The sequence below is a fragment of the Pseudophryne corroboree genome, chromosome 2 (genome assembly GCF_028390025.1).
Source record: "Pseudophryne corroboree isolate aPseCor3 chromosome 2, aPseCor3.hap2, whole genome shotgun sequence".
NCBI lineage: Eukaryota > Metazoa > Chordata > Amphibia > Anura > Myobatrachidae > Pseudophryne > Pseudophryne corroboree.
The window spans coordinates 654,449,933-654,966,528 of NC_086445.1; the positions used below are offsets into that span (position 1 = coordinate 654,449,933).

Sequence of the window (516,596 nt, forward strand, 5' to 3'; positions counted from 1 at the left end):
AAAAAATACCCAAAAAAAGACAATACACACACACCTTGAAAGTAAAGTTTTATTACATGCATCCACACAAACATACTTACATACTTACCTTATGTTCACACGAGGGTCGGTCCTCTTCTCCAGTAGAATCCATGGGGTACCTGTTGAATAAATTATACTCACCAGATCCAGGGTACCAGGCTCCTCGGATAATCCTTTTGTAATCCACGTTCTTGATTAAAAAAATAAAATGGATACCCGAGCCACGCACTGAAAGGGGACCCATGTTTTCACATGGGCCCCCTTTCCCCGAATGCCAGAAACCCACTCTGACTGATGTCTAAGTGGGTTTCTTCAGCCAATCAGGGAGCGCCACGTTGTAGCACCCTCCTGATCGGCTGTGTGCTCCTGTACTGTCTGACAGGCGGCACACGGCAGTGTTACAATGTAGCGCCTATGCGCTCCATTGTAACCAATGGTGGGAACTTTGTGGTCAGCGGTGAGGTCACTTTCGGTCAACCGCTGAGCAGAAAGTTCCCACCATTGGTTACAATGGAGCGCATAGGCGCTACATTGTAACACTGCCGTGTGCCGCCTGTCAGACAGTACAGGAGCACACAGCCGATCATGAGGGTGCTACAACGTGGCGCTCCCTGATTGGCTGAAGAAACCCACTTAGACATCAGTCAGAGTGGGTTTCTGGCATTCGGGGAAAGGGGGCCCATGTGAAAACATGGGTCCCCTTTCAGTGCGTGGCTCGGGTATCCGTTTTATTTTTTTAATCAAGTACGTGGATTACAAAAGGATTATCCGAGGAGCCTGGTACCCTGGATCTGGTGAGTATAATTTATTCAACAGGTACCCCATGGATTCTACTGGTGAAGAGGACCGACCCTCGTGTGAACATAAGGTAAGTATGTATGTTTGTTTGTGTGGATGGATGTAATAAAACTTTACTTTCAAGGTGTGTGTGTATTGTCTTTTTTTGGGTATTTTTTTAGTAGTAGTACTACAGGTACCAGCGGGCCCGTTTTTCCGCCGCATGCTGGTACTTGTGGTTCTCCAAGTACCAGCATGCGGGGGAGGCTTGCTGGGCCTTGTAGTACTGCTACTAAAAACAATATCAATCACTTTTACAAAAAGGCTATCAGCCCCCCATCCGCAGTCCATTGGATGGGGGGGACAGCCTCGGGCTTCACCCCTGGCCCTTGGGTGGCTGGGGGGGGACCCCTTGATTGAAGGGGTCCCCACTCCCCCAGGGTACCCCGGCCAGGGGTGACTAGTTGGATATTTGATGCCACGGCCGCAGGGCACGGTATAAATGTGACCCCCGGCTGTGGCATTATCTGTCCAGCTAGTGGAGCCCGGTGCTGGTTTTAAAAATACGGGGGACCCCTACTCTTTTTGTCCCCCGTATTTTTGGAACCAGGACCAGGCGCAGAGCCCGATGCTGGTTGCTTAAATATGGGGGAACCCCTGTCATTTTTTTTACCATATTTCTGCAACCAGGATCGGCTCAAAGAGCCCGAGGCTGGTTATGCTTAGGAGGGGGGACCCCACGCAATTTTTTTTCAATAAATTAACACTTTCCCACCCCTTCCCACTGATATACATGCACGGATCTCATGGATCCGTGCATGCCTATCCAAACACAGCTCAAAAAAGCAGGTCTGGTTTTTTTTAGCACTTTTTTACGATTTGTATTTTTTCACGGCAGTGTTTGTTTTTTTTTTGCTTTGCACTTCTTAGTAAATTACCGAGATTCATACTTAAACAGCCGCGTTTTGACCGATGGTGTATTCATTCGTATTTTTTTTGTTGGACTTCAAAAAAAATACGAATGCCCTCATCACTGCCGAGATTTGAGTTTAGTAAATTCCCGAGATGACACTTTAAAGAAAAAACGGCATCTCGGTCAAAATCGGGACCTTAGTAAATATACCCCAGTGTGTCTATGCATGTATGTATACTGTGTGTGCATGTATATTGTGTGTCTATGCATGTATGTGTGCTGTGTGCATGTATACTGTGTGTCTCTGCATGTATGTATGCTGTGCAAGTACGTATGCAGTGTGTATGCTGCTTGCATGTATGCTGTGCAAGTACGTATGCTGTGTGCATGTATGTATGCTGTGTTTGTAAGTATGCTACTGTACAGTACGTGTATGTATGTCTACATACCTCCCAACATGACCCTCTCCAGGAGGGACAGAATGCTCTGCTCCTGGACTTCCCTCTTAATTTATGATTGCCATTACCTGTGCTGAAACACCTTTCTTGTCCATTAACCTGTTCAGCACAGGTGACAGCAATCATAAATTAAGAAAAAAGTCCAGAAGCAGAGCATTGTGTCCCTCCTGGAGAGGGTCATGTTGGGAGGTATGTGTCTATGTACACAGATGTACTGTATGTGTGTACATTATATATATACATATATATATATATATATATATATACACTGCTCAAAAAAATAAAGGGAACACTAAAATAACACATCCTAGATCTGAATGAATGAAATATTCTTATTAAATACTTTGTTCTTTACATAGTTGAATGTGCTGACAACAAAATCACACAAAAATTATCAATGGAAATCACATTTATTAACCCATGGAGGTCTGGATTTGGAGTCACCCTCAAAATTAAAGTGGAAAAATACACTACAGGCTGATCCAACTTTGATGTAATGTCCTTAAAACAAGTCAAAATGAGGCTCGGTAGTGTGTGTGGCCTCCACGTGCCTGTATGACCTCCCTACAACCCACACAAGTGGCTCAGGTAGTGCAGCTCATCCAGGATGGCACATCAATGCGAGCTGTGGCAAGAAGGTTTGCTGTGTCTGTCAGCGTAGTGTCCAGAGCATGGAGGCGCTACCAGGAGACAGGCCAGTACATCAGGAGACATGAAGGAGGCCGTAGGAGGGCAACAACCCAGCAGCAGGACCGCTGCCTCCGCCTTTGTGCAAGGAGGAACAGGAGGAGCACTGCCAGAGCCCTGCAAAATGACCTCCAGCGAGCCACAAATGTGCATGTGTCTACTCAAGCGATCAGAAACAGACTCCATGAGGGTGGTATGAGGGCCGACGTCCACAGGTGGGGGTTGTGCTTACAGCCCAACACCGTGCAGGACGTTTGACATTTGCCAGAGAACACCAAGATTGGCAAATTCGCCACTGGCGCCCTGTGCTCTTCACAGATGAAAGCAGGTTCTCACTGAGCACATGTGACAGACGTGACAGAGTCTGGAGACACCACGGAGAATGTTCTGCTGCCTGCAACATCCTCCAGCATGACCAGTTTGGCAGTGGGTCAGTAATGGTGTGCGGTGGCATTTCTTTGGGGGGCCGCACAGCCCTCCATGTGCTCGCCAGAGGTAGCCTGACTGCCATTAGGTACCGAGATGAGATCCTCAGACCCCTTGTGAGACCATATGCTGGTGCGGTTGGCCCTGGGTTCCTCCTAATGTAAAACAATGCTAGACCTCATGTGGCTGGAGTGTGTCAGCAGTACCTGCAAGACAAAGGCATTGATGCTATGGACTTGCCCGCCAGTTCCCCAGACCTGAATCCAATTGAGCACATCTGGGACATCATGTCTCGCTCCATCCACCAATGCCACGTTGCACCACAGACTGTCCAGGAGTTGGCGGATGCTTTAGTCCAGGTCTGGGAGGAGATCCCTCAGGAGACCATCCGCCACCTCATAAGGAGCATGCCCAGGCATTGAAGGGAGGTCATACAGGCACGTGGAGGCCACACACACTACTGAGCCTCATTTTGACTTGTTTTAAGGACATTACATCAAAGTTGGATCAGCCTGTAGTGTGTTTTTCCACTTTACTTTTGAGGGTGACTCCAAATCCAGACCTCCATGGGTTAATAAATTTGATTTCCATTGATAATTTTTGTGTGATTTTGTTGTCGGCACATTCAGCTATGTAAAGAACAAAGTATTTAATAAGAATATTTCATTTATTCAGATCTAGGATGTGTTATTTTAGTGTTCCCTATATTTTTTTTGAGCAGTGTATATATATGTGTTTATATACTGTGCTGTGTGTGTGTGTGTGTGTGTGTGTGTGTGTGTGTGTGTGTGTGTGTGTGTGTGTGTGTATCTATATATATATATATATACATATGGATGTATAGACTTGATACAAGGATACCACGTGGCCTTAATGACAACATTAATTTTTGTTGTTTTTTGTGAACATTTAATTGGTGATACGGACAGTTTGCATATGCATCACATGCACAAAATTAGATTAAAACAGGGATTACTAAGTAACTAGGGAAAAATATATTATACTTTTGTATGTGTCAGTCCTAGGATATTTGTATATTAACAGTTTTTATATAGAATGGTATGACATTTGTTACATTGGGTAAAATTTTATTTTAAAAAATTGTTGTCACAATGCATGCCACACACACTCAGGGATATAGGAATATATTGATGTTTGAAGCATCATTTACAAACAGTGTTCTTTAGAGCATTTGATTGATTCATTGTGGTATACATAGGAGGCTCTATGAAATATGCTTTACTCGTTATCCAGTGGTGCTGACAGCGGAACGGTGTGCCGACCCGGTCTACATGTTGTATTCCAATGATAAGCGTCTACCAGTGTTAGCATAGCTTGCTGTGATGTGAGCATCAGGATTGTACCTGGAGCAAGCACACAGTCATAGCTGTGGATAATAACAACATGAATATGCCATGTATTACTGATGAGTGTTCAGAATGAAATATCCTGAAGACCTGCTGGAATATGAATGTTATTTGTAACTGAGATGATATATGCTGGGCACTGATAGTGGTATGGTTCCCCTGTTTGTGAGCCACGGGATTGTACCGGTGGTTCACTTACAACGGGTTACCATGGTAACCGCTATATGAATATTCAGCAGCAGGAGCCAGTACCGCCCCCGGACGTGAGGTAGGCGATGACTCACATAGGAAGGATGGGTGAGCGGTTTGTTTACAATTAGGAGACGCTGGTACAGGAAGTGATTTGTTTGGCTGGAACGCACGCTGGCTTGACGAGGGGCATGTTCGGAGCACCTGTGAGATGGGCAGGTGTGAATTAGGGTAATTGAATTACCTTTGTTCATATGGTATATAGGACTTGTTCCCAGAGAGATGTGTGTGGATGGCAGTGGCAACGGGGTGATCTGTGCTTGGATGCAGGAGTCTTTGACGGTCATTAAATGACCGAGGTCGACAACGGATAAGTTTGACTTTCTATCATATATTTCTAAAGTGCTGCATTGATGTTGAAAATCTCTTGGATTGGAGAGAAGCGTTTTTGCTTTTTTTGCTTAAGAATTTATGGATATATAAGCATTTTTCCTTCACCATTGCCATTTGATATGGTTTTTTAAAAAAGTGTCTTTTTTGGAAATAATAAACTTTCATATATTAATTAAGAAGTTTGAGTGCCCTTTGACTACAAAATTTAAATATCCTGTACCTGCGAAGGAAGTCTAGGGATGTGCACTTGAAATTTTTCGGGTTTTGTGTTTTGGTTTTGGATTCGGTTCCGCGGCCGTGTTTTGGGTTCGACCGCGTTTTGGCAAAACCTCACCAAATTTTTTTTGTCGGATTCGGGTGTGTTTTGGATTCGGGTGTTTTTTTCAAAAAACCCTAAAAAACAGCTTAAATCATAGAATTTGGGGGTCATTTTGATCCCAAAGTATTATTAACCTCAAAAACCATAATTTCCACTCATTTTCAGTCTATTCTGAATACCTCACACCTCACAATATTATTTTTAGTCCTAAAATTTGCACCGAGGTCGCTGGATGACTAAGCTAAGCGACCCTAGTGGCCGACACAAACACCTGGCCCATCTAGGAGTGGCACTGCAGTGTCACGCAGGATGGCCCTTCCAAAAAACACTCCCCAAACAGCACATGACGCAAAGAAGAAAAAAAGAGGCGCAATGAGGTAGCTGTGTGAGTAAGCTAAGCGACCCTAGTGGCCGACACAAACACCTGGCCCATCTAGGAGTGGCACTGCAGTGTCACGCAGGATGGCCCTTCCAAAAAACACTCCCCAAACAGCACATGACGCAAAGAAGAAAAAAAGAGGCGCAATAAGGTAGCTGTGTGAGTAAGATAAGCGACCCTAGTGGCCGACACAAACACCTGGCCCATCTAGGAGTGGCACTGCAGTGTCACGCAGGATGGCCCTTCCAAAAAACACTCCCCAAACAGCACATGACGCAAAGAAGAAAAAAAGAGGCGCAATGAGGTAGCTGTGTGAGTAAGATAAGCGACCCTAGTGGCCGACACAAACACCTGGCCCATCTAGGAGTGGCACTGCAGTGTCACGCAGGATGGCCCTTCCAAAAAACACTCCCCAAACAGCACATGACGCAAAGAAGAAAAAAAGAGGCGCAATGAGGTAGCTGTGTGAGTAAGCTAAGCGACCCTAGTGGCCGACACAAACACCTGGCCCATCTAGGAGTGGCACTGCAGTGTCACGCAGGATGGCCCTTCCAAAAAACACTCCCCAAACAGCACATGACGCAAATAAAAATGAAAGAAAAAAGAGGTGCAAGATGGAATTGTCCTTGGGCCCTCCCACCCACCCTTATGTTGTATAAACAGGACATGCACACTTTAACCAACCCATCATTTCAGTGACAGGGTCTGCCACACGACTGTGACTGAAATGACGGGTTGGTTTGGACCCCCACCGAAAAAGAAGCAATTAATCTCTCCTTGCACAAACTGGCTCTACAGAGGCAAGATGTCCACCTCATCATCATCCTCCGATATATCACCGTGTACATCCCGCTCCTCACAGATTATCAATTCGTCCCCACTGGAATCCACCATCTCAGCTCCCTGTGTACTTTGTGGAGGCAATTGCTGCTGGTCAATGTCTCCACGGAGGAATTGATTATAATTCATTTTAATGAACATCATCTTCTCCACATTTTCTGGAAGTAACCTCGTACGCAGATTGCTGACAAGGTGAGCGGCGGCACTAAACACTCTTTCGGAGTACACACTTGTGGGAGGGCAACTTAGGTAGAATAAAGCCAGTTTGTGCAAGGGCCTCCAAATTGCCTCTTTTTCCTGCCAGTATAAGTACGGACTGTCTGACGTGCCTACTTGGATGCGGTCACTCATATAATCCTCCACCATTCTTTCAATGGTGAGAGAATCATATGCAGTGACAGTAGACGACATGTCCGTAATCGTTGTCAGGTCCTTCAGTCCGGACCAGATGTCAGCATCAGCAGTCGCTCCAGACTGCCCTGCATCACCGCCAGCGGGTGGGCTCGGAATTCTGAGCCTTTTCCTCGCACCCCCAGTTGCGGGAGAATGTGAAGGAGGAGATGTTGACAGGTCGCGTTCCGCTTGACTTGACAATTTTCTCACCAGCAGGTCTTTGAACCCCAGCAGACTTGAGTCTGCCGGAAAGAGAGATCTAAGGTAGGTTTTAAATCTAGGATCGAGCACGGTGGCCAAAATGTAGTGCTCTGATTTCAACAGATTGACCACCCGTGAATCCTTGTTAAGCGAATTAAGGGCTCCATCCACAAGTCCCACATGCCTAGCGGAATCGCTCCCTTTTAGCTCCTCCTTCAATGCCTCCAGCTTCTTCTGCAAAAGCCTGATGAGGGGAATGACCTGACTCAGGCTGGCAGTGTCTGAACTGACTTCACGTGTGGTAAGTTCAAAAGGTTGCAGAACCTTGCACAACGTTGAAATCATTCTCCACTGCGCTTGAGACAGGTACATTCCACCTCCTATATCGTGCTCAATTGTATAGGCTTGAATGGCCTTTTGCTGCTCCTCCAACCTCTGAAGCATATAGAGGGTTGAATTCCACCTCGTTACCACTTCTTGCTTCAGATGATGGCAGGGCAGGTTCAGGCGTTTTTGGTGGTGCTCCAGTCTTCTGTACGTGGTGCCTGTACGCCGAAAGTGTCCCGCAATTCTTCTGGCCACCGACAGCATCTCTTGCACGCCCCTGTCGTTTTTAAAAAAATCTGCACCACCAAATTCAAGGTATGTGCAAAACATGGGACGTGCTGGAATTTGCCCATATTTAATGCACACACAATATTGCTGGCGTTGTCCGATGCCACAAATCCACAGGTGAGTCCAATTGGGGTAAGCCATTCCGCGATGATCTTCCTCAGTTGCCGTAAGAGGTTTTCAGCTGTGTGCGTATTCTGGAAACCGGTGATACAAAGCGTAGCCTGCCTAGGAAAGAGTTGGCGTTTGCGAGATGCTGCTACTGGTGCAGCCGCTGCTGTTCTTGCGGCGGGAGTCCATACATCTACCCAGTGGGCTGTCACAGTCATATAGTCCTGACCCTGCCCTGCTCCACTTGTCCACATGTCCGTGGTTAAGTGGACATTGGGTACAGCTGCATTTTTTAGGACACTGGTGAGTCTTTTTCTGACGTCCGTGTACATTCTCGGTATCGCCTGCCTAGAGAAGTGGAACCTAGATGGTATTTGGTAACGGGGGCACACTGCCTCAAGAAATTGTCTAGTTCCCTGTGAACTAACGGCGGATACCGGACGCACGTCTAACACAAACATAGTTGTCAAGGCCTCAGTTATCCGCTTTGCAACAGGATGACTGCTGTGATATTTCATCTTCCTCGCAAAGGACTGTTGGACAGTCAATTGCTTGGTGGAAGTAGTAAAAGTGGGCTTACGACTTCCCCTCTGGGATGACCATCGACTCCCAGCAGCAACAACAGCAGCGCCAGCAGCAGTAGGCGTTACACGCAAGGATGCATTGGAGGAATCCCAGGCAGGAGAGGACTCGTCAGAATTGCCAGTGACATGGCATGCAGGACTATTGGCATTCCTGGGGAAGGAGGAAATTGACACTGAGGGAGTTGGTGGGGTGGTTTGCGTGAGCTTGGTTACAAGAGGAAGGGATTTTCTGGTCAGTGGACTGCTTCCGCTGTCGCCCAAAGTTTTTGAACTTGTCACTGACTTATTATGAATGCGCTGCAGGTGACGTATAAGGGAGGATGTTCCGAGGTGGTTAACATCCTTACCCCCACTTATTACAGCTTGACAAAGGCAACACACGGCTTGACAAATGTTGTCCGCATTTCTGGTGAAATACTTCCACACCGAAGAGCTGATTTTTTTGGTATTTTCACCAGGCATGTCAACGGCCCTATTCCTCCCACGGACAACAGGTGTCTCCCCGGGTGCCTGACTTAAACAAACCACCTCACCATCAGAATCCTCCTTGTCAATTTCCTCCCCAGCGCCAGCAACACCCATATCCTCCTCATCCTGGTGTACTTCAACACTGACATCTTCAATCTGACTATCAGGAACTGGACTGCGGGTGCTCCTTCCAGCACTTGCAGGGGGCGTGCAAATGGTGGAAGGCGCATGCTCTTCACGTCCAGTGTTGGGAAGGTCAGGCATCGCAACCGACACAATTGGACTCTCCTTGTGGATTTGGGATTTCGAAGAACGCACAGTTCTTTGCGGTGCTTTTGCCAGCTTGAGTCTTTTCAGTTTTCTAGCGAGAGGCTGAGTGCTTCCATCCTCATGTGAAGCTGAACCACTAGCCATGAACATAGGCCAGGGCCTCAGCCGTTCCTTGCCACTCCGTGTGGTAAATGGCATATTGGCAAGTTTACACTTCTCCTCCGACAATTTTATTTTAGATTTTGGAGTCCTTTTTTTACTGATATTTGGTGTTTTGGATTTTACATGCTCTGTACTATGACATTGGGCATCGGCCTTGGCAGACGACGTTGCTGGCATTTCATCGTCTCGGCCATGACTAGTGGCAGCAGCTTCAGCACGAGGTGGAAGTGGATCTTGATCTTTCCCTAATTTTGGAACCTCAACATTTTTGTTCTCCATATTTTAATAGGCACAACTAAAAGGCACTTCAGGTAAACAATGGAGATGGATGGATACTAGTATACTTATGGATGGACGAGCGACTGCCGACACAGAGGTAGCTACAGCCGTGGACTACCGTACTGTGTCTGCTGCTAATATAGACTGGATGATAAGGAGATGAAATTAATATATATATATAATATCACTAGTACTGCAGCCGGACAGGTATACATATTTTTTATGTAATGACTGATGACGGACCTGCTGGACACTGTCAGCTCAGCAGCACCGCAGACTGCTACAGTAAGCTACTATAGTAGTATGTATAAAGAAGAAAGAAAAAAAAAACACGGGTAGGTGGTATACAATTATGGATGGACGAGCGACTGCCGACACAGAGGTAGCTACAGCCGTGGACTACCGTACTGTGTCTGCTGCTAATATAGACTGGATGATAATGAGATGAAATCAATATATATTATATCACACTAGTACTGCAGCCGGACAGGTAGATATATTTATTATGTAATGACTGATGATGGACCTGCTGGACACTGTCAGCTCACCAGCACCGCAGACTGCTACAGTAAGCTACTATAGTAGTATGTATAAAGAAGAAAGAAAAAAAAAAAACACGGGTAGGTGGTATACAATTATGGATGGACGAGCGACTGCCGACACAGAGGTAGCTACAGCCGTGGACTACCGTACTGTGTCTGCTGCTAATATAGACTGGATGATAATGAGATGAAATCAATATATATATATATATAATATCATTAGTACTGCAGCCGGACAGGTATATATATTTATTATGTAATGACTGATGACGGACCTGCTGGACACTGTCAGCTCAGCAGCACCGCAGACTGCTACAGTAAGCTACTATAGTAGTATGTATAAAGAAGAAAGAAAAAGAAAAAACCACGGGTAGGTGGTATACAATTATGGATGGACGAGCGACTGCCGACACAGAGGTAGCTACAGCCGTGGACTACCGGACTGTGTCTGCTGCTAATATAGACTGGATGATAATGAGATGAAATCAATATATATATATATATATAATATCACTAGTACTGCAGCCGGACAGGTATATATATTTATTATGTAATGACTGATGACGGACCTGCTGGACACTGTCAGCTCAGCAGCACCGCAGACTGCTACAGTAAGCTACTATAGTAGTATGTATAAAGAAGAAAGAAAAAAAAACCACGGGTAGGTGGTATACAATTATGGATGGACGAGCGACTGCCGACACAGAGGTAGCTACAGCCATGGACTACCGTACTGTGTCTGCTGCTAATATAGACTGGATGATAATGAGATGAAATCAATATATATATATATATAATATCACTAGTACTGCAGCTGGACAGGTATATATATTTATTATGTAATGACTGATGACGGACCTGCTGGACACTGTCAGCTCAGCAGCACCGCAGACTGCTACAGTAAGCTACTATAGTAGTATGTATAAAGAAGAAAGAAAAAAAAAAAAAACCACGGGTAGGTGGTATACAATTATGGATGGACGAGCGACTGCCGACACAGAGGTAGCTACAGCCGTGGACTACCGTACTGTGTCTGCTGCTAATATAGACTGGATGATAATGAGATGAAATCAATATATATATATATAATATCACTAGTACTGCAGCCGGACAGGTATATATATTTATTATGTAATGACTGATGACGGACCTGCTGGACACTGTCAGCTCAGCAGCACCGCAGACTGCTACAGTAAGCTACTGTAGTAGTATGTATAAAGAAGAAAGGAAGAAAAAAAAAACACGGGTAGGTGGTATACAATTATGGATGGACGAGCGACTGCCGACACAGAGGTAGCTACAGCCGTGGACTACCGTACTGTGTCTGCTGCTAATATAGACTGGATGATAAGGAGATGAAATTAATATATATATATATATAATATCACTAGTACTGCAGCCGGACAGGTATATATATTTATTATGTAATGACTGATGACGGACCTGCTGGACACTGTCAGCTCAGCAGCACCGCAGACTGCTACAGTAAGCTACTATAGTAGTATGTATAAAGAAGAAAGAAAAAAAAAACCACGGGTAGGTGGTATACAATTATGGATGGACGACCGACTGCCGACACAGAGGTAGCTACAGCCGTGGACTACCGTACTGTGTCTGCTGCTAATATAGACTGGATGATAATGAGATGAAATCAATATATATATATATAATATCACTAGTACTGCAGCCGGACAGGTATATATATTTATTATGTAATGACTGATGACGGACCTGCTGGACACAGTCAGCTCAGCAGCACCACAGACTGCTACAGTAAGCTACTATAGTAGTATGTATAAAGAAGAAAGAAAAAAAAAAAAACACGGGTAGGTGGTATACAATATTATATATATATATATATTAAACTGGTGGTGACTGGTGGTCAGGTCACTGGTCACACTATCAGCAACTTGCAAGTAGTACTCCTAAGCAGACAATCACAATATATATTATACTGGTGGTCAGTGTGGTCACAATGGCAGTGTGGCACTCTGGCAGCAAAAGTGTGCACTGTACGTTATATGTACTCCTGAGTCCTGCTCTCAGACTCTAACTGCTCCCCACTGTCAGTGTCTCCCCCACAAGTCAGATAATATACAGTCACACTATCTATCACTTCAGCAAGTAACTAGTACTCCTCCTAATGCTCCCCAAAATTACTACTGTGTCTCTCTCTACTGTCTCACTCTCTTCTCTATAAACGGAGAGGACGCCAGCCACGTCCTCTCCCTATGAATCTCAATGCACGTGTGAAAATGGCGGCGACGCGCGGCTCCTTATATAGAATCCGAGTCTCGCGATAGAATCCGAGCCTCGCGAGAATCCGACAGCAGGATGATGACGTTCGGGCGCGCTCGGGTTAACCGAGCAAGGCGGGAAGATCCGAGTCGCTCGGCCCCGTGTAAAAAAACATGAAGTTCGGGCGGGTTCGGATTCCGAGGAACCGAACCCGCTCATCCCTAGAAGGAACGGACTTAAGGGAGCACCATTTGAGAATTGCTGGAGAGTGTGCATTTGTTCAAAGTCTCTCTCTCTCTCTCTCTCTCTCTCTCTCTCTCTCTCTCTATATATATATATATATATATATATATATGTGGTCGGAACCCACCCCCCCATGAAAATCCTGCGTTTGCCACTGACACCCCACCCAAATCTAACTCGCCCTGCACATGTTCTATCTGCCCCCCCCTGCAGTGCACATGGGGGGTACTTCAGACTAGTGATGTGCACCGGAAAATTTTTCGGGTTTTGTGTTTTGGTTTTGGATTCGGGTCCGCGGCCGTGTTTTGGATTCGGACGCGTTTTGGCAAAACCTCCCTGAAAAATTTTTGTCGGATTCGGGTGTGTTTTGGATTCGGGTGTTTTTTTACAAAAAACCCTCAAAAACAGCTTAAATCATAGAATTTGGGGGTCATTTTGATCCCATAGTATTATTAACCTCAATAACCATAATTTCCACTCATTTTCAGTCTATTCTGAACACCTCACAATATTATTTTTAGTCCTAAAACTTGCACCGAGGTCGCTGGATGGCTAATCTAAGCGACACAAGTGGCCGACACAAACACCTGGCCCATCTAGGAGTGGCACTGCAGTGTCAGACAGGATGGCACTTCAAAAAAATAGTCCCCAAACAGCACATGATGCAAAGAAAAAAAGAGGTGCACCAAGGTCGCTGGATGGCTAAGCTAAGCGACACAAGTGGCCGACACAAACACCTGGCCCATATAGGAGTGGCACTGCAGTGTCAGGCAGGATGGCACTTCAAAAAAATTGTCCCCAAACAGCACATGATGCAAAGAAAAAAAGAGGCGCACCAAGGTCGCTGTGTGACTAAGCTAAGCGACACAAGTGGCCGACACAAACTCCTGGCCCATCTAGGAGTGGCACTGCAGTGTCAGGCAGGATGGCACTTCAAAAAAATTGTCCCCAAACAGCACATGATGCAAAGAAAAAAAGAGGTGCACCAAGGTCGCTGGATGGCTAAGCTAAGCGACACAAGTGGCCGACACAAACACCTGGCCCATCTAGGAGTGGCACTGCAGTGTCAGGCAGGATGGCACTTCAAAAACATTGTCCCCAAACAGCACATGATGCAAAGAAAAATGAAAGAAAAAAGAGGTGCAAGATGGAATTGTCCTTGGGCCCTCCCACTTACCCTTATGTTGTATAAACAGGACATGCACACTTTAACGAACCCATCATTTCAGCGACAGGGTCTGCCACACGACTGTGACTGAAATGACTGGTTGGTTTGGGCCCCCACCAAAAAAGAAGCAATCAATCTCTCCTTGCACAAACTGGCTCTACAGAGGCAAGATGTCCACCTCATCATCATCCTCGGATTCCTCACCCCTTTCACTGTGTACATCCCCCTCCTCACAGATTATTAATTCGTCCCCACTGGAATCCACCATCTCAGGTCCCTGTTGTCACAACTGAGGGCCTGAGCTGACGGGAGGCAGCCTCAGTTGTAGGGGCTGAGATGTACCGGAACCTGGGAGGTTGTATCAGACCCCTGGACATGTAAGTAACATGAATAATAACTGCCCGAAGGCGTGACCACGACAACTTAGATAAAAGTCAATGATGTTTATTATGACAACTCCGCAACACAGCAGCAGTAAAAGAAAACGTAAAAGTCAGCAAATAATAAATACAGTTCCTGGGTACTACAGGATGGCAGGAGCCACAGGGCACTGGTAGTGTGAGATAGTTCTTATGATCTTCTAGAAGGAAAGTCCTTACCAGGCCCGACTGTAGCAATGGAGATAACCCAGGATTGTGCCAGCTGGTGTTCCAGGAAAAGCTGGGTTGCTGAAGGTAAAACAGCTGCTGTGGATACTGGCTGGAACCAGACTGTTGTTAGCACGGAGTGGATACTGGCTGGAACCAGTTAAATAATAAATGAACTTGGGAGCGATGAAATATGAACTGAAATGTAGAACTTGAGAGCGGAGAAATAATAATACCTGTGGAGAGTGGTAAAGTGTAGAAAGGACACCGGCCCTTTAAGGGAAGCTGTACTCTGCTGGAAGCTGAGCTGGAAGCAGGTAATGTTGTAGCTGGAAACAGATGAATCCACAATGGATTGGAGAGTCAGGCTACACCGCAGGTGGAATGCTGGTGCGGGTCTCTATGGTGGAAGTCTTGAGACAGGAGCTGGAACCTGGAAGACAATCACAGGAGAGAGACAAACAGGAACTAGGTTTGACAACCAAAGCACTGACGCCTTCCTTGCTCAGGCACAGTGTATTTATACCTGCAGCAAGGAAGGGATTGGCTAGGCAATTATGCAGATTAACAATACTGACAACAGATTGGAGGAAATGATCAGCTGACAGAATCCAAGATGGCTGCGCCCATGCAGACACTTGGAGGGAAGTTTGGTTTGTAATCCATGTGGTAATGAAAACAGTAATGGCGGCGCCGGCCACTGGAGACAGGAGACGCCAGGCTGACAAGTGCACATCCAACCACGCGGACACAGCGGAGGCCGCGGCTGACGTAATCGCCACTCTGACACTCTGCATGCAGAAGCTCAGGGACGGCGGCGGAGGCCGCGGGAGACGCCATGCCAGATGTAATAAGGCGTTACTGTGACAGCGTCTCAGAGAGACAGGAGAGGATGCAGGAATGTGAACATTAGGATAACAGATGGGATCCAGTCCTGGAGCGCTGAGCCAGCCTTAGGAGGCATCTGATGGGTAAGAAATGGCGTCCAGATACCCGGATCGTGACAGCACCCCCCCCTTTAGGAGTGGCCCCAGGACACTTCTTTGGCTTTTGAGGAAACTTGGAATGGAATCTCCGGACCAAGGCAGGAGCATGGACATCAGAAGCATTGGTCCATGAACGTTCCTCAGGACCATAACCCTTCCAGTCAATAAGATATTGTAGTTGACCGTAACGGTGACGTGAGTCCAGGATCTTGGCCACTTCATACTCAACGCCTCGTTGAGTTTGGACTTTCGGAGTTGGAGGAAGTGAGGAATGAAACCGATTCAAGATCAGCGGTTTCAACAGGGAAACATGGAATGTCCTGGGTATTTTTAAGAAGGGAGGCAACTGGAGTCTGTAAGCAACAGGATTGATGACTTGTTCAATCTTGAAAGGACCGATATAGCGAGGTGCAAACTTCATACTGGGAACTCTTAACCTCAAATTCTTCGTGGATAACCATACCCGATCACCCACCTTGAGAGCAGGAACTGCTCGACGCTTCTTATCCGCAAACTTCTTGTACCTGAACGATGCCTTGAGCAGAGCTGATCGTACGCTCTTCCAGATATTGGCAAACTGATGCAAGGTGATATCCACTGCGGGAACAGAAGTTGCTGGAAGCGGTTGGAACTCAGGAACTTTAGGGTGGAATCCAAAGTTAGTGAAGAATGGTGTTGAAGCAGATGAAGAATGATACTGGTTGTTATGACAGAACTCGGCCCAGGGAAGTAATTGAACCCAGTCATCTTGAGAGGAGGACACATAGATGCGGAGGAAGGCCTCCAAGTCCTGATTCACCCTCTCGGTTTGACCATTGGTCTGAGGATGGTAAGCCGTGGAAAACTTTAGCTTGACTTGGAGGACTTGACATAAACTTCGCCAGAATTTGGCTGTGAATTGAACTCCTCGATCTGACATAATTTCTTCAGGAAGACCGTGGAGTCGGAAGATCTCTTGTATGAATACTTGAGCCAACTTGGAAGCTGACGGAAGACCGGTGAGAGGAATGAAGTGTGCCATCTTGGTGAACCGGTCAACTACCACCCAGATGGTATTGAACTTGTTGCACATGGGTAAGTCTGTAATGAAATCCATCGACAAGTGGGTCCATGGTCGACGGGGAATGGATAGTGGAACCAGTTGCCCCGCAGGCGACTGGCGGGATACTTTATGTTGGGCACACTTTGGGCAAGATGCAATAAACTCCAAGACGTCCTTTTTCAGAGTTGGCCACCAATAGGACCTAGAGATAAACTCCAGGGTTTTTTGGATACCAGTATGTCCGGCAAAACGGGAAGCATGGGCCCAATGCATGAGCTTCTTCCTTAGCATCGGCTTCACAAAACTTTTCCCTGATGGGGGCGTAGAGTCCATCCCTACCGTGGAGAATGCCAATGGATTTATAATAGGATGCTTGTCTGAAGACTCTGACTCATTTTCTTGCTCCCATGAGCGGGAAAGGGCATCGGCCTTGCGATTCTGAGAGCCCGGACAGAACTGGAGTTTAAAGTCGAACCTGGAAAAGAAAAGTGCCCATCTGGCCTGACGAGGGTTGAGACATTGTGCGCCCTTCAGGTATAAAAGGTTCTTGTGGTCTGTAAGTATGGTGATTAAATGAGAAGCTCCCTCCAACAGATACCTCCACTCTTCTAGAGCGAGCTTGATGGCTAGCAACTCCTGGTCGCCAATGGCATAGTTGCGCTCAGCTGGGGAGAACTTCCGGGAGAAGAAACTGCAAGGATGTAAATGGCCATCTTTAGCCCTCTGAGATAACACCGCTCCTACTCCAACGGAGGAGGCATCCACCTCTAGGATGAAAGGAGAGTCGATGTCAGGCTGTTTCAGGACAGGCGCAGAGATGAACCTCTGTTTTAAAAGATGAAAAGCTTGCATGGCTTCTTCAGACCACTTGGACGGGTTAGCACCCTTCTTGGTGAAAGCAGTAATAGGCGCCACAATGGTGGAAAAGTCTCGTATAAACTTTCGGTAATAATTGGCGAACCCTAAGAACCTCTGGACCCCTTTGAGGGTTAAGGGTACCGGCCAATTCTGAATTGCTTGTAGTTTCTCAGGATCCATCTCTAGTCCGGAACCGGACACAATGTACCCTAGAAACGGAATGGACTTGACTTCAAAGACGCATTTTTCTAATTTGCAATAGAGATGATTGACACGGAGACGGGACAGAACCTCTTTAACCCAAAAACGATGTTCCTCTAAATCGTTGGCAAAAATGAGGATATCGTCTAGATAGACCACGACATGACGGTATAGAATGTCTCTGAAAATCTCATTGACAAAATGCTGGAAGACAGCTGGAGCATTGCTCAATCCGAAGGGCATGACGAGGTACTCATAATGTCCGTCACGGGTGTTAAAGGCGGTCTTCCACTCGTCACCCTCACGGATCCGGATGAGATTGTATGCACCTCGCAAGTCCAGCTTTGTAAAGATGGTAGCTCCGCTAACTCTGTCAAAGAGCTCAGTAATCAGGGGTAAAGGATAACGGTTCTTGATGGTAATGTCGTTCAAACCTCTGTAGTCGATGCACGGCCGCAGACCACCATCTTTCTTTTTTACAAAAAAGAAGCCTGCGCCGGCTGGGGAAGAAGAAGGTCGAATGAACCCCTTTGCTAGGTTCTCTTTAATGTATTCCTCCATAGAATGCGTCTCAGGCAGAGACAACGGATAAGTTCGGCCTCGAGGTGGAACCTTCCCTGGAACGAGATCAATCGGGCAGTCCCATTCTCTATGAGGAGGAAGGATATCAGCAGAAGCTTTACTGAACACATCCGTGAAATCGTGATATGGAGGAGGTGGAACATCAGACGACCTGGGGGAGGAAGAACAGACAGGCAATACTTTAAACAAACATGTCTCTGCACAGGAGGAACCCCATGCCAGGATTTGCGTAGTCATCCAATCAATTGTAGGATTGTGAAGACGGAGCCATGGAAGGCCCAGGACCACAGGATGTGTGGCTCTTGGAATCACTAAAAGTGAAATAAGTTCGGAATGAAGAACTCCCACTCTCAGACGAACTGGTAGAGTCCTTAGAGCAATAACAGTATCAAAAATTTTACTGCCATCCACGGCAGTTAAGGAAAAGGAGGAAGGAAGTCTCTCGGTGGGTAGGGACCACCGTTTAACATAGGCTTCAGTAATAAAGTTCCCAGCTGCTCCGGAATCAAGGAGGGCAATGACGTTCCGATAACGTTGAGCAACTTGAAGCGAGACTGGGAGATTACAATCATGAGGAGATGGAGAGGAGATCATTACTCCTAGCCGGCCCTCTCCTGGGCGAGCTAGGGTTTGGAGTTTTCCCGGACGTTCGGGACAGGCATTGATGGTGTGAGACGGAGCTGCACAGTAAAGACAAAGAGACTCAGAGAGACGTCTTCGGCGCTCAGCAGGAGTTAAACGGGAACGGCCAATTTGCATGGGCTCATCTTTAGATGGTGACAGTTGACGAGGAGGAGGAGCAGAAGATTTTGGAGCAGATGATCTTCCACGCTCAGTTGCTCTCTCTCTGAAACGTAAATCAACTTTCGTGCAGAGTGAGATTAGCTCATCTAACTTAGAAGGTAAGTCTCTGGTAGCTAACTCATCTTTAATAAGCTCAGATAAGCCATGCCAGAATGCAGCATACAGGGCCTCGTCGTTCCATGCCAGTTCGGATGCCAGGATCTGGAACTGTATCAGATATTGTCCTACAGTACGTGACCCCTGGCGTAAACGGAGAATTTCGGATGAAGCTGAGGTTACCCGGCCTGGCTCGTCGAAGATGCGCCTGAATGTTGACACGAATGCAGTGTAAGAAGATAGCAGGGTGTCGGACCTCTCCCATAACGGTGATGCCCAGTCAAGGGCGGAGCCACTGAGAAGAGAGATGATGTAGGCAATTTTTGTACGGTCACTGGGAAAATTGCCAGGTTGTAGCTCAAACTGAATCTCACACTGGTTGAGAAATCCCCTGCAGAATCTTGGAGATCCGTCAAATTTTGCTGGCGTTGGAAGATGAAGACGTGGAGCAGAAATGGGTAAGGTGGGTGGGGTTATAGCTGGAGTCACTGTGGTTGACGCACCAGATGCGCCTGATCCACGGAGTGTTGTCTGAATCCCATCCAGCCGAGTAGAGAGATCCTGGAGACAGCGGATGATGTGGCCCTGTGCAGCCTCCTGATGTTCTAGTCGGGCTGCCAGTTCTTGCATCGGCCTGGCCGCTTGATCCTGGTCTCCGGCTGGATTCATTAGGTCAGTGCTTACTGTCACAACTGAGGGCCTGAGCTGACGGGAGGCAGCCTCAGTTGTAGGGGCTGAGATGTACCGGAACCTGGGAGGTTGTATCAGACCCCTGGACATGTAAGTAACATGAATAATAACTGCCCGAAGGCGTGACCACGACAACTTAGATAAAAGTCAATGATGTTTATTATGACAACTCCGCAACACAGCAGCAGTAAAAGAAAACGTAAAAGTCAGCAAATAATAAATACAGTTCCTGGGTACTACAGGATGGCAGGAGCCACAGGGCACTGGTAGTGTGAGATAGTTCTTATGATCTTCTAGATGGAAAGTCCTTACCAGGCCCGACTGTAGCAATGGAGATAACCCAGGATTGTGCCAGCTGGTGTTCCAGGAAAAGCTTGGTTGCTGAAGGTAAAACAGCTGCTGTGGATACTGGCTGGAACCAGACTGTTGTTAGCACGGAGTGGATACTGGCTGGAACCAGTTAAATAATAAATGAACTTGGGAGCGATGAAATATGAACTGAAATGTAGAACTTGAGAGCGGAGAAATAATAATACCGGTGGAGAGTGGTAAAGTGTAGAAAGGACACCGGCCCTTTAAGGGAAGCTGTACTCTGCTGGAAGCTGAGCTGGAAGCAGGTAATGTTGTAGCTGGAAACAGATGAATCCACAATGGATTGGAGAGTCAGGCTACACCGCAGGTGGAATGCTGGTGCGGGTCTCTATGGTGGAAGTCTTGAGACAGGAGCTGGAACCTGGAAGACAATCACAGGAGAGAGACAAACAGGAACTAGGTTTGACAACCAAAGCACTGACGCCTTCCTTGCTCAGGCACAGTGTATTTATACCTGCAGCAAGGAAGGGATTGGCTAGGCAATTATGCAGATTAACAATACTGACAACAGATTGGAGGAAATGATCAGCTGACAGAATCCAAGATGGCTGCGCCCATGCAGACACTTGGAGGGAAGTTTGGTTTGTAATCCATGTGGTAATGAAAACAGTAATGGCGGCGCCGGCCACTGGAGACAGGAGACGCCAGGCTGACAAGTGCACATCCAACCACGCGGACACAGCGGAGGCCGCGGCTGACGTAATCGCCACTCTGACACTCTGCATGCAGAAGCTCAGGGACGGCGGCGGAGGCCGCGGGAGACGCCATGCCAGATGTAATAAGGCGTTACTGTGACAGCGTCTCAGAGAGACAGGAGAGGATGCAGGAATGTGAACATTAGGATAACAGATGGGATCCAGTCCTGGAGCACTGAGCCAGCCTTAGGAGGCATCTGATGGGTAAGAAATGGCGTCCAGATACCCGGATCGTGACACCTGTGTACTTTCTGGAGGCAATTGCTGGTGAATGTCTCCACGGAGGAATTGATTATAATTCATTTTGATGAACATCATCTTCTCCACATTTTCTGGAAGTAACCTTGTACGCCGATTGCTGACAAGGTGAGCGGCTGCACTAAACACTCTTTCGGAGTACACACTGGATGGTGGGCAACTTGGGTAAAATACAGTCAGTTTGTGCAAGGGCCTCCAAATTGCCTCTTTTTCCTGCCAGTATACGTACGGACTGTCTGACGTGCCTACTTGGATTCGGTCACTCATATAATCCTCCACCATTCTTTCAATGGTGACAGAATCAAATGCAGTGACAGTAGACGACATGTCAGTAATCGTTGCCAGGTCCTTCAGTCCGGACCAGATGTCAGCACTCGCTCCAGACTGCCCTGCATCACCGCCAGCGGGTGGGCTCGGAATTCTTAGCCTTTTCCTCGCACCCCTAGTTGCGGGAGAATGTGAAGGAGGAGCTGTTGACGGGTCACGTTCCGCTTGACTTGACAATTTTCTCACCAGCAGGTCTTTGAACCTCTGCAGACTTGTGTCTGCCGGAAAGAGAGATACAATGTAGGTTTTAAATCTAGGATCGAGCACGGTGGCCAAAATGTAGTGCTCTGATTTCAACAGATTGACCACCCGTGAATTCTGGTTAAGCGAATTACCACCTCTTGCTTCAGATGATGGCAGGGCAGGTTCAGGACTGTTTGGTGGTGCTCCAGTCTTCGGCACGCGGTGGCTGAATGCCGAAAGTGGCCCGCAATTCTTCGGGCCACCGACAGCATCTCTTGCACGCCCCTGTCGTTTTTTAAATAATTCTGCACCACCAAATTCAATGTATGTGCAAAACATGGGACGTGCTGGAATTTGCCCAGATGTAATGCACGCACAATATTGCTGGCGTTGTCCGATGTCACAAATCCCCAGGAGAGTCCAATTGGGGTAAGCCATTCTGCGATGATGTTCCTCAGTTTCCGTAAGAGGTTGTCAGCTGTGTGCCTCTTATGGAAAGCGGTGATACAAAGCGTAGCCTGCCTAGGAACGAGTTGGCGTTTGCGAGATGCTGCTACTGGTGCCGCCGCTGCTGCTCTTGCTGCGGGAGGCAATACATCTACCCAGTGGGCTGTTACAGTCATATAGTCCTGAGTCTGCCCTGCTCCACTTGCCACATGCCGGTGGTTAAGTGGACATTGGGTACAACTGCATTTTTTAGGACACTGGTGACTCTTTATCTGACGTCTGTGTACATTTTCGGTATCGCCTGCCTAGAGAAATGGAACCTAGATGGTATTTGGTACCGGGGACACAGTACCTCAATCAAGTCTCTAGTTGCCTCTGAATTAACGGTGGATACCGGAACCACGTTTCTCACCACCCAGGCTGACAAGACCTGAGTTATCCGCTTTGCAGCAGGATGACTGCTGTGATATTTCATCTTCCTTGCAAAGGACTGTTGGACAGTCAATTGCTTACTGGAAGTAGTACAAGTGGTTTTCCGACTTCCCCTCTCGGATGCCGATCGACTTCCAGCAGCAACAACAGCAGCACCAGCAGCAGTAGGCGTTACACTCAAGGATGCATCGGCGGAATCCCAGGCAGGAGAGGACTCGTCAGACTTGCCAGTGACATGGCCTGCAGGACTATTGGCTTTCCTGTGTAAGGTGGAAATTAACACTGAGGGAGTTGGTGGTGTGGTTTGCAGGAGCTTGGTTACAAGAGGAAGGGATTTAGTGGTCAGTGGACTGCTTCCGCTGTCATACAAAGTTTTTGAACTTGTCACTGACTTATGATGAATGCGCTGCAGGTGACGTATAAGGGAGGATGTTCCGAGGTGGTTAATGTCCTTACCCCTACTTATTACAGCTTGACAAAGGCAACACATGGCTTCACACCTGTTGTCCGCATTTGTGTTGAAATAATTCCACACCGAAGAGGTGATTTTTTTTGTATTTTGACCAGGCATGTCAATGGCCATATTCGTCCCACGGACAACAGGTGTCTCCCCGGGTGCCTGACTTAAACCACCTCACCATCAGAATCCTCCTTGTCAATTTCCTCCCCAGCGCCAGCAACACCCATATCCTCATCCTGGTGTACTTCAACAGTGACATCTTCAATTTGACTTTCAGGAACTGGACTGCGGGTGCTCCTTCCAGCACTTGCAGGGGGCGTGCAAATGGTGGAAGGCGCAAGCTCTTCCCGTCCAGTGTTGGGAAGGTCAGGCATCGCAACCGACACAATTGGACTCTCCTTGGGGATTTGTGATTTAGAAGAACGCACAGTTCTTTGCTGTGCTTTTGCCAGCTTAAGTCTTTTAATTTTTCTAGCGAGAGGATGAGTGCTTCCATCCTCATGTGAATCTGAACCACTAGCCATGAACATAGGCCAGGGCCTCAGCCGTTCCTTGCCACTCCGTGTCGTAAATGGCATATTGGCAAGTTTACACTTCTCATCAGGCGCTTTCAATTTTGATTTTTGGGTCATTTTACTGAACTTTTGTTTTTTGGATTTTACATGCTCTCTACTATGACATTGGGCATCGGCCTTGGCAGACGACGTTGATGGCATTTCATCGTCTCGGCCATGACTAGTGGCAGCAGCTTCAGCACAAGGTGGAAGTGGATCTTGATCTTTCCCTATTTTAACCTCCACATTTTTGTTCTTCATTTTTTAATGTGTGGTATTATATGCCAGTATCAATAGCAATGGCCTACTACTATATATACTGCGCACAACTGAAATGCACTACAGGTATGGATGGATAGTATACTTGACGACACAGAGGTAGGTAGAGCAGTGGCCTTCCGTACCGTACTGCTATATATACTGGTGGTCACTGTCAGCAAAACTCTGCACTGTACTCCTCCTATATAATATACTGGTGATCCCCAGTGCCCACAATAAAGTAGTGTGAGCACAGATATATGCAGCACACTGAGCACAGATATGGAGTGTTTTTCAGGCAGACAACGTATACTGGTGGTCACTGTCAGCAAAACTCTGCACTGTACTCCTCCTATATAATACAGCTGCTCCCCAGTCCCCACAATTAAGCAGTGTGAGCACAGATATATGCAGCACACTGAGCACAGATATGGAGTGTTTTTCAGGCAGACAACGTATACTGGTGGTCACTGTCAGCAAAACTCTGCACTGTACTCCTCCTATATAATATACTGGTGGTCCCCAGTGCCCACAATAAAGCAGTGTAAGCACAGATATATGCAGCACACTGAGCACAGATATGGAGTGTTTTTCAGGCAGACAACGTATACTGGTGGTCACTGGTCAGCAAAACTCTGCACTGTACTCCTCCTATATAATATACTGGTGGTCCCCAGTTCCCACAATAAAGCAGTGTGAGCACAGATATATGCAGCACACTGAGCACAGATATGGAGTGTTTTTCAGGCAGACAACGTATACTGGTGGTCACTGGTCAGCAAAACTCTGCACCGTACTCCTCCTATATAATATACTGGTGGTCCCCAGTGCCCACAATAAAGCAGTGTGAGCACAGATATATGCAGCACACTGAGCACAGATATGGAGTGTTTTTCAGGCAGACAACGTATACTGGTGGTCCCTGGTCAGCAAAACTCTGCACTGTACTCCTCCTATATAATATACTGGTGGTCCCCAGTGCCCACAATAAAGCAGTGTGAGCACAGATATATGCAGCACACTGAGCACAGATATGGAGTGTTTTTCAGGCAGATAACGTATACTGGTGGTCACTGGTCAGCAAAACTCTGCACTGTACTCCTCCTATATAATATACTGGTGGTCCCCAGTGCCCACAATAAAGCAGTGTGAGCACAGATATATGCAGCACACTGAGCACAGATATGGAGTGTTTTTCAGGCAGACAACGTATACTGGTGGTCACTGGTCAGCAAAACTCTGCACTGTACTCCTCCTATATAATATACTGGTGGTCCCCAGTGCCCACAATAAAGCAGTGTGAGCACAGATATATGCAGCACACTGAGCACAGATATGGAGTGTTTTTCAGGCAGACAATGTATACTGGTGGTCACTGGTCAGCAAAACTCTGCACTGTACTCCTCCTATATAATATACTGGTTGTCCCCAGTGCCCACAATAAAGCAGTGTGAGCACAGATATATGCAGCATACTGAGCACAGATATGGAGTGTTTTTCAGGCAGACAACGTATACTGGTGGTCACTGGTCAGCAAAACTCTGCACTGTACTCCTCCTATATAATATACTGGTGGTCTCCAGTGCCCACAATAAAGCAGTGTGAGCACAGATATATGCAGCACACTGAGCACAGATATGGAGTGTTTTTCAGGCAGACAACGTATACTGGTGGTCACTGTCAGCAAAACTCTGCACTGTACTCCTCCTATATAATACAGCTGCTCCCCAGTCCCCACAATTAAGCAGTGTGAGCACAGATATATGCAGCACACTGAGCACAGATATGGAGTGTTTTTCAGGCAGACAACGTATACTGGTGGTCACTGGTCAGCAAAACTCTGCACTGTACTCCTCCTATATAATATACTGGTGGTCCCCAGTGCCCACAATAAAGCAGTGTGAGCACAGATATATGCAGCACACTGAGCACAGATATGGAGTGTTTTTCAGGCAGACAATGTATACTGGTGGTCACTGGTCAGCAAAACTCTGCACTGTACTCCTCCTATATAATATACTGGTTGTCCCCAGTGCCCACAATAAAGCAGTGTGAGCACAGATATATGCAGCACACTGAGCACAGATATGGAGTGTTTTTCAGGCAGACAACGTATACTGGTGGTCACTGGTCAGCAAAACTCTGCACTGTACTCCTCCTATATAATATACTGGTGGTCCCCAGTGCCCACAATAAAGCAGTGTGAGCACAGATATATGCAGCACACTGAGCACAGATATGGAGTGTTTTTCAGGCAGACAATGTATACTGGTGGTCACTGGTCAGCAAAACTCTGCACTGTACTCCTCCTATATAATATACTGGTTGTCCCCAGTGCCCACAATAAAGCAGTGTGAGCACAGATATATGCAGCACACTGAGCACAGATATGGAGTGTTTTTCAGGCAGACAACGTATACTGGTGGTCACTGGTCAGCAAAACTCTGCACTGTACTCCTCCTATATAATATACTGGTGGTCTCCAGTGCCCACAATAAAGCAGTGTGAGCACAGATATATGCAGCACACTGAGCACAGATATGGAGTGTTTTTCAGGCAGACAACGTATACTGGTGGTCACTGTCAGCAAAACTCTGCACTGTACTCCTCCTATATAATACAGCTGCTCCCCAGTCCCCACAATTAAGCAGTGTGAGCACAGATATATGCAGCACACTGAGCACAGATATGGAGTGTTTTTCAGGCAGACAACGTATACTGGTGGTCACTGTCAGCAAAACTCTGCACTGTACTCCTCCTATATAATACAGCTGCTCCCCAGTCCCCACAATTAAGGAATAAGCACAAATATTTTTGCATCAAGATTAATAAACGGAGAGCTCGCCAGCCACGTCCTCTTCCTAACATTTCCAATGCACGAGTGAAAATGGCGGCGACGCGCTGCTGCTTATATAGAATCTGAATCTCGCGAGAATCCGACAGCGGGATGATGACGTTCGGGCGCGCTCGGGTTAACCGAGCCATACGGGAGAATCCGAGTATGCCTTGGACCCGTCTAAAATGGGTGAAGTTCGGTGGGGTTCGGTTTCCGAGGAACCCAACCCGCTCATCACTACTTCAGACCTGATCGTAGATGTGCTAAATTAAGCACATCTATGATCAGCTTCCCTGATGTGCGGGGGGACGCCCAGCATGTTAGGCCCGGCCCCGTCGCACAAGTACAAAAGCATCATACGGCGGCAATGCTTTTTTACTGGAAGAATAGCTCCCCACAAGTGCAGCTCCTGCGCGCTGGCAGGGAGCTACCCATCGCTGTGAGCGTCATAGCGGCTGCGTGTGACATCTTGCAGCCGCCGCGGACCTCTGCCCAATGGTCTGGGCACGCCTGCGTTGCTGGGACCGCGCCCCCTAGACAGTGGCCAAATGCAGCTGACTCGCCCCCTCCCACCCAGCAACCGCCTCTGCCTGTCCATCTGGCAGAGGCAATCGCAGGGCTGAGACAGCAGTCGGCTGTCTGGCATGTGCCGGCGCACTGTGCACAGCAGCGATCAGGTCTGAATTAGCCCCATGGTTTTGCCCATTTGCCAACAAATTTGCTGCTACAATCAGATTTGAATTACCCCCCTAAAGACAGCAAAACAAGCCAATATTTTAGTATAAGTTTTCTGAAATTTTACTAAATAGACCAGTGATTTTCAACCCTTTTAAACTCGCGGCACACTAAACAAGATTTCAAAATGCCAAGGCACACCATCAGCTTTTTTTTTTTTTTTTTAAATCAAATATATAATGACAAATATCAACTTATATTAAATGCACTGGCCACCCTACAGTAATAAAACATATTTTCCTCCACAGCAATTAACATACTGTCCCCACAGTAAGTACACACATTGGGGTGTAGTATGGTATGCCGGCGGTCGGGCTCCCGACGACCAGCATACCGGCGCCGGGAGCCCGACCGCTGGCATACTGACAGTGTATCGAGCGCAAATGAGCCCCTGCGGGCACGGTGGCGCGCTACGCGCGCCACGCTATTTTATTCTCCCTCCAGGGGGGTCGTGGACCCCCACAAGGGAGAATAAGTGTCGGTATGCCGGCTGTCAGGATTCCGGCGCCGGTATACTGTGCGCCGGGATCCCGATAGCCGGCATACTGAAGACCACCCCACACATTGTGCCCCCACATTAATAAAACAAATGCACTGGTCCCCACAGCAGGGCCGAAACTAGGGTTTCTGTCACCCGGGGAAAGGCAGTCATTTGGTGGCCCTCCCTCCCAATATACAGAAATACATCCTCCCGTACATCAATACACAGCACGGTACATATATACACAGACCCTGAATATACACATACCACCCAAATAAACATATATACATGCCCCGTATACATACATATCCCAATATACTGTGATTAAATACACCCCTCCTATACTGTACATACAAATTAAGTACCCACCCCGAGTACTCCAGCATATACACACAACACCGGGTTATGCTGCAGTGCTTCAGTACACACACACTGGGTTGCACTGCACTTCTCCAGCACACACACCGGGTAACACTGAACTGCTCCAACACAAACACACAGGGTTACACTGCAATGCTCCAGCACACACCCACACACAGGGTTACACTGCATTGCTCCAGCACACAAATGCTGGGTTACACTGCACTGCTCTAGCACACAGATGCTGGGTTACACTGCACTGCTCGAGCACACACGCACATACATGGTTACACTGCACTGCTTCAGCAGACACACACAGTAGGTTACACTGCAATGCTCCAGTACACGCACACACGCACCATGTTACACTGGACTGCTCCAGTACACACACATGGGTACATTGCACTGCTCCAGCAGACACACACTGGGTTACACTAAACTGCTCCAGCACACACGCACACATACACGGTTACACTGCACTGCTCCAGTACAAACACAGGGTTACACTGCACTGCTCCAGCAGACACACACTGGGTAAAGGTGCATACACACGGAGAGATTTTGACTGAGCAATTTCCCTTGAACTGGCAGTAGGAGATTTTGACTAACTTTACCAGAGATTTTGACTAACTTTTCCAGCGATTTTGGCTATGGGCGATTTTGGCTAACTCATTCAAGCAAGGGGACGCTTTTTCTTTTCCAGCGACCTAGCCAAAATTGACTTGCCTGCACAGTCTATTTTTAGCAGCGATAGCGCCCTGGCGGGGACGCGCATCGCTATCGCTGGCTGTGTAAACATGGAGAGATATGCACTAACTTTCTGAGCGATTTTGACTATATAGTCAAAATCACTCAGTTATATCGCTCCGTGTGTATGGATCTTTACACTGCACTGCTCCAGCACATGCACACACAGGATTACACTTCCACTCCAACACACATACACACAGGGTTACAGTGCACTGCTCCAACACACATACACACAGGGTTAAACTGTACTGCTCCAACACACATACACACAGGGTTACACTGCACTGCTCTAACACACACAAACAGGGTTACACTGAACTGCTCCAGCACACGCACACACAGGGTTACACTGCACTGCTCCAACACACATGCACACAGGGTTACACTGCACTGCTCCAACATACACACACAGGGTTACACTGCACTGCTCCAGTACACACACAGGGTTACACTGCACTGCTCCAGCAGACACACACTGGGTAACACTGAACTGTTCCAGCACATGTGCGCCGGCGCACAAACACACACACACACAAAGGGTTACACTGCACTGCTCCAACACTCATACACACAGGGTGACACTGCACGGCTCCAAAACACACACACACACACACACACACACACACACACAGTTACACTGCACTGCTCCAACACACATACACAAAGGGTTACACTGCACTGCTTCAACATACACACACACACAGGGTTACACTGCACTGCTCCAACACACACACACACACACACACACACACACACTCAGGGTTACACTGCACTGCTCACACACACTAGGTTAAAGTACAACACTGCACACACACATATTGTACATATATAGCTGTCCGCCTCTCCCTACCTTTACACACTTCTAGTGATGATCAGTCAGGGCCCCCTCCTCACCGTTTCGGAAGATCGCCGTCACACACACACAGCGCTGGCAGATGATTATGTGTGTGTGAAGTGGCGCCTCTGTGTTTCCGGGAAGCAGACTCTACGGAGCATCCTGGCGCAGCGGAACGGGGCGGCGCTACTCACCCCTGCGCCGTCCTGCACTGCATGTTCCTGCTTACCGCCTCGCGCCGGCGCCCTCTCTCATTCTGTGCACAGGTTGCGTGCCCCCCTAGCCCCCCTCCCTAGTTGTGGCTGTGCCCACAGTATGACACACATTGCCCCCCACAGTACTGACACACATTGGCCCCCCACAGTAAGGACACCCTTTGGCCCCCACAGTAATGAAAAAAATTGTCCCCCACAGTACTGACACACATTGTCACCCACAGTACTGACACACATTGGCCCCCCACAGTAAGGACACACATTGTCCCCCACAGTAATGACACACATTGTCCCCCACAGTACTGACACACATTGGCCCCCCACAGTACTGACACACATTGTCCCCCCACAGTACTGACATACATTGTCCCCCACAGTATTGACACACATTGTCCCCCACAGTAATGACACACATTGTCCCCCACAGTACTGACACACATTGGCCCCCCACAGTAAGGACACACTTTGGCCCCCACAGTAATGAAAAACATTGTCCCCCACAGTACTGAAACACATTGTCCCCCACAGTACTGACACACATTGGCCCCCCACAGTAAGGACACACATTGTCCCCCACAGTAAGGACACGCATTGTCCCCCACAGTAATGACACACATTGTCCCCAACAGTACTGACACACATTGTCCCCCACGGTAATGGCACACATTGTCCCCCACAGTAATAACACACATTGTCACCCACAGTAATAAAGTAAGACTCCGGGTTTGGCGAGTATGTCTAAGTGGTTGGGGAAAGGAATCACAGGTGTTGACTGACTAGAAGACAGACCTTTCCCCTTCATATGTTCTTCCCAGCAGTGGCAGTGCTGCAGCTCACACCACATAGTGCTGGGGGTAGAGAGATAGCACATATGAACATACATGCAGGGATGTTTGTAACATATGTAGGATACCATTGACTAGTTTTTAGAAGAGTCTGGAGGCAGGCTTTGAAGGAGAGTGGAGCTGAATGATGCATCCCGAGTTCAGTGGCGGCTGAAAGACATGCAGCGCTGCCAATCCACGGACACCTGCAGCCAGCACATGTTACATACTCCCGCTTGACAGGGCTGTTTCTAGCCAATTTGGCTCCCAGTGCGAGATTTAAAAATGCGCCCCCCCCCATGACATAAAAAAATGTGCACCCCCCCACACACACACACCTAGATTTAAAAAAAAAACTTGTGCGCGCACCCGGCAAGGGTGCGTGACCTCATCTAAATGGGTGTGGCCTCATTTAAATGGGCATGGCCTCTTCTGAAAAGACTACCTTACAATCCAGTTTTTGACCCTGCTCCAAAAGATCACGACCACCGCAGGAAAAAAAAATTCTACCATATTAAGCCCCACACAGTTATGCCCCCTGCACCATATTATGCCACACACCACAATGCCCTTGATACATTAAATCCCCACACCACGGCAGGCAAGTCCCCATTTCACACATTACGGCAGGTGTCCCCATTTTACACATTGAGAGAGAGAGAGAATGAGAGAGAATACTTACAGAGGCGATTACCGCTCTTTGGCCCGCCTCACCAGTCGCTCCTCGCGCCGGCCTTTCCCTCTTCCTAACTTGGATCCCCCTATGTACTCCGCTCGGGGGAGGGGGGGGGGTTTCGCGGAGTGACAGGGTTGCGTCGTGACGTAACGACGCAACCGCGTCATTCCGTGAAACTCCGCCCCCCCGAGCGGGTTACTCGGGGAGAAACAGGAGGGGGAAGCAGGGAGCCACAGTTAGTGCCACGGCGGGCGCCCAGTGCGGTTGCACTGCTCGCCTGCCCCAAGAAACGGCCCTGCCGCTTGATATGGTGTGAGCACCATTGCTTCCCAGTACCTTATTTGTAGTACCTTGCTCAGAGAGGCAGGATAGATTAACATGAAACAGGAGTCAGCAATTATATCAGGATGTCTTTTTATTGAGCCTCAATGAAATCTGGATTAAGGATGATGATTGGTTAATTTGGCAAACATATTGAATAATCACAATGGGGTATATTTACTAAGATTCGTAATGTTCAGAATTTGTTTGAAGTTGAAACACGACTGACATCGGTAGTGTGAATTTGCAACTTTTTGTTTTTTTTACGACTCATTTACTAAGCGTTCGTAATTTGTGTTTTCGTATTTTCCGATGTCAATGTCATTCGTAATATATTTTATGTGATCGCGGCCGACTCTTTTTTTTTCGGCCGTATTTTGTTGGTCTTTTTACGAATTCGTATCTTTAATTTCCCCGGCAGTGTTTTTGACCCTTCCCGGCCGCGTTATTTTCTTACTTTCGTTTTCGTCACTCGTCCGTGATTGGTTGTGTTTGTCATGGAGGAGTGTCTGTGCTCATTAGTATAAAAACGCCCCCAACCAGCCGCACCTCATGGGTTTAGCTAGTGGAGAGGTGAGAGGAAGTTGGTGTTTTGGAGTTGGTGATTTGTTGGTCGGTTTTGGAGGTTTCTTGCGATTGTTGAGTGCTGTATTGTGTGTGTAAGTAGTCTTGTGGTAATTGTTGTGTAGTCTCTTAAAAGTTTGTGTCATTTTTAGTGTTTGTGCATTTTACTTTCAGTCTATTGTCATTGTGTGTGTGTGTGTGTGTGTGTGTGTGTGTGTGTGTGTGTGTGTGTGTGTGTGTGTGTGTGTGGTTGGTGTGCAGTGGTAGTGGAGGAGTGTGTTTTGTGTTTTTTTTATTAGTGTTATTTGTTGTTTGTCATTATTATGTCCCAGTCAGAGGTGAGTGAGAGGGAGGAGGTGAGTGAGGTGGAGGAGGTGAGTGAGGTGGAGGAGGTGAGTGAGGGGGAGGAGGTTAGTGAGGTGGAGGAGGGGGAGGTTGCTGCTGTGGCCTCGAGTGATAGTGACAGTGATGGTGGTGTTGCTCCGCAGCCACGCACCACTACCAAGACGGGCAGAAATGTTAAATTTAGCTTTGCGGAAAATATGGCTTTGGTGCATAAGTTGATGCTCCATCATCGCCAGCTGTTTGGGCGTGATGCGGCCAAGGTGCCTTCGCGTAGGAAAACTGTTCAGTGGGGGAAGGTAGTAGCGGCAGTAAACAGTGAGGGTGTGGTGAAGAGGACCGAGGACACGTGTCGGAAGAGATTCTACGACATCAAGCGCCGTGTCAAGGCCAAGATGGCAAAGGAGGCTAAGTCAGCCAGGCAAACAGGGGGTGGCCATCCCTTTATAGCGTCTTATCGGGAGTGGGAGGAACCTGTGCGGACCCTTATTCCGCATGAAGTTGTTGGTGCGACTAATGTGCGGGATTCGGATCGTCCTAGGCCTGATGGTGAGTTTATTTTTACAAATCTGTTATATCTGCATATGTGTTTATGTCTAATTAGTATTTTAAAAATGATATTGTATTGTTAATATATTTTTATGTTCTAAATTGATTATCTATTTGTGTTTTTTTTTAAATATTTTGTGTTTGTAATGAATAGTAAGGTGTTAGGTAGTAATGTTTTTTTTTTGTTTCTTTGTTTAATGTCTGCTGTATTTTACTTGTCTTTGTGGCCAATATGTTAGTGTAGATGGCTAAGTATTGTATGTTTTATTTTTTATAAAAATTTCAAATTTTTCGGTTTTTATAATTTTATTTTCAAATTTACTCATTAATGTAATAATGTAAAATATATGGTAATACATGTGTGTATATTCAGCTGTTGGCCATGGAAAATTAGACTACTTGGCTATGTTTTTGTCTTTGGAAATGGAACCTCATTAGCCTGTTTACAAAAAATGAAGCATCCCATTGTTTCAATATTTATTGTTAGAAACTGTACCCATAATGGTAATCATATGTCCACATCACTAAATGTTGCTGCTTACAAAAGTACACACTGTAATTAAAGGTCATAAACACCAATGTATCATTTTTACAGTACGAAAGCAAGCCTCCACTTCCAGAACACAAGCAACACTGTCAAGAGCTGTGGATGCTGGCGATACAGGTAACGCAAAAATGACACCTGTTAATGTGGCCACCACAAAAAAACAAAAAATCTAATGTTTGCATTAATCCATAGGAACTTCAACATCGCATCACAGTCCACAAAGACGTCCTTCACAGGGGTCCGGCAGCCACACGAGCAGGCCTAGCAAGAGACGTCATCCTGATGTCGCACCAACACCATAATTAAGCACACCCCCACGTCGTATTTCTTTCTACTGTGTTGCCTCAGCCACCAGAACACATTTTGGAGAGTACTCAATCACAGGGACCACATTCCCCTCAGCTGTCTGGTGAGTAAACACAAAACACAAATTACACATCAGCCAAAAAATGTAATAATCCTAGTACTTATCCACAGCAGCAAGCACATGGCTTGCAAACTGTTAAAATCCAAAAACCACTAAAATTTTTTTGCAAATTTAGAGTGTTCTCTTGCACCTTACAGTAGTATTGTGTTGTCATTATTTATTTGAATAGTAAAATATTGAGCTTCAGGTAGATTCACACCCTTTCACAATGGTGATAGAATTCATATTGTCATTTACTGTTTGAAATTTTAATGCAAGTACGATATGGCGGGTGACAAATCACTTTTTTTCATGGTGTAAACTTTGTACCTCTGTGTGTTTGTTTCGTAAGTGTGGTATTTGTCAAACATGTGTCCACTTTTGTTTTGAAGTCATTTTTGTCAACATAAAAACCAACATAATTGGCCTTTTTGATTGTGTATACGAGTGTTGGTGAACATCCTAATTTGCTTTAGAAAAATGTTTGACAAACAAGTCTAGAAAGTTAAACTAAATATTAAAACCAGCATAATTTTCGAAATACACTCAAATGTTGTCCTCTTAAACCCCATACAGAACCAGACATCATGCCCCCGGAAGCCCAGCAGGAATCTGAACAGGAAACATACACCCTCCATCTGCAAGCAATAGATGTTAACCAACCAAGCACGCCTCAGGAAAGTACCCCGCCACCTCAAATGTCACCACACCCACAATTGAGCCAAACAAACCCCGCGCAACAACCTGAACCATCATTTTGGGTAACATGGAACGAACAACAGGCACAGAATATTGATTGCCTACGCACACACACCCAATACCTAGCCTGTCTGCCCCATCATCTCCCGAGACTGTGTAGAAACACAGGCAGGCTCAATGTCCAGCTATGCAGAGTCGCAAACAGTATGGAGCAGATGAGAGCAGATAACAGCCAACTTATTGTTACCTTTCAGCGCATAATGGATGAGCAACACCGCCATCAACAGGCCCTCATTCAGTTAATTCAAAGTAATCAAATTATATCAGAAACCATGTCTCGCATCATAGACAACAACACAACAGCCACAACACAACTTACGGCAACCCTGGCTAACCTCAGTCAAAATATTAATTTGTTGGCACAACACCAACAAGGTTCCAGCTCAGGGACCAACACACCTACACAGACCCCAATTTCATCACCAGTTCGAAGATCAAGCCGAACCCGCTCCACTGCCCAAACCAAACCCACGTCAGCCACCAAAGAACAACCTAAGAAATAGGCCACCCTGCAGCTGGAGACACATTGTTGACAAAACTAGGTCTACACAATAGCAGTTATTTGTAATGAAAACACATGTTGTACAGTAATAAATGTGAAAAGTGATTGATGTGCAATGTGTTATGTGCAAAAAACTGTCATTGTAAGAGGAAAATTTTTAGAGTTAACACTCACATGTGTTGGGAATATTCTAGTATCATTACTAACATGAACGTTTACCACATCACAGTCATAATTATGTGTAAACAATTTTGTAAGGTTGGTGTTAGTCAATGTATGTTTGGCTAATTGGCACATATTACTCAATGTCCATTATGTTGTGCTAATGAGGTAACATATTTCAAACACAGCTTTAGAAGAAAGTCGACACACAACAAACACAAACAATAGGCTAAACAATAATGGTTGTTAATGCATCCTAAATTATTATGTAGTATTGTGGCAAACATTACCTTTAAATGTGAAAAAGAAACTTGTAACATTATAAACACATAATTACTAACCAAAAACGCTATACAAATAGCTAAGTAACTGATACCCAACAGTTAGACATTAACACATATCAAGCAAATAAACAACACTCAGCTGACTAGCTCAAGAGGGATCAAGAGCCACATTACTACAGAAAATACATTGGTGTGCCTTAATTGTTCATATACAAAGCACACAGGCAAATTTACTTACCACTAAAATGTGCCAAAATCAGGTCTTGCCTTACCTGCCTCCCTATATCTGTACTCACAGTGTCACCAGATGTTTCTAACTCCTCTGCTTGCTGACTGTTTTCTTCATCATCATCATCATCATCATGTGGCAGATGTTGCTGCAAACACATGTTATGAAGAAAACAGCAGCAGAACACAATCCTAGTCACCTTTAAGGGACTATACAACAAAAGCCCGGCAGACTTATCCAGACACCGAAACCTTAATTTCAGTACACCAAAACATCGTTCTATCACATTCCTCGTAGACTTATGTGCATGATTGTAATTGTGTTCAGCAGGGGAATCAGGGGCGGACAATGGAGTCAGAAGCCAAGAGTAGCAGCCATAACCCCCATCACTTGAAAAACAGAGATTAGCAGCATTGTAAAATATTGATGCACAAACACAGTGCTAACATAATGTGCAGGTTGAGGTAAGCACAAAATTAAACACAAGTACTTGGTATATACCCAGCAGCCAGCCATCCGGCATTTCTCCAGCCTCAAATTTATCAAAGAGGGATGACTGACTGAGGATGAAGGAGTCATGGCAGCCGGCAGGGTAACCCGCAACAACACTCATAATTTTGAGATTTGCATCACAAACCACCTGGACATTAGTTGATTGCCCAAAATGTCTATTTATATAAATATATTGTCTGCCCCTAGGTGGTCTCAGCTCAACGTGTGTGCAATCTATGGCACCGAGCACATTTGGCATGCCAGCAAGCTCATAGAAAGCTACCTTGGCTGCATGCCACTGAGACTCCTGGGTAGGGAAGCAGATAGAGGCATCTATGTGGGGTATAAATGCATCCAAAACCTGAGTGTACAGTCACAAATATAAGGTGAGTGTCTTAAGCACTTTGTTCAAATATACTGTTATAAATTCACATTACACAATACAGAAATGAGGCATAGAGGAGTATGTATGGTTTGCCTCACCTGATTTAAATATTTTGAAAAGGTGGGCTGTGAGATTCCTATTACATCGCCTGTCACAGCCTGAAAGCTGCCAGTAGCCATAAAGTGCAACACAGCCAGGAGTTTGTGCAGGCCTGAGACAGAGCGAGAGCGTGCTGTCTCAGGGTCTAGGTCCAGTTTGACTAGGTCATACAGACGGAAAATGTTGGTCCTATTTAGCCTGAACATCTGTATGACCTGGTCATCGGCCAATGCGTTTAAGTTCAAACGCCCCCTAAAAAACCGAGGCCTGCGCAGCCTCCATGGCACCTGTACATCCTGCTGACCATGTTCAGTTTCCTGGCCCTGGTTTCTTGTAGCCGCATGGAACAGTCTCAGGAATCCCACAGCAAAACCAAATTCACTGCTACACACAGCAGCAGCCATTTCAGAGTGATTGATTTGGCAAATGTGCTGGCCCACCTTTTAAAGGGCCAAAAATGCAGGTGTAATTAATGATGAAGTCGGAACACATGTAAACACGCTTCTCAAAAGCATGTCTACTTTTTCCCCGTGTTTTTTTACGAATTGTATTTTTTTACGACCGCAAATGCTCTTTCACGGTAGAGATTTCAAATACGAATGCATAGTAAATGACCGAGTTCTATACCTAAACAGCCGCGTTTGACCGATGGTGTATTCATTCGTATTTTTACAACACAGCCATAAAAAAAATACGAATGCCCTCATCACTGCCGAGATTTGAGTTTAGTAAATTCCCGAGATGACACTTTGAACAAAAAACACCAAATCGGTCAAAATCGGGAGCTTAGTAAATATACCCCAATGTCAGAACTGGGGATTCTAATGTCTCCAAAAGAGGTCCGGATGCCTGCTTTCTAAATACACGAGGAGCATGCAACAGAGATGGCCGTATACAGTTCTTCTTCATAGGGTAGTGGAAGAAATAATGCAGGAAGCTTGAAGGAGTTCTTAAATCGGGGTGCACTGTGGACACTAGTAGAACTAAGTGGAGTTAAGAAGAATTGAGATCTGATGGAGATTGATACAGCAGGAACAGAACTGATAGTGGGATCTCTGGAACCAAGCTAGAACTGGAACTACTAGAACCGGGCTGGAACCGGAATTGCTGTGACCAGGCTGCAACCGGAATCGCTAGAACTGGGCTGGAACCAGAATTGCTGTGATCGGGCTGGAACCAGAATCGCTGTAACTGGGCTGGAACCAGAATTTATAGAACTGGGCTGGAACCGGAATTGCTTTGACTGGGCTGGAACTGGAATCGCTGGAACCAGGCTGGAACTGGAATTGCTAGAACTGGTCTGGAACCGGAAGTACTGATACCGGGCTGAAACCGGTATTATAGATTCTGGGGTGGTAAGCGCAACTGAGGTGGGGGGGAAGGGTTAGCCTAGGAAAGTGATGAGTGAGTTTGCATATGTGTTGGTATTGGTAAGTGTCTTGATATCTAGTGTAGTGTCTTGTATGTCTATGTGTTATACAGATTACGATGAGTTGTTGGTTAAAAATTCAGTGGGGCGGGGTGTGGCCTGCTGCCTGACTGCTAGGTTGTGTCCTAAGGGAGCTCGTGCCAGAATACTCCCAATAACCCCCTTATTGGCCGCCCACCCAATATACTACTCCATCCTGAGACCTCCACAACTGCCCTGTGCCCTAGCCCTTAGAGAGGGAAAGCTGCGGAGCCGGGGAGTGGGTTTAACCTGCTTCTGCAGGTTGCGGCCTACCTCCGGGACTGGAGCCGGGACCTGGATTTGGCAGATCCCCGGCCGGACATCGGGACCCTCCGGGAGCCGTGCGGATGAGAACAGCCCCCGCTATCGTCGATCATACCCCCTTCCACGCCACTGCTGAGAAGCTGTGCTGCGGCGGTCAGACCTCGGAGATAGACGAGGTGAGCCGCTGAAGCCCGCGGAGACGGCCGCGAGTGTCCGGAGCCGGCGGCCATCTTGGTTGGGGCAGAGCAGGGCGCGCGGACGTAGCGCCAGTTAGAAAGGCCACTCTGACCCCAGACCTGAATGCACCATCTGTAGGGGGGCTTGTGGGCTCAGTGATTTGGCACAGCGGTGGGGGACCCCTGTACTGCCACCACATAAGGCAGGGACCCAGCAGCGGCGGCCATATTGGAGGTGGAAGAGGGGTGCTGGCTGCATAGAGCTGCTGCTGCGGCTGCTGATGATGCTGCTGCTGCAGCTGAATACAAGTATTGTAAACCAGCTACTCTCCACCTGAACCACCCCACAGAGTCTCCCTGGATATTTACGAGCCCCTGCACGGAAGACCCTGACCGCTGGCTGGCCCAGGTTGGGAGCCCGGAATTACGGGACTAGGGAGGAAGCATACGACCCGTGGCCCTGCTTTGTTCCCTCGTGTATATCATCCGATTTCCCAGGATCACGCAGTTTTACACCCGTTGCTAACCACTACAATATATAGGGTGCGACTCCCCCCGTGAAGATATGCCCTTTTAACACCATGTCTATCTCACCGTCGCTTCCTGCCTGAATAACCACTCACTACGGTCATCCTCTTTTTACCTGTATGATCTACTAACCCCTCTCGGGATGTCTCGACATGCCTCCAAAGAAGTCGAAGGGGTCTAAATCTGCTTCACAAGTGAATTTTTTTGGGTCCTCCTCCTCCGGTAATAAGACCCATGCACCCCTTTCCTCGCCGACTCTGGCTCAATCATCTCAATCAACTTCATCAAAAATATGCAACACGGCTAACGCCGCACAAGTTGATATGGACTCTCTGGATGGCCCGGTCACGTTACGCTCTATCCACTCCTTGTTAGCCTCTTTCAAGTCTGACATTTCATCTGAGCTTAGATCTAATATACAAGCTCTCCGCTCTGATATCTCTGAAATCGGTGACAGGACGGACCACATTGAGCATAAGATGGAGGAGCTGGTAACATCACACAATGATTTGATTTCCGCACATGACTCTCTCCTGGAGGAGGTCACTAACATCCGGGACAAAACTACAGATTTAGAGGACCGCTCACGTAGGAATAATATAAAAATAAGAAGCATCCCTGATGATGTTTCAAATGCTGACTTGTATGGATACGCCACCGATCTTTTCCATAAATTGATACCTGATGTTCCGCTACCTGATCTCCTGATCGACAGGATCCATAGACTCCCGAAGTCTAGACAAGCACCTGCTCAGGCCTCCCGGGACACACTTCTCAGGGTTCATTTTTTTCACATTAAGGAAAAGATCCTGCGTGCAGCACTGCCCTCTTCACCTACGGCGACTTGTCTGGATTCTCTTCAACTTTTCCAGGACCTGTCTCCAGCGACTATGGCCAAAAGGCGATCATTCTCTAACATCACATCAGCCCTACGGAAAGCTGCAGTCCAATATAAGTGGGGATTCCCTACTAAGCTGATTGTGCTACGTAATGGTATTACTAACGTCATCACCTCACCTGAGGATGGACTTAAAATTCTGAAAAAATGGGACATCCTTCTCGATATGCAACCTGTTCCCCCCGCTACATCACCGAAACGGATAGCCCAAGACTGGACATTGGCTCCGGGCTGAGAATAACCTGGGAATAACCATATGATAATTATTATTTAGCCTTTGTTTTATCCCCTACAGGTTTATCTGTGGCTATGTGTTCATTATAGGCGATGCTTTTCGTCGGATGTTCCAATGTTTTACTTAAAACTTAGATAGAAGTAGAACTGTTCATGTTTCAATTAGATAGTAAACGTCCACTTCTCCTTATTTTAGGATGACCTTATTTATTAATCTTATCTATTTTTGCGATTGATAATCATTTGTTAAGTATGTTCTGGTTTTGAGGCGACGGTGGGTAATTTTGGCTGGTATGCCACCCACCCACACCTGTCCGTCACGATACCCATGTGACGGGATCTCTAGCTCCTTTATGGATGCTATTTCTGTTTTTTTCCCATGTTTTATTTCTTGTTCTGTTTTCTCTTCTCATATTCTTCTCCTTACTGATGTTGACTTTACTTCTTCTGTCTTAGAGGACTGTGCTGCTATGTATTATACTTGGATGCAAGTGTTACTGATGCTTTTCGCTGTGCTATGTATCACCCCCTTATACCCTCCCACATGGCCACCTTTTTAAGTCTTAATGTTAAAGGGCTCAACTCACCCCATAAGAGGCGCCTGGCTCTAAAATATTTTGCAGATCAAAAGGCTGACATAGTAGCTATACAGGAATCCCACTTCCCACTGCACTCCCCTCCTCAGTTCTCAAATACCAATTACCCGGTTCACTATTTCTCCTGTGGGCCGTTTAAGAGGAACGGTGTCGCTATCCTTTTCCATAAATCGTGCTCTTTCCAATTGGAGGGTAGGTGGGTAGATGGCAATGGCAGATATCTGATTCTAGTGGGGAAACTGCGAACTAAATATGTCACTTTGGTCTCCCTTTATGCCCCTAATTCTAATCAACCCCGGTTCCTGAAATCCTTTTTTCAAAAGCTGTATAGTGTCAAGAAAGGTGCGGTTTTCCTGATGGGTGACTTTAATTTAGCCCCTGACCCTAATCTAGACAAATCCTCGAAACTTGATAAACAGTCTGCTAACGCAGCCAAAGCCCTGGCCTCCTCTTTTTCACACCTACTAACCGAATTTGACTTATATGATGCTTGGAGGGTCAGGAATATAGGTGCTAGAGACTATACATTTTATTCGGCAGTGCATAGATCCTATTCTAGGATCGATTTGCTCCTGACGGATAAATGGACATTACAATCAATTCCTAACGTCAAAATATTGCCGATATCGTGGTCAGACCATGCGCCATTACTTTGGTCTTGGTCATACAAAACGCCTATCCCCACAACACGCTCTTGGAGGTTGCGGGATTACATTTTGAAAGATGAGGACGGAGTCTCTATATTACGAGAGGCCTTGTCTTCTTATCTAGACACCAATAGCCCCGCTGATACCTCTATTTCCAATCATTGGTGTGCCCTTAAAGCAGTCCTGAGAGGTGCAGCTATCCATGCCTCAGCTCACATAGCGCGCCGAGACCGGGAAGTTCAGTTGGCTTATGAGTTGGAGGTGACGACGCTAGAAACCAAACATAAACAATCCCCTGCCGACGATCTCACCCTTGCGTCCCTGACTGAAGCAAAGAGGAAATTGAACAGTCTCTACCTTTTGCACGTACAAAGAGCAGTCTCTAACCTAAATCAAAAATATTACACATTAGGTAATAGGGCGGGTAAATTACTGGCGCGGAAACTCAGAGGGAAAAACCTTATCAATAGAATTAAATACTTGACAAACCCAGATGGATCGCTGTCCCTGAACCCTAAAGATATTGCAAACCAATTTGCCTCTTATTATAGGAAACTGTACAATCTCAAACATGATCCCCTCACCCCGCAACCTTCCTTGCAGCTTATACGGTCTTTCCTAGATTCCATTAATCTGCCTTCCATTTCCCCTGATGATGCTTCCACACTTTGCACACCCGGGACTGAGAGAGAAATTCAGACTTCCCTGAAAGCCCTCAAAAAAGACAAGGCCCCTGGGCCAGATGGGTTTATTAATCTCTTTTACATTATCTTCCAAGACTCACTCTCCCCACTTCTTCTTAATCTGTACAATGACGCTTCCTCTAACCCTTTCCCTAGAGAAATGTTGGAGGCACAGGTGATAACGATTCTCAAACCTGGCAAGAACCCATCTCTCTGCGCAAATTATAGACCCATAGCACTTTTGAACACAGATATTAAGTTGTATGCCAAACTGCTTGCAAATAGACTGAATCCGTTGATCCCCACATTGATTCATCAAGATCAAGTGGGTTTCACTATTGGTCGCCAAGCCCCTGACAATACCAGGAGAGTCTTCTCCCTTCTGGAGGCTCGCTCCGCATCGCGGGAGCCCTTATTATTGCTTTCCCTTGACGCGGAGAAAGCTTTTGACAGGATCCATTGGTTATACATGTCAGAAGTTCTTGCCAGGTTTGGGTTCACGGGACAATTTTTACAGAATGTCCTACGCCTATATACGCACCCCTCAGCGCACGTTTTTAGTAATGGGTTTTTATCCGATTCTTTCCCCATCACCAACGGCACTCGTCAGGGATGTCCACTGTCACCATTAATTTTCATTTTAGCAATAGAACCTCTGGCAGAGAAAATTAGAGCGTCCACCCTAGTTAGCGGAGTTTCCATAGGTCCCACGCAACATAAGATTTGCCTGTTTGCAGATGATGTCCTGCTGTTTGTAACTAAGCCTGAATCTTCTCTCCCAGCTATCCACGATATCCTGCAGGACTACTCTAAAATCTCCTATTATAAACTGAATACGGCTAAAACTGAGGCATTGGCATTTGACATTGAACAGATCCCACTCCAATCCCTACAATCTACATATCCCTACGCCTGGCAGGACTCTTCCCTCCAATACCTTGGGATCAAGATCCCTTCCAGTTCTCATTCCACGGTGGAGTGTAACTACCTTCCTCTCTTGGGCCACTTCCAAACCCTCACCAAACAGTGGACGAACTATGAAATCTCTTGGTTGGGGCGCCTTTCATCAATTAAAATGATGCTCCTCCCTAAAATTCTTTACCTGTTTAGAGCCATACCTTACTTAGTACCGCTTGCTCTCCTTAACAAATTCTATTCTGTCATGTCTACTTTTATTTGGAAGGGTAAAAAACCCAGGATAGCTAGAAACCGCTTGTTTAGATCCAAAGGTAGCGGGGGTCTTGCATTCCCTAACCTTGAACTCTATCAGCATGCATGTCTCCTTGATCAGTTGAAGGACTGGCTCCGGACTGAGTCCGTAAAACCCTGGGTAGATATTGAAAGACATATGTGCACAGGATTCCCTCTTCCAGATTTAATCTGGGTCAAACCCTTACATAGACCCCCCTCTACCAAACTTATGAGGAGTATAACTAATTCTCTTAAGGTCTGGGACAGATTGGTCACTAATCTGGGCGACTGCCCGCTGCCCTCTACGCACCTATCCATTTTGGCGATTTCCAAACTACTCCCAGACCTTCCATTGCGGAACTGGCGGGAGCTCGGGGTTCAGCTGGTCAAGGACTTGTATGATAAATCAGAGCTTAAAACCTTCCAACAGCTACAAACCCAATATTTGATACCGTCAAAGGACTTTTATAAATATCTACGTATCCGACACTGGATTAGGGCGAATATGCCTGATCCTCTCTCCTCCCCTACTCCCCCTCCATATATCTTGAGTAACTTTTCCTCCATACACCACAAAGGTGGTATATCTCAGTGGTATGTTATGCTCCTCTCCCCGCTCAATGATGTGAAACTACATATTCAAACATGGTGGGAATCAGAATTTAATATTCTTCTGACAGATCAGGAATGGGAAAATATTTTTATGAATATTTTTAAAATGTCTCGGTGCATTAATCACACTGAAATGATGTTCAAATTAATTCATGGCCTTTATCACACACCTGATAAACTACATAGGATCTGGCCAGATTCCTCTAAATTTTGTTGGAGGCAATGTGGATTAGAAGGTACTTTAATTCACACATTTTGGACATGCCCAGTTATTAGGCCATTGTGGATAGAGGTTTTTGGACTAATTGAAAAGGTCACAAAGGTGACACTCCCCCACCGCCCTGAGATTGTTCTTTTGCATTACTTTCCTCCTTATGAACCCTCTGAATACTCTTATGTGATAGGCCATATTCTCATAGCTACCAGGGCCGCAATCGCTCAATATTGGAAAAGAACAGACCCACCACGCTTATCCAAAATTATAACGTCAATACAGCGCAATTTCGAAATGGAAACTATGAGCATTAAATATTCCTTAGCTCCCCAATCCCCTCTATTGAAATGGCTACCGTGGTTTGATTACTATTCCTCCTGCACTACCCCCCGGAATGCCTTGCCTTGTAATGGGTGAATGTTTAGTTTCTTTTTATATATGTCTATATACTGTTTAGTCAAAAAGGTACAGAAGTATGCGCAGGTTCTCTACAGTTTCCCTGAAAGACTGATGGTCAGCATCTCCTCTATTCTGTGTTCCACTCTTTCTCTATCCCCTCTTTTCCTTATCTCCCCTATTTTTTCTTTATTTCTAACTTTCAAGTCTTTTAGTATTAGTATTATTACTTTACTACTATGTATTATGGTTTTCAGACATGCTGCTACTGTGTTATTGGCTTTTTTTGTTTACATAACGTTGTGTATGTTCTGTATTGAAAATCTTCTCTAATAAAATTTCTTCAGTTAAAAAAAAAAAAAATTCAGTGGGTGTTTATTGAGTCGCCATGCTCAAAAGAAGTCAGAATACAAAAAAAATCAATTAGTCAGAAGAATTAAGTTCACAATTATCATACAAAAATTCAATAAAGGAATATGGGAAAAAGTAAAAAAAAACATCAGGTTTGCCATGCAGACTATCCTTTTGCTGTGTACTATCCTTATTTGTATGCCAGTGTTTAAAGGTCCCCCATTTATGTTGGGTTATGTCAGGTGTACTTTTAGGGCACACCTTTACCAAAGGATCAGATCCTAGAGCCTATGTCCCCTTTGTATATATCCTTGTAAAGATTATGGGGTCTGTTCGTGACTTAGATCGGTGTCCCACTGTGTCATTTCCCGCCAAAGAAAAGATGCGACTTGATGTGATATACAGTGACAGGGTTGCAGGCTTGTATGGTACTTACTGCTGGTGGCACACCCAGGGTGCCTGTCCCAGCTCTGCTCCTGTGACTGGTGGGCTCCCTTCTCTCAGGTCACGGTGGCCAGCTTCAAGGCAGTCTATGGTGTAGAGAAGCTGCTTGCTCCCTTTAGCGTTGATGTTTATTTCCAGCTTCCGTGTCCCGGTCACAAGACCTGCGGCTCCATGTGATGTGGTCCACCCACCCCCCCACCCCAGCTGGAGAGGGAGAGAGCTTAAGTCCGCTGTATGTTGGTGGATGAATATCTCTGTGAGGTTGTGTCCTCCAGCGCGTTCAGCACTCTGTGCCTTTGTCAAGGATTACACACCTTGTGTCTTGCTGCATGTTACAAACTTCTTCATCTCTCCTGAGTGGTCTGTTGCTCTTCCGAATTGCTCCACCCATTGGTTGGTGAGGCTGTCAATCATGTGGCTTTGTCCAGTGTTTATCAGCTGTTTTGGGTGAATATGATCTATGTCCTTCAATCTGATCATGGGTGGAACCAATAAGCTGGTTTTGTTTGACAATCTAAATACTTAAAACTATATGTTGTTATTTATCGATTGATAGTGTGTGGAGAAATCAGTCAGGAATATGGGGGAGATAATGATAAAGTGGACTAAAGTTGCAATATGTTTATTGTCTCTGTATTTTAATCCCTACTTGACATTGACTGTTTACTGTAAAAATGTGTGAATATGTGTATCATTTAATGTCTGTAATTTTAAACCCCTGATGCCTCCCCCCCCTCCCCCTTTCTATTAGTTCCATGTGGAGATTGTTTATACGGACTGCATGTTAGTGTTAGAAATTGTATATGCACCTATCTTAGTTACAGAACTGAGGTGATGTTAAAGTCTATATTAAGACTGTTTGGTGCAAGTGTCTTTAAAGTGTATATCCATTTGAGCTCCTCCTTTTTGATTTTCTTTATGTAATCTCCTCCTTGCCAATTTTGTGGTATGGCCGTGAATTCTAGGTGTGAGGAATCTTGCTTATGTTTTTCTTTATAATGTTGTGATACACTGTGTTTGTCATATCTGCCATTCTCACCTTCAGGGGTCATATTGTGCGTAGAGATGAGCGCCTGAAATTTTTCGGGTTTTGTGTTTTGGTTTTGGGTTCGGTTCCGCGGCCGTGTTTTGGGTTCGACCGCGTTTTGGCAAAACCTCACCGAATTTTTTTTGTCGGATTCGGGTGTGTTTTGGATTCGGGTGTTTTTTTCAAAAAACCCTAAAAAACAGCTTAAATCATAGAATTTGGGGGTAATTTTGATCCCAAAGTATTATTAACCTCAAAAAACATAATTTACACTCATTTTCAGCCTATTCTGAACACATCACACCTCACAATATTATTTTTAGTCCTAAAATTTGCACCGAGGTCGCTGTGTGAGTAAGATAAGCGACCCTAGTGGCCGACACAAACACCGGGCCCATCTAGGAGTGGCACTGCAGTGTCACGCAGGATGTCCCTTCCAAAAAACCCTCCCCAAACAGCACATGACGCAAAGAAAAAAAGAGGCGCAATGAGGTAGCTGACTGTGTGAGAAAGATAAGCGACCCTAGTGGCCGACACAAACACCGGGCCCATCTAGGAGTGGCACTGCAGTGTCACGCAGGATGTCCCTTCCAAAAAACCCTCCCCAATCAGCACATGATGCAAAGAAAAAGAAAAAGAAAAGAAAAAAGAGGTGCAAGATGGAATTATCCTTGGGCCCTCCCACCCACCCTTATGTTGTATAAACAAAACAGGACATGCACACTTTAACCAACCCATCATTTCAGTGACAGGGTCTGCCACACGACTGTGACTGATATGACGGGTTGGTTTGGACCCCCCCCAAAAAAGAAGCAATTAATCTCTCCTTGCACAAACTGGCTCTACAGAGGCAAGATGTCCACCTCATCTTCACCCTCCGATATATCACCGTGTACATCCCCCTCCTCACAGATTATCAATTCGTCCCCACTGGAATCCACCATCTCAGCTCCCTGTGTACTTTGTGGAGGCAATTGCTGCTGGTCAATGTCTCCGCGGAGGAATTGATTATAATTCATTTTAATGAACATCATCTTCTCCACATTTTCTGGATGTAACCTCGTACGCCGATTGCTGACAAGGTGAGCGGCGGCACTAAACACTCTTTCGGAGTACACACTTGTGGGAGGGCAACTTAGGTAGAATAAAGCCAGTTTGTGCAAGGGCCTCCAAATTGCCTCTTTTTCCTGCCAGTATAAGTACGGACTGTGTGACGTGCCTACTTGGATGCGGTCACTCATATAATCCTCCACCATTCTATCAATGTTGAGAGAATCATATGCAGTGACAGTAGACGACATGTCCGTAATCGTTGTCAGGTCCTTCAGTCCGGACCAGATGTCAGCATCAGCAGTCGCTCCAGACTGCCCTGCATCACCGCCAGCGGGTGGGCTCGGAATTCTGAGCCTTTTCCTCGCACCCCCAGTTGCGGGAGAATGTGAAGGAGGAGATGTTGACAGGTCGCGTTCCGCTTGACTTGACAATTTTGTCACCAGCAGGTCTTTCAACCCCAGCAGACCTGTGTCTGCCGGAAAGAGAGATCCAAGGTAGGCTTTAAATCTAGGATCGAGCACGGTGGCCAAAATGTAGTGCTCTGATTTCAACAGATTGACCACCCGTGAATCCTTGTTAAGCGAATTAAGGGCTGCATCCACAAGTCCCACATGCCTAGCGGAATCGCTCCGTGTTAGCTCCTTCTTCAATGCCTCCAGCTTCTTCTGCAAAAGCCTGATGAGGGGAATGACCTGACTCAGGCTGGCAGTGTCTGAACTGACTTCACGTGTGGCAAGTTCAAAGGGCATCAGAACCTTGCACAACGTTGAAATCATTCTCCACTGCACTTGAGACAGGTGCATTCCATCTCCTATATCGTGCTCAATTGTATAGGCTTGAATGGCCTTTTGCTGCTCCTCCAACCTCTGAAGCATATAGAGGGTTGAATTCCACCTCGTTACCACTTCTTGCTTCAGATGATGGCAGGGCAGGTTCAGTAGTTTTTGGTGGTGCTCCAGTCTTCTGTACGTGGTGCCTGTACGCCGAAAGTGTCCCGCAATTTTTCTGGCCACCGACAGCATCTCTTGCACGCCCCTGTCGTTTTTTAAAAAATTCTGCACCACCAAATTCAAGGTATGTGCAAAACATGGGACGTGCTGGAATTTGCCCATATTTAATGCACACACAATATTGCTGGCGTTGTCCGATGCCACAAATCCACAGGAGAGTCCAATTGGGGTAAGCCATTCCGCGATGATCTTCCTCAGTTGCCGTAAGAGGTTTTCAGCTGTGTGCGTATTCTGGAAAGCGGTGATACAAAGCGTAGCCTGCCTAGGAAAGAGTTGGCGTTTGCGAGATGCTGCTACTGGTGCCGCCGCTGCTGTTCTTGCGGCGGGAGTCCATACATCTACCCAGTGGGCTGTCACAGTCATATAGTCCTGACCCTGCCCTGCTCCACTTGTCCACATGTCCGTGGTTAAGTGGACATTGGGTACAACTGCATTTTTTAGGACACTGGTGAGTCTTTTTCTGACGTCCGTGTACATTCTCGGTATCGCCTGCCTAGAGAAGTGGAACCTAGATGGTATTTGGTAACGGGGGCACACTGCCTCAATAAATTGTCTAGTTCCCTGTGAACTAACGGCGGATACCGGACGCACGTCTAACACCAACATAGTTGTCAAGGACTCAGTTATCCGCTTTGCAGTAGGATGACTGCTGTGATATTTCATCTTCCTCGCAAAGGACTGTTGAACAGTCAATTGCTTACTGGAAGTAGTACAAGTGGGCTTACGACTTCCCCTCTGGGATGACCATCGACTCCCAGCGGCAACAACAGCAGCGCCAGCAGCAGTAGGCGTTACACGCAAGGATGCATCGGAGGAATCACAGGCAGGAGAGGACTCGTCAGACTTGCCAGTGACATGGCCTGCAGGACTATTGGCATTCCTGGGGAAGGAGGAAATTGACACTGAGGGAGTTGGTGGGGTGGTTTGCGTGAGCTTGGTTACAAGAGGAAGGGATTTACTGGTCAGTGGACTGCTTCCGCTGTCACCCAAAGTTTTTGAACTTGTCACTGACTTATTATGAATGCGCTGCAGGTGACGTATAAGGGAGGATGTTCCGAGGTGGTTAACGTCCTTACCCCTACTTATTACAGCTTGACAAAGGGAACACACGGCTTGACACCTGTTGTCCGCATTTCTGGTGAAATACCTCCACACCGAAGAGCTGATTTTTTTGGTATTTTCACCTGGCATGTCAACGGCCATATTCCTCCCACGGACAACAGGTGTCTCCCCGGGTGCCTGACTTAAACAAACCACCTCACCATCAGAATCCTCCTGGTCAATTTCCTCCCCAGCGCCAGCAACACCCATATCCTCCTCATCCTGGTGTACTTCAACACTGACATCTTCAATCTGACTATCAGGAACTGGACTGCGGGTGCTCCTTCCAGCACTTGCAGGGGGCATGCAAATAGTGGAAGGCGCATGCTCTTCACGTCCAGTGTTGGGAAGGTCAGGCATCGCAAACGACACAATTGGACTCTCCTTGTGGATTTGGGATTTCAAAGAACGCACAGTTCTTTGCAGTGCTTTTGCCAGCTTGAGTCTTTTCAGTTTTCTAGCGAGAGGCTGAGTGCTTCCATCCTCATGTGAAGCTGAACCACTAGCCATGAACATAGGCCAGGGCCTCAGCCGTTCCTTGCCACTCCGTGTGGTAAATGGCATATTGGCAAGTTTACGCTTCTCCTCCGACAATTTTATTTTAGGTTTTGGAGTCCTTTTTTTTCTGATATTTGGTGTTTTGGATTTGACATGCTCTGTACTATGACATTGGGCATCGGCCTTGGCAGACGACGTTGCTGGCATTTCATCGTCTCGGCCATGACTAGTGGCAGCAGCTTCAGCACGAGGTGGAAGTGGATCTTGATCTTTCCCTAATTTTGGAACCTCAACTTTTTTGTTCTCCATATTTTATAGGCAGAACTAAAAGGCACCTCAGGTAAACAATGGAGATGGATGGATTGGATACTAGTATACAATTATGGACGGACTGCCACGGTTAGGTGGTATAAAAAAACCACGGTTAGGTGGTATATATTATAATAATAATACAATTATGGATGGACGGACTGCCTGCCGACTGCCGACACAGAGGTAGCCACAGCCGTGAACTACCGCACTGTACACTGGTTGATAAAGAGATAGTAGTATACTCGTAACAACTAGTATGACACTATGACGACGGTATAAAGAAAGAAAAAAAAATACCACAGTTAGGTGGTATATATTATAATAATAATACAATTATGGATGGACGGACTGCCTGCCGACTGCCGACACAGAGGTAGCCACAGCCGTGAACTACCGCACTGTACACTGGTTGATAAAGAGATAGTAGTATACTCGTAACAACTAGTATGACACTATGACGACGGTATAAAGAAAGAAAAAAAAATACCACAGTTAGGTGGTATATATTATAATAATAATACAATTATGGATGGACGGACTGCCTGCCGACTGCCGACACAGAGGTAGCCACAGCCGTGAACTACCGCACTGTACACTGGTTGATAAAGAGATAGTAGTATACTCGTAACAACTAGTATGACACTATGACGACGGTATAAAGAATGAAAAAAAAACCACGGTTAGGTGGTATATATTATAATAATAATACAATTATGGATGGACGGACTGCCTGCCGACTGCCGACACAGAGGTAGCCACAGCCGTGAACTACCGCACTGTACACTGGTTGATAAAGAGATAGTAGTATACTCGTAACAACTAGTATGACACTATGACGACGGTATAAAGAAAGAAAAAAAAATACCACGGTTAGGTGGTATATATTATAATAATAATACAATTATGGATGGACGGACTGCCTGCCGACTGCCGACACAGAGGTAGCCACAGCCGTGAACTACCGCACTGTACACTGGTTGATAAAGAGATAGTAGTATACTCGTAACAACTAGTATGACACTATGACGACGGTATAAAGAAAGAAAAAAAAATACCACAGTTAGGTGGTATATATTATAATAATAATACAATTATGGATGGACGGACTGCCTGCCGAGTGCCGACACAGAGGTAGCCACAGCCGTGAACTACCGCACTGTACACTGGTTGATAAAGAGATAGTAGTATACTCGTAACAACTAGTATGACACTATGACGACGGTATAAAGAATGAAAAAAAAACCACGGTTAGGTGGTATATATTATAATAATAATACAATTATGGATGGACGGACTGCCTGCCGACTGCCGACACAGAGGTAGCCACAGCCGTGAACTACCGCACTGTACACTGGTTGATAAAGAGATAGTAGTATACTCGTAACAACTAGTATGACACTATGACGACGGTATAAAGAATGAAAAAAAAACCACGGTTAGGTGGTATATATTATAATAATAATACAATTATGGATGGACGGACTGCCTGCCGACTGCCGACACAGAGGTAGCCACAGCCGTGAACTACCGCACTGTACACTGGTTGATAAAGAGATAGTAGTATACTCGTAACAACTAGTATGACACTATGACGACGGTATAAAGAATGAAAAAAAAACCACGGTTAGGTGGTATATATTATAATAATAATACAATTATGGATGGACGGACTGCCTGCCGACTGCCGACACAGAGGTAGCCACAGCCGTGAACTACCGCACTGTACACTGGTTGATAAAGAGATAGTAGTATACTCGTAACAACTAGTATGACACTATGACGACGGTATAAAGAAAGAAAAAAAAATACCACGGTTAGGTGGTATATATTGTAATACAATTATGGATGGACGGACTGCCTGCCGAGTTCCGACTGCCGACACAGAGGTAGCCACAGCCGTGAACTACCGCACTGTACTGTGTCTGCTGCTAATATAGACTGGTTGATAAAGAGATAGTATACAATACATACAACAATATACTACTATACTGGTGGTCAGGCACTGGTCACCACTAGTCACACTGGCAGTGGCACTCCTGCAGCAAAAGTGTGCACTGTTTAATTTTAAATTAATATAATATTATGTACTCCTGGGGGCTCCTGCTATAACAACCTGCAGTGCTCCCCAGTCTCCCCCACAATTATTATAAGCTTTGCCTTTTATACATTGATGTGCAGCACACTGGGCTGAGCTGAGTGCACACAGACTGAGTCACACTGTGTGACTGGCTGCTGCTGTGTATCGTTTTTTTTCAGGCAGAGAACGGATATAGCAGAGAACGGATATATTATATTAAAATAAATAAAAGTTAACTAACAACAACTGCACTGGTCACTGTGGTAAACTCTGTCTGACTCTGCACAATCTCTCTCTCTCTTCTAATCTAATTTCTAATGGAGAGGACGCCAGCCACGTCCTCTCCCTATCAATCTCAATGCACGTGTGAAAATGGCGGCGACGCGCGGCTCCTTATATAGAATCCGAGTCTCGCGAGAATCCGACAGCGTCATGATGACGTTCGGGCGCGCTCGGGTTAACCGAGCAAGGCGGGAGGATCCGAGTCTGCTCGGACCCGTAAAAAAAACATGAAGTTCGTGCGGGTTCGGTTTCAGAGAAACCGAACCCGCTCATCTCTAAAATTTGTGCGGCCCACATATTGGATGCCGCATGGATACGTGATTCTATATATTAATCCTTTTGTGTGACAGGTGAGTTTGTCCCTAATCTTTTATGTTTCTTTCCTGTCTTGTTTGATTTGAATTCTGTGATGGCTTTTGTTGTTCGTGTTAGTTGAACAGACCCCATATTATTTACAAGGATACATACAAAGGCGACATGAGTTCTGGGATCAGATCCTATGGTAAAGGTGTGCCCTAAAAGTACACCTGACATAACCCAACATATATGGGGGACCTTTAAACACTGGTATACGAATAAGAATAGTATACAGCAAAAGGGTAGTCTGCATGACAAACCTAGGGGTATATTTACTAAGGTCCCGATTTTGTCCGAGTTTTTTTTTTTTTTCTAAGTGTCATCTCGGGAATTTACTAAACACAAATCTCGGCAGTGTTGGGGCTATTTGTATTTTTTTTTCCTGCATGAGTTCACAAATACGAATGAATAGACCATCCGTCAAACACGCCTGTTATTTGATACAACTCAGTAATTTACTAAGGATTCGTATTCACAATCACTGCCAACAATAGCCAAACACTGCCAGAAAAACATAGAATTGGTAAAAAAAAGCAGTTTTAAAATAGACCTGCTTTTTGGTGGCATGTTCAGATAGTCATGCACGGATCAGTGCAATCCGTGCATGCTTATCTGTGACAAGGGGTCTGAAAGAGTTAAAAATAAATAAAAAAATTGCATGGGGTCCCTCCTCCTAAGTATAACCAGCCTCGAGCTCTGGGCCCCCCATATTTTTAAAACCAACACCAGACTCCACTAGCCAGAGAGATATTGCCACAGCCGGGGGACACTTTTATACTGGTCCCTGCGGCCGTGGCATTACCCCCCCCCCCCAACTAGTCACCCCTGGCCGGGGTTCCCTGGAGAAGTGGGGACCCCTTAAATCAAGGGGTCCCCCCTTCAGGCACCCAAGGACCAGGGGTGAAGCCCAAGGCTGTCCCCCCATCCCTGGGCAGTGGATAGGGGGCTGATAGCCTTTGTTTGTGTAAAAAAAAAATGTTTTTTGTCATAGAACTACAAGTCCCAGCAAGCCTCCCCTGCTTGCTGGTACTTGGAGAACCACAAGTACCAGCATGCAGGGAAATAACGGGCCCGCTGGTACCTGTAGTTCTACAACAAAAAATACCCAAATAAAAACAATACACACACACACCTTGAAAGTATCATTTTATTAAAACACACTTACACACTCATACATACTTACCTACATCCCACACTGGGCAATCACGTCCCCTTGTTCAGTAGTATCCAATAGGGATACCTGTGAAAAAAAGACCCAAATACTCACCTATTCTCCAGTGATGATCTGTCCTCTTTGTTCCAGAAGTAATCCAGGGGTTAAAAAAAAAAACGCAAAAAACCCAAACCATGCCACTAAAATGGATCCATGTTTACACATGGATCCCCTTTCCCTGAATACCGGGACCCCCTGTGACTGCTGTCACTGGACATCCCACCAGCCAATCAGGAAACGCCACGTCATGGCGCTCTCCTGGTTGGCTGTGCACTCCTGGCCTGTCAATCAGGTGGAGCGCAGCGGCTAGAATGGAGGATCACGGTCCTCCATTCTAGCCTATGATGGGAACTTTGCGGTCTGCGGTTAACCGCAAAGTTAATTGGGGTCACTCTTGTGGGTGACCCCAATTAACTTCACGGTTAGCCGCAGACCGCAAAGTTCCCATCATAGGCCAGAATGGAGCTGCGCTAAGCTCCATTCTAGCCGCTGCGCTACACCTGATTGACAGGTAAACTCGCAAACTCACTCATCCCTTTCCTAGGCTGACCCTTCCCCCACCCTCCAAGTTCCCCTTACCCTGAGTTGCGCTTACCACCCGAGAATCTACATTTATACAGGGGGTTGGACACCCCCGGGTACAGCTGTACCGATACCTTCCCCAATTAGACTAGTGAGCACAGTTCTCCACCAGAAATCAGTATGGAACCAGTATTGCTAGAAGTACTGAGACCAATCTGGAACTGGTATTGCTAGAAGTACCGAGACCGGGCTAGAACCAGTATTGCTGGAAGTACTGAGACCAGGCTGGAACCGGTATTGCTAGAAATACTGAGACCAGACTGGAACCAGTATTGCTGGAAGTACAGTACTGCAGCGGAGAGTCTGATAACTGCAGCCAACAATGAAGCTCTGACCCCAGACTGAGTTCCTAGAGGATATTTATACCCTGGCTTGCAAGTGGATTGGCTGCAGCAGGTGATTATGACTATGGTTCTCAGTATTGGACAGGTGTCAGCTGACTCCGGACAACATGGCGGCACCTAGGTCTGTAAGCAGTGCCCCCTACAGTTCCGCAACTCCCGGGCCACCAAGCCCCACCAGCGATACCTGAAAGATAAACTCTTGCCGAGCAGGACCCCCACAAGGACAGGGACACTTGACGAGAAGGCCGCGGGTGAGTAACTCCTGGCAGGGACCTGACACACAAGAAGAATAAGGTACAAAAAGAAAATAAAGAGATGACAATTGACTACAGTTCACATCACATTGGATCATTCAAGAATGTAAAAGACAATCAAATCACGGATATTTGCGTATTACAATAATAAACTATAATGTGGTGATGAGAAGAGTAATGAAACATACAATTTCACAATAACAGTTGCTAAATTACTAGCTTTCCCTAACCAAGATGTTAGAATCTTCACAGGCAAATAACGTTGGAGCTCTCTTTGAATCCTGAGGTACCACAGTTTGCAATGGGGGAATGGCACATCTGAATACAAGTAATCCTGGGTTAGTAAGAATGTCACTGTAACTCAGTTACTGTAACTTGTTATTCCAAGGGGGATGAAGCTAGCGAATGTATTGTAGTGTTTCTCAACAAATACAGCTTACTTGGTCATAACAATTCATTGTGCAAATAAACTCAGTCCTTTCCAAATAAAGTAACTCAGTTTCACTTGCATAAATGAGTTTCTTGCTCTTCCATGATCACTGATATATCTCTCAACAGTACTTAAGCATGGAGTGTTTGTATTAGCTGTACTTAAACAGGAGCTGGTTTGTAGGATGTTGCATTATAAGGCTGTAATACGCTGCTTGTTTCATTTACACTGTGCAGCGTATTAAAAATGGGTACTTGGGCTTGGCACTCGGTTTGCCTGTGGTTTGTGACAATAACAGTCTCTGTGTACTCATTCAGAACTTATTTAGTAGAGATGTTCAGTAGTTGGACCTGTTTCAGCGGTTCCTTACTGCAGAAGATCGCCACAGTGTCCACGCCTTTCAATAGGCCTGGAGGTGTCCAGTCTCCGGCTGCAAAGTCTCACAACCGCTCACCCGGCTTTCTGTTTATTGGTAGCACCCCGTTGCTTCTGCTCTGCAGCGCTGCTCTCACCACCTAGCGTGACCATGCAGTTTCTGCATCCATTACTCAGCTCCTCACTCAGCTTGTCCAGCACCTCCAACCACCTGTCATCGATTCCTCCTTCTTCTTCCCATAAGGCTACTCTGTTCCAAGACTGCCTTGTCCAATCCTCACTCAGCATCTGGAACATGTTATCAGGCTAGGGTCCATCCCTAACCCCTGCTGTACCAGCACTTCACCTTCACTGCTGCATACACTGTAAGTTAGCTTTTAAAGGGGCACACACACACCCTTTTCCAGGGTGCCACAATAACACACATGTAATGACACACATTGTCCCCCACAGTAATAACACACATTAACCCCCATAGCCATGAAATAAACAAAAATACACTGACCCACACAGAAACTATGAAAGGAGCTATCCCTCAGCCAGCGGCAGGAGTTTACAGCGGGAGTGTTCATACAGAGCCTGTCTCTGTCATGGAACAGGGAGCAGCAGTGAGGAGCAGGGAACAGCACTAGGCAGGTGGAAAGGAAGGAGATGTGCATGCGTGACCTATGAAGTCACAATCCGGGCCGCATCTGGGCCACCCAGAAGAGCCCAGCACTGCCCAAGCACAAAAATCTAAAGTGAGGTGTTGACGGCCAGCTCTGGCGCCACATTTGAGAACCACCCATAGCACACTAGCACATTAACGGAAAACCTCTAACCTCAAGAAGAGTACAAGTGGAGAAGTTGCACATAGCAACCAATCAGCTTTTGGCTAGCATTTATCAAGTTCTATAAAATATAGGTAGAAGCTGACTGGTTTAGAAGGTATGATACATTTCACTGTTATTTTCCATCAGGACAATGCAAAGCTGTAGCTAGGGGTGTGCCAGTGGTGCCGCCGCTGAGGGACATGTACTATTGCTGCCCTGTTTGCAGGGGCAGATTGGGAACTGAAAGTGGCCCTGGAAAAATTTGAATAAATCATCTCACATGGGCAACACCAGAGGTATACCATGTAACCATGGCGGCAGCACCACCCCTCATATGTCAACAAACAAAACAGGCCCCACATGCACCTCGGCCCACCGGGGATCTGCCATGGGGGGCAATGCACCGCTTCATGCCAGATGGCCGACGGCTGTCTTAAGCTAGCGATCGCCTCTGCCTGATTGACAGGCAAAGGTGGTCTCTAAGCGGGAGGGGGCAGGACGGTGGTGTTAAGCCGCCATTTAAGGGGCGCGGTCTGGCCAACACAGGCGTGGTGGTCCATGCCGGGGGCAGGCCGTGGCGGCTGCGTGACATCACATGCAGCTGCCGCGACCCGGGAGCTACTCCTGAAGTACAAAAGCATCGCTGCTGTGGGATGCTTTTGTACTTATGTGACGGGGCAGGGACTGACATGCGGGGTGGGCTAGCTCTGTGCTGGGTGTCCCCCCTCATGTCAGTGTGACCAATCGTAGCTGTGCTAAATTTAGCACAGCTACGATCAACTCTGAATCACCCCCAATATTCCCTCTGATAAAATTGAGTAGTTCGGCAAAGAAAAGTGGATGAAGCTTCCAGATAAATTACTGTCTGCTTTTTATTTGTCATTTATTAAGAAAAGCATTACATTTGGAGTTTCGTATTTGTCATTAGAAAATATTTTCTGCTTGCCAGTGGAATGAGTTCCCATATAATTCACTTTTGATTCTATAATGTAAAGAAATTAAATGTAAAAAGTATGCGAGGGGTAAAGATTTTTTATTGCCACTATATTTGGCTGTCCTCAGCATGCAGCAAGGTTACAAATTAACAAAAAATTTTTGTAAACTACAATAGCTTTATAATAAAAAAACTAAAGGATGTAGGTTGGGACCAAATGTTTAATGGTAAGAGTACTGCAGAAATGTGGGTCACCTTTAAAACGTTGCTGTGCAAATTTATGCATAAATACATTCCAAAGGGCAGCAAAAGTAAGAGAAGCAGGATCAAACCTATGTGGCCAAATAAGAAGGTAAAGGAATTGATGGACAAAAAAAGGGGATAATTTAAGGCATTTAAATCAGACGGGAGTCTGAAGACCTTCCACTACTACAAAGAGTGTAAAAAACTATGCAAAAAGGAAATTAGAGCAGCTTAAATAGAAAATGAAAAACTGATTGCAAAGGAAGTTAAATAACCCCAAGACATTTTTTAAGTATATCAATGGTAAAGGGATAAAAAAAAATGACAGCATAGGACCCCTAAAAAATTAACTGGGTGAATTGTTAAATAGGGACTGAAAAAGCAGAGTTATTGAATTAATTCTTCTCGTCTGTGTTTACTATAGAGGAAAAGATGGTAGGAATAGAACAAGTTAAAAGTAAGGTTAAGGACCAAAATTACTTCTCGTGTTTAAATGAGGATGTAGTCAAGGAACGACTGAATAAAATTAAGATCAACAAATCACCGGTGCCAGATGGACTGCACCCAAGGGTTCTCAAGGAGCTAAGCTCAGAGATAGCAAGGCTATTACATTTAATCTTTAAAGCTTCCATCATGACAGGCGAGGTTCCAAGGGACTGGCGAATTGCAGATATAGTGCCACTTTTTAAAAAGGGAATTAAATCTAATCCTGGGAATTACAGACCAGTAAGGCTAACATCTATAGTGGGGAAAATAATGGAAGGAGTGTTAAGGGATAGCATTCAGGAGTATTTGGGATGCCTTAACATAATTAGTGCGAACCAGCATGGGTTTGTGAAAAATAGGTAATGTCAAACTAACTTAATTAAGTTCTATGAAGAAGTAAGTGCAAATTTAGACAACGGAAATGCTGTGGATGTGGTCTTCTTAGATTTTGCAAAAGCCTTCGACACAGTACCTCACATGAGGATGTGTCTTAAATTAAGAGAGTTGGGGCTTGGTGACAGCATTTGTACTTGGGTCAAAAACTGGTTGGAAAATAGAGAACAGCAAGTGGTAGTCAATGGAACATTTTCAAGTTGGACTAAAGTATTAAGTGGTGTACCTCAGGGGTCTTTACTAGGCCCACTGCTGTTTAATATATTTATAAATGATATAGGAAATGGTATTGAGAGTAAAGTATCAATTTTTGCGGATGATCCTAAACTGTATAGGATAATTAGATCAGATCAGGATATTGACTCTTTTCAGAACGGTTTAACTAAACTGGGGGGTTGGGCAACAAAATGGAATATGAGGTTCAATATAGAGAAATGTAAAGTTATGCATTTCGGGATAAAAAAACAAACATCAATCTATATATTGGATGGGGTAATTCTTGAAAAATCATTATTGGAGAAAGATTTGGGGGTGATCATTGACAATAGACTTAGCAGCAGTCCGCAATGTCGAGATGCTGCAGTAAAGGCCAATAGGGTATTAGCATGCATAAAACGGGGAATAGAGACCAGGGATGAAAGTGTAATCCTGCCACTGTATAAAGCATTGGTACGGCCCCATCTAGAATACTGTGTACAATTTTGGGCTCCACACTATAAAAAAGACATAGTTGAACTAGAAAGGGTTCAGAAAAGAACTACAAAATTAGTTAAGGGCCTGAGAGTCATTGGATTATGAGGAAAGATTACTTAGGCTCTGTTACAGAGTAATTCCATATATCCATTTTAGAGATACAAAGAATGAATGATAATATTGGCTTCTGTAACCTGAAGCCTAATTAACATCCCTACACTGTAGCCTTGGCTGAATAGACAATCCCAGCACACGGCCAGCTCAGCCCACTGATATAGCTAGCCCACATGCTGTGAAAGACACACCCACAGGTAATATACCTGAGCACTTGAAATCAGAGCCCACTCTCTCCCAAAACCACTGAGGCAGATGTACAGTAGCTGCACACAGCTACAAAGCTCTCAGAAGCATGGCTTGCTCATCACCAGGACTGATCTCCTTACTAAGGCTAAGTATCATACACAATATCTCATAGATAAATAGCATAGAATAGTTAAATATGTGTTTGTGGTAAAGTAGTTGTGAAATGATTGGCATAGAATAGTTAAATATGTAAATACATTTGACTTTAAGGTTAATAGTACTTGTGCAATCATGTGATAGTTATGTGTTGGTGATAATACTCTATGAAATCTGTAATGAATTGGAACAGTAGACAATCTGTAGCATAGCATTCCTGGTATACATTCCTGGTATGGTGATTTATAACAGATTGTAGTGGTTTTGTATGGTGCATCTTGCTGAAGTATAGAAGTCAACACATACTTCCTTTTGTTACTGTAGTCATGTGCTTGTAGCAATGGCATGCTGATACTTGTGGTTACCTGGTGATCTGGTCTTGTGATGGCTCATATGGACAGCATGAGATATGTGGTGCTGGTCCTGGAAGGCTGGAATTAGTTGGTTTTAGGCCTGAAAAGTTAGCATAATGCGGTACAGACTGGGATTGGCATATAATTACAGGCTACATTATATAACATAGCCAGCATACCATATGCTCTGGTTATTGAGATACTGTGTTGGCTTGGAATTGTGAAATGTGATTAGTTGGCTTGGAATTGTGAAATGTGATTAGTTGGCTTGGAATTGTGAAAGGTGATTAGATGGCTTGGAATTGTGAAAGGTGATTAGATTGCTTGGAATTGTGAAAGGTGAATAGATGGCTTGGAATTGTAATATAAGTTGGAATATAGTGGAGTCTTATGGCTTCTGCTATGTGATTATGGTGTAGCAAAAAATGCCATATGTTTGGACTTGCAAATCTAAAATGGCTGCTGACATTCCCTTTTGAACCATATGTTACAGACTTTGGAATCATGGGAGTTTTCCCAAAATGGAGTCTAGCTTCTGTCCCATGCGGTCTGTGGACAATGCAGCCACATGCTGCCCCTCCCCCACACACACACAAACACACACATACATATACTAAAACCAATCCCCTAAGGTATTTATTTAAGATATATATTGTCCAATATATATCAATAAATCTAGGATTTAGCCGAGTGCTTTGAGTAAATATCTCCCCAGTAATAAATACACACATACAGTACATACATACATATTCACACTTCTTTCATCCTGTTCTTTTCTTATAAAGTTTAAATCTGTGAAACTATTATATGGTGACTTGCATTGTATTTGACCAATACTGTTTAATGATAAAAGTGAATTCTATGAGTAGCAATTGTTTGTTGAAATACATTCTTATGATTTACATTCCATATGACTGGCGTGCATTCTTATATTAACAGAATATTCCTAATGATTTAAAGATATATATGTCTAGATGCAACCTCTGCGGGTTTGCTTATAAAAGGTAAAATTATACATTTGCTTCAAAGATATGAAATATAGTAATATAATACAAGCAATAGAATCAGACAGAGAAAAGGAGGGGAACGGAGAAGGAAAAAGTATACCCCTTAGACATGACCCCCTTATCTTTGGCGCTTATCATTGGCGCTCAACAGTACTGCTTTAGTTTCAATTTAAAAGCAGAGAACCCATATTAAAAAAAATTTCTGTTTAAATCGCTTGTATATAAAAGAAACTTTATCTCTCTCCATGCAAGATTTGGGTTTTTTCAGCACTAAGAAGTTTCCTCAAGACCAAGGATTCACACTAAAGTAACTAAAGAATTTGTATGGGACAGAGTAAAAATAAATGTTTACAGTTGAAACTACAGCAAACCCATATATGACTTGTAAAAAATTTTGGGATAAATAAAAGTTTTTATAGTTTTGAAGCAAATATAAATAGAACTGAAAATTTATTGATAGCGATAATAATTTTTTTTGTTTAACTGAAATGTATGGAAAGTGTATTCCAATGTACTGTGCTGAAGTAATGACACAAACATTACTTAATTGGCAACTTTTCTAATGTTTGTTAAGGAAATCATATTTCACACAGGAAGGCTTTTAGCACCAATGTGAAGCATGATTTCAACTTACCACACCTTGTTGTTTTGCTCAAAATTTTAGCAGCAACAGAATGGGGGTATTGTTTACATGGATCTGTATCACTGTACAGCAGCATTACTGAGCACACACTTGCAATGCACTTACAATACAATTAGTTAAAATTAATAGATTGTTAATGACTGATTATAAGAACCTTATTTAGGAAGAAGAAAAGAATATGGATAATTCTACATATGCTAAACATGCTAACACTATTTTCTTCTCTTTCCAGATGGACTAAGTGTTATTTTTTGTTGCTGTTACTTTTCTTAGAATAAGTTCGTGTAGATTCCATGGAATTATGGATACTTGACAGGTTTTAGTCAAGGGTGTGATATCTGAGTGGGGTACTCAGTCAAGGTATGAGCCGCGTGGGGCGCTCCCACGGACTCATAGATGTAACGCATTAAGCGTAACATCTGGGGGACTCTGCCCTGGTTGCAGTGGTACAAGGCATTCGTTGAATAGGTCTTTGAAAGTTGTCTAGGTGGGTACGTGATTAACGACACATTAAGAATTTTGAGCTGACCAATGCGCACTGGATACCTGTTTTAAGGTCATTATTAGCGATTTCGGCTGGGTGACTCCAGGTCTGCAAGATAAATTCACCGATTCTATAGAGAATCGAGGACTTCATTTCCACGCAGCAGGCAGCAGGGATATCGCATAAATTAGTAATACAGTCATAGAACACCGTACATTAAAATACCGATTTCCTTAAATAGTTTAAGAAACTCGCAGAAGGGGGGTATACTAGACCCATTTATTCAACTCTGTTACAATTTATAGGTACCATGGTAAGAAGCTTATAATCAGGTAAGGTATTGATAAGCAGGGTGTAATTACGTGGACCTTATAGCGGGTTTTGCAATGAGTCCTGTAATAATCATTCTATAGATTGGTAAGCAGAAGGTATTTGAAAGAAGACTAAATCGCAGGAAGGCGAAGTCTTTAACAATAATGGTAAAGATGGATATTCATTTAATTTAAGATGCCGCAGATGTTAGGATGTCTAAATTTTTCTTTCCTTAGATAAACGGGTCATATGGTAAGTATATATATGACTTCAGGAAACATGAATTTTTAGACTGCTATATACATTACATTATAAACATTAAGAAACAATGCAATATATGTAATATTCGGAACGTTGGACATGTAATATGCCCTTAGTACTAGGTATGTTGCATGATAAGCAAAGATTTGGCGATCTGGGTCTGTCATTTGCATGTACATAAGGAGACGTCTTTTTGTAACATTATTGACAGATGATAATGGATTCAACCTTTCAGCTTATAATAACAATGAGATACATATAATTGTTCTTAAAACTGTATATGGTAATATATGGGATACAAATAGACAGGTGGTATTAAAATCCTGCTCATTGTGAAATACCAGGTATATACAGGTATTTATAATGGAATATATGTGTATATATTGGAGGAAAATATCCTCAAACCACCTAGTGGTAGTAAGTATGTATTGCAGCCCTATGACCAGATTCTTAGGAATTGGAAAATGGGCGGGACAAGGTTCGTTTGGAAGATCTGGAAAAGTTTAATAACTGATATATCTCTCATAAGGTGACACAGTATTGGATAAACATTGTCACAACTGTTGTAACAGTACATATGTAAAGGTTGTTTAAATCCCAAGTGCTTGTTAAGAGCTGACACAAATATGATTTTATTTTTTGTGTTCACAAATCTCTGTAAATCCTAGTTAAATTGAGATGTTCAGAATTAAGGAATTAAGAATAACCCTGATGTTTATGGTCTTATACACCAGGACAGGGAGGTGACCATAGGTCATAAAATATGATCATCCTGTTTAAACTGTCACAGTAATGATTGAAACGGTGGGAAGGTAAGTTATCCTTAAATGCATATAGTGGTAATTTTGATGTTTTTTTTTTACCTCTGGTGACCAATAGGGACACTCCCATACTTTAGGAGTTTTGGAACTCCAAGATATTGATGGTGTTAGATCAAATGGTAGGACAATTCGTGGTTTCTTTTAACCAGAAAATGGAGAAATTTGAAAGTGGGTTTGCAGAACATGCATTGGATCAGCTGTTTGCAAAGAAACTATAAAATCGTAATCACAAGGTAATCATAAGATATTGAGCTAATGGTTGCCTAATATCTGATATATGATTGGTCTGTTAACTTGAGTTGTTTCATCTCATCTTTACCTGTCCACAGCAGGTAAAAGAATGGTCTCATATTTAAATAGGTTCTACAGGACAATGTTGTGTTATTGGTAATCTATTTGGGTAAAACTTACTAACAGTTTGTGTGTTTGCAATAGATAGGAAAAAGTTTAATTTTGACAGTAATTGTATTATGTATGCTAATGTTTCTATTTTCTCAGAGCACCAAGAAACATTCCACAAATTTGTCAAAGAGCCCAAGACTTCCTTCATTCTCCTTCCCAATTAATATACAGATTATTGGAAAGGAGAAAGGGGGGGTGGTATATGAGTTAGTTCAGGATAAATATAGGTGAAAATCCTGAATATCAGGACATTTTTGGAGAAATATTTTATGAAAATGTGAAAAGCAAAGGCATCCTAGGATCTGGATGCCATCTAGTGGCTAAAATAATGTGAAGTTCAATCTGTAGCACTCTCAAATAGTGTCAAATGTGATTTGTAAAAATTTCAGAATGGAGTATACAAAATCATCAAGTATCATAGAGGGTGGGGAGGGACAACTAATGCTCTGGAAGAGTTTCTGTTTCTCGCATCTACAGGAAAAAAAGTCAACAGAAGGATATCAAAAGACTACAAGTGGATCGGATGGAAGAGAAAACATCATGGGTAGGTAGAAAGAGACATCAAAACTGATACCTCTTTATTTCCTACATAGATACAGATGAGAAGGACGAGCCCAGCTGTAGACAGACGATATATCCAAAGATGACTGCATGGACCCTTAGATGATCGGACAGGACACAGACCAGAAGTACCGGACACAGATGACCTGAACCAGATGGTCTAAGGGATGATGACACCTTCAGAAGACCCCACCACACAAAGAGAAGAAGACTTCACAAAGAAACAACTAGGCCTTTAGTTTCCATTGTTGAGGGATATTAGGAAAGGGCTTGCCCACATAGGCAGATTTTTTTGTCCTTGCATAAGTATGCATAAATATAAAAACAAGGTTTTTTTCCATCTACCTATGGCGGTGCAGGGGAGAAATGCCTCTTCTCAACCCCTTCATTACTTTATACTTTGAACTGTGAAATGACTTTGTTGTAATCTTTTCCAAACTAAATCTTTTCTTTCTTTAGACACCTGTACTAACACAGAACACACACTTACACTAAAATGTTTTTGACTGATTGTCAGTTTAATCTGTCGAATGCCAGATCACTGTCAACAGGGGGATATGTTACAGAGTAATTCCATATATCCATTTTAGAGATACAAAGAATGAATGATAATATTGGCTTCTGTAACCTGAAGCCTAATTAACATCCCTACACTGTAGCCTTGGCTGAATAGACAATCCCAGCACACGGCCAGCTCAGCCCACTGATATAGCTAGCCCACATGCTGTGAAAGACACACCCACAGGTAATATACCTGAGCACTTGAAATCAGAGCCCACTCTCTCCCAAAACCACTGAGGCAGATGTACAGTAGCTACACACAGCTACAAAGCTCTCAGAAGCATGGCTTGCTCATCACCAGGACTGATCTCCGTACTAAGGCTAAGTATCATACACAATATCTCATAGATAAATAGCATAGAATAGTTAAATATGTGTTTGTGGTAAAGTAGTTGTGAAATGATTGGCATAGAATAGTTAAATATGTAAATACATTTGACTTTAAGGTTAATAGTACTTGTGCAATCATGTGATAGTTATGTGTTGGTGATAATACTCTATGAAATCTGTAATGAATTGGAACAGTAGACAATCTGTAGCATAGCATTCCTGGTATACATTCCTGGTATGGTGATTTATAACAGATTGTAGTGGTTTTGTATGGTGCATCTTGCTGAAGTATAGAAGTCAACACATACTTCCTTTTGTTACTGTAGTCATGTGCTTGTAGCAATGGCATGCTGATACTTGTGGTTACCTGGTGATCTGGTCTTGTGATGGCTCATATGGACAGCATGAGATATGTGGTGCTGGTCCTGGAAGGCTGGAATTAGTTGGTTTTAGGCCTGAAAAGTTAGCATAATGCGGTACAGACTGGGATTGGCATATAATTACAGGCTACATTATATAACATAGCCAGCATACCATATGCTCTGGTTATTGAGATACTGTGTTGGCTTGGAATTGTGAAATGTGATTAGTTGGCTTGGAATTGTGAAATGTGATTAGTTGGCTTGGAATTGTGAAAGGTGATTAGATGGCTTGGAATTGTGAAAGGTGATTAGATTGCTTGGAATTGTGAAAGGTGATTAGATGGCTTGGAATTGTAAAATAAGTTGGAATATAGTGGAGTCTTATGGCTTCTGCTATGTGATTATGGTGTAGCAAAGAATGCCATGTGTTTGGACTTGCAAATCTAAAATGGCTGCTGACATTCCCTTTTGAACCATATGTTACAGACTTTGGAATCATGGGAGTTTTCCCAAAATGGAGTCTAGCTTCTGTCCCATGCGGTCTGTGGACAATGCAGCCACATGCTGCCCCTCCCCCACACACACACAAACACACACATACATATACTAAAACCAATCCCCTAAGGTATTTATTTAAGATATATATTGTCCAATATATATCAATAAATCTAGGATTTAGCCGAGTGCTTTGAGTAAATATCTCCCCAGTAATAAATACACACATACAGTACATACATACATATTCACACTTCTTTCATCCTGTTCTTTTCTTATAAAGTTTAAATCTGTGAAACTATTATATGGTGACTTGCATTGTATTTGACCAATACTGTTTAATGATAAAAGTGAATTCTATGAGTAGCAATTGTTTGTTGAAATACATTCTTATGATTTACATTCCATATGACTGGCGTGCATTCTTATATTAACAGAATATTCCTAATGATTTAAAGATATATATGTCTAGATGCAACCTCTGCGGGTTTGCTTATAAAAGGTAAAATTATACATTTGCTTCAAAGATATGAAATATAGTAATATAATACAAGCAATAGAATCAGACAGAGAAAAGGAGGGGAACGGAGAAGGAAAAAGTATACCCCTTAGCACGACCCCTTATCAGGCTCGATATGTTTACGCTGGAAAAAAAGGAGCATAAGAGGGGACATGATTAATATCTTCAAATATATCAAGGGGCAATATAAGGAACTTTCAGGCGATTTACTTATTAATAGCTCTGTACACAGGACACGGGTCCTCCCCTTAGGTTGGAGGGTAAGAAGTTTAAGACCAAGCATAGGAGAGGTTTCTTCACAGTGCGGACAGTGAGTTTATGGAATTCACTGCCGGAGAGAGTGGCAATGTCAGATTCAATCAAGGCATTTAAGAAAGGATTAGACAAATTTGTAGCAGAAAATAGCATCAAAGGTCATAAGTAAATTAGAGATAATACAGCATATAGCACTATAGGTTGAACTCGATGGACAATTGTTGTTTTTCAACCTCAACAACTATGTAACTAGATCATTATATATGCCACAGTCTTTCCATATTACATAAATGACAGGCAGAATTACACAAAAAGATGGTCTGAATTAAGATGTATAACATTGGGCATATGTTTGCAATAGATGGGTGGTATTCAGTATGCTGGCTGTTGGGATCCTGGTGCTCAGTATACCGGCACCGGAATCCCGACACCCAGCTGTGGGGCAAAATAGAGAGATTTACAAACAAAAAAGGAGAGTCCAGGGACATGTAGAGATAGCTGGAACCAACAAGAAACTGAAGGGATGGGGAGCCATAAAGAGCAACCAGCCAGTGTGGCAGACAGAGAAGGTAATGGTGAGGGGGTGTCGCAGGAGGGAGTCAATGCAGAAAGATAGTGGAGGGGCACAGCAGATGTTGATAATGGAGGGGCACAGTGCAGGATGATGACAGTGGTGGGGAGCAGTGCTGGATGATGACAGTGGATGGGCACAGGGCAGGATGATTGTGGAGGGGTGCAGGAGATGGTGATGACAGTGGAGGGGTGCAAGGCAGGATGATGACAGTGGAGGGGTGCAGTGCAGGATGATGACAGTGAAGAGGTGCAGGGCAGGGTGATGACAATGGAGGGGCGCAGTGCAAAATGATGACAGTGGAGGGGTGCAGTGCAGGATGATGACAGTGGAGGTGCGCAGAGCAGGATGATGACAATGGAGGGGCGCAGTGCAGGATGATGACAGTGGAGGGACGCAGTGCAGGATGATGACAGTGGAGGGGTGCAAGGCAGGATGATGACAGTGTGGGGCACAGAGCAGGATGATGACAGTGGAGGGACGCAGTGCAGGATGATGACAGTGGAGGGGTGCAAGGCAGGATGATGACAGTGTGGGGCACAGAGCAGGATGATGACAGTGTGGGGCACAGAGCAGGATGATGACAGTGTGGGGCACAGAGCAGGATGATGACAGTGGAGGGGCACAGAGCAGGATGATGACAGTGTGGGGCACAGAGCAGGATGATGACAGTGGAGGGGCACAGAGCAGGATGATGACAGTGTGGGGCACAGAGCAGGATGATGACAGTGTGGGGCACAGAGCAGGATGATGACAGTGGAGGGGCACAGAGCAGGATGATGACAGTGGAGGGACGCAGTGCAGGATGATGACAGTGGAGGGGTGCAAGGCAGGATGATGACAGTGTGGGGCACAGAGCAGGATGATGACAGTGGAGGGACGCAGTGCAGGATGATGACAGTGGAGGGGTGCAAGGCAGGATGATGACAGTGTGGGGCACAGAGCAGGATGATGACAGTGTGGGGCACAGAGCAGGATGATGACAGTGTGGGGCACAGAGCAGGATGATGACAGTGGAGGGGCACAGAGCAGGATGATGACAGTGGAGGGGCACAGAGCAGGATGATGACAGTGTGGGGCACAGAGCAGGATGATGACAGTGTGGGGCACAGAGCAGGATGATGACAGTGTGGGGCACAGAGCAGGATGATGACAGTGGAGGGGCACAGAGCAGGATGATGACAGTGGAGGGGCACAGAGCAGGATGATGACAGTGTGGGGCACAGAGCAGGATGATGACAGTGGAGGGGCACAGAGCAGGATGATGACAGTGGAGGGGCACAGAGCAGGATGATGACAGTGTGGGGCACAGAGCAGGATGATGACAGTGGAGGGGCACAGAGCAGGATGATGACAGTGGAGGGGCACAGAGCAGGATGATGACAGTGTGGGGCACAGAGCAGGATGATGACAGTGGAGGGGCACAGAGCAGGATGATGACAGTGGAGAGGTGCAGGGCAGGGTGATGACAGTGGAGGGGCACAGAGCAGGATGATGACAGTGTGGGGCACAGAGCAGGATGATCACAGTGGAGGGGCACAGAGCAGGATGATGACAGTGGAGAGGTGCAGGGCAGGGTGATGACAATGGAGGGGCGCAGTGCAGGATGATGACAGTGGAGGGGTGCAAGGCAGGATGATGACAGTAAAGGAGTGCATGGCAGGATGATAGTGTAGAGGAACAGCGCAGGATGACAGTGCAGGGCAAGATGATGACAGAGGAGGGTCACAGGGCAGGATGATGACAATGGAGTAGCACAGGGCAGGATGATCATGTAGAGGAACAGTGCAGGGTGACAGTGGAGAGGCGCAGGGCAGGATGATGACAGGGAAGTGGTGCAGTACAGGATGATGACAGTGGAGGGGCGCAAGACAGGATGATAGTGAAGGAGAACAGTGCAGGATGATGACAGTGGAGGGGCACAGGGCAAGATGATGACAGCGGAGGGGCACAGGGCACAATGATGACAGTGTAGGGGCACAGGGCAGGATGATGACAATGGAGTGGCACAAGGCAGGATAATGACAGTGGAGGAGCGCAGGGCAGGATGAGGACAGTGGGCTATGATGGCACTGAAGAGATTCAGAGGGAAAGAGGCCAGAAAGACACATATGGATGGTGCTGGCGAGATGCAGGTAGATGGCGCTGTAGAGACATGGGGAGATGATGGTACTGGAGAGGCGCAGAGGGGAATGGTGCTGCCGGAGAGATGCAGGCAGATGGCTCTGGAGAGATGCATGTAGAGATTATCCTGGAGATACGCGGGGTGAGGGTTGGTTTTGGAGAGATGCAGGTGGATGGCACTGGACAGACGCAGAAGAGAATGAGGCTGGAGAGACATGGGGAGATAGGCTGAAGAGATGCAGTGGGTGGGGGGGGGAAGCAAGGGGGAGGCACATGTTGTGAACTAGAGGAACTTTGGGGCTAATTCAGACTTGTTTGCTCGCTAGGGTTTTTTGCAGTCCTGCGTTCACATAGTCGCCGCCCATAGGGGAGTGTATTTTCGCTTTGCAAGTATGTGAACGCATGTGTAGCAGAGCTGTACAAACTGATTTTGTGCAATCTCTGAGTAGCCCATGACTTACTCAGCCGCTGCGAACACTTCAGCCTGTCCGGGACCGGAATTGACGTCAGGAACCCACCCTGCAAACGCTTGGACACGCCTGCATTTTTTCAAATACTTCTAGAAAACGGTCAGTTGACACCCACAAACGCTTTCTTCCTGTCAATCTACTTGCAAACGCCCGTGCAAACAGATCCTTCGCACAAAACCATTGCTGAGCGGTGATCCGCTTTGTACCCGTGTGACTTGCCTGCGCATTGCGGTGCATACGCATGCGAAGTTTGGACCTGATTGCCCACTGTACGAAAACGCAGCCTAGCGATCAGGTCTGAAATAGCCCGTTTGACATTTTGTGACTGGGGGCATATTAATTTGAAACGCATTAGGTCTTATTTGTAAAACTAATTATTATTATTTTCTGCTGCGGGGTAAACTGCGCTCCACAAGGATTAACATCTGGGTGTAGAGTAGGATCTTGATCCGAGGCACCAACAGGCTCAAAGCTTTGACTGTTCCTAAGATGCACAGCGCCGCCTCCTCTATAACCCCGCCTCCATGCACAGGAGCTCAGTTTGTAAGTTGGTGCAATGCAGCAAGCAGGCACTTAGCAGGGGGGCTGCCTTTTGCAGCCTATTTATAGCTTTATTTGAAGAAAAGAATACTTTTACAGACTTCAAGGGCTGCAGCGTGTAAAGTCACATAGACTTTCATTGTTGCAGTTTCATCACCCCTAGCGGCGCTGTATACTCCCGCGCCCTGGTTGCCGGGTCACTGTAGTGGAGGCTTCGGTGCCTTTCCAGCGTCAGTCACACACACGCCGCTATCCTCCAGGATTGCGTGGCCGCAGGTACGGGGGAGGTAAGGGGTCTCTTTGGCCGCTCTGTACCGTGATCCGGCGCGGTCATGGGAGGCGGGTCGCGCGCTGGCGTGGACACTGTTATTGGGCAGCCGCTCCACTAGCCACCAGGGACATTGGGAACAGGTGTGGGGTTTTTTACTCTTTAAAAGCCCCGTTTTCAGAGCCCGCAGCACCCGGTGGGGATGCCAGCAGGGGGAGAAGGCCTAACCTGTAGTCCCAACCCCAGCCGCAGGGCACCATTTCTGTGAATGCTCCCGCCCTGGAGCTGCATATCTCTCCCTCACTCCCTGTCAGCAGCCATTACAAACAGAGCTGAGCTGTTCCTGGGGCAAATCCTCCTCTGTAAAGTAGGGATGAGCGGGTTCGGTTCCTCGGAATCCGAACCCGCCCGAACTTCATGTTTTTTTACACGGGGCCGAGCGACTCGGATCTTCCCGCCTTGCTCGGTTAACCCGAGCGCGCCCGAACGTCATCATCCCGCTGTCGGATTCTCGCGAGGCTCGGATTCTATCGCGAGACTCGGATTCTATATAAGGAGCCGCGCGTCGCCGCCATTTTCACACGTGCATTGAGATTCATAGGGAGAGGACGTGGCTGGCGTCCTCTCCGTTTATAGAGAAGAGAGTGAGACAGTAGAGAGAGACACAGTAGTAATTTTGGGGAGCATTAGGAGGAGTACTAGTTACTTGCTGAAGTGATAGATAGTGTGACTGTATATTATCTGACTTGTGGGGGAGACACTGACAGTGGGGAGCAGTTAGAGTCTGAGAGCAGGACTCAGGAGTACATATAACGTACAGTGCACACTTTTGCTGCCAGAGTGCCACACTGCCATTGTGACCACACTGACCACCAGTATAATATATATTGTTATTGTCTGCTTAGGAGTACTACTTGCAAGTTGCTGATAGTGTGACCAGTGACCTGACCACCAGTCACCACCAGTTTAATATATATATATATATATATATATATATATAATTGTATATAATATATATATAATATTGTATACCACCTACCCGTGGTTTATTTTTTTTTCTTTCTTCTTTATACATACTACTATAGTAGCTTACTGTAGCAGTCTGCGGTGCTGCTGAGCTGACTGTGTCCAGCAGGTCCGTCATCAGTCATTACATAATAAATATATATACCTGTCCGGCTGCAGTACTAGTGATATTATATATATATATATATATTGATTTCATCTCATTATCATCCAGTCTATATTAGCAGCAGACACAGTACGGTAGTCCACGGCTGTAGCTACCTCTGTGTCGGCAGTCGCTCGTCCATCCATAATTGTATACCACCTACCCGTGTTTTTTTTTTTCTTTCTTCTTTATACATACTACTATAGTAGCTTACTGTAGCAGTCTGCGGTGCTGCTGAGCTGACAGTGTCCAGCAGGTCCGTCATCAGTCATTACATAATAAATATATCTACCTGTCCGGCTGCAGTACTAGTGTGATATAATATATATTGATTTCATCTCATTATCATCCAGTCTATATTAGCAGCAGACACAGTACGGTAGTCCACGGCTGTAGCTACCTCTGTGTCGGCAGTCGCTCGTCCATCCATAATTGTATACCACCTACCCGTGGTTTTTTTTTTTCTTTCTTCTTTATACATACTACTATAGTAGCTTACTGTAGCAGTCTGCGGTGCTGCTGAGCTGACAGTGTCCAGCAGGTCCGTCATCAGTCATTACATAATAAATATATATACCTGTCCGGCTGCAGTACTAGTGATATTATATATATATATATTGATTTCATCTCATTATCATCCAGTCTATATTAGCAGCAGACACAGTACGGTAGTCCACGGCTGTAGCTACCTCTGTGTCGGCAGTCGCTCGTCCATCCATAATTGTATACCACCTACCCGTGGTTTTTTTTTTCTTTCTTCTTTATACATACTACTATAGTAGCTTACTGTAGCAGTCTGCGGTGCTGCTGAGCTGACAGTGTCCAGCAGGTCCGTCATCAGTCATTACATAATAAATATATCTACCTGTCCGGCTGCAGTACTAGTGTGATATAATATATATTGATTTCATCTCATTATCATCCAGTCTATATTAGCAGCAGACACAGTACGGTAGTCCACGGCTGTAGCTACCTCTGTGTCGGCAGTCGCTCGTCCATCCATAATTGTATACCACCTACCCGTGGTTTTTTTTTTCTTTCTTCTTTATACATACTACTATAGTAGCTTACTGTAGCAGTCTGCGGTGCTGCTGAGCTGACAGTGTCCAGCAGGTCCGTCATCAGTCATTACATAATAAATATATATACCTGTCCGGCTGCAGTACTAGTGATATTATATATATATATATATATATTAATTTCATCTCCTTATCATCCAGTCTATATTAGCAGCAGACACAGTACGGTAGTCCACGGCTGTAGCTACCTCTGTGTCGGCAGTCGCTCGTCCATCCATAATTGTATACCACCTACCCGTGGTTTTTTTTTTTCTTTCTTCTTTATACATACTACTATAGTAGCTTACTGTAGCAGTCTGCAGTGCTGCTGAGCTGACAGTGCCCAGCAGGTCCGTCATCAGTCATTACATAATAAATATATATACCTGTCCGGCTGCAGTACTAGTGATATTATATATATATATATATATATATATTAATTTCATCTCCTTATCATCCAGTCTATATTAGCAGCAGACAGAGTACGGTAGTCCACGGCTGTAGCTACCTCTGTGTCGGCAGTCGCTCGTCCATCCATAAGTATACTAGTATCCATCCATCTCCATTGTTTACCTGAGGTGCCTTTTAGTTGTGCCTATTAAAATATGGAGAACAAAAATGTTGAGGTTCCAAAATTAGGGAAAGATCAAGATCCACTTCCACCTCGTGCTGAAGCTGCTGCCACTAGTCATGGCCGAGACGATGAAATGCCAGCAACGTCGTCTGCCAAGGCCGATGCCCAATGTTATAGTACAGAGCATGTAAAATCCAAAACACCAAATATCAGTAAAAAAAGGACTCCAAAATCTAAAATAAAATTGTCGGAGGAGAAGCGTAAACTTGCCAATATGCCATTTACCACATGGAGTGGCAAGGAACGGCTGAGGCCCTGGCCTATGTTCATGGCTAGTGGTTCAGCTTCACATGAGGATGGAAGCACTCAGCCTCTCGCTAGAAAACTGAAAAGACTCAAGCTGGCAAAAGCACCGCAAAGAACTGTGCGTTCTTCGAAATCCCAAATCCACAAGGAGAGTCCAATTGTGTCGGTTGCGATGCCTGACCTTCCCAACACTGGACGTGAAGAGCATGCGCCTTCCACCATTTGCACGCCCCCTGCAAGTGCTGGAAGGAGCACCCGCAGTCCAGTTCCTGATAGTCAGATTGAAGATGTCAGTGTTGAAGTACACCAGGATGAGGAGGATATGGGTGTTGCTGGCGCTGGGGAGGAAATTGACAAGGAGGATTCTGATGGTGAGGTGGTTTGTTTAAGTCAGGCACCCGGGGAGACACCTGTTGTCCGTGGGAGGAATAGGGCCGTTGACATGCCTGGTGAAAATACCAAAAAAATCAGCTCTTCGGTGTGGAAGTATTTCACCAGAAATGCGGACAACATTTGTCAAGCCGTGTGTTGCCTTTGTCAAGCTGTAATAAGTAGGGGTAAGGACGTTAACCACCTCGGAACATCCTCCCTTATACGTCACCTGCAGCGCATTCATAATAAGTCAGTGACAAGTTCAAAAACTTTGGGCGACAGCGGAAGCAGTCCACTGACCAGTAAATCCCTTCCTCTTGTAACCAAGCTCACGCAAACCACCCCACCAACTCCCTCAGTGTCAATTTCCTCCATCCCCAGGAATGCCAATAGTCCTGCATGCCATGTCACTGGCAATTCTGACGAGTCCTCTCCTGCCTGGGATTCCTCCGATGCATCCTTGCGTGTAACGCCTACTGCTGCTGGCGCTGCTGTTGTTGCTGCTGGGAGTCGATGGTCATCCCAGAGGGGAAGTCGTAAGCCCACTTTTACTACTTCCACCAAGCAATTGACTGTCCAACAGTCCTTTGCGAGGAAGATGAAATATCACAGCAGTCATCCTGTTGCAAAGCGGATAACTGAGGCCTTGACAACTATGTTGGTGTTAGACGTGCGTCCGGTATCCGCCGTTAGTTCACAGGGAACTAGACAATTTCTTGAGGCAGTGTGCCCCCGTTACCAAATACCATCTAGGTTCCACTTCTCTAGGCAGGCGATACCGAGAATGTACACGGACGTCAGAAAAAGACTCACCGGTGTCCTAAAAAATGCAGTTGTACCCAATGTCCACTTAACCACGGACATGTGGACAAGTGGAGCAGGGCAGGGTCAGGACTATATGACTGTGACAGCCCACTGGGTAGATGTATGGACTCCCGCCGCAAGAACAGCAGCTGCGGCACCAGTAGCAGCATCTCGCAAACGCCAACTCTTTCCTAGGCAGGCTACGCTTTGTATCACCGGTTTCCAGAATACGCACACAGCTGAAAACCTCTTACGGCAACTGAGGAAGATCATCGCGGAATGGCTTACCCCAATTGGACTCTCCTGTGGATTTGTGGCATCGGACAACGCCAGCAATATTGTGTGTGCATTAAATATGGGCAAATTCCAGCACGTCCCATGTTTTGCACATACCTTGAATTTGGTGGTGCAGAATTTTTTAAAAAACGACAGGGGCGTGCAAGAGATGCTGTCGGTGGCCAGAAGAATTGCGGGACACTTTCGGCGTACAGGCACCACGTACAGAAGACTGGAGCACCACCAAAAATGCCTGAACCTGCCCTGCCATCATCTGAAGCAAGAAGTGGTAACGAGGTGGAATTCAACCCTCTATATGCTTCAGAGGTTGGAGGAGCAGCAAAAGGCCATTCAAGCCTATACAATTGAGCACGATATAGGAGGTGGAATGTACCTGTCTCAAGCGCAGTGGAGAATGATTTCAACGTTGTGCAAGGTTCTGCAACCTTTTGAACTTGCCACATGTGAAGTCAGTTCAGACACTGCCAGCCTGAGTCAGGTCATTCCCCTCATCAGGCTTTTGCAGAAGAAGCTGGAGGCATTGAAGGAGGAGCTAAAAGGGAGCGATTCCGCTAGGCATGTGGGACTTGTGGATGGAGCCCTTAATTCGCTTAACAAGGATTCACGGGTGGTCAATCTGTTGAAATCAGAGCACTACAATTTGGCCACCGTGCTCGATCCTAGATTTAAAACCTACCTTGGATCTCTCTTTCCGGCAGACACAAGTCTGCTGGGGTTCAAAGACCTGCTGGTGACAAAATTTTCAAGTCAAGCGGAACGCGACCTGTCAACATCTCCTCCTTCACATTCTCCCGCAACTGGGGGTGCGAGGAAAAGGCTCAGAATTCCGAGCCCACCCGCTGGCGGTGATGCAGGGCAGTCTGGAGCGACTGCTGATGCTGACATCTGGTCCGGACTGAAGGACCTGACAACGATTACGGACATGTCGTCTACTGTCACTGCATATGATTCTGTCACCATTGAAAGAATGGTGGAGGATTATATGAGTGACCGCATCCAAGTAGGCACGTCAGACAGTCCGTACTTTTACTGGCAGGAAAAAGAGGCAATTTGGAGGCCCTTGCACAAACTGGCTTTATTCTACCTAAGTTGCCCTCCCACAAGTGTGTACTCCGAAAGAGTGTTTAGTGCCGCCGCTCACCTTGTCAGCAATCTGCGTACGAGGTTACTTCCAGAAAATGTGGAGAAGATGATGTTCATTAAAATGAACTATAATCAATTCCTCCGTGGAGACATTGACCAGCAGCAATTGCCTCCACAAAGTACACAGGGAGCTGAGATGGTGGATTCCAGTGGGGACGAATTGATAATCTGTGAGGAGCGGGATGTACACGGTGATATATCGGAGGATGATGATGAGGTGGACATCTTGCCTCTGTAGAGCCAGTTTGTGCAAGGAGAGATTAATTGCTTCTTTTTCGGTGGGGGTCCAAACCAACCCGTCATTTCAGTCACAGTCGTGTGGCAGACCCTGTCACTGAAATGATGGGTTGGTTAAAGTGTGCATGTCCTGTTTATACAACATAAGGGTGGGTGGGAGGGCCCAAGGACAATTCCATCTTGCACCTCTGTTTTCTTTCATTTTTATTTGCGTCATGTGCTGTTTGGGGAGTGTTTTTTGGAAGGGCCATCCTGCGTGACACTGCAGTGCCACTCCTAGATGGGCCAGGTGTTTGTGTCGGCCACTAGGGTCGCTTATCTTACTCACACAGCTACCTCATTGCGCCTCTTTTTTTCTTCTTTGCGTCATGTGCTGTTTGGGGAGTGTTTTTTGGAAGGGCCATCCTGCGTGACACTGCAGTGCCACTCCTAGATGGGCCAGGTGTTTGTGTCGGCCACTAGGGTCGCTTAGCTTACTCACACAGTGATAAAGCTAAATATTTATCGTGTATATAACCCTTTATGAGGTCTAAGAACAATGTACGCTATCTACGTAAGAAGTACCGTAAGGGTACGCAAGTTGCGTATCGATCGCTTAGCCGTGATCGAGACGCTCAGGCGTCACGTTCACTCACGGCCAAGTGATCGCAGGCAGGCAGACTATTGGCTGTTGACTTATCGTAATGATTCGCTATAGCGTAGCAGCGCTCGGGACCACGAGGAGATCACCAGCGATGCAGACGCTCACAACGTTAAACCTTTATATCTATACCTTTAACTATGAAATACACAGTAAACCTTAGTGTGGTGATAGAGTGTAAGTGCAACCTGGTGTAACCTGATTAACTACAAAGCTGCTTGAGCGTCACCGATGCTCAGGGAGTACTTAACACTATAAAGAATACGCAGATACCTGGGCTTAGGGTCCGAAACCTATTATGTGTATTATGACTATTATACTTGCAAAAGGAATCACAGTACAAAGCATACACTACAATATAACATAAACCAACTAACCAGATAACTACACAGGAAATACAATACAATACAATTCAAGTCTAATCAAGGAAAAATACGAGAGAAAGAGAAGAGAGGGAGAGAGAGAAATGGCTCACAGTAAGACAATATGATTACGGAGAGAACTTACGCACAAGGGGAACGATCGCATGCGCCTCGATATCCAGCTCCCGATTATCAGCAATGAGAACCGTTGAAGAGAGTGAAGTTGGATATGGTCGGCCTGCTATTTATGCCCCACACACAATACAATTCAATGGTCCCTACAATCTCATTGTTCATTGGACACAGGAATTCGGCTTCGCATTATAACAAAAGGTCATAGGTTGATTCATACAGGTGGGCTGTGACTATTTCCAACTGCTCAGGTGGGAGGGAAACTGGGTTTCCCGCCGCATGGGTAATAAAGTGCAAATAAAGTAAATGTTCATAAACTTCTTATGTCCATAACTATTCGCACGAGCGATTGATCTGCTTCAAACCAACACCGGAATATTTCTAATTGAATATTCTTCCGATGGATACTAAACACCACTGTATTACTCCTATCTGACCCTTCGTATCAAACAAAGAGGGATTCCTCTGTTCATAAACATTCTATATTAACCAAACTTTCAGAATCTATCAAAGGGACCATGATCTATAAAATACATTATTTGTGAAAAATATGTAACGATTGAGTCGCACGCTACGACTACACAAACTTTACCGTAAATACGCATACCGTGCACCAGCGGGTGCACGCAACAGCGGGTATGCGCCTTCACGGGAGAGCGCACGCATGCGCAGCGCGGACCAGTGTGAGGTGCAAATATGGCAGTGTGTATAGAGATATTTTTCTGACTTTGACAGTCCACCCTTTGGCAGTCAATAATAACTGCCACCTTCTAAAACATTTCAAAAAGGAGAAAAATATATGTCAGGGGTTAATTCATTTCCATGGTTGGGTGAGGGAGGAGAGAGGAGTAGGTGTGAAGAAGGTATGACCTAGTGTGATAGCAGAAGCATGTGTGTATGAGTCCATGTTTGGGGGGTCATGTATCATCGTGCCGTACGTGTTGTAAATCAAGCTTCGAGGTATTGCGAAGTATACATTTGAATTCCTTCTTATCCCGTGGTACAGGTCTGTGGATGGGCTGTCAAACTTTACCGAGCTCTTTTCGGATTTTGAACAAAATGGGGAGCACATTTTAGTTGATGATACATGAATGGGGGAATATGTGATTGCTGATATCTGTGCCTGTATTCCCTATACTATGTGTGTCATTACCTGAGGGTTGTAGAAATGAAGAAAAGACATAATTACGGTAAATGCGGTGGTATTCTATGTCAGGTTAATGTACATCTGTCGGTTGAAGTTTTGTTCGGTATCAGTTGAAAGTCGTCTTCTTTGCGCTGTTTTGCTCATTAAGCGTGAGCAATAAGCTTTGTCAATGCCATTAGATTTACAAAAAATGTTGGGCTAGCGTAATTTTAAGAATTCTAGGGAAACTGGGGATCCATGGCAAAGTTCATCAAGTGTCCATATCTCAAGTGGTCAAAACTTCTTCTTTGGTCTATCCGTTGTCTGTATAGCGTCTCGTCAACTTCCTCGTCCAAGGGGGTCTTGTTATCTTGGAGAAAAAACAGAAAAACAGGTGAAAGAAACGGACCGTAGCAATCGCATTTTCATCACATCATTGTTTCTATCGTTGGGTCGTAAATCAAATCCAGGTTAATTACAGTTTCCTCACTCCTCAAACTCATCACTCTGGTACTTTGTTTGCACCTCATTAAAGCCTGCCCGCATCTAAATATCAATCCAATCGATATAACGACACCTAAGATACATAGTAGAAACTTCCCAACATCCATTATGACTCCTTGAGCCCAGTCTCCTAAACCAGAGAACCAATTTCGCGGGTTCAACCATGACACCCAACCAGTCAGCTCATTACTTACAGCAGCAAGAGTGAGATTGTGTTTTCGGCGAAATTCCCACTTTAATTGGAGAATATCGTCCATCTTTTGGTCTATGACCTCTACCGGATCCTCGGTGCTATTTGTGATATACGTGCAACACTTCACGCCGTACTGTGTTGCCAATGTAACACAATATCCGCCTGTCACTGCTGTGAGGTAATTAAGAACCATTCTATGCTGTACCAGTTCTGTTTTATAAGCTTGAAGTTCTCTTCCAGTATATCTAAACGTGTCATCATACATTTCAGTGATATTATCTAACAAATTGGCGAGTGCGGAAATGTATCTATAATTCATCACTCCTCGAGCGGTGCGAGTGAAATCTAACGCCACCAGAACCTGAATCCCGGTGGATTCATGGATCAGATCAGAGGCCGGATGCTCTAACCTTTCTGACAGTTGTCTTTTAACGAGGTGCTCGTAATGAGTGTGAGTATAAGGAGCTTGGGCACCACGGTGTATGTCTTTCATTTTATCATGAGTTACAGTCATTACTTCAGGCAATACTCTTCCAATATAACACAATCCTTCAGAGTTTGGGGCAAGCCACTTGTACGCCTTTCTCCCGCATATGAAATATGCATCATCGGGGAGAACATATGGGACGGAGAAAGACATTACCATATTACACACCTTCCAGGTGAAATCTCCTAGCCCTAATTCTTCCATCTGCTTAATGCACGTATCAGGTTGTACGATATGTGCACAGTATCCTGGTGATACTTCTCCAACTCTAGTAATCCTATTTCCTAAGGTGTATCTATACCGGAAAGATTTTCCTCTACTGGCTATGTGGCGTACAAGCTCTGTATCTGTAGGCATTCTATCTGCTCTATGTGAAAAGGTCATGGTGTGGTTACTCCATGATACTTCCCAATTTCCCGGCTTTCTGGGATTGGAGATGTTAAAACATAATAGGGACCTATCCACGTGGTATTGGTGGAGCTTCAAACTAGGAGGGCTGGAGATATTAAACCTCCGGTCCACCGGTCTCCCACCATTTAACTCAAGTACCTCCCCTATCGTTAAAGGAAATGGTACTAGCCCTGATTTGCTATGACCCTGAGGTACTTGAGAGCATACCCAACAATCTGTTTTGTTTAATACATTACCCACTAAGGAGTGATAATCACTCAATGGATGCCGGTCCATATGGATATTAAAACTGGATTGGCATTTCTTAATGCACCCATCCTCAATGACATTGTTACAGAGCCTACAGATACAGTTTTCTTCAGCTAACAATCCGTCACAATTTCTTCTATGATCAATGCTATCGGATCGTTTTCTGATACTCGCCTTTGCTTGTTGGTTAGGTTGATCTTGGAAAACTACGCCTCCATCTTTATCATCAGAACTCATTCCAGAACCTCTATCGACCTCCATGGTACTCTCGCCGGAACAGACTGCTCTGGTCAACATCATGGTCAACAGGAAAATCCGGATCACAGTCTCTTGGGGCAAGTCCATCTTTGAGGAGGAGACGAAGAAGAATGAGAAGGAGGAAAAATACATTTGAGGGAGGGGGGATGGGAAGTGGAAAAAAAACAATAAAAGGGAGTGGGGAGTCGACAACAGCTCTCGGTCTTCAAGGCTCAGGTGCCGCCTCAGTCCTCCTGGAACAGACACTCCAGTGATACAACCTCTACCGTCTGTTCCTTATCACGGGACTTCTCTGGATCAGCAACCTTCTTGCAGTGGGATGAATGGACCCAAGTCTCTCTCTCAGCAACCTTCAATGCTGTAGTGCTAGTCAATAAGACCTGGTATGGTCCTTCCCATCTGTCAATAAGGCAACCTGAGCGTAGAAAATTTCGTATCATTACATAATCCCCAGGTTCAATGTCATGACAATTACTATCAGGTAGATCAGGAATCACCAACTTTAGATTATCATTTTGATTCCTTAACTGTTTACTCATGTTAATCAAGTACTTTACAGTTACTTCATTGTTACATTTCAAATCATCCTGAGGGTTAATCATGACATGCGGTTGTCGACCAAATAAGATTTCAAAGGGGGACAGATTAAGAGGGGACCTGGGAGTGGTTCTGATACTGTACAATACAATGGGTAAAGCTTCTGGCCATGTCAATCCTGTCTCTGCCATCACTTTACTCAATTTATTTTTAATAGTGCTGTTCACTCTTTCGACCTTCGCACTCGCCTGTGGACGGTACGGAGTGTGCAGCTTGCTATCAATTCCCATCAACTTACACATTCCTTGAAAGACATCACCTGTAAAATGGGTACCCCTATCACTTTCGATTATTCTAGGGATACCATATCTACATACAAATTCCTGCACAATTTTCTTAGCTGTAAACATAGCGGTATTTGTAGCTGCAGGAAATGCTTCGACCCAATTCGAGAAAACATCTATACAAACAAGTACATATTTCAAATTCCGACAAGGGGGTAATTGAATGAAGTCAATTTGTATTACCTGGAAAGGGCCGCCGGCAGGTGGGATATGGGATGGTTCTGTAGGTATTGCCTTTCCAATATTCTTTCTCAGACAGGTAAGGCATGACATTGCTCTTTTACTCGCATGAGAGGAGAATCCTGGGGTGCACCAATAGGCTCTTACCAATTTGCACATTCCCTCCTTGCCTAGATGAGTCAGCCCGTGAGCTGCTTCAGCCAGACATGGAAGATATGCTCTGGGGGCCACTGGTTTACCATGTCCATCCGTCCAGAGTCCTGAGGACTCTTGGCCACATCCCTTTGCCTTCCAGACTGCCTTTTCCTGTGTGGAACACAAATTTTGCATTTTACACAACTTCTGTGTGTTGATGGTATTGAATACCATCAGTTGTGTGGTGTCTGTCTGTATGGGGGTAGCAGCTGCTAACTTAGCAGCTTCGTCTGCTCGGCTGTTACCAAGTGATACCGGGTCTTGGCTATATGTGTGTGCTTTACATTTGATAACAGCCACTCTGTCGGGTTCCTGTATCGCTGTTAGAAGCCTTTTTATGTGAGCTGCATGCGCTACCGGTGTACCAGCTGCCGTCATGAAATTTCTGAGGCGCCATAGGGCTCCGAAATCATGGACTACCCCGAATGCGTATCTAGAATCGGTGTAGATATTGGCTGACTTACCCTTAGCCAATTCACATGCTCTGGTTAGGGCGACCAGTTCAGCAACCTGGGCTGAGTGAGGTGGGCCTAGCGGTTCCGCTTCTATGGTGTCTTGGTCATCTACGACTGCGTATCCAGTACACAAGTCTCCCGAGTCTGACTGTCTGTGACAACTACCGTCCGTGTAGAACGTGAGTTCTGCATCTTCCAGTGGGTTGTCACTGATGTCAGGCCTTGCGGTAAAATTTTGGGTCAAATATTCCATACAATCATGTGTATCTTCCTTTGTATTAAATCCTCCTTCCCCAGCACTCTCACCTTCCACCCTTTGTGCCTGACCAGGCACACCTGGGAGATATGTTGCAGGATTTAATGCACTGCATCTCCTTATGGTGATGTTTACGGGGGCCATTAGTGCTAATTCCCATCTTGTAAACCTCGCTGATGAGACGTGTCTGGTTTGGGCAGAATTCAATAAGGCTGATACCGCATGTGGCGTATGGATTGTGAGGTTGTGGCCTAGCACGACATCTTCGCTTTTTGTCACTAGCAATGCTATCGCAGCAACGCTTCGCAAGCATGTGGGGAGGGATCGCGCTACCGTATCTAGCTGAGCGCTGTAGTATGCAACTGGCCTGCTGGCATCACCGTGTTTTTGGGTTAGTACGCCTGCCGCGCAACCAGCACTTTCTGTTCCGTATAGTTCAAAGGGTTTCCCATAGTCTGGCATACCTAGTGCTGGTGCCTGCGTTAGGCACTGTTTGAGTCTCTCAAATGCTGTTTCGGACTCGTCTGTATGCGAAATCCTATCAGGTTTGTTCGAGGAGACCATTTCCTGCAAAGGTAACGCTAAAATGGAAAACCCTGGGATCCCATTACGGCAATACCCACACATTCCTAAAAACGTTCTGATCTGTTGCTGGGTTTGTGGCAGGGTCATGTCTCTAATTGCTTGGATTCTATCAGCGGTCAGGTGTCTCAGTCCTTGTGTTAGACAGTGTCCCAAATATTTTACCTTAGTTTGGCATAATTGCAACTTGTCTTTGGACACCTTGTGTCCGGTGTCTGAAAGATGAAACAGGAGCTGTTTTGTATCCTTCAGAGATGCTTCCAGTGAATCTGAACACAGTAATAAATCGTCCACATACTGTATCAATACTGATCCACTGTCTGGTTGGAAAGACTGTAAACAATCATGCAAAGCCTGAGAAAATATACTTGGACTATCTATGAAACCTTGGGGCAATCGAGTCCACGTGTATTGGACTCCTCTGTATGTGAATGCAAACAAATATTGGCTGTCAGGGTGCAGAGGTACCGAAAAGAAAGCGGAGCAGAGGTCAATAACAGTGAAAAATTTGGCAGTGGGAGGGATTTGCATTAGGATGACAGCTGGATTTGGCACTACGGGGAACTGACTCTCAACTATTTTGTTAATCCCCCTTAGATCCTGCACTAGCCTGTAACCCCTCCCCCCACTCTTCTTAACAGGGAAGATGGGACTATTGGCAGTGCTGGACGTTCTTACCAGAATGCCCTGTTGTAGCAAGCGCTCTATTACTGGGTAAACTCCTAACTCCACCTCTGGCTTCAGAGGATACTGTGGGATTTTTGGAGCTATCCTACCATCTTTTACTTGTACAACTACTGGAGCTACGTTTGCCATTAATCCAGTGTTCTGTCCGTCTTTTGTCCAAAGTGACTCTGGTATCTGAGATGTCATCTCTTCTACTTGGGATGGATTCCTATTTGTCATAATGGTATGTGACATTAATTTTGATGGGGAGTCTAACGTGTCTCGCACTTCCTGAGCGTGATTCTCAGGTATGTCCAAGAATACACCTTCAGGAGTACAATAAATGACGCACCCCATTTTACACAGTAAGTCTCTTCCCAGGAGATTGGTTGGTGCCGATGCAGCCAGCAAAAAGGAATGCTTGGTATGCAAAGGCCCTATTGTAATCTCGGCTGGTTTGCTAACAGGGTAGTGCTGGACTATTCCTGTTACTCCCATGGCTGGAATTGTCCTACCAGTGGTTCTCATGCCCACTGTCGAATTTATCACTGACTTGGCCGCCCCTGTGTCTACAAGAAAGTTTAAAGTTTTACCAGCTACATTAATTGCGACCTCGGGTTCACTTTCAAGGTTGGCAATCAATTTCACTGGCTGCAGATTACAGGTATGGCCACACCCCTATTGGGTATGGTGACCTCCCTGAATCCCGCTGGCAGCAACTATTTGTGAGGGAGATAGTTGGGAACTACCAGAGGCATGCCAGTCTCTGTTTGGGGGATATCTTTTTGTTTCCCCTGTATGTGGCTCATAACTCCGTTTCTGCGGACCTTGCTCCCAATGTCGTGTGTCGTGTCGTTGTCTAGGGGGTTGGTATGATCTTTGCGAATTTTTCGCTCTACAGTCTCGTGCATAGTGTCCCTGTCTTTGACAAGAATAACATGTTATCATAGTTGACTTACCCACAGGGTTGGATGGTACATACGCAGGCTGCTTTGTGGTCAGAGCCTGTATACTTACTGACATTAGCTTATCACTCTGCGACTCCCTGTGTCTGGTGATGTTTCGGTCGTGATCAATAGCAGCCTCTCTCAAAGTGGACACTGACAGACCTCGCCAACATGGTTGCGTGGTCTGTACCCTTGCCTTTAATGTTTCCTTCAAACCATCCATTAGTACAGATACTGCTACTTCTCGATGGTTTGGATTTGTCCTAATGTCCTCTATACCAGTGTACTTTGCCATTTCTAATAGTGCCCGGTGAAAATATTCTGCAGCTGTTTCTGACTCTTTTTGTTTAATGGAAAATATTTTGTTCCATTTAACAACTGCTGGGAAATGCTCCTTTAACTGTAAGTTTATCCTTCTTACGTTATCTTTGTTGTACACATCTGTAAGAGGTACATCCAGATCTAGTCCACAATCAGCTAAAAATTGAGCTGAGTCGACATTGGAGGGTAAACAAGCTTTTAGCAATATCTGCCAATCTTTATTATTGGGCTCTAAAGTGTTTCCTAAGTCTGTGATGTATTTTTGGCTGGCAACTAAATCTTTTCTAGGGTCAGGGAATTCAGACACTATGGTCCTTAATTCCATTCGGGAAAATGGGCTGTACATGGCAATGTTCCTTATGGGAGTGGCTCCTGATACATCTGTTTTCCCATTGGGAACTGCTATTACCCTAACAGGAGTAATTCTAACAACCTCATTCTGTGTAGATTCTACAGCTTGTGGTGAAATAGTCTCAGCATAATGCATGGTGCCGTACTTACCAGTTGATACGACCTCACCTATCCCTCCGCTAGGGGCCTTTACTAATCTCGTGGGTGTTGCTGTGCCTACTGTGGTCTCTGCTATGGTGGCTGCTAGAGAGAGCGCTGAAATCGTTGTCGCTTCGTCCTCTTGATCACACTCCTGAGGAAAGTTCAAAACAGGGTACAACTTGCACGGGTTAATACTTGCATGGGTTAATGGGTTAACATTATCATTAACATTTACACAGTTACTAAGTGATTTTGTGTTACACTTTAGTGCGTCTTTCTCCGTAATCAACTTCTCTCCTGATATATATGGTGGCGGCGGGGCCGTGGCAATCAGTTTTCTGTTAGAGCCAGATCCCGCCGCCTGAGCCAAACCTCTCTGTATCTCACCTTCCTGTTGCCACAACTGTAAATAATCATAATGCTGAACTCGTCTCTTTGTTGATTTTATGAGACATATCCTCCTCCTTAAATTTTGTAACACCTCTGGGCTGAAGCTACCTATTCTTGGGAATTTCTCCCGGTCTTGTACCGTCATTCTCTCCCATTCATCACATAAAACCTCTGTGTGACTTCCATATTTCTCACACATGATATACCTGGCCGACCCAATTGGTCGGACCACTGAATCAACCCGAACCGAGGCTGATCGCCCCCTACCTGAACAACTGGCCCCCATAACTCTGCAGGCGTTGCTTGCTCTACCTCTGATCTCTATATCAAGGTCTTCAGCGAACCCTTACAGAAAACCAGATTGTTCACAATAGGCTGACGGTGGCGGTTTACCGAGTACCCCACTCACTCGCCCACGCCGACCAATGCGACCTGATCACACCGATATGGTGCTGGCGCACTCGACCCAGGGCACCTATAAAAACCGTTGTTTACTGGAACATGCGAGGGTTATCCGCAGAACACTTACTCTTTCCAGTAAAGGTGAGGTTTGTCAGATAGTTCCTGAGTGACCAGCGAACTTCCCTTCTTGAAAAATAAAAAATTACACAAATCACGTCAGAATGTACAAATAGCGTTTGTGACCCCTTTACTCTAATAGTACTAGGTCAGATTACTAACTACTGTACACAATTACGTGCGGTCCAGTCGTTCAGTACACAAACAACTAAGCTTGTGTACGGAAAGACCAATGGAATCGAAACTTACGACTGCGAATTCCTTCAGCCAGAGCTTGTACGGCCTATATGGGTCTTGCACCAACCCTTCTCTTGGTGTTGTGCCTCTGAACTGTATAGCGGACTTCCCTGTTTACTGTACCTGGACCTGCTGGTCTACTATGACCTCCTGGTCTTGTTCTGTACGACCTCCTGGTCTGACCTCCTGGTCTTGTTCTATACTGGTCCGCTATACTCTAATGCTCAAATATTATGTTTAACCAAGGATGCCTCCCTAGCCACCGTGCACGTCACTTACACGCGTGTACCTCACGAGTACTCGACTTTTCTTGTGGTTCAACCTTTAAGTTATATAAACTTATGTAATACAAAAACACTCACTCATCACATGTACACTTTTGCTTCTATTTCTATTTCTGCACAGAAATTTTTCTTTAGCCCAGCTGTGTTACCAATTAGGAGCAGGATCTGTTAATTTAAAGTTTAGATTTCCAAAAATAGACTTGCGTTATTTATCGCCTGTGGCGCTATTTACCGCTTTGCGTTACTTACCGCGTTGCGTTAAAAATCAACTTATCGTGACTTGAGCTACGTGGGCGTAACCGGACGCTCCGTTGCGTAATGTACGCTGCGTGCGTCCGCCTTTGGATTGCGTACACAAGTCTTTTGTTAGGGACACGTGTACGCAAAGCAAAGATCCACCGTAACACAATTTATATTTTTATCAATGTAGATGATCCCTGGTCATCTACCACACAACACACTGACTTCGCCTTATCTCCCAGGCAAAACTGTGTGTTTGTCTATCTTTTAACTATATTACCTTTACTCTTAAACTATGAAATAACAGCAAATCTCTTTTGGCACTTTTTTTATCAACTATAAAACTGGCAGACAGGAGAATGATATACGAAAATGAAACGGAAATGCAGATATATATGTGTGCGTGCGTGTGTACGCAAGACAGAAAAATAAACAGTTTTAAAAGACACTAGCGTTTTGTTCTTACCTCCGGTTCCCGGATTCCTTCAGCACTCTTTTATCTAAGCGAAGCAGACGCTTATCCCGTCAGCACTACGAGACAACCTCCCGCCCTTTGCTGAGGGATAATGTCTGCTGATCTACCTAGTGCAGATATGTGAAGGACAGGACGAGCCGCCAATTGATAAAGCTAAATATTTATCGTGTATATAACCCTTTATGACAGAGGTGGCCAACCAGGCAGAGACAAAGAGCCAAAAAATCTTGTTAGGTACGTCAAAGAGCCGACATTGAGCCAAAGGCGCGTGTGCAAAAATGGGGTGTGGCTTTATGCCAGCTAGGACACACCCCTGTTATAAAATACATTGAAAAAGACAGATCCAGCATAAGATACATTTTAAAGCCCGATCCAACATAAAATACATTGAAATAGTCACTTTCACATAGAATAATGGAAAAAAACAAATCCATATAAAATATATTGAAAAAGCCAGATTCACATAATACACTTCAGCTCCCCCATGTGTCACTCCAACCAGCTCCAACATATATCACTCCAACCAGCACCCTCCTACAGTATGTCACTAGTCAGCTCCCCCATTGTGTCTCTCCTGCCAGAACACTCCTGTGTCACTCCAGCCAGCCCCGACTTGTGTCACTCCAACCCACCCTCATATGTCACTGCAGTCCCCCCAACTTGTGCCCATGGGCTGGCTGGGAAGGGAGAGGGGGCAAGGTGCCATCTGACCCCTGGGCCAGTGCAATATAAGTGTTCCAGGGCCACTTGACTGCAGATTTCCTGTAAAAAATGGGGCCGTTTGCTTGAGTCTGCCCCCCAGGCTAAAGGTTGCCAAGCCCGTGATTGCAGCAGCCCCTTATGTGTCCTCTATTTGCCGGTGGATGTCTCACCTATAGTATTTGGCTCCCTCAGTTTTCTCAGTCCCTGTAGTGTCGCTGCGTGTCTGGCTGGAGTGCAGCGGTTTCTGTATCTGTTGTGGTCACATGACTTTGAGTGTTGGGAGCCACATTTGAGTAAAGAAAGAGCCACATGTGGCTCAAGAGCCACAGGTTGGCCACCGCTGCTTTATGAGGTCTAAGAACAATGTACGCTATCTACGTAAGAAGTACCGTAAGGGTACGCAAGTTGCGTATCGATCGCTTAGCCGTGATCGAGACGCTCAGGCGTCACGTTCACTCACGGCCAAGTGATCGCAGGCAGGCAGACTATTGGCTGTTGACTTATCGTAATGATTCGCTATAGCGTAGCAGCGCTCGGGACTACGAGGAGATCACCAGCGATGCAGACGCTCACAACGTTAAACCTTTATATCTATACCTTTAACTATGAAATACACAGTAAACCTTAGTGTGGTGATAGAGTGTAAGTGCAACCTGGTGTAACCTGATTAACTACAAAGCTGCTTTAGCGTCACCGATGCTCAGGGAGTACTTAACACTATAAAGAATACGCAGATACCTGGGCTTAGGGTCCGAAACCTATTATGTGTATTATGACTATTATACTTGCAAAAGGAATCACAGTACAAAGCATACACTACAATATAACATAAACCAACTAACCAGATAACTACACAGGAAATACAATACAATACAATTCAAGTCTAATCAAGGAAAAATACGAGAGAAAGAGAAGAGAGGGAGAGAGAGAAATGGCTCACAGTAAGACAATATGATTACGGAGAGAACTTACGCACAAGGGGAACGATCGCATGCGCCTCGATATCCAGCTCCCGATTATCAGCAATGAGAACCGTTGAAGAGAGTGAAGTTGGATATGGTCGGCCTGCTATTTATGCCCCACACACAATACAATTCAATGGTCCCTACAATCTCATTGTTCATTGGACACTGGAATTCGGCTTCGCATTATAACAAAAGGTCATAGGTTGATTCATACAGGTGGGCTGTGACTATTTCCAACTGCTCAGGTGGGAGGGAAACTGGGTTTCCCGCCGCATGGGTAATAAAGTGCAAATAAAGTAAATGTTCATAAACTTCTTATGTCCATAACTATTCGCACGAGCGATTGATCTGCTTCAAACCAACACCGGAATATTTCTAATTAAATATTCTTCCGATGGATACTAAACACCACTGTATTACTCCTATCTGACCCTTCGTATCAAACAAAGAGGGATTCCTCTGTTCATAAACATTCTATATTAACCAAACTTTCAGAATCTATCAAAGGGACCATGATCTATAAAATACATTATTTGTGAAAAATATGTATTGATTGAGTCGCACGCTACGACTACACAAACTTTACCATAAATACGCATACCGTGCACCAGCGGGTGCACGCAACAGCGGGTATGCGCCTTCACGGGAGAGCGCACGCATGCGCAGCGCGGACCAGTGTAAGGTGCAAATATGGCAGTGTGTATAGAGATAATTTTCTGACTTTGACAACAGCTACCTCATTGCGCCTCTTTTTTTCTTCTTTGCGTCATGTGCTGTTTGGGGAGTGTTTTTTGGAAGGGCCATCCTGCGTGACACTGCAGTGCCACTCCTAGATGGGCTAGGTGTTTGTGTCGGCCACTAGGGTCACTTAGCTTAGTCATCCAGCGACCTCGGTGCAAATTTTAGGACTAAAAATAATATTGTGAGGTGTGAGGTATTCAGAATAGACTGAAAATGAGTGGAAATTATGGTTTTTGAGGTTAATAATACTTTGGGATCAAAATGACCCCCAAATTCTATGATTTAAGCTGTTTTTTAGGGTTTTTTGAAAAAAACACCCGAATCCAAAACACACCCGAATCCGACAAAAAAAATTCGGTGAGGTTTTGCCAAAACGCGGTCGAACCCAAAACATGGCCGCGGAACCGAACCCAAAACCAAAACACAAAACCCGAAAAATTTCAAGTGCACATCCCTACTGTAAAGCCGACTGATCGCCAGCGCTGTGCATTTTACAGGACACTTAAGTATTCTACCTGTCACTGGGACAGTGTTAGTTAAGAAAGAGTGCATACATTCAGGGCTGTGTGGTACAAATACCCTGTGATATACATCCAGTATCTACTGTGCTTTGTTATATCTATTGTTGACACATGTAGCTTTACAGAGTATTACTTTGTATTGCTAGTCCAGTGCAGTTTTATGGTGCATCATTTCTGCATGGTACGCTTGTGACTATATATGTGTGTGTGCATGTAGCTGCTGCGTGGCTGCCATATTGGGTATTTCACTCACCGTGCTATTCCTATATTCCATAACCTGTGGGGGCTAAGTGTATCAGGTTTTCTATATAATATAGGTTTTTTTTTCACAAGATATGCTTGCTGTGTATTTTTACTTGTGATTTATAGTCACCCTATATATCTCTTGGATTCCCGGTAATTGTGCTGCCACAGTCACACTTCACGGGAGGTTCTTGCTAGGTATATTGCTGCTACGAATTGTACTCGGTTGCCTAATATTGTGCTTACTATTATGTCAGCTTCAAGAGGTAACGGAGCTGGGGCTTCTCCCACACTGCGTGGTGATGACGCTGCAGACATCTTGGAGGAAAATTTGCCAGAAGAGAGTTCAGGTTCAGGGGGTTCCTTACCTTCCAGTGGGTCCGTAGCACCGGGGGCAACAACTGACCCACCTTGGGCTACCTTTTCCACGCTATTTAACACGTTTGTAACTAAATTAACGCCCCCTGTGGGACCACCTGTGCCATTGCTGCAGTTTATGGTCCCTGCTATTAATCCGCCATGGGCAGATCAAATCTCTACTCAGTTACAGCATTTGAACCGGTCACTGACTAAATCTAAGTGTCACTCTCGCCCGCCTAAGACTAAGTCGTCTTCTAAACGGGCCATTACCTCCTCCCAATCTACTGTTATCCCGGACACGTCCTCTGAGGAGGATGGTGCATATACTGATCCCACAGACACTGACTCAGATGTTTCTGATGGGGAAGGGAAGTCATTGGTGGATGTCCCTGATCTGATTGAGGCTATTAGGCTCATTCTTCAGGTGTCTGATGATCCTGAGCCTGAGACTGTCTCTAAAAAGCCGGATAGGTTCAAACGTAAGAAGGTGGTTAAACAAGTTTTACCTTATTCTGAACACCTGGTTGACATACGTCAGGTATCCTGGGAAAATCCGGGGACAAAATTCACACCAAAGAAGAAACTGTTGGCTCGCTATCCTCTCTCTGCAGAGATATGTAAGAATTGGGAAACTCCTCCGCCTGTAGATTCTCATGTGGCGCGCATGGTAGTTTCCTCTGCTCTGCCAGTAACTACCGTCACCTCTCTGAAGGAACCGACGGATAAACGTGTGGAGGGTTGTTTGAAAGCGATTTACACCCTAACGGGGGCTGTGCATAGGCCAACAATTGCAGCAACATGGGCTGCTGAAGCTGTTGAAGCGTGGGTTCAGGAGCTTGAGGCGGAGCTGCCTTCCAATGCATCTGAGCATGCTCAACAAAGTCTCTCTTATATTACCACGGCTTCTCTGTACCTTAAGGAGGCGGCCTCCGATGCCGGGATGCTGGTGGCCAAGGCTGCTACTACGTCCGTCTTGGCCAGACGTATCCTTTGGTTGAGATCATAGTCGGTGAATATGGATTCCAAGAAAACCCTGGAGGTGCTTCCTTTCAAGGGAGACATTCTCTTTGAAGAAGACCTCAGTAAGATTGTGGCTGATCTAGCTACTGCTACAACTGTATCCGGTTGATAGATAGACAGTGTCTAGTTAGGCAGTCAATAGATAGACACCATATGTTAGACAGACATTAGGTCGACAGGGTCAAAAGGTCGACATGAAAAAGGCAGACAGTACAAAAGGTCGACAAGGTCAAAAGGTCGACATGAAAATGGTAAACATAAAAAGATAGACAAATGTTTTTTTATTTAACATGTTTTTGGACTATTTCATACCTTCGCTATCCATGTCGGCATAGAGTTGGCTATAAATCTTGTGGCAAGCACAGCGAGCCTCGCGAGGGTATGACTTTCTACAATTGGGGGTCCCAGATGACAAAACTATCCACACAACCCACAAAAATGCAAAAAACATGGTGTCTACCTTTTTTATGTCGACCATTTTCATGTCGACCTTTTGACCCTGCCTACCTTTATTAATGTCGACATTTTGACCCTGCTGACCTTTTGACCCTGTCGACCTAATGTTTGTCTAACATATGGTGTCTATCTATTGACTGTCTAACTACACACTGTCTATCTTTTATACCACACCCACTAAAACAGCTTGCCTACCTAGTACGGCTCCTTCCGCACAGAAGGCTAAAAGTACTTTACCTCGGCCCTTTCGTCCTCCAGGCAAAGCAAAAGGTCAGGCGTACCCAAGGCAAGCTCGTGCTTCCAGACCTGCCAATCCCAGACTAAAACGAGCCTGGGCTGCACGTCAGCCTGTTTCCAAAACTGACAAGAGTGCCGCATGACGGGGCGGGCCTCCCTCTGGGGGATCCCAGGGTGGGGGGCTGACTTCTAGGTTTTGCCCAGGAATGGTTGATGACCACTTCAGTTACCTGGGTGAGGGAAGTCATTGCTTGAGGTTACCCCATACCCTTCAAGAATCGTCCCTCTTCATCGATTTAGCCTGACAGATGTGCCTCTGGATCCGGCAAAAGCAAACACTTTGCACTCGGTGGTACATTCCCTTCTGATCACAGGAGTGGTAGTACAGGTGCCTCTGGCTCAGAGAGGCAAGGGGTACTATTCACCGCTGTTTCTATTCCCAAAACCGAACGGGTCCTCACAGCCCATTCTCAATCTGAAGTCCTTGAACAAGCATGTGCGGGTCTCCCAAGTTTCGTATGGAAACTCTACACTCTATTGTTCTGGAGCCTGGGGACTATATGGTCTCCCTGGTCATACAGGATGCCTACCTGCATATTCCTACTGCAGTGTCTCATCAGCAGTACCTGAGGTTTGCGGTGGGCAACCTTCGTTACCAATTTCGGGGCATTACCCTTTGGTTTGACAACTGCTCCCCAAGTTTTCACCAAAGTAATGGCAGTCATGACGGCTACACTCCACCGTCAAGGATTCAGGATCCTACCGTATTTGGACGATTTGTTGATCCTGGCAAAATCCCCAGAACTTCTCCTGTGTCATCTCGATCTGACGGTCCAGTGCATGAAAGCCCACTGGTGGCTGATCAACTGGAAGAAATCCTCCCTGGTTCCTGCTCGGAGCAGGTTACATCTGGGAGCGTTATTGGACACTCACAACCAACGGTTGTTCTTGTCTCAGGAGAAAGTCCTGAAGCTTCAGGACAGGATTAGTTGGTTCCTATCTCGTCCGCAAGTGTCGATACATTCGACAATGCAAGTACTAAGTCTCATGGTGTCTGCTTTCGACATGGTGGAGTATGCTCAATTCCATTCTCGCCCTCTGCAGAAGTTAATTCTGACCAAGTGGGACGGCCTGCCTCACCGGATCAGATCTCACATGATCTCCTTGTCTCCGGAGGTCCGCCTGTCACTGAGCTGGTGGCTTCAGGACCAACGATTGAGCAGGGGCCGTCCTTTGCTTGATATCCAACTGGGTCCTTCTGACGACGGATGCCAGTCTGAGAGGTTGAGGCGCGGTGTTGGAACAACACTCTCTTCAGGGTCGGTGGACCAAGGAGGAGTCTCTACTCCCGATAAATATTCTGGAACCCAAGGTGGTCTCTTCATTCCACCTTAACCTGGAGATTGTGGTTACGGCCTTTAATTCTCCTGAGTTGTCTTCCAAAGAACGGTCTTTGGATGTGGTACGGGCTCTCCGTATCTATGTGAAGAGAACATCCTCCATTAGGAAATCCAAGCAGACTCTGGCCAGATGGATTAGAATGTTGATTGCACATGCTTATGTACAGGCTGGTCGTCCAGCTCCTGCTACCATCAAAGCCCATTCTACTCAGTCGGTTGGATCTTCTTGAGCGGCCCACCGTGGTGCGACCCTTGAACAATTGCGCAAGGGGGCTACGTGGTCCTCAGGGAACACGTTTATAAGGTTCTATACCTTTGATACTTCAGCCTCCCAGGTTGCTTTCTTTGGACGTCGGGTTCTTGTTCCCGCTACAGTGCGTCCCCTCCCATAAGGAACTGCTTCATGACGTCCTCGATGTTAATCCTTGTGGAGCCCAAGTTACCTCGCAGCAGAAAACGAGATTTATGGTAAGAACTTACCGTTGTTAAATCTCTTTCTGCGAGGTACACTGGGCTCCACAAGGCGCCAACCCTGACGCACTTAGCTTCTTTGGGTTGGTGTGGCATAGCCATTGACATCCTCTCCTGTGGTGAGTGTGTGGTGTAATTGGCTACGAGTGAATGTCGTCTCTAGTACCTGCTACTGCATTGGTCTGGTTAACGAAACTGAGCTCCTGTGCACGGAGGCGGGGTTATAGAGGAGGCGGCGCTGTGCATCTTGGGAACAGTCAAAGCTTTGAGCCTGTTGGTGCCTCGGATCAAAATCCTACTCTACACCCAGATGTAAATCCTTGTGGTGCCCAGTGTACCTCGCAGAAAGAGATTTAACAACGGTAAGTTCTTACCATAAATCTCGTTATTTATTTTAAATGCTAAGCTGAACGCACTTTTTTTTAAATAAAAATAGGAATCGGAGTAGTTCTTTTACATGGTAAGCATAACCAGTGGCGGATTTAGGGGGGGGGCACCAAGGCACGTGCCCCCCCCTGTCATTTTTAGTTGATTTTTGTATTGCTGCGGCCTGCGGGGGCGCCACTGATTTAGTGCAGACTGACATGCGGACGAGCGTCCGCATGTCAGTCTGCGGTCTCATTTCCTCCCCTGCTGTTAGGAGGGACACGGAGGGCACAGTGCACGCCTCTCTGTGTCCCTCCTGGGTCTCCGGCGGCCGCGGGTCTCATAAAGGAAGTGCCGTTCGTGAGCACTTCCTTTATTAGAGTGACCCGCGGCCGCCGGAGACACAGGAGGGACACAGAGAGGCGTGCACTGTGCCCTCCGTGTCCCTCCTAACAGCAGGGGAGCGGGGGGAGCGGCGGCGGCGGAGGAAGCGGGGGGGACGCACTGAGGGGGCATATCTGGCACTGGGGGGGAATATCTGGCACTGGGGGCATATTTGGCAGGGAGGGGGGGGGAGAATATCTGGCACTGAGGACATATATGGCACTGGGGGGAATATCTGGCACTGGGGGCATATATGGCACTGGGGGGGGGAATATCTGGCACTGGGGGCAATCATATGTGGCACTGGGGGGAGGGGGATATCTGGCACTGGGGGGGAATATCTGGCACTGGGGGCATATTTGGCAGGGGGGGGCGGGAGAATATCTGGCACTGAGGACATATATGGCACTGGGGGGGGAATATCTTGCACTGGGGGCATATGTGGCACTGGGGGGGGGGATATCTGGCACTGGGGGCATATGTGGCACTGGGGGGGAATATCTGGCACTGGGGCATATGTGGCACTGGGGGCATATATAGCACTGGGGGGGGATATCTGGCACTGGGGGCATATGTGGCACTGACGGGGAATATCTGGCACTGGGGGCATATGTGGCACTGGGAGAGTATATGTGTACCTGGCACATGGGGGGGGGGCTATATTTGGCACTGGGGGCATGTGAGTACCTGGCACCGTGGGGGAATATCTGGCACTGGGGACATATGTGGCACTGGGAGCACAGCCCTAGCAACAAGGACTACCTCCTAGCAACGAGCATGACACCCAGTGCATGAAACCCCTGGCAACGAGCATGACACCCAGTGCATGAAACCCCTGGCAACGAGCATGACACCCAGTGCATGAAACCCCTGGCAACGAGCATGACACCCTGAGCATGAAAACCCCTGGCACCGTGCATGGAACCAAGAGCATGAAACCCCTGGCAACGAGCATGACACCCAGTGCATGAAACCCCTGACAACGAGCAGGTATTTGAAAAGTAATTAGAAGCCTTACTGTAGGACTTAATGTGTAATGGGCATTACGGTGTGTGGCATAATGTATCACGGACATTGCGGTGTGTGTCATAATGTGTCACAGGCATTACGGTTTATGGTATACTATATCGCTGGCATTGTGATATGTGGTATAATGTCTCAGGGTCATTGCAGTGTGTGGCATAATGTATCACGGACATTGCGGTGTGTGTCATAATGTGTCAGGCATTACGGTGTGTGGTATACTATATCACGGGCATTGTGGTATGTGGTATAATGTCTCAGGGTCATTGCAGTGTGGCATAATATATAACGGGCATTGCGGTGTGTGGCATAGGGTATAACGGGCATTGCGGTATGTGTCACAGGCATTACGGTGTATGGTATACTATATCACGGGCATTGTGGTATAATGTCTTAAGGTCATTGCAGTGTGTGGCATAATGTGTCACAGGCATTGTATGTGCTATAATGTATCGGGCATTGCAGTGTGTGGTATAATGTATCACAGACATTGCAGTGTGTGTCATAATGTGTCACAGACATTGTATGTGCTATAATGTATCAGGGGCAGTGCAGTGTGTAGCATAATGTATAACGGGCATTGCAATTCCTGTCATAATGTGTCACAGGCATTATAGTGTGTGGCATAATGTGTCGGGGGCATTACGGTGTGTGGCATAATGTGTCGGGGGCATTACGGTGTGTGCATACTGTGTCATGTGCATTATTGTGTGTGGCATAATGTCTAAGGGCCATTGCAGTATGTGGCATAATGTATACTGGGCATTACTATAAGGAGGAAAAATGACAACTAATGTAAGGGGCATGAATCAGGATTATTTTTCTTTCCTGTGGTGGCCAACGTCTGGGCGTGCAGGTTGCAAAACTGGGGTATAAGGTAGTCTTTTCCTGCAATACCACGCCCATTCCAACGAAGCCACGCCCATTCCAACGAAGCCACCCCTTTTATGGTGCCCCCCCTGTAATTCTTTTCTGGATCCGCCCCTGAGCATAACTATGGCATAGTATACAACATTATGGGCCTGATTTTGAGTCAGAGGCATTGTGGTGATGCAGGATGCAGAGAAGCTGTGTTTTTTTTGTCTGCGCATACATCACTGTGTATGTGTTCCAGTGCTGTAACTAGACATTTTAGCGCTGTGTGCAAGAAACAGCATCAGCGCCCCCCCTATACAAAACAGAGACAATGAGCATCGTTGGCGTGCACAAAAAAGGTAGAGTCCCCTTGTACACTTTACGGCAGGCAGAGTCCTCCATTTTACACATAAGGCAGAGTCTCCCTTTTTACACATTACGGCAGACAGAGGGGTATATTTACTAAGATTCGTATTAGTACCGATTTGGATTGAGAATCATCACGAATGACATCGAAAGTGTATTTGTGCAACTTTTTGAATTTGTTACGCCTCATTTACTAAGCTGTCGTATTTGTATTTTTAGTGTTTTACGATGTCGATGTCATTCGTGGTTTTGTAATGTAGAATGCGGCCGATTTCGAGGTTTGTCGGCCGTGTTCTGAGGTTTTTGTTACGACTGCGTCACATGTCGGTTACGGCAGTGTTTGTCCGTTCACGGCCGCGTTTTATTCCTAAGTTTCGTTTTTGTCACTCGGCCGTGATTGGTTTGATTCGTGATGGAGGAGTGTCTGTGCACATTACTATAAAAACGCCCCAAACCGTCCGCACCTCGTGGGTTTAGCTAGTGGAGAGGATAGAGGAAGGTGTGTTAGGAGTTGGTGAGTTTGGTGGAGTTTTTGGTGGATTTGGAGCGGATTTTTGCGATAATTGAGTGCTGTACTGTGTGTGTTAGTAGTCTTGTCATACTTGTTGTGTAGTTTTTTCAAAGTTCGTATACTTTTTTGTCCTTGTTTTTTTTTCAAGTCTATTGTCATTGTGTGTGTGTGTGTGTGTGTGTGTGTGTGTGTGTGTGTGTGTGTGTGTGTGTGTGTGTGTGTGTTGGGTGTGTGGTGTGTAGTGGTAGTGGAGGAGTGTGTTTTCTGTTTTTTTTTCTCTGTGTTATTTGTAGTTTGTCGGGATTATGTCCCAGTCAGAGGTCAGTGTTGTGGAGGAGGTGAGTGAGAGGGAGGAGGTGAGTGAGGTGGAGGAGGTTAGTGAGAGGGAGGAGGTGAATGAGGTGGAGGGGGTTAGTGAGAGGGAGGAGGTGAGTGAGGTGGAGGAGGTTAGTGAGAGGGAGGAGGTGAATGAGGTGGAGGGGGTTAGTGAGAGGGAGGAGGTGAGTGAGGTGGAGGAGGTTAGTGAGGAGGAGGGGGTGCCTGTTGCTGTGTTTTCCAGTGATAGTGATGGTGTTGTGGCTCCGCAGCCACGCACCACTACCAAGACTGGGCGCAATGTCAAATTCAGCTATGCTGAAAACATGGCTTTGGTGCGGGAGCTGATGAGGCATCATCGGCAATTGTTTGGCCAGGATGCTGCCAAGGTGTCCATATGTAGGAAGTCTGTACTGTGGGGTAAAGTCATTGCGGCAGTGAATAGTGAGGGTGTGGTGAGGCAGACTGAGGACACGTGTCGCAAGCGCTTTTATGATATCAAGCGCCGTGTCAAGGCAAAGATGGCCAAGGAGGCCAAATCAGCCCGCCAAACCGGGGGTGGACACCCCTTCCGTGCTTCTTATCGGGATTGGGAGGAGCCTGTGCGTTCCCTTATTCCACCCGAAGTGGTTGGTGCGACTCATGTCTGGGATTCGGACCGGCCAAGGCAGGATGGTGAGTATTTTTTAAAAATTTAAAAGTGTTAACATATTTTTTTTTTTCCCCTTAAAAATGTAATCCTGCTAATTCTGATTGTCAGTTTTTTAATTGTTACATTGTGTTGGTGATGTCGTGCAGGCCTGGGCAACCTGTGGCTCTACAGGTGTTGGCAAACTACAAGTCCCATCATGCATTGCCTCAGTTTTGTTAATAGTGAATGCTACATCTGTTGCAGTGCATGCTGGTATGTGTAGTTCTAATACATAATCAGAGATCCAGCTTGTCCATAACTGATGTTTTTTTTTTTTATTTAATACAAATATTATTATTTTTTTTTGCATTTCTGTTTATTGTGTGTTGTCCTTTTTTTTTAGGCATATTTTTAGTGCAAATTTGTTTTTTTGCAGATTTTTTTGGCTAGTGTTGTATTTGTTGATTAAAAATTGTAAGCTTAGCGTGCAATATTGTGGTTTATTCATGCAAATTTTAAACACAAAATAAAAACATAATATTGTTCATAATTTGGCTTTGTGTATGGATTAATTAGTGTAATTGAATCTGATTTCAAGAATACACACCCAATGAAGTAATCCAGAATAGATTAAACATAAAATGGTTTACTTATCATTAGGTTCCAAATGTTTACATCACAATAAGGAATTTAAGATAACAATGGGGGTCATTCCGAGTTGTTCGCTCGGTATTTTTCTTCGCATCACATCGATTTTCCGCTAACTGCGCATGCGCAATGTTCGCACTGCGACTGCGCCAAGTAAATTTGCTATGCAGTTAGGTATTTTACTCACGGCATTACAAGGTTTTTTTCTTCGTTCTGGTGATCGTAGTGTGATTGACAGGAAGTGGGTGTTTCTGGGCGGAAACAGGCCGTTTTATGGGTGTGTGTGAAAAAACGCTACCGTTTCTGGGAAAAACGCGGGAGTGGCTGGAGAAACGGAGGAGTGTCTGGGTGAACGCTGGGTGTGTTTGTGACGTCAAACCAGGAACGACACTGACTGAACTGATCGCAGATGCCGAGTAAGTTTGAAGCTACTCAGAAACTGCTAAGAAGTGTCTATTCGCAATTCTGCTAATCTTTCGTTCGCAATTTTGAGAAGCTAAGATTCACTCCCAGTAGGCGGCGGCTTAGCGTGTGCAAAGCTGCTAAAAGCAGCTTGCGAGCGAACAACTCGGAATGACCACCTATGAGTATTCAAAGTATGTTAATTTGGTTTTGTCACATTTTTCAACAGTACGCCAGAGAAGCACCACAGCCAGGCCACAGCCAACACTGCCAAGTGCTGCAGATGGTGGGAATGCAGGTAAGAATTCACTGTAATCACATATTCAGCAAACACATAGAAGATCCAAATATTAATGTTTCTCTTATCACATAGGTTCTTCTTCTGCAAGCCGCCCTCCACTAAGGCGCCCATCACAGGGCTCGGTGAGTGTGCCTAGGAGGCCAACCAAGAGACGTCGTCTTGAGCCTGAGTCTGCGGCTCCATCATCACCACCCCGGAGGCGCATCTCCGCAGTGTTGCCCCTGCCACCACAGGCAATTTTGGCCAGTCCAGAAAGCGAGGAGCCACATTCACCTCAGCTGTCTGGTGAGTAAACATAAAAGATAATTGTCACAAAAATGTAAAACAGTGTGGTCTATGAATTAACCTGGATAAGGCATAATGATTTGAAAAACCACTGATATGTGCAAGGTGTTATATGAAGAAAAAGTGTAAAATTAAACTTTAACAATTTGGTTCGTCTCTGTTTGGCTTGTGCCTTTATCACCTTGCACATATCATTGTCTTTTCAAATCCTTAGGTCTTCTCCTGGTTAATTCTGCTGCACCACTGTTTGTGTAGTGTCAATACAATTATATTTGTGTAATTTCTTATTCCAGGCAATAATCTCAAACAACAAGCACATGGTATTTGTGTATTTTTTTGGTTTTCATTTTCAGATGTGATGTTGCCCATAGCAACCATTTTTAAAGGAATTATTTTTAACCACAATAAAAAACATAAATGTAATCTTTAAGCCAAATGATTGCCATGGCCAACATCTCCATTTCGAAACATAGGCCACCTTAAGACATTTGCATGGTTCTTTAAGATTTCATAATTAAAATTAATTTATAAAAAAAAAAAAAACCCTGACTGGCTTTATCAATTTATGAGTGTGTAACAAACTACATTTACTGCAATGTGTGTGGTTCACAAAAGGAAGGGGCATACACAATCTTGAAATGCATTAATGTAAAATGGCGAAAGATCTTCATGTTTGCAAAATCATTATGGCTTAGAGTCCGAGAACTTACAAATTATTTTTACTATTCAGTTTTGTAAATTAGAAGGCACATATGTGTTTCAAAAGGTAAGATTCCTAGTTAATTTGAGCACACAAACTCTGTAACATTTTCAACATTAGTATTATTAAGTAAGCCATGTTTTGGTCAAGCAAAGATATATTATTTATACTAAATAGTGGCTGTTATCAACCCCATACAGAACCACCCATCATGGTCGAGGACGCCCAGCAGGAAACTGACCAGCAGCCTACCTTCACACTACACCTGCAGCCCATTGATCCTACCCAGCCAACCCCGCAGCAGGACATACCACAAGCATCCGTTAGCCCCCAATTGATGCCACCACCACCCCAGTGGTGGAACAGTTGGGCCACACAACAGGCACAAAACTCGGCCTACCTGAACACCCTCACCCAACACCTTGCCAGTCTGCCCCATCATCTACCTCGCATCAGTCGGAACTCAGGCAGACTGATTGTTCAGGTTGGAAAAATAGCAAATTCTATGGAACAAATAAGGGCGGACAAAAGTAAAATGCTTGCAAATTTAACAAGAATCATCGATGAACAACAGCGGCAGCAACAAGCCCTAATCCAAGTAATACAGCACAACCAAGTGGTCCACGAAAATTTATCTCGAATTATTGCCAGCCACACTGCCACAAATAACCAACTTAATGCGAGCATACGCAACCTTAGCCAAAGTATAAATGTATTGGCATCCCAACAAGTCAGCTCAAGCTCCGGAACTACTACCCCAAGCCAGACCCCAGTTACCTCCCCTGTTCGACGCTCCAGCAGAACACGGGCCAACGACCCTTGTCAAACCTCTGCACCCAGCACACACAAAAAAAAATAAGGAAGGATGCATCAAATGTTTGTAACACAATAACATTTTTGGTATTGTTTCACCAAAAATGCATGTGTCCGTGCAAATCATTTTAAAAGACGCAATGTGTGTATGGTTTAATGTGCTAATGAGTGACACTGTAAGTTATTTAAATGACAGTATAAATGTACAGACCAGTATAAAGAACAAACACTAACGCAACAAAACAAACATTCACACCTACAATACATTTAATAAAAGTGGTTAGTCAAGGTTATTTTAAACTAAATAATACTTACCGGTAAAATAACGCAGAATAACTTCTTGCCTTACCTGCCTCCCTACATCTGTTCTCACACTGTCACCAGATGTTTCTAACTCACCTACTTGATGGCTGTTTTCTTCATCATCATGTGGAAGATGTTGGTTCAAACACAGATTATGAAGAAAACAGCAGCAGAGCACAATCCTAGTCACCTTTGAGGGACTATACAACAAAAGGCCAGCAGATTTATCCAGACACCGAAACCTAGATTTCAGCACCCCAAAACATCTTTCTATCACATTCCGCGTAGACTTATGTGCATGATTGTAACTGTGTTCAGCAGGAGAATCAGGTTGGGACAATGGAGTAAGTAGCCAAGAGTAGCAGCCATAACCACCATCACCTGAAATACAGATATAGCCAACATTAGGACATGTGTATTATGAAAAAACAAATTAAAAAAAAACAGGAGTTTGAAGTTAACACACATACACACAACACACTTGGAACATACCCAGCAGCCAGCCATCAGGCATTTGTCCGTCCTCAAATTTATCAAAGAGGGATGACTGACTGAGGATGAAGGAGTCATGGCAGCCGCCAGGGTAACCTGCAACCACACTCATAATTTTTAGATTTGCATCACAAACCACCTGGACATTAGTTGATTGGCTAGAATGCCGATTGGTAAAGACATATTGCCTGCCCCTAGGTGGTCTCAGCTCAACGTGGGTGCAATCTATGGCACCCAGCACATTGGGCATGCCAGCAAGCTCATAGAAAGCTACCCTGACTGCATGCCACTGCGACTCCTGGGTAGGGAAGCAGATAGAGGCATCTATATGGGGTTCCAAAACATCCAAAACCTGAGTGGACATTAATAAATATAAGGTGAGTGTCATGATCTGTAATCAATACAATACTGTGTTCTAAGACCTAACAGAAGCAACACTTAGACATAGACGTGTATGTATATTTCAACTCACCTGATTCAAATATTTTGAAAAGGTGGGCTGGGAGATACCAATGACGTTGCCTGTCACAGCTTGGAAGCTCCCAGTAGCCATAAAGTGCAACACAGCCAGGAGTTTGTGCAGGCCTGAGACAGAGTGAGAGCGTACTGTCTCAGGGTCTAGGCCCAGTTTGACAAGGTCATACAGACGGAAAATGTTGTTTCTATTTAGCCTAAACATCTGTATGACCCTATCATCAGACAATGCGTTTAAGTTTAAACGCCCCCTAAAAAAACGAGGCTGGCGCAGCCTCCGCGGCACCTGTACAACCTGCTGACCATGTTCACTTACCTGGCCCTGATTTCTTGAAGACTCATGGAGCAGTCTCAGGTATCCCCCAGCAACCAGAAAAACAGTAGCACACACAACAGCAGCCATTTCAGAGTTAGAGTTATTCAAAATGTGCCTGGAACTCTTTTATAGGGCCAAACATTCAGGTGTGACTAATGGATAATTGAATACACATGTAAACACGCTTATCAAAAGCAGGTCTACTTTTTTTTAGCACTTTTTTACGATATGTATTTTTTCACGACCGCACAGGCATTTTCACGGTACACAATACAAATACGAATGGTTAGTAAATGACCGTGATTCATACCTAAACAGCCGTGTTTGACCGATGTTGTACTTATTCGTAATTTTTTACTAGAACTTCCAAATAAATACGAATGCCCTCATCACTGCCGTAATTTGTGCTTAGTAAATTCCCGAGATGACACTTTGAAGAAAAAACACCATCTCGGTCAAAATCGGAACCTTAGTAAATATACCCCAGAGTCGCCCTTTTTACACATTACGGCAGACAGAGTCCCCCTTTTTACAAATTATGGCAGACAGTCCCCCTTTTTACACATTACGGCGGGCAGACAGTCCCCCTTTTTACACAATACAGCAGGCAGACAGTCCCCCTTTTTACACATTAAAGCAGCAGAGTGGCACACTGAGGGAGAGCTAGGGAGAAAGCAGGTGAGAGAAACACTGGGGGAGAGCCAGGGTTAGAAGCATTACACACCGTGCTACTCGGCAGCATTGCGGATATCTAGCGGCGGCGGCGATGGAGGGCGGGTTGGTAGTGTGGCGTGACCCAGCGGGTGCCAGCGGAGATTTTTCCGCCTCACAGCGCATCGTGCTGTGTGCAAGGCACCTCTCGCCCATAGCTAGTTACGGCACTGATGTGTCCCACTGGAATCACAGTACAGATTCAGACGCACGCAAAAAAAAAGTGTATTAGAAATGTTACAAGGGGCTGGCTACTCAAATGCAGATGTAGCATAGTGTAACCCCACCTTATTCCTAGATATGGGCCACTAATATAAGTTTGTGCCTCCACCCAAGCTATTTTATTGCAGTAGATGCAGTTAGGCTGCTTAGGTAACCTATTAGATTTGTTATTCAACAATGAAAGGGGCTTAATCAATGTTACTACTATAATATGTCTATATATATATATATATATATATATATATATATTTTCTTTACCTTACCAATTCATAATTTCTTCTGTGCAGATTTCTCCAAACCGCATTACATAATATTATCCAGTCTAATTAATGGTAAGTATATAGTTTTATTACATTTCCTACTACTCATATGCATATATTCAAATATTTTGATAACACAGTCACCTTTCTTATCCTTTACTATATTCCCCAACACCTATACATATAAATATTGCATGCAATACAAAAAAAAAATGTTATTAACCTTACTTATTGAGTGACCCGGGTACTCTTTAAGACTAAAAACTTTGCGCAAGTCGGGGCCCATACAGTTATACAGTTGATAAGCAGTATAATGTTCCTGTGCTTATTCTCTGTTCATAAATATGAAAACTCCTTAGTTGAGACTAATGCCAAATGTTACTCTAGTTTCAGATTGCAAATAACTCTTTCAGTCTACAGTGGTCAGAGTAAAGTTACATTTGTATCCACTTGTATCCAATAGACTAACTCTCACTATATAAATAGAGCTGATAATATGGGCATTTGTTTGCTTAGTGAGAATTATTAACTGTTACTCTAGTTTCAGATTGCAACTAAGTATTTCAGCCTGAAGTGGTTAGACATTAGTATCCACTTGAGATATTTGAGTCACTTGTGTTAGACATAGTACTCCAACTGTATCAGCCAGTTTCTGTGCAATCTGTTTCCTTCTATTACTGATCAAATCCGGCGTCAACTATATCCCACAATAGTGAGTTAACATAAGTTTTCACTGCAACTTTCCTTCAATGTCTTTCCTTATGTTACTCAAGATATTAAATTAATTGCTAGCCTTGTATTTTCCAATCATTACTCATTGCATACTCTGTTTCATCGCCCTTTTATATATGTATATATATATATATATATATATATATATATACGATTAAAATTTCTATATCCTTTAAGTTCAGTCTCAATATTCCACCATTTATATGTTATTCTTTCCTGGTATCAGCATGCAATATAACGGCTAGTATATATTTGTAATATATATCAACAGCTGATCTTCCTATTATTTAATGTCATACAGCTGCAAGTCCAAATATCACTAAAAGAGGTGTATTACTAATTTCACTTATGTCCCACCATGCAGCACTGGTATCTGCGATAAGTTAACTTAGGACCAGTGGTATTATGTCCTAGGTGTAGTTGATGTAGTAGATGTAGTTTTTGATTCACTTACACCTCCAGTGGGATAGGATCAGTCTGACCTGTCTGGCTGGGCTTCCCCGACTCTATCCTTGCCTCTGTCCCTGGATACACTCTGAAGCTGCCGGGCTCCCTCTTTCTTCCTCTTAACCTCGCCTCCTCATAGGATGCTGCACGAAGATGCCGCTGGCGGAGGGTCTCTCTTTCTCTACCCCCGCTGACCTGACGCGGTCAGGCTACTCCTTGCCCTGAAGATGGCCCGTGACCAAACTGAGAGCCGACGCTTCGGTGTTGGGGCAACACTGTCTTAGAGCCTCAGCCGCCGCTATGAATGTTACAGCATTTACAGCTCTGTTTAGCGGCGGCGGTTATGAGGCTTCATCCGCATCACTATCCCAGCTCTATATGCGCCGCTCTCAGCCTTCTGCTGGCTCCAGCCAACAAGTCCTGTGTGGGCTATAACCTCCGAGCCTGTGCCGCCGCTGTGTTTACAGCAATTACAGCTCTCGGCAGCAACAGGCTTCAGGCAGGTAAGCGCTAACAGGAGGAACAGCAGACTGACTCGCCGCCGGCTGGGAGCGTCTTTTATACGCTCTCCTTTACCGGCACGCGAGTCTCCTCTCTGCACACGGCCCTTCCTCTTCACCGGCACGCGAGTCACCTCTCTGCACACGGCCCTTTCTTTTACAGGCACGCGAGTCTCCTCTCTGCACACGGCCCTTTCTCTTCACCGGCACGCGAGTCTCCTCTCTGCACACGGCCCTTTCTTTTACAGGCACGCGAGTCTCCTCTCTGCACACGGCCCTTCCTCTTCACCGGCACGCGAGTCACCTCTCTACACACGGCCCTTTCTTTTACCGGCACGCAAGTCTCCTCTCTGCACACGGCCCTTTCTTTTACCGGCACGCGAGTCTCCTCTCTGCACGCGGCCCTTTCTTTTACCGGCACGCGAGTCTCCTCTCTGCACACGGCCCCTTCTATTACCGGCCAGGTGGGTCCTTTATTCACACAACCCTCTAATACTGGCACGCGGATGCTAGCCATCCAAAACTACACTGCCAACCACACTGCCCCCACGGGTCCCCAGGTGCAGAACAAACCAAGTAAAATGAATAATATATTTACACTCTTCACACCCCACTACCTCCCATACCATATATATACATATACACATGAATTAGGCATATATCATCTGCCCAAATAAATTAATACATACAAATAGTCACTCCAATACCAATAAACTCACCGTCAATTTTTCATGTACAGAACAATTTATATTTATGTTACACTCTTCCCCTGGTGATTCATTGAATGAAACGTAAATGGATCACCATCTTAACTCTAACTGGAAAAAATCATCTCCATAGTAAGGCCATACGTTAACCATGTTGGGGTGCACTACTCTTGGTACAAGACTAGGTACCCCTAATTCATTATAAGTCAAAATAGACGGAGGATGACATATTCTTCTAGGCCTTGCTGTAACTTGCTGTTCTACCTTGTTTTCAGTTTGAATAGAGGAACAATAATTAGAATCCCATTCCTCCGGTCTATAATAGTATGGGCGTGCTATAGGATCGACACAGGCATGTTACTGATTGCAGCTGCATACAGAGACACTGAGTTGCTCACATTGGAGGCCGTAATCGGGGGGATGATTCAGACCTGATCGTAGATGTGCTAAATTTAGCACCGCAACGATCAGCTTCCCTGACATGCGGGGGGACGCCCAGCACAGGGCTTGTCCGCCCCGCATGTCAGGCCCTACACCCCCCCCCCCCCCCCCTGCAAAAGTACAAAGGCATTGCACAGCAGCGATGTTTTTGTACTGGTAGAGTAGCTCCCTGTCATCGCAGCCCGGGTTGCAATGGCTGCGTGTGACATCATGCAGCCGCCGTGGCCTGCGCCCCCAACAGTCCGGACACGCCTTTGTTGCCCGGACCACACTCCCTAAACAACGGCTAAATGCTGCAGGCCTTCCTGCCCATCGACTGCCTCTGCCTGTCAATCAGGCAGAGGCGATCGCTGGGCTAAGACAGCTGTCGGTGCTGGTGCGTGCGCAGTTCAGGCCTGATCGCTGCTGTGCGAACACGCACTGCACCGCTCAGGTCTGAATTAGCCCCTCAGACATATTATCTTAACCAAGCATAGGGCTGGTAAAAGTGTCAATGGTGTGACCGATGGTGGCGTCTAATGATGCAAAAAGCCTAATTAACAAATAGAATAGGAAACCAGAGGTAGATCACAAGCATATTCAATTTAAGGTCAGGCTCAAACCTAGATGAGCAAACACAGTACACAAGCACAATCCAGATAGACTAGTCAAAGGTCCAATTCAAACATCATAGCCAGGCTACACGCGTAGCAAGGTCCTGCAAAGCAGGGAGGCGTCAGGTCGGAGAGGCGCTCTTCCCGCTCTGCGACCTTACTCAGAGGCGTCACTCACCTCTCAAACACCCGGGCGGCTGGCTAAAAAATGGGCGTGGCTTTGCATGTTGGGGGCGTGGCTTCACATGACGGGGCATGGCTTCGCATCCCTAGCCCCGTTTTTGACAGATCGGGGGTCCGGGAGATGCGGCCTGGCCCCAGAGACTGGAATTTCTTCAATGCCGGATTCAACATGGTGACAGGAGCTGGGTTGCTGCACGTAATATTACAGTGCAGCACCCGGCTCCTGTCACTGAGCAGGAGCCAGCACTTTGGTGTCACCCCTCGGCGGGTGACACTCGGAAGCGGGCCGCTCCCCCCACACCCACCTTCTGATGCCACTGACCTTACTGATGTGCTCTGTTGCTACCGGCTCCCAGCGCCTGTCACTCTGACAGGCAGCAGCGGAGTCGGCAACATGAAGACCGCCCCCCCTCCCTGCCTCTTTACTAACGGTGCCGCACTGTCTGCAATTCCTGTTGCTGCCGAATGTCGTTGCTGCCAGATCCTGTCCCACTTTCCACAGGCAGCAGCGGTGCAAGCAGCATGAAGAGGCGGTGCCCACAACGCAGACATAAATAACATACGCCGCAGCTCCGAGTCCTCCTCTCCCAAGCTCCGCCTCTCCAGTAGCCTTCCACAGCAGCGCATTCTCAGCAACAGTGGCCAACTTGTGACAGGCGGCTGCTGCCTCTTCCTGAAGAAGAGAGGAGGCACTGCTTACACCGCAAATAACTGGTAAGTGACAGCCATGGGGGGTGGGGGCTCTCCATAGCTTATAGTCTGCATGAAGATTTAACCCACACTTTGATTTAGAGCATTTTTGTAATAAAGCTATTTTTTAGGCCCCTGCACTCATTGTAAATCTTCCCTCAGAGTCCCTACCCTTACCATCCCTGTAGCTCCCCCCCAGAATGCCCTTATTCTCCCTGTAACTCCCCCCTCAGTGCCCCTACACTCACCCTCCCTGTAACTCCCCCCCAGTGTCCCTGCCCTCACCCTCCCTGTAACTCCCCCTTCAGTGCCCTACCCTTACCGTCCTTGTAGAATCGCCCCAGGGTGCCCTTACCCTCCCTCTAACTCCCCCCTCAGCATCCTTGCCCTCAACCACCCTGTAACACCCCCCTTAGCGCCCCTACCCTTACCGTCCCTCCCTGCTCAGGATGCCCTACACTCCCTGTAACTCCCCCGTCAGCGTCCCTGCCCTCACCCTCCCTGTAACTCCCCCTTCAGCGCCTCTGTCCTCACCCTCCCTGTAGCTCACCCCTCAGGGTGTCCTTTCCCTTCCTTTAACTCCTCCCTCAGTGCCCCTGCCTTCAACCTCTCTTTAACACCCCGTCTGCGCCCATGCCCTCACTCTCCCGCTAACTCCCTGTCAGCACCCCTGCCCTCACCTTCCCTCTAACTCCCCATCAGAGTAATCTCGGAGCTGTTGAATTTGCCCCCTGCCTATTCAATTTCGAGCCGTTTTCGCCCATTTTTAAAGCAATTCCCCCAATGCCTTTTCACCTTTTTTTTTGTGTGAAAAGACATTGGCGAAAAATGCCTCAAAATAGTTGAAAACAACCCGCCTTTTCACCGGCGCAGGTGAGAAAACGTGAATTAGTCGATCGACATGTTTTTTGCTCCTGCTGAATTTTTCGCCATGGCGAAAAAAACGGCCCTGCTATTGAATAGGGTGAATCTACATACGCCTTAAAAATAGAGACGTATAATTCCCGTGATACTGGCGTATAATTCCAGTGAGAGTGCCGTATAATTCATGTGATACTGACGTACAATTCCTGTGCTACTGGTGTATAATTCCCGTGATACTGTCATATAATTCCAGTAATATTGCTGTATAATTCCTGTGATACTGGCGTATAATTCCCGTAATACTGCCGTATAATTCCAGTGATTTGACTGTATAATTCCAGTGATATTGCCGTATAATTCCTGTGATACTGGCGTATAATTCCCGTGATACTTGCGTATCATTCCAGTAATATTGCTGTATAATTTCTGTGATACTGCCGTATAATTCCCGTGATACTGCCGTATAATTACCGTGATACTGGCATATAATTCCTGTGATACTGTCGTATAATTCCTGTGATACTGGCATATAATTCCTGTGACACTGGCATATAATTCCTGTGATACTGGTGTATAAATCCAGTGATATTGGCTTAAAATTCCCATGATACTGCCGTATAATTCCAGTGATATTGCCGTATAATTCCAGTGATATTGCCGTATAATTCCTGTGATACTGGAGTATAATTCCTGTGATACTGGCGTATAATTCCTGTGATACTGGCGTATAATTCCTGTGATACTGGCATATAATTCCTGTGACACTGGCATATAATTCCTGTGATACTGGCGTATAATTCCAGTGATATTGGCTTAAAATTCCTGTGATACTGCCGTATAATTCCAGTGATATTGCCGTATAATTCCAGTGATATTGCCGTATAATTCCTGTGATACTGGAGTATAATTCCTGTGATACTGGCGTATAATTCCTGTGATACTGGCGTATAATTCCTGTGATACTGGCGTATAATTGCCGTGATACTGTCATATAATTCAAATAATATTGCCGTATAATTCCTGTGATACTGGCGTATAATTCCTGTGATACTAGTGTATAATTGCTGTGATACTGGCATACAATTCAAATAATATTGCCGTATAAATCCTGTGATACTGGCGTATAATTCCTGTGATAATGTCGTATAATTCCCATGATAATGTTGTATAATTCCAGTGATATTGCCGTATAATTCCTGTGATACTGGCGCATAATTCCAGTGATATTGCCGTATAATTCCAGTGGTACTGGTGTATAAGTCCAGTGGTACTGCCGTATATGTCCAGTGGTACTGGCGTATAATTCCAGTGATCCTGCCGCATAATTCCAGTTATCCTGCCATATAATTCCAGTGGTACTGGCATATAAATCCAGTTTAGTGATCCTGCCGTATATGTCTAGTGGTACTGCCATATAATTCCAGTGATACTGCTGTGTATATATATATATATATATATATATATATATATACCCTGTTGCAAAGCGGATTACTGAGGCCATAACACCTATGCTGGTATTAGATGTGCATCCGGTATCCGCCATTAGTGCAGTAGGACTGCAGTGCCAACCCTAGATGGGACAGGTGTTTGTGCCGTACACTTGTGTCGCTTAGCTTAGTCATACAGCTACCTCATTGTCCTCTTTTACTTCTTGGCATGATGTGCTGTTTGGGTACTATTTTTTTTTAAGTGCCATCCTGTCTGACACTGCAATGCCACTCCTAGATGGGCCAATTGTTTGTGTTGCTTAGCTTAGTCATACAGCTACCTCATTGCATCATCTTTTTAATCTTTGCATGATGTGCTGTTTGGGGCCTTATTTTATATCTCCCCCCCTGTCTGACACTGCAGTGTCACTCCTAGATGGGCCAATTGTTTGTGTCGCTTAGCTTAGTCATTCAGCAACCTCATTACACCTCTTTTTCATTTTTGCATGATGTGCTGTTTGGGGCCTTTTTTATATCTGCCCCCCTGTCTGACACTGCAGTGCCACTCCAAGATGGGCCAATTGTTTGTGTCGCTTAGCTCCTAAATGGGCCAATTGTTTGTGTCGCTTAGCTCAGTGCCAGATTAAGGTCCACGTGGGCCTGGAGCTGAAGTTTAGAAAGGGCCTACTATGTGCCGTTGCAGGTAGTGTGATCAGCGCCGTAGAGAAATTATTCCAGGTGGGCAGGGGTGTGTGGTGACATACTATATCACTGCACTACCTCCCCACACTACATCACTATATCTACCTCCCCAAACTACTCCCCACAGTACATCACTATGCTACCTACTCACACTACATCTCCACACTACACCTCTCCACACTACATCACTATGCTACCTCCCCACCGTATATCACTATGCTACCTCACCACACTACATCTCCACACTATACCTCGCCATACTACATCACTATGCTACCTCCCCACCGTATATCACTATGCTACCTCACCACACTACATCTCCACACTATACCTCGACACACATCACCACACTACCTCCCCACACTACATCCCTGCCATATATCACTATGCTACCTCCCCATACTACCTCCCCACACTACATCCCTGCCGTATATCACTGTTCTACCTCCCCACACTACATCCCTGCCATATATCAATATACTACCAACCCACACTACATCCCTGCTGTATATCAATATACTACCTCCCCACACTACAACCCTGCCGTATATCATTGTGCTACCTCCACACACTACATCCCTGCCGTATATCAAAACGCTACTTCCCCACACTACATCCCTGCCATTTATCACTATGTTACTTCCCCACACTACATCCCTGCCGTATATCACTATGCTACCTCCCCACACTACCTCCCTGCGGTACATCACTATGCTACCTCCCCACACTACATCCCTGCAGTATATCACTATGCTACCTCCCCACACTACATCCCTGACGTATATCACTGTGCTACATCCACACACTACATCCCGGCCGTATATCACTATGCTACTTCCCCACACTACATCCCTGCCATATAGCATTATGCTACCTCCCCACACTACATCCCTACAGTATATCACTATGCTACTTCCGCACACTACATCCCTGCAGTATATCACTATGCTACCTCCCCACACTACATCCCTGCCGTATATAACTATGCTACCTCCCCATACTACCTCCCCAGACTACATCCCTGCCATATATCACTACACTACTTCCCCACACTACATCCCTGCCATATATCACTACGCTACTTCCCCACACTACATCTCTGCCATATATCACTACACTACTTCCCCACACTACATCCCTGCCATATATCACTACGCTACTTCCCCACAGTACATCCCTGCTGTATATCACTACACTACTTCCCCACACTACATCTCTGCCGTATATCACTACGCTACTTACTCACACTACATCCCTGCCATATATCACTACACTACATCCCTGCAGTATATCACTATGCTACTTCCGCACACTACATCCCTGCAGTATATCACTACACTACTTCCCCACACTACATCCCTGCGGTATATCACTACACTACTTCCCCACACTACATCCCTGCGGTATATCACTACACTACTTCCCCACACTACAGCCCTGCTGTATATCACTACACTACTTCCCCACACTACATCCCTGCCGAATATCACTACACTACTTCCCCACACTACATCCCTGCCATATATCACTACGCTACTTCCCCACACTACATACCTGCAGTATATCACTATGCTGCCTCCCCACACTACATCCCTGCGGTACATCACTACACTACTTCCCCACACTACATCGCTGCGGTACATCACTACGCTACCTCCCCACACTACATCCCTACATCCCTATATCACTATGCTGCCTCCCCACAGGTCTGGAACTGAGGGTCGACAACAAAAAGGTCGACACATGTTAGGTCGACGCCAATTGGTCGACACACCTTAGGTCGACATGGACAAAAGGTCGACATGGTCAAAATGTCAACAGGAACAAGGTCGACATGGAAAAAGTTTGACATGAGTTTTTTATGTTTTTTTGGTGTCGTTTTCTTCGTAGAGTGACCGGGAACCCCAATTAGTGCACCGCGTCCCCTCGCATGGCTCGCTTCGCTCGCCATGCTTCGGGCATGGTGCCTTCGCTCGGCACAGATTACCGTTCCAATCGTAGTCCACGTGGATCGTTAAGTATGAAAAGGTTCAAAAAAAGAAAAAAAACATAAAAAACTCATGTCGACCTTTTTCCATGTCGACCTTGTTCCTGTCGACCTTTTGTCCATGTCGACCTTTTGTCCATGTCGACCTAAGGTGTGTCGACCAATTGACGTCGACCTAAGGTGTGTCGACCTTTTTGTTGTCGACCTGGAGTCCGGATACCCTCCCCACACTACATCCCTGCGGTACATCACTACACTACTTCCCCACACTACATCCCTGCGGTACATCACTACGCTACCTCCCCACACTACATCCCTGCAGTATATCACTATGCTGCCTCCCCACACTACATCCCTGCGGTACATCACTACACTACTTCCCCACACTACATCCCTGCGGTACATCACTATGCTGCCTCTCCACACTACATCCCTGCCATATATCAGTACACTACTTCCCCACACTACATCCCTGCCGTATATCACTACGCTACTTCCCCACACTACATCCCTGCCGTATATCACTATGCTACCTTTCCACACTACATCCCTGCGGTATATCACTATGCTAACTCCCCACACTACATCTCCACACTATTACACTGGTCTCCAGACTACATTCCCGCACTACATCTACCTCCCACACCACAATACTGCGCTACCTTCATGGACGGTTTAAGGTTTGTGGGGCCTCTGGGCAACAAACCTGAGGGGCACTTATCAATAAAAGGGGGAACATGCAAGGCTGCAATGCTTGCCTCCAGTGCGGGGTTAGCTGGGATTAAGGTCGAGGAGTGTCATCATCCGCCTTCTGGCAGGGGATTCCTCCAACAGGGTGTGCCAGGGTTGAGTGAGTGACTGACATCCTCCTTCTGACAGTGGCTGCCTGAGCAGTAAGCTCTACTGTAAAGCGGACACTGGGCCAGAAGTCACCTCTGGGGGGAGTCAGCCCGGGTATATCGGGAGTTTGCGGGAGCGCCGCTGCTACACTGTATTAGGTCAGTGGTCACTGCAGGGAGCCGTTTCACTGCACAGGTGGCCTTCTCTGGGTTCAGGTAATGTCACTGCAGCAGCAGCAAGCATACTGCAGTGTGCTGTTGTGGAGATACAGTGGTCACTGGCAGGGCCGGATTAAGCCTTTGGGGGGCACCTAAGAGAGGGGGCCCTCATATCAACACTGCCCCCCTGGTGTTGCGGTGCCCCATACACACATTATGCCACACTATAGTACTTAAACCAATAATTTATTGTTATATGTCTGTGTCTGCCCTGCAGTGCAGACTTTACTTACAGATCAGCTGCAGTGGTCTCCAAGGCTTTTGTATGGAGAGGCTGCACTTTGCAAGGAGACACATGGCTGACTTCCAAGGGCCGGGGCTAGTCAGGCCTGTGGGTGGAGCTTCGGGTTACCCATGGGAAGGGGGAGGGGGGCGGTGGCTCCAGGCTTTATGTGAATGGAATGGTGCAGCCAGGTAAAGCTTTGGATAGCATTGGAGCAGAGTTTTTGTCAGTCTGAGCAAGCACAGCTTCGTTCAGGCTGCCGAGGGGGCAGGGCTTATCATGGTCGGGGCTTAACAAAACCCGGGTGTTTGAGCTGCTGGCAAGTGGCAACACAGGGGAAGAGTGCACTGCTGCTGGTGGTCTGAAGGGAATAGGAGGAGCCTTGGCTGGGTGGGAGCAGGGACAGGGAGGCATTTGCTTTTGAGTGATGACAGGAGAAAAGTTTTTTTCTCCTGTCAGCACTGGCTGCACTGCACTGCAGGGAACTCTGTGGGCCTATTTTCAGTGGGGGGCTTGGAGCTGCAGCTCCATCCGCCCCATTGTTAATCCGGCCTTGGCTTAGCTTAGTCATACAGCTACCTAATTGCACCTCTTTTTCATCTTTGCATGATGTGCTGTTTGGGGCCTTTTTTTATATCTGCCCTGCTGTCTGACACTGCAGTGCCACTGCTAGATGGGCCAATTGTTTGTGTCGCTTAGCTTAGTCATACAGCTACCTCATTGCACCTCTTTTTCATCTTTGCATGATGTGCTGTTTGGGGCCTTTTTTTTATATCTGCCCTCCTGTCTGTCACTGCAGTGCCACTCCTAGATGGGTCAGGTGTTAGTGCGCATACTTGTGTCGCTTAGCTTAGTCATACAGCAACCTCGGTGCACCTCCTTTTCATCTTTGCATCATGTGCTGTTTGGGGCATGGTTTTTTAAAGTGTCATCCTGTCTGACACTGCCGTATAAGTCATGGGGTACTGCTATATTAGTCCAGGGGTACTGCCATATAAGTCCACCAATTGCAGAGTTTTTGAAAAATGACAGGGGCGTGCAGGAGATGCTGTCAGTGGACTAAAAAATTGCAGGCCACTTTCGACATTCAGCCACTGCATGCCATTTCTAGATGGGCCACGTGGTTGTGTCGCTTAGCTTAGTCATACAGCAACCTTGGTGCACTTCTTTTTCTTCTTTGCATCATGTGCTGTTTGGGGACTAGTATTTTTTAAGTGCCATCCTGTCTGTCACTGCAGTGCCACTCCTAGATGGGCCAATTGTTTGTGTTGCTTAGCTTAGTCATACAACTACCTCATTGCACCTCTTTTACATCTTTGCATGATGTGCTGTTTGGGGCTTTTTTTACATCTGCCATCCTGTCTGCCACTGCAGTGCCATTTCTAGATGGGCCAGGTGTTTGTGCCGCACACTTGTGTCGCTTAGCTTAGTCATACAGCAACCTCATTGTAATTCTTTTTCTTCTTTGCATGATGTGCTGTTTGGGGCCTAGTTTTTTAAAGTGCCATCCTGTCTGACACTGAGTGCCACTCCTAGATGGGTCAGGTGTTTGTGCCGCCCACATGTGTCGCTTAGCTTAGTCATACAGCAACCTCATTGCAATTCTTTTTCTTCTTTGCATGATGTGCTGTTTGGGGCCTATTTTTTAATCTGCCATCCTGTCTGCCACTGCAGCGCCACTCCTAGATGCTTAGCTTAGTCATATAGCCACCTCGGCGCAACCTTTTGGCCTAAAAACAATATTGTGAGGTGTTCAGAATAGACTGGAAATGAGTGGAAATTAATGTTATTGAGGTTATTAATACCGTTGGATCAAAATGACCCCCAAATTTTTTGATTTTAGTCATTTTTATGTTTTTTTCAAAAATCATCCAGATCCAAAACCAAAACACGAAAGGGTGGTTTTGGCAAAACCAACCCAAAACCAAAACACGAGCGGGGAATTAGAACAAAAACACAAAAAGTTCCCGTCGCACATCTCTATTTCATACCCGAATGTCTGTAACCAGGTATGAACAAAAATCATATTATATGTTGACAATCCCCTTAATGAATTAAAACATATTCCCTTTTTTACTTAAATATGGCTTTTTGAGATTGTATTCATGTTTTAAAAAAAACTCTGGTTGGTAAGGAAACATCTAGCCTTCATTAATTTGATTTGCCACAGCACATTTTTTTTTATTTTGTTTACAGTATACTGGTTTCTTTATACATGTATGTGTACCTCCACCATTAAGATAGTGACCAAGGTCTGATTACAACAACCTCTGGGGCGGTATAAAATTCTGCCCATTTTGCAGAATTATAAAAGGTTATAAAAGGTTTTGGTTGTGTCACTGGAGTGGGAGGTGGATAACTTAAGTGTGGGGATGGCAGATGTCCTCCCATCTAGTCTGATGTTGAATATATGCAGATGGTGATATTGCTTAGGCGGCCATTCTTTCTATGACTCCAGACTTTGAGGTCTATGTACTAAGCCTTGGAGAGAGATTAAGCGAATGGAGATAAAGTACAAAAAGTACCAGCTAATCAGTTCCTAACTGCCATGTTACAGGCTGTGGGTATGATACGTCAAGCATTGCATTTTGCTTGGGATACAGCCCATCACTCTTTGCAAGCATTATGGTGTATCTTAAAGTCATATAGTTGAAGAAAATAACCTGGGATATGAGGTGATGCGTACGCCACCAGGGGTGTTAGGAGGGATCAGATTGGATACCTCTCGGGAGGGGGGGGGGGAGCAAGCAAAAGAAGCCTACAGGCTACCCAAATGGCATTTTCTGAGGTTTGGCCACATTTTTAACATTGGTGCATCTGGTGGTGGAGCTGGTTTGTTGGTACTTTATCTCCATTCACTTTATCTCTCTCCATGGCTTATTACATACTGTAGACCCCTATATCTATCATATTCCCCCTTGTTGCTTATTCCTTTAGTAGTTTAACATCTAATAGTTTCAATTTAAATAGGTAAAATATAAATAAACCTGACTTCTCCTTTCCCTTTATACATGCATCCATGTTATTATTTCATTATGGTTGGTTAAGATGGTTACCTTGCTCTGGGAGGGGGAGGGCATAAATCAGACGTTAATGCAATTATTGATTTTAATCACCAATAAAGATTTTGTTAGTAAAATAACTAAACATTTATCAACAATTCCTTTATTTTCATACATAAAATGAAGTTTATTTTGATTCACCATTTGACAAAGGTAAAATATACTAATAATAAACATTTTACCGCACAGGTGAACAGACAAATTGCAACACCTCACCCATGTAGTTTTCATTTGTTTTCTATGGGAAGACTATGAAATTATTTTAGATAATATACAACCAGGTCAAAATCACTATGGAATTTTTTTTATGATGGACCTAGGAGTATCTGTGAGTCCATCTCTATATCCATATCTCTTATACCTTTCTTTATTCCTCCATCGGCAGTACAAGTAAAATCTCCAGCGCTCAGTAGAAAGCATGAGGCTCCTGACTTATTTTTGTCTTTGGCATTTGCTCGTCGCATAATTTTCTTCTCTTCCAGTTGTTGAAATGGAGGAGGATTTTCATGGTCTTCATCAGACATTACTGTGTTGGCATCCCCATTTTGCTTAGAATCTGTTGAAAACAAAAGACCTTTAAAGAAAGAAAATCGAAAATGAAACCACAAATTTTATTTGTCATACAGACAATTTAGCATATTTCCATAGAACAAAATTGATAAATTACTTTCTCTTAGTGCAACATTAGGAGTAAGACCAAAGTAAAAGATAATTATACTGAAACTTGTGTGCAGTGCCGTTTCTTGCAGCGGGTGAGCTGTACGATTGCATGGGGTGCCTGCCGCGGCACTTTGTTTCCCCTATCCTGATCTCCCTCCTCCCTCTTCCCTAGTACTCGCTCGGGGGAGGGGGGGGTGATGGAGTTTCATGGAATGACGCAGTTGCATTGTGACATCACGACGCAACCGCATTATTCCGTGAAACTCTACCCCCTGAGTGAAGTAGTACTAGGGAAGAGGGAGGAGAGGGAGAGAGAAATCTATGCTGGCGTAGTGGTGCACGCCAGCGAATATACTTTCACCCCCTTGGCAACAAGCATTTCCCTTGGCAACGAGCATTCCCCTGTGGCAACAAGCTTGGATCACAGCGCATGAAACCCCTATCAACGTGCATGGCACCCAGCGCATGAAACCCCTGGCAAAGGGCATGATGCCCAGCACGTGAAACCCATGGCAACGAACATGACACCCAGCATGTGAAACCCCTGGCAACAAGCATGACATCCAGCGCATGAAACCCCTGGCAACGAGCGTGACACCCAGCGCATGAAGCTTTACTGCAGAGCATAATGTATCATGGGCATTGCGGTGTATGGCATAATATGGTGCAATGAGCATTACTGTGTGTGGCTTCATATGGTAGCCAAAGTCTGCTGTTGCAGGGTCAAAAACTGAGGTGTAAGGTAGTCTTTTCCTGCGAGGCCACACCTATTTTAGTGAGACCACGCCCATTTTTGTGAGGCCATGTGCCCTCACCGGAGGTAGTGCAAAATAGGGTTTTGTTATGTCTATGGGGTGGGGGCGCATAGAGAATGTCCATGGGACACACACACCCTTTTTTGAATGTCTATGGGGGGCATTTTTTTGATGCTTGCACTGGGAGCCAAACTGTCTAGAAACAGCCCTGCTTGTGTGTATACCAATAACCCTCTGATATTACTCATACATTTTCTGTCTTCAAATAATTTATTGTAAATATTTAAGAGAACAGTACATTTTAATTTACAAAGCAATCATTAGATTTAAAGCACTTAGTAGGTCTTATACAAAGTACAAGGCTGATGTAACCTCAACGGGAACCTGTTTCAGAAAGGTTTGAGAGTAGCACAATGTAATGAATTAATAAAAGCTGCTAAAATTGCTAGTGTACATGTCTCAGTAAGAGGATTATATGATGGTTCTGGACAGTAACATCAGTTCTTTTTTATAGTGTACATTACAGTAATACAATTTTTGGGCTTAGTTATATAGGCTTTCTGCAAAGTTGCCCAAGTACTGGATGAATAGCGCAACAGAACAGGCTGCATACTGTTAATAAATAATACTTGCTGATAACAACCTGGTTAGCTGTAGCAGCAATACTTTTCACATATTGCTTAGTATGCACTTATCACATCTTGCTTTGACAAGAGAGCAGTTTAAAACATTTGTCTCTATTTGAAATCACAATCTATGTTCTGACCCGCACCTCTTGTGTTAGGGTTATACTACATGTAAATAGAATAGACATTTGTCCTAGATGAGGTTGGAACTGACGTGGGTGAGTGGTGCTGCCACCCACAGCCTAGAGGATGACACTTTTGCTGCCCTGTGGCAGCTGTATTTGACATTCAGAGAGCCTTACAGTCTAGAAAGCTTCTGCCTCAAGCTTTCTTAGGACGCTCTGGGTGCTCAGTTTGAGCTTGCTCCCAGTGGCAGGTCAGTACAGAGCCACCCAGAATATATTTAGGATGCTCCAAGTGCTAAACTTGTACCTGCCCCTAGCAGCAAGCTCCATGCAGTGGACCCCAAAACATAATTTATATGCTTAAGGCGCTCAGATTTTCCTTGCTCCCTCATTGTGACATTATAAGTTCAGGGGGCAGGGCCAGCAAAGGAACATTTTCTCCTTGCTATGGCCCTGCATATGGACTGGCAATCTGCATAAAGAAACCCATTTTTCTTTATATATGCTATTTTCTAGGTGAGGACCAGTGCTAGGGTGTTCGGCGCCCCCCTGCAAATTATACATTTGTGCCCTCCCATACTATACAAAGGTATAGGCATGAACCACAAAAGGTGTTTGGTGTTACAAGGAAAGGGTGTGGCCACACAGTATTTCAAATTACGCCACCCAGTAGCACAATCTTATTCACATTACCCTGCATGTAGTAGTTCCACTTATATACGTAATGCCCCCAGTAGTAGTGCCGCTTATACATAATGCCAATAGTAGTAAAGCCGCTTATACACATAATGCCCCTAGTAGTAGTGCAGCTTATACGTAGTAGTGCCCCTTACACATAATGCCCCCAGTAGTAGTGCCACTTATACACATAATGCCCTCAGTAGTAGTGATGCTTATACACATAATGCCCCCAGTAGTAGCACCCCTTATACAGATAATGCTTATAGTAGTAGTGCCACTTATACACATAATGCCCACAGAATTGCCTCTTATACACATAATGCCCACAGTAGTAGTGTCCCTTGCACATAATGCCCTCAGTAGTAGTGCTGCTTATACACATAATGTCCACAGTAGTAGTGCCACTTATGTCCACAGTAGTGCCGCTTATACTCATATTGCCCACAGTAGTTGTGCCACTTATACACATAATGCCCCCCAGTAGTAGTGCCACCTATACACACAATGCCCCAGTAGTAGTGATGCTTATACACATAATGCCCCCAGTAGTAGCACCCCTTATACAGATAATGCTCATTGTAGTAGTGCCACTTATACACATAATGCCCACAGAAGTGCCTCTTATACACATAATGCCCACAGTAGTAGTGTCCCTTACACATAATACCCTCAGTAGTAGTGCCACTTATACACATAATGTCCTCAGTAGTAGTGCCACTTATACACATAATGCCCCCCAGTAGTAGCACCCTTTATACAGATAATGTTCATAGTAGTGGTGCCGCTTATACACATAATGCTCACAGAAGTGTGACTTATACACAGTTTGCCCCCCACTAGTAGTGCTGCTTATACATATAATAATCCCAGTAGTTGTGCCACTTATACAAAATGACAATAGTAGTAGTTCCGCTTATACACATAATGCCCCCAGTAGTAGTGCTGATTATACACATAACAGCCACAGTAGTGCCGCTTATACACATATCGCCCACAGTAGTAGTGCTGCGTATACACAAAATGCCCCCAGTAGTTGTGCCACTTATACATAATGTCCCCATTAGTAGCACTGCTTATACACATAATGCCCCCAGTAATAGTGCCCCTTATACATAATGCCTCCAGTAGTATCTGGGTTGGCTGGTTTAAACCACCTTGGTTTAAACCAAATGTTTTTTGTTTTTTTTAAAACACTCTTTTTAATATGCTATGACTACAGGCACAACACCGTGACTTCTTAAAAAAAAAGCCTATTGTAAGGGAATCCCTAGTATTATTCCACATTCTTGTTGTTTGTGGTCTTCATCTAAGTAAGCTGTACCAATGCAGTAAATCATACACGACAACAAAGATATAGGGAGGTGAATCAGATAAGAGAGGTGCTAAATCTGCCTAACATCAAGCTTCTCCCCCAACTTCTGACTGCTCAATCATCTCCAGCTAGTGTAGAAAGAATTTTTTCTTCTTTTGGTTTAGATCATTTGAAGCTTCGAAACAGAATGGAAACTGAAAAGGCATCTAAACTAGTGTTTTTATTGAAAATGTTTAATGCCAGTGACATAACCAGTGCTAATGCTTAACTCCTTCTTTTATTTGTGTTTTGCTTTTCTCTGAAAAGTACTTTTGCATGTATTACTTATATTTAGTCTAAAATTGGTTTTATTGAAAGATTTCAAATAAATCATATCAAAGCCTAATAACTTTGGATTGTTAATGTTAGAAAGCATTAAAATATGGATGATCAAGGTTTCTAATAAATAGCAATGTTTCACAGTATTATAACAAACAGGATTTAAATATGTTTTCATTAAAACATTAATGCCAAAAAAAATTGGTTTAAACTAAAAAAAAGTCTTCTTTTTTTTCTTTTCTTTTTTCCAATCCTGGTAATGATGCTTATCCAATGTAACAGGGTTGGGAAAATAAGACCACATGACAGGCACATTCCTGGTGTAACAGCATCTTTTACTGGAAGAAGACACTGTACTTCAGCAAATACAGATAGTACATCCCACTGGAATGTGGGCAATTCAGGTGAGAGGCAACCCCTCAATACCACTCAGATTTCCAGACATGTCTAACTCATATCCCTTGAATGTGGTGCATTCTGGTAAAGGTTAAAGTGGAACATCAGGATTTCCCAGGTTTAGAGCACCAGCAGCAGGACTGAAGGATCCAGTCCAGGATTTAGATGAGCCTCTTGTACACCACAGCTGGGCTAATCAATTCACCTTGTCTGCTGTTTTTTAAATGTGTTTTAATCAGTATGTCATTGACTCTGATGCTGGACCAGCTGGCCAGACGATAGGCTTCCTAGTGTAAACCCCCTACCTATGGGGATATGGGGTTTACACTAGGAAGCCATATGGATATATTACCACTGTGTCTGTGAATTTTGAACTGCTTGCTATAACCCGTGAACTGACATGCTGTGAAAAATTTGCTGTTGGAAGTTTACCTGATGCTGTCCACCTGAATAAAAGAACAGCTTGTACTTTATCCAGTGTATGTGATCCTTGTCACATGTGGTGCCTGAAAAGGGACAAACATTGCTGGATGCTACTGAACAGCAAAAGGAACCTGAAGTATACAGATAAGTAATACAGCAGGTTTTTTTCCTTTCACAGCTTGTGCAAGGTGGTTATAGTGCATCAGGCTTCGAAGCCAGAAGAATTATTAAATGTGTTTGTTTATGGGAGTGTCAGTGTGAGATAATATACACAGTTGGTGTTATATTGATTTTGTGTTAACACTGGCACACCTGATTAAGCCTCCAAAATATGAGCACAGAGTAAAAGAGCAGTGCAACATGGAAGAAATATTGAAATCCCTGTCTGATCTACCTCTCAGCCAGTAAACACAGGTGCGGGGACAGAAGGCTTTGATTCAGGGTCAACAGTCAGATTCAATTGTTAAATGATGAGTTGACTGAAATATTAAAGGAATGGGCAGGAGCGTGAGTTATTACAGAAACTTACTCCAGCTGGTGATATTGAGGTGTTTCTATGCACTTTTGAATGCAGTGCTACACGATTGAAACTGACATAGCAGGAATGGGCTGCCAGACTGGCTGCCTGTCTTACAGGGTAGCCACAGAAAGTTTATGTTGATTTGGCTGTATCTGAGGCAGAATCTTAAAAACTATCTGTGAAACGTGCGTCGGCGGTTCACACTGTACCAGAGTGTCAGTTAAAACGTGTATAGTAATGTGTGTTAGTGCCTAGTTAAAGAAAGTTGTTGCACCCTAGCAGTTGGAGAGACATAGATAGAATTCAAGGCAGGATATGTACACCGATAATTGAAGTACAGCCTAGCAATGTACCGCAGCCTTAGTCCACAACATGATATATGGTGTGGCTCTATCTGGCTGGATGTGAGCCTCCTGCTGACTGTATCCAGTACTTAACTGTTGGCAGTCACGTGATTGATACTAAAAGTTACAAAGTATCAACAATCAATGTACACTGCCAGTGTGTTCTCTCACATGATACTTAATTTCCAATCATCCACAGCTGTGCATGATGAATTAAATCAATTATAAACTTGAAAACATAGTCAGGTGCAAATTGTTGCTGATCCAAACGATTATTACAAGATAGAGGAAATAATAAAGACAGCACATTGCATCCAAATGTTTTCAATGTTTAAAGTTATACAGAAAATAAATGTGTAAATGCTTGATGAGAGGACTAGTGGATTGAGAAATACACTGGCAATATTCTTGTTACGTTTGTAACCAAGTGTTTATAATAAATTTACACACAGATTGTATTCTTGTGTTGAAGGAATATTCTTAATTAAATTACCAGCATATATAATCATAATGCAAATACAGTGGGCTCTTTATAACATCCCTAAGATCTGATGTATGGCAATCAAAGTATATAAATGTGACAAATATTAATCAATCACAGCATATTACTTATTGGTTGCAATTATATACTAACCAGTGTGTGGTTTATTGCGGGCTTATTGTACCCAAGCAGACATATACTAATCATAACACGAGTTATAACTAATAAGCATTCAAATGCACCAGAGGGACATATGTGAGTAAGAACAGATTTTTTCAAATCACCTTCACTTATGCATGTCATCTTAATTGAGGGACACATAGGGCAGAACAATACTGGTCAGATATTAGTGCCCCCATACGTTATCAAAGTGTACTAACTGCACATTGATTGAAAATCCTCCCACTGAGGCAGATCTACAACAATCTGCTTATAACTTGGTTCAGAAGATTACTGTTACAAGAAGCATAATACGCATACAGGATGTGCAAATAAACTTTATTGATATTCTATCCATTATAGGCATCACACACAATAGCACTAGATAAGGTCATAGTACCTAACAAATTAATATTGTGGCAATACACGACACTCTGGGAACAGTGTGCATTTTTTAACAATTAATGTTACACTTTGTCTGTCATTGTATGTTGGTTTTTAATATTTCACAGTTATAGGCTTTTTAACAATAACATAATAAAAGTTACATTTTATGTATTCAATAATTTCTTGTGCGCCACTTAAGTCCAATCCCTTTTTCCCTTTTTGTTAAATCAGAATCTTACCCTGACCTTAAAAAGTCTATACTCAACAGAATAAAGGTGGCATGCGCCAGCAAAGCCCAAGAGTTTCATGACTGGCGGCTAGACTCAAATGAGCCTCCAAGGGTTCAGATAGCCAAATTGCCAAGTTGAGTAAAGCATGGTTGCAGCCAGATAAAAACTCTGTACAGCAAAATTAGAGATGGTTGATCTGGACCATGCCATGTGAGTCTTAGACCGACTGGTGCAGCAGTGGCCCTGCAGGCTGACCCCCAAATGTTGAATGAGTTTACAGTAGTAATTAAGCGATACCTTACCTTTGGAAAATTAACCCAAGCTGAGCAAGGGTGGTAGCCAGCACTGAAGCCCAGAACCTAGGTTCCTGTTGCTAAGGCAAAAACCCTGCCTCCTATGGTGTATTTTAATTACGGCAAGCCCGATCATGTGCCCAAAGCAGGGTGAACTGATGGATTATAACTCTACTTGTGATCAGCATGGCAGTGGGGAACATTTCTCCGGCACCACCCTCTTCCATATGTTGGTACAGCTAGAACTCTGGGAGATCTGGCCATTGGTTGATAACAGCAGTGAACTCACCATCATCTCTGATAATGTGGTTCCTCTGGGGGCTGATCAGGTCTTATCCTTTGTCAAGGTGCTGTGTATACATGGGGATGTTGAGGAGTGCCCATGTGTACACCTAACCCTAAAAATAAAAGGCCAGCTGTTCAAGGTAGTAGCCGCAGTGACATTCAGACCACTGTATCCACTAATCCTGGGTTATGATTTCCCATTACTGCAGGACGTCAGCAAACGGTCTGTAGCTGAGGCATCATACGAGGCGTGGGGCCATGCAGGGCCGAAGCTTCCACTAGGCAGCTTTAGGCAGCTGCCTAGGGGTGCTGGAACCTGAGGGGGCGGCCTGCTACAGCTGCCTGAAAAAGGTAGCATGGTTCTACCTTACACAGCCGCCGCAATCCCCCCGGCACTCGTATCTTACAGTAGCCAGGACTGCCAAGCTCCCGTATTTCAGCACAGGCAGTAACTTTGACAGCTCCTGGAGTCCTGGCTGGGGGTGACATGCAGCGCTGCTTTTCATTCCAGGCTCGTTCACAGACTACTCATTCCCAACTCTGCTGTAGGTAAGGTGGCTGCACTGTGCACTCTCTGCATTTGATAATGAAAGAGGGGAAAAGCAGCAGTCTGGGGATGGGGATTGGGGTTGGAGATGAGCAGCAGGCATCCACGCATTCTGGAGGGACGAGCGGCAGCACGCACACAGTTTGTGGGGGGATAGAACAGCAGACATTTAAAAGAGGGGGGGGAGTTTGGTGGGAGCAGCAGGCACACACAGACTGGGGAGATGGAGAGAAGAGAGCAGCCATGCAACAGACTGGGGGTGGGGCAGAGCAGCAGCATGCCTTTCACCTGAAGGTCGTGTAGAGGGAAGGGGCAGTAGGCATATATTTTGCCTAGGGTGCCGAGAAACCTTGCTCCGGCCCTGGGACCATGGGTTACCAGGGCATGTTGACCGTGAACACTTCCTTGGCCAGTGAACTGCAGGAGGAGACAGAGGCTGAGGCCCAGTCGTTCCCAATTGGGGAGCAAGTGTCTATACAGGACTTTGGCTGAGACCAACAGGATGATAATCAGATTAATGCCTTTTGAAATGTGGTAATGATTAATGGTAAAGTGGTTACTGCTTTCCCACCAGAAGGTGTACCATATGTTATTTTAAAAATGGTTTGTTGTATCGTGTAACATCTCTGCAGGTTAAAAGGTGAGACCAGTTATTCGTTCCACTGGAAACACAAGAAGTTGTTATTGGGGGTGGCACACATGCAACTATGGGATGGCCATAGGGGAGAGGAGAAAACTCTCCAGCATATTCAGCAACGTCCAGGCTGCAGTAAAGAAGTATTGTCAGGAATGCCCAGTGTGCCAGAAGATTGCACACCGGCAAGAATTTAGGGCGCCCTTGGTTCCCCTGCCTATCATTGCCATGCCTTTGAATGAATTAGTATGGATCTGATATGGCTAGTGGAAAAATCTGGTCCTGGACATCAGTATATATTTTTGGTGGTTGATTATGCCACAAGGTACCCAGAGGCCATTCAATTATAGAACATTAAGTCCGGCACTATTGCCCGGAAGTTATTGATGCTGTATACCTGCCTGGGAATACCAAAAAAGGTCCCCTTTTGGGTCTAAATTAATGAAAGATCTGTGTTGTCTGCTAAAGGTAGATAGAAATACCAATTCGGTTTACCACCCACAGACTGCCGGCTTGGTCGAATGCTTTGACCAAACTCTTAAGCAGTTGATAAAAAGAGCGGTGTCACAGGTGAGCGACATCGCCTAGTGTGTTCCCCTCCTGGGCCGGGCCGACCGACAGTGGGCGTACAAACTGTGCGATATTGCAGTATACATGCTAGCGATATTGCAGTGGCGTCATGCCACGGCTGACCGGAGCATCCAGCTTTGGACGATGATTCCAAATTGAGCTGCATGCATGGCAGAGACTGAGGGTCATTAACGATCCACGGGGCTGCGCATCGCTCATCGTTTACAACATACACACTAGTCGCTAACAATTCACCTGTGGGTTCTATATGACTGACGACATTTCTCCCTACGCCATGGTCCAAAATGGTTTCAGAAAAATAACATACAGTATGTTGGCCCACACAGACCATGGCATATAATGAGCAATGCTAGGAATATGTACTAAATTATATTCACATGGAACCCCTTTCCCCGACTGGCGGGACCCCCCGTGACTTCTGTCAGTGAAGGTCCCACCACCCAATCAGGGAGCGCCACGTCATGGCACTCTCGTGATTGACAGTGCAGGAGCGCACAGCCCATCAGGAGGAGCGCACTGGTTACAATGTAGCGTAGCGCAGCTCCATTATAACCAATGATGGGAACTTTGCGGTCTGCGGTTAACCGCAAAGTTAATTGGGGTCACTCTTGTGGGTGACCCCAATTAACTTTGCGGTTAACCGGGGGACCCCTACGTCTTTTGTCCCCAGTATTTTTTGAACCAGGACTGGACGCAGAGCCCGGTATTGGTTGTTTAAATATGGAGGGACCCTACACAATTTCCCACCTGTATTTTTACAACCAGGACTGGCTCAAAGAGCCCGAGGCTGGTTATGCTTAGGAGGGGGGACCCCACGCAATTTGTTTTAAAATGTTTTCACCTAAACAGACCCATTCCCACAGATAAGCATGCATGGATATCACTGATCCGTGCATGACTATCCAAACACGCCAGGAAAAAGCAGGTCTATTTTTTTTTTGCTGCTTTTTTTACGATTAGCAAAAAAATACAACCGCAATTGAACATTCAGGGACAAACACCAAAATACGAATGAATAGTAAATTCCACGTTTGACCGATGGTGTATTCATTCGTATTTCTGCCCTCTGCCATGAAAACCATTACGAATAGCCCAAACACTGCCGAGTTTTTAACTTAGTCAATTCCCGTGTTGACACTTAGAAAAAAAATAAAAAATCGGACAAAATCGGGACTTCAGTAAATAAACCCCCAGATCTGTTAAAAGAAGGATGAGCAGTCATGCCAGGAACCAAACATCGTTTAGTGTGTGGTCTAATGGAATGGCCATTTAAGGCAGATTGCACCACTTCTGAATGAGCGCATGGAAAGTGTCAAGGTGTGGATTGGGGATCCGTTTCTGATACAGAAGGCTGGTGTCGCTCTTACAACTTGCGGTGTGCGGCTCTGGCATCTGGTTACTAGGTGACCAGACGCTGCCCCGAACTTCCGCTCTGCCTAGCAACCAGGGACGCTGGCAGGAGGGCTGTGGACGTGCAGTGGGTCAGCTGCATTTAGTTTGTCATTAAGGAAGGGCTGGTCTGTGCTGGGGCTGTCCTTTATGTTCCCACTCTGCTCATTGCTCTCTGCTGGTCATAGACCCTGGTTGCTGCGGGAGCCGTTATCACTGTGTCCCAGTCTCCAGTTACAGTTCGTTCAGCACGTTTGGTTAGAGTCTGCTCCAGTCTCCAGATTCAACTCCGTACCAGCCTTCCATTTCATCACCTAGCTAATCATAATAATTTCAGCCTTTGCAAATTGTTTTAGTTAGGTTCTAGTCAGTGGCGGATCTTGCCATGGGCAAGCAGGCTTTTTGCCTGGGGCGCCACTGTCATGAGGGTGCCGATGCCATGGCAAGATCCGCTACTGGTGCCGTGCAGTGCGCAATGATGTCAGGCGCACCGCGTGTTATTGTGGAAGCGGCAATAGATGCTAGAGGTCATAACTGACCTCTAGTGTCTGTGCGGTGCTATGGGAGAGACGTCTCTCCCATAGATCGGAGGACAGCAGCGGTCGGGAAGCAGGAGCGTGGCTGGTATTTTCTTTCTTTCTTTTTTCTTTTTTGGGTAAGCGGCGCTACTAGGGGCATTAATAAAAGGGGCACAACTTATGGGGCACAGTACTGGGTCAAAACTACTGGGGGCACAGCTGCTGGAGGCAAAACTACTGGGGGCACAGCTACAGGGCGCAAAACTACTGGAGGTGCAGCTAATGGGGGCACAGCTACAGGGGGCTCAACTCTACAGGGGGTATAATTGTGACCATGCCCCTTCTCCATCAAGCCATGCCCCTATTTTTTGGCGCGCGCCTACGATGCGCACTAACCCTGTTTTACCTGTTGGGAGGGGGCACCACAAGGTCTAGAACCGGCCCTGGTTCTAGTTACCCGCCATTATTTTATTCCTCCCAGTCTGGGGTTTATCCCCTGTTAGGGGTATTACTTGTGTTAACCTTCTTTAGTTTCACCTCTCCCAGACCTGTCAGTCCTAACTCCCCACTGTATGTCAGTTTCAGTTATCTAACCATAGTTAGCCTTACCTTCTCGCTGTCAGTTCTCGTAGCCCACTTAGTTATCTTAGAGTACCTGTTCCAGCCGGCTTTGATTCAGGTCACTTTGGGGTTGAGCTCATACTACCACCAGTGGCGTAAGTCCTGGTGAGCATCCCAGTAACGGTAGATGCATCAAGTTTTATGGGAAAAGCATCTCTTACAGGCAAGAAGACCTGCTGTGCGCTGTTCTATGAGTCTCAACCCCGGATGTACAGGGGTCATAGCCTGAAGACCATCAAGTGATGGAACTCCTACTGAAGATCACCTGCTTCTTCGCAACAATAGCTGAGATTCTTTAAATAGCAGACAAGCAGCTCTTCTCATGGGTTTATTAAACTGAAGATACAGAACTTGTCAGATAAAAGGAATTTGGCTTCCGTGGAAGACCTCAGCCTGAAAGAAAGGATTCCCGGGAATCTGTTTCACCGTGATCTGGTACCGGCTGGGTCCCCTGGCAGGTTTGGTAACTGAGGAGACTACAGCAAAATGGCGGGATAAACCACGGATAGTTCTCTGACTCTCACAAGCTATAAGAAGCAAGTTAGGCAGCTGTTGCATGAAAGGAACTAGCGAGACCCAAACTGCAGATATAGCCAAACACTGGATGCTGTACAGGTACGGTTACGGAGCACAGAAATCAGAAGAACACAGCGTAACTGTGTGAAACATTGCACAGACAGTTTCTAGCACTCCAGCTTCCTGGTTTTTACCTACTGGCTTCCTGGGTCAGCTGACCCATCCTGAACCCAGATTGGCTATACAGGCCTGTGGAAGAAAATCTAAGATGGCAGCACCCAGCATCCAGATCAAAGTCCAGCCTGCCTCCAGACAGAGAAGCTCCATGGACCCATGCAGGCCTGCCCGCACACATTGCCTGCTGCCAGTAGCCTGTACCTCCACTAATGGGACCATGCCACAGCGTCCAGATGGGTAAGTTTCACCAACCCCCCATTATCCCCAGGCTTGACTGTGACATTATCCCCCTCTTGAGGGGGATCTCAAGACACTCTTTGACCTTCCCAGTATTATTAGCATGGAATTTCCAAACCTAAATGGGTGCATGGACATCAGAGGAATTTTCCCAAGACCGTTCTTCAGGTCCATGACCCTTCCAGTAAAAAAGAAACTGTAGATGTCCATAACGGACATGAGAGTCTAGTATTTTCATGATTTCAAACTCAACTGCTCTTTCAGTAAGTACCTTCGGTCGAGGAAGAATTTCCCTAAACCGATTTAGAACCAAAGATTTAGGCAGAGACATATGGAATAAGGAAAATACGGTGGAAACTTGAGGTCGGTATGCCACGAGATTTATCATTTCCACAAGTGGAAAAGGAAGGATGAATCAAGGTGAAAACTTCAGAGAAGTAACACATAAGAATAAATTTCTGGTAGAAAGCCAAACTTGATCCCCAATCTTAAGACTTGCTAGTATTTTCCTTTTCCTATCAGCCCATTGTTTATAACGAGAGTAAGATTTCCGGAGAGCTTCATGTACCTTATTTCATAAGGTACATAATTGACAGGCAGAGGTGTTTGCATTTTCTGCGGGCACCTGCAGAAAATGTGGGCGCATGCGCAGGGCGGGCTCTCAGGATGGGTACTCTGCATGCACATGCATCCTTTTAGTAATTTTTGCGGATGGATCGCCTAGTGCAACCTGATTAAGAGAAAACATTTTTTAGTATATAGAAATAATATACAGAGATGTTTGTGCAAACTTATGGAAAATTAGGCCAATTTCACTAGGTGTAACGTGTGGGATCTTGTTGCTTATTGCCAAAAAATGGATTAAGAGGGAAAAGAGTAAAAGGTGAATCTGCTGTCAACGTTAGACTGGAGTGTTTCCATTGACCCTGACCTACTACACCAGGTATTCCCTGGTGGTCTCCCATCAGGTACTGGCTTGGCCCTACACTGTATAACTTCTAAGATCGGACGAGGTTGGGCATATGCAGTACGGTAGTAGGTCACTGATATTTCAGTAAGCGTATCTCCTGATTCATTGATGAGAGTTCATGAAAAAAAAGATTTTTTAAAGATGAGCAGGATGGATCTGCTTTTGGTGTTAAGCAATAAATGAGGTCCTACCAGTTGAAAAACTGCCATAAGTAAAGGGATTTATTGATTCATCAATGAGAGTACAGAAAATGTAGATGAGATTAGTATGATGACTTTATATTGGAAATGCTATTAACAAGATAAATAGATACCAGGATATGTGCAAGATATGGGACAGTGGTTTTGGCAGCAAGTTCAAGACAATGCTTCCACTAAATGACCCTTTACATAATAACAATTATAGTTGTAACAGAATGACTTCTGTGGAGTGAGAAAGTAACAACATGGTGTCAGGAACCGATCGCTCACCTCTGCGGGTTCTGGGGTCCGTCCGTTGCTGGGGCGGTTGCTCACAGGGCTGTGCAGCTGTGTGGGGACGCGGCGTGGTCAACAGCAGAGGTGATGCAGGTTCTGGTGCCTTTGACCAAATGGCCAAAGGCACCGCTGTGTGTCTGCAGTATAGGAGGCGGCCATGTTGGAGACCAAATGAGCACCTGTGAGCACTTGTGAAACACCTGTGGGTAAGTGTTGGCCAATCCCGTGCTTGTAATACTTTTAAGTAGGCTGGGATTATGTTACTCTGAGCAAGTGCCTTGTTGTAGAAGCTCTGTACCCTAGCTCTGTGCTCTCTCCGTGGTTTTCTGTGTGATTCCAGTGGTCCAGATATCTCCTCCGCTCCCAGAGGTCTGCCTGCAGCCTTCACTGCAAAAGATCCACCAGCTCCCTGCTGTGCTGTCAGTCAATCGCTCTCCCAGTAGCAACAAGTGGATTTCCAGAGTCTTGTGAGAGGTTACCCTGTCTGCCTGCTTCAATCAGACAGCCTTTGGAAGATTCTACTAAACTCAGGTGCTCATTTAATCAGCTCTCATTTTAACTAATTCTTCACCATTGTTGTCTGCTGCAGTTTCACAGTGCTTCAAGTGTTATCTTCACAATTTGCAAGTAATCTATTCAGTACTGTATTTTCATTGTTGCTGCAATCAAGGACAATTCTTCACAGCCTTCCAGTTTAACCTTTAAGCTTCAGTACAAGTCGCTACAGTTATTCATTTATGTCTACAAAATCCAGTTAACACCATACTTGCCTACCTAACCCTCTCCATGAGGGAGAAAATGCTCTATTCCTGGACTTTCCTGGCAATGTATGATTGCCATCACCTGTGGTGAGCTAGTTAATTGATAAGAAAGGTGTTTCACCACAGGTGATGGCAATCATACATTACCAGGAAAGTCCAGGACCAGAGCATTTTCTCCCTCATGGAGAGGGTCAGGTAGGCAAGTATGGTTAACACTCCTTACAGTTTGGCACCAGTCATTGCTTCATTTGGACAATTCTTCACAAGCCTGTTTAAACTCAGTTGTATGAACATTTCTTCAATGCATCTTTAAGTCTGTTCCTGCCTATCATTATACCATTCATTGCAATACGTCTGTATATATATGGTGACTAATAATTGTCATTTAACTTCTTACTGGAATTGTTGCCTTTAATAAATATATGAAATGGAAGTTTCTTCATCCTCCCTGCTTTCATCATACACCAGCACCTGCACCTTTGATTGGTCCAGGGTTAACGGATTCACAAAAACACTCGGCCCTGACAGTAGGCACTGGCCACATGGATCCGTCGGGTGACCAAATCGCAGGAGGCGGTGCGACGGAAAACATCCTCTCCCGACTGGAAAATCAGGAGTCCATACAGACACAAATAGTTCAGTTTATACAAACTATGGCAGGTCGTTTGGAGGTTCTTCATACAGCTATAAAGACAACACAAGTACAGATTCCAGCTCCGGTTGTCCCGGCCTCTGCAACGGTTTCTCCAGTGACAGTGCCTATGTCTCGTCTGCAGTAATCTTCGCCAAGTAAGTTTGACGGAACCCCAAAGCTTTGCAGAGGATTTCTGAACCAATGCGAGATCCATTTCGATCCGTTGTCTGCTAGTTTTCCATCAGCCCATTCTAAGATCGCATATATTATTGCCCTCCTGACCGGTCAGGCCTTGGAGTGGGCGTCGCCACTGTGGGAGAGGTGAGATCCTATTCTCTCTAATTATAAAGAGTTCGTATCATCCTTCCGGACAATCTTCGATGAACCGGGTAGAACCACCTCTGCATCTTTGGAGATTCTCCATCTACGTCAAGGTTTACGTCCTGTTAGTCAATATATTATTCAGTTTCGCACGTTGTCTTCAGAGTTAAACTGGAATGAGGAGGCCCTGGTCACAGCATTTTGGAATGGACTCTCAGAATGAATCAAGGATGATTTAACCATTCATGATGTGCCAACTAAGCTGGATGAATTAATTTCCATCTGTAATAAACTTGATCTGCGCTACAGAGAGCGATGTTTAGAGAAATCCAAAGCAGAGCGATCTAGTCCGCGCTATTGTCCCAGACCTCAACAAGATTCTTTTTCATCTCAGTCGCCTGTAACGACAGAAGAGCCTATGCAGATCGGTCGCCCTCGCCTTACGGAGGAGGAACAAATTCGTAGTCGACAGGGTAACCTCTGCATGTACTGTGGGTCCTCCAGACATTTCATTAAGTCTTCCAAACTCCGGCCAGGAAACTCTTGCTCCTAGCTAATTCAAGAGAGGTTAAGCTAGGAGTTACCTTGGAATCACATTCCGGGGAAGGGCCAACTATTCGTTTAGAAGCTCCGAGTTCTACAGTTAAAGTTTCAGCTCTCCTAGATTCCGGTGCAGCTGAGAACTTCATCACCTCAGCCTTTGTCATACGATCTAAAGTTCAAACCGTGCCTCTGGAAGTAGCAGTTGCTGTTACAGCAGTGGATGGAAGTCGAATTCCAGGCGGCATAATTACTCATCGAACCGTATGTCTCAAGATGAAAGTTGGTGTGCTCCATTCCGAATATATTTCCTTCCTTGTGATTCTCAAAACCTCTCATGATGTGATACTCGGATTACCTTGGCTGCAGAAACATAATCCACAATTCAACTGGCAAACCATGGAAAAAATTTTCTTGTACCAAGGACTGTTTAGCTTCAATTATAATTTATAACCCTCCGGTCAGTCAGTCTTCCCGAGTTACCTTCAGTCTTTCAATCTTTTGTGGATGTCTTCAGTAAACAAGCGGCAGACTCATTACCCCCTCATCATGAATGGGACTGCCCAATCATTTTGGTGCCGGGCAAAACACCTCCTAGGGGGTGAATTTATCCGCTGTCCATCCCAGAGACTCAAGCTATGTCTGATTATATAAAAGAGAATTTAACCAAAGGATTTATTAGACCATCTTCCTCACCTGCCGAGCCGATTTCTTCTTTGTTAAGAAGAAAGACGGTGGTTTACAACCATGCATAGATGATCGAGGACTTAATGAGATCACTGTGAAGAACAAGTACCCATTTCCGTTAATTCCAGAATTATTTTGACCGGGTTAAGGGAGCTACTGTGTTTACAAAATTAGTGTAGCCTACAATTGAATCCGCATCCTTGTAGGGGGACGAATGGAAGACTGCCTTTAATACCCAGGATGGGCATTACGAATACCTTGTAATGCCTTTTGGTCTTTGTAATTCTCCTGCAGCATTCCAAAGCTATGTGAACGAACTTTTTCGAGATCTTCTCTACAAGTGTTACTTGGATGATATCTTAATATTCTCCCAGGATCTGAAGTCTCACCATCACCAAGTTAAAGAGGTACTGACCCGCCTGAGGAAAAATCGACTATATTGCAAGTTGGAGAAGTGTACATTTGAAGTATCTTCTATACCGTTCCTTGGTTACATTATTTCCGGACCAGAGCTATGTATGGATCCTGTAAAGGTACAAGCTATCTGAGACTGGTCCACTCCTACAAGTCTCAAGGGGATTCAGCGATTCCTTAGCTTTGCTAATTTTATAGGAAATTCATTAAGAATTACTCTACGTTGGCCGCTCCCATCACAGCCCTGACTCGCAAGGGAGCAAATCCTACAGCTGGTCTTCTGAAGCAATCAAAGCCTTCTCCAATTTAAAGCAAGCCTTTGTGTCGGCCCCCATTCTTCGACAGCCAGATTTGAACCGTTCCTTTCTAGTGGAGGTAGACACATCTATGGAGGCAGTGGGAGCTGTGTTGTCACAAGTCTTTGAAGATAAAAAAGTCCATCCCTGCAGATATTTCTCCCATAAATTCCTACCAGCTGAACGTAATTATGCAATTGGGGAGCAGGAATTACAGATGGGTCCATGTTTATCTTGACTTTTAATAGGATTAACTGAGACTGGGCAGTCGGACTTAATCCCCTGCTGTAATGACTTAATCCCCTGCTGTATTGTTCTCTGTATTGTATTGCAGCTGAGAACAATAGATGAAGGGTTTATGTTAATAAATCATGTTGTGCCTAGGCACAGCAAACTAGCTAAAATAACCATGGACCCATCTGTACTTGCCATCAAATTGGCGTTTGAGGAGTGGAGATTCCTTTTAGAGGGAGCACAACACCCCATTACAGTATATACTGATCATAAGAATCTTCTTTATCTGCAGTCGGCTCAGTGTTTGTATCCACGACAAGCTCGATGGGCTCTTTCCTTCACCCGATTTAGTTTTAAGATCACCTATCATCCATGGTCTCAAAACAAAAAAGCAGATGCCCTTTTTCGGTCTTTCAATTCATCTGACACGAATCAAGCCATTGTGAGTCCTACGTCCTTTCTAACGACTCAAACTTCTCTGGCCCCAGTTCCTCCGCCTGGCAAAACCTTTGTTGCCTCAAACCTTCGAAAATGACTACTTACTTGGGCTCACTCTTCATCTATCATGGGTCATCCTGGGATACTAAAGACTCTTACATTTATTCAACAGTCTTACTGGTGGCCACGTCTCAAAGCCGATGTTCAAGAGTTTATAGCAGCATGTCCTAAATGTGCCCAACATAAGAATCCAAGGGGTTCTCCTCCAGGTTTGTTACATCCATTATCTATATCCAAACAACCATGGACTCATATCTCAAAGGATTTTGTGACCGATTTACTTCCATCAAAAGGGCGGAATACCATTTGGGTAATACTGGATCGATTTTCGAAAATGGCGCATTGCATTCCATTAACTAGATTACCATCAGCCCCTTCACTAGCCAAATTGTTCATTTCTGAGATCTTTAAGTTGCATGCCCTTCCTCGAGATATCATCTCTGATCAGGAAACACAGTTTATAGCCAAGTTTTGGAGGTCGCTTTGTCCATCTTTAAACATTAAGTTGAATTTTTCTTCGGCATATCATCCCCAGACAGATGGACAAACTGAGAGAGTAGATGAAGATCTTGAAACCTTTCTCCAGTTATACATATCTTCCTCACATGAGGATTGGATTTACTACTTTCCATTGGCAGAATTCGCTCATAATAATCTCTTTTATTCGTCTTCAGAATCTACGCCGTTTTATACTAACTTTGGTTTTCATCCTCATGTGCCAGAGTTCCATCCATTGCCAGCTCAAGAGGTTCCAGCAGCAGATCAAGTGCTTCAATGTTTGTCTAGAATCTGGAGTTTGTGTGCGCAAATCGTTGATTAAATCCTCTGCTCGGTATAAATCTTTTGCAGATAGAAAACATAAGGCTGTACCAAACTACAAGGTAGGAGACCAAGTTTGGATTTCTACTCGCAATCTTCAGTTCAAAGTCCCTTCTAAGAAGTTTGCTACCAAGTTTATTGGTCCATTTCTAATTGAAAAGGTACTCAATCCTGTGTCATGCAAAGTCAAGTTGCCACCTTCTTTGAAAATTCCTAACGCCTTTGATTCTCAATAAGTTTCGTACTGCCCTGTCCAAACCTCCTAAAGGTTACTCTTTGCAGGATGAGGAATTTGAGGTTAAAGAGATTGTGGACTCACGTCATCGATATGGACGTCTGCAGTTTCTGGTTGATTGGAAGGGTTATGGTCCGAAGGAGAAGTCCTGGGTTTTTGCCGAAGATGTTCATGTTCCAAGACTGGTACAAAAATTCTATTCCAAGAATCCTTCCAAAGCTCAAAGGTGTCTGGAGTCCACCCTTAAAGGGGTGTACTGTCACGAACCGATCACTCACCCATGCGGGTTCTGGGGTCCGTCCGTTGCTGGCGTGGTTGCTCGCGGTGCTGTGCAGCTGTGTGGGGATGCGGCGTGGTGAGCGGCAGAGGTGATGCAGGTTCTGGGAGCCGGGAGTGCAGGGACCAAATGGCCAAAGGCACTGCTGTGTGTCTGCAGTATAGGAGGTGGCTATGTTGGAGACCAAATGAGCACCTGAGAGCACTTGTGAAATACCTGTTGGTAAGTGTTGGCCAATCCCATGCTTGTGCTGCCTTTAAGTAGGTTGGGATTATATTACTCTGAGCCAGTGCTTTGTTGTACTTACTCTGTACCCTAGCTCTGTGCTCTCTCCGTGGTTTTCTGTGTGATTCCAGTAGTCCAGATATCACCTCCGCTCCCAGAAGTCTGCCTGCAGCCTTCACTGCAAAAGATCCACCAGCTCCCTGCTGTGCTGTCAGTCAATCGCTCTCCCCGTAGCAACTAGTGGATTTCCAGAGTATTGTGAGAGGTTACCCTGTCTGCCTGCTTCAATCACACAGCCTTTGGAAAATTCTACTAAACTCAGGTGCTCGTTTAATCAGCTCTCAGTTTAACTCATTCTTCACCATTGTCGTCTACTGCAGTTTCACAGTGCTTCAAGTGTTATCTTCACAATTTGCAAGTATGCTATTCAGTATTGTATTTTCATTGTTGCTGCAATCAAGGACAATTCTTCACAGCCTTCCAGTTTAACCTTTAAGCTTCAGTACAAGTCTCTACAGTTATTTATTTATGTCTACAATATCCAGTTAACACTCCTTACAGTTTGGCACCAGTCATTGCTTCATTTAGACAATTCTTCACAAGCCTGTTTAAACTCAGTTGTATGAACATTTCTTCAATGCATCTTTAAGTCTGTTCCTGCCTATCATTATACCATTCATTGCAATACGTCTGTATATATATGGTGACTAATAATTGTCATTTAACTTCTTACTGGAATTGTTGCCTTTAATAAATATATGAAATGGAACTTTCTTCATCCTCCCTGCTTTCATCATACACCAGCACCTACACCTTTGATTGGTCCAGGGTTAACGGATTCACAAAAACACTCGGCCCTGACACATGGTCACAGATAGTTTGCAGTTTCCTAGTCATAGGCTTCTAAACGATTCAAGACCACATTCTAATGCTGTCAATAAGCGTTTAAATCCTGGGTTGTCAATAAGTTTGAGATATTTGCCATAGAATATAGGCTAAGCATAAAATGGAGATAAAAGATAAACCGGTATATAATTACCCATACTCAAGCTAGTATGTAAAGAGCTCAGTGAAACCCTTGCAAGCAAAAGTGAGTTGGGAGGGGTGGGTAACCACTGCTGAAGTGAAACCGACCCTTGCTGGGAGGGCAGGGTTATGTGTGCTGATGAGCGCGGGTTATGTGGCCGTCTGTACCTTAAATGGAAGGAGTCAGCCACCGTTCCCGCTGCTGATGATGGGGGCGCTAAGCTGGTCCTGCTGCTGCTGCCACTGCTGAGAAGATGCGTTTTGCCCGTAATCTCGGGCTTGATCACTTCCTGATCCTGCCATTTCCGGCGGTGCCTTAAATGCATCACCAGAAATTAAGGAACACTTAGCGGGGTGTATTGTGCTCTAATCTGACACCTCACGTTGCCTAATATACATGGACACTAGGAGGTTAAGAACACCTCCAATAGGTCTGTGTTTCCTTCCTGTCCCAGTCAGTTTCTAAGCAACCCATATGGGTTACTTCTATTTTTCTTTTTCAGGTAAGCTAAAAAAGAGTGAGAAAAAATGCATGTAGAGTTAGTGCTGTACATAGTGGTCAAAATTATAAACTCAAATTAGATACGTGACTCCATGAGGCGATTAAGATAAAGCGGACATACCGCTTTAATAGGTATCAAGAGTGGAACTGCGAAGAATCTGTCTGTAAGTTTAAGGATAACAGTTACATGAATGTACTAGTGTATTTTCCCAGTTTGAGTAAGAGTTCCTTGAGGGTTGATATACAGTGCATCCGGAAAGTATTCACAGCGCTTTTCTTTGTCTACATTTTGTTATGTTACAGCCTTATTCCACAATGAAATAAATCCATTTTCCCTCAAAATTCTATACACAATAGCCCTTAATGACAACGTGATTTTTGCAAATTTATTAAAAATAAAAAACTAAGAAATCACATGTACATAAGTATTCACAGCCTTTGCTCAATACTTTGTTGATGCACTTTTGGCAGCAATTACAGCCCCAAGTATTTTTGAATATGATGCCACAAGCTTGGCACACCTATCTTTGGGCAGTTTCGCCCATTCCTCTTTGCAGCATCTCTCAAGCTCCATCAGGTTGGATGGAAGTGTTGGTGCACAGCCATTTTCAGATCTCTCCAGAGATGTTCCATCGGATATAAGTCTGGGCTCTGGCTGGGCCACTCAAGGACATTCACAGAGTTGACCTGATGCCACTCCTTTGATATCTTGGCTGTGTGCTTAGGGTTGTTGTCCTGCTGAAAGATGAACCGTCTCCACAGTCTGAGGTCAAGAGCGCTCTGGAGCAGGTTTTCATCCAGGATGTCTCTGTACATTGCTGCATTCATCTTCCCCTCTATCCTGACTAGACTCCCAGTTCCTGCCGCTGAAAAGCATCCCCACAGCATGATGCTGCTACCACCATGATTCACTGTAGGGATGGTATTGGCCTGGTGATGAGCGGTGCCTGGCTTTCTCCAAACATGACGCCTGGCATTCACGCCAAAGAGTTCAATCCTTGTCTCATCAGACCAGAGTATTTTGTTTCTCATGTTATGAGAGTCCTTCAGGTGCATTTTAGCAAACTCTAGATGGGCTGCCATGTGCTTTTTACTAAGGAGTGACTTGTGTCTGGCCACTCTACTATACAGGCCTGATTGGTGGATTGCTGCAGAGATGGTTGTCCTTCTGTAAGGTTCCGTAAAAAATCCAGTGATACTGCCGTATATGTCCAGTGGTACTGCCATATAAATCCAGTGATACTGCCGTATATGTCCAGTGGTAGTGCCATATAATTCCAGTGATACTGCCGTATAAGTCCAGTGATACTGCCGTATAAATCCAGTCCAGTGATACTGCTGTATAAATAGGATTTTAATTACCTACCGGTAAATCCTTTTCTAGTAGAGGATGCTAGGGCCCACATTAGTACCATGGGGTATAGACGGGTCCTCTAGGAGCCACTGGCACTTTAAGAGTTTGAGAGTGTGGGCTGGCTCCTCCCTCTATGCTCCTCCTACCAGACTCAGTATAGGAACTGTGTCCGAGGAGACAGACAACTTCGAGAGAAGGATTTTACACAGATAGTGGTGAGATTCACACCACTTCACACATACAAGGCAAACCAAGCTAACCAGCTTGAAAAATCAGCAACGGCTGAACAAGATTACTTAACCAAGTAACAAAACAGTACTTAACCAAGAACAAAGCAGTACTGAACCAAGTAATCACTGCAGGATAACGAAGCACTGGGTGGGCGCCCAGCATCCTCTGCGGACTACAAGAAAAAGGTTTACCGGTAGGTACTGTAATTAAAGTCCTATTTTCTCTTACATCCTAGAGGATGCTGGGATCCACATTAGTACCATGGGGATGTACCCGTGCTCCCAGAATGGGAGGGAGAGCACGGAGGCTCCTGCAGAACTGATTGACCAAACTTAAGGTCCTCAGAGGCTAAAGTATTGAACCTGTAGAACTTAGCAAACGTGTTCGACCCAGACCAAGTAGCTGCTCGGCAAAGCTGTAAAGCCAAACCCACCTTACGAGTAGAGTGGGCCTTAACAGATTTTGGACTCGGCAGTCCTGCCGTAGAATATGCATGCTGGAGAGTGAACCTGATCCAGTGAGAGATCGTCTGCTTAGAAGCAGGATACCCAAGTTTCTTGGGATCATACTGGACAAACAAGAGTCCGATTTTCTGTGATGAGCAGTCCTCTTCACATAGGTTTTTAGAGCCCTTACAACATCCAAGGACTTTGATGGAATTGAGGAGTCAGTAGCTATTGGCACTACAATAGGCTGGTTGATATGAAAAGCCGATACAACCTTCGGAAAGAACTGCTGACGCGTCCGAAGCTCAGCTCTATCTTCATGTCTAGCAGAAGCTAAGGCCAACAAAGTGACCGCCTTCCACGTGAGAAACTTGACTTCAACCTCCTGTAGAGGCTCGAACCAATCCGATTGGAGGAACTGTAACACCACGTTAAGATCCCATGGCACCGTAGGTGGCACATAGGGAGGCTGGATGTGCAGAACCTCTTTCAAAAAAGTCTGAACCTCAGAGAGGGAAGCCAGCTGTTTCTGGAAGAAAATGGATAAGGCCGAAATCTGGACCTTTATGGATACCAACTTCAGGACCATATCCACCCCTGCTTGCAGGAAGAGGAGTAACCGTCCTAGTTGAAACTCCACCGTAGGAAACTTCTTGGATTCACACCAAGAGACATACTTTTTCCAAATGCGATGGTAATGTCTAGACGTTACTCCTTTCCTAGCCTGTATCAGGGTAGGAATGACTTTGTTCGGAATGCCCATCTGAGATGATATCTGCCGATCAACCTCCATGCCGTCAAATGTAGCCGCGGTAAGTCTTGATAAGCGAACAGCCTCTGTTGTAACAGGTCCTCCCGAAGAGGAAAAGGCCTTGAATCTTCCAACAGTAGATCGAGAAGATCTGCATACCAAGCCCTTCTTGGCCAGTCCGGGGCAATGAGGATTGCCTGAACTCTTGTTCTCCTTATGAGCTTTAGAACCCTTGGGATGAGTGGAACTGGAGGAAACATGTACCGGAACACCAACGGAGTTACCAGGGCGTCCACCACCACTGCTTGCGGATCTCTTGACCTGGAACAATACCTCTGAAGCTTCTTGTTGAGGCGGGAGGCCATCATGTCGATTTGAGGAACCCCCCAAAGATTTGTCACCTCCGTGAACACCTCCAGATGGAGTCCCCACTCTCCTGAATGGAGATCGTGTCTGCTGAGGAAGTCCGCTACCCAGTTGTCTACTCCCGGAATGAAGATTGCTGACAGTGCCACTGTGTGCTTTTCTGCCCAGAGGATGATTCTTGTTACCTCTGACATTGCAGCTCTGCTCTTTGTTCCATCCTGTCGGTTTATGTAGGCCACCCTCGTTACATAGGCCGACTGCACTTGAATGGCTCGATCTCACAGAAGATGAGCCGCTTGGAGAAGGTCATTGTAGACGGCTATTAGTTCCAGAATGTTTATTGGAAGACTGGATTCCAGGCTTGACCACCTTCCTTGGAAGGTTTCCCCTTCAGTGACTGTGCCCCAGCCCCAGAGACTTGCATCCATGGTTAGAAAGACCCAGTCCTGAATCCCGAACCTGTGGCCCTCCAGAAGGTGAGTAATTTGAAGCCACGAGAGGAGTGAAATCCTGGCTTTCGGCGACAGACGTATCCTCTGGTGCATGTGTAGGTGAGATCCCGACCACTTGTCTAGGAGATCCAGTTGGAAGCACCGAGCATGAAACATTCCGTCCTGTAGAGCCTCGTAGGAGGCAACCATCTTCCCCAGAAGGTGAATGCACTGATGAACCGATACCCGGGTTGGCTTCAGGACATCCCGGACCACTGCTTGAATCACCAACGCTTTCTCCTCCGGCAGAAACACCCTCTGCACTTCTGTGTTGAGAATCATCTCCAGAAAAAACAACCTCCTTGTCGGCTTCAAATGTGACTTTAAAAGGTTCAGGATCCAACCGTGTTCCCTGAGCAGATGAGTCGTGAGTACAATGGACTGTAACAACGTCTCCCTGGATGATGCCTTTATCAGCAGATCGTCCAGATATGGGATTATGTTCACCCCCTTTCTGCGGAGGAGAACCATCATCTCTGCCATCACCTTGGTGAACACCCTTGGTGCTGTGGAGAGGCCGAATGGCAGTGCCTGAAATTGATAGTGACTGTCCAACAGTGCAAATCTGAGATAAGCCTGGTATGGTGGCCAAATCGGAATGTGGAGGTATGCATCCTTGATATCCAGGGATACCAGAAACTCTCCCTCCTCCAGACCTGAGATCACTGCTCTGAGAGACTCCATTTTGAATTTGAACACCCTCAAGTAAGCGTTCAACGATTTCAAGTTCAAAATTGGTCTGACCGAACCATCCGGTTTTGGTACCACGAAAAGGTTTGAATAATAACCCTTGTTTTGCATATGAGGTGGAACTGGGATAATGACTTGTGAACTTTGCTGTTTTAGGATGCTTCCTGTAGGATAGCCCTGCCTGTCAGCAAAGCATGCAAGCCTGATTTGTAGAATCGGTGAGGCGGGAGTTCTTGAAACTCCAGTCTGTACCTCGGGACACAATATCCAGTATCCAGGGATCCAGGCTGGATGACACCCAGACGTGTCTGAAACATCTGAGTCTCGCACCCACAAGCTCATCCTCCAGGCTGTGTGGCCCACCGTCATACTGAGGATTTTGAGGAACCAGAAGCAGGTTTCTGGTCCTGGGAGCCTGCGGGTGCAGGCTTTTTGGATTTTGCATGACCACCTCTAAAGAAGTCGTAAGAGGCTTGGACTTTTTTGCCTTAGCAGTCCGAAAGGACTGCGACACCGCTGAAGAAAATGGTTTCTTCGTAGAAGCAGTAGCAGAGGGAAGGAAAGGTGACTTACCCACGGTTGCCGTGGAAATCCACGCATCCAAATGGAGCCTGACCTGTGTAGGATAGGTTCTCCACACTTCTCCTGGATTCTGCGTCTGCAGACCACTGGCGTAGCCAGAGTCCCCTGTGAGCTTAGACCGTCCACCATGAACCCCGCAGAATCCTGTATGTTACGTAAAAACAATTCAATGTCACTTCTATCCATTGTATCCAAATCCTCTAGTAATGTGCCTGACCACTTTACTATGGCTTTAGAAATCCATGCACAGGCAATAGTGGGCCACTCCTGAAGCAGTGTATATGGATTTGAGCATAGTGTCAATCTTACGATCAGCCGGTTCTTTTGACGCGGTAGATCCAGGGACAGGTAAAATCACCTTTTTAGACAGTCTGGAGACAGAAGCGTCAACTATGGACGGGTTTTCCCATTTTTTCCTATCCTCCTCAGGGAAGGGAAAAGCAATCAGAACCCTTTTTGGGATCCGGAATTTTTTCTCCTGGATTTCTCAGGATTTTTCAAATAAGCCGTTTAATTCTTTAAATGCAGGAAAGGTTAGCGAGGCTTTCTTATTGTCAGTGAAGTAAGCCTCCTCAACCTGCTCAGGTGGCGTGTCATTAATGTTTAACACATCTCTAATGGCCTCAATCATGAGCTGCACCCCCTTTGCAAGGGATGCTGCCATCCTCAGCACGTCCCCATCACTATCTGCTGTATCAGAGTCGGTATCCGTGTCATCTTGCATAATCTGGGCAAGTGCATGTTTCTGTGGAACATGCTAGGGGATTTTGCAGGAACAGGAACAGAAACTGACCAGACTGCCTTAGAGCTCTTTAACACCTGAGTTTTAGTCTCAGTATGAGCTACCCTGGTAGAGATCTGAAAGATCATTCCCTTAATAGAGGTCAACCACTCAGGCTCATTAATAGGGATCTGAGACAAGATATTACATTCCTGTGTACATGGAATGGATTCCTCCTGAGAGGAAACATCCTCTGCAGCATATAACACAGAGTCCCTATACCCCCCCCCCCCCCCCCCCACACACACACACACACACACACACACAGGGAAATGTCAGACACAGTTTCCCCCCAAGTATGCCACAGAGAGATACAGAAATTGGAGCCAACCCACACACAGCGCTTACTGAGGTAGAAATAATAAAACTACCTAGCGCTTACTGTGTACCTTAATACACTACACAGTATCTTCACAGCCTCCCCCCTTCTACGACCCCCTGGTACCGCACAGGATAGCTGGAGTTGCATGGAGGGACAGCTCTCCCTGTCGGTGTCTCTGTAGAGGATCTGCAGGCAGGAAAATGGCGCTGAATGCTGCTGGGTCCACTCTAAGGAGAAGCTCTGCCCCCCGAACATGGCGCTGCTTCCCGCTCTTCATTTTTTATACTGGCCTGAGGTTTTGTGCTGGCAGTGTAACCGAGGTCCCTGACACGCTTGCTGACCAGTGTAGGGCATCGGCGCTGGCTCGGGGCGCCCCTCACAGCGCCGCACTATGTACCGCTGAGTCTCTGGAGCACAGTTAACACTGCACTCCTACCCTGTTGCCGCTATCTTCACTCCGGCTCCCCGCTTGCCAGGGGGGCCAGTGACTCAGTCACCACCGGAATCTTCTGGCTCTGTAAGGGGGTGGTGGCATGCTTCGGGAGTGAGCGGTCGCCTGGGGCAGCTAGAGATCATCACCCTCAGGAGCTCAGTGTCCTGTCTGTGGAGATAGTGGCTCAGACACCTCAGGGCAGTCACTATTCCCCCCTTAGTCCCACGAAGCAGGGAGGCTGTTGCCAGCAGCCTCCCTGTGCCTAAATAACTCTTAGAAAAATAATAAAACTAAAGAAGCTCTAGGAGCTCCCCTAGCTGTGATCAGCTCATCCGGGCACATTTTCTAAACCGAGTCTGGTAGGAGGGGCATAGAGGGAGGAGCCAGACCACATTCTCAAACTCTTAAAAGTGCCTGTGGCTCCTAGTGGACCCGTCTATACCCCATGGTACTAATGTGGACCCCAGCATCCTCTAGTACGTAAGAGAAAGTCCAGTAATACTGCCGTATAATTCCAGTGGTACTCCCGTATAAATCCAGTGATACTGCCGTATAATTTCAGTGGTACTGCCGAATAAGTCCAGTGATACTGCCGTATAAGTCCAGTGGTACTGCCGTATAAGTCCAGTGGTACTGCCGTATAAGTCCAGTCCTGTGGTGCTGTCCTATAAGTTCAGTGGTGCTGTCCTGTGCTGTACATTATTTACTCCAAATAAAAGGGTTATTAATATTTAATCCAAATAATGTTTACAGGGTTTGCCCTGTGTGGTGTAGAGGTATGCTCTCCTGTGCTGCATTTTGTTATATAACTCCAGAAAAATAATGGAGAACAAAAATTTTGAGGATAAAATAGGGAAAGATCAAGAACCACTTCCTCCTACTGCTGCTGCTGCCGCTGCCGTTTTTGCTGCTGGGAGTCGATCATCCTAGAGGGGAAGTCGGAAGATCACTTGTACTACTTTAACTAAGCAATTGACTGTCCAACAGTCCTTTGTGAGGAAGATGAAATATGACAGCAGTCACCCTGTTGCAAAGCGGATTACTGAGGCCATAACAACTACGCTGGTGTTAGACGTGCGTCTGATATCCGCCATTAGTGCAGTGGGACTGCAGTGTCACTCCTATATGGGCCAGGTGTTTGTGACACACACTTGTGTCATTTAGCTTAGTCATACAGCTACCTCATTGCACCTCTTTTACTTCTTAGCATGATGTGCTGTTTGTAGCCTAGTTTTTTTAAGTGCCATCCTGTCTGCAACTGCAGTGCCACTCCTAGATGGGCCAGGTGTTTGTGCCGCACACTTGTGTCACCTAGCTTAGTCATACGGCTACCTCATTGCACCTCTTTTACTTCTATGCATGATGTGCTGTTTGTAGCCTAGTTTTTTTAAGTGCCATCCTGTCTGCAACTGCAGTGCCACTCCTAGATGGGCCAGGTGTTTGCACCGCACACTTGTGTCACTTAGCATAGTCATACAGCCACCTCATTTTACTTCTTTGCATGATGTACTGTTTGGGGACTAGTTTTTTTAAGTGCCATTCTGTCTGCAACTGCTGTGCCACTCCTAGATGGGCCAGGTGTTTGTGCCGCACACTTGTGTCACCTAGCTTAGTCATACGGCTACCTCATTGCACCTCTTTTACTTCTATGCATGATGTGCTGTTTGAGGGTCTAAGTTTTTTAAGTGCCATCCTGTCTGCAACTGCAGTGTCACTCCTAGATGGGCCAGGGATTTGTGCCGCACATTTGTGTCACTTAGCTTAGTCATACAGCTACCTTATTGCACCTCTTTTACTTCTTTGCAAGATGTGCTGTTAGGGGACTAGTTTTTTTAAATGCCATCCTGTCTAACACTGCAGTACCACGCCTAGATGGGCCAGGTGTTTGCACCTCACACTTGTGTCACTTAGCTTAGTCATACAGCCACCTCAGTGCAACCCTTTGGCCTAAAAACAATATTGTGAGGTGTGAGGTGTTCAGAATAGACTGGAAATGAGTGGTAATGAATGTTATTGAGGTTAATGATACCGTAGGATCAAAATTACCCCCAAATTCTGTGATTTTAGCTGTTATGTTTTTTTCAAAATTCATCCAAAACCAAAACTCGAAAGGGTGGTTTTGGCAAAACCAATTCAGATCCAAAACACGAGCATGGAACCAGAACCAAAACACAAAACACGAAAAGTGCCCGCCGCACATCTCTATCCACATGTGATGAGTGGATTGAGTATAAGAGAGTAGTGAAAGTGTGATATGCTTGTGATGTGAAAAGTCTGAGTTTACATACAAATGTTATAGCTAATAATTTCATTGAGGGCTTCTTGTTTAAGATCCCCCGAACTGAAGGTCCAGTCAGGCCCACCGCTACATGCTCAGCAAAGGGATGCAAAGCAGGTAGGCGCCGGACTGAAGAGGTGCTCTCCCTGCTTTGCATCCTTGCTGCTGTGTCTGTCGCCTCTGCCGCCAGCTATGGTGCCTGTCAAACTGACAGGCAGCAGCGCCTGCTGCTTGTAGCCTGCCTCTCCTGCGACAGCGGCGGTGTTCTGCTTAAAGGGATTGGAGCTATGCGGCATCGAAGGAGCTGAGCTATGCTGGGCCTAAGGGGTGGAGCTAGACTGGAGCAGGCAGTTACAGAATGATCCTGCATGCCAGCCAGCCATCGTAAGTAAACTAATCCTTTAGTAGAGAAGCAGAACGTTATATGGATCAAATATTGATGTGGCATGGGAGTCAGTGTCCCTCCTTTGATTAGTTCTGATGCAGCAGCTGGCATTTGCCACTTCTGTAAATGGGATGCTTGGTTCCCCATTTTTCTAAAGTAGTTTGTGCTCCTCTGTGTCCAACCCAGGTATGTAGACACAGCAGCTCCCACATATGTGTACTAAATCAAACATAAAAACATTGTGCTCTGTTAATAAACAGTTTATACATGTCATGACTGTGGTTTTTGTGAACCCGGTGTTAGTGAAGTCTGTGCGAGCGACTGGACGACTATGTGAATATTAGGCTGGTCTGTAGAAATCAGTGAGAAGAAGGAGCAATCCCTGACCGGGGATCAAACCCGGGCCTCGGCAGAGGAAGCCGTATCCTGACCACTGGATCACCAGGGACTTGGTGTTGATAGCAGGATGATGAACATATTGGTGAGATTGAACTGGATATAGAGTCACAGGAGTAGGTGCTTATGTACTCAAGGTTACTGATAAGCAGGACTGGTTACTGGAGAGACTGAGAACTGAGCTGGTTACCGGTGAGACTGGGACGCAATTGTAATCTGGGCTGTTACCGGATATAACTGGAAACGCAACTGAAAGTAGAACAATGACTGTGGCTGTGACTTTAGGACAAGGCTGAAGAACACTGCGGTTGTGGCCTTAAGATAAGACTGTAGAATACTGCAGCTGTGTCTTTAAGACGAGACTCTGGAATACTGCAACTGTGACTTTAAGATGAGACTGTAGAATACTGCAGCTGTGGCTTTAAAATGAGACTATGGAATACTGCAACTGTGAGTTTAAGATGAAACTGTAGAAATACTGGATATCAATGGTAACACAACTATAATCCAGACTGGGTAGCAAAGGAGCAGAGTTTTACAGGAACCGAAGTACAAGTGTTACCTTTAGGGAGCTCAGCTTCTAAGCTCACACAGAGCTGTCTGTGACATGAGGAACTGGCAAAGTTTCCAACTCAGGTCTCCTGACTTATACTTCCTGGTCCTTGGTGATTGGTGAGCAGTGTCAGGTAATTCAGAGAGTCTCAGGCTGGCACAGGATTGGACAGCTCTGGGTCAGGTGAACAGTCACTGTCATGTGAGTACTCTAGACTAGGCTGTGATGTGGAGTGAGGCCTAGCAGGCCGAAAGAACACTGAATCCTGAACTTCGGCAAACAAACAGAGGATGCTGGCTTGTAGGCCTAAACTTCAGATTGCTGAATTCAGACTCACACAGAAGTAGCTCGTTAACGTTTACCTTCCAGGCAGAGAACTCAGGACTCAGGAAATTCAGGAAATTCATGGTATTGGCAAGCTGTTTATCCCAGTGAGCAGAAAGATGCAGGATCAAGGACCGAGATTGCAGAGGTAAGTCACCAATATGAGAACTACAGTGAGGATCGTGACAATACAGTTTTATCCTATTAAGAGAAGGCAATTTTAATTTTATTTAGATCTTGTTAGACTGCTAGTGAGTGTATTATTAACTATTATTTATTTGTGTAATGTTTTTTGTTTACCTTTTGTCTACATTTTATTAGACGTTTTATGGCTAAATTTAATTTGTGTTATGTACACTATGATCTGCCATTTCTATGTTTCTATTAAGTCCATCCAAAGTAGTGCTCTGAAGTTTTCTTCAAGGACATATGACTTAATTTCCTTTTCCTGTGTGGCCTTCACTATACACTGAACCACCATCTGGACCTCAAGGGTGGGATGTACTAAGATGTTACGCTGCACTGAACCGAGCTGTGTTGCACTGCGCTAATAGCCCTCTTATTGCTCCGAAGCCCCCACCCTCCACCTCCTACTCCCCCGGAGCAGCGCTGCCGCCTCCCAGCTCTCCCCCCAGGAAACGAGGACACCCAGGAGCAAACATCCCCACACCCCTTCCACCATATCGTCCTCCCTCCACAGCCTCCTCCTTTCCCGGCCGGGCAGCAACACCAGAGCTGCACACACTCTCCCTGCCCGGTGCTGGCTGCAGGTGGCAGCGAGTGAGCGGATGATGGGCTGTCATGAAGCCGCAGCCAGTCAAAGGCACATCTATTCGAACGGGCGACATCCCACCTTCCCATTGTGTAATGTCACTGTGGTGCACCGCATTGCTTCCTCCCCCCAGGGTATTGCAGGATCAGGCTGCGGCTATTCTCTCCTTGTGATGTGACCTGAGGCATGGCGGTCAGGCCCCAGACTGTTACCAAATGTAGCACCCGGGAACGGATCCATAACACATCCCTATCCCCGGGTCACTCACCCCATTGTAATGAGAGCCACCATGTCAGCGCAGTCTGCATGTAATGCCTCCGCTGTGCACGGTGTTTTCACCCTGGGGTGTAGGCGAGGGACAATCTGTGTGGTGTGTACGTGTCTGCTGGGGTCACTGCGATAACACCGCATCGGAGCGGTAAGAGGGCTATAAGCGCAATGTAATATCTTAGTACATCCCGTCCTTAGCCTTAATAAAAACTACTGTACATGGAGGTGTTCAAATGTGCTGTGTCTCAAAAGGTCTCATCTTCCACCAGAAGCATGCGTGTATTGCCTGGTTCCAGTTTATCCTTGAGATAATGCATTCGGCACCCTTTTTCAGTTACGGAAGGGTGCAAAATTATAGTTTGCAGGGGGCGCTGAACACCCTAGCACTGGCCCTGGGTCCAGTCACTTTCTTTCCTCAAGAGCTCATGTGTTGTGTTACCTCTCCTGATTCCCAGGTGTATCTGCTCTAAGCCAAAAACCTTCACGTCTTTGGTAGAGTCACAATCATGTCTGTGGAAGGGTCAGGCTACCGATGTTAATTTCCTTATCTTAAGTTAGATCAGAGGTTGCATTTCATATATTGCCGGCAAGTCCCAAAATCCTGGCTGTATCATCATGCCCACATATTTTAGGCCAAAGGTACATACCAGGCAATAGATGACCCTACTACTATTACAGTACAATGATATCATTTATATATCATAGCCAGCTCAACACATGTGTAGTGTACTTCTCATTGGCTTCTTTGAATAAACATTCAGCCTCCCATCACCCCAGAAAGAGGTTGGCATACCTAGGGGCACTAGCTGCCCCCATCGCTGTCCCTCTTACCTGGAGGAGAAATCAATCACAAAAGGTAAAATATTACTTCCTGAGCACAAATTCCAAGAGCTATAATAAGAATTAACTGAATCTTCTGTTATCGCTCATCCTCAAAAAGAATTTGGTCGCCTCTATTCCTGTATCGTGGTCTATACTGGTGTATAACACTTCAACATCTAAGGTGACTAATAGCTGTCCTCCATTTTGATATCGGAGGAGTCAATCAGGTAAGAAGGTAGTGGTAGTACATATTCTCTCAAATGGAGGTCCAGGAATCTACTTGGTTGTTCTAATAGACCCCCCAATACTGAAATTATACAGTCTAAGGCGGCAGAGACTGCTTGACAGAATTTAAGGTGAGCTTTGTGTGCTAAGCCTGTTTTGCAAGCTCCTGATTTTAAGAAACAGTTTGTGCTGCAAACTGATGCCTCTGGAACAGGATTAGGGGCAGTCCTTTCCCAAATGGTGGATGTTGAAGAGAAATCCATCCTCTACCTTAACCAGAAATTGCTGCCCAGGGAACACAAACACTCAACACAAATACTCAACTGTAGAAAAGGAGTGCTTGGCAATCAAGTGGGCAGTAGACTCATTAAAATATTATTTGTTGTGGTGCGAGTTCTAACCAATTACAGATCATGCCCCTTTACAGTGGGTGAGCATGAAAAAAGAAGTAAATGCTCGTTTAACCAACTGGTTTTTGTCCTTGCAGCCATTGAAATTTGAGGTGCAGCATCTTCCGGGTAATCAGCACCTCAATGCTGATGCCCTTTCAGAAGGTTTGTGGGTCCAGATCCTCCAAGCAACCCTATTGTTAAGCTAAGGGAGGAAGAGGGGGATGAAGCCAAACTCTGAAAAATGATAAAGGGTTGTGTACCCGGAAAGGGTAGTTGACGCTAAGGGGATAGGAGTGTGGCAGGGACAGCATAGTTCCACAGGTTAATGTGGACCATCAGGATTTCCCAGGTTTAGAGCAGCAGTTACAGGACTGAAGGATCCAGTCCAGAGTTTAGCTGAGCCTCTTGTAAGCCACAGCTGGGCTAATCAGTTCACCTTGTCTGGTGTCTTTAAAAATGTGTTTTGTTCAGTAGGTCATTGCTTCCGATGCTGAACCAACCAGCCATATGATAAGGGTATGGGGTTTACTCTAGAGAGCCATATGGATATATTACCAACATGTCTGAGTTTTGAACTGCTTGCTATAACCTGTGAACTACCATGCTGTGAAACTTATGCTGTTGGAAGTTTATCTGATGCTGTCCACCTGAATGAGAAAATAAAGAGAATAGCTTGTACTTTATCCAGTATATATGATCCTTGTCACACCATGTATCCCTCCAAGGAACAGTGTGAGAACCAAGTGATATGTCCCCTGTAACTGGAAACAGGGTGGCAGCAGAGGTGTTCCAGATACAGATGCGTGAAGCTGCGACTGAACTGAGGTATGCAGCAACACCAAACAGAAACCCTGACTCTGTTGTCTCTCCCAAGTGGTCGGTGTTTTCTTTGGCCCACAGCAGCCATGTTTGATGGGCGGATTAGGTCTGCCCGACTCAGATGCACCCCGGTCTTAGTGAGTGACAAGACGTTAACCGAGGACGAGAGAGAACAAAGGGAAAACCGACTAAGACAAACACACAAGTAAAAGGAAACTACAAAAATTATACCTAAGTTATGTGCGGCGCGGCCGCCAAAAATAACCGTAACAAAAGTAACATTGTCCTAAACGCAAACACAAATCATCGCCACTCGGCGAGGACAACAAATTGTGTAACCTAAATTGTGTAACCTCTGCAGAAAACTCAAAAGCAAGTAGGAAAGAATAACTCGGCCAAGCCGAAAGGTGCGGCAGAGCCGCTACTCACGACACTGGGTACGGTGCATGCAGAAGGAATGGGGCACCCCAAGGTAGCCAATACAGGATCACTGGAGAGGAGGCCTGGATCGGATATCAGGGATGAGGCTCCGGACAACTGGACACAGGATGCTGCATGCAGGAACAGACTGACAGTACTGGAATACTCCCAAGGCAGGACACAGCTCACAAGAAGCTATCACTGGTGTCTGAGTCCAGTACTGGAGGAGGATATAAAAGAAACCTACCCCAATCCCTGCATAGAACCTGATTAGAAATATCGTGCAGCTGCCCTACTGCACATCCTAGAACTTCCAGGTGGATAATTAATAGCACAGCAACGGGGAACGCTGTCTGCCTCTGGCATCCCCGTTACCAAGGATCCGGTGGCTCCCAGAGCCCAGCGTCAGCCCGTTGCCAGGCACTGGGCGGGGAGCAGCAGGAGGTGCGGCGGATGTGATGCGCCGCCCAGCTGGCCAGCAACGACGGAGCACAACCGCGCCCCGCCGCATCTAACAGTACCTCCCCTTGAGGAGGGGGTTAAGGAACCCCTAAACCCGGGTTTATGAGGAAATTCCCAAAAGAACATCTTCTTAAGTCTTGGGGCATGCAAATCTTTGTCCTGGATCCAAGACCTCTCCTCTGGGCCATACCCCTTCCAATGGACCAGAAAATACAGCAGATCACGAGAAAATTTAGAATCTAAAACCTTCTCTACCAGGAATTCCTGTTGGCCCGAACATCCACAGGAGGTCTACCCTGGAGAATTTTCTGAGGAAATTTCCTGGAAGTAACACATGGCTTGAACAGGGAACAATAAAAGGGGTTGGAAATTTTAAGTGACTTCGGAAACTGCAGCCGAAAAGCAACCGGATTGACCTTTTTGATAATGAGAAATGGCCCGATAAATCTAGGTCCCAATTTAGCCGAAGGTTGTCGGAGTTTGATGTTACGGTTTGACAACCAGACCTTGTCTCCCACCTTAAAGGTGCATGGACGTCGGAACTTATCCAAAAAAAAATTCTCCCGGAAGGCAGCTTTCTTAAGATCAAGGTGTACTTTTTTCCAAAAAGCTCTGAGGTGGGAAGTTAAGGCCAAGGAAGAAGATGGACAATTAGGAGTAAAAGAACTGGCTCTAGGATAAAACCCAGGACCGAAAAGAACGGGGACACCTTGGCAGATGAATGACAGGCGTTATTGTATGCAAACTCAGCCAGGGGAAGATGATTTGACCAATCGTTCTGAAGTTTGTCAGTATAGAGGCGCAAATATTGTTCCAGCGATTGATTCACACGCTCCGTCTGCCCGTTGGACTGTGGATGGTATCCCGAGGTTAAACTGAGTTTCATATTTAACGAAGCACAGAAAAGCTTCCAGAAACGGGCAATAACCTGCGGCCCCCGGTCCGAGACAATATCCAGGGGTAATCCATGGAGCCTAAAAACATGGTGGAGGAACAAGACTGCCAAGCCCCGAGCAGACGGCAATCGGGGTAAAGCAATGAAATGGGCCATCTTGCTAAAATAATCAACGACCACCCAGATCACCTGAAAACCAGAAGAGAGTGGAAGATCTACCACGAAATCCATGAAAATGTGTGACCATGGCCTGACTGGAATACCTAGAGGCATGAGCTGCCCAACAGACAGAGACCGGGACACCTCGTGCCTAGCACAATCTTGACAGGAGAGAATGAACTCCCTAACATCCTTGGAAAGATTAGGCCACCACACCTAGCGAGCGAGTAACTCCAACGTTTTAGCAACACCAGGATGGCCAGCAACCTTGTTATCGTGAAGTTCGGCGAGGACTGCCTCGCAAGAACTCTGGAACAAAGACACAATCAACAGGAGTATTAGTGGGAGCCTGCTGCTGAACCTAAACTGTGTATGCAAATCCTGTGTGAGGCCGGTCCGGATAGAGGATGCTGGAATAATGGGAGTAGCAGGAGAATGGTTATCATGAGCAGGAAGAAAACAGCGTGACAGGGCATCGGCCTTGGTGTTCTTAGAACTGGGCCTGTAGGTGATGATGAACTTGAACCATGTAAAGAACAGCGCCCAGCGAGCCTGACAAGAATTAAGCCGATTAGCCGACTCAATATACTGTAAATTCTTGTAGTCTCTAAATACCGTGATGGTATGCTTTGCTCCCTCAAGCCAGTGCCTTCACTCCTCAAAAACCCACTTGACCGCTAACAATTCTCTATTACCAACTGTAACGGACTCAGTCCCAGCTGGCTCATGAGGAGTACTTTTTGCCAGCCTGTTTCTGGATTCAGTGCGTAAGTGCAAAGGGGCAGAAAAGAACTGTGTTATCACCTACACAGCATGCTGCCTGGATTCCCAATAGAACTGTAGAACTGGACATCACATACTATTGTGAAACATAATCCCTCTGTTATATGTGCTTGTGCTTATCAGGGAATAATATTTCTAGCCTGATGTTTTGTACAGAATGCATATGATGATGTATATATATGAATGTATTGATTATTGTGTTAAAGTTTATAAAATAATGTTCCCCCCATGTGACTGCTCAGATAACCTGTGTGTTTGCTGTTGGGTAGATACAGCCAGTCTCAGATGTAAGCCCATACACCCCCCTCATTCTGCCCACACAATGGATTCCAGGCGAAATAATCAGATTAATTAAGTAAGGTTAATTTAGTTAACATCTAGTGTGGCCAGGGGACAGGCCTGGACATGTGAAAGTAGGTCTATTCTGTAGTCAGCCCCTTAATGTAACTCACCCAATACAGAGCCAGGGGGTGTCGCCTCATGGTGGAAAAGACAAAGGTTTTATAATAGCAAACAGGGGGCTATTAAGAGAGTGCACGGGAGTTCCTGGCCTGAGAGGAATGATGTGTTTGCCTTCTGAAAGCTACTGGTAAGATAGTGCTTCCAGTGTGCTGAGGCCTAGAAGCATTGTTGGGATCCGCTGGTTTCATAAGGCTACTGGATGTTCACTGAGGGAGAGATCCGCACAGAAGTTCAGAGAGAGTGGATGTACCTCTGAAGTGCAGACACTGACTAGGCATTGCGGCGCCATCAGTGGCGAGAATCCGTGGCGCAGGACACTGTGTGAGCTGGTATCTTAGACCAGGGGACACAGAACTACGGTGAGCGTGTAACAGCAGGAGATCGCAGGCATCTGTAATCCTAAACTACTGTGGCACATAGTAAGTATGATACCATCCTGGCTTGCAATTGTTAATGTTATTGTGTACTGTGTGTGTATATTTACAATAAAGGGCATTTGCCACTTTACTAAACTGTTTACCTGAGTGATCAGAGAATCCATATCCTCACAAATGGCAGCAGTGGGATCACTCAGTCACGGTTTACCCTGGGTAAGGTGATCTCTTGGGGAAACAGTACATGCTGGAGATGACCTGAGTAATCCTGTGAAATCCCCCACTGCAGAAATACTTAAAACTTGTTTGCGTAAGTAAATAGGGTTTCTCTAAGTTTTTATTTCCCTTTCATTTATTGAGATTGCTGTATTTTGTGTGTGTTTTTAAAATATAATTAATAATCTTTGTAAACTTTTTGTAACCAAAGCTCTAAAGTATTCTTGAAATTAAAATCCTAATTTTAGTTCTGATTCTGTTGTTCTTATGAACTCAAAGCCTGTGTGGCTCACGCCTACCTATTTTTCTAAGTATTGCAGTGTGTGTGTGACAGGTAAAGCTAAAGACGCCTGCAACGTCCGTAATACGTTGGAAAGTCTTTGCTGGTGGCAGCTGAAAGTATTTAAGTAATCCCGTGTGTCAAAAGTGAACTCCGCACGGCGCGTGTGGTAATTCTCAAATTGGCGTATTTGTGGAATTGGCCGGCAGCGTCGTCACAAAGTGATAAGAGAATTTGTTCTCGAAATTGGTTCTATGGGATTGAGAACACCCTGATAATGAAGAAGAGGACTCTGAGGAGTCAGACGACGAGGAACAAGTGAAGGAATGGTTGAGACCTTCAGCCGGGACATTTGATGCCAGTAACCGCAGGGAGAGTGGAGGATCGGAGGTGGGATCCCCGTCTGAAAGTTCTTGGAGAGGGGAAGGTTGGAGAAATGTTTGAAAGGACACCGGAGGTATTACAGGCCCACCTAGAAGCGCTGGGAGATGGCGTCACACCCGAGGATCGGATGCGGGTAATAAAGGAGGTGCTGGGATTACCAGACAACAGTACTACAGTGTCCAATACTCTACAGACTCCCCTGTCCTATCAGGATGTGCCCCAGGAAATGGGCCAGCAACGCAACCTGGTGTCTGAAGTTTCGCATGGAGGAGATTTGCCAAGCCAGAGACTGGGTCAGAAGATGGAGAGCTCGAGCAGTCGGCTGATGGAATTCACTCTAAGGTGGCGTGAACAGACCAGGGAGCAAGGTGTGTTGGATCACTCCAGGAGGCAGTTATCCCGAGAAAAGCGTACATGGAGTCTGGACCATACCGTGCGGGTAAGTGCAGTGAATGCTACCCTGTGCTATCCTATGCAAGGAATATATGAGGAACAGCTGAGTTATAGCATTCCTTTACAAAGGACTAATCAGTCAGCTAAGGTGCCTGTGGTGGGAGGGCTCAATGCCCCACACACAGAGGACAAGACCCAGAGTCATGATCTGCTTGATACAGCAATAGACCAGGGAGAACTGCAGCTTCCAAGACTTCCGTTTTCAGAGATGGAAGATGAGGAACTGGTGAATGAATGCCAGTGCCAATAAGATGTTGGTGTCAAGGGTTTCAAGAAGCTAATAAGGGCCGAGGACTCACCGCTGCAGGTGAGGTCTAGTCTGCCAGTGGCACCTGAACCAGCTGTCCAGTTTGCTATGCTAGGGGAGGCCCAGAAATTATCAATTGAGGGCATAGAAGACATTTCAGACCCAAGGGAGGGGGTAGAGGCTTTTGAGGGGGGAGCACTTGGAGTAGAAATACAGATACTCACTGTTCCCCTGCAGCCAAATTCAGCCCAGTGGTTGAGGGCAGAAGAGCCCCAGCCACTGACAATCCCGGACCTGGTTTCCTGATGCAAGCCCGGTGATGCAGATTGTGCTACCCTGTGATACCGCAGAAGTAGAGGGAGTAACGTCACTCAAAATGGGGGCGGGGAAGGCAAGCCACTGTCTAGATGCACCAGAGGTGATGGAGGTGGCGTTCCCAGGGAATATAGTGTTGGGGAGGGAGAGTGAGGACCGCAGAGACCAGATCTTGTTGATGCATATCACTCTCCACTCTGATGCACCAAAGATAAAGGGAGTGTTTTCATCCAAAAAAGGAGGGTGGGGAGGGAAGCCCCTCGGATGATAGGGGATACCCACCACCAATCAGGCTGTTTAAACCCAGTGCTTGGGATACTGGAAGGGGTCTTAAAAACTGGGAACTGCTGAACCCAGACCCTCCACCGCCAGATGGAAATGTAAGCCCACACTTGTTTGACCCAGGCGGTCCAGATGTGATGTCTGCCTATCCCAAATGGGTTACTATTGTCACTGAATCGCAGCGGCTGGAAAAAGTAGTGGAGGTTTGTAACGGACTCAGTCCCAGCTGGCTCATGAGGAGTACTTTTTGCCAGCCTGTTTCTGGATTCAGTGCGTAAGTGCAAATGGGCCGGAAAGAACTGTGTTATCACCTATAAAGCATGCTGCCTGGATTCCCAATAGAACTGTAGAACTGAACATCACATATTATTGTGAAACATAATCCCTCTGTTATATGTGTTTGTGCTTATCAGGGAATAATATTTCTAACCTGATGTTTTGTACAGAATGCATATGATGATGTAAATATATATGAATGTATTGGTTATTGTGTTATAGGGGGTCGTTCCGAGTTGTTCACTCGCTAGCAGTTTTTAGCAGCCGTGCAAACGCTAAGCCGCCGCCCTCTGGGAGTGTATCTTAGCTTAGCAGAAGTGCGAACGAAAGGATCGCAGAGCAGCTACAAAAAAATATTGTGCAGTTTTAGAGTAGCTTCAGACCTACTCAGCGCTTGCAATCACTTCAGGCCATTCAGTTCCGGATTTGACGTCACAAACACGCCCTGCATTCTCCCAGCCATGCCTGCGTTTTTCGTGGCACGCCTGCGTTTATACGAACACTCCCTGAAAACGGTCAGTTGACACCCAGAAACGCCCTCTTCCTGTCAATCAGTCTGTGGCCAGCAGTGCGACAGAAAAGCTTCGCTAGACCTTGTGTGAAACTACATCGGCCGTTGTGAAAGTACGTCGCGCGTGCGCATTGTGCAGAAGTGCAATTTTTTAGCATCATCGCTGCGCAGCGAACATTTTCAACTAGCGATCAACTCGGAATGACCTCCATAGTTTGTAAAATAATGCCCCCCCCCATGTGACTGCTCAGATAACCTCTGTGTTTGCTGTTGGTTAGATACAGCCAGTCTCAGATGTCAGTCCATACACCCCCCTCATTCTTTCCCACACAATGGATTCCAGGCGAAATAATCAGATTATTTAAGTAAGGTTCATTTAGTTAACATCTAGTGTGGCCAGGGGACAGGCCTGGACATGTGAAAGTAGGTCTATTCTGTAGTCAGCCCTTTAATGTAACTCACCCAATACAGAGCCAGGAGGTGTCGCCTCATGGTGGGAAAAACAAAGGTTTTATAAAAGCACACAGGGGGCTATTGAGAGAGTGCACAGGAGTTCCTGGCCTTAGAGGAAAGTTGTGTTTGCCTTCTGAAAGCTACTGGTAAGATAGTGTTTCCAGTGTGCTGAGGCCTAGAAGCATTGTTGGGATCCGCTGGTTTCATAAGGCTACTGGACGTTTACTGAGGGAGAGATCCGCACAGAAGTTCAGAGAGAGTGGATATACCTCTGAAGTGCAGACACTAACTAGGCATTGCGGTGCCGTCAGTGGCGAGAATCCGTGGCGCAGGACGCTGTGTGAGTTGGTATCCTAGACCAGGGGACACAGAACCACGGTGAGCATGTAACAGCCGGAGATCGCAGGCATCTGTAATCCTAAACTACTGTGGCACTTAGTAAGTAAGATACCATCCTGGCTGGCAATTGTTAATGTTATTGTGTACTGTGTGTGTATATTTACAATAAAGGGCATTTGCCACTTTAATAAACTGTTTACCTGAGTGATCAGAGAATCCATATCCTCACACCAACATCATAGTTGGATTCTGTGGAGGAGTATTTCTTGGACATGAACGCACAAGGGTGTAACACCAGAGACTTGGGGTCTTCTTGAGACAGAATAGCTCCCACTCCAACCTTAGAGGCGTCCACCTCGACGATAAAAGGAAAATCGGGGTTGGGGTGTCTAAGGACGGGAGCCGAGACAAAGGCCTGTTTCAGAGCCTGAAAGTCTTGCTCGGCTTGAGGCGACCACTTTGAAGGATCAGCGCCCTTCTTAGTCAATGCCTCAATAGGAGCAACCAAGTCGGAAAAAGCATGAATGAAACATCTATAGTAAGTGGCAAAACCTAAAAACCTCTGAATTGCCTTCAAATTAGTTGGTTGAGCCAATTCAGGACTGCCTGGAGTTTTTTAGGTTCCATAAAAAAACCCCTCTGGGGAAATAATATATCCTAAAAAGGACACTTCCGTAATATGAAAATCATATTTCTCCAACTTGTCATACAGGTGATTCTCCCGCAATTTCTGAAGTACTTGCCGAACATGGAGATAATGCTGTTCTGGGGACTCAGAATATATTATAATGTAATCTAAATAGACAACCACGAATTTCCCCAGGAAGTCGCAGAGGACATCTTTTATGAGATCCTGAAACACTGCGGGAGCGTTATACAGGCCGAATGGCATTACGAGATGCTCGTAGTGTCCAGACTGTGTGCTAAAAGCTGTCTTCCACTCATCCCCGGATCTTATCCTCTGAGATCAAATTTAGAAAAAATGACTGCGGTGCGGAGTCGATCGAACAGTACAGAATGAAAGGTAACGGATAAGTGTTTTCTACAAAAATGTTATTCAATGCTCGGTAATCTATGCACGGCCTAATAGACCCGTCTTTTTAAAAAAAAAAAAAACCCTGCACTCAAAGGGGATTTCGAGGGCCTAATAAATCCCTTTTTTAGACTTTCCTGCACATAGTCATCCATGGCCTTAGTCTCTGGGCTAGAAAGTGCATAGAGTCTCCCTTTTGGCAAAGTAGCACCAGGAACGAGGTCAATGGTGCAATCATAAGAGCGGTGGGGTAGCAGGACGTCTGCATTACCCTTGGAAAACACATCTGCGTAGTCCTGGTATACTGATGGAATACGTTCCGAAACAATGACCGCAACCCATACCGGATGAGAAATACACCTCTTAGAGCAGTTGGAACCCCACCTTGAAATTTTCCCAGATTGCCAATCTATGGTAGGATTATGGAGGGTAAGACAGGGGTGACCTAAGACTAAAGGCACGGCCGGACAAAGAGTGAGAAGGAATTCAATCCTCTCGGAATGCAACGCACCCACAGTCAACTGTAATGATGGGGTCTGATGGGTAATTACCCCATTAGAGAGAGGGCCACCATCCAGACCGTGCATAGTAATCGGTCTATCAAGCTGGAGCTGCGGAACTCCCAGAGCTTGAGCCCAAGTAAGAGCCATAAAGTTCCCAGCAGCTCCGCTATCAATAAATGCTAAAACAAAAGAACTCTGACCACCTGAAGATATTTCGGCAGGAACTAACAAAGAATCATGTGAGGAGACTATCTGAAGACCAAAGTAACCCCCCCCCCACACTTTTCACTTGGTCAGAGCGTTTCCCTGCTTATTTGGGCAGCTACGTGCAACATGTCACTTGCCGCTACAGTATAAGCAGAGCCCTAAATTTAACCTTCTGGTTCTCTCCTCAGGGGACAGTTGGAACAGACACTTGCATGGGCTCCTCGACATCCTCAGGAAGAGCATACACGCATGGACTAGGCCTAAGATTAGCCCCTCTTTCAGTCCTCTGCTCTCGGAGACAGCGATCGATCTTAATAGCAAGCTCCATGAGCTTATCTAAGGTTTTCGGAGCTGGGTACTGAATGAGACTAGCCGTAATCACTTCTGACAAGCTGAGGCGAAACTGGCTGCGCAGAGCAGGATCATTCCAGCCACAGTCATTCGACCAACGGCGAAACTCTGTACAATATGACTCAGCTGGATTTTTACCCTGTTTTAACGCACGTAAATGGCTCTCTGCAGATGCTTCCCTATCAGGATCATCATACAACAGGCCTGACGACTTGAAAAAGCATCCATCGTAAGTAAAGCTGCGTCATCAGGTTTTAGCCCAAAGGCCCAAGTTTGTGGGTCCCCCTGAAGTAACGACATAACTATGCCCACCCGCTGGAATTCTGTACCTGAGGACCGGGGCCTTAAGCGAAAGTAAAGTTTACAGTTCTCCCGAAAGTTAAAAAAATATTTTTGGTTACCCGAAAAGCGATCAGGAAGGTTCATCTTAGGTTCAGGAGTCACACTCGGGGAAGCTCGTAAAAGGTCTTCCTAAGACCTCACCCGAAGGGTAAGGTCCTACACCATCTGAGTGAGAGTCTGAATCTGACTGGCCAATACCTGGCTGGGATTCTGTTCTTGCACTGACGGATTCATGAGGACAGACTTTCAAGGCACCCTGATTGTTTTTGCAGCCGGTGATAATGTTATGTCCTCTGTAACTGGAACTCAGGAGACAGGGTGGCAGCAGAGGTGTTCCAGGTACAGATGCGTGAAGCTGCGACTGAACTGAGGTATGCAGCAACACCAAACAGAAACCCTGACTCCATTGTCTCTCCCAAGTGGTCAGTCAACGCCTTCGTGACTATGTTTTCTTGGGCCCACGGCAGCCGCGTTTGACGGGTGGGTTAGGTCTGTCCGACTCCGATGCCCCCCGATCTTAGTGAGTGACAAGTCATTAACCGAGGCCAAGAGAGAACAAGGGGAAAACTGACTAAGACAAACACACATGAAAAAGGAAACTACTAAAAATGATACCTAAGTTATGTGCGGTGCGGCCGCCAAGAATAACCGTATCAAAAGTAACGTCCTAAACGCAAACAGAAATCGTCGCAACTTAGTGAGGACAACAATTGCGGAACCTCCGCAGAAAACCCAAAAGAAAGAAGGATAGAATAACTCGGCCAAGCCGAAAGGTGCGGCAGAGCCGCTACTCATGACACCGGGTACAGTGCATGCAGAAGGAATGGGGCACCCCAAGGTAGCCGATACAGGATCACTGGAGAGGAGGTCTGGATCGGATATCAGGAATGAGGCTCCAGACAACTGGACACAGGATGCCGCATGCAGGAACAGACTGACAGCACTGGAATACTCCCAAGGCAGGACACAGCTCACAAGAAGCTGTCACTGGCGTCTGAGTCCAGTACTGGAGGAGGATATAAAAGATACCTCCCCCAATCCCTGCAGAGAACCTGATTAGAAATATTGTGCAGCTGCCCTGCTGCACGTTCCAGAGCCGCCAGGTGGATAATTAATTGCACAGCAACGGGGAACGCCGTCTGCCTCTGGACTCCCCGTTACCAAGGATCCAGCGGCTCCCAGAGCCCAGCGTCAACCTGTTGCCAGGCACCGGGCGGGGACCAGCAGTAGGTGTGGCATATGTGATGTGCCGGCCCAGCTGGCAAGAAACGGCCGGGTGCCAGCGTGCCTCGCCGCGGCTAACACCGAGAGACCCAGCCAGGGGTACAGAAATCGACCCTGCAACTTGCCAGGGTTTGAGCAAGTTAATATGGTATGTTTACTCTGTATGCCTCCTACCTGGCTGCCTGACATGGTAACTTGCCAACCCTACTGGTTGTACCACTTCATAGGGGCCATTCGAATGGGCAAACAACTTGCTCTCTTGTGTTGGTACTAAACTAAATCCTTGTACCCTGGATGGAACTTTCGAACGTGCGCAAACTTTCAAAGTTTGTCAGCCCAAGTAGCGCCTGGCCACTTTAATCATTTTACTCACAAATATATGTAAATATGCCTCTGGGTCATCTGAGGCAGCTATTGTCTTTAAATGCCCTGCAGATGTTGTTTGCACTGACTGAGCCACAAGCTGCAACATTTTCTCCTCTGTCCTCTGATGGAAGGCTAACAAATTTGCCATAGTACAGTATGGAAAATATTCTACATTATTGCTTCTGGAGGTTTATGCAAAAATGTAGGCATTTTTAAATAAGGACAATGAAAAGCCAGTATTTACCAAAAATAAACAAAACACAAATGTATAATTTTATTTACAGCTACTCAACAAAGTTAGCTTTCACTTACAGTAAGACAACAGTCACAAAGTACAACATATAATTTCTCAAGCATCATGTTCAGGGAAAAGTAAGCACTATTCTATACTTGCTGTATAGTTTTGCTGTAGTTGAGCCAGCATGTGGTCTTTAACTACAAAGAATGCAATTAACACCTGGTGATTATGCTATCAGCATTTACTTGTAACACATGAACCAATCACCACAAACATTAAATTAACAAAACAAACAGCCCCCACAGCACCTCTTATACACATAATTCCCCCAGTAGAAGCACCTCTTATACACATAATGCCCATGCTAGTAGTGACACTTGAACACATAATGCCCACAGAAGTGCCACTTATACACATAATGCACATAGCAGTAGAGCCACTTATACACATAATGCCCATAGAAGTTCAGCTTATACACATAATTCCCCAGTAGTAGTGCCGCTTATACTTAATGCCGATATTAGGAGTACCCCTTATACACATAATGGCTCCAGTAGTATTGCCGCTTATACCCGTAATGCCTGCAGTAATGCTTACACACATATTGCCCCCAGTAGTAGTGTCCCTTATACACATAATGCCTCCAGTAGTAGTGCCAGGGTCGGACTGGCCCACAGGGTTACAGGGGAAACCACCAGTGGGCCCCACTGCCTGGTGGCCCACTCCTTCCTCTAGGGATCAGGTTCCAGACTGTGCACTTGTATTATACATAGTAGATATGTTGCATTACACTGCACAAGTCTATTGTGTATTTCAAACCTCTGTGGAGGCTGGTCACACCCCCTTTGTAGGCTGGCCACACCCCTAAGTATGGGCCCCTATCACTGCATTCCCCTGGTGGGCCCTTCATGCCCCAGTCCGACACTGAGTAGTGCCGCCTAAACATTATGGAGGTCATTCAGAGTTGTTCGCTCGCTAGCAGCTTTTAGCAGCCGTGCAAACGCTATGCCGCCTCCCACTGGGAGTGTATTTTAGCTTAGCAGAAGTGCGAATGAAAGGATCGCAAGAGCAGCTACAAAGTTTTTTATGCAATTTTAGAGTAGCTCAAAACCTACGTCACAAGCACACCCTGCGTTCGACCAGCCACGCCTGCATTTTTCCTGGCATGCCTGTGTTTTTCCGAACACTCCCTGAAAATGGTCAGTTGACACCCAGAAACACCCACTTCATGTCAACCACTCTGCGGCCAGCAGTGCGACTGAAAAGCTTCGCCAGACCCTGTGTGAAACTACATTGTTCGTTGTAATAGTACGTCGCGCATACGCATGCGCAAAAGTGCTGTTTTTTTTGCCTCATTGCTGCACAGCGAACTAATGCAGCTAGCGAACAACTCGGAATGACCACCTATGCCCCCAGTAGTAGTGACGCTTATACACATAATGCCCACAGTAGTAGTGACGCTTATAAACATAATACCCCCAGTAGTAGCACCCCTTATACACATAATGCCCCCAGTAGTAGCACCCCTTATACATCTAATGCCCTTAGTAGTGCTTTTTATATACATAATGCCTCCCATAGCAGTGCCACTTATACAAATAATGCAAACAGAAGTGCCACTTATACATATAATGCCCCCAGTAGTAGTGTTGTTTATACACATAATGCCCACAGTAGTAATACCCCTTATACACATTGCCCATAGTAGTAGTGCTGCTTATACACATAATGCCCACAGGAGTGCCACTTATATACGTAATGCCCACCACACACATACACACACACACACACACCGATATACACACATTTTCTCGCTCTTTCCCTCTACTTACCTAACAAAGTCAGGCTGTCTGGATCTTTAAAAGTTTCACAGGGGGGGGGGGGCTTCAAGCTGCTGGCACCACTGTCATACAGTGTGACAGATGCAGCACCTGGCAGCAACAGAGGACATCAGCAGGGATGCAGATCAGGGAGAGCACCTATCTAGCCTGGTGCCTCCCTGGCATCCCTTTACTTAGCAGGTAGTGCAGACTCTGATCTTGGACCAAGTAATATTAGATTATTATTGTGGATGTAGAATGTGGAACTGTGTTTCAGCATGGTAACTTGTAGATGAGGGGGTCTATTCATTTGATGTTGTATCCTTTCCGACGGAAAGGATTCAACATTTCAGTATTCAATTTGCAGCCAAATCCGACAGGTTTTGGCAGTTTCCAACAATGGCAATCCAAACTTTTTTAGTCGGATTGACATTGTCGGAAACGGGGTTAAAACTTTTGTTGGATTTGGCCACTAATTTAACAAAACACATGGATCCGTGGCTAATCCGTCGATCCAAGTGTTTCTGACTTGTTGGATAAATATCAGTTTGATTGAATACCTTAAAATGTCGGAAACTGCTTTTTATCTGACAAGTCGGGAAATCTGACTTGAATTGAATAGACCCCTTAGTTGTAGACCAGTGATTTTCAACCTTTTTAAACTCGTGGCACACTAAACAAGATTTTAAAATTGCCAAGCACACCATCAGTTTGTTTAAACAAATATAATATATAATAACAAATATCAACATATAGTTAATATATGCTGATATTTGTTATCATTTCCTTTAAAATGCTGTAATAAAACAAATGTTTTCACTCCCACAGTAATAAAATACTCTGGCCCCCACAGTAATAAAACAAATGCTTTCACCCACACAGTAAGAAAACACTTTAGCCCCCACAGCATACCTGCCAACTGTCACGATTTTCGCGGGAGAGTCCCGTTTTTTTGGGACTGTCCCGCTGTCCCACCCACAGGCCGCAGTGTCCCGCGGTGGGGGGCAGTTGGGAGGCTCCTGTCACTGCGCTGAATAGATGCTGTGTGCATGCGCGCAGCTTCTATTCACGAGTGACATAGGGAGAGGGGGGATGCCAGCAGCTCCCAGAGCACTAGGCATGCCCCCTTCAGTGACGGACGAGGTGGCGTTGCTTACGATCGCGGCATCACTGCAAAGCCACACCCCTTTTTCAAAGACCATGCCCATTTTTTGGGAGCGTGCGTCCTTCTATCAAGATAGAAAAAGTTTGGAGGTATGCCCACAGTAATAAAACAAATGCTTTCATGCACACAGTAACAAAACACATTGGCCTCTACTGTAATCAAACAAATACTTTCACTCCGCCAGTAAAAAAAAAAAATGCTTTCACCCAGGGGCAGATGTGCCGCTAGGCAACCCAGGCATGCGCTTAGGGCCCCATGAGTCTCAGGGAGCCCGGCCATGGCCATGGATTGCAATCAGTAGCGGCGCTGCAGCAGAGGAGGTTTTTTTCGGAGCCTGGCTGACCCGGCCCGGCCCCTACAGACTTTCAGTGCATGCTGAATGGACAGCAGCCGCTGGCACCAGCAGCAGCTCATGCCCACACAGCACACACATTCTGTCTCCGTGGTCAGTCACATTGTAGCCCCCTCCTCCTCTCCTGCATGTGACTGACTGGCATGGAGACTGAGCAGGAGAGACTAGAGAAACCCAGCCAGAGTGTGGAACCCCTCTGAAACTTACAGGACACACTGTACATCTACCAACTTCCTATATAATAGCTCAGATCTGTGAGTCTGTGACTGTGTATATAACGCTGGGCATGGCTAGTAGCTCTCATTGGGTGAGCGTCAGGTCTTTCACACCCAGCGCACAGTGCACAACGCACAGGGCCCGTTTTTCTCCCGCATGCTGGTACTTGTGGTTCTCCAAGTACCAGCTTGCGGGGGAGGCTTGCTGGGACTTGTAGTTCTTCTGGAAAAAACAATATTCTCTGAATTTTCTCAAGGCTATCAGCCTCCCATCCGCAGCCCTTGGATGGGGGGGACAGCCTCGGGCTTCACCCCTGGCCCTTGGGTGGCTGGGGGGGGGACCTCTTGATTGAAGGGGTCCCCACTCCCCCAGGGTACCCCGGCCAGTGGTAACTAGTTGGATATTTAATGTCACGGCCGCAAGGCACTGTATAAAAGTGACATGAAATAGTCATTATTTACCTAAATTCTGGTTTTATAATCCCAGGCTCAGGAGTGCTTGGTAGAACCACTGCCAATGCTAATGTCTGCTACAGTAAGATGTGTCAGGGTCTGCCTGCTGATTAAGGAAGTCACCACTTAGCCAGGTTACCAGGCTCTGTGCCCCTCCCCACACAAACAGAGCCTAGCCAACCACACACACACAGTAAGTGCCAGAAAAGCAGTGCTGCCAATTCTACGCGTCACTTTGATTTGTTGCTCTGTGATTGGATGCCGCCGCTGCTCATCATTCCGTCCTGCGGCCTATCGCCGTAGACCACAGGGCGCAGAGAGAACAGACCAATGGGTAGCGAGGTGTCATAGGGAAGGGTTGGGGCGGTGTGTGCAGGTCACATGACTGGAGGGAGCAGAAGCTGAGACATAATGGTGAATTTATGTGCTCCCTGACCTGGCCATTGCGGGCCCGGGGTGGGGCCTCAGAGGGTACCTCACCCCATGCCCTGCGGGTGATGGCCCAGGGGTGTGCAGGGACTAGCTGGGCAGGGGGTGCCCCTGGACCTAACCTCCTGCAGTGCTGCTGGCCTATATGTGCCAACCCCCTGCCTCTTACAGCTTATAGAGGTCTGTCTGCTGCCCTGTGTTATATATACAGTATATTATATATGTGTATGTTATATGCAGTACATTGTATATGTATGCACTGCAGGGGGTGTATGTTATATATACTGTGTATGTATGCACTGCAGGGGGTGTATGTTATATGAATATATATATATATATATATACACTATATATATATATATATATATATATATATATATACACACACACACTATGTATGTATACACTGCATGGGGTGTATGTAATATATATATATAACGTGTATGTACTGTATACACTGCAGGGGGTGTATGTTATAAATGCTGTGTATGTATACACTGCAGGGAGTGATTCAGTATGTATACACTGCAGGGAGTAATTCAACCTGCCCTGCGTGCATTGTTCACGTCGTCAGGAGGGGCTACAGCCCCTTAACCATCGCACAACCTTTGTCTGTACAATCTTTACCCACTCACAAAATTATGATTGGAGGTAATACTCCATATAACAAAAATATTGCACGCCCCGAGGGCGTGCATGGGTTAAGGGGACGTAGCCCCTTGCAACGGTGTGAAGAGCGCCTGTAGGGTGCGATGAATCTCCTAATAGTGTGTATATAACTCCGCATGTACATTGCCTTGTTATACCAGGCTTTCCACCTGTGGGCCCAGTGAAAACCTGTGGAGCACGTTGCAAAAGTGACAGTTGCATACCCCTGTGCTGCCAGCTTCGCAGAGACTTAGGGGGACATTTACTAAGCAGTGATAAAAGCGGAGAAGTGAGACAGTGAAGAAGTTGCCCATGGCACCAATCAGCACTGAAGTAACATCTATAATTTGTATACTATTAAATTATACAGAGCTGCTGATTGGTTGATGGGGCAACTTCTCCACTGGCTCACTTCTCCGCTCTTATCACTGCCAAATAAATGTACCCCTTAGCCCACAGCCTTGACCACCCTAGGCACAGTGGAGGTTGTGATCAATCCCTCTCACCTGATTGGTCAGCCACTGGGGGGAGATTCAGTGTGGGAGACATCCAGGGAATCCCTGTGGATCCGAGGGATTAAAAAGGAGCAGCAGCCGGCGAAAAAAGGAGAGTGACAGGACCGTGGAGGAGGAACGTGGATTGGCTCCAGATAAGCAGCGGCAGCTCCGTGCATAGCCCAGCCAGACCAGGCGGCACAGTAAGTGAGGCAGCCCCGAAACTCTTGCCAGAGTCAGCGGGAGAGCAGAGATCCCCGCAGTTACGGCAAGGTAGTTCCCCTTCCAGAGACACAGAGGGCGGGATGTACTAAAGGAAAAATGCAGTAAAACCCCCGAAAACGGGGTTTTACCGCATTTTCAAATGTACTAAGACCCTACCGCCGGTTTTTCGCCATCCAGGGTATCGCCAACTCTGGATGGCGATACCCAATAGAAGCCTATGGGCTTCTTATCGCTGACCGCCGCAACCCGCCACCTCCGCCGCAGACGCCGACCCCCACCCCCCTGGCATACCTTCCAGGCAGTCCTGGTACCAGAAGGTAATCTCCTCCTCCCCCTAGCAACGCAGCCGGAGGTTCTACTTGCTGCAGGCGGAGGAGGAGGCGCCGGGGACAGCCTGCTGCTGCTTCCCGGTGTGGGGGGGGGGGGGGGGAGTGTGGAGACCCCTGGGAGGTGACAGAGACCCCCCGAGACCACCTCACAGGTATCGCGGGGGGACTCCGTCACCGCATTGCGATATTGACCGCATATATTAGTACATATGCAATCAACATCGCTGCGATAAGCAGTGAGGGGTGGTGATGTATCTTAATACATCCCCCCAGAGAGAGAGCAGCGAGGAGTGGAGCTCCCAGTGACATGTGGAGGCAGCTACAAAAGGAAGATCCCGGAGGAGGAAGAACTCAGCCTAGAGATAGTGCTGTGGACTGGGCAGCTAGTGTCAGCCCTGAGAAGTGACATGGACACAGAGGCATATCTAGGGTCTTCGGAGCCCAAGGCAAGATGAAGAGTGCCCCCCCCAAAAAAAACACACACCAAAAGTAGTATGTGCGCGCGCCTTCGACGCGTGCGTCGAAAAAATGGGTGTGACCACGCTCCAGAAGGAGTGTGGCCACACACCAGAAGGGGTGTGGCGGTGTGGCCACTGAAAATGCCCCACAGTGCCAGATACATGTCCCACAGTGCCAGTTACAATGCCCCACAGTGCCAGATACATGCCCCACAGTGCCAGTTACATTGCCCCACAGTGCCAGTTACAATGCCCCACCATGCCAGATATATGCCCCACAGTGCCAGATACATGCCAGATACATGCCCCACAGTGCCAGTTACAATGCCCCACAGTCCCAGATACATGCCCCACAGTGCCAGATACATTGCCCCACAGTGCCAGATACATGCCCCACAGTTCCAGTTACATGCCCCCCCCCCCTCACTCACCGCTTCTTTCCGTGGCTGTGCTATGTGAGGGGAGGAGAGCGCAGCACAGCGCCGCTCCAGGTCTCCGACGGCGGCTATGTGGCGCTGGTTCGCTAGCCAATCAGAGCTCGTGGACCGGCAGCCAATCAGGAGCCGGTCCGCAAGCTCTGATTGGCTAACGCCGCCGGTGGCCGGAGACCGGACACACACAGCGCTGCTGGTGCTGGCAGCGGCGGTGAGGGGAGGGAGAGACGCTGCGCTCTCCTCCCCTCACATTGCAGCATGATGGGGGCGAGTGGGGCATGATGTCCTGGCCGCTGGCGGCGCCCCCCTCTGCTGGGCCTGCCAAGGCGCCCAGGGCACGTGCCCCACTCACCCTACCCTAGTTACGCCTCTGCATAGACCGCCAGTGAGGAAGACTCTACACAAGTCAGAAAGTTCTCATTGTCACACCTCCTGCACACATTTACTGTAACGCAGAAAGCAGATCCATCTATCTGCGCTACACTGATTCATCCCTCTTTTTCTCCCATATACTATTTTATTTCCTTTCTCTTTCTCTTTTTTTTTCTTCCTCTCTCTTCCGTTTCCTACATAGGTGCACTCTCATTGGTGTACTATCATAAATAATTCTCTACTATCATACCACGCTGCCAATGCCCGATCTCGTCTGATCTTGGAAGCCAAACAGCGTTGGGCCGGGTTAGTACCAGGAGAGGAGACTTCCTGCGAATACCCGGTGTTGTAGAGCAGGGACCATTTCCCTTCATATGTGATTTGCAACGCCAACAGCAGCATCACCACTAACTCTCATTTTCTCTTCTTTTCTTCTTTTGAGGCTTACTACCTATTTTTTGTGGCTTACGTCAGGAAGTCAAGCTCTTTTGAATGCAGGAGACTAACCATCTTTGAATTAAGTAGCCCAAGTGGGACGTACTTATCAAATAACTCTTATGATCACTCCTTGGTTCCATCAATACAGATATTCTGTACTGGTCAGGGGAAATGGGGGTAAGACGATCAAATGTCTACAACCATTCCAATCACCAATTGTGATTAATCAGACCAGAACATTTTAAACAATTCTAATTATCTTTTCTTTCTTTTCTCTGATATGGATCATTTATATGGGTATTCTTATCACAAATGTCAACATTAAAAGTTATGTTTTAAGTATCTTTTTCTACATGTTATAGGAATTTTCCTTTTCTTCTAAGAGTGCGCCCACACAAGAGCCTTCTTTTTCTCCCTTTTTTCTAGTACAAGACTCTACACAAGTAAGAAAGTTCTCATTGTCACACCTCCTGCACACATTTACTGTATGTTGGAATTGAGTCCTTCTTTCCTAAGGCACAGTGTAACTGACTGCTATATAACACATTGGGATGGATTCAAATGATATCGCACCCGCTATCTCCCATCTAAAGTGACGGGAGATGGATGGGCGATATGCAAATGTTATCATGCTGATTGCGCTCATTCCAGTCTGGTTTAGGCACGTCAAGCACCTAATCCTGACTAAAGTAATTAGCGCAATTGTGAAGAGACCTGTTGGGCGCCCAAACGGGTCTCTTCACATGCATTTCATCTAACTACCTCCGGGGGTAGTGAGATTAAATTAAGCAAGAAAACGGGGCTGTTTCCAGGGTTTGGTTTAGCCTGCCTAAAGCAGGTGAAACAAAATCCCAGATAAGCCGCGTCTCATGCCGGCTTATCGGGGCTAATTATATAGCACCCCGGCGGGACAATTACCCCCGGTAAATTACCGGGGCTAACAGGATATCCCCCTTAATTTTGTGCTAAAAGGAGAGTGATAGTGTAGTTGTATGAACCCAGTCAAGTGACTAAGGCCCTCATTCCGAGTTGATCGCGCATAGCAACTTTTTGCTGCTCGTGCGATCAACTACACGCCGCCTATGGGGGGGTGTATTTTAGCATAGCAGGGCTGCGATCGCTTGTGCAGCCCTGCTATGCTAAAAAAAGTTTCCTGCAAAACAAGATCAGGGTCAGACTTACTTACCCTGTGCGACGGATCCAGCGACGAAGTTCCCGGGATCACTTTCTTCTCTCTTCTGGTCGTTGCCCCGCTGCACATGCGCAGTTCGGACCCTGGTGCACCGCAGCGAAGAACCGCTGTGTGCGAACGGGTCGGAATGACCCCCTATAAGCTACCGCAAAGACTGAGTAAGCTTCCTAGCAGAGGAGTGACAAATAATATCTTGTTTACCTGGAACAGTTTTTTCCCAGTCTCAGCGTAGCCAGGACAAGAACTCACCCCTTTTTACAGTAACATGTCTAGACAAACTTAAACATATACTGTATATATATGTATATAACAGGGACGTGCGGTGAGCTAAATAGCCCAGGATGCATTGGCTAGCACCAGAGCCAGATTTACATGCAACATATGAGCCAAAATGTACATCTGGGCATTATACACAGATGCAGCAGTATAAACTAGAGATGTGCATTTGAAATTTTTCGGGTTTTGTGTTTTGGTTTTGGGTTCGGTTCCGCGGCCGTGTTTTGGGTTCGACCGCGTTTTGGCAAAACCTCACCGAATTTTTTTTGTCAGATTCGGGTGTGTTTTGGATTCGGGTGTTTTTTTTCAAAAAAAACCTAAAAAACAGCTTAAATCATTGAATTTGGGGGTCATTTTGATCCCAAAGTATTATTAACCTCAAAAACCATAATTTCCACTCATTTTCAGTCTATTCTGAACTCCTCACACCTCACAATATTATTTTTAGTCCTAAAATTTGCACCGAGGTCGCTGGATGACTAAGCTAAGCGACCCTAGTGGCCGACACAAACACCTTGCCCATCTAGGAGTGGCACTGCAGTGTCACGCAGGATGGCCCTTCCAAAAAACACTCCCCAAACAGCACATGACGCAAAGAAAAAAGAGGCGCAATGAGGTAGCTGTGTGAGTAAGCTAAGCGACCCTAGTGGCCGACACAAACACCTGGCCCATCTAGGAGTGGCACTGCAGTGTCACGCAGGATGGCCCTTCCAAAAAACACTCCCCAAACAGCACATGACGCAAATAAAAAAAGAGGCGCAATGAGGTAGCTGTGTGAGTAAGATAAGCGACCCTAGTGGCCGACACAAACACCTGGCCCATCTAGGAGTGGCACTGCAGTGTCACGCAGGATGGCCCTTCAAAAAAATACTCCCCAAACAGCACATGACGCAAAGAAAAATTAAAGAAAAAAGAGGTGCAAGATGGAATTGTCCTTGGGCCCTCCCACCCACCCTTATGTTGTATAAACAGGACATGCACACTTTAACCAACCCATCATTTCAGTGACAGGGTCTGCCACACGACTGTGACTGAAATGACGGGTTGGTTTGGACCCCCACCAAAAAATAAGCAATTAATCTCTCCTTGCACAAACTGGCTCTACAGAGGCAAGATGTCCACCTCATCATCATCCTCCGATATATCACCGTGTACATCCCCCTCCTCACAGATTATCAATTCGTCCCCACTGGAATCCACCATCTCAGCTCCCTGTGTACTTTGTGGAGGCAATTGCTGCTGGTCAATGTCTCCACGGAGGAATTGATTATAATTCATTTTAATGAACATCATCTTCTCCACATTTTCTGGAAGTAACCTCGTACGCCGATTGCTGACAAGGTGAGCGGCGGCACTAAACACTCTTTCGGAGTACACACTTGTGGGAGGGCAACTTAGGTAGAATAAAGCCAGTTTGTGCAAGGGCCTCCAAATTGCCTCTTTTTCCTGCCAGTATAAGTACGGACTGTCTGACGTGCCTACTTGGATGCGGTCACTCATATAATCCTCCACCATTCTTTCAATGGGGAGAGAATCATATGCAGTGCCAGTAGACGACATGTCCGTAATCATTGGCAGGTCCTTCAGTCCGGACCAGATGTCAGCATCAGCAGTCGCTCCAGACTGCCCTGCATCACCGCCAGCGGGTGGGCTCGGAATTCTGAGCCTTTTCCTCGCACCCCCAGTTGCGGGAGAATGTGAAGGAGGAGATGTTGACAGGTCGCGTTCCGCTTGACTTGACAATTTTGTCACCAGCAGGTCTTTGAACCCCAGCAGACTTGTGTCTGCCGGAAAGAGAGATCCAAGGTAGGTTTTAAATCTAGGATCGAGCACGGTGGCCAAAATGTAGTGCTCTGATTTCAACAGATTGACCACCCGTGAATCCTTGTTAAGCGAATTAAGGGCTCCATCCACAAGTCCCACATGCCTAGCAGAATCGCTCTGTGTTAGCTCCTCCTTCAATGTCTCCAGCTTCTTCTGCAAAAGCCTGATGAGGGGAATGACCTGACTCAGGCTGGCAGTGTCTGAAGTGACTTCACGTGTGGCAAGTTCAAAGGGCAGCAGAACCTTGCACAACGTTGAAATCATTCTCCACTGCGCTTGAGACAGGTGCATTCCACCTCCTATATCGTGCTCAGTTGTATAGGCTTGAATGGCCTTTTGCTGCTCCTCCAACCTCTGAAGCATATAGAGGGTTGAATTCCACCTCGTTACCACTTCTTGCTTCAGATGATGGCAGGGCAGGTTCAGGCGTTTTTGGTGGTGCTCCAGTCTTCTGTACGTGGTGCCTGTACGCCGAAAGTGTCCCGCAATTCTTCTAGCCACCGACAGCATCTCTTGCATGCCCCTCTCGTATTTGAAATAATTCTGCACCACCAAATTCAAGGTATGTGCAAAACATGGGACGTGCTGGAATTTGCCCATATTTAATGCACACACAATATTGCTGGCGTTGTCCGATGCCACAAATCCACAGGAGAGTCCAATTGGGGTAAGCCATTCCGCGATGATCTTCCTCAGTTGCCGTAAGAGGTTTTCAGCTGTGTGCGTATTCTGGAAACCGGTGATACAAAGCGTAGCCTGCCTAGGAAAGAGTTGGCGTTTGCGAGATGCTGCTACTGGTGCCGCCGCTGCTGTTCTTGCGGTGGGAGTCCATACATCTACCCAGTGGGCTGTCACAGTCATATAGTCCTGACCCTGCCCTGCTCCACTTGTCCACATGTCCGTGGTTAAGTGGAAATTGGGTACAGCTGCATTTTTTAGGACACTGGTGACTCTTTTTCTGAGGTCTGTGTACATTTTCGGTATCGCCTGCCTAGAGAAATGGAACCTAGATGGTATTTGGTACCGGGGACACAGTACCTCCAACAAGTCTCTAGTTGCCTCTGCAGTAATGATGGATACCGGAACCACGTTTCTCACCCCCCAGGATGCCAAGGCCTCAGTTATCCGCTTTGCAGCAGGATGACTGCTGTGATATTTCATCTTCCTCGCAAAAGACTGTTGGACAGTCAATTGCTTGGTGGAAGTAGTAAAAGTGGGCTTACGACTTCCCCTCTGGGATGACCATCGACTCCCAGCAGCAACAACAGCAGCGCCAGCAGCAGTAGGCGTTACACGCAAGGATGCATCGGAGGAATCCCAGGCAGGAGAGGACTCGTCAGAATTGCCAGTGACATGGCCTGCAGGACTATTGGCATTCCTGGGGAAGGAGGAAATTGACACTGAGGGAGTTGGTGTGGTGGTTTGCGTGAGCTTGGTTACAAGAGGAAGGGATTTACTGGTCAGTGGACTGCTTCCGCTGTCGCCCAAAGTTTTTGAACTTGTCACTGACTTATTATGAATGCGCTGCAGGTGACGTATAAGGGAGGATGTTCCGAGGTGGTTAACGTCCTTACCCCTACTTATTACAGCTTGACAAAGGCAACACACGGCTTGACAAATGTTGTCCGCATTTCTTTTGAAATACTTCCACACCGAAGAGCTGATTTTTTTGGTATTTTCACCAGGCATGTCAATGGCCATATTCCTCCCACGGACAACAGGTGTCTCCCCGGGTGCCTGACTTAAACAAACCACCTCACCATCAGAATCCTCCTTGTCAATTTCCTCCCCAGCGCCAGCAACACCCATATCCTCCTCATCCTGGTGTACTTCAACACTGACATCTTCAATCTGACTATCAGGAACTGGACTGCGGGTGCTCCTTCCAGCACTTGCAGGGGGCGTGCAAATGGTGGAAGGTGCATGCTCTTCACGTCCAGTGTTGGGAAGGTCAGGCATCACAACCGACACAATTGGACTCTCCTTGTGGATTTGGGATTTCGAAGAACGCACAGTTCTTTGCTGTGCTTTTGCCAGCTTGAGTCTTTTCATTTTTCTAGCGAGAGGCTGAGTGCTTCCATCCTTATGTGAAGCTGAACCACTAGCCATGAACATAGGCCAGGGCCTCAGCCGTTCCTTGCCACTCCGTGTGGTAAATGGCATATTGGCAAGTTTACGCTTCTCCTCCGACAATTTTATTTTAGATTTTTTAGTCCTTTTTTTACTGATATTTGGTGTTTTGGATTTTACATGCTCTGTACTATGACATTGGGCATCGGCCTTGGCAGACGACATTGCTGGCATTTCATCGTCTCGGCCATGACTAGTGGCAGCAGCTTCAGCACGAGGTGGAAGTCGATCTTGATCTTTCCCTATTTTTGGAACCTCAACATTTTTGTTCTCCATATTTTAATAGGCACAACTAAAAGGCACCTCAGGTAAACAATGGAGATGGATGGATACTAGTATACTTATGGATGACGAGCGACTGCCGACACAGAGGTAGCTACAGCCGTGGACTACCGTACTGTGTCTGCTGCTAATATAGACTGGATGATAATGAGATAAAATTAAAATATATATATATATCACACTAGTACTGCAGCCGGACAGGTATATATTATGTAATGACGGACCTGCTGGTCACTGTCTGTCAGACTCAGCACTGCAGACTCCTAAAGTAAGCTACTAGTATCAAGAAGATAGAAAAAAAAACCACGGGTAGGTGGTATACAATTATGGATGGATGAGCGACTGCCGACACAGAGGTAGCTACAGCCGTGGACTACCGTACTGTGTCTGCTGCTAATATAGACTGGATGATAATGAGATAAAATTTAAATATATATATATCACACTAGTACTGCAGCCGGACAGGTATATATTATGTAATGACGGACCTGCTGGACACTGTCTGTCAGACTCAGCACTGCAGACTCCTAAAGTAAGCTACTAGTATCAAGAAGATAGAAAAAAAAAAACCACGGGTAGGTGGTATACAATTATGGATGGACGAGCGACTGCCGACACAGAGGTAGCTACAGCCGTGGACTACCGTACTGTGTCTGCTGCTAATATAGACTGGATGATAATGAGATAAAATTAAAATATATATATATATCACACTAGTACTGCAGCCGGACAGGTATATATTATGTAATGACGGACCTGCTGGACACTGTCTGTCAGACTCAGCACTGCAGACTCCTAAAGTAAGCTACTAGTATCAAGAAGATAGAAAAAAAAACCACGGGTAGGTGGTATACAATTATGGATGGACGAGCGACTGCCGACACAGAGGTAGCTACAGCCGTGGACTACCGTACTGTGTCTGCTGCTAATATAGACTGGATGATAATGAGATAAAATTTAAATATATATATATCACACTAGTACTGCAGCCGGACAGGTATATATTATGTAATGACGGACCTGCTGGACACTGTCTGTCAGACTCAGCACTGCAGACTCCTAAAGTAAGCTACTAGTATCAAGAAGATAGAAAAAAAAAACCACGGGTAGGTGATATACAATTATGGATGGACGAGCGACTGCCGACACAGAGGTAGCTACAGCCGTGGACTACCGTACTGTGTCTGCTGCTAATATAGACTGGATGATAATGAGATAAAATTAAAATATATATATATATCACACTAGTACTGCAGACGGACAGGTATATATTATGTAATGACGGACCTGCTGGACACTGTCTGTCAGCACTGCAGACTCCTAAAGTAAGCCACTAGTATCAAGAAGATAGAAAAAAAAAAAAACCACGGGTAGGTGGTATACAATTATGGATGGACGAGCGACTGCCGACACAGAGGTAGCTACAGCCGTGGACTACCATACTGTGTCTGCTGCTAATATAGACTGGATGATAATGAGATAAAATTAAAATATATATATATCACACTAGTACTGCAGCCGGACAGGTATATATTATGTAATGACGGACCTGCTGGACACTGTCTGCAGAATGCGTTTATAAAAACACCACACGACGAGTGTTTAACTTTTTCAGGCAGACAATCACAATATACTGGTGGTCAGCAGACAATCACAATACTGGTGGTCAGTGGTCACTGGTCAGTCACACTGGCAGTGGCAATCTGGCAGCAAAAGTGTGCACTGTACTTAAAATATGTACTCCTGCTATAACTGCTCCCCAGTCTCCCCCACAATTAAGCTGTGTGAGCAGTGAGCACTCAGCACAGTCAGATAATGATATACAGTATTACATATGATGCAGCACACTGGGCTGAGCACAGATATGGTATGTGACTGTGTCACACTGTGTATCGTTTTTTTTCAGGCAGAGAACGGATTAATTAAACTGGTGGTCACTGGTCACACTATCAGCAGCAAGTAGTACTCCTCCTAATAATATGCTCCCCAAAATTTGTGTCTCTCTCTAGTACTCTAGTCTAAACGGAGAGGACGCCAGCCACGTCCTCTCCCTATCAATCTCAATGCACGTGTGAAAATTGCGGCGACGCGCGGCTCCTTATATAGAATCCGAGTCTCGCGATAGAATACGAGCCTCGCGAGAATCCGACAGCGGGATGATGACGTTCGGGCGCAAGGCGGGAAGATCCGAGTCGCTCGGCCCCGTGTAAAAAAACCTGAAGTTCGGGCGGGTTCGGATTCCGAGGAACCGAACCCGCTCATCTCTAGTATAAACTCCTTGAAATTTGGTGAGTTTTGATCAGAGATGTGCAGAAAAGTTACCCAGGTGAGGCACTGCCTTCCCTGCCATAGACTTTTTACTCCCAGAGTTTTGGCTATAAAAATTAAATATTAAAAATATTACAAAAATATATACCTGGACACACTAAAAGGAGGGATTCAGTCCTGTGCACAGGCATACTTACATAATCGATCTGAGTTAATCCTTATTTTTTTAATATACAGTATGTGACATTTGGTTAGGGAAATCAAGTAAATGCACTGGGTTTCCCAGTTATTTCTTACTTACCTACCTTACCACAGTTATTCTAGTAACCAAAGTGTTTCTCTGAATAGATACAGTATTTTGTTATGGTAATTGTTTACAAGTGTATATTTAGGTATACCAGTATATTGGTCTCACATAACCATTTTGGGTCATTATATACTGTTGTTGAGATAGACGACGATGAGATTCACCATTCCTGAGTAATAATACATTGCTTAGTGGTCTTAAGGGTTAATTCAGGCTGCATCGCTGCAGCGACAGCGATCGCAGTCTAAATTACTTTGTGGAATGCGTGCGCGCGCGCAGTGGCCGTACTGAGCGTGCGCACCCACGGGAGCTGATTGACAGGCAGAGGTGGTCGTGGGGCGGGAGGGGGTGTGCCAACGGTGTTAGAACGCCATTGGTGGGGCACGGTCCAGACAACGGAGGCGTGTCTTGGCCGTTGGGGGGTGGACCGCGGCAGTTGTGTGGAACGCTGCGGGTAGCTCCCTGCCAGTGCGTCCCCCCGCATGTCACAGTAAATAATCGTGGATGTGCTAAATTTAGCACATCTACAATCAACTCTGAATTACCCCCTTAATGTGAGTTACTGTGTGAAAAAAAGTTGCTTAGCATATGTGGTCGCAACTTACTTTAATATACCATTATTCTGTAAGCTGTTGGTATTCCCACTTGTTTAAATAAATTGGAGTAAATCTGAGACTGTCTCGTGAACGACCAGTTATTCGGACCCATATTCCTTACCTCTCCAAAGTACTCTGGGGGTAATTCAGAGTTGATCGCAGCAGCAAATTTGTTAGCAGTTGGGCAAAACCATGTGCACTGCAGGGGGGACAGATATAACATGTGCAGAGAGAGTTAGATTTGGGTGGGTTATTTTATTTATGTGCAGGGTAAATACTGGCTGCTTTATTTTTACACTGCAATTTAGATTTCAGTTTGAACAAACTCCACCCAAATCTATATCTCACCCCCCCTCCTGCAGTGCACATGGGGGGTCATTCCGAGTTGTTCGCTCGTTATTTTTTTCTCGCAACGGAGCGATTAGTCGCGAATGCGCAATGTCCGCAGTGCGACTGCGCCAAGTAAATTTGCTATGCAGTTAGGTTTTTTACTCACGGCATTACGAGGTTTTTTCTTCGTTCTGGTGATCGTAATGTGATTGACAGGAAGTGGGTGTTTCTGGGCGGAAACTGGCCGTTTTATGGGAGTGTGTGAAAAAACGCAACCGTTTCTGGGAAAAACGCGGGAGTGGCTGGAGAAACGGAGGAGTGTCTGGGCGAATGCTGGGTGTGTTTGTGACGTCAAACCAGGAACGACAAGCACTGAACTGATCGCACTGGCAGAGTAAGTCTCGAGCTACTCTGAAACTGCACAGAGAAGTATTTTCGCAATATTGCGAATCGTTCGTTCGCAATTTTGATAAGCTAAGATTCACTCCCAGTAGGCGGCGGCTTAGCGTGTGCAAAGCTGCTAAAAGCAGCTTGCGAGCGAACAACTCGGAATGACCCCCATGGTTTTGCCCAACTGCTAACAAATTTGCTGCTCCGATCAACTCTGAATTACCCCCTCTGAGCGAACCTTCACCATGCACCAAAATCCCAATCGTCGCCCATACTCTGACAAATACATATCCGGGGTACTACAAGAGGAGAGGACTGTCTGTGAGGTGCGCTTTGGCCTGCTGAACGGAGGATCGACGGAGGAGACTGGCTCACTGAAGAAGTTGTCAGTGAGTATTGCGGCTGCCTTTACAGTGTCTGTGGCAGCGGGGGGGGGGGGGGAGCTAAGGGGGCGATTCGGCTTGTTGCGGGTGTTTGCCTGCTAGTGGGGGGGGGGGGGGCACGCCCAGCACTTGTTGAAGGGGGTGAGACTAAGAGTGTGCCTGCCAGTACTGCTGGATGTGAGGACTAGGTGCCTGCCAGTGCTAACGATGCAATTTGCAGCAGAAGAGGACCACAAGCTGCATGTGGGGGTGTTGGGGAGTATGGATGCCTGGCAGACAGTGCTGCTGGCCCTGCAGCTTGGAGCAATACAGCTTCACAATCAGTGTGTGTGCCTGCCAGTGCTGATGGCACTGCAGCTTGGAGCCATAGAGTTTCACAATAAGTGTGTGTGTGTGTGTGTGTGTGTGTGTGTGTGTGTGTGTGTGTGTGGGGGGGGGGGGGTTGGGAAGATGGAGGGGGGTTATGGGGGGCGAGGAGCCTGCCAATGCTGCCAGCTTGGAGCAATATAACTCCCCAATCAGTGTGTGGAGGGTTGGGGGGTGGGTTATGGGGGCTTAGGTGCTTGCTAGCACCTATTGTCCTATCTCCCGGTCCCAGCGTGGTTGCATCTCCTGTCCTGTCTCCCCGTCTCGGCGCCTCCTGTCCCACTGGCAGACAGCGGCGCTGAGAAATGAATCACACCGCAGAAGCAGTCTTTCTCCCATTTCTGGCTCCTTTTCTTTGTGGGAAGCTTACGCCATCAGCTTCAGGCTCCAAGGACAGGGGTAAGGGGCATAACTACAATGGGCGTTATGTTTGAAAGCAGCACAACCACTGTGGGTATTGTATGTGTAAGTGGTATTACTACTATGGGCATTATATGTGTAAGCGGCACTACTGCTATGGGCATTATATGTGTAAGCAACACTACTACTGAGGGCATTATATGTGTAGGCGACACAACCATTGTGGGTATTATATGTGTGATAAAGCTAAATATTTATCTTATAACATTCACTATATGTGGGTAAGAGACTCAGTACGCAATTGGCGTATGGGGTACCGTAAGGGTACGCAATTAGCGTAGCAGATGCTTAGCCGTGGTCGAGACGCACATGCGGCACGCTCGCTCACAGCTTAACGCTTGGTGTCGAACACGCTATAGGCGGCCGACTACCGTAATGATACGCTACTAGCGTAGCGGACGCTGTGACAGCGAGGGGAACACGAGCGGCGCAGACGCTCACGGGATGACACTCAGTAAACCTTGTATGCAACACACTATGATTGAGTTTGTATTGTAAACCTTACAACTGAAATACTGCAGCGATATAACGCTGCTTAACCTTGCTAGTGTAAATGCTGTTTGAGCGATTAAGTCGCTCTGAATACCCTCTGCAATGTAATAAACACACAATACCTTGCTAAGGCTCCAAAACCTTTACTAACAGGATTAAGTTATATTAAAAGGGGAAATACAGTTGACAATTCATACACTACAAGCTAACATCAATATCTAACAAAATAACTACACATAAATACACAATAGCAGCACAATAGCAAACAATAACATACAATGAGAGAGAGAGAGAGAGATCGTGGCACAATTACAATCAGAGATTGAGAATGGTCACAGAGAGAGTACTTACACACTGGGGAGTGATTCGCTGCGCATGTCCTGGTTACCAGCTCTGGGTTAGTCAATGATGAAAACCGTTGTGGAGAGAAGACTCTTGTGTCCCCAAGCCTATTTCAAACTATATTTATGTACTAGCTTAAGACATACTTCAATAGATACTATGTGTCCTCTTTTCATTGGTTAGGGGGTGGGACATGTATTGCACCTGGGATCATTGGTTAGTTCAAGAAATGGGCGATGGCTAGGACTTGTCAGTATTCTAAATTCCTCTCTTGGTTGTATTGGGGAAACCTATTGTTTGGATCTTCCAAACAAACTCTGTCTCTGTGCTTTGTTTACCCTCTGGTCACCTCTTTCAGTTGAGACAATGACATCTCAGCACTCATTATTCTGGAGAGAAACCTGGACCTATTCATAAACAAAGGTATAAGCCCTCTTCATAGAATCTCAAAGCTTAGTGTAAGTAAGGCTATTTGTTTTCGGTCTGTGTGAAAGAGGTGACTGAATTCCAGTCCCCCACCCTGCATTTGTGTAATTTATTCTGAATGCAATTAATCTTATGTTCTACTTCTGTGCATAACCATGAGCAGGAACTATGCGAATCCCTCCCAACTGTCATTGACACAACACTTCTTCAATACCCCACAGCTGGACACCAAATACTACCCTCCAACCTTTATCTGAACCCTCCCAGCATGTAAAGGAGAATTTCTCAGGTCCAAGAACCGTTTTAAACTTACCATACTTGCTGACATTATTAAGGGGAATATTAACTATAAAACGCATTATATTGGTTAAATATGTAGCGATCGAGTCGCTAGCTAGTCGTACACAAACACCGCCGTAAATACCCATCTCCCTGCGCAGGCGACGTCAGAGCGTCCCCTACGCGACCTGAGGGGATGCGTACGCACGGGGGGGTCGGTGCACGAGCAGCGGGCACGTGCATTGGGGTTAGTACAAGGCATCATAGGTCGCTATATTTTTCGACTTTGACAGTCGACCCTTTGGCAGTCATCAATAACTGCCACTTAACAATTCAAACAGAAAAATATATGTCATCATGGAATACCTTTTTATGATTGGGTAGAGGGAGGAGAGGAGAAGGTGGGAAAGGTATGACCTAGTGAGATAGTAGAAGCGTGTGTGTATGAATCCATGTTTGAGGGGTCATGTATCATCGTGCCGTATGTGTTTTAAATCAAGCTTCGAGGTATTGCGAAGTATACATTTGAATTCCTTCTTATCCCGTATTACGGGTCTGTGGATGGGCTATCAAACTTTACCGAGCTCTTTTCGGCTTTTGGTTGCAACAAATGGGGGAGCACATTTAGTTGATGATACATGAATGGAGGGATATGTGAGTGCTGATATCTGTATCTATATTCCCTATCGACTATGTGTGTCATTACCTGAAGGTTGTAGAGGTGAAGATAAGAAGCAATTATTATAAATGCAGTCGTAAACTATGTGAGTTTAATATGCATTCGCCGATTGTGGTCTTGTCTGATGTCTTGTCTTGATGTACATGTTGTCTGATGTCTCTCGGTGCTTTTGCTATAAATAACGAGCAAAAGTTGTTCCATTGTCCATAAAGTTACAGTTTCTAAAGTATTGGGCTATCGTAAAAGTTAAAGTCACTAGGGAAATTTGGGGCTTGTAGCATCGTTCATCAATGGTCTGTATAAAAGAGGTTGTCAAATTCTTCTTCCAAGCGGATGTCTTTGTACCTTGGAGGAAAACAAAGGAGAAACGGGTGAAAGAAACGGACCGTGGAATCACATTTTCATCACAACATTGTCTCTATCGTTGGGTCATAAATCAAATTAGTTGTTGTTATTACAATGTCTTCGCTCCTCAAACTCATCACTCTGGTATTACCTTTACACTTCGTTAAAACCTGAACGCATCTAAATATCAGGCCAACCAATATGACGGCACCCAGAATACACAAGAGAAATTTCCCTACATCCATAATAATACCTTGGGCCCATTCTCCTAAACCAGAGAACCAATTTCGTGGGTTCAACCATGACACCCAACTGGTCAGCTCATTACCCACAGCAGTGAGAGTGAGATTATGTTTCCTTCGGAACTCTCACTTTAATTGTAAAATGTCATCCATCTTTTGGTCTATGACCTCGGCTGGGTCCTCCGTGCTGTTTGTAATGTACGTGCAGCACTTTATTCCATATTGAGTTGCTAGGGTAACACAATACCCGCCTGTCACAGCTGTGAGGTAATTGAGAATCATCCTATGCTGAACCAGTTCTGTTTTGTAGGCTTGTAACTCTTTTGCAGTGTACCTGAATGTGTCGTCATACATTTCGGTGATATTGTCTAATAAATTTGCAAGCGCATATATATATTTATAATTTATCACTCCTCTGGCGGTACGAGTGATATCTAACGGGAGTAGGAATTGAATCCCGGTGGATTCATGGATCAGATCAGAGGCTGAATGCTCTGTCCTCTCTATCAGGTGCCGTTTAACGACGTGCTCGTAATGAGTGTGAGTATAAGGAGCTTGGGCACCGCGGTGAATATCTTTCATTTTGGTATGGGATACAGTCATTACTTCAGGCAGTACTTTTCCAATATAGCACAATCCCTCTGAGTTTGGGGCAAGCCACTTATACGCCTTCCTCCCGCATATGAAATATGCATCATCGGGGAGAACATATGGGACGGAGTGTGACATTATCATGTTACAAATTTTCCATGTGAAATCTCCTAACCCTAATTCTCCCATCTGTTTAGTACACGTATCAGGTTGTACGATATGTGCACAGTATCCTGGTGATACTTCTCCAACTCGCATGGTCCTACTTCCTAGAGTGTACCTATACCGGAAATATTTTCCATGGTCGGCTATCTGGCGTATAAGCTCTGTGTCTATGGGCATTCGGTCGGCTCTATGTGAAAATGTCATGGTTTGATTACTCCATGACACTTCCCAATTTCCCGGCTTTCGGGGATTGGAAATGTTAAACCATACTAAGGACCTATCCACATGATATTGGTGGAGCTTCAAACTAGGAGGACTAGAGATATTAAACCTCTTGTCCACTGGCCTCCCACCACTTAGCTCAAGTACCTCTCCTATAGTTAAAGGGAATGGTACTAGTCCTGATTTGCTATGACCTTGAGGTACTTGAGAGCATACCCAACAGTCTGTCTGATTTAACACTTTACCCACTAAGGAGTGATAGTCAATCAATGGATGCCGGTCCATGTGGATATTAAAACTGGACTGACATTTCTTGATGCACCCATCCTCAACTATATTGTCACAATGCCTACAGATGCAGTTCTCTTTAGCCAACAATCCTTCACAATGTCTACAAATAACATGGCTGCTAGATCGTTTTCTGGTACTCGCCTTTGCTCGGTGATTGTGTTTCTATTGGAAATTTACTCCTCCGCCTCAGTCATCAGAAACCCATTCCGGATCCTTTCTCGACCTCACTGGTACTCTCACCGAAACAAACTGCTCTGGTCAACATCATGGTCAACAGGAAAACACGGACTGCAGTCTCTTGGGGCGAGTCCATCTTACAGGAGGAGAAAGAGAAATTTGTAATGGGGGCACAAAAAAATACTTTGAGGGGAAAGAAAAATGTTACGATGTCTTATGTCCTCTAGTCTTGTTGTTCCTCTTGCTCTGCTGTCATCTCAAAGGTGCTGTCTCTCAGTCTTCCAAACGAACATTCCGGTGATACAATATTCCTTCCAAATCTGCGATCTTTCTGTAAGGAGCAAAAATCTTGCATTACCATTTGTCTAACTGATGTGTGACATACCATCTTTAAAACATAAGAACATGAGAGAGGAGAGGAAAAAAAAAAAAAAAAACAAGAGAGAGAACAATTCATCACATTTTACATTAAACAACAAACAAAAAAAAAACATTGTCAGATCTTCCGTTCACCATCAGGCTGTCACACCAACACATCCACCGATATCCTTGCGCAGTCCTCTCCCCACCAGTATTCCCACACTTCACCCTTTTGTGCCTGGCCAGGACACACCGATGTCGGTAGGTCACACTGGGGTTAGGTAGATTTCTGCAAAGACCAAGTAGCTATGTGATGTTTGAGTTCTGCCGATGAACGTCAGAGATGGGGAAAAAGAAACATTTACAAATAAATTTTACAACGTTTACCCGGCCGTTCCTGTGTCTACAAGGAACTGACCTCCCAATATCATTAACTGTAACCTCAGGTTTACTATCAGTCCTAATGATCACCTTTCCTGATTGCATATTACAGGTGTGGCCCAAACTTCTTCCTAGGTGATTCCTGATTACAATTTCGTGTGTCATAACTCTGCTCGCGTTCTTGTCTAGGGGGTCTGACTTTATGTGGGCTGTTACAGTTGCTGGCATAATGCCCTTCTCTTTTACAAAGATAACAAACCCTGGGCTTCCTCCAAGTGCCAGTGACCTGAGGTCTTGGTTGATTTGATGCCTCCTCAAACGCTTGGATGCTCATCACCATCAACCGCTTTCCTTGTACTTCCCTGATTCCTTGGATACCATGGTTATGTTGTTGTCTAGGGGGTTGATATACTTTCTGTAAATTTCTTGATCTACAATCTCTTGCATAATGACCTTCCTTCTGGCAATTATAACATCTTATCACCTTTGACTTACCCACAGGGATCTGAGGCTCCTTACGTCTCTGTGTTTCTCTGTGCTTGCTGATGTTTTGCTCATGCCCAACAGCGGACTTTCTTAATGCAGCCACCGAGATATTTCTCCAGCTTGGGTTGGTGGTCTGTACCCTTGTCCTCAATATCTCCCTCAAACCATTCATTAACACAAATACTGCTACTTCTCTATGCGGTGCACTTGTTTCGATGTTTTCTATACCTGTATACCTAGTCATGTCCTGCAATGCCCGATGGAAATAATTAGAAGTACTTTCCCCTTCGTTTTGTCTTATGTAGAAGATTTCGTTCCACTCGACAACGGCTGGGAAATATACTCCTAACTGTCAGGTGATCTGCTTAATACATTCCTGATTGTGTTCCTCCGTTTGAGGTACTTCCGTGTCTAATTGACAATCAGTAATAAATTTCGCAGGGTCAACACTGGAGGGCAAACATGCCCTCAGCACTGTCCGCCAATCTTTGTTGGTGGGTTCTGTGGAGTTTCCTAGTTCTTTAATGAACCTTTGACATGCAACTATATCTTTCCTAGGATCAGGAAATTCAGACATAATTGACCTCAATTCCATCCGGGACCAGGGACGGCGCATTGCACTGTCCCTGACGGGAATGGTTCCCTGAGCGTCAGTCTTCCCATTGGGGACTGTGATCACCCTGACAGGATTAAACTCAATTACATCATCTTGTGTGGGTTCTACAATATGAGGTACATTTGTTTGTGCGTGATATATAACACCGTACGTACCTGTGGACACGACCTCACCTGATCCTCCGTTAGGGGGTTTGATTATTGCCTTTACCGAATTGGTCCCGTCCACCTGGATGTCTTGTGTGATGGCTGCTGGAAAAGGTGCAGACATCGTGCTGGGCTCACTTTCTTGCTGGTAATCCTGAGGGAAGTTTAACATGGGGTGCGACTTGCACAGGTTAACAGTTGTACATTTAACAGTTTTACTTTTATCATTGTTACATTTACTACTACCATAATTATTAATACAGTTGCTAAGTGCATTTTTATCATACACCAGTGTGCCACTCTCTGTAACCATCTTTTCTCTCGTTGCCATATTTTTCTTACCACAGTGAGAGTCAGCTGTGCAAGCCAATCCTCCTTGTCTCTCACCTTCCTTTTGCCATAACTGTAAACAATCATAATGTTGGATCCGTCTCTTTACAGATTTAATGAGACATATCCTTCTCCTTAGATTTGGTAACACCTCTGGGCTAAAACTGCCTACCCGTGGGAACTTTTCCCCATCATGTACAGTCATTCTTTCCCATTCATTGACCTTTGCGTGTGATCCATTTCGGACTACCCTGTCTGTATCACACGTTATCCTTCCCGACTCTATTGGCCGGTTTACTAAGTCAACCCGAACCGAGGTTGATCGCCAACTACCTGAACAACTGGCCCCCATCTTTGCAGGTGTTGCTTTCACTACCTCTGACCTTCAAATCAGGGTCTTCAGCGAACCCTTACAAAAACCAAGATGTCCGGGGTAGGCCGGCGCCGGAAGTTTACAGAGTACCTCCACTCACTCGCCCACACACTGCCCTAGCGCTGGCGTACTCGACCTAGGGCCCCTGCGACCTGAACCTCTATTTACTGGAACATGTGGGTGTGATCCGAAGAGCACTTAACCCTTCCCAGTAACTATTGGTTGTTAGAGAATTCCCGAGTGACCAGCGAACCTCCCTTAAAATAAAAAAATTACACAAATCACGTTAGATTGTACAAATAGCGTTTATGACCCCTCTAGCGTACGCAAATGGTACTGGGTCAAGTTACTAACTAATGCACACAATTACGTGCGGTACAATCGTTCTGCACATAAGCAACTAATCTTATGTGCGGAGCGACCAGTGGAATCGAAAATTGTGGCTGCGAATTCCTTCAGCCAGAGCTTAATGGCCTATATGGGTACCGCACCAACCCTTCCTGGTGTTGTGCTCCTTTACTCTTTATCTATAGCGGACTTCTCAGTCTGCTGTACGTAGACCTCCTGTTCTGTCTGGACCTCCTGGTCTGTGCTACAGTAGACCTCCTGGTCTGCTATACTCTAATGCTCTTATTAATATGTTTAACAAGGGATGCCTCCCAAGCCACCGTGCAGTCACTTACACGTATGTACCTCACGAGAACTCGATGATTTCCTGTGGTTCAACCCCAAAAATCAGAAACTTTTATATATATATATATATATATATATATATATATCTTTCAAAGTGTTCAGGTGTTGCGCAACAGGAACTGTTGTGAATCAGAGTTTATGATATCACAATGAGTGCAGCTTCAGATCCCCTCCAAGCCACTGGAGTAAAGGTAAAGACTGTCGAAAAATGGAGAGCGCACTCTTGATTATATAAGAAGTAACAACTTTTACTTTGTAGCATTTGATTACATACATTAAAAGTTAAAATTCATCAGCATGGTGTTTCCACCGCAACTTAGCCAGTATATCTCCCGAACCACAGCTCGTCTAGTCTCCGGCTCTGAATCCGGAGGATGACGTCACGGCGTCTACGTCACTTAGCCACGCCCAACGCGTTTCGTACGTCAGGTACTTCGTCAGGGGGTGTGGTTAATTAACAACTTGATCTCTTTATATTAAGACAAAATGAAACAGTGACTTGCGCCCCAGCGGCAGCTTGAAAATACGTCCCAAAGAGCACCACTTCTTTTCTAGCTACTAAACAAAATGATGGGCGAATTCCAAGCGCTGCTGTGAACCGGAACTCCTTGTGTCTGAAAGAATCCTCAAAGGAAACAGAATACACAATATCTTTGTACAAGCTTCAGCATCCAATGAATCTCTTGAGATATCCTTCAATGACTGACCTGTATTATAGGCCCTATAATACAGGTCAGTCATTGAAGGATATCTCAAGAGATTCATTGGATGCTGAAGCTTGTACAAAGATATTGTGTATTCTGTTTCCTTTGAGGATTCTTTCAGACACAAGGAGTTCCGGTTCACAGCAGCGCTTGGAATTCGCCCATCATTTTGTTTAGTATGATCTCTTTATATACCCGTTCTAGGTATTGTTCTCAATGAATTAATTACAACATGATTTCACTTAAAAATACAAATAGACAATTCATACAACTTATAAACCATTGGCATTTCACAATTACATCACAAAAGATAAGCTCAAATTATCCATATTTTCATTATCGATTATCAAAGACTAATAATAACCTTACACGGTTTTACATCAATGAACCTATTAATTAACATTACAGCTGGAGTCCATCTCATACATAAATGAACAGCAAATTAGTTCGTATGATCCATTCACGCAAAGGTCTGCATCCTACCCTATGTGTAATACTTTTATACACTATTTTTCTCTAAAAAATCCCAGTGGAAATTAATTAGAATCGTTCTGATCTTTAAAGCTAATGTGCTTATTCTCTTCAGTCATCCGCCGCGTATATGCTATTCGAGAACACCAGTCGGGACGTAGCCGCTGCCACTGGTATACTCTAACATACATGCACACAGAGTCAGCCTTCCAAGAACGGCACAATATCACAGCCTTCATTCAGACCATCTGGAGCCAGTGTGTTTAGTGTGTAGATCCAAAAGGTTTCTCGCTTTGAAAGCAAATTGAGGATGTTACCTTTCCTCTCATCCAATTCTACCCGCTCAATAGCTTTAAATGAAAAACCTCGTAATTGTGAATCACAGCAATTTGTGAAATGTCGTGGCACACTATGATTTTCAACTTTATGAATGATATTACGTGTGTGCTCCAAAATCCTCAATTTAAGCACTCGCTTAGTTTTGCCTACATAGCGTTTCCCACACTTACACTCTAAAAGATAAATCACATATGAACTAAGACAGCTTAATTTCCCCTTAATTTTCCATGATTTGGTATTATTGGAATTAAAAAATTGTTTATGATCCTTATTAACATATTGGCATACCTTACATTTAGTACATGCATAGAATCCCTCCAATCTATCCGCTCGTGGTACAGTAACATTCTTCAAATTGCTAGGAGCTAATTTACTCTTAAGGGAACAGGATCTTCTAAACACTACCTGTGGGTGTGTTGGAATCACTTTCTGTAGTATCGGATCTAGATGTAAAACATCCCAATGTTTCTGTAAGATCCTTTTAATAGCATTCCCTTTAGTATTGTACTTAGTTATAAATGGAATGGAGAATCTCTCCTGGTCATGCTCTCTTTGTTTGTACATCACTAGTTCAGATCTGTTTCTTTCTTTCGCCCTATTAAAGGCACCCTCAATAACTTGTTCAGGGTATTTTTTATTTCTAAACCGTTTTTTATATATATCAGCCTGCTCTTCAAACTTAGTTAAATCGGAACAATTCCGTCGGAGTCTAATAAACTGTGAATAAGGTATATTGTCTACCCATTTCTTATAGTGGCAGCTATGATAATGTATGTAACTGTTACGGTCTGTTTTCTTAATATGTGTGTACGTCTTAACCTTTCCACCATCCACACAATCCGTGCTGTCCAATACCAGATCTAAAAATTCTATCTTGGTTTTTTGAAAATTGGAAGTAAACCGTAAATTAAATGTATTCTTATTTAGATAAGTCATGAATTCATCAAACATTATCTCACTACCAGACCACACCATCACAATGTCATCTATAAATCTTTTATAAAAACATATAGATGACATAAAGGGATTATTATTTTCTATTACTTGTTCCTCCCATTTACCCAAGTATAGATTCGCTAGACTTGGTGCGTACGGCGTACCCATTGCTACCCCGCACTCCTGATTGAAAAATGTTTCCTGAAATTTAAAATAATTATTCTCTAAGATATATTTAATACATTCCAAGATAAATGATTTTCTATTATCAGTAACACTCTCATCTATATCCAAGAATGATTTCACCGCTGCAAGACCTCCCACATGGGGAATACTTGTATAGAGTGCTTCTATGTCGATAGTAACCCATGAGAACGTATTATCCCATTGAAAATTATCTAGCTCATTTAGAATATGTGTTGAATCCTTTGTATAGGATTTCAATGAAGTAACATATTCTTTAATATGTGCATCAACAAATTCAGAGATCTTTGAACTTACTGAACCTATCCCTGAAATGATGGGGCGACCCGGGGGTTTCTGTAGCCTTTTATGCACTTTAGGTAAACTGTAAAAAATAGGGATTTGTGGTTGAGGGTTAAATAAAAAGGTATATTCCTCTTCAGTTACACTTGAACTATTAATCCCTCTAACTAGCAATATTCTGATTTCCTCAATTATTCTATCCGTTGGATCTTCTTTGAGTTTCTTATAAGTGACACTATCTCCAAGGAGTCTGTAACATTCCTCCAGGTAATCATTTTTATTTAATATTACAATTCCTCCCCCTTTATCTGCCATTTTTATGACTATTTCAGGGTTCTCTTCCAAAGCTTTTAATGCGGCTCTTTCCCCTTGGGACAGATTATCTCTGATCTTATTCTCGGATCTGCATAATTGTTCCAAATCTTTTTTTACTAGGGACGAGAAGGTGTCAATAAAGCTACCCCTGGATTCTATAGGATAATAAGTAGATTTTTTCTTAAAAATCTTTTCTTTAGGGTTATTGGCTATTAAATCCTGTTTGTTATTCTTAGAAAAATGACGCTTTAATGTTAGTGACCTTACAAACTTGTTTAAATCAATAAATAGTTCAAAACCATTTGGAACCATGTTTGGGGCAAAGGATAAACCCCTAGATAGTAAACTTAATTCCATTTCACTTAGGGTGTAGTCCGATAAGTTAAATACATCTATTTCTACCGTGGATTCTGTCGTCTCATTTTTGTTCCTTTTTCCTCCTCTTTTCCCTCTTTTGAATCTTCTTTCTTTCTTTTCACACTGGTCCCTGGACTGGATTCTACTTCTGTCATTCCCAAATCTTTCCTCTCCCCCCAAGTCTGGTTCCTGGGAAAAAAATGTCTCGTTTGACCATTATGTCTGGGAGATGCTAATGTTTCATAACGATTTCTTGAAAAGAAATTGTTATTTCTTTTTTCATTAGCTTTAAAAGGTCTCTTTTAAAGCTAATGAAAAAAGAAATAACAATTTCAAGAAATCGTTATGAAACATTAGCATCTCCCAGACATAATGGTCAAACAAGACATTTTTTTCCCAGGAACCAGACTTGGGGGGAGAGGAAAGATTTGGGAATGACAGAAGTAGAATCCAGTCCAGGGACCAGTGTGAAAAGAAAGAAAGAAGATTCAAAAGAGGGAAAAGAGGAGGAAAAAGGAACAAAAATGAGACGACAGAATCCACGGTAGAAATAGATGTATTTAACTTATCGGACTACACCCTAAGTGAAATGGAATTAAGTTTACTATCTAGGGGTTTATCCTTTGCCCCAAACATGGTTCCAAATGGTTTTGAACTATTTATTGATTTAAACAAGTTTGTAAGGTCACTAACATTAAAGCGTCATTTTTCTAAGAATAACAAACAGGATTTAATAGCCAATAACCCTAAAGAAAAGATTTTTAAGAAAAAATCTACTTATTATCCTATAGAATCCAGGGGTAGCTTTATTGACACCTTCTCGTCCCTAGTAAAAAAAGATTTGGAACAATTATGCAGATCCGAGAATAAGATCAGAGATAATCTGTCCCAAGGGGAAAGAGCCGCATTAAAAGCTTTGGAAGAGAACCCTGAAATAGTCATAAAAATGGCAGATAAAGGGGGAGGAATTGTAATATTAAATAAAAATGATTACCTGGAGGAATGTTACAGACTCCTTGGAGATAGTGTCACTTATAAGAAACTCAAAGAAGATCCAACGGATAGAATAATTGAGGAAATCAGAATATTGCTAGTTAGAGGGATTAATAGTTCAAGTATAACTGAAGAGGAATATACCTTTTTATTTAACCCTCAACCACGAATCCCTATTTTTTACAGTTTACCTAAAGTGCATAAAAGGCTACAGAAACCATCGGGTCGCCCCATCATTTCAGGGATAGGTTCAGTAAGTTCAAAGATCTCTGAATTTGTTGATGCACATATTAAAGAATATGTTACTTCATTGAAATCCTATACAAAGGATTCAACACATATTCTAAATGAGCTAGATAATTTTCAATGGGATAATACGTTCTCATGGGTTACTATCGACTTAGAAGCACTCTATACAAGTATACTCCATGTGGGAGGTCTTGCAGCGGTGAAATCATTCTTGGATATAGATGAGAGTGTTACTGATAATAGAAAATCATTTATCTTGGAATGTATTAAATATATCTTAGAGAATAATTATTTTAAATTTCAGGAAACATTTTTCAATCAGGAGTGCGGGGTAGCAATGGGTACGCCGTACGCACCAAGTCTAGCGAATCTATACTTGGGTAAATGGGAGGAACAAGTAATAGAAAATAATAATCCCTTTATGTCATCTATATGTTTTTATAAAAGATTTATAGATGACATTGTGATGGTGTGGTCTGGTAGTGAGATAATGTTTGATGAATTCATGACTTATCTAAATAAGAATACATTTAATTTACGGTTTACTTCCAATTTTCAAAAAACCAAGATAGAATTTTTAGATCTGGTATTGGACAGCACGGATTGTGTGGATGGTGGAAAGGTTAAGACGTACACACATATTAAGAAAACAGACCGTAACAGTTACATACATTATCAGAGCTGCCACTATAAGAAATGGGTAGACAATATACCTTATTCACAGTTTATTAGACTCCGACGGAATTGTTCCGATTTAACTAAGTTTGAAGAGCAGGCTGATATATATAAAAAACGGTTTAGAAATAAAAAATACCCTGAACAAGTTATTGAGGGTGCCTTTAATAGGGCGAAAGAAAGAAACAGATCTGAACTAGTGATGTACAAACAAAGAGAGCATGACCAGGAGAGATTCTCCATTCCATTTATAACTAAGTACAATACTAAAGGGAATGCTATTAAAAGGATCTTACAGAAACATTGGGATGTTTTACATCTAGATCCGATACTACAGAAAGTGATTCCAACACACCCACAGGTAGTGTTTAGAAGATCCTGTTCCCTTAAGAGTAAATTAGCTTATAGCAATTTGAAGAATGTTACTGTACCACGAGCGGATAGATTGGAGGGATTCTATGCATGTACTAAATGTAAGGTATGCCAATATGTTAATAAGGATCATAAACAATTTTTTAATTCCAATAATACCAAATCATGGAAAATTAAGGGGAAATTAAGCTGTCTTAGTTCATATGTGATTTATCTTTTAGAGTGTAAGTGTGGGAAACGCTATGTAGGCAAAACTAAGCGAGTGCTTAAATTGAGGATTTTGGAGCACACACGTAATATCATTCGTAAAGTTGAAAATCATAGTGTGCCACGACATTTCACAAATTGCTGTGATTCACAATTACGAGGTTTTTCATTTAAAGCTATTGAGCGGGTAGAATTGGATGAGAGGAAAGGTAACATCCTCAATTTGCTTTCAAAGCGAGAAACCTTTTGGATCTACACACTAAACACACTGGCTCCAGATGGTCTGAATGAAGGCTGTGATATTGTGCCGTTCTTGGAAGGCTGACTCTGTGTGCATGTATGTTAGAGTATACCAGTGGCAGCGGCTACGTCCCGACTGGTGTTCTCGAATAGCATATACGCGGCGGATGACTGAAGAGAATAAGCACATTAGCTTTAAAGATCAGAACGATTCTAATTAATTTCCACTGGGATTTTTTAGAGAAAAATAGTGTATAAAAGTATTACACATAGGGTAGGATGCAGACCTTTGCGTGAATGGATCATACGAACTAATTTGCTGTTCATTTATGTATGAGATGGACTCTAGCTGTAATGTTAATTAATAGGTTCATTGATGTAAAACCGTGTAAGGTTATTATTAGTCTTTGATAATCGATAATGAAAATATGGATAATTTGAGCTTATCTTTTGTGATGTAATTGTGAAATGCCAATGGTTTATAAGTTGTATGAATTGTCTATTTGTATTTTTAAGTGAAATCATGTTGTAATTAATTCATTGAGAACAATACCTAGAACGGGTATATAAAGAGATCAAGTTGTTAATTAACCACACCCCCTGACGAAGTACCTGACGTACGAAACGCGTTGGGCGTGGCTAAGTGACGTAGACGCCGTGACGTCATCCTCCGGATTCAGAGCCGGAGACTAGACGAGCTGTGGTTCGGGAGATATACCGGCTAAGTTGCGGTGGAAACACCATGCTGATGAATTTTAACTTTTAATGTATGTAATCAAATGCTACAAAGTAAAAGTTGTTACTTCTTATATAATCAAGAGTGCGCTCTCCATTTTTCGACAATATATATATATATATATATATATACACACACTCTTTCACCTCATGTACTCTTTACTTTCGTTTCTGCGCAGAAATCCCTTTCATTCAGTATCGCAGTCTAGTCCAGAGGAGTTGCAACTAGAGAAGGATCTATTAGCTTAAAATTTTGGACACTGAGACTGATTTGCGCTATTATCGCGTTTCCTCCTTATTGCCTACTAAAACAATACTATCGTGTGATTTGTATTACGTGGGCGTATCCGTACGCTTCCGTTGCATAATATACGCTCCGTGCATCGACCCTTGCGTCGCGTACGTTCGCCCTGTCCCTTGTTAGAGACACGTGTACGCAGGCCAGATATGTCCACAGAAATACAATTAACACGTTTATAATAATGTAAATGATCTTTAACTGTAATCATCTACTGAACACCACACAGAACTTCCTTGTATCTTAGGCAAGCCGTGTGCGTGTTTTACAAATTACTCCTTAACGTATTATTTTTACTTTTAATTTTACCAATAGCAACCACTCTTTCTCAGCACGTTATCAATTATAAATGGCAATCAGGAGAGTGAGACGTGAAACTACACAATTGAAAAGAAATACAGGTGTGTGCGTGCGTGCGTGTGTGCGTACGCAAAACAGAAATAAAACAGTTTTAAAAGATAATAGCGTATTGTTCTTACCTTCCTACCTCCCGGGTCCGGATTCCACCCCAGCACTCCTACAGCGTAGCGTAACAGACGCTTATCTAGTCAGCACCACTGTATCCCTCACCACCAATACGGATACGAAAGGACACTGCTTTCCCGCCCTTTGCTGACAGATAAAGTCTGTTTGCACTAGTGTGGATATGTGGAGGGAGGACGAGGCCCCAATTGATAAAGCTAAATATTTATCTTATAACATTCACTATATGTGGGTAAGAGACTCAGTACGCAATTGGCGTATGGGGTACCGTAAGGGTACGCAATTAGCGTAGCAGATGCTTAGCCGTGGTCGAGACGCACATGCGGCACGCTCGCTCACAGCTTAACGCTTGGTGTCGAACACGCTATAGGCGGCCGACTACCGTAATGATACGCTACTAGCGTAGCGGACGCTGTGACCGCGAGGGGAACACGAGCGGCGCAGACGCTCACGGGATGACACTCAGTAAACCTTGTATGCAACACACTATGATTGAGTTTGTATTGTAAACCTTACAACTGAAATACTGCAGCGATATAACGCTGCTTAACCTTGCTAGTGTAAATGCTGTTTGAGCGATTAAGTCGCTCTGAATACCCTCTGCAATGTAATAAACACACAATACTTTGCTAAGGCTCCAAAACCTTTACTAACAGGATTAAGTTATATTAAAAGGGGAAATACAGTTGACAATTCATACACTACAAGCTAACATCAATGTCTAACAAAATAACTACACATAAATACACAATAGCAGCACAATAGCAAACAATAACATACAATGAGAGAGAGAGAGAGAGAGAGAGAGAGATCGTGGCACAATTACAATCAGAGATTAAGAATGGTCACAGAGAGAGTACTTACACACTGGGGAGTGATTCGCTGCGCATGTCCTGGTTACCAGCTCTGGGTTAGTCAATGATGAAAACCGTTGTGGAGAGAAGACTCTTGTGTCCCCAAGCCTATTTCAAACTATATTTATGTACTAGCTCAAGACATACTTCAATAGATACTATGTGTCCTCTTTTCATTGGTTAGGGGGTGGGACATGTATTGCACCTGGGATCATTGGTTAGTTCAAGAAATGGGCGATGGCTAGGACTTGTCAGTATTCTAAATTCCTCTCTTGGTTGTATTGGGGAAACCTATTGTTTGGATCTTCCAAACAAACTCTGTCTCTGTGCTTTGTTTACCCTCTGGTCACCTCTTTCAGTTGAGACAATGACATCTCAGCACTCATTATTCTGGAGAGAAACCTGGACCTATTCATAAACAAAGGTATAAGCCCTCTTCATAGAATCTCAAAGCTTAGTGTAAGTAAGGCTATTTGTTTTCGGTCTGTGTGAAAGAGGTGACTGAATTCCAGTCCCCCACCCTGCATTTGTGTAATTTATTCTGAATGCAATTAATCTTATGTTCTACTTCTGTGCATAACCATGAGCAGGAACTATGCGAATCCCTCCCAACTGTCATAGACACAACACTTCTTCAATACCCCACAGCTGGACACCAAATACTACCATCCAACCTTTATCTGAACCCTCCCAGCATGTAAAGGAGAATTTCTCAGGTCCAAGAACCGTTTTAAACTTACCATACTTGCTGACATTATTAAGGGGAATATTAACTATAAAACGCATTATATTGGTTAAATATGTAGCGATCGAGTCGCTAGCTAGTCGCACACAAACACCGCCGTAAATACCCATCTCCCTGCGCAGGCGACGTCAGAGCGTCCCCTACGCGACCTGAGGGGATGCGTACGCACGGGGGGGTCAGTGCGCGAGCAGCGGGCACGTGCATTGGGGTTAGTACAAGGCATCATAGGTCGCTATATTTTTCGACTTTGACATGTGTAAGTGGCACTACAACTATAGGCATTATATGTGTAAGCAGCACTACTACTATGGGCATTATATGTGTAAGCGACACAACCACTGTGGACATTATATGTGTAAGCGGCACTACTACTGTGGGTATTACATGTGTAAGAAGCACTACTACTGTGGGTATTATATGTGTAAGTGACACAACCACTGTTGGCATTATATATGTAAGGGCCACTACTACTATGGGCATTATATGTGTAATCGGCACAACCACTGTGGCCATTGTGTGTAAGTGGCACACCCACTGTGGGTGTTATATGTGTAATAGCCACTACTAGTGTGGACTTTATATGTGTAAGCATCACTACTACTGTGGGCATTATGTGTGTAAGCGGCACAACTACTGTGGACATTCTATGTGTAACGGGCACAACTACTGTGAGCATTATGTGTGTAAGAAATAATAAGAATTTACTCACCGGTAATTCTATTTCTCGTAGTCCGTAGTGGATGCTGGGAACTCCGTAAGGACCATGGGAATAGACGGGCTCCGCAGGAGACTGGGCACTCTAAAAGAAAGATTAGGTGCTATCTGGTGTGCACTGGCTCCTCCCTCTATGCCACTCCTCCAGACCTCAGTTAGGGAAACTGTGCCCGGAAGAGCTGACACAACAAGGAAAGGATTTGGAATCCAGGGTAAGACTCATACCAGCCACACCAATCACACTGTACAACTTGTGATAACCATACCCAGTTAACAGTATGAACAACAACTGAGCCTCCTTTTATGGATGGCTCATAACAATAACCCTTTAGTGAAGCAATAACTATATACATGTATTGCAGAGAGTCCGCACTTGGGACGGGCGCCCAGCATCCACTACGGACTACGAGGGGACGCGCGCCCAGCATCCACTACGGACTACGAGAAATAGAATTACCGGTGAGTAAATTCTTATTTTCTCTGACGTCCTAGTGGATGCTGGGAACTCCGTAAGGACCATGGGGATTATACCAAAGCTCCCAAATGGGCGGGAGAGTGCGGATGACTCTGCAGCACCGAATGAGCAAACTCAAGGTCCTCCTCAACCAGGGTATCAAACTTGTAGAATTTAGCAAATGTGTTTGAACCCGACCAAGTAGCAGCTCGGCAAAGCTGTAAAGCCGAGACCCCTCGGGCAGCCGCCCAAGAAGAGCCCACCTTCCTTGTGGAATGGGCTTTTACTGATTTAGGATGCGGCAGTCCAGCCGCAGAATGTGCCAGCTGAATCGTGCAACAGATCCAGCGAGCAATAGTTTGCTTTGAAGCAGGAGCACCCAGCTTGTTGGGTGCATGCAGGATAAATAGCGAGTCAGTTTTCCTGACTCCAGCCGTCCTGGAAACATAAATTTTCAAAGCCCGGACTACGTCCAGCAACTTGGAATCCTCCAAGTCCCGAGTAGCCGCAGGCACCACAATAGGTTGGTTCAAATGAAACGCTGATACCACCTTTGGGAGAAATTGGGGACGAGTCCTCAATTCTGCCCTGTCCATATGGAAGATCAGATATGGGCTTTTACATGACAAAGCCGCCAATTCTGACACACGCCTAGCCGAAGCTAAGGCCAACAGCATGACCACCTTCCACGTGAGATACTTTAGCTCCACGGTCTTAAGTGGCTCAAACCAGTGTGATTTCAGGAAATCCAACACAACGTTAAGATCCCAAGGTGCCACTGGAGGCACAAAAGGGGGCTGAATAACAAACATCTGAACTTCAGGCAGTGAAGCCAGTTCTTTTTGAAAGAAAATAGATAGGGCCAAAATCTGGACCTTTATGGACTCCAATTTTAGGCCCATAGACACCCCTGACTGTAGAAAGTGCAGAAATCGACCCAGCTGGAATTCCTCTGTTGGGGCCTTCCTGGCCTCACACCAAGCGACATATTTCCACCATATGCGGTGATAATGCTTTACTGTCACATCCTTCCTAGATTTTATCAGCGTAGGAATCACTTCATCTGGAATGCCCTTTTCCGTTAGGATCCGGCGTTCAACCGCCATGCCGTCAAACGCAGCCACGGTAAGTCTTGGAACAGACAGGGCCCCTGCTGTAACAGGTCCTGTCTGAGAGGCAGAGGCCATGGGTCCTCTGAGATCATTTCTTGTAGTTCTGGGTACCAAGTTCTTCTTGGCCAATCCGGAACGATGAGTATAGTTTTTACTCCTCTCTTTCTTACTATCCTCAGTACCTTGGGTATGAGAGGAAGAGGAGGGAACACATAAACCGACTGGTACACCCACAGTGTCACTAGTGCGTCCACAGCTATCGCGTGAGGGTCCCGTGACCTGGCGCAATATTTTTTTTTTAGCTTTTTGTTGAGGAGGGACGCCATCATGTCCACCTGTGGCAGTTCCCAGCGATTTACAATCTGTGTGAAGACTTCTTGATGAAGTCCCCACTCTCCCGGGTGGAGGTCGTGCCTGCTGAGGAAGTCTGCTTCCCAGTTGTCCACTCCCGGAATGAACACTGCTGACAGTGCTAGCACGTGATTCTCCGCCCATCGAAGAATCCTTGTGGCTTCTGCCATTGCCATCCTGCTTCTCGTGCCGCCCTGGCGGTTTACATGGGTGACCGCCGTGATGTTGTCTGACTGAATCAGTACTGGGTGGTTTTGAAGCAGGGGCTCTGCTTGACTCAGGGCGTTGTAAATGGCCCTTAGTTCCAGTACATTTATGTGTAGTGAAGTCTCCAGACTTGACCACTGTCCTTGGAAGTTTCTTCCCTGAGTGACTGCCCCCCATCCTCGGAGGCTTGCATCCGTGGTCACCAGGACCCAGTCCTATATGCCGAACCTGCGGCCCTCGAGAAGATGAGCACTCTGCAGCCACCACAGCAGAGACACCCTGGCCCTTGGGGACAGGGTGATCAACCGATGCATCTGAAGATGCGATCCGGACCATTTGTCCAACAGATCCCACTGAAAGATCCTTGCATGGAACCTGCCGAAGGGAATTGCTTCGTAAGAAGCCACCATCTTTCCCAGGACTCGCGTGCAGTGATGCACCGACACCTGTTTTGGTTTCAGGAGGTCCCTGACCAGAGATGACAATTCCTGGGCCTTCTCCACTGGGAGAAACACCTTCTTCTGTTCTGTGTCCAGAATCATGCCCAGGAAAAGCAGACGCGTCGCAGGAATCAGCTGCGACTTTGGGGTATTCAGAATCCAGCCGTGCTGTTGCAACACTTCCTGAGAGAGTGCTACGCTGACCAACAACTGCTCTCTGGACCTCGCCTTTATGAGGAGATCGTCCAAGTACGGGATAATTATAACTCCCTTCTTCCGAAGGAGTATCATCATTTCGGCCATTACCTTGGTAAATATTCTCGGTGCCGTGGAGAGACCAAACGGCAACGTCTGGAATTGGTAATGACAGTCCTGTACCACAAACCTGAGGTATTCCTGGTGAGGTGGGTAAATGGGGACATGCAAGTAAGCATCCTTGATGTCCAGCGACACCATAAAATCCCCCTCTTCCAGGCAATAACCGCCTTGAGCGATTCCATTTTGAACTTGAACTTCTTTATATAAGTGTTCAAGGATTTTAAATTAAGAATGGGTCTCACCGAACCGTCTGGTTTCGGTACCACAAACATTGTGGAATAGTAACCCCTTCCCTGTTGAAGGAGGGGGACCTTGATTATCACCTGCTGGAGGTACAGCTTGTGAATTGCCGCCAGTACTACCTCCCTTTCCCTGGGAGCAGCTGGCAAGGCTGATTTGAGGTAACGGCGAGGGGGAGTCGCCTCGAACTCCAGTTTGTATCCCTGAGATACAATTTGTACAGCCCAGAGATCCACCTGTGAGCGAACCCACTGGTTGCTGAAGTTTCGGAGACGCGTCCCCACCGCACCTGGCTCCGCCTGTGGAGCCCCAACGTCATGCGGTGGACTTGGTGGAAGCAGGGGAGGATTTTTGTTCCTGGGAACTGGCTGCCTTGTGCAGCTTCTTTCCTCTACCCTTGCCTCTGGCCAGAAAGGATGCTCCTCTGACCCGCTTGCCTTTCTGAGGCCGAAAGGACTGCATTTGATAATACGGTGCTTTCTTAGGCTGTGAGGGAACCTGAGGTAAAAAAGTTGACTTGCAGTTGCTGTGGATACGAGGTCCGAGAGACCGTCCCCAAACAATTCCTCACCCTTATAAGGCAAAACCTCCATGTGTTTTTTAGAATCAGCATCACCTGTCCACTGCCGAGTCCATAGTACTCTCCTGGCAGAAATGGACATTGCATTAATTCTAGATGCCAGCAGGCAAATGTCCCTCTGGGCATCCCGCATATATAAGACGACGTCTTTTGTATATTCGAGGGTTAGCAAAACAGTATCCCTGTTGAGGGAATCAATGTCGTCTGACAGGGAATCAGTCCATGCTGCTGCAGCACTACACATCCAGGCTGAAGCAATAGCAAGTCTCAGTAGAGTACCAGAGTGTGTATACACAGACTTCAGGATAGCTTCCTGCTTTCTATCCGCAGGCTCCTTTAGGGAGGCCGTATCCTGAGACGGCAGTGCCACCCTTTCAGATAAGCGTGTTAGCGCCTTGTCCACCCTAGGGGATGTTTCCCAACGTAACCTATCCGTTGGCGGGAAAGGGTACGCCATCAGTAACCTCTTAGAAATCACTAGTTTCTTATCAGGGGAACTCCACGCTTCTTCACACAATTCATTTAATTCATCAGATGGGGGAAAAGTCACTGGCTGCTTTTTCTCCCCAAACATAATACCCCTTTTGGTGGTAACCGGGTTAATGTCAGAAATGTGCAATACATCTTTCATTGCAGTAATCATGCATCGGATGGCTTTTGTAGACTGTACATTTGTCTCATCCTCATCTACACTGGAGTCAGACTCCGTGTCGACATCTGTGTCTACCACCTGAGCTAGCGGGCGTTTATGAGCCCCTGACGGCTTCTGAGTCGCCTGGCCAGGCGCGGGCTGAGACCCCGGCTGTCCCAAGGCTGCTGCGTCATCAAACCTTTTATGTAAGGAGTCGACACTGTCGGTTAAGACCTTCCACGTATCCATCCAATCAGGTGTCGGCCCCGTCGGGGGCGACATCACACTTATCTGCCCCTGCTCCGCCTCCACGTAACCCTCCTCATCAAACATGTCGACACAGCCGTACCGACACACCGCACACACACAGGGAATGCTCAGACTGAGGACAGGACCCCACAAAGTCCTTTGGGGAGACAGAGAGAGAGTATGCCAGCACACACCACAGCGCTATATAACACAGGGATTTACACTATAAAAAGTGATTTACCCAATAGCTGCTTAAATATCTTATTTGCGCCTAAATTTATGTTCCCCCCCTCTCTTTTTTACCCTTCTTGTATCAGGATACTGCAGGGGAGAGCCTGGGGAGCTGCTTCCAGCGGAGCTGTGAAGGGAAAATGGCGCTGGTGTGCTAAGGAAGAAGGCCCCGCCCCCTCAGCGGCGGGCTTCTGTCCCGCGTTGTATGTAACTTAATGGCGGGGGGTTTTACACATATACAGTTTTCAGACTGTATTATGTGTATTTAAGTGCCAAAAGGTATTATAATTGCTGCCCAGGGCGCCCCCCCACCCCCAGCGCCCTGCACCCTACAGTGACCGGAGTGTGTAAGTGTGCTGTGGGAGCAATGGCGCACAACTGCGGTGCTGTGCGCTACCTTAATGAAGACAGGAGTCTTCTGCCGCCGATTTCATCGCTTCTCTTCTGTCTTCTGGCTCTGCAAGGGGGACGGCAGCGCGGCTCCGGGAACGGACGATCGAGGTCAGGCCCTGTGTTCGAACCCTCTGGAGCTAATGGTGTCCAGTAGCCTAAGAAGCACAAGCTAGCTGCAAGCAGGTAGGTTTGCTTCTCTCCCCTCAGTCCCACGTAGCTGTGAGTCTGTTGCCAGCAGATCTCACTGAAAATAAAAAACCTAACAAATACTTTCTTTCTAGCAAGCTCAGGAGAGCCCACTAGGAGCACCCAGCTCTGGCCGGGCACAGATTCTAACTGAGGTCTGGAGGAGGGGCATAGTGGGAGGAGCCAGTGCACACCAGATAGTACCTAATCTTTCTTTTAGAGTGCCCAGTCTCCTGCGGAGCTCGTCTATTCCCCATGGTCCTTACGGAGTTCCCAGCATCCACTTGGACGTCAGAGAAACTAAGCGTATTACATGTGTGAGGGGCACAACTACTGTGGGCATTATGTGTGTAAGCGTCACTACTACTCTGGGCATTATGTGTGTAAAGGGCACAACTACTCTGGGCATTATATGTGTAAGGAGTACAACTACTGTGGGCATTATTTGTGTAAGCGGCACTATGACTGTCGGCATTATGTATATGGAGAACTACTGTATGGTGTAATGTGTATAAGTGATACTACTGCGTAGTGTATGGGACTTGGCATACACTTACTGACTGGTATGGGGGATTGTTTGAGGAAGGGGGCCCCAAATCAGTGCCTTTCTTAGGGCCCCAAGACGTCTAAATCCGCCTCTGCTTTCACCCCTGCAGTAATAAAACACATTGTCCCCCACTGTAATAAAACAAATGCTTGCACCCCCGCAGTAATAAAACAAATGCTTCCACCTACCCCCAGTAATCTCACGCACCTGCCTCAAAGTAATTACACACATTGCCTGCATGCCCCCACCCCACAACAATTGCTCACAATATATATAAAACGGTAACCTGAAAAGGACCAAGCAGCACGATACAGCAGTGAGCGGGTGGGCACTTCAGACGGGTAGTGCAACGTGTAGTGCGTGACCTATGAGTCACTATAGGTCACGGGCTGGCTCGCTGCAATGCTACAGCACTGCCCAAGCTGGCAACTGATGCTGGTGGCAGCCGGGAATACACCTCTATCGGGCCACGACGGGTCTCTCCAGTGGGCGGCCGTGGTGGGCATCTCTGGCGGATAGCGGCACACCTGTCTACTGCTCGTGACACAATAGTTGAAAAATGCTGTTGTAGACTAACAAACATGAGTTGTGTTGAAAAGAAATAGAACACTGTGACAACTTGGGAAGAATCGCATCCAGCAGTATGGCAAAACTGTGGGAATTCACTGCAGCTTAGCAGCCAATGCATACCTCCCAACATGACCCTCTCCAGGAGGGACAGAATGCTCTGCTCCTGCACTTCCCTCTTAATGTATGATTGCCATCACCTATGGTGAAACACCTTTCTTATATATTAACCTGTTCAACACAGGTGCCAGCAATCATGAATTAAGAGAAAAGTCCAGGAGCAGAGCATTGTGTCCCTCCTGGAGAGGGTCATGTTGGGAGGTATGCCAATGCATAACAGGTAGCAAGTCAGAAATTACTGCAGGTCACAAATGCCATACAAAATGAAGCAGTTACAGCAACAGGTTTGTCACTCTGACTCACAGTTGACATGCATAAAAGTGTCAGGAGCACTGTGCTCTGTTTGCAGCAAAGCATATTCCAGCTCACAGGTGGGCTGATTGCACACTGCAAAACCTGGACTGGACCTATCAACCAGCCTACACCCAGGTAATCAGGTGGTCAGTATTGCCTCTGACTTGTGGCACTGTGTCCTCCCTGCCACAACACACACTATTTTAATTGTAAGATGTTTTGAAATATTAAGTTAGCAACATAGAACTACTTATGTATAAATACATATTATAATATAATATTATTACAGGTTGAGTATCCCATATCCAAATATTCCAAAATACGGAATATTCCGAAATACAGAATTTTTTGAGTGAGAGTGAGATAGTGAAACCTTTGTTTTCTGATGGCTTAATGTACACAAACTTTGTTTAATACACAAAGTTATTAAACATATTGTATTAAACATACTTGCCTACCAGACCCTCTCCATGAGGGAGAAAATGCTCTGTTCCTGGACTTTCCTGGTAATGTATGATTGCCATCACCTGTGGTGAGCTAGGTAATTGATAAGAACGGTGTTTCACCACAGGTGATGGCAATCATACATTACCAGGAAAGTCCAGGAGCAGAGCATTTTCTCCCTCATGGAGAGGGTCAGGTAGGCAAGTGTGGTATTAAATGACCTTCAGGCTGTGTGTATAAGGCAGAGGTTCTCAAACTCGGTCCTCGGGGGCCCACACAGTGCATGTTTTGCAGTTCTCCTCACAGAATCGCAAGTGAAATAATTAGCTCCACCTGTGGACCTTTTAAAATGTGTCAGTGAGTAATTAATACACCTGTGCACCTGCTGGGTTACCTGCAAAACATGCACTGTGTGGGCTCCCGAGGACCGAGTTTGAGAACCTCTGGTATAAGGCATACTTGCCTACCTGACCCTCTCCATGAGGGAGAAAATGCTGTTCCTGGACTTTCCTGGTAATGTATGATTGCCATCACCTGTGGTGAGCTAGTTAATTGATAAGAAAGGTGTTTCACCACAGGTGATGGCAATCATACATTACCAGGAACAGAGTATTTTCTCCCTCATGGAGAGGGTCAGGTAGGCAAGTATGGTATAAGGTGTATATGAAACATAAAAAAATTGTGTGAATGTACACACACTTTGTTTAATGCACAAAGTTATTAAAGTGTCAAAGTCAGAAAAATATCACGATGCACACTGCCATATTTGCACCTCATACAGGTCCGCGCTGCGCATGCGTGCGCTCTCCCGTGCGTGCGCATACTCGCTGTTGCGGGCACCCGCAGGCGCACGGTATGCGCATTTACGGTAGAGTTTCTGTGCGCCCAGCGTGCGACTCAATCGTTATATATTTTCATCATATAATGTATTTTGTAGATAATGGTCCCCTTGATAGATTCTGAAAGTTTAGTTAATATAGCATGTTCGAGGACAGAGAGATCCCTCTTTGTTTGATACAAAGGGTCAGACAGGGGTCATACAGTGGTGTTTAGTATCCATCGGAAGAGTATTTAATTAGCAATATTCCGGTGTTGGTTTGGAGCGGATTAATCGCTCGTGCGAATAGTTATGGACATAAGAAGTTTATGTACTTTTACTATTAATTGCACTTACTTATCCATGCGGCGGGAAACCTAGTTTCCCACCCACCTGAGCAGTTGGAAATGGTCTCAGCCCACCTGTATGAATTAACCTATGACCTCTTGTTATGTTGCGAAGACGAATTCCTGTGTCCAATGAACAATGAGATTGTAGGGACCATTGAATTGTATTGTGTGTGGGGCATAAATAGACAAGCCGATCATATCCAGCTCACACTCTCTCTTCAACGGTTCTCATTGCTGATAATCGGGAGCTGGATATCGAGGCGCATGCGATCGTTCCTTTGTGCGTAAGTTTTCTCCGCAATCATATTGTCTTTATTGTTATTGTGAGCCAAATCTCTCTCTCTCTCTCTCTCTCCTCCTCTTTCTCTCTCATTATCCCTTAAACGTAATTGTATTGTATTGTATTTCCTGTGTAGTTATCTGGTTAGTTAGTCTATGTTATATTGTAGTGTATGACTTGTATTGTATTATTCTTTTTCAAGTATAACATTCATATAAGGCGTTAGACCCTAAGCCCGGTATTGGTGTATTTCTTATAGTGTTAAGTATTCTCAGAGCGTCGGTGACGCTCGAACAGCTTTTAAGTTAATAAGGTTACACAGTGTTGCATCTACACTCTATCACTACACAAAGGTTTTACTGCATATTACATTGTTTATGGTTTAGATATAAAGGTTTAACATTGTGAGCGTCTGCGCCGCTGGTGATCTCCTCGTGGTCCCGAGCGTCCGCTACGCTAATAGCGATCCATTACGTTAGTCGGCAGCCAATAGCGTGCCTGCCTGTGATCTCTTGGCCGTAAGCGAACGTGACGCTTGAGCGTCTCGACTACGGCTGAGCGATTGTTACGCAACGTGCGTACCTTTACGGTACTCCATACGTCAATAGCGTACAGTGTTCTTAGACCTCTTAAAGGGTTTTAAATAAGATAAATATTTAGCTTTATCAATTCGGGGCTCGTCCGTCCTTCACATATCTCTGCTAGGTAATTTCAGCAGACATTATCCATCAGCAAAGGGCGGGAGATCATATTCCTCGTAGTGCTGTCTGGATAAGCGTCTGCTTCGCTTAGTAAAGGGTGCTGAGGGAATCCGGAACCGGAGGTAAGAACAACACGCTAGTGTCTTTTAAAACTGTTTATTTCTGTCTTGCGTACGCACGCACGCACATATCTGCATTTCTTTTCATTTTCGTGTATTTTCATATATCACTCTTCTGTTTGCCATTTTATAATTGATAAACGTGCTAAGAGAGATTTGTCGCTATTTCATAGTTAAAGTGTAAAAGTAATACATTAAGGGATAAAGTGCAAAGCTCGCACACAGCTCTACCTAAAGAGACAAGGAGAGATTGGTGTGGTGCTCAGTAGATGATCGAGGATCATCTACATTGATAAACGTGTAAAATTGTGTTACGGTGGATATTTGCTTTGCGTACACGTGTCTCTAACAAAGGGTGAGACTCGCGTACGCAACTCAAAGGCCGACGCACGCAGCGTACATTACGCAACAGAGCGTCCGGGTACGCCCATGTAACTCAAATCACACGCTAGTGTTATTTTTAACAGGCGAAAAGGTGGCAACGCGATAAATAGCGCAAATCTATTTTAGTGTCCGAAATTTAGACTAACAGATCCTTCTCCAAATTTACAACACATCTGGTCTAAAGGAAAGAAAATTTCTGCGCAGAAATAGAAATAGAAACAAAAGTGTACATGTGGTGAGTGAGTGTTTGCAATTATACAATTTTTTGAGGTTGAACCACCAGAAGTCGAGTTCTCGCCGGGTACATACATGTAAGTGACGTGCATGGTGGCGAGGGAAGCATCCCTTGTTAAACATAAATCTGAGCATTAGAGTATAGCAGACCAGGAGGTCATACTGTAGTACAGACCAGGAGGTCCGGAACAGACCAGGAGGTCCAGGTACAGCAGACAAGGAAGTCCGCTATAAATAGAGAAAAAGAGCACAACCCAGGGGGTTGGTGCGGAACCCATATAGGCCATAAAGCTCATGCTGAAGGAATTCGCAGCCGTAATTTTCGATTCCACTGGTCGCTCTGCACATAAGATTAGTTGCTTATGTGCAGAACGATTGTACCGCACGTAATTGTGTGCATTAGTTAATCTGACCCGTACCATTTGTGTACGAAACGGGTCATAAACACTATTTGTACATTCTGACGTGATTTGTGTAATTTTTTTTATTTTAAGGGAGGTTCGCTGGTCACTCAGGAACTATCCAACAACCGATACTTGCCGGGGAACGCGCCCCAGTAAATAAAGGTTCGCAGGGGCCCTAGGTTGGGAACAACAGCTCTGGATACAGTGATTGCAGTACTGGCCAACGTGGGCGAGGAGTGAGTGGAGTACTCGGTAAACTTCGCCGCCGGCCTGCCCCGGACATCTTGGTTTTTGTAAGGTTCGCTGAAGAAAAGCAACACCTGCAAGTTATGGGGGCCAGTTGTTCAGGTAGGGGGCGATCAACCTTGGTTCGGGTTGATTTAGTAAACCGACCAATCGGGTCGGCAAGGTATGTAATGTGTGAAAAATACGGTTCACACACAGAGGTTTTATGTGATGAATGGGAGAGAATGACGATACATGACGGGGAGAAGTTCCCAAGAGTAGGCAGCTTTAGCCCAAATGTGTTACTAAATCTAATGAGAAGGATAGGTCTTATTAAACCAGCAAAGAGACGGATCAAACATTATGATTGTTTAAAATTATGGCAACAGGAAAGTGAAATGCAAAGAGAGTTAACTGACATATCTGACTCTCATCTTGGGAGGAGAGATATGGCAATGGAGAGGATTATGGTTGCGGAGAAAGGCACAATGTTGTACGATAAAAATGCACTTAGTAACTGTATTAAGAATGAAAGTGTAAAATGTAATAATGTTTATGAAAATGAAAGTGTAAAAATTACAAATGTTAACCCGTGCAAGTTGCACCCTATGTCAAACTTCCCTCAGGAATACAAACAAGAAAGTGAGCCCAGCACAATGTCGGCACCTCTTCGAGCAGCCATCACACAAGACATCCTGGTGGACGCGACCAAATCGGTAAAGGCAATAATCAAACCCCCTAATGGAGGGTCAGGTGAGGTCGTGTCCACAGGTACGTACAATGTTTTATATCACGCACAAACAAATGTACCCCATATTGTAAGACCAAAACAAGGTAATGTAATTGAGTTTAGTCCTGTCAGGGTGATCACAGTCCCCAATGGGAAGACTGACGATCAGGGAACCATTCCCGTCCAGGACAGTGCAATGCGCTGTCCATGGTCCCGGACCGAATTGAGATCAATTATGTCTGAATTTCCTGATCCTAGGAAAAATCTAGTCGCATGTCAAAGGTTCATTAAAGAACTAGGAAACTCAACAGAACCCACCAACAAAGATTGGCGGACAGTGCTGAGGGCATGTTTGCCCTCCGGTGTTGACTCTGCGAAATTTATTACTGATTGTCAATTAAACACAGAAGTACCTCAAACGGAGGAACACAATCAGGAATGTATTAAGCAGATAAACCGACAGTTGGAAGTATATTTCCCTGCCGTTGTCAAGTGGAATGAAATTTTCTCCATAAGACAAAACGAAGGGGAAAGTATTTCCAATTATTTCAATCGAGCACTGCAAGTAATGGCTAGGAACACTGGGATCACAGACATCAAAACATGCGCACAGCATAGAGAAATAGCGGTTAAGGTATTAATGAATGGTTTAAAGGAGGTATTGAGAACAAGGGTACAGACCACCAACCCAAACTGGAGAAATATCTCGGTGGCCACATTAAGAGAGGCCGCTATTGATCATGATCGAAATATCACCAGACACAGGGAGTCACAAAGTGATAAGTTAATGGCCGCAAGTATACAGGCCCTAACCACAAGACCACTCCAGCATAAGCCCCAAACCCCTGCGAGAAATTCAAATGTGGAAGTCTGTTACAATTGCCAGAAGGAAGGTAATTTTGCAAGAGATTGTAGATCAGGAAGTAGACAAAAGTCACATCAGCCCCCTAGACAACAACATAACCATGATACCCAAGGAAACAGGGAAGTACAGGGAAAACGGTTGATGGTGATGAGCATCCGAGCGTTTGAGGAGGCATCAAATCAACCAAGACCACAGGTCATTGACACTTGGAGGAAACCCAGGGTTTGTTATCTTTGTAAAAGAGAAGGGCATTATGCCAGCAACTGCAACAGCCCACATAAAGTCAGACCCCCTAGACAAAGAAATGAGCAAAAGTTATGACACACCAAATTATAATCAGGGATCAGATAGGAAGAATTTAGGCCCACACCCATAATATGTAGTCAGGAAAGGTGATCATTAGGACTGATGGTAAGCCTGAGGCTATGGTTAACAAATTGGGAGGTCATTCCCTGAAGACACAGGAATGACCGGGTGAAACGTTGTAAATGTATCTGTGAAATGTTTCTTTTTCTCTCCCCATCTCTGACGATTATTGGTAGGACTCAAACATTGCATATCTGCTTGGTCTTTGCAGAAGTCTACCAAACCCCAGCACGACCTATCCGCATCAATGTATCCTGGCCAGATACAGAGGGTGGAGTATGGAGGTGCTGGTGGGAGGGACTGCGCAAGGAAACCATGGGACATGTAGATATGACAGCCTGATGATCTGACAATATTTTAAAAATGTTTGAAAAATGTTTATTTTCCTGTTGTTTATTGTTGATTTATGTGATATATACATATATGAACGGTTCTCTCTCTCTCTTGTTGTTTTTTTCTCCTCTCCCTCTTCTTTCTCATGTTTTCATATTTTAAAGATGGTATGTCACACATCAGTTAGACAAATGGTAATGCAAGATTTTTGCTCCTTACAGAAAGATCGCTGGTTCGGAAGGAATATTGCATCACCGGAATGTTCGTTTGGAAGACTGAGAGACAGCACCTTTGAGATGACAGCAGAACAAGAAGAACGACAAGACTAGAGAACTAATTATCGTAACAAGTTTCTCTCCCCCTCAAACTGTTTTTCTGTACCCCCATTACAAATTTCTTCTTTTCTCCTCCTGTAAGATGGACTTGCCCAAAGAGACTGTGATATGGATTTTCCTGTTGACCATGATGTTGACCAGAGCAGTCTGTTCCGGCGAGAGTACCATGGAGGTCGAGAAAGGATCCAGAAAGGTTCCGATGACTGAGACGGAGGTGTAAATTTCCAATGGCAACACAACCACCAAGCAAAGGCGAGTACCGGAAACGATCTAGCAGCCATGTTATTTGTAAACATTGTTAGCTGAAAAGAGAACTGTATCTGTAGACTCTGTGACAGTGTAGTAGAAGATGGGTGCATTAAGAAATGTCAGTCCAGTTTTAATATCCACATGGACCGGCATCCATTGAGTGAATATCACTCCTTAGTGGGTAGTGTGTTAAATCAAACAGATTGTTGGGTATGCTCTCAAGTACCTCAAGGCCATAGCAAATCAGGATTAGTACCATTTCCTTTAACGGTAGGGGAGGTACTTGAGCTAAAGGGTGGGAGACCGGTGGACAGGAGGTTTAATATCTCCAGCCCTCCTAGTTTGAAGCTCCACCAATATCATGTGGATAGATCCCTAATATGTTTTAACATTTCCAATCCCCGAAAGCCGGGAAATTGGGAAGTGTCATGGAGTAACCAAACCATGACCTTTTCATATAGAGCAGATAGAATGCCTACAGATACAGAGCTTATACGTCACATAGCCAGTAGAGAAAAAATCTTTCCGATATAGGTATACCCTAGGAAATAGGATTACGAGAGTTGGAGAAGTATCACCAGGATACTGTGCACATATCGTACAAACAGATACGTGTACTAGACAGATGGGAGAATTAGGGGTAGGAGATTTCACATGGAGGATGTGTAATATGGTTATGTCCTACTCCGTCCCATATGTTCTCCCCGATGATGCATATTTCATATGCGGGAGGAAGGCGTATAAGTGGCTTGCCCCAAACTCTGAAGGATTGTGTTATATTGGAAAAGTACTGCCTGAGGTAATGACTGTATCACATGCCAAAATGAAAGATATACACCGTGGTGCCCAAGCTCCTTATACTCACACTCATTACGAGCACGTAGTTAAGCGGCACCTGATAGAAAGAACAGAGCATTCGGCCTCTGACATGATCCATGAGTCCACCGGGATTCAGGTTCTACTCGCGTTAGACATCACTCGCACCGTCAGAGGAGTGTTGAATTATAAATACATATCTGCGCTTGCAAATTTGTTAGACAATATCACAGAAATGTATGATGACACGTTTAGGTATACTGGAAGAGAACTTCAAGCTTATAAAACAGAACTGGTTCAGCATAGAATGGTTCTTAATTATCTCACGGCAGTGACAGGTGGATATTGTGTCACACTGGCAACGCAGTACGGCGTGAAATGCTGCACATATATTACGAATAGTACCGAGGACCCGGTCGAGGTCATAGACCAAAAGATGGACGATATTCTCCAATTAAAGTGGGAATTTCGCAGGAGACACAATCTCACCCTTGCTGCTGTGGGTAATGAGCTGACTGGTTGGGTGTCATGGTTGAACCCCGCGAAATTGGTTCTCTGGTTTAGGAGAATGGGCTCAAGGAGTCATAATGGATGTAGGGAAGTTTTCTCCTATGTATCTTAGGTGTTGTCATAACGATTGGCTTGATATTTAGGTGCGTTCAGGCTTTAACGAAGTGCAAACGTAGTACCAGGGTAATGAGTCTAAGGAGTGAGGAAATTGTAATTCCAATGGATTTGATTTATGACCCAACGGTAGAAACAATGATGTGATGAAAAAGCGATTATACGGTCCGTTTCTTTCACCTGTTTTTCCGTTTTCTCCAAGGTAAAAAGACCCACTTGGACAAGAAATTTGATGATCCTGTATACAGACAACTGATGGATTAAAGAAGAAGTTTTGACAACCTTATACACAGATATTTGATGAACTATGCCATAGACCCCCAGTTTCCCTAGAAATTTTAAAATTACGCTAGCCCAACACTTTTGTAAGTCTATGGACATTGACAAAGCTTTTTGTCCACACCTTTTGGCAAAAGCCCAAAGAAGACTGCATTCAACAGACACCAGACAAGACTTCAACCGACAAATGTTCATTAACCTGACATAGAATACCACTGCATTTACCATAAGTGTTCTTTATCTTCATCTCTACAACCTTCAGGTAATGACACACATAGTCGATAGGGAATACAGGCACAGATATCAGCAATCACATATTCCCCCATTCATGTATCATCAACTAAAATGTGCTCCCCCATTTTGTTGCAACCAAAAGCCGAAAAGAGCTCGGTAAAGTTTGACAGACCCGTACCGCGGGATAAGAAGGAATTCAAATGTATACTTCGCAATACCTTGAAGCTTGATTTATAACACGTACGGCACGATGATACATGACCCCCCAAACATGGATTCATACACACATGCTTCTGCTATCTCACTAGGTCATACCCTTTTCACACCTTCTTCTCTCCTCCCCTACCCAACCATGGAAATGTATTTACATCTGACATATATTTTTCTCTTTTTGAAATGTTTTAGGAAGTGGCAGTTATTGTTGACTGCCAAAGGGTGGACTGTCAAAGTCAGAAAAATATCACGATGCACACTGCCATATTTGCACCTCATACAGGTCCGCGCTGCGCATGCGTGCGCTCTCCCGTGCGTGCGCATACTCGCTGTTGCGGGCACCCGCAGGCGCACGGTAAGCGCATTTACGGTAGAGTTTCTGTGCGCCCAGCGTGCGACTCAATCGTTATATATTTTCATCATATAATGTATTTTGTAGATAATGGTCCCCTTGATAGATTCTGAAAGTTTAGTTAATATAGCATGTTCGAGGACAGAGAGATCCCTCTTTGTTTGATACAAAGGGTCAGACAGGGGTCATACAGTGGTGTTTAGTATCCATCGGAAGAGTATTTAATTAGCAATATTCCGGTGTTGGTTTGGAGCGGATTAATCGCTCGTGCGAATAGTTATGGACATAAGAAGTTTATGTACTTTTACTATTATTTGCACTTACTTATCCATGCGGCGGGAAACCTAGTTTCCCACCCTCCTGAGCAGTTGGAAATGGTCTCAGCCCACCTGTATGAATCAACCTATGACCTCTTGTTATGTTGCGAAGACGAATTCCTGTGTCCAATGAACAATGAGATTGTAGGGACCATTGAATTGTATTGTGTGTGGGGCATAAATAGACAAGCCAATCATATCCAGCTCACACTCTCTCTTCAACGGTTCTCATTGCTGATAATCGGGAGCTGGATATCGAGGCGCATGCGATCGTTCCTTTGTGCGTAAGTTTTCTCCGCAATCATATTGTCTTTATTGTTATTGTGAGCCAAATCTCTCTCTCTCTCTCTCCTCCTCTTTCTCTCTCATTATCCCTTAAACGTAATTGTATTGTATTGTATTTCCTGTGTAGTTATCTGGTTAGTTAGTCTATGTTATATTGTAGTGTATGACTTGTATTGTATTATTCTTTTTCAAGTATAACATTCATATAAGGCGTTAGACCCTTAGCCCGGTATTGGTGTATTTCTTATAGTGTTAAGTATTCTCAGAGCGTCGGTGACGCTCGAACAGCTTTTAAGTTAATAAGGTTACACAGTGTTGCATCTACACTCTATCACTACACAAAGGTTTTACTGCATATTACATTGTTTATGGTTTAGATATAAAGGTTTAACATTGTGAGCGTCTGCGCCGCTGGTGATCTCCTCGTGGTCCCGAGCGTCCGCTACGCTAATAGCGATCCATTACGTTAGTCGGCAGCCAATAGCGTGCCTGCCTGTGATCTCTTGGCCGTAAGCGAACGTGACGCTTGAGCGTCTCGACTACGGCTGAGCGATTGTTACGCAACGTGCGTACCCTTACGGTACTCCATACGTCAATAGCGTACAGTGTTCTTAGACCTCTTAAAGGGTTTTAAATAAGATAAATATTTAGCTTTATCAAAACATATTGGCTAAAATTACCTTCAGGCTGTGTGTAAAAGGTGTATATGAAACATAAATGCATTCTGTGCTTAGACTTAGGTCCCATCACCATGATATCTCATTATGGTATGCAATTATTCCAAAATACGGAAAAATCCGATATCCAAAATACTTCTGGTCCCAAGCGTTTTGGATAAGGGATACTCAACCTGTATTGGTAAGTGAATATAGATTTTAGCACCCCATGGTGGAATAATTATATAATATTCTTTAAAACATGGTATGATACGATATTTCAAAAAATATGCATCAGACTCCTCCACATGCCTCTAAAATGCCATCAGACCCCTCAACTTGTCCCTTATATGCCATTAGGGCACTATACATGCCCCTTATATGCCATTATACCCATCTATGTGACCCTTATATGCCATCAGCTACTATTTAAGACCAGGGGCCAAATGTAATAGTCAGGAATTTGTGGGAGTTGCCGTGATTCCAGTGAAATAGTCACAAAATAAAAAGCAACAGATTAAAAGCAAAACCTGGTAAACTAATTACTACTAATTTAAATCTAATGACTACCTTGCTGCAATCGTATTGGCTCATGCAAATCATGAGTTATTACAGTTTGTCCCAGATGTCGGATTTAAATTTGGAGCATATGTGCACATGAGTACAAATAATCAGTGGCGTATCTATAATGGGTGCAGTGTGTGCAGTGCACACGGGCCTCTGGGGAGCCCTTACCTCTTCAGAGTCCCCCGCTGGAGGCATCATCTCAACAAATTAAATAGAGCTTGCAGTGGAGTGAGCTATTTTGGAACAAAACATTGGCTGATGCAATGGGGAATGAATCTGGGCCATATACAGATGTGCGCGGACCTGTGTTTTGGTTTTGTTTCTAATTCATCATCATGTTTTGTCAAAACCACCCTCAAGTGTTTTGGTTCGGATTTGGTTTTCGGTTTGGTTTAAAAACAAACTAACAATAGTCATTGATAGAAAGTGATAAAATCATTTCATTTGGACCTATTTACATGCAAACAAACCCCAAGTTCAGATTTTAATTCCAACTTCAAACTGATAACCGCATACCTCCCAAAATGACTCTCTCCAGGAGGGACACAATGCTCTGCTTCTGGACTTTTCTCTTAATTTATGATTGCCGGCACCTGTTTTGAACAAGTTATTGGATAAGAAAGGTGTTTCAGTACAGGTGATGGCTATCATAGATTAAGAGGGAAGTCCAGGAGCAGAGCCTGGAGAGGGTCATGTTGGGAGGTATGTAACAGGTCAGAGTTGGGGCTGTAAACTGTGACTTGATTCAACTTGGAATCTCTTAGTCCAGGAGTGTTCGTATTCCAGGAAAAGTGAACCTGCATATCTCTAATAAATATAGCCTTTGAGGGGGAGAGACACATATTCAGACATACAGCAGGAACAAAGCAATGGGTGTGCTAGACCAGTGGTTCTCAACCTCGGTCCTCAAGTACCCCCAACAGTTCATGTTTTCCATGTCTCCTCACAGGATTGCAAGTGAAATAATTTGCTCCACCTGTGGGTCTTTTAAAATGTGTCAGTGAGTAATGAATACACCTGTGCACCAGCTAGGTGACCTGGAAAACAGGAACTGTTGGGGGTATTTGAGGACCGAGGTTGAGAAACACTGTACTAGACCCTTACCCACTTCACCAAACATATGCTTGGATTATACCACTTCCTCATGCTGTGATACATACCTCCCAACATGACCCTCTCCAGGAGGGACAGAATGTTCTGCTTCTGGACTTTTCTCTTGATTTCTGATTGCCGGCACCTGTTTTTAACAGGTCAATGGATAGGAAAGGTGTTTCAGCACAGGTGAGGGCAATCATAAATTAAGAGGGAAGTCCAGGAGCAAAGCATTCTGTCCCTTCTGGAGAGGGTCGTGTTGGAGAGTATGGTGATATACATGAGCACTCTCCACATACTCTGCAGTAGTGTCTGCTGAGTGCAGGTGGATGGTGACTGGGAGGTGGCTAGTGGTGCACACATAAATGGTTCACTGAGGGGGCATATTTTGGGAGTGTCGTGGGTGTCTTAGTGAAAGGAGCTGTATTCATAGATGCACAGCCTCAAGCAAAGTAGGTCATGGTGCTGGCGTAAGTTTTGATGGAATGGCCACTGCTGTACACGATGGTGGCGTATAATTAATGTGATAAAAGTGTGAATCGCCATCTTTGCTCATTCAGCTGCACGGATGAGCACAAAGGAAAGAGTTTGTAAGAGTATTTACAAAACTTACAGATGATGACTGCCAAAGGAACGCCGCTTTTTTGTGTCCCCAAATCATTATTCTGTTTCCTGTGTGACTTGGCACATAATGTGTTTCATGTGTCTGAGCCAACAGAGTAGGCATTCACAATCTCAGTCCTCAAGGCATACTAACAGTCCAGGTTTTGGTGATATCCATGCTTGAGCACAGGCCACTTAGGGGCATGTAGTCAAGTTGCCGGCGCCGGGATCCTGACCGCTTGAAGTGGCAACCGTCGGAATGCCGACACAAAGAGACTATTCCCACTCATGAGTGTCCACGACACCCATAGAGTGGGAATAGAACCTGTGGCGAGCGCAGTACTTGGCCTCGCAACTCCCAGAAAACAGGGCAGTGCCTGCAGCCCACGTCCTGTTCCTCCCTGTGAACGCCTCTGCCTGTCAATCAGGCAGAGGTGATCGCATTCCTGCAATGTGATCGCAGGACCTGTTCTGCACATGCACAGAATGGGTCCTGTGCATGCACAATTTTCCAACTATCAGGAAACTGCAGTAAGGCTCACTGGTGTGATCCATACAGAATCAGGGCCAGTGGCGGAACTTGCGCCGGTGCATTGCACTGAGGTCGGTTGCTGTGAAGGGGCCCACAGTCGCTGGTATTACAATGAGTCACAGTAACGCATTGGTGCCCTGGTTGATTATTACATGCTTTTAGCTGCCGCAGTCTCAAGAGGAGACCTGCACTGAAATTAATCAAGCAGGTAATACACACATTTCCTATTTGCCAAATGAATGGTTTTCCTGGGCTTAACAGATAAACACCCCTGTCTCCTTTGTAATACACTGCCCCTATAGCCACAATATGTTACCATTATATATATTTGCATATTTAAATACATACTTTTTTTCCCCATTTGTTTGAATTTAAACCGATTGAGATTATAGAGATGTGCGGCTGGCACTTTTTGTGTTTTGTGTTTTGGTTTTGGATCTGGATCCTCGCTTGTGTTTTGAATCTGGATTGGTTTTGCCAAAACCACCCTTTCGGGTTTTGTATCTGGATGATTTTTGAAAAAAACATAAAATAGCTAAAATCACAGAATTTGGGGGTAATTTTGATCCTACGCTATTATGAACCTCAATAACATTAATTTCCACTTATTTCCAGTCTATTCTGAACACCTCACAATATTGTTTTTAGGCCTAAAAGTTGCACCAAGGTGGCTGTATGACTAAGCTAAGCAACACAAGTGTGCAGCACAAACACCTGGCCCATTCAGGAGTGGCACTGCAGTTGCAGACAGGATGGCACTTAAAAAAACAACTAGGCCCCAAACAGCACATCATGCAAAGAAATAAAAGAGGTGCAATGAGATACCTGTATGACTAAGCTAAGTGACACAAGTGTGCGGCACAAACACCTGGCACATCTGGGGTTGGAACTGCACATAGCTATCAAGGCCTCAGTTATCCGCTTTGCAGCAGGATGACTGCTGTCATATTTATTCTTCCTCGCAAAGGACTGTTGGAAAGTCATTTGCTTAGTTGAAGTAGTACAAGTGGTCTTCCGACTTCCCCTCTGGGATGACAATCAACTCCCAGCAGCAACAACAGCAGCAGCAGTAGGAGTAAGTGGTTTTTGATTTTTACCTATTTTATCCTCCAAATTTTTATTCTCCATTATTTTTCTTATGTTAACTAACAAAATGCAGCAAAGGAGAGCGTACCTCTACACCACACAGGGCAAACCCCGTAAAAATTATTTGGATTATATATTACTAACCCCTTTATTTGGAATAAATAATATACAGCACAGGACAGCACCACTGGACTGGATTTATATGGCAGTACCACTGGACTGGACTTATACGGCAGTACCACTGGACTGGACTTATACGGCAGTATCACTGGACTTATACGGCAGTACCACTGGACATATTCAGCAGTATCACTGGATTTATACGGGAGTACCACTGGACATATACGGCAGTATCACTGGACTTATACGGCAGTGTCACTGGTCTGGATTTATACAACAATACCAATGGATTTATACGGGAGTACCACTTGGCATATACAGCAGTATCACTGGAATTATATGGCAGTACCACTGGATTTATACGGCAGTATCACTGGATATATATGGAAGTATCACCGGCCATGTACGGCAGTACCACTGGACATATACGGCAGTACCACTGGACATACACAGCAGTATCACTGGACTGGATTTATACGGCAGTATCGCTGAACATATACGGCAGTATCACTGGATTTATACGCCAGTACCACTGGACATATACGGCAGTATCACTGGACTGGAATTATACGCCAGTACTACTGAATTTATATGGCAGTACCACTGGACATATACGGCAGTACCACTGGACATATACGGTGGTATCACTGGACTGGATAAATATGGCAGTATCACTGGACATATACGGCAGTATCACTGGATTTATACGGCAGTACCACTGGACATATACGGCAGTATCACTGGAATTATATGGCACTATCACTGGATTTATACGGCAGTACCACTTGACATATACGGCAGTATCACTGGACTGGATTTATACGCTAGTACCACTGAATATATACAACAGTATCACTGGACTTATATGGCAGTATCACAGGAATTATATGGCAGTACCACTGGACATATACAGCAGTATCACTGGACTGGATTTATACGGCAGTACCACTGGACATATACAGCAGTATCAATGGATTTATACGGCAGTATCACTGGACTTATATGGCTGTATCACTGGACTGGATTTATAGGCCAGTACCACTGAATTAATATGACAGTACCACTGGACATATATACGGCAGTATCACTGGAATTATATGGCAGTACCACTGGACACATAGAGCAGTATCACTTGACTGGATTTATACGGCAGTACCACTGGACATATACGGCAGTATCACTGGATTTATACGGCAGTACCACTGGACATATACGGCTGTATCACTGGACTTATACGGTAGAATCACTGGACTGGATGTATACACCAATACCACTGGATTTATATGGCAGTACCAATGGACATATACAGCAGTATCACTGGACTGGATTTATACGGCAGTACCACTGGACATATACAGCAGTACCACTGGACATATACGGCAGTACCACTGGGTATATACGGCAGTATCACTGGACTTACACGGCAGTATCACTGGACATATACGGCAGTACCACTGGGCATACAGCAGCACAAGGTCACCACCACTGGGCTTATGCAGGAAAACACAGCACCACTGCACCAGTGGACTGGACTTATACAGCAGCACTGGACATATGGCAGCAGAGGACACCACCACTGTGACTGGACTGATGCAGCACAAGACACTACCACTGATCTGATGCAGGACAACACAGCACCACTGCGCTGGACATATACAGCTACACTGGACATATGGCAGCAGAGGACACCACCACTGTGACTGGGCTGAGCAGCACAAGACACCACCACTGAACTGATGCAGCACAACACAGCACCACTGCGCTGGACATATACAGCTACACTGGACATATGGCAGCAGAGGACACCACCACTGTGACTGGGCTGAGCAGCACAAGACACCACCACTGAACTGATGCAGGACAACACAGCACCACTGCGCTGGACATATACAGCTACACTGGACATATGGCAGCAGAGGACACCACCACTGTGACTGGGCTGAGCAGCACAAGACAGCACTGGAATCATCACCCCATTTTTCCTCCCGCACAGATACTGAGGACGGAGACACGTCCTCTCGCTACACTTTTCAATTCTGGAGTGAAAATGGCGGTGACGCGCAACTCCTTATATGGAATCCAAAACCCGCGAGAATCCGACAGCGGGATAATGACATTTTCCCTCATTCTGGTTTCCGAGTCAGGCGGAAAAACCTGAGCCGAGCTCGGTTCCGGCCACAGGTAGTTAAGTCCGGTAGGGTTCGATTCTCAGGGAAACGAACCCGCTCATCTCTAATTGAGAAGCAGTAAATGGGTAATGTGTAATACTATGGGCCTGATTCATAGATGGATGGTATTGCTAAGGTTGGCTGGGAAATTCTCACTGCTAAAGCCAGTGAAGCTGCATCCAAGGACACAGCAGCTGGTTACATTATGCCCAGAAAATGAGGCTAATACGCTGCAGTTTTCTGAAACACTACCTGACATTGCCCCCAAATGCTGGCTGTGTGTCAATCATGCTGCAGCATCTGGAGCACTGCGAGAGACAATGTAGCCCCAGATCTGCACATGTGTAGTTTGGATTCTTTGTATATGCAGATTGGAAAATATCATACTGTAGATGTACAGTATGTAAACCATCAGACCTACTGTGTGTCAGTCAGCAGGAAAGTAGGTGGGATGTACTACACATCACACTTTGCATGTGATACATTCCTCTACTAAAAACATTATAGCATCAATAACACCAGTATGTACCTAGAATTGTGAGTAAAAATAGGACAGCTCTTGCGATAAGACTACTTACATGACTACCATATTTTTGACCTGGGAGATCTTCTGTGCACGTTCTGTATGACGCACATGCCATGGGGGATGCTATGAGGTCCAAGCTCCAGAAAGTATTGCATTCTGAGCTTGGTACATATGGGAAATGCGGCCAAAGCTCAGAAAACATCAGTTTTCAGATTTTTGTCTACATTTCCTTTTAGTACTTCCCGTCCTACAGGGTAAATTTACTATCCTCCACAGTGGCGTAAGTTCATCCCTATCGCCCGGAGGCAAGTTATTGTTTGGTGCCCCCACCCCTCGCAAAAAAAAGTGCCAGGACAGAGGTGACAGTGCTAGTACTGAGATGAAAAGGGACAGTCCAGTGGGGCCAGGACAGACTAAGACAGAGGGGACAGGCGCAGGACAGAGGTGACAGGGCCATGACAGAATAGAGGGGACAGGAGAGAAGGGTGTCGGGGACAGGACAGAGGTGACAGGGCCATGACAGAACAGAGGGGACAGGAGGAAAGGGTGTCAGGGATAGAACAGAGGTGACAGGGCCAATACAGAGCTGACAGGGACAGTCGAGTGGGGAAGAAAAAAAATGACAGGGCCAAGATAGAGAACCAAGATAGAGGTGACAGGGACAAGAGAGAGGTGATAGGACCAGGACATAGGTAACAGGGCCAGGACAGAGGGTACAGGGACAGGGCAGGGGTGACATGGGCAGAACCAGGACAGAGGTACCAGAACTGAAGGGATAGGAGAGAGGGTTAACAGGGCCAGGACAGAGTTGACAGGGTCAGTTCAGGGACAGGACAGGACAGGGGTGGCAGGGACTGGACAGAGAGGACAGAACAGAATGGTCAGCAGAGAGAGAATGACAGGGCCAGCAGCACAGAGGTGGCAGAGACAGGAAAGAGGGGAGACAGGGCCAGCACAGAGGTGACAGGGACAGTACAGGGGTGGCAGGGACTGGACAGAAGGGTGAGAGAGATGACAGGGACAGGACAGGAGTGACAGGAGAGAGGGGAGGCCGGGCCAGCACAGAGATGACAGGGATGGGACAGGACAGAGGGGACAGGACAGGGGTGACAGGAGAGAGGGATGACAGGGTCAGCACAAAGGTGACTTGGATGGGACAGTACAGGGGTGACAGGGACAGGAGAAGGGGAGACAGGTTCAGGACAGGGGTGACAGTGACAGGAGAGATGGGAGGCTGGGCCAGCACAGAGGTGGCAGGGATAGGACAGGACAGGGGTTACAGGGAGAGTAGACAGGGCTAGCACAGAGGTGGCAGGGATACGACAGGATAGGGAGATGAGACAGGACAGACGTGATATGCTAGCACAGATGTGACAGGGACAGGACTGGCGTGACAGTCCAGCACAGAGGTGTCAGGGAAAGGACAGGGGTGACAGGAGAGAGGGCCAGCACAGAGGTGGCTGGGATGGCATGGGAACAGGACAGGGGTGACAAGGACAGGAGAGATGGGAGACAGCCAGGCTTAGTAAAAAGACCTTGTGAACGGTGACAGCAGCGGGTGTTCTGTGCAGTTACTTGACACTTGACACACACTGTTACAGTACCTACTGTACAGGACACTCAACTGCTTCCCAGCCACGCACCCCATCCCATACCTCTGCCTCTCCTCCTCGCGCTGCTATTCTCTTCTTTGCGGGATCCAGTGGTCACTGCAGCAGTAGAGCAGGGAGTCGGGAGGGGGCGGAGCATGCAGGCGGGCAGCTACAGCGCTGCCCGGCTCGATGTATATGGCGGTGTGAGAACTTGATGTAGCCGCTGTTCCCCACCGCTGGCAGTGCTGCAGCTAGCGGTGGGAGTGGGCAGAGCATGCAGGCGGGCAGCTATAGTGCTGCCCGGCTCACTGTGTTTGGCGGTGTGAGAAGTAGCAGTTGTTCACCACCGCTGGCAGTGCTGCAGCTAGCGGTGGTGGGCAGGGAAGCCGTGCTATGTCAAGATAGTGCGGTGCAGCCAGTAACTTGACCCTGGGCTGTACACACTGCCTCCGCTGACGCTGCCCTGCACTTGGCAGCTCCTGTATTTATTATAGTAGGAAGGGCATAGAACGGCCGAGAAACAATGGAGGAAGTGCCCCCTTCAGGGCTGAAGCCCGGCAGCAAAAGTCTCTATTGTCTCCGGCAGATCCGCCCCTGTATGTATGTATGTGGGTGGGTGTGTGTGTGCGTGTGTACGACCCCAGGAGGGGGAGCGAGACTGTGCCAGAAATCAGAGGTGGGGGCCCCCACAATCTACGTTGCCCTGGGCCCCCACCACCCTTAATCCGGCCCTGCCCAGACCTCATTAATCCACACATTGCTCTCCCCATGCACTTACCTCACCGTGAAGAAAGCTGCCTGGTCTCCCCCTCTGTACACTGCGGAGCTCCAAAGGATGAGGAGCGAGCTGGAGGGGACACACAGAAATTGGCAGGCAGGGGGGAGGATGGGGCAGGGCCGCAGGGACTAGGGGATGTGATCAGGGACAGGTAGAGAAGAAGGACAGATGATGGAAAGGGGCGGAGATTCGCCGAGGAAAAGGGGTGGGGCTTAAAACCTAAGAGGAAGCTTAGACATTCCTCATGTCACAGTAGTGGCCAGCCCAATAAATAATACAGCAGTCATGTGACCTGCTGGGCGACCTGGGGGGAGTTTAATTATATAATTGTGGTTGCAGTCCTCACCCCTCCGACCGCAGCCCGCCAAGCCCCGCCCCTTACAGAAAGGGGTGGAGTCATGAAGCAGAAGGAGAGCATTGGGGAATTACTCTGATCCCCAGCCCCTGTCCTAGCCTGTGCTCTGCTGCTGGCAGACAGAGATCTGATGCTGCTGGGGATAGAGGAGCAGCCGAATGGGGGCCTCCATCCTACGTGTAAGGGCCGGGTCGGACAGCTGAGGGGACTGGCTGCAGGTATGCTGTGCACAGAGGCCGCTGCTGCCCTGACTCCCCACCAGCAATCACCAAAGTCCACACAGTCGCCGCCGCCACTAGAGTGCAGCGACCACTCCTGCTGCTCTGTCTGAGGGCCGGGCAGGAGAACGCAGCGCGCCTCTCCTGTACCTCGGTCCAACTCTGCTAAGCCCCGCCCTCACACAAAAGAGGGCGTGGCTACAAACCAGTGGGGCCTACGGTGATCTCCTTGGCTCCCAGGTGGCCCAGTCCGAGCCTTGAGGCAGCGACCGATCTTCAGGGTCAGGCAGCGGGAGACAATGGAGGAGATCTGCCCCCCTTGAGGTCAGGAGCCCGGCGGCAGCCGACTCCACTGTCTCCCAGAGTTCCGCCCCTGATCCTCCGTGCTTTCGCAAGTTGGCAAAACTGGGAGTGTTTGCACTACTGGAAATTTACCAAACAACCAACACGGAAGTGTTAGGCTTAAAAGAAGTTGAAAACAAAGGTGGACATGAATACTTGACCACATACACCATCGACCAAACATGGGTGGATTTCACATAGATATCAATGGAACATGGAATTTTGCCTAAATTCAGCAAACATGGGCATATATAGTGGTAAGTCAGTAAAAAAAATAAGTTCCAAATACACCACCTTTTGGCCAGAGTGTTGGAAGTGTTTGTGTACTTAAGCATCACAACTTAATTATGATGACTATAAAAGGGGACTAAGCACCTGCATCAAGTACTCTGATGGCAGGATGGCTGAACATTTGTGCTTCAGTTACATGCAGGGTGCTGTGGCTGGAGAAATCCAGGCTTATGAAACTAAACATGATCAGCATGTTGTGCAAGTACTGCGCAGGCTGTGCAGGCCTCGTTTTCTAAGAGGGTGTTTGAACCTGAATGCATTGGTCAATGTTGAGGTCATACATAATTTCTGGCTCAATTGTAACAACATATTTTATCTGTATGACCTAGTCAAATTGGAAATAGACCCCAAGACAACTAGGCATCCTAGCTAGGAATCGCAGTGGCATGCAGTCAGTGTAGCTTTTTATCACATTGCAGTCATGCCAATGTTTTGGGTTTGATTGACACATTGGGCTAAGACCACTTAGGGCCAGGAAAGACATCTACCTGAATAAACATCATGCATACTCTACTATTGGGCAGCTGGTTTGTGATGCAAACCTCAAAATCATAAGTGTTATGGTGGGTTACCCTGGTATATGTCATGATTCCTTCATTGTCAGCCCTCTATGACAAATGTAAACCTGGACAAATGCCATAGGGTTGGCTGCTGGACATATTACAATATTAATGTCCCTTTAATGCTAATACACAAACCACTATGCTTCTGAATTCCTAATATTCACACTCTGTTATCTGTAAGTTTCAGGTGAAGCTAGATATGGCTGTTTCTCCTGGCATCTGACTCCATTATTGCTTCCTAATTCCCCTGCTGAACACAAATCTAATCATGCACATAAGGTCACTCGGTCAGTGATAGAAAGATGTTTTGGCATACTGAAATCTCGGTTTCTCTGTCTGGATGTAATGCCTGGCCTTTTGTTGTAAAGTCCCTAAAATGTGACTAACATTGTGTTCAGCTGCTGTTTCCTCCATAATGTGTTTACAACATCTGCCACATGATTATGTAAGAGACAGTTCGCAAGTAATGAAGTTAGTTTCATCTGGCGACAACTTGAGCACAGAATTAGATACTGGTAAGTAGAGATGAGCGGGTTCGGTTCTCAGAGAACCGAACCCGCCCAAACGTCACCACCCGAGTCCGGATCAGAGTCAGGCTCGGGTTTACCTGCCTAACTCGGAAACCAGAATGAGGCAAAACGTCATCATCCCGCTGTCGGATTCTTGCAGGGTATGTATTCCATATAAATTGCCGCGCGTCGTGTAGAGAGAGGACATGTCTCTGCTCTCAGTGTCCTTCATCAGTTCAGTGTTAGTGTCTTGTGCTGCATCAGTCCAGTCACAATGGTTGTGTCCTCTGCTGCCATATGTCCAGCGCTGCTGTATAAGTCCAGCCCAGTGGTGCTGTCTAGTGCTGCATCAGTCCAGTGGTGGTGTCTTGTGCTGTATCAGTCCAGTCACAGTGGTGGTGTCATCTGCTGCCATATGTCCAGTGCTGCTGTATAAGTCCAGTCCAGTGGTGCTGTGTTGTGCTGCATCAGTTCAGTGGTGGTGTGTTGTGCTGCATCAGTCCAGTCACAGTGGTGGTGTCCTCTGCTGCCATATGTCCAGTGCTGCTGTATAAATCCAGTCCATTGCAGTGGTGCTGTGTTGTCCTGCATCAGTCTAGTGGTGGTGTCCCTGTGCTGCTGTATATGTCCAGTGGTACTGCCGTATATGTCCAGTGATACTGCCGTATATGTCCATTGATACTGTCGTATAAAACCAGTGATCCTGCCATATAATTCCAGTGATCCTGCCATATAATTCCAGTGGTACTGGTGTATAAATCCAGTCCAGTGGTACTGCCGTATAAGTCCAGTGGTACTGCCGTATAAATCCAGTGGTCCTGCCATATAATTCCAGTGGTACTGGCGTAAAGGCCAGTGATCCTGCCGTATAATTCTAGATGTACTGGCGTATAAATTCAGTGATCCTGACGTATTATTCCAGTGATCCTGACGTATAATTCCAGTGATCCTGACGTATACTGTAAATCCAGTGATCCTGCCGTCTAAATCCAGTGATCCTACCATATAATTCCAGTAATCCTGCCGTATAATTACAGAGGTACTGGCATATAAATCCATTCCAGTGATACTGCCGTATATGTACAGTGGTACTGCCGTATAAATCCAGTGGTACTGCCGTATAATTCCAGTGATCCTGCAGTATAATTCCAGTGGTATTATCTTATAAATCCAGTGCAGTGATACTGCCGTATATGTCCAGTGGTATCCATATAAATCCAGTGGTTCTGTCGTATAATTCCAGTGATCCTGCCGTATAATTCCAATGGTACTGGCGTATAAATCCAGTGATCCTGCCGTATAATTCCAGTAGTACTAGCGTATAAGTCCAGTGATCCTGCCGTATAATTCCAGTGATCCTACCGTATAATTCCAGTGTTCCTGCAGTATAATTCCAGTGGTGCTGGCGTATAGGTCCAGTCCAGTTATACTGCCGTATATGTCCAGTGGTACTGCCGTATAATTCCAGTGATCCTGCCATATGATTCCAGTGGTACTGGCATATAAATCCAGTCCAGTGATACTGCCATATATATGTCCAGTGATACTGCCATATATATGTCCAGTGGTACTGCCATATAAATCCAGTGGTACTGCCGTATAAATCCAGTGATCCTGCCATATAATTCCTGTGGTACTGGCGTATAACTCCAGTGCCCTGCCGTATAATTCCAGTGGTACTGGCATATAAATCCAGTGATCCTGCTGTATAATTCCAGTGATCCTGCCGTATAATTCCAGTGGTACTCGCGTATAAATCCAGTCCAGTGATACTGCCGTATATATGTCCAATGGTACTGCCGTATAATTCCAGTGGTACTGCCATGTAAGTCCAGTGGTACTGCTGTATAATTCCAATGGTACTGGCATATAAATCCAGTGATGCTGCTGTATAATTCCAGTGATCCTGCCGTATAATTCCAGTGGTACTCACGTATAAGTCCAGTCCAGTGATACTGCCGTATATGTCCAGTGGTACTGCCGTATAATTCCAGTGGTACTGGAGTATAAATCCAGTCCAGTGATATTGCCGTATATGTCCAGTGGTACTGCCATGTAAGTCCAGTGGTACTGCCGTATAATTCCAGTGGTACCGGCGTATAAGTCCAGTTATTCTGCCGTATAATTCCAGTGGTACTGGAGTATAAATCCAGTGATCCTGCCATATAATTCCAGTGATCCTGCCATATAATTCCAGTCATCCTGCCGTATAAGTCCAGTCCAGTGATACTGATGACATTTATGTCCAGTGGTACTGACGTATAATTCCAGTGGTACTGGCATATAAATCCAGTCCAGTGATACTGCCGTGTAATTCCAGTGGTACTGCCTTATAAGTCCAGTGGTACTGGTGTATAAGTCCAGTGATACTGCCGTATAATTCCATTGGCACTGGCGTATGTCCAGTGATCCTTGCGTATAATTCCAGTGATCCTGCCGTATAATTCCAGTGATACTGCCGTATAATTCCAGTAGTACTCGCGTATAAGTCCAGTCCAGTGGAGCCGTCTTCTGCTGCATCAGTCCAGTAGTGGTGTCTTGTGCTGCCATAAGTCCAGTGGTGTTGTCCTGTGCTGTATATTATTTACTCCAAATAAAAGGCATTACTTATATTATTATCCAAATAATTTTTACAGGGTTTGCCCTGTTTGGTGTAGGGGTACGCTCGCCTGTGCTGCATATTATAATAGCTCCAAATAAAAGGGTTATTATACAAATTTATTTTACAGGCTTTGCCGTGTGTGTGGTTTAGGGGTACGCTCTCCTGTGCCACCAATATTGTGCGTGTATTACATCTGGGCAAATTCCAGCACGTCCCATGTTGTTTATGCCACACAATTGTGTTGCTTTGCTTAGTCATACAGCTACCTCATTGCACCTCTCTTTCTTCTTTGCATGATGTGCTATTTGGGGCCTAGATTTTTTACATGCCATCCTGTCTCCAACTGCAGTGCCACTCCTAGATGGGCCAGGTGTTTGTGCCGCACAGCTTAGTCATTGTCACGGTCCGGCGGGAGACTGTGCAGAGGAGCCGGCTCTTACCTGTCCGGTCCCTTTGGAGAGGTCCAGCTGGCGGAGGTGCGGGCTGCTGGCGTTGGGCAGGGTGTGCTGGGAGGACAGGCAGGGGCACTGGTTGGCAGCTCAGCAGACTGGCAGCATGTTCCTCTGGCAGGGGTTAGCAGTGCTGCTGTGGAGCCAGGGCTTCTGTGAACAGACTGGGCTGTGTTCCCGGTGGCCATCTTGGATGTGGGCAAAAAGCCTGTATTGCCCACACTTCACCAATTTATCACTTCCCTGTGGGCAATTAGCTCTGAGCAGCTGCTATAAGACAGGAAGGCCTGGAGGAGGGAAATTGCCAGTGCAACGTTTTTCACAGTATCTGTGAAGCTAGTTCTCTGTGCTCCCGCAGCATCTCCAGTGTCAGGTTCTTGTTACAGCAAATTACCCAAGCCTCCTGATATAGCCTTACGCAGACTGCCGACTATGTTCCCGTGTCCTACCCAGCTACCTGTTCTGGATGCCGCAGTAACCAGCCTTCGGAATTTCTCCTTAAAGTACTGGGTCACAGTTCTGGTATCCTCAGCCACCCGCTAACCTACAGTAATATCTCTATTCAACTGTCTTTGGCGAACTCTGTTAAACTATTCCAAGTAATAAATGCGCAAGACCTTCATCCGTCCCGCTCGTTTGTTATTCAGAGATCCAAGTGCACCAGAATCATCTTCCCCAAATCCGGATCCACAAGAATCCTCAGACGTGACAGTTATACACCTACCTCATTGCACCTCTTTTACTTCTTTGCATGATGCACTGTTTGGGGACTCTTTTTTTAAGTTCCATCCTGTCTGCAGCTGCAGTGCCACTCCTAGATGGGCCAAGTGTTTGTGCCACACAGCTTAGTCATACAGCTACCTCATTGCACCTTTTTTACTTCTTTGCATGATGTGCTATTTGGGGACTAGTTTTTTTAAGTTCCATCCTGTCTGCAGCTGCAGTGCCACTCCTAGATGGGCCAGGTGTTGTGCCATACACTTGTGTCGCTTAGCTTAGTCATATAGCTTCCTCGGTGCAACAATATTGTGAGGTGTGAGGTGTTCAGAATAGACTGGAAATGAGTGGAAATTAATGTTATTGAGGTTAATAATACCGTAGGATCAAAATTACCCCCAAATTCTGTGATTTTAGCTGTTTTTATGTTTTTTTCAAAAATCATCCAGATCCAAAACCAAAACACGAAAGGGTAGTTTTGGCAAAACCAATCCAGATCCAAAACACGAGGATGGAACCAGAACCAAAACCAAATCACAAAACACAAAAAGTGCCCGCCGCACATCTCTAACAATCATTGATGAACACTTCAGCAGTAAGTATATGCCTATCATTAATTCCTAAAAAAAATCCCAAAATGTATTGCTATTGTAATGGCTGCATGTACAAAAAAAAATACATATTTAAAATGTCATGTGCTTCAAAAATTGAAATGTGTTGTTAAATGTGGTGTCTGTTTTTACAAAAATGTGACTTCAAATCAATAAAGTACCCTCTTACATTTGTGGTAGGTACAGTATGTGTTGCATAAAAGTGATGTGACCCAATTACCAATGTTGTGCATACACTTTCAAGTGTGCATTGTACTTTGTTGAGATGTTGCCAAACAAGATTTTGTTACCAACCATTTGTTATACCAAACAACATTTTGTTGTATGTAAGCAATAACAATACATAATGTTTATATGAAATGTGGTTGTGTTAATCTGTTTGTTTAGTACAATTTCTCAACTTACATATGCCAATAAAGATGTACTGTATGTGTAGGCAAGTTGTATGTATTTTTGGTCACAATACCATCTTACCATCAAATCTAAGAAATTAAAGTAAATTTAAGAAACAAGACAAATTGCTTCAGTTTTAGAGTTCTTTACTAAATGTATGTGGCCAACCATTTTGTAGGCCTAATTGTGTTACTGTTATTTAAAAAAAAAACCCATCAATTAACAATAGAAACATTAATGTTTAACTGAAACATGGGTACAGTTGTCCTAACAAGAAATACTAACAACACAAAATAGCATTAACAACTGTGATACAATTTGGGTGTAACTATTTACTGATGACCACTAGGTGTGGTCCTTGTGCACTGTGGGCTATGCCCATCATATCAGCACACTGCAGACATTTAGGATGTCCCTAAAAAAATTCATGGTGTGAATTTACAGCCTGTGTTGGGGAAATTAAGGCAAGGTAATAAATACCAGGTGTGTAATAAGGCAATCTACATTTGGATTGCTATGGGCCCAATGCATAATTTTGTAGCTTGCCCCAAACTACTGCCTTCCATCCCGCCCCTTGGAGGTGGTGTGCCCTCTAGGTGAGGTTGCTCTTGATGTGTAGGTGCATGCTGATGTGTTGTCTTGTGGCATGGTACCCTCTGAACTGCTGGTGTTTGGTTCTTGATGACCAGTTGTGTGGCCAAATTGGTAATACTGGCATTTAAGTCCCTGGTGGCACAGTTATGTGGCTCCATGAACCTAATCATGGTTTGCTGTGTTTAAATATTTTATTCCAAAAGATGCAAATATGTTTGATTACATGTTTGATTGTTCTCCATGAAGCGCAAAAAAAGTAATGGAAGCAGATGTTGTCACTTCACATTTGGTCAAGGGTATTAACAACTCTTGTGACCTCTGTAGTGAGTTGACTCACGTGGTGTTTTTGGCTTGGGTTGCCATTTGGTGGACTTGATTTTTGAGGCATTACAGGTGGTGGTTCTGTTGTCTAGCCCAGATGGGCCGAAATAATTATTCACTATTGGAAGGCGCCGCTGGTGTTGAGCACATCTGGGATGCTGGTGCTCCCAACAGTGGTAGTGTTGGGGGTGGTGGTGATGTTGGAGGAAAAGCCATAAGATTTAATGTGAAGGTTTCCTCCATTTCAGTGCCAGCCTGCTGCTCCTGTAGGTTATCCCCCTCAGAAACTGAAAAAAAGAGATGTGTAAAGGTTTTGTTGAAGTCTTCACAATTTCATCTGAATGAGATTGAATTATGTATTTCACTTGTATTATGTGGAAGTGTGTGTGATATTATGTTTTGGGGTTGTTTTTTGGTTAAAAAAAATCACTTACCAAGAAGTTGAGGAGAATGTGACTGCAGGTTGCTGCTTGGTGGCTGAGAAGAAACCAATGACAGGCGGGGTTGAGGCTGAATGTCCTAAAAGGAAGATGTGATCATATTTTTTTGTTTAAAAAATAAAATCACACATAGGGCCTAATCTAACATGGATCGCTAATTAGAGAAATCGGAAATGGATCAATTATCAAACGACTGCGCATGTGTAGCATTTGCATTGCGCACGCACGAGGGGTAATAGCAAAAGAAAATGTGTACAGATCGTAAATGCAATGCAGACGCTGTTTGACTGGCAGGAAGCTTGCGTTTCTGGGTGAAAAACTGCCATTTTCTGGGGGTGTCAGAAAAAATGCAGGCATGCCCAGGCATTTTGGGGAGGGTCTCAGACGTCAACGCAGACCACTTCCAGCCTGTCTCAGTTACAGATTAGTGGCAGCCTCAAACCTACTCACATTTGCTCAGACGGCAAACACTCTTAGATGTTCTCGAATTTGCGTATGCATCCGTGAGTGCATATCGATTTGCTATGTATTCTTAAATCTGCACGGGGCATTTTTTCTTTTTGTCCGGGCAGCGCCTTTATACTTGCAGATTACTGCAATTGCTCCGATTAATGATCCATGCCGAATTAAGGGCCTAATTCAGCATGGATCGTTCATTTGAGAAATTGCAGTTGCCAGGGTTAGGGTTAAGCTGCAGGGGGGAGGTTAGGGTTAGACTGTGGGGAGGGTGGGTTAGGGGTAGGCACCCACAGGGGGGAGGGAGGGTTAGGGTCAGGCTGAGGGTGAGGGTGGGTTAGGTTTAGATTTAGGCAGCGGGGAAGGAGGGGGGATTAGCTTTAGCCACCTCCGTGGGATGGTTCAGGTTAGGCTTGGGGGAGGTTAGGGTTAGGCTGCATGCAGGGAGGGTTAGGATTAGGGGGGTACGGAGATGGTAGAACACCCCTTACTCACCCCTGTTGGTGTTGTTATCTCTGGGTTCCTGGCATCGGTCATTCAACCATCGGGATCCCGTATGGCGCGATAACATACTGAATCCTCAACACAGCCAACAAACACTATATAGTGAATATATAGGCTAGATAAATTCCTAATGGATAAGGATATACAGGGTTATGGTGGGTAAATTGCTATCCGTTTGGATGGTCGACCATGTTAAGGTCGACAGTCATTAGGTCAACCACTATTGGTCGACATTGACATGGTTGACATGGACATATTGTCGACACATAAAATATCGACACCGAACAGGTCGACACATGAAACTGTCAACATGACTTTAAAAAAATAGATTTTTATCTTTTTCATACTTTACCAAACACGTGGACTACAATTTGGAACAGTAACCTGTGCCGAGCGCAACGGTAGCGGAGCGAGGCAACCGAGCCATGCAAGGGGACACGGTACACTAGGGATTCCTTGTCATGTTACGGAAAAATTACATCAAAAACAGTTAAAAATCCATGTCGACCTTTTCATGTGTAGATCTGCCCAGTGTCAACCATTTTTATGTGTCGACTATTAGTCTATGTCAACCATGTCTATGTTGACCAATAGTGATCGACCATAACACCAGAACCGGATAAATCATGTAATATATTAATAAAAAAAATAAAAAATTAAAAATAAAACTAAAGGAGTAAACATTCACCACAGTTAAAATTAGTCTCAAAAATATTACAGGTAGGAAAGCACTAACAGGTTAAACTCGATGGACAAATTGTCTGTTTTCAACCTCAGAAACTATGTTACTATAGTGTTGCACATCTAACACAGGCCGCAACAAAAACACAGGGAAAAACCAACAAAAAGGCAATAAAAAAATAACAATGCCACATCCATATAGTCAGAAAAACAATTTACAAAATATTATTCTTAACACAAATAAACCTTTACTCCAAATTATGCACCAATAAAGAAAAAAAAAAGAAAAAACAGGCCTCTGTAAGAAAAACAGGCTGTTTAAGTAAACACTAATGACATTACATACATACATAATACATACATACATACATACATACATACATAATGACATACATGACATTAGGAGACAATACAAACATTGTGAATATCTTTTACATACTAAAAACCACATACAATAAATATGCATTTCAATATAGCATGCAGAAAAATGTGTATATACTTACCATCCTGCCTTGGAGCATCGGAGTCCCTCACATATGTGCGCTGCACAACCTCAGACAGGATCAGTATCTGGATAGGCTCCTCATACTCCAGACAGCTGGCAACATAAGGGAAGCCTCTGCCTCACCTTCTTTGCCTTGTCTTAACCTTGACGTCATTAAACTTCTTTCTGCAGGTGTCTTCACTCCTGTGCATAGGGCTCTCGTCATTGACAGCTGTCATCAAATTCAGCCCGATGGTGTTCTTTTTCCGGGTGGATACACAGGCCGCCTCATACCTGAACAACTCACAGTGATGTTTGATCACCTCATGCACCATGTCCAAATTCTCAGCAAGTGAGAACTTATCATGCAGTCGGCCTTGGTCCCGGTGTGCTGCAGGGGCAGGTCCTCACTGTCCTCATCAGAGGACTGAGTATCCACAACAGGCACCTCTTCCACCTCACTAGCCTCAGCCAGACATTACTACAACAGTGACAATATACTTTAAATAAAAATTACAAGAACAGCAAACTAAGTCAAGCTATTAATAAAAAATACAACAAAGATCACAAGACAATTTACAAACCAGAAATCCACTCAGAAATTTCAAAACTCGCCAACAATCCACGCAAGCGAATCTCCTCACCAACCAACTCTTCCAGCTAAACCAACAAGGTTCCCTTTGTTTGGGGTGTATTATTTATATGCCTGTGGCATGACACTCCACTACTCATGCTCAATCTGACACAGCTTCAGTTCACTCCTGCATATTCTGGATTACAGGTGCATTTGAAAAACACGGACAGGACACAAAGGCAGCCATTGATGGTAGTGTTTGATGAAAACATCCCTAAAACACGGTACAGAAGTGTGCCGGCATACACCATCGAAAAACCTGATTCCAGCAAACACGGCTGCACAGTAAATGAATGCATTACAGAAATCTAAATATTTCCATGTACCATCAATCCCACCTGTGTTTGATCTCAGTCAAACACAGATGACATACTTAGTAAATTTAAACCCTGAGAGTGCCTGTTTTAGGAATTTTTTGACTCCTTACTGCAGAACTCTTTTATCTCAGAAATGTCCTTAGGTTTTCTTGCATACATTGTATTTCTGAGATCTCCACATCAGAGCCCTAAGTAGACTTTTTGGTGCACTATGCCAGAAAGAAAATTGGAGAGCCCCCCTTCCCTTTTCCAATAGGGACAGTCACACATCCAATCCCATGCAGCCACACACTACACAGATCTGCTCAGCTGTAATACTGATCATTTTTTCACAAAGTACAAGGTAAGCTTTAAATAGTTAGAATTCTCCAGCTTTTTTAAGGGCAGATAGCTCAAGTAATATCTGACTGCAGTGCCAAAGGCAATGAGTTTGAGTCTCAGGTATGTCAGAATCTTGAAACATAATAAAGGACAGTGGCCCAAATGTATTAAGCCTTAAAAAGTGATAAAGTGGAGATATATTATAGAGATGTGCACCGGAAATTTTTCGGGTTTTGGGTTTTGGTTTTGGGTTCGGTTCCGCGGCCGTGTTTTGGGTTCGAACGCGTTTTGGCAAAACCTCACCGAATTTTTTTTGTCGGATTCGGGTGTGTTTTGGATTCGGGTGTTTTTTTCAAAAAACCCTAAAAAACAGCTTAAATCATAGAATTTGGGGGTCATTTTGATCCCAAAGTATTATTAACCTCAATAACCATAATTTCCACTCATTTTCAGTCTATTCTGAACACCTCACACCTCACAATATTATTTTTAGTCCTAAAATTTGCACCAGGGTCGCTGGATGACTAAGCTCAGCGACCCAAGTGGCCGACACAAACACCTGGCCCATCTAGGAGTGGCACTGCAGTGTCACGCAGGATGGCCCTTCCAAAAAACACTCCCCAAACAGCACATGACGCAAAGAAAAAAAGAGGCGCAATGAGGTAGCTGTGTGACTAAGCTCAGCGACCCAAGTGGCCGACACAAACACCTGGCCCATCTAGGAGTGGCACTGCAGTGTCAGGCAGGATGGCCCTTCCAAAAAATACTCCCCAAACAGCACATGACGCAAAGAAGAAAAAAAAGAGGCGCAATGAGGTAGCTGTGTGAGTAAGCTAAGCGACCCTAGTGGCCGACACAAACACCTGGCCCATCTAGGAGTGGCACTGCAGTGTCACGCAGGATGGCCCTTCCAAAAAACACTCCCCAAACAGCACATGACGCAAAGAAAAAAAGAGGCGCAATGAGGTAGCTGTGTGAGTAAGCTCAGCGACCCTAGTGGCCGACACAAACACCTGGCCCATCTAGGAGTGGCACTGCAGTGTCAGGCAGGATGGCCCTTCCAAAAAATACTCCCCAAACAGCACATGACGCAAAGAAAAAAAGAGGCGCAATGAGGTAGCTGTGTGACTAAGCTCAGCGACCCAAGTGGCCGACACAAACACCTGGCCCATCTAGGAGTGGCACTGCAGTGTCACGCAGGATGGCCCTTCCAAAAAACACTCCCCAAACAGCACATGACGCAAAGAAAAAAAGAGGCGCAATGAGGTAGCTGTGTGACTAAGCTCAGCGACCCAAGTGGCCGACACAAACACCTGGCCCATCTAGGAGTGGCACTGCAGTGTCACGCAGGATGGCCCTTCCAAAAAACACTCCCCAAACAGCACATGACGCAAAGAAAAAAAGAGGCGCAATGAGGTAGCTGTGTGACTAAGCTCAGCGACCCTAGTGGCCGACACAAACACCTGGCCCATCTAGGAGTGGCACTGCAGTGTCACGCAGGATGGCCCTTCCAAAAAACACTCCCCACACAGCACATGACGCAAAGAAAAATGAAAGAAAAAAGAGGTGCAAGATGGAATTGTCCTTGGGCCCTCCCACCCACCCTTATGTTGTATAAACAGGACATGCACACTTTAACCAACCCATCATTTCAGTGACAGGGTCTGCCACACGACTGTGACTGAAATGACGGGTTGGTTTGGACCCCCACCAAAAAAGAAGCAATTAATCTCTCCTTGCACAAACTGGCTCTACAGAGGCAAGATGTCCACCTCATCATCATCCTCCGATTCATCACCGTGTACATCCCCCTCCTCACAGATTATCAATTCGTCCCCACTGGAATCCACCATCACAGCTCCCTGTGTACTTTGTGGAGGCAATTGCTGCTGGTGAATGTCTCCATGGAGGAATTGATTATAATTAATTTTAATGAACATCATCTTCTCCACATTTTCTGGAAGTAACCTCGTACGCCGATTGCTGACAAGGTGAGCGGCGGCACTAAACACTCTTTCGGAGTACACACTTGTGGGAGGGCAACTTAGGTAGAATAAAGCCAGTTTGTGCAAGGGCCTCCAAATTGCCTCTTTTTCCTGCCAGTATACGTACGGACTGTCTGACGTGCCTACTTGGATGCGGTCACTCATATAATCCTCCACCATTCTTTCAATGGGGAGAGAATCATATGCAGTGACAGTAGACGACATGTCCGTAATCGTTGGCAGGTCCTTCAGTCCGGACCAGATGTCAGCATCAGCAGTCGCTCCAGACTGCCCTGCATCACCGCCAGCGGGTGGGCTCGGAATTCTGAGCCTTTTCCTCGCACCCCCAGTTGCGGGAGAATGTGAAGGAGGAGATGTTGACAGGTCGCGTTCCGCTTGACTTGACAATTTTCTCACCAGCAGTTCTTTGAACCCCTGCAGACTTGTGTCTGCCGGAAAGAGAGATACAACGTAGGTTTTAAATCTAGGATCGAGCACGGTGGCCAAAATGTAGTGCTCTGATTTCAACAGATTGACCACCCGTGAATCCTTGTTAAGCGAATTAAGGGCTCCATCCACAAGTCCCACATGCCTAGCGGAATCGCTCTGTGTTAGCTCCTCCTTCAATGTCTCCAGCTTCTTCTGCAAAAGCCTGATGAGGGGAATGACCTGACTCAGGCTGGCAGTGTCTGAACTGACTTCACGTGTGGCAAGTTCAAAAGGTTGCAGAACCTTGCACAACGTTGAAATCATTTTCCACTGCGCTTGAGACAGGTGCATTCCACCTCCTATATCGTGCTCAGTTGTATAGGCTTGAATGGCCTTTTGCTGCTCCTCCAACCTCTGAAGCATATAGAGGGTTGAATTCCACCTCGTTACCACTTCTTGCTTCAGATGATGGCAGGGCAGGTTCAGGCGTTTTTGGTGTTGCTCCAGTCTTCTGTACGTGGTGCCTGTACGCCGAAAGTGTCCCGCAATTCTTCTAGCCACCGACAGCATCTCTTGCACGCCCCTCTCGTTTTTTAAATAATTCTGCACCACCAAATTCAAGGTATGTGCAAAACATGGGACGTGATGGAATTTGCCCATATTTAATGCACACACAATATTGCTGGCGTTGTCCGATGCCACAAATCCACAGGAGAGTCCAATTGGGGTAAGCCATTCTGCGATGATCTTCCTCAGTTGCCGTAAGAGGTTTTTAGCTGTGTTCTGGAAAGCGGTGATACAAAGCGTAGCCTGCCTAGGAAAGAGTTGGCGTTTGCGAGATGCTGCTACTGGTGCCGCCGCTGCTGTTCTTGCGGCGGGAGTCCATACATCTACCCAGTGGGCTGTCACAGTCATATAGTCCTGAGTCTGCCCTGCTCCACTTGTCCACATGTCCGTGGTTAAGTGGACATTGGGTACAACTGCATTTTTTAGGACACTGGTGGGTCTTTTTCTGAGGTCTGTGTACATTTTTGGTATCGCCTGCCTAGAGAAATGGAACCTAGATGGTATTTGGTACCGGGGACACAGTACCTCCAACAAGTCTCTAGTTGGCTCTGCAGTAATGATGGATACCGGAACCACGTTTCTCACCGCCCAGGATGCCAAGGCCTCAGTTATCCGCTTTGCAGCAGGATGACTGCTGTGATATTTCATCTTCCTCGCAAAGGACTGTTGGACAGTCAATTGCTTGGTGGAAGTAGTAAAAGTGGTCTTACGACTTCCCCTCTGGGATGACCATCGACTCCCAGCAGCAACAACAGCAGCGCCAGCAGCAGTAGGCGTTACACGCAAGGATGCATCGGAGGAATCCCAGACAGGAGAGGACTCGTCAGAATTGCCAGTGACATGGCCTGCAGGACTATTGGCATTCCTTGGGAAGGAGGAAATTGACACTGAGGGAGTTGGTGGGGTGGTTTGCGTGAGCTTGGTTACAAGAGGAAGGGATTTACTGGTCAGTGGACTGCTTCCGCTGTCGCCCAAAGTTTTTGAACTTGTCACTGACTTATGATGAATGCGCTGCAGGTGACGTATAAGGGAGGATGTTCCGAGGTGGTTAACGTCCTTACCCCTACTTATTACAGCTTGACAAAGGCAACACACGGCTTGACAAATGTTGTCCGCATTTCTGTTGAAATACTTCCACACTGAAGAGCTGATTTTTTTGGTATTTTCACCAGGCATGTCAATGGCCATATTCCTCCCACGGACAACAGGTGTCTCCCCGGGTGCCTGACTTAAACAAACCACCTCACCATCAGAATCCTCCTGGTCAATTTCCTCCCCAGCGCCAGCAACACCCATATCCTCCTCATCCTGGTGTACTTCAACACTGACATCTTCAATCTGACTATCAGGAACTGGACTGCGGGTGCTCCTTCCAGCACTTGCAGGGGGCGTGCAAATGGTGGAAGGCGCATGCTCTTCACGTCCAGTGTTGGGAAGGTCAGGCATCGCAACCGACACAATTGGACTCTCCTTGTGGATTTGTGATTTCGAAGAACGCACAGTTCTTTGCTGTGCTTTTGCCAGCTTAAGTCTTTTCATTTTTCTAGCGAGAGGCTGAGTGCTTCCATCCTCATGTGAAGCTGAACCACTAGCCATGAACATAGGCCAGGGCCTCAGCTGTTCCTTGCCACTCCGTGTGGTAAATGGCATATTGGCAAATTTACGCTTCTCCTCCGACAATTTTATTTTAGATTTTTGAGTCCTTTTTTTACTGATATTTGGTGTTTTGGATTTTACATGCTCTGTACTATGACATTGGGCATCGGCCTTGGCAGACGACGTTGATGGCATTTCATCGTCTCGGCCATGACTAGTGGCAGCAGCTTCAGCACGAGGTGGAAGTAGATCTTGATCTTTCCCTATTTTTGGAACCTCAACATTTTTGTTCTCCATATTTTAATAAGCACAACTAAAAGGCACCTCAGGTAAACAATGGAGATGGATGGATACTAGTATACTTATGGATGACGAGCGACTGCTGACACAGAGGTAGCTACAGCCGTGGACTACCGTACTGCGTCTGCTAGTATAGACTGGATGATAATGATATAAAAAATATATATATATCACTACTGCAGGACAGGTATATATTGTATAATGACGGACCTGCTGGACACAGTCAGCACTGCAGACTCCTAAACTACTAGTATGAAGAAGATAGAAAAAAAAACCCACCACAGGTAGGTATACAATTATGGACGAGCGACTGCCGACACAGAGGTAGCTACAGCCGTGGACTACCGTACTGCGTCTGCTAGTATAGACTGGATGATAATGATATAAAAAATATATATATATCACTACTGCAGGACAGGTATATATTGTATAATGACGGACCTTCTGGACACTGTCAGCACTGCAGACTCCAAAACTACTAGTATGAAGAAGATAGAAAAAAAAAAAAACCACCACAGGTAGGTATACAATTATGGACGAGCGACTGCCGACACAGAGGTAGCTACAGCCGTGGACTACCGTACTGCGTCTGCTAGTATAGACTGGATGATAATGATATAAAAAATATATATATATCACTACTGCAGGACAGGTATATATTGTATAATGACGGACCTGCTGGACACTGTCAGCACTGCAGACTCCTAAACTACTAGTATGAAGAAGATAGAAAAAAAAAACCACCACAGGTAGGTATACAATTATGGACGAGCGACTGCCGACACAGAGGTAGCTACAGCCGTGGACTACCGTACTGCGTCTGCTAGTATAGACTGGATGATAATGATATAAAAAATATATATATATCACTACTGCAGGACAGGTATATATTGTATAATGACGGACCTTCTGGACACTGTCAGCACTGCAGACTCCTAAACTACTAGTATGAAGAAGATAGAAAAAAAAAACCCACCACAGGTAGGTATACAATTATGGACGAGCGACTGCCGACACAGAGGTAGCTACAGCCGTGGACTACCGTACTGCGTCTGCTAGTATAGACTGGATGATAATGATATAAAAAATATATATATATCACTACTGCAGGACAGGTATATATTGTATAATGACGGACCTGCTGGACACTGTCAGCACTGCAGACTCCTAAACTACTAGTATGAAGAAGATAGAAATATAATGAATGACGGACCTGCTGGACACTGTCAGCAGAATGCGTTTATAGAATAAAAAAAAAAAACACCACACGAGTGTTTAACTTTTTCAGGCAGACAATATACTGGTAGTCACTGCTGGTCAGTCACACTGGCACTCTGGCAGCAAAAGTGTGCACTGTTAAATATGTACTCCTGCTATAACTGCTCCCCAGTCTCCCCCACAATTAAGCTGTGTGAGCAGTGAGCACTACTCAGCACAGTCAGATATACATAGATGATATTATCATGCAGCACACTGAGGCTGAGCACAGATATGGTATGTGACTGTGTATCGTTTTTTTTCAGGCAGAGAACGGATTGTATTAAATAATAAATAAAACTGGTGGTCACCACTAGTATAACTATCAGCAAAACTCTGCACTCTCTGAGTACTCCTAATGCTCCAGTAAATCAAGTGTCTCACTCTCTATCTAAACGGAGAGGACGCCAGCCACGTCCTCTCCCTATCAATCTCAATGCACGTGTGAAAATGGCGGCGACGCGCGGCTCCTTATATAGAATCCGAGTCTCGCGATAGAATACGAGCCTCGCGAGAATCCGACAGCGGGATGATGACGTTCGGGCGCGCTCGGGTTAGCCGAGCAAGGCGGGAAGATCCGAGTCTGCCTCGGACCCGTGTAAAAAGCGTGAAGTTCGGGGGGGTTCGGATTCCGAGGAACCGAACCCGCTCATCTCTAATATATTATCTTGTGTTAATGGGGAGAAGTGGTATCAGCGCACGTTAGAGATAAGGGTGTGAAATGACAGGGAATTTTGCTCTCCTGTCTATATTGGTGCTACAAGATAGCACGCCAATATGCTGGGCAATGCATGAATGGTCAATTACACTGACTGTTCCAACAACTGCAGTTTTCAATTTTGACAGCTGCAGGTGTTGTTGCCTCATCACCACAGCAGGGACTGCTCTGTCCCTGGCCATGGAGCTGGCCGGGAGGAGAGACACAGCACATCAGCACTAGGCTGATGCACTGTGTGCTCAAGTCGGGATTACCGGTACGATTTTACTCCCCCACTTTGGCATCCAAGATGTTTATACATCTCAGTGCTACTGCTTCCTACTCCTCCTCGCTAAAGGGGCAAAGCAGAAATCGCTCATGAGGAGATATTACATCTCCCCCTGTACATAACTCACTGCTCTCCTGATCCCATTTAAGGTTTAACAAGTCAATAAAGTTTTAAAGTCTTAAAATTGTATTAATGAAGAAACTGAAAGAGTGCCTCATTCGAATTTTTCCGTATTATATTCAGCAAATGTCGATTATTCATGCAGTAAAATGTGCATAAATATGTCATAATTGTGAACTAAAGGCCTCAACATCCCACTGCCCTAATACCACAATATCATATCCCCTCCCAGTGACCACCATTATGCTTTGAAAAGAGTAAAATTGAGGCTTCTTCTGAAAAGCGCTTTTTTTTAACACAATTGATTCAAAACATGGGGGGTCATTCCGAGTTGTTCGCTCGCTTGCTGCTTTTAGCAGCATTGCACACGCTAGGCCGCTGCCCTCTGGGAGTGTATCTTAGCTTAGCAGAATAGCGAACGAAAGATTAGCAGAACTGCTACTAAATAATTCTTAGCAGTTTCTGGGCAGCTCCAGACCTACTCACAGATTGCGATCACCTCAGTCCGTTTAGTTCCTGGTTTGACGTCACAAACACACCCTGCGTTCGGCCAGCCATTCCCACGTTTCTCCAGCCACTCCTGCGTTTTAGCCTGACACGCCTGCGTTTTTTAGCACACTCCCGGAAAACGGTCAGTTACCTCCCAGAAACACTCACTTCCTGTCAATCACTCACCGATCAGCAGAGCGACTGAAAAGCGTTGCTCGGACCTGTGTAAAATTGCATAGTTTTGTATGAAATTACTTAGCGCATGCACCCTGCGGCCCACATGCATGCGCAGATTCGGCCATTTTTAGCCTGATCGCTATTCTGCTAAAAACGGCAACGAGCAATCAACTCGGAATGACCACCATGGAGAGGTGGAGAGGAAAGGTTTGAGTATGGGAATGATTCATTCAGAAAGTTAGACAAATTGATAGAAGAAAAGGTAGACAAATTGATAGAAGGTTTTCTGAGTTTTCAGTTATTACAGTAACAACTTTCTCATTGCCAACATCAGCAACAGAACAATTCATTTAGGATCAAATGATGGTTGTACTTCCACGATTGAAATTTTCAATGCGATGGTAACTATCCTTCTCATAAAAATAATTTAATGATAAAAACACTGGGGGTCATTCCGAGTTGTTCGCTCGTTGCCGATTTTCGCTATACTGCGATTAGTCGCTTACTGCGCATGCGCAAGGTTCGCAGAGCGCATGCGCTTAGTTATTTTACACAAAAGTTAGGTATTTTACTCACGGCGTAACAAAGTTTTTTAATCGTTCTGTTGATCGGTGAGTGATTGACAGGAAGTGGGTGTTTCTGGGCGGAAACTGACCGTTTTCTGGGAGTGTGCGGAAAAACGCAGGCGTTTCAGGGAAAAACGTGGGAGTGGCTGAAGAAACGGGGGAGTGTCTGGCCGAACGCAGGGCGTGTTTGTGACGTCAAACCAGGAACGAAACTGACTGAACTGATCGCAATGTAAGTCTGGAGCTACTCAGAAACTGCTAAGAATTTTCTATTCGCAATTCTGCTAATCTTTTGTTCGCAATTCTGCTATGCTAAGATACACTCCCAGAGGGCGGCGGCTTAGCGAGTGCAATGCTGCTAAAAGCAGCTAGCGAGCGAACAACTCAGAATGAGGGCCATTGAGATGATTCGCATATATGTGCAAAAAGCATGTTTACGTATAGAATGACCCACGACTATTGTCGAATGGTTGAACAGTTGAATTCAGCTGTATTTTAACATCAAATGGCATTACTAAGCCTCTGTCGCATGTAAAAACTCTACCATCACAAGAAAAACGTTGATGATAAACCATTGAAATTCATTGTACATCCCTAGTTCTAGTCTTTCTAATCCCTACAGCAATAGCCCCAATGTTGACGTCAACTGAAGCTTCTTGGTTTATTTTGAAAAATTGTGATTTTTCTTCTCTCATTTTTACTATTCAGAAAGACATGGCTGTGAAAATCTACAACCAATCTATTAAAAAGCCTATTCTGCTGCCTATATATTTTTCCTATAGCTAGGAAATATGCCTCTCTCCTTAGTTAGAACTATCATCCTAGTCAGTGCCAGACTGGGGCATGAAGGGCCCACCAGGGGGATGCAGTTATAGGGGTCCATGTTTAAGGGTGTGGCCAGACTCCAGAGGTGATGTGGCCACTGCCACAGAGGCTTGGCTAACCATTAGAGAGTGCATGGTCTGGTCCCCTTGATAAATATATAAAGTATAAGTATATTACTGGAACCTGATCCCTAGAAGAGGGGGTGGGGCCCCGGGCAGTGGGGCCCACCGGGGGTTGCCCGTGTGGGCCAGTCCAACCCTGAGCCTAGTCAACCTATGAGGAAAGCTTTCATTACTCAAAGTGTCACCAGTGTAAGTATACAGTACATTTATTTTCTCTTAGGGAAATAGCTGTCGGTTTTACTACTACACTAGAAAAGATTGACGTCAGAACAATGAGATCTCCAACAGTAGATACTAGGGGAATGGTGGTATTGGCGCTCACCTGGTATTGTATGTAACAAGAGAGGGGTAGGGAAATGTGTACTGTGATGTAAGTTTGTGTTGAATGAACACTACATACAATATGATAAAAATGAAAAGTATTTATTCTAATATATGAGTAGTGGAAGTCACAGTGCTTCCTATGTTTGTGAAAGGGCAATGAAGTCCAATGCAATTTTTTTTAAAAATCAAGGAATAAAAAACAAGAAAACAAAACCAAAATTATTGATAAAAGCCAATGTACTGTATAACAACAAGGAGGTGAAGGCAGTGTCACTCATTACAGGGGCCCAGTCCAGGGAGTCCTTTAGGGAACCCTTTTGTGTGCATAGGCCCCTAATCCCAGAGCCTGTGCCCCCTGACAGTGATTGCACTTCAGCCTATTTGGGCCTTTGTCAAGGATCCTACAACACAAACTTACATCACAGTACACATTTCCCTGCCCCTCTCTTGCTACATACAATACCAGGTGAGCGCCAACACCACCATTCCCCTTGTGTATACATAGATCCAGGGCCGAAACTAGGATTTTCGGCACCCGGGGCAAGGCTGCAATTTGGCGCCCCCCCAACGCACCACACACACATTATCACACTAAATGACCATATATTTAGAAAAAAGTGGATACTATTAGACTATATTGCCCCCCTGTGTGCCCCAGATGCCCTAAGCATCTGTCATATGGCACACAGCAGCGTGTTCCCCACATGTCCACTGTGTGCCCCAGATGTGCTTAACTTCTGTCACATGGCCTCCCTAACAGCGTCTTCAACTACATGCCCCGTTTGTCCCCATACATTGCACGACGTAACTGCACTGCATCATTACACTACATCACTATACTACATCACAAATATCCCCCTATATGCCACACTGCACTACACTACATACCCCTATACACTGTACTACATTACTACACTATAACCCCTTATACGCTGCACTACATTACTACACTACATGTTCCTATACACTGCACTACATACCATATCTACTACACTACATAACTACACTACAGCCCCCATTCCCTACAGTAACATTACAACATCTTACTGACTCCACATAAGCATACCTTGAGTAAGATGTGTCTTTAATTCTTAGCTCCTCTGTGCTACTATGGAGATCCATAGTTTAAATTAGGGCAGCATAGAGTGGGCTCGGTGGATGAAGGGGGGCGGGCCACCTGGTTCACATCAGCGCAGCACACGGGTGGCTGGTCCTGGAGCAGGGACCAGCCGCCATATAATAAAGGTCACTTGCAGAGAAAGCAGGGCGTAGCAGAGATTGCAGGGCGGGAGGCAGGGCGTAGCAGAGATTGCACTGACACTCTGCTGGCCGCCTCCTCTTCTCTGGCCGGGCCGCCTGCTAGTGACTTCAGCAGGCTGCCAGAGAGCTGAGACATCACAGCGGTGCCTGAACCTTGGACTGGTGGTGAGTGACAGCCACGGCTGTGAGAGGCAGACTCGGGAGGCGCGGCTTCACCAGTGCTCCAAGGAGAAGCCGGCATCTGTGTCACAGCTCCATCGCGGGTCCGCCTCTCACAGCCGCGAGCTCCAAGTTATGTATACCGCTGCTGCTGCCGGGTCTGCCACCTGTTCTCTCTCTCTCTGCGCCCCCCAGAATGCTGCGCCCAGGTCACGTGCCCCCCTAGCCCCCCGCTAGTTACGGCCCTGCATAGATCTTCTATACTGAGATTGGACTACTCAGGGTGTTTATCGGCTCCCATACTGACATACTGTATACTTTGCGCTGGTGACTAACCCTATCTTTTATATAATAGTAGACACTAGTTAAAGTACCTCCTACTATTATTGGCTCATCATACATTGACTAGGCTGAGAGCATTCATGTCCATTTCCATCTATGGGGGTAATTCCAAGTTGATCGCAGCAGGATTTTTGATAGCAATTGGGCAAAACCATGTGCACTGCAGGAGGGGCAGATATAACATGTGCAGAGATAGATAGATTTGGGTGGGGTGTGTTCAATCTGCAATCTAATTTGCAGTGTAAAAATAAAGCAACCAGTATTTACCCTGCACAGAAATAAAATAACCCACCCAAATCTTACTCTTTCTGCACATGTTATATCTGCCTCCCCTGCAGTGCACATGGTTTTTCCCAATTGCTATCAAAAATCATGCTGCGATCAACTTGGAATTACCCCCTATATGCAAAGATGTGATGTAAAACCTCTGATCACAGAGACAGAAAGCATGCTTTATGAACTTACCCACTAACAGGACTCCCAAACATAAAGGTAATTACAGCAAGGTTTGGTATTCCATCTATCTATTCTGATATTAGCACATAGGACCTGATTCATGTTTGTAAGTAAAGCAAAAAAAAAAACCTGGGTAAAACCATGTAGCACTGCAGGTGGGGTAGATGTGCAGAAAGATTTAGATTTGGGAAGGTTATATTTTTTCTGTGTGGGCAAATACTGACTGCTTTTGCATGTAGTCCAAGTAAACATCATTTTTTTTACACTGCAACTTAGATTTCAGTTTGAAAACAACCCAAACAAATCCAAATCACTCTGCGCGACACATCTGCCCCACTTGCAGTGCAGCATGGTTTTGCCAAGTTGCTTGCTTTTTTGCTTTACTTCCAAACATGAATCAGGCCCATAGTTCACAGATCAGGCAAACTATAGGAGTATGTTAGGTTCTAGGAATAGAACATTACGTGCACTACTCATATGCTTCAGATTAAGTAAAAAAAAACATGGGGGTATATTCACTAAGCTCCTGATTTTGTCCAATTTTTTTTTTTTTTTCAAAGTGTCATCTCAGGAATTTACTAAACAGAAATCTCGGCAGTGATGAGGGCATTCGTATTTGTTTTAACGGCAGAGTTCACAAATACGAATTAATACACCATTGGTCAAACACGCCTGTTATTGTATACAACTCGGTAATTTACAAAGAATTTGTATTCAAGTTGCTTGCTTTTTTGCTTTACTTCCAAACATGAATCAGGACCATAGTTCACAGATCAGGCAAACTATAGGAGTATGTTAGGTTCTAGGAATAGAACATTACGTGCACTACTCATTAGTGATGAGCGGGTTCGGTTCCTCGGAATCCGAACCCGCCCGAACTTCAGCTTTTTTTACACGGATCCGAGCGACTCGGATCTTCCCGCCTTGCTCGGTTAACCCGAGCGCGCCCGAACGTCATCATGACGCTGTCGGATTCTCGCGAGGCTCGGATTCTATCGCGAGACTCGGATTCTATATAAGGAGCCGCGCGTCGCCGCCATTTTACACGTGCATTGAGATTGATAGTGAGAGGACGTGGCTGGCGTCCTCTCCGTTTAGAGAAGAAATAGATAGGAGAGTGAGAGTGAGACAGTGACACTTCATTTACTGGAGCTTAGGAGGAGTACTCAGACAGAGAGTGCAGAATTTTGCTGATAGTATTAGTTAGTTATACTAGTGACAGAGTGAGACAGTGACACTTCATTTACTGGAGCTTAGGAGGAGTACTCAGACAGAGAGTGCAGAATTTTGCTGATAGTATTAGTTAGTTATACTAGTGACTGACCAGTGACCACCAGTGCAGTTTTATATTATTTAATATAATCCGTTCTCTGCCTGAAAAAACGATACACAGTGACTCAGTCACATACCATATCTGTGCTCAGCCCAGTGTGCTGCTGCATCATCTATGTATAATATCTGACTGTGCTCACACAGCTTAATTGTGGGGGAGACTGGGGAGCAGTTAGGTTATAGCAGGAGCCAGGAGTACATATTAAAATTAAACAGTGCACACTTTTTTTCTGCAGGAGTGCCACTGCCAGTGTGACTGACCAGTGACCTGACCACCAGTATATAGTATACTATATTGTATTGTGAATGTCTGCCTGTAAAAGTTAAACACACGTCGTGTGACTTGTGTGGTGTTTTTTTATTCTATAAAATAAAAAACTCATTCTGCTGACAGACAGTGTCCAGCAGGTCCGTCATTATATAATATATACCTGTCCGGCTGCAGTAGTGATATATATATATTTTTTATATCATTATTTATCATCCAGTCGCAGCAGACACAGTACGGTAGTTCACGGCTGTAGCTACCTCTGTGTCGGCACTCGGCAGTCCATCCATAATTGTATACCACCTACCCGTGGTTTTTTTTTTCTTTCTTCTTTATACATACTACATCTCATTATCATCCAGTCTATATTAGCAGCAGACACAGTACAGTACGGTAGTCCACGGCTGTAGCTACCTCTGTGTCGGCACTCGGCAGTCCGTCCATAATTGTATACCACCTACCCGTGGTTTTTTTTTTCTTTCTTCTTTATACATACTACATCTCATTATCAACCAGTCTATATTAGCAGCAGACACAGTACGGTAGTCCACGGCTGTAGCTACCTCTGTGTCGGCACTCGGCAGTCCATCCATAATTGTATACCACCTACCCGTGGTTTTTTTTTCTTTCTTCTTTATACATACTACATCTCATTATCATCCAGTCTATATTAGCAGCAGACACAGTACAGTACGGTAGTCCACGGCTGTAGCTACCTCTGTGTCGGCACTCGGCAGTCCATCCATAATTGTATACCACCTACCCGTGGTTTTTTTTTCTTTCTTCTTTATACATACATACTACATCTCTTTATCAACCAGTCTATATTAGCAGCAGACACAGTACGGTAGTCCACGGCTGTAGCTACCTCTGTGTCGGCACTCGGCAGTCCATCCATAATTGTATACCACCTACCCGTGGTTTTTTTTTCTTTCTTCTTTATACATACATACTACATCTCTTTATCAACCAGTCTATATTAGCAGCAGACACAGTACGGTAGTCCACGGCTGTAGCAACCTCTGTGTCGGCACTCGGCAGTCGCTCGTCCATAATTGTATACCACCTACCCGTGGTTTTTTTTTCTTTCTTCTTTATACATACATACTACATCTCTTTATCAACCAGTCTATATTAGCAGCAGACACAGTACGGTAGTCCACGGCTGTAGCTACCTCTGTGTCGGCACTCGGCAGTCCATCCATAATTGTATACTAGTATCCATCCATCTCCATTGTTTACCTGAGGTGCCTTTTAGTTGTGCCTATTAAAATATGGAGAACAAAAATGTTGAGGTTCCAAAATTAGGGAAAGATCAAGATCCACTTCCACCTCGTGCTGAAGCTGCTGCCACTAGTCATGGCCGAGACGATGAAATGCCAGCAACGTCGTCTGCCAAGGCCGATGCCCAATGTCATAGTACAGAGCATGTCAAATCCAAAACACCAAATATCAGTAAAAAAAGGACTCCAAAACCTAAAATAAAATTGTCGGAGGAGAAGCGTAAACTTGCCAATATGCCATTTACCACACGGAGTGGCAAGGAACGGCTGAGGCCCTGGCCTATGTTCATGGCTAGTGGTTCAGCTTCACATGAGGATGGAGGCACTCAGCCTCTCGCTAGAAAAATGAAAAGACTCAAGCTGGCAAAAGCAGTAGCACCGCAAAGAACTGTGCGTTCTTCGAAATCCCAAATCCACAAGGAGAGTCCAATTGTGTCGGTTGCGATGCCTGACCTTCCCAACACTGGACGTGAAGAGCATGCGCCTTCCACCATTTGCACGCCCCCTGCAAGTGCTGGAAGGAGCACCCGCAGTCCAGTTCCTGATAGTCAGATTGAAGATGTCAGTGTTGAAGTACACCAGGATGAGGAGGATATGGGTGTTGCTGGCGCTGGGGAGGAAATTGACCAGGAGGATTCTGATGGTGAGGTGGTTTGTTTAAGTCAGGCACCCGGGGAGACACCTGTTGTCCGTGGGAGGAATATGGCCGTTGACATGCCTGGTGAAAATACCAAAAAAATCAGCTCTTCGGTGTGGAACTATTTCAACAGAAATGCGGACAACAGGTGTCAAGCCGTGTGTTCCCTTTGTCAAGCTGTAATAAGTAGGGGTAAGGACGTTAACCACCTCGGAACATCCTCCCTTATACGTCACCTGCAGCGCATTCATAATAAGTCAGTGACAAGTTCAAAAACTTTGGGTGACAGCGGAAGCAGTCCACTGACCAGTAAATCCCTTCCTCTTGTAACCAAGCTCACGCAAACCACCCCACCAACTCCCTCAGTGTCAATTTCCTCCTTCCCCAGGAATGCCAATAGTCCTGCAGGCCATGTCACTGGCAATTCTGACGATTCCTCTCCTGCCTGGGATTCCTCCGATGCATCCTTGCGTGTAACGCCTACTGCTGCTGGCGCTGCTGTTGTTGCTGCTGGGAGTCGATGGTCATCCCAGAGGGGAAGTCGTAAGACCACTTTTACTACTTCCACCAAGCAATTGACTGTCCAACAGTCCTTTGCGAGGAAGATGAAATATCACAGCAGTCATCCTACAGCAAAGCGGATAACTGAGGCCTTGGCATCCTGGGTGGTGAGAAACGTGGTTCCGGTATCCATCATTACTGCAGAGCCAACTAGAGACTTGTTGGAGGTACTGTGTCCCCGGTACCAAATACCATCTAGGTTCCATTTCTCTAGGCAGGCAATACCGAAAATGTACACAGACCTCAGAAAAAGAGTCACCAGTGTCCTAAAAAATGCAGCTGTACCCAATGTCCACTTAACCACGGACATGTGGACAAGTGGAGCAGGGCAGGGTCAGGACTATATGACTGTGACAGCCCACTGGGTAGATGTATGGACTCCCGCCGCAAGAACAGCAGCGGCGGCACCAGTAGCAGCATCTCGCAAACGCCAACTCTTTCCTAGGCAGGCTACGCTTTGTATTACCGGTTTCCAGAATACGCACACAGCTGAAAACCTCTTACGGCAACTGAGGAAGATCATCGCGGAATGGCTTACCCCAATTGGACTCTCCTGTGGATTTGTGGCATCGGACAACGCCAGCAATATTGTGTGTGCATTAAATATGGGCAAATTCCAGCACGTCCCATGTTTTGCACATACCTTGAATTTGGTGGTGCAGAATTTTTAAAAAAACGACAGGGGCGTGCAAGAGATGCTGTCGGTGGCCAGAAGAATTGCGGGACACTTTCGGCGTACAGGCACCACGTACAGAAGACTGGAGCACCACCAAAAACTACTGAACCTGCCCTGCCATCATCTGAAGCAAGAAGTGGTAACGAGGTGGAATTCAACCCTCTATCTATATGCTTCAGAGGTTGGAGGAGCAGCAAAAGGCCATTCAAGCCTATACAATTGAGCACGATATAGGAGGTGGAATGCACCTGTCTCAAGCGCAGTGGAGAATGATTTCAACGTTGTGCAAGGTTCTGATGCCCTTTGAACTTGCCACACGTGAAGTCAGTTCAGACACTGCCAGCCTGAGTCAGGTCATTCCCCTCATCAGGCTTTTGCAGAAGAAGCTGGAGACATTGAAGGAGGAGCTAACACGGAGCGATTCCGCTAGGCATGTGGGACTTGTGGATGGAGCCCTTAATTCGCTTAACAAGGATTCACGGGTGGTCAATCTGTTGAAATCAGAGCACTACATTTTGGCCACCATGCTCGATCCTAGATTTAAAGCCTACCTTGGATCTCTCTTTCCGGCAGACACAAGTCTGCTGGGGTTGAAAGACCTGCTGGTGAGAAAATTGTCAAGTCAAGCGGAACGCGACCTGTCAACATCTCCTCCTTCACATTCTCCCGCAACTGGGGGTGCGAGGAAAAGGCTCAGAATTCCGAGCCCACCCGCTGGCGGTGATGCAGGGCAGTCTGGAGCGACTGCTGATGCTGACATCTGGTCCGGACTGAAGGACCTGACAACGATTACGGACATGTCGTCTACTGTCACTGCATATGATTCTCTCAACATTGAAAGAATGGTGGAGGATTATATGAGTGACCGCATCCAAGTAGGCACGTCACACAGTCCGTACTTATACTGGCAGGAAAAAGAGGCAATTTGGAGGCCCTTGCACAAACTGGCTTTATTCTACCTAAGTTGCCCTCCCACAAGTGTGTACTCCGAAAGAGTGTTTAGTGCCGCCGCTCACCTTGTCAGCAATCGGCGTACGAGGTTACATCCAGAAAATGTGGAGAAGATGATGTTCATTAAAATGAATTATAATCAATTCCTCCGCGGAGACATTGACCAGCAGCAATTGCCTCCACAAAGTACACAGGGAGCTGAGATGGTGGATTCCAGTGGGGACGAATTGATAATCTGTGAGGAGGGGGATGTACACGGTGATATATCGGAGGATGATGATGAGGTGGACATCTTGCCTCTGTAGAGCCAGTTTGTGCAAGGAGAGATTAATTGCTTCTTTTTTGGGGGGGGTCCAAACCAACCCGTCATATCAGTCACAGTCGTGTGGCAGACCCTGTCACTGAAATGATGGGTTGGTTAAAGTGTGCATGTCCTGTTTATACAACATAAGGGTGGGTGGGAGGGCCCAAGGACAATTCCATCTTGCACCTCTTTTTTCTTTTATTTTTCTTTGCGTCATGTGCTGTTTGGGGAGGGTTTTTTGGAAGGGCCATCCTGCGTGACACTGCAGTGCCACTCCTAGATGGGCCCGGTGTTTGTGTCGGCCACTAGGGTCGCTTATCTTACTCACACAGTCAGCTACCTCATTGCGCCTCTTTTTTTCTTTGCGTCATGTGCTGTTTGGGGAGGGTTTTTTGGAAGGGCCATCCTGCGTGACACTGCAGTGCCACTCCTAGATGGGCCCGGTGTTTGTGTCGGCCACTAGGGTCGCTTATCTTACTCACACAGTCAGCTACCTCATTGCGCCTCTTTTTTTCTTTGCGTCATGTGCCGTTTGGGGAGGGTTTTTTGGAAGGGACATCCTGCGTGACACTGCAGTGCCACTCCTAGATGGGCCCGGTGTTTGTGTCGGCCACTAGGGTCGCTTATCTTACTCACACAGTCAGCTACCTCATTGCGTCTCTTTTTTTCTTTGCGTCATGTGCTGTTTGGGGAGGGTTTTTTGGAAGGGCCATCCTGCGTGACACTGCAGTGCCACTCCTAGATGGGCCCGGTGTTTGTGTCGGCCACTAGGGTCGCTTATCTTACTCACACAGTCAGCTACCTCATTGCGCCTCTTTTTTTCTTTGCGTCATGTGCTGTTTGGGGAGGGTTTTTTGGAAGGGACATCCTGCGTGACACTGCAGTGCCACTCCTAGATGGGCCCGGTGTTTGTGTCGGCCACTAGGGTCGCTTATCTTACTCACCCAGTCAGCTACCTCATTGCGCCTCTTTTTTTCTTTGCGTCATGTGCTGTTTGGGGAGGGTTTTTTGGAAGGGACATCCTGCGTGACACTGCAGTGCCACTCCTAGATGGGCCCGGTGTTTGTGTCGGCCACTAGGGTCGCTTATCTTACTCACACAGTCAGCTACCTCATTGCGCCTCTTTTTTTCTTTGCGTCATGTGCTGTTTGGGGAGGGTTTTTTGGAAGGGACATCCTGCGTGACACTGCAGTGCCACTCCTAGATGGGCCCGGTGTTTGTGTCGGCCACTAGGGTCGCTTATCTTACTCACACAGTCAGCTACCTCATTGCGCCTCTTTTTTTCTTTGCGTCATGTGCTGTTTGGGGAGGGTTTTTTGGAAGGGACATCCTGCGTGACACTGCAGTGCCACTCCTAGATGGGCCCGGTGTTTGTGTCGGCCACTAGGGTCGCTTATCTTACTCACACAGTCAGCTACCTCATTGCGCCTCTTTTTTTCTTTGCGTCATGTGCTGTTTGGGGAGGGTTTTTTGGAAGGGACATCCTGCGTGACACTGCAGTGCCACTCCTAGATGGGCCCGGTGTTTGTGTCGGCCACTAGGGTCGCTTATCTTACTCACACAGCGACCTCGGTGCAAATTTTAGGACTAAAAATAATATTGTGAGGTGTGAGGTATTCAGAATAGACTGAAAATGAGTGTAAATTATGGTTTTTGAGGTTAATAATACTTTGGGATCAAAATGACCCCCAAATTCTATGATTTAAGCTGTTTTTTAGGGTTTTTTGAAAAAAACACCCGAATCCAAAACACACCCGAATCCGACAAAAAAAATTCGGTGAAGTTTTGCCAAAACGCGGTCGAACCCAAAACACGGCCGCGGAACCGAACCCAAAACCAAAACACAAAACCCGAAAAATTTCCGGCGCTCATCTCTACTACTCATATGCTTCAGAAGAAGTAAAAAAAAACATATGGGTATATTTACTAAGCTCCTGATTTTGTCCAATTTTTTTTTTTTTTCAAAGTGTCATCTCGGGAATTTACTAAACAGAAATCTCGGCAGTGATGAGGGCATTCGTATTTGTTTTAACGGCAGAGTTCACAAATACGAATGAATACACCATCGGTCAAACACGCCTGTTATTGTATACAACTCGGTAATTTACAAAGAATTTGTATTCACAATCACTGCCGGCTATAGCCAAACACTGCCGGGAAATATTCAAATTCGTATAGAAAAGCATTTTTAAAATAGACCTGCTTTTTTTATCCGTGTTCTAATAGGCATGCACGGATCAGTGAGATCCGTGCATGCTTATCTGTGGGTAGGGGTGTGAAAGGGTTAAAAATCAAAGGAAAAAATTGCGTGCGGTCCCCCCTCCTAAGCATAACCAGCCTCAGGCTCTTTGAGCCGGTCCTGGTTGTAAAAATACAGGGGAAAAATATGCGCAGGTAGGTAGTTACTCTTCAAGTACAAAAGCATTGCCGCTGTGCAATATTTTTGTACTTGTGCGGGGGGGGGGGGGGGGGGGGGTCGGGCCTGACATGTCGGGTAGACTTGCCCTGTGCTGGGCGTCCGCCCGCATGTCTGTGTGACTGATTGTAGATGTGCTAAATTTAGCACACCTGCGATCAGGTCTGAATTAGGCCCCTTGATATAGAAAGTAAGATTTTGTGCGATGATAGTGGCTTGTGGGTTATGTGAAGGAGGATTGAGAAGTGATTTAATATTACTGTAGTTATATAATCACACCATGCTGGGCTTTGTTAGACATTAAGGGTGTATTCAATTAGGACCTTTTTTGCCTAGGCAGAAAATCTGCACTTTTTGCTATTTATGTAGATTCACCCTATTCAATAGCGGGGACATTTTTTTCGCCTAGGCAAAAAATTCAGCAGGAGGGAAAAACGTAGATCGGTGAATCCACATGTTTTCGCACCTGCAAGTTAAAAGGAATTGGAGAAAATGCCTCAAAAACGGCCGCAATTGAATACGCAGAGGGTGAATTCGATAGCTCAGAAATTGTCGAAGCTAATTGAATAACCCATTAAGGATCTGATTCAGTTTAGGAGTAAACCATAAGAAGGAGAAAACAAGAAGCAATTTGCTGCTGGAGAAACTTCTGCAATGCAAGGGATGTAATTACATTGATGTTATTTATTTTTGCATGCTTGGAAAAAGAGGATTTTAATACCTACCGGTAAATCCTTTTCTCTTAGTCCGTAGAGGATGCTGGGGACTCCGTAAGGACCATGGGGTATAGACGGGATCCGCAGGAGACGTGGGCACACTATAAGACTTTGAATGGGTGTGAACTGGCTCCTCCCTCTATGCCCCTCCTCCAGACCTCAGTTAGAAAATTGTGCCCAGGGAGACGGACATTTCGAGGAAAGAATTTATTGTTTAAACACGGTGAGTGTCATACCAGCTCACACCACGAACATACCACAGAACGTGGCATTCAATAGAATACCAAACAACGGCATGAACAATACACAGCCACATGCTGAGAGAATATGTAACACAACCAGTGTGTCAACACAACCAATAATAAGACACCGCAATCCATGGCATGCACAACGTCAGCAACAGCCTGACTGAAAAGAAACACCACAAGAGCGTAACCATAACCAATAACTGCAGATACAGTACGCACTGGGACGGGCGCCCAGCATCCTCTACGGACTAAGAGAAAAGGATTTACCGGTAGGTATTAAAATCCTCTTTTCTCAGACATCCTAGAGGATGCTGGAGACTCCGTAAGGACCATGGAGTTTATACCAAAGCTCCAGACCGGGCAGGAGAGTGCGGACGACTCTGCAGCACCGATTGAGCAAACATGAGGTCCCAATCAGCCAGGGTATCAAACTTGTATAGCTTAGCCAAAGTGTTTGAACCCGACCAAGTATCCACTCTGCAAAGTTGAACCAGCGAAACTCCTCGGGCATCCGCCCAAGAAGAGCCCATCTACCAAGTAGAATGGGTCACCACCGACTACTTCAGTGGCAATCCAGCCGTATAACGAGCACGCCGAATTGTATCACAGATCTAGCATGTAACAAATTGCAGAGACGCAGGCGCCCCAATCACGCTGGGGCATACCGGACAAACAGAGCCTCTGTTTCCCCACTCTGAGCCAAATTGGCGACATAAATATTCAAAGCCCTGACTACATCGAGAGACCTTGAATCAGCCAATGCTTAAGCCACCACAAGCATCAAATAGGCAGGTTTCTGCAAAACACCGAAACCACTTTTGGCAGAACTATTATCCGAGTTCTCAATTCCGCTCTATCCACCTGGAAGATCAAACAGGGGCTCTTGTGAGACCCGGCCGCTACTTCCGACATCCGCCTTGCAGACGCCAAAGTCAAAAACATGACCACTCTCCAAGAGAGAAATATTAACACAACCTTTCATAAAGGTTCCAAACATTTAGACACAAGAAAAAACGCAAGGACCCACGGTGCCAATGGAGCACAAATGAAGGTTGGATGTGCAGTAATCCTTCCACGAAGGTCCGAACTTCCGGAAAGGTTGCCAATTCTTTACTTGAAAGAAAATTTATAAGGCCTAAACCGCACTGAAATGGAGCCTAACTTTAGGCCTGCACCCACACCTGCTTGCAAAGAATGGAGAAGAACGACCCAGCTGAAAGTCTTCCGTAGTAGCCTTCTTGGATTCACACCAAGACACATATTTTCTCCAAACACGGTGGTAAGGCTTTGCCGTTACTTCTTTTCTAGCCTGAAGAAGCGTGGAAATGACTTCACTGGGAATACCATTTCTGGCTAGGATATGGCGTTCAACCGCCACGCCGTCAAACGCAGTCGCGGTAAGTCTTGATACACGCCCGGATCTTGCTGTAACAGTTCCTCATGTAGAGGAAGAGGCCAGGGATCTTCTATGAGTAAATCTTGAAGAACTGGATACCAAGCCCTCCTTGGTTAGACCGGAACAATGAGGATCGCCTGAACCTTTGTTCTTCTTACGATTATCACCTTCAGAAGAGTGAAAACGGAGGGGACACATAGACCGACTGAAAACACCCAAGGTGTCCCGAGGACGTCCACTGCCATAGCCTGAGTGTCCCCTGACCTGGAACAATATCCCTGAGGTCTCTCGTTGAGGCGAGACGCCAACATGTCCAATTGAGGCACTCCTCAAAGACTTGTCACTTCAGTGAAAACTTCTCGATGATGACTGTATTTCTCCCGGATGGAGATCGCGTCTGCAGAGGAATTGTCACAACTGAGGGCCTGAGCTGACGGGAGGCAGCCTCAGTTGTAGGGGCTGAGATGTAACGGAACCTGGGAGGTTGTATCAGACCCCTAGACATGTAAGTAACATGTAGAATAACTGCCCGAAGGCGTGACCATGACAACCAGGATAAAAGTCAATGATGTTTATTATGACATACTCCGTAACACAGCAGCAAATAAGAAAACATAAAACTCAGCAGGGAAATAATACTGTTCCTGGGTACTACAGGGTGGCAAGGGCCACAGGGCTCTGGTAGTATGAGATAGTTCTTATAATCTTCTAGTTGGAAAGTCCTTACCAGGCCTAACTGTAGCAATGGAAATAGCCCAGGATCGTACCAGCTGGTGTTCCAGGAAAAGCTGGGCTGCTGTGGGTAAAACGGCTGCTGGGGATACTGGCTGAAACCAGACTGATGTTGACACGGAGTGAATACTGGCTGGAACCAGTTAAATAATAAATGTAGCTTGAGAGCGATGAAATATGAAAGTGATATATGGAGCTTGAGAGCGGTGAAATAATAATACCGGTGATAAATGGTAATCTGTAGAAAAGGGTACCGGCACTTTAAGAAGAGCTGATCTCTGCTGGAAGCTGATTGCTGTAAGCAGGTGGATCTGTAGCTGGAAGCAGATGAATCCAAATGGATAGGAGAGTCAGGCTACACCGCAGGTGGAATGCTGGTGCGGGTCTCTTTAGTGGAGGTTGGGAGATAGGAACTGGAACCTGCAAAACAACCACAGGAGAGAGACAAACTGGAACTAGGTTTGACAACCAAAGCACTGACGCCTTCCTTGCTCAGGCACAGATTACTTATACCTGCAGCAAGGAAGGGATTGGCTAGGCAATTATGCAGATTAACATTGCAAACAGCAGATTGGTGGAAATGAACAGATGACAGAATCCAAGATGGCTGCGCCCATGCAGACACTTGGAGGGAAGTTTGGTTTGTAATCCATGTGGGAATTAAAACAGTAATGGCGGCGCCGGCCACAGGAGACAGGAGACGCCAGACTGATAAGTGCACATTTAACCACGCGGGCACAGCGGAGGCCGCGGGAGACGCCATTCCGGATGCAACAGGCGTCGCGGTGACTGCGTCTCAGAGTGACAGGAGAGGGGGCAGGAATGTGGACATCAGTACAACAGACGGGATCCGGTCCTGGAACGCTGAGCCAGCCTTAGGAGGCATCTGAAGGGTAAGTAATGGCGTCCAGATACCCGGATCATGACAGCACCCCCCCCTTTAGGAGTGGCCCCAGGACACTTCTTTGGCTTTTGAGGAAACTTGGAATGGAATCTACGGACCAAGGCAGGAGCATGGACATCAGAAGCATTAGTCCATGAGCGTTCCTCAGGGCCGTAACCCTTCCAGTCAATAAGATACTGTAGTTGACCGTAACGGTGACGTGAGTCCAGGATCTTGGCCACTTCATACTCAACGCCTCGTTGAGTTTGGACTTTCGGAGTTGGAGGAAGTGAGGAATGAAACCGATTCAGGATCAGCGGTTTCAACAGGGAAACATGGAATGTCCTGGGTATTTTTAAGAAGGGAGGTAACTGAAGTCTGTAAGCAACAGGATTGATGACTTGCTCAATTTTGAAAGGACCAATGTAGCGAAGTGCAAACTTCATACTGGGAACTCTTAACCTCAAATTCTTCGTGGATAACCATACCCGATCACCCACCTTGAGAGCAGGAACCGCTCTACGCTTCTTGTCCGCAAACTTCTTATACCTGAACGATGCCTTGAGCAGAGCTGCTCGTACACTCTTCCAGTTGTTTGCAAACTGATGCAAGGTGATATCCACTGCTGGAACAGAAGTTGCTGGGAGCGGTTGGAATTCAGGGACTTTAGGGTGGAATCCAAAGTTGGTGAAGAATGGTGTTGAAGAAGATGAGGAATGATACTGATTGTTATGACAGAACTCGGCCCAGGGAAGTAATTGAACCCAGTCATCTTGAGAGGAAGACACATAAATGCGGAGGAAGGCCTCCAAGTCCTGATTCACCCTCTCAGTTTGACCATTGGTCTGAGGATGGTAAGCCGTGGAAAACTTTAGTTTGACTTGGAGGACTTGACATAAACTTCGCCAGAATTTGGCTGTGAATTGAACTCCTCGATCTGAGATAATTTCTTCAGGCAGACCGTGGAGTCGGAAGATCTCTTGTATGAACACTTGAGCCAACTTGGAAGCTGACGGAAGACCGGTGAGAGGAATGAAGTGTGCCATCTTGGTGAACCGGTCAACTACCACCCAGATGGTATTGAACTTGTTGCACATGGGTAAGTCTGAAATGAAATCCATCGACAGATGGGTCCATGGTCGACGGGGAACGGATAGTGGAACCAGTTGCCCCGCTGGCGACTGGCGGGATACTTTATGTTGGGCACACTTTGGGCAAGATGCAATAAACTCCATGACGTCCTTTCTCAGAGTTGGCCACCAATAGGACCTAGAGATAAGCTCCAGGGTCTTTTGGATACCTGTATGTCCGGCAAAACGGGAAGCATGGGCCCAATGCATGAGCTTCTTCCTTAGTACCGGCTTCACAAAACTTTTCCCTAGTGGGGGCGTAGAGTCCATCCCTACCGTGGAGAATGCCAACGGATTGATAATGGGATGCTTGTCTGAAGACTCCGACTCATTTTCTTGCTCCCATGAGCGGGAAAGGGCATCGGCCTTGCGATTCTGAGAGCCCGGACAGAACTGGAGTTTAAAGTCGAACCTGGAAAAGAAAAGTGCCCATCTGGCCTGACGAGGGTTGAGACATTGTGCGCCTTTCAGATATAAAAGGTTCTTGTGGTCTGTAAGTATGGTGATTGAATGAGAAGCTCCCTCCAACAGATATCTCCACTCCTCTAGAGCGAGCTTGATGGCTAGCAACTCCTGGTCGCCAATGGCATAGTTGCGCTCCGCTGGGGAGAACTTCCGGGAGAAGAAACTGCAAGGATGTAAATGGCCATCTTTAGCCCTCTGAGATAACACCGCTCCTACTCCAACGGAGGAGGCATCCACCTCTAAGATGAAAGGAGAGTCGATGTCGGGCTGTTTCAGAACTGGTGCAGAGATGAACCGTTGTTTTAAGAGATGGAAAGCTTGCGTAGCTTCTTCAGACCACTTAGACGGGTTAGCACCCTTCTTAGTTAAAGCAGTAATAGGCGCCACAATGGTGGAAAAGTCTCGTATAAACTTTCTGTAATAATTGGCGAACCCTAAGAACCTCTGGACCCCTTTGAGGGTTAAGGGTATCGGCCAATTCTGGATTGCTTGTAGTTTCTCAGGATCCATCTCTAGTCCGGAACCGGACACAATGTACCCTAGAAACGGAATGGACTTGACTTCAAAGACGCATTTTTCTAATTTGCAATAGAGATGATTGACACGGAGACGGGACAGAACCTCTTTTACCCAAAAACGATGTTCCTCTAAATTGTTGGCAAAAATGAGGATACCATCTAGATAGACCACGACATGACGGTATAAAATGTCTCTGAAGATCTCATTGACAAAATGCTGGAAGACAGCTGGAGCATTGCTCAATCCGAAGGGCATGACGAGGTACTCATAATGTCCGTCACGGGTGTTAAAGGCGGTCTTCCACTCGTCACCCTCACGGATCCGGATGAGATTGTATGCACCTCTCAAGTCCAGCTTTGTGAAGATGGTAGCTCCGCTAACTCTATCAAAGAGCTCAGTAATCAGGGGTAGTGGATAGCGGTTCTTGATGGTAATGTCGTTCAGACCTCTGTAGTCGATGCACGGACGCAGACCACCATCTTTTTTCTTTACGAAAAAGAAGCCTGCGCCGGCTGGAGAAGAGGAAGGTCGAATGAACCCTTTTGCTAGGTTCTCTTTAATGTATTCCTCCATAGAATGCATCTCAGGCAGAGACAACGGGTAAGTTCGGCCTCGAGGTGGAACCTTCCCTGGAACGAGATCAATCGGGCAGTCCCATTCTCTATGAGGAGGAAGGATATCAGCAGAAGCCTTACTGAACACATCCGTGAAATCTTGATATGGAGGAGGTGGAACATCAGACGACCTGGGGGAGGAAGAACAGACAGGCAATACTTTAAACAAACATGTCTCAGCACAGGAGGGACCCCATGCCAGAATCTGCGTAGTCGTCCAATCAATAGATGGATTGTGAAGACGGAGCCATGGAAGGCCCAGGACCACAGGATGTGTGGCTCTTGGAATCACTAAAAAAGAAATAAATTCGGAATGAAGAACTCCCACTCTCAGACGAACTGGTAGAGTCCTTAGAGAAATAACTGCATCAAAAATCTTGCTGCCATCCACGGCAGTTAAGGAGATGGACGAAGGAAGTCTCTCGGTGGGTAGGGACCACCGTTTAACATAGGCTTCGGTAATAAAGTTCCCAGCTGCTCCGGAATCAAGGAGGGCAATGACGTTCCGATAACGTTGAGCAACTTGAAGCGAGACTGGGAGATTACAATCGTGAGGAGATGGAGAGGAGATCATTACTCCTAGCCGGCCCTCTCCTTGGCGAGCTAGGATTTGGAGTTTTCCCGGACGGTTGGGACAGGCATTGATGGTGTGAGATGGAGCTGCACAATAAAGACAAAGAGACTCAGAGAGACTTCTTCGGCGCTCAGCAGGAGTTAGACGAGAACGGCCAAGTTGCATGGGCTCATCTTTAGATGGTGACAGTTGGCGAGGAGGAGGAGCAGAAGGTTTTGGAGCAGATGATCTTCCACGCTCAGTTGCTCTTTCTCTGAAACGTAAATCAACTTTCGTGCAGAGTGAGATTAGCTCATCTAACTTGGAAGGTAAGTCTCTGGTAGCTAACTCATCTTTAATACGCTCAGATAAGCCATGCCAGAATGCAGCATACAGGGCCTCGTCATTCCATGCCAGTTCGGATGCCAGGATCTGGAACTGTATAAGATATTGTCCTACAGTACGTGATCCCTGGCGTAAACGGAGAATCTCAGATGAGGCTGAAGTTACCCGGCCGGGCTCGTCGAAGATACGCCTGAATGTTGACACAAATGCAGTGTAGGAGGATAGCAGGGTGTCGGACCTCTCCCATAACGGTGATGCCCAATCAAGGGCTGAGCCACTGAGAAGAGAGATAATGTAGGCAATTTTTGTACGGTCACTGGGAAAATTGCCAGGTTGTAGCTCAAACTGAATCTCACACTGGTTGAGAAATCCCCTGCAGAATCTTGGAGATCCGTCAAATTTTGCTGGCGTTGGAAGATGAAGACGTGGAGCAGAAATGGGTAAGGTGGGTGGGGTCATAGCTGGAGTCACTGTGGTTGACGCACCGGACGCGTCTGATCCACGGAGGGTTGTCTGAATCCCATCCAGCCGAGTAGAGAGATCCTGGAGACAGCGGATGATGTGGCCCTGTGCAGCCTCCTGATGTTCAAGTCGGGCTGCCAGTTCTTGCATCGGCCTGGCCGCTTGATCCTGGTCTCCGGCTGGATTCATATGGTCAGTGCTTACTGTCACAACTGAGGGCCTGAGCTGACGGGAGGCAGCCTCAGTTGTAGGGGCTGAGATGTAACGGAACCGGGGAGGTTGTATCAGACCCCTAGACATGTAAGTAACATGTAGAATAACTGCCCGAAGGCGTGACCACGACAACCAGGATAAAAGTCAATGATGTTTATTATGACATACTCCGTAACACAGCAGCAAATAAGAAAACATAAAACTCAGCAGGGAAATAATACAGTTCCTGGGTACTACAGGGTGGCAAGGGCCACAGGGCTCTGGTAGTATGAGATAGTTCTTATAATCTTCTAGTTGGAAAGTCCTTACCAGGCCCAACTGTAGCAATGGAAATAGCCCAGGATCGTACCAGCTGGTGTTCCAGGAAAAGCTGGGCTGCTGTGGGTAAAACGGCTGCTGTGGATACTGGCTGAAACCAGACTGATGTTGACACGGAGTGAATACTGGCTGGAACCAGTTAAATAATAAATGTAGCTTGAGAGCGATGAAATATGAAAGTGATATATGGAGCTTGAGAGCGGTGAAATAATAATACCGGTGATAAATGGTAATCTGTAGAAAAGGGTACCGGCACTTTAAGAAGAGCTGATCTCTGCTGGAAGCTGATTGCTGTAAGCAGGTGGCTCTGTAGCTGGAAGCAGATGAATCCAAATGGATAGGAGAGTCAGGCTACACCGCAGGTGGAATTCTGGTGCGGGTCTCTTTAGTGGAGGTTGGGAGATAGGAACTGGAACCTGGAAAACAACCACAGGAGAGAGACAAACTGGAACTAGGTTTGACAACCAAAGCACTGACGCCTTCCTTGCTCAGGCACAGATTACTTATACCTGCAGCAAGGAAGGGATTGGCTAGGCAATTATGCAGATTAACATTGCAAACAGCAGATTGGTGGAAATGAACAGATGACAGAATCCAAGATGGCTGCGCCCATGCAGACACTTGAAGGGAAGTTTGGTTTGTAATCCATGTGGGAATTAAAACAGTAATGGCGGCGCCGGCCACAGGAGACAGGAGACGCCAGACTGATAAGTGCACATTTAACCACGCGGGCACAGCGGAGGCCGCGGGAGACGCCATTCCGGATGCAACAGGCGTCGCGGTGACCGCGTCTCAGAGTGACAGGAGAGGGGGCAGGAATGTGGACATCAGTACAACAGACGGGATCCGGTCCTGGAACGCTGAGCCAGCCTTAGGAGGCATCTGAAGGGTAAGTAATGGCGTCCAGATACCCGGATCGTGACAGGAATCTATTTCTCCGTCGTCCACATCCGGAACAAAGACTGCTAATATAGCGTTTACCAGTCTTTCCACCCAGCGGAAAACTTTTTCGGCTTCTGCCATTGCCGCTTTGCTCCTTGTTCCGCCCTAGCGGCTTACTTACACCACTGCTGTCAAGTCGTCCGACAGAATTAACACGGGCAGATCACGAAGCATATGTTCATTGAAAATAGCTCTTAATTCCCGAAAACTTATTGCAGACAAGCTTCCCAGCTTGACCTTTTCCTCTGGAAATACTTCCCTTGCAAGGACTGCTCCCCAGTCTCGGAGATCTGCATGCATGGACACCAGGATCTCATCCTGGATTCCGAACCTTCGTCCCTCTAGGAGGTGAGAACTGAGCAGACACGACAGGAGCGATATCCTGGCCATTAGGATTATATTCCGGCGCATGTGCAGGTGAGACCCGGACCACATTTCCAACTGGCCCCGTGAAAACCACTCTGGCATTTGACCTGCTCACCGAAAAGGCCTCTTAGGTCGCACCGATCTTCTTCATCAACGGAACATATTGATGGATTGTCACTGCAAATCTGATCCGACTCTGGATCCTCAGACCTCTTTCCACAGGAACACACAGAACCATGAAGAACAGTCAGAGAGAAACAACGATTTGCACCACTTGTTTCTTGACCTCGCCTTAATCAGGAGAGCGTCTCAGTACAGAATAACAATGGCTCTTTCTATTACAAGAAACCCATCATACTGCCATCACTCCGGTGAAATGGCACAGACAATCCTGGATATCAACCCAGGTAAGCTGAATGCGGAGAAAAATTAAACCATTTTTAACCTTCACTTTTTTTCTTTTTTTTTAACAGAGACAGCCGGACAATGTCCTGAACCTGACGCAACTCTGGTATGGCGTCGCGTACTACCTCCCCTTCCAGAGGGGAATCGGCAAGATCTATTTGAAAAATCTGTGAGGGGAATCATCTGTAAACTCCAGAATGTCCCCCTATGGATTCTATTATTAACTCACAGACCCAAGTCCATTCCCGGACTGACTGAAGAGTATTAGACGAGTTCTCACGGGTGTGGGCTCCAGCCAGATAGACCCAGCGACATGCGGTGGATGTGGTAGACACAGAAAAACGACCTCCGCTTCTGCGAACCTAACAAGGCTGCAGAACTCTTATCTTTTCACCTTCCACTATCTTCACAGAAAGGGAAAAAAGAACGGTAACGAACCGGTTAAAATGACTGCATCCCACAACAAAATGCGTCACCAACCTTTGTGAGGAAATCTAACTCACGAAGGTAGACTTCCCAGTGGTATCTGCCGAGATCGACTTAACTGAGGCATCCCCAAACAGCGTTACACCGTCCCAGGGGAAAAAACTCCAGTTTCTCTCGGAGTCAGCCTCAGCATTCCCTCGGCCACACCTCCTGCAGTCGCACGGCAGCCTGCCGCAATGTTGTAGAGAAGAATCAACATAAGAAAAATCCCCTCTCTCTGTAGGATAACTCTATCGGATGCCTTTCCGAATACAAACACTCCCCCATGTGCATGTAATGCAAATAACTCCAAAGCATAGAAATAAAATATCACTTAGCTTCCTGTGTACGATCCTTTGTGACAGGGCCCCGTGTCGACCAGGAGTTGACTTTCACAGTATACTATCCGCGGCGGGAAAGGAATAAACATTTGGACTCCTTGAGAGGATCTGAGACCAACTCGTCACGGCCGACCTAGAGCTTTATCAACAGAGCGACCAGCACATGAGAAGGAATACTTTACTTCAGCATTCATTAGAAATCATAACATGAATATACATATTGAAATACACATATACACACATATCCTAACTATATATATATATATATATATATATATATCTATATCTATATCTATCTATCTATCATACATATAAGCGGATTGTCCGGAACCGTCGGGTCCCTAGTGACATTAATGTGTTCTGAATGTGTATAACCATGTACTGAAATGCCCCAGTTGTGGATCTAGCAGGAAACCTTGTGGTCGACAGAAAACCTAGTATTCGTCGACAGCAGGGAGTAGTAACCAGGCAAAATAACATTCTTGGGGTCCGAGGGAAGTATACATATATAATTTTAATTAGAGATGTGCACTTGAAATTTTTCGGGTTTTGTGTTTTGGTTTTGTGTTTGGTTCCGCGGCCGTGTTTTGGGTTCGACCGCGTTTTGGCAAAACCTCACCGAATTTTTTTTGTCGGATTCGGGTGTGTTTTGGATTCGGGTGTTTTTTTCAAAAAACACTAAAAAACAGCTTAAATCATAGAATTTGGGGGTCATTTTGACCCCACAGTATTATTAACCTCAAAAACCATAATTTCCACTCATTTTCAGTCTATTCTGAATACCTCACACCTCACAATATTATTTTTAGTCCTAAAATTTGCACCGAGGTCGCTGGATGACTAAGCTAAGCGACCCTAGTGGCCGACACAAACACCGGGCCCATCTAGGAGTGGCACTGCAGTGTCACGCAGGATGGCCCTTCCAAAAAACACTCCCCAAACAGCACATGACGCAAAGAAAAAAAGAGGCGCAATGAGGTAGCTGTGTGAGTAAGATAAGCGACCCTAGTGGCCGACACAAACACCTGGCCCATCTAGGAGTGGCACTGCAGTGTCACGCAGGATGGCCCTTCCAAAAAACACTCCCCAAACAGCACATGACGCAAAGAAAAAAAGAGGCGCAATGAGGTAGCTGTGTGAGTAAGATAAGCGACCCTAGTGGCCGACACAAACACCTGGCCCATCTAGGAGTGGCACTGCAGTGTCACGCAGGATGGCCCTTCCAAAAAACACTCCCCAAACAGCACATGACGCAAAGAAAAAAAGAGGCGCAATGAGGTAGCTGTGTGAGTAAGATAAGCGACCCTAGTGGCCGACACAAACACCTGGCCCATCTAGGAGTGGCACTGCAGTGTCACGCAGGATGGCCCTTCCAAAAAACACTCCCCAAACAGCACATGACGCAAAGAAAAAAAGAGGCGCAATGAGGTAGCTGTGTGAGTAAGATAAGCGACCCTAGTGGCCGACACAAACACCTGGCCCATCTAGGAGTGGCACTGCAGTGTCACGCAGGATGGCCCTTCCAAAAAACACTCCCCAAACAGCACATGACGCAAAGAAAAAAAGAGGCGCAATGAGGTAGCTGTGTGAGTAAGATAAGCGACCCTAGTGGCCGACACAAACACCTGGCCCATCTAGGAGTGGCACTGCAGTGTCACGCAGGATGGCCCTTCCAAAAAACACTCCCCAAACAGCACATGACGCAAAGAAGAAAAAAAGAAAAAAGAGGTGCAAGATGGAATTGTCCTTGGGCCCTCCCACCCACCCTTATGTTGTATAAACAGGACATGCACACTTTAACCAACCCATCATTTCAGTGACAGGGTCTGCCACACGACTGTGACTGAAATGACGGGTTGGTTTGGACCCCCACCAAAAAAGAAGCAATTAATCTCTCCTTGCACAAACTGGCTCTACAGAGGCAAGATGTCCACCTCATCATCATCCTCCGATATATCACCGTGTACATCCCCCTCCTCACAGATTATCAATTCGTCCCCACTGGAATCCACCATCTCAGCTCCCTGTGTACTTTGTGGAGGCAATTGCTGCTGGTCAATGTCTCCGCGGAGGAATTGATTATAATTCATTTTAATGAACATCATCTTCTCCACATTTTCTGGAAGTAACCTTGTACGCCGATTGCTGACAAGGTGAGCGGCGGCACTAAACACTCTTTCGGAGTACACACTTGTGGGAGGGCAACTTAGGTAGAATAAAGCCAGTTTGTGCAAGGGCCTCCAAATTGCCTCTTTTTCCTGCCAGTATAAGTACGGACTGTGTGACGTGCCTACTTGGATGCGGTCACTCATATAATCCTCCACCATTCTTTCAATGGGGAGAGAATCATATGCAGTGACAGTAGACGACATGTCCGTAATCGTTGTCAGGTCCTTCAGTCCGGACCAGATGTCAGCATCAGCAGTCGCTCCAGACTGCCCTGCATCACCGCCAGCGGGTGGGCTCGGAATTATGAGCCTTTTCCTCGCACCCCCAGTTGCGGGAGAATGTGAAGGAGGAGATGTTGACAGGTCGCGTTCCGCTTGACTTGACAATTTTCTCACCAGCAGGTCTTTGAACCCCAGCAGACTTGTGTCTGCCGGAAAGAGATATCCAAGGTAGGTTTTAAATCTAGGATCGAGCACGGTGGCCAAAATGTAGTGCTCTGATTTCAACAGATTGACCACCCGTGAATCCTTGTTAAGCGAATTAAGGGCTCCATCCACAAGTCCCACATGCCTAGCGGAATCGCTCCGTGTTAGCTCCTCCTTCAATGTCTCCAGCTTCTTCTGCAAAAGCCTGATGAGGGGAATGACCTGACTCAGGCTGGCAGTGTCTGAACTGACTTCACGTGTGGCAAGTTCAAAGGGCAGCAGAACCTTGCACAACGTTGAAATCATTCTCCACTGCGCTTGAGACAGGTGCATTCCACCTCCTGTATCGTGCTGAATTGTATAGGCTTGAATGGCCTTTTGCTGCTCCTCCAACCTCTGAAGCATATATAGGGTTGAATTCCACCTCGTTACCACTTCTTGCTTCAGATGATGGCAGGGCAGGTTCAGGCGTTTTTGGTGTTGCTCCAGTCTTCTGTACGTGGTGCCTGTACGCCGAAAGTGTCCCGCAATTCTTCTGGCCACCGACAGCATCTCTTGCACGCCCCTGTCGTTTTTAAAAAAAATCTGCACCACCAAATTCAAGGTATGTGCAAAACATGGGACGTGCTGGAATTTGCCCATATTTAATGCACACACAATATTGCTGGCGTTGTCCGATGCCACAAATCCACAGGAGAGTCCAATTGGGGTAAGCCATTCCGCGATGATCTTCCTCAGTTGCCGTAAGAGGTTTTCAGCTGTGTGCGTATTCTGGAAACCGGTGATACAAAGCGTAGCCTGCCTAGGAAAGAGTTGGCGTTTGCGAGATGCTGCTACTGGTGCCGCCGCTGCTGTTCTTGCGGCGGGAGTCCATACATCTACCCAGTGGGCTGTCACAGTCATATAGTCCTGACCCTGCCCTGCTCCACTTGTCCACATGTCCGTGGTTAAGTGGACATTGGGTACAAATGCATTTTTTAGGACACTGGTGAGTCTTTTTCTGACGTCCGTGTACATTCTCGGTATCGCCTGCCTAGAGAAGTGGAACCTAGATGGTATTTGGTAACGGGGGCACACTACCTCAAGAAATTGTCTAGTTCCCTGTGAACTAACGGCGGATACCGGACGCACGTCTAACACCAACATAGTTGTCAAGGCCTCAGTTATCCGCTTTGCAGCAGGATGACTGCTGTGATATTTCATCTTCCTCGCAAAGGACTGTTGGACAGTCAATTGCTTGGTGGAAGTAGTAAAAGTGGTCTTACGATTTCCCCTCTGGGATGACCATCGACTCCCAGCAGCAACAACAGCAGCGCCAGCAGCAGTAGGCGTTACACGCAAGGATGCATCGGAGGAATCCCAGGCAGGAGAGGAATCGTCAGAATTGCCAGTGACATGGCCTGCAGGACTATTGGCATTCCTGGGGAAGGAGGAAATTGACACTGAGGGAGTTGGTGGGGTGGTTTGCGTGAGCTTGGTTACAAGAGGAAGGGATTTACTGGTCAGTGGACTGCTTCCGCTGTCGCCCAAAGTTTTTGAACTTGTCACTGACTTATTATGGATGCGCTGCAGGTGACGTATAAGGGAGGATGTTCCGAGGTGGTTAACGTCCTTACCCCTACTTATTACAGCTTGACAAAGGCAACACACGGCTTGACAAATGTTGTCCGCATTTCTGTTGAAATACTTCCACACCGAAGAGCTGATTTTTTTGGTATTTTCACCAGGCATGTCAACGGCCATATTCCTCCCACGGACAACAGGTGTCTCCCCGGGTGCCTGACTTAAACAAACCACCTCACCATCAGAATCCTCCTTGTCAATTTCCTCCCCAGCGCCAGCAACACCCATATCCTCCTCATCCTGGTGTACTTCAACACTGACATCTTCAATCTGACTATCAGGAACTGGACTGCGGGTGCTCCTTCCAGCACTTGCAGGGGGCGTGCAAATGGTGGAAGGCGCATGCTCTTCACGTCCAGTGTTGGGAAGGTCAGGCATCGCAACCGACACAATTGGACTCTCCTTGTGGATTTGGGATTTCGAAGAACGCACAGTTCTTTGCGGTGCTTTTGCCAGCTTGAGTCTTTTCATTTTTCTAGCGAGAGGCTGAGTGCTTCCATCCTCATGTGAAGCTGAACCACTAGCCATGAACATAGGCCAGGGCCTCAGCCGTTCCTTGCCACTCCGTGTGGTAAATGGCATATTGACAAGTTTACGCTTCTCCGACAATTTTATTTTAGATTTTGGAGTCCTTTTTTTACTGATATTTGGTGTTTTGGATTTGACATGCTCTGTACTATGACATTGGGCATCGGCCTTGGCAGACGACGTTGCTGGCATTTCATCGTCTCGGCCATGACTAGTGGAAGCAGCTTCAGCACGAGGTGGAAGTGGATCTTGATCTTTCCCTAATTTTGGAACCTCAACATTTTTGTTCTCCATTTTTAATAGGCACAACTAAAAGGCACCTCAGGTAAACAATGGAGATGGATGGATACTAGTATACTTATGGATGGACGAGCGACTGCCGACACAGAGGTAGCTACAGCCGTGGACTACCGTACTGTGTCTGCTGCTAATATAGACTGGATGATAATGAGATGAAATTAATATATATATATATATATATATATATATAATATCACTAGTACTGCAGCCGGACAGGTATATATATTTATTATGTAATGACTGATGACGGACCTGCTGGACACGGTCAGCTCAGCAGCACCGCAGACTGCTACAGTAAGCTACTATAGTAGTATGTATCAAGAAGAAAGAAAAAAAAAACCACAGGTAGGTGGTATACAATTATGGATGGACGAGCGACTGCCGACACAGAGGTAGCTACAGCCGTGGACTACCGTACTGTGTCTGCTGCTAATATAGACTGGATGATAATGAGATGAAATTAATATATATATATATATATATATAATATCACTAGTACTGCAGCCGGACAGGTATATATATTTATTATGTAATGACTGATGACGGACCTGCTGGACACTGTCAGCTCAGCAGCACCGCAGACTGCTACAGTAAGCTACTATAGTAGTATGTATCAAGAAGAAAGGAAAAAAAAAACCACGGGTAGGTGGTATACAATTATGGATGGACGAGCGACTGCCGACACAGAGGTAGCTACAGCCGTGGACTACCGTACTGTGTCTGCTGCTAATATAGACTGGATGATAATGAGATGAAATTAATATATATATATATATAATATCACTAGTACTGCAGCCGGACAGGTATATATATTTATTATGTAATGACTGATGACGGACCTGCTGGACACTGTCAGCTCAGCAGCACCGCAGACTGCTACAGTAAGCTACTATAGTAGTATGTATCAAGAAGAAAGAAAAAAAAAACCACGGGTAGGTGGTATACAATTATGGATGGACGAGTGACTGCCGACACAGAGGTAGCTACAGCCGTGGACTACCGTACTGTGTCTGCTGCTAATATAGACTGGATGATAATGAGATGAAATTAATATATATATATATAATATCACTAGTACTGCAGCCGGACAGGTATATATATTTATTATGTAATGACTGATGACGGACCTGCTGGACACTGTCAGCTCAGCAGCACCGCAGACTGCTACAGTAAGCTACTATAGTAGTATGTATCAAGAAGAAAGAAAAAAAAAAACACGGGTAGGTGGTATACAATTATGGATGGACGAGCGACTGCCGACACAGGTAGCTACAGCCGTGGACTACCGTACTGTGTCTTCTGCTAATATAGACTGGATGATAATGAGATGAAATTAATATATATATATATAATATCACTAGTACTTCAGCCGGACAGGTATATATATTTATTATGTAATGACTGATGACGGACTTGCTGGACACTGTCAGCTCAGCAGCACCGCAGACTGCTACAGTAAGCTACTATAGTAGTATGTATCAAGAAGAAAAAAGAAAAAAAAACCACGGGTAGGTGGTATACAATTATGGATGGACGAGCGACTGCCGACACAGAGGTAGCTACAGCCGTGGACTACCGTACTGTGTCTGCTGCTAATATAGACTGGATGATAATGAGATGAAATTAATATATATATATATATATATATATAATATCACTAGTACTGCAGCCGGACAGGTATATATATTTATTATGTAATGACTGATGACGGACCTGCTGGACACTATCAGCTCAGCAGCACCGCAGACTGCTACAGTAAGCTACTATAGTAGTATGTATCAAGAAGAAAGAAAAAAAAAAAACCACTGGTAGGTGGTATACAATTATGGATGGACGAGCGACTGCCGACACAGAGGTAGCTACAGCCGTGGACTACCGTACTGTGTCTGCTGCTAATATAGACTGGATGATAATGAGATGAAATTAATATATATATAATATCACTAGTACTGCAGCCGGACAAGTATATATATTTATTATGTAATGACTGATGACGGACCTGCTGGACACTGTCAGCTCAGCAGCACCGCAGACTGCTACAGTAAGCTACTATAGTAGTATGTATCAAGAAGAAAGAAAAGAAAAAAAAACACGGGTAGGTGGTATACAATTATATATATATATTATATACAATTATATATATATATATATATATATATATTAAACTGGTGGTGATTAATTAAACTGGTGGTCAGGTCACTGGTCACACTATCAGCAACTTGCAAGTAGTACTCCTAAGCAGACAATCACAATATATACTGGTGGTCAGTGTGGTCACAATGGCAGTGTGGCACTCTGGCAGCAAAAGTGTGCACTGTACGTTAAAATATGTACTCCTGCTCTCAGACTCTAACTGCTCCCCACTGTCTCCCCCACAAGTCAGATATACAGTCACGCTATCACTTCAGCAAGTAGTAGTACTCCTCCTAATGCTCCCCAAAATTACTAAAGTAAATACTGTGTCTCTCTCTACTCTAGTCTCACTCTCTTCTCTATAAACGGAGAGGACGCCAGCCACGTCCTCTCCCTATCAATCTCAATGCACGTGTGAAAATGGCGGCGACGCGCGGCTCCTTATATAGAATCCGAGTCTCGCGATAGAATCCGAGCCTCGCGAGAATCCGACAGCGGGATGATGACGTTCGGGCGCGCTCGGGTTAACCGAGCAAGGTGGGAAGATCCGAGTCGCTCGGCCCCGTGTAAAAAAACCTGAAGTTCGGGCGGGTTCGGATTCCGAGGAACCGAACCCGCTCATCTCTAATTTTAATAACACCTCCTCACCTATACTACCATGTCTGTGCTCGAGCTACAGGCCCATGGAACCGTACCATACATATACATATAAATATATATACAGGTATAAGGCAGTTACAGCATGTTAATTTACACCCAGTAAGAACAGTTGGTGCCGACAGGGTCACCCACATACTACTGTGTCTCCCCTACAGTGTTTACTTTTAACAAGCATACAACTACCTATACTATACTACAACTATACTGCATCTACCGAATCAAGTACCAACAGGCGTCGGCGATACCGACAGTGATCCCACCGCAGTTTGTGACAGAGCACTCACGCATGTCGACATATGTTGACTAAAAAGCTATAGTGGGTATATCTGACAGGGAACACACAGCGATATATGCACAACAATAATGATTACATGCCCATTATCTAAAATAGTGCTATATCTCATTCTATATAGCACTAAAACACTGTGCCCCAGCTCGTTTGCACTATATACATGCTTTTGGCGGGGACATGGAGAAAATGGCGCTGAATCTTGTTGTGAGGGCTAAGCCCCGCCCCTTCTCAGCGCTCTTCAACCCCTCTATTAAAATAACTTTTTATATGCTTGCAGGGGTCCGTATCCAGTGCCCACGCACTGTATACATGTTTAATCACCCACAAAGAGGTTTATATTGCTATCCAGGGCGCCCCCCCTGTGCCCTGTACCCTTGCAAAGCGGTTGGTGTGTGGGAGCAATGGCGCGCAGAGTGGCCGCTACTTTATACTGGCGGGGGTATCATACACGGTGCCCGGGCACCGCATATGCATCAATTGCCAGCGGATTTGACCCTCAGTAACTTGCTGCCCAGGGCGCTCCCCCCCCAGCGCCCGCACCCTGTGAGTGCCGTTGGTGTGTGGGAGCATGGAGCGCAGCGCTGTACCTCCGTTACTGAAGTCTTCTGCCATCACTGAAGTCTTCTGTTCTTCACATACTCACTCGGCTTCTTTCTTCTGGCTTCTGTGAGGGGGGTGACGCAGAGGCTCCGGGAACAAGCAGCTAGGCGCACCAAGTGATCGAACCCTCTGGAGCTAATGGTGTCCAGTAGCCTAAGAAGCAGAGCCTTTGAACTAAGAAGAAGTAGGTCTGACTTCTCTCCCCTCAGTCCCACGAAACAGAGAGCCTGTAGCCAGCAGGTCTCTCTGAAAATAAAAACCTAACAATAAAGTCTTTTAGAGAAACTCAGGAGAGCTCCCCTAGTGTGTGTCCAGTCACTCCTGGGCACAGAATCTAACTGAGGTCTGGAGGAGGGGCATAGAGGGAGGAGCCAGTTCACAACCATTCAAAGTCTTATAGTGTGCCCATGTCTCCTGCGGATCCCGTCTATACCCCATGGTCCTTACGGAGTCCCCAGCATCCTCTAGGACGTCTGAGAAATACTGTCTGCTTTTGCACAAAGCGAGCGAATACTGAACAGCTTTATTTTTACACTTTAATTCAGAATTAAGCTAGGTCAAGCGTTACAAAATTTTAACGTTCTTTGCTCCTTTTTATCGGTTTGTTCCTAATTCTGAATCAGGGCCTAAATATCTATGGCATGTGTTTACATTCAATGCATGTATAGAAAATAAACATTCTGTCATGTATCTTTCTGAAGTGGTATTTCCCTGACGTCCTAGTGGATGCTGGGAACTCCGTAAGGACCATGGGGAATAGACGGGCTCCGCAGGAGACTGGGCACTCTAAAAGAAAGATTAGGTCCTATCTGGTGTGCACTGGCTCCTCCCTCTATGCCCCTCCTCCAGACCTCAGTTAGAATATGTGCCCGGCCAGAGCTGGGTGCTCCTAGTGGGCTCTCCTGAGCTTGCTAGAAATAAAGTATTTGTTAGGTTTTTTATTTTCAGTGAGATCTGCTGGCAACAGACTCACTGCTACGTGGGACTGAGGGGAGAGAAGCAAACCTACCTGCGTGCAGCTAGTTTGTGCTTCTTAGGCTACTGGACACCATTAGCTCCAGAGGGTTCGAACACAGGGCCTGACCTCGATCGTCCGTTCCCGGAGCCGCGCCGCCGTCCCCCTTGCAGAGCCAGAAGACAGAAGAAGGAGATGAAATCGGCGGCAGAAGACACCCGTCTTCATTAAGGTAGCGCACAGCACTAGTGATGAGCACCGGAAATTTTTCGGGTTTTGTGTTTTGGTTTTGGGTTCGGTTCCGCGGCCGTGTTTTGGGTTCGAACGCGTTTTGGCAAAACCTCACCGAATTTTTTTTGTCGGATTCGGGTGTGTTTTGGATTCGGGTGTTTTTTTCAAAAAAAACCTAAAAAACAGCTTAAATCATAGAATTTGGGGGTCATTTTGATCCCAAAGTATTATTAACCTCAATAACCATAATTTCCACTCATTTTCAGTCTATTCTGAACACCTCACACCTCACAATATTATTTTTAGTCCTAAAATTTGCACCGAGGTCGCTGGATGACTAAGCTCAGCGACCCAAGTGGCCGACACAAACACCTGGCCCATCTAGGAGTGGCACTGCAGTGTCACGCAGGATGGCCCTTCCAAAAAACACCCCCCAAACAGCACATGACGCAAAGAAGAAAAAAAAGAGGCGCAATGAGGTAGCTGTGTGAGTAAGCTAAGCGACCCTAGTGGCCGACACAAACACCTGGCCCATCTAGGAGTGGCACTGCAGTGTCACGCAGGATGGCCCTTCCAAAAAACAGCCCCCAAACAGCACATGACGCAAAGAAAAAAAGAGGCGCAATGAGGTAGCTGTGTGACTAAGATAAGCGACCCAAGTGGCCGACACAAACACCTGGCCCATCTAGGAGTGGCACTGCAGTGTCACGCAGGATGGCCCTTCCAAAAACTACTCCCCAAACAGCACATGACGCAGAGAAAAATGAAAGAAAAAGAGGTGCAAGATGGAATTGTCCTTGGGCCCTCCCACCCACCCTTATGTTGTATAAACAGGACATGCACACTTTAACCAACCCATCATTTCAGTGACAGGGTCTGCCACACGACTGTGACTGAAATGACGGGTTGGTTTGGACCCCCACCAAAAAAGAAGCAATTAATCTCTCCTTGCACAAACTGGCTCTACAGAGGCAAGATGTCCACCTCATCATCATCCTCCGATATATCACCGTGTACATCCCCCTCCTCACAGATTATCAATTCGTCCCCACTGGAATCCACCATCTCAGCTCCCTGTGTACTTTGTGGAGGCAATTGCTGCTGGTGAATGTCTCCACGGAGGAATTGATTATAATTCATTTTAATGAACATCATCTTCTCCACATTTTCTGGATGTAACCTCGTACGCCGATTGCTGACAAGGTGAGCGGCGGCACTAAACACTCTTTCGGAGTACACACTTGTGGGAGGGCAACTTAGGTAGAATAAAGCCAGTTTGTGCAAGGGCCTCCAAATTGCCTCTTTTTCCTGCCAGTATAAGTACGGACTGTCTGACGTGCCTACTTGGATGCGGTCACTCATATAATCCTCCACCATTCTTTCAATGGGGAGAGAATCATATGCAGTGACAGTAGACGACATGTCCGTAATCGTTGTCAGGTCCTTCAGTCCGGACCAGATGTCAGCATCAGCAGTCGCTCCAGACTGCCCTGCATCACCGCCAGCGGGTGGGCTCGGAATTATGAGCCTTTTCCTCGCACCCCCAGTTGCGGGAGAATGTGAAGGAGGAGATGTTGACAGGTCGCGTTCCGCTTGACTTGACAATTTTCTCACCAGCAGTTCTTTGAACCCCAGCAGACTTGTGTCTGCCGGAAAGAGAGATCCAAGGTAGGTTTTAAATCTAGGATCGAGCACGGTGGCCAAAATGTGGTGCTCTGATTTCAACAGATTGACCACCCGTGAATCCTTGTTAAGCGAATTAAGGGCTCCATCCACAAGTCCCACATGCCTAGCGGAATCGCTCTGTGTTAACTCCTCCTTCAATGTCTCCAGCTTCTTCTGCAAAAGCCTGATGAGGGGAATGACCTGACTCAGTCTGGCAGTGTCTGAACTGACTTCACGTGTGGCAAGTTCAAAAGGTTGCAGAACCTTGCACAACGTTGAAATCATTCTCCACTGTGCTTGAGACAGGTGCATTCCACCTCCTATATCGTGCTCAGTTGTATAGGCTTGAATGGCCTTTTGCTGCTCCTCCAACCTCTGAAGCATATAGAGGATTGAATTCCACCTCGTTACCACTTCTTGCTTCAGATGATGGCAGGGCAGGTTCAGGCGTTTTTGGTGGTGCTCCAGTCTTCTGTACGTGGTGCCTGTACGCCGAAAGTGTGCCGCAATTCTTCTGGCCACCGACAGCATCTCTTGCACGCCCCTCTCGTTTTTTAAATAATTCTGCACCACCAAATTCAAGGTATGTGCAAAACATGGGACGTGCTGGAATTTGCCCAGATTTAATGCACACACAATATTGCTGGCGTTGTCCGATGCCACAAATCCACAGGAGAGTCCAATTGGGGTAAGCCATTCTGCGATGATCTTCCTCAGTTGCCGTAAGAGGTTTTCAGCTGTGTGCGTATTCTGGAAAGCGGTGATACAAAGCGTAGCCTGCCTAGGAAAGAGTTGGCGTTTGCGAGATGCTGCTACTGGTGCCGCCGCTGCTGTTCTTGCGGTGGGAGTCAATACATCTACCAAGTGGGCTGTCACAGTCATATAGTCCTGAGTCTGCCCTGCTCCACTTGTCCACATGTCCGTGGTTAAGTGGACATTGGGTACAACTGCATTTTTTAGGACACTGGTGAGTCTTTTTCTGAGGTCTGTGTACATTTTTGGTATCGCCTGCCTAGAGAAATGGAACCTAGATGGTATTTGGTACCGGGGACACAGTACCTCCAACAAGTCTCTAGTTGGCTCTGCAGTAATGATGGATACCGGAACCACGTTTCTCACCGCCCAGGATGCCAAGGCCTCAGTTATCCGCTTTGCAGCAGGATGACTGCTGTGATATTTCATCTTCCTCGCAAAGGACTGTTGGACAGTCAATTGCTTGGTGGAAGTAGTAAAAGTGGTCTTACGACTTCCCCTCTGGGATGACCATCGACTCCCAGCAGCAACAACAGCAGCGCCAGCAGCAGTAGGCGTTACACGCAAGGATGCATCGGAGGAATCCCAGGCAGGAGAGGACTCGTCAGAATTGCCAGTGACATGGCCTGCAGGACTATTGGCATTCCTGGGGAAGGAGGAAATTGACACTGAGGGAGTTGGTGGGGTGGTTTGAGTGAGCTTGGTTACAAGAAGAAGGGATTTACTGGTCAGTGGACTGCTTCCGCTGTCGCCCAAAGTTTTTGAACTTGTCACTGACTTATGATGAATGCGCTGCAGGTGACGTATAAGGGAGGATGTTCCGAGGTGGTTAACGTCCTTACCCCTACTTATTACAGCTTGACAAAGGCAACACACGGCTTGACAAATGTTGTCCGCATTTCTGTTGAAATACTTCCACACTGAAGAGCTGATTTTTTTGGTATTTTCACCAGGCATGTCAATGGCCATATTCCTCCCACGGACAACAGGTGTCTCCCCGGGTGCCTGACTTAAACAAACCACCTCACCATCAGAATCCTCCTGGTCAATTTCCTCCCCAGCGCCAGCAACACCCATATCCTCCTCATCCTGGTGTACTTCAACACTGACATCTTCAATCTGACTATCAGGAACTGGACTGCGGGTGCTCCTTCCAGCACTTGCAGGGGGCGTGCAAATGGTGGAAGGCGCATGCTCTTCACGTCCAGTGTTGGGAAGGTCAGGCATCGCAACCGACACAATTGGACTCTCCTTGTGGATTTGTGATTTCGAAGAACGCACAGTTCTTTGCTGTGCTTTTGCCAGCTTAAGTCTTTTCATTTTTCTAGCGAGAGGCTGAGTGCTTCCATCCTCATGTGAAGCTGAACCACTAGCCATGAACATAGGCCAGGGCCTCAGCTGTTCCTTGCCACTCCGTGTGGTAAATGGCATATTGGCAAGTTTACGCTTCTCCTCCGACAATTTTATTTTAGATTTTTGAGTCCTTTTTTTACTGATATTTGGTGTTTTGGATTTTACATGCTCTGTACTATGACATTGGGCATCGGCCTTGGCAGACGACGTTGATGGCATTTCATCGTCTCGGCCATGACTAGTGGCAGCAGCTTCAGCACGAGGTGGAAGTGGATCTTGATCTTTCCCTATTTTTGGAACCTCAACATTTTTGTTCTCCATATTTTAATAGGCACAACTAAAAGGCACCTCAGGTAAACAATGGAGATGGATGGATACTAGTATACTTATGGATGACGAGCGACTGCCGACACAGAGGTAGCTACAGCCGTGGACTACCGTACTGCGTCTGCTAGTATAGACTGGATGATAATGATATAAAAAATATATATATATCACTACTGCAGGACAGGTATATATTGTATAATGACGGACCTGCTGGACACTGTCAGCACTGCAGACTCCTAAACTACTAGTATGAAGAAGATAGAAAAAAAACCCCACCACAGGTAGGTATACAATTATGGACGAGCGACTGCCAGTGCCAACACAGAGGTAGCTACAGCCGTGGACTACCGTACTGCGTCTGCTAGTATAGACTGGATGATAATGATATAAAAAATATATATATATCACTACTGCAGGACAGGTATATATTATATAATGACGGACCTGCTGGACACTGTCAGCACTGCAGACTCCTAAACTACTAGTATGAAGAAGATAGAAAAAAAAAAACACCACAGGTAGGTATACAATTATGGACGAGCGACTGCCAGTGCCGACACAGAGGTAGCTACAGCCGTGGACTACCGTACTGCGTCTGCTAGTATAGACTGGATGATAATGATATAAAAAATATATATATATCACTACTGCAGGACAGGTATATATTGTATAATGACGGACCTGCTGGACACTGTCAGCACTGCAGACTCCAAAACTACTAGTATGAAGAAGATAGAAAAAAAAACCCACCACAGGTAGGTATACAATTATGGACGAGCGACTGCCAGTGCCGACACAGAGGTAGCTACAGCCGTGGACTACCGTACTGCGTCTGCTAGTATAGACTGGATGATAATGATATAAAAAATATATATATATCACTACTGCAGGACAGGTATATATTGTACAATGACGGACCTGCTGGACACTGTCAGCACTGCAGACTCCTAAACTACTAGTATGAAGAAGATAGAAAAAAAAAAAACCACCACAGGTAGGTATACAATTATGGACGAGCGACTGCCGACACAGAGGTAGCTACAGCCGTGGACTACCTTACTGCATCTGCTAGTATAGACTGGATGATAATGATATAAAAAAAAATATATATATATCACTACTGCAGGACAGGTATATATTGTATAATGACGGACCTGCTGGACACTGTCAGCACTGCAGACTCCTAAACTACTAGTATGAAGAAGATAGAAAAAAAAAAAAAACACCACAGGTAGGTATACAATTATGGACGAGCGACTGCCGACACAGAGGTAGCTACAGCCGTGGACTACCGTACTGCGTCTGCTAGTATAGACTGGATGATAATGATATAAATAATATATATATATCACTACTGCAGGACAGGTATATATTATATAATGACGGACCTGCTGGACACTGTCAGCACTGCAGACTCCTAAACTACTAGTATGAAGAAGATAGAAATATAATGAATGACGGACCTGCTGGACACTGTCAGCAGAATGCGTTTATAGAATAAAAAAAAAAAACACCACACAAGTGTTTAACTTTTTCAGGCAGACAATATACTGGTGGTCACTGCTGGTCAGTCACACTGGCACTCTGGCAGCAAAAGTGTGCACTGTTAAATATGTACTCCTGCTATAACTGCTCCCCAGTCTCCCCCACAATTAAGCTGTGTGAGCAGTGAGCACTACTCAGCACAGTCAGATATACATAGATGATATTATCATGCAGCACACTGAGGCTGAGCACAGATATGGTATGTGACTCTGTATCGTTTTTTTTCAGGCAGAGAACGGATTATATTAAATAATAAATAAAACTGGTGGTCACTAGTATAACTATCAGCAAAACTCTGCACTCTCTGAGTACTCCTAATGCTCCAGTAAATCAAGTGTCTCACTCTCTATCTAAACGGAGAGGACGCCAGCCACGTCCTCTCCCTATCAATCTCAATGCACGTGTGAAAATGGCGGCGAAGCGCGGCTCCTTATATAGAATCCGAGTCTCGCGATAGAATACGAGCCTCGCGAGAATCCGACAGCGGGATGATGACGTTCGGGCGCGCTCGGGTTAGCCGAGCAAGGCGGGAAGATCCGAGTCTGCCTCGGACCCGTGTAAATAGCGTGAAGTTCGGGGGGGTTCGGTTCGAGAAACCGAACCCGCTCATCACTACACAGCACTGCAGCTGTGCGCCATTGCTCCCACTGCTCACCACACACTCCGGTCACTGTCGGGTGCAGGGCGCTGGGGGGGGGGGGGGCGCCCTGGGCAGCAATAAGATTACCTTTTGGCACAAAATACACATAATACAGTCTGGGAAACTGTATATGTGTAAAAAACCCCGCCATTAAGCTATACAAAACGCGGGAGAAGCCCGCCGCTGAGGGGGCGGGGCCTTCTTCCTCAGCACACCAGCGCCATTTTCTCTTCACAGCTCCGCTGGAAGGATGCTCCCCAGGCTCTCCTCTGCAGTATCCTGGTACACAAAGGGTAAAAAAGAGAGGGGGGGGGGCACATAAATTTAGGCGCAAATAGGATAATAAGCAGCTATTGGGAAAAATCACTCATTATAGTGTAAATCCCTGTGTTATATAGCGCTGTGGTGTGTGCTGGCATACTCTCTCTCTGTCTCCCCAAAGGACTTTGTGGGGTCCTGTCCTCAGTCTGAGCATTCCCTGTGTGTGTGCGGTGTGTCGGTACGGCTGTGTCGACATGTTTGATGAGGAGGGTTACGTGGAGGCGGAGCAGGGGCAGATAAGTGTGGTGTCGCCCCCAACGGGGCCGACACCGGATTGGATGGATATGTGGAACGTCTTAACAGACAGTGTCAACTCCTTACATAAAAGGTTCGATGACGCAGCAGCCTTGGGACAGCCGGGATCTCAGCCCGTGCCTGCCCAAGCGTCTCAGAGGCCATCAGGGGCTCAAAAACGCCCGCTAGCTCAGATGGTAGACACAGATGTCGACACGGAGTCTGACTCCAGTGTGGATGAGGATGAGACAAATGTACAGTCTACAAAGGCCATCCGATGCATGATTAATGCAATGAAAAATGTATTGCACATTTCTGATGTTAACCCGGTTACTACCAAGAAGGGTATTATGTTTGGGGAGAAAAAGCACCCAGTGACTTTTCCCCCATCTGATGAATTAAATGAATTGTGTGAAGAAGCGTGGAGTTCCCCCGATAAGAAACTAGTGATTTCTAAGAGGTTACTGATGGCGTACCCTTTCCCGCCAACGGACAGGTTACGTTGGGAAACATCCCCTAGGGTGGACAAGGCGCTCACACGCTTATCAAAAAAGGTGGCACTGCCGTCTCAGGATACGGCCGCCCTAAAGGAGCCTGCGGATAGAAAGCAGGAAGCTATCCTGAAGTCTGTGTATACACACTCGGGTACTATACTGAGACCTGCTATTGCTTCAGCATGGATGTGTAGTGCTGCAGCAGCATGGTCTGATACCCTGTCAGACAACATTGATTCCCTCGACAGGGATACTACTTTGCTAACCATCGAACATATAAAAGACGTTGTCTTATATATGCGGGATGCACAGAGGGACATTTGCCTGCTGGCATCTAGAATTAATGCAATGTCCATTTCTGCCAGGAGAGTATTATGGACTCGGCAGTGGACAGGTGATGCTGATTCTAAAAGACACATGGAGGTTTTGCCTTATAAGGGTGAGGAATTGTTTGGGGACGGTCTCTCGGACCTCGTATCCACAGCAACAGCTGGGAAGTCAACTTTTTTACCCCAGGTTCCCTCACAGCCTAAGAAAGCACCGTATTATCATGTACAGTCCTTTCGGCCTCAGAAAGGCAAGCGGGTCAGAGGCGCATCCTTTCTGCCCAGAGGCAGGGGTAGAGGAAAGAAGCTGCACCAGGCAGCCAGTTCCCAGGAACAAAAATCCTCCCCCGCTTCCTCTAAGTCCACCGCATGACGCTGGGGCTCCACAGGCGGAGCCAGGTGCGGTGGGGGCGCGTCTCCGAAACTTCAGCAACCAGTGGGTTCGCTCACAGGTGGATCTCTGGGCTGTACAAATTGTATCTCAGGGATACAAGCTGGAGTTAGAGGCGACACCCCCTCGCCGTTACCTCAAATCAGCCTTGCCAGCTGCTCCCAGGGAAAGGGAGGTAGTACTGGAGGCAATTCACAAGCTATACCTCCAGCAGGTGATAATCAAGGTTCCCCTCCTTCAACAGGGACGGGGTTACTATTCCACAATGTTTGTGGTACCGAAACCAGACGGTTCGGTGAGACCCATTCTGAATTTAAAATCCTTGAACACTTATATAAGGAAGTTCAAGTTCAAAATGGAATCGCTCAGGGCGGTTATTGCAAGCCTGGAAGAGGGGGATTTTATGGTGTCGCTGGAAATCAAGGATGCTTACTTGCACGTCCCCATTTACCCACCTGACCAGGAGTACCTCAGGTTTGTGGTACAGGATTGTCATTACCAATTCCAGACGTTGCCGTTTGGTCTCTCCACGGCACCGAGAGTATTTACCAAGGTAATGGCCGAAATGATGATACTCCTTCGGAAGAAGGGAGTTATAATTATCCCGTACTTGGACGATCTCCTTATAAAGGCGAGGTCCAGAGAGCAGTTGTTAGTCAGCGTAGCACTCTTTCGGGAAGTGTTGCAACAGCACGGCTGGATTCTGAATATCCCAAAGTCGCAGCTGATTCCTGCGACGCGTCTGCTTTTCCTGGGCATGATTCTGGACACAGAACAGAAGAAGGTGTTTCTCCCGGTGGAGAAGGCCCAGGAATTGTCATCTCTGGTCAGGGACCTCCTGAAACCAAAACAGGTGTCGGTGCATCACTGCACGCGAGTCCTGGGAAAGATGGTGGCTTCTTACGAAGCAATTCCCTTCGGCAGGTTCCATGCAAGGATCTTTCAGTGGGATCTGTTGGACAAATGGTCCGGATCGCATCTTCAGATGCATCGGTTGATCACCCTATCCCCAAGGGCCAGGGTGTCTCTGCTGTGGTGGCTGCAGAGTGCTCATCTTCTCGAGGGCCGCAGATTCGGCATACAGGACTGGGTCCTGGTGACCACGGAAGCAAGCCTCCGAGGATGGGGGGCAGTCACTCAGGGAAGGAACTTCCAAGGACAGTGGTCAAGTCAGGAGACTTCACTACACATAAATATACTGGAACTAAGGGCCATTTACAACGCCCTGAGTCAAGCAGAGCCCCTGCTTCAAAACCAACCAGTGCTGATTCAGTCAGACAACATCACAGCGGTCGCCCATGTAAACCGCCAGGGCGGCACAAGAAGCAGGATGGCGATGGCAGAAGCCACAAGGATTCTTCGATGGGCGGAGAATCACGTGCTAGCACTGTCAGCAGTGTTCATTCCAGGTGTGGACAACTGGGAAGCAGATTTCCTCAGCAGGCACGACCTCCACCTGGGAGAGTGGGGACTTCATCCAGAAGTCTTCACGCAGATTGTAAACCGCTGGGAACGGCCACAGGTGGACATGATGGCGTCCCGCCTCAACAAAAAGCTAAAAAAATATTGCGCAAGGTCAAGGGACCCTCAGGCGATAGCTGTGGACGCACTAGTGACGCCGTGGGTGTACCAGTCGGTTTATGTGTTCCCTCCTCTTCCTCTCATACCCAAGGTACTGAGGATAGTAAGAAAGAGAGGAGTAAGAACTATACTCATCGTTCCGGATTGGCCAAGAAGAACTTGGTACCCAGAACTACAAGAAATGATCTCAGAGGACCCATGGCCTCTGCCTCTCAGACAGGACCTGTTGCAGCAGGGGCCCTGTCTGTTCCAAGACTTACCGCGGCTGCGTTTGACGGCATGGCGGTTGAACGCCGGATCCTAATGGAAAAGGGCATTCCGGATGAAGTGATTCCTACGCTGATAAAAGCTAGGAAGGATGTGACAGCAAATCATTATCACCGCATATGGCGGAAATATGTTGCTTGGTGTGAGGCCAGGAAGGCCCCAACAGAGGAATTCCAGCTGGGGCGATTTCTGCACTTCCTACAGTCAGGAGTGACTATGGGCCTAAAATTGGGGTCCATAAAGGTCCAGATTTCGGCCCTATCTATTTTCTTTCAAAAAGAACTGGCTTCACTGCCTGAAGTTTAGACGTTTGTTAAGGGAGTGCTGCATATTCAGCCCCCATTTTGTGCCTCCAGTGGCACCTTGGGATCTTAACGTTGTGTTGGATTTCCTGAAATCCCAATGGTTTGAGCCACTTAAGACCGTGGAGCTGAAATATCTCATGTGGAAAGTGGTCATGCTATTGGCCTTAGCTTCGGCTAGGCGTGTGTCAGTATTGGCGGCTTTGTCATGTAAAAGCCCTTATCTGATCTTACATATGGACAGAGCAGAATTGAGGACTCGTCCCCAATTTCTCCCTAAGGTGGTATCAGCGTTTCATTTGAACCAACCTATTGTGGTGCCTGCGGCTACTCGGGACTTGGAGGACTCCAAGTTACTGGATGTAGTCAGGGCTTTTAAAATCTATGTAGCCAGGACGGCTGGAGTCAGGAAAACTGACTCGCTGTTTATCCTGCAGGCACCCAACAAGCTGGGTGCTCCTGCTTCAAAGCAAACTATTGCGCGCTGGATCTGTAACACGATTCAGCAAGCTCATTCTGCGGCAGGGTTACCGCATCCTAAATCGATAAAAGCCCATTCCACAAGGAAGGTGGGCTCTTCTTGGGCGGCTGCCCGAGGGGTCTCGGCTTTACAGCTTTGCCGAGCTGCTACTTGGTCGGGTTCAAACACATTTGCTAAGTTCTACAAGTTTGATACCCTGGCTGAGGAGGACCTTGCCTTTGCTCATTCGGTGCTGCAGTCATCCGCACTCTCCCGCCCGTTTGGGAGCTTTGGTATAATCCCCATGGTCCTTACGGAGTTCCCAGCATCCACTAGGACGTCAGAGAAAATAAGAATTTACTCACCGGTAATTCTATTTCTCGTAGTCCGTAGTGGATGCTGGGCGCCCGTCCCAAGTGCGGACTCTCTGCAATACATGTATATAGTTATTGCTTAACTAAAGGGTTATTGTTATGAGCCATCTGTTACTGAGGCTCAGTTGTTGTTCATACTGTTAACTGGGTATGGTTTTTACAAGTTGTACAGTGTGATTGGTGTGGCTGGTATGAGTCTTACCCTGGATTCCAAATCCTTTCCTTGTTGTGTCAGCTCTTCCGGGCACAGTTTCCTTAACTGAGGTCTGGAGGAGGGGCATAGAGGGAGGAGCCAGTGCACACCAGATAGGACCTAATCTTTCTTTTAGAGTGCCCAGTCTCCTGCGGAGCCCATCTATTCCCCATGGTTCTTACGGAGTTCCCAGCATCCACTACGGACTACGAGAAATAGAATTACCGGTGAGTAAATTCTTATTATCTGTAGGATGTTCTTATATTGATGCAGACTTGTTGCTCATTTATTTGAAATTATCTAAACTGTCTGTTTGTTGTCTGTTAAACAATAAATGATGGGAGATTAAATTTAGGCACAAAATGCAAAACTATCTCCCAGCATAGTGGATTAGTACAATTTTTACCATCATTGCTCTGTGACACCACAATCCAAGTCGAGCATATTAGAACCTGGTGTTATAAATAATTTTTTCTTTGTTGTTCCACTCTTGTATGTCTTGAGAGTAGCAGTTCAGCATCTCTCCTGTAATCATTAGACACATTAAGAACAATTTACCATGCTACATTGTCTACTCTACAGCAGCAGAACAATTACTACATTGTCTACAGCAGCAGAACAATTACTACATTGTCTACAGCAGCAGAACAATTAGTGTCTGGAGATTGTAACTGTTCAGTAGTGAGGATACAGTTTGTCTAACAGGAATTAGGAGTGTTGTAGGCTCATCTTTCCTTTGTCACCTTGCTCAACATTCTGTGTACAGCACACTGTATTCCCGTTAAGCTATTTTATACCATGTTCCTATCTATTTGTTTCAGCATCTAAAGTGTGCCTGCAATGTCATTATTAGGCCTCTCACTGGGATGCTGTTAATTTGCTGGCTGTCAGGATCCCGACAGTAAGGATACTGACGACAGAATCCCGATTGCTGACAATGCCGACAGCCAGAATCCTGGTGCACAGGGGCTATTCCCACTTCTGGGTGTCCACCCACAGAGTGGGAATAGAACCTGTGGCGAGCCAGCAGGCTGGTGAATGCAGTGAACCCGCAAGTGGACTGTTTGCGCTTATCCCGCTGCCGGCATTCTGGTCACCGAGATGCCATTGTCGGGATATTGACCATACGTATGTATTCCCTCTCACTGTCTGAAGAGAATTTTCCGTAGCAAGTTTTTTCGGCATACTCCATTAGCACATGGTTACAAAAACCTGATAAACATACAAAAGGCAGTAGGGAACCAATCATTTCATTTGACTGCTTCAAAAGACATTTGTGATTGAAAAATCATTATGTGATTGAAAAATCATTATTGTTCTATGGTTTTAGAATTATGTACCACTTTTGAAGAGCACCCACTTGTTGTTTTGTTAAGAGTATTTAATCTTTAAGAGTTTAAGGTACAAATTTAATAATTATCGGGTTTTAGACCTCATATTTAGAATTTATTATCGCTGCTATTTGCCTGCAATAAAAAAAATATAGATCGCTGGGAAAGTGAAATGATCTTAAAAAACAATAATTTTATTACTCCTTCGGGAGCTGATGCTGTACTCAGAATGAGTGGTCTATTGACCATGCATGAGCAGCGGTCATTGGGGGTCATTCCGAGTTGTTCGCTCGTTGCCGATTTTCGCAACGGAGCGATTAAGGCAAAAATGTGCATGCGCATGGTACGCAGTGCGCATGCGCTAAGTATTTTAGCAAAAAACTTAGTAGATTTACTCACGTCCGAACGAAGAATTTTCATCGTTGAAGTGATCGGAGTGTGATTGACAGGAAGTGGGTGTTTCTGGGCGGAAACTGTCCGTTTTCTGGGCGTGTGCGGAAAAACGCAGGCGTGTCAGGGAAAAACGAGTGTCTGGAGAAACGGGGGAGTGGCTGGCCGAACGCAGGGCGTGTTTGTGACGTCAAACCAGGAACGAAACGGCCTGAGCTGATCGCAATCTGTGAGTAGGTCTGGAGCTACTCAGAAACTTCTAAGAATTTTCTATTCGCAATTCTGCTAATCTTTCGTTCGCAATTCTGCTAAGCTAAGATACACTCCCAGAGGGCGGCGGCCTAGCGTGTGCAATGCTGCTAAAATCTGCTAGCGAGCGAACAACTCGGAATCACCCCCATTGCTGTGGAGGGCTCTGGAGGAATCCTCTCAAAGTAATTTCTGCGGTATGTGGTCTATAGGCCACAGCATCTAACTCCAGGGCCAGGGCAAAATGCCTGAATGTTTTGCAGCTGCTGAATGGAGGAACCTCCTTCATACATTCGGGGATCCTTAAAATGGGTGTAATAGGCCCCTAAGTGGGATTCCTGCAATAGCTGTAGCCACATCAGACAATACAGCAGGGATGTGCGGTGAGGTAAATGGCTCAGGAGGCAATGGCATGTACCAGAGCCAGATTTACACAATATATGAACCAAAGGGTGCATGTGGCATTATACACAGGTGCATCAGTATAAACTAGGGATCAGCGGGTTCGGTTCCCTGAGAACCGAACCCCCCTGAACTTCATGTTCCGTGCCCGGCTCGAGACTTTCTCGCCAGACTCGGAAACCAGAATGAGGCAAAACAACATCATCCCGCTGTCGGATTCTTGCGGGCTTTGGATACCATATATAAACAGCTGCGTGTCACCGCCATTTTCACTCCGGACTTGGAGAGTAAGGGAGACAGACCTCTGTCTCTTTGTGGGTGGTGGCATGGGGATAGTGTGTGCTCTGTTGGGGTGCTGATGCAGTCACTGTGGTTTATCTGTGCTGTGTTAGGGGTGCCGTCCTGGCTGTCCCTGCTGTCCTGGCTACCGCCGGTGTTACTGCCAGGTGCTGCAGCTGTACATGTGTGTTTCTGTCCTGGCTGTCACTGTGTTGTACAGGGGGAAGGAGCACTGTGAAATATAAGGGTGCTGATGTCTTAATAACATTACACTGGCTCTGTCTGCTATTAAAATTTGGGTGCAGTTCTTACAAATTAAAAGCACACTGCGCCTGTATGCTGTGAAATATAGGGGTGCTGATGTCTTAATAACATTACACTCTCCCTGTCTGCTATAAAAGTTTGGGTGCAGTTAAAAATTAAAAGCACACTACTCCTGTATGCTGTGAAATACAGGGGTGCTAATGTCTTAATAACATCACATTGGCCCTGTCTTCTATAAAAGTTTGGGTGCATTTAAAAATTAAAAGCACAGTTCCTGTATGCTGTGAAATATAGGGGTGCTGATGTCTTAATGGGTGGTATTCAGTATGGTGCCTGTTGGGATCCCGGCGCTCAGTACACCAGTGCCGGAATCCTGACACCCGGCATGCCGACAACTATTCTTCCTCTTGGGAGTCCACGACCCCCCTGGAGGGAGAATAAATAGCGTGGTGCGCAAAGCACACCACAGTGCCCGCAGCGATCCCACAAGGGGCTCATTTGCGCTCGCCGTGCTGCCAGCATGCCGGCGGTTGAGATCCCGGCGCCAGTATGCCTGCTACCGGGATCCTGCTCGCCAGGCACTCATACTACACCCATCTTAATAACACACTGGCCCTGTCTGCTATAAAAGTTTGGGTGCAGTTAAAAATTAAAAGCACACTGCTCCTGTATGCTGTGAAATATAGGGGTGCTGCTGATGTCTTAATAACATTACACTGGTCCTGTCTGCTATAAAAGTTTGGGTGTAGTTTAAAATGTAAAGCACACTGCTCCTGTATGCTGTAAGAATACAGGGGTGCCGTGAAAATAAACGGGCACTGTTCTGTGTGCTGCAATAATAAAGGGGTGCTGTCCTTTGAAATGGAGAACAACAATTTGGAGGAAAAAATAGTGGAAGATCAGAAACCACTTCCAGTTCCTAGTACTAGTGCTGAAGCTGCTGCTGCCACCAGTCATGACATTGTCGATGCAATTCCATCAACGTCGCCTGCTATTGTATATGCCCAATGTCATAGAGAGCGTGTAAAATCCAAGAAGCAATAATTAATAATCAGAAGGAAAAAAAAGAAATTATCTGATGACAAATGTAAAATTAGCAATATGCCATTCATGACACGAAGTGGCAAGGAAAGGCTAAGGTTCATGACTGGTGGCTCAGCTTCTCATGAGGATGGAAGCCCTCCTCCCTCTCGAAAACAAAAATTATGCAGGTTAAAGCACAGGAAAAAACAACTGTGCATTCAGAGATATCACAAATCCCCAAAGAGAGTCCAAGTGTGTCAGCGGTTGCGATGTCACTGGATGGGAAGAGGTAACTCCTTCCACCATTTGCATGCCCTCTGCAAGTGCTGAAAAGAGCACCCACAGTCCAGTTTCTGTTATTCAAATTGAAGATGTCAGTGTTGAAGTACACCAGGATGAGGATATGGGTGTTGCTGGCGCTGAGGAGGAAGTTGACGAGGAGGATTCTGACAGTTATGTGGTTTGTTTAAATCAGGCACCATTGTCATGCCTGGACAAAATACCAAAAAAGCCACCTCTTTGTGTGTAATTATTTCTCCACAAATCCGGAAAACAGGTGTCAAGCCGTTTGTTGCCTTTGTCAATCCGTAATAAGTAGGGGTAAGGACGTTAACCACCTAGGAACATCCTCCCTTATATGTCACCTGCAGCGCATTCATCAAAAGTCATTTTAAAGTTCAGAACTTTAGGTAAGAGCATAAGCAGTCAACTGACACCTAAATCCCTTTTTCCACTTGTACCCAAACTCCTGCAAGCCACACCACCAACTCCCTCAACGTCAATTTCCTCCTCAGTCAGCTACGTCAGTAGTCCTGCAGGCCATGTCACTGGCATGACTGACGAGTCCTCTCCTAACCGGGATTCCTCGGGAAGATCCTTGAGTGCTACACCTACTGCTGCTGCCGCTGCTGTTGTTGCTGCTGGGAGTCGATCGTCATCCCAGAGAGGAAGTCGGAAGACCACTTTTACTACTTCAACTAAGCAATTGACTGTCCAACAGTCCTTTGTGAGGAAGATGAAATATGACAGAAGTCATCCTGTTGCAAAGCGGATAACTGAGGCCTTTACAGCTATGTTGGTGGTAGACGTGCATCCGATATCCACCATTAGTGCAGTGAGATTTAGACAATTGATGGAGGTAGTGTGTTCCCAGTACCAAATCCCATCTAGATTCCACTTCATTAGGAAAGCGATTCCAGAAAAAAGTGGTTGTACCTAGAGATGAGCGCCTGAAATTTTTCGGGTTTTGTGTTTTGGTTTTGGGTTCGGTTCCGCGGCCGTGTTTTGGGTTCGAACGCGTTTTGGCAAAACCTCACCGAATTTTTTTTGTCGGATTCGGGTGTGTTTTGGATTCGGGTGTTTTTTTCAAAAAACACTAAAAAACAGCTTAAATCATAGAATTTGGGGGTCATTTTGATCCCAAAGTATTATTAACCTCAAAAACCATAATTTACACTCATTTTCAGTCTATTCTGAATACCTCACACCTCACAATATTATTTTTAGTCCTAAAATTTGCACCGAGGTCGCTGTGTGAGTAAGATAAGCGACCCTAGTGGCCGACACAAACACCGGGCCCATCTAGGAGTGGCACTGCAGTGTCACGCAGGATGTCCCTTCCAAAAAACCCTCCCCAAACAGCACATGACGCAAAGAAAAAAAGAGGCGCAATGAGGTAGCTGTGTGAGTAAGATTAGCGACCCTAGTGGCCGACACAAACACCGGGCCCATCTAGGAGTGGCACTGCAGTGTCACGCAGGATGTCCCTTCCAAAAAACCCTCCCCAAACAGCACATGACGCAAAGAAAAAAAGAGGCGCAATGAGGTAGCTGACTGTGTGAGTAAGATTAGCGACCCTAGTGGCCGACACAAACACCGGGCCCATCTAGGAGTGGCACTGCAGTGTCACGCAGGATGTCCCTTCCAAAAAACCCTCCCCAATCAGCACATGATGCAAAGAAAAAGAAAAGAAAAAAGAGGTGCAAGATGGAATTGTCCTTGGGCCCTCCCACCCACCCTTATGTTGTATAAACAAAACAGGACATGCACACTTTAACCAACCCATCATTTCAGTGACAGGGTCTGCCACACGACTGTGACTGATATGACGGGTTGGTTTGGACCCCCCCCAAAAAAGAAGCAATTAATCTCTCCTTGCACAAACTGGCTCTACAGAGGCAAGATGTCCACCTCATCTTCACCCTCCGATATATCACCGTGTACATCCCCCTCCTCACAGATTATCAATTCGTCCCCACTGGAATCCACCATCTCAGCTCCCTGTGTACTTTGTGGAGGCAATTGCTGCTGGTCAATGTCTCCGCGGAGGAATTGATTATAATTCATTTTAATGAACATCATCTTCTCCACATTTTCTGGATGTAACCTCGTACGCCGATTGCTGACAAGGTGAGCGGCGGCACTAAACACTCTTTCGGAGTACACACTTGTGGGAGGGCAACTTAGGTAGAATAAAGCCAGTTTGTGCAAGGGCCTCCAAATTGCCTCTTTTTCCTGCCAGTATAAGTACGGACTGTGTGACGTGCCTACTTGGATGCGGTCACTCATATAATCCTCCACCATTCTATCAATGTTGAGAGAATCATATGCAGTGACAGTAGACGACATGTCCGTAATCGTTGTCAGGTCCTTCAGTCCGGACCAGATGTCAGCATCAGCAGTCGCTCCAGACTGCCCTGCATCACCGCCAGCGGGTGGGCTCGGAATTCTGAGCCTTTTCCTCGCACCCCCAGTTGCGGGAGAATGTGAAGGAGGAGATGTTGACAGGTCGCGTTCCGCTTGACTTGACAATTTTGTCACCAGCAGGTCTTTCAACCCCAGCAGACCTGTGTCTGCCGGAAAGAGAGATCCAAGGTAGGCTTTAAATCTAGGATCGAGCACGGTGGCCAAAATGTAGTGCTCTGATTTCAACAGATTGACCACCCGTGAATCCTTGTTAAGCGAATTAAGGGCTGCATCCACAAGTCCCACATGCCTAGCGGAATCGCTCCGTGTTAGCTCCTCCTTCAATGCCTCCAGCTTCTTCTGCAAAAGCCTGATGAGGGGAATGACCTGACTCAGGCTGGCAGTGTCTGAACTGACTTCACGTGTGGCAAGTTCAAAGGGCATCAGAACCTTGCACAACGTTGAAATCATTCTCCACTGCACTTGAGACAGGTGCATTCCACCTACTATATCGTGCTCAATTGTATAGGCTTGAATGGCCTTTTGCTGCTCCTCCAACCTCTGAAGCATATAGAGGGTTGAATTCCACCTCGTTACCACTTCTTGCTTCAGATGATGGCAGGGCAGGTTCAGTAGTTTTTGGTGGTGCTCCAGTCTTCTGTACGTGGTGCCTGTACGCCGAAAGTGTCCCGCAATTTTTCTGGCCACCGACAGCATCTCTTGCACGCCCCTGTCGTTTTTTAAAAAATTCTGCACCACCAAATTCAAGGTATGTGCAAAACATGGGACGTGCTGGAATTTGCCCATATTTAATGCACACACAATATTGCTGGCGTTGTCCGATGCCACAAATCCACAGGAGAGTCCAATTGGGGTAAACCATTCCGCGATGATCTTCCTCAGTTGCCGTAAGAGGTTTTCAGCTGTGTGCGTATTCTGGAAACCGGTGATACAAAGCGTAGCCTGCCTAGGAAAGAGTTGGCGTTTGCGAGATGCTGCTACTGGTGCCGCCGCTGCTGTTCTTGCGGCGGGAGTCCATACATCTACCCAGTGGGCTGTCACAGTCATATAGTCCTGACCCTGCCCTGCTCCACTTGTCCACATGTCCGTGGTTAAGTGGACATTGGGTACAACTGCATTTTTTAGGACACTGGTGAGTCTTTTTCTGACGTCCGTGTACATTCTCGGTATCGCCTGCCTAGAGAAGTGGAACCTAGATGGTATTTGGTAACGGGGGCACACTGCCTCAATAAATTGTCTAGTTCCCTGTGAACTAACGGCGGATACCGGACGCACGTCTAACACCAACATAGTTGTCAAGGACTCAGTTATCCGCTTTGCAGTAGGATGACTGCTGTGATATTTCATCTTCCTCGCAAAGGACTGTTGAACAGTCAATTGCTTACTGGAAGTAGTACAAGTGGGCTTACGACTTCCCCTCTGGGATGACCATCGACTCCCAGCGGCAACAACAGCAGCGCCAGCAGCAGTAGGCGTTACACGCAAGGATGCATCGGAGGAATCCCAGGCAGGAGAGGACTCGTCAGAATTGCCAGTGACATGGCCTGCAGGACTATTGGCATTCCTGGGGAAGGAGGAAATTGACACTGAGGGAGTTGGTGGGGTGGTTTGCGTGAGCTTGGTTACAAGAGGAAGGGATTTACTGGTCAGTGGACTGCTTCCGCTGTCACCCAAAGTTTTTGAACTTGTCACTGACTTATTATGAATGCGCTGCAGGTGACGTATAAGGGAGGATGTTCCGAGGTGGTTAACGTCCTTACCCCTACTTATTACAGCTTGACAAAGGGAACACACGGCTTGACACCTGTTGTCCGCATTTCTGGTGAAATACCTCCACACCGAAGAGCTGATTTTTTTGGTATTTTCACCTGGCATGTCAACGGCCATATTCCTCCCACGGACAACAGGTGTCTCCCCGGGTGCCTGACTTAAACAAACCACCTCACCATCAGAATCCTCCTGGTCAATTTCCTCCCCAGCGCCAGCAACACCCATATCCTCCTCATCCTGGTGTACTTCAACACTGACATCTTCAATCTGACTATCAGGAACTGGACTGCGGGTGCTCCTTCCAGCACTTGCAGGGGGCGTGCAAATGGTGGAAGGCGCATGCTCTTCACGTCCAGTGTTGGGAAGGTCAGGCATCGCAACCGACACAATTGGACTCTCCTTGTGGATTTGGGATTTCAAAGAACGCACAGTTCTTTGCGGTGCTTTTGCCAGCTTGAGTCTTTTCAGTTTTCTAGCGAGAGGCTGAGTGCTTCCATCCTCATGTGAAGCTGAACCACTAGCCATGAACATAGGCCAGGGCCTCAGCCGTTCCTTGCTACTCCGTGTGGTAAATGGCATATTGGCAAGTTTACGCTTCTCCTCCGACAATTTTATTTTAGGTTTTGGAGTCCTTTTTTTACTGATATTTGGTGTTTTGGTTTTGACATGCTCTGTACTATGCCATTGGGCATCGGCCTTGGCAGACGACGTTGCTGGCATTTCATCGTCTCGGCCATGACTAGTGGCAGCAGCTTCAGCACGAGGTGGAAGTGGATCTTGATCTTTCCCTAATTTTGGAACCTCAACATTTTTGTTCTCCATATTTTAATAGGCACAACTAAAAGGCACCTCAGGTAAACAATGGAGATGGATGGATTGGATACTAGTATACAATTATGGACGGGCTGCCGAGTGCCGACACAGAGGTAGCCACAGCCGTGAACTACCGCACTGTACTGTGTCTGCTGCTAATATATAGACTGGTTGATAAAGAGATAGTATACTCGTAACTAGTATGTATGTATAAAGAAAGAAAAAAAAACCACGGTTAGGTGGTATATACAATTATGGACGGGCTGCCGAGTGCCGACACAGAGGTAGCCACAGCCGTGAACTACCGCACTGTACTGTGTCTGCTGCTAATATATAGACTGGTTGATAAAGAGATAGTATACTCGTAACTAGTATGTATGTATAAAGAAAGAAAAAAAAACCACGGTTAGGTGGTATATACAATTATGGACGGGCTGCGAGTGCCGACACAGAGGTAGCCACAGCCGTGAACTACCGCACTGTACTGTGTCTGCTGCTAATATATAGACTGGTTGATAAAGAGATAGTATACTCGTAACTAGTATGTATGTATAAAGAAAGAAAAAAAAACCACGGTTAGGTGGTATATACAATTATGGACGGGCTGCCGAGTGCCGACACAGAGGTAGCCACAGCCGTGAACTACCGCACTGTACTGTGTCTGCTGCTAATATATAGACTGGTTGATAAAGAGATAGTATACTCGTAACTAGTATGTATGTATAAAGAAAGAAAAAAAAACCACGGTTAGGTGGTATATACAATTATGGACGGGCTGCCGAGTGCCGACACAGAGGTAGCCACAGCCGTGAACTACCGCACTGTACTGTGTCTGCTGCTAATATATAGACTGGTTGATAAAGAGATAGTATACTCGTAACTAGTATGTATGTATAAAGAAAGAAAAAAAAACCACGGTTAGGTGGTATATACAATTATGGACGGGCTGCCGAGTGCCGACACAGAGGTAGCCACAGCCGTGAACTACCGCACTGTACTGTGTCTGCTGCTAATATATAGACTGGTTGATAAAGAGATAGTATACTCGTAACTAGTATGTATGTATAAAGAAAGAAAAAAAAACCACGGTTAGGTGGTATATACAATTATGGACGGGCTGCCGAGTGCCGACACAGAGGTAGCCACAGCCGTGAACTACCGCACTGTACTGTGTCTGCTGCTAATATATAGACTGGTTGATAAAGAGATAGTATACTCGTAACTAGTATGTATGTATAAAGAAAGAAAAAAAAACCACGGTTAGGTGGTATATACAATTATGGACGGGCTGCCGAGTGCCGACACAGAGGTAGCCACAGCCGTGAACTACCGCACTGTACTGTGTCTGCTGCTAATATATAGACTGGTTGATAAAGAGATAGTATACTCGTAACTAGTATGTATGTATAAAGAAAGAAAAAAAAACCACGGTTAGGTGGTATATACAATTATGGACGGGCTGCCGAGTGCCGACACAGAGGTAGCCACAGCCGTGAACTACCGCACTGTACTGTGTCTGCTGCTAATATAGACTGGTTGATAAAGAGATAGTATACTACTAATATTATATATACTGGTGGTCAGGTCACTGGTCACTAGTCACACTGGCAGTGGCACTCCTGCAGCAAAAGTGTGGACTGTTTTAATATAATATTATGTACTCCTGGCTCCTGCTATAACCTATAACTGGCACTGCAGTAGTGCTCCCCAGTCTCCCCCACAATTATAAGCTGTGTGAGCTGAGCAGTCAGACAGATATATAATATATATAGATGATGCAGCACACTGGCCTGAGCCTGAGCAGTGCACACAGATATGGTATGTGACTGACTGAGTCACTGTGTGTATCGCTTTTTTCAGGCAGAGAACGGATATATTAAATAAACTGCACTGTGTGTCTGGTGGTCACTCACTATATAATATATTATGTACTCCTGGCTCCTGCTATAACCTATAACTGGCACTGCAGTAGTGCTCCCCAGTCTCCCCCACAATTATAAGCTGTGTGAGCTGAGCAGTCAGACAGATATATATAATATTATATTAGATAATAGATGATGCAGCACACTGGCCTGAGCCTGAGCAGTGCACACAGATATGGTATGTGACTGAGTCACTGTGTGCTGTGTATCGCTTTTTTCAGGCAGAGAACGGATTATAAATAAAACTGGTGGTCACTATCAGCAAAACTCTGCACCGTACTGAGTACTCCTAATGCTCCCCAAAATTAGTAAATCAAGTGTCTCTCTAATCTATTCTAAACGGAGAGGACGCCAGCCACGTCCTCTCCCTATCAATCTCAATGCACGTGTGAAAATGGCGGCGACGCGCGGCTCCTTATATAGAATCCGAGTCTCGCGATAGAATCCGAGCCTCGCGAGAATCCGACAGCGTCATGATGACGTTCGGGCGCGCTCGGGTTAACCGAGCAAGGCGGGAAGATCCGAGTCGCTCGGACCCGTGGAAAAAAACATGAAGTTCTGGCGGGTTCGGATTCAGAGAAACCGAACCCGCTCATCTCTAGTTGTACCCAGTGTCCACTTAACCACGGACATGTAGCAAGTGGAGCAGGGTAAACTAAGGACTACATGACTGTGACAGCCCACTGGGTAGATGTATTGACTCCCTCACCAACAACAGCAACGGCACAAGTAGCAGCATTTCACACACGTCAGCTCGTTCCTAGGTAGGCTACGTTGTGTATCAGTGGTTTCCGTAAGAGGAACACCGCTGACAACCTCTTATGGAAACTGAGGATCATCGCACAATGGCTTATCCCACAAAGCCTCTCCTGGGGATTTGTGATATCGGACAATGCCACCAATATTGTATGTGCATTACATCTGGGCAAATTCCAGCATGTCCCATGTTTGGCAAATAGAATTAATTTGGTGGTGCAGATTTTTTTTTTAAAAATGACAGGGGCATGCAGGAGATGCTGTTGGTGGCCCCGAAAAATTGCGGGCCACTTTCGGCATTCAGCCACTGCGTGCCAAAGACTGGAGTGCCAGCAAACACTCCTGAACCTGCCCTACCATCACCTGAAGCAAGAGGCTGTAACAAGGTGGAATTCAACACTCTATATGCTTCAGAGGATGGAGGAGCAGCAAAAGGCCATTCAAGCCTATACATCCAAAAAGGGGCAAAGGAGTGGGAATGCACCTGACTCAAGCGCAGTGGAGAATGATTTCTGTGTTGTGCAAGGTTCTCCAACCCTTCGAATTTGCCACACGAAAAGTCAGTTCAGACACTGCCAGCTTGAGTCAGGTCATTCCCCTCATCAGTCTTTTGCAGAAGCAGCTGGAGAAATTGAAGGAGGAGCTAAGACGGAGCGATTCCGCTAAGTATGTGGAACTTGTGGATGGAGCACTTCATTTGCTTTGCCTGGATTCAAGGGTGGTCAATCTGTTGAAATCAGAGCACTACATTTTGGCCACAGTGCTCGATCCTAGGTTTAAAGCCTACGTTGTATCTCTCTTTCCGGCAGACACCAGTCTGCAGAGGTTCAAAGACCTGCTGGTGAGACAATTGTCAAGTCAAGCGGAACGTGACACGTCAGCAGCTCCTCCTTCTTTTTCTCCCGAACTGGGGCTGCGAGGAAAAGGTAAAAATTTCCGAGCCCACCTGCTGGCGGTGATGCAGGGCAGTCAGGAGCAAGTGCTGACATCTGGTCCGGACTGAGGGAGCTGCCAACGATTACTGACATGTCTACTGTCACTGCATATGATGCTGTCACCATTGAAAGAATGGTGGAGGATTATATGGGTGACAGCATCCAAGTAGGCATGTCAGAAAGTCCGTATGCAAACTGGCAGGAAAAAGAGGCAATTTGGAGGCCCTTGTACAAACTGGCTTTATTTTACCTAAGTTGCTCCCCCTCCAGTGTGTACTCCGAATGAGTGTTTAGTGCAGCCGGTAACCTTGTCAGCGATCGGCGTAGGAGGTTACTTCCACAAAATATGGAGAAGATTATGTTCATCAAAATGAATTATAAATTCCTCCAGGAAGACCTTTACAAACAATTGCCTCCAGAAAGTACACAGGGACCTGTGATGGTGGATTCCAGTGGGGACTAATTAATACTCTGTGAGGAGGATGTACACACTGAAAGGGGTGAGGAATCAGAGGATGAGGATGAGGACGACATCTTGCCTCTGTAGAGAAAGTTTGTGAAAGGAGAGATGAATTGCTTCTTTTTTGGTGGGGGGATTAATTGGTTCTTTTTTTTGTGGGGGCCCAAACAAACCAGTAATTTCAGCCACAGTCATGTGACAGACCCTGTCGCTGAAATGATTGGTTTGTTAAACTGTGCATGTCCTGTTTATACAACATAAGGGTGGGTGGGAGGGCCCAAGGACAATTCCATCTTGCACCCCTTTTTTTCTTTGCATTATGTGCTCTTTAGGGCCTAGTTTTTAAAAGTGCCATCCTGTCTGCCACTGCAGTGCCACTCCTAGATGGGCCAGGTGTTTGTGCCGCCAACTTGGGTCGCTTAGCTTAGTCATCCAGCGACCTCAGTGCACCTTTTTCTTCTTTGCACTATGTGCTCTTTGGGGCCTAGTTTTTAAAAGTTCCATCCTGTCTCCCACTGCAGTGCCACTCCTAGATGGGCCAAATGTTTGTGCCGCCCACTTGGGTTGTTTAGCTTAGTCATTCAGCTACCTCAATGCACCTCTTTTTCTTCTTTGCATTATGTGCTCTTTGGGGCCAAGTTTTTAAAAGTGCCATCCTGTCTGCCACTGCAGTGCCACTCCCAGATGGGCCAGGTGTTTGTGCCGACCACTTGGGTCGCTTAGCTTAGTCATCCAGCAACCTCGATGCAACCTTTTGGCCTAAAAACAATATTGTGAGGTGTTCAGAATAGACTGGAAATGAGTGGAAATGAATGTTATTGAGGTTAATAATACCGTAGGATTAAAATTACCCCCAAATTCTGTCATTTTAGCTGTTTTTATCAAAAATCATCCAGATCCAAAACCAAAACCCGAAAGGGTGGTTTTTGGCAAAACCAATCCAGATCCAACACATGAGCGATGATCCAGATCCAAAACCAAAACACAAAACTAAAATCTCTAGTATAAACTGCTGGAAATTTGGTGAGTTTTGATCAAATATGTGCAGAAAAGACAGGCACTGTCAATGATTATTTACTCCAAACTATAAAAATTATTAGAATCATACAAAGAAGATATAATATATTCTATGTATTTGTCATATACTTTATATAGTCAAACCTCTGGCGTAAACGTTAGTATGACAGTGAAGGCTCTGCCTCACCTGCCTCACCGCACATCACTGCAATACAGAATATAAAATACTGTAACTTTGCTCTCTGGGGCCCTTCATCAATATTTACAAACATGTGTCTAAACTATGTAAAGATTTGTATTACATAATCTGTTTTCAGTCTTTGAATTATAAAAAAAAATTACACAATAGTTATATCAGGTGGGAAAAGACCTGTCCTTAAACAATTATCATCAGGAGTTGTAGTATAGTATCTATTAGTAAATCATCATATTACTAATGTGTTAATGCCTCTCAAAGTAGTGTAAATTAGAAGGATACATTTTATCTACTAAGGCTGGGGCCACACATAGCTGCCAAGCGGGTCCGGCCACAAGGAGACTGCACATGGGCGCCTATGCTGGTGCCCACACATGTGTGGCAGTCCCGCCGCTGCCAGATGCAACCGCAGCATGCTGCAGTTGGGCCGGATGACAGGACAGCGGAATTTCAATGAGAACACATACATTTCAATGTATGTGATCACACAGTGCGGCTGTGCCGCACTGTGTGCTATTGAAATTCTGTGTGTCACTAACCGGATCCTGTTCTGCGGCATCCCACAGAACAGGATCCGTATGCACACAAAACACCCCTCCTGGCCAAGCGGAACCTAATGTGGGGATTTATAACCTAACAATTTTTATTTTAAAATAACAATATCATGTATTTAATGTTTAAATTGATAGTTCTATTTTTTCTACATGAAACCTATTTCTACATTGCATATGTGACACTGTGTAAATGCTTTCTCGGTTTCAGAACTTTCATTCACAGCTCCTATCAATTTACAAAAATTGTTAAATTCACTTTTTTTTATGGAAATAAATTATCCTCTTTGAAACTCAGAGGCAATCCCTCAATAAAGCAAATTTAGGTAACATGTTGCCATACAGAGGTTGCAGGCAAGAGCAACACTGAGTAACACTGAATAATACTGTCAGGATTGTGTGACAACAATCCATCAGTATATTTCAGCATTGTATACTTTCTCTAGCTTGAATGCTCACACAATACACAAGAAGGTGGGTGCTACTGTTTGTTATCCATTACAATTGCTTAATATCCAAATGGCAATGTAAAGGTAAATTTACTGAGCTCCGTGTATGTCCGAGTTGGCTAACAGGATGGTATTTGCAATCTTGGAAAATTACTAAACACCTAACACGGGAGATCAGGTATATTTGTCCAAATACACCATCAGCCAAGCATGGGAGGATTTCACATAGCCATCAATGAAACACAGAAATTTACCTAAAATCATGTTTGCAAACATGGGAGTGAATTCAACAAACACAGGAGTAAATGGAGGAAACAGAGGCCAAAATAGGAGATTCAAATAGACCCCCTTTTGGGCAGCATGTTTGACATGTGTACTTAGATAAATTTTTAAACACCATTTTTGAAAAGTTATGTGCTATAAAAATGGCATTGTGTAGTTAAATGTGGTGTCTGCACAATGTTTTTTCTATCTTAAAATAAATAAAATACCCATTACTTTGTTCAAATGTGTTTTTACAGTACACTGACGTTGTTGTTGTTGTTTCTTTATTACCAAAAATGTTCTTTACACTCCATACAGTATCCTCTTACATATGTGGTAAGTATGTGTTCCATAAACATTATATTATACAATTACTAATGTTGTGCATACACTTTCAAGTGTGCATTGTGCTTTTTTGAGATGTCCATAACAAACAAAATGTTTTTTGTTTTTTTACTGTAATAAAGAACAATACTTACGGGTGTATTCAATTGAAGACGGAACTGTTGTCAAGTTGGAAAGCCAGCAGTTTCTGACTTTTTTGGTCGAATCAGGAATCAACCTATTCAATGGAGCTAACGTTTTCTGACTTGACGGAAACCATGTGGATCGGCGGATTAGCCGCGGAACCACGTGTTTTGTAGAGATGAGCGGGTTCGGTTTCTCTGAATCCGAACCCGCCAGAACTTCATGTTTTTTTCACGGGTCCGAGCGACTCGGATCTTCCCGCCTTGCTCGGTTAACCCGAGCGCGCCCGAACGTCATCATGACGCTGTCGGATTCTCGCGAGGCTCGGATTCTATCGCGAGACTCGGATTCTATATAAGGAGCCGCGCGTCGCCGCCATTTTCACACGTGCATTGAGATTGATAGGGAGAGGACGTGGCTGGCGTCCTCTCCGTTTAGAATTAGAATAGATTAGAGAGACACTTGATTTACTAATTTTGGGGAGCATTAGGAGTACTCAGTAGTGTACAGTGCAGAGTTTTGCTGATAGTGACCAGTGACCACCACTTTTATTTATAATCCGTTCTCTGCCTGAAAAAAGCGATACACAGCACACAGTGACTCAGTCACATACCATATCTGTGTGCACTGCTCAGGCTCAGGCCAGTGTGCTGCATCATCTATATATATTATATATCTGTCTGACTGCTCAGCTCACACAGCTTATAATTGTGGGGGAGACTGGGGAGCACTACTGCAGTGCCAGTTATAGGTTATAGCAGGAGCCAGGAGTACATAATATTATATTAAAATTAAACAGTGCACACTTTTGCTGCAGGAGTGCCACTGCCAGTGTGACTAGTGACCAGTGACCTGACCACCAGTATATAATATTAGTAGTATACTATCTCTTTATCAACCAGTCTATATTAGCAGCAGACACAGTACAGTGCGGTAGTTCACGGCTGTGGCTACCTCTGTGTCGGCACTCGGCAGCCCGTCCATAATTGTATATACCAGTGACCTAACCGTGGTTTTTTTTTCTTTCTTTATACATACATACTAGTTACGAGTATACTATCTCTTTATCAACCAGTCTATATATTAGCAGCAGACACAGTACAGTGCGGTAGTTCACGGCTGTGGCTACCTCTGTGTCGGCACTCGGCAGCCCGTCCATAATTGTATATACCACCTAACCGTGGTTTTTTTTTCTTTCTTTATACATACATACTAGTTACGAGTATACTATCTCTTTATCAACCAGTCTATATATTAGCAGCAGACACAGTACAGTGCGGTAGTTCACGGCTGTGGCTACCTCTGTGTCGGCACTCGGCAGCCCGTCCATAATTGTATATACCACCTAACCGTGGTTTTTTTTTCTTTCTATATACATACATACATACTAGTTACGAGTATACTATCTCTTTATCAACCAGTCTATATATTAGCAGCAGACACAGTACAGTGCGGTAGTTCACGGCTGTGGCTACCTCTGTGTCGGCACTCGGCAGCCCGTCCATAATTGTATATACCACCTAACCGTGGTTTTTTTTTCTTTCTTTATACATACATACTAGTTACGAGTATACTATCTCTTTATCAACCAGTCTATATATTAGCAGCAGACACAGTACAGTGCGGTAGTTCACGGCTGTGGCTACCTCTGTGTCGGCACTCGGCAGCCCGTCCATAATTGTATATACCACCTAACCGTGTTTTTTTTTTCTTTCTTTATACATACATACTAGTTACGAGTATACTATCTCTTTATCAACCAGTCTATATATTAGCAGCAGACACAGTACAGTGCGGTAGTTCACGGCTGTGGCTACCTCTGTGTCGGCACTCGGCAGCCCGTCCATAATTGTATATACCACCTAACCGTGGTTTTTTTTTCTTTCTTTATACATACATACTAGTTACGAGTATACTATCTCTTTATCAACCAGTCTATATATTAGCAGCAGACACAGTACAGTGCGGTAGTTCACGGCTGTGGCTACCTCTGTGTCGGCACTCGGCAGCCCGTCCATAATTGTATATACCAGTGACCTAACCGTGTTTTTTTTTTCTTTCTTTATACATACATACTAGTTACAAGTATACTATCTCTTTATCAACCAGTCTATATATTAGCAGCAGACACAGTACAGTGCGGTAGTTCACGGCTGTGGCTACCTCTGTGTCGGCACTCGGCAGCCCGTCCATAATTGTATATACCACCTAACCGTGGTTTTTTTTTCTTTCTTTATACATACATACTAGTTACGAGTATACTATCTCTTTATCAACCAGTCTATATATTAGCAGCAGACACAGTACAGTGCGGTAGTTCACGGCTGTGGCTACCTCTGTGTCGGCACTCGGCAGCCCGTCCATAATTGTATATACCAGTGACCTAACCGTGTTTTTTTTTTCTTTCTTTATACATACATACTAGTTACGAGTATACTATCTCTTTATCAACCAGTCTATATATTAGCAGCAGACACAGTACAGTGCGGTAGTTCACGGCTGTGGCTACCTCTGTGTCGGCACTCGGCAGCCCGTCCATAATTGTATACTAGTATCCAATCCATCCATCTCCATTGTTTACCTGAGGTGCCTTTTAGTTGTGCCTATTAAAATATGGAGAACAAAAATGTTGAGGTTCCAAAATTAGGGAAAGATCAAGATCCACTTCCACCTCGTGCTGAAGCTGCTGCCACTAGTCATGGCCGAGACGATGAAATGCCAGCAACGTCGTCTGCCAAGGCCGATGCCCAATGGCATAGTACAGACCATGTCAAAACCAAAACACCAAATATCAGTAAAAAAAGGACTCCAAAACCTAAAATAAAATTGTCGGAGGAGAAGCGTAAACTTGCCAATATGCCATTTACCACACGGAGTGGCAAGGAACGGCTGAGGCCCTGGCCTATGTTCATGGCTAGTGGTTCAGCTTCACATGAGGATGGAAGCACTCAGCCTCTCGCTAGAAAACTGAAAAGACTCAAGCTGGCAAAAGCACCGCAAAGAACTGTGCGTTCTTTGAAATCCCAAATCCACAAGGAGAGTCCAATTGTGTCGGTTGCGATGCCTGACCTTCCCAACACTGGACGTGAAGAGCATGCGCCTTCCACCATTTGCACGCCCCCTGCAAGTGCTGGAAGGAGCACCCGCAGTCCAGTTCCTGATAGTCAGATTGAAGATGTCAGTGTTGAAGTACACCAGGATGAGGAGGATATGGGTGTTGCTGGCGCTGGGGAGGAAATTGACCAGGAGGATTCTGATGGTGAGGTGGTTTGTTTAAGTCAGGCACCCGGGGAGACACCTGTTGTCCGTGGGAGGAATATGGCCGTTGACATGCCAGGTGAAAATACCAAAAAAATCAGCTCTTCGGTGTGGAGGTATTTCACCAGAAATGCGGACAACAGGTGTCAAGCCGTGTGTTCCCTTTGTCAAGCTGTAATAAGTAGGGGTAAGGACGTTAACCACCTCGGAACATCCTCCCTTATACGTCACCTGCAGCGCATTCATAATAAGTCAGTGACAAGTTCAAAAACTTTGGGTGACAGCGGAAGCAGTCCACTGACCAGTAAATCCCTTCCTCTTGTAACCAAGCTCACGCAAACCACCCCACCAACTCCCTCAGTGTCAATTTCCTCCTTCCCCAGGAATGCCAATAGTCCTGCAGGCCATGTCACTGGCAATTCTGACGAGTCCTCTCCTGCCTGGGATTCCTCCGATGCATCCTTGCGTGTAACGCCTACTGCTGCTGGCGCTGCTGTTGTTGCCGCTGGGAGTCGATGGTCATCCCAGAGGGGAAGTCGTAAGCCCACTTGTACTACTTCCAGTAAGCAATTGACTGTTCAACAGTCCTTTGCGAGGAAGATGAAATATCACAGCAGTCATCCTACTGCAAAGCGGATAACTGAGTCCTTGACAACTATGTTGGTGTTAGACGTGCGTCCGGTATCCGCCGTTAGTTCACAGGGAACTAGACAATTTATTGAGGCAGTGTGCCCCCGTTACCAAATACCATCTAGGTTCCACTTCTCTAGGCAGGCGATACCGAGAATGTACACGGACGTCAGAAAAAGACTCACCAGTGTCCTAAAAAATGCAGTTGTACCCAATGTCCACTTAACCACGGACATGTGGACAAGTGGAGCAGGGCAGGGTCAGGACTATATGACTGTGACAGCCCACTGGGTAGATGTATGGACTCCCGCCGCAAGAACAGCAGCGGCGGCACCAGTAGCAGCATCTCGCAAACGCCAACTCTTTCCTAGGCAGGCTACGCTTTGTATCACCGCTTTCCAGAATACGCACACAGCTGAAAACCTCTTACGGCAACTGAGGAAGATCATCGCGGAATGGCTTACCCCAATTGGACTCTCCTGTGGATTTGTGGCATCGGACAACGCCAGCAATATTGTGTGTGCATTAAATATGGGCAAATTCCAGCACGTCCCATGTTTTGCACATACCTTGAATTTGGTGGTGCAGAATTTTTTAAAAAACGACAGGGGCGTGCAAGAGATGCTGTCGGTGGCCAGAAAAATTGCGGGACACTTTCGGCGTACAGGCACCACGTACAGAAGACTGGAGCACCACCAAAAACTACTGAACCTGCCCTGCCATCATCTGAAGCAAGAAGTGGTAACGAGGTGGAATTCAACCCTCTATATGCTTCAGAGGTTGGAGGAGCAGCAAAAGGCCATTCAAGCCTATACAATTGAGCACGATATAGTAGGTGGAATGCACCTGTCTCAAGTGCAGTGGAGAATGATTTCAACGTTGTGCAAGGTTCTGATGCCCTTTGAACTTGCCACACGTGAAGTCAGTTCAGACACTGCCAGCCTGAGTCAGGTCATTCCCCTCATCAGGCTTTTGCAGAAGAAGCTGGAGGCATTGAAGGAGGAGCTAACACGGAGCGATTCCGCTAGGCATGTGGGACTTGTGGATGCAGCCCTTAATTCGCTTAACAAGGATTCACGGGTGGTCAATCTGTTGAAATCAGAGCACTACATTTTGGCCACCGTGCTCGATCCTAGATTTAAAGCCTACCTTGGATCTCTCTTTCCGGCAGACACAGGTCTGCTGGGGTTGAAAGACCTGCTGGTGACAAAATTGTCAAGTCAAGCGGAACGCGACCTGTCAACATCTCCTCCTTCACATTCTCCCGCAACTGGGGGTGCGAGGAAAAGGCTCAGAATTCCGAGCCCACCCGCTGGCGGTGATGCAGGGCAGTCTGGAGCGACTGCTGATGCTGACATCTGGTCCGGACTGAAGGACCTGACAACGATTACGGACATGTCGTCTACTGTCACTGCATATGATTCTCTCAACATTGATAGAATGGTGGAGGATTATATGAGTGACCGCATCCAAGTAGGCACGTCACACAGTCCGTACTTATACTGGCAGGAAAAAGAGGCAATTTGGAGGCCCTTGCACAAACTGGCTTTATTCTACCTAAGTTGCCCTCCCACAAGTGTGTACTCCGAAAGAGTGTTTAGTGCCGCCGCTCACCTTGTCAGCAATCGGCGTACGAGGTTACATCCAGAAAATGTGGAGAAGATGATGTTCATTAAAATGAATTATAATCAATTCCTCCGCGGAGACATTGACCAGCAGCAATTGCCTCCACAAAGTACACAGGGAGCTGAGATGGTGGATTCCAGTGGGGACGAATTGATAATCTGTGAGGAGGGGGATGTACACGGTGATATATCGGAGGGTGAAGATGAGGTGGACATCTTGCCTCTGTAGAGCCAGTTTGTGCAAGGAGAGATTAATTGCTTCTTTTTTGGGGGGGGTCCAAACCAACCCGTCATATCAGTCACAGTCGTGTGGCAGACCCTGTCACTGAAATGATGGGTTGGTTAAAGTGTGCATGTCCTGTTTTGTTTATACAACATAAGGGTGGGTGGGAGGGCCCAAGGACAATTCCATCTTGCACCTCTTTTTTCTTTTCTTTTTCTTTGCATCATGTGCTGATTGGGGAGGGTTTTTTGGAAGGGACATCCTGCGTGACACTGCAGTGCCACTCCTAGATGGGCCCGGTGTTTGTGTCGGCCACTAGGGTCGCTAATCTTACTCACACAGCTACCTCATTGCGCCTCTTTTTTTCTTTGCGTCATGTGCTGTTTGGGGAGGGTTTTTTGGAAGGGCCATCCTGCGTGACACTGCAGTGCCACTCCTAGATGGGCCCGGTGTTTGTGTCGGCCACTAGGGTCGCTAATCTTACTCACACAGCTACCTCATTGCGCCTCTTTTTTTCTTTGCGTCATGTGCTGTTTGGGGAGGGTTTTTTGGAAGGGACATCCTGCGTGACACTGCAGTGCCACTCCTAGATGGGCCCAGTGTTTGTGTCGGCCACTAGGGTCGCTTATCTTACTCACACAGCGACCTCGGTGCAAATTTTAGGACTAAAAATAATATTGTGAGGTGTGAGGTATTCAGAATAGACTGAAAATGAGTGTAAATTATGGTTTTTGAGGTTAATAATACTTTGGGATCAAAATGACCCCCAAATTCTATGATTTAAGCTGTTTTTTAGTGTTTTTGGAAAAAAACACCCGAATCCAAAACACACCCGAATCCGACAAAAAAAATTCGGTGAGGTTTTGCCAAAACGCGGTCGAACCCAAAACACGGCCGCGGAACCGAACCCAAAACCAAAACACAAAACCCGAAAAATTTCAGGCGCTCATCTCTAGTGTTTTGTCGAATTAGCGGTCTATTCCGACAGCTGTTTGACCGTTTTCGACAATGCTGATCCGACTTCAAAAAAAGTTGGATCAGCATTATCGAAAATGGGCAAAACCTGTTGGAAATGCCCGCTAATTGAATAGTGCACTGTCTGATCCTCTCCGTCCGACATGTATTAAATAGACACCTTCATGTTCATTTAATTGTGCGTATGTAAATATTTACTAAGCCTTGGATGGAGATAAAGTGGATGGAGATAAAGTACCAGCCAATCGGCTCCTAACTGTCATTTTTCAAACCCAGCCTGTGACATGACAGTTAGGAGTTGATTGGCTGGTACTTTATCTCTGTCCACTTTATCTCCATCCAAGGCTTAGTAAATAGATCCCTATGTTTGTTATGGACCACTTCTCAACATATGTATCCAAATAATGATGTATGTGTAGGGAACATGTATGTATTTTTGTTTTAAATACCATATAACCCACAAAATTAACACATTTCAATAAAGAGTAAAAACAGGACACATTTTTGTCGTTTTTGAATGCTTTACTCAGTTTATGTTTGCAAACATAATATTATAAGCCAAATTTTGTGGCTGCTAGTATATGAAAATAAAAGGAAAATTCAATACAATAATGAGTAAAAAGAGACAAAAAATCTGACAATAACAAAACAAACAAAAATAATCACATTTGTGGGGTTTTACCCACAGATGACCCCTAGGTGCTGACCTAGACCTAGGTGGTCACATAGAGTTTCTATCTTCCCGCTCTCTGGATCTGGCACGGCCTCTGCTGGTAGTTGCTGACTGCAATAGATTGCTGGGTATACAAGACCGCCTTTGGGGTGAGGTAATTGGTGTACTGAGGAGTTGTGTCCCCTGAACTGCTGGTCTTTGCCTCCATTTGGCATCCTACCAGCTGTTGGGCCAAATTATTGATGTTGGCATTAAGATCTCTGATGGCACAGTTTTGAGATTCCATCAGCCTTATCATGGTTTATTGTGTGGATATGTTTGACTCCAACAGATGGAGGTAACTTTGGTGAATCTTTTCGTTGTCCTCCATGAGGCACACAAAACTGTTGTGCAGAAGTCACACTTACCAGGAAGGTGAGAAGAATGTTGGGTGGGCCGCTCTGGGGTCTGCAGAAGGGTGCTCGTAGGTCGTGACCACACCAGGGAGGCTCTTGGCCATCACTGTGTGATGGGGAGGATGGACCTAAAAGGAAGTGCACGTTATTATTTTAATTACACTTACTTTGTTTGTACAAAAAAAAAATAAGATTTTAAACCTACCGGTAAATCTTTTTCTCGTAGTCCGTAGAGGATGCTGGGACTCCGTAAGGACCATGGGGATAGACGGGCTCCGCAGGAGACATGGGCACTTTAAGAAAGACTTTGACTCTGGGTGTGTACTGGCTCCTCCCTCTATGCCCCTCCTCCAGACCTCAGTTAGAGAAACTGTGCCCAGAGGAGACGGACAGTACAAGGAAAGGATTTTTGTAATCCAAGGGCAAGATTCATACCAGCCACACCAATCACACCGTATAACTTGTGATATACTATCTAGTTAACAGTATGAAGAACAACATATCATCGTCCCAAAACCGATGAAACTATAACATAACCCTTATGTAAGCAATAGCTATATACAAGTCTTGCAGAAGTAGTCCGCACTTGGGATGGGCGCCCAGCATCCTCTACGGACTACGAGAAAAAGATTTACTGGTAGGTTTAAAATCTTATTTTCACTAACGTCCTAGAGGATGCTGGGACTCCGTAAGGACCATGGGGATTATACCAAAGCTCCCAAACAGGCGGGAGAGTGCGGATGACTCTGCAGCACCGATTGAGCAAACAGGAGGTCCTCCTCACCCAGGGTATCAAACTTAGAGAACTTTGCAAAGGTGTTTGACCCCGACCAAGTAGCAGCTCGGCACAGCTGTAGTGCCGAGACCCCTCGGGCAGCCGCCCAAGACGAGCCCACCTTCCTAGTGGAATGGGCCTTAACCGATTTCGGTAACGGCAATCCTGCCTTAGAATGCGCCTGCTGAAACGTGTTACAGATCCAGCGAGCAATAGTCTGCTTTGAAGCAGGGCCGCCAACCTTGTTGATTGCATACAGGACAAACAGTGCTTCTGTTTTTCTGATCCTAGCCGTTCTGGCCACGTAAATTTTCAAAGCCCTGACCACATCAAGGGACTCGGAATCCTCCAAGTCACGTGTAGCCACAGGCACGACAATAGGTTGGTTCATATGAAAGGATGAGACCACCTTAGGTAGGTATTGAGGACGGGTCCGCAACTCCGCTCTATCCATATGGAAAACCAGATAGGGGCTTTTATGTGATAAAGCCGCCAATTCCGAAACTCGCCTAGCCGAAGCCAAGGCTAACAACATGACCACCTTCCAAGTGAGATATTTCAACTCCACTGTTTTAAGTGGTTCAAACCAATGTGACTTAAGGAAACTTAACACCACGTTAAGGTCCCAAGGCGCCACCGGAGGTACAAAAGGAGGCTGAATATGCAGTACTCCCTTCACAAAAGTCTGTACTTCAGGTAAAGAGGCCAATTCCTTTTGAAAGAAAATGGATAAGGCCGAAATCTGAACCTTAATGGAGCCTAATTTTAGGCCCAAATTCACTCCAGTTTGTAGGAAGTGAAGAAAACGGCCTAGATGGAATTCTTCCGTAGGAGCATTCCTGGCCTCACACCAAGAAACATATTTTCGCCATATTCGGTGATAATGTTTAGACGTTACGTCCTTCCTAGCCTTTATTAGCGTAGGAATGACCTCATCCAGAATACCTTTTTCCGCTAGGATCCGGCGTTCAACCGCCATGCCGTCAAACGCAGCCGCGGTAAGTCTTGGAACAGACAGGTATCTTGTTGTAACAGGTCCTGCCTTAGAGGAAGAGGCCACGGATCTTCTGTGAGCATTTCTTGCAGATCCGGATACCAGGTCCTTCGTGGCCAATCTGGAACAATGCGAATTGTTCTCACTCCTCTTTTTCTTATTATCCTCAACAACTTGGGTATGAGAGGAAGAGGAGGAAACACATATACCGACTGGAACACCCACGGTGTCACTAGGGCGTCCACAGCTACCGCCTGAGGGTCTCTTTACCTGGCGCAATACCTTTGTAGCTTTTTGTTGAGACGGGATGACATCATGTCTATTTGGGGTAGTCCCCACCGACTTGCAATCTGCGCGAAGACTTCCTGATGAAGTCCCCACTCTCCCGGATGCAGATCGTGTCTGCTGAGGAAGTCTCATTCCTATTTGTCCACTCCCGGAATGAACACTGCTGACAGAGCGCTTACATGATTCTCCGCCCAGCGAAGAATTCTGGTGGCTTCCGCCATTGCCACTCTGCTACTTGTGCCGCCTTGGCGGATTACATGAGCTACTGCAGTGATGTTGTCTGACTGGATCAGAACTGGTCGATTGCGAAGTAAGATCTACGCTTGACGTAGGGCGTTGTATATGGCCCTTAGTCCAGGATGTTGATGTGAAGACAAGTCTCTTGACTTGACCAAAATCCTTGGAAATTTCTTCCCTGTGTGACTGCTCCCCAACCTCGGAGGCTCGCGTCCGTGGTCACCAGGATCCAGTCCTGAATGCCGAACCTGCGGCCCTCTAGAAGGTGAGCACTGTTTAGCCACCACAGGAGAGATACTCTGGCCCTGGGGGACAGGGTGATCGCTGATGCAATTGCAGATGCGACCCGGACTATTTGTCCAATAGGTCCCATTGTAAGGTCCTTGCATGGAATCTGCTGTATGGAATGGCTTCGTATGTTGCCACCATCTTTCCCAGAACTTGAGTGCAATGATGTACTGACACTTGTTTTGGTTTCAACAGGTTCATGACTAGAGTCATGAGTTTCTGCGCTTTTTCCGTCGGAAGAAAAACCCTTTTCTGGTCTGTGTACAGATCATGCCCAAGAAGGGCAGACGAGTTGTAGGATTCAGCTGCGACTTTGGAATATTGATAATCCAGCCGTGTCGCTGTAACACATTCAGTGAAAATGATACGCTGTTCAGCAACTTCTCCCGTGATCTCGCTTTTATGAGGAGATCGTCCAAGTACGGAATAATCGTGACACCCTGCTTGCGCAGGAGCACCATCATTTCCGCCATTACCTTGGTGGAAATTCCCGGGGCCGTGGAAAGCCCAAACGGCAACGTCTGAAATTGGTAATGACAATCCTGTACCGCAAATCTCAGGTACGCCTGATGAGGGGGATATATGGGGACATGCAGGTATGCATCCTTTATGTCCAGAGATATCAAAAAATCTCCCCCTTTTAGGCTGGCGATGACCGCCCTGAGCGATTCCATCTTGAACTTGAACCGTTTTAAGTAAAGGTTCAGGGATTTTAAATTTAAAATGGGTCTGACCGAACCGTCCGGTTTCGGAACCACAAACAGAGTTGAGTAGTACCCCTGCCCTCTTTGAAGCAGGGGAACCTCTACCACCACTTGTTGAAGACACAATTTGTGAATCGCATGTAACACTATCTCTTTTTTCAGGGGTTGTTTCAGTAGGGCCGATTTGAAAAACCGGCGAGGAGGCACTTCTTCGAATTCCAGCTTGTAACCTTGGGAAACTATTTCTGTTGCCCATGGATCCACCTGTGAGTGGACCCAGACGTGGCGGAACAGTCGAAGACGTGCCCCCACAGGAGCTGACTCCCTCAGGGGAGCCCCAGCGTCATGCAGTGGATTTTGCAGAGGCCGGGGAAGACTTCTGTTCCTGGGAACTAGCTGTATTATGCAGCTTTTTCCCTCTGCCCTTACCTCTGGCGAGAAAGGACGATCCACGTGCTCTCTTGCTTTTATTGGAACGAAAAGGACTGCATTTGATAATGAGGAGCTTTCTTAGATTGTGAGGCAATATGGCCAAAAAATGTATTTACCTGCTGTAGCCGTGGAGACGAGGTCCGAGAGTCCCTCTCCAAACAATTCCTCACCCTTGTAAGGCAACAACTCCATATGTCTCTTGGAGTCGGCATCACCAGTCCACTGTCAGGTCCATAAGACACGCCTAGCAGAAATAGACATAGCGTTTATCCTGGAATCCAGTAAAATAATGTCTCTTTGAGCATCCCTCATATACAAGACAGCATCTTTTATATGCCCTAGGGTCAATAAAATGGTATCCTTATCAAGAGTCTCAATATCCGTTGATAAGGAATCTGTCCATGCTGCTACAGCATTACAAACCCAGGCCGACGCAATAGCCGGTCTGAGTAACGTACCAGAATGTGTGTAATGGACTTCAGGGTAACCTCCTGCTTGCGGTCAGCAGGATCCTTGAGGGTAGCCGTATCTTGGGATGGAAGCGCTATCTTTTTTGATAAGCGCGTCAAGGCCTTGTCCACCCTAGGGGAGGATTCCCACCGTATCCTGTCCTGCGATGGGAATGGATACGCTGTTAGGATCTTTTTGGGAATCTGCAGTTTTTTGTCTGGAGTTTCCCACGCTTTTTCACATACTTCGTTCAGCTCATGTGAGGAGGGAAAGGAGACCTCAGGTTTCTTTCCTTTATACATGTGTACCCTCGTGTCAGGGACAGGGGGTTCCTCAGTGATATGCAACACATCTTTTATTGCGATAATCATATACCGAATACCTTTAGCCACCTTTGGCTGTAATTTTGTATCATCGTAATCGACACTGGAGTCTGAATCCGTGTCGGTATCTGTGTCAACTATTTGGGATAGTGGGCGCTTCTGAGACCCCGAAGGTCCCGGCGACATAGGGACAGGCATGGGTTGACTCCCTGACTGTGCCCCAGCTTCGGCTTTGTCTAGCCTTTTGTGCAATAAATTAACATTTGCACTTAAAACATTCCACATATCCATCCAGTCCGGCGTCGGCACCGCCGACGGAGACCTAACATACATAAACTCCCCCTCCTCCTTAGGTGAGCCCTCAACCTCAGACATGTCGACACACACGTACCGACACACCACACATACACAGGAAAGCTCTTTTCTGAAGACCGGTTCCCCACCAGGCCCTTTGGAGAGACAGAGAGAGAGAGTATGCCAGCACACACCCCAGCGCTATATGACCCAGGAATAACACAGTAAATTAATGTTTACCCAGCAGCGCTGTTTAATGTATCTGCGCCAATTATGTGCCCCCCTCTACTTTAAAACCCTCTGTCACCGTGTGTCAAGCAGGGGAGAGTCCGGGGAGCTTCCTCTCAGCTGTGCTGCGGAGAAAAATGGCGCTGGTGAGTGCTAAGGGAGAAGCCCCGCCCCTCGGCGGCGGGCTTCTGTCCCGCTCAATTTTTTCAATACATGGCGGGGGCTCTTTATATACATGTACAGTGCCCAGCTGTACATGTATACATACATCTGTGCCATAAGAGAGGTTTATATTGCTGCCCAGGGCTTCCCCCCCTGCGCCCTGCACCCTTACAGTGACCGGAGTGTGTGAGGTGAAGGGGAGCAATGGCGCACAGCTGCAGTGCTGTGCGTTACCTCAGTGAAGATTCAAGTGTCTTCTGCCGCCTCAGATGGGTCTTTTCCTCACATACTCACCCGGCTTCTTTCTTCCGGCTCTGCGAGGAGGACGGCGGCGTGGCTCTGGGACGGACGGCGAGGGTGAAACCTGCGTACCGATCCCTCTGGAGCTAATGGTGTCCAGTAGCCTAAGAAACAGAGCCCTGAACTCAGAGAAGTGGGTCTGTTTCCCTCTCCTCAGTCCCTCGATGCAGGGAGTCTGTTGCCAGCAGGCTCCCTGAAAATAAAAAACCTAACAAAAATGCTTTCTTACAGGAAACTCAGGAGAGCTCCTGAAATGCACCCAGTCTCCACTGGGCACAGTATCAAACTGAGGTCTGGAGGAGGGGCATAGAGGGAGGAGCCAGTGCACACCCAGAGTCAAAGTCTTTCTTAAAGTGCCCATGTCTCCTGCGGAGCCCGTCTATCCCCATGGTCCTTACGGAGTCCCAGCATCCTTTAGGACGTTAGAGAAAATCACTGTGAAGTTAATTACCTGTTTCCTCTCTGTCATTATCATCGTGGCGGCTTGCAGATGGTGAGGTGTACGAAGACTTCTTTTGTACTGAAATGTAAATGTAAAAATATTTTCATATAAAAGTTTTTACTTTTGCACAAGGGAAAATAAATTGTTGATTTCTATGTGGTTTTCATTTTTAGGAGCAGAAAAGACAAACAATACACAGTGCTGCTAAGACAATAGAGAAAAAGTGCCTTCCTATATACAGTATATTTAATAATATAATATGTTTAAAAAAAAATAACAGAATTAACTGTTGAATATTATGGTTGCGTACTTATTGTCTGGTTATTTTTCAAAGTCTAAAACAAAAAATGTTCCATCATTGCTTTCTAATATTGCGTTATACAATAGCGTTGATTAATGTTGTCAGTAAATGTATTTAATAAACAATCTTGCAACCTATCTTAGCTGATTTTGTTTTAAAATGTGTGTTTGTAATGGGCACACCAGGCCAGAGCATCCTGTGAACTACCAAATGTTTTCAAACTACAAGTCCCAGCATTGCAATTTAAATAAATATATTTTAGCAATACTAAAAGTGTGTATAGGCATGCTGAAACATGTACTGCCCCAACAGCTAATCACTCACAAGTGGACCACGCCTCTACTATATTAAGTGTTCACATATTACACTTTTCAGACAATTTTTTACATGAGACATAAGCAAACACTTTTCAGTAACATTGTTGGTTTAACTGTCATTTTTAATAATGACAATGTCACACATTACAGTACATGTATTATGGTAGAAAGCATGAAGATCAATCCTATGTACACACATCTGTTGCCTAACTGCACTGTACCAAATGAGACTCAACAACAGCAAATACACAAAATTTGGAGACAAATGGGACTGCACATATAACATAGGCCACAACTAAAACCCACAGTAAAGCTGTACACCATTAAAAGCACAAACATACAAAACCATACACATTTGCACAATGACACAGGTGAAAAAAAAAACAGAAATCCTAAAACCAAAACAAATACATTATCAATACCAAAACCATATAGTCAGCCAAACAATATAGGAAACATTATTTCTAACCAAAAAAAAAACAACTTTACTCTAAATTATACATACACAAACATTGTAAAAAAATGCAAATAAACAGTAATAACATGACTAAATTTTTAGCCAACACAACAAATAATAAGCACACACAATAAATAAAAACACATTATAAGGAAAAAAAAATGTGTGTGTACTTACCAGCATGCCTTGTCACATCAGAGTCCCTGATGTACGTGTGTGCTGCACAACCTCAGGTGGGATGAGGATCTGTATAGGCTCCTCGTACTCCAAATATGAAGCCCCATAAGGGGGCCCCCTGTCTGTCTGCCTTGCCACCTTGGCCTCCTTTGCCATCCTAGATTTAACCTGGCTCTGATGTCACAAAAACGATTTTTGCCCTCGGCATTCAAGGATGTCACTACATTCAGCCAGATGGCATTGTTTTGTCGGGTGTGGACACTGGCTGCCTCACGCCTGAACCAGTGGCAGATCCAGCATAGGGCGATGAGCACGATCGCCCCTCGTAACACAGTGAACCAGCCCCACCCCCTTGTTGTTCCTTCGGGCAGCAGAGGTCGGGGGAGCTGCATGTGACGGCCGGGACCTGGCCGCATTGAGTTAGGGCAGTAGAGAGACTGCGCTGGGTGAGACCACCCAGTGTGCCCCGGCCCCTGCTACCAGTGGCAGCAGCACCAGCACAACTCTCTGCGCGCAGCGGCTTGTTTGCTCCTTTAGCCGCGGAGGAGCTGCCGCATCTGACATCAGACTCCGCAGGCCAGACCGGGAACCGCAAGGATGCCAGGGAAGACCGGCTTGTGGAGCATGCTAGCAACACTCAGCCGGATCTATAATCAGGTGGAGGTCAGTGTGGAGGTAGACCTATCCCAGGTGTGTGCTTGGCACAGGTCACTGCTATAGTTGTCCATTGGAGCGGGGCACCAACCTTTTATCCACCTCCCTGCACTGTGAAATCCTAATAATCCACTAGTATGTAAATGGCAGCTGTGCTTGGAGAGGTTGAGGGGGGAGTTCACTCCCCACAGTTCTTCAAAAACAAAATGGAAATGAGGCTGTCCACCCTTCCCCAATCACAGCCAGGGAGAAGGGGGCATCCTGACACCTCATACACAGGCACCCGATCACCTAACAGCCCATTGCTACCTCAGCCTTTAATACAAAAAAAAATACAAATAATACCAATAACCAATTTCTATTCAGTATTTGTTAAAAAATGTTTAACCTCCAAATAATGAATAATTATGGGCAACCTGCACAAATGTACTAAGTACCTATGTATGTGCATGGAGTGTTACTAGGGGTTGTGGGTGCTGTGTATCATTAGTGTCTGTGTGTGTTAGTAGTGTATGTATGGTGTATCACTAGTGTCTGTGTGTGTTAGTAGTGTATGTATGGTGTATCACTAGTGTCTGTGTGTGTGTTATACCCCTTTTACACTCGCAGAAAAATCCCGGGATATTGCACGTGAACGCGCATCATCCCGGGATTCTTCTCAGTGTAAATGGGTACAGGGACAATTTCCCGGGACGAGCATCCCGGGATTTCATCCCTGGTCAAAAGCAGGGTTGAACCCGGGACCGTCCCGGGAAGCTGGGTAGTGTGAAAGGGCCCGTCCCGGGATTCACTACCCGGGACTGTTAAAACGGCCTCCGATTGGAGCTTTCATGGGCTCAGAAAAGATGATGTCATCATTCAGAGCCCTGGGGAGCGTCCTTGATGCGTGTGAGGAAGGCAGCATGGCGACCTGGACAGACCAGGAGGTGAGAGAGTTGCTGAGCATTAGGGGAGAGGAGGAAATTATGAGGCAGATCACAGGCACAGTCAAAGATGCAGTCATTTATAAAAACATCTCCAAGATGCTGCAAGCCAGGGGAATCATCCGCACACAGCAGCAAGTGTTAAACAAAATGAAAACTCTTAAAAAGCATTTCCTTAAGGTGCATGACAACAACAGGAAAAAGAGCGGTGTTGGCCGTATCGACTGGCAGTACTATGACATGTGCGCCAATATCTTTGGAAACACAGCTATATGCAGTCCGGTGAGTCTGTCTTCCAGTTCACAGTACACTGCTACAGAAGGCACTCCAGAAGAGACACAGACAAGCAGTGACGTCTGTCCATCATCACCGTTGTTAATTGACGACACACCTGAGGACAGCGACACATCATCCCAGCCGTCCATAAACACATCCAGAAACGACGACAGCATAACTGCAACCATTGAAGACGTCGTGGATGCTCAGACCAGTGACAGTGGGACTGTACAAAGTGCCATCACCCCAACTTTACAGAAAAACAGTAAGTACATGTTTAGAAATTAACACTCATAGCACAAATCCACAATTGTTAATCATCCGGTTATGTGCGTAGTATGAGTGGCCAGTGTGGCGGCAGCGTGGCGAGCGCTAATGAGCCCCTTGCAGGATCACTGCGCTCAACACGCTGCTGGCACGGTGGCACACTTTGCATTTTCTGCCCCCACGCAGGGGGGCTTTGCATTTTTAAAAAAAGTTCAATGTTGCAGAGTAGCTAGTGTATAGGTGGATTAATGCCACAAACACGTTTGCTAACGCTGCTATTTTTATATACGCTCATTTTGTATTTCTTCTCTTCACAGTTTACACCGTACCGCCTAGAAGGAAGAAATTGAACAGAGCGGAGCAAGTGGCTAAAGCCATGTCAAATGTCCTTGTCGACCAACTCCGAGAGATGGACGCTACAATGTCCGCACAGGAGGATGCAAGGCTCGACAGGTTTCTAGAGGCAGAACGCCAAATGCATGATGCATTCCTTTCCCAAGTCATGACAATGCAGGAACGCATGAGTAGAGAGCAGTATGACCGCCACAGGGAATTGCACCAAATGAACATGGCGTTCTATGAGCGTATGACCAATACCTCAAGAGCACCAAACCAACACCACAACTCACAATACCCCCCTGAGCAGGGTTTTTCATCATTTAATCCTGGTCCATACTATGCCCCAAATACTGCACCATCTAGTGCGCCAAGCCCAGAGTTTACTGTATTGCGCAATTTGCCGTGAAACACAGTGAATTGCTTTTTTTGGTTGTTATTTGTTGTTAAATAACCACAGTGTGGTCATTGTTTATGCACAACTGTTTGTGCCTTCCTTCATTTTTTTCTATGTTCTGTTTTGTATAGTGTCTACATTAAAGCACTTTTTATTTATTTTTTACACAGTGATAATATACTGCAGGGACACTGTGGTTTATGGTGTTGTATCTACAAACCTACCAGTGTTTTTTTTTTTTTATGCCAATAAAAACTTGTTTGCAAATCTAGGCATAACATTCCCATTTGTGCGTAAAGTAGACCATGTTTACAGTGTTTTCTACATTGTTTATGCATATATACACAGTTGCTGGCAATGTGGTTTTTTTGGAAAAACATAAATAATGAACCCAAAGATCAAAGGTGGAATACAAAATAAAAACATTTTCATTCACCAAACATGTTGTGCTGATTCTTAAACACTATTGTACCAGTGCTGCAAGGTTGGACGTAATAGTGTGGCGTATTTGTTCTGCAGCGGAGTTTGAGGCAGTCCCAAACAAAGCACCTTCCACATGTGGGTTTATAACCTCAGGGTCCTGCACAGTCCACTCAGGAAGGAATAGCTCATTTTGCAGTTCACAGATGTTGTGCAGTATACAGCACGCAGCTACTACATTAGGCATATTCATAAGGTCCACATCATTGCGCTTCATCAAACAACGCCATCTTCCTTTTAACCTGCCAAAGGCGTTCTCAACCACCATCCTTGCTGAACTCAGGGTGTGAGTATAGGTTTGTTGCTCTGGGGTTAACTGGACCTGTTGGGTGTAGCCTTTCATAATCCAGGGGCGTAAAGGGTATGCAGCATCCCCGATGATGTGGACAGGGATCTCCACCCCATTCACAATCTTTGCACACTCTTTGGGGTACAGCCAGCCTCCCTGCTTCTCCTCTACGATGTTGTACAGGTCAGAATTGGCAAGAACTCGGGAGTCATGAGATTGGCCTGGCCAGCCAATAAACACATCTAGGAAACTAAAGAACAGTAAAATTGAAAACAATTAGAATGTAAAACTCACACATGCAACTCATCCCACCACCCCAAAAATAAACACTTACCAATATTTGTGGTCCACAACAGCCTGTAATATGATGGAGTGCCAGCCCTTCCTATTAAAATAGTCAGCATGGTTGTCACGTGGGGCAATAATGGGGATGTGTGTCCCATCAATCGCTCCTCCACACTGCGGATAGCCTCGCTTCACAAATCCAATGATGGTATCCTGTAAGCGCTGTCCTTGTGGTAGAGATATGAAGCGCTTGTATAAGGTAGATACAATTGCTTTAGTCACCTGGTGGACTATGACACAGCAGGTGGAGATTGCAACACCGAACAAGCATGAGACTGAGCGGTACTCTCCTGGGGTAGCATACCACCACAATGCAATAGCTAATCTCCTGCGTGCCTCGATGGGTCTCCTAAGCCTGGTGGTCTGCATGTCAAGTGCTGGGGTAAGTAATTCCAGGATGTAGTTAAAGGTTGCACGAGACACACGGAAGTTAGCCATCCACTCCTCATCCTGGTAAGCTTCCACGGTCCTCATAAAGGCATCTCCGTGCCGGCGATCTCTGGACCAAAATGAGCGGTTAGGGCCCATACTCACGCTCAGTATGATACTCATCCTGGATGATATGAAGGCTCTCCTCCTGCGCAAATATTGGCGGCGACTAGCAGCCCTATCCAGCATAAATTGCGCCCTCCTCCTCCTCATAAAATATATGTGCAGTATACTGCACAGTGTGATAAGCTGCATCATGCTGTCAGTGGCTGTATGAAACATCTGCAAAGCAGAAAGAATCATGAGCTCAGGCATACACACTGGTACTCCGTCGGCCATGACTGCAGCAATGGTGTGAGCAGGCACCACCCCTCCCTTTGTTGACTAGTGTGACCTCATCAATGTGAGCCAGAAAAGGCCATTTCTAATGACACACATGTGCATTTGCAGGGATATCCCGGGATCAGTGTAAATGGGGCTGTCCCGGGTCGATCCCAGGTCTTAGTGCAGTGTGAAAGGGGTCAGTCCCGGGAAGGCATCCCGGGACGCATCCCGGGAAGCATCCCGGGAGTGACCCGGGAGTGCGAGTGTAAAAGTGGTATTAGTAGTGTATGTATGGTGTATCACTAGTGTCTGTGTGTGCGTTAGTAGTGTATGTATGGTGTATCATTAGTGTGTGTGTGCGTTAGTAGTGTATGTATGGTGTATCATTAGTGTCTGTGTGTGCGTTAGTAGTGTATGTATGGTGTATCACTAGTGTCTGTGTGTGCGTTAGTAGTGTATGTATGGTGTATCATTAGTGTGTGTGTGCGTTAGTAGTGTATGTATGGTGTATCATTAGTGTCTGTGTGTGCGTTAGTAGTGTATGTATGGTGTATCATTAGTGTGTGTGTGTGTGTTAGTAGTGTATGTATGGTGTATCACTAGTGTCTGTGTGTGCGTTAGTAGTGTATGTATGGTGTATCATTAGTGTCTGTGTGTGCGTTAGTAGTGTATGTATGGTGTATCATTAGTGTCTGTGTGTGCGTTAGTAGTGTATGTATGGTGTATCATTAGTGTGTGTGTGCGTTAGTAGTGTATGTATGGTGTATCATTAGTGTGTGTGTGTGTTAGTAGTGTATGTATGGTGTATCATTAGTGTCTGTGTGTGCGTTAGTAGTGTATGTATGGTGTATCATTAGTGTGTGTGTGCGTTAGTAGTGTATGTATGGTGTATCATTAGTGTCTGTGTGTGTTAGTAGTGTATGTATGGTGTATCATTAGTGTCTGTGTGTGCGTTAGTAGTGTATGTATGGTGTATCATTAGTGTGTGTGTGTGTTAGTAGTGTATGTATGGTGTATCATTAGTGTGTGTGTGCGTTAGTAGTGTATGTATGGTGTATCATTAGTGTGTGTGTGCGTTAGTAGTGTATGTATGGTGTATCATTAGTGTCTGTGTGTGCGTTAGTAGTGTATGTATGGTGTATCACTAGTGTCTGTGTGTGTGTTAGTAGTGTATGTATGGTGTATCACTAGTGTCTGTGTGTGCGTTAGTAGTGTATGTATGGTGTATCATTAGTGTGTGTGTGCGTTAGTAGTGTATGTATGGTGTATCATTAGTGTGTGTGTGCGTTAGTAGTGTATGTATGGTGTATCATTAGTGTCTGTGTGTGCGTTAGTAGTGTATGTATGGTGTATCATTAGTGTCTGTGTGTGTTAGTAGTGTATGTATGGTGTATCATTAGTGTGTGTGTGCGTTAGTAGTGTATGTATGGTGTATCATTAGTGTGTGTGTGCGTTAGTAGTGTATGTATGGTGTATCATTAGTGTCTGTGTGTGCGTTAGTAGTGTATGTATGGTGTATCACTAGTGTCTGTGTGTGTTAGTAGTGTATGTATGGTGTATCACTAGTGTCTGTGTGTGCGTTAGTAGTGTATGTATGGTGTATCATTAGTGTGTGTGTGCGTTAGTAGTGTATGTATGGTGTATCATTAGTGTCTGTGTGTGCGTTAGTAGTGTATGTATGGTGTATCACTTGTGCTTGTGTGTGCATAGTATATATATGGTGTAATACTAGGGCCTAGCGGACTGGACCAGAAGGGGGAGAAACCGCCTCCCCCTCCCTATAGGTGAAGTCTAGATCCGCCCCTGGCCTGAATAACTTATGGTGATATATCATCTCCGTGCACACTAGAGCCAAGTTTTCCAGAAAGAAGAACTTCACATTGCAGTCTGTCTTGGTCCTGGTGCATTGAAGGGGCAGTTCCTCACTGTCCTCTGATGAAGACTGAGTCTCCCAAACTGCAGCACACGTTATATCTGCCCCCACCCCCACCCCACCCTGCAGTGCACATGGTTTTTCCCATTAGCTAACAAATTTGCTGCTGTGATCAGATCTGAATTAGGCCCAGCGTTTGAAAAATGACAGTTAGGAGCTGATTGTCTGGTACTTTATCACCATGAAATGTATCACTTGTCAAGGTTTAGTACATCTCCCCCTATAACCCTTATTCAGCAACTGATGCATTCTTAAGGTCCATACTTACTTAACGATAAAATGAGCGACGTCGCTCATTTTCCCCCTCCTTGAGCGACGTCGCTCATTTTATCGTTAAGTGTGTATGCCGCCAGCGAAGACCGATGCGCGGCCCCGCGGGTCGGCAACGATCGTCGCTGTTGGTAGGGCATGCATAAAGGATGTGGACGACCTTCATGCAGGGCTGGCGGGGGCGTGACGTCACTGAGCGATATGAGCGGTCATATCGCTCAGTGCGTACAGGCGGCCGCCGACCGGCCGGCCCGGGAGGGGGAAACGTTAGACGATGTCGCTCACAGGGCCTTTAGAGTGCAAAAGATTTCATATGAGATTGTTGTTTATTTAAAAAGCAAGGCATGGAAAATATTTTCTCTGTGAATAGACTTTTGCTTTAGGAAATTCAATGTAATTCAATTGTTATCAATGGCTACAATGTAAAATCCATGATGTTGGTGACTACAAGTTGCTGTGGAAACTGTCCAAATGCCAGCAACTTTGCAGCCACCAACATCGCAGATTCCTTTGCAATACACAGGTGCACAGAATAATCTAGTGTTGCTGTACCATAACTCCCACGAATATGTGCATGTTGTCTGTTTCTCACAAGCTATTCCAGTAATGCTCCCATATTTCACAACTTAACATAATGGATTCTGTCTTGTATGTAGTAATTAAGCAAATGTGCATCAATTAATCTTGGGATTACAGTTTTATTGTGGCAATTTTCTCAACCATGAAAATACCAGTCATTAGGGGTGTGGCATTGCCATGGGTTATGGTGATTCCTCAAAGGCACGTGTCATGACTGCATGCATTCTGTGTACCAATATGATTTAACCATCTATACTCACAGTCCTACAGGTATGAGTAATACCCCCGCCGTAACCATGATGTGAATTATTATACAGTTGTGCTCCCAAAATGTATACTTAAATGTATATTCTGTATGGAAATATAATTTTTAAAACTCTATGCCAGCCTGTAATTAATTAGCAAGGGGCAAAAGCACCAGCCATTTGCTCTAAGGAAATGTATATGTGCTCTTCACAGCAGGGAGTATGTGTAAATGAAACTTTCTTGCTCAGAAATTCCCATTCAAAGGATAGGACAAGTTCTTCTGAAGACAAAGGGGAAATCCTGGGAAGGGATCTCTTGCTAGGCCTAGGCTGGTCATATAGCTTGGTCACTTTTAAACCAATTTGTATATCCCAGATCTTAGGCTCCTAACAGAATGATGCCACTAATCAAATGCCCCTACTGATCTGGCAGGAAAACCCTTCAGATACCTAAGTACAAACAATTAATTCTGATTTTGGAAGGGTTAAAAGCCACAACGGTGGGTGTTTGTCATGAATAGTTGCTAGGACTGATAAATATTGATAGATAGATTCTGTCTCATATAGCTTATACACTCATACTCCATTGCACTAAGAAGCACATCTGACAATCTGGTAATGCAAAGAGACAAATCTACAGGATTTTCTGCAGGGGATCTGTTTTGAACACCCTTGATCACCTAGCTGCTACATATCACATCATTGCAAACTTTAAAGGCCCAAACGAAATAGGAACTGGCGTACAGAAGAAAATGCGGTTCAGCCTGTGAACATGTCTCCTAAAAATCAGAGATACTGCCTAGTCCTTAATACTTCTGGTCATTAACCACCCACCTCTGCCTCCCAGCTATGCCACTCACTTTTTACTCTATCATGCATTGTTCATATGCTGTCAACAGTGGCCATTCCATTGTACATTCTACCTCTCTCAGGCATAATGCCAAAGAAAACTGAGATAGAGCATCAGCTATCCCATTCTGAATCCCTGGTATGTATGTCCTGTGAAGAAAAGGATTCTTTTTAAAAACAGAAAAACTAGGTGTCATACAAGTCAATAACAGGGACTGATGAAGAAAATACTGAATTGCCATGACTACACTCATGATATCATGGCAATACATACTCATTTCCCAAAAGCGTTTTAACCCACAGCTCAGCCACAAATACTATTGTTAACAGTTTAAGCATTGCCATATTTGTCAATCTTCTGGTCATTTCCCATTACACCATTCCATTAAGTACTGTATGCCTCAGATACCATTGCCCTGGGTGCAATCCTAAATACAGTAAGTGTCATTTAAGACTACCCACCAATTTAGCACTCACCAACAAGCTGATCTTACCATCTTGTGATCTACCAATACAAGATGTTTTAAACATTTTAAGTAAAAATATTTAACCAACTACTGTATGCCAAAATAAACATAAATGTAAAATGAAAATGAAAAAGTTTGTGGATGTCTTAAGTTAAAAAAACTGTGTATAGATATTATAGTGTCTGCAAACATGAAACATGGCTAACCAGATATATAATAATATCATGTACAGATAGTACTTACATACTATATTCCAAATAGTTGCCATATAGTATATAAAAAGAGAATATAAAGGGCCCTACTCACTGGCCGACCCGCCGCCATGCTGCCCGACGGCGGATACGGCCGACGAGCGACCCGGCGGCGGGGGGGCAGTGACGGGGGAGTGAAGATTCTTCACTCGCCCCGTCACGCGGCTGCATTGAAGTGCAGGCAAATATGGACGAGATCGTCCATATTGGCCTGCATGCACAGCCGACGGGAGACCAGCGATGAACGAGCGCGGGGCCGCGCATCGTTCATCGCAGGAGTCTCCACACTGAAAGATATGAACGAGTTCTCGTTCATTTATGAACGAGATCGTTCATATCTTTCAAAAAATCGGCCAGTGTGTAGGGCCCTTAAGAGACAACAAGAACAATTAACTGTGAAGCCAATCAATTGTCAGCTTTGTTGTGAGATGTCAGAAGTAGCATAGCTTTATGATCCAAATGAAATCACCAAGGAGATGTTCATTAGTAGGGTCACCTGTAGAGATGTGCACTTGAAATTTTTCGGGTTTTGTGTTTTGGTTTTGGGTTCGGTTCCGCGGCCGTGTTTTGGGTTCGACCGCGTTTTGGCAAAACCTCACCGAATTTTTTTTGTCGGATTCGGGTGTGTTTTGGATTCGGGTGTTTTTTTCAAAAAACACTAAAAAACAGCTTAAATCATAGAATTTGGGGGTCATTTTGATCCCAAAGTATTATTAACCTCAAAAACCATAATTTCCACTCATTTTCAGTCTATTCTGAATACCTCACACCTCACAATATTATTTTTAGTCCTAAAATTTGCACCGAGGTCGCTGGATGACTAAGCTAAGCGACCCTAGTGGCCGACACAAACACCTGGCCCATCTAGGAGTGGCACTGCAGTGTCACGCAGGATGGCCCTTCCAAAAAACACTCCCCAAACAGCACATGACGCAAAGAAAAAAAGAGGCGCAATGAGGTAGCTGTGTGAGTAAGATAAGCGACCCTAGTGGCCGACACAAACACCTGGCCCATCTAGGAGTGGCACTGCAGTGTCACGCAGGATGGCCCTTCCAAAAAACACTCCCCAAACAGCACATGACGCAAAGAAGAAAAAAAGAGGCGCAATGAGGTAGCTGTGTGAGTAACATAAGCGACCCTAGTGGCCGACACAAACACCTGGCCCATCTAGGAGTGGCACTGCAGTGTCACGCAGGATGGCCCTTCCAAAAAACACTCCCCAAACAGCACATGACGCAAAGAAAAAAAGAGGCGCAATGAGGTAGCTGTGTGAGTAAGATAAGCGACCCTAGTGGCCGACACAAACACCTAGCCCATCTAGGAGTGGCACTGCAGTGTCACGCAGGATGGCCCTTCCAAAAAACACTCCCCAAACAGCACATGACGCAAAGAAAAAAAGAGGCGCAATGAGGTAGCTGTGTGAGTAAGATAAGCGACCCTAGTGGCCGACACAAACACCTGGCCCATCTAGGAGTGGCACTGCAGTGTCACGCAGGATGGCCCTTCCAAAAAACACTCCCCAAACAGCACATGATGCAAAGAAAAAAAGAGGCGCAATGAGGTAGCTGTGTGAGTAAGATAAGCGACCCTAGTGGCCGACACAAACACCTGGCCCATCTAGGAGTGTCACTGCAGTGTCACGCAGGATGGCCCTTCCAAAAAACACTCCCCAAACAGCACATGACGCAAAGAAAAAAAGAGGCGCAAAGAGGTAGCTGTGTGAGTAAGATAAGCGACCCTAGTGGCCGACACAAACACCTGGCCCATCTAGGAGTGGCACTGCAGTGTCACGCAGGATGGCCCTTCCAAAAAACACTCCCCAAACAGCACATGACGCAAAGAAAAAAAGAGGCGCAATGAGGTAGCTGTGTGAGTAAGATAAGTGACCCTAGTGGCCGACACAAACACCTGGCCCATCTAGGAGTGGCACTGCAGTGTCACGCAGGATGGCCCTTCCAAAAAACACTCCCCAAACAGCACATGACGCAAAGAAAAATTAAAGAAAAAAGAGGTGCAAGATGGAATTGTCCTTGGGCCCTCCCACCCACCCTTATGTTGTATAAACAGGACATGCACACTTTAACCAACCCATCATTTCAGTGACAGGGTCTGCCACACGACTGTGACTGAAATGACGGGTTGGTTTGGACCCCCACCAAAAAAGAAGCAATTAATATCTCCTTGCACAAACTGGCTCTACAGAGGCAAGATGTCCACCTCATCATCATCCTCCGATATATCACCGTGTACATCCCCCTCCTCACAGATTATCAATTCGTCCCCACTGGAATCCACCATCTCAGCTCCCTGTGTACTTTGTGGAGGCAATTGCTGCTGGTCAATGTCTCCACGGAGGAATTGATTATAATTCATTTTAATGAAAATCATCTTCTCCACATTTTCTGGAAGTAACCTCGTACGCCGATTGCTGACAAGGTGAGCGGCGGCACTAAACACTCTTTCGGAGTACACACTTGTGGGAGGGCAACTTAGGTAGAATAAAGCCAGTTTGTGCAAGGGCCTCCAAATTGCCTCTTTTTCCTGCCAGTATAAGTACGGACTGTGTGACGTGCCTACTTGGATGCGGTCACTCATATAATCCTCCACCATTCTTTCAATGGGGAGAGAATCATATGCAGTGACAGTAGACGACATGTCCGTAATCGTTGTCAGGTCCTTCAGTCCGGACCAGATGTCAGCATCAGCAGTCGCTCCAGACTGCCCTGCATCACCGCCAGCGGGTGGGCTCGGAATTCTGAGCCTTTTCCTCGCACCCCCAGTTGCGGGAGAATGTGAAGGAGGAGATGTTGACAGGTCGCGTTCCGCTTGACTTGACAATTTTCTCACCAGCAGGTCTTTGAACCCCAGCAGACTTGTGTCTGCCGGAAAGAGAGATCCAAGGTAGGTTTTAAATCTAGGATCGAGCACGGTGGCCAAAATGTAGTGCTCTGATTTCAACAGATTGACCACCCGTGAATCCTTGTTAAGCGAATTAAGGGCTCCATCCACAAGTCCCACATGCCTAGCGGAATCGCTCCGTGTTAGCTCCTCCTTCAATGTCTCCAGCTTCTTCTGCAAAAGCCTGATGAGGGGAATGACCTGACTCAGGCTGGCAGTGTCTGAACTGACTTCACGTGTGGCAAGTTCAAAGGGCAGCAGAACCTTGCACAACGTTGAAATCATTCTCCACTGCGCTTGAGACAGGTGCATTCCACCTCCTATATCGTGCTCAATTGTATAGGCTTGAATGGCCTTTTGCTGCTCCTCCAACCTCTGAAGCATATATAGGGTTGAATTCCACCTCGTTACCACTTCTTGCTTCAGATGATGGCAGGGCAGGTTCAGGCGTTTTTGGTGTTGCTCCAGTCTTCTGTACGTGGTGCCTGTACGCCGAAAGTGTCCCGCAATTCTTCTGGCCACCGACAGCATCTCTTGCACGCCCCTGTCGTTTTTTTAAAAATTCTGCACCACCAAATTCAAGGTATGTGCAAAACATGGGACGTGCTGGAATTTGCCCATATTTAATGCACACACAATATTGCTGGCGTTGTCCGATGCCACAAATCCACAGGAGAGTCCAATTGGGGTAAGCCATTCCGCGATGATCTTCCTCAGTTGCCGTAAGAGGTTTTCAGCTGTGTGCGTATTCTGGAAACCGGTGATACAAAGCGTAGCCTGCCTAGGAAAGAGTTGGCGTTTGCGAGATGCTGCTACTGGTGCCGCCACTGCTGTTCTTGCGGCGGGAGTCCATACATCTACCCAGTGGGCTGTCACAGTCATATAGTCCTGACCCTGCCCTGCTCCACTTGTCCACATGTCCGTGGTTAAGTGGACATTGGGTACAACTGCATTTTTTAGGACACTGGTGAGTCTTTTTCTGACGTCCGTGTACATTCTCGGTATCGCCTGCCTAGAGAAGTGGAACCTAGATGGTATTTGGTATTTGGTAACGGGGGCACACTACCTCAAGAAATTGTCTAGTTCCCTGTAAACTAACGGCGGATACCGGACGCACGTCTAACACCAACATAGTTGTCAAAGCCTCAGTTATCCGCTTTGCAACAGGATGACTGCTGTGATATTTCATCTTCCTCGCAAAGGACTGTTGGACAGTCAATTGCTTACTGGTATTTTCACCAGGCATGTCAACGGCCATATTCCTCCCACGGACAACAGGTGTCTCCCCGGGTGCCTGACTTAAACAAACCACCTCACCATCAGAATCCTCCTGGTCAATTTCCTCCCCAGCGCCAGCAACACCCATATCCTCCTCATCCTGGTGTACTTCAACACTGACATCTTCAATCTGACTATCAGGAACTGGACTGCGGGTGCTCCTTCCAGCACTTGCAGGGGGCGTGCAAATGGTGGAAGGCGCATGCTCTTCACGTCCAGTGTTGGGAAGGTCAGGCATCGCAACCGACACAATTGGACTCTCCTTGTGGATTTGGGATTTCGAAGAACGCACAGTTCTTTGCGGTGCTTTTGCCAGCTTGAGTCTTTTCATTTTTCTAGCGAGAGGCTGAGTGCTTCCATCCTCATGTGAAGCTGAACCACTAGCCATGAACATAGGCAAGGGCCTCAGCCGTTCCTTGCCACTCCGTGTGGTAAATGGCATATTGGCAAGTTTACGCTTCTCCTCCGACAATTTTATTTTAGATTTTGGAGTCCTTTTTTTACTGATATTTGGTGTTTTGGATTTTACATGCTCTGTACTATGACATTGGGCATCGGCCTTGGCAGACGACGTTGCTGGCATTTCATCGTCTCGGCCATGACTAGTGGCAGCAGCTTCAGCACGAGGTGGAAGTGGATCTTGATCTTTCCCTAATTTTGGAACCTCAACATTTTTGTTCTCCATATTTTAATAGGCACAACTAAAAGGCACCTCAGGTAAACAATGGAGATGGATGGATACTAGTATACTTATGGATGGACGAGCGACTGCTGACACAGAGGTAGCTACAGCCGTGGACTACCGTACTGTGTCTGCTGCTAATATAGACTGGATGATAATGAGATGAAATCAATATATATATATATAATATCACTAGTACTGCAGCCGGACAGGTATATATATTTATTATGTAATGACTGATGACGGACCTGCTGGACACTGTCAGCTCAGCAGCACCGCAGACTGCTACAGTAAGCTACTATAGTAGTATGTATAAAGAAGAAAGGAAAAAAAAAAACCACGGGTAGGTGGTATACAATTATGGATGGACGAGCGACTGCCGACACAGAGGTAGCTACAGCCGTGGACTACCGTACTGTGTCTGCTGCTAATATAGACTGGATGATAATGAGATGAAATCAATATATATATATATATATATAATATCACTAGTACTGCAGCCGGACAGGTATATATATTTATTATGTAATGACTGATGACGGACCTGCTGGACACTGTCAGCTCAGCAGCACCGCAGACTGCTACAGTAAGCTACTATAGTAGTATGTATAAAGAAGAAAGGAAAAAAAAAAAACCACGGGTAGGTGGTATACAATATTATATATATATTATATACAATTATATATATATATTAAACTGGTGGTGATTATTAAACTGGTGGTCAGGTCAGTGGTCACACTATCAGCAACTTGCAAGTAGTACTCCTAAGCAGACAATCACAATATATATTATACTGGTGGTCAGTGTGGTCACAATGGCAGTGTGGCACTCTGGCAGCAAAAGTGTGCACTGTACGTTATATGTACTCCTGAGTCCTGCTCTCAGACTCTAACTGCTCCCCACTGTCAGTGTCTCCCCCACAAGTCAGATATACACGTCACACTATCTATCACTTCAGCAAGTAGTAGTACTCCTCCTAATGCTCCCCAAAATTACTACTGTGTCTCTCTCTAGTAGTCTCACTCTCTTCTCTATAAACGGAGAGGACGCCAGCCACGTCCTCTCCCTATGAATCTCAATGCACGTGTGAAAATGGCGGCGACGCGCGGCTCCTTATATAGAATCCGAGTCTCGCGATAGAATCCGAGCCTCGCGAGAATCCGACAGCGGGATGATGACGTTCGGGCGCGCTCGGGTTAACCGAGCAAGGCGGGAAGATCCGAGTCGCTCGGCCCCGTGTAAAAAAAAATGAAGTTCGTGCGGGTTCGGATTCCGAGGAACCGAACCCGCTCATCTCTAGTCACCTGTATTAGAGTCTTGTCCTCCTAATAATGCATGAATTGTCAGCTGGTTACAAAATCTGATGCATGCAGCTTTATAATAATGTTGGAGTTCCAATAAATATAGAAGATACAGTCCTCAACATGTTTTACTGCACTGAAATGGCAACTTAAACAGATCAAGTTGCAATTCTGATTTTTATCGTGTGTGCCTTTCCCTGGAACGTTCGGGTGTAAAAATGAATCCAACTTTAGATAAGTCCTTAATGTCTAGACTGATCTCCATCAGATACATCCCATCAATGTTAAAAAATTATGCTTCCTCCACTTCCAACTGAATTTTCCTCACAACACCACCATAATGGGATACACATTATCCCATCAGTTTCTTCATTTCTGGCCTGATCAACACTTTTATGAGATCTGGCCTCAGGGCAGTTTCCTAGGGGTGCTGGCTCCTGTGAAGGGGTGGGGCGCTATTGAGGTCGCCAGCTCAAGAATTAAGGTCCTTATGCTACTTACTGACAGCAAAATATTATATAGACAGCTGGTACACTCGTACTTTTACCCTGCTCTTTTATTAATGGTTTGCATTGCAGACAGGCAGCAGTGTCCCTCCCCTCTAATCCCTCCCTGCCAGTGATTCACAGATAAATGAGCTTAGACAGCAAAAATCGAACCCAGAGCTGCACACAAGGCAGTGCTATGCTAGTGTCTTGTGTTGACGCTTTTTAGGAAGGGAGTCAGGGCGCCACTGGAAGAAGTGAAAAAGCAGCATTCCCGTACACACAGGAAGGGGGACCCACGCCCTTCTTCCAGTGAGCTGTCCACCAGTAGCGCTCAGGTACTCCAGGAGGTTCATTCAATAAGAGAGGACTCCATTAGAGAATGAGCCCTTATTGGATATGGCAGAACTCTACCAGTCAATTAGGGCATCCTGGGACTTGCATTAGCACAGTTATAGGTTTTGTGTGTATATATATTATTACTGCTGCTGGGAGTACATCTTTTTACAGTCTCTGCTGTCCCATCACCCCAGATAATGTACAAAGTACAGTCACTGCTGCCTTCCATCACCAGGGCGGGCTCCAGGCCTACTAGCACCCTGAGCGAGAAAATTTAAGAGCGCCCCCCCCCTCCCAAACCCTATGCCTCCTGGAAAACTGGGCGTGGCCTCATAACATCATATAATCAAAAACGAGTTTTATGGTAAGAACTTACCTTTGTTAAAACTCTTTCTGCGAGGTACACTGGGCTCCACAAGGATTGGACAATGGGGTGTAGAGTAGGATCTTGATCCGAGGCACCAACAGGCTCAAAGCTTTGACTGTTCCCAGAATGCACAGTGCCGCCTCCTATATCACCCCGCCTCCCAGCACAGGAGCTCAGTTTTTAGTTAACCAGCCCAATGCAGTAGCAGGAAAAGAGACGACAACAGTTAGTAGTCACATACACCACACTCTCACAACAAGAGAAGTGTCAGCGGCTACTGCCATACCAACCCAAAGAAGCTAAGTGCTTCAGGGTGGGCGCCTTGTGGAGCCCAGTGTACCTCGCAGAAAGAGTTTTAACAAAGGTAAGTTCTTACCATAAAACTCGTTTTCTGCTGCGGAGTACACTGGGCTCCACAAGGATTGGACAATGGGGATGTCCTGAAGCAGTTCATTATGGGAGGGGATGCACTGTAGCGGGCACAAGAACCCGGCGTCCAAAGGAAGCATCCTGGGAAGCGGCAGTATCGAAGGCATAGAACCTTATGAACGTGTTCCCTGAGGACCACGTAGCCGCCTTCCACAATTGATCAAGGGTCGCACCACGTTGGGCCACCCAAGAAGGTCCAACAGACTGAGTAGAATGGGCCTTAATGTGATCAGGAGTAGAGAGACCAGCCTTCACATAAGCATGTGCAATCACCATTCTATTCCATCTGGCCAGAGTTTGCTTGTGAGCAGGCCAGCCACGTTTGTGAAATCCAAACAAAACAAAGAGAGAATCAGATTTTCGAATAGAAGCAGTTCTCTCCACATAGATACGGAGAGCCCGTACCACATCCAAAGACCGCTCTTTGGGAGACAAATCAGGAGAGACAAAGGCCGGAACCACAATCTCCTGATTAAGGTGTAACGAAGAAACCACCTTAGGTAAATATCCGGGACGAGTCCTAAGAACCGCCCTGTCACGGTGAAATATCAGGGCCGTCTTAACAGCAGTGTAGGCCCCTGGGCACAGCCATGCACTGGGCCCCCTACCCAGCGGTAGGGGTGGGTGGTGCTATCAGCTGTAACTTTGATGTCTTGCGGGCGGTTGGGGGTGTTCTATCTTCTGCTCAGCATGTAGGACCTGTAGCAGTAATTTATACTAATCACTCTTTTACTGCACAGATGAGGCTAAACTGTAGAAGGGGGCATTTGGCTGAATGAAGAAGCCCTGGTACATGACTTCCAGGGTGGTAGGGGGTGTTTAATACGTAGGGGAGGGGAGGATAGTGGAGTGGGCTTAATATTTATAATTTTCCAGTGGGAGGGCAGCTTGCTTGACTGCAGATATCTCAAGTTCCTGAAAATATATTTCTTAGCTTTGACTGGGATAAAAAACTAGAGAGCCCCACCTTTCACAAGGTTCTGGGGACTTGGGGATCAGAGTTCAGGAGCCAGAGCAATCCACCAACGAAAATCTAAAACTGCATATTACACGAGTGGAGCTGGAGCAGGGACCAGTTGCTGGAAGGCTGATATCTCTGGTTCTGGGCACAGTACAGACAAGCTGCCAGTGTCCACCAAAAGGAGAGAGTCCCAGCTTTTGGAGTATACCCTCAGAAAAACTCTTAGTCAGACGGAACTCGAGATATCTGACTGGGAAGCGCAATTCATAAGCTTGGAAGGGGACCACTGCTTTCAATTCGGATATCTCCAGTTCCTCAGGGCCGATTTTCAAAAATCTGGTACCCCTGGAAAGAGGGGACCATTAACTATCAGCCTGGGACCCTTATACTCCTGGGGCCCTTGGGCAAGAGCCCATTGAGCCCATACGAAAAGACGGCCCTGTGAAAAATCAGATATGGGGAACTACAAGACAAGGCACCCAGATCCGACACTCTTCTAGCAGAGGCAATAGCCAGAAAGAACACCACCTTAAGGGAAAGCCACTTAAGGTCAGCTGAACCAAGAGGTTCAAATGGAGGCTCCTGCAACGCCTCCAAAACCACCGACAAGTCCCAAGGAGCCACAGGCGGGACATAGGGAGGTTGGATACGCAACACACCCTGAGTGAAAGTATGAACATCAGGTAAAGTCGCAATATTTCTCTGAAACCACACCGACAAGGCAGAAATATGAACCTTGAGGGAGGCCAGGAGCAGGCCTAAATCTAGGCCTTGCTGCAGAAAAACTAAACTTGGAAGCGTCATAATTGTTAGATGCGCACCAAACAAAGTAGGAATGCCAGACCCTATGATAAATCTGAGCAGAAGCCGGTTTCCGGGCCCGCAACATAGTTTTAATGACCCCTTCAGAAAACCCTTTAGCCCTCAAGACGGAAACTTCAAGAGCTACGCCGTCAAAGATATCCGGGCTAGGTCCTGGTAGACACAGGGGCCCTGAACGAGGAGGTCTGGGTGTTGTGGAAGTAGAATTGGACGCTCTGACGATAGGCCCAGCTGGTCTGAGAACCAGTGCCATCTGGGCCACGCTGGAGCTATGAGAAGCAGATTTCCTTTTTCTTGCTTGAACTTCCGAATTACCCTGGGCAGGAGTGACTCCGGAGGGAACACATATGGCAGCCGAAACCTCTACGGCACCGCCAGCGCATCCACGAATGCTGCTTGAGGATCCCTTGTCCTTGCTCCGAAGACCGGAACCTTGTGATTGTGTCGAGACGCCATCAGATCCACGTCTGGAAGACCCCACTTTTCCCACGAGGAGTTGAAACACTTCTGGATGGAGGCCCCACTCGCCGGCATGCACGTCCTGACGACTGAGAAAGTCCACTTCCCAATTCAGGACTCCCGGAATGAATATTACCGATATGGCCGGTAGATGGCGTTCCGCCCAACGTAGAATCCGTGAGACTTCCTTCATTGCCAAACGGCTTCGAGTGCCGCCTTGATGATTTATGTAAGCCACTGTGGTGGCGTTGTCCGACTGTACTTGAACAGGACGGTTCTGAATTAAATGCTGGGCCAGGTTCAACGCATTGAAGACCGCCCGCAATTCCAGAATGTTGATCGAGAGGAGAGATTCCTCCTTGGTCCACCGACCCTGAAGGGAGTGTTGCTCCAGCACCGTGCCCCAAACTCTTAGACTGGCATCTGTCATCAACAGGACCCAGTTGGATATCCAGAAGGGACGACCCCTGCACAATTGTTGGTCCCGGAGCCACCAGTGTAGCGACAGACGGGCCTCCGGAGTAAAGAAGATCATTTGAGATCTGATCCGGTGAGTCAGGCCGTCCCACTTGGCTAGAATCAGCCTCTGGAGGGGGCGAGAATAGAATTGAGCATACTCCACCATGTCGAATGCTGATACCATTAGGCCCAGCACCTGCATTGCCGAATGTATCGACACTTGCGGACGAGAAAGGAAGCAATGAATCCTGTCCTGAATCTTCAGGACTTTCTCCTGAGATAAGAACAACCTCTGGTTGTGAGTGTCCAACAACGCTCCCAGGTGCACCATGCTCTGAGCAGGGACCAGGGAGGATTTCTTCCAGTTGATGAGCCACCCGTGGGCTTGTAGAAATCGGACCGTCATATCCAGATGACGCAGGAGAAGATCTGGGGAATTTGCCAGGATTAACAAGTTGTCCAAATACGGCAGTATCCTGACCCCTTGACCGCCATAACTTTGGTGAAGACTCGCGGAGCCGTCGTTAAACCAAAAGGTAACGCCCGAAACTGGTAATGTAGGTTGCCAATAGCGAACCCCAGGTATTGTTGATGTGACACTGCTATAGGAATATGCAGGTAAGCATCCTGTATGTCCAGGGAGACCATGTAGTCCCCAGGTTCCAAGGCCAGAACTATAGAGCGAAGGGTTTCCATACGGAACTTGGAAACCTTCACAAACCTGTTCAATGCCTTGAGGTTGAGAATGGGCCGGGAGGACTTCGGTTTCGGGAGGACTTCGGTTTCGGGACTAGAAACAGCGGAGAATAGTACCCCCGGCCCCTCTGAGCAAGAGGCACCTGTACTACGACTCCTGTATCCAGGAGGGTCTGTACCACCGAGTGTAGAGTTTTTGCCTTTGTCTGGTTTAAAGGGACGTCTGTCTGGCAAAATCGATGAGGGGGTCGGTATTTGAAGGCTATGGCGTAACCTCGAGTGACGACTTCCCGTACCCAGGCATCTGAAGTGGTCTTCAACCATTCCTGGATATACCCTAGAAGCCGGCCCCCCACCCTGGGATCCCCCAGGGGGAGGCCCGCCCCATCATGTGACAGGCTTATCGGTCTTGGCAGCTGGCTGACGGGCAGCCCAGGCTCTTTTGGGCTTCGGCTTACCAGGTTTAGAAGTGCGGGCCTGCTTATGGTACGCCTGACCTTTTGCTTTACCTGAAGAACGAAAGGGGCGAAAGGACGTACCTTTAGCCTTCGACACAGAAGGAGCGGAATTAGGCAGACAGGCAGTTTTGGCAGTAGCCAAGTCAGCCACAATCTTATTTAAGTCCTCCCCAAACAGAATATCTCCCTTGAAAGGGAGTACCTCCAGGGTTTTTCTAGAGTCCAGATCCACAGACCAGGATCTCATCCACAATATCCGGCGAGCCAGGACTGACGTAGTAGAGGCCTTGGCTGCTAGGATAACGACATCAGAAGCCGCCTCTTTAATATATCGAGAAGCTGTGACAATATATGACAAGCATTGTCTAGCATGGTCAGAAAAGATTTCAGCTTCTAACTCCAAGGCCCATGCTTCAATAGCCTCTGCAGCCCATGTAGCTGCAATAGTGGGCCTTTGTGTAGCACCCGTGAGGGTGTAAATCGCTTTCAGACAACCCTCTACATGTTTATCCATAGGCTCTTTTAGAGACGTGTCGGTAGTGACAGGTAGAGCTGAGGAAACCACCACCTAGCCACATGTGATTCTACTGGAGGAGGCGTTTCCCAATTTTTAGACAGTTCTGGCGTGAAGGGATAGCGAGCCAGCATCTTCTTGTGAGGCACAAACTTCGTACCCGGGTTTTCCCAGGATTCCTGACGTATATCCACTAGGTCGTCAGAGTGAGGTAAAACTTGCTTAACCACCTTCTGACGCTTGAACCTATCTGGTTTCTTAGGAGGGACGGGTGGCTCGGGATCACCCGTAATCTGCAGAATTAACTTAATAGCCTCCAAAAGATCAGGAACATCCACATGTGAACTACCCTCCCCATCAGCCGTATCTGGGTCAGAACCTGAGGGGTCAGTATATGTGCCGTCTTCATCAGACGAGGTGTCAGTGACAGCAGTGGATTGTGAGGTGATAAGCGCTCGCTTAGAGGACCTCTTGGACTTAGGCGAGAGTTGGTCAGACTTTTTAGTAGTCAAGGACTGGTACAACTTCTTTAATTGAGCAGATAAATCATCCGCCCACGGCGGGTTAGCTGCAGGGACCACATACGGTTGTACCGGCATTGGGGGTCCCATAGGGGGAGTTTATGAACTAACGTATGCAGAAGCGTGGAAAAAGCAGCCCACGGTGGGTCAGTATGTGCCTCCGTTGCCACAGTCCCACTAGGAGCCCCCAGAACCAGAGCCCACAGCTGCTATATTCTCCTCATATGGCCCCGTGGCGTCAGCAACACCAGCAGTGTGTTCAACCCCAGAACCGTTACCCTCAGAAGCAGACATGATATAACTTGCAGTATGAGGTAACACAGTACAATTATCAGCAGCACTATACCTCTGAACCCAAACCCCTGCGCAGTGTAGTCAGCAGTAGCAGAGATAAAGGAGAGATATGGTGACTAAATCACAGAGAAAAATACGTAATACAGTATATCTTTGTGAAAATCCTATATTAGATAACACCTGACGCACCAAGCCCCCGCAGGTTATGGAATAATAAGATTTTACTTACCGATAAATCTATTTCTCGTAGTCCGTAGTGGATGCTGGGACTCCGTCAGGACCATGGGGATTAGCGGCTCCGCAGGAGACAGGGCACAAAAATAAAAGCTTTAGGACTAGGTGGTGTGCACTGGCTCCTCCCCCTATGACCCTCCTCCAAGCCTCAGTTAGGATACTGTGCCCGGACGAGCGTACACAATAAGGAAGGATTTTGAATCCCGGGTAAGACTCATACCAGCCACACCAATCACACCGTACAACTTGTGATCTGAACCCAGTTAACAGTATGACAAACGTAGGAGCCTCTGAACAGACGGCTCACAACAATAACAACCCGATTTTTTTGTAACAATAACTATGTACAAGTATTGCAGACAATCCGCACTTGGGATGGGCGCCCAGCATCCACTACGGACTACGAGAAATAGATTTATCGGTAAGTAAAATCTTATTTTCTCTGACGTCCTAGTGGATGCTGGGACTCCGTCAGGACCATGGGGATTATACCAAAGCTCCCAAACGGGCGGGAGAGTGCGGATGACTCTGCAGCACCGAATGAGAGAACTCCAGGTCCTCTTTAGCCAGAGTATCAAATTTGTAGAATTTTACAAACGTGTTCTCCCCCGACCACGTAGCTGCTCGGCAGAGTTGTAATGCCGAGACCCCTCGGGCAGCCGCCCAAGATGAGCCCACCTTCCTTGTGGAATGGGCCTTGATAGATTTAGGCTGTGGCAGGCCTGCCACAGAATGTGCAAGTTGAATTGTGCTACAAATCCAACGAGCAATCGTCTGCTTAGAAGCAGGAGCACCCAGCTTGTTGGGTGCATACAGTATAAACAGCGAGTCAGATTTTCTGACTCCAGCCGTCCTTGAAATATATATTTTCAATGCCCTGACAACGTCCAGCAACTTGGAATCCTTCAAATCGCTAGTAGCCGCAGGCACCACAATAGGCTGGTTCAGGTGAAACGCTGAAACCACCTTAGGCAGAAACTGAGGACGCGTCCGCAGTTCTGCCCTGTCCGAATGGAAAATCAGATATGGGCTTTTATACGATAAAGCCGCCAATTCTGACACTCTCCTGGCTGAAGCCAGGGCCAGTAGCATGGTTACTTTCCATGTAAGATATTTCAAATCCACCGATTTGAGTGGCTCAAACCAATGGGATTTGAGAAAATCCAAAACTACATTAAGATCCCACGGAGCCACTGGGGGCACAACCGGGGGCTGTATATGTAGTACTCCTTTTACAAAAGTCTGGACTTCAGGAACTGAAGCCAATTCTTTCTGGAAGAGAATCGACAGGGCCGAAATTTGAACCTTAATGGACCCTAATTTGAGGCCCATAGACAATCCTGTTTGCAGGAAATGTAGGAATCGACCCAGTTGAAATTCCTCCGTCGGGGCCTTCCTGGCCTCACACCACGCAACATATTTTCTCCAAATGCGGTGATAATGTTGTGCAGTCACCTCCTTCCTGGCTTTTACCAGGGTAGGGATGACCTCTTCCGGAATGCCTTTTTCCCTTAGAATTCGGCGTTCAACCGCCATGCCGTCAAACGCAGCCGCGGTAAGTCTTGGAATAGACACGGTCCCTGCTGAAGCAGGTCCCGTCTTAGAGGTAGAGGCCACGGATCTTCCGTGAGCATCTCCTGAAGTTCCGGGTACCAAGTTCTTCTTGGCCAATCCGGAGCCACGAGTATCGTTCTTACTCCCCTTTGCCGTATAATTCTCAGTACTTTTGGTATGAGAGGCAGAGGAGGAAACACATACACTGACTGGAACACCCACGGTGTTACCAGAGCGTCCACAGCTATTGCCTGAGGGTCTCTTGACCTGGTGCAATACCTGTCCAGTTTTTTGTTGAGGCGGGACGCCATCATATCCACCTTTGGTTTTTCCCAACGGTTCACAATCATGTGGAAGACTTCTGGATGAAGTCCCCACTCTCCCGGGTGTAGATCGTGTCTGCTGAGGAAGTCCGCTTCCCAGTTGTCCACTCCCGGAATGAACACTGCTGACAGTGCTATCACATGATCTTCCGCCCAGCGAAGAATCCTTGCAGCTTCTGCCATTGCCCTCCTGCTTCTTGTGCCGCCCTGTCTGTTTACGTGGGCGACTGCCGTGATGTTGTCCGACTGGATCAACACCGGCTGACCCTGAAGCAGGGGTTTTGCCAGGCTTAGAGCATTGTAAATCGCTCTTAGCTCCAGTATATTTATGTGAAGAGACATCTCCAGGCTTGACCACACTCCCTGGAAGTTTCTTCCCTGTGTGACCGCTCCCCAGCCTCTCAGACTGGCATCCGTGGTCACCAGGACCCAGTCCTGTATGCCGAATCTGCGGCCCTCTAACAGATGAGCACTCTGCAACCACCACAGAAGAGACACCCTTGTCCGTGGAGACAAAGTTATCCGCTGATGCATCTGCAGATGCGATCCGGACCATTTGTCCAGCAGATCCCACTGAAAAGTTCGTGCGTGGAATCTGCCGAATGGAATCGCTTCGTAAGAAGCCACCATTTTTCCCAGGACTCTTGTGCATTGATGCACAGACACTTTTCCTGGTTTTAGGAGGTTCCTGACAAGTTCGGATAACTCCCTGGCTTTCTCCTCCGGAAGAAACACCTTTTTCTGAACCGTGTCCAGAATCATTCCCAGGAACAGCTGACGTGTCGTCGGGGTCAATTGAGATTTTGGAAAATTCAGAATCCACCCGTGCTGTTGCAGCACTACTTGGGTTAGTGCTACTACGTCCCCCAGCTGTTCTCTGGACCTTGCCCTTATCAGGAGATCGTCCAAGTAAGGGATAATTAATACGCCTTTTCTTCGCAGAAGAAACATCATTTCGGCCATTACCTTGGTAAAGACCCGAGGTGCCGTGGACAATCCAAACGGCAGCGTCTGAAACTGATAATGACAGTTTTGCACCACGAACCTGAGGTACCCTTGATGTGAAGGGCAAATTGGGACATGCAGGTAAGCATCCTTGATGTCCAGGGACACCATAAAGTCCCCTTCTTCCAGATTCGCTATCACTGCTCTGAGTGACTCCATCTTGAACTTGAATTTTTGTATGTACAGGTTCAAAGATTTCAGATTTAGAATAGGTCTTACCGAGCCGTCCGGCTTCGGTACCACAAATAGTGTGGAATGATACCCCTTTCCCTGTTGTAGGAGGGGTACCTTGACTATCACCTGCTGAGAATACAGCTTGTGAATGGCTTCCAATACCGTCGCCCTGTCTGAGGGAGACGTTGGCAGAGCAGACTTTAGGAACCGGCGAGGGGGAGACTTCTCGAATTCCAACCTGTAACCCTGAGATACTACCTGCAGGATCCAGGGGTCCACCTGTGAGTGAGCCCACTGTGCGCTGAAATTCTTGAGTCGACCCCCCACCGCCCCTGAGTCCGCTTGTAAAGCCCCAACGTCATGCTGAGGGCTTTGCAGAAGCCGGGGAGGGCTTCTGCTCCTGGGAGGGAGCTGCTTGGTGCACTCTCTTACCCTTTCCTTTGCCTCGGGGCAGATATGACTGTCCTTTTGCCCGCTTGTTCTTATAGGAACGAAAGGACTGCGGCTGAAAAGACGGTGTCTTTTTCTGTTGGGAGGGGACCTGAGGTAAAAAGGTGGATTTCCCGGCTGTTGCCGTGGCCACCAAATCTGATAGACCGACCCCAAATATAGTCAATAAAATACTGTCCCTATCCAGGGTATCAATATTTTCAGTCAGGGAATCCGACCAAACCACCCCAGCACTGCACATCCATGCAGAGGCGATGGCTGGTCGCAGTATAACACCAGTATGAGTGTATATACTTTTCAGGGTAGTTTCCAGCCTCCTATCAGCTGGATCCTTGAGGGCGGCCGTTTCAGGAGACGGTAACGCCACTTGTTTTGATAAGCGTGTGAGTGCCTTATCCACCCTAGGGGGTGTTTCCCAGCGCGCCCTAACCTCTGGCGGGAAAGGATATAATGCCAATAACTTCTTTGAAATTAGCAGTTTTCTATCGGGGTTAACCCACGCTTCATCACACACTTCATTCAATTCCTCTGATTCAGGAAAAACTACAGGTAGTTTTTTCAGACCCCACATAATACCCCTTTTTGTGGTACTTGCAGTATCAGAGATATGCAAAGCCTCCTTCATTGCCGTGATCATATAACGTGTGGCCCTACTGGATAATACGTTTGTTTCTTCACCGTCGACACTAGATTCGGTGTCCGTGTCTGGGTCTGTGTCGACCGACTGAGGTAAAGGGCGTTTTACAGCCCCTGACGGTGTCTGAGACGCCTGGACAGGTACTAACTGGTTTGCCGGCCGTGTCATGTCGTCAACTGATTTTTGTAACGTGCTGACATTATCACGTAATTCCATAAACAAAGCCATCCATTCCGGTGTCGATTCCCTAGGGGGTGACATCACCATTACCGGCAATTGCTCCGCCTCCACACCAACATCGTCCTCATACATGTCGACACACACGTACCGACACACAGCAGACACACAGGGAATGCTCTTATCGAAGACAGGACCCCACTAGCCCTTTGGGGAGACAGAGGGAGAGTTTGCCAGCACACACCCAAGCGCTATAAATATATAGGAACAACCCTACAGAAGTGTTGTTTCCTTTATAGCAACTTAATATATCAATATCGCCAAAAAAGTGCCCCCCCTCTCTGTTTTTTTTACCCTGTTTCTGTAGTGCAGTGCAGGGGAGAGTCCTGGGAGCCTTCCTCGCAGCGGAGCTGTGCAGGAAAATGGCGCTGTGTGCTGAGGAGATAGGCCCCGCCCCCTATTTCGGCGGGCTCTTCTCCCGGTGTTTGTGAGACCTGGCAGGGGTTAAATACATCCATATAGCCCCAGGGGCTATATGTGATGTATTTTTAGCCAGAACAAGGTATTATCATTGCTGCCCAGGGCGCCCCCCCCAGCGCCCTGCACCCTCAGTGACCGCTGGTGTGAAGTGTGCTGACAACAATGGCGCACAGCTGCAGTGCTGTGCGCTACCTCATGAAGACTGAAAAGTCTTCTGCCGACGGTTTCTGGACCTCTTCACTTTTCGGCATCTGCAAGGGGGTCGGCGGCGCGGCTCCGGGACCGGACTCCATGGCTGGGCCTGTGTTCGATCCCTCTGGAGCTAATGGTGTCCAGTAGCCTAAGAAGCCAATCCATCCTGCACGCAGGTGAGTTCACTTCTTCTCCCCTAAGTCCCTCGTTGCAGTGAGCCTGTTGCCAGCAGGACTCACTGAAAATAAAAAACCTAATAACTTTTTCTAAGCAGCTCTTTAGGAGAGCCACCTAGATTGCACCCTGCTCGGACGGGCACAAAAACCTAACTAAGGCTTGGAGGAGGGTCATAGGGGGAGGAGCCAGTGCACACCACCTAGTCCTAAAGCTTTTATTTTTGTGCCCTGTCTCCTGCGGAGCCGCTAATCCCCATGGTCCTGACGGAGTCCCAGCATCCACTAGGACGTCAGAGAAATAGGGGTAGCAGGTTGAGTGAAAGACACGAAATGGACACCACTCAGCTATCAAATGCACACACAGAAAGTCACAGTTTGTACAATGCAGAGGTAATTACTGACAATAATACTCCACTGGACTAGCTTACACAGCTATATAACAATAGATATAACAGTACACAGTAAGAACTGGATGTATATCACAGGGTAATTGTACTATAAAACCCTGACTAAGTGCACTTTTTCTTAACTATCACTGTCTAAAAAGGCAGGTAGAATGCTTAAGTGTCATGTAAAGGCACAGCGCTGACAACCAGGCGGCTTTACATAGGAGGATTTGCCCAAGCAGTCACAGGAACAGTGAGTTGAGGGCCGCAGACACTGACAGGGAGTGAGGAGAAGACAGATATGCAGCTCCAGGGTGGGAACACTTGCTAGAAATGGCGCCCTGGGGCTGGGGGAGGGGCTTCAGGTCTAAGCCTTATCCCCTCTGCTGGCAAAACCACCGGGTACTGTGGGTGATATAAGAATTGGTTTAGAGAGAAAACCTGACCTGCGCCCATGCCCTGGTGATCTAGTGGGATCGCCTGTACTGCCACAGTGTCCACCGCCAGCGCGCACGGCCCGCCTCCCACAGACCGCGCCGGATCGTGATAAAGACCGGGTCCCGCAAGCGGGACCCACTTACCACCTCCCGAAGCGCGGCCACGCGATCCTGGAGAGCCCCAGCCGTGTGTGTCTAACGTGAAGAAAACCGGAGCCTCCGCTGTAGATACCCGGCAACCAGGGCTCGGGAGTGTACAGCGCCGCTGGGGAGAGCTGGAGCTGCAGCAATGAATGTCACAAGACATTTACCACCGCTACTGCCCTTGAAGTCTTCACTTTTTACCTCATAAAAAGCTTTTCTTAGGCCCTCTGTTAAGTGCACAAACAAGAAATAATGATAAGTGGGCGCTAGTATAATGGCTATGAGACAACTAAATTACCAATACTATTCTCTGACTGCAGCTTCCCAAATTGAGGTGCTGATCCTCAACCAAAAAATATAGAAATAATGAAAAACACCAAGAAGCGCTGTCGTTGAACAGTATTAATACAATTTATTATTAAAAAATGATTAATATATATGTATCTATCACAATACAGAAAATGGACCAAGTATCCTGTGGTTTAGAAATATCTTGTAGTATAAACCAGATATTAATGGCTAAAAGTAACAACAAAATATAAGACACATTGTAAAAGCTCCCTTATAGAAATGTAACCACCTGTGTTCCAGCACTCCTTGTACTTAGCGTATGCTCCTTAGAGTAAGCATCATGCATGGGCTAATTAAACATATAGGCCTAATGAATGTTCCTTTAAATTTGAGAGTCCATCCACAATGAGAATGTCATAAACACTTCACACTTAAATTGTCCACTGCTTTGTAATCAACTTAAATATTCACGATCTTATCAGCCGATACTTAAAAGGCAGCCGATACTTAAAAGTGGGCAGCTTGTATAAGCATAGTTCCATGCACAACGTGATGACTTTTTAAGCTTAAACCGCTATTTGAACAGTCTAGTGCAGTGCTTACCCTGGCCTTTGTGGTGTTAGAAGTAATCGGTATCACCTTCCTAACAGTGGGCGCCGGCTGCCCACACCGCTTGCAGCGGCACAGAGGAGGCTGTCGGAAGCAGTGGATAAGGACAAGACTCACAGGTAGTGCTGGGACGCAGATGATCCGGACCATTAACCGCTCACTCGCGGTTACGTGACGGGAGCCGCCAGTAACGCACTATTGTGTGGAATTAGTCTCTAGTGATGACCAGGATACCGGGCAGGACGTCGGGCGGAATGCTTGACGCGCTTCTCAGCCTCACACCTGGGGCTGTTTCCTCAGCCATTAATGTCTGGTTTATACTACAAGATATTTTTAAACCACAGGATACTTGGTCCATTTTCTGTATTGTGATAGATACATATATATTATTCATTTTTTAATAATACATTTTATTAATACTGTTCAACGACAGCGCTTCCTGGTGTTTTTCATTATTCCCTCTGTTAAGTGCCTGCTTACTGCAGCACCAACTTACAAAACTGAGCTCCTGTGCTGGGAGGCGGGGTGATATGGGAGGCGGCGCTGTGCATTCTGGGAACAGTCAAAGCTTTGAGCCTGTTGGTGCCTCGGATCAAGATCCTACTCTACACCCCATTGTCCAATCCTTGTGGAGCCCAGTGTACCCTGCAGCAGAAATATAAATAAATATATTTTCACACCCCCTCTACGCACACAATTAGCAGCCATACACATAACAGCCACAGTAGTGTTCCTTACACACAATGTCTCCAGTATAGTGTCAGATACACATAACGTCTCCAGTATAGTGCCAGATACACATAATGTGCAGTGCCAGATAAACATGACATGCCCCGCAGCAGTGCCAGCTACACATGACATGCCCTGCAGCAGTGCCATCTACACATGACATGCCTCGCAGCAGTGTCAGCTACTCATGACATGCCCCACAGCAGTGCCAGCTACACATGACATGCCTCCCAGCAGTGCCAGTTACACATGACATGCCCCCCAGCAGTGCCAGATAAACATGATAGTGTTCACTTTTAGGGCAGGGTGCTGATCACAGGGAGGGCACATTTTTAAGTTAGCAGGGCAAAATGAAGTACATACTGTAATGCTTGGTGCTCCCCTACCTACACGCTAAAGCATGGGCAGTGCGCGCCTAAGGCGTGCAGCAAAAATTTATGGGCGTTGCTTTGTGGAGAAGGGGTGTGGCCACATAATAGTGGCAATTCGCCTTACACCACACAGTAGTGCCGCTAATACACATTGCACCAGGTAGAACCTCTTATACACACTGCGACAGGCAGAGCACATTAGACACTTTGCGCCAGGCAGAGCACATTAGACACTTTGCGCCAGGCAGAGCACGTTAGACACTTTGCGCCAGGTAGAGCACTGAGACACATTGCCTAGCCACAGATGCCTAGCGGGAACACTACATGATATGCTCCCCAGCCGTGCCAGCTACACATGACATGCCCCCCAGCAGTGCCAGATACACATGACATGCCCCCCAGCAGTGCCAGATACACATGACATGCCCCCCAGCAGTGCCAGATACATAAATGGCCACAGTGCCAGATATGTCCCCACAGTGCCAGATACATAAATGCCCCCACAGTGCAGATATGGCCCCACAGTGCCAGATACATAAATGTCCCCACAGTGCCAGATACATAAATGCCCCCACAGTGCCAGATACATAAATGCCCCCACAGTGCCGGATACATAAACGCCCCCACAGTGCCAGATACATAAATGACCCCACAGTGCCAGATACATAAATGCCCCCACAGTGCCAGATACATAAATGACCCCACAGTGCCAGATACATAATTGCTCCCGCAGTGCCAGATACATAAATGCCCCCACAGTGCAGATATGCCCCCACAGTGCCTGATACATAAATGCCCCCACAGTGCAGATATGCCCCCACAGTGCCAGATACATAAATGCCCCCACAGTGCAGATATGCCCCCACAGTGCCTGATACATAAATGCCCCCACAGTGCAGATATGCCCCCACAGTGCCAGATACATAAATGCTCCCACAGTACAGATATGCCCCCACAGTGCCAGATACATAAATTCCCATCACAGTTCCAGATACATAACTGCCCCCACAGAGCAGATATCCCCCCACAGTGCCTGATACATAATGCCCCCACAGTGCAGATATGCCCCCACAGTGCCAGATAGATAAATGCCTCCACAGTGCCAGATACATAAACTGACGTCAGACGCAGGCGCCGCACAGCCGCGTACACAAGTGATTAGGCCAAGAAGCACTGCAGGCTGGCTCCAGGCACAAATAAGGCGGCGTCAGCGTGCGGCACCCATTAAGGGTGGCGTCCCGCGCGGCCGCTCTAGTCGAACATGCCTGGAGCCGGCCCTGCCCATCACCACAGATAATGTGCAGTATACAGTCTTTGTTTTCCCCCATCACAAGCGATAATGTACAGTATACAACACAACTCATACTATTTGTTAGAACTCAACTCTACAAAGTGACCAGTTGATCAAACAGTTGGAATGTAATTGTACATTTTTATTTTTTAACGTGCCAGCAAATAAGACAGTTGTTATGCAATCAGGTGCTGGAGGCTATGCCTATGGTGCCCAGAAGCCTTGCACCATCCCTGTCTGGCCTACAGCTAGCTTCTCTCTGGCACACAATTATAGTGCAGGAAAAACTGCACTCATAGTCCATCTATAAGAATAATTTGCTGAGGTCTGTCCATATCCAACATTCATGCTTAGAGGGAGCTGGGACATTTGTGTCGCCTGTTCAGTGGCTCCCACAGTGAGGGAGATGAGACAGACCTAGCGCCACAGAAGAGGAGGACCTGGGCTGACCCCATGGGTAAGTATGGGTGTGACAGAGTGGGGGATGGTGGGAATGAACAGCAGTCAGGACAGGGGGCAGGAAAACAGAAACAGGGGGCAGGGCAAAACTAAGGTGTCCTTTTAGTAATATAGAATCAGTTTATATATGTGTAAATTGGGGCCCACAGTGGATCAATAGGTGTGCTTGCACCAAAACCTTAATTCATATTTTAAATACTATTTAAAAGGGCTGGTCTTCAGGTTGCCGGAGGCCGGGCTCCCGACGACCACCATACCAGCGCCGGAATCCCGACCGCCGGCATACCGACATCTTTTCTCCCTCTTGGGGGTCCACGACCCCTGGAGGGAGAATAGAGTGGTGCGCGTCAGTGCCGTAACTAGACATTTTAGCGCTGTGTGCAAGAAACAGTATCGCCCCCCCCCCCTTACATACAAAGCAGGGCTGCTGCACGCCTAAAATATATAGGGGCGTGGCTTCATGTGAAAGGGGCGTGGCCACTGAGCTCCATTTTACACATTAAAGCAGGCAGAGCTCCCTTTTTTAATTTTACAGCAGGCAGAGCTCCCTTTCATACATAACAGCAGGCAGAGCCCCGTTTTTACACATAACAGCAGGCAGAGTCCTCCTTTTTTACACATTAGGCAGGCAGTCCCCATTTTTTACACATTTGGGAGGGTTAGAGCAGATGAGAGGAACGTGGGGGGAGGATTAGAGAGAGAGCGAGTGAGAGGAACGCAGGGGGAGGATTAGAGAGAGAGCGAGTGAGAGGATCGCAGAGGGAGGATTAGAGAGAGAGCGAGTGAGAGGAACACAGGGGGAGGATTAGAGAGAGAGCGAGTGAGAGGATCGCAGAGGGAGGATTAGAGAGAGAGCGAGTGAGAGGAACACAGGGGGAGGATTAGAGAGAGAGCGAGTGAGAGGATCGCAGAGGGAGGATTAGAGAGAGAGCGAGTGAGAGGAACACAGGGGGAGGATTAGAGAGAGCACGAGTGAGAGGAACGCAGGGGGAGGATTAGAGAGAGAGCGAGTGAGAGGAACACAGGGGGTGGATTAGAGGCGAGGCGATCACAGCGCCTACCGGATTAGCAGTCCTCCATCTCCACCGTTCTCCTCGGGCAGCGGGCGGTAGTGTCGCGCAGCCCGGCGGGTGCATGTGGAGATTTTTCCGCCCCACAGCGCATAGCGCTGTGTGCAATACCCCTCTCGCCCATACCTAGTTATGGCACTGGCGCGCGTAGCGAGCCCGCAAGGGGCTCATTTGCGCTCGCCCAGCTGTCGGTATGCCGGCGTCGGTATGCTGGACGCCGGGAGCCCGGACGCCAGCATCACATACTACACCCATATAAAAGTTGTTGTGTATGCCTTATCCACACTGCAGTTGAAATCTGTACTGTCTTGAATGTAAATATTTTCTTAGGTGTTTGTCTTCAAATATACCCAATTTATGAAATCGTTATCCTGAGTCTACTGTACATTTCATAATGAAGTATTGCTATTGTCTTTCCATGTTCTGTCATGAATGTTTGCTTTGTGAATATGACTTTTTCACCACATAGGTTATGGTTCTGATGCTGCTATGACTTAACCATTTACGACAGACCCACTGTGAATTGTGAGTTTAAAATGTCAGCAAAGTAATTTAGAATTTCAAGGTTGGCAATTCATTGCAGCACACTTATTATAAAAAATATATAATGTTAATGTATTTACCAATTGCCCTAAGAATTCATATACTGACACGATTTCCCTTTTTCAATAGCCTGTAAATTTTGTACTGTTGAAATAATTGCTAAAAAGATGTATCCATATCATTACAGACTTTGTCAGTGTCACATCTGCCTACTGTGTCACTATAGTTATACAATAGATTCTGAAGTTTTTCAACATATCTGTATTTAACTATAAAATATTAAGGTATTATTACATTGTTCAGTACTGATGCATTCACAGTTATTTGTGAGACTGTGTGAAACCTTTTAATGCTTAAGTGATGTTTTCACAGGTTTGATAAGAAATGATTTGCCTCTCTGTTTGAATGTCTTTATACATCCATCAAATTCCTGTTTTTCAAGAGGACTGTCCAATCTTTATTTGACCGACATCAGTAACAGTATAGTATTTATTTGATTCCATTGTTGTATTAAGACCACATCTGCTTGCTACTGTGTATCCATATTAAATGGAATAGCATATTTCTTTTAAAATAGAAATATGAAGGTTTGCGAAAAGTATACGCTCCTCATCCTGCCATTCGATATGTTTTTTCTTTTTTTAGGACTTTATAAGGTTTTTCAATACTGCTGATACTGCTCACATATCTAGGATTGTGGGGGTCATTCAGAGTTGTTCGCTTGCTAGCAGATTTTAGCAGCATTGCACAAGCTAGGCCGCCGCCCTCTGGGAGTGTATTTTTGCTTAGCAGAATTGCGAACGAAAGATTAGCAGAATTGCGAATAGAAAATTCTTAGCAGTTTCTGAGTAGCTCGAGACTTACTCCAACACTGCGATCAGCTCAGGCCGTTTCGTTCCTGGTTTGACGTCACAAACACGCCCTGCGTTCGGCAAGCCACTCCCCCGTTTCCCCAGACACTCCCGCGTTTTATCCTGGCACGCCTGCATTTTTCCGCACACACTCTCAGAAAACGGCCAGTTCCGCCCAGAAACACCCACTTCCTGTCAATCACACTCCGATCACTTCAACGATGAAAATTCTTCGTTCGGACGTGAGTTAATCTACTAAGTTTTGTGCTAAAATGCTTAGCGCATGCGCACTGCGTACCATGCGCATGCGCATTTTCGCCTTAATCACTCCATTGCGAAAATCAGCAACGAGCGAACAACTCGGAATGACCCCCAGTATTGTAGGACCTGATTCAAAAGTAGATGCAGTGGCATTCGCATCTGAGAATTTGCATGCAGTGGTTCCAGTGGTGCAAGTAGAAATATTTTCTTAGTGGTACTGAGAATGGTGAAAAATGGGTGTGGTCACATGACACTAGGGGAGTGGCTACATTAAATTAGGGGTGTGGCCACATAGCACAGTCCCTTTTCTTAGCACTCTGTAAGCAAGGCTAGAAAAATATAGTAATAACCCCAGTATAATAGAAATATATTGTAATGCCCCCAATTTAATAAAAATACATAGTAATGCCCCCATAATAACAGGAATATATACTGTAGTCGTGCCCCCGGTATAATAGACATATATAGAAGTGTCCACATTACCACAGAAATATATAGTAATGCCCCATAATAATAGACATATAGGCCCTCATTCCGAGTTGTTCGCTCGCAAGGCGAATGTAGCAGAGTTACACACGCTAAGCCGCCGCCTACTGGGAGTGAATCTAAACATCTTAAATGTGCGACCGATGTATTCGCAATATTGCGATCAAAACCGAGTTAGCAGTTTCTGAGTAACTCCAGACTTACTCTGCCTGTGCGATCAATTCAGTGCTTTTCGGTCCCGGCTGACGTCATAAACACACCCAGCGTTCGCCCAAGCACTCCCACCGTTTCTCCAGACACGCCTGCGTTTTTTCCGGAAACGGTAGCGTTTCCTGCCACACGCCCCTAAAACGCCGTACATCCGCCCAGTAACACCCATTTCCTGTCAATCACAATGCGTTCTCCGGAGCGACGAAAAAGCCGTGAGTAAAATTACTTTCTTCTTAGTAAAGTTACTTGACGCATGCGCAGTGCGAACATTACGCATGCGCACTAAGAGAATTCTCACTGCGATGCGATGAAAAATACCGAGCGAACAACTCGGAATGAGGGCCATATAGTAGTGTCCACATTACAAAATAAATATATAGTAATACCCCCATAATAATAGAATATATAGTAGTGTCCACATTACAAAATAAATATATAGTAGTACCCCCATAACAATAGAAAATAAGATTTTAAACCTACCGGTAAATCTTTTTCTCCTAGTCCGTAGAGGATGCTGGGGACTCCGTAAGGACCATGGGGTATAGACGGGCTCCGCAGGAGACATGGGCACTATAAAGAAACTTTAGAATGGGTGTGCACTGGCTCCTCCCTCTATGCCGCTCCTCCAGACCTCAGTTAGAGAACTGTGCCCAGAGGAGACGGACAGTACGAGGAAAGGATTTTTGTTAATCCAAGGGCAAGATTCATACCAGCCCACACCATCCACACCGTATAACCTGGAATATACGCAACCAGTTAACAGTATGAACAAAACAGTATCAGGTAATGACTGATTTCAACTGTAATATAACCCTTATGTAAACAATAACTATATACAAGCCTTGCAGAAAAGAGTCCACACTGGGACGGGCGCCCAGCATCCTCTACGGACTAGGAGAAAAAGATTTACCGGTAGGTTTAAAATCTTATTTTCTCTTACGTCCTAGAGGATGCTGGGTACTCCGTAAGGACCATGGGGTTTATACCAAAGCTCCAGACCGGGCGGGAGAGTGCAGACGACTCTGCAGCACCGACTGAACAAACGCAAGGTCCTCATCAGCCAGGGTATCAAACTTATAGAACTTTGCAAAAGTGTTTGAACCCGACCAGGTAGCTGCTCGGTAAAGCTGTAAAGCCGAGACGCCTCGGGCAGCCGCCCAAGAAGAGCCCACCTTCCTAGTGGAATGGGCCTTTACCGAATTTGGTAACGGCAATCCAGCCGTAGAATGCGCCTGCTGAATCGTGTTACAGATCCAGCGAGCAATAGTCTGCTTCGAAGCGGGAGCGCCAAGTTTGTTGGCTGCATACAGGACAAACAGTGCCTCTGTTTTCCTAACCCGAGCCGACCTGGCTACATAGATTTTTAAGGCCCTGACTACATCCAGGGACTTGGAGTCCTCCAAGACTCCCGTAGCCACAGGCACCACAATAGGCTGGTACATATGAAATGATGAAACCACCTTGGGCAAAAATTGAGGGCGAGTCCTCAACTCCGCTCTATCCATATGGAAAATCAGATAGGGGCTCTTGTGAGACAAAGCCGCCAATTCGGACACCCACCTCGCAGATGCCAAGGCCAACAACATGACCACCTTCCAAGTGAGAAATTTTAATTCAACCGTCTGAAGCGGTTCAAACCAGTGAGAGTTTAGGAACCGTAACACCACGTTAAGGTCCCATGGTGCCACTGGGTGACAAAAGGAGGCTGCATGTGCAACACTCCCTTTACAAAAATCTGGACTTCTGGAAGAGAAGCCAATTCCTTCTGAAAGAAAATAGATAGGGCCGAAATCTGTACCTTAATGGAGCCTAACTTCAGGCCCATATCCACTCCTGTCTGTAGAAAGTGGAGAAAACGACCCAGATGGAAATCTTTCGTAGCAGCACTCTTGGCTTCACATCAAGATACATACTTCCTCCAGATACGGTGATAATGTTTCGCCGTCACCTCCTTCCTAGCCTTTATCAGCGTAGGGATGACTTCTTCCGGAATACCTTTCCCAGCTAGGATTCTGTGTTCAACCGCCATGCCGTCAAACGTAACCGGGGTAAGTCTTGGAACACGCAGGGCCCCTGCTGCAACAGGTCCTCCCTGAGAGGAAGAGGCCACGGATCTTCTGTGAGCATTTCCTGAAGATCTGAATACCAGGCCCTTCGAGGCCAATCTGGAACAATGAGTATTGTCTGCACTCTTTTTCATCTTATGATTCTCAATATTTTTGAGATGAGAGGAAGAGGAGGGAACACATAGACCGACTGAAACACCCATGGTGTCACCAGGGCGTCCACCGCTACTGCCTGAGGGTCCCTTGACCTGGCACAATACCTCCGAAGCTTCTTGTTGAGGCGTGACGCCATCATGTCTACTTGAGGAATTCCCCAATGACTTGTTATCTCTGCAAAAACTTCTTGATGAAGTCCTGGATGGAGATAGTGTCTGCTGAGGAAGTCTGCTTCCCAGTTGTCCACACCCGGAATGAAGACTGCTGACAGAGCGCTTACGTGATTTTCCGCCCAGCGAAGAATCCTGGTGGCTTCCGCCATTTCCACTCTGCTCCTTGTCCCGCCTTGGCGGTTTACATGAGCCATGGCTGAGACGTTGTCTGATTGAATCAGAACCGGTAGGTTGTGAAGAAGATTCTCCGCTTGTCATAGACCGTTGTATATGGCCCTCAATTCCAGAACGTTGATGTGTAGACAAGCCTCCTGGCTTGACCATAGTCCCTGAAAATTCCTTCCTTGTGTGACTGCTACCCATCCTCGGAGGCTCGCATCCGTGGTTATCAGAACCCAGTCTTGAATGCCGAACCTGCGACCCTCTAGAAGGTGAGCACTCTGCAGCCACCACAGGAGAGACACCCTTGCCCTCGGGGACAGGCTTATCTTCTGATGTATTTGTAGATGGGACCCAGACCACTTGTCCAGAAGGTCCCACTGAAATGTCCTTGCATGGAACCTGCCGAAGGGGATGGCCTCATAGGCTGCCACCATTTTTCCCAGAACTCGAGTGCATTGATGAACCGACACTCTTTTTGGTTTTAGCAGGTCTCTGACCATATTCTGGAGGACCTGGGCTTTTTCCATTGGGAGAAAAACCCTCTTCTGTTCCGTGTCCAGAATCCTGCCTAGGAATGATAGACGAGTCATTGGAATCAATTGAGACTTTGGCAGATTTAGAATCCAACCGTGCTGTTGTAGCACTATCAGGGAGAGCGACACGCTTTTCAGCAATTGATCTCTCGATCTCGCTTTTATCAGGAGATCATCCAGGTATGAGAGAATTGTGAGTCCCTGTCTGCGCAGGAGCACCATCATCTCCGCCATCATCTTGGTGAAAATTCTCGGGGCCGTGGAAAGCCCAAGCGGCAACGTCTGAAACTGGTAATGACAGTCCTGTACAGCGAATCTCAGGTACGCCTGATGAGGAGGATATATGGGGACATGTGTCACGATCCGGGTATCTGGACGCCATTTCTTACCCATCAGATGCCTCCTAAGGCTGGCTCAGCGCTCCAGGACCGGATCCCATCTGTTATCCTGATGTGTACATTCCTGTATCCTCTCCTGTCACTCTGGGACGCTGTCACAGTAAACGCCATATTACACCTGGCATGGCGTCTCCCGCGGCCTCCGCCGCCGTCCCTGAACTTCTGCATGCAGAGTGTCTGAGTGGCGATTACGTCAGCCGCGGCCTCCGCTGTGTCCGCGTGGTTGGATGTGCATCTGTCAGCCTGGCGCCTCCTGTCTCCGGTGGCCGGCGCCGCCATTACTGTTTTCATTACCACATGGATTACAAACCAAACTTCCCTCCAAGTGTCTGCATGGGCGCAGCCATCTTGGATTCTGTCAGCTGATCATTTCCACCAATCTGTTCTCAGTATTGATAATCTGCATAATTGCCTAGCCAATCCCTTCCTTGCTGCAGGTATAAATACACTGTGCCTGAGCAAGGAAGGCGTCAGTGCTTTGGCTGTCAAACCTAGTTCCTGTTTGTCTCTCTCCTGTGATTGTCTTCCAGGTTCCAGCTCCTGTCTCAAGACTTCCACCATAGAGACCCGCACCAGCATTCCACCTGCGGTGTAGCCTGACTCTCCAATCCATTGTGGATTCATCTGTTTCCAGCTACAACATTACCTGCTTCCAGCTCAGCTTCCAGCAGAGTACAGCTTCCCTTAAAGGGCCGGTGTCCTTTCTACACTTTACCACTCTCCACCGGTATTATTATTTCTCCGCTCTCAAGTTCTACATTTCAGTTCATATTTCATCGCTCCCAAGTTCATTTATTATTTAACTGGTTCCAGCCAGTATCCACTCCGTGCTAACAACAGTCTGGTTCCAGCCAGTATCCACAGCAGCTGTTTTATCTTCAGCAACCCAGCTTTTCCTGGAACACCAGCTGGCACAATCCTGGGTTATCTCCATTGCTACAGTCGGGCCTGGTAAGGACTTTCCATCTAGAAGATCATAAGAACTATCTCACACTACCAGTGCCCTGTGGCTCCTGCCATCCTGTAGTACCCAGGAACTGTATTTATTCTTTGCTGACTTTTACGTTTTCTTTTACTGCTGCTGTGTTGCGGAGTTGTCATAATAAACATCATTGACTTTTATCCAAGTTGTCGTGGTCACGCCTTCGGGCAGTTATTATTCATGTTACTTACATGTCCAGGGGTCTGATACAACCTCCCAGGTTCCGGTACATCTCAGCCCCTACAACTGAGGCTGCCTCCCGTCAGCTCAGGCCCTCAGTTGTGACAGTAAGCACTGACCTAATGAATCCAGCCGGAGACCAGGATCAAGCGGCCAGGCCGATGCAAGAACTGGCAGCCCGACTAGAACATCAGGAGGCTGCACAGGGCCACATCATCCGCTGTCTCCAGGATCTCTCTACTCGGCTGGATGGGATTCAGACAACTCTCCGTGGATCAGGCGCGTCTGGTGCGTCAACCACAGTGACTCCAGCTATAACCCCACCCACCTTACCCATTTCTGCTCCACGTCTTCATCTTCCAACGCCAGCAAAATTTGACGGATCTCCAAGATTCTGCAGGGGATTTCTCAACCAGTGTGAGATTCAGTTTGAGCTACAACCTGGCAATTTTCCCAGTGACCATACAAAAATTGCCTACATTATTTCTCTTCTCAGTGGCTCAGCCCTTGATTGGGCATCACCGTTATGGGAGAGGTCCGACACCCTGCTATCTTCCTACACTGCCTTCGTGTCAACATTCAGGCGCATCTTCGACGAGCCAGGCCGGGTAACCTCAGCTTCATCCGAGATTCTCCGTTTACGCCAGGGGTCACGTACTGTAGGACAATATCTGATACAGTTCCAGATCCTGGCATCCGAACTGGCATGGAACGACGAGGCCCTGTATGCTGCATTCTGGCATGGCTTATCTGAGCGTATTAAAGATGAGTTAGCTACCAAAGACTTACCTTCTAAGTTAGATGAGCTAATCTCACTCTGCACGAAAGTTGATTTACGTTTCAGAGAGAGAGCAACTGAGCGTGGAAGATCATCTGCTCCAAAATCTTCTGCTCCTCCTCCTCGTCAACTGTCACCATCTAAAGATGAGCCCATGCAACTTGGCCGTTCCCGTTTAACTCCTGCTGAGCGCCGAAGACGTCTCTCCGAGTTTCTCTGTCTCTATTGTGCAGCTCCGTCTCACACCATTAATGCCTGTCCCAAACGTCCGGGAAACTCCAAATCCTAGCTCGCCAAGGAGAGGGCCGGCTAGGAGTAATGATCTCCTCTCCATCTCCTCAAGATTGTAATCTCCCAGTCTCGCTTCAAGTTGCTCAACGTTATCGGAACGTCATTGCCCTCCTTGATTCCGGAGCAGCTGGGAACTTTATTACCGAAGCCTATGTTAAACGGTGGTCCCTACCCACCGAGAGACTTCCTTCGTCCATTTCTTTAACTGCCGTGGATGGCAGCAAAATTTTTGATGCAGTTATTTCTTTAAGGACTCTACCAGTTCGTCTGAGAGTGGGAGTTCTTCATTCCGAACTTATTTCTTTTTTAGTGATTCCAAGAGCCACACATCCTGTGGTCCTGGGCCTTCCATGGCTCCGTCTTCACAATCCTACAATTGATTGGACGACTACGCAAATCCTGGCATGGGGTTCCTCCTGTGCTGAGACATGTTTGTTTAAAGTATTGCCTGTCTGTTCTTCCTCCCCCAGGTCGTCTGATGTTCCACCTCCTCCATATCAAGATTTCACGGATGTGTTCAGTAAAGCTTCTGCTGATATCCTTCCTCCTCATAGAGAATGGGACTGTCCGATTGATCTCGTTCCAGGGAAGGTTCCACCTCGAGGCCGAACTTATCCGTTGTCTCTGCCTGAGACGCATTCTATGGAGGAATATATTAAAGAGAACCTAGCAAAGGGGTTCATTCGACCTTCTTCTTCTCCAGCCGGCGCAGGCTTCTTTTTTGTAAAAAAGAAAGATGGTGGTCTGCGGCCGTGCATCGACTACAGAGGTTTGAACGACATTACCATCAAGAACCGTTATCCTTTACCCCTGATTACTGAGCTCTTTGACAGAGTTAGCGGAGCTACCATCTTTACAAAGCTGGACTTGCGAGGTGCATACAATCTCATCCGGATCCGTGAGGGTGACGAGTGGAAGACCGCCTTTAACACCCGTGACGGACATTATGAGTACCTCGTCATGCCCTTCGGATTGAGCAATGCTCCAGCTGTCTTCCAGCATTTTGTCAATGAGATCTTCAGAGACATTCTATACCGTCATGTCGTGGTCTATCTAGACGATATCCTCATTTTTGCCAACGATTTAGAGGAACATCGTTTTTGGGTTAAAGAGGTTCTGTCCCGTCTCCGTGTCAATCATCTCTATTGCAAATTAGAAAAATGCGTCTTTGAAGTCAAGTCCATTCCGTTTCTAGGGTACATTGTGTCCGGTTCCGGACTAGAGATGGATCCTGAGAAACTACAAGCAATCCAAAATTGGCCGGTACCCTTAACCCTCAAAGGGGTCCAGAGGTTCTTAGGGTTCGCCAACTATTACCGAAAGTTTATACGAGACTTTTCCACCATTGTGGCGCCTATTACTGCTTTCACTAAGAAGGGTGCTAACCCGTCCAAGTGGTCTGAAGAAGCCATGCAAGCATTTCATCTTTTAAAACAAAGGTTCATCTCTGCGCCTGTTCTGAAACAGCCTGACATCGACTCTCCTTTCACCTTAGAGGTGGATGCCTCCTCCGTTGGAGTAGGAGCGGTGTTATCTCAGAGGGCTAAAGATGGCCATTTACACCCTTGCAGTTTCTTCTCCCGGAAGTTCTCCCCAGCTGAGCGCAACTATGCCATTGGCGACCTGGAGTTGCTAGCCATCAAGCTCGCTCTAGAAGAGTGGAGGTATCTGTTGGAGGGAGCTTCTCATTCAATCACCATACTTACAGACCACAAGAACCTTTTATACCTGAAGGGCGCACAATGTCTCAACCCTCGTCAGGCCAGATGGGCACTTTTCTTTTCCAGGTTCGACTTTAAACTCCAGTTCTGTCCGGGCTCTCAGAATCGCAAGGCCGATGCCCTTTCCCGCTCATGGGAGCAAGAAAATGAGTCAGAGTCTTCAGACAAGCATCCTATTATAAATCCGTTGGCATTCTCCACGGTAGGGATGGACTCTACGCCCCCATCAGGGAAAAGTTTTGTGAAGCCGATGCTAAGGAAGAAGCTCATGCATTGGGCCCATGCTTCCCGTTTTGCCGGACATACAGGTATCCAAAAAACCCTGGAGTTTATCTCTAGGTCCTATTGGTGGCCAACTCTGAAAAAGGACGTCTTGGAGTTTATTGCATCTTGCCCAAAGTGTGCCCAACATAAAGTATCCCGCCAGTCGCCTGCGGGGCAACTGGTTCCACTATCCGTTCCCCGTCGACCATGGACCCACTTGTCGATGGATTTCATTACAGACTTACCCATGTGCAACAAGTTCAATACCATCTGGGTGGTAGTTGACCGGTTCACCAAGATGGCACACTTCATTCCTCTCACCGGTCTTCCGTCAGCTTCCAAGTTGGCTCAAGTATTCATACAAGAGATCTTCCGACTCCACGGTCTTCCTGAAGAAATTATCTCAGATCGAGGAGTTCAATTCACAGCCAAATTCTGGCGAAGTTTATGTCAAGTCCTCCAAGTCAAGCTAAAGTTTTCCACGGCTTACCATCCTCAGACCAATGGTCAAACCGAGAGGGTGAATCAGGACTTGGAGGCCTTCCTCCGCATCTATGTGTCCTCCTCTCAAGATGACTGGGTTCAATTACTTCCCTGGGCCGAGTTCTGTCATAACAACCAGTATCATTCTTCATCTGCTTCAACACCATTCTTCACTAACTTTGGATTCCACCCTAAAGTCCCTGAGTTCCAACCGCTTCCAGCAACTTCTGTTCCCGCAGTGGATATCACCTTGCATCAGTTTGCCAATATCTGGAAGAGCGTACGATCAGCTCTGCTCAAGGCATCGTTCAGGTACAAGAAGTTTGCGGATAAGAAGCGTCGAGCAGTTCCTGCTCTCAAGGTGGGTGATCGGGTATGGTTATCCACGAATAATTTGAGGTTAAGAGTTCCCAGTATGAAGTTTGCACCTCGCTATATCGGTCCTTTCAAGATTGAACAAGTCATCAATCCTGTTGCTTACAGACTCCAGTTGCCTCCCTTCTTAAAAATACCCAGGACATTCCATGTTTCCCTGTTGAAACCGCTGATCTTGAATCGGTTTCATTCCTCACTTCCTCCAACTCCGAAAGTCCAAACTCAACGAGGCGTTGAGTATGAAGTGGCCAAGATCCTGGACTCACGTCACCGTTACGGTCAACTACAATATCTTATTGACTGGAAGGGTTATGGTCCTGAGGAACGTTCATGGACCAATGCTTCTGATGTCCATGCTCCTGCCTTGGTCCGGAGATTCCATTCCAAGTTTCCTCAAAAGCCAAAGAAGTGTCCTGGGGCCACTCCTAAAGTGGGGGGTGCTGTCACGATCCGGGTATCTGGACGCCATTTCTTACCCATCAGATGCCTCCTAAGGCTGGCTCAGCGCTCCAGGACCGGATCCCATCTGTTATCCTGATGTGTACATTCCTGTATCCTCTCCTGTCACTCTGGGACGCTGTCACAGTAAACGCCATATTACACCTGGCATGGCGTCTCCCGCGGCCTCCGCCGCCGTCCCTGAACTTCTGCATGCAGAGTGTCTGAGTGGCGATTACGTCAGCCGCGGCCTCCGCTGTGTCCGCGTGGTTGGATGTGCATCTGTCAGCCTGGCGCCTCCTGTCTCCGGTGGCCGGCGCCGCCATTACTGTTTTCATTACCACATGGATTACAAACCAAACTTCCCTCCAAGTGTCTGCATGGGCGCAGCCATCTTGGATTCTGTCAGCTGATCATTTCCACCAATCTGTTCTCAGTATTGATAATCTGCATAATTGCCTAGCCAATCCCTTCCTTGCTGCAGGTATAAATACACTGTGCCTGAGCAAGGAAGGCGTCAGTGCTTTGGTTGTCAAACCTAGTTCCTGTTTGTCTCTCTCCTGTGATTGTCTTCCAGGTTCCAGCTCCTGTCTCAAGACTTCCACCATAGAGACCCGCACCAGCATTCCACCTGCGGTGTAGCCTGACTCTCCAATCCATTGTGGATTCATCTGTTTCCAGCTACAACATTACCTGCTTCCAGCTCAGCTTCCAGCAGAGTACAGCTTCCCTTAAAGGGCCGGTGTCCTTTCTACACTTTACCACTCTCCACCGGTATTATTATTTCTCCGCTCTCAAGTTCTACATTTCAGTTCATATTTCATCGCTCCCAAGTTCATTTATTATTTAACTGGTTCCAGCCAGTATCCACTCCGTGCTAACAACAGTCTGGTTCCAGCCAGTATCCACAGCAGCTGTTTTATCTTCAGCAACCCAGCTTTTCCTGGAACACCAGCTGGCACAATCCTGGGTTATCTCCATTGCTACAGTCGGGCCTGGTAAGGACTTTCCATCTAGAAGATCATAAGAACTATCTCACACTACCAGTGCCCTGTGGCTCCTGCCATCCTGTAGTACCCAGGAACTGTATTTATTCTTTGCTGACTTTTACGTTTTCTTTTACTGCTGCTGTGTTGCGGAGTTGTCATAATAAACATCATTGACTTTTATCCAAGTTGTCGTGGTCACGCCTTCGGGCAGTTATTATTCATGTTACTTACATGTCCAGGGGTCTGATACAACCTCCCAGGTTCCGGTACATCTCAGCCCCTACAACTGAGGCTGCCTCCCGTCAGCTCAGGCCCTCAGTTGTGACAACATGAAGGTATGCATCCTTTATGTCTAGTGACACCATAAAATCCCTCCCTTCCAGGCTGGAGATCACTGCCCGGAGCGATTCCATCTTGAATTTGAACTTTTTCAAGTACAGGCTTAGGGATTTTAGATTTAAAATGGGTCTGACCGAGCCATCCGGTTTCGGGACCACGAACAGGGTTGAATAGTACCCTTTCCCCTGTTGGACTGGGGGAACCTTGATAATCACTTGCTGTTGACAAAGCTTTTGAATTGCAGCTAACACTATTTCCCTCTCTGGGGGAGCAGCTGGCAAGGCCGACTTGAAAAATCGTCGAGGAGGCAGTTTGTAGCCTTGAATTCCAGTTTGTAGCCTTGGGACACAATTTCCGGCGCCCAAGGATCCACAGCTGACAGAACCCAGACCTGGCTGAAGAGTCGAAGACGTGCCCCCACCGGTGCGGACTCCCTCAGTGGAGCCCCAGTGTCATGCGGTGGATTTAGTGGAAGCCGAGGAGGACTTCTGCTCCTGGGAACTAGCCGTAGCAGGTGTTCTTTTCCCTCTACCCTTACGTCTGGCGAGGAAGGATGAGCCCCGACCTCTTCTGGACTTATGCGACCGAAAGGACTGCATCTGATAATGTGGAGTTTTCTTTTGTTGTGGAGGAACAAAAGGCAAAAAAGGCAACCAGGTCCGTGAGACCTTCCCCAAATAAAACTTCACCTTTGTATGGCAAAACCTCCATATGTTTCTTTGAGTCGGCATCACCCGTCCATTGGCGGGTCCACAGGGCTCGCCTAGCCGAAATCGCCATGGCATTGGCTCTCGAACCTAGCAGCCCAACGTCTCTCTGAGCGTCTCTCATACATAAGACTGCGTCTTTAATGTGACCTAAGGTCAATAAAATGGTATCCCTATCTAGGGTATCCATGTCAGCTGACAAGGTATCTGTCCAAGCTGCAACTGCGCTACATACCCATGCCGATGCTATTGCCAGCCTGAGTAAAGCACCCGTATGTGTATAAATAGATTTTAAGGTAGTTTCCTGTCTGCGATCAGCAGGATCCTTGAGGGCTGCCGGGTCTGGAGACGGTAGCGCCACCTTCTTGGACAAACGCGTTAAAGCCTTGTCCACCCTGGGCGAGGATTCCCATCGTACCCTGTCCCGTGCAAGAAAATGATACGCCATAAGAATCCTCTTTGGAATCTGCAGTTTTTTATCTGGAGTTTCCCAAGCTTTTTCAAATAACTCGTTTAGATCATGAGATGGGGGAGAGGTTACCTCAGGTTTCTTTTCCTTAAACATGTGCACCCTCGTGTCAGGGACAGAGGGGTCATCTGTCATATGCAAAACATCTTTTATTGCAATAATCATATAATGAATACTTTTGGCCACCCTTGGGTGTAACCTTGCATCATCGTAGTCGACACTGGAGTCAGAATCCGTGTCGGTATCAGTGTCTGCTATTTGGGATAGAGGGCGTTTTTGGGACCCTGAAGGGCCCTGTGACACAGCTAAAGCCATGGATTGACTCCCTGCTTTTTCCCTGGACTCTGCTTTGTCCATCCTTTTATGTAATAAAGTCACATTTGCATTTAACACATTCCACATGTCCAACCAATCAGGTGTCGGCGTTGCCGACGGAGACACCACAAGCATCTGCTCCACCTCCTCCTCTGATGAGCCTTCCGCTTCAGACATGCCGACACACTCGTACCAACACCCCCACACACACAGGGATATATTTATATGGAGACAGTTCCCCAATAAGGCCCTTTGGAGAGACAGAGACAGAGTATGCCAGCACACACCCAGCACCAACTCACACTGGAAAATAAAATTCCCAGATAAATAGCACTTTTATATATAATTATCTGTATATAATACACTCACTGTGCCTTACAAATGCCCCCCCCCCCCCCCCCTCTTTTCTGCCCTGTGTCACCGTGTTCAGCAGGGGAGAGTCCGGGGAGCCAGCTTCTCTGCAGTGCTCTGTGGAGAAAATGGCGCTGGTTAGTGCTGTGGGATCATGCTCCGCCCCCCCCCCCCACCCCCGCTCAATTTTGTAATACTGGCGGGGGATTTTAATATATACTGCCTCCGCAGCCTATATATGTACTAGCCAGTCCTAGAGGTATAATATTGCTGCCCAGGGCGCCCCCCCTGTGCCCTGCACCCATCCGTGCCTGCAGTGTGTGTTGTGTGTGGGAGCTGCGCGTTACCGCAGAGAAGATCTGAAGTCTTCTGCCGCCTTTGAAGTCTTCTTTCTTCTTATACTCACCCGGCTTCTTTCTTCCAGCTCTGTGAGGAGGACGGCGGCGCGGCTCTGGGACGAACGGCGAGGGGAGATCTGCGTTCCGACTCCCTCTGGAGCTAATGGTGTCCAGTAGCCTAAGAAGCAGGGCCTAGCATTTAAGTAGGTCTGCTTCTCTCTCCTCAGTCCCACGATGCAGGGAGCCTGTTGCCAGCAGTGCTCCCTGAAAATAAAAAACCTAACAAAATTATTTTTTCAGAGAAACTCAGGAGAGCTCCCTGTAATGCACCCAGTCTCCTCTGGGCACAGGAACTAACTGAGGTCTGGAGGAGGGGCATAGAGGGAGGAGCCAGTGCACACCCATTCTAAAGTTTCTTTATAGTGCCCATGTCTCCTGCGGAGCCCGTCTATACCCCATGGTCCTTACGGAGTCCCCAGCATCCTCTAGGACGTAAGAGAAATATATAGTAGTGTCCCACATTACAACAGAAAAATATAGTACTCTCCTATATAATAGCCCAGATCTGTGACTCTGTGCCTGTGTGACTAACGCTGGGCAGAGTCACAGTGCTGGGCGGCGTCACAGTCACAGATCTGGCCAATATAAATATCATGACCCCAGCGTAACTGTGAGACCCCCTCTCTCCCTGCTGAGTACATACAGGGAATGCAGGGAAGGGCCCCAGGACAGAGCACCCTTTGCACCTACTCACCTGCCACACACCGAGAGGAGCCCGTCTGCCTACAGAGAGCTGGCCTGTAATGCGCTGTTCCACCACTGTGAGGGGCCGCCGGGATACGTAGTCCTGTGTGCTGCACCTGAGCAGAGGAACGAGTGGCCGGAGATACAACTCCCAAGCACCTGTGCGTCCGCAGCTATAGACTGGCAGCTATAGCCTTGCTGGGGGCTGTGCTCAGGGGCGTATCTACCCATTGGCCAGGGTGGCACTTGCCAGGGGCGCCGGCTGAAGAGGGGCGCCACCCGCAGTGTCATCCGTGGCCATGGGTAGAACCTAGTGTGCCCCAGTCCCTCTGAGCAGTGTCTGGCAAGGACGGAGACTCGCACCGCATGTACTTACTGTTAACAGCGCCGGTGCTCAGTACCGCACTACAGTAAGGACGCTCTAAAACTACAGCTCCCAGCAGCCCTTGCTGCTGGGAGCTCCCGGCAGCAAGGGCTGCTGGGAGCTGTAGTTTCTTTAGCGCTTTATCCGAGCACCGGCGCTGTTAACAGTAAGTACATGCGGTGATACCCGTCCCGTTGCAGCCAACCAGTGTGAGACACCGGGCCACAGTGCTTGATGAGTGGAGGGCGGCACAGCAGCTCCTGCAGGTCCAGCTGGAGGTGTGAGGAGCGGCCGGGAGTCCGCCCTGCCCATGGAAAACGCGCTGTTCAAACGGATCCTTTTGTGAGTAGGGGCACACTGCACACTGTGGAGACTGAGAGAGGAAGGATGTACAGTGGCGCACACTGCACGGGGTAATGGTAAAGAGAACACTGCCCAGTGGAGGGGGGGGGGTGTATTATGGAGAAGAACACACTACCCCAGTGGATCCCAAAGTTTTTTTTAATCACGGCACCGCTAGGCCTAAAGTTTATTATTCAGAAATTTAGAAGAAATATTACGTTAAGTAAAATAAGATTTTACTTACCGGTAAATCTATTTCTCGTAGTCCGTAGAGGATGCTGGGACTCCGTAAGGACAATGGGGAATAGACGGGCTCCGCAGGAGATAGGGCACTTTAAGAAAGCTTTGGACTCTGGGTGTGCACTGGCTCCTCCCTCTATGCCCCTCCTCCAGACCTCAGTTAGGGAAACTGTGCCCAGAGGAGATGGACAGTACGAGGAAGGATTTTTGTAAATCTAAGGGCAAGATCCATACCAGCCACACCAATCACACCATATAACTTGTGATAAACTTACCCAGTTAACAGTATGAACAACAACATAGCCACGGTTCAACCGAAAAACTATAACATAACCCTTATGTAAGCAATAACTATATACAAGTCTTGCAGAAAAAATCCGCACTTGGGACGGGCGCCCAGCATCCTCTACGGACTACGAGAAATAGATTTACCAGTAAGTAAAATCTTATTTTCTCTAACGTCCTTGAGGATGCTGGGACTCCGTAAGGACCATGGGGATTATACCAAAGCTCCCAAACGGGCGGGAGAGTGCGGATGACTCTGCAGCACCGATTGAGCAAACAGGAGGTCCTCCTCAGCCAGGGTATCAAACTTATAGAACTTTGCAAAGGTGTTTGTCCCCGACCAAGTAGCTGCTCGGTACAACTATAATGCCGAGACCCCTCGGGCAGCCGCCCAAGAAGAGCCCACTTTCCTAGTGGAGTGGGCCTTAACCGATTTCGGTAACGGCAATCCTGCCATAGAATGCGCCTGCTGAATCGTGTTACAGATCCAGCGAGCAATAGTCTGCTTTGAAGCAGGAGCGCCAACCTTGTTGGCCGCATACAGAACAAACAAAGCTTCAGTCTTCCTGATTCTAGCCGTTCTGGTCACATAAATCTTCAAAGCCCTGACTACATCCAAGGACTCGGAATCCTCCATGTCCCGTGTAGCCACAGGCACGACAATAGGTTGGTTCACATGAAAAGATGAGACCACTTTTGGCAGAAAGTGAGGGCGAGTCCTCAACTCTGCCCTATCCACGTGAAAAACCAAGTATGGGCTTTTATGTGATAAAGCCGCCAATTCGGAAACACGTCTTGCCGAAGCTAACGCCAACAACATGACCACTTTCCATGTGAGGTATTTCAACTCCACAGTTTTGAGTGGTTCAAACCAAGGTGACTTGAGGAAACGCAACACCACGTTAAGATCCCAAGGCGCCACCGGAGGCACAAAGGGAGGCTGAATATGCAGCACCCCCTTCACAAAGGTCTGTACTTCAGGAGAAGAGGCCAATTCTCTTTGAAAGAAAATGGATAAGGCCGAAATCTGGACCATTATGGACCCTAATTTTAGGCCCAAAGTCGCTCCTGTTTGAAGGAAGTGAAGTAGACGGCCCAAATGGAACTCCTCCATAGGAGCAGCTCTGGCCTCACACCAAGAAACATATTTCCGCCATATACGGTGATAATGTTTTAACGTCACGTCTTTCCTAGCCTTGATCAGGGTAGGAATGACTTCCTCCGGAATCCCTTTTTCCGCTAGGATCCGGCGTTCTAACCGCCATGCCGTCAAACGCAGCCGCGGTAAGTCTTGGAACAGACAGGGCCCCTGCCGCAGCAGGTCCTGCCTTAGAGGAAGAGGCCACAGATCCCCTGCGAGCAACTCTTGCAGCTCCGGATACCAAGTCCTCCGTGGCCAATCCGGAACAATGAGTATTGTTCAGACCCTGCTTCTTCGTATTATTCTCAACACCTTGGGTATGAGAGGAAGAGGAGGAAACACATAGACCGATCTGAACACCCAATGTGTCACCAGAGCGTCTACCGCTACCGCCTGAGGGTCCCTTGACCTGGCGCAATACCGCTTTAGCTTTTTGTTGAGACGGGATGCCATAATGTCGATTTGAGGCAGTCCACAACGATCCGTGATCTGTGCGAAGACTTCTTGATGAAGTCCCCACTCTCCCGGATGCAGGTCGTGCCTGCTGAGGAAGTCCGCCTCCCAGTTATCCACCCCCGGGATGAACACCGCTGATAGCGCGCTTACATGGCCTTCCGCCCAGCGTAGAATCCTGGTCGCTTCTGCCATGGCCATTCTGCTCCTTGTTCCGCCTTGGCGGTTTATATGAGCCACTGCCGTGACATTGTCTGACTGAATCAGAACCGGTTTTCTCCGAAGCAATTCCTCCGCTTGACGCAGGGCGTTGTATATGGCCCTCAACTCCAGGACGTTGATGTGGAGACAAGACTCTAGGCTTGACCAGAGACCTTGGAAATTTCTTCCCAGTGTCACTGCTCTCCAGCCTCGGAGGCTTGCGTCCGTGGTCACCAGAACCCAGTCCTGAATGCCGAACCTGCGACCTTCTAGTAGGTGAGCACTGTTCAGCCACCACAGGAGAGATACCTTGGTCCTGGGAGACAGGGTGATCCCTTGATGCATTTGTAAATGGGACCCGGACCACTTGTCCAAGAGGTCCCATTGAAAAGTCCTCGCATGGAACCTGCCGAAAGGGATGGCCTCGTAGGAAGCCACCATCTTCCCCAGGACCCGCGTGCACTGATGCACTGAAACCTTTTTTGGTTTTAATAGGTTCCTGACCATGGCTATGAGTTCCTGAACCTTTTTTTGGTCTATGTCTAGAATCAGCCCAAAAAAGGTCAGACGCGTTGTAGGGACTAGCTGGGACTTAGGTATATTGAGAATCCAGCCGTGTATCTGCAACAGAGACACGCTGTCCAGCAACCTCTCCCGAAATCTCGCCTTTATGAGGAGATCGTCCAAGTATGGGATAATTGTGACCCCCTGCCTGCGCAGGAGCACCATCATTTCCGCCATTACCTTGGTGAAAATTCTCGGGGCCGTGGAAAGCCCAAACGGCAACGTCTGAAATTGGTAGTGACAGTCCTGCACTGCAAATCTCAGGAACGCCTGATGCGGGGGGAATATCGGAACATGAAGGTAAGCATCCTTTATGTCCAGGGACACCATCCAATCCCCCCCCTCCAGGCTGGCGATGACCGCCCAGAGTGATTCCATTTTGAACTTGAACCTCTATAGTGTTTCTTTTAACCAAATTTAGATAGACAGCATATCCAACTCTACTTTTTAATAATCCCAGTTAGATGTTATCTGAAGAAAAGTGTTTATTATGCAATAGAGGAAATTGGTAAACTGTAAAATGATAAATAATGAAGTGCAATTACAATATGCAAAGGTAGGATACAATGCAAACATAACACGCAAGATGCAGAAACATGAACATATTGCTGTATGCAAACAACATGAAATTACATACAGTATGCAAAGGATTGGCTGCAGCATGAAATAATACAGCTGGGATGCACAACTGACTGTGATCTATGATGGCAGATTTAAGGGTCAGAGTTTATTACCATCGGATTCTATACTGAGGTTGAGCACATGTGATGTCTTGCTAGGACCATGAGGGAATTAGAAATGGCAGTTCTCTCTTACTCAGAATACACAGAGAACCTTGCTATGGTGGGCTGTGAGGTTCACAACTGAGCTACAGTACTTTTGTACTGACCACTAGATGGGGCTGATAACATTTATTAACAGTTTCCTGCAATTCAGTAGCGCTTTACTTTACAATTGGAACAACAGTGATAGAACAACACTGGGTAATAATTAGTGATGTGCACCGGAAATTTTTCGGGCTTTGTGTTTTGGTTTTGGATTCGGGTCCGCGGTCGTGTTTTGGATTCGGACGCGTTTTGGCAAAACCTCCCTGAAAATTTTTTGTCGGATTCGGGTGTGTTTTGGATTCGGGTGTTTTTTTACAAAAAACCCTCAAAAACAGCTTAAATCATAGAATTTGGGGGTCATTTTGATCCCATAGTATTATTAACCTCAATAACCATAATTTCCACTCATTTTCAGTCTATTCTGAACACCTCACACCTCACAATATTATTTTTAGTCCTAAAATTTGCACCAAGGTCGCTGTGTGACTAAGCTAAGCGACACAAGTGGCCGACACAAACACCTGGCCCATCTAGGAGTGGCACTGCAGTGTCAGGCAGGATGGCACTTCAAAAAAATTGTCCCCAAACAGCACATGATGCAAAGAAAAATGAAAGAAAAAAGAGGTGCAAGATGGAATTGTCCTTGGGCCCTCCCACCCACCCTTATGTTGTATAAACAGGACATGCACACTTTAACGAACCCATCATTTCAGCGACAGGGTCTGCCACACGACTGTGACTGAAATGACTGGTTGGTTTGGGCCCCCACCAAAAAAGAAGCAATCAATCTCTCCTTGCACAAACTGGCTCTACAGAGGCAAGATGTCCACCTCCTCCTCATCGTCCGATTCCTCACCCCTTTCACTGTGTACATCCCCCTCCTCACAGATTATTAATTCGTCCCCACTGGAATCCACCATCTCAGGTCCCTGTGTACTTTCTGGAGGCAATTGCTGGTGAATGTCTCCACTGAGGAATTGATTATAATTAATTTTGATGAACATCATCTTCTCCACATTTTCTGGAAGTAACCTCGTACGCCGATTGCTGACAAGGTGAGCGGCTGCACTAAACACTCTTTAGGAGTACACACTGGAGGGGGGGCAACTTAGGTAAAATAAAGCCAGTTTGTGCAAGGGCCTCCAAATTGCCTCTTTTTCCTGCCAGTATACGTACGGACTGTCTGACGTGCCTACTTGGATGCGGTCACTCATATAATCCTCCACCATTCTTTCAATGGTGACAGAATCATATGCAGTGACAGTAGACGACATGTCAGTAATCGTTGGCAGGTCCTTCAGTCCGGACCAGATGTGAGCACTCGCTCCAGACTGCCCTGCATCACCGCCAGCGGGTGGGCTCGGAATTCTTAGCCTTTTCCTCGCACCCCCAGTTGCGGGAGAATGTGAAGGAGGAGCTGTTGACGGGTCACGTTCCGCTTGACTTAACAATTTTCTCACCAGCAGGTCTTTGAACCTCTGCAGACTTGTGTCTGCCGGAAAGAGAGATACAACGTAGGTTTTAAATCTAGGATCGAGCACGGTGGCCAAAATGTAGTGCTCTGATTTCAACAGATTGACCACCCGTGAATCCTGGTTAAGCGAATTAAGGGCTCCATCCAGAAGTCCCACATGCCTAGCGGAATCGCTCTGTTTTAGCTCCTCCTTCAATGTCTCCAGCTTCTTCTGCAAAAGCCTGATGAGGGGAATGACCTGACTCAGGCTGGCAGTGTCTGAACTGACTTCACGTGTGGCAAGTTCAAAGGGTTGCAGAACCTTGCACAACGTTGAAATCATTCTCCACTGCGCTTGAGTCAGGCGCATTCCCCCTCCTTTGCCTATATCGTGGGCAGATGTATAGGCTTGAATGGCCTTTTGCTGCTCCTCCATCCTCTGAAGCATATAGAGGGTTGAATTCCACCTCGTTACCACCTCTTGCTTCAGATAATGGCAGGGCAGGTTCAGGACTGTTTGGTGGTGCTCCAGTCTTCGGTACGTGGTGGCTGAATGCCGAAAGTGGCCCGCAATTCTTCGGGCCACCGACAGCATCTCTTGCACGCCCCTGTCGTTTTTTTAAATAATTCTGCACCACCAAATTCAATGTATGTGCAAAACATGGGATGTGCTGGAATTTGCTCAGATGTAATGCACGCACAATATTGCTGGCGTTGTCCGATGTCACAAATCCCCAGGAGAGTCCAATTGGGGTAAGCCATTCTGCAATGATGTTCCTCAGTTTCCATAAGAGGTTGTCAGCTGTGTGCCTCTTATGGAAAGCGGTGATACAAAGCGTAGCCTGCCTAGGAACGAGTTGGCGTTTGCGAGATGCTGCTACTGGTGCCGCTGCTGCTGTTCTTGCTGCGGGAGGCAATACATCTACCCAGTGGGCTGTCACAGTCATATAGTCCTGAGTCTGCCCTGCTCCACTTGTCCACATGTCCGTGGTTAAGTGGACATTGGGTACAACTGTATTTTTTAGGACACTGGTGACTCTTTTTCTGAGGTCTATGTACATTTTCGGTATCGCCTGCCTAGAGAAATGGAACCTAGGTGGTATTTGGTACCGGGGACACAGTACCTCAATCAAGTCTCTAGTTGCCTCTGAATTAACGGTTCGATACCGGAACCACGTTTCTCACCACCCAGGCTGACAAGACCTGAGTTTTCCGCTTTGCAGCAGGATGACTGCTGTGATATTTCATCTTCCTCGCAAAGGACTGTTGGACAGTCAATTGCTTACTGGAAGTAGTACAAGTGGTCTTCCGATTTCCCCTCGGATGCCGATCGACTCCCAGCAGCAACAACAGCAGCGCCAGCAGCAGTAGGCGTTACACTCAAGGATGCATCGGAGGAATCCGAGGCAGGAGAGGACTCATCAGACTTGCCAGTGACATGGCCTGCAGGACTATTGGCTTTCCTGTATAAGGTGGAAATTGACACTGAGGGAGTTGGTGGTGTGGTTTGCAGGAGCTTGGTTACAAGAGGAAGGGATTTAGTGGTCAGTGGACTGCTTCCGCTGTCATCCAAAGTTTTTGAACTTGTCACTGACTTCTGATGAATGCGGTCCAGGTGACGTATAATGGAGGATGTTCCTAGGTGGTTAAGTCCTTTCCCCTACTTATTACAGCTTGACAAAGCCAACACACGGCTTGACACCTGTTGTCCGCATTTGTGTTGAAATAATTCCACACCGAAGAGGTGATTTTTTTTGTATTTTGCCCAGGCATGTCAATGGCCCATATTCGTCCCACGGACAACTAGTGTCTCCCCGGGTGCCTGACTTAAACAAACCACCTCACCATCAGAATCCTCCTTGTCAATTTCCTCCCCAGCGCCAGCAACACCCATATCCTCATCTTGGTGTACTTCAACAGTGACATCTTCAATTTGACTATCAGGAACAGGACTGCGGGTGCTCCTTCGAGCACTTGCAGGGGGCGTGCAAATGGTGGAAGGCGCAAGCTCTTCCCGTCCAGTGTTGGGGAGGTCAGGCATCGCAACCGACACAATTGGACTCTCCTTGGGGATTTGTGATTTAGAAGAATGCACAGTTCTTTGCTGTGCTTTTGCCAGCTTAAGTCTTTTCATTTTTCTAGCGAGAGGATGAGTGCTTCCATCCTCATGTGAATCTGAACCACTAGCCATGAACATAGGCCAGGGCCTCAGCCGTTCTTTGCCACTCCGTGTCGTAAATGGCATATTGGCAAGTTTACGCTTCTCATCAGACGCTTTCAATTTTGATTTTTGGGTCATTTTACTGAACTTTTGTTTTTTGGATTTTACATGCTCTCTACTATGACATTGGGCATCGGCCTTGGCAGACGACGTTGATGGCATTTCATCGTCTCGGCCATGACTAGTGGCAGCAGCTTCAGCACGAGGTAGAAGTGGATCTTGATCTTTCCCTATTTTAACCTCCACATTTTTGCTTTCCATTTTTTAATGTGTGGAATTATATGCCAGTATCAATAGCAATGGCCTACTACTATATATACTGCACACAACTGAAATGCACCACAGGTATGGATGGATAGTATACTTGACGACACAGAGGTAGGTAGAGCAGTGGCCTTCCGTACCGTACTGCTATATATACTGGTGGTCACTGTCAGTAAAACTCTGCACTGTACTCCTATATAATATACTGGTGGTCCCCAGTGCCCACAATAAAGCAGTGTGAGCACAGATATATGCAGCACACTGAGCACAGATATGGAGTGTTTTTCAGGCAGACAATGTATACTGGTGGTCACTGGTCAGCAAAACTCTGCACTGTACTCCTCTTATAAAATACAGCTGCTCCCCAGTCCCCACAATTAAGCAGTGTGAGCACAGATATATGCAGCACACTGAGCACAGATATGGAGTGTTTTTCAGGCAGACAACGTATACTGGTGGTCACTGGTCAGCAAAACTCTGCACTGTACTCCTCCTATATAATACAGCTGCTCCCCAGTCCCCACAATTAAGCAGTGTGAGCACAGATATATGCAGCACACTGAGCACAGATATGGAGTGTTTTTCAGGCAGACAATGTATACTGGTGTTCACTGGTCAGCAAAACTCTGCACTGTACTCCTCCTATATAATACAGCTGCTCCCCAGTCCCCACAATTAAACAGTGTGAGCACAGATATATGCAGCACACTGAGCACAGATATGGAGTGTTTTTCAGGCAGACAACGTATACTGGTGGTCACTGGTCAGCAAAACTCTGCACTGTACTCCTCCTATATAATACAGCTGCTCCCCAGTCCCCACAATTAAGCAGTGTGAGCACAGATATATGCAGGTATGTGAGGTATGGAGTGTTTTTCAGGCAGACAACGTATACTGGTGGTCACTGGTCAGCAAAACTCTGCACTGTACTCCTCCTATATAATACAGCTGCTCCCCAGTCCCCACAATTAAGCAATAAGCAGCACAAATATTATTAATAAACGGAGAGGACGCCAGCCACGTCCTCTCCCTAACATTTCCAATGCACGAGTGAAAATGGCGGCGACGCGCGGCTGCTTATATAGAATCCGAATCTCGCGAGAATCTGACAGCGGCATGATGACGTTCGGGCGCGCTCGGATTAACCGAGCCATACGGGAGAATACGAGTATGCCTCGGACCCGTGTAAAATGGGTGAAGTTCGGGGGGGTTCGGTTTCCGAGGAACCGAACCCGCTCATCACTAGTTTAAAATGGGTCTGACCGAACAGTCCGGTTTCGGGACCACAAACAGGGTTGAGTAATATCCCTCTCCTTGCTGGAGATGAGGAACTGTGACAATCACCTGTTGAATACACAATTTTTGGATTGCTGCCAACACTAGCTCCCTCTCTGACGGGGAAGCCGGCAGAGCCGATTTGAAAAATCTGCGGGGAGGCAAGTCTTCGAATTCCAGCCTGTATCCCTGAGAAACAGTCTCTAACGCCCAGGGATCAACCTGCGAGTGAACCCAGACGTGTCTGAAAAACCGAAGACGAGCCCCCACCAGATCTGCCTCCCTTCGGGAAGCCCCAGCGTCATGCGGTGGACTTTGCAGACGCAGGGGAGGACTTCTGCTCTTGGGAACTAGCTGTGTGCAGCTTTTATCCCCTGCCTTTCCCTCTGGCAACAAAGGATGATCCCCGTACCTTCTTGTTTTTATTGGAACGAAAGGACTGCATTTGATAATGAGGTGCCTTTTTTTTGTATGCTGCGGGGGGACATAAGGTAAGAAATTTGACTTACCAGCCGTAGCCGTAGAGACAAGATCCGAGAGGCCGTCTCCAAACAACTCCACCCCTTTGTATGCCGCTTTGAATCGGCATCTCCCATCCACTGTCGGGTCCACAAGAGCCGCCTAGCAGAAATAGACATAGCATTTATTCTGGAGCTTAATAAACAAATGTCTCTCTGAGCATCCCTCATATACAAGGCAGCATCTCTGATATGCTCTATGGTCATATGAATGGCATCCCTATCTAAGGTGTCAATTTCCGTAGATAAGGAATCTGCCCATGCCACAACCGCACTACAAACCCAGGTCGACGCCATAGCCGGTCGAGCAATAGTACCGGAATGATTGTAAATGTGCTTTAAGGTAATTTCCTGCCTGCGATCAGCAGGTTCCTTGAGGGAAGCCGTATCCTGAGAAGGCAGTGCCACCTTTTTGGACAAACGTGTCAGCGCCTTGTCAACTTTTGGCAAAGATTCCCAGCGTATCCTATCAGTTTGTGGAAAAGGATACGCCATGAGAATCCTTTTGGGAACTTGTGGTCTCCTATCCGGAGATTCCCAAGCCTTTTCGCACAAGTCACTTAATTCAAATGAGGATGGAAAAGTGACTTCAGGCTTTCTCCCTTTATACATGTGTACCCTCGTGTCAGGGACAGGGGGTTCCTCAGTAATATGCAAAAGCTCTTTAAACATCTTAGTGATATTTGGTGGACCCCTTTCTTTGAAAGTAAAGCATTCATAACCTAGAACCAGAAATAACGACACTGAGACTTGAATTTTGGCAGAAAATTGCTAGCTATTTATTTGTCCCTATCCATTAGGAAACCTGTAATAAAGAAATTAATTTAATATGCCGCTCCAGCTGGCATATGGTGGCGGCCCAAAAGAACGGCTCAATTAATCTGAATTAACTTTAAATAACTAACCCTATAAATTTACTAAAACTTACTATAAACCGGTAATAGGTGACAACTCAACCCCCACAGTGACTACCCACCGCTCCTGTGTGCCCTGCCGCTGCCTTCCCGGACGGGTGGTCAAGCGGCCATAAGTCGATGGAGGTGAGTGCACCTAAACCACAACAAACTGTAAAAAACACTACAGTTTTCCCTACAATACAAAACTGCCGTTCTTTTCCGCCAATAAATAGCCAACGAAAACAGCCAACAACTTAAAGCCAAAGCCCACGTGCCACAAATTCTTAAAACCAGGGCGGGAGGGTGGGAAAGCAAATCACCAAGAGACTTAAGATGGCCTCTCCTTCCCTATATATAGCAAACCCTCCCCCTAAAGAAGGCTGTACTTTCCTCACAGCTAGGTCCACCCCTCCCCAGATGTTTAACTCTTTCCTCTCCTATGCAGTCAATACTCTCTCCTAAACATCTTAGTGATATTTGGTGGACCCCTTTCTTTGAAAGTAAAGCATTCATAACCTAGAACCAGAAATAACGGCACTGAGACTTGAATTTTGGCAGAAAATTGCTAGCTATTTATTTGTCCCTATCCATTAGGAAACCTGTAATAAAGAAATTAATTTAATATGCCGCTCCAGCTGGCATATGGTGGCGGCCCAAAAGAACGGCTCAATTAATCTGAATTAACTTTAAATAACTAACCCTATAAATTTACTAAAACTTACTATAAACCGGTAATAGGTGACAACTCAACCCCCACAGTGACTACCCACCGCTCCTGGGTGCCCTGCCGCTGCCTTCCCGGACGGGTGGTCAAGCGGCCATAAGTCGATGGAGGTGAGTGCACCTAAACCACAACAAACTGTAAAAAACACTACAGTTTTCCCTACAATACAAAACTGCCGTTCTTTTCCGCCAACAGCGAAAGACTCATCCCCAAAGTCTTTCGCACCGCCACCATAAACCTACCCTAACTCCTGCACAGCGAAACCTAGATCCTCCAGAAAAAACATCATCCCCTCATTGGATAGATGTACTCCATTGCGCCGGAAAAGGTGGCTGTCTCTGAACCGTATCCTCGGGTGGCGAACCACCCTCCCACCGTGGGACAGCACCCACTTTGCCACCGCTCCGTTCACCTTTTTCCGGGCCTCATCAATCTGGCGACCATCCGCCACACCCCTCCAACACAATCTTGGCACCATCATGGAAAAAACCAACACACAATTGGTCCATGCCGCGGTCACACTTGCCAGATCCTGTATCATGGCCCACCGCAGATCCAAGGATGTCCTCTTCCCCAGGTCGTTGCCACCTAGATGGACAACCAAAACCCTAGGGACTCCATGCTTGCTGGCCTGACTCACTAACCTACTCCTCAGCTCACCCCACATCATTCCTCGCCAGCCAAGCCATCTGACACCCTGTGTTCCTAGCAATGCCTGAGACCCTTCCGAGGCCACAAACCTGGCCGCCCAGTAAATGTAAGAGTGGCCAACCACCCAAATGGGCAAATAGTCTCCGAACCATCCTGAAGGGAAAAAGAGGGGTAGAATTGATTACTAAGAGGCTTATTAATTGTTTATACTGAAGGATCTGCCAAAAAAGAAAACTTTAGATCTCGCCATTGCAGCAGTCACGGCCTAGCCGACTGCACCATGTTCCGTTGCCAATTTAAAGCGCAATTTAAGACACAAAGGGGAAGGATCAAATAAAACAAACGAAATAAAAAAGGGGGGGGGATATAAAATGGGAAACACATGTAATAACTCAGCTGGAGGTGAAACGTAAAGACCTGCTGAGGGACTCTGATTAGACCAAATTAGCCGAATTATAGATTAGAATTCAGTCCGTCAAGTCAGGCAAAAAATCGCAAATAACTCCAGACCCCCGCTGCCGACTCATGCCAGCAACGGCGAGTAGCTAATCCCTGAGTAGGATAAAAAAGGGGGAACACCAACAGACGCACAACACCATAAAATCACAGAACTGGAACAACGTAATACATTGCCATTTAAACAAAGCCCCAAGCGCAAACCGACTTCTCATGTGACGGGGCGAATATATCGTCTGTAACTTGACGACTTCCATCGCCCCACCGCTTGGATTTCAGTTCTGGAGCAACCCGCCGCAGCAGCCGACGTCGCTGCGCCTATGCGAAAGGAATGGGTACCGAAAGCAGTGGGTGGGAGGCCCAAGCCCGCCAAACAACGACTCAGCATCCAACGAAACTGGTATTTCGTGACTGGCAGCCCATCATAATGCAACAGCCAAGACCCCTCCTTAACGGGTCGCACCACCACATATTGCCTTGCCAGCCAACTGGGCAAACGCTCTCCTCTAGCGCTGGAACCATTGTAACCCAGCGCCCTCTCCCCACTTGATCCGTCTTGGAGCGTCGCAACCTGCACAGCAAGGACCTCTCACCCACTACCACGTCCCCGACCAGCATGCGCGAATCTGCTCTCTTGGAAGGCGCTACCAACTCAGAAACTCGAAAGGCCCCGTGGTAAGCCATTGAGAACGCCAAACTAAACAAAAGCGTCTCAAACCTGGACGACGCGACTCGCCCTACCGCCTCGATGACGGCTGGCAACAAAGCCGCATCGATGGGCCGCCTCCTATCCGGTGGCGACGGCGCAACTCGCGCCCACCCTTTCATTGCCTTCCGCAGAACCTCGCTTTTTGTTACGTCAGGGACGCCTCGCAGCTTGCAGAAAAATGAGATGCCTGCCAAATACCGCGATACCACTGCTCGTGACCTACCGGAGACGTAAAGCTGCCACATAAAAGAAAGCATCAGCCGATGCCTACTCTTACCTTGATGCTGACGCCCTTGGACAAACTCCTCCCATTCACTCCAAGCTTGTTCGTAAGCCTTGAGCGTGGCTGGCGCTACTGACCGCAACGCTAGACCCTCCAGTCCGGCCCGATCACCTGCCAAACCTAACCGGGACAATGAAAACCTTGCTCGTTGGCCTCAGGTGCCAACAACCAACACCTCTCCCACTGTCCTCGCGACAAAGCGTCGACAATCCCATTCTCCAAACCGGGCACATGTTGCGCGCGGAACCACAGGTTCCTATGCAAGCATGTCAAAAGCAATTGCCCTAGCACCCGCATAACCACCAACGACTTTGCCCTCTGGTTATTAATCGCATGCACCACGCCCAGATAATCGCATCTAAACAAAATGCTGCGATTAGCCAGCCGATCGCCCCAGACCTCCAACGCCACCATAATGGGAAAAACTCCAGAAGCAAAAGGTCCTTCGTGAAACCCCCGCGATGCCATTCTGCCGGCCACGAGGCCGCGCACCAAGATCCCTCCAGATGGCAACCGAATCCAGAGGCGCCCGCTGCGTCGGTGAACAGCTGCAACCTAGCGCTGTCCGCCATTGGGGCCTGCCATATACACACCCCGTTGAAGTCCTCGAGGAACGAGGCCCATATTGCCAAATCCCTCTTAATCTCTGAGGACAAACGCACGAAATGGTGCGTTCTGGCACACCCCGCAGTCGCCCTTCACAGCTTCCGGCAGTACACACCTAAAAGCGAACTCAAATGAGCTGGAAGGCGCCTGGAGCCTTCTTAGGAACCACCCCCACTGGAGAGATGACCAAGTCATCCCCCGAAGGAACACGCCGCGTTGTTAAACGTGAAACATTTTCCTTTTGTGGTGGCACGCCCCCCTGCGCGGACTGCCGACCTACCTGACTTGGCCAATCCGCCGTCCGCGCCGAACCACTGGGAGGACGACCCTGCGTGGTGCCCGTCCGCCCCCGGCTTCCGGGGCTCCTCCGCCTGTAGCGAAGCCCGGGTGACCTTGAGCCCAACCTCAACGTCCTTGAACCCGAAGTCCATGACCTGCAAACCTTCCTGTTGTTCCCTGAATTCCTGATCGTACCTGCGCCACTCCGATCCCGAAGACGTGCGCTGCATGTCATGTACGAGATGCAGGTACCTAATTATATTCGTGTGCTCTGCCGGCCTGTCCTCCAGGTAAGATGCCGCGAAGACCCAGAACCCGGCCAGGCAATTATCGAAGGTACGGAATGCCTCAGCCCCGATGCCCTTCTTTGCGCCGCCACCTTATACTCTTTCTTCGCGACCTTCGTCAATACGAACACGTCCACGAAGTCGCCCCTCCAAATCTTCTTGCGGCAGCTATCTCGCAGCCCCCGCAGTACAGCAGTATAGACGAATCGCACGACACCGGGCAAATTGCGAGCTTCTTGGCCCTACGCGCTTCAACGCTAAGCCGCTTGCGCCTGTTCCGCTGCCCTCTTGGCGAATTTAGTTGCCCGCTTCTTTGCCCTAGTTGTGCTACTGACTTCGGACGCCTGTGACGACATTGAAGATGAGGAAGAGGAAGAACTACGCGAACTAGAGCTCGTGGAGGAACCCGAATACCGACTGCACCACCTTACCTGATGCCGCCGACTGCCCCGACATGGAATCTTCCGGCGCGTCCAAATCGTTGCCTTCCTCCTCGAAATCTGCCATCGCCTCATCCCCGAGCTCCCTTGAAAAAGAGGAAGAAGCGGAGGACCCCTCCAGCACTCGCGGCACATGCCGCGGCCTCAGTGCTGGGGGCGTTGCGGCCGTGAGCTCCCCCGCGTCCTGCCCTGGACCCTGTTGTAATTCTGCGGCGACCGTCCCGAGCTCACGGCAGGCGCGTGCCACCCGCTGCGCCGCCATAGCCCGCAGCCCGCCGGAACGAACAGCCGTTCTAGGGGAGGCAGCTGCGGCTAGCGGCCCTAACACCTTCACCGCTGTGGCCAGGGCCGAGCCAGCGCTCCGGAGGGGTCGTGACTGCCCCAAAACGCGGTCCTGGGTCCTTCGCCGGGGCCCGCGTGCGACCACGCACTCGCCGCCCGACATGCGTGTGCCGGGCATCCGACGCACGCTGCCCTTGCGGGAAAGCGGAGGCACCGCTGTCGACGCCCGCACTGCCCTCGCCTCCGAATTTGTCCCCTCTTCCCGTGTATCGGAACTATCCGATGCCGCAGAGGGGGGGGGGGGGGGACCGCCGCGAGCTCCTGCGGCGCGTGCAGCAGCCCCGCGGCCACTAACCCATTCCCTGTCCCCCCTCATCCCCCACAGGCCGCTAGATTCCGGCCCTGGGGGAGTGATCTGAAAAGACCGGGAACCCCGCGGCGCAGCAGAGCGCGCGCGCACTGCTCCGCTTTCAGTGGACACGGGCTCGCGCACCCGGTGACCTCTTGCTGCCGCACCCCTTCTCCTTGGTATCGCACTGCCCTGCCAGTGATCATAATTGCCCTGTCTCCCCTCTCCCCCCGGCTCCCGCCGGACTCCGGCTGCCTGGGAGATAGCAGGGGAGACAGCAGGGCCGGCGGCGCTGCTGCGCACACACGTGCGCGGCTAGCGGCGCCAGAGGCGAGCGTGTGCGCGCGCGCACCTCGGGCGCGCGCCCCACTGCTCTCTGTCACCACAAGGCCTCTTGTCTGGGCTCCTGCATTAAGAGCTCCATTAGCTTAACCTGGTTGATCACTGCCTCTCCCCCTCCCTCCCCGCTCCACACCGTGTTCCGGCTGCGGGGGAGAGGGCTGAGGAGACAAGGAGGAAAGCGGCGCCGCTGCGCGCACACGTGCGCGAGCGGCGCCGCGCGTGGGCGCGCGCGCGTCCCACCGCTTCCGGTCCGTGCTCTCTCAGCCGAAGCGTTTGGGGATGACGCCGTGCGAGGCCCTGCGACAGGCCTCGCTCGGCTGGCCACCGTCCCCCGCCCAGTGCCCTCCCCCCACCTGGAACCACTAGCCGGCCCCGGCAAGGGGGAAGAGCTGGGCATCGAACTCAGTCTCCGGTCCCTGGATGAGCGCCTGGCGCGGCGCGCTCCCGTGGGCACCCGGCACTGGGGCTTCCCCGGCCATGCCCGGAGGCAAGGGCTGCTGCCCGCCCACCTCCGGGCGGCCTGACTCCCTCTCTGATCCTCCTCGTCGGTCGCTCCCGCCAGTCACATCCGGCCCGGCTTCCGCCAGATCCCTCGAGGAGGCCCTAGGAGACGGGACGCCGTCCCCAGGGCCAGCCAGCTCGCCCCCGGAACCAGCCCCCACCGCCCGATGAGCGGTAACGGGCTGGGGTCCCGGCGGACCGCCGTGGGCGAGTGGCAGCCAGAGCACTGATGTGTGACCTAAATGCAGGGAGCTGACAATAGAGATGGCTACTGACTCTCTGTCTCAACACAGTGACTGGAATCATCAGGAAGTGTGAATGATTCGAGTCACTCACTGTTTCATGAGTCGAGACAGCAGCAGCAGCTGCTTCTCTCAGACAGAGGGAGGAAACTCTGTGTCCTGTGTCCTTCAGTCAGTGTGTTCTGCTGTCTTTAGCTGTGATTGGCCAGAGGCTATACCAGGTGACACCCAGTGGGAGGGGGGAGGGAGCAGTCACGACTCACCAGTCAGTGAGTGCTCTGCTGCTGTGCCTGATCCATGTCATGAATCATGATTCATCCTGAGTCTGCCAGTGAGGGAGACAGTTGTACACTGTGTAGACTCAGTGACTCAGTGAATGAATCTGATTCATGCAGCAGGAGGTGGAGCCCCTGTGGTACAGGGCTCTCGGCTCAGTGCTCACTGATCCTGCTCAGTGTGATTGTGGGTGGCAAACTCCCTGGAGGCTAGATAGTGGATAATATAATAAATCCAAGGCCACCTAAAATCATCCAATTAGCAAAGTATGCAAGATAAAAAAAAAAAACGTTTTTATTTGGTTTAGTTACAGAATGAATGATGTGTTTCATGGCTGTTAAGCTTTCTCTCCTCAGCCAAAAGTAATGTCATATTCTAGAACTAGTATGCAATAAGTGGTTATTAATAATATATCAACATAACAGTAAATCTATGTTAACATATTATTAACAATCAGGGCATAAGCAGCTGCCTCCCCCAGATACACTGTACAATCACTGCAGCTGAATAACTCCATGAGTCCAGCACTGATCCTCCAGCACTGGCAACTCACTGATTCATGTGCAGTCTCTGCAACACATTCCACTACAGATGAGTCATGACTCATGTGCCGAGACACTGACTCGAGACACTTCACTAAACTGAGTCATGTGTCTCAGCTCAGCTCAGTGAATCACTTTGCCCATGACTAGCTGACAAAACACTGAAATGTATAAATCCAAAAAAGAAAATGGGGGGATTCTGCAAAGCAGCACTCACCCCAAAGCAAATCACCAAGAGGCTTAAGATGGCCTCTCCTTCCCTATATATAGCAAACCCTCCCCCTAAAGAAGGCTGTACTTTCCTCACAGCTAGGTCCACCCCTCCCCAGATGTTTAACTCTTTCCTCTCCTATGCAGTCAATACTCTCTCCTAATGGCAATAATCATGTACCGTATACCCTTTGCCACCTTCGGTTGTAATTTTGCATCTTCATAGTCGACACTAGAGTCAGTATCTGTGTCGGTATCTGTGTCATCGATCTGGGATATGGTGCGCTTCTGAGACCCCGAAGGATCTGGCGCCCCAGGGACAGGCATGTACTGGCTACCTGACTGATCCCTAGCTTCTGCCTTGTCTAACCTTTTATGCAATAGATTGACATTTGCATTCAAGACATTCAGCATATCCACCCATTCCGGTGTCGGCGTTGCCGACGGCAACCTGACATTCAAGCACTCCCCCCCACATTAAGCGAGCCTTCCTAGTCAAACATGTCGACACACGCGTACCGACACACTTCCCACAACACACAGGGAACCCCTTTCCTGAAGACAGTATCCCTGTCAAGGCTCTTTGGAGAGACAGAGAGAGAGTATGCCAGCACACACCCCAGCGCAATGACCCTGGAGACCAACACAAAATGTTTTTCCCCAGCAGCGCTGTATAATATGTAAACCGCCAATTATGTGCCCCCCCCCTCTCTTTTAAGCACCCTTTCACCGTGTGTAAGCAGGGGAGAGTCCGGGGAGCTTCCTCTCAGCAGTGCTGTTGAGAGAAAATGGCGCTGGTGAGTGCTGAGGGAGAAGCACCGCCCCCTCGGCGGCGGGCTTCTGTCCCACTCAAACTTAGTAAAATATGGCGGGGGCTCTTTTATATACATGTACAGAGCCCACCTGTCCACCTGTACATGTATATAGTCTTTTTGCCATGCAGAGGTTTATATTGCTGCCCAGGGTACCCCCCCTGCGCCCTGCACCCTTACAGTGACCGGAGTATGTGAGGTGTATGGGAGCAATGACGCACAGCTGCAGTGCTGTGCGTTACCTCAGTGAAGCTGATGGCTTCTGCCGCCTGACGACTTCTGTCTTCTGTACTTCTAGCTCTGTGAGAACGGCGGCGCGGCTCCGGGGGTGGACGCCCAGTAAGAACCTGCATTCACCCCCTCTGGAGCTAATGGTGTCCAGTAGCCGAGGAAGCAGAGCCTATCTTTGACAAGAAGGTCTGCTCCTCTCTCCTCAGTCCCTCGATGCAGGGAGCCTGTTGCCAGCAGTGCTCCCTGTGAAAAAGTAGTAAAAGGTAGAAAAAAATCCAAACAAAAATGCTTCTAGGCAGAGAACTCTGGAGAGCTCTCTGCAGTGCACCCATCTTGCTCTGGGCACAGTGTAAAACTGAGGTCTGGAGGAGGGGCATAGAGGGAGGAGCCAGTGCACACCCAGAGTCCAAAGCTTTCTTAAAGTGCCCTATCTCCTGCAGAGCCCGTCTATTCCCCATGTTCCTTACGGAGTCCCAGCATCCTCAAGGACGTTAGAGAAATAGTGTTTATATGTCATCCTTAGGGTCAGTTATGTGGTGAAGGACAGGATTTGCTTCTGTTTGTTCACATGTTGTATGATTGGCAGTCACCAGCACTGGTATTCCCTACTACATTGACCATAAATACTTTCCCGGGCAGGTTAATAAATCATGGTAAATTGCTGCTGCTAAATACTGGCCACAGGGCCTGATTCAGACTGATTGCTGCTGTGGCACAGCGGGCAATTATCGATTGACTGTGCATGGGTATGCACCACAATGCACACATGTGTCACCAAACAGCAACAAGCTTGTGCGAAAATTTTGATTGCACAACCATTCACAAGCTGATTGACAGGAAGAGGCCATTTGTGGGTGGTAACTGCCCGTTTTCTGGGAGTGTCAGGGAAAACACAGGCGTGCCCAAGCATTTTCTGGGAGGGTGTCTGATGTCAGCTCCTAACCCTATCAACCTGTTCTTTTCGCACTGTAGGAGTTAGTCCTGGGCTGCACACACTGTAAAAAACATTCAGTGGTGAGTGAGTTATAAACGGATTTGCAGCTGTCCGCTGACTGAGGGATATTTTACACATGCAATCACACACTTGCACGGGCGAATTAACACTCCCCCTTGGGCAGCGACTACCTGATCGCAGGACAACCAAATTTGTAGCACAGCGATCAGGTCTGAATTAGGCTCACACTGTAAGGAGCACTACTGTGTGGCATAATGGGTATAAGGGGCACTACTGTGTGGCGTAAAATGAGTAAGGGGCACTACTGTGTGTTGTAATTTGAATTTGTGGTACTATTTTGTGGCCAAGCCCTGTTTTCAGCACACACGCCCTCCCTATTTGCCAGGGGCGCTCCGACTCCTAGATACACCCCTGGCTGTGCTAACAGCTGGGATCCAAGAGTGATGGCAGAGAGCAGCGTCTATCTCCGTCCTGCCCGGCGCACCCGCCCCTCGACTACCCGCAGCAACCCGCACCCAAAATGGCATTCCCACCCGTGGCACCCCCACACCCACCCCTCTCTCACCCGCGGCACCCCAGTACCCGCCCCTCTCCCACCCGCAGCACCCCCGCACCCGCCCCTTACCTACTCGCGGAACCCCAGCCCCTGGCCCTCCCCCACCCGCTGCACCCCGCTCCCACCCCTCACCCACCCTTCCCCCACCCGCGGCACCCCCACTTCCGACCCTCCCCCACCCGTGGCAACCCCGCAGTCAGACACTCTATTCATTGAGCTATCTGCCATTGCATAGAAAGGTAGATAATTCTAAGATAGAGAATTCTAACTATTTGAAGCTTTCCTTGTACTTTGTTAAAAAATGAACAGCATTGCAGCTGAACAGATCTATGTAGTGTGTGGCTGCAAGTGATTGGATGTGCGGCTGCACAGCACATAGGGGGTCATTCCGAGTTGTTCGCTCTTTATTTTTTTTCGCTACGGAGCGATTAGTCGCAAACTGCGCATGCGCAATATTCGCAGTGCGCCCGCGCCAAGTAAATTAGCACAAAAGTTTGGTATTTTACTCACGGCCTAATGAAGATTTTTCATTGTTCTGGTGATCGGAGTGTGATTGACAGGAAGTGGGTATTTCTGGGCGGATACTTGCCGTTTTATGGGAATGTGCGGAAAAACGCTGGCGTTTCTAGTAAAAACGCGGGAGAGTCTGGAGAAACGGGGGAGTGTCTGGTAGTGATGAGCGGGTTCGGTTCCTCAGAATCCGAACCCCCCCGAACTTCACCCTTTTTACACGGGTCCGAGGCAGACTCGGATACTCCCGCCTTGCTCGGTTAACCCGAGCGCGCCCGAACGTCATCATCCCGCTGTCGGATTCTCGCGAGATTCGGATTCTATATAAGGAGCCGCGTGTCGCCGCCATTTTTCACTCGTGCATTGGAAATGATAGTAAGAGGACGTGGCTGGCGTCCTCTCACTTTGTTTCAGGGGGCTGCAGTGCAAATATCTTTATTCTGGGGACCAGCAGTATTATAGTAGGAGTACAGTGCAGAGTTTTGCTGACCAGTGACCACCAGTATTATACGTTGTCTCCCTGAAAAACGCTCCATATCTGTGCTCAGTGTGCTGCATATATCTGTGCTCACACTGCTTTATTGTGGGGACTAGGGACCAGCAGTATTATATAGGAGGAGTACAGTGCAGAGTTTTGCTGACCAGTGACCACAAGTATACGTTGTCTGCCTGAAAAACGCTCCATATCTGTGTTCAGTGTGCTGCATATATCTGTGCTCACACTGCTTTATTGTGGGGACTGGGGACCAGCAGTATTATATAGGAGGAGTACAGTGCAGAGTTTTGCTGACCAGTGACCACCAGTATTATACGTTCTCTCCTCTGCCTGAAAAACGCTCCATATCTGTGCTCAGTGTGCTGCATATATCTGTGCTCACACTGCTTTATTGTGGGGACTGGGGACCAGCAGTATTATATAGGAGGAGTACAGTGCAAGGTTTTGCTGACCAGTGACCACCAGTATTATACGTTCTCTGCCTGAAAAACGCTCCATATCTGTGCTCAGTGTGCTGCATATATCTGTGCTCACACTGCTTTATTGTGGGGACTGGGGACCACCAGTATTATATAGGAGGTGTACAGTGCAGAGTTTTGCTGACCAGTGACCACCAGTATTATACGTTGTCTGCCTGAAAAATGCTCCATATCTGTGCTCAGTGTGCTGCATATATCTGTGCTCACACTGCTTTATTGTGGGGACTGGGGACCAGCAGTATTATATAGGAGGAGTACAGTGCAGAGTTTTGCTGACCAGTGACCACCAGTATACATTGTCTGCCTGAAAAACGCTCCATATCTGTGCTCAGTGTGCTGCATATATCTGTGCTCACACTGCTTTATTGTGGGGACTGGGGACCAGCAGTATTATATAGAAGGAGTACAGTGCAGAGTTTTGCTGACCAGTGACCACCAGTATTATTATACGTTCTCTCCTCTGCCTGAAAAACGCTCCATATCTGTGCTCAGTGTGCTGCATATATCGGTGCTCACACTGCTTTATTGTGGGGACTGGGGAGGACCAGCAGTATTATATAGGAGGAGTACAGTGCAGAGTTTTGCTGACCAGTGACCACCAGTATTATACGTTCTCTGCCTGAAAAACGCTCCATATCTGTGCTCAGTGTGCTGCATATATTTGTGCTCACACTGCTTTATTGTGGGGACTGGGGACCAGCAGTATTATATAGGAGGAGTACAGTGCAGAGTTTTGCTGACCAGTGACCACCAGTATTATACGTTCTCTGCCTGAAAAACGCTCCATATCTGTGCTGCATTGTAGTATATAGTAGGAGTACAGTGCATAATTTTGCTGACCACCAGTATATAATATATAGGAATACGGTACAGAAGGCCACTGCTCTACCTACCTCTGTGTCGACAAGTATACTATCCATCCATACCTGTGGTGCATTTCAGTTTTGCACAGTTTGCTGACCACCAGTATATAATATATAGCAGTACGGTACAGTAGGCCACTGCTCTACCTACCTCTGTGTCGTCAAGTATACTATCCATCCATACCTGTGGTGCATTTCAGTTTTGCACAGTTTGCTGACCACCAGTATATAATATATAGCAGTACGGTACAGTAGGCCACTGCTCTACCTACCTCTGTGTCGTCAAGTATACTATCCATCCATACCTGTGGTGCATTTCAGTTTTGCACAGTTTGCTGACCACCAGTATATAATATATAGCAGTACGGTACAGTAGGCCACTGCTCTACCTACCTCTGTGTCGTCAAGTATACTATCCATCCATACCTGTGGTGCATTTCAGTTGTGCGCAGTATATATAGTAGTAGGCCATTGCTATTGATACTGGCATATAATTCCACACATTACAAAATGGAAAACAAAAATGTGGAGGTTAAAATAGTGAAAGATAAAGATCCACTTCTACCTCGTGCTGAAGCTGCTGCCACTAGTCATGGCCGAGACGATGAAATGCCATCAACGTCGTCTGCCAAGGCCGATGCCCAATGTCATAGTAGAGAGCATGTAAAATCCAAAAATCAAAAGTTCAGTAAAATGACCCAAAAATCAAAAGCGTCTGAGGAGAAGCGTAAACTTGCCAATATGCCATTTACGACACGGAGTGGCAAGGAACGGCTGAGGCCCTGGCCTATGTTCATGGCTAGTGGTTCAGCTTCACATGAGGATGGAAGCACTCATCCTCTCGCTAGAAAACTGCAGTGCCACTCCTAGATGGGCCAGGTGTTTATGTCGGCCACTTGGGTCGCTTAGCTTAGTCACACAGCTACCTCATTGCGCCTCTTTTTTTCTTTGCATCATGTGCTGTTTGGGGACTATTTTTTAAATCTGCCATCCTGTCTGACACTGCAGTGCCACTCCTAGATGGGCCAAGTGTTTGTGTCGGCCACTTGGGTCGCTTAGCTTAGTCACACAGCTACCTCATTGCACCTCTTTTTTTCTTTGCATCATGTGCTGTTTGGGGACTATTTTTTAAATCTGCCATCCTGTCTGACACTGCAGTGCCACTCCTAGATGGGCCAAGTGTTTGTGTCGGCCACTTGGGTCGCTTAGCTTAGTCACACAGCTACCTCATTGCACCTCTTTTTTCCTTTGCATCATGTGCTGTTTGGGGACTATTTTTTTGAAGTGCCATCCTGTCTGACACTGCAGTGCCACTCCTAGATGGGCCAGGTGTTTGTGTCGGCCACTTGGGTCGCTTAGCTTAGTCATCCAGCGACCTCGGTGCAAATTTTAGGACTAAAAATAATATTGTGAGGTGTGAGGTGTTCAGAATAGACTGAAAATGAGTGGAAATTATGGTTATTGAGGTTAATAATACTATGGGATCAAAATGACCCCCAAATTCTATGATTTAAGCTGTTTTTGAGGGGTTTTTGTAAAAAAAACACCCGAATCCAAAACACACCCGAATCCGACAAAAAATTTTCAGGGAGGTTTTGCCAAAACGCGTCCGAATCCAAAACACGGCCGCGGAACCGAGTCCAAAACCAAAACACAAAACCCGAAAAATGTCCGGTGCACATCTCTAGTGTCTGGGCGAACGCTGGGTGTGTTTGTGACATCAAACCAGGAACAAAACTGACTGAACTGATCGCAGTGTAGGAGTAAGTCTCGAGCTACTCAGAAACTGCTAAGAAATTTCTATTCGCAATTCTGCTAATCTTTCGTTCGCAATTCTGCTATGCTAAGATACACTCCCAGAGGGCGGCGGCTTAGCGTGTGCAATGCTGCTAAAAGCAGCTAGCGAGCGAACAACTCAGAATGAGGGCCATAGATCTGCTCAATTGCAATGCTGACTATTTTTTTTACAAAGTACAAGTAGCTTCATATTGTTAGAAATCTTATAGTTTTTATGCAGGATCAAATAGATCAATGAGTAGGGTGTTTTACTGGAAAGCAACTGGTTATAGGTTTGAATCCTGGGTATGGCAGTAAATTGAAATGTGTTATTTAATAAAGGTTATTATAACTGAATAACAGCAAGCTCTCAAGTTAAGTGCATGCAGGGCCGGTGCTAGGGTGTTCGGCGCCCCCCTGCAAACTATAAATTTGCGCCCTCCCATACTTTACAAAGGGACAACGCACATAATGCTTTTACACATAATGCTCCCTGTAGTAGTGCCGCTTACACACGTAACGCCCCCTGTGGTAGTTACACTTATACACAACGCCCCCTGTAGTAGTGGCACTTACACACGTAACTCCCCTGCAGCAGTGACGCTTACACACGTAACACCCCCTGCAACAGTCACGCTTACATACGCAATGCCCCCTGTACCAGTGCCGCTTACACATGTGACGCCACCTGTACCAGTGCCGCTTACACATGTAACGCCCTCTGTAACAGTGCGGTTTACACATGTAACGCCCCCTGCACAGTGCCGCTTACACACGTAACGCCCCCTGCACCAGTGCCGCTTACACATGTAACGCCCCCTGCACCAGTGCCACATACACACGTAACGCCCCCTGCACCAGTGCCGCATACACAGGTAACGCCCCCTGTACCAGTGCCACATACACACGTAATGCCCCATGTACCAGTGCAACTTATACACATAACGCCCCCTGTACCAGTGCAGCTTACACATGTAACGCCCCCTGTACCAGTGCAGCTTACACACGTAACGACCCCTGTACCAGTGCAGCTTACACACGTAACGCCCCCTGTACCAGTGCCGCTTACACACGTAACGCCCCCTGTACCAGTGCCGCTTACACACGTAACGCCCCCTGTACCAGTACAGCTTACACACGTAACGCCCCCTGTACCAGTTCAAATTACACACGTAACGCCCCCTGTACCAGTGCAGCTTACACACGTAACGCCCCCTGTACCAGTGCAGCTTACACACGTAACGCCCCCTGTACCAATTCAGCTTACACATGTAACGCCCCCTGTACCAGTGCAGCTTACACACGTAACGCCCCCTGTACCAGTGCAGCTAACACACATAACGCCCCCTGTACCAGTTCAGCTTACACACGTAACGCCCCCTGTACCAGTGTAGCTTACACACGTAACGCCCCCTGTACCAGTGCAGCTTACACACGTAACGCTCCCTGTACCAGTGCAGCTTGCACACGTAACGCCCCCTGTACCAGTGCAGCTTGCACACGTAGCGCCCCCTGTAGCAGTGACGCTTGCACACGTAACGTCCCCTGTAGCAGTGATGCACACGTAACGCCCCCTGTAGCAGTGACACTTGCACACGCAACGCCCCCTGTACCAGTGCCGCTTACACACGCAACGCCCCCTGTAGCAGTGACACTTTACCATCATTATGCTGCTCACACACACATATACTACATACTCATACATACACACACATACTGTACATACAATACATTACACACAAACAGTACAAATACACACACACACTCCCTCAACTTACCATCTGGCTGGCCGTCTCTGTATTCTGCGTTCTGTCTTCCTCTGCAGCGTGGCCATGGTCACACAGACACTGGACTACTGTCAGGGGGGTAGGGGGAAGCTTCATGCTGCCGGCGCTGCTGCAGCAGGGGCCCAGGCGCAGCAGCGGGGATACAAAGCAGGGAGAGCGCCTCTCCAACCCTGGCGCCTACCTGCTTTGCATCCCTTTGCTGAGCGGGTAGCGCCGGGCCTGAGTGCATGAATGTGATTTAAAGAGGATTTGTGTCCAATTCCAATTGTCTTGCAGTGTTCTATAATTGTGCGTGTATAATCTATAACAAAATGTGGGAAGGGACATCATATCATGGGCTTTCTCTGGGATCAGGGTATAGAGAGATAGACGGATCTCTAGTGGTATGCCAGTCCCACTCTCCCGGCGCTTATATATATAAAAAATATATATAAAAAATATATAATAAATGTAATATTTTCTATATAAAAATATAACCAGTATAGGCAGACAGCAGCGAATGTCTTGAGACTTGGTCAGAGTCTCTAGCATAAACTAAACAAAGAAAGATCTATAAGACATCGCGCTTAGGAATGTGTACTATAATTATATAATATAATATAACGATATAGCAAAAAAAATAAAAAAAATTTGTTTTGGAAAAATGGCTGTGAAGTAGTCAGAAATGAGGTTGGGAGACTGTTTATAGATAATAAAAAAGATACATTTTATTTTATACCAAATAATCCATCATATGAAGGATAAAATAACGTGTATAGTTTTAAAAAGCATCAATTAATTAATATATTCCAAAAATACGTAGCTAGCTATTTATACTAGTGATGAGCGGGTTCGGTTCCTCGGAATCCGAACCCGCCCGAACTTCAGGTTTTTTTACACGGGGCCGAGCGACTCGGATCTTCCCGCCTTGCTCGGTTAACCCGAGCGCGCCCGAACGTCATCATCCCGCTGTCGGATTCTCGCGAGGCTCGGATTCTATCGCGAGACTCGGATTCTATATAAGGAGCCGCGCGTCGCCGCCATTTTCACACGTGCATTGAGATTGATAGGGAGAGGACGTGGCTGGCGTCCTCTCCGTTTAGACTAGAGTACTAGAGAGAGACACAAATTTTGGGGAGCATATTATTAGGAGGAGTACTACTTGCTGCTGATAGTGTGACCAGTGACCACCAGTTTAATTAATCCGTTCTCTGCCTGAAAAAAAACGATACACAGTGTGACACAGTCACATACCATATCTGTGCTCAGCCCAGTGTGCTGCATCATATGTAATACTGTATATCATTATCTGACTGTGCTGAGTGCTCACTGCTCACACAGCTTAATTGTGGGGGAGACTGGGGAGCAGTTATAGCAGGAGTACATATTTTAAGTACAGTGCACACTTTTGCTGCCAGAGTGCCACTGCCAGTGTGACTGACCAGTGACCACTGACCACCAGTATTGTGATTGTCTGCTGACCACCAGTATATTGTGATTGTCTGCCTGAAAAAGTTAAACACTCGTCGTGTGGTGTTTTTATAAACGCATTCTGCAGACAGTGTCCAGCAGATCCGTCATTACATAATATATACCTGTCCGGCTGCAGTACTAGTGTGATATATATATATTTTAATTTTATCTCATTATCATCCAGTCTATATTAGCAGCAGACACAGTACGGTAGTCCACGGCTGTAGCTACCTCTGTGTCGGCAGTCGCTCGTCCATCCATAATTGTATACCACCTACCCGTGGTTTTTTTTCCTTTCTATCTTCTTGATACTAGTAGCTTACTTTAGGAGTCTGCAGTGCTGAGTCTGACAGACAGTGTCCAGCAGGTCCGTCATTACATAATATATACCTGTCCGGCTGCAGTACTAGTGTGATATATATATATTTTAATTTTATCTCATTATCATCCAGTCTATATTAGCAGCAGACACAGTACGGTAGTCCACGGCTGTAGCTACCTCTGTGTCGGCAGTCGCTCGTCCATCCATAATTGTATACCACCTACCCGTGGTTTTTTTTTTTTCTATCTTCTTGATACTAGAAGCTTACTTTAGGAGTCTGCAGTGCTGACAGACAGTGTCCAGCAGGTCCGTCATTACATAATATATACCTGTCCGGCTGCAGTACTAGTGTGATATATATATATATATTTTAATTTTATCTCATTATCATCCAGTCTATATTAGCAGCAGACACAGTACGGTAGTCCACGGCTGTAGCTACCTCTGTGTCGGCAGTCGCTCGTCCATCCATAATTGTATACCACCTACCCGTGGTTTTTTTTTTCTATCTTCTTGATACTAGTAGCTTACTTTAGGAGTCTGCAGTGCTGAGTATGACAGACAGCGTCCAGCAGGTCCGTCATTACATAATATATACCTGTCCGGCTGCAGTACTAGTGTGATATATATATATATTTTAATTTTATCTCATTATCATCCAGTCTATATTAGCAGCAGACACAGTACGGTAGTCCACGGCTGTAGCTACCTCTGTGTCAGCAGTCGCTCGTCCATCCATAATTGTATACCACCTACCCGTGGTTTTTTTTTTTCTATCTTCTTGATACTAGTAGCTTACTTTAGGAGTCTGCAGTGCTGAGTCTGACAGACAGTGTCCAGCAGGTCCGTCATTACATAATATATACCTGTCCGGCTGCAGTACTAGTGTGATATATATATATATATATATTTTAATTTTATCTCATTATCATCCAGTCTATATTAGCAGCAGACACAGTTTGGTAGTCCACGGCTGTAGCTACCTCTGTGTCGGCAGTCGCTCGTCCATCCATAATTGTATACCACCTACCCGTGGTTTTTTTTTTTTTCTATCTTCTTGATACTAGTAGCTTACTTTAGGAGTCTGCAGTGCTGAGTCTGACAGACAGTGTCCAGCAGGTCCGTCATTACATAATATATACCTGTCCGGCTGCAGTACTAGTGTGATATATATATATATATTTTAATTTTATCTCATTATCATCCAGTCTATATTAGCAGCAGACACAGTACGGTAGTCCACGGCTGTAGCTACCTCTGTGTCGGCAGTCGCTCGTCATCCATAAGTATACTAGTATCCATCCATCTCCATTGTTTACCTGAGGTGCCTTTTAGTTGTGCCTATTAAAATATGGAGAACAAAAATGTTGAGGTTCCAAAAATAGGGAAAGATCAAGATCGACTTCCACCTCGTGCTGAAGCTGCTGCCACTAGTCATGGCCGAGACGATGAAATGCCAGCAACGTCATCTGCCATGGCCGATGCCCAATGTCATAGTACAGAGCATGTAAAATCCAAAACACCAAATATCAGTAAAAAAAGGACTCAAAAATCTAAAATAAAATTGTCGGAGGAGAAGCGTAAACTTGCCAATATGCCATTTACCACACGGAGTGGCAAGGAACGGCTGAGGCCCTGGCCTATGTTCATGGCTAGTGGTTCAGCTTCACATGAGGATGGAAGCACTCAGCCTCTCGCTAGAAAAATGAAAAGACTCAAGCTGGCAAAAGCACAGCAAAGAACTGTGCGTTCTTCGAAATCCCAAATCCACAAGGAGAGTCCAATTGTGTCGGTTGCGATGCCTGACCTTCCCAACACTGGACGTGAAGAGCATGCGCCTTCCACCATTTGCACGCCCCCTGCAAGTGCTGGAAGGAGCACCCGCAGTCCAGTTCCTGATAGTCAGATTGAAGATGTCAGTGTTGAAGTACACCAGGATGAGGAGGATATGGGTGTTGCTGGCGCTGGGGAGAAAATTGACAAGGAGGATTCTGATGGTGAGGTGGTTTGTTTAAGTCAGGCACCCGGGGAGACACCTGTTGTCCGTGGGAGGAATATGGCCATTGACATGCCTGGTGAAAATACCAAAAAAATCAGCTCTTCGGTGTGGAAGTATTTCAACAGAAATGCGGACAACATTTGTCAAGCCGTGTGTTGCCTTTGTCAAGCTGTAATAAGTAGGGGTAAGGACGTTAACCACCTCGGAACATCCTCCCTTATTTGTCACCTGCAGCGCATTCATAATAAGTCAGTGACAAGTTCAAAAACTTTGGGCGACAGCGGAAGCAGTCCACTGACCAGTAAATCCCTTCCTCTTGTAACCAAGCTCACGCAAACCACCCCACCAACTCCCTCAGTGTCAATTTCCTCCTTCCCCAGGAATGCCAATAGTCCTGCAGGCCATGTCACTGGCAATTCTGACGAGTCCTCTCCTGCCTGGGATTCCTCCGATGCATCATTGCGTGTAACGCCTACTGCTGCTGGCGCTGCTGTTGTTGCTGCTGGGAGTCGATGGTCATCCCAGAGGGGAAGTCGTAAGACCACTTTTACTACTTCCACCAAGCAATTGACTGTCCAACAGTCCTTTGCGAGGAAGATGAAATATCACAGCAGTCATCCTGCTGCAAAGCGGATAACTGAGGCCTTGGCATCCTGGGTGGTGAGAAACCTGGTTCCGGTATCCATCATTACTGCAGAGCCAACTAGAGACTTGTTGGAGGTACTGTGTCCCCGGTACCAAATACCATCTAGGTTCCATTTCTCTAGGCAGGCGATACCGAAAATGTACACAGACCTCAGAAAAAGAGTCACCAGTGTCCTAAAAAATGCAGCTGTACCCAATGTCCACTTAACCACGGACATGTGGACAAGTGGAGCAGGGCAGGGTCAGGACTATATGACTGTGACAGCCCACTGGGTAGATGTATGGACTCCCGCCGCAAGAACAGCAGCGGCGGCACCAGTAGCAGCATCTCGCAAACGCCAACTCTTTCCTAGGCAGGCTACGCTTTGTATCACCGGTTTCCAGAATACGCACACAGCTGAAAACCTCTTACGGCAACTGAGGAAGATCATCGCGGAAGGGCTTACCCCAATTGGACTCTCCTTTGGATTTGTGGCATCGGACAACGCCAGCAATATTGTGTGTGCATTAAATATGGGCAAATTCCAGCACGTCCCATGTTTTGCACATACCTTGAATTTGGTGGTGCAGAATTATTTAAAAAACGAGAGGGGCGTGCAACAGATGCTGTCGGTGGCCAGAAGAATTGCGGGACACTTTCGGCGTACAGGCACCACGTACAGAAGACTGGAGCACCACCAAAAACGCCTGAACCTGCCCTGCCATCATCTGAAGCAAGAAGTGGTAACGAGGTGGAATTCAACCCTATATATGCTTCAGAGGTTGGAGGAGCAGCAAAAGGCCATTCAAGCCTATACAATTGAGCACGATATAGGAGGTGGAATGCACCTGTCTCAAGCGCAGTGGAGAATGATTTCAACGTTGTGCAAGGTTCTGCTGCCCTTTGAACTTGCCACACGTGAAGTCAGTTCAGACACTGCCAGCCTGAGTCAGGTCATTCCCCTCATCAGGCTTTTGCAGAAGAAGCTGGAGACATTGAAGGAGGAGCTAACACAGAGCGATTCCGCTAGGCATGTGGGACTTGTGGATGGAGCCCTTAATTCGCTTAACAAGGATTCACGGGTGGTCAATCTGTTGAAATCAGAGCACTACATTTTGGCCACGTGCTCGATCCTAGATTTAAAACCTACCTTGGATCTCTCTTTCCGGCAGACACAAGTCTGCTGGGGTTCAAAGACCTGCTGGTGACAAAATTGTCAAGTCAAGCGGAACGCGACCTGTCAACATCTCCTCCTTCACATTCTCCCGCAACTGGGGGTGCGAGGAAAAGGCTCAGAATTCCGAGCCCACCCGCTGGCGGTGATGCAGGGCAGTCTGGAGCGACTGCTGATGCTGACATCTGGTCCGGACTGAAGGACCTGCCAACGATTACGGACATGTCGTCTACTGGCACTGCATATGATTCTCTCCCCATTGAAAGAATGGTGGAGGATTATATGAGTGACCGCATCCAAGTAGGCACGTCAGACAGTCCGTACTTATACTGGCAGGAAAAAGAGGCAATTTGGAGGCCCTTGCACAAACTGGCTTTATTCTACCTAAGTTGCCCTCCCACAAGTGTGTACTCCGAAAGAGTGTTTAGTGCCGCTGCTCACCTTGTCAGCAATCGGCGTACGAGGTTACTTCCAGAAAATGTGGAGAAGATGATGTTCATTAAAATTAATTATAATCAATTCCTCCGTGGAGACATTGACCAGCAGCAATTGCCTCCACAAAGTACACAGGGAGCTGAGATGGTGGATTCCAGTGGGGACGAATTGATAATCTGTGAGGAGGGGGATGTACACGGTGATATATCGGAGGATGATGATGAGGTGGACATCTTGCCTCTGTAGAGCCAGTTTGTGCAAGGAGATATTAATTGCTTCTTTTTTGGTGGGGGTCCAAACCAACCCGTCATTTCAGTCACAGTCGTGTGGAAGACCCTGTCACTGAAATGATGGGTTGGTTAAAGTGTGCATGTCCTGTTTATACAACATAAGGGTGGGTGGGAGGGCCCAAGGACAATTCCATCTTGCACCTCTTTTTTCTTTAATTTTTCTTTGCGTCATGTGCTGTTTGGGGAGTATTTTTTTGAAGGGCCATCCTGCGTGACACTGCAGTGCCACTCCTAGATGGGCCAGGTGTTTGTGTCGGCCACTAGGGTCGCTTATCTTACTCACACAGCTACCTCATTGCGCCTCTTTTTTTCTTTGTGTCATGTGCTGTTTGGGGAGTGTTTTTTGGAAGGGCCATCCTGCGTGACACTGCAGTGCCACTCCTAGATGGGCCAGGTGTTTGTGTCGGCCACTAGGGTCGCTTAGCTTACTCACACAGCTACCTCATTGCGCCTCTTTTTTTCTTTGCGTCATGTGCTGTTTGGGGAGTGTTTTTTGGAAGGGCCATCCTGCGTGACACTGCAGTGCCACTCCTAGATGGGCCAGGTGTTTGTGTCGGCCACTAGGGTTGCTTAGCTTACTCACACAGCTACCTCATTGCGCCTCTTTTTTTCTTTGCGTCATGTGCTGTTTGGGGAGTGTTTTTTGGAAGGGCCATCCTGCGTGACACTGCAGTGCCACTCCTAGATGGGCCAGGTGTTTGTGTCGGCCACTAGGGTCGCTTAGCTTAGTCATCCAGCGACCTCGGTGCAAATTTTAGGACTAAAAATAATATTGTGAGGTGTGAGGTGTCAGAATAGACTGAAAATGAGTGGAAATTATGGTTTTTGAGGTTAATAATACTTTGGGATCAAAATGACCCCCAAATTCTATGATTTAAGCTGTTTTTTAGGGTTTTTTGAAAAAAACACCCGAATCCAAAACACACCCGAATCCGACAAAAAAAATTCGGTGAGGTTTTGCCAAAACGCGGTCGAACCCAAAACACGGCCGCGGAACCGAACCCAAAACCAAAACACAAAACCCGAAAAATTTCAAGTGCACATCTCTAATTTATACCAACTCTAATTTAAAAGTTGTATTTATAATAGGATGAATCCTAAAATGTCCTCTTAGGAAGCAATAAATATCGGTAATTACACTCCTTTGAAATATCCACACATTTATAAATGATGGCTAAAGGTGCCGGCGTCCCGGCCACAGTTTTTGGTTCAAAAAAGACTGAAGACCGTTGCCCGTAATTCTCACAAATGTAGTTAGGCAGTCTCTCTTATCCCGGTGGTGAGGCTATCACCGCGCCGGGTATACTCTGCGGCGTAATAGTGATTAGCTGACGGGTTGACAGGCGGGTTGTTACCAAGTGTATGCAGGAAGGAGCCCTTTGATGATAATGGGCAGCGGTACCTCTGTAAGTTCTTATCCAAAGCCAAACAAGTTCTATCACGGTGGACTGGTGTACTGCTGATTATTCAATGGTGTCAACGCGTTTCGTCCCACAATGCCTTGGGACTTCCCTGAGGCAACCCGTCAGCTAATCACTATTACGCCGCAGAGTACAGATGACGAGATCTCTGTAAGTAACAACTACGGACCCTCCGAGTACATCACCCGGGGCGGTGACGGCCTCACCACCGGGGAGCGGAGAGACGGCAGCAAACATCTAAGCGGGGAGACGGGTGAGTCCTTTGATCCTATCTGCTATACGGACATACGCTACACTATACCTGGCGTCATATGATGGATTATTTGGTATAAAATAAAATGTATCTTTTTTATTATCTATAAACAGTCTCCCAACCTCATTTCTGACTACTTCACAGCCATTTCCAAAACAAATTTTTAATTTTTTTTTTTTGCTATATCGTTATATTATATTATATAATTATAGTACACATTCCTAAGCGCGATGTCTTATAGATCTTTCTTTCTCTGGGATCAACTTTGTCATGCCCCTTCCCCACAAGGTATGCGCCTTATGAACATTTTAGAAAAAAAAGGTGTTGGTGGGCGTCAATTCTCTTTCTGGCACAGGGCACCAAATGTCTAGATAGGGTTCTGTGTACAGCATAGTAATACTGGAATATTTTATTTCTATGTATTCTTGGAACATTTTATTTTCATGTTACCAAATTTCTTTCTGTCAGTGAGCAATCAACGGCACATTTGTTAGTTTTCAATTCACAAATTAATTTTGTCTTAGCTCCAGAATGAATTAGGATTTTAATAAAAAAATGTGAGCTGTTAACAATGTGGCTATTATGGTGTCTTAACCCATTCGCTGCTGTTTTCTAACCCCGGTGCTGAGCTTTTTTTGCAGCTGGTCACATTCAAACACCAATGTCAGTCATTTTTTATGCAATGCAATAACAAGACAAAGTGGGTCATTCAAACCTGGGGGTAAATTTACTAAGATGGGAGTTCTATTTAAGATGGGATGTTACCCATAGCAACCAATCAGATTCCAGGTATTATCTTCTAGTAGGTGCTAGATAAAATAAGATTTTAAACCTACCGGTAAATCTTTTTCTCCTAGTCCGTAGAGGATGCTGGGGACTCCGTAAGGACCATGGGGTATAGACGGGCTCCGCAGGAGACATGGGCACTATAAAGAACTTTAGAATGGGTGTGCACTGGCCCCTCCCTCTATGCCCCTCCTCCAGACCTTAGTTAGAGAAACTGTGCCCAGAGGAGATGGACAATACGAGGAAAGGATTTTGTTAATCTAAGGGCAAGATTCATACCAGCCCACACCGTATAACCTGGAATATACGCAACCAGTTAACAGTATGAACAAAAAACAGTATCAGCTAAAGACTGATCTCAACTGTAACATAACCGTTATGTAAGCAACAACTATATAAAAGCCTTGCAGATTTTGTCCGCACTGGGACGGGCGCCCAGCATCCTCTACGGACTAGGAGAAAAAGATTTACCGGTAGGTTTAAAATCTTATTTTCTCTTACGTCCTAGAGGATGCTGGGGACTCCGTAAGGACCATGGGGTTTATACCAAAGCTCCAGACCGGGCGGGAGAGTGCGGACGACTCTGCAGCACCGACTGAGCAAACGCAAGGTCCTCATCAGCCAGGGTATCAAACTTAGAACTTTGGAAAAGTGTTTGAACCTGACCAGGTAGCTGCTCGTCAAAGCTGTAAAGCCGAGACGCCTTGGGCAGCCGCCCAAGAAGACTCCACCTTCCTAGTGAAATGGGCCTTTACCGAATTTGTTAACGGCACTCCTGCCGTTGAATGAGCCTGCTGAATCGTGTTACAGATCCAGCGAGCAATAGTCTGCTTCGAAGCAGGAGCGCCAACTTTGTTGGCTGCATACAGGACAAACAGTGCTTCTGTTTTCATAACTCGAGCCATCCTGGCTACATAGATTTTTAAGGCCCTGACTACATCCAGGGACTTGGAATCCTCCTAGTCACTCGTAGCCACAGGCACCACAATAGGTTGGTTCATATGAAATGAAGAAACCACCTTAGGTAAAAATTGAGGACGAGTCCTCAACTCTGCTCTATCCACATGGAAAGTCAAATAGGGGCTCTTGTGAGACAAGGCCGCCAATTCGGACACCCGCCTTGCAGATGCCAAGGCAAACAACATGACCACCTTCCAAGTGAGAAATTTCAATTCAACCGTTTGAAGAGGTTCAAACCAGTGAGACTTCAGGAACCGTAACACCACGTTAGGGTCCCAAGGTGCCACTGGGGGCACAAAAGGAGGCTGGATGTGTAGCACTCCCTTTACAAAAGTCTGGACTTCTGGGAGAGAAGCCAATTCCTTCTGAAAGAAAATAGATAGGGCCGAAATCTGTACCTTAATGGAGCCTAATTTTAGGCCCATATCCACTCCTATCTGTAGAAAGTGGAGAAAACGGCCCAGATGGAAATCTTCCGTAGGAGCATTCTTGGCTTCACACCAAGAAACATACTTCCTCCAGATACGGTGATAATGTTTCGCCGTCACCTACTTCCTAGCCTTTATCAGAGTAGGGATGACTTCCTCCGGAATACCTTTCCTAGCTAGGATTCGGCGTTCAACCGCCATGCCGTCAAACGTAACTGCGGTAAGTCTTGGAACACGCAGGGCCCCTGTTGTAACAGGTCCTCCCTGAGAGGAAGGGGCCATGGATCTTCTGTGAGCATCTCCTGAAGATCTGAATACCAGGCCCTTCGAGGCCAATCTGGAACAATGAGTATTGTTTTCACCCTTTTTTGTCTTATGATTCTCAATATTTTTGAGATGAGAGGAAGAGGGGGGAACACATAGACCGACTGAAACACCCAAGGTGTCACCAGGTCGTCCACCGCTACTGCCTGAGGGTCCCTTGACCTGGCACAATACCTCCGAAGCTTCTTGTTGAGGCGTGACGCCATCATGTTTATGTAAGGAATTCCCCAAAGACTTGTTATCTCTGTAAAAACTTCTTGATGAAGTCACCACTCTCCTGGATGGAGATCGTGTCTGCTGAGGAAGTCTGCTTCCCAGTTGCCCACTTCCGGAATGAAGACCGCTGACAGAGCGCTTACGTGATTTTCCGCCCTGCGAAGAATCCTGGTGGCTTCCGCCATTCCCACTCTGCTCCTTGTCCCGCCTTGGCGGTTTACATGAGCCACGGCTGTGACGTTGTCTGATTGAATCAGAACCGGTAGGTCGCGAAGAAGATCCTCCGCTTGTCGTAGGCCGTTGTATATGGCCCCCAATTCCAGTACGTTGATGTGTAGACAAGCCTCCTGGCTTGACCATAGACCCTGAAAATGTCTTCCTTGTGTGACTGCACCCCATCCTCGGAGGCTCGCATCCGTGGTCACCAGAACCCAGTCCAGAATGCCGAACCTGCGACCCTCTAGAAGGTGAGCACTTTGCAGCCACCACAGGAGAGACACCCTGGCCCGGGGGGGACAGGCTTATCTTCTGATGTATTAGTAGATGGGACCCAGACCACTTGTCCAGGAGGTCCCACTGAAAAGTCCTTGCATGAAACCTGCCGAAGGGGATGGCCTCGTAGGCTGCCACCATTTTTCCCAGAACTCGAGTGCATTGATGAACAGACACTCTTTTTGGTTTTAGCAAGTCTCTGACCATGTTCTGGAGGTCCTGGGTTTTTTCCATCGGGAGAAAAACCCTCTTCTGTTCCGTGTCCAGAATCATGCCTAGGAATGATAGTCGAGTCGTTGGAATCAATTGTGACTTTGGCAGATTGAGAATCCAACCGTGTTGTTGTAGCACTCTCAGGGAGAGCGACACGCTCTTCTGCAATTGATCTCTCGATCTTGCTTTTATCAGGAGATCGTCCAAGTATGGGATAATTGTGACTCCCTGCCTGCGCAGGAGCACCATCATCTCCGCCATCACCTTGGTGAAAATCCTCAGGGCCGTGGAAAGCCCAAATGGCAACGTCTGAAACTGGTAATGACAGTCCTGTACAGCGAATCTCAGGTGCGCCTGATGAGGAGGATATATGGGGACATGAAGGTATGCATCCTTTATGTCGAGTGACACCATAAAATCCCCCCCTTCCAGACTGGAGATCACTGCCCGGAGCGATTCCATCTTGAATTTGAACTTTCTCAAGTACAGGTTTAGGGATTTTAGATTTAAAATGGGTCTGACCGAACCATCCGGCTTCGGGACCACGAACAGGGTCGAATAGTACCCTTTCCCCTGTTGAACTAGGGGAACCTTGACAATCACTTGCTGTTGATACAGCTTTTGAATTGCAGCGAACACTACTTCCCTGTCTGGGGGAGAAGCTGGCAAGGCCGACTTGAAAAATCGTCGAGGGGGCACCTCTTCGAATTCCAGTTTGTAGCCTTGGGATACAATATCCATCACCCAAGGATCCACGGCTGACAGAACCCAGACCTGGCTGAAGAGTCGAAGACGTGCCCCCACCGGTGCGGACTCCCTCAGTGGAGCCCCAGCGTCATGCGGTGGATTTAGTAGAAGCCGGGGAGGACTTCTGCTCCTGGGAACTAGCCGTAGCAGGCATTATTTTCCATCTACCCTTACCTCTGGTGAGGAAAGATGAGCCCCGACCTCTTCTGGACTTACGCGAACGAAAGGACTGCATCTGATACTGTGGAGTTTTCTTTTGCTGTGGGGGAACAAAAGGCAAAAAGGTAGATTTACCCACGGTACCTGTGGCAACCAGGTCCGCGAGACCTTCCCCAAATAAAACTTCACCTTTGTATGGCAAATCCTCCATATGTTTCTTTGAGTCGGCATCACCCGTCCATTGGCGAGTCCACAGGGCGCGCTTAGCAGAAATCGCCATGGCGTTGGCTCTTGAACCCAGCAGCCCAACGTCTCTTTGAGCATCCCTCATATATAAGATTGCGTCTTTAATGTGGCCTAAGGTTAATAAAATGGTATCCCTATCTAGGGTATTAAGGTCAGCTGACAAGGTATCTGTCCAAGCTGCAACAGCACTACACACCCATGCCGATGCTATTGCCGGTCTGAGCAAAGCACATGTATGCGCATAAATAGACTTAAAGTAGTTTCCTGCCTGCGATCAGCAGGATCCTTGATGGCCGCCGTGTCCGGAGACGGTAGCGCCATTTTCTTGGACAGGCGTGTTAAAGCCTTGTCCACCCTGGGTGAGGATTCCCAACGTACCCTGTCTCGTGCAGGGAAAGGATACGCCATAAGAATCCTCTTGGGAATCTGCAATTTTTTATCAGGAGTTTCCCAAGCCTTTTCAAATAACTCGTTAAGCTCATGTGATGGGGGAAAGGTTACCTCAGGTTTCTTTTCCTTATACATGCGCATCCTCGTGTCAGGGACCGAGGGGGCATCTGTGATATGCAAAACCTCTTTTATTGCAATAATCATATAATGAATACTTTTTGCCACCCTTGGGTGCAACCTCGCTTCATCGTAGTCGACACTGGAGTCAGAGTCCATGTCGGTATCAGTGTCTGCTATCTGGGATAGGGGACTTTTTAAGACCCAGAAGGGCCCGGTGACCCAGCCGAAGCCATGGATTGACTCCCTGCTCTTTCCCTGGACTCTGCTTTGTCCAATCTCTTATGTAATAAGGTCACATTTGCATTTAAAACATTCCACATGTCCATCCAATCATGAGTCGGCGTCGCCGACGGCGACACCACAATCATCTTCTCCACCTCCTCCTTAGCTGAGCCTTCCGCATCAGACATGCCGACACACTCGTACCGACACCCCCACACACACAGGGATATAGTATAAGGAGACAGTTCCCCAATAAGGCCCTTTGGAGAGACAGAGAGAGAGTATGCCAGCACACACCCAGCGCCAACTGACACTGGAAAATAATGTCCCAGATAATAGCGCTTTTATAATAAATTACTGTGTAATACACTCACTGCGCCTTACAAGTGCCCCCCCTCCTCTTTTCAGCCCTGTGTCACTGTGTTCAGCAGGGGAGAGACCGGGGAGCCAGCTTCTCAGCAGATCTCTGTGGAGAAAATGGCGCTGGTTAGTGCTGAGAGACCAAGCTCCGCCCCCTCCAGCTGCGGGCTTCGGTCCCGCTTAAAATATCACAAACTGGTGGGGGATTGAAAGAAATACTGCCTCCGCAGTATCTATGCCAGATATAGAGGCTTTATTGCTGCCCAGGGCCCCCCCCCTGCGCCCTGCACCCAGTAGCGGATCTTGCCACGGGCAAGCAGGACTTTTGCCCGGGGTGCCGCCTTCCAGAGGGCGCAGGGCGCCATCCGGAGGGCGCCGCACCAGGGCAAGATCCGCTGCTGCTGTGCCCCTTGCTGCATGTTGCCCCCCGCTGCTGCTGTGAAGAGAAACTAGACGCGTACGCATCTAGTTTCCCTTCGTGGAGAGGTCCTTTACTGTGCGGTGCGCGATGACGTCATCGCGCACCGCACAGCAAAGGTCCTCTCCACGAAGGGAACTAGACGCTATGCGTCTAGTTTCCCTTCGTGGAGAGGACCTCTGCTGTGCGGTGCGCGATGACGTCATCGCGCACCGCACATCATTTCAGTCTGTACAGGGGGCGTAAATGACCATGCCCCCTGTACGTAGCTACGCCCCCTATTGTCGCCCGGGGCGCACAGCGCCCAAGAACCGGCCCTGCCTGCACCCATCTGTGCCCGCTAGTGTGCGTGTGTGTGTGTGTGTGTGTGTGTGTGTGTGGCAGAGGCGTGCGGTGAACTAAATGGTTCAGGAGGCACTGTCTAACCCCAGAGCCAGAATTCCATGCAATATATGAGCCAAAGCATACATCTGGGCATTATACACAGGTGCATTAGTATAAACTCCTGGAAATTTGGTGAGTTTTGATCAAAGATGTGCTGAAAAGATAAGCAGATGAGGCACTGCCTCCCCTGCCATAGACTTTTTACTCCAGAGTTTGGGCTATAAAAATTATTATAATAATGCAAAGAAGATATTTCAAACAAATTATTAGTATTTTTCATATACTTTATTTAGTCAAAACTCTGGTTTAGACGTAAGTATGACAGAAAATAAGATTTTACTTACCGGTAAATCCATTTCTCGTAGTCCGTAGTGGATGCTGGGGACTCCGTAAGGACCATGGGGAATAGACGGGCTCCGCAGGAGACAGGGCACTTTAAGAAAGAATTTGGATACTGGTGTGCTCTGGCTCCTCCCTCTATGTCCCTCCTCCAGACCTCAGTTAAAGAAACTGTGCCCGGAAGAGCTGACAGTACAAGGAAAGGATTTTGGAATCCAGCGCAAGACTCATACCAGCCACACCAATCACACCGTATAACTTCTGATAAACTTATCCAGTTAACAGTATGAACAACAATAGAGCATCAGATCAACCCTGATGCAACTATAACATAACCCTTATGTAAGCAATAACTATATACAAGCATTGTAGAAGAAGTCCGCACTTGGGACGGGCGCCCAGCATCCACTACGGACTACGAGAAATAGATTTACCGGTAAGTAAAATCTTATTTTCTCTAACGTCCTAGTGGATGCTGGGGACTCCGTAAGGACCATGGGGATTAAACCAAAGCTCCCAAACGGGCGGGAGAGTGCGGATGACTCTGCAGCACCGAATGAGCAAACACAAGGTCCTCCTCAGCCAGGGTATCAAACTTGTGGAACTTTGCAAAAGTGTTTGAACCCGACCAAGTAGCTGCTCGGCAAAGCTGTAATGCCGAGACCCCTCGGGCAGCCGCCCAAGAAGAGCCCACCTTCCTTGTGGAATGGGCTTTTACTGATTATGGCAGCGGCAATCCAGCCGCAGAATGAGCCTGCTGAATCGTGTTACAGATCCAGTGAGCAATAGTTTGCTTTGAAGCAGGAGCACCCAGCTTGTTGGGTGCATACAGGATAAACAGTGACTCAGTTTTCCTGACTCTAGCCGTTCTGGCTACATACACCTTCAAAGCCCTGACCACACCTAGTAACTCGGAATCCTCCAAGTCACGAGTAGCCACAGGCACCACAATAGGTTGATTCATATGAAAAGATGACACCACTTTTGGCAGAAATTGCGGACGGGTCCGCAATTCCGCCCTGTGCATATGGAAAACCAGATAGGGGCTTTTATGTGACAAAGCCGCTAATTCTGACACACGCCTAGCTGAAGCCAAGGCTAATAGCATGACCACCTTCCATGTGAGAAATTTTAACTCCACGGTTTTAAGTGGCTCAAACCAGTGTGACTTCAGGAAACTCAACACCACGTTAAGATCCCAAGGTGCCACTGGAGGCACAAAAGGGGGCTGAATATGCAGCACTCCCTTTACAAACGTCTGAACTTCAGGAAGAGAAGCCAGTTCTTTTTGAAAGAAAATGGATAGGGCCGAAATCTGGACCTTAATGGAACCCAATTTCAGGCCCAAAGTCGCTCCCGACTGTAGGAAGTGAAGGAAACGGCCCAGCTAGAATTCCTCCGTAGGGGCATTCCTGGCCTCACACCAAGCAACATATTTTCGCCATATACGGTGTTAATGTTTAGCCGTCACGTCCTTCCTAGCCTTTATCAGCGTAGGAATAACCTCATCCTGAATGCCTTTTTCTGCTAGGATCCGGCGTTCAACCGCCATGCCGTCAAACGCAGCCGCGGTAAGTCTTGGAACAGACAGGGCCCCTGTTGCAACAAGTCCTGTCTTAGAGGTAGAGGCCATGGGTCCTCTGTGAGCATTTCTTGCAGCTCTGGATACCAAGTCCTTCTTGGCCAATCCGGAACAATGAGTATTGTTCTCACTCCTCTTCTTCTTATGATTCTCAGCACCTTGGGTATGAGAGGAAGAGGAGGAAATACATAGACCGACTGGAACACCCACGGTGTCACTAGTGCGTCTACAGCTATCGCCTGAGGGTCTCTTGACCTGGCGCAATACCTCTGTAGCTTTTTGTTGAGGCGGGATGCCATCATGTCTACTTGTGGCAGTTCCCACCGACTTGCAATCTGCGTGAAGACTTCTTGATGAAGTCCCCTCTCTCCCGGGTGGAGGTCGTGCCTGCTGAGGAAGTCTGCTTCCCAGTTGTCCACTCCCGGAATGAACACTGCTGACAGTGCACTTACGTGATTCTCCGCCCAGCGAAGAATTCTGGTGGCTTCCGCCATCGCCACCCTGCTCCTTGTGCCGCCTTGGCGGTTTACATGAGCCACTGCGGTGATGTTGTCTGACTGAATCAGCACCGATCGGTCGCGAAGCAGGGTCTCCGCTTGACGTAGGGCGTTGTATATTGCCCTTAGTTCCAGGATGTTGATGTGAAGGCAAGTCTCCTGACTTGACCACAGACCTTGGAAATTTCTTCCCTGTGTGACTGCTCCCCACCCTCGGAGGCTTGCGTCCGTGGTCACCAGGACCCAGTCCTGAATGCCAAATCTGCGGCCCTCGAGAAGGTGAGCACTCTGCAGCCACCACAGGAGAGACACCCTGGCCCTGGGGGATAGGGTGATCAGCCGATGCATTTGTAGATGTGATCCGGACCACTTGTCCAACAGATCCCATTGAAAGGTCCTTGCATGGAACCTGCCGAAGGGAATGGCCTCGTCTGATGCCACCATCTTTCCCAGGACTCGCGTGCAGAGATGCACCGACACCTGTTTTGGTTTTAATAGGTCTCTGACCAGTGTCATGAGCTCCTGAGCCTTCTCCATCGGGAGATAAACCCTCTTCTGGCCTGTGTCCAGAATCATGCCCAGGAAGGGCAGACGAGTCGTAGGAATCAACTGCGACTTTGGAATATTTAGAATCCAGCCGTGCTGTTGTAACACTTCCCGAGAGCGTGCCACGCTGATCAGCAACTGCTCTCTGGACCTCGCCTTTATGAGGAGATCGTCCAAGTATGGGATAATTGTGACTCCTTGCCGTCGCAGGAGCACCATCATTTCCGCCATTTCCTTGGTAAATATTCTCGGTGCCGTGGAGAGACCAAACGGCAACGTCTGGAATTGGTAATGACAATCCTGTACCACAAATCTGAGGTACTCCTGATGAGGTGGATAAATGGGGACATGAAGGTAAGCATCCTTTATGTCCAGAGACACCATAAAATCCCCCCCTTCCAGGCTTGCGATGACCGCTCTGAGCTATTCCATCTTGAACTTGAACCTTTTCAGGTATATGTTCAGGGATTTTAAATTCAATATGGGTCTGACCGAACCGTCCGGTGTCGGTACCACAAACATGGTCGAATAGTAACCCCTTCCCTGTTGACGGAGGGGAACCTTTACCACCACCTGCTGAAGATACAATTTGTGAATTGCAGCTAACACTATTTCCCTCTCTAAGGGGGAAGCTGGCAGGGCCGATTTGAGGTAATGGTGAGGGGGCATCTCTTCGAATACCAGGTTGTATCCCTGAGACACAATCTCTATAGCCCAGGGATCCACCTGGGAGTGAACCCACTTGTGGCTGAAATTTCGGAGACGCGCCCCCACCGGGCCTAGCTCCGCCTGTGGAGCCCCAGCGTCATGCAGTGGATTTAGTGGAAGCTGGGGAGGACTTCTGTTCCTGGGAACTAGCTGTATTGTGCAGCTTCTTTCCTCTTCCCCTGCCTCTGGCAAGAAAGGACGCAAATCAGACTTTGTTGCCTTTTTGTGATCGAAAGGACTGCATTTGGTAATACGGTGCTTTCTTAGGTTGTGAGGGAACATATGTCAAAACATTTGACTTTCCAGCCGTAGCTGTGGAGACCAGGTCCGAGAGACCCTCCCCAAACAACTCCTCACCCTTGTAAGGTAAAACCTCCATGTGCCACCTGTCCATTGCCGAGTCCACAGGACCCTTCTGGCAGAATTCAACATTGCATTTATTCTAGAGCCCAGTAGGCTAATGTCTCTTTGAGCATCTCTCATATAAAGGACAGCGTCTTTTATATGCCCCAGGGTCAGTAATATAGTATCCTTGTCTAAGGTATCAAGTTCCTCAGATAAGGTATCTGTCCATGCTGCTACAGCACTACACATCCAGGCCGACGCAATCGCCGGCCTTAGTAAGGTACCTGAATGTGTATAAACGGACTTCAGGATACCCTCCTGCTTTCTATCCGCAGCATCTTTTAGGGTGGCCGTATCCTGTGACGGCAGGGCTACCCTCTTGGATAAGCGTGTTAAAGCTTTGTCTACCCTAGGGGAGGATTCCCAGCGTAACCTGTCCGTTGGCGGGATAGGATACGCCATAAGCATCCGTTTGGAAATCTGCAGTTTTCTATCTGGAGATTCCCAAGCCTTTTCACATAACTCATTTAACTCATGTGAAGGGGGAAAGGTCACCTCTTGCCTTTTTTCCCCATACATATAAACCCTCTTGTCAGGGACTGGGGTTTCCTCTGTGATGTGCAACACATCTTTCATTGCTATAATCATGTAACGGATGGCTTTAGCCATTTTAGGCTGTAACTTTCCATCATCGCCATCGACACTGGAGTCAGAATCCGTGTCGATATCTGTGTCAACAATTTGGGATAGTAGGCGCTTCTGAGACCCTGACGGCCTCTGCGGCATAGGATCAGGCATGGGCTGAGACCCCCGGCTGTCCCAAGGCTTCAGCTTTATCCAACCTTTTATGCAAGGAAGTAACATTATCATTTAAAACCTTCCACATATCCATCCAATCGGGTGTCGGCGCCGTCGGCGGCAACCCCACATTCATTTGCTCCTGCTCTGTTTCCACATAGCCTTCCTCGTCAAACATGCCGACACAAGCGTACCGACACACCACACACACAGGGGATGCTCTATTTGAAGACAGTTCCCCCACAAGGGCTTTTGGAGAGACAGAGAGAGAGTATGCCAGCACACACCCCAGCGCTATATGTCCCAGGAATCACACAGTAACTTAGTGTTAACCCAGTAGCTGCTGTATATACTGTTTTTGCGCCAAATTTATGTGCTCCCCTCTCTTTTTACCCTCTTCTACCGTGATTCTGCAGGGGAGAGCCTGGGGAGCTTCCTCTCAGTGGAACTGTGGAGAGAAAATGGCGCTGGTGAGTGCTAAGGAAGCAGCCCAGCCCCCTCAGCGGCGGGCTTCTGTCCCGCGTTTCTGTGTAAAAATATGGCGGGGGCCCATGCATATATACAGTGCCCAACTGTATATATGCCCACTTTTGCCAAGAGGTTCTCTAATTGCTGCCCAGGGCGCCCCCCCCCCCCCCCTGCGCCCTGCACCCTACAGTGACCGGAGTATGTGGGTTTAGTGTGGGAGCAATGGCGCACAGCTGTAGTGCTGTGCGCTATGATAATGTCGATATTATCTTAGACCGAAAAGCTATACCTCTAGATACACTATTACCGTGGAGCCGCTATGGCCGCTAGACTGAATACACGTGCTACGCACTTTGTACGCTTTTTGCATACAGAGTCCCGCACGTGGTACGTACTTGGCGTACACACGCCGCGCTCAGTGTACAGAGTACACTCAGCGTGCGCACACACAATTGATAACCTTTAAACCTTGTTAATGATACAATGTAATGATATGATTACACTTTAAACTCTTAGCAGCAAAGCACTGCAACGATGTTATACCTTAAACCTTACGCAGCGCTGACGGTATAAAGTAACCGCAGTGCGTACACCTTATCAATACTTATACACTTTATACAGATAAATACACTCTAAAACCCTTGCAGGAAAGTGAAGACACAACACTGATTTATAGTTGCAACCACAGGGTTCTAAGGCCACAGTGGATTAATTCCAAAAGGTAAACAGTACAAATCATACACTACAGGCTAACAAGATAAATCTAAACAGAATAATGGCTACAGAGAATGTACATACGTGAGAATGTTCGCAAGCGCAACCCGGCCGGTCCTCCGCTGGTCATACAGATAGCGTTCAGAGTCTTTGATAGTGACCTGGCCTGCAGCTCGCTCTTTATTCAGTAGATCAAGGCATAATACAATAGACACTGTGTGCTCTTCTTCCATTGGTTAGGGGGTGGGACATGTCCTGTGCACCGGGGACCATTGGTCAGTTCAAGAAGTGGGCGATGGCTAGGACTTGAGATGTGGTTTCTGTTGTTTACATCTGAGTTCCCGCCCCATTATCAGTTAAACTCATCACATTAATCATAAATCTGGTATTATTAATAACTTAATGAGGTAAGATTTAATAATGTTCTTATTCCCACCAGATTAATGTTCACGTGACTCTGAACAATATGATCCCACACATGATAGGATTATCTATTTCAATCTTCAAGATATACATATATCCACATATTCATATATATATATATATATATATATATACACATATATATATCTGTTAAAAAAGCATATATAGGGTACACAGTAAGATTAAACTCGTACCGAAAGGCAACCAGTGTTAACTCCGCCTTAACGCGTTTCGTCATCGACTTCGAAGTCGATGACGAAACGCGCTAAGGCGGAGTTCACTGACGCATGTACTCGCTGGGGCTGTTGAATCCCGAAGTCCACGGCTGATGTGTTCCTACTCGCGGCCCTTTGAAGGCAGCAGTTAACGGCGGGGTGAGGATTCCAATACGGACTAGGTGACTTCTGGTTCCAGCCTTTGTCGGGAGATTATTGTGAAATCATGTGGTAACCAGCCCACACTGGTTGCCTTTCGGTACGAGTTTAATCTTACCGTGTACGTCTGTCTATTTTATTAAATACTTTTATGCACTATGGAGCGCCCCCTATATATGCTTTTTTAACAGATACATTACATCCGCGGGAATTCGGATTGATCAAAGGGGAGCAGCGGCCCGTAAAAATCTGAAGGAGGACCTAGTGACTTTTTAAGCATTTATTTTTATGCACTTGATTTCACAAACACATTTGTGGTTTTTAATGTTTATTGGTACTTCAAAGTAATAACCAGCGCTTATTTCTGTCTATATTTGTTATACATACATATATATATACACTGCTCAAAAAAATAAAGGGAACACTAAAATAACACATCCTAGATTTGAATGAATGAAATATTCTTATTAAATACTTTGTTCTTTACATAGTTGAATGTGCTGACAACAAAATCACACAAAAATTATCAATGGAAATCAAATTTATTAACCCATGGAGGTCTGGATGTGGAGTCACCCTCAAAACTAAAGTGGAAAAACACACTACAGGCTGATCCAACTTTGATGTAATGTCCTTAAAACAAGTCAAAATGGGACTCTGTAGTGTGTGTGGCCTCCACTTGCCTGTATGACCTCCCTACAACGCCTGGGCATGCTCCTGATGAGGTGGTGGATGGTCTCCTGAGGGATCTCCTCCCAGACCTGGACTAAAGCATCCGCCAACTCCTGAACAGTCTGTGGTGCAACGTGGCATTGGTGGAGGAAGCGAGACATGATGTCCCAGATGTGCTCACTTGGATTCAGGTCTGGGGAACGGGCGGGCCAGTCCATAGCATCAATGCCTTCGTCTTGCAGGAACTGCTGACACACTCCAGCCACATGAGGTCTGGCATTGTCTTGCATTAGGAGGAACCCAGGGCCAACCGCACCAGCATATGGTCTCAAAGGGGGTCTGAGGATCTCATCTCGGTACCTAATGGCAGTCAGGCTACCTCTGGCGAGCACATGGAGGGCTGTGCGGCACCCCAAAGAAATGCCACCCCACACCATTACTGACCCACTGCCAAACCGGTCATGCTGGAGGATGTTGCAGGCAGCAGAACGTTCTCCTTGGCGTCTCCAGACTCTGTCACGTCTGTCACATGTGCTCAGTGAGAACCTGCTTTCATCTGTGAAGAGCACAGGGCGCCAGTGGCGAATTTGCCAATCTTGGTGTTCTCTGGCAAATGCCAAACGTCCTGCTGTAAGCACAACCCCCACCTGTGGGCGTAGTGCCCTCATACCACCCTCATGGAGTCTGTTTCTGATCATTTGAGTAGACACATGCACATTTGTAGCTTGCTGGAGGTCATTTTGCAGGGCTCTGGCAGTGCTCCTCCTGTTCCTCCGTGCACAAAGGCAGAGGTAGCGGTACTGCTGCTGGGTTGTTGCCCTCCTACGGCCTCCTCCACGTCTCCTGATGTACTGGCCTGTCTCCTGGTAGCGCCTCCATGCTCTGGACACTACGTTGACAGACACAGCAAACCTTTTTGCCGCAGCTCGCATTGATGTGCCATCCTGGATGAGCTGCACTACCTCAGCCACTTGTGTGGGTTGTAGGGAGGTCATACAGGCACGTGGAGGCCGCACACACTACTGAGCCTCATTTTGACTTGTTTTAAGGACATTACATCAAAGTTGGATCAGCCTGTAGTGTGTTTTTCCACTTTAATTTTGAGGGTGACTCCAAATCCAGACCTCCATGGGTTAATAAATTTGATTTCCATCGATAATTTTTGTGTGATTTTGTTGTCAGCACATTCAACTATGTAAAGAACAAAGTATTTAATAAGAATATTTCATTCATTCAAATCTAGGATGTGTTATTTTAGTGTTCCCTTTATTTTTTTGAGCAGTGTATATATATATATATATATATACATACGCACACACATACTCCTGCTATTACAATTTGTTAGGAATTATATATTTATTCATTTACATATATATATATATATATATATATATAAAACATATATATAAATGAACACCTTTATCTCCATGGGTTTTAGACTAGGATTGTTAGTATCTTAAATTCCTATCTGTCTGGTTTTGTTGTGGTTAGCTATTGTTTCTGGTCTTCCAAAAAGCCTTGGCTCCTGGGCATTGTTCACCCTTGTTTGTCCTTTCAGGTGAGACAATGACAACTCAGCACTCATTGTTCTAAATAGAAACCTGGCCATCTTAGTAAACAAAGGTGTTTGCCCTCTTCATAGAATCTCAAAGCTTAGACTGTGGCCATCTATCTGGGAGGTGGCCATCTATCTGGGAGGTGGGTCGACTCTGGTCACCTCATTGGAGGAATAAAATATAATTTAAAGTTTGCTTTGGAAATATGGACCAGTGTCACCAACCCTCCCCATTAGTGACCACAGCATCTATTTATAGAACATCCTTCCCACTCTAGCGTTAACAATTATTCTGTTCTGATGCACTACTATATGGGGATTGTTTTTATCTGTGGCTGATGGCTCTAACACCGGGGTTTGGTTTGGTACACACTCAACCAGCTAGGACCGCTTTATTGAAAAAAACATATATACATATGTGTATGTGGATTGTGCCGTGTTTTGGTGTCGGACATTGACTTTTCTAGTGGACGAGATCAGAGCGTCTGCTACAGCGGAGTTACCTTGTTTGCGTTCCACTGTACTCGATTACACTTCCGCCCGTGTGACATGTGCGTTTCACGGACAGGAAGTAACACACGTTGCTTGGTTACGCGCGGCGAATGCCGTCGCGTTCTTCCCCTGACGGGAACACCTTGCGGACAAGCTGGACCTCCGATGTAGCTCCACTGTGGAGCGATCGGCAGGGCCCGCTGTGTGACATGTAATGGGTCCTGGCTGTTATGTGAGTGTGCCCCATATCATTACCTTATTATGTATATTTGCACAGTTTTTATGTATATTTGCAGTTTGTAATTAGGATTGTTTGTATTCATGTAAATCGCACTGATATGAGGTCATAATAGGGGCGTTTTTGGCGCCAATTTTAATTGGAGATAGGTGTATATAGAGCCTGTCAGGCATTGCTTATTGTACTGCTGGATGCCTGGATTGACCTGCTGTTTTGGTCTCATTACCTGTTGTAATTGCTGTACATAGCCTCCTGAGGAAGGCCCATTGAGGGCCGAAAGCGCTTGAGGATACTATATGGATATTAGCCGGATCATGTAACGTATATCACAATAAATGAGAACTTTTTTGCATGTTTATAAAATCTGGAGAGTGCCTCTACCTTTTCTCTATTTATACAATGCTTTGGCATTGGAGTGGACACCCCAGTTGTTGTCTCCTTGAAGATGTGAGTGCGACCGTCATTGGAAATATATAAGGACTCAGTTTTTTCAAAACTGTCTTCTGGTTGGACACCCATCACCTATATACATTTTTTATGACAAATTGAATTAGTCCTCTGGGACATCTTTGGCCGTACAATTGGCTTTAAAAGCAGTTTTTCCTTCCCCTTTTTTATCAATTTTATTTTTATTTTTGTTTGTGTGTCGGTCAGATGACTCAGTGCTGTCCCACAGTGTTCTAAGTTTTCTCTGTATGATGTATATGAACCCCTTTGGCCATAAACCTATATGATCCTTGAAGGAGAGGGCTATATTGTATACTGAAGTCCATTTAGCTGTTGTGGTTTTATTTTTTGATTTATAGAATGACCCAATCAGGGACCCTTACGTTTGATGAGGGCCTCCTATCCGCAGCTGAGAACCAATTAGTATCATTAACAGATGATGATGCAGAGAAAGTTTATTTTGACCACTTTGAATTTACCACCTTACCTGCTGAGAAATCTATTGATCTATTTCATAGAATCACACGTTTAAAACGTCGAGAGGTTGAGCTTATGCTCCATGGTCAGTTTCTTTCCGAGTATCTCCGCTCCAAAAAAATACCACGTGGGTTTCGAGTGAACAATACGCCCACCATTGGAAGAACAAATGCAGCTTTTTGCACCAAGTGGTGTGGCGTTTTAAATAAATGCTCACTCAAACTCATCTTATTGGTGATAGAAGAGGTTGGTTTGGAGCTGGTTAAAATCCGGGAAGAAATTGTTAAATTTGAGAAAACTCACCAACAGGCATTAAAAACTGATAAGACAGACACATGGTGTGAAAAAATTCAGACTCAGGTTGACACATTTAGGGATGAACTGGTAACATTCAAAAGGAAAAAATTACAGGCTGTGAACCATGATTATGCTACCCATCAGGTTTATAGATGGCTAACAGGTGGTGCTGGTAATTCTAGACGATTTAGACAGAATAGACCATTCCGCAATAGATACCAATTGAGTGTAGACTCATCCACATCACACTCAGCCTCAGACTCCGACTCTCTGGGAACAAGACCACCAAGTGGTTTTTTAGGCAGAGGCAAACAAACAGCATCAGTAAAATACCGAGTAGACGTAGAAGACCCCATCCAAGGAGGGGCGGCTTCAAAGAGAAGCGGGCGGAGGAAGAAGGACTAACTAGCGTATTCAATCTATCTGACCATGATCTCACTATTAGTGAGACCTCACTCCAGTCGCTTGGTTTGTCCTTTGTACCAACAGCTAGACACGATGACTTTAATCTAGCGGTTGACCACTATAAATTTGGACGGAAGCTAAGGTTGAGGGAATTTTTTAGCGACCAGACCAGGGGTCAAGGGGTTGAGGTGACTCGATCATCCATTCTTAAGAAGCCTAGTGTGTTTGACCCACCGACTTGTAGCCCGAGTATACGTACCTTTCTGAGAATGACTGAGAGCGATTTCAAACATGTACCCGATAGGACATTTGGTAACTTGACGCCTGAACAACGCAGAGCCTTGAATGACTTACGTAAAAATGACAGGATTGTCATTAGGCCCGCCGATAAGGGCGGGGCCGTAGTCATTCAGAACTTCAAGGATTATGATGCGGAGGTCAGGCGCCAACTATCTGATGTTGGTACCTATACCAAATGTGATATCAACCCGATGCCACTTATCAAAAAGAGGGTTGACTCCCTGGTTGATCGATCGGTCAGTCAGGGGTGGTTGACTGAGCAAATAGCTCTCTTCTTGAAGGTGGAACATACCACCTGTCCGATGCTCTATACTCTTCCTAAAATTCATAAAACTCTAGTCAGCCCCCCTGGCAGGCCGATTATATCCGCCAGGGGGTCACTCCTACAACCTCTAGCGATGTTTGTAGATACCTTTCTGCAGGAACTGACCCCCTTTATTCCAAGTTATCTGAAAGACACAGGGGATTTCCTAACCAAAATCTTGGAACTTGGTGATATTGATGAGGGAATTATGTTAGCAACACTTGATGTGTCGTCACTCTATACCATAATTCCCCATAATTTGGGTCTTGAAGCAGTAAGGGAACTCCTTACTTCAGTAGATACGCTGGCAGTTCCCACTGAGGGACTTTTGGAATTTTTGGAGTTGATTTGACTAATAATCATTTCATGTACCAGGGTGACTACTACATGCAGTGTTCTGGAACAGCCATGGGTTCCAATGTGGCCCCCATGTATGCAGGTATCTCTATGCACCAATATGAGACGACCAATATATTACCCACATATGGTAGTAAAATTATCTATTACAAACGTTTTATAGATGATATATTCATGCTGTGGGACGGCACTGTGTCTGAGTTCAATAACATGCTGGAACAGTTAAATACTTTAGATTCTACAGTACGCTTTACTGGTCACACTAGCGAAGACTCTATTAATTTTTTGGACTTAACTATTTTTCGTAACGGTCCTAGATTGGGTACCACCTTATTTAGAAAGGAGACGGATCGGAATACGATCTTGCATGCCACAAGCAACCACCCACCCGCACTCAGGTCAAGTCTACCTATTTCTCAGTTTATGCGAGTACTGAGGAATAACACAGATCCAGTAACAGCAGAGACACAAATTTTGGAGATGAAGATGCGTTTTCTGGAGAGGGGGTATAAAAAGAGTACAATCAATAATTGCTTGGAGAAAGCACGTTTAAAATGTATAGAGCGTAAACCATCAAAAGAGGCACGGATGATATACGTTACACAGTTTGACGGCAAATCAACTAACATTGGATCATCACTAAGACGACACTGGCCAATTTTAAAGTCTGACCCTAAGCTAAAGGGAATGTTTGAACATCCACCAATGATGGCCTATAGACGTGGCCGTAATCTGAAGCAGCTCCTAATGCATCCAGCAAAACAGGGTGAGAATGAAGAAGGTGGTTGGCTAAATCTACAAAAGAAGGGCTGTAAAAAATGCCTGGGATGTGTCACATGTCGCTCCGTGTTAGTTGGGGATAAATTCCCGCATCCCCGGAGTGGGAAAATGATCAACATCAGATTCCGGCTACACTGCCGTCTTGACCATGTAATCTATATGCTGCTCTGCCCGTGCGGTCTCCCCTACGTGGGGATGACCACAAACACTTTCAGGGAGAGGATGGCGAACCACCGTAGCTCTATCCATAAAGCATTATTGACAGGACGTACTGACAAGCCTGTTGCCCAGCACTTTTTGACAGCAGGACATCAAGTGGCATCGCTTAAGTGTCGAATTATTGATTGGGTTCCTATACCCGAGGGGTGGGGATCGATCACTCCTGTTAAAAAATTTAGAATCAAGATGGATACATAGACTGGATTCGGTGGCCCCTCATGGACTGAATGAATCTAATCCTTTAAATCTTTTCTTGCGGTGAGACCAGTGAGATCCATGTAAATAAATATATAAAAAGTTTTTTCCTCCCTTTTTCCCCCTTCTTTCTTTGAAAGGGAATGCTGTATATTGTTAAATGGATGATCTGACCGACACACATTTCTTTATCCATGGTTTCTTTATCCATGTTTTTTTTAATCCTTTTTGATTTTCCTATAGAAATCTATGCTTATATTGGGAATATGATGTAAATTTATCATATCATTGATAATGCGTGAATGTCTTTTGATTTAAAATTGTTAGACTGTGGCCATCTATCTGGGAGGTGGCCATCTATCTGGGAGGTGGGTCGACTCTGGTCACCTCATTGGAGGAATAAAATATAATTTAAAGTTTGCTTTGGAAATATGGACCAGTGTCACCAACCCTCCCCATTAGTGACCACAGCATCTATTTATAGAACATCCTTCCAACTCTAGCGTTAACAATTGTTTTGTTCTGATGCACTACTATATGGGGACTGTTTTTATCTGTGGCTGATGGCTCTAACACCGGGGTTTGGTTTGGTACACACTCAACCAGCTAGGACCGCTTTATTGAAAAAAACATATATACATATGTGTATGTGGATTGTGCCGTGTTTTGGTGTCGGACATTGACTTTTCTAGTGGACGAGATCAGAGCGTCTGCTACAGCGGAGTTACCTTGTTTGCGTTCCACTGTACTCGATTACATTTCCGCCCGTGTGACATGTGCGTTTCACGAACAGGAGGTAACACACGTTGCTTGGTTATGCGCGGCGAATGCCGTCGCGTTCTTCCCCTAACGGGAACACCTTGCGGACAAGCTGGACCTCCGATGTAGCTCCACTGTGGAGCGATCGGCGGGGCCCGCTGTGTGACATGTAATGGGTCCTGGCTGTTATGTGAGTGTGCCCCATATCATTACCTTATTATGTATATTTACACAGTTTTTATGTATATTTGCACAGTTTGTAATTAGGATTGTTTGTATTCATGTAAATCGCACTGATATGAGGTCATAATAGGGGCGTTTTTGGTGCCAATTTTAATTGGAGATAGGTGTATATAGAGCCTGTCAGGCATTGCTTATTGTACTGCTGGATGCCTGGATTGACCTGCTGTTTTAATCTCATTACCTGTTGTAATTGCTGTACATAGCGTCCTGAGGAAGGCCCATTGAGGGCCGAAAGCGCTTGAGGATACTATATGGATATTAGCCAGATCATGTAACGTATATCACAATAAATGAGAACTTTTTTGCATGTTTATAAAATCTGGAGAGTGCCTCTACCTTTTCTCTATTTATACAATGCTTTGGCATTGGAGTGGACACCCCAGTTGTTGTCTCCTTGAAGATGTGAGTGCGACCGTCATTGGAAATATATACATATATATATATATATATATATATATACACATACGCACACACATACTCCTGCTATTACAATTTGTTAGGAATTATATATATATTTATTCATTTATATATATATATATATATATATATATATATATGTAGGGAAAGTCGCACTCACGTTAAACATAGAAGCAACAGCTGGGGTGTCATCCACGAAAGCCCTCCAGGGGATCCACTTATAGAGAAGAGAAATGGAGCACTCACCAGTCTTTTCTTAATAAAGCATCAGCAGAAGTTTATTGCCCAGACAGCATAGCATGACTGTATATCACAGTCCCATGTAATTTTCAAAAAGTAAGCTCAAACGTTTTCGGTCATATCAGACCGTCATCAGGAGATATAAACATCATTCAAAAGCTGTCATGTCATCATGGAGAAATACCATCAGCCTATCTGACCCTGCCTCACCGGCCCCTTATCTACCCACCATTTGATTAATGGCGCCAAAATGACGTCATAGTGTGGGCGGAGTTAGCCCGTTTTATTCAAAGTGCTCCAAAACACATCACTTTATAGTACAAATCCCGCAGCGATGCCACCAATAATGCTCATACCAAGATCAGTCTAATCAACCTCCATATCCAGTATAATACTCGCTGTCTGCCCCCAAATCCACACAGTGATCAGCGCTGTATATCCTGGCGGTTGCCAAGCAACCGCATTCAGGACCTGCCTACTGTCCTTGTTGTCCAATCGTTGTTAGAGCACACGCCAGCGGAAGTGACGTATCGGGGCGGTTGCCAAGCAACAACCCGGATACTTCCTACTGAGCGTGTTACGTATTCTAAAATGACGTATTCAAGGGGGTTGCTAGGCAACGCTTGGACGCATCCCTTGATCAAATCTCCGTGAGCGGATATGACATCAGACAAATGGTTGCCATGCAACCGTCGCTGGGAGTCCCCAAATACATTTACAATACAGAACCCACTCCATTACATCAATTCAACAGGATATAGGTTATTCATGGACAGGGCAGATGCATTATTTTATAACTTAGGGGCCAATCATAGTAGGAATTAATCAAATATATAGGGGGTAAGGCAGCACAGTATAATCGTAGCGAGCCACACCTGCAAGCCTGGGATTTTGTAAATTGATAATAACACACTTTCAAGAGATAATCTGTAGGTAGTAGGAGCCGGTGAGGTACGGAAGACAATACTTCACATGACAAAATACATAAACTGCATACATATATAAAAATACACACAAAAAAATTTAATAATAACAAAAATATACCTAAATTACTATAACAAAAGCGCATTGGTCCCAAAGGGCCATACGTCCCTTATCTAAGGAAAATACCCAGAGGGTTATTCTCATTAAGCCCATTGGGGGCCAGTGTTCCCAATTTAAAAATCCATCTTGCCTCTAATTTCCTCAAGATAAGTGTACGGTCTCCACCTCTCTCAGGTTCCGGAACCCAATCTATGATTCGGCATCTAAGTGCTGATACCTGATGTCCCATTTTGAGAAAGTGTTGTGCAACTGGTTTATCAGATTTCCCAGAGGTGATCGCTTGATTAATCGAACTCCTGTGATTTGCCATGCGTTCTCTAAATGTGCACGTCGTCATTCCAACATATGCTAGACCGCAAGGGCATAATAGCATATAGACCACATAACTCAGCCTACAATGAAGCTTGTATCGAATCTTGATCAGACCACCATTGTGTGGGTGTGGGAAAGAGGTGCCCGGCAGCAGCGAGCGGCATGTAGTGCACCCCACACATCTGAAGCATCCCGGTTTCTTAGTGTTTAGCCACGTGACGTTTTCCTTCGTCACAAGAGATCGAGCAGGTTGCATCAGAATCTGTTTCAGATTTCTACCACGCCTATAGGCCATCATAGGCGGATTATCAAGGGTACCTTGAAATTTTGGATCAGACTTGAGTAGCGGCCAATGTTTTTTGATGGTTTTAGAGATAACAGGAGACATGTCATCATATTGTGTCACGAATATCATACGATTCTGTTTGCAATCACGTTTCTGGTGAAGTCTCAACCTAGCTTTGGTGAGACAGTTCTCAACAACACTTCTCGTATATCCCCTCTCGAGGAACCGTTCCTTCATTTGTACAATTTGGGCTTCCGCTGTATCAGAATTTGTATTGTTGCGGAGAACCCTCATGAACTGGGACACAGGAAGACTTGCCTTGAGGGTAGGTGGATGCTTGCTGGTCGCATGCAGGAAGGTATTTCTATCCGTTTCCTTTCTGTATAGTGTGGACCCCAGCTTTGTTCCATTGCGAAAAACAGTTACGTCCAAAAAATTTATAGAGTCACACTCACATGCTCCAGTAAAGCGGGCTGTCGAGTCCAAGGCATTAAGTTCATTCAACATTGAATGAAATTCCTCCTTGGTGCCACTCCACAGTAAAAAAATGTCATCTATAAATCTCCTATAATAAGTGATCTTATTCCCAAATCTAGGATAAATATTTGTTGATTCATAGTCATGCATGAAGATACCCGCGTACATTGGGGCCACATTAGACCCCATAGCGGTCCCTGAGCACTGGAGGTAATAATCACCCTGATATGTGAAATGATTGTGGACCAGTATTAGTTCAAGTAACTCAAGGATAAATTCGCATGGGAGATGCATGTTACCATGTGTTATCATCAATTTCCTAACTGCCTCAATCCCTTCGGCATGGGGGATGATAGTATACAGAGATGATACATCTAGGGTTGCGAACAATATATTTTCACCAAGGTCCCCAAATGCCAGGATATTTTCCAAAAAGTCACTTGTATCACGAAGATAACTAGGTATAAAGGGGATGAGTTCCTGTAGGAAACTGTCCACAAACATGGCCAGCGGCTGCAGTAGGGAACCCCTGGCAGAGATGATTGGTCTGCCAGGGGGGTCCACCAGAGACTTGTGGACCTTAGGCAGAGTATATATCAATGGACATATCGGAAAGTCCACTTTCAAATACAGGTTGAGTATCCCATATCCAAATATTCCGAAATACGGAATATTCCGAAATACGGACTTTTTTGAGCGAGAGTGAGATAGTGAAACCTTTGTTTTTTTGATGGCTCAATGTACACAAACTTTGTTTAATACACAAAGTTATTCAAAATATTGTATTAAATGACCTTCAGGCTGTGTGTATAAGGTGTATATGAAACATAAATGAATTGTGTGAATGTACACACACTTTGTTTAATGCACAAAGTTATAAAAAATATTGGCTAAAATGACCTTCAGGCTGTGTGTATAAGGTGTATATGTAACATAAATGCATTCTGTGCTTAGATTTAGGTCCCATCACCATGATATCTCATTATGGTATGCAATTATTCCAAAATACGGAAAAATCCGATATCCAAAATTCCTCTGGTCCCAAGCATTTTGGATAAGGGATACTCAACCTGTATAAAGCAATCTGTTCGGTAAGCCAGCCATTGTGTGTAGCCATATCAATCACCCTATCAACCTGTCTTTTTATTCCCGGCATGGGATTCATAGTACACTTGGTGTAAGTTGTCACATCCGCCAATTGGCGCCTAATTTCCCTGTCATAGTCTACTGTATTTTGTAATACAATAGCCCCGCCTTTGTCTGCGGGGTGAATAACGATGGTGTCATTGTCTCTAAGGGATTTAAGGGCCTGTCTTTGATGGTAGTTTAAATTGTCAAAGACCCTCCTATCATTAGGAATCCTACAGTCATGTTCTGTCATCCTTAAGAACGTACGTATACTGGCATTAGTGGTCTGAGGGTCGAACAGGCTGGGTTTCAAAAACTGAGTACCAGCCTGTTCAAATCTCCCAGTCTCATCCTTATCCATAAAAAATTCACGTAACCTCAATTTTCTACCAAACTTAAAATGGTCAACAGCAAAATTGAATTCATCATGTCGAGAGGAGGGTACAAAGCTCAACCCCAACGCCAGGAGGGAGCTTTCAGCCCTAGATAGGACATGATCAGATAAATTAAATATACATCCTGTATCTACTTCCTCCGACCTCTTCCACCTGAATCCCCCCCTCCGCGGGTGTGGTCTACATGATTTCCAGGGTTGCCTGCCCTTCTCCTTCTCTGGCCTAAAAAACCACTCGGTGGGAGTGGAGCACTAGGTTCAGAGTCCGAAGCAGACTGTGACATGGAGGAATCAACTCCAGTTGTGGCCCTATATCTCTGTGGTCGATATGTTCTCTGTCTTCTGCTACTATTTGAGCTACCTGATAACCATCTATACACATTATGAGTTGCATAATCATTTGTTACAGTCTGCAACTTCTTTCGCTTAAAGGAGACCAACTCCTCTTTATAAGCATTAATCTGGGTCTGGATCTTTTCACACCAGTTCTCAGTTTTATCATTTTTTAGTGTCGTCAGGTGGGATTTCTCAAATTTCGTAATCTCATCACGTACCTTCACCAATTCGATGCCAACTTCCTCAATCACTAATAAAATCAGGTCCAAGGAACACTTATTGAGGACCCCGCACCACTTGCTGCAAAATACAGCATTGGTTCTACCAATAGTTGGAGTATTAGTGATGCGGAATCCTCTAGGTATCCTCTTGGACCTGTGGTACTCCGACAAGAACTGACCATGGAGTGTCAACTCAGTTTCTCTCCTTCTAAGTCGTGTAATCTTATAAACCAAATCTGTTGGTTTCTCATCAGGGAGCCTAGTGAACTCAAAGTGATCAAAGTATACTTTTTCGGCATCGTCATCAGTGAGTGATACCAGCTGGTTTTCAGCAGCTGACAAGAGATCCTCATCAAACAAGATACATTCAGGCTGAGACATATTGTCGACCACAGTACTAAATATACCACACTAATAAGAGAGGGGGATTCAGGGTTCTCAACACAGGTAGAAAATATTTAAATGGGACCAGATAGTACAGGTATCCACATATATATACGGTATATATGAGTATTTTATCATAAAACACTCAATAAATTTGTGTTAAAGCATGCATAACCTAATAGCGGACATATATTACTGTGGAGCAGCACCTAAGGGGAACAAGGGACCAATGCGCTGAAAAGATTTCTTTTGTCATATAAAAGTCAACCTTAACGATCAAAAAAATGGCTTGATGAAAAAATCAATATATTAAAAGTTCAAAATCCACGGGTGTCAGACCAAAGAAACAGTTCCAAGAAGGATCCAATTTCCATAATATATGTAGGGAAAGTCGCACTCACGTTAAACATAGAAGCAACAGCTGGGGTGTCATCCACGAAAGCCCTCCAGGGGATCCACTTATAGAGAAGAGAAATGGAGCACTCACCAGTCTTTTCTTAATAAAGCATCAGCAGAAGTTTATTGCCCAGACAGCATAGCATGACTGTATATCACAGTCCCATGTAATTTTCAAAAAGTAAGCTCAAACGTTTTCGGTCATATCAGACCGTCATCAGGAGATATAAACATCATTCAAAAGCTGTCATGTCATCATGGAGAAATACCATCAGCCTATCTGACCCTGCCTCACCGGCCCCTTATCTACCCACCATTTGATTAATGGCGCCAAAATGACGTCATAGTGTGGGCGGAGTTAGCCCGTTTTATTCAAAGTGCTCCAAAACACATCACTTTATAGTACAAATCCCGCAGCGATGCCACCAATAATGCTCATACCAAGATCAGTCTAATCAACCTCCATATCCAGTATAATACTCGCTGTCTGCCCCCAAATCCACACAGTGATCAGCGCTGTATATCCTGGCGGTTGCCAAGCAACCGCATTCAGGACCTGCCTACTGTCCTTGTTGTCCAATCGTTGTTAGAGCACACGCCAGCGGAAGTGACGTATCGGGGCGGTTGCCAAGCAACAACCCGGATACTTCCTACTGAGCGTGTTACGTATTCTAAAATGACGTATTCAAGGGGGTTGCTAGGCAACGCTTGGACGCATCCCTTGATCAAATCTCCGTGAGCGGATATGACATCAGACAAATGGTTGCCATGCAACCGTCGCTGGGAGTCCCCAAATACATTTATAATACAGAACCCACTCCATTACATCAATTCAACAGGATATAGGTTATTCATGGACAGGGCAGATGCATTATTTTATAACTTAGGGGCCAATCATAGTAGGAATTAATCAAATATATAGGGGGTAAGGTAGCACAGTATAATCGTAGCGAGCCACACCTGCAAGCCTGGGACCAAGGAGGAATTTCATTCAATGTTGAATGAACTTAATGCCTTGGACTCGACAGTCCGCTTTACTGGAGCATGTGAGTGTGACTCTATAAATTTTTTGGACGTAACTGTTTTTCGGAATGGAACAAAGCTGGGGTCCACACTATACAGAAAGGAAACGGATAGAAATACCTTCCTGCATGCGACCAGCAAGCATCCACCTACCCTCAAGGCAAGTCTTCCTGTGTCCCAGTTCATGAGGGTTCTCCGCAACAATACAAATTCTGATACAGCGGAAGCCCAAATTGTACAAATGAAGGAACGGTTCCTCGAGAGGGGATATACGAGAAGTGTTGTTGAGAACTGTCTCACCAAAGCTAGGTTGAGACTTCACCAGAAACGTGATTGCAAACAGAATCGTATGATATTCGTGACACAATATGATGACATGTCTCCTGTTATCTCTAAAACCATCAAAAAACATTGGCCGCTACTCAAGTCTGATCCAAAATTTCAAGGTACCCTTGATAATCCGCCTATGATGGCCTATAGGCGTGGTAGAAATCTGAAACAGATTCTGATGCAACCTGCTCGATCTCTTGTGACGAAGGAAAACGTCACGTGGCTAAACACTAAGAAACCGGGATGCTTCAGATGTGTGGGGTGCACTACATGCCGCTCGCTGCTGCCGGGCACCTCTTTCCCACACCCACACAATGGTGGTCTGATCAAGATTCGATACAAGCTTCATTGTAGGCTGAGTTATGTGGTCTATATGCTATTATGCCCTTGCGGTCTAGCATATGTTGGAATGACGACGTGCACATTTAGAGAACGCATGGCAAATCACAGGAGTTCGATTAATCAAGCGATCACCTCTGGGAAATCTGATAAACCAGTTGCACAACACTTTCTCAAAATGGGACATCAGGTATCAGCACTTAGATGCCGAATCATAGATTGGGTTCCGGAACCTGAGAGAGGTGGAGACCGTACACTTATCTTGAGGAAATTAGAGGCAAGATGGATTTTTAAATTGGGAACACTGGCCCCCAATGGGCTTAATGAGAATAACCCTCTGGGTATTTTCCTTAGATAAGGGACGTATGGCCCTTTGGGACCAATGCGCTTTTGTTATAGTAATTTAGGTATATTTTTGTTATTAAAAAAATTTTGTGTGTATTTTTATATATGTATGCAGTTTATGTATTTTGTCATGTGAAGTATTGTCTTCCGTACCTCACCGGCTCCTACTACCTACAGATTATCTCTTGAAAGTGTGTTATTATCAATTTACAAAATCCCAGGCTTGCAGGTGTGGCTCGCTACGATTATACTGTGCTGCCTTACCCCCTATATATTTGATTAATTCCTACTATGATTGGCCCCTAAGTTATAAAATAATGCATCTGCCCTGTCCATGAATAACCTATATCCTGTTGAATTGATGTAATGGAGTGGGTTCTGTATTGTAAATGTATTTGGGGACTCCCAGCGACGGTTGCATGGCAACCATTTGTCTGATGTCATATCCGCTCACGGAGATTTGATCAAGGGATGCGTCCAAGCGTTGCCTAGCAACCCCCTTGAATACGTCATTTTAGAATACGTAACACGCTCAGTAGGAAGTATCCGGGTTGTTGCTTGGCAACCGCCCCGATACGTCACTTCCGCTGGCGTGTGCTCTAACAACGATTGGACAACAAGGACAGTAGGCAGGTCCTGAATGCGGTTGCTTGGCAACCGCCAGGATATACAGCGCTGATCACTGTGTGGATTTGGGGGCAGACAGCGAGTATTATACTGGATATGGAGGTTGATTAGACTGATCTTGGTATGAGCATTATTGGTGGCATCGCTGCGGGATTTGTACTATAAAGTGATGTGTTTTGGAGCACTTTGAATAAAACGGGCTAACTCCGCCCACACTATGACGTCATTTTGGCGCCATTAATCAAATGGTGGGTAGATAAGGGGCCGGTGAGGCAGGGTCAGATAGGCTGATGGTATTTCTCCATGATGACATGACAGCTTTTGAATGATGTTTATATCTCCTGATGACGGTCTGATATGACCGAAAACGTTTGAGCTTACTTTTTGAAAATTACATGGGACTGTGATATACAGTCATGCTATGCTGTCTGGGCAATAAACTTCTGCTGATGCTTTATTAAGAAAAGACTGGTGAGTGCTCCATTTCTCTTCTCTATAAGTGGATCCCCTGGAGGGCTTTCGTGGATGACACCCCAGCTGTTGCTTCTATGTTTAACGTGAGTGCGACTTTCCCTACATATATTATGGAAATTGGATCCTTCTTGGAACTGTTTCTTTGGTCTGACACCCGTGGATTTTGAACTTTTAATATATTGATTTTTTCATCAAGCCATTTTTTTGATCGTTAAGGTTGACTTTTATATGACAAAAGAAATCTTTTCAGCGCATTGGTCCCTTGTTCCCCTTAGGTGCTGCTCCACAGTAATATATGTCCGCTATTAGGTTATGCATGCTTTAACACAAATTTATTGAGTGTTTTATGATAAAATACTCATATATACCGTATATATATGTGGATACCTGTACTATCTGGTCCCATTTGAATATTTTCTACCTGTGTTGAGAACCCTGAATCCCCCTCTCTTATTAGTGTGGTATATTTAGTACTGTGGTCGACAATATGTCTCAGCCTGAATGTATCTTGTTTGATGAGGATCTCTTGTCAGCTGCTGAAAACCAGCTGGTATCACTCACTGATGACGATGCCGAAAAAGTATACTTTGATCACTTTGAGTTCACTAGGCTCCCTGATGAGAAACCAACAGATTTGGTTTATAAGATTACACGACTTAGAAGGAGAGAAACTGAGTTGACACTCCATGGTCAGTTCTTGTCGGAGTACCACAGGTCCAAGAGGATACCTAGAGGATTCCGCATCACTAATACTCCAACTATTGGTAGAACCAATGCTGTATTTTGCAGCAAGTGGTGCGGGGTCCTCAATAAGTGTTCCTTGGACCTGATTTTATTAGTGATTGAGGAAGTTGGCATCGAATTGGTGAAGGTACGTGATGAGATTACGAAATTTGAGAAATCCCACCTGACGACACTAAAAAATGATAAAACTGAGAACTGGTGTGAAAAGATCCAGACCCAGATTAATGCTTATAAAGAGGAGTTGGTCTCCTTTAAGCGAAAGAAGTTGCAGACTGTAACAAATGATTATGCAACTCATAATGTGTATAGATGGTTATCAGGTAGCTCAAATAGTAGCAGAAGACAGAGAACATATCGACCACAGAGATATAGGACCACAACTGGAGTTGATTCCTCCACGTCACAGTCTGCTTCGGACTCTGAACCTAGTGCTCCACTCCCACCGAGTGGTTTTTTAGGCCAGAGAAGGAGAAGGGCAGGCAACCCTGGAAATCATGTAGACCACACCCGCGGAGGGGGGGATTCAGGTGGAAGAGGTCGGAGGAAGTAGATACAGGATGTATATTTAATTTATCTGATCATGTCCTATCTAGGGCTGAAAGCTCCCTCCTGGCGTTGGGGTTGAGCTTTGTACCCTCCTCTCGACATGATGAATTCAATTTTGCTGTTGACCATTTTAAGTTTGGTAGAAAATTGAGGTTACGTGAATTTTTTATGGATAAGGATGAGACTGGGAGATTTGAACAGGCTGGTACTCAGTTTTTGAAACCCAGCCTGTTCGACCCTCAGACCACTAATGCCAGTATACGTACGTTCTTAAGGATGACAGAACATGACTGTAGGATTCCTAATGATAGGAGGGTCTTTGACAATTTAAACTACCATCAACGACAGGCCCTTAAATCCCTTAGAGACAATGACACCATCGTTATTCGCCCCGCAGACAAAGGCGGGGCTATTGTATTACAAAATACAGTAGACTATGACAGGGAAATTAGGCGCCAATTGGCGGATGTGACAACTTACACCAAGTGTACTATGAATCCCATGCCGGGAATAAAAAGACAGGTTGATAGGGTGATTGATATGGCTACACACAATGGCTGGCTTACCGAACAGATTGCTTTATATTTGAAAGTGGACTTTCCGATATGTCCATTGATATATACTCTGCCTAAGGTCCACAAGTCTCTGGTGGACCCCCCTGGCAGACCAATCATCTCTGCCAGGGGTTCCCTACTGCAGCCGCTGGCCATGTTTGTGGACAGTTTCCTACAGGAACTCATCCCCTTTATACCTAGTTATCTTCGTGATACAAGTGACTTTTTGGAAAATATCCTGGCATTTGGGGACCTTGGTGAAAATATATTGTTCGCAACCCTAGATGTATCATCTCTGTATACTATCATCCCCCATGCCGAAGGGATTGAGGCAGTTAGGAAATTGATGATAACACATGGTAACATGCATCTCCCATGCGAATTTATCCTTGAGTTACTTGAACTAATACTGGTCCACAATCATTTCACATATCAGGGTGATTATTACCTCCAGTGCTCAGGGACCGCTATGGGGTCTAATGTGGCCCCAATGTACGCGGGTATCTTCATGCATGACTATGAATCAACAAATATTTATCCTAGATTTGGGAATAAGATCACTTATTATAGGAGATTTATAGATGACATTTTTTTACTGTGGAGTGGCACCAAGGAGGAATTTCATTCAATGTTGAATGAACTTAATGCCTTGGACTCGACAGTCCGCTTTACTGGAGCATGTGAGTGTGACTCTATAAATTTTTTGGACGTAACTGTTTTTCGGAATGGAACAAAGCTGGGGTCCACACTATACAGAAAGGAAACGGATAGAAATACCTTCCTGCATGCGACCAGCAAGCATCCACCTACCCTCAAGGCAAGTCTTCCTGTGTCCCAGTTCATGAGGGTTCTCCGCAACAATACAAATTCTGATACAGCGGAAGCCAAAATTGTACAAATGAAGGAACGGTTCCTCGAGAGGGGATATACGAGAAGTGTTGTTGAGAACTGTCTCACCAAAGCTAGGTTGAGACTTCACCAGAAACGTGATTGCAAACAGAATCGTATGATATTCGTGACACAATATGATGACATGTCTCCTGTTATCTCTAAAACCATCAAAAAACATTGGCCGCTACTCAAGTCTGATCCAAAATTTCAAGGTACCCTTGATAATCCGCCTATGATGGCCTATAGGCGTGGTAGAAATCTGAAACAGATTCTGATGCAACCTGCTCGATCTCTTGTGACGAAGGAAAACGTCACGTGGCTAAACACTAAGAAACCGGGATGCTTCAGATGTGTGGGGTGCACTACATGCCGCTCGCTGCTGCCGGGCACCTCTTTCCCACACCCACACAATGGTGGTCTGATCAAGATTCGATACAAGCTTCATTGTAGGCTGAGTTATGTGGTCTATATGCTATTATGCCCTTGCGGTCTAGCATATGTTGGAATGACGACGTGCACATTTAGAGAACGCATGGCAAATCACAGGAGTTCGATTAATCAAGCGATCACCTCTGGGAAATCTGATAAACCAGTTGCACAACACTTTCTCAAAATGGGACATCAGGTATCAGCACTTAGATGCCGAATCATAGATTGGGTTCCGGAACCTGAGAGAGGTGGAGACCGTACACTTATCTTGAGGAAATTAGAGGCAAGATGGATTTTTAAATTGGGAACACTGGCCCCCAATGGGCTTAATGAGAATAACCCTCTGGCTATTTTCCTTAGATAAGGGACGTATGGCCCTTTGGGACCAATGCGCTTTTGTTATAGTAATTTAGGTATATTTTTGTTATTATTAAAAAATTTTGTGTGTATTTTTATATATGTATGCAGTTTATGTATTTTGTCATGTGAAGTATTGTCTTCCGTACCTCACCGGCTCCTACTACCTACAGATTATCTCTTGAAAGTGTGTTATTATCAATTTACAAAATCCCAGGCTTGCAGGTGTGGCTCGCTACGATTATACTGTGCTGCCTTACCCCCTATATATTTGATTAATTCCTACTATGATTGGCCCCTAAGTTATAAAATAATGCATCTGCCCTGTCCATGAATAACCTATATCCTGTTGAATTGATGTAATGGAGTGGGTTCTGTATTGTAAATGTATTTGGGGACTCCCAGCGACGGTTGCATGGCAACCATTTGTCTGATGTCATATCCGCTCACGGAGATTTGATCAAGGGATGCGTCCAAGCGTTGCCTAGCAACCCCCTTGAATACGTCATTTTAGAATACGTAACACGCTCAGTAGGAAGTATCCGGGTTGTTGCTTGGCAACCGCCCCGATACGTCACTTCCGCTGGCGTGTGCTCTAACAACGATTGGACAACAAGGACAGTAGGCAGGTCCTGAATGCGGTTGCTTGGCAACCGCCAGGATATACAGCGCTGATCACTGTGTGGATTTGGGGGCAGACAGCGAGTATTATACTGGATATGGAGGTTGATTAGACTGATCTTGGTATGAGCATTATTGGTGGCATCGCTGCGGGATTTGTACTATAAAGTGATGTGTTTTGGAGCACTTTGAATAAAACGGGCTAACTCCGCCCACACTATGACGTCATTTTGGCGCCATTAATCAAATGGTGGGTAGATAAGGGGCCGGTGAGGCAGGGTCAGATAGGCTGATGGTATTTCTCCATGATGACATGACAGCTTTTGAATGATGTTTATATCTCCTGATGACGGTCTGATATGACCGAAAACGTTTGAGCTTACTTTTTGAAAATTACATGGGACTGTGATATACAGTCATGCTATGCTGTCTGGGCAATAAACTTCTGCTGATGCTTTATTAAGAAAAGACTGGTGAGTGCTCCATTTCTCTTCTCTATATATATATATATATATATATATATAACATATATATAAATGAACACCTTTATCTCCATGGGTTTTAGACTAGGAATGTTAGTATCTTAAATTCCTTTCTGTCTGGTTTTGTTGTGGTTAGCTATTGTTTCTGGTCTTCCAAACAGCCTCGGCTCCTGGGCATTGTTCACCCTTGTTTGTCCTTTCAGGTGAGACAATGACAACTCAGCACTCATTGTTCTAAATAGAAACCTGGCCATCTTAGTAAACAAAGGTGTTTGCCCTCTTCATAGAATCTCAAAGCTTAGTGTAAATAGGGCCATTGTATCTCAGTCTGTGGGAGATTTAATTTATGTGTGACTGGGTTTCATTCTCGTTCCCTCCCCATTCATAATATACAGTAAATACAATTTATATCTATATTCTACTTCTGCACATAACTATACGCAGGAACATGCGATCTTTCTCTAACCAACACCAGAATGTTTCCCTTAAAATACCCTACAGCTGGATACCAAATATCACCTTATAGCCTTAGTCTGTCCCCTCTTATCCTGCAAAGGTGAATCCCTTTGTTCTGGACTTGTTGATGTGGTACAAGGGAGCTATATCTAAAATGTACACTATTTGGGTTAAATATGTAATGTTCTAATAACCCTCTATGCGTTCACAAACTCTACCGTAAATGCGCATACCACGCTCTAAGGCGCATGACCGTGGAAAGCTACTTTACGCAAATTGCGGATATGTGCATGGGGTTAGTACATGGGGCATGCATTACAATATTTTTCGACTTTGACAGTCCACCCTTTGGCAGTCAACAATAACTGCCACTATCTAAACATTAAACAGAAAAATATACAATACTATATCTACAGATGATTGGATGGTAGAAGGAGAGGTGTAGGTGGGAAATGTATGACCTAGTGGGATAGTAAAAGCATGTATGTATGTATGAAATCCGTGTCTGAGGGGCATGTATCATCGTGCCGTACATGTTCTAGAAAAGCTTCGAGGTATTGCGAAGTATACATTAAATCCTTCTTATCCCGTATTAAGGGTCTGTAAGTGGGCCAACAAACACTACTGAGCTCTTTTCGGCTTCTTGTTCCAACAAATGGGGTGCACATTTAGATGATGATACATGGAGGGGGAACATATGTGAATGCTAATATATGGGTATTACCTATCGACTATGTGTGACACTACCTGCAGGTTGTAGAGATGAAGATAAGACACGTATCACAAATACATTCACATAACATTTGTGCAATCGTTCTTGGGTGTTGGTTGAAGTCTTGTCCGGATGGGTGTATCTTTGCTGAAAGTGTCAATCAAAGTCTTTTCTGGATGGATGTAGTGTTCATCAAAGTCTTTACCGAATGGATGTAGTGTTCATTAAAGTCTTTTCCGAATGGATGTATTGTTCATCAAAAGTCTTTTCCGAATGGATGTATTTTTGCTTGAGGGAAAACAAAGGAGAAACGGGTGAAAGAAACGGACCGTGGAATCACGTCTTATCACAACATTGTCTCTATTGATGGGTCATAAATTAAATCAGTTGTTGTAACAATGTCCCCGCTCTTTAAACTCATCACTTTGGTACCGTGCTTGCGCCGCGTTAAAACTCGAACACACCTAAATATCAAGCCAATCATTATGACAACTCCCAGGATACAAAGGAGAAACTTTCCTACACTCACGATAACATTTTGAGCCCATTCTCCTAAACCTGAGAACCAATTTCGTGGGTTCAACCATGAGACCCAGCCGGTCAGTTCATTACTCACAGCAGTAAGGATAAGGTTGTGTCTCCTTCGGAACTCCCACTTCAATTGCAAGATATCGTCCATCTTTTGATCTATGACCTCGGTTGGGTCATCAGTGCTGTTTGTGATGTACGTGCAACACTTTACACCATACTGAGTTGCCAAGGTGACACAGTACCCGCCTGTCACCGCTGTGATATAATTTAGAACCATCCTGTGCTGGATCAGTTCCGTTTTGTAAGCTTGCAACTCCCTCCCTGTATACCTGAAGGTGTCATCATACATCTCGGTGATATTATCTATCAGGTTCGCTAGCGCATGAATATACCTATAATTTATAATTCCTCTGGCGGTACGGGTGATATCTAACGCGAGAAGGAATTGAATCCCGGTGGATTCGTGGATCAAATCAGAGGCTGCGTGCTCTGTCCTATCTATAAGGTGTCTCTTAACGATGTGTTCATAGTGAGTATGAGTGTAAGGAGCTTGAGCATTGCGGTGAACGTCTTTCATCTTATCATGGGTTATGGTCATTACTTCTGGCAACACTCTTCCAATGTAACACAATCCCTCTGAGTTTGGGGCAAGCCACTTATAAGCCTTCCTCCCACATATGAAATAAGCATCATCAGGGAGAACATATGGGACAGAATATGACATTACCATATTGCAAACTTTCCAAGTGAAAAAATCCTATCCCTATCTCTCTCATCTGTTCAGTACACGTATCAGGCTGTATGATATGCGCACAGTACCCTGGTGATACTTCTCCAACCCACATGGCCTTACTTCCTAGAGTATACCTATACCGAAAATACCTTCCACCGTCGGCTATTTGGCGTATAAGTTCAGGGTCTACGGGCATTCTGTCAGCTCTGTGTGAAAATGCCAGGGTTTGGTTATTCCATGTCACTTCCCAATTTCCCGGCTTTTGGGGATTGGAAATGTTGAAACATACTAAGGATCTATCCACATGATATTGGTGGAGCTTCAAACTAGGGGGCTTAGAAATATTACATTTCTTGTCCACCGGTCTCCCACCCCGTAATTCAAGTACCTTATCTATTGTTAAATGATACGGTACTAGTCCTGACTTGCTCTGACCTTGAGGTACTTGTGAGCACACCCAGCATTCTGTTTGGTTTAAAACCTTACCCACTAACGAGTGATAGCCACTCAATGGATGACGGTCCATGTTGATATTAAGGCTGGATTGACATCTCTGGATGCACCCGTCCTCAACTATGTTTTCACAATTTCTACAGATACAATTTTCCTCAGCCAATAACCCTTCACAGTGTCTCCTAGTTTCTTGACTACCAGATCGTTTTCTAATACTCGCCTTTGCTCGGTGGATGTGTTGCTCTTGGAATTCTACAAATCCGTCCTTGTCATCAGAACCCATTCCAGATCCTTTCTCGACCTCTCTGGTACTCTCACCGAAACAGACTGCTCTGGTCAACAACAGGGTCAACAGGAAAACCCGGAATGCAGTCTCTTGGGGTAAGTCCATTTTGTTAAGGGGAGAGAAAAGGAAATAAGAAGGGGGAGGAAAGGAGGGTAATGAGAGATGGAGAAAATAATAAAAAGGAAAAAGAAAACTGTTACGACAACCGCCTCTAGTCTTGTTGTTCTCCGTGCTCAGATACCGTCTCAACAGTGCTGCCTCGGAACAAACGCTCCAGTGATAGGATATTCTTTCCAAGTCAGCGACCTTTCTGTATGGAACATAAATCCTGCATTACAATGTGTTTAACTGTTGTGTGAAATAAACCATCCGTGGAAAATGAAAAAAGAGAGAGTAATAAAAAGAAAAGAAAATTTGTCAGATTTGCGTTCACCATCAGGCTGTCACACCAACATGTCCATCGGTATCTCTGCACAGTCTCCCTTCACCAGTATTTCCACTCTCCACCCTCTGTGCATGGCCAGGCACAATGATGCTGGTGAGATATACTGGGGTTGGGCAGACCTCTGAAAAGACCGAGTAGATATGTGACGTTTGAGCTGTAAATCTGTCGGTGAACGTCAGAGATGAAGAGGAAACTTTAAAGATAAATCACAGAGTTTACCTGGCCGCCCCTGCATCTACAAGGAATGATCTACCAGCTACATCAACTGTGACCTCAGGTTCACTACCAAGGCTAGCAATCAACTTCACTGGCTGCAGACTACAGGTGTGGCCCAAAATTTTTCCTATGTGAACCCTGATCCCAATTACGTGTATCATAACTTTGCTCGTGTTCTTGTCTAGGGGGTCTATATACGTTGCTTTTATAATTACAGTTTCGTGCGTAATGTCCTTCCCTTTGACAGTTATAACATTTTACTACATATGACTTACCATCAGGGGTCTGGGGTTTTGGCTGATGTGGCTTCATTGTCAGGGCTTTGATACTTACGGTCATCAGCTTATCCCCCTGTGACTCCCTGTGCTTAATGATGTTCCGATCGTGCTCGATAGCGGACTCTCTTAATGCAGCCACCGAGATACCTCTCCAGTTAGGTTGAGTGGTTTGTACCCTTGTTCTCCACGTTTCTTTTAAACCGTCCATTAATACGGACACAGCTACCTCTCTATGATGTACATTTTCCTTAATGTCCTCGACCCCAGTGTATCTAGCCATTTCCTGCAGTGCTCGATGGAAATATTCAGAAGCAGTTTCACCTTATTTTTGTCTAATGGAAAAGATTTTATTCCACTTGACAACAGTAGGGAAATATACCCCTAACTGCAGATTGATCTGTTTTACATTCTCCTGAGTGTACTCATCAGTGAGAGGTACTTCTGCGTCTAATTTACAATCAGCAATGAATTTCACAGGGTCAATATTGGAGGGCAAACATGCCCGTAGCACTGTCCGCCAATCTTTGCTTGTGGGTTCGGTGGCGTTACCTAGTTCTCTAATAAACCTCTGACATGCGGCTAGGTCCTTTCTGGGATCGGGAAATTCAGACATAATTGTCCTCAATGCTGTCCGGGACCAAGGACAATGCATAGCAATGTTCCTGACGGGAGTGATTCCCTGAGCGTCAGTCTTCCCATTGGGGACTGCGATCACCCTGACAGGATTTAGTTCAATTACATCGTTCTGGGTTGCTTCTACAATGTGAGGTGCAATTGTCTCTGCATAATGTACTGTACCGTACTTACCTGTGGACACGACCTCACCTGTCCCTACGCTATGGGGCTTTACTACTGCTCTTACCGGTTGGGCCGTGCCCACCTGGGTGTCTCGTATGGTGGCTGCTAGAGAGACGATATCGTGCTGGGCTCATCTTCTTGCTCGCAGTCCTGAGGGAAGTTTAAAATGGGATACAACTTGCACGGGTTAGCATTAATACATTTATCAGTTTTACTCTTAACATCATTAATACATTTATCAAGTTTACTCTTAGCATATATCGGTATGTCATTGTCTGTAGCCACTTTCTCCCCTGTAATATACGGTGGTGGTGGTGCAGTTGCAATCAGTTTCCTGCCAGGGTTGGAACCAGCTGCGTGAGCTAGATCCCTTTGCATATCACTCTCTCGTTGCCATAAATGTAAACAGTTTGAGTGTCTAATCCTTTCTTTTCGGGATTTTATCAGAAATATCCTAATCCTTAAATTCTGCAACACCTCTGTATTAAAACTGCCTACCTTAGGGAATGGTTCCCTATCTTCCGCAGTCATATGTTCCCATTCATTGCATAAAACCTCTGCGTGTGAGCCATATTTCTCTGACGTCCTAGTGGATGCTGGGAACTCCGTAAGGACCATGGGGAATAGCGGGCTCCGCAGGAGACTGGGCACTCTAAAAGAAAGATTAGGTACTATCTGGTGTGCACTGGCTCCTCCCTCTATGCCCCTCCTCCAGACCTCAGTTAGAATCTGTGCCCGGCCCGAGCTGGTTGCACACTAGGGGCTCTCCTGAGCTCCTAGTAAAGAAAGTATTTGTTAGGTTTTTTATTTTCAGTGAGATCTGCTGGCAACAGACTCACTGCTACGAGGGACTAAGGGGAGAAGAAGCGAACCTACCTGCTTGCAGCTAGCTTGGGCTTCTTAGGCTACTGGACACCATTAGCTCCAGAGGGATCGAACACAGGCCCAGCCTCGGTCATCTGGTCCTGGAGCCGCGCCGCCGTCCCCCTTACAGAGCCAGAAGCAAGAAGAACGACCTGGAAATCGGCGGCTGAAGACTTCGGTCTTCATTAAGGTAGCGCACAGCACTGCAGCTGTGCGCCATTGCTCCCTATGCACACCACATACTCCGGTCACTGATGGGTGCAGGGCGCTGGGGGGGGCACCCTGGGCTGCAATTAGAGTACCTTAACTTTGGCAAACAACACATAATATAGCCTAGTAAGCTGTATATGTGTAAAAATCCCCTGCCATAATACAATTACAAGAGCGGGAAAGGTCCGCCGAAAAAGGGGCGGGGCTTTCTCCCTCAGCACACTGGCGCCATTTTCTCTTCACAGTGCAGCTGGAAGACAGCTCCCCAGGCTCTCCCCTGCAGTTTCCAGGCTCAAAGGGTTAAAAAGAGAGGGGGTGCACTAAATTTAGGCGCAAACTGTATATAAAAAGCAGCTATAGGGATAAATCACTTTCTATTAGTGTAAATCCCTGATTAAATAGCGCTGTGGTGTGTGCTGGCATACTCTCTCTCTGTCTCCCCAAAGGACTTTGTGGGGTCCTGTCCTCAGTCAGAGCATTCCCTGTGTGTGTGCGGTGTGTCGGTACGGCTGTGTCGACTTGTTTGATGAGGAGGCTTATGTGGAGGCGGAGCAGGTGCCGATAAATGTGATGTCACCCCCTGCGGGGCCGACACCAGAGTGGGTGGATATGTGGAAGGTATTAACCGACAGTGTCAACTCCTTACATAAAAGGCTGGATGACGTAACAGCCATGGGACAGCCGGCTTCTCAGCCTGCGCCTGCCCAGGCGTCTCAAAGGCCATCAGGGGCTCAAAAACGGCCGCTACCTCAGATGGCAGACACAGATGTCGACACGGAGTCTGACTCCAGTGTCGACGAGGTTGAGACATATACACAATCCACTAGGGGCATCCGTTGCATGATTTCGGCAATGAAAAATGTGTTACACATTTCTGACATTAACCCAAGTACCACTAAAAAGGGGTTTTATGTTTGGGGAGAAAAAGCAGCCAGTGTTTTGTTCCCCCATCAGATGAATTGAATGAAGTGTGTGAAGAAGCGTGGGTTCCCCCGATAAGAAACTGGTAATTTCTAAAAAGTTACTGATGGCGTACCCTTTCCCGCCAGAGGATAGGTCACGTTGGGAGATATCCCCTAGGGTGGATAAGGCGCTCACACGTTTGTCAAAAAAGGTGGCACTGCCGTCTCAGGATACGGCCACCTTGAAGGAGCCTGCTGATAGAAAGCAGGAGGAAATCCTGAAGTCTGTATATACACACTCAGGTACTATACTGAGACCTGCAATTGCCTCAGCATGGAGGTGTAGTGCTGCTGCAGCGTGGTCTGATACCCTGTCAGATAATAGTGTTACCCTCGACAGGGATACTATTTTGCTAACCATAGAGCATATTAAAGACGTCGTCTTATATATGAGGAATGCACAGAGGGATATTTGCCGGCTGGCATCCAGAATTAATGCAATGTCCATTTCTGCCAGGAGGGTATTATGGACCCGGCAGTGGACAAGTGATGCTGATTCTAAAAGGCACATGGAGATTCTGCCTTATAAGGGTGAGGAATTGTTTGGGGATGGTCTCTCGGACCTTGTATCCACAGCAACAGCTGGGAAGTAAACATTTTTACCTCAGGTTCCCTCACAGCCTAAGAAAGCACCGTATTATCAGGTACAGTCCTTTCGGCCTCAGAAAAGCAAGCGGGTCAAAGGCGCTTCCTTTCTGCCAGAGGCAAGGGAAGAAGGAAAAAGGCTGCACCAGACAGCCAGTTCCCAGGATCAAAAATCTTCCCCCGCTTCCTCTAAGTCCACCGCATGACGCTGGGGCTCCACAGGCTGAGCCAGGTGCGGTGGGGGCGCGTCTCTGGAACTTCAGCGACCAGTGGGCTCGCTCACAGATGGATCCCTGGGTTCTGCAAGTAGTATCACAGGGATACAAGCTGGAGTTCGAGGCGACTCCCCCTCGCCGTTACCTCAAATCAGCCTTGCCTGCTGCCCTCAGAGAAAGGGAGGTAGTACTGGCGGCAATTCACAAGCTGTATCTTCAGCAGGTGATAATCAAGGTACCCCTCCTTCAACAGGGACGGGGTTACTATTCCACAATGTTGTGGTACTGAAACCAGACGGTTCGGTGAGACCCATTCTAAATTTAAAATCCTTGAACATTTATATAAAAAAGTTCAAGTTCAAAGTACCTCAAGATTGTGGTACAGGACTGTCATTACCAATTCCAGACGTTGCCGTCTGGTCTGTCCACGGCACCGTGGGTATTTACCAAGGTAATGGCCGAAATGATGATGCTCCTCCGAAAGAAGGGAGTCATGATTATTCCGTACTTGGACGATCTCCTTATAAAGGCGAGGTCCAAAGAGCAGTTGCTAGTCGGCGTGGCACTATCTCAGGAAGTGCTGCATCAGCACGGCTGGATTCTGAATATCCCAAAGTCGCAGCTGATTTCTGCAATCCTGCAATTCCTGCTGTTCTTGGGCATGATTCTGGACACAGAACAGAAGAAGATATTTTTCCCGGAGGAGAAGGCCCAGGAATTATCATCTCTGGTCAGGGTCCTCCTGAAACCAAAGCAGGTGTTGGTGCATCACTGCACGCGAGTCCTGGGAAAGATGGTAGCTTCTTACGAAGCAAGTCTCTTCGGCAGATTTCATGCAAGGATCTTCCAGTGGGATCTGTTGGACAGGTGGTCCGGATCGCATCTCCAGATGCACCGGTTAATCACCCTGTCCCCGAGGGCCAGGGTGTCTCTGCTGTGGTGGCTGCAGAGTGCTCATCTGCTCGAAGGCCGCAGATTCGGCATACAGGACTGGGTCCTGGTGACCACGGATGCAAGCCTCCGAGGTTGGGGGGCAGTCACCCAGGGAAGAAACTTCCAAGGACAATGGTCAAGTCAGGAAACTTCCCTACACATAAATATTCTGGAACTAAGGGACATTTACAACGCCCTGAGTCAAGCAGAACCCCTGCTTCAAAACCAACCGGTTCTGATTCAGTCAGACAACATCACAGCGGTCGCCCATGTAAACCGCCAGGGCGGCACAAGAAGCAGGGTGGCAATGGCAGAAGCCACAAGGATTCTTTGATGGCGGAGAATCACGTGATAGCACTGTCAGCAGTGTTCATTCCGGGAGTGGACAACTGGGTAGCAGACTTCCACAGCAGGCACGACCTCCACCCGGGAGAGTGGGGACTTCATCCAGAGGTCTTCCAGCTGATTGTGAACCATTGGGAACGGCCACAGGTGGACATGAAAGCTAAAAAGATATTGCGCCAGGTCAAGGGACCCTCAGGCGATAGCTGTGGACGCTCTAGTGACACCGTGGGTGTACCAGTCGGTTTATGTGTTCCCTCCTCTTCCTCTCATACCCAAGGTACTGAGAATAATAAGAAGGAGAGGAGTAAGAACTATACTCATTGTTCCGGATTGGCCAAGAAGAGCTTGGTACCCAGAACTTCAAGAAATGATCTCAGAGGACCCTTGGCCTCTGCCGCTCAGACAGGACCTGCTACTGCAGGGGCCCTGTCTGTTCCAAGACTTACCGCGGCTGCGTTTGACGGCATGGCGGTTGAACACCGGATCCTAAAGGAAAAGGGCATTCCGGAGGAAGTCATTCCTACGCTGATTAAAGCTAGGAAGGATGTGACCGCAAAACATTATCACCGCATATGGCGGAAATATGTTGCTTGGTGTGAGGCCTGGAAGGCCACAACGGAGGAATTTTAGCTGGGTCGATTTCTGCACTTCCTACAGTCAGGGGTGACTATGGGCCTCAACTTGGGTTCCATAAAAGGTCCAGATTTTGGCTCTGTCGATTTTCTTCCAAAACGAACTGGCTTCACTGCCTGAAGTTCAGACTTTTGTTAAAGGAGTGCCGCATATTCAGCCCCCTTTTGTGCCTCCAGTGGCACCTTGGGATCTCAACGTGGTGTTGGATTTCCTGAAGTCGCATTGGTTGAGTCTCTTAAAACCGTGGAGCAAAAATATCTCACACGGAAAGTGGTCATGCTGTTGGCCTTGGCTTCGGCCAGGCGTGTATCAGAATTGGCGGCTTTGTCATGTAAAAGCCCTTATCTGATTTTTCATATGGATAGGGCGGAATTGAGGACTCGTTCCCAATTTCTTCCTAAGGTGGTATCAGCGTTTCATTTGAACCAACCTATTGTGGTGCCTGCGGCTACTTGGGACTTGGAGGATTCCAAGTTGCTGGACGTAGTCAGGGCCCTGAAAATCTATGTTTCCAGGATGGCTAGAGTCAGGAAAACTGACTCGCTATTTATCCTGTATGCACCCAACAAGCTGGGTGCTCCTGCTTCAAAGCAGACTATTGCTCGCTGGATCTATAGCACGATTCAACTTGCACTTTCTGCGGCTGGACTGCCGCATCCTAAATCAGTAAAAGCCCATTCCACGAGGAAGGTGGACTCTTCTTGGGCGGCTGCCCGAGGGGTCTCGGCTTTACAGCTTTGCCGAGCTGCTACTTGGTCGGGTTCAAACACATTTGCAAAATTCTACAAGTTTGATACCCTGGCTGAGGAGGACCTTGAGTTTGCTCATTCGGTGCTGCAGAGTCATCCGCACTCTCCCGCCCGTTTGGGAGCTTTGGTATAATCCCCATGGTCCTTACAGAGTTCCCAGCATCCACTAGGACGTCAGAGAAAATAAGAATTTACTCACCGGTAATTCTATTTCTCGTAGTCCGTAGTGGATGCTGGGCGCCCATCCCAAGTGCGGATTGTCTGCAATACTTGTATATAGTTATTGCCTAACTAGAGGGTTATTGTTATGAGCCATCTTTTCGTGAGGCTCAGTTGTTATTCATACTGTTAACTGGGTATAGTATCACGAGTTGTACGGTGTGCTTGGTGTGGCTGGTATGAGTCTTGCCCGGGATTCCAAATCCTTTCCTTATTGTGTCAGCTCTTCCGGGCACAGTTTCCCTAACTGAGGTCTGGAGGAGGGGCATAGAGGGAGAAGCCAGTGCACACCAGATAGTACCTAATCTTTCTTTTAGAGTGCCCAGTCTCCTGCGGAGCCCGCTATTCCCCATGGTCCTTACGGAGTTCCCAGCATCCACTACGGACTACGAGAAATAGAATTACCGGTGAGTAAATTCTTATTTTCTCACACATTATGTACCTCGCCGACCCCTTGGGCCGCGGAATATCAACCTGAACCCTGGTTGATCGTCCCTTACTTGAGCAACTGGCCCCCATCTTTTGCAGGTATTGCCTTTTCAGCTAATTCCTACAAAAAAACAAAATACTCAGTGATAAGGCAACGGTGAATGTTCAACGAGTGCTCTCACCCACTCACGCCCACGTTGGCCAATACACCTAAGCACTGTCGTCAGCGCCGGTACGTACCCAACCTAGGGCCCCTGTGTAACCTCTATTTACTGAGAGTGTGTGGGAGTGACTTACCCTTCCCAGTAAATATTGGTCGTTGGAGATTTCCTGAGTGACCAGCGAAACTCCCTTAAAACAAAAAAATTGTTACACAAATCACGTTGCGTGTACTACACCTAGCGCCAATGATCCCGCGATTTTATGCACAACTCGTAAAAGGGTATCGCGGTGGGCTAAGTATTGCACTCACGAATGCGCGGTACAATCGCCCAGCGTATAGGTAACTGTTACTTATCCGCCGTGCGACCAATGTAATCATTTTTCAGGCTGCGAAACCTCAGCCGAAGCGTATCTGAACGGGCCTATATGGGTACTACGCCAACCCCCTGGGCTGCGCTCTCTACACAAAACCTCGCTGACCTTTTAGGCCGCGGTATTCAGAGCTTCGCTTGACTTTGTCAGCGGTTTTCTGACTTCGCTGACCTCTTGGTCTGCTGTTATACTAATTGCTCCTTTATACCTTAATCAATGTTAACGTGAGCAAGCCACTCTCACGCCAAGTGTCCACGCACCTGGTGTGGTCTCCTACGGGATCCCGAATTCCCTGGGTCCACAAAACCTTTATTGTTTGCACACTCACGCTCGTTCACTCATATACACTTTGGTTTTTCTGTACAGAAAATTAACTTTCATTCAGATAAAACAGCCTTAGTACCAGAGGTGATACAGTAAAAAAGGTATTTAAACTAAATATTGGAAACTGATCAATTTGTGCTATTATCGCGTGGCTACCATCTCGCGCCTAAACTAAAACAATGCTATTGTGTGATTTGTACTTAGTGGGCGTACCTTTTACGCATGTTGTGTAAACACGCCACGTGCGTAGGCCTTTACGTAGCGTACGCAGTCCCGTACTTTGTCCGAGACACGTGTACAAAGGCCGTACATCCGCAGTACTACAAATCCCACACTTCTATAAATGTAAGCGATATTAACTATAATCGCTCACTTAACACTACACACAGTTTCTTTTGTATAAACCTTTACAACAAGGCCAGGCTGCATGTGCGTCTTACACTTATTTCTTGAAATATTAACTCTATATTTAAACTAAATAGCAACAAATTTTTTTCAGTACAGGTCAAAATGAATCTAATAATCCTCAATAATTCAAATGGTATGATTCAGATTGGATAGCTATCTTGCAGAACATACACTGATATAAATATACACATAATTATAATATTATATATATGTACCATTCACTGGTCTCCTAAGACTCATTTACCCATTAAGTGCTTCTAATTTGCATATGAATGCTATGTGCTATTGGTTGCCTGTAAAGGTGGGGTTTTTTTTTTCACTGTTAGGAAAAAGCAGTTACACAGGTTAATTTGCATTTCAATGGCTATCTTACAGCAAGCAGAGTTAACTGAATCCTAGAGGTAGAAGGAAAAAAAAAACTTTGTTTTTATCTGTGTGTACTTCTTACATCAAGTATCCATCTCACTATTAACTTTCACTAGGCCCCATCTGAAACTATTTGTAATTGACTATGGCATGGGTTAAATAAATGCATTGGTAACTCATAAATGGTGATTGATTGTGACCAAGAAAGCTGATTATTCTTGAGCAGACTGAAAATCAGCCATTTAGAAAAATGACCTTCCCAAAATGGCCGCTGCTCCTCCCACTTCCACATCCATGAGGGTTACACAAAATGGTGGACAGGCCATGTGGTTAGTCCAAAATGGAGGACAAACCATGCGGCTTCCTTTGTCACAAAGAAATCACACATCATACAAGCCCCTGAAGTTATTTTAGGCCTGAGTTAAAAAAAAACACTATATCAAGGCTTTTGCAGCAACTTTTAAATGTACTTTTACCCTACTTAACAGATAAGCAATCCAATCTGAATCAAACACAATATGACTCATTTGAACCTTGTTTTGCAACAATATGATCAGATATGCAGAGTACAAAATACAGGTGTATGCGTATATTGTGTGCGCATTTTGCGCCAAACAGAAATTCACAGACTTTAAAAATAGCTTTGCATTCTTACCTTCCGGATTCCACCAGAATCCCAACAAACCTTGCAGAGCAGACGCTTATCTTATCAGCACTAGTGTATCCACCAACCAGGAGAAGGTTTGTGTGAGATACCTTCCCGCCCTTTGCTGATAGATAAAGTCTGCTGTACGCTGCTAGGCTGTGGGTATGAGGAAAAACAGGACGATGCCCCCAATTGATAATGTCGATATTATCTTAGACCGAAAAGCTATACCTCTAGATACACTATTACCATGGAGCCGCTATGGCCGCTAGACTGAATACACGTGCTACGCACTTTGTACGCTATTTGCGTACAGAGTCCCGCATGTGGTACGTACTTGGCGTACACACGCCGCGCTGAGTGTACAGAGTACACTCAGCGTGCGCACACACAATTGATAACCTTTAAACCTTGTGAATGATACAATGTAATGATATGATTACACTTTAAACCCATAGCAGCAAAGCACTGCAACGATGTTATACCTTAAAGTAGCGCTGACGGTATAAAGTAACCGCAGTGCGTACACCTTATCAATACTTATACACTTTATACAGATAAATACACTCTAAAACCCTTGCAGGAAAGTGAAGACACAACACTGATTTGTAGTTGCAACCACAGGGTTCTAAGGCCACAGTGGATTAATTCCAAAAGGTAAACAGTACAAATCATACACTACAGGCTAACAAGATAAATCTAAACAGAATAATGGCTACAGAGAATGTACATACGTGAGAATGTTCGCAAGCGCAACCCGGCCGGTCCTCCGCTGGTCATACAGATAGCGTTCAGAGTCTTTGATAGTGACCTGGCCTGCAGCTCGCTCTTTATTCAGTAGATCAAGGCATAATACAATAGACACTGTGTGCTCTTCTTCCATTGGTTAGGGGGTGGGACATGTCCTGTGCACCGGGGACCATTGGTCAGTTCAAGAAGTGGGCGATGGCTAGGACTTGAGATGTGGTTTCTGTTGTTTACATCTGAGTTCCCGCCCCATTATCAGTTAAACCCATCACATTAATCATAAATCTGGTATTATTAATAACTTAATGAGGTAAGATTTAATAATGTTCTTATTCCCACCAGATTAATGTTCACGTGACTCTGAACAATACGATCCCACACATGATAGGATTATCTATTTCAATCTTCAAGATATACATATATCCACATATTCATATATATATATATATATATATATATATATACATTTTTATATATATATATATATATATATATATTTAGAAAGTGAAGTAAAGGGCGCCTGTTAGTGTCTAATAAAATTATAGAGCTGATGTGATTGAGAACAGGATACTACTTATCTGTCATAAATAGACTTTTGCTTCAGTCATTGGACCAGTACAGGTACAGGTACATATACAGTGTTCAATCTATAGATAAAATGGACCAATTATGTGTTTAAAACTTTCTGGGTATATGCAAGTCCCAAAAATTTAAAATCGTTTCGTCCTTAACTAGACTTCATCATGGGGATGATCCCCATGATGAAGTCTAGTTAAGGACGAAACGCGTTGGGACTGATGCACCTGAACTTCCCTTATGGGCAGATAAGCTGTTTTAATATTTAATTTTTGTACGTTTGAAATTTTACTATTTATCTTGGATGCTTACGAAAGATCTGATGTATCCCAGTCCTAATATGGACAGATAAGCTTGTCATTCAATTTTATCTTGTACGCTCGCATTACTTCTACCTTTCATGTTTTATGTTTTATTAAATTTTGTGAAAAAACTTTTAAAAAATCCCTGGCTGTGGATTTTAAATTTTTGGGACTTGCATATACCCAGAAAGTTTTAAACACATAATTGGTCCATTTTATCTATAGATTGAACACTGTATATTTTATACTTCTACCTTTATGTTTTATGTGTGTTTTATGGTGAAAAACTTTTAAAACAAAATCCCTGGCTGTGGATTTTAAATTTGTGGGATTTACCTTTACCCAGAAAGTTTTTTAACACACAATTGGTTTATATGATCTGTAGATTGTGATTGCGTAAAAACAGTACGCGCTATGTTATTTTGTTCTTCTTTTTTCATGTACCTGTACTGGTCCAATGACTGAAGCAAAAGTCTATTTATGACAGATAAGTAGTATCCTGTTCTCAATCACATCAGCTCTATAATTTTATTAGACACTAACAGGCGCCCTTTACTTCACTTTCTAAAAATTTTGTTTATGTGTTTTCCAAGCACATATCTATTGCTTAAGGTTGCAGCCACTCTTACTTTAGAGGAAGTGTCACTTATTCTATACACTTGATTTCATAATTTTACTATTTATTAGTGGTAGTGCACCGTGACATCTGAGCGCCCCCGTTTCTCTTTTCGAATATATATATATATATATACATACATACGCACACACATACTCCTGCTATTACAATTTGTTAGGAATTAAATATTTATTCATTTATATATATATATATATATATATAACATATATATAAATGAACACCTTTATCTCCATGGGTTTTAGACTAGGAATGTTAGGATCTTAAATTCCTATCTGTCTGGTTTTGTTGTGGTTAGCTATTGTTTCTGATCTTCCAAACAGCCTCGGCTCCTGGGCATTGTTCACCCTTGTTTGTCCTTTCAGGTGAGACAATGACAACTCAGCACTCATTGTTCTAAATAGAAACCTGGCCATCTTAGTAAACAAAGGTGTTCGCCCTCTTCATAGAATCTCAAAGCTTAGTGTAAATAAGGCCATTGTATCTCAGTCTGTGGGAGATTTAATTTATGTGTGACTGGGTTTCATTCTCGTTCCCTCCCCATTCATAATATACAGTAAATACAATTTATATCTATATTCTACTTCTGCACATAACTATACGCAGGAACATGCGATCTGTCTCTAACCAACACCAGAATGTTTCCCTTAAAATACCCTACAGCTGGATACCAAACATCACCTTATAGCCTTAGTCTGTCCCCTCTTATCCTGCAAAGGTGAATCCCTTTGTTCTGGACTTGTTGATGTGGTACAAGGGAGCTATATCTAAAATGTACACTATTTGGGTTAAATATGTAATGTTCTAATAACCCTCTATGCGTTCACAAACTCTACCGTAAATGCGCATACCACGCTCTAAGGCGCATGACCGTGGAAAGCTACTTTACGCAAATTGCGGATATGTGCATGGGGTTAGTACATGGGGCATGCATTACAATATTTTTCGACTTTGACAGCTACCTCATATGAAGACTGGAGTCTTCTGCCGCCGATTTCGAAGTCTTCTTGCTTCTGTCACCGGCTTCTGTCTTCCGGCTCTGCGAGGGGGACGGCGGCTCCGGGATCGGACGACCAAGGGTGCGATCCTTTGTACGATCCCTCTGGAGCTAATGGTGTCCAGTAGCCTAAGAAGCAGGACCTATCTTCAGTGAGTAGGGCTGCTTCTCTCCCCTCAGTCCCACGTAGCAGAGAGTCTGTTGCCAGCAGATCTCTCTGAAAATAAAAAAACCTAACAAAATACTTTCTTTTTAGCAAGCTCAGGAGAGCTCACTCATACCCCTTTTACACCTACGAGCACGGGTCGCAGCCGGGAGCCTGACACGGGAGCTGCCCCCTGCTGCGACCCGTGCTCGGTCCCTTTCCCATTAGCAGTCACAACCCGGCATATGCCGGGTTGGTGACGCTTCTAGCTACACGGCAGCGGCGGCGCAGGGAGATCACATGATCTCCCAGCGCCGCCCATCCATACAGTGTAAACGGGAGCCGTGTCGCATCGACACGGCTCCCGTTTACACTACACCCTACCCGGATCATTCCCGTGTCCTACCCAGGTAAACAGCCGGGTAGGATTCACGGGTCACTTGATCCGGGTTTACCCTTTTCCACTTGCCAAAAACACGGGTAAATGCGCGCCCCCGTGCATTTACCCGTGTTTTTTGAGCTAGTGGAAAAGGGGTATAAGTAGCACCCAGCTCATCCGGGCACAGATTCAAACTGAGGTCTGGAGGAGGGACATAGAGGGAGGAGCCAGAGCACACCAGTATCCAAATTCTTTCTTAAAGTGCCCTGTCTCCTGCGGAGCCCGTCTGTTCCCCATGGTCCTTACGGAGTCCCCAGCATCCACTAGGACATTAGAGAAAAGGCTCTGCCTCACCTGCCTCACCCCACCGCACGCCACTGGTGTGTGGGAGCAATGGCGCTAACGCTGCGCGCGTACCTCATTGAAGATCTGAAGTCTTCTGCCGCCTTGAAGTCTTCTTTTCTTCTTATACTCACCCGGCTTCTATCTTCCGGCTCTGCGAGGAGGACGGCGGCGCGGCTCCGGGACGAACAGCATCGGGAGACCTGCATTCCGACTCCCTCTGGAGCTAATGGTGTCCAGTAGCCTAAGAAGCAGAGCCCATCACTTAAGTAGGTCTGCTCCTCTCTCCTCAGTCCCACGATGCAGGGAGCCTGTTGCCAGCAGTGCTCCCTGAAAATAAAAAACCTAGCAAAATTCTTTATCAGAGAAACTCAGGAGAGCTCCCTGTAGTGCACCCAATCTCCTCTGGGCACAGGATCTAACTGAGGTCTGGAGGAGGGGCATAGAGGGAGGAGCCAGTGCACACCCATTCTAAAGTTCTTTATAGTGCCCATGTCTCCTGCGGAGCCCGTCTATACCCCATGGTCCTTACGGAGTCCCCAGCATCCTCTAGGACGTAAGAGAAATGAGAAGTAGAACCTGATTGGTTGCTATGGGCAACATCCCATCTTAAATAGAACTCCCATCCTAGTAAATTTACCCCCAGGGCGCAATAGAGCTCTGCAGCGCAGTTTGGCGGTGGCGTCAAACTGTGCATGTGCAGCGGTCACACAGCGGCTGATCGGCCATACACATTGTGGTCGCATTCCTGATGGATGCGACTGCAATGTGATTGACAGGCGATGGCATTGCGTGGGTGTCAGAAAAACGGGGGAAGGCTGGAACCATTTTCGGGGGTGGCTGCGTGATATCACACACAGCTGCTCCCTCCAAAAAAATGGCAGCTGACCACCTGACTGCGCTGCCAGACATCAACCTTAGTTACGATGCATCTGCAATTAGTTTGCGGATGCATCGGGAGGCAGCCTTACACATGCTGGATGGCCTTGCACTGTGCTGGGTGGCCTTCAGCATGTGCAGAGATGAATGAAGATCTGGCTGTGAATGCAGCCATTGTGTTCATCTCTGAATAACCCCCAAATTACATTGTTTAAATAAATAAAAAATCTATATTAATTTATTTTTTATTTGATTGAGATTGTCCCCCATTACCCGGAATTCCTTTGCTTGCTGCAGTGTAGGGGTTTACTGTGTGGTGATCACACTGATCACCAGACATCAGAATCTGATTCTGAGCTGGATGCTGTAGCATTATTGTGTGTCTTTGCCTTTTACTGGTATTGTTTTTGCGACTTTATGCAAATACCTGGACTGAGGTGCCCACTTTGAGCATCTTTAGATGCTAGAATATCGATTGGTGGACTTTAGACACTATAATAATTTGCACCATGAAACCTAGCATTGTGTCATGCTACTGTAGGTAAACATTGTCCATCACACCTACAATGTGAGTGATTTTGTGTTTGAATTTGCAACCACCTCAGGAAACACCTGTGACACTCCTATAAGACAGACCATCTACATGTGTCCACACTGCTACCTTCTTGTCACTTTTCAGTCCCTGACCAGGCTCAAGGCATATGCACATGTGTGATCCAGCTAGCCGGTTCACATATGGGAGGTGGAAACAAAAGCCCAAGCTTAGGCTTTGAGGGGCCATTCAGGTGTGGTTGTACCTGAGACCAGTTTTTCTGTACATTGTGCATGCACGGGACACTTTCTGTGTATGATCGAATGGGCCCTGTGGCATAGGACACAGGCCAGCATCAGACTGACAGTCTGATGCTTTTAGGGGGTGGTGACAGGTTCCGTTTGGAAAAACGGAGGCGTGTCATAGCTGTTTAGGCCTCTGCGACTGGTGGCTTACACGGCACCATGGGTGCCGCAAGCCACCTGTCACGGTTCCGGGTCACAGATACCGGGAGGTCCGGGACTTACTGGCCCAATAACTGTGGCAGGGTCCTTCCAGGACGACTTACTGGCCCAATAACTGTGGCAGGGTCCTTCCAGGACGGGGTGGGCTGCTGGCGTGAGCATTGTGTGCAGGCAGGCCGGTGAGGAATGTTGCGGCTGGGTTCAGGTCTGGGCTGGCTGCAGGAGATTAGCGGCGTCGGCTTGTGGGCGCTGCCATCTTGGATGTGATCATGTGACTGCAAGAGCCAATCAGGTAGCGTTGGAGCTCTGTGCAGTATTGAGCTAATCAGTGCTAGCCAGCAGGTATTTAGCTGGAGGTTTCCAGTGTCCAGATTGCCAGTGTGTCTCACTTCACGGTGCAGCACTGTGGCTCATCTGAGCTCCGCAGTCTCGCGTCCATAGCATCCTGTGTGCACCTTCCAGAGTATAGGCAGGTGTCCTTTTGCAGTCTCAGTCCACCTCACCCATCCAGCGCGGTGGACAGTCACCGTTGCTTGGCCAGCACCTTCGCATCTAACGCAGCAGTTACCAAATCCTCCGGAGAGGATTCCTCTTTGAATTTGACACCACCTGATGGTGGGTGCTTTGATCTGGTGCTGAGCCCTAGGATGCAGCTAGGATCACAAGTGCAGCAGGAGACATCTGTGTTTAAAAGACACCTCCTGCTGCATTTACACACAGTACAAAGCAGCAGTGATAGCAAACCTGACCGCAGCTGAATGACCCCCTAAGAAAAACAGATATGAAGAAAATAGCACTTAAAAATAAATATTATTTTTTATGTCAATTAAAATATCCTTTGAAAAAAATGCTTTCTTCAAAGGATATAATTAATTATATGTGCACCCTAACCCTTGCCATTTGGTAGATTTGGAAAAGCTATAATTTCAATTTTTGATATACCCAAGGGATATAGGACTTTTCATCCAATAATGGATAGTGCCCCTAGAATAGAATATGTCCTTTAAACTTTTAAACCAATAAATATGATTAGGTCCAGGGGTGTAAACTGAAAACCAAACGTCCGGAGATAAAATAAATGATGGTGTGCTGCATACACCCCGACTCCCGGCTCACACACAGCCACATATGCACACATGCAACCACACACACACACACACACACACACACACACACACACACATATCCCCATATGCACACATACACAGTCACATATACACAGCCTCCTCAACTATAGCACATATAAATTAAAGAAGGCATCTTCCATCCAAAACAGCATGAACCCCTGTGGGTGGGGCAGCAAGTGCACAGTGCTGGCGTGGTGGGGGTGAGGGCTGGCATGGCACGAGAGACAGGCAAACCCCACCTCCACCCCCACTGAGATTGTACTGTACGTAGAATGCTGTACTGCTCATAGTTTGCACACAGAGATTGGACTCTGAAGCTCACCAAAGGCAATGGAGAAGGTCAAGGTGCCCCCTTAAGAACTAGAGCCTGGCAGCAACCGACTCCATTGCCTCCAGGAGTTGTGCAACTGATTAGGTCATCTGCTTTGCATGTTTAGAAGGAGTACAGTATATTTTGAGGAATGTAATTCATAAGAGTCATTAGATTATCTAAAATACATAATTTGGAGATCATTTATTTAGAGCTAGGAGATGGACACTTGAATTACTCTAAAAATTAAAAGCAACGTCCCCTTTTTCGTCACTGCATTCAACAGCTAAACTTTAGACAGAAGATTATTATTCCATTTATGGGTACATTATATCAATACATTCTTTATTGTTCAGAAGTATATCAAATTAACATATCGGGTGGAATTCAAATCATATATCATGCCCAATCTCCTGTCTAAAATGAATTAAAAATGATCCCCGTTAATGTGCATATCGCGCCCATAGTAATCAGGTTTAGCTGTGTAAAGGGTTGGGTGCCTCACTACTCAAAGGGCAGCAAGCTGAAATAATGATACCATGCCCCAGAGGGCAGAAACAGAACGGGTGTGGAAAGGGGTGAAAAGAATTGCATCCTGCCCATCATGGTTTTTTTTTAAATAAAAATGTTGAACCATGTGCACAAATTCTTTATGCCAGTCAAGTCCAGACATGCCCAGGTGTTTCAATAACATGCTACTGTACACTAGTCCTACGTTTCAATGCATGTGCACAATGACATTTTTCTCTGAAACATAAGTCAATACATTGTGAAATTCATATCCTACAGTGGCAATTGAATATATAAGATAATAGTGTAATAAAAATTTTAACTGGAGATGTTGTACATGTCAAAGTAGAACTACATCAAAACACGTTATTATATCATGGTAATCAACTATAAAATATTAATGCAACAATGAGTTATAACAAGAGGATGGCCCGCATGATGAGGTATGACCAAATCTAAAAGAAATGGATACCATGGGATGTGGTCTTGATGAGGTAATGTGTGGGGTTACACTGAGGTAAAGGTGACTGATGCTCGAAAATTTACATAAAGTGGAAGGCATGACCATTGAGGGTAATATGTATGAGACTTTGGCTACTTCTCAGTCTGGCAAGCTACAGTATGCAGAGAATAGAGATACTTCAAATTTGAAGCCCTTTGTGATTGTGTGTAACCTAACTCACCCATAGACGAATCAAGTTGAACGTGGTCGAAAGTTTTCATGTTGCTCAAAATATATATATATATTTTTTTTAGTTAATCTAATCATCCAGAATTTATGGAGAATTTTCACTTTTTATATACAATTCTACAAAACAGTTCAATGAACAACTTTAATCAATTTGAACATGTGGTACCCCCAGGACTAATGTGATGTCCCCCAGGACTGGCAGGGTCCCAGTGGCCCGAGTTGTGTACCCTAAAGTTGACTAATATGGCAGCCATGTGCCCCTGGACAATCAGGCATAGACACGCTGCCCACAGCTCTATCTGACACCCCCCCCCCCCTTGTTGTTAGGACCCAGTCACAGCAGGGAGGTGTGGAGGAGGATGGGACTAACCTGACTCACCAGATCGGACCGCTGCGGGAATGATCCGGGACCTCAGGAGCCAAGGGGTTAAAAAGGAGCAACAGCCGGCGGGAAGGTGTGCAGTGTTGCGTTACGTGGCCGAATATGAGGAGCACTGATTGACCTCGTACGAATGGCGACAGCAGCAGCATCCCAGCAAATGAGCAGCCCGGCCTGCACAGACTAGTCATGGGCAATGAGTAACATTGAACTGAGTTGAGACACATGACCGTGTCTCGGTACATGGCTCTTTTGTAATGCATTGCAGACTGCACACGATGTGAGTGTAGAGACTGCTGGCAGTGCTGGGACTCGTGGAGGCAGTGACTCAGACAGTATCCGGTCTTTAGGTCGACCCTGTCTAGGTCAACAGTGAGTAGGTCGACACTGACATTTTGTGTCGACCTTGCCCATGTCGACCTAATGACCATGTCGACATTGCATACCTGTCGACCTTCAGTCAGTGTCGACCTACTCAATGTCGACCTTCAGTGGTCAACCTAGTGACTGTCAACCTAGACAGGGTCGACCCAATGATCCACATCTGACTCATACATCTGGGAGTCGGCCAGCTATTCAGCTGCACTGGATGAATCATTAATTAATCTGATCTGCCTCCACTGAGTGTGCACTGTCTCAACTCAGTGTCACAGGAAGTCAGGCACAGCAGCAGAAGCCCTGACACTGAGCCGCATCACACTGTTCCCTTCCAGGGGGTGTCACCCAGGAGTGCTGCCACCCAGTCACTGTGACTGACTAAGAGAGGCTACGGGAGCTGTTTCAACACACCAAACTGTGAGTGACTCGAATCATTCAAACTTCTAAATGATTTGAGTCATTGTGTTGAGACAGCAACTCAGTAGCCATCTCTAGCACAGACTCCCTGGCAGCCCAGCTTAGCCAGCCCCAGACCTCCCACCTGACTCAGCGAGGGCAGCAGAGATCCCAGCAGCGGCAGTATGGAGACTTGGGCAGGAGGCTGAGACAGAGCATCAGGAGCAGGAAGTGCCTGGTGACGCTCCTGCCCAAATAAGGAGAGGCAGCATCACGTGAGGAAAGCGAGGAGTATAATGCCACATCTTGTCCAAAACAGAATTGCAATTGCACCCCTGCCTATTGTATTCAGCTTTATGTAGTGAATTAATGTCAGGATAGAGCTGAACTTCTATATCCAGAGGATGAGTAGACCGGTTTAACTGAACTAGATAGATAGATAGATAGATAGATAGATAGATAGATAGATAGATAGATAGATAGACTGTTCACTCTAGGAGTGAAAAGGGGCAGGGCGCCGGACTCCGGGGGCCACGCCCCCTAATTTGCGTGGCCGCGCCCCCGTTTTGGGCGCGCGGCCACGCAAATGAGGGGGTGTGGCCACGCCTACGTCATTTTAGGGGGCGGTGCAGCCCACAGACGCTACTATAGAGAGCGTCTGTGGCCGGCGACGTCACTGTTGGGGGCGTGCCCAACACTTCCGTCGGTGCTGGGCTTCCCCCAGCTCTCTCCCAATGCGTGAATGGATGCCGCGCGCATGCGCACGGCATTTATACACGCCGGGAGGGCAGGAAGCGGGCGGCTGTTCTAGCAGGGCGCCGCAAAAGGGGCAGGACGGGTTTTGCCTGCTAAAAAACGGGCAGGGCGCGGCGCCCTGCTAAAACAGCCTAGAGTGAACACTATAGATAGATAGATAGACGATATAGATATAAATATCTCCACACTAGTACATACATATTAGGAGTGTTATTTCTTAACCTGGGCCCCAGGGCATATAAACATGATCTGAACTTATGTTAATGCCTTTCTGTGATCTATAACCGAATGCTTAAGGTTTAACTGCCGTCATTGAAGTTATTGAGGTATAACATGGTTACTTTATAAATGTATGGTATATAAAGTGATGTTTATTTGCACTGAAGTAATTGAATTAAGTCCTAAGGTACAGTTGTTGAAACGGATGACAGAGTGTTCTGGAGTTCCTGAAAAATAAAGTAAATTGCAATATTGTAAGTAGTTTACCTTTGTGAGACAGCTTGTTGATATTTGCCAGAGTCATTTATTTTAACACCCTGTATTTGTGTGAATTTCTCTTATCATTACTGGGTTAATTAAATGCTTTTAAACTAAAGAACTGCTTCCTTCCTGATCATCACTGATGATTCTCACCTCTTACCTCTCCGAACTCCTAAGATCAACCTGTAGTGAAGATCAAGGCTTGGAGCACCAGGTAAAGGGACAGGTATTCCACCGAACAACCTCCAGTACATATGCTTACACAGTCATACTTACCTAGTTACCAGGGCATTACAAACATCTCTTAATAGCTGCAAAGGTAAACTGTAATTCTCTATGATGTTGTAGGAGGTTTTTGGACACCCAGAATTCTCATCTCTGATTAATTCTCTTTTTCTACAAAATGTTTAACTAAAACATTGATGCCAATAATTCTATATACTGTGGAAAAAGGTAAGAATAAAGACATTGTCACTGTAAACTATCATTAGTTTTCGGGTTACAAATGTAGAATAAGCAAGGGTTCCATACCCTCACAGCATGTTATGCACACCAGTGCCTGCAGGAATGTACTGGTGTCTGAACGGAGAGGGATGCAAAACAAATGAACTCACAGACAGACTGGGGAATATGACATTACGTACACAGAAGGTGATAGGGTAACAAAATCAACACAAAGTGAACAGAGAAGCCCAGAGGCTAAGAAACTGGGTGTCTCCCTAGTATTAGGAATGCTCAGATGGAAAGAAGCGAGATGTTGTGTTTTAATACGTAGAGAACCCGAAATGCCGTTGCTAAGGGCAACAGCAAAGCCCTAAAGGGTTACCAACAGGTGTGGCAGTAAACTCCTTGGTCAGAGATGGAATAATAGACACAAGGAGAGTCTCCACAATCCTAGTCCTCACTTGCAGTGCACTGGTTCAGCTTACTGCCACTAAACTGACACCTGAACACCTTGCACAGTGAGAAAGGATTTTGGCAGGCAAGTCTGAGAATACAGCCGCAAACTTGCTAAGTTCACAGAGTAGCAAAAGAACCCCAGCAAGTTAAACGACTGACTCCAGTCTTACTGCTAGGTCTGGATTGGCAGAGTGTAGTACCAAATCCCAAGGCCTATTTGCAGTAAGCAACAAACAAATACAAAGCTACACAGTACTGGCTAACTTTCAGGAACTGACTAACCAACAAAGATTTAGCAGCATCTGCTTAACCTGAGAAGAGGGTTTATATAGCAGGTGCTGTCCATGCCCCACTCAGACCTCACAGACTGTGAGCACAAAAACCAGCACCGGATCCCCTGCCGTGCACAAAGCCTGTAACCACTGCACAGCAAAAGACCCGAACCGGAGTATCAGCTGCGATCAGGTTACTCCGCTAGCACTTGTCTCCCGGTTGCCATGACGACGTGGCAGCACAGGGCAGGAGACCCTAGCAGTACCCCACCTCTGACGAGGGGTCAAAGAACCCCTACCACCGGGTTTATCGGGGAACTGCGAGAAGAAAGAGCGTATCAGTCTGGGGGCATGAAGATCACAACTGCGCACCCACGACCGCTCCTCCGGGCCATACCACTTCCAGTGCACCAAAAATGACAGCCGACCCCGAACCATCTTGGAGTCAAGAATCCTTTCAACAACAAACTCCCTCTGGCCACGTATCAGAAGAGGAGAAGGTCTTCCACTGGAAGAAGGATTACTAATCGCCCGTTTTAAAAGGGAACAATGAAATGTTTTATTGATACCCAAAGAACAGGGCAGATCTAACTGAAATGCCACCGGATTGATAACCCTAGTGATCTTATAAGGGCAGATGAACCGGGGGCCTAACTTATGAGATGGCTGTCTCAACTTCAAATTCTTGGTAGACAACCAGACGAAGTCTCCTAATTTGAAGCTGCAGGGTCTTTTCCGCTTATCAAAAACCCTTTTGGTCACTAATGACACAGACACAAGGGCTTTCTTCACTTTCCTCCAAATACCCCTAAGGACCGAAACCACAGAGGAACCACCAGGCGTGGAGTCCAGGGGGTCAAAAGAATTGGCCTTAGGATGATGCCCATACACACAAAGGAAGGGAGAGATCCCTGTAGCAGAGTGAGCCGCGTTGTTATAGGCAAACTCCGCCATGGACAGATGAGCAACCCAGTCAGTCTGACACTTGGAGACATAACACCTGAGGAACTGCTCCAAGGACTGGTTCACCCTTTCAGTCTGCCCATTAGACTGCGGATGGTAGCCTGACGACAAGCTGACAGAAATCTGGAGATCGGAACAAAATGCCCTCCAGAATTTGGCCACAAACTGGGATCCGCGGTCAGAGACCACATCAAGTGGCAACCCGTGGAGGCGCACAACATGCAGCATAAATAATTCAGACAGGCGTCTGGCCGATGGCAGCCCAACCAGTGGAACGAAGTGCGCCATCTTCGAAAACCTGTCAACGACAACCCAGATGGCTGTCATCCCCGAGGATTTGGGCAAGTCCACCACAAAATCCATTGAAATGTGGGTCCATGGCTTAGATGGAATAGAGAGTGGATGTAATGGGCCAACAGGAACCCCTCTAGGAGTCTTATTTCGGGCACAGATGTCACATGCCCGAACCCACTGATCCACATCCTTAGCCACCGAAGGCCACTACACCGCCCTAGATAGCAACTCCCGAGTTCTGGCAATACCCGGGTGACCTGCCGACTTCTTGGCATGGAATTCCAGGAACACTCGCTGTCTTAACCTAGGAGGCACAAACAAAAGACCTACCGGAAGGTCTGGAGGAGCCTGCTCCTGTGCTCTAAGGACTAATGACAAGAGGTCCTGGGTAATGCCCACTTTAATACATGATGGGGACACAATGGGCAATGGCTCCTCGGTGGTCTCCTGGATTGGAGCAAAACTCCGCGAGAGCGCATCAGCCTTGATGTTTTTTGACCCAGGGCGATATGTTATAAAAAAATTAAAGCGAGCAAAAAACAAAGCCCATCGTGCCTGCCTGGCATTGAGACGCTTCGCTGACTCTAAATATGCCAAATTCTTATGGTCGGTGAGAATTGAGACCACAAACTTAGCCCCCTCAAGCCAGTGTCTCCACTCCTCGAGTGCATCCTTAATAGCCAACAATTCCCGGTTACCCACGTCATAATTCATCTCGGCAGGCGAAAATTTACGGGAAAAGTAAGCACAGGGATGAAGGCGATTATCAGACACTCCCATCTGAGAGAGCACTGCCCCAATACCCATCTCAGAGGCATCCACCTCCACCACAAAAGGACGTTCTGGATCTGGGTGTCGCAGCACCTTGGCCGAGACAAATGCCCTTTTGAGACGGGCAAAAGCCGCTTTGGCCTCACAAGACCAGTGAGCAACATCCACCCCTTTCTTAGTGAGTGCCACCAAGGACGCCACTATAGACGAAAATCCAGCGATAAATCGTCTATAAAAATTCACAAAGCCCAGGAAACACTGAAGCGCCTTCAAACTAGTGGGCTGCACCCAATCCAGGACTGCCTGTACCTTGGAACCCTCCATTTGGAAACCTTCTGGGGAGATAATATATCCTAGAAATGCGATTTGCTGAACTTCAAATTCGCACTTCTCCAGCTTCACCCCAAGCCGGTGGTCTCTGAGTTTCTGGAGGACTAAGCGTACATGCTTCCGATGTTCCTCCAGGGAATGGGAGAAGATTAGGATGTCATCTAAGTATACAACTAAGAATCTATCCAAATATTCCCTGAGCACATCGTTCATGAAATCCTGGAAGACTGCCGGGGCATTACAGAGCCCAAAAGGCATCACCAAATATTCATAATGCCCTGAGTGGGTATTAAAGGCAGTCTTCCATTCATCCCCCTCTCTTATTCGGATTAGATTGTACGCACCGCGTAGGTCAATCTTAGAAAAAATGGTGGCAGTACGAAGCTGGTCAAACAAGACCGAAATGAGAGGCAGTGGGTATGAGTTTTTAATCGTGATACGGTTCAATTCCCTGAAGTCGATGCAGGGTCGCAACGAACCGTCCTTTTTACCCACGAAGAAGAACCCCGACCCAACTGGAGACTGTGAAGGTCTGATAAATCCCTTAGCCAAGTTCTCCTGAATGTACTCTGCCATAGCCTGAGTCTCAGGACGTGACAGGGAGTACAACCTGCTCTTGGGAAGCTTAGCATTCGGCAACAAATCAATGGCACAGTCATAGGGGCGATGGGGAGGTAGTACCTCTGCAACTTTTTTGGAGAACACGTCCGCAAAATCTGCATAACATCCTGGCAATCCTGGCAAACTTAGCTGCGAAAGCCTGACTGGAAGGCTCAAGCAACTCCTGAAACAATCAGTACCCCAACTAAGAATCTCCCCAGAGACCCAGTCAAATTGAGGATTGTGGGCCCTTAACCAGGGTAACCCCAACACCAATGGGGCAAAAGTACAGACAGTCACATAAAAGGACAATTTTTCAGAGTGTGTGGCTCCAATAAACAAAGAAATCTGGCTAGTGCAAGAGGTAATTTTACCCTGGGATAATGGTTCCCCGTTTAACCCACAGATCTCAATTTCCGATGCCAAGGGTACTAAGGGAACAGAGTGTTTCAGGGCGAATTGGCGGTCCATAAAAACCCCGTCGGCCCCACTGTCCACAAAGGCCTCAGTCTTGACAGTTTGACCGAGGATCTTCAAGGTCACCGGAATGATAAAAGTCTTCTTGGGAAATTCTGACTTCTGGCCTGACAGGATATTTCCCATCACCCTCAGGCCCTGAAGTTTTCCGGCTTTTCTGGGCATGATACTACCACATGACCTTTATTCCCACAGTACAAACACAACCCCTGCTGTCTCCTCCGCGTCTTCTCACGCGAGGAGAGGCGGGTAGCCCCAATCTGCCTAGGCTCCTCGGAAAATTCCTCAGAGTCTGAGGTTCCCTTGGGAAAGAAGGAAACCTCGGTCTCCCTTTCAAGCCTACGCTCTCTCAGCCGTCTATCCACCCGGATGGATAACTGCATGAGCTGATCCAAGCTATCAGGCAAGGGATATTGTACCAGTTGGTCTTTTATCTGGTTAGAAAGACCTCTTCGGTACTGGTGTCTCAGGGCTGGGTCATTCCACTGGGTATCATGGGCCAACCTCCGAAACTCCGTACAGTAAACCTCAACTGGCCTTCGCCCTTGCTTAAGGATCGAAATCTGAGCCTCGGCTGAGGCCGTCTTGTCAGGGTCATCATACAACATGCCCAGTGCCGTAAAAAAAGCATCAACACTTTTAAGCGACGGACAGTCAGGCTGCAACCCATATGCCCAGACCTGTGGGTCTCCTTGTAGCAAGGAAATCACTATGCCCACCCGCTGAATCTCCGACCCAGAAGACTGAGGCCTAAGCTGGAAATATAGCTTGCAGCTCTCCTTGAAACAAAAGAACTGCGAGCGATCTCCAGAAAAACGATCCGGGAGATTTACTTTCGGCTCCTTAACCCCTGAAGGTGCTGCTGCTGCGGGAGCTCCGCCAGCGGCCTGGGAGGTGTGCATTTTAATGGACAAATCATTAAATTGTCGAGTCAAGACCTGCACCAGATCGACCACCTGTTGCAAAGTATTTTGAGGGGTATGCTCCATATTCCCACAAAATTTCAACAGGAGTATTGGGCTGCTGAATATGTTATGCACACCAGTGCCTGCAGGAATGTACTGGTGTCTGAACGGAGAGGGATGCAAAACAAATGAACTCACAGACAGACTGGGGAATATGACATTACGTACACAGAAGGTGATAGGGTAACAAAATCAACACAAAGTGAACAGAGAAGCCCAGAGGCTAAGAAACTGGGTGTCTCCCTAGTATTAGGAATGCTCAGATGGAAAGAAGCGAGATGTTGTGTTTTAATACGTAGAGAACCCGAAATGCCGTTGCTAAGGGCAACAGCAAAACCCTAAAGGGTTACCAACGGGTGTGGCAGTAAACTCCTTGGTCAGAGATGGAATAATAGACACAAGGAGAGTCTCCACAATCCTAGTCCTCACTTGCAGTGCACTGGTTCAGCTTACTGCCACTAAACTGACACCTGAACACCTTGCACAGTGAGAAAGGATTTTGGCAGGCAAGTCTGAGAATACAGCCGCAAACTTGCTAAGTTCACAGAGTAGCAAAAGAACCCCAGCAAGTTAAATGACTGACTCCAGTCTTACTGCTAGGTCTGGATTGGCAGAGTGTAGTACCAAATCCCAAGGCCTATTTGCAGTAAGCAACAAACAAATACAAAGCTACACAGTACTGGCTAACTTTCAGGAACTGACTAACCAACAAAGATTCAGCAGCATCTGCTTAACCTGAGAAGAGGGTTTATATAGCAGGTGCTGTCCACGCCCCACTCAGACCTCACAGACTGTGAGCACAAGAACCAGCACCGGATCCCCTGCCGTGCACAAAGCCTGTAACCACTGCACAGCAAAAGACCCGAACCGGAGTATCAGCTACGCTCAGGTTACTCCGCTAGCACTTGTCTCCCGGTTGCCATGACGACGTGGCAGCACAGGGCAGGAGACCCTAACACAGCATCAGTACACATCTGACTGTGCTGTGTAGTCTGACTGTGCTTGACCTACAAAGAAAAATGCCATGGCCTCCACAGATGTCTTTAGCATCTTCTCAAATCAAACTGATGGCATCCCTGTTCTTTCATTGTACAGCACTGATCAGGGATTCCAGTAGTTGGCCCAAGGGATATGCGTATCTTGGAAACAAATGATATGTGCTTGGCATTTCCATTAGTAGTGAGAAGCTATTTTCCTTTTGGAAGGCACAGTAAAAATCCTTACGTATTTTAAAACTTTTATTTTATAGACAATGTGATCCTAATTGAAAGTTCATATATGTTGTTAGCATAACTTATAAATAAAATATAGCAAAAAATATAATTGACAAATCACAGTCTTGTGTTATACACACAACAGAAAATTACTAATATTATGCAAGACACAACACCAGAGATAATTATTATTATTATTATTAATAATAATAATAATAATAATTAGTATAAACGGAGGTAATATGCCTCCTGGTGTTTGTAAATGTTAAGGTGTTAGGGGGAGATATGGTTTCTACAATGGTTTTAATAGTTTACTACTCAGGCCTTCCATCTGTCTAGATTTTGGTGGCACAGACCCACTTCAAACTTTGGTTACATCTTTGTTTTAAATTGATGGTGTGCTCAGAGATGACGCAGGAAGGAGATGATTGTGTGCTGAGAGACAATGCAGGGGTGAGATGATTGTGTGCTGAGAGATAATGCAGGCTGGAGATGGAGCAGGGAGGAGATGATAATGTGACTGAGAAGCAACAAATGTAGGGGATGGTGTGGCAGAGAGACGCAGGCAGAAGATGATGTTGTGGTGAGAGAGTGACACAGGTAGAACGAGGCTGGTTGAACAGCTGTTGTGTGATGATGACTTTGGTAATATACCTACACAAACAGGTATCTTCCGGACCGTGTGATACCCTTCACAAATAGTGAGTACCGTCTGATGACACCGTCTGCCCCGGGAGGATACATTTCTTCAGAGGTTCCCCGTTGTGAGAAACCACCATATAGGTAAGGTGCATTTTGAATGGAAAGGATGTTCCTAGAGTGCTGAGTAACAGATAAAGTGTCATGTTGTTTGTCGCGCCCACACAGTGGTGGTGGAGAGCACCGTTCTTCATCATGACCTGGGCACCAAGGACCCTAGTTATGCTTCAGATCTCAGGCCTTCCTCTACATACTACTACAACCTGCAAAATTATCTTAAGGCTAAATTAAAAGTGAAAACATTTTCAGTAGTGTATAAAATCAGGTGGAATGTACCTTTTAGATGGGCATACAAGTGGGTCTTAGTGTGGTACCCCACTATTCTGTGGTGTTCCCACTGCAGCACAGGCCCGTGCATATTGATGCCTCGCAACGCAGCACTGTATAGGTTAACTATCCCCTAACTTTTAGTGATGTCAGTAAGAGCTGACATGGAGGCCACTAGGACCCAGGGGAGTGAAGCCTAGAATCAGAGGAGCCCAACTGTCACAGCCAGAGAGCAGGGAGAAAAGTACCCTGCGATTGCTGACCCCATGACCTTTATAGAGTGGGAAGGAATGGGCCTTTGGATTGGCTTTATGGAGCGCAGGAAGCTGAGGAGGCAGGGTTACTGCTCTGAGGAGAGTGTGTGAGGCTGCAGCGTGGAGAGTTGTCAACCAGAAAGCCCTGAGGGGGCGACCAGCGGCGAAGGGTGAGCAGTCGCATGTGGAGCCGCGTGCGCCCAACAGTGGAGTGAGACGCCAGGGACGGAAGCGTTGCAGCCACTAAGAGAGAAGCGCTGACAGGAATCAGATCAGCGTGCGAGCCGCAAGTGAAGCAGCAGGGAGTCCCTGTCATCACAGCACTGAAGAGGCTGCCTGACAGTCAGAGGGTGGAGTGCAGCTGCGGGGAACAGTGAGTAACCTTGCCCCTTCCCATTGTGTCCGTGACAATGCTTCAGCACAGCCAACCATACCCCAGTGACAGCCAGGACCCCTTTTTGTGTCATCCTCCAGTCAGCCCTGTTTAAGTCTGTCAGCACAGCCTAAGACCCCTGTCACCCATCACCTGAGACTGCCAGGGTCAGACAGACAGTTGGAGGCGGTGTCAGTCAGTGAGGCCATTTCAGCAGCAGCTCAGCTTGGCAGCCAGCCAACCCTTGCCAACTCAGCCAGGTGCTTCCCTCATGCAGCAATAACTCCCCTATGTTAATACAGACAGAGAGGGGAAGAGACTTTCTCAACCGTGAGCCCTGAGATATATGACACCTGTCAGCCAGCCAGTACAGCAGCAGCACAGTCTTGCCCGACAGGCAGAGCCCAGGGAGAGAATTTGATGCTTTTAGTTTGCGAAGGTCACCCGAGTATAGCGACAGTGTTGCGTTCAAGGAATGAGGAAAAGAGGTTACTGCCTATTAGGAGTTACCTTAAAGAGGGTGATATTAGTCAGCACTAGTACCTACAGAACCAGCCCGTGCCCTGGATAGTGAGTGGCTATCTGACAGAATTGCATCCAGTTATCTTAGTCCCTATTTACCTCAGGATTTGTACTGAAAGCCTTCCTATAGGATATCTGAGACAATATACAAAACCCAGTTACTAGTCACTGCCGGATTGTACTCCTACACTCTCTATTGGACAGTTCAGATACTGTAAGGAACATTACGGTTAATAGTAATTCTACAGCCACCGTGTAGACACTTGGGGGCGGGATGTACTAATGTACATCGCCGCCCTGCGCCACGATGCTGATCGCATATGTACTAACATATGCGATCAGCATTGCGGAGGACAACTCTTCCGATAAGAGCTGTCCTCCGCGATGCACAGCGGCAGCCTGACTTCCGGGATTCGGCCCCAGGAGTCAGTCTGCGCATGCGCGGGGTGACGGGGGCGGCCGCAGGGCATGCTAGGAGGGATCCGATCGGATCCCTCACACAGCGCCGCGGAGAGAAACCCCGCCGCAGCGCTGATCTGGCGGCCGGGGGATAGTACATCAGGAAAATACGGTAAACAGGGGGTTTATCGCATTTTCCGCTTAGTACATCCCGCCCTTGGGACACTAATTTGAACACCGTTCCTGGTTACTTGCTGCCAGTCAATTGGTAGACATTTAAGGTTATGGTTAATAGTGACGTAATAGTATACGATAAAAAATTTGTGAGAAGTTTGTTTACGACAAGTGTGTTGAAGAAATACTTGTGATTGTGAGTTCTCCTAAAAGCCGTGAATTTGTTATATGTAACTAAAATGTTTAATGCTTGATTATATTGCCTGTGATACCATATGATCTCGAACTGCTGATCTTCTGCATATGGATCTATTCTTATATATGGTGGCATTGCTTAATTTCAATTCTACCCTCCTAATCCGTTTAACCCGACAGTAGTGACACCTTATTGGTGATAATAAAATACCAGTCACTGTCCCAACGTGTGGTGACTTGTTTGTCTAGGGTCTGTTCGGGGGTCCTCATCCTTCTGCCGGGTGTCCAGAGGTGACAAGAAAGCAGAGTCCAAGAAGACTGGGACCGACATCATCAGGGAAAATGAAGGTATGAAACACCGCCACTTCACCACCCGGTAGCCTGTGACAACTGTGTTAATGGAAAATCGCAGTGATAGCCGTGACTCACTTAGGGGCCGATTTCAGACCTGGACGCTGCCACAGCAGCGATCGCAGGCTGAAGCGAAGTGTGCGCACGCGCAGCAGCTGCACTGCGTGTGTGCACAGTGAGATGCGACGGGATCTCACTTGTGTGGACGCCTGTGCCTGATTGACAGGCAGGGGCGGTTGCGGGACGAGAGGGGGCATTGCAGCGGCATTGGTGGGTGCGCGGTCCGGACAACGCAGGCGTATTCGGACCATTTGCGGAGCAGGCTGCGGTGGCTGCGTGATGTCACACGCAGCTGCTGCGACCCAAAACATGGTGGGTAGCCGTCTGCCTTCACAGCTAGGCTGCGCAGGCAGAGGGCTACTCTAAACATGCGAAAGCATCACCGCCGTGCAATGCTCTCGTGTGTCTACGTAAGGAGGCTGGATCCGGCATTTGGGGCGGACTTGACCTGTGCTGGGCGTCCCCATGCATGTCAGAGTAATTGATCGTAGATTAGCTGAGTCTGCCCCTTAGTCATATAACTAGGGCTGAACACAAGAGTGTAAGGTGCAGTAACTCATTTGCACCCTGAGCCTGGGAGTGCAGGATCTTGTATAACAGTTCTACTCTCTTATGTACTGTATAATCTCCTCTTCCAGACAAGAGCGGATTACTTGTATTCCGTTATTCACTTTCATACCAAGACCCAGATTTGTAGCACTCATCAAGCATAAACTAAGAGCTATTGAGATCAAGTTATAAGCTCTTGCTTAGGAGTGTTGCAGAGATGCTGATGATTAATGTCACATAGCTTCAACTACAGTATACAGCTGTCATGAGTCAACAGATACTGAGGAAACCACCAGAGTAGGATAAGAAAGTTGTGGGAACTTTAAGATGACCACTAATCCAGGACAGAAAAGCTTATGGACCACCACATAGTCAAAACCACTACTGGCTCCTACCCCTGTTGCTTGCAGAACACACAGCACTGTTGAGTGCCTAGGGTGCACTCACATTTGAAATATGAAGGCAGGTACTCCTTGATGATTGTCTAGCTCAATGCCAGTAATGGCATATGACAACTTGTGGCTGGCACAATGAATTAGATGTGGAGCTCATTTGACACAGTGGATGGCATTTGAGGTACCTGAGACATTGCATGGCATGTGGAGACATCTAGCAGTATAAATAGCAGATGGGCACCTGGCACGGGTATGGGTCGTTGGGTTGACTCAATTTAGGTCGACAGTCATTAGGTCGATCACTGAAGGTCGACATGGATATTAGGTCGACATGTACTAGGTCTACAGGTGAAAAGGTTGACATGAGTTTTTGGACTGTTTTTGGTGTCGTTTTCTTTGTAAAGTGACGGGGAACCCCAATTACTGCACCGTGTCCCCTCGCATGGCTTGCTTCGTTCGCCATGCTTCGGGCAAGGTTACCGTTCCAATCGTAGTCCACGTGGATCGTCAAGTATGGAAAAATCAAACATTTTTTAAAAACTCATGTCGACCTTTTGACCTGTCGACCTAGCACATATCGACCTAATGACCACGTCGACCTAATGCATGTTGACCTTCAGTGGTTGACCTAATGACTGTCGACCTAACAAACATATCCCCCTGGCACAATATGTGGTACATTGGGGACACATGGCATAACTGCCATTATGCTTTGGGGGGCACAGTAATTGTCAGTTTGATAATATATTAAAAACTTGTAATGCTATATATTGAACGTAATATTAAAATATAACAGTTACTGTATATTCTCTATGCTTTGTTAGGATGTAGAATTTGTTCAGCATACAATTTAATTCCATACATAATTAATAACAATAAAAAATATGCTTGTTTTAAATGTATTAGCAAAAATGGCCCTGTTTGTAATCTTAGGCAAGTACATCTCACATTCCCAATTGTCAGGCAAACTGCACAAAGACTGCTTTAGAAGAAACACGTAATGCAATTCCAGTTTTTGGCAACCCCAAAGCAATGTGTGATGGATGAATGGCAACCCCATATGCCACATTGGTGGTCATTCCGAGTTGATCGCTCGCTGACGTTTTTCGCAGTGCAGCGATCAGGTGAAAAATCAGCATTTATGCGCATGCGCATGGTACGCAGCACACATGCGCTAAGTACTTTCACACAAAAGTTTGTAGTTTTACCCAAGCTCGAGAAACGTTTTTCAGTTGCTCGAGTGTTCGTAGTATGATTGACAGGAAGTGGGTGTTTCTGGGCGGCAACACAGCGTTTTCAGGGAGTGTGCTAAAAACCGCAGGCGTGCCAGGTAAAAACGCAGGAGTGGCTGGAGAAACGGGGGAGTGGTTGGCCGAACGCAGGGCGTGTTTGTGACTTCAAACCAGGAACTAAACAGATTGCAGTGATTGCAAGATAGGAGTAGGTCTGGAGCTACTCAGAAACTGCATGACATTTTTTAGTAGCAATTCTGCTACTCTTTCGTTCGCACTTCTGCTAAGCTACGATACACTCCCAGAGGGCGGCGGCTTAGCGTGTGCACTGCTGCTAAAAGCAGCTAGCGAGTGATCAACTCGGAATGAGGGCCATTGTACAGACTCCCCATTTACAGCAACACTGCATACAGACCCCATTCCCATTGGCATCCACACAAGTAGCACTACGCAAACACATATCCAATAGACAGGCACATTGCAGTGATCTCACATCTTTATTGCCACAAATCAATAAATCAACTTCTTGAACTATACTGTATGCATACAGTAATTCCCAACTTTACTGAATCCTAAAGAGGGACTACTGCGCGGGGGAAAAAGGGATATGGATTTAGAAAAGGGGTGAGGCTTTGGAGAAAGGGCATGGCTTCAAGATAATGCTGCGATCGCGAGCCACGGCCCCGTTTCTCATCACTATGGGGCATGGCCAGTGCTCATTGAGCTGCCGGCATGCCCCCTGTCCTTCTGTCTCCATGAATAGGCGCTGTGTGCGCATGTGCACAGCGTCTATTCACCGCTGCTCTGCTAAGCATGGCAGCGAGTGCAGGAGTGTCCCAACTGCCCCCCCACCACGGGACACTGCTTCCCGCGGGTGGGGCAGTGGGACACTGCGGGCTCAGTGGCGAGCTGTGCTGTGCTCGCCACATGTTATATTCCTACTCTATGGGTGTCCTGGACACCCACGAGTGGGAATAGTCCCTGTTAGTCGGCATGCCCACTGTCGGGACTGTAAGGGGGCGGGACTCCGGCATCGGTATTGTGACCAGCATTCTCCTGACTGCCGGTCATGTAACTACCTTCTGTCCAATTAACTTCAATTCGCACAGTAACAACCACTTATTTTGAAAATGCGTACAGCATGTTGAGACACTGAAGCTAGAAGTATATCGTGAATTGTCCGGGGCCTTTGCAATTCTTAACCTGGGAGATGGGGTTTGGTGCGCCGTTATTGACTTTGCAAACAAACCAGGGATAGCCTGGGTAATGAAGCTACATACAGATGTAGCAACACTGATCATGGTTATGACTATATGCACCCGCAACTGTTTTTTTTGCAAAGTGTGCCTACACCCGCAATCCATAAAGATTGCATTGTGCGATCACAGGTGTGACTATTCACACCCGAGTGCGTGTAGTCACTACAACGTACAACGATTAGCATGGCTACATCTGTAATTTGCAACAGATTAATCAGCCTGAATACATAATATGAAAGCATGAAGTAAAGGCTACAGGTAGAACAGTGTTTATAGAATGTACATTGGTTTATAATCTATAACATGTCAAAGCAAGAAAACTTTGTACAGGTTTTACAAATATCAACTATACTAGTTTAACCTGTGTAGGGTGAATTAACAATTAACATTGTTACTTTATATTGGCATATTATAATGAGTAGGACCTACTGTATTAGAATTGTACTACAGATGATCACTAGGCCCTCATATTTGTGTGCAGTCTATATATTTTTCTTTATCGAAAAATCAACTGGATGCAAACTTTCTCTCTTTCCTTTTGCTGATACTGTAGATCATGGGTCTTCAACCTGCGGCCCTCCAGCTGCTGTGGAACTGCACATCCCAGCATGCCCTGCCACAGGTTTACTATTAAGGCATGCTAAACCTGAGCAGGGCATGCTGGGATGTGTAGTTCCACAACAGCTGGAGGGCCACAGGTCGAAGACCCATGCTGTAGATAGTGAATAGATAGGGGTGTGTGTGTGTGTGTGTGTGTGTGTGTGTGTGTGTGTGTGTGTGTGTGTGTGTATAAGGCAAGGTGTAAAGAGTAAGAACTTTAGATATTGCACATGCCTGTTGTGCATCTTACCTGTCCTCTTTTCTGTTACATCCTCTACGGCCAATGGGCAGGATTCACTTTGAGTGCTGTTGCGATGTGAGGTGTCCCCAGATTTAACAGTAGTTGGAGAGTCCAGTTGAGTAGGTTTAGGGACATGCTTCTTTTTCTTCTTTGGAAGCTTTTGTTTGGCCATAGCGAGAGAATAATACATTCCAAAATTATTCACAATGACTGGAACAGGCATAGCAATGGTCAGTACTCCAGCTAGGGCACACAAGGCACCCACCAGCATGCCAGACCAGGTCTGTGGATACATATCCCCATACCCAAGTGTGGTCATGGTTACCACCGCCCACCAGAAACCTATTGGGATGTTCTTGAAGTGTGTGTGGTTGCTCCCACTGGGGTCTGATGATTTTGCACCTATCCGCTCTGCATAATAGATCATGGTGGCAAAAATGAGAACCCCTAAAGCCAAAAAGATGATTAGAAGCAGAAATTCATTAGTGCTGGCCCGAAGGGTGTGACCCAAAACCCGCAACCCAACAAAATGTCTTGTTAGTTTGAAGATACGTAATATCCTGACAAAGCGTACTACACGTAGGAATCCCAGTACATCCCTGGCGGCCTTGGATGACAGCCCACTGAGACCAACCTCTACATAAAATGGTAGGATGGCCACAAAGTCTATGATGTTCAGCATGTTCTTCACAAACACTAGTTTGTCTGGGCAGCAGGTAATTCGGACAAAGAACTCCAATGTGAACCAAAAAACACAGACCCCCTCTATATATATCAGGACAGGCTCTGTCTCCACTTCCTTGACCACTACGATCTCTGTCACATTTCCCACGATGACCAATTCTGTTACATTTCTGTCCACAATAAAAGCCTCATGGGTTTCCAAACAAAAAGTGGTAATAGACATCAGGATGAAGAATAGAGAGGCAAAAGCCACTAACTGTAAAATAAGGAATATAAAAGGCAAATATAATTATAGTATTTGTAATTTCTCTGTGTGAGCTATCAAGTTATGGAACAAAGCAATTTAATTGAATGAGATTCCTCTATAATGTACTGTACGCTATTATTTGTACTAAAATAAACTATTTTTTATTTGCACTTATGCTCCTACATTTATTTTGAACATTTATTTAAGTCATTCAGGCTACTAAGCATGCACTAAACCCTAAGAACTATTTGACGTTTTTATCTGAATAGCAAAGTATTTCAGTACTAGTTGCTTTACCTCGGTTCACTCACACTTTGCTCTCAGATGTGTGTCTGTGCACACATCAGGGAACTGTTTTGGTAAAGAAAAATATGTTTGGTAATAGAAACCTCTTAAGAACTGTGGATAGGGCAGAAGTAAGGAATCAAAGTTAATCTGCTTTGCATACATAATCAGTATGTTTCTGTAAAGGAGTATAGCAACTGCAATAAGGCAAAAGTCTGCAAAAAGGCTACAAACCAAAACTCTTCATGTTTTTGTATATAAAGTAAACTGAGAGGCCAAAAGGAATGCACCCTGTACAATCTACTGTACCTGCACTCTTGCTCTGATTTGTACAAGTTGTGTCCTCATTCACCTAGTGTTTTTGCAGGATATTATTTATTACCAGTTATTTATATAGCGCACACATATTCTGCCGTGCTTTACAGAGAATATTTGGCCATTCACATAAATCCCTGCCATAGTGGATTTTACAAGCTATATTCCCACCACATGAACGTACTGGGGTTAATTTTGTTGGGAGCCAATTAACCTACCAGTATATTTTTGGATTGTGGGAGGAAATTGAAGTACTCAGAGGAAACCCACACAAGCACAGGGAGAATATACAAACTCCACACAGTTAAGACCATGGTGGGAATCAAACCCATGAACTCAGTGCTGTGATACAGTAATGCTAACCATTACACTATCCATGCTGCCCACAGCGCAAGATGCTTATTGTGATTTAGACGCTCCACAGTGGTTAGTGATTCCAACTTTTTCCTGCATTCAGCATCTTATTCCAATTGTAACTGAATACAAATTAGTTTGCAGTGTACCAGGCATATCAGATTAGTACTTTTTGTGCAAAATAATTGGTATATACAGTAGTCGCAGATTAAGCACCACAAATTGTGGCGCTAGACATGTCACTCGTATCTGAACTCTGTGTTTTGCCTTTTACCCAGTTAGTTGCAGTTGTTTACTTTGTACACCTGTGCATTGTACTTTTGGTGCATTAGTGATGATATAAGAAACTGCTTTTAAGAAAAAGTCACTGGCAGCATGCTTGGGGTGTCTAAGTGCCAAAGTCCATAGTGTGCCAAGTGGGGCTAATTGGGGTGATTTGTGCAAAAATGTATGTGGGCACATCTGTACAGTACTTAATGTAAAATAAGCGAGTATAACTCATGCCTAGCTATGACTATAATGTACTGTAGGGCAGATGTTCTACATGCAATTCTGTTAGTATGGGGTTAGTGGTGGGTACTCACTCGGGCAGCCCTAGATGAATATGGGTCCTCAAAGAGAGCCCATATACGAGCCTGACACCGCTTCCAGCGACCTCTGCTCCTGTCCGGCCTCTCATCTATGCAGAGTAACTCCGGTGTGGAATCCTTCTCTTCATCCCCGTCCTCGGGTTCTACATTTTCAAAAATATCCAGAGCCTCCTCTGCGTCCCGGTGTTGGCGGTAGGTCATCCAGCAGCAGGGCTCCACGTCTGTCTCATCGATGCCCCAAAATGCCAACTCCTCCTCGAACAGGGGTCCACAGATGTCCGCCGGGCAGTGTAGCTTGCCAGTGCGGTAGTAATTGAGCACATAGGAAAAGATACCGGGATGCCTGTCAAAGAAAAATTCATTCTGCTGAGAGTCAAAATCCAAGTTGCTGGAGGTGTCGGGGTCCGCCAGCCATGCTAGCCGGGTTCCAGGCAGCGTCCTCAGGGTGCTCTTGTAGGTTTCATGCCGGGTGCCCCCCACATTGATGGTGATCTTGCCGGAGTCTTCCCCCTTGGCCATCTCTTCCTTCAGACATGTTTTGGAGGGTGGCTTGTTCCCAGACTTTCGTCCTCGGTAAGATGAGACACACACCGAACTAATCATAGATTTCTCCGGGCTAGACCCCTTGAGACAGTCTCAGGATTCTCCAGAGAAACTGCCTGGGGTATGAGACGACAAGGACCCCAAAGCGACCTTCCAACAGGTGAGAGTGGAGGAGAGAGCTGCAGAGACGGCACGGCGCTGAGGATGGGAGTGACTCTGATGATGAGGAGGAATTGTCTCCTGCAATTGGAGAATTGGCTCAGTAATCACCGCTGTCAGCGCTAACAAACACGGCCACTGTAACAACAAGCACTCCCCCGGCTGCCCAGGTGCTGCTGGTTCCTCTCCTATGCTGAGCCCGTGGGACAGGTACTGACACTGAGTAGGGCACACATACGGGCTGGCAGGAAGCTTGAGTTGATTAGGCAGGGAAGGAGCAATGCCTTTTATCTTTATGTACTGAGCAGCTCTTTCCCTTCTAGGCAGTTTAAGAATTCTTCCCACACAAATATAAGGACCTGTCTCCGCCCAAGCAATACGTAGATTCCCCCCCCTCCTCCTCCATCTTCTTCTTCCTCACCACCACCACCACCACCACAACAGGTATTGCACAGGAATCCTGTGACAGGATGGAAGTTGCATATGTTGGAAACACACATCTCCTGGTCTGTGCTGGATCAACAATTGGTCTTTTACAACCAGACAATGACAAATATGTCTCACAGGAGGCTGCCTGCGCAGTCGTGCTAAGAGACGGGTATAAGTTAGATCACTATGCATTGGTGGATGTGTGTGTGTGTGCATCATCTCAAATAAGTCATCAGCAGCAGCTGTTGTGCAGTGGACATACCGGTCCTTCCCCTGTAGCAATGGTTTCTGCGCAGTCCTGTCAATGTCACCCTTCTTGGGTAATTTGAGCTGGGAGCTAATGAAGAGGCGTCACTCCCTGAATTAGGGGAGCGATGCTGCTGCCTGTCCTTGCTATGCTCAGATCACAATCTAGCAGGTGGAGGCAGTCTCTTCTCTCTGTAACCCTTTCCCTCTCTGAAATGTCTGTCTGAAGCTTTCCTGTCTTCTATCATAATGTACAACGCTCTCATGCTCGCAGACTTGCTGCTGGCAGGCTTGTGTATAAACATAACCTGTTTCCTTGACAATGAAGGACCACAAGAATCCTGTAGACAATTCGGAAACTGTAGATGCATTATTGTTATGGGAAAAGTGTCATTTCATCATACATGAATATTTAAAATAGGAAATTTGAGTTTGTTAAGTTTCTAAAGTATTCATACACAAACATGATAATGGTTATGATCTTAATCTCTGAGCACAATTAAGCTTCATTGTACATGAAATTATACAGTATAGTGACATCAGCATTCAGTGTTGGACTGGGGGCATGAAGGGCCCTCCGGATGGAATGCAGTAGTAGGGGCCCATGCTTAGGGGTGTGGCCAGTCTTCTAAGGGGGTGTGGTCAGTTCCCACAGAGGCTTGGTTAACATGTAGAGAGTGCATGGTCTGGGCGCCTTGATAAATATAGCTTGTAAATTATGCTAGTGCATCATGATAATGTACCAGATTAATAACAGCAATACACTGTAGAGAATACACCATAGTCCTGTGCAGTATTCGGTAACATATGTTTTATGTATAACTCAAATGCAGTCTGGGACCTAATTCCTAGAGGATAAGGTAGGTCCCCAGGATTGAAGGGAACAACAGTGGGTTCCCCTGTAGCCCTGTGAGCCTGTATTTCATGCTCTAATTCTGCGATAAAATACAATGTTCTGCCTTCACTATAGTGTTTCTTTTAACCAAATTTAGATAGACAGCATATCCAACTCTACTTTTTAATAATCCCAGTTAGAAGTTATCTGAAGAACAGTGTTTATTATGCAATAGAGGAAATTGGTAAAACTGTAAAATTATAAATAATGAAGTGCAATTACAATATGCAAAGGTAGGATACAATGCAAACATGGGCCCTCATTCCGAGTTGTTCGCTCGCAAGGCGATTTTAGCAGAGTTACACACGCTAAGCCGCCGCCTACTGGGAGTGAATCTTAGCTTCTTAAAATTGCGAACGATGTATTCGCAATATTGCGATTACAAACTACTTAGCAGTTTCAGAGTAGCTTCAGACTTACTCGGCATCTGCGATCAGTTCAGTGCTTGTCGTTCCTGGTTTGACGTCACAAACACACCCAGCGTTCGCCCAGACACTCCTCCGTTTCTCCAGCCACTCCTGCGTTTTTTCCGGAAACGGTAGCGTTTTCATCCACACGCCCATAAAACGCCGTGTTTCCGCCCAGTAACACCCATTTCCTGTCAATCACATTACGTACGCCGGAGCGAAGAAAAAGCCGTGAGTAAAAAAACTATCTTCATAGCAAAATTACTTGGCGCAGTCGCAGTGCGAACATTGCGCATGCGTACTAAGCAGAAAAACGCTGCGATGCGAAGAAAATTACCGAGCGAACGACTCGGAATGAGGGCCATAACACGCAAGATGCAGAAACATGAACATATTGCTGTATGCAAACAACATGAAATTACATACAGTATGCAAAGGATTGGCTGCAGCATGAAATAATACAGCTGGGATGCACAACTGACTGTGATCTATGATGGCAGATTTAAGGGTCAGAGTTTATTACCATCGGATTCTATACTGATGTTGAGCACATGTGATGTCTTGCTAGGACCATGAGGGAATTAGAAATGGCTGCTCCCAGTTCTCTCTTACTCAGAATACACAGAGAACCTTGCTATGGTGGGCTCTGAGGTTCACAACTGAGCTACAGTACTTTTGTACTGACCACTAGATGGGGCTGATAACATTTATTAACAGTTTCCTGCAATTCAGTAGCGCTTTACAATTGGAACAACAGTGATAGAACAACACTGGGTAATAATTAGTGATGTGCACCGGAAATTTTTCGGGTTTTGTGTTTTGGTTTTGGATTCAGTTCCGCGGCCGTGTTTTGGATTCGGATGCGTTTTGGCAAAACCTCCCTGAAATTTTTTTGTCGGATTCGGGTGTGTTTTGGATTCGGGTGGTTTTTTTTACAAAAAACCCTCAAAAACAGCTTAAATCTTGGAATTTGGGGGTCATTTTGATCCCATAGTATTATTAACCTCAATAACCATAATTTCCACTCATTTCCAGTCTATTCTGAACACCTCACACCTCACAATATTATTTTTAGTCCTAAAATTTGCACCAAGGTTGCTGGATGTCTAAGCTAAGCGACACAAGTGGCCGACACAAACACCTGGCCCATCTAGGAGTGGCACTGCAGTGTCAGACAGGATGGCAGATTTAAAAAATAGTCCCCAAACAGCACATGATGCAAAGAAAAAAGAGGTGCAATGAGGTAGCTGTGTGACTAAGCTAAGCGACCCAAGTGGCCGACACAAACACCTGGCCCATCTAGGAGTTGCACTGCAGTGTCAGACAGGATGGCAGATTTAATAAATAGTCCCCAAACAGCACATGATGCAAAGAAAAAAAGAGGTGCACCAAGGTCGCTGGATGGCTAAGCTAAGTGACCCAAGTGGCCGACACAAACACCTGGCCTATCTAGGAGTGGCACTGCAGTGTCAGACAGGATGGCAGATTTAAAAAATAGTCCCCAAACAGCACATGATGCAAAAAAAGAGGTACAATGAGGTAGCTGTGTGACTAAGCTAAGCGACCCAAGTGGCCGACACAAACACCTGGCCCATCTAGGAGTTGCACTGCAGTGTCAGACAGGATGACAAATTTAAAAAATAGTTCCCAAACAGCACATGATGCAAAGAAAAAAAGAGGTGCACCAAGGTTGCTGGATGGCTAAGCTAAGCGACCCAAGTGGCCGACACAAACACCTGGCCCATCTAGGAGTGGCACTGCATTGTCAGACAGGATGGCAGATTTAAAAAATAGTCCCCATACAGCACATGATGCAAAGAAAAAAAGAGGTGCAATGAGGTAGCTGTGTGACTAAGCTAAGCGACCCAAGTGGCCGACACAAACACCTGGCCTATCTAGGAGTGGCACTGCAGTGTCAGACAGGATGGCAGATTTAAAAAAATAGTCCCCAAACAGCACATGATGCAAAAAAAGAGGGGCAATGAGGTAGCTGTGTGACTAAGCTAAGCGACCCAAGTGGCCGACACAAACACCTGGCCCATCTAGGAGTTGCACTGCAGTGTCAGACAGGATGACAAATTTAAAAAATAGTTCCCAAACAGCACATGATGCAAAGAAAAAAAGAGGTGCACCAAGGTTGCTGGATGGCTAAGCTAAGCGACCCAAGTGGCCGACACAAACACCTGGCCCATCTAGGAGTGGCACTGCATTGTCAGACAGGATGGCAGATTTAAAAAATAGTCCCCATACAGCACATGATGCAAAGAAAAAAAGAGGTGCAATGAGGTAGCTGTGTGACTAAGCTAAGCGACCCAAGTGGCCGACACAAACACCTGGCCCATCTAGGAGTGGCACTGCAGTGTCAGACAGGATGGCAGATTTAAAAAATAGTCCCCAAACAGCACATGATGCAAAGAAAAAAAGAGGTGCACCAAGGTCGCTGGATGGCTAAGCTAAGCGACCCAAGTGGCCGACACAAACACCTGGCCCATCTAGGAGTGGCACTGCAGTTTTCTAGCGAGAGGATGAGTGCTTCCATCCTCATGTGAATCTGAACCATTAGCCATGAACATAGGCCAGGGCCTCAGCCGTTCCTTGCCACTCTGTGTCGTAAATGGCATATTGGCAAGTTTACGCTTCTCATCAGATGCTTTTAATTTTGATTTTTGGGTCATTTTACTGAACTTTTGTAGTATACTTGACGACACAGAGGTAGAGCAGTGGACTACTGTACCGTACTGCTATATATATATATACTGGTGGTCAGCATTCTGCACTGTCCTCCTACTATATACAGCGCACAACTAAAATGCAGCACAGGTATGGATGCATAGTATACTTGACGACACAGAGGTAGAGCAGTGGACTACTGTACCATACTGCTATATATATACTGGTGGTCAGCAAAATTCTGCACTGTCCTCCTACTATATACTGCGCACAACTAAAATGCAGCACAGGTATGGATGCATAGTATACTAGACGACACAGAGGTAGAGCAGTGGACTACTGTACCGTACTGCTATATATATACTCAGTGCCGTTTCTAGCGGCGGGCGAACTGTGCAACCGCACGGGGCACCCGCCGCGGCACTTTGTGTGTCCGTAATCTCCTCTCCTCCCTCTTCCCGAGCGCTCCTTCTCGGGGGGCGGAGTTTCGCGGAATGACGCGTTTGCGTCGTGACGTCACGACGCAAACGCGTCATTCCGCGAAGCCCCGCCCCCTGAGCAGGAGCGCTCGGGGAGAGGGAGGAGAGGAGATTAGCCTGGAAGGAGGAGGCGGCCGGCGCGAGGGACGTGAGGCGGCAGGACCCGAAGAGTGGGAAGAAGATGTAAGTATTATCTCTATCTTTCTCTCTCTCCCCCTTCCTCCCCCCCCCCACTTGACACCTGCCTGCTGCACTGTGTAAAATGGGGATACCTGCCTGCCGCACTATGTAAAATGGGGATACCTGCCTGCGTACTGTGTAAAATGGGGATATCTGCCTGCCGCACTTTGTAAAATGGGGACACCTGCCTGCCGTGCTGTGTAAAATGGGGATATCTGCCTGCCGTGCTGTGTAAAATGGGGATATCTGCCTGCCGTACTGTGTAAAATGGGGATACCTGCCTGCCGCACTTTGTAAAATGGGGGCACCAGCCTGCGTACTGTGTAAAATGGGGATACCTGCCTGCCGCACTGTGTAAAATGGGGATATCTGCCTGCCGCACTTTGTAAAATGGGGACACCTGCCTGCCGTGCTGTGTAAAATGGGGATATCTGCCTGCCGTACTGTGTAAAATGGGGATACCTGCCTGCCGCACTTTGTAAAATGGGGGTACCTGCCTGCGTACTGTGTAAAATGGGGATACCTGCCTGCCGCACTGTGTAAAATGGGGATATCTGCCTGCCGCACTTTGTAAAATGGGGACACCTGCCTGCCGTGCTGTGTAAAATGGGGGCACGTGCCTGCCGCGCTGTGTAAAATGGGGATATCTGCCTGCCGCACTTTGTAAAATGGGGGCACCTGCCTGCGTACTGTGTAAAATGAGGATATCTGCCTACCGTACTGTGTAAAATGGGGATACCTGCCTGCCGCACTTTGTAAAATGGGGGCACCTGCCTGCGTACTGTGTAAAATGGGGATATCTGCCTACCGTACTGTGTAAAATGGGGATACCTGCCTGCCGCACTGTGTAAAATCAAATGGGGATACCTGCCTGCCGCACTTTGTAAAATGGGGACACCTGCCTGCCGCGCTGTGTAAAATGGGGACACCTGCCTGCCGCGCTGTGTAAAATGGGGACACCTGCCTGCCGCGCTGTGTAAAATAGGGACACTTGCCTGCTGTACTGTGTAAAATGGGGACTTTTTTTATTTTTATTTTTTTTCCCCTGTGGTGGGCGTGATGATATCAGACGAGGCCACGCCCACTTTAATGAGACCACACAAATTTTAATCAGGCCACACACCCTTGTCGGGAGCGCGCGCGCCTTCGACGCGCGCATGCTTTTTCTTTTTATAGCTATATGGGGGGGCACACAATTTTTTTTTTACAGCAATGGGGGGGGGGGCGCATTTTGAAATCTCGCACTGGGAGCCAAATTGTCTAGAAACGGCCCTGTATATACTGGTGGTCAGCAAAATTCTGCACTGTCCTCCTACTATATACTGCGCACAACTAAAATGCAGCACAGGTATGGATGCATAGTATACTTGACGACACAGAGGTAGAGCAGTGGACTACTGTACCATACTGCTATATATATACTGGTGGTCAGCAAAATTCTGCACTGTCCTCCTACTATATACTGCGCACAACTAAAATACAGCACAGGTATGGATGCATAGTATACTTGACGACACAGAGGTAGAGCAGTGGACTACTGTACCGTACTGCTATATATATACTGGTGGTCACAGCAAAATTCTGCACTGTCCTCCTACTATATACTACAATGCAGCACAGATATGGAGCGTTTTTCAGGCAGAGAACGTAGATATTTTCAGCACACTGAGCGCAGATATTTGCAAGCACACTGAGCACAGATATTTGCAGCACACTGAGCACAGATATTTGCAGCACACTGAACACAGAAACTGAGAGAACACAGCCACGTCCTCTTGCTATCATCTCCAAAGCACGAGTGAAAATGGCAGCGACGCGCGGCTCCTTATATAGAATACGAATCTCGCAAGAATCCGACAGCGGGATGATGACGTTCGGGCGCGCTCGGGTTAACCGAGCAAGGCGGGAAGATCCGAGTCTGCCTCGGAACCGTGTAAAATGGGTTAAGTTCGGGGGGGTTCGGATCCCAGGGAACCGAACCCGTTCATCACTAGTAATAATGGACAGACATAGAGGTAAGAAGACCCTGCTCACACGCTTACAATGTAAGAGGAATAGAGAAATAGACATTGATACACAAGGGTAGGTGCTAACTAATGCATAATGGTTTGGCCAGATTGCAAAGATTCTTAATGGGCTGTATGATATCGTCACCCTGCAATGTTGGCCAAGGGTCAGGAGGATGTTAAAGTGAAGAAAGACAAAATATGTGAGGTTATATGTGTACTGTACAGGGAGGATGTAATTAGTTAGAGAAGCACTGAAGGTTATGTGGGTGGGTCTGGAATTTGATAGGCTTGTCTGAAGAGGTGAGTTTTTAGGAAAGGCTTGAAGGTTTGGAGACTAGAGGTGAGTCTTATTGTGCATGGTAGGGCATTCCACAGAGTGGGTGCAGCCCAGAAAACGTCCCGTACTTTTGAGTGGGAGCAAATAATGCGCGTGGATGAGAGGCGCAGAACTTGTGCAGAGCGGAAAAGCGAGGTAGGTAGATATTTTGAAATGAGTGAAGAGATCAATGTTGATGCAGTTTGGTTAATAGTCTTGTATGTAAATAAAAGTATTTTATATTGAATACAGTAGAATACTGGTAACCAATGGAGGGACTGACTAGATGGGTCTGCAGTCGATGAACGTCTAATGAGGAGGATCAACCTCGCAGCTGCATTCAAAATGGATTGTAGTGGTCGAGACTATTTTTGGGAAGACCAGTAAGGAGACTGTTGTGGGAGATAATAAGTGCATGGATTATAGTTTTTGCAGTGTCTTGTGTAACATATGGTCATATTTTTAATATGTTTCTTAGATGTATGTAGCATCATTTTGGGACAAATTGAATATGGGGAACAAAGGACAGTTTAGAGACAAGAATGTTACCTAGACAATGAGCTTGTGGGGTAGGGATGATTGTTAAGTTATCAACAGTGATAGAGCTACTAGTTTGGTAACTATTATTGGCCGGTGGAAATATCATTAAGCTTGTTTTGGAAATATTAAGTTTGATGTGGTGAGATGACAACCAAGATGAAATGTCAGAAAGGTATTCAGTGACATGGACCAATGCAGATGGTGACAAATCTGGGGAGTATAGGTAGATTTGCGTATCATCTGCATAAAGATAATACTGAAATCCAAAAGAGCTGATTAGTTTGCCAAGATATGTAGTATAGATTTAGAAAAGCAGACGACCTAAGACTGAGCCTTACAATACTCTAACTGTTAGATGTAGCGAAGAGAAGGTGGATTCAGAGAAACGAACACTGAAAGAGTGATTGAATTAGTAGGATGAGAACCAGGAAAGGCATGTGCCCTGGACCCCTAGGGATTGTAGGGTTTGTATGAGAAGAGAGTGGTCAACAGTGTCAAAAGTAGCAGAGAGTTCAAGGAGAATAAGTAGTGAGTAATGTCCTTTAGATTTAGCAGTGACCAACTGTCACAACTGAGGGCCTGAGCTGACGGGAGGCAGCCTCAGTTGTAGGGGCTGAGATGTAACGGAACCTGGGAGGTTGTATCAGACCCCTAGACATGTAAGTAACATGTAGAATAACTGCCCGAAGGCGTGACCACGACAACCAGGATAAAAGTCAATGATGTTTATTATGACAAACTCCGTAACACAGCAGCAGTAAAAGGAAACATAAAAGTCAACAGAGGATAAATACAATTCCTGGGTACTACAGGGTGACAAGGGCCACAGGCACTGGTAGTGTGAGACAGTTCTTATAATCTTCTAGTTGGAAAGTCCTTACCAGGCCTGACTGTAGCAATGGAGAGAACCCAGGATCGTACCAGCTGATGTTCCAGGAAAGGCTGGGCTGCTGAAGGTAAAACGGCTGCTGTGGATACTGGCTGGAACCAGACTGTTGTTGGTACGGAGTGGATACTGGCTGGAACCAGTTAAATAATAAACGAACTTGAGAGCGATGAAATAATAATGAAGTTTGGAGTTTGAGAGCGGTGAAATAATAATTCCGGTGGAGAGTGGTAAACTGCAGAAAAGGACACCGGCCCTTTAAGAGAAGCTATACACTGCTGGAAGCTGGGCTGGAAGCAGGTGATTGTTTGAGAGCGGTGAAATAATAATACCGGTGGAGAGTGGTAAACTGCAGAAAGGACACCGGCCCTTTAAGAGAAGCTGTACACTGCTGGAAGCTGGGCTGGAAGCAGGTGATTGTTGTAGCTGGAAACAGGTGAGTCCAGAATGGATCGGAGAGTCAGGCTACACCGCAGATGGAATGCTGGTGCGGGTCTCTATAGCAGAAGTCTGGAGACAGGAGCTGGAACCTGGAAGACAACCACAGGAGAGAGACAAACTGGAACTAGGTTAGACAACCAAAGCACTGACGCCTTCCTTGCTCAGGCACAGCTTACTTATACCTGCAGCAAGGAAGGGGTTGGCTAGGCAATTATGCAAATCAACAATACAGACAGCAGATTGGTAGAAATGCTCAGATGACAAAATCCAAGATGGCTGCGCCCATGCAGACACTTGGAGGGAAGTTTGGTTTGTAATCCATGTGAGAATTGAAACAGTAATGGCGACGCCGGCCACAGGAGACAGGAGACGCCAGACTGACAAGCGCACATTTAACCACGCGGGCACAGCGGAGGCCGCGGCTGATGAAATCACCACTCTGACATTCTGCATGTGGAAACTCAGGAACAGCGGGATCCGGTCCTGGAACGCTGAGCCAGCCTTAGGAGGCATCTGAAGGGTAAGTAATGGCGTCCAGATACCCGGATCGTGACAGCACCCCCCCTTTAGGAGTGGCCCCAGGACACTTCTTAGGCTTTAAAGGAAACTTTGCGTGGAAATTTCGGACCAAGGCAGGAGCATGGACGTCTGAGGCATTGGTCCAAGAGCGTTCTTCAGGACCATAGCCCTTCCAGTCAATGAGGTATTGTAACTGACCGTAACGGAAACGTGAGTCCAAAATCTTGGCCACCTCGTACTCGACTCCCCGTTGAGTCTGAACTTTGGGAGCTGGAGGAAGTGCGGAATGAAACCGATTCAGGATCAGCGGTTTCAACAAAGAAACATGAAATGTCCTGGGTATTTTCAAGAAGGATGGTAACTGTAACCTGTAGGCAACAGGATTGATGACTTGTTCAATCTTGAAGGGTCCGATGTAGCGAGGTGCAAATTTCATGCTGGGAACTCTCAACCTCAAATTCTTCGTGGGCAGCCACACACGATCACCCACCTTGAGAGCAGGAACCGCTCTACGCTTTCTATCGGCAAACTTCTTATACCTGAATGAGGCTTTAAGCAGGGCTGCGCGGACGTTCCTCCAGTTATTTGAAAACTGACGCAAGGTGACATCCACTGCTGGAACAGAAGTTGCGGGAAGCGGTTGGAATTCTGGGACTTTAGGGTGGAATCCATAATTAATGAAGAATGGTGTAGAAGAAGATGAGGAATGGTATTGATTGTTGTGGCTGAACTCGGCCCAAGGAAGGAGTTGAACCCAGTCATCTTGAGAGGAAGACACATATATACGGAGGAAGGCCTCCAAGTCCTGATTCACCCTCTCGGTTTGACCATTGGTCTGAGGATGGTAAGCCGTGGAAAACTTTAACTTGACTTGGAGGGCTTGACACAAACTTCGCCAAAATTTGGCTACAAATTGTACTCCACGATCCGAGATGATCTCTTCAGGAAGACCGTGAAGTCGGAAGATCTCTTGTATAAACACTTGAGCCAACTTGGAAGCTGACGGAAGACCGGTGAGAGGGATGAAATGTGCCATCTTGGTGAACCGGTCAACTACCACCCAGATGGTATTAAACTTGTTGCAGATAGGTAGATCGGAAACAAAGTCCATCGACAAATGGGTCCAAGGTCGACGGGGAACAGATAATGGAACCAGTTGCCCCGCAGGCGACTGGCGGGAGACTTTGTGTTGGGCACACTTTGGGCAGGAGGCAATAAATTCCATAACGTCCTTCTTCAGAGTTGGCCACCAGTAGGACCTAGAAATAAATTCAAGGGTTTTCTGAATGCCTGTATGTCCAGCAAAACGGGAAGCATGGGCCCAATGCATGAGCTTCTTCCTTAGAACTGGCTTAACAAAACTTTTCCCTGGTGGAGGCGTAGAGTCCATCCCTACCGTGGAGAATGCCAACGGATTAATAATAGGATGCTTGTCTGCAGACTCGGACTCATTTTCTTGCTCCCATGAGCGGGAAAGGGCATCGGCCTTACGATTCTGAGAACCCGGACAGAACTGGAGTTTAAAGTCAAACCTAGAGAAGAAAAGTGCCCATCTGGCCTGACGAGGATTCAGACATTGTGCGCCTTTGAGATATAAAAGATTTTTGTGGTCGGTAAGTATGGTGATTGAGTGGGAAGCTCCCTCCAACAGGTATCTCCACTCCTCCAGAGCGAGCTTGATGGCTAGCAACTCCTGATCGCCAATGGCATAGTTGCGCTCAGCTGGGGAGAACTTCCGGGAGAAGAAACTGCAAGGATGTAGATGTCCATCTTTGGCCCTCTGGGATAACACTGCTCCTACTCCAACGGAGGAGGCATCTACCTCTAAGATAAAAGGAGAGTCGGTGTCGGGCTGTTTCAGAACTGGTGCAGAGATGAACCGTTGCTTCAGAAGGTGAAAGGCCTGTGTAGCTTCCTCGGACCACTTGGACGGATTAGCACCTTTCTTGGTTAATGCAGTGATAGGCGCCACAATGGTGGAAAAGTCTCGTATAAATTTTCTATAATAATTGGCGAACCCTAAGAACCTCTGGACCCCTTTGAGGCTTAAGGGTATAGGCCAATTCTGGATTGCTTGGAGTTTCTCAGGATCCATCTCTAGTCCGGAACCGGACACAATGTAACCTAGAAACGGAATGGTTTTAACTTCAAACACACACTTCTCCAATTTACAATAGAGGTGATTGACACGGAGACGGGAAAGAACCTCTTTTACCCAGAAACGATGATCTTCGAGATTATTAGCAAAGATGAGGATGTCGTCTAGATAAACCACGACATGGCGGTACAAGATGTCCCTGAAAATCTCATTCACGAAGTGCTGGAAGACTGCTGGAGCGTTGCTCAATCCGAAGGGCATGACGAGGTACTCATAATGTCCGTCACGGGTGTTAAAGGCGGTCTTCCACTCGTCACCCTCACGGATTCGGATGAGATTATAGGCACCCCTCAAGTCCAGCTTTGTGAAAATAGTTGCACCACTAACTCTATCAAAGAGCTCGGTAAAGGGTATCGGTTCTTGACGGTAATGTCGTTCAGACCTCTGTAGTCGATGCACGGACGCAGACCACCGTCTTTCTTCTTAACGAAGAAGAAGCCTGCGCCGGCTGGAGAAGAAGATGGTCGGATGAAACCCTTCGCCAGGTTCTCTTTGATGTACTCTTCCATGGAGTGTGTCTCAGGCAGAGACAACGGATAAGTTCGGCCTCGCGGTGGAACCTTCCCTGGAATGAGGTCGATTGGGCAGTCCCATTCTCTATGAGGAGGAAGGATATCAGCAGAGGCTTTACTGAACACGTCCGTGAAGTCTTGATATGGAGGAGGCGGAACATCAGATGACCTGGGGAAGGAAGAACAAACAGGAAGAACTTTGGCTAAACAAGTCTCAGCACAGGAGGAACCCCATGCCAGTATTTGCGTAGTCGTCCAGTCAATTGATGGGTTGTGGAGACGGAGCCATGGAAGGCCTAAAACCACTGGATGTGTGGCTCTTGGAATCACTAAAAAAGAAATATACTCAGAATGAAGAACTCCCACTCTCAGACGAACTGGAAGAGTCCTTAAGGAAATGACTGCGTCAAAAATCTTGCTGCCATCCACGGCAGTCAAAGAGATGGACGAGGACAGTCTCACGGTGGGTAGGGACCACCGTTTAACATAAGCTTCGGTAATGAAATTCCCAGCTGCTCCGGAATCAAGGAGGGCAATGACGTTCCTGTAACGTTGAGCAATTTGGAGCGACACTGGGAGGTTACAGTCATGAGGAGATGGAGAGGAGATCATTACTCCTAGCCGGCCCTCTCCTTGGCGAGCTAGGATCTGGAGTTTCCCGGACGTTTGGGACAGGCATTGATAGTGTGCGACGGAGCTGCACAGTAGAGACAGAGAGACTCAGAGAGACGTCTTCGGCGCTCAGCGGGAGATACACGGGAACGACTAATTTGCATAGGCTCATCCTTGGATGGAGATGGTTGACGAGGAGGAGGAGCAGAAGATTTAGGAGTAGATGATCTTCCTCGCTCAGTTGCTCTCTCTCTGAAACGTAGATCAACCTTCGTGCAAAGAGAAATTAGCTCATCCAACTTAGAGGGCAAGTCTCTGGTAGCTAACTCATCCTTGATGCGTTCTGATAAGCCATGCCAGAATGCAGCATACAGGGCCTCGTCGTTCCATGCCAGTTCGGATGCCAGGATTTTAAACTGTATAAGATACTGTCCCACAGTACGTGTTCCCTGGCGTAAACGGAGAATCTCAGATGAAGCAGATGTTATCCGGCCTGGCTCGTCGAAGATGCGCCTGAATGTAGCTACAAAGTCAGTATAGGAGGATAGCAGGGGATCAGACTTCTCCCATAAAGGTGATGCCCAGTCAAGGGCTGAGCCACTGAGAAGGGAGATGATATAGGCAATTTTGGTACGGTCACTGAAGAAATTGCCAGGTAGAAGCTCAAAGTGGATTTCACATTGATTGAGAAATCCCCTGCAGAACCTTGGAGATCCATCAAATTTTGCTGGCGTTGGAAGATGAAGATGTGGACTGGAAATGGGTAAGGTGGGTGGGGTTACAGCTGGTGTCACTGTAGTGGACGCACCGGACGTGCCAGGTCCACGGAGGGTCGTTTGAATCCCATCCAGCCGTGTAGAGAGATCCTGGAGACAGCGGATGATGTGGCCCTGTGCAGCCTCCTGATGTTCAAGTCGGGCTGCCAGTTCTTGCATCGGCCTGGCCGCTTGATCCTGGTCTCCGGCTGGATTCATTAGGTCAGTGCTTACTGTCACAACTGAGGGCCTGAGCTGACGGGAGGCAGCCTCAGTTGTAGGGGCTGAGATGTAACGGAACCTGGGAGGTTGTATCAGACCCCTAGACATGTAAGTAACATGTAGAATAACTGCCCGAAGGCGTGACCACGACAACCAGGATAAAAGTCAATGATGTTTATTATGACAAACTCCGTAACACAGCAGCAGTAAAAGGAAACATAAAAGTCAACAGAGGATAAATACAATTCCTGGGTACTACAGGGTGACAAGGGCCACAGGCACTGGTAGTGTGAGACAGTTCTTATAATCTTCTAGTTGGAAAGTCCTTACCAGGCCTGACTGTAGCAATGGAGAGAACCCAGGATCGTACCAGCTGATGTTCCAGGAAAGGCTGGGCTGCTGAAGGTAAAACGGCTGCTGTGGATACTGGCTGGAACCAGACTGTTGTTGGTACGGAGTGGATACTGGCTGGAACCAGTTAAATAATAAACGAACTTGACAGCGATGAAATAATAATGAAGTTTGGAGTTTAAGAGCGGTGAAATAATAATTCCGGTGGAGAGTGGTAAACTGCAGAAAAGGACACCGGCCCTTTAAGAGAAGCTATACACTGCTGGAAGCTGGGCTGGAAGCAGGTGATTGTTTGAGAGCGGTGAAATAATAATACCGGTGGAGAGTGGTAAACTGCAGAAAGGACACCGGCCCTTTAAGAGAAGCTGTACACTGCTGGAAGCTGGGCTGGAAGCAGGTGATTGTTGTAGCTGGAAACAGGTGAGTCCAGAATGGATCGGAGAGTCAGGCTACACCGCAGATGGAATGCTGGTGCGGGTCTCTATAGCAGAAGTCTGGAGACAGGAGCTGGAACCTGGAAGACAACCACAGGAGAGAGACAAACTGGAACTAGGTTAGACAACCAAAGCACTGACGCCTTCCTTGCTCAGGCACAGCTTACTTATACCTGCAGCAAGGAAGGGGTTGGCTAGGCAATTATGCAAATCAACAATACAGACAGCAGATTGGTAGAAATGCTCAGATGACAAAATCCAAGATGGCTGCGCCCATGCAGACACTTGGAGGGAAGTTTGGTTTGTAATCCATGTGAGAATTGAAACAGTAATGGCGACGCCGGCCACAGGAGACAGGAGACGCCAGACTGACAAGCGCACATTTAACCACGCGGGCACAGCGGAGGCCGCGGCTGATGAAATCACCACTCTGACATTCTGCATGTGGAAACTCAGGAACAGCGGGATCCGGTCCTGGAACGCTGAGCCAGCCTTAGGAGGCATCTGAAGGGTAAGTAATGGCGTCCAGATACCCGGATCGTGACACCAAATCATTCACTACCTTAGTCAGTGCTTGTCTATGGAGTGTTTGGTATGAATGCCTTACTAAAGTGGGTCCAATAAGTTGTGTGAGTTAAGAAAGTGTGTGAGGCGACAGTAGGCAAGTCTCTCAAGTGGCTTGGAGGGGCATGAGAGCTGAGAAATGGGACAGTACTTTGAGAGAGAGGGTCAGAAATTATTTTTTTCAGAATGGGAGTGATCACTGCATGCTTGAACTGTGAAGGAAAGATACCAGTATAGAGAGAGATTACAGATTTTAGTTAAGGTTGGGATGAGCACAGGAGACATAACTTTACTTATTTGTGAGGGTATAGGATCAAGAGGAGAGGTAGTAGAATAGGTGTCAGGGCTGGCTTAGAAGTTATGACCGGTGTGGTTTCATGGGTAGTGGAGGGGTTAGACTAGGAGGGTGGATATAGTTCCTTCTCATGGGAGTAGATAGGGAACACTAGGGTTCTGATGCATGTAGAACTGTAACACACCCCTTGCATGTTATTCCAAAAAGGAAAGATGAGAGATACTTGAACTGAGACTGAGAGTGACTCTATAGAACACTGTATCAGAGATTGGCGAGCAAGCTGTTCAGATAGGAGACTCAGGAACTTTGATACTCGGTCAGGTGATCCGAGAGAGCAAGAAAGTAACAGTACTGACACTTGTCAACCAAAGTCTGTGAGCAACTGCCTGAACTGGAGCTGAGGCTTGTAGTAACAGGAGCATCTGGCTTTGGGACCGGAGCTGATCCAGTGGTGGACCCAGACCCCCTGACCTTTATGGATGTGGAGGATCGCGCAAGACATAAGAGACACAACTATCCAGCAGGTGTTAGCAGAGGCTTGCAGACAGGGCAACATAGAATACAGCAAGGCTTAGAGCAGGACTGAGAGCGAAACTGCAACAGTGCCGGGAGCTCAGAGAACAAGCTGCTTTCCAGAAGAGGTGACTTGTTGCATGGGCAGCCTCTAGTCTCAGCCAGGACCTTTAACAGAGCAAGTATTGCGGGATTTGCTGGAATACTCGAGCCTCTTTCCCCATTGGTGCTTCAGCAGATAGCTAGTAGTCTCCAGCATGGTGGTGCCCACTACCAGGGACAGACAAGAGCTCTAGACCAGTGGAATACCAGCCCCAGACCAAAAACCATTGCCCGAGTCACCTGCTAGAGCCGCCACTGTCAGCCCCTCACTGCCAGACTCAGCTATGCTGCACACATCCCTTCAGCCCTATCAGCTGCCACACAGGCAAAGCTCAGACCCCCCGTCTGTGAGTACGTCTCTGGCTCCCCCCTTGTTGAAGGTAGATCTGGAAACTTTTTGCTGCCAGAAGGATGTTTGGCATGAAAACCTCAGATTAACTGCTTACTAAAAACATTCTGAAACTGCTGATAGGCTTTGGGTAGATTTTTCAACTCACTGAGACAGGAGGATTTTACTAGAACCACACACTGAAAACAATTCTTGAAACAGAATGGGGTCCATGCTGTGACTAGCAGAGACACCCAATCAAATTGAGGATTATGTTTCTGTAGCCATGAAAGACCAAGAACTACTATATAAGAGGCATTGGGAATCACCAAGAAGGATATTTCTTTGTAATGCAGAACACCCACTCTAAATTTCACAGGGACTGTACGGCAAGTACTAACCCCTTCCAGGTTTCGGCTTCCATTCACTGCAGTCAAAGATACCACTTTAGCCAAAGGCACCATAGAAATCTTGAACTTCTGTACGAAGTCTAGCGTAATGAAACTTTCCATGGCTCCTGAGTCCAATAGTGGGAAATTGAAATCGGATTAGATTAAATGTCCAAGGTTACTGGAAGGACTAGTTCCTTCTTCGGAGGTGATTCTAATGTTACTCCTAGCTTAACCTCGCTGTCATAAGCTAGGAGCAAGGTTTAATGAAGTGTCTGGACGAGCACAATACAGATATAAATTTTCCTGTCAATGTCTCTGACATTCCACTGTGGTTAGGCGAGAGCGATTAACTTGCATTGTTTCCTCTCCTGGTGGTGACAATGGACGAGTGGGAACCGGTTGAGTTCTTGCTCATTCTAAATTGCTCTTCTCTATAGCACTTTCACGGTGCCTTAGATCCACCTTCTTACAAAAGTTAATTAGGTATTTGAGAAGGGACTGTATCTCAGGAAACTAGATCGTCTCTGAGCTTATCCGATAACCACTGTGAAAGGCCATGCCCAGATGGGGTCATCCCCAACTGACCTTGTGGTTTCCCCCTCTAGCCACAAGGTCAATTGGAGATGACCCGTGTCATTTTTCCAAATAAGCGGTTCCCACCATAGAAGTGAATGGAGCCGAGTGGCTGTATTCATTCCTATGGGCATACTGTGATAGACAGAACTTGGGGAGACCACAGCCAGGAAGCTGATTGGCTGCCGGGTCACTATTGTGACATTAGTCACGTGGAGTATGGCAGTCGCTTAGTAGAAGTGTATGTAAGTACATACACTTTTACATGTCCGTTTTGGATCAGGCTTTTTCCGTTGTATATTTTTAACCCCTGGGATGTATACATGGATCAAAGAGGTCCGATCTACATTGGATTACTTGAGTATATATATATATTTTTTATAGGTACCCTACAGAATACTATGTGGACAAGTGGATGTGAATGGCTACGTGGGATGTAGGTAAGTATATGTAAGTGTGGGTGTGTAAGTATGTTTTAACAAAGTTATATTGTCTAAGGTGTGCGTGTCCTGTGTTTATTTTAATATTAATTTTACAGGTGGAACTACAGGTACCAGTGGGCCCTTTAATGCCCTGCATGCTGGTACTTGTACTTGTGGTTCTCCAAGGACCAGCATTCATGGAACCTTGTTGGGACCAGTAGATCCATAAGTAAAAGACAATATTTAATCTATTTTTTACACAATGGTTATCAGTCTGGCACCGACCACCCACAGGTCCATCTCCACCCCAGACCCGAATGCATCTGCCTTCCAATCAGTCAGAGGTTGTTGCAAAAATGATAGCCACACGCATGACACGCTCTGGACATACACAGAATGGGTCCTGCATCTGCACAGTTTCCCGATAATTGGGAAACTACACATGGGATCGCACAAGCGATCCATGCTGAATAAGGGCCGTAGTCTATCCTTTTTTACAGATCTTAACCTCAACCTTACAGACTGGCAGGGAGGCCATGGTGCCACAAGTCAGAGGCAATACTCACCACCTCATTACCTGGGTGTAGGCCAGGGCCGGATTAAGACTATGGGGGGCCCAGGGTGCACTTTAGTCAGGGGGGCCCCTAATAAAGAGGCAGGCAGAAGAAGACACACACACACACATATACCCACATGGTGCAGCACTCCAGGCGGCTGAAATAAATACTATAAGGCACCCATAACTTTATTGTGATTACATAAACCTTTCTTAAGCTAGCTTATCACTAAAATAAAATGACACACACCTGAAATAAAGACACAGACACGGTAGCTGGAGTTAAAGGTCAGACGATATTTATTGATCGCTGACCAACTCTTTAAACTATAATTGTAATTGAATTGGAATTAATTTAGATTGCAAAGTTAAATTTAGATTGGAGGATGGCAAAGGAAAAGTCGCTACCAGACACCAGCTCCAGTCACCTGGATGAAATCCACCAACCAAGGAGGGGAGTACCCAAACCCCGCCTCCTTCCTGCATAACTCGCTTTGTGCTGGCCTCACCACTCTTTTCTCTGGCAAACGTTTGGTTCCCGCAGGGGAACGTCTAAATGTCCAACCGCAAGAGAAGGACACACCTGCCGTCCTTCTAAAGAGGGTGCCCCACAATGACCACTTATGCCCGTTTGACCGCTGGTTGGTAGCGACTTCCCGCCAATCTGGCTGTCAATAGCCAACTGAAGAGAACAAAACAAATCAAATTTAATCAGGGAGGGCGGGAGGGCATACAATAAATGGCAAGAGGAAGTCTGAGGCACATGACCCTGCCCTATATACTATCCTGAGACCAACCCCTTAAAGCTTGACGGACAACCCTCTGATCCTATAGGAAAAAACCACCGGAAACATGATCTGCCTAGCAACTGCTTAGTCATAAACAACCAATCACCAAAAGTTGGGCTCTTATATGGCCTCAGGCTTATGCAGCCTTCAGCTAATCTAAGGCGCCCATAACTTTATTGTGATTACATAAACCTTTCTCTAACGTCCTAAGTGGATGCTGGGGACTCCGTAAGGACCATAAGGAATAGCGGCTCCGCAGGAGACTGGGCACATCTAAAGAAAGCTTTAGGACTATTTGGTGTGCACTGGCTCCTCCCCCTATGACCCTCCTCCAAGCCTCAGTTAGATCTCTGTGCCCGAACGAGAAGGGTGCACACTAGGGGCTCTCCTGAGCTACTTAGTGAAAGTTTTAGATTAGGTTTTTTATTTTCAGTGAGACCTGCTGGCAACAGGCTCACTGCATCGAGGGACTAAGGGGAGAAGAAGCGAACTCACCTGCGTGCAGAGTGGATTGGGCTTCTTAGGCTACTGGACATTAGCTCCAGAGGGACGATCACAGGCCCAGCTTGGATGGGTCCCAGAGCCGCGCCGCCGGCCCCCTTACAGAGCCAGAAGGCAGAAGAGGTCCGGAAAATCGGCGGCAGAAGACGTCCTGTCTTCAACAAGGTAGCGCACAGCACTGCAGCTGTGCGCCATTGCTCTCAGCACACTTCACACTTCGGTCACTGAGGGTGCAGGGCGCTGGGGGGGGGGCGCCCTGAGACGCAATAAAAACACCTTGGATGGCAAAAAAATGCATCACATATAGCTCCTGGGCTATATGGATGCATTTAACCCCTGCCAGAATACATAAAAAAGCAGGAGAAAAGTCCGCGAAAAAGGGGCGGAGCCTATCTCCTCAGCACACTGGCGCCATTTTCCCTCACAGCTCCGTTGGAGGGAAGCTCCCTGTCTCTCCCCTGCAGTCACTACACTACAGAAAGGGTTAAAAAAAGAGAGGGGGGCACTAATTAGGCGCAGTATTAACTATACAGCAGCTATAAGGGGAAAAACACTTATATAAGGTTATCCCTGTATATATATAGCGCTCTGGTGTGTGCTGGCAAACTCTCCCTCTGTCTCCCCAAAGGGCTAGTGGGGTCCTGTCCTCTATCAGAGCATTCCCTGTGTGTGTGCTGTATGTCGGTACTTTTGTGTCGACATGTATGAGGAGAAAAATGATGTGGAGACGGAGCAGATTGCCTGTAATAGTGATGTCACCCCCTAGGGGGTCGACACCTGAGTGGATGAACTGTTGGAAGGAATTACGTGACAGTGTCAGCTCTGTATAAAAGACAGTGGTTGACATGAGACAGCCGGCTACTCAGCTTGTGCCTGTCCAGACGTCTCATAGGCCGTCAGGGGCTCTAAAGCGCCCGTTACCTCAGATGGCAGATATAGACGCCGACACGGATACTGACTCCAGTGTCGACGGTGAAGAGACGAATGTGACTTCCAGTAGGGCTACACGTTACATGATTGAGGCAATGAAAAATGTTTTACACATTTCTGATAATACGAGTACCACCAAAAAAGGGGTATTATGTTCGGTGAGGAAAAACTACCTGTAGTTTTCCTGAATCTGAGAAATTAAATGAGGTGTGTGATGATGCGTGGGTTTCCCCCGATAACAACGGATAATTTCTAAAATGTTATTGGCATTATATCCTTTCCCGCCAGAGGTTAGGGTGCGTTGGGAAACACCCCCTAGGGGGGATAAAGCGCTCACACGCTTGTAAGGGCTCTACCTTCGCCTGAGATGGCCGCCCTTAAGGATCCTGCTGATAGAAAGCAGGAGGGTATCCTAAAAGGTATTTACACACATACTGGTGTTATACTGCGACCAGCAATCGCCTCAGCCTGGATGTGCAGTGCTGGGTTGGCGTGGTCGGATTCCCTGACTGAAAATATTGATACCCTAGATAGGGACAGTATATTTTTGCCTATAGAGCATTTAAAAGATGCATTTTTATATATGCGTGATGCACAGCGGAATATTTGCCGACTGGCATCAAGTCTAAGCGCGTTGTCCATTTCTACCAGTAGAGGGTTATGGACACGTCAGTGGTCAGGTGATGCGTATTCCAAACGGCATTTGGAAGTATTGCTTTATTAAGGGAGGAGTTATTTGGGGTCGGTCTTTCAGACCTGGTGGCCACGGCAACAGCTGGGAATTCCACGTTTGTACCCCAGGTCGCCTCTCAACATGAGAAGACGCCGTATTATCAGGCGCAGTCTTTTCGTGGACAAGCGGGCAAAAGGTTCCTCATTTCTGCCCCGTGACAGAGGGAGAGGAAAAAGGCTGCAGAAATCAGCCAGTTCCCAGGAACAGAAACCCTCTCCCGCCTCTGCCAAGCCCTCAGTATACGCTGGGGCTTTACAAGCAGAATCAGGCACGGTGGAGGGCCCGTCTCAATGAATTTCAGCGCGCAGTGGGCTCACTCGCAAGTAGACCCCTGGATCCTTCAGGTGATATCTCAGGGGTACAAATTAGAATTCGAGACGTCTCCCCCTCGCCGTTTCCTAAAGTCGGCTTTACCGATGTCTCCTTCTGACAGGGAGACAGTTTTGGAAGCCATTCACAAGCTGTATTCCCAGCAGGTGATAATCAAGATACCCCTCCTGCAACAGGGAACGGGGTATTATTCCACACTGTTGTGGTACCGAAGCCGGACGGCTCGGTGAGACCGATTCTAAATCTAAAATCTTTGAACACTTATGTACAGAGGTTCAAATTCAAGATTGAGTCACTCAGAGCAGTGATTGCGAACCTGGAAGAAGGGGACTACATGATGTCTCGGGACATCAAGGATGCTTACCTTCATGTCAAAATTTACCCTTCTCACCAAGGGTACCTCAGGTTTATGGTACAGAACTGTCACTATCAGTTCAGACGCTGCCGTATGGATGGTACACGGCACCCCGGGTCTTTACCAAGGTAATGGCCGAAATGATGATATTCCTTCGAAGGAAGTGAATTTTAGTTATCCCTTCCTTGGACAATTCCCTGATAAGGGTAAGATCCAGGGAACAGTTGGAGGTCGGTGTAGCACTATCTCAGGTAGTGTTGCGGCAGCACGATTGGATTCTCAATATTCCAAAATCGCACCTGGTTCCGACGACGTGTCTTCTGTTCCTAGGGATGATCCTGGACACAGTCCAGAAAAAGGTGTTTCTCCCGGAGGAGAAAGCCAGGGAGTTATCCGAGCTAGTCAGGAACCTCCTAAAACCGAGCCAAGTCTCAGTGCATCAATGCACAAGGGTTCTGGGTAAAATGGTGGCTTCCTATGAAGCAATCCCATTCGGCAGATTCCACGCAAGAACTTTCCAGTGGGACCTGCTGGACAAATGGTCCGGATCGCATCTTCAGATGCATCAGCGGATAACCCTGTCACCAAGGACAAGGGTGTCCCTCCTGTGGTGGTTGCAGAGTGCTCATCTTCTAGAGGGCCGCAGATTAGGCATTCAGGACTGGGTCCTGGTGACCACGGATGCCAGCCTGCGAGGCTGGGGAGCAGTCACACAGGGAAGGAATATCCAGGGTTATGGTCAAGCCTGGAGACATCACTTCACATAAATATCGTGAAGCTAAGGGACATTTACAATGCTCTAAGCTTAGCAAGACCTCTGCTTCAAGGTCAGCCGGTGTTGATCCAGTCGGACAACATCACGGCAGTCACCCACGTAAACAGACAGGGTGGCACAAGAAGCAGGAGGGCAATGGCAGAAGCTGCAAGGATTCTTTGCTGGGCGGAAAATCATGTGATAGCACTGTCAGCAGTATTCATTCCGGGAGTGGACAACTGGGAAGCAGACTTCCTCAGCACGACCTCCACCCGGGAGAGTGGGGACTTCACCCAGAAGTCTTCCACATGATTAAAAACTCGACAGGTATTGCGCCAGGTCCAGGGACCCTCAGGCAATAAGCTGTAGACGCTCTGGTAACACCGTGGGTGTACCAGTCAGGGTATGTGTTCCCTCCTCTGCCTCTCATACCCAAGGTACTGAGATTGATAAGATGGAGAGGAGTAAGCACTATATTCGTGGTTCCGGATTGGCCAAGAAGGACTTGGTAACCGGAACTTCAAGAGATGCTCACGGAGGATCCGTGGCCTCTACCTCTAAGAAGGGACCTGCTCCAGCAAGGACCCTGTCTGTTCCAAGACTTACCGCGGCTGCGTTTGACGGCATGGCGGTTGAACGCCGGATCCTGAAGGAAAAAAGGCATTCCGGATGAAGTCATCCCTATCCTGATCAAAGCCAGGAAGGATGTAACCGCAAGAACATTATCACCGCAATTGGCGTAAATATGTTGCGTGGTGCGAGGCAAGTAAGGCCCGACGGAGGAAATTCAACTGGGTCGATTCCTACATTTCCTGCAAACAGGAGTGTCTATGGGCCTGAAATTGGGGTCCATTAAGGTTCAAATTTCGGCCCTGTCAATTTTCTTCCAAAAAGAACTAGCTTCAGTCCCTGAAGTTCAGACGTTGTAAAAGGGGTACTGCATATACAGCCTCCTTTTGTGCCTCCAGTGGCACTTTGGGATCTCAATGTAGTTTTGGGTTCCAAAAGTCACATTGGTTTGAACCACTTAAATCTGTGGAGTTAAAATATCTCACATGGAAAGTGGTCATGCTGTTGGCCCTGGCCTGGGCCAGGCGCGTGTCAGAATTGGCGGCTTTATCCTGAAAAAGCCCTTATCTGATTTTCCATTCGGACAGGGCAGAATTGAGGACTCGTCCTCAGTTTCTCCCCAAGGTGGTTTCAGCGTCTCACCTGAACCAACCTATTGGTGGTGCCTGCGGCTACTAGGGACTTGGACGCCTCCAAGTTGCTAGACGTTGTCAGTGCCCTGAAAATATATGTTTCCAGGACGGCTGGAGTCAGGAAATCTGACTCGCTGTTTATCCTGTGTGCACCCAACAAGCTGGGTGCTCCTGCTTCTAAGCAGACTATTGCTCGTTGGATTTGTAGTACAATTCAGCTTGCACATTCTGTGGCAGGCCTGCCACAGCCAAAAATCTGTAAATGCCCACTACACAAGGAAGGTGGGCTCATCTTGGGCGGCTGCCCGAGGGGTCTCGGCTTTACAACTTTGCCGAGCAGCTACTTGGTCAGGAGCAGATACGTTTGTAAAATTCTACAAAATTGATATCCTGGCTGAGGAGGACCTGGAGTTCTCTCATTTGGTGCTGCAGAGTCATCCGCACTCTCCCGCCCGTTTGGGAGCTTTGGTATAATCCCCATGGTCCTTACGGAGTCCCCAGCATCCACTTAGGACGTTAGAGAAAATAAGAATTTACTTACCGATAATTCTATTTCTCATAGTCCGTAGTGGATGCTGGGCGCCCATCCCAAGTGCGGATTGTCTGCAATACTTGTACATAGTTATTGTTACAAAAATCGGGTTATTATTGTTGTGAGCCATCTTTCAGAGGCTCCTCTGTTATCATGCTGTTAACTGGGTTCAGATCACAGGTTATACGGTGTGATTGGTGTGGCTGGTATGAGTCTTACCCGGGATTCAAAATCCTTCCTTATTGTGTACGCTCGTCCGGGCACAGTATCCTAACTGAGGCTTGGAGGAGGGTCATAGGGGGAGGAGCCAGTGCACACCAGATAGTCCTAAAGCTTTCTTTAGATGTGCCCAGTCTCCTGCGGAGCCGCTATTCCCCATGGTCCTTACGGAGTCCCCAGCATCCACTACGGACTATGAGAAATAGAATTATCGGTAATTAAATTCTTATTTTCTTAAGCTAGCTTATCACTAAAATAAAATGACACACACCTGAAATAAAGACACGGACACGGTAGCTGGAGTTCAAGGTCAGACGATATTTATTGATCGCTGACCAACTCTTTAAACTATAATTGTAATTGAATTGGAATTAATTTAGATTGCAAAGTTAAATTTAGATTGGAGGATGGCAAAGGAAAAGTCGCTACCAGACACCAGCTCCAGTCACCTGGATGAAATCCACCAACCAAGGAGGGGTGTACCCAAACCCTGCCTCCTTCCTGCATAACCCGCATTGTGCTGGCCTCACCACTCTTTTCTCTGGCAAACGTTCGGTTCCCGCAGGGGAACGTCTAAATGTCCAACCGCAAGAGAAGGACACACCTGCCGTCCTACTAAAGAGGGTGCCCCACAATGACCACTTATGCCCGTTTGACCGCTGGTTGGTAGCGACTTCCCACCACCAAAGGTTTACAAAACCGCCACCGCCATCCAAACCAACAAATAAGAACAAACTAAGAACACACTAAATAGCCCTAACGAAAAGGACCAAAAAACCTCCTACAGGAAAAACTGCACTCCGTCCGGAGAAAGATGAACCCCATCCTCCTTGTAGAACTGCCGGTTACGTAGCACAAGTAAAGGATGCCTGACAGCTACTCCCCCTATGGCCCTAACAAACAGAGATACCGCCGCGTTCACCTTCTGGCGAGCCTTCTCCAGAGCTGAGAAACGCACCGCACCCCGCCACTGAAAACGCGGCACTATCTCCGACCACACAATACAGACTCCTGGCCAGTGACAACGAATCGCCACCAAATCCGCCTCAATGGACAAAATTAAATCTATGCCCTTAACTCGGCCCAAATCATTGCCACCTAACTGCAGGACGATACAACTGGGGCGACCCCAGCGGCGCTCGTAGTGAAAAAGGAGCCGCAACAAATCACCCCACAGCATGCCCCTGACACCTAACCAACGCAACTCCCTGGACCCAAAAACATCAGCTGCCCTAAGTGCCATGGGATGCCTCGCCGCCCAAAAAATATAAGAATGGCCAACCAGCCATACATGCTCCCCAAAATCAACGACAGCTGAAAAAGAAAACACCCTAACATCAGAAATGTGAACACAAAAAACATATATAATGCAATAAACAGAATAACCCAAGTGAAGGAGAAAACTCAAAAAAACTCCCGTGGACCGTAAGAGAACAGCCAATTGAAATTAGGCCCCCTCGGAGGAAAATTTAAAAATTCACTTCACACCCTCGATTCCTGAACGGTAAGCGTTCAAAAACCGACGAGTAAACAAGTTTTTGGGTTAGCGCAAACAGGCGCAACTACATCTTATCAAAACGGACATAAGACTTATAGGAGGCAGACTTCCAACGGCCCAGCACCCGAACAGCCACCGGGGAGGAGCCCGTAGCCGCGGCATGTGTAGCCACCCCAACCGAAAGGAAACGGGTACCGAAGTCCGCCCCGCGCCAGCCTAGCGCCTCCAAACGTTTCATAAACACTGCAGCAAAGTGGAACTTATTCAGCGGGCCAGCGTGCGCCTGCACTAGCAACTGGTCGCCACCCGAAGGCCTCAACCGGAGATACTCCCGCGCCCGCTGCAGCGGGCAAGCACTCCATCCTCCCGGGCCTCCAAGGACACCCAGCGACCCCGACCTGTTGATCTGTCTTGGACCGCACAATCCTACAGAGCAACAGGCCATCCTGCAGGCGCACATTCCCGTAAAGCATACCGGAGTCACGAGATGCCTTTCTGCACGCCACTAACTCGCTCACTCGCAAAGCCCCAAAGAGAGCCAGTGCAAAAAGCACATCTAACTAGAACCACCTCGAACTCCGAGGTCGCAATTTGAGGCAGCACACGCAGCAACTCCGTTGGAAGCTGCGACGTCACGGGTCTACGGGAGTCCGCAGGCGCCGGACGCATCCTAGCCCACCCTTTAAGCGCACTGGAAAGGACAAAGACCCGGTGGGATCTGTCACCCCGCGGAGCCGAGAGTGAAAAGCAAAGCCGGCGAAGGGCAGAAGACATGGCCGCTTTTGACCTACCCCTTTGATAATGTTCCCAAACAAAGGCCAGCAAAACGTCAGCCGGGAACTCACTCGCCACACCGTACCTACTTTGAAAGGCCGACCAATCACGCCAGGCCGCATCATACGCCCTGAGCGTGAAAGGAGCCAACGCACACCTGGCCAGAGCAGCTAACCCGACTTGACAATCTGCCAGACAGAAGGCGGGCACGGTAAACCCTCCGCCACCGCTCCCGGAACCAACGCCCGGAATCTACCAAACTGGAAACGAGACAACGCATCCGCAATTCCGTTGTCGATACCGGGAACATGACTGGCCCTGAAAGTAACATTGCCCCGCAAGCAAACTAACACCAGATGCCGCAACAGCCGCAAAGCCTGTGGAGAGGAAACGCTGGTTATTGATAGCGTGCACCACCCCCAAGTTGTCGCAACGGAACGAAATGTCCCGATTCGAGAACTGGCCGGCCCACAACTCAAGGGCAACTATGATCGGGCACAACTCCAGCAACAGGAGGTTCTTGGTGAAACCCCGTGCCACCCAAGAGGACGGCCAAGCAGCAGCACACCATGCCCCGGCAAAAAATGCCCCAAAGCCCTAACCGCCCGAAGCGTCAGTGAACAACTGGAGCGAACTGTTGGAACAACAAGGGGGAGGCCACAAAACCTCCCTGTTGAAGGATACCAGGAAAGAAACCCAAATCCGCAAATCATCCCTGATCTCGCGGGAAAGGTACACTGTGTGATGCTGCCGGACCGTCCCCGCCGTGGCCCGTTCAAGTCTGCAACAGAAAACCCTACCCATGGGGATAATCCGACACGCAAAGTTGAACGAACCCAGCAAAGACTGTACCTGCTTAAGCCGAACCCTGCGCTTGCCTAAACAATCGAGAATGCAACCCAACAGCTTTCGCACTTTATCATCGGGGAGGCGACAGCAACCCGCCACCGTGTCTATTTCGATCCCCAAATAGCTAAGACAACTGCATGGGCCCTCACACTTGTCCTGTGCGACGGGAACTCCCAAACTATCGAACAAGGACCAAGCCACCGACAGAATATCGCCACAGACCGAACTTCCCCCTGGGCCCATAAAGAGAAAATCGTCCAGGTAATGAACCACCCCCGGTTGCCCAGAGGCAGCCTGGACGCACCAGTGTAAAAACGTGCTAAATCTCTCAAAATAGACGCAGGAGACCGAACAGCCCATGGGGAGACACCGATCCACGTAAAACCCGTCCCCCAATTTGAAACCCAGGAACCGCAGGGAATCCGCGTGGAGGGGAAAGAGTCGAAAAGCCGATTCCATGTCTAATTTCGCCAACAGGCCCCCCGGACCACCGTCTCGCACCAAGCGCAGATCGTCATCAAAAAACTGATAACGCACCCTGCACACGGCCTCGGGAATGGAGTCGTTAACCGAAACGCAAGGAGGATGCGACAAGTGCTATCAGGTGGAACTTACCCGGGGCCTTCTTGGGCACCACCCTCACGGGGGAGATGCCCAAGGAGGGCAGAGGGGGAAAGGCGTAGGCCGCGTCCACTTTCCGCCAGACCTCCTGTGGGAATTCGCGAGCCGACCTCAAATTCTGGCGCGCCACCACGTGCACCGAATCCGAAATGGGCAGACGAAAACCATGCCTAATACCCTCCAAAAGGACGACGTTGCCGACTTGTCGGGGTATAAACTAAGCCAGCGCCGCAATTCGGGAACGTGAATCGGGGAGAAGGCCTTACTTGCCAACTCCCCCGACCTCGGCCGAAGCGGAGGGCTTACCGCTCATCGCCGAGGTGCAGTATTTGGTCGGGTGACTGGCCCCGAACAACTTACACGAGTGGCGAAAACGACAATTTACCTGCGCATTTCCCCTCGTTGTAAGCAAAACACTTTCCTTTCCCCACCGAGCGGGAGCCCAAACCTCCGGCCGCCACGGGCTTCTTGACCGCGGCGTCCGGGGCGGGCTTGACCTGCTGTGTGACCACCAACCACACCCCAACATCCTTAAAACCCGCGGGCAGGATGGGGTTACCATCCTGATTACGACGGAATTTTTCGTTGTAATCCCGCCAAGCGGAACCTTTGGCCTTTAAATACATGTCATTCACCAAAAACAGATCTTTGACCAAATTGGCATACTCAGCGGGCCACGATTCTGTGTAGCAAGCCATAAAAACCAAGAACCCCCGCAACCACTTGTGAAAATTACGGAAAGCACTCTCCCCAATGCCCCCCGGATTCTTAGCTGCGTCAAAAGCTTGTCGCATCTCATCCGTAAGGGTGAAGATGTCAATGTACTTCCCCTTCCTAATTTTTCTCGCATCCGCTTAC

At 46.4% G+C, this 516,596-nt stretch overlaps 1 protein-coding gene and 1 pseudogene across 3 annotated transcripts; one reads left to right on the top strand and one right to left on the bottom strand.

The window, feature by feature from the left end:
- Positions 1-120,845: 120,845 nt before the first annotated feature.
- On the bottom strand, positions 120,846-487,226 carry KCNC4 (potassium voltage-gated channel subfamily C member 4). 3 transcript variants are annotated; one of them, XM_063955018.1, is made up of 4 exons: positions 486,139-487,226; positions 483,679-484,609; positions 325,533-325,601; positions 319,135-319,734 (listed from the first exon to the last, which is right to left on the bottom strand). In XM_063955018.1, the coding sequence occupies exons 1-4, from the start codon at positions 486,745-486,747 to the stop codon at positions 319,463-319,465; spliced, it is 1,881 nt and encodes a 626-aa protein (XP_063811088.1). In that variant the 5' UTR covers positions 486,748-487,226; the 3' UTR covers positions 319,135-319,462. The 3 variants fall into 3 exon arrangements, with proteins under 3 accessions (XP_063811090.1, XP_063811089.1, XP_063811088.1); XM_063955020.1 differs by lacking the exons at positions 319,135-319,734; positions 325,533-325,601 and adding an exon at positions 120,846-121,294; XM_063955019.1 differs by lacking the exons at positions 319,135-319,734; positions 325,533-325,601 and adding an exon at positions 120,846-121,312.
- Positions 175,767-175,885, top strand: LOC135052710 (5S ribosomal RNA; annotated as a pseudogene).
- Positions 487,227-516,596: the final 29,370 nt, after the last annotated feature.

Bases quoted from the DNA above. Each gene is read 5' to 3' on its own strand.
- KCNC4 (XM_063955018.1), bottom strand. From the start codon at position 486,747: ATGATTAGTTCGGTGTGTGTCTCATCTTACCGAGGACGAAAGTCTGGG. The intron at 325,602-483,678 runs GTAAGATGCACA...TTTACATTTCAG, and splicing joins TGTAACAGAAAAGAGGACAG to TACAAAAGAAGTCTTCGTAC. The intron at 319,735-325,532 runs GTAATTAACTTC...ACTTCCTTTTAG, and splicing joins TAATGACAGAGAGGAAACAG to GTCCATCCTCCCCATCACAC.